The sequence below is a fragment of the Dermochelys coriacea genome, chromosome 5, assembly GCF_009764565.3.
Source record: "Dermochelys coriacea isolate rDerCor1 chromosome 5, rDerCor1.pri.v4, whole genome shotgun sequence".
Taxonomy (NCBI): Eukaryota; Metazoa; Chordata; order Testudines; family Dermochelyidae; genus Dermochelys; species Dermochelys coriacea.
In genome coordinates, this window is record NC_050072.1 from 71,341,784 (window position 1) to 71,918,499 (window position 576,716).

General features: G+C 41.5%; 3 protein-coding genes and 2 long non-coding RNA genes across 7 annotated transcripts; 3 read left to right on the plus strand and 2 right to left on the minus strand.

Moving 5' to 3' along the window:
• The first annotated feature begins 680 nt into the window (after positions 1–680).
• Positions 681–71,013, plus strand: WDR36 (WD repeat domain 36). The gene is made up of 23 exons (XM_038403307.2): positions 681–1,409; positions 15,151–15,178; positions 18,614–18,714; positions 19,210–19,327; positions 20,688–20,820; positions 23,435–23,492; positions 24,949–25,081; positions 26,218–26,393; positions 26,637–26,757; positions 32,051–32,116; positions 35,476–35,559; positions 39,074–39,228; positions 42,516–42,630; positions 44,022–44,187; positions 44,487–44,595; positions 45,549–45,628; positions 50,553–50,660; positions 52,208–52,305; positions 54,245–54,387; positions 55,050–55,169; positions 55,424–55,505; positions 58,688–58,875; positions 63,218–71,013. Exons 1-23 carry the CDS (start codon positions 1,233–1,235, stop codon positions 63,365–63,367), a joined length of 2,709 nt encoding a protein of 902 aa, XP_038259235.1. The 5' UTR covers positions 681–1,232; the 3' UTR covers positions 63,368–71,013.
• A 30,999-nt stretch (positions 71,014–102,012) lies between these two features.
• Positions 102,013–404,587, plus strand: CAMK4 (calcium/calmodulin dependent protein kinase IV). The gene is made up of 11 exons (XM_038403756.2): positions 102,013–103,042; positions 224,074–224,152; positions 256,816–256,878; positions 257,538–257,620; positions 295,380–295,452; positions 351,163–351,253; positions 356,511–356,585; positions 371,138–371,213; positions 387,648–387,774; positions 391,342–391,494; positions 394,323–404,587. The coding sequence occupies exons 1-11, from the start codon at positions 102,909–102,911 to the stop codon at positions 394,485–394,487; spliced, it is 1,119 nt and encodes a 372-aa protein (XP_038259684.1). The 5' UTR covers positions 102,013–102,908; the 3' UTR covers positions 394,488–404,587.
• Positions 118,305–125,875, plus strand: LOC122460335. Its single transcript, XR_006281588.1, has 3 exons — positions 118,305–118,341; positions 119,517–119,521; positions 125,596–125,875. It is a non-coding gene; the product is annotated as an uncharacterized LOC122460335 (long non-coding RNA).
• Positions 404,588–414,760: 10,173 nt separating the features above from the next.
• STARD4 (StAR related lipid transfer domain containing 4) lies at positions 414,761–429,359 on the minus strand. Of its 3 annotated transcripts, XM_043515035.1 has the most exons (7): positions 429,116–429,269; positions 428,920–428,972; positions 425,120–425,235; positions 420,151–420,200; positions 418,825–418,951; positions 417,566–417,680; positions 414,761–416,810 (listed from the first exon to the last, which is right to left on the minus strand). In XM_043515035.1, the coding sequence occupies exons 1-7, from the start codon at positions 429,211–429,213 to the stop codon at positions 416,575–416,577; spliced, it is 795 nt and encodes a 264-aa protein (XP_043370970.1). In that variant the 5' UTR covers positions 429,214–429,269; the 3' UTR covers positions 414,761–416,574. The 3 variants fall into 3 exon arrangements, with proteins under 3 accessions (XP_043370970.1, XP_043370969.1, XP_038259597.1); XM_043515034.1 differs by lacking the exons at positions 428,920–428,972; positions 429,116–429,269 and adding an exon at positions 429,288–429,359; XM_038403669.2 differs by lacking the exon at positions 428,920–428,972 and having other exon boundaries at positions 429,086–429,262.
• A 104,536-nt stretch (positions 429,360–533,895) lies between these two features.
• On the minus strand, positions 533,896–542,380 carry LOC122460337. Its single transcript, XR_006281590.1, has 2 exons — positions 538,848–542,380; positions 533,896–534,650 (listed from the first exon to the last, which is right to left on the minus strand). It is a non-coding gene; the product is annotated as an uncharacterized LOC122460337 (long non-coding RNA).
• Between the last annotated feature and the right edge of the window lie 34,336 nt (positions 542,381–576,716).

Consider the following 576,716-nt stretch of genomic DNA (forward strand, 5'->3'; position numbering starts at 1 on the left):
TTAGTCTGTATTCGCAAAAAGAAAAGGAGTACTTGTGGCACCTTAGAGACTAACAAATTTATTTGAGCATAAGCTTTTGTGAGCTACAGCTCACTTCATCAGATGAAGCTCACGAAAGCTTATGCTCAAATAAATTTGTTAGTCTCTAAGGTGCCACAAGTACTCCTTTTCTTTTTTATAAAACTGACAGATGCTTTTCCCCATGACAGCATTTGGGGCTCACTCTCCTGCTTTTTTTTTTTTTCCTCATCTGGTGATATTTGTTGTTTTTCTCAAAGCCTCAGCTCTTAGAGTCAGGGTGTCAGGTGACGAGACTCTCAGCTTGCACTTTTAAATAAACAAGTAAGATCCGAGCCCAGCTGTGGAGCAAAGTCTGAGCCCCCATTTCATCAGTCGGGATCACCGGCGGCCCAACCTGGGAGCAGGTGAGGCTGGCACAGGACTGCATGTAGGGACATGTAAGGGTTTTGGGGGGAGGGATAGCTTGGCCTGCTAAACCCAGGGTTGTGAGCTCAATCCTTGAGGGGGCCATTTAGGGACCTGAGGCAAAAACTGGGGATTGGTCCTGCTTTGAGCAGGGGGTTGGACTAGATGACCTCCGCAGGTCCCTTCCAACCCTGATATTCTGTGAAACGGTGTCAGGAGCCACAGGGATGGGCGCACTGGAGTTAGGGTGACCAGATGACACGAACAAAATACCAGGACACATGGAGGGCAGCCACAGGCTCACCACCCCCCAGCCAGCTCTACGTTTTTTGCCGCCCCAAGCAAAAAAAAAAAAAAAAAAAAAAAAGCCGGAGAGCTGCCGAAGCAGAATATCAGGACCAATGGCGTCCGGGACGCCCGGGCACCCGGTCGGGACGGGTTCATCGGTCGGGACGCCCGAGCACCCGAGCTGGTGTGCAACTGGGAGAACGCGGTGACGTCGACAGCGGCTACGGCACGGGGAGCTCGACAGCAAACCAGCCGCCGCGCAGGGGGCAGCGCCTGCGCAGACGCGATCGGCTGTGGCGGGAGTCTTTCTCTCCCCTCCTCCCCCCAATCGCGGAAGGCGGAACTCGGAGCGCGCGGACGCAGGCGTAGGGGGACCCCTTTCGTGGACGCTCCGGGGCCGCTGGGCTGTTGCTAAGAGCCGGGGGCGCCGGAAGGGGTGGGGCTGCTTCCGCTGCGCTCCGGGAGGAACGCGTGCTTCTGTGGGTGAGGGTGCCGGCGCCGCCGGCCCAGCCTGGGGGATGTCGCGTGCGGACAGCGCGGTGCGGGGGGCCCCCGGCGGGGGCAGCGCGCTCTTCTCGGGCTTCCGCGCTCTCGGCCTTTACTCCAACCACCTGCCCCACGTGCTGCGCTACCACCAGCGCCACCGCGAGTTCTACCTGCTCACCGCCGCGGGGAGGAGCTTCCACACCTACAACGTGAGTGACCCCTTCCCCCGGCTCCCATTGCCCCCCCCCCCCGAGCGTGAGTGACCCCCCGTAGCCCTTCACCCCCGCCGGATCGTGTGGCCCCTCCCTCTCCCCCGCAGCGTGAGTGACCCCCCCCGTGGGCTCCGATGCCCCCTCCTGTCCTGAGTATGCGTGATCGCCCCAGTCCCCGCCCCACCGGCGATACAAGCCGCGCCCCCTCTCCCGGCCCAGCTACCTCCACCTTCAATAGGGGTGGGCAAACTTCTTGGCTCGAGGACCACCTCTGGGTGGGGAAATTGCTTGTAGAGCCATCAGTGTTGGGCTGGGGCAGGAGTGCGGGAGGGAGTGCGGTGTGTGGGAGGCGGTGCCGTGTGCAGGAAAGGGCTCAGGGCAAGGGGTTAGGGCGGAGGAGGGGTGTGGTGTGTACGAGGGGGTTCAGGGAAGGGGGTTGGGGTGCAGGAGGAGGCACACAGTGCGGGAGAGGGCTCAGGGCAATGGTGCAGGGAGGGGTGTGGAGTGCGAGAGCGGGCTCGGCAGGGGTTGGGGTGAAGGAGTGGTTTGGGGTGTGGTGGGGGCAGGTGGCTGGGGTGCAGGAGGGTGTAGGCAGGGGGCTCAGGGCAGGGCGTTGGGGTGCAGGAGGGGTTCAGGGTGTGGGCTCTGGGGTGGCAGTGGCGCACACCGGGAAGCAGCCAATAGGAGCTTCGTGGTAGGTACCCACAGGCAAGTGCAGCACCCAGAGCTCTCTGCCCCCCTTCCCCCTGGGGCTGCAGGGACATGGTGCTGGCCACTTCCTGGAGCAGCACGGGGCTCGTGGCACCATAGGGGTGGCAATCCCGCGGGCTAGATCCAAAGCCCTGAGGGGCCGGATCCAGCCCGCGGGCTGTAGTTTGTCCACCGCTGACCTACAAGGTGCCTTGTTTTCATTTAGGATTTTACAAGACTTGCAATGACTTCCCCTCCCCCCAATCTCCTCACCCACCTTTTTAAGCAGGGGAAAGTGAAAACAAAGCATAAGTCTGTGACACCCACACTGTGTATCCTCCTGCCTGGAATCCCACCACTTCTCTCAGAGTAGCAGCCGTGTTAGTCTGTATTCGCAAAAAGAAAAGGAGTACTTGTGGCACCTTAGAGACTAACAAATTTATTAGAGCATAAGCTTTCGTGAGCTACAGCTCACTTCAATGCATCTGATGAAGTGAGCTGTAGCTCACGAAAGCTTATGCTCTAATAAATTTGTTAGTCTCTAAGGTGCCACAAGTACTCCTTTTCTTTTCACCACTTCTCTGTTTCCCATGATCAGTATGGGTGCCATAGCACCTTCCTCTAGATCTGTGCAGATTTTCCTCTGTGCTGTAATGCTGACTCTCCTCAAATGCCCCACTTGGGCCACATCATCCAGAGAGTTAGTCTAATCATACAAAAAGGGACTTAAAAGTAAATGAGAGTTCTTCGAATGCTTTGGAGGCTAAAAGCTACTAGGGGAGAGGGTGTTCTAGGTTTGATTTTTGATAAATTGGGAGGAACTGGTTGAGAATTTGAAAGTGGAAGGCAGCCTGGGTGAAATTGATCATGAAATAATAGAGTTCATGATTCTAAGGAATGGTAGGATGGAAAAGAGTAGAGTGAAGACAATGGAAACCCCCCCCTTCCCCCCCCTATAGCATAAGTCTCAGGTCAAAAGCCTGAGGTTAGGCAGGTTTTAATAACCATTATTTCTTCAGCTTTTCTTTTCTCTGTCAAAGATTTTTTCCATAGAAGCTATTCTGAAGTAAATAACAAAACAATAGCATGCTGAGAATTAGGGTTGCCTAGAAAGAAAATAGACTTTAGCAAACTCAGGAAGTTGATAGGCAAGATCCCATAGAAAGGAAGTCTAAGGAGAAAAACAGTTCAAGAGAGTTGGCAGTTTTTCAAAAAGACATTATTAAGCATTCACTGTGTAGGGAAGATAGGAAGAATTGCAAGAGACCATCCTGGCTGAACCAGAGATCTTCAGTGATCTGAAACTCGGAAAAAGAGTCCCACAAAAAGGGGGATTGAGGTCAGATTATTCAGTATTTAAAAAAAAAAAAAACAAAAAACAAGCAAAACATATGTAGGGGCAAAACTAGACGGGCTAAGTCACAGAATGAGTTTAAACTAGTTAGAGATTTAAAGGGTAACAAGAAAACATTTTACAACTATATTAGAACTAAGAGCTCCCCCTAGTTGGCTCCCCTAGCACTTGCACCAGGAAATTGTCCCCTACGCTTTCCAAAAACTTCCTGGATTGTCTATGCACCGCTGTATTGCTCTCCCAGCAGATATCAGGAAAATTAAAGTCACCCATGAGAATCAGGGCATGCGATCTAGTAGCTTCCGTGAGTTGCCGGAAGAAAGCCTCATCCACCTCATCCCCCTGGTCCGGTGGTCTATAGCAGACTCCCACCATGACATCACTCTTGTTGCACACACTTCTAAACTTAATCCAGAGACACTCAGGTTTTTCCACAGTTTCGTACCGGAGCTCTGAACAGTCATACTGCTCCCTTACATACAGTGCTACTCCCCCACCTTTTCTGCCCTGCCTGTCCTTCCTGAACAGTTTATAACCATCCATGACTGTACTCCAGTCATGTGAGTTATCCCACCAAGTCTCTGTTATTCCAATCACGTCATAATTCCTTGACATCACCAGGACCTCCAGTTCTCCCTGCTTGTTTCCAAGGCTTTGTGCATTTGTATATAAGCACTTGAGATAACCTGTTGATCACCCCTCATTCCCAGTATGAGGCAGGAGCCCTCCCCTCACAGACATTCCTGCCTGTGCTTCCTCCCGGTATCCCGCTTTCCCACTTACCTCAGGGCTTTGGTCTCCTTCCCCCGGTGAACCTAGTTTAAAGCCCTCCTCACTAGGTTAGCCAGCCTGCTGGCAAAGATGTTCTTCCCTCTCTTCGTAAGATGGAGCCCGTCTCTGCCCAGCACTCCTCCTTCATGGAACACCATCCCATGGTCAAAGAATCCAAAGCCTTCTCTCCGACACCACCTGCGTAGCCATTCGTTGACCTCCACGATTCGACGGTCCCTACCCAGGCCTTTTCCTTCCACGGGGAGGATGGACGAGAACACCACTTGCGCCTCCAACTCCTTTATCCTTCTTCCCAGAGCCACGTAGTCCGCAGTGATCCGCTCAAGGTCATTCTTGGCAGTATCATTGGTGCCCACGTGGAGAAGCAGGAAGGGGTAGCGATCCGAGGGCTTGATGAGTCTCGGCAGTCTCTCCGTCACATCACGAATCTTAGCCCCTGGCAAGCAGCAGACTTCTCGGTTTTCCCGGTCAGGGCGGCAGATAGATGACTCAGTCCCCCGGAGGAGAGAGTCCCCGACCACCACCACCCGCCTTCTCCTCTTGGGAGTGGTGGTCGTGGAACCCCCAACCTCAGGACATCGCATCTCATGCCTCCCAACCAGCGGGGTCTCCTTCTGCTTTCTCCCCCCAGACATATCATCTGGTCCACTCTCCGCAATGGTACCTGTGGAGAGAACATGAAAGCGGTTAGTTACCTGTGTCTGTGTTACTGGAACCCGGACATTCCGCTTACCTCTTCTGGAGGTCACATGTTGCCAAGCTTCTTCACTGGCCTCTTGGCTCCTCTGTGCAACCTGCTCTATATCTTTAGAGCTTTGTGCCCCTAGAAGGCTATCCTGAGTTTGGTCCAGAAAATCCTCAGTCTCTCGTATACAACGCAGGGTCGTTACCTGTTGCTCCAGACCTTCAATCTTCTCTTCCAATATGGAGACCAGCTTGCACTTCGTACAGACAAAGTCGCTTCTGTCCTGTGGAAGAAAGACAAACATGGCACATCCAGTGCAGGTCACAATAGCTGAACCCCCCCCTTCCATATCACCTACCTACTATGAGCTTCCTCAGAGACGTTGGCAAGATGTAAGCCTCACTGGGCTCACTCCAGGCGAACTCCCAGGCAAACTCCTGCTGTGAGCTGCTCTGCTGTCCCCGCTGCTCCGCTGCCGCTCAGCTGGTTCGCGAGGCTCTGGCTATTTTCAAACAGCCAGGCTTCCCTGACGCAAACACACAGACACCCTAATGCCCGCCCCCTGCAGGCTAGCAGCCAATCAGACACTCACTCAGGCTCTCTCCCTGCCCTCCCAGCAAACACATGCTCGGATACTTCCTCAGCAAGCAAACACACACACTCGGATACTTACCAATCCCAGGCAAACTCCTGCTGTGAGCTGCTCTGCTGTCCCCGCTGCTCCGCTGCTCCGCTGCCGCTCAGCTGGTTCGCGAGGCTCTGGCTATTTTCAAACAGCCAGGCTTCCCTGACGCAAACACACAGACACCCTAATGCCCGCCCCCTGCAGGCTAGCAGCCAATCAGACACTCACTCAGGCTCTCTCCCTGCCCTCCCAGCAAACACACGCTCGGATACTTCCTCAGCAAGCAAACACACACACTCGGATACTTACCAGTCCCAGGCAAACTCCTGCTGTGAGCTGCTCTGCTGTCCCCGCTGCTCCGCTGCCGCTCAGCTGGTTCGCGAGGCTCTGGCTATTTTCAAACAGCCAGGCTTCCCTGACGCAAACACACAGACACCCTAATGCCCGCCCCCTGCAGGCTAGCAGCCAATCAGACACTCACTCAGGCTCTCTCCCTGCCCTCCCAGCAAACACACGCTCGGATACTTCCTCAGCAAGCAAACACACACACTCGGATACTTACCAGTCCCAGGCAAACTCCTGCTGTGAGCTGCTCTGCTGTCCCCGCTGCTCCGCTGGTTCGCTGCCGCTCAGCGAAAGCGTAGGGGACAATTTCCTGGTGCAAGTGCTAGGGGAGCCAACTAGGGGGAGCGCTTTTCTTGACCTGCTGCTCACAAACCGGGTAGAATTAGTGGGGGAAGCAAAAGTGGATGGGAATCTGGGAGGCAGTGACCATGAGTTGGTTGAGTTCAGGATCCTGACGCAGGGAAGAAAGGTAAGCAGCAGGATACGGACCCTGGACTTCAGGAAAGCAGACTTTGACTCCCTCAGGGAACAGATGGCCAGGATCCCCTGGGGGACTAACATGAAAGGGAAGGGAGTCCAGGAGAGCTGGCTGTATTTCAAGGAATCCCTGTTGAGGTTACAGGGACAAACCATCCCGATGAGTCAAAAGAATAGTAAATATGGCAGGCGACCAGCTTGGCTTAATGGTGAAATCCTAGCGGATCTTAAACATAAAAAAGAAGCTTACAAGAAGTGGAAGGTTGGACATATGACCAGGGAAGAGTATAAAAATATTGCTCGGGCATGTAGGAAAGATATCAGGAGGGCCAAATCGCACCTGGAGCTGCAGCTAGCAAGAGATGTCAAGAGTAACAAGAAGGGTTTCTTCAGGTATGTTGGCAACAAGAAGAAAGCCAAGGAAAGTGTGGGCCCCTTACTGAATGAGGGAGGCAAGCTAGTGACAGAGGATGTGGAAAAAGCTAATGTACTCAATGCTTTTTTTGCCTCTGTTTTCACTAACAAGGTCAGCTCCCAGACTGCTGTGCTGGGCAACACAAAATGGGGAAGAGATGGCCAGCCCTCTGTAGAGATAGAGGTGGTTAGGGACTATTTAGAAAAGCTGGACGTGCACAAGTCCATGGGGCCGGACGAATTGCATCCGAGAGTGCTGAAGGAATTGGCGGCTGTGATTGCAGAGCCCTTGGCCATTATCTTTGAAAACTCGTGGCGAACGGGGGAAGTCCCGGATGACTGGAAAAAGGCTAATGTAGTGCCCATCTTTAAAAAAGGGAAGAAGGAGGATCCTGGGAACTACAGGCCAGTCAGCCTCACCTCAGTCCCTGGAAAAATCATGGAGCAGGTCCTCAAAGAATCAATCCTGAAGCACTTAGAGGAGAGGAAAGTGATCAGGAACAGTCAGCATGGATTCACCAAGGGAAGGTCATGCCTGACTAATCTAATCGCCTTTTATGATGAGATTACTGGTTCTGTGGATGAAGGGAAAGCAGTGGATGTATTGTTTCTTGACTTTAGCAAAGCTTTTGACACGGTCTCCCACAGCATTCTTGTCAGCAAGTTAAGGAAGTATGGGCTGGATGAATGCACTATAAGGTGGGTAGAAAGCTGGCTAGATTGTCGGGCTCAACGGGTAGTGATCAATGGCTCCATGTCTAGTTGGCAGCCGGTGTCAAGTGGAGTGCCCCAGGGGTCGGTCCTGGGGCCCGTTTTGTTCAATATCTTCATAAATGATCTGGAGGATGGTGTGGATTGCACTCTCAGCAAATTTGCGGATGATACTAAACTGGGAGGAGTGGTAGATACGCTGGAGGGGAGGGATAGGATACAGAAGGACCTAGACAAATTGGAGGATTGGGCCAAAAGAAATCTAATGAGGTTCAATAAGGATAAGTGCAGGGTCCTGCACTTAGGATGGAAGAATCCAATGCACCGCTACAGACTAGGGACCGAATGGCTCGGCAGCAGTTCTGCGGAAAAGGACCTAGGGGTGACAGTGGACGAGAAGCTGGATATGAGTCAGCAGTGTGCCCTTGTTGCCAAGAAGGCCAATGGCATTTTGGGATGTATAAGTAGGGGCATAGCGAGCAGATCGAGGGACGTGATCGTTCCCCTCTATTCGACACTGGTGAGGCCTCATCTGGAGTACTGTGTCCAGTTTTGGGCCCCACACTACAGGAAGGATGTGGATAAATTGGAAAGAGTACAACGAAGGGCAACGAAAATGATTAGGGGTCTAGAGCACATGACTTATGAGGAGAGGCTGAGGGAGCTGGGATTGTTTAGTCTGCAGAAGAGAAGAATGAGGGGGGATTTGATAGCTGCTTTCAACTACCTGAAAGGGGGTTTCAAAGAGGATGGCTCTAGACTGTTCTCAATGGTAGCAGATGACAGAACGAGGAGTAATGGTCTCAAGTTGCAATGGGGGAGGTTTAGATTGGATATTAGGAAAAACTTTTTCACTAAGAGGGTGGTGAAACACTGGAATGCGTTACCTAGGGAGGTGGTAGAATCTCCTTCCTTAGAGGTTTTTAAGGTCAGGCTTGACAAAGCCCTGGCTGGGATGATTTAACTGGGACTTGGTCCTGCTTTGAGCAGGGGGTTGGACTAGATGACCTTCTGGGGTCCCTTCCAACCCTGATATTCTATGATTCTATGATTCTAAGAGGAAGGACAAGATAGGCCCATTACTGAATGAGAGGGAGAAAGACAGTAACAGAAAATGTGGAAATGGCAGAAGTGCTAAATGACTTTTTTGTTTCGGTTTTCACCAAAATGATTAGTAGCAATTGGACATCTAACATAGTGAATGCCAGTGAAAATAAGGTAAGATCAGAGGCTAAAACAGAAAAAATAAATTAAAAGTGAACTGTAGCTCACGATAGCTTATGCTCTAATAAATTTGTTAGTCTCTAAGGTGCCACAAGTACTCCTTTTCTTTTTGCGACTACAGACTAACACGGCTGCTACTCTGAAACTTGAACAACTAGATGTCTTCAGGTTTCAGAGTAGCAGCCGTGTTAGTCTGTATTCGCAAAAAGAAAAAGAGTACTTGTGGCACCTTAGAGACTAACATTTATTAGAGCATAAGCTTTCGTGAGCTACAGCTCACTTCATCGGATGCATTCCGATGAAGTGAGCTGTAGCTCACGAAAGCTTATGCTCTAATAAATTTGTTAGTCTCTAAGGTGCCACAAGTACTCCTTTTCTAGATGTCTTCAAGTTGGCAGGGCCTGATGAAATACATCCTAGAGAACACAAGGAGCTGACTGAGTTGATATTTGAGCCATTAGCCATTATCTTTGAAAGCTCATGGAAGATGGGAGAGATTCCAGAGGACTGGAAGAGGACAAATATAGTGTCAATCTATAAAAAGGGGAATAAGGATTAATCAGGGAATTATAGACCAGTCAGTTTAACTTCAGTACCCAGAAAGATAATGGAGCAAATAAGCAATCAATTTGCAAACACCTAGAAGATACTAAGGTGGTGATAATGAGAAGTCCTTGTGGCACCTTAGAGACTAACAAATTGATTTGGGCATAAGCTTTCATGGGCTAGAACCCATCTCATCAGATGCATGGAGTGGAAAATACAGGAGCAGGTATAAATACATGAAAAGATGAGTTGCCTTCCCAAGTGTGAGGTCAGTTTAACAAGACAATTCAATTAACAACAGGATACCAAGGAAGGAAAAATAACTTTTGAAGTGGTAATGAGAGTGCCCCATTTCAGATAGTTGACAAGAAGGTGTGAGTAACAGTAGGGGGAAATTAGTATGGGGAAAATTAGGTTTAGGTTTTGTAATGACCCAACCACTCCCAGTCTTTATTCAGGCCTAATCTGATGGTGTCCAGTTTGCAAATTAATTCCAGTTCTGCAGTTTCACGTTGGAGTCTGCAAGTGCTTTGGAAAATAGAATTAAAATTCAAAATGATCTGGACAAACTGGAGAATTGGTCTAAAGTAAACAGGATGAAACTCAATAAGGACAAATGTGAAGTACTCTGGTCCTTCTTAAGTAATCAACTGCACACATACAAAACAGGAAATAACTGCCTAGGAAGGAGAAGGGGATATGAAAGTTACAGTGTATCACAATCACCAAAAAAAAAAAAGCGAACATCACTTTGGGATAAGTTAGCAGGAGCATTGTAAGCAAGGCACAAGAAGTAATTCTTCTGCTTTACTCTGAGCTGATAAGGCATCAGCTGGAGTATTGTGCCCAGTTCTGGACACCACATTTTGGGAAAGATGTGGACAAATTGGAGAAGGTGCAGAGGAGAGCAACAAAAATGATTAAAGGTTTAGAAAACATGACTTCTAAGGAAAGACTGAAAAAACTGTTTAGTTTGGAGAAGAGGACAGGGGGTAGAGGATGGGGGAGAACAATACAAGTTTCAAGTACATAAAAGGTTGTTACAAGGAGGAGTGTGAAAAAATATCCTCTTTAACCTCTGAGGCTAGGACAAGAAGCAATGGGCTTAAATTGCAGCAAGGAAGGTTTAGGTTGGACATTGGGAAAAACTTCCCAGCTTTTCACAGTAGTTAAACACTGGAATAAATTGCCTGGGGAGGTTGTGAATCTCCATTATTGGAGGTTTTTAAGAACAGGTTAGACAAACACCTATCAGGGATGGTCTACTTAGTCCTGCCTTGAGTGCAGGGGACTGGATTAGATAACCTCTTGAGGTCCCTTCCTGTCCTACACCTCTTTGATTCTATGAGTTGCGTTCACTGGTGTTCATGGAATCATGTTATTAGTTCATCACCTGTATTCAGTTGACTACTTATTTATTCATGAACCTGTTTGGAATCCATTGTCCTCATGTTTTAAAAGTTTGCCATGTAATTAAGGAGTGGGAACAATAACATATATGATCAGTCATGCATCAGAAGGAGCAAATAATCAAAGTGAAAAGTTTGTGAACAATTCTGCAGCTGAAATGCCTGAATGCAATCTGTTCCCACATGTTTTTCTCTATACCCTCACTTTGCGTTGAAACACTGACAGCACCAGGGATCTGTCCTTTCCACATAGGTAAGCGATGGTAGAAACTCATTGTGACTATCTACAACCCCAGAACCAGTCCCTCACATGGTGTGGTAATCCTTAGTGTTCATTTAAATCCTTGTTTCCTTGATATAAAATGTGTTGTTGGGAGAGGGATGCTTGATTTAATATCCTCACTGAACTTTCATCCCTAAAGATCTTGATACAAGTTTCCATTCATATGTTCCACCCACTGGTCCAAACCAGGATGGATAAAAATGGATGGTGGCTTTGTTTTTTGTTTTTGGGGGCTTTTTTGGGGGGGGGATTTTTTTAATCTGATTTTATTGATTGGATTTTTTTATTTTGCTATTTAAATTATAATTGTTTCTTTTTAAAAAATCTGTTTTTAAATGAAATATGAATTTAATACAAAATGTTAAGACACACTTATTGTAATTTTTGGAAACATTTAGATAAAAAAAATGCTGAATCCATGAGCTTCTGTCAAAAACTTTGAATTAAAAGCTGCTTTTCTATGTAAGGAAAGTATTAGGGAAAACCTCTTACTTTAAGGTCAAGCTTTATAAATATGACACAGTAGGTCATGCACTGTATTAAGGGCTTGATCCTGTGTGTGGAGCCAGGGGCTGTGCTCCTGGGTGCAAGAGACTGGTAAAGTAATTTAGGAGACTGCCTCATTTTCAAGAAATTTAGGCAAGTAGGAACTTAAGCTCTGGTCACTGTCACCTACGCATATCTGAAAATGTTCCCAGCCTGACCTGAAATCAGTTTAGTTCTCTGACAATCCTTAATCTCTCTGTTTAATAAATCATTTAGGTGTAAATGTGAAACACATTTTGGTTAGAGAAGTTTACGTCTACACAACATTTAGGGTGGTTTTGTTTAATAAAAATACATTTTATGCGCTGTTTTGTGTTTAATTAAATTCCAGTTACCATCCTAATGCAGCTTGACACAAATCATGAGCAAAAGTTAATTATCTAGTAAATAAGCAATATAGCCTTCACCATTTTCTAACATACTTAAAATATACAATTAATAAGAATCTGAAAATATTAAGTTATATAATTGCTTAAATAAATGTATATAATTATAGTGTACCCTACTAAGTAGCAAAAAGATGTACAAATATTCTATTTAGTTGTAAATCAACATGCTTTAATGGTTATATTAACCAATGAGAATGCAACTTTCTTTAGAAAATAACTGAAGTTCAAATGAAAAAGTTGATTAAAATCCATTTAAATTGAGGCTTTCCACTTGGTGATTTAAACAAGATTTAAATTGCTGATTTTAAGAGCCTTGATAAATCAACTCACCCTGCCCCAAACCACCACACAGAGTTGAGAAGCCCAGATTTAGGGGTTCGTAGATGTGCGTTTCAGGTCAGATCTCTGGTTTGTAGACACATTAGTGTGAAGAAAATTGCAAAGATCACCTGCTGTATGAATGACTCCAATTTACAGCCCGACTTCTGCAAAAACTTAAGCAAATCTGTAATTTTAATTTGATGATTAGTCCCATAAACTTTAATAGGGCTACTCATATGAGTAAAGGTATGCATGCGTTTGAAGGATGAGGACTGTTATCAATTCCTTATTTTTCTGAGCACTAAAGTCTCCAAATTTTTCTCAAATATATGGTAAAAGAATAATGAGTAAAGACTAAGTCAAAAGTGCCTATATTAACAACCCAAGTCAGTCTTCACAGATTCAATTATACTTCAATACTAGTTTTTTATGGAAAGTTAGCATTTAAAATAGAAGCTTGAATTACTTGGACAATATTATTACCCTAATAAGCTCCCCCATATCTATGGGGACAGACAACATGCTCTACAAGAACAGATTTAAGATTGAGTATGATTTAAATAACATCAAAATACAACTTTTTAATACTGCTTGAATTTACACAGTTAACTAAAACCTTTCAGAATATCATAAATCTTACTTTTCAAATTACTACTTAAATCTAAAAATGTAACACTTGGACTTGCATTATAATCAAATTTCACAGGTAGTAAAGTAATTTGCAGGGGGCAACTTAGAGTGAAGCAGGAACAGTGAATGATGAAAACAAGAGGCCTCAATCCAGCAAAACAGGTGTGTACTTAATTTTGAGCACATGAGTAGTCGTGGTTAAACTTCCAGGACTACTCAAATGCTAAATTTAAGCACATGGTTAAGGCTTTGCTCGGTAGAGGCCAATATATATCTGGCATGAACACAGAGTCAGTGGGAACATGGCTTCCTGATGAATTGTACTGTCATATGAGAAAAGGATAGAGGATACATAAAACAGTATTTGAGCTCAGGGCTAGATCCACAATAGGATTTAGATTTGCAACACTCAGGATTGCAGTACCACCCAGGGCAATCCACAGCCTCATAAGGCACCTAGGCTACCTGTACAATGCATGGGCAGAAACAGGTGCCCAAGAAAAGCAAGCAAGCTAGTTAATAGGAAATGCTAAGTATAGGGGTAGGTCTAAGTGCCACCCCTCAAAGGACTCAAGTGTGTAAGTCTGGGCTGGAAGGAGGTGCCTATCTCCATTTAGGATTGATAGTCTTGAGCACTCTCCAGGAGTTAGGCACCTAAGCCATTCCTTACATGCGCAAAAAAAAAAAAAAAAAGCTGGAGGAGGTGGTATATCTTATAACTTTTAGTCCAATAGTTGGCGCATTTATGTGGGATGTTGTAGACCTATGTTCAAATTCTTTCTCCACATGAAGGTTGTGGAGGGGAAAATCTAACCTGTGTTTTCCACGACCTAGGTGAGTGCTCTCACCACTGGCCTAATAGTTAGGAGTGATGTCCCCCTCTTTATACTTTCTCCCCCAGTTGTTTGTGTTGGCTTCGGTGTGCTCTCAGAGAACGCCTGCCTACTAGATTGAGCCCTGTGGGTGTGACAGGTGGAGGACCACTTTGAGGATCCCAGTGGGGCTTAGGCATGAGATAGGTGTTTGGGCACATAGACCAGGAATCTCAAACTCAAATCCCCATGAGGACTAGTACGTTGGCCCGAGGGCCTCATCACTGAAACCTTTTCATACAACAATAGAAAAAAAATGAAGAGTAATGTAGTATGCTATTAAAAGTCAATGTATTAACTTTTTAAAATCTGTAATATGAAGAGGCATTTTAATAAAATATAAACACCTGTAACTATTAGGTGGTCAGTAACACTTGTCTATCGACATAGCTGTAATGGCAGGAACTTTTTAAAGTAACTATTCGTACAAAATATGTTGCCACTTTTAACAAACGTTCTTCCCAACTACTCACGGCAAAGAATCATACATGCTGAACTTCATACCTCAGACTTCTCATCTAGTCCATGAGGCTCCGCCCCTGCGCTGCCTCTACCTACCCCTTTCCTGCCCCTATTCCAACCCCTTCCCCAAATTCCCGCTCCAGCCTCGCCGCTTCAACGCCGCCTCCTCTCAATGTGCTGCGTCCCCACTCCTCCCACCTCCATCCTGGAAAGTCCTAAGCGCTGCCAAACAGCTGTTCGGTGGTGAGAAGAACTGGGAGGTAGGCGGAGGAGCAGGGATGTGGCACACTCGGGGCGGGGGGGAGCAGGGAGTGAAGGGAACTTGGCTGCCGGTGGAGTCACCGCCTATGGCGGGCTGCAGGAATGGGCCGCATGTTTGAGACCGCTGACATAGACTGAGGCAGTTGTCCATGTGTTTGCTGGCAGAAACTTTGATTCCCAAGGAACTTTAATGGTGGAAATGTAGGCATATGGGGACTTAGGTGCCTACAGAATTAGATGGCAGCTGAGCATGTGTTTTGAGGATCTCAGTGGCACCTAAATGTTGGATTCTGGGCATGTCTAACGTGGTAGTTAGGTGCCCAAGACATTTGTGAATCTAGCCACCCAGCACCTTTGTACATATATACCAGCCCTTTGCAGATGTTTTGATATCCACAGAATTTTCTTGTGGATCTTGGCATGCCTTAAGGTTAAGGACCTGCTCCATGCTGGGGAAGGCAAATCTTGTCTCCCAGGTGAGATGATTGTGAAGACGTTCAGTGATTGGGAGTAGTATTTGGCCCTGTCTCTGCTGGGGTTTTACACATTGGTTTCTAGTCAGCTCCTGCACTTTAGAGCCATGACGACCCTTTTCCTGCATAGTTCTGAATTTGCAAATGCTAATGTTTCTAGAATGCTGGATTAGTATTTGTAGGAAATTCAGAGCAGAAAACTACTAAAGAGCTTTTTTTTTTTTTACAGGTAAAGAAACTTGGTATAGTTGCTGTTAGTAAGTATACAGTTTGTTCTAAATCCTGCAAATTTGCAAATTACATTCCCCCCCCCCCCCCAAAAAAAACCCAAACAGCTAACACATCAGTCTACAATGGCATGTGATGGGATGTTAGATGGGTTGGGATCTGAGTTACTACAGAAGATTCTTTCCTAGATATCTGGCTGGTGAATCTTGCCCATATGCTCAGGGTTTAGCTGATCGCCATATTTGGGGTTGGGAAGGAATTTTCCTCCAGGGCAGATTGGAAGAGGCCCTGGAGGTTTTTCGCCTTTCTCTGTAGCATGGGGCCACGGGTCACTTGCTGGAGGATTCTCTGCTCCTTGAATTCTTTAAACCACGATTTGAGGACTTCAATAGCTCAGACATAGGTGAGAGGTTTTTCGCTGGAGTGGGTGGGTGAGATTCTGTGGCCTGCGTTGTGCAGGAGGTCAGACTAGATGATCATAATGGTCCTTCTGACCTTAGTATCTATGAGTCATATAATAGGAAACAAATCTTATCTATGACTAGCTATGTCAAAGTATATTAAAATGATGTTAAGGTTGTAGAATCAAGCACTTAAATGTTAGGAAATGCCAGAATTGAGATTGCCCATGCAACCTTAATTCTGCGCCCTTGGTATGTGTTATGATAAAGTCTTTAATTAGATGATCACACATTTTTCCACAGAACCCCTGTTTTACGAATGGGTAGATATTCAAGATTTCTTAACCTACATGTTCACTGTAGTCCCAGGTCTTACATAACACCCTATTCAAACCCCGAACTGAAAACAGATTTACTCATTCCCTCATGGCCATTTCTGTGGAGCTCTCACCATAGTATCTCAGTGCTTCAACACATTAATGTGTTTATCTTCACAACACTCTTATAGGAGTTGGTGGTGGTGATATCTCCATTTTTACAGTTGGGGTACTGAGGCACAGAGGATTGAGGCCAAAAGGGCCTAATAATTTTGGGTGTCCAACTTGAGACACTTAAAGTGTGTGTATTGTGGTTTTGTTTTTTTTAAAGTGTACTCAGCATTTTTAAAGTACTTCATATTTCCAAAGCACATCTCCAGTTGACTTAATTTGCACTTGAGTGCTCAGCTGTTCCGCAAATCTCAGAGCAGGTGTCTTACTTTAGGCACTCAGAAAATGAAAAACATACAAATAGAGGTCAACCATGAATAGTTTGGTTTAAGTGACTTGCCCACTATCCCATATGAACTCTGTATCAACGGCACAGGTAGAATCTAGTTACCCAGGGTGGCATTCATCTGCCTTAACAGTGCACCATCCTTCCTCTTCCTACAGTCCCTTCCCCCATTTACTATACATCTTCCAACACCGGCAGCAAATGAAGGAGGGGTCTGGTAGACAACAAATTAACTACACAGTCTTGATTAATTTCTTGAATCCCATCCATCCTGTTTACTGAATGAGGCAGAGGTCCTGTGGGGGGAAAAAACTAGTATGTAATTATATACTTAGACTGTACTGTAAGGCATATATGCAGCTGAAATCCTAATTAAGGGTACACAGGCAACCTTAGCATTTCCTAACTCTTGAGTGCTTGACTTTGCAACCTTAACATTCTTTTAATGTAGTTTTTTTGGGATGTATATTTCTTAGAATTAAAAAGAAACCCCCCCAGAAATTCTGTCATGTGGAACCTATTTACCCCCAGATTGCATCATCAGCAGGTTTCAGGGTTCAGATTTCTATCACTTGAGCTACCATAATAACTGATATCAATAGAAGGCTGTTTTCTTCTTTCTGAGTTAGTCACTAGAATGGGGGATGATAAATACTTTGCCATTGGGTTTCAGAGCTATTTGTTGCCAGCAAAGGAATGTAAAAACTTAGGACTCCTGGATTCCACTCTCGATTGTGGAGGGGAGTGTTCTGTAGAAATTCCTTCTATTCTTATGCCCTGGACCATTACTGTCTCTCTCTGCTCCAGTCCTCTCCATATCTGTGCACATACTCTGCCTCCCCAGTCTCTCTCACTCCCGGGAGGATTCTGTGGAATTTTGTGCCTGCAGAAAACGTCCCTCCCTTCCCCTGCCCCCGCATTTCCCTGTAGAAAATGACAGGAAAGCAAAGGGAAGCCACACGGGAGGGTGGGGGTAACCATGGGTGCAGTTTTTTGGGGGGGATTTCCCTCCTCCAAACAGAAGTGAGGGATGGCGGGGTCACACCATCCCTCCAGCCCCCATTCTGCAAGCACAGAGCAGCCCAGCCAAAGGAGGCTGTGTTGGCTTCCCTGACTCTGCAGCTAAACACTGCCTTCTGGGTCCTAGTGCCAGTCATGCTCCCCTTTTGTGTGCTGAGAGCCTTTCTGTTTCCTATTCTGTGCAACAGTGAGTGCCTGCAGTGGGGCTGGGTAAGGGGAAGTGAGGGGGGGGGAAGATGCAATGGGGAAGGAAGGGGGAGGGGAATGTGGGAGTGAGGGGAGGCGGATGGAGAAGAAAAGGGGATAGGGAAATCATGGGGGAAGTGGGAGCCTGGTATGCAGCATCCCCTCAGCAGCAGCTGGAGCTTCCCCGTTAAGCAGGCCCATCAAACCCTCAACCTGACAAGTCCTGCCCCTATCCCACTGATTCCCCAACCAGCTGCACCTGAACCCCCACCCCATCAAGCCCCACTTCCCCAGCACCTGGGCCCGCCCACTGAGCCTCCCAGACCCAGACCCCACCCCACTGAATCTGCTAACCCCATCCACCTTCCAGATTTTGAGTCCCTGCTCCAAATCATGGGGCGGTAGAGCTTTCAAACGAAACCACTATAGGAGGAAAAGAATTAAGATAGTCAAAACAATGTGTGTTCTAGTAATCTCATTCTTGGAAACAACTGCTAAACCTAAAGCTAAAACTTTTAAGAAGTAGTCAACCTGAAGCAGACACTCAGCATGGAAAATTTCAGTCCAAATGATTTAAGGCTGACAAAGGTATTAGCCAGTGAAAGTGGGGTTTTATAATGGGATGTGTCAAGCAACCTTAACTGTAGGCAGTGCTAGTAGCTCTCAAGACTTGATGACAAATACAAAAATAGTTGACACTTTTTTGTCACTTGTTTTATATGCTCCAGTCTTAACATGCATTCAGTTTTCTTAAAAAGGCTGTTCTTGGGCTGTAGGAGTGTTGAAAATGTTATTTTTGGGTAGCTTCTGTCATGTATAATGCAGCCATATTTTAAAAGTTAATTCATGCCATAACTTACAGTGTATCCTACATAGTTTCTCATTGTGTTCATTCTTAAGAAAACATTTCTCATAATTTAGCCATTTGTTGCCCAAAGACAATATTGGATAATTTTCTCTTCCTGATGTATCTTAATTTGTTGTTGGTAATTTGCAACCATGAATGTGCTGATACGTTGTAAGACATTCTTTTTTTATTGTGAAAATGAAAATTGTCAAACTTATTTCCCTCTTTATTAATAGGTAATGCTTTATTACAAGACATTACTTGTTTGGCAGCAGACAGAATGTTGGTCTTCGCTTCATATGGCAATCTTCTCCATGCTTTTGCCCGGAACAAAGAGGTTTTTATAACTTATTTATTGTGTAATGACCAGACACTAAGCCAATATTGATATGTTTTCTTACTTAAGTCACTTATTCATATCAACTGTAATTTAATTTCACGAGTTTTGGGGACAATAGTCTCACAATGCTCAGCAAATAACTACAGTGGATAAGTTAAAATAAAAAAGGTTTAAGGGCAAATTCTACAGTGGTTGGGCTGTGACACTTATAAAATGACAGCACTCTGATAAAGAAATAATCTTCAGGACACAAAAGTTAAAATATAATTAAAACTATGATGAAAAGGATTTGCCAAGTACACTTTCTCAGTACCAAGGAAGCTATCATAAATGAGGCTTAATAAAGGTGTATATTTACTAGATAAAATATAGCATAAAGTTGTGTATTAACGGGTTTCTGTTATAGGTAGTTGCTATCGTTCAAATAATATACTAAAATATTACAATATGTGAAAAGGTTTTACTTAAATAATGTGTACTTTGAAATCATAGGTGGTTCATATATATGATGGTCACAAAGGAGAAATTCGCCTTTTGCAGCCGTTTGGTGATCATGTAATCTCTGTGGATATTGATAATGTTCTTATTGTTTGGGATGTACAATCAGAAGGTGAGTCACTATTGCCTCATTCTGTAACTGTCCAAATTCTATCTGTGGTATGTGATAAAAGTAGTAAGCATTTGATAATGTAAGACAATTTGTTTAATGCTTATGTCAGACTTCTCAATTTTCTTAAGGCAAAATAAAACTGTTGTTGCATTAATGTTTGAAGTCCTGATCCTGCAGTGAGCTTTGTTGGTGGTCCCCTCCACCCATTCAAAGCTCCATTGACTTTGGGAGGAGAAAGGGTTAGAGAGGAGCATGTGGGTGCAGAATTCTACTCTTGGATAACTGGTATCTCTTAACATTCCCTTTGTTCATGACAGTTGTGATGAAAGAAGTTTGGTGTCCTATGGAGTCCTAAAATTTCTTCAGTCCCTTTATCTTTGACAGTGGGTATGGCATGGAAATTGCTTGCTCTCTTGGCAGCAGAAAAAGATCAAGTGCTAAATTTTTTAGTTATCAGTAGCCTTTCGTGCTATTGAATGAATAGATTTGAAAGGATTTGATTTTTATCGATAAATGTTGATTTCATCATATGTGCACAAACCATTGAAAAAATATTTCCATCAATGATGATTGCAAACTTACAGAGATGCAGAGTAAGAAAAGTCCTGCTTGAGAACTTCTTAGAGTTTTGATTTAAGGCATTTACTTTGTGTATTTTGACATGTAGTGTTGACAATTTGTTTTAGCAGTTAAAAACTTAACTTTTTTTAAGCTGTCTCTGTTGTCATTAAATAATTGTCTACCCCGTTGCCTGACCTCACCCATAGTTTCTCACAACTCGGAAAATTTAAATAGATAATAGAAAAAAATTGCTTAAAAATATTATCCATCGGTATTATAAAGGCTATTTGTGCCACATTTAAATAAGGTTTGATGGCTCACTATTAGGTGGGATCGCACTTCGGTGGCTTAATTCTTTCTTTTCAAAAAATTGTCCAATTTTGGTATTGGGCAATGACTCATTAGCCTGACAGGTTCTCTTGTGGTGGTCTGCGGCGTTTAACAATTTTTAAAATAACTACTATGCTTCTAAGGTGGTGTTCAGTATTAACAAAACTTCATGTTATAATGTAAACAGAAGATATGCTAATCAAGTCAGATGTTCTGCTCAGAAAGCACAATAAGAATCCTTCATAATGAGATAAATCTGTTCTGCTGGGAAATATAAAGTAAGCTACATAACTTGCCATGAGATCGGTCAGGTTCATACAAGGTTTCTGGTGCTTTCAGGGAAGAAATCCCAGTAGTGAGGACTTCTTTCACTTGTGCATGTAAAATAGAGCCATTTTTAAGAAATAATCATTCTAACTTGGAATGTTTGTAATGGCAGCATAACTAACACAGTTTCTTATGTCTGCAGAAGAATACCTACAACTGACTTTTGATAAGGCTGTTTTTGCAGTTTCTGCCATTATGCATCCAAGTACCTACTTAAATAAAATTCTCCTTGGCAGTGAACAAGGAAGCCTGCAGTTATGGAATGTAAAATCCAAGTAAGATTATTTATTCTTTAAGTACATTTTACTTTCTAGGTGGAGCTATACTCAGAGTTTTAATATTTCCTAAATAAAATGTTCTCTTAATGCAGGTCTGTTTTTTCTTACTCCTTCAGCAGAAGAGCCCCTCAGTGTTGTTTTCAGAAATATGGGCAATTCGGTTATCTCTCTCATGTGACTGAAAATGCTATTTTTCTAGCCAGGATTTTTTTGCTGTGAAGTAACAGGGATTGTGCAGGTTTTTTTAGTAATGTTCCTTGCTTTAATTTGCCAACCCTGACCCCACTCAGCATTTTAGCTAGTTGTCTGCCTGATGAAGTACGGCAGAGAAAGTAGTTGTAGAACTCCTCCCCTTTAAAATTGTCGGTTTCAGAGTAGCAGCCGTGTTAGTCTGTATTCGCAAAAAGAAAAGGAGTACTTGTGGCACCTTAGAGACTAACAAATTTATTAGAGCATTAGCTTTCGTGAGCTACAGCTCACTTGATGAAGTGAGCTGTAGCTCACGAAAGCTTATGCTCTAATAAATTTGTTAGTCTCTAAGGTGCCACAAGTACTCCTTTTTTTTAAAATTGTCGTCCAGCCACTGAGTGGGCCCATAAAGAGGAGGGAGATGTGCCTAGCTTGGGTGACCAGACAGCAAATGTGAAAAAGAACCAAAAATCGGGACATCTGGTCACCCTATGCTTAGCTGAGTGTGGGGAGCAAGGTTTCACACCTGTGCAGCTGCTGCAGGATTTGGGACTGAGATCACTACTCAAATTGTGCCTCCTCATGCTCCACCACAGTAATTCAAGATGGGGAAGAGACTTGCTGATTTGGGGGCCCTGCCCTGTTGTTGATTCAACTTGTTTTACATTGCCCCAATTTGCCAGTACAGGCATCTGAAATTGAAAACATGATACTGCATTGTATAAGTTGTTGGGCTGGAAGGAGTTGTTGGCATTTCCAGTTCTCCAAAGTGCAATTTTCAAAAATGACTTTGGCACTGAGGAGGCCAAGTCCCATTTACTTTCAGTAATCACATTAATACAAAAGCCATAATTACAACTTATGGTTTTTGTAATAGCTGGTAGGCCTTCATCTCTCTTGTATGGTGAGCTGATTAGGTGTGTGAATTCATATGGTGGCAAATCTCCAGGTTGCTCATCTGCGCTCTTTCTGCCAAACCATAAAACTACATGGTGCGAGGTCCTCTTGTACAGACTACTGTTTTCTTCTCTCCTTCCGTGCATCCTTGCAGAGTGGAAACTCTTCTGTATTTTAGGGCCTTCTGTTCTTTTGTTAGACTGAAACAATAGCTGTGTTCGCTTGAAGACTTGCCACTGCATTGGGACATGTTTAGAATATCTTCACAACCAGAGCTAGGAACTTAATTTTTTTAAAATAACGTAAATTCTTTAAAGACTCTGCAGGCCAAATAAGTGTTAATCAGTGATTTATATACAGTTTTAATGAGTTTGTTCTTTTTAGTTTGTTTTTATATGTATTTTAATACCTTAAAAATCTGGATTTAGTTTTAAGTTTTATTGTAATATATTTTGCTTTCGATGCAATGGCCTATGGCTGAGTCACTATTAATAAGCTTGACTTAAGTGTTGGTACTCAATCTTTCCATGAGCTGGCTATTTCCAACTCTAGAGTGGGAGATTTCATTATGGGTGCGCACACACTCTGTAAATGTGAAAATATATATGGCTACAATTCATGAGAATTTACACTTTTATCATGTGGTTCAGGGTTTTAGTTTCATAGCAATTATACATTTTCAATAATATCATTGCTCTTCTATTTTATTTTTATTCAAGGTAGCTATATGGTGCTATAGATGCTGTACAAAATCTACTAAAAATAGGATTAAAATAGAATTTTTTTCTTAAATTCCTTTTTAAACAAAGATAAAGTAGGTGATTGCAGTTTGAAATTAATGCACTGCTTGTGCTTGTTTCAGCATTCTCACGCTTGTGTGTAAACATAATCGAGAATTATGTTTTAAAGGCCTGATCTTGAGCCAGGTGCCTAGTTCAATGCTTACTGATTTAGCTAATCCCATGGCATCAATGGGAGTATTTGTGGTAATCCGCACCAGTTAGTGGGTGCAAGATTGAGCCCTAAATTTGATTTTAAGTGAATCTGCCTTGTAACCCAAATACCAAAAAAAAAAGTTGAATAATTTTTTTTATAGCATGCAAAACTAAACATTTAGTTTCATTATTTGATAACTAATAAACACAGCCAAATTGTGTTTTACCAAAATACTTTTATTGCTTACAGTGAAAGTACATATCCTCAGTCGTGTAGTTTAGTTACTAATGTTATTCATGCACCTCTTCATGTTTCATAATCAGGGCCTTGTGTACAATTTTCTTTGCACTCAGTTCTACCACTGCTCTGCCTGAAAATGGTCTCATGCTGAAGACTGAATGCACCAATATATTTTTTAACTTTTCCATACAAATGATCCTATTAGCCAAATTTTTAAATTCCATATTTTTTAATATATGGTGCTAGCCTTCATTCTCTGTCATACTTCTTTCTAGATGTACTTGCTAGACATTCATTTTGACATAGATTTTTTTCTAAATATAACTTTTAAAACACTTTCTTTTCACAGCAAACTTTTATACTCATTTCCAGGATGGGCTTTAGGGGGTGTGACAACCCTTGAACAGGTTAGTAGTTTTGTTAGTTCATTTGTTTATAAAAGGTAAATATAGAACAGCAGTCAGTGGTGTTAAACATTCTTATACAGTGCTATAGGTGCATATTGTGTACAGAGAGTACAGATAATATCCCTGCTCTGAGAAGCATACAATCTAGGGGACCATCCCTGTAAAAACTCTTACTAACTCGCATAGCTTTCTTAACTTCATTCTGGTTACTCATCAAGTAAGGACTACTTCGGTAACTTCAGTTTGTAGGGTATTGGTGTACCGTAGGTCAGCTTAATTATGTTGCAAGTTTCTTGCTTCTGAAATTTTTTTTGCTTTAAAAGAAACTGGAGGGGGAAATCAAACTTTTGCCAAAATGAAGAAAACTCCAAAAAGAAGAAAATGGGGCTATTACAAACAAAATAAAAACAAACTAAAATGGTATCATATAATATCGGCTGCTCAAGCTTCTGTGAACAATTTTAATTTCATATAAATTTATTTTTAGTGCAACATGTTCAGTCTCTCTTTAATGCTTTAGAATGGTCTAATGCTCAATTATAGATTAAAATAAGTGAATTGATATTATGTGGTAGGAAACGAAGTGTAAGATTTATTAAATACCTGACTATAAGGTTAAACCATTTATTTTAGACCTAAATTTACTTTAATGTCATACATATCGGGTGTTAACTTGCTGTACCTGTAACCTATTGGTATAGGAAAAGCTTATGGACCATGAAGTAGGTTACATAGAACTTGACATAACATATTGCTTACAGAAACTAAGTTTGTGAAATGAAGCACTCAAGTCAGGAAATAAGATTCTTGTGCATATTTTATACTGTACAGATTTTAGTTGTGTATCATCCAAACACACATTGTGCAAGACTGCCTCCCTTACATAGTGCACAAGTTGGACAGTGAAGGAGGAACAGATGTGAAATTTACTAGACTTCTTCAAACATATTTAAAGGAAAACATTAATCCAGTACAATTATCTACCAAAAATATTTTTTATTTTTTCTAGGAAAGTTTTTAATTGCTTAAATGTATTTCTTAAATTATTTTTATGCTAAATTAATGCATTCCCTCCTGTTAGTTGAATATCCATGGTCTTCCTCCACCACACTACATATTGTTGCTCCTGTACACTGAAAGCTGAATTGCTCAGAGTTGTACTGAAATCAGGTCAAATCTAGTGACTCAGTAGTTTTATTCTGAATTTATATTGTGTAATTTCAAAAATAAGTTTTTGGCTAGAATAGAGCAGAATCCTTACCTAATTTGCTAAGAAGTACCTCATTTGCTTTGTAAATTCAACCTGTGCATTGAATGAAGCAGTGATGTTGTAATAATAAAATATGTAGTTAAAGAATATATTAATGCATGCAGAAGATTTTTTAAGAGGAAAAATAGAGAAGGATGGAGAGGAATCTGTTTAATTTCTCTCTCATCATTGAACTGTCTTTCACAGGCACCAGCAGTAGATGTAGTTGCAATAGGTCTCGTGTCTGGTCATATCATTGTGCACAACATTAAGTTTGATGAAACACTGATGAAATTTCAGCAAGACTGGGGTCCTATCACAGCAATATCTTTCCGTACAGGTAAATTCTAGTAGGTTGATCAGTCGTATATGCAGATCAAATTAAAACAGTAATATTAATTGAAAAGTAGAAAAATTAAACACATTTTTAAATTATTGTAGGCACAAAACTTGGAGTTGTGTCTGAGTTTTTTTTAAAGTTTACAACGGCTAATAGTAATAAACTTGTGATATTTTCTTTATATAGTTGGAAAAATTGCAAATCTTGCAGGGGAATGTTTAAAATCTGTATACTGCTACATTTTACTATTTAATAAATAGGAAGTAATATTGACTCAAAACAGATCAGCCTAGTTGTAGGAGTCAGAGTATTCTTCAATACAGCAGATTTGGCTCTTGCTGCAGAATTGTGCTCCTGAATCTAATCTTTTATTTAAATATATCTAGCTCTAATGCTTGTGAACTGAACCTTGAGAATGTAAGAGTGTCAGCTGGTGAAGTAAGCATACAACCAGAAATTATATCTGAGATGTGTGAGCAGCACCCATTCCTGTCATTCATCTAACTCTGAAATCTAAAGATAACCAGTTAAATATCCACTGTGGGGTTTCGTGAATCTTCCTCTGAAGCATCTCGTACTGGCCATTGTCGGACCAAGATACTAAACTAGATATACCTGGTCTGATCTGATATTGCAAATCCTCTGGTCCTGTTACTTATGGTGCTGATGGTCCATTCTCTCTCTCAAAAATTAGATCACTATGATAAATGATTGCTTTAATTTAATGTTCTATTTAGGAATTATTTTTTTCCTCTGATTTTAGTCCTTGAGAGGCAGATTTGCTTACATGAACTTTGAAAAGTTAAATGACAGGTTTCAGAGTAGCAGCCGTGTTAGTCTGTATTCGCAAAAAGAAAAGGAGTACTTGGCACCTTAGAGACTAACAAATTTATTTGAGCATAAGCTTTTGTGAGCTACAGCTCGCTTCATCGGATGCATTTGGTGCAAATTCATCCGATGAAGTGAGCTGTAGCTCACAAAAGCTTATGCTCAAATAAACTTGTTAGTCTTTAAGGTGCCACAAGTACTCCTTTTCTTCTTGAAAAGTTAAAATGATTGATTGAAAGCTATACGCAATGTATAATAATAATAAAAAAATTGGCTTTGGATTGCTTTTTTCTTCATTTTGTGATCAGATGGTCATCCAGTCATGGCAGCTGGAAGTCCTATTGGACACATTGCACTCTGGGATCTGGAAGAGAAGAAACTAATTAGTCAAATGCGAAATGCCCATTCCACAGCAATAGCTGGTATGTCATTTGTCCAGGGAGAGCCACTTCTTGTTACTAATGGTGCTGATAATGCTATAAAGGTAAGCTATTTTTTCTGCTACTACCATTGTGGTAAATTTATTTTTTTCCAGTGGTCCTCCAAAGTACAAATACTTGTGTAGACTTGAGGTAGTTCTTTTCAGTTGCATCAACATGTATAGTAAAACCAAAGTTACTGAATGTGACAAGTTTTTGTTTCTAACTACGTTATTCCAATCTGTTTTTTTCAATGGGAGCTACTGTTATGTTTATTGATGTTCCATTTCTTTGCATTTCTCGAGCAGATATGGATTTTCGATGGCCCTGGAGGTGGTGGTCGTTTGTTGAGGTGCCGTATGGGACATAGTGCTCCTCCAACAAAAATCAAATACCATGGGCAAAATGGACAACAAATTCTTAGTGCAGGTAGAAATTCTTAACTTCCCAAATTTACCCATTTTGTTCCACATTGTTGTTAAATAAACTCTTCAGCTTATTGGCTAGGGATAAGAGATATGACTAGCAATGTCTTTGATTTTGACAGTGCATTGCAAATTACTGTATTTAATCATTTAGGTACATTAACCGTACTGAGTAATTCTTCAAGTGATCGCACATGTGCATTCCATGCTTGGTGTCCACACCTAGCGCTCGGTTGTTGGGAAATTTTTCCTTCAACTGTACCTGTTGGGTGGCTTGTGCTCCCTCTGCTGCCATGTACCATTGTATAAAGGGCAGAGCTGCTCCTAGCCCCACTCAGTTCCTTCCTATCACCCATGACAGTCATCAGAACCCTTGTTCATTACCAGAACAGTTCTTTCTCAGCTTTGTGCATGATGATGAACATAATAGAGCTAGTCTGGTAGATAGTATAGTTGTAGGATTTTGATGTTTTTTAAAAAAAAAAAAAATTCCAGTTTTTTCGGTCTTGTTTTTTCCCCTCCCCTCCCCCCCGCGTTTCAGGGTTCTGCTGATGGCACCAAGGTATGCCCCAGTCATTGGGCTTCAAGCACTGTGCTTCTTGCTCGAGGCCTTTGCTAGTGAGCAACTTACTTTGTAGTTGCCTGTGGGGTCTGGCTAAAGCAGAGTAAAAAGACCAGTGCCTAGAATGAAGAAGCATAGGGAGGCTAGGGTGAAGCTTCTGCTGTTGGGAGTTGGCAACCAGGCCACCATTGAAGCCGGCCCAGTCTGACTTGGTGCTGAGTGCTGCAGCTTCAGTGAGAAGTGCACCTCCAGCATTATTGGAATCTGGGCACCGATCTCTCTTGTCTGTGCTAAGAAAGAAATATAAGACTTCCAAAGAGGCTCAGAGCAGGGGAAGGTCTCTACTCTTAAAGTCTGGTAAGAGGGATGAGAACATGTTGAACTGAGTGCATCTGAAACCTAAGCACTCCTCTCCCAAATCAGTGCTCTAGTCAGCATAGTTGCTTTCAGTGCTGCAAAGGGCACCATTGAGCCCAGTGCCAGAAGCGGCACAATCGACTTCATTGTCACTAGAACAAGATACCACCTCAGTGCCAACTACCCCAGAGGCGGTTGAGTCAGCAAGAAATTTGCTCTGCCTCTCGATGCTGGTGTCTCCATCTGTACAGGACTCGGGTCCTTTGTTACCATTGTCCTGTCTGTTGCCATCTCCAGCAGGCCAACCTGTGGTACTGAAGTTGCCTATTTCCCCGGTCAGCCCATTTGTACCCTCCAAGGGGAACCTTGCAGTGATGATGATGCTCCTCCTATCACCAGGTTCTCAGTACTGGTCCCTGGTATTGACTGGATGAGCCACTTAGAGATTGGATCTTGTATCTCACAAGCCTGAAGCAGGACCTGTCAGTCCCCTCGGGGATCCTCTCTCCCCGCCTATCATTGAGACCCCACAATGGGAGTTGCTAAGAAAATGTGGCTAGGTCACTGGGGTCTAGCCTTGTACCAGTAGCCATTTTGGAATGCTTTGGGGTTTCCCCAGTTTCTAGATCTCTCCCTCACCATGCATATTCAGTGCCCTCATCTGGGGACAGCCTGCGCACTGGTCTGCAGAGTCCGGTTCCAGGACCAAAACCAAGCATCAGGAAGAGATCCTAGAAGCAGAGGAACAGCCTGTAGGAGAGCTTCAATCTCCTCCACTCTTGGCTTTCTCTTCGTCCTATCCAGATGATGTGGTTTCTCTGGATGAATTTAAAGTATGAGGAGTTGTAAAAGAGAGTGACTGCAGACTTGGGCATGCAGGTCAGGGAGTCCTCATATCACTTGATTGACATAGCATCAACTGTAGGTCTCTCCAAGTGGCTCTGCCAATTAATGAGGCAATACTAGAACCTATAAAGGCTCCGTGGCACATCACATCCCGTTATCATTGCCTTCCGCTTCAAAGAGGGCAAAAAGAAAATACTATGTGCCCACCCAATGTTTTGAGTACCTTTGTACCCACCCATCTCTGGGCCTCATTACTCATGGCAGCTAATGAGAGTGAGTCACAAGGACATCAGACTGCTGCCCTCAAATCAAAAGACAGAGAGAGAGTGGACTTATTTGACAGGAAGATTTATTCCATGGAGGGTTTACAGCTGTGTATTGCTAACCAACAGGCTCTGCTGGGACAGTACAGTTTTAATTTATGGGGCTCCATGTAGAAATTCGGAGACCTGTGTCTGGAGATGGCGAGGCAGGAGTTGTCTTCTCTTTGGTCAATGAGGGCAAACTAGTTGCAAGAATATCACTAAGACTCAGCAGCTAGGACCACAGATTCTGCGGTTGCTAAGTAAAAATGATCTTGGTTAGTCTTCTGATCTCTCCTTTGAAGTCCAGAATACTACTTGGGACTTGCCATTTGAAGATGCTTCTCTGTTCTCAGACCAGATGGACAGAGTGTTCCATGGCTTAAAAACTCTAGAGCCACCTTAAAGTCCTTGGGTTTGTACATAGTGCTTTCTGACTGGGGAAGATCTCAACATCAAGAGAGACACTGATTTCCCTGCCCCACTCCATCTGCTCGACATTACCTGTCAAAAAAGAAGTCCAAAGGTTTTAGGTACAAGCCTCTCCCTCCTGCTGCTTCGGCTCCAGCTGTGGGCCCTTTAAGATATCTAGGAAGTACCAAGCAGTCATTTTGATGGCCCTGTTGAGGTTGCCATGCCATTCTCCATCACTCCAAATCCATATTCCCCTACCTTTGCAAACAGTCTGTCCTGCTTCTTCAGTGCTTGGTTCTGAACTACTTTGGACCTGTGGGTTTTGAACATTGTGGAGATGGGATATACTCTCCAGTTTGCTTCTGTCCCTCCTTCACAACTTCCCTCCCTGCCCCCTTCAGGGATAACTCCCACAAGGAGCACCTTTTTCAAGAGATACAATCTCCCCTTTGGTTGGAAGCTGCAGGGTAGGTTCCATGTGATCGCAGAGGGAAGGGGTTTTATTTCCTCATCCCAAAGGGATGGAGGGGAAGAGGGTCTCGGACCAATCTTAGACATGTGTCAATTCAACAAATTCTTGAAAAAGATAAAGTTCTTCAAGTAGTGTCCTTATGGGTGCTCCACTCTAAGTGCACTTGCGTCCCCAGCGCCTTTGATTGGAGATTTCTCATAGCGGTGTCCATTTGGCCCACACATGTTACCCAGCCTTGTGCTTTGTGCCATTGTTACATAGCACTATTTGGGCAAACTGCCCTCAGTTCCTTCTTAAGCACCTCAGCCTGAGATTGAGCCTTTGTCGTTGTTCATGTTGTGTTTTAGCTCAACCGTGTCCCCTTAGCTCTTTTTGTAGTTGATTATAGTTAAGGCTACATTTTAGTCATTGGTATTTTTAGTAAAAGTCATGGACTATTCACGGGCAGTAAACAAAACTTAACAGCCTGTGACCTGTCCATGACTTTTATTATATACCCTTGACCAAAACTTATGGGGCAGGGAGGCAGCACACAGCCTGGGCCTCCCACTGGTGCTGGGGGACCTGCCGGGCCAGCAGACTCCCTACCTGGCTCTTCTTCTGGGGCTTCCCGGAAGTGGCAACATCCCCCTCGCTCAGCTGCAGGCACCGCTCCTGCAGCTCCCATTGGCCGCAGTTCCTGGAGAATGGGAGCTGCGAAGCCAGTGCTCTGCACGGAGGCAGTGTGCAGAGCTGCCAGGCCATGCCTCCACCTAGCAGCTGAGTGAGGGGGATGTTGCCACTTCCAGGAAGCCCCCCAGGTAAGCATCATCCAGAGCCCGCCTCACCCTGTCTTGTGCCCCAGTGCCCTGCCCCCTCCCACACCCAAACTCTGCTGCTGCTGGGGGGCGTGGTGGCCCAAAATTGCCCCAGCAGCAGCCAGTGCAACTGGTGCAGGGGCTGCCTGAGCTCCCCCTGAGCCAGGCATACTGGCTGCTGCAGAAGTCACAGAGGTCGCAGAAAGTCACAGAATCTCTGACTTCTGTGCAAACCCACAACCTTAATTGTAGTTAGTAAGTAGTAGTAGTTTAGTTTAGAAAATTTTTTGCGAAATAGTTTCTCCCCTCCTGGGCATTTTACTTTATTGGGAGGGTATGCCTGGCTCTCAGAGTTTCAAACGTTGCCTTTCGTGCCAGGAGGCAGTTCCAGTGAGTGATGGACACTCCTGCTGCATCCGTTGCCTTGGGGAAATCCCACGTTTCCCAAAAGTGCAAACTTCAGCCTGGCATTAAAATCTAGGGTTAGGAAAAAAAAAACAGGGAGATCAAACTTGGACACCTCATGATGGAGACCTCGCAGCACCTCGCTTCTGACCCAGGCCAGGGGACCGCCCCCCGTACTCCAGTCTCCAAATAAGTCTGATGCCTCCGAGCCACGTTCCTTGAGGGTATCTAAGAGGAAAACCCAAGATTCTTCCAATAAGACTCCCAAAGACCATCCCTTGAGTTCTCCAGGTTGGGATTCTCCCTTTCAGAAGTCGTGGTTTCTGATGACTCCAGCCACTTTGGCACTCATTGCTCTCCAACCTGGTATGAGTCTGCTAGTTCCTCAGGTACCAAGGGCACTGTTAGACCTAAAGACTCTAAAGTCTGGGGCTCAGATAGATCATTGGTCTGCAAGGAACCTTTCAAGCACTTATGTCTTGGTGCAGAGGGACTGGGCTCCCTGCCCCAGACTCCTGTCATACAATCCTGGTTTTCTTAATACAAGCTATCCTGCACATAACCTTTCTAAGTCCCATGTACACCCCTGGTCTCCCCAACCCCAAAATTTGCCACTGAATCCCCACTTATTCGACTTGTTCCCCTGCTCCCAAAAGAGTCTTCTCCTGAAATAACCATCCCCTGCCAGGTACCGTCCCAACCCCATGCAGCCTTGCTTTCATTCATCTCTGCTCCTTCTTTTTATCTCTTCTCCCTTCCCCTCCCCCCCCGTGCGCACGCGGGCAGAGTTGGTTCAGTTGATTTGTGTACCTTAATTGTGTTTTGATGCCTTAGCCTGTTTTGGTTTCTTTAAAGGTTAACTTCTATTAATTTTGTGGGTTTGTAACACCTGTTTTGGGATAACTGTAAACTTGTGAGGGGGTTTGTACCTGTAAATTTGTGCTTTTAACCCTAACTCCAGATTGTTTTGTTTTTGTCTGGGTTTATTGTATATCAAGATTTGGACATAAACTGCTTGACTATTCCTGTAGCATTCTAGTTTATCATTGTTCAAATGTCTGTTTTTGATTTTTGTGACTTGGGCATAAGCTGATATTGTTATGGGTAGGTATTTACTTTTCTTTTTCTTAATATCCTATCAGGTCAGGATGGAACCTTGCAGTCTTTTTCCACAGTGCATGAAAGGTTCAATAAAAGTTTAGGACGTGGTAAGTAGTACAACGAATGTATAAATGAAAGGAATAAAACATGTTTTAATTATGTAAAAATATAGTTTGAAAAATGACATGACTTTGTTTTTCTTATTTGTACAAGTACCAAAGCATATCCTTCAGGGCACATTTTACATACCGTACATGTGACTGAAGTCTCTTTGTGTGGTATAGTTAAACACTTTAGTAAATAATTCTAATTAATTTAAAGACTGACTTTTTAGAACTATCTCATGGGAAATAATTTCCAGTTCTTGTGATATTGATTATTTTGTATTAGTGGAGTATAGAATAGTAGGCATTTTTATATTTTAATTTTTTACATATTTAATATTAAATTTTCTCTCTTCCCCCTCACCCTTTAGATTGCATCTCTTAAATCTGGCTGTCCACTTCCTCTTCTCGCTTTCCAACAGCATCTTGCAGCTGGTTGGGTGGCTTTCAAGCATATTCCCCCCCGCCCCCCTCCCGTGGGATTACATTTTGGGAGTATGTTGTGTTCCTTATTTAGCCTCTTAACAAAAATAATCTTGAAAGTAACCTCTGCTGCCTCTGAGGAACTTGCTTTTCCACTAATTGAAAGTACATAATGGGGATACAAATGTGCATAGATACAAATAATTGTAAAAGTGGTCATCTGGTGATGTCATAAATTTGTTTTCTGGGGAATTTGTTATACTTGTGATATCTAAGTACATTAATAAGTTAAGCCTTACACCATCCTGAGAAACATGAAGTATTATCCAAATTTTACCTAAGAGGAACTGAAATTCAATTAAGACTTTGCTAAACTCTCACAGGAAATTCAGATTTCTTGACTCCAACTGTTTTGTGTTAATCACTAGATTGTATTTCCTACTCCAATATAAAAATAGTATATAACATTTCTGAAAAGATCAAAGATACCTTTCACACAGAAATGGCATTTGAAAAGAGTTAGTTGCAGAGTCAAGCACTCAAAAATTAGGAAATGCGGGAATTAAGCTTGCCTGTGTAATGTTTGCTTGGTCCCCATTTGTAGTATCGCATGCTATATTTCTCCACAGTACCTCTGCCTCATTAAATGTACAGAATGGATGGTGCTTACTGAATGAGCTTCTATTCCATATTTTTTCTCATTGAATTTGTGGCCTTTGGCCTTATTTACTGCACACTATTCAAACTCTGCTCTGAAGACAGAAGTGTTAATTTCCTCGTAGGCTTTTCTGTGATGCTCATCCCTCTAGTATCTGATGTTTCATAAACATGAATTATTTGTTATAGTTCCCGTGGGAGGTGAGGGGGTGGCATTATTCCCTTACAGATGAGGAACTGAGGCACAGAGATAGTGAGATTAAAAGCATTCACTAATTTTGAAATTCCTAGGCGAGATATTTTAGCACACGTAGCATTTTATAGAAATATGTATTTAAAGCTCAGTTCCCATTGACTTCAGTAACAGCTGTGTGTGCTGAGCTCCAGGGTCTCAAGTCAGGCTCCCAGGAACACATGAGGAACACACAGTTAGTGACCACCTGTGAAAAGCTGGGTTTATGTGGCTTGTGCAGTATGATACAGACTCTGACAGAGGCAGGGATAGAATCAGTTTTTTTCCAGGGAAGCATTCAACTGCCTTAATTATGAGACTGTCCTTTCTTTTCCTGAAGTCTCCTGCCTCCTTTACTGCACACTTTCCAACGACAGCCACTGCAACAAAGAGTACAGGAATGCTACAGAACACATCTTCATTCACTACACATACCTGATTCATTGCCAGAGCACTATCTATCTGCTATACTGAATGACAATAGTATGTGATCATGTCATTAAAGACTGTATCCTAATGCATATGCACACAAATGTTGAATTATTTCCTAACTTTCCAGTGCTTGACTCTGCAATCTTTCATAGTGTTTTAATGTAGTTTTTTTTGCATGTAATCTCCTGGCTTTTTAAAAAGCAAACTAGAAAAAAATAGAAATGCTAACACATGAAATCATACTGATCCCTGCATGATTCATCAACGGGATTTGGACCTTTAGATCCACAGCACAGACCTGACACCTGAATGAATGGAGTAATTGATTATATTGGCTTGTGTACCATTACTAAGGGGTTTGATGCACACTTTGCCAGTGGGTTTCAGAGATTTGCTGACAGAAAGGAATAATGAGGCTTGTGAATCTTGCATACAGTTGCAGGTTCTGGAGTGGAGAGTGCAGTAGTAGAGAGCCTTTTGTCCCCGGTCCCCCAGGAAGCCTGACCACTCACCTCTCCCTGGCTCCCAGTTCCAGTCACTTTCCCTTTCTCCCTTCTCCCCCCAAAACAACTTCTTGTCCTAATCTACTTCATCTGTCCTCACCCCTAGTCCAGCTCTTGTTCCCTCTGCACTGGAGTCGGGCTGCTACTTCATGCTGTTTGTGGGCTCCAGCAGGGAAATCATCAAGAGCACAGGAGAGAGAAGCTTTCTGTTCTTGGTTCCAGTGCCTGCTGCCACAGGAGCAATTGAGGGAAAGTCCTGCTTCAGCCCAATACAGACTCTCTTCTGAGAGTTTAGCTGCCAAACTCGTAGAAATTGCTACTGACCATGTGTGAACTGTTTTTTTTTTTTTTTTGTTTTTGTTTTTTTTCCAAAGGCTTATAACTTGGCCAGATTTGGTGAGATTTTACCAGGAACAGCAAAAGGCGCATCCCAAACATAAGAATGGTCTGACCCAGTATGGCCAATGGTCCATCTAGCCCAATATCCTGCCTTCCAACAGTGGCTAGTGCCAGATACTTCAGTGAAAATTAACAGAACAGGGCAATCTGAGTGATCCATACCCTGTCATCCAGTCCCAGCTTCTAGCAACCAGATGGGATTGTGTCCTGGACACGAGTGCAACAGCCTCCCTGCATGCCAAAATTCAAGTCCTGGCTCCAAAGAATGGAGGAACTGGAGCGTCTCAGAAAAATGATTGGAGGAATTTTTTAACATGGGCAAAACAATTTTTTCCTGTAATCTCAGTTTCAGAAATGGTTGAACGGTTTGTGCTGAAACTTTCCCAAACAGTTCCACCGGAGGCAGGCATTCAGCATGAAAAATCTTACCCTGAGCAGTTAGTGTGGCAAAATTTAAGCAACTGAAAACAAGGTCTTTATAATGGGAAGTGTTGGGCAACTTTATAAGCAGTGCTATGAGTTTTATCTATTATGACTTTGATGTTAAAAGCTTCAATTTGTACATTTTAGAAATAAGTTTTTTAAACAAAAAGTTAATGTATTCTATATTTTTACTGTGAACTTTACATTTAGTAGATTGTTTATACCTTAAGGAAAGTTTGTGGCTGCATATATTTTTAACTGACTGAGTTGCTGACATTTTTCTGTTTTTAAAGGTTCCATAAACAAAAAGAAATCAAAAAGGAAAGGTCTTCAGTATGATACAATGGCCCTTCCACCTATTACTGCATTTGCAACAGGTAGGTAATATTTTATGTCATATGTATGAGAGAGTCGTCCCTCTGCTCACAGGAACCTGCTTCTTCAATTTTTACATTTTTGTAACTTACTCAATAATTTATCAGAAACCCAAATTAATCTTTTTGAGGAGATGTATTAGAATGGTACAGCTCTTCAAATACTGAACAGTGACTAGCTCGGTAACAAGGTGGCATTTTTATATAAATTGTGCCCTCTGAGTACTCTCATTTAGAGCTACAGACTTAATACAGGTGGTCTAAGAGTGAACTGGATTTTACTCTGGCTCACATCATCGGAGTTAACTAAATTTTAATTGCAGAATCTTTATTGTTGCTGATACACAAGTCAGAAACCCCTTAACTTTCTTTATATTTTCCCGACTGAATTTGTAGGACTAGCAGTCGGGGACCAGCTGGGAGAAATTCTAGTGTAAGGAAATAGCTATTTGTGATTAACATGTGTTCATGGCATAGTTAAATTATCTTACTGTTACTAATGTATGTATCCTGCATTGTCAGTAAAATTGTATGTAGATGAATGTATGCAGAGAAATATATTTCAGTATTTGATAGTGTCTACAATATGGTGATTTTCAGACTGGATTTTTTTTGTCATGTTAATACATTGAAAGGATTTTCTCCTTAAGAGTAAGGCCCCAATAACTCATCCTCTTGCACCAGAAGCAAAAGCAATGGTAGTTGCAATTTCATTTTAACAATGTCAACACATAAATCGCCTACATATTGTAAAAAGACAATGTTCAATTATAATTTGTGTAATTTTAAAGCTTGCATTTTGGTTGTTCATATATTGCATAACACACGCTCCTGGTTTGGCTCTTTCAGTAGTAATTGTTACCCATTGTTTTTGTAACTGCTATCATAGTGCTATATTCAATGTCCTTAAGTTCCTGAAACTTGTTGACCTAGTTGGCCACTGGTACAGGTCTTTCAAGAGTGTTAACATATTTAAAATTCATCTGATGTAGAGTGTGCTCTAATGGATCAAGTTACTAGAGTGGGAGCCAGGAGACTTAAGATCTATTCCTAGTGTGGCTATTGACCTACTGTGTGACCATGGGCAAATCACTCCACATCTCTATACTTCTGTTTCCCTTCCTGTGCATTTTTCTTGTCTATTTAGGTTATATTGTTTGACTATATTTGCGGTTCATTTTTTAAAATGTTCGAGACTAAATAACCGAACTTAGCCAAATTTATTGTTTTAGAGACAAAGTAGTACAATTCAAAAAGAAGACCCTCCTTCCAGGAAACAGATTTTTGCAGCATGTTCACCTTATGCAAAAGGTGTGCTTCAGAGATAGCATTTCAGCTAGTAGTATTTATAGTATGATTTGACAAGTTACAAAACTTATTATACATCACTTAAACTCTAAGTTTAACCTATTAGTTTGTGCTAGCGTTGTCCTTGGTTCCTCTTACACTTGCTTTTATTTCGTTTTGAATTCTACATTCCAAGTGTTAAATTTAGGCCTTAATATAGGTTGTTAATTTCAATTTAATTTTAAATAGGTCTATTTAAAAAAAAAATGAACTTGTGTGTATTTTAAATAAAATTGGAATTTTAATTTTTTAAATCTATTTTTATCCACACCGCTGTACCTACTTCCTAACTGAACTTGGTACAAAGTATTCATGCATTTTTGCTTAGACAGGTTTTCTATTTTTCTAATGCCAAAGCTGACTTCAGTTTTGCAAAGTGTTGTGGGGTGCTTGACATGGGTTAACAGAATTGTGGGAAGCGCATAATACACTCAGCTAACATAACTTCCCAACAACAATACATATCATGCATATTATACTAATACCATGCACATAATACCTATTAATGTGGTGTATGCTATGCCGAGTATGTGTGTATTGGATAACAATTATAAGCTCTTTGGGACAGTGGTGGCCTCATACTATATGTTTTGTGCAGCATCTTTTGCAGTGGGGCTTTGATCTCAGTTGGGGCCTCTAGGTGCTACTGCAATAGAGAAAATTAATAATATCAAATTGGTGAACTTTCACATCTTGTTTTTGAGAGAATATAGGGATGAGATGCCTACAGACAATGCACCCTTACCTTGTTGGTGGGCAAAACGAAAATCTTATCCTCCAGTGAGTTGTTAAATTTTTTTTTTTTAAATAATGTTGGTTAAATTAAAAAGTGCAAACCACTATCTTATTAAACATTTGTGGAGAGTATATTATAGAAATTTGTACCTCCAGTTTTGTACATTACGTAGCTGGAGCAGTGTAACTTAGGTTGACTTACCGCAGTAGTGTAGACCCAGTGTGAATAACGTAGCTGGAGTCGGCGTAGTGTCACTTACTGCGGTGTCTCGACCGAGCTGGTTCGACTTACCTTAGTCTTCTTGCTCCCAGTGGAGTACCGGCATCAATCGGAGAGTGCTCTGCAGTAGATTTCAATCTCCCGGGCTTTTAACTAGCAGTTTTTAGAAGCATGAATTTCACTTTGCTTTTCTTTTATTTCGGTGTCCAAAGTTGTGCAGACTTATTGTTCAGTTAAACCTAGTAAAAGGGTACAACAATGTGGATACAAATCTATTTAAAATTCAAATTTTTATTAAAATTTAAATACAGGGTTTTGTTTTGTTTTTAAAAATAGACCCGTTTAAAATTAAATTGAAATAGGCCTTAATATAGGTTGTAAAACTTCTTATCTATTTAATTATTTAGATTGAAATACAAAAAACAATATAAAGCAGTATATGTTTGCTACTGAGTTTTAAAGAAATTGAAATTACTGAACTGGTAGAAGTCATTTGCTAAGTATCTGGAACCAGAGTTAGTTCAAGTGCTAACCAGTTTTTGACAGCAGTAACCTTGTCTGGACGTGAAAGGAGAATATTTTCTTCATTTCAGTTTATTCAACTAGTTCAGTTCAATGGTTCATTCAAAGTTAAGAAACCAGTTGGGAGTTGAAAAAGCAGGAGAGCCTTGGGTTGTTTTTTGTTTTTGTTGTTGTTGTTGTTGTTTGTTGTTCTCTTCAAAGGTATGAATAAAAACTAGCTGAGAGGTGGAAATCTTCTAATTCTAAAATCTTGAAGGATGTAGTGATCAGAAACAATCAGTTCAATTAATTAAATACAATAGATACTTCCTTTGTGTAATAAATCCAGTTTTAAATGCAAAACATGTTTTGATAACTTTTTTTAAATGTATCCATCCTGGTGTACAGAATGCTCACAAATCTAGATTGTGGCAATTTATATCCTAGTGGTAAGAAAGTAGCTTCCTTATGTGGTTCAGGTTTATTAAAATCTCCACAAATACTTTTAAAATTTTTTTTTAGCAATAGTTTACTCTTGTGTCTTTTGTATTTGTTTTTTTTTACCGTAGCCTTTTGACTAGTCAATGAAAATATAAAATTGCAATGATTTTGTTACACAACAGCTTTTGGAACTAATGTTATAAATTGTGATGTAAGAATCTCTCTCATTTCAGAATGTCAGTTTCTGGAGTAACAATTTGGATTGTATTACAGAGATAGCACGTCAGAATGACTGGGATGGGATCATTGCTTGCCATCAAGGTTATATAACTTGTACAACCTGGAATTATCAGAAAACTTCCATGGGAGCCCATAAACTGAAACCAAAAGCATTCAGCAAAAACAAGCCTCTTGATGTATATGCAACAGTAAGTTTGATTTTGGGGTAATCTTATTTCTTCACTATTGTGGCATGGCTGCTAATTTGCTATCCAATTGCACAGAAACTGAATACTTAAAACCAAGAAGCATTTGGTAAAGATCTAAATAAGCTTTGTAAAATTCTACTCATCAGCTGCATTGGAGTTAATAATTTTTTATAAGTGAATAAAATAAAGTAAATGCTGAATATATTTCATTCTTATTTATCTTGAAACTCCAAGTTATCTAAAATACATGGGGGAGGAAAACAAAGTTTGGTTTTATGAGCTCCAATTATTTGAAGATTTGTAGTCACTTCAAAGATTTTTAAATAGTCATTGTGTAACTTTGTTCCTCTCACTTTCATCTTTGTTTATGGTGGGAGAGAAGATTTTGTGCCTGGGCTGGTAAACTGTCATGACACTTTTATAAGGGTATGTTAAGCAATAGTTTCTCAAGATTAACACCTTTGAAAATGATAGATATATCATGCATGCAAAAAAAGTACATTAAAAGAATTTTAAGGGTGCAAAGTCAAGCACTCAAAAGTTGGGAAATGCCAGATTTAGGATTGCACATGTAGCCTTAATTCTGCCTCCTTGGTATCCAACCTGTGCACTGAATAAGTACATGTACTAAATCTGGATGGAGGGAGCCCTTCTCAGTGCTCTCTAGTCTGAGCCTATAGGAGTTGGGGAAGCTTCTGCCCCATATGATGCCCACAGAGGAGGGAAAGTGAGGCTTGTGTTGTGTGCCTGGTCCAGAGAAAAGTGTGGTTGGGGAGTAGAAGTGGACCTCCTTCCTTACTTCTCTTGCCCCCATTACTTTAGCAGCTCCCAGATGTTCCAGTATGGGTGGGTGTCTGTGGGTGTGTAGCTACTACTTGGGTAGAAGCATAAACCAGGCTTAGAAGCTTCCTGTTAAATTTTGGCATCCTGCCAAAATAATAATTTCCTGAGGAACCCAAGTGAGAGAAGGAAAATGGTGGTTTTTTCTTAAAACAATTTATCATGGCTACATCTGAGTGGAATTTCATGGGACACAGAAAAGTCACTTCTCTAGTTAAGGGCATTCTCCCTGTTGAATTTCAAAGGCCTTCTGCAAACTATGGAAGTGTGAGGGCTTCTCAAAGAAAAGGTTTTAATCCTTTATAATGTAAAGAGTTAGGCAACCTAAATATAGGGATTGCTGCTATTCTTTCTATAATGACTTCCCTGAACTTAGTTCAGAATAAATTTTTTATTTTCTGGTTTTTGTTTTCTCTTGTGCAATATCACTAATCTATGCGCACAGTTAGTTCTTTTCCATTTGGTAACAGGAATTGATGGTAGTTTGAGGTAAGTGCATATAATAGTTCTATCAGCAAGAATAGCAACCAAAACACAGAGTGCTTAGTACAAACGAGTGTGAAATCTTTTCCAACCTAATAAGTAAATATATTGCTAAGCAGATAGATTAGGCTTCGTTAGATATAGATAATTTAGACGAGAATTCTTTGTACAATAAATCTTTGCTTAATGTTGTGGTTACGTTCCTGAAAAAGGCTACTTTAAGCGAAATGATGTTTAGCGAATCCAATTTCCCCATAAGAATTAGTGCAAATAGGGGGGGTTAGGTTCTAGGGAAATTTTTTTCACCAGACAAAAGGCTATTTTATATACATATACATATATACTCTCTCACATATATACAGAATAAGCTTTAAACAGTTTAATGCTGTACACAGCAATGATGATTGTGAAGCTTGGTTGAGGTGGTGAAGTCAGAGCATGGATGAGGTGGGATATTTCCCAGGGAATGCCTTACTGTTAAATGATGAACTAGTACTCAGCTGAGCCCTCAAGAGTTAACACATTATTGTTAATGGGCCCTTACACTCTACAAGGCAGCACGAATGGAGGGAGGGGAAACAGCATGGCAGAGAGAGACAGACACACACGTGTGTGAGAGAGAGTTGCGCATTGCTCCATTAAGTATACTGACCCCACTCAAAGTACATTGCCTTTTTAAGTAGATTAGCAAATTAAGACAGGAGCTGCTGCCAGCAAGCTCCCTCCGTCCTGAGCCCTGCCTGCCGTGTCCCCCTCCCGTGGAGATAAGTACAGAAGCAAAGGACAGTAAAGGGGGTAGGGAGACACCTGAGATTAGCACTCCTCTTCTCCCCCCCCACCTCTGCACAGCGGGAGCAGCTCCAAGGCAGAGGGCAGGAGCAACACATGGCAGAGGGGGGAGGGACAGCTGAACTGCCTGTCAATTGATAACCTGCTGGGTGGCTGCTGCACAGGGAACTTAGGGGAGCAGGGAGCAGATGGGCGGGCTGCCGGTCCACCCTGGTTCCAAGCCCCCCACCAGCTAGCTCGACCGTGCTGCTCTTTCTGCAAGCAGTGAACAAAGCAGACAGCGGCCAAACAACGTTAGAAGGGAGCATTGCACAACTTTAAATGAGCATGTTCCCTAATTGATCAGCAATGTAACAACGTTAACCAGGATGACTTTAAATGAGGAGTTACTGTATATATTGAAAGGGATAATCAGTGGTAATCGGTGGTGCATCAGGGAACTTACAAGTTTTCCCATTATAGGAAAATAGCTAGCTAACTCTATTGAATTTGGTGGTGGTAGGTGAGCTCACAGCTCCAAATACAATGGTATAACTATTAGATTGGATTGTGTGTGTATCCAGACCCCTCTTTGTGATGTCTCTTCCTTCTTAAGTTCTGGGTTGAAAGATCTAAAATGTAAACTCTTATCTCCTCTCTTTTCTGCATGCATCGTAGTTGATTGTTTTCAGATACTGTTTCTCCATTTCTAACACCAAAGTATGGTGGCAGCAGACTTTGAAGTTAACTTCCCTAGCATGTCCTTTTGTGCAATGGAGAGCTAATCATATAGATTTTGTTTTTTAGGTTACACTGATCATATATATCAGGCATTAAGATGTAAATGTTTACAATTAGTGAGGTGGCTATGAGAATGTTGTTAACTTGTTTATTTGTGTACTCTCATCTTCATTGCTTACTCTTTCTTCCACGTGCTCATTTTTATCATAACTTCTCTCAAGAAAGCAAATATAGCTTTCCTTTCTGTGTGGGAGAAGGTAAACCATCTTTTATGTTAATGTTAAAACCACAAGAAAATTATAATATAGAGATTTTGAAGATTTTCCTTTCTCAATATGAGATGCTTTGTAACTGCTGTATATAGACAAGCACATCTACAATTAAACATATTTTTTTCTTTGCTAATGGCTGTGTGTTCCTTTCTCCTTTTTTTTTTTTTTTTCCTCCCTTCAAAGGTAGTTGACATTACTTCATGTGGAAACTTTGCTGTAATTGGGCTTTCAACAGGACATGTAGATGTATACAACATGCAATCTGGCATTCATAGAGGACATTATGGAAAAGAAAAAGGTGAACTTTTTTTTTTAATTACACCCTAAGAGACTAGCTGCAAATCGAAATATTTGTATTGTTGTTTCTGGGTGGAATGCAGGAATCTTGCTATTGAAACAACAGGTGGCTGAGATTACTGTACAGTTGTCTTTTATTCTCTCTGGGTGAAGGACAACAACACTCCCACTATTGTGGATAGTTGTGGAGTTGGCATCTATTTAATTTTAAGTAACATAAACTTGTTGGGTATCAAATGTGTTGGGTATAAAATGATTAGATTAGACTTGTGGCCATGCACATCATATCCCTCATGACCTGCTCTGTTCTACTTCCCTAGCAGAACACCAAATTCTTGTACATGTCAGTACGCTCCCTGCTCCAAAGAGAATGTAGGGATAGCATGCGTGCATGCAGATTGTAACTCAGCCCAGTTCTTTGGGTTTGCTGTTGAATTGCTCTCTTGAAAAGTTGTGAATTTAGTTGTGTTGCACCCTTGTTTCAGACAACTGACTTCTGATCCAAATGCAGAACAGACATGTTAAATGAGATGTCATGGTTGGAGCAAGTTACTTTTAGGCTAGATTTGGGGCCTCTCAACTTTTGGCATCTAGTTTTAACTAAGATGTTAGTGGAGGCTGGGGAATGAGCTAACCAGTGGTTTCTCTGTACCCCAAGAGCGACGTAAGACAGTTGAAATGTTTTTTGGTAATACCTGAAGTTCTAGGTTGGGGATAGAAAAGCTGCCAGCCTTTTAAGGCTTTTCCTCTCTAAAAGTTAATGAAGTCTTAGAGCCTTCCTGCTTACATTATTTGTTTGCTGATTATTGCCATATATTCTATACTTGCATGTGGATTTACCAGTTTTCATAACAGGAAAACCTACATCAGGAATATATATAATTCAATGTCTCAAAATTTCAGTGTCCAGTGACACCTATTCAGTGGCAGAATAGGAAGGTAAAGTAATTAAAAGCAATTCAGAAAATCAAAATTGCAAATTGAGAATCAGGATTTTCAAGCAAATAATGAAGACTAATATTCTGCTTTGTGTCAACAACGTGAAAAATTGTTCAGTTAAAATGCTTTGAATTGCTATCTTAATCTTGTTCATGGCATTATTTTTGTATATCTCACTGTCACACTAATGCTTAGTTATAGGTACCCTAATCAAACAAACAGAATTGGCCTGTGTACAGATGGAAAGTCCTGATTAAGTATATAAACCTATAATATTCAAGTAATAGTTGTCAGGGGGCTTTATTATTGTTTGTCCGATACCTTCCTCTTATTTAAATATCGGTCCTCCGCTCTGAATGGACTTGGATGCACCAGTAATTGGCACTATGTAGGTACCTAAGATGGGTGTAAAGCCCTGAAATGTAATTTATTTTTTTTTCTTTTGGATTAAAGCACATGAAGGTGCCATTAGAGGGGTAGTAGTGGATGGATTAAACCAGTTGACAATCACAGCTGGAAGTGAAGGATTAATTAAATTCTGGAAGTTCAAGACCATGGACCTAGTTTACTCTGCTAATCTCTCTTCTTCTCCAAGTGCAATGCTGCTTCACAGAGACAGGTGAGAATCTAAAACTATTTCAACTACAGCTTTGGTTGTTGTAGTCTTAAAGTCCAAGCCTCTAATAAAAGTTCGTGACAAGAGTCTTTCATTTCCTAACATTTTAAGCTAGAAATGACTATTTGTCCTGCAAGGAGCTTTTTATATTGCAGAAGAAATGGAAACTTGTCTTGCTTAGACAAGTGTCTTGCTTAAGAAATTTCTGTAGAACGTAAAATTTTGTCAGGTAATATTAGGATATTCTTGTCTGTTTTATCTCTGAATATTAACTGCTAATATATACTACTAATTCTTTCCAGTGGCATTCTGGGAATTGCCTCAGATGACTTTGGCATTAGCGTTTTGGATATAGAAACAAGAAGGATCGTCAGGAAGTTCTCAGGACATCACAGCCAGATTAATGACATGGTGACTATATACTGTACATATTTGTGTGCACATGATCTGCAACAAAAGTTCATTCAATTTGAGGGTGATAGGTTTGTTGTCTGTATAACAAATAATAAAATATAAATGTGCATTTAAGTTGGATCCCTTCTTGCTGTGTTCAGCTGTAGAAGCCAAAAAATTCAGGGTTACCCCTTTGGAAACCTCAACCATACATGTGTATATGTCCTCTTAAGAATTAATGTAGTTTGCTGATTCAAATGCTCAATGTTCAAATAGTAAATATTGAAATTTTAACTCACCAGTACAGACTTGGAATTTTATTACCAAAGGACAGATAGTTTAAAAAATGAATGTGTCTGAAATCTTTTTTTTGTTCTTAATCAAATGAAAATTTAGAAGTAACGTTACAGATATTTGAGGCCACAGTGGTGGTGTTGAGGGCAGCAAATGGGAAGCTGTCCATCTCTTCAAAGTCTATATTGGCACAAGAGATTCCCTACAAAGCAGAAGTATAAACAGTAGGTTTAAGCATCGATCGTTACATAGCTCTATTTGTTTATTATACAGCACGTAAGAGTGACCTGCTGATGTGAATTAGATATGTTTTCAGAATGGTGTCAGGATTTGTATTCAGTTACTAATTTATTCCAAATACCAAGAGATGAGTACATCTCTGATATTGATGTCTTTTGTTTTAATATTTTTTTCTTTTACATTTTGTGGTGAATATCTATCTGTGTGCACAAAAGTGAGGGCCTACAAACATAATACGGGTCACTGCACTTATACAGTATCCTGCTACACCCTGGCTTTTCTAGCCTTAGGTCTCCTATAATCAGAGACTATCAATTTTGTTGTGTGAACAAATGTCTGCTTGGACTGGGATGAAACTATCAATGCAGTCTTCTCTTATGAACTAAAGCAGGATGTGTATGCTCTAAAATGCTCATTGAGATATTTTATTATTATAGACATTCAGTCCCGATGGCCGTTGGCTAATAACTGCATCAATGGATTGCACCATTAAGACTTGGGACCTCCCATCTGGATGGTAAGTCAATTTAAGTACTGTAGCAGAGAGTTCTTACTTGCATATGAATTTCATGCATTAAACCAGAAAAAAGACTTGGTGCATTGACTATTTCCCATAAACCTACACTAATTAAAAAGTTGATATTTGTTGAAAATTAGTATTTGAAACTGACTTTTGTCTGGTATTAATTTTTATAGCTATTTTATGAAGCTCTTGTAAATGGGAATTTATAGTAAATTATATTAGTATAGTATAGGCAGCGTTTTGAAGCCTGACAGTGAAATTGTGAACAATAGGACTTTTTGGTGTGTTTTTTTTTTTTACTTTCAAGCACATGTACAATTGAAAAAGTTAGAAGATCAATTTTACTTTGATAATAAAACCATATAACCTTATGTTCTGCTTTCCTGAATGGTGCTTCATGTCAATGCAGAACACTTTGTAAATTCAAAAGCATAAAATGACTGTCTGTTATCATGTCTGTAGTATCAAACACTACATTAAGATTGCAAATCAACTTTAATTTTCCATTTCTACTTGCTTATAAACTTCCTGAAAATTTCTCCTCTGCTCAAAAGTGAATATTCTGCCCTGGCTGTTCAGTTTTGGCTGAGAAGTACACAGTATAATTCAGAAGGTGGGAAAGATAGGCCCAAAGGTGACTTCAGACCCCCTTTGTGCTTTCCTGATCTGGGTTGATACCTTAGGGCATGTCTACACAGCGAAGAAAAACCCACGGCTGGCCTGACTCAGGCTCACAGGACTCAGACTGTGAGGCTGTTTCATTGCTGTGTAGACTTCTGGCTGTGGGCTGCAGCCCAAGCTCTGGAACCCTCCCACCCTGCAGGGTCCTAGAGCGCAGGCTGCAGCCCGAGTCTGAAGTGTACACGGCAATGAAACAACCCCATGTCCCAAGCCCCTTGAGCCCAAGTCGGACCAGCCACAGGTTTTTCTTTGCTGTGTAGACATACCCTTAGCTTAAGTTAGAGAAGCCTAAAGGCTAGGCTTCTCTGACTGCAGCTGGGTCTCAGTTGCTCAGAGGTTTGCGTTATTTTGTTGCTATGACAGTATTAACTGAAAATTATTTACCTTATGAAGTCTTTCATTTAAAGTACATGATGTGAGTTGTATGATAGAAAGATTGGTCAATAGATTGTTGAAAGTCATGCCTCAAGTTAGACCAAAAGATTAATAGATGAATTAAATTTAGAGCTTCTCTCCTCAAAACTATTATAGATTCTTACTGTTGATTTCATTTCTTCTTAAAGAAATGACTTGGAAAAGTATATGATAAAGTTTAAAGGCAATCTAAGACCAGCTTGTTTAACATTTGCATCTGTCACTGTGGTATATAGATGCTATTCTATTTTATTTTATTTATATATTGGAGATAAAACAACAAAATAACTCTAGCAAAATTCTTGTTTTGGAATTTCAGTAAGTACATGACATATTCTGTCTGAAAAAATTAGGGTAATTTCTCTTGCTTGGAATTTAGAGAGATGGTTTTGCTCTTGTATAGGCAGAGGAAAATACTGAAATAGAGCAATAATGCTCATTAAAAATTCAGCTGCCGATCTTACTTTCCCTTAGTATGGTTAGGCATTAATAAATAGAAGAGTTTAGATATGAGCTATTTTACACATACAAAAACAATTGCTAACTTTGAAGCTCTACTTAAGAAAAATCAGATTTAATTTGATTCAAAAACATCAATCTTTTACAAGTTATGATGCATCCGTGTTTAGTGTGCACTCTGCTATCCACTCATTAAGCACGTTGTGTATAAATTCTGTTGCAATCTGAATGATGTTTAAATGGTATCCTTAAATTTCACAGAAATAGATGATCCATCTGTGACTAATTGTATGTAATTCAATAGGTAGCTTTTGCATGCAAGTTAGGAAGTGGTTTGTGCAAAAGCTATTCCAGACAGGAAAATTTAGTTGATGTAACTGTATGCAAATTTCTCTTCTTACTCAGAGTAGTTTGGAGAGACAAATTAAGAGTACAGGACATGTAAATTAACATTTAATCTGGGTTATTTTTTTAACTCTCTCTAGCATTGAACTTTTTCCTGCTAATCTCATTATGCGCTAACACATCCTTCTGCCTCTCCCAGCCTAACCTACCATACTTGTGTTTCCTTTTCAAGTGCTTATAGATTCTTTCCTTGCAAGAGACAGTGTGTTTATATAGGCATCTGCAGGGCTTCTTTTGCTCCTCCCCCCCCCCCCCCCATTCACTGCTATACTTCTGCTCTTGTGCTGCTGGAAATCCCATGACCTTACTGACTTCCTCCATTACAGATTTGTTTTCTCCTCTTTCAGTTGTCCCATCTTCCTTGCTTAACAACTCTACTACCACAACTTAATTAAATCTCACTCTCAATCCCAGGTGCATTTTTGTTACCTTTGACTCACTGCTCAAACCCTCTGCTCCCCATATGCCCACTTCTCTCTCCACCCAGGAGCTCTCTGAATTCTTCTACAACTCCTCTCATCTTTCTCCTCTGTCATAAATGGAGAAGATTCCCTCCACTCCCCCCAGTGGCCCCATCACGTCTCCTGATCTCCCTTGTACCCACTCTTGTCCCTTCCCTTTCGGCTCTTTCCTCTCACAATACAAGCATGTTCTAGACTCTCAGAAGTGTAGGGCTGTAAGGTACTTCAATAAGTCACCTAGTTCAGTCTCCTCACTTAAGGCAGGACTAAGTAATAACCAGACCATTCCTGACAAGTGTTTGTCTAACCCAGTGGCTCTCAATCTTTCCAGACTACTGTACCCCTTTCAGAAGTGTGATTTTTTTTTTGTCTTGCGTACCCCAAATTTCACCTTACTTAAAAACTACTTGCTTACAAAATCGGACATGAAAATATAAAAGCGCCACAACATGCTTACTGAAAAATTGCTGACTTTCTCATTTTTACTATATAATAAAATAAATAGGAATATAAATATTGTGTGTACGTTTCAGTGTATAGTGTATATAGATTAGTATAAACAAGTCATTGTATGAAATTTTAGCTTGTACTGACTTAGCTAGTGCTTTGTATGTAGCCTGTTGTAAAACTAGGCAAATATCTAGATGAGTTGATGTATACCCTGGAAGACTTCTGTACTCCCAGGGGTATGCATAACTCTAGTTGAGAACCACTGGTTTAACCTGTTCTTAAAAACCTCCAACAATGGAGATTCCACAACCTCCCTAGGCAATTTTTTTTCGGTGCTTAACTGTCCTGACGGGAGGCTTTTTCTTAATGTCCAACTTTAAACCTCCCTTGCAATTTAAGCCCATTGCTTCTTGTCCTGTCCTCAGACATTAAGGAAAACAATGTTTCACCCTCCCTTTTTTAACAACCTTTTATACACTTGAAAACTATTATACTATTCTCCACAGTCTTCCCTTCTCCTCCCCCCCCCCCCCTTTTTTTCCCCTCCAATCTTTCCTCAGAGGTCTGGTTTCTAGACATTTAATCATTCTTTTTGCTCTCTCCTGGATTTTCTCCAATTTGTCCACATCTTTCCTGAAATCTGGCACCCAGAATCGGACACAATACTCTAATCGAGGCCTTATAAACACAGCATAGGATGGAAGAATGAGTTCTCATGTCTTGCTTACAACATTCCTGGTAATACAGGGATGGGCAAACTTTTTGGCCCGAGGACCACATCGGGGTTGCGAAACTGTATCGAGGGCCAGGTAGGGAAGGCTGTGTGAATTTGTTCACTACAACACTGATTCGTTTACTAAGCACTGTCTCTCCTACACCATATAGAATAAAGCAGTGATTCTCAAACTTTTGTACTGGTGACCCCTTTCACATAGCAAGCCTCTGAGTGTGACCCCCCCCATAAATTAAAAACACGTTTTCATATATTTAACACCATTATAAATGCTGGATGCAGAGCAGGGTCTGAGGTGGGAGCTGATCCCCAGTTTGAGAACCCCTGGTATAAAGAGTCTTTCTTATTTGAAAGTACATATGAAGAAGTGCTCATTAAAATAATTTCAAATTCCTTGCTTAGCAAGGAGTTTCTTGCCATACTGTGCAGATTTTGAATTTCAGGAGAGGTGGTGGAAAGTGGTGTATACACATGATCAGGCCCTAACAATGTAACTTATGTAGGATCAAAAATATTTGTCTTGGGAGACGTGCTAGTGTGACCAGTTAAAACTATATGAGGTGATGGGCTGTTAAATTAAACTGATATTGCCTATTTAGTTTATTTCTATTTTCCTCTTCATTGTTGTCAAAATAACAGTTGTACTCAAGGTTTTTAAAAGATACAAAATCCAATGTTTGTTTAAATCTATTACAAAAAAACAAAACATTGAATTTTCCTCTCCAAGTTATGATGGGAGAAAAATGAGAGAATCCAAGTACAATTGAGGATGCCATGCTGATTTTAATGTTAGCTGGGAGGTGCTAACAGTGTTTTTACGCCGTGTAAGGTAGCACAAGCTAGCAATCAATGGCAGTCCATTGGTGGGAGCAGGGGGAAGTGAAAACAAGATGAGAGCCCAAAAAACAGTGTGTCTATTTAGATCTAACTGAAAATGTACTTTCTTGCCCCTAAAAACCAGTTTAGTAGTAAAACTGTGGAATTGGCTGTGGAGAAATGGATTCTTGACTTCCACAAAAATATGTAAAATTGTGTCTAGGGGGCACTTAAAACTTTATTATACTGCCTCAAAAAAGAGGTGACCTCTTGAAGTAATAAAGATTAGTAAGTGGTTTTAGTGTCATCCACCTGCTAAAATACACATAGTTTATTGGATTATTTGAAAAAAATCTAGTTTGTATACATGCTTCCATAATCTGAGTGCAAATGTGAAAATCACATCTGTTTTCATAATATAATGTTAAGAAAATGAATTCATTGCCCTGTATATAATCCTGTTTGTGTGGGTTGTTTTTTCTTTTTTTCTCCCCCATAGCCTCATAGACTGTTTTTTGTTAGACTCGGCAGCTATCAGCATTTCTATGTCTCCTACTGGAGACTTTCTAGCTTCATCACATGTAGATGATCTTGGAATTTATCTATGGTGAGTACATAATACATTTTAATAAATATTCAGAAATATACCTATTTAGGCATAGAATTATGGAAATTGGAGATGGAAAAGGGCCTCTTAAATTACCTTATCCTTCTATTGCAAATTAACAATTGTTTCTTTCAGTATATTCTCCATTGTTTTGTCTTCTCCTGTTCAAAATTCTCAAAAGGCTTCTATTCTTAGAGGGACAATTGTACCATTAAATATCTCATGATCTAGGCACTTTTCCTAACAATCAGCTGATTATTTTCCTTTTTAAAACTTTCTCCTCAGTACTGCTAAGTCTCAGAAGGAGAAAGAGGAGCAGAAAGCCCATTAGCTCAGGATGGTTCCACTCCCTCCTTCCCTGTCCCCTCCAATGGAAGGCTCCTTTGCTTCTTCCTCCCTTCCTTGCAACACCCAAGGAAGGGAGAGAGGGGGGGCCCTGCTGCAACCCATCCCCCACCAAGCCTGGGAGGAGGAGGGTGTGGAAATGCAGGAGTTATAGGAGGACCAGATGAGAGATTGTGGGGAGCTGAAAAGGGCAGAACAGATGTGAGCAGAATTGATGGAGGGACTAGGGAGACAGGATTGATTGGGAGGGTTGGAGCAATATGAACTGCTGCACAGGTATAGGGGTGGTGATGGACTTCCTCCCGGTCTTAGATCACTTTAAAAACTGCCAATATAACAGTACTGGCAAACTCTCCTAGTGCAGAGACAGTATACACCAGCAAAAAGGTCCTGTTGTTGAGTATAACTTATACCATTTCCTAGCGTGAATTAACCTAAACAATTCAAATGGACTTAAATTTTGCAGGTATAGCTATGTCTACACTAGGGCTTTTGCCAGTATAGCTAGGTTAGCAAAAAAAATATATTTTAATCATCATGACTATGCCAATAAAACATTTTAAGTATAGATTAAGACTTATTTGTCACAAGATTCCCCCATACACATTTCTGCTGGTCATAGAAATTGAGGGAATAATTGCTATTTGATTATGATGATGATTAATCATAATTTGGGAAATCCTTATACAAGCAGTGTAAATGTAAAGCACTTTACAAACATTAAGCCTAAAAACTGATGGGTAAGTCTACCTTTTTAGAAAGAAACTGCAAAGATTAAGCGAAGTAACACAGTAACTCAGAGCCAGAAATCCCAGCTCTTGTCCTCCACTCAACATAATAAACACACATTCTAGGGAATGAGAAATTTAAGATGTGCTGCAATTTACACAGTAGTAGAAATAATGCCATTTGTAGTAATGGCTTGTTGGTCTTGAAATGTGCTTTTGCAGCATGATTTTTAAAAGCATGGAAGTTATTTTTCACTTGTACCAATATTTTACAGAAAACTTTTTCCAAGTTTTAAACTTTCTGTGTTAGTTTTTGTAGAGATGAGCGAATCTAACCTTGAGAAAGAAAGTCAGTGATTTGTCATATTGTACTAGTATCAAAAGTTTAAAAACACTGTTTAAAATAATTGTCCACATGTTTGTCTGAAAAAAAAGTCAAATGATGTTTTTAATATGTCTGTCTCGATTATTCAGGTCTAACCGTTCCTTGTATTCGCTTGTTTCTTTACGGCCACTTTCAGCAAATTATGAGCCTTCTGTAATAATGCTTCCTGGAACTTGCCCTGCACAAGGTAATCATGGGATGAAAGAGGCTTATTCCTAGTTTTATAGCAGACTTTTAATTTTCTCGGTGTACAATTCAGTATTTTTGACCATAAAGAAATTTAATGTAACAGGAAAAATTTGCTTATAATTAAAATATTGACTCTTTTCTACCATTTCTGGGGAAATTACTGTTTTAAAATGTAACACACTAACCGTAGTCCCTAAAATTAGTTCCTGCTTCTGGATCACATGACTTGCTCAGACACACAGGGAGACTCAGGCAGACCTAGGGACAGAACCCAGATTTCCTTACAGTGCATTAATCATAAGACCATCTTTTCTTTCATGGATGTAATTGTATGCATATTTGTGTGTGAGCAATTCTATAAATATTGTACACGCTTCAGTAGATGAATAGAGTCTAAAGATTATCAGCAGAGTCCCATAATTAGTAAACATTTCCCTTCCCCTTCTCTCGGTTGTCCCTGTCTGCTTCTCCACACACAGAGATCATAAATGAGTTTGCTGCCATAATATATATTTGGATCATCAACAGCTACTCTGAAAGGCACATGTAACTGTGCTAGCCAAGCGCTTTTGTTGTTTAATATATTACATAAAAAGAAAAGGAGTACTTGTGGCACCTTAGAGACGAACAAATTTATTAGAGCATAAGCTTTCGTGAGCTACAGCTCACTTCATCGGATGCATTTGGTGGAAAAAACAGAGGAGAGATTTATATACACACACACAGAGAACATGAAACAATGGGTTTATCATACACACTGTAAGGAGAGTGATCACTTAAGATAAGCCATCACCAACAGCAGGGGGGGGAAGGAGGAAAACCTTTCATGGTGACAAGCAGGTAGGCTAATTCCAGCAGTTAACAAGAATATCAGAGGAACAGTGGGGGGTGGGGTGGGAAGGAGAAATACCATGGGGAAATAGTTTTACTTTGTGTAATGACTCATCCATTCCCAGTCTCTATTCAAGCCTAAGTTAATTGTATCCAGTTTGCAAATTAATTCCAATTCAGCAGTCTCTCGTTGGAGTCTGTTTCTGAAGCTTTTTTGTTGAAGGATAGCCACTCTCAGATCTGTGATCGAGTGACCAGAGAGATTGAAGTGTTCTCCAACTGGTTTTTGAATGTTATAATTCTTGACGTCTGATTTGTGTCCATTCATTCTTTTACGTAGAGACTGTCCAGTTTGGCCAATGTACATGGCAGAGGGGCATTGCTGGCACATGATGGCATATATCACATTGGTAGATGCGCAGGTGAACGAGCCTCTGATAGTGTGGCTGATGTGATTAGGCCCTATGATGGTATCCCCTGAATAGATATGTGGACAGAGTTGGCAACGGGCTTTGTTGCAAGGATAGGTTCCTGGGTTAGTGGTTCTGTTGTGTGGTGTGTGGTTGCTGGTGATATAAATCTCTCCTCTGTTTTTTCCACCAAATGCATCCGATGAAGTGAGCTGTAGCTCACGAAAGCTTATGCTCTAATAAATTTGTTAGTCTCTAAGGTGCCACAAGTACTCCTTTTCTTTTTGCGAATACAGACTAACACGGCTGCTACTCTGAAACCTGTGAATATATTACATAGTTAGTAACATCAAATATTTGAGTCTAATATTTTTGTTCATCCTGTAAAAATGTTAATAGTAGTCAAGAAACTAGAAAAAACTGTCAAATTAACTTTATTTTGATCTAATGCAGCTGATCTCAAATTAAATTTGGTCAGACTGATACTTGAACAATTTTTTTAACCTTTTCAGGTTTCCCTGATTCTAGATTACCTATATTAGTTTATCATTGTATTAAATAAAATTTAATATTTCAACAAAGTATTTAAAATTATCTCTAGAACTCAAATATATTTTCATGTAAATGTCATACATCAGTGCTGATACAACTTGTTTTGGTTTACATGTGTTTATAAATGAAATTTGTCTCTGAAAGATGTGGACATCACAGGAGATGAAGAAACAAGCAATGAAATGATTGACTATAATTCACCAGCGCAGTTGGAAGAGCAGCTAGTGACCTTGTCATCACTGTCTGAATCAAGATGGAAAAACCTCCTCAATCTTGATGTTATCAAGGTAATATTACATGCACACCTCATAGTGAAAAGCTTTTATTATTGTGGCTTCTGGGCCAGAACTTGTGGTCCTTTCGTACCTACTTTAGATAGTTCTGGTAGCACAAGACAGACAGCTGACTTAACCAGTTGCCTTAGGACTCCTCTGGAGTGGAGGGACTCCCTGGGTGGTATAGGAATTGCATAAGGACTCTTGCATCACTACCTCAGCCACTATGGCCACTACACTGGCCTGTTTGAGGGCACTTTCCAGTCAGACCAGTTTAAACACCTCTATGAATCTGCTCTACGTTGTGCCACCAGACCAGTGCCTGGAAGGGAGGTGAATGAAAAGAGGTATAAAGGCAGCTTTACATGCCCCCCATGGTGTTGCATCCAGCATAGAAGAGCTGGTCCAAAAGACCATCCCTCTGTCTTCAATATTATTTTAGGATTTTTCATTCGGAAAATACGTAATGCGTTTCATAATGCCTGGGACAGTTTTGTAGGTGTACTCTTAAGAGTCTTCCTAACGTTAATCAATAAAACATTTCCCAAATATAGAAGTGTTTGTTTTTCTAACAGTCCTGATTATTTTCCCAATAAGGATTTCTTTTTTAAACCTGTAAAATCAAAAACTTTTTTATGATAAACCTCATGATTTTAATTCAAATGTCTAAACAGAAAAAGAATAAACCAAGAGAGCCACCAAAAGTTTCCAAATCAGCTCCATTCTTCATCCCAACAGTTCCTGGTCTCATACCACGATATGCTGCTGCTAAGCAAGAAAATGATGGACAGCAGGTAAAGATAAAACTGAATAGAGTTTGAATATTTTGTTTTTCCCTGCATATCCAAGGCATACTTTAAAAGTCTTGTGAATAAAATTTTGTCAAAACAGTTTTTCAGTGCCAAATGTTACATAAAACAAATTTATATCCCGATTCCTCAAAAGTTTTTTCCTATCCATGAAAAATATCTTTGTAGGATGTGAAATATACACATTGTATATTGGTATATGCTCCAAGTGATGTGTGACTTTTTTTTGTTTTGTTTAGTCAAAGGTAGTAAACCTCGGAGTATTGGCACAAAAATCTGATTTCTACGTTCAACTTGAAGAAGCTTTGAGCAGTAATGAGTGTAAGTCAAACTATTAATATTGGGATGAATGTTTGAGTTCTGATGAAGAATTAGTATGTCATAGAAAAGAGGTCTATCATATTTCCAAAGACGGTGGCACTAGGCAAACAGTTAAAAAATAAATAAAATATAACCACTACATAAGAGAATGAGACTGACTTCTTAAGATAATATGCTGCAGTACCTTCAAACTTATGATGACCTGACTCTGGTCTGCGAGACAGGCAGTAAATGCTTAATGTAATGTCTGCATGTCTGATGCTTTTAAGATGGTGATTCTCTAGAACTATCTTAGGGTATGTCTACACTACCCACCGGATCTTCAGGCAGCGATAGATCCAGTGATAAATCTAGTCTAGATGCGATAAATCAACCCCGAGCACTCTCCCGTCAACTCCTGTACTCCAGCGCCTCGAGAGGCACAGGCAGAGTTGATGGGGGAGCAGCAGCCATCGATTCACCGTAGTGAAGACACCGCGGTGAGTAGGTCTAAGTATGTCAACTTCAGCTGCGTTTATTCACGTAGCTGAAGTTGCGTAACTTGGATCAGTTCCCTCCCCCACCCCGTGTAGACCAGGGCTTAGCAATACCTTTTTATTAACTTTTATTGTGAATGGCCTGCTCACCATATTTCAGACAAATTAAGGCTTGTGATCTCTTCATGATAATTTAAACATAAGGCTTAAACAGAAATAATTGGTTATAAAAATAATCCTTTGGGTAACTTAACACTTGGTTGGTGCATTTTGAAATTGAAATGCTTTGAATTATCTGTAGAGATGCATATACTTGGTGGATTCATTTGCTTGTTTAAATGGTGCTTCTGCAGAGCCACTTTTTAAAATAGGATTTTAGAAGCAACTGTTAATTAAAAAGAGCAGAACTTGAACATCAGTAGGTTGTCACTGGAGACTTGTTCGTAAGCCAGCTTTACTAAGATTTCTTCTGCTGCTTCTTAGACCCTTCAAATAAGGTTTCTGAAGTGAGCCAGCTTATTCTGTCACTCAAATGAAGGAGGAATGTGTTTCACATTTAACATTGGGTATAAATGAAATTTTGCAGACAACATACACTGGCAATTAAAGTAAGGCAGTCCCTGATAGGGTTGCAGAGCGGCTTCCATTGTAAAATTTCTCCTGTTTTCACATGCGCTCAACTTTCACATTTTGGATTATTTTTCATGTTTTGTCTGTCCTAAGCTATCTTTTTAAGTTTGATTGAAAAATTTTCAGTAGTTTGAATTGTGGGAGAGTAAAACAAAAGAAATCCTTCTCTTTTTTTTTTTTTTTTTTTTTTTAAAAAAACAAACTATACATGTTTTAGGACCAAGTTCAGCAAAAAGAGCTCAACATCAAGTTCTAGAGTAAATCACAAGCATGAAGAAATTGTCACGTTTTTAGTCTGTGCCATTTTGCTGCATTCTGAAATAGTCTGCAAACTTAATTTTCACTTACCATATGTTTGTATTGTTCTGTTGCAATGATAAAGTTGTCAGTATAAAAACAGAGGTGCTGCTGTCCTGTCAGCAAGTTTCTACAGAAAACTGTTTCCAGCCAAGTACTGAGCTTGATCCTCCAGCCACTTTGCTTGTGGAATTTCCATAGATTTCAAAGGAAATTCTGTGTATGGAGTGACTAAGGAATCAGGCTCAGTGCAACTGGGTGGTGGGAATGGGAGTGGTTTGGAGAAGGCTATTTCCTCACACCCCTCTACCGAGGTCATTATTGCCCAGCCTGGTTATTTCTTACTGCTTTAAGAAAATTGAGGATTTTAGTTTAAAGGAACTATCAGAATTAGTAGACTCAAGATTTATCCATCTTTTCTCCCTTCCTCTGGTGTCAGTAGGTATGTTTTAAGTAGCATATTCTATCGTTTGGTGACTGACACTTTTTGGTTTAACGTTCCCTGCCATAGTGCTAGTTGGTGATAGATTTGATAAAACATGAGATAAAATTAGGTACTTTTTATATCCTATTTTGTATACAAGAACTGCTATAATCAGCTGTTACAAACTGGTATACATTTCATACAGTGCATTTAGTATCTCAATACACAGCACTATATTGGATCTTTTCAAAGCTACTGTATAGACAAGTGTAAAAACTTTTTGAACAATTACAAGTATTCTCTGAATATTAACTCTGTAAATATGGTGCATATTTGTATGCTTTTTTTGTTTAAGAATGTCTCTGGAAATTAGATGCTGCATTTTACCAGCACTATTTTAATGTGACTTTTTTTTTTTTTTTTTACAAATAAAAAGTAGTTTTGTGGTTCTTGCCTCATATGTAGCTACTATAACACTCTAGATGGTAAAGTTTTTTTTAGAAACAATATAATGAAGGTTATGGTCTCTTCTCAGTAACTTCAGAAACTCAAACTCTAACAGAATACAAACAGTATAAGATTACTAGTTTATGAACAGTTGCATTAGAAGTTTATCTTGTCATCAGCTTTTACTTCTGAGTTTCAAAAGAAGCATAACTAAAGGTATCAAAAATCAGGTTGGATTGTAGTATTTGGAAATTGGGCAAGAAGAGTAATGAAGAGAAAGAACACTTAAAATTACAAAGTGGCCATCTTTCTGCCACCATGCTGGGGGAAATTAATCACTAGCAAAAGTAATAACTTGAAAAAGCATTATGTAACTTTGATTAAATAAATAATTCCATGTTTTACTTACTTAAATAAAGGCTTGCCTCAACCAAAGTGCTATTCAACTCACATGTCTTGGTATATATTGTATTAACAGCTTGAAAGTCGCAGTCTTCACTTTTTCTTATGCCAAGAATTAATGGTTAATTAGTGGTTAATAAGATGGTGGCTAATGGTAAGACTAAGTTGTTAATGATGAGCTGTACAACACTTTGAAGGTACCAAAGTCAGAAGGCATAAAAAATGTTCATGAAGATGCTGTAGGTAGTCTTAGGGAGAGCCAAACTCCTACTACTGGTGATGAGATTCAGATACGTACTTCCTCTCAACATGTGATGGAATAGTAATTGCAGATAGAGATGACATTCTGAAGAAACCAAACAGAAAAAACCCCAAGTGAGAGACTCATCTAGAATGCCACCAAATAGCAGTTCAAAGATTTTGAAATATATTTTTTTCATATTGAGTGTTTCTGTGTCACTTCATCACAAATGTTTAACTGTTTCTTTTTTAATGCTTGAACACAGATAAGTCTCCACTTAGTATTCTAAAGGAAATGGGACCATCTAGTATTGAGACAGAGCTAAGAGACTTGGCTCCAGATGCTGGTGGCTCTGTAGAGGTGATGAAAAGCTTTTTGAGACTGATTGGGACAATGTTGAACACAAAGTGTGACTTTGAGTTGGCCCAGGCATATCTTGCACTGTTTTTAAAGGTAACTGTATATATTTTGATACAATTATTGTTACTGCTGCTGCGGCTTATTATACCATAATGGTACATTGCTCTGTAAAATAGATAAAATCTGTCCAACAAAAAACAGACCTGCTTTGAAGAATTTATCTTTTATGGTGGTAGATTCTGGTTTACCGAAATGATTTACTGTATCTATTGACTGATATGATAACCCTACATGACCGTAGTCTTAACAACTTGCATGAAAAAGTAGAGATGGTGGCAAAGACCATACTAGCAGTTTTTTAAAAATCATTTGAACACAATTCATTGCTTATGTTCATTTTGTGTTTTTTTCAATTTGCCATTCGAATATGACTTAGTGCTTTTTCTTAACCAACAGTTACTTAAAGTGTAGTTAAATAACTGTTACCTATAAACATTTCATTGCATTTGTTCTTTTCACCCTGAGAGTTGTAGTTTTCAGCTTGCATCTTAGCCTGCTGATTTTGAGAAACTATGACTTAAGCACCAATGGGTTAATGTTGAATGTACTCCAGGAGGTGTGAAGATTACCAAGTTGTCATAACAGCTACCCTTCTGATACCAAGTTGTCATACTTTATCATGGCAACGGGCACTCTTTTAAATGGAAGTGGCTTTTTAGTAAAATGGTTCTTAAAGCTATTTTCTAATGATGATAGACTGTGTAGATTGTGCTAGTTGAGAGAGACTGTTTTTATTGTACTATAGTGTAGGAAAGGAATTAGTTACAACTTTTTAAAATTTTGTCTCTTTAGATTCACACACTGAGAGTCTCCATTTAATTGAGGCAGTTTAATAATCTTGCAGAGATTAAAATTTAAGGGAGAGGGAGCGATTTAAAATTAGTTAGGCTAGAGAAATACAAACATACTCTTTATTTAGAGTCTACAGGGGGGAAAAATTGTCTTTCTGTGATACCTGAGCACTAATATATTGTAGAACAGGGGTAGGCAACCTATGGCACGCGAGCTGATTTTCAGTGGCATTCACACTGCCCAGGTTTTGGCCACCAGTTCCGGGGGCTCTGCATTTTAATTTAATTTTTAAATGAAGCTGCTTAAACATTTTAAAAACCTTATTTACTTTACATACAATAATAGTTTAGTTATATATTAGAGACTTATAGAAAGAGACCTTCTAAAAACGTTAAAATTTATTACTGACACGCGAAACCTTAAATTAGAGTGAATAAATGAAGACTCGGCACACCACTTCTGAAAGGTTGCCGAGCCCTGTTGTAGAATTTAGGCAGAACAGAAATTCCAAGCTCAGTGTGACCGATAAATTTAACGGTATAAAGAAAAGCGAACAGCTGGCCCAGTGGTACTGTTGTCTGATGTGTTGATTGTATATTGATTACATTACTGATTTAGTTTTCCCAGTTAGCACTCTGAAATTTGGCAGGTTCTTGTCCCAAGATCAGGCTCAGTATTAGCAGAATTACTGTTCAGTTGGGTGCCCCAATGTGTACGGTTGCAACACTCAGACTTAGGAAATCACACTGTATTTATAATAGTTTTATTAACACGGTTAGCAAAGTCACAAACACTGTAACCCACCTTGGCAAAGATAACACAGAATGAGCTAAGCATCCATATACTTATGCCATCTCTTGCAAAACAATCTGAAGTGTTAATTGTCATCTTCCTGCTCACCATGATCACTGTCACCAGTGGTCATCATCCTGGCATATCACCGCAGGCGCAAAGGCTGGGATACAGCTTTTCTAATGTTAGTAGGGATTTCAGCCCCTTTTCCTCATTTGTAATTCCTCACCCTACTAATGCTGTGGTGCCATTCTTCCATAGGTTATTAATTCTTTTACCTCAAGTTTATTATCATGGTAAACAAATTGACACACATGCTATTCTTGTGGTCAGATATCTGTTGATGTCCCTAAATAAAAATATCCCCAGCTGGTGTAAACTAGCATCTTCAGTAGTTTGCAACATTTGTGATTATTACAAAACAATAAACAAAGCCTTGTGCCATCTTGTGACTTAAGGTCACTGTTAGCATACATAAGTAAACTAACTTATTGAGGAACTCCTCCTCAGGCTATAAGGCCTTATACTTATGCTAACTGCTTAGCTACCCTTATAGGGCTAGGCCAGTCAGTATCTTGTGTTTCTGCTATCCATTCCTTACTCCTTTATTGTTTACTTACTATATAACTATGACTATTCCATAGCTACATATTGACTACATGGGCTACAGTATAGTAGTGGTGCAGTATGCTACCCTGCGTGGGATTAAAGTTTGTTTCTGAGCTCTGTCCCTTGCTCCAGGTCAACATGTGCTAACTATGTGAAGTCACTATGCTCAGTCCCAAGATAAGAGGGGAGTGCCTGACTTCATTCTTTTTGCATTAGTCGGTAAAGGGTCATTTGAATAAGCAATACTGATTGGCTTCAGAGTGCAGAATCCAGCCTGTCTGTGCCAGAGGGAGACTGGCTGTGATGCAGGATGTTTAGGAAGAGTTACTCCCTGGGAAAAAGATGGGAGTATGTAATGAGCATAAAGAAAAGGAGTACTTGTGGCACCTTAGAGACTAACAAATTTATTAGAGCATAAGCTTTCGTGAGCTATAGCTCACTTCATCGGATGCATTTGGTGGAAAATACAGAGGGGAGATTGATATATACCCACACACACACACACAGAGAACATGAAACAATGGGTTTTATCATACACACTGTAGGGAGAGTGATCACTTAAGATAAACCATCACCAGCGGGGGGGGGGGGGGGGCCTTTCATGGTGACAAGCAAGGTAGGCTATTTCCAGCAGTTAACAAGAATATCTGAGGAACAGTGGGGGGTGGGATGGGGGGGAGAAATAACATGGAGAAATAGTTTTACTTTGTGTAATGACTCATCCATTCCCAGTCTCTATTCAAGCCTAAGTTAATTGTATCCAGTTTGCAAATTAATTCCAATCCAAATGCGCATTCCTACAACTACAATACTCACTGCAATACTGCTGCAGTGAAGAAACAGATTGACAGAGCCAGAAGAGTACCCAGAAATCACCTACTACAGGACAGGCCCAACAAAGAAAATAACAGAATGCCATCACCTTCAGCCCCCAACTAAAACCTCTCCAACGCATCATCAAGGATCTACAACATATCCTGAAGGACGACCCATCACTCTCACAGATCTTGGGAGACAGGCCAGTCTTTGCTTACAGACAGCCCCCCAACCTGAAGCAAATACTCACCAGCAACCACACAACAGAACCACTAACCCAGGAACCTATCCTGGCAATAAAGCCCATTGCCAACTCTGTCCACATATCTATTCGGGGACACCATCATAGGGCCTAATCACATCAGCCCCACACTATCAGAGGCTCGTTCACCTGCGCATCTACCAATGTGATATATGCCATCATGTGCCAGCAATGCCCCTCTGCCATGTACATTGGTCAAACTGGACAGTGTCTACGTAAAAGAATGAATGGACACAAATCAGACGTCAAGAATTATAACATTCAAAAACCAGTTGGAGAACACTTCAATCTCTCTGGTCGCTCGATTACAGACCTAAGAGTGGCTATCCTTCAACAAAGCTTCAGAAACAGACTCCAGCGAGAGACTGCTGAATTGGAATTAATTTGCAAACTGGATACAATTAATTTAGGCTTGAATAGAGACTGGGAGTGGATGAGTCATTACACAAAGTAAAACTATCCCCATGTTATTTCTCACCCCCCACTGTTCCTCAGATATTCTTGTTAACTGCTGGAAATAGCCTACTTTGCTTTTCACCATGAAAGGTTTTCCTCCTCCCCCCCCCCCCCCCCGCTGCTGGAAATGGCTTAAGTGATCACTCTCCTTACAATGTGTATGATAAACCCATTGTTTCATGTTCTCTGTGTGTGTGTATATCAATCTCCCCTCTGTATTTTCCACCAAATGCATCCGATGAAGTGAGCTGTAGCTCACGAAAGCTTATGCTCAAATAAATTTGTTAGTCTCTAAGGTGCCACAAGTACTCCTTTTCTTTTTGCGAATACAGACTAACACGGCTGCTACTCTGAAACCTGTAATGAGCATATCTTTTCATTCATATATATGGTTTGGCATTGTGTTTTCAGAAAATTTGCTGCCTTCTCCTAGCTAATACATATATAGTAGTAGTAGTAGAATAACTGATGGTAAAAGGGGTCTGACAAAATAAAGACAGCATTAAATTGAATTTATTAAAAGAAAATAACTTTACTTGGGGCATCACCAAAAGGAAGATGTGGGGTAAATAGAAAAGTTGACCCCCTCCACCCCCCCCAAGTATGATCATTTGAATTTAAATAATTGACTACTTGTCTTCATTTCAGTTGCACCTTAAAATCCTTTCTTCAGAGCCAGTCTTGCTGGAAGAAATAACCCAAGTGTCAACCCAACTAGAGGAAACCTGGATCCATGTACAGACTCTCTTCAATCAAAGTCTTTGTGTGTTAAATTATATGAAAAGTGCTTTGTTATAATGTGCCTTTGTTCCTATTTAAGAATGCTAATGTTGGATAAAAATCCCCTCCGCTTGATGGTACTTTTTACATTGCAGATAAGTTTCTGATTCCAACAATACAGCTTTTATATGTCTTAGTTAAATAATACAGAATTCAATATTTAACTTTTATTTCTCATTTAAATTCAGTGTCAAAAATTGAACTTACAGATTTTAAAAATGTAACGTGCCCCATTAAATGACTACTGGAGGCAATGTAAATTATTTTTAGAGATGAATAAACATTAAGGACAAATATAGCGTAGCAAAGCTATAGTATCATGTCCAAAAACATATAATGGGGCAGCAAATTATGAGAGAGAAAGCAATAAACCTGCCAGTCTGTGTATAGAAAATACTTTGTGTTAGACTTTGCTGTAGCTTAAAAAAAGCCATTACTTTAACAAATGTTAACTGTGAACTAAAATAGTGATACAGAAACTGCACATCTCCTTGAAGCCAAATTGTCATTGTCATGACTAAGTGCTTGCTAGAGCCAATTTGAAGAAACTAGTTTGTTTTCACACTCTTGTAAATTGTGTTCTTTTTATTCAATCCTTTTTACTCAAGCAAAGATTGCCAGCTGTAACATCAAAGATAGAATGTAAAAAAAATTTCATTTGCATGTTTGAAATTTTATGAGACTCCATTAGTGATAATGGGGAATAAAATCGTTCAGATTGATGTTCATTGTTAGCAGCACTGAATGTTAACTATGCAAATGAATATTACCCTCAGTAAAAAAGGTATCTTGGTTTTTCTTTCAAAGAGAATCTTGAATTTTAAAAGGATCTCTTTCAAGTGCTGCTGGTTCAGAATATTTCTAGAAGCCCAAGAATGCTTTTCTTTTGGACAAGTTAGTTAGTTCATTCTGTTTCATGCACTACAGATAGAAGCATTGTCTCACTGAGTAGCTGGTGTGTATATGTAGTTTAGAAAAACTTCTGATTAGAAGGGGCTGGTACCCACCTAGGGCTATGATTTTGTCATGGAGGTCTCAAACTGTGAATTTGAATAAAGTCCATGAAACAGAGTGGTGTTGTGACCTGCGCACGAGGGTGCAGCGCCACTCAGGTTTGGCCCGTCCATCCCTCTATCTCCATCTGTGGAGGAACAGATGAGCCAAACCTGCGTGGCGTTGCGATCCCAGTCACCAGGTTGCAATGCCCAAAGGAGGGAGCTGGGACCAGCCCTGCAGAACAGGAGCCAGTGCTTTGGGGCGAGTGTGAGTTCACTCTCCAACACCCCTCCAGTCCCAGGCCTCACCTTTCAGCGCCCCCTGGCCTTGCCATAAATTTTTTTCCCACATCTCTGCTGTGAAATTTATGCAAAATTTCTGTGCCAAAATTCTAACCTTACATGTATACCATATGACACCGTAAGTATGAAACAGAAGTAAACTGATTAATTGCCATATATGCATAACTTTTTTCATTCCACTATAACCACAAACCTCAGTTTCATTGTTTTCTTTTTAAGTAATCTGTTCTAGAGCAGCTCGTGCTTATTTATCAAAGTGTGCTATGTTACCTGATGCAAGCTCTGCATTAAACTTTCGGGGGGGGGGGGGTTGCAAAAATGAGTCGAAAAAAACAAATGTAAATATTTTACAAAATTCAGCTGATATTTTTCTCCTCTGTGTTCTGAAATGCTGCCAAATGTCAAAGCATCCCTTCCTTCAGCCGGGAGAGGGTGTAGTGTTCATACTTCAGAAGGTATAACTTCTACAAAATAAATTGGCTGTCAGGAGATATTTGAAGAAATACGGCTGCTCTTATTTGGGATTTTTAAAAAAAGAATTGACCTCTGCACTGGTATCTGGGTGAATTTCACTTAAAAATGTACAAGTGTACCACAAATATTTCTATATGTAACAGTAATTTCCAACTTTTACTAAAAACCCATGGTGAACAGATGCTTTTTATGGGCCACAACCAGATTTTGGTATTTCCTGTGCAACAGGTAATGAACTCTGAATGTGAAAAGCAGCACAGAAGCTGAATTCTGTGCACTGCATTGTGTTCTGCCAAGCTGTTAAAGAAACATAAAATCTTGCCTGAGAGAGAAACTGATTTTTTTCAAGTATTCTTTCACATTTCCTATTTATAATTGAAATCTGGCCATATATTCTGATACAGACATGGGGTCTTGGTATAAGTAATCCTGCAAGATGTGGAGTACTTCCTGAAATGCGATGAATGTCCTCAGCTCACTTTTATTGTTATTGGCAAATAGGAGGTCAGCAAGTTGCAAGATCAACCCCAGTTTTTAGTTATGCTAGTTGTGTTTTATCTCAAAATATGTGTTTGGTTACTTAGAAATGTCTAGAAATAGTTGATAGGATTATACAGCAGGAATTTAAACTCTACTTCAAAAAAGATTAAGTAGAATTGCAATGGAACTCCATAGTTAGGCTTTTGCATACTTAACTGAATTGTGTTAAATCACTCAACTGATATCTCAGCCTAGTAATGTTGCAGCAGTGTAAGATGATATGTCCAATAACTAATAGTAGAGCAAAAATAGCTAACTCTGAAGTATTGAAAGAAATGTAAATTAGAAACCAAAGGCCTTTCTTATTACTCATCGTGGGGAGACTTAATTGTGGACACATTTGTGGGCTAGGTATAGAAACATTAGTATGTGCAATCCATCTCTACCTGAATTTGATTGAAACAATTAATCCTTAAATAGCAATGAAGAGAAGTATGCTTGGCCCAATTGCTCCTCATTCAGTCTCCGTCCCCTTCCTGATTAGTATTTCAACTCTATGAACTGCTGATCTTCCGTTTCTTTTTGGAAAGAGACCTGCCATCCTACAACAACCCTGGAAGTACCTTATTCCTCCTGCATAATCACTTCCATGATTCCTTTATGTGGGTAGGGTTTCAGACTGGTTGCTATTCCATCTCCCTGGAGAAAGACAACCTGGTCTGCCTTGGAAGCCATTAAAATGACTGTTGCCGGGGGCAATCCACTTGAAAGAGCTTTGTCTCTAAAGGTTAATGAGAAGAAATAAATCTTTTTAAAACGGAAAAAATGGCAGAAAAGGTTTAAAATATTTTCTTTCTTGCTGCCAAAAGTACCAGTACATCTAACTATAATATTACCACTTCCACCTTTTTAATTGAATTGGCTTGTTAGCACTGACCCCCCCCCCCCCCATACACACACACTTGGTAAGGCAACTGCCATCTTTTCATGTGCTACAATATATATTCTGTTTAGTGTATTTTTCCCTTAGTGCAACTGATGAAGTGGGTTTTAGCCCACAAAAGCTTATGCCCAAATAAATTGGTTAGTCTCTAAGATGCCACAAGGATTCCTCATTGTTTTTGCTTATGCAGACGAACATGGCTGCTACTCTGAAACCTTTAATATTACAGTGTGCAACTGAATGTGTCAGTGGAACATCATTAGAACAATGGCAATACAGCTGCTGAAATAGATGTACAACAGTGAACCTGTATTTTACTTAGACATACTTAAAAAACAAAAGTGAGGGAGCGGATGATGGCTCAAAACAGCAGCAGCAAAAGGAATGGGATATTTTCATGTCTTTGTTGGTAATCTAAATTACCTGGGCCTGCAGTTGCACCTGCCCAGTTGTCAGGCAGCCAACAAGTGCATCTGAGCCACAGCAGAACCAGCTGATTGGCTAAGGTGGTCATGTGGCTTACTCTTAAACCCAGCAGCTGCAGAGGATCAGTGACAGCTCAATGCACATGCCCATGGATTCTCTGCCTCCCTGTCTTTTGTTTTTGCTTCAAGCCATGTTCCTGTGCTGCTCCAGCCTGGACTCTGCCCTGTGCCCAGCCTTGTTCTAGCCTTGCTCCTGTCTTGGAACTAGCCCGACTTTTGCCTTCTCTGACTTCAGGTAGTCCAACTTCTGACCCTTGGCTGATTCCTGGCTCTAACTCTCGACCCTTGGCTCTTGCATTTGGGACTCTGACTTTCGGCTCCAATCCATGATTGACTGTGCTTTGCTTTGACCTTGGGCTTTAGCATTTGGATGCTAAATTCATTTAAACAAAGTATATTTCACCAAAAAGCCATAAAAGTCAGCCTTCTTCCAATCTGCCTTTTGGGTGTTTGGGGTTTTTAAGTGATGCTCACTAAAGCATTTGTTTGAGGCAGTGCTTGCTTGCTTCTACAGGTTGTGCCTACTTTGGTTGATTCATGTAGTTATTAACACAATTTTTCAGGCTGGATGGAAAGAGTGAATATTGTGTGAGGGTCTGGTCCTGGAAAAGAACTGATGTGATTGGTCAGGATCTAGTGTACTCTACGGTTCCATAACTGTGGAGTTTGCTTCAAAATACACCTGGATGGAAAATTACACTTCAGAATCTAAGTGCTTATTTGAAAAAAAAAAAAAAAAAAAAAGTCTCTAGCCTCCTGAGTATGAAGGCAACCTAAAAATGTGAAATAGATGTGATAGTGTCATCTTCGTGATTCTTCTTACAGCCTCAAATGAGTTCAGAGTTGTGCACTGCCCCATTCACACTCTGGAATTTTCACACTGAAATCTAAGGAAGTCAGTCTAAAAGTCAGTACTGTCTCTTTCATTGTTGATCAATTTAGCACAAACATCCAGCTAATATACTTGTCCCAAGCTTCCCCATATCATCATCAGTTGTGGCATCTTTCACAGTGTAACAGCTTCCATCCTGAGAATTTCTGTGCAGTCGATTTGAGTTGTCAATTCATTTACTTTTTTCAAAATTCATAAGGAGACATAAGACATTAATATTAAAACATCAGGCCACTGACCTGATTATAGTGCATATTTTAATATTTAATTCATTAGGAAAAAACTGCTTTTAAAGTTGTGCAACAGCTGCATTAAAATCTTAGTCTCCTGTGCCACAGTACTATAGAAGCCAGAGTCTTTGCTCCAGAATTTAGATCCAGCTTGCTGTGGAGTTCAGGAGTCATTGCAGCTACGTATGTACCTCGGGTCTGGTGTACGCTTTAAAATTAGATTGACTGACCTATCTACTGAGTAGTTAGGTTGAACTAGCTCTTGGTGTAGACAGAGGTAGGTCCACACAAGAGTTACCTCCAGAGAAGTAAATAAACTACATCAACATAAAAAACACCTTTTGTTGATGTAGGAATTGTTTCTGCTACAGCTCCACTGCCACAGCAGCTGTAGTATCGGCGTGGCATTTGTCACCTGTGTGAAGGGGTGTTTCCTGTGAAACATCTTGTGCATGCCCAAAATAATGCTTGATTATTTATTTTGATTTTTCAGGGTTGTGATTTGGCTAAAACCCTTTAGTTGTGTAAATTAAATAATCTGATTCTCATCACTCTTCTGCTTCCACCTTATTAATCACCTCTACCTTTCCTTTTCCCTGTTGTCAACACCTCAGTTTATGTCCTCTTGTTTAGTTTTTAAGATAGGGGTTGCAGTGGACCTGGGTCATTATAAATTGCTACTACTTTCGATGTTCCTTGACACATGCTTTTCAATATGGTGCTAAATGGGAGTGAACAGGTTTCTCTTGAGAGATTAAACAAGAGCCTCTGCTGACTTGAAATGAATTGATACTTATGAATGAGTCATAAAACACAACAGAGAATTTTGGAGAAAAATCAGCACGGCATTTGGCTCATCATTTTCTAAGTGGGATAGCAAATTATAATAATCAGATGTGATCACTGGTTGCTACATATTTTCCTAAGAGTGCCAGCAAACCACTCTTTGAATAGTATTGTCATGATTAGGCGTGATGGACCAAATTTACCACACTTGAGCCATTGTTTTTAAGTGAAAAATCTGAGAAACTGTCCCAGATTGAAGTCTCAATAGAGGAGATAAATTGATAAATCAAACAGTAATAAGTCACCAGGTCTCAAATATGAAATTGCAGAACTAATAACTCTGGTATGTAACCCATCACTTAAATTAGCTATCCTCCAGTCATCTGGTGTAGAAACTAATGTGACACCAATTTTTTTTAAAAGGTTGCAGAGGTAATCCTGGCACTTAAAGGTCAGTAAGCAATAACACGCAAATTGATTAAAAACTATAGTGAAGAACAAAATTATCAGACATACAGATTAACACAACTTGTTGAGGGAAGAGTCAATATGGCTTTTCTAAAGGGAAATCACTCCAATCTATTAGAGTTATTTGAAGGGGTCAACGAACGTGGACAAGAGTGATCCAGTGGATATAATGTACTTAGACTTTCAGAAAGCCTTTGACAAGGTCCATCACCAAAGTAAGCAGTCATGGGATAAGAGGGAAGGTCCTCTTGTGGATCAGTAACTGGTTAAGTCAGGAAAGGGGGTAGAAATAAATGGTCATTTTTCAGAATGGAGAGAGGTAAATAGTGGTAGGGATCTGTGCTGGGACCAGTGCTGTTCAACTTTTTCATAAATGATTTGGAAAGGGGGGGGGGGGATAAACAGTGAGGTAGCAAAATTTGCAGATGATACAAAACTATCTTGAGTAATTAAGTCCAAAGCAGACTTGTGCAGAGGTACCAAGGATCTCACAAAACTGCGTAACTGGGCAACAAAGTGGCACATGAAATGCAATGATAAATGCAAAGCACTACACATTGGAAAAATCCCAACTATACGTACAAAATGATGGGATCTAAATTAGCTGTTACCATTCAAGAAAGAGCTTGGGGAGTTCTCTGAAACCACCTGCTTAATGTGCAGGAGGAGTCAAAAAAGCTAACAATGTTAGAAAAGTATTAGGAAAGGGAGAGAGAAGTCAGAAATTATAATACCCCTACACAAATTCATGGCATGCCCAAACCCTGAATACTGCACGCAGTTCTGCTTGCCTCATTTAAAAAAAAGATACCCTTCTCTGTGCCTTTTCCAATTCTAATGTGTAAAAAATGATTAAGGGTATGTAACAGCTTCCACATGAGGAGAAATTAATAAATCTGGGGCTTTTCATCTTGGGGGAAAAAAGATCACTAAGAGGATTTGATAGAGGTCTATAAAATCATGAATGGTGTGGAGAAAGTGAATAATGAAGTTTTATTTATGCCTTCATATAACACAAGAACTAGGGGTCACCCAACAAATTTAATAGGGAGCAGGTTTAAAACAAACGTAAGGAAGTACTTCTTCACATAACATACAGTCAGCCTGTGGAACTCATTGCCATGGGATGTTGGAAAGGCCAAAACTATAGCGGGGTTCTAAAATGAATTAGATAAGTTCATGGAGGATAGGTCCATCAATGGCTATTAGCCAAGATGGTCAGGGATGCAATCCCATGCTCAGGGTGTCCCTAGCATTTGATTGCCAGATGCTGGCAGTGGATGACAGGGTATGGGTCTTTTGACGATGGCCTGTTCTGTTGATTCCCTCTGAAGCACCTGGCATTGGCCTCTAGCTGGAACATTGGTCTGATCCAGTATGGCTGCTCTTATGTTCTTAATTGGTACACTTGTTGGTAGTTACAAAAAATGGAAAGGATAGAACATGCATGGAGACTGAATTGCCCTCTCAACTTTAGGTAAGTGATGAGGTCACAGGAATAAGCTTGCATGACCAATGCCCATGCAGTGCCTGCTTTGTGGATAAATGACTTCACTCTGTTGTGCTTTCTATTCAAGCACCTTTTGCAGCACTAAATTTACCCAATTTGGGGGGGGGGAGTTTGTTTCCAAATCTGTACTGAAAAATATATTAACATTTGTTGAACTGGGACCCCAACAGTGGTAGTTCTTTAGAGACCAAGGTAACATGTTAAATCCTGTTCCATGTACCCCTCCCTCCAACAAGAGAAAATTATTCCATCAGAATTCTAACTTCCCACATTGTATTGTAAACTGTTGGATCCTAAATGAGATCACTTTTTCTGGTTATTTTTGCAGCATTCTGTCCAAATGTTTGTAACATAGTTGGTGGAACAGCTTCTAACTTCCTACCTATAAGAGAAAATGACTTCATAAGACAAATCATGCTAGTTTATGTTCCTAGAGTCCAGAGGCACAGGGCATGAAAATCATTGAATCCGTATGAGTGAGAGAGGTCAGTTGTCCAATTTACCGTTATGTAGTCTTGGACTCACAATATGTCATCAAGTGATATTTGCTTTTATCTTGATATAGTATAAGAATGAGTTGTTGCTTTAATCACGTATTACAAAAATATATTATAGAGGTGTTGCTGTGCTAATTATTTCATTGATCTACTACTTTAGAGTGATGTGCACCAATGGTGATGCATTATTCAAAAGATAATGGTACTCCCTGTCAACTCCATATAATTACAGAATACAAGTCATCCAAATTCCCACACGCTGAAAGATGTTTTTGGCAACAAATGGCAATAAGGATGCTAACAATCGGAAATAGCATATGTGATGGGGTGGCTGCCTCTCACTGACAGAAAAGGGGTTAAAAGCAGCCCTAGAGAGGCTGTGCTGGAGACAGCCTATCAGGGTCAAGTAGGCCCATATAAAAAAGGGAGCTGCAGGGCAGAGGACGGCAGTTCTCTGCTGGGAGCCCAGGGAGGATGGACCCTCTCTGGAGGGCTGAGACAACTGCCAGCACCCTGGACAGAGCAGTGCTGTAGCAGGAACTGGGGGAGTAAGAGAGCGCTCCTAGCTGGCTGCTGGAGTTTGCAGACTTAGGCCCTGAGGCAAGGGTGAAGAGGATGCTGGGGCCACGAGGAAGTGGCCAGACAATTTGCTGCAGTAGCTACTAAGGGAAGTGGCTGAACAGCGGACTGCAGGTCCGACGGGGGGGAGGGGGCACAGTGCATGGCACGGCCCCATGGCTGTGTTGCAGAAGTGGACGCAGTAGTCCTTGGAGAGATGTGGGTCCTAGAGCAGGAGTGATGGTGGTGAGGCACCACCTGAAGAGGGCACGCTACCGTACAGAGCTAATTCCCAAGACAACCAACAGGAGGCGCCAGAGTGGTGAGCAGCCCACCATTACAGCATGATGTGGCATTTGTGAGTGTATAAAATGGTCCTATGCTAGAAAACAAAGGTAATTATTGTCTGGCAACCTTTATTCATTCATTTTGTGGTTCATTTTGAACATAAATTGCTTGAGAAGATGGATGGAGGGGAAGGGGAATCTATTTTGAAAAAGCTGAAAGCTATCATAATTAAAACAAGATGGACAGACACGGGTAAATGCCAAACAAAGAAAAATGTAAGCACCAGTAATCATAAAATCAAAGTACATTGAAACAGGATAAGGCTTTTATCATTGGCAGAGATTTTTTTTTTTAAAGGGACTTTATTTTCAAAGATACTGAGCAGCTAGCATTCCCATGGACTTGTATGGAGCACTCTTAACTCCATATCTCTGAAATTCCCTTCTTTATACATTTTAAAGATCACATTAGCCCTTTTGACCACAGCATCACTTTAGGAGACCATGTTCAGCTGATTGCAAATGACAGAAATTGGTGGGTAAACTTAGTAATGATTTTATTTCCTTCCAGGTTATTGATTAAAAATGTTAAATATCACAGAAACACACTTGCTAAATGATGACTTCCCATTTACAAGTACTTTCTGAGGTCTGTCAGACAGCTTTCAATCTATTTAATGTGTGCCATATTAATTTTGTATTGAGAGAAAAGTCCATGTCAAAAATGATGCCAAGGTAATAGGCCTGAATAAGACCGGATGGTGGATAGAGAATGGCTTTCCCAAAAAGCTGTCTGCTTCCACCTAACAGCTCTGTTTTAGCCATGTTGACTTTGAGCTGATGGGTAGATATCTGCAAAGGGATGTCAGAGAGACAAACTGAAATTTTTGTGTGGACAGCAGAAGACAGGTTTGCAGTAGAAGTAGATCTGTGAGGAGTCAGTGTAATTTTTGTGTTTCTGAATGAGACTAAGGTGTAGAGGGAAAGAGAGGAACAAAGATGGAGCCTTATGGAACTCCCACAGAAAGTTGGAGAGGATGATGAGGCAGATCCTCCAAAGGACATGCTGAAGTAGTGAATAGGGAGGCTGTAAGAGAATCAGAAGAGCACAGATTCATGAAAGCCAAGAGAGAACAAGATTTCAAGAAAACAGCATAGTCCAAAATGGCTGATGGGTCAAGGAGGATGAGTATGGAGTATTGGTTCTGAGCTTTAGCTAGGAAGAGGTCATTAGAAACTTTGGCAAAAGTAGTTTCAGTGGAGTGTGAGAGGCAGAAGACATAGTGGAAAGGATCCAGGGTGGAATTGGAGAGGAACTGCAGACAATGATTGTAAACAGCATGTTCAATGAGCTCAAAGATGAAACGGAGACGGGGCGGTAGGTGGAGTGGCAATTGAGGTCAAAGGTTGTGTTAAGACAGAGACTAGACAATACTTGTATTGTGAGGGGAAAGAGTCAAAGGAGAGTGAGAGGTTACGGGAAGAGTAAGGGAGAGGATGAGGGTGAACAGGAGATGGGATGGAGTCATAGGGGTAAATGGAGGGGTTAAAGGAGGTGAGCAAGCGAGAAACCTTTACCTGTGATAGAAGGAGATGAGCGTTGTAGGAGGGGAATGGGAAGGCAAGCTAAGAGGAGTGGGAAGATCAGCGAGATTCTTGGCGCAGAGAAAAGTGGAGGCAGAAGGAGGGGAGTGTTTGAATAGTGAGTCAAAGATGGCAAAAAGGTGCTGGGACTGAGGACATGGGATTCAATTAAGTTAGAGAAGTGTTATTGTTTAGCTTGGAAGTTGGCAGAACTGAAGGAAAAGCAAACAAATTGTAGTGGAGGAAATCAGCTCGGTCACAGGATTTACATCAGAGATGCTCCACAGTGCAAGAGCAAGGTGGAGAAGTGGATGTTGGGTGTAAACCAGAACATGGGTTTGGCAGGCAGATCTTGTGATGGGGGAGAGGGGCAAAGGAGTCTAGGATGGAGGAGAATGAATCATGAAGAGAATCACAACATACTAATGGAAGAAGGGGAAGACAGGACTCAGTCATTGAAGTTGAGTTGAAAAGTCATTAGCATTGATGGACTGAATGTCACAGAAAGGCTGAATGACAGGGCATGTCGGGGCAGCAGGGTGGCTAGTGAACTATGTTGAAAGTCCCCAGGTGGTGGTGGTAGAGGGGGATCTCAGCAACCTAGGAATCAGAGGAAGAGCAATACTTGGCGAAGACCAAGTCGAGTGAATGGCACTTTTAGTGAGTGGGAGAATTGTATTAGGGCTGTAGATCAAACAAAGTGAGGGTGAGGAAAAGTGTATTTGAGGGGCCAGATGTCATCAACATGGAAACTTCTGTGGCATGGTCAGCAATTCAAGAAGGGTTGAGTTAATGTCTAATTGTATTGGAGAACATTTCACAATTACTACAGTTTTGAATAACTTTGCTTTTAATAACTGACAATCTGCATGATTGGTAAATTAAAATGATATCCTGCTGTTAAGAAGGATCTGCACAGGATCTCTAACCACTGAAGACAGAAGATCTCTTCTGTACTCCAAGACTCACTACTGACAGGGACTAGAAGAATGTTTCTTTCTTATAATAAATGTGTGGGTGAATTCTCTACTGCTTTCCGTAATATACTAATGTGCTACTTTAAAGAGATTTGGAAACTCCTATCATTTTAAACAAAAGCAACTGGGTAATCTGATGAAGATGACAGTTCTGTATAAAGCCCCTAGAATCTTAACTAATAATTCAGAAATAAATTCAGAAAGGACAGCACTTATGTGCAATGGGGAAAAAGTGAGTTAATCAACCAATTGGATTAAAGAGAAGGGGAGACTGACATATTCTCAGCAACATAACCATCTTTATTATTCTTCTAGATAATACTTAGTCCTGCCATGAGTGCAGGGGACTGGACTAGATGACCTCTTGACGTCCCTTCCAGTCCTTTGAATCTATTAAAATGACCCTATATGATGAAAGGTTTTATACAAATTGGAATGAATGAAGAGTGAAGGGAGTGGTAATCCTATTCTTTCTTAGGCCTTTTTCTAATCTATCAAAATAAAGAGAAGGTGATCACAGATGAAGAGTTCCATAAATCTGTAACTGAAAAGATATTCTCAATACGGTAAATTGTAAACCTTTTATGTGCTGATAGTTGCTTTCTAGAATTATCCAATTTCTCTCCTTTCTCATCACTGTGAGCCCCATTACTTAGATCGTAAGTAATTGTTTTTCCAAAAGGATTTTATCTTCAGATATTCCCTGAGTTATAATTATGATCTTTCCAACATCAAGAGCATAAGGTTTGTTAGTATTAATTAATGAGGTTCCAATTATTCCTTCCATTATTCTCAATAATCACATTTTTCACTGTATTCCTATCTCTGCTTCCACTTACACAGCCAGTAATCACAAAGGATGAATAAAACATTATAGTCACATCTGGTCATCTCAGCACTTTCTAATCTATGTTCCTCCTTTTAAGCAGAACTTTATTCTTGCATTGTTTAGGTATGTTTCTTCCTTTAAACAAAAGAGAAAGTGTCTGCTAAGAGTAATATTGGTGAGTAAAGAAAAATCTTATTTGTTCCATTAGCCCTTTAATTACCCTAGAAATAGTCTCTCTTACCATGGTTGAACTCAATAAAATTGGAGTAGTTTCTGTTTACAAACCACGAGGTGAACAGTTTCCATGGCCAGCCAACTTTCTCCGGCAAGAAATCCATGTCTTAGCATAGGCAACTTCAGTCATAACACCATTTGGGGATACCCCAACAATGACAACAAGGGGGAAGAAGCTGAGAAGTGGGCAGCAACAAACAACTTTACTTTGTTTTATGACTTCAAGTATGAATGTAACTTCCAAAACTCACAATGGAATAAGAGGTATAATCCCAACCTAGCCATTGTGACCCTGATAATGCAGGCAACTCCAAAAGGGAGGTCATGATAGTAATCACAGCATAGACCAGTGCAAGTGACAATAGAGGCTGCAGTACCACTCAGGAAAGCACTGTCTGCCAAGATTCGGTTTCAGAAAGGCCTTCCTAGGCTTACCTTTGCATTAGATGAATCCATGTGTAATATTACTCCCACACACAAGCACTGTGGAGAATTTATCTCCCTGGCTTGGAAGACTGCCCAAAAGCGCATCCCTAAGGCAGTGGTACTCAACCTTTTTCCTTCTGCAGCTCTCCTGCAACATGCTATAAAAATTCCACCTGTGTCACAACTGTTTTTTTCAGTAGATTAAAAGCCAGGGCCAGCATTAGGGGTATCAAGTGGAGCAGTTGCCCAGGGCCTCACACGACAGGGGCCCCGCAAAGCTAAGTTGCTCGAGCTTTAGCTTCAGCGCAGCTCAGGATTTAGCTTTCTGCCCTGGGCCCCAGTGAGTCTAATGCTGACCCTGCTCACTGGTTTGTTTTGGTGGACCCTCTGAAACCTGCTCATGTTCCTCCCATGGGCCCCAGGCCCCGGGCTGAGAACCACTATCTTAGAGGATATCGGACGCTATGGGTATGTCTACACTGCAATTAAAAACCTGCGGCTGGCCTGTGCCAGCTGACTCAGGCTTGCAGAGCTCAGGCTAAAGGGCTGTTTAATTTCAGACATTCAGGCTCAGGCTGGAGCCTGGGCTCTAGGACCTGTGAGGTGGGAGGATCCCAGAGCTCAGGCTGCAGCCTGAGCCTGGAAGTCTACACCTCAATTAAACAGCAATGTGAGCCCAAGTCAGCTGGCATGGGCTAGCCACAGATGTAAGTATAAACATATCTTCTATGTACTTGGGCTTTCAAAACAGACAAGCCAACAATATAAGAGATGATAATCAGAAATGTTTGACCTGGATCCCTTCAGTGAAGAAATCACTAGGCTTGAGGAAATGCTTGAGAGAGAGAGAGTGGATAGGAGTGGTGCTGCCGCCACTGGAGGGAGCTGATTGAAACAACAAACCTGTGCCAGAAGAGTAAAAAAGCATGGACCGCCATTTGCAAGCTGAACCCTGAAGAACAAGAACCAAACAAAGCACATCATTGTAGTTTCTCCCAACCTAGTTGCATGCCTACGCCTCCTAAATGGCAAAACCACCCACAAAGCACAGAATGAAACAAGTCAAGAAGGAACTTGTCTCACTCCTCAGAGACAGCAAAGTCTCTCAATGAGCAGCTCAACACTGAGGAGCTGGCAGTAGCCATGAAAACCCTATAATATGGAAAGGCAGCTGGACTCAATGGTATAGCTGATGAATTATTAGTACACTAGATGAGAGCACAGAAATGGCTGTTTGACTTCTTTGACTCTTCACAGAGACAATACAGATACCCAGTCTGTGGAGACTGGCCAAAGTGGTTGCACTACGCAGGCCACATAAAGACCTTAACTCTGCAAAGAGTTACTGCCCAATATCTTTACTCGGCTCAACTAACAAGCTATTTGAGCAAATAACTGGTGGAGTAGCACTAGTAGTGGAAGGACAGCTGACTGATGATGTCCCTGGACAGAAACCAGGTTGGTTGATGCTGTGACCAAACTGTAAACTCGACTCAATACATCAGATGTCTTTGAAACCTGAAAATTACAGGAGCTGTGTTTGTTGATGTCCGCTGCTTATGACACTGTGAACCATCATGTACTTCTACTGAAATTGGGATGAATTTTGAGAAATAGCAAGATGTTCCAGGTAATCTCCTCCCTGCTTGAAAAGTGATGTTTCTTTGTCACGATGGAGGGTCAGAAAAGTTGATGTACTCAACAGAATGGATTGTCCCACAGTTCAGTTCTGTCACTCGTGCTGTTTAATGTCTATACAAATGACCACCCAGCATTCCCCAACATGCAGAGATTAATTTGTGCAGATGAGCTTTGTGTTGCCACCCATTCGGAAAGATTTTAGGACATGGAGAGTATTTTAACTGGCTACCTGAGTGTACTTGGAAAATACTATTCCACTTGATTCCTGAATGCAAACCCTGGCAAGACACAAGTGCGTGCCTTCCACCTGAAACCTCATCAAGCCAAGCAAAAATTCCAGACATCATGGCATGATACACTGAGTGTTTATAGTGCTCAAGGACTGTATCTGAGGCTCACATTAGACCAAAGGCCGACATTCAAAGTGCACCTCAATAAGCTGAAAAGGTGAATGCCAGACCTTATATACTGGCCAACCGAAAATGGGGAGCTGACCCCAAAACACTCCAAGCAACTAGTCCCATCCCTCAGTATGGTTGCTCTTAACCCAGGCACGTATAATTGATTCTGAACTTAATCGATCCAGGAGGATCATCACAGGGACTTTGAAACCAACTCCCACACAGTCCCTATGCCTTCGAGGGACTGCATCACCATTGGGGAGGTGGGATGCTTTCAGTAAAAAGGAGAGACAAAAACAGGGGCATGATCAAAGATGACCAGTGTATGGACACATTCCACCATCTATGAGTCTGAAGTCTGCAAAGAGCTTTGCAGTTGAAAATCTCTTACCCCATAATACCGCTGTGAAGGCCACAGAGGGATGAAATGCTGCTGATCTTGGTTCCATCAGAACAACTTCCCAGATACTGACCTGAAATGAATACATTGGTGTACTTTAAATTGTCACCGGTCTTTGCTACCCCCACTCTTGCTCAATGTGACCAAGTGGAAGTTCAGGACTGATCTCGAATGTGGAGAGCCATCGATATCCTGTACTCCGAGGAAATATTTGAGACAAGTGACAACACCAGGTCTTGGCTGTGGTTTTTGGAGTGACAAACTATGATGGTGACTCCAGAATTCAAACTAACAATTATGCTGAGGGACTGTCTATCTGCTGAGAGACTGACCCAAGAAACAGATGCACACTCTTCCTATTGTTCAGTTAGTGACCAAGTTGTGATGAGCTAATTCTAAATCTTAGCAGTGCTCACTCAATGGTGGTAATAGCAGTAATTTCCACTTACTGTATATTTCGCCCAAAGATTTCAAGGCACTTTACAAACTAATGCCTAAATTTAGCCTCACAAAGGTAGGCTAAAGCATTATTAGATTTTACACATAGGAAAACAGAGAGGCTAAATGACTTACTGAAACTCACACAACAAAGCGGGGGGCGACAGGAATAGAACTATAAAATCCTAACTCCAAGTACCTTGCTGTAACTACTAGCTAACACTACCTTCATGACAGATTAAGATCGGATGGTGTGGATGTTTTCTGCATTGTTAAACTGGGTACATACTTACACCTTCTTTCTGCTTCCAAATTAGTCTGATTCCCGAATTGGAATGCTAGTACTTTTGTAATGAAAGCCATCCAGTCATTTTATCCATGAGTTTCCAGTAATTCCCTAGGTCTTCTCCTGCTGTCCATCTGACGTCCTAAGCTATCTTCAGAAAAGCCTTCTCCCTTCACCAGCACAAGCAGTATTATTGTGCGTGTTCAGGGAAAACATAAATAGTACCATATTGGCATTACTCACTGTCTTAGTTGCATGACCAGTCAAACATTTAGGGCCTGTTTTTACTCAAGTCAGATTGTGTTCTGTTGTTCCTACTACAGGAAAAAGGACCCATTCTGTGCTGCAATAGGAATAGAAGACAACCTCAGCACTTGTAAGAGGCTTTCAGCAGCTCCTAGAGTTAGGCATAAATAACAAGAAAAGGTTCCTGCCCTGGAGAATTTATAATCCAAGGACTTGATTCTGCCCCTATAGAAGTTAATGGCAAAACTCCCTTTGACTTCAGTTGGCTGTACGATTGACCTTTATATTAAACCTTACACAACAAGGAATAATGAATAGTTGTGGAGAGAGAAGAGTAAACATCACAAGATGTGTTTTTGTTAATGTCCTGGCTTTTTCAGAATGTTTTTTATACACAGGGCTGTTAATACAACCTATTATTAAGATTGTCTGACACTTTTTCCATTATGTTTTCAGTTGCTTATACCTTTGTCAAACTTTAATCATTTGGACTGAAATTTTCCATGCTGTGTGTCTACCTCTGGCAGAATTCTTAAAGTTTCAGCCAAAACATTTCAGCAGTTTCCAAGAACAAACTCCCCTCCAGAGCCTGGAATGGAACCCAAGATTCTTGACTAACGTATGATCATATCATTAAAAAGTGTATCATACACCAAGGGCCTAAATTCTGACATTTAACTTTTGAGTGCTTGACTTTGCAAACTTAATGTTCTCTTTGTGTGTGTGTGTGTGTGTGTGTGTGAGAGAGAGAGAGAGAGAGAGAGAGAGAGAGAGAGAAATAGTTTGAGGAAGCAAACTTCCTTTCCTTAAGGGCAGGACTGGACATTGTTGTTCATTTCTGGGGTGGCAAAATGGGTTTATGATCTGGTGTTTACACGTCAACTTCTGTGCAGGCATCCCAAGATACAGATGCATGACATCAGGAATCCCATATCAGACTATTGTGCATTTCCTTAGGACCTGATAAGCCACCATATGGTGTTGTAAACTTGGTGGACTTCAGGATGTATATATCAGCAATTAATAACTAAGCACCCCACTCTCTCACAATAAATCAAAAGTACCAGTCCTCACAAATGCCCGCACACATCAACAGAGCAATTTCTAAGTTTGGCAAGTTTTGTGCTACGATGAGCCAAATAAATAAATAAATTAGGAAAATGACCTAGAAGTGAAAGCAATCTCTGCTTCTGAGATAATATATCTCACAAATGGTTTCCTTTCCCTTATTTCCTCCAACACTGCTGTAAAATTTTACCTTGAGCTGAGAAAATGCACATGAAATTTCAGGCTGATTACTTTAGTTCTGGTGACATCATAGAAGGAAGCATAATGCTATTGGGGTTGTAATGGGAAGTTACTGCTTCAACCTAAATATAGTATAGCGACAAATGGCCACTCTTTAGGCAGTGACTAGTGATTTTGAGGTGACACTATATTTTGGGTGCTGACCTTGATACATTAACGGGGGGGGGCTCTGATTTTTTCAGAGTTGTGCTCAGTGTAGGGTAAACCACAAACATTTGTGTCCTGGAATAAATGTTTGTTCATGTTAGTTAACTGGCAGTCAATTAACTTGAATTAAAACAGGACCCCAAACTCTAATTTAGACAAACCCTTTGGAAACTAAGTGTGGGTTTGAGAATTACCCCCTCAGGGACAAGTATCAGGGGGTAGCTGTGTTGGTCTGTATCCACATCCCCACTTCTTCAGATGCATGGAGTGAAAATTACAGATGCAGACCTAAATATACTGACACATGAAGAGCAGGGAGTTACCTCACAAGTAGAGAATCAGTTTTGACGGGGCCAATTTGATCAGGGTAGGTGTAGTCCACTCCCAATAATAGATGAGGGGGTGTCAACTCCAGGAGAAGCGAAGCTGTTTTTGTAATGAGCCAGCCACTCCCAGTCCACTCAGGGAGTGGAAAATATGTCCAGTTACACGGCATAAGTTGCAAACTGTGAACAAACAACAATTTAGTTTGCAGACAATCCATTTATTAAACAGTTGCGAAAAGACAACTCATTCATAAAAGCTGCTTTGTAGATAATTTGCAAAGAGAAAAGGGGGCCATGTTTGCTTAATAAATCTCTCACTGAAAATTGTTCAGCACCTTACAGTATCAAGCCCCAAAGGCTCTGGTTTGCCATATTGAAGGGAATAGGTTAGTGTGTTTCAGCATTTGGCTGCCTTGAATGAGCAGCAATGCAAATATTTTGGACAAGAGTCTGGCCCAGGCAGTGGCCACTTGATGTTGCTCCAACAGTCTAGAAGAAGCAGAGTGTACCACTAGATATCTTTTGTGTAAGGGAATTCCCCCATCAGAATGGGGCTGAGAGCATGTTGAGAGAGTGGGTAGGCCAGGAGGGGTTGTGTCAGAGGCCTGGATGGGGATTGACCAAGTGCTCTGGCTCTGCTGGGCTGCAGAGTAGCCCACTGGCAGCTGCCCACAGCTGCGGTACATTGAAGAGCACCAGGAGGCTTGTTTGCCCTGGACCAGCCTGTAACTTCAGACATTCAAAGTTAACAGTCACCTTTGCCCTCCCTGACCTTATGTTGTGCTTCCTGCAAAGCACAGTATCGAGTCTGACCTTTTGGTTTGCTATTTTGTTAAATATTATAACTGCTGAGAGGTTTATTTTATTTATTATATCTTCTATTTTAAATACAGTATGAATGTTTTATTGTTTTAATAGGATATTTTACACCTTATGAGAATCAGTAATTTGTCTGGCTCTTAGTTTTAAAGCTATTGTATTACTAGAGACCTACATGGATACAAAATTTGTACCCTCATTCAATCCGCGATCCGTAGATATCCACATCCATGGATGCGGCTATCTGCAGATATAAAGCAGATATCCACAGATTTGCAGGGATCTAGACACAAAATTTGTATCCGCATTTGTTCCCAGATCTGCAAAACTGGTTCGCAGATATGTGCATCTGTGGATAAAAAGTGGCTATCTGCGGATTTGCAGGGCTCTGCATATAACCTTTGAATTTTGTTACCAATGAACTAGAAAATGTCTAATGAGTTGATATCTTTTAATAATGATGTTCTCGCCAACATAAAAGTGAAAACGGTGCATATCAGTTGTTAAAATCCAAGCACTATAGATCTAATGCAGCATATTTATAAATTAGATAGGATTCTTGTCATTGCAGAAACTACACAAACCCAAAGCTGCTGAAATTACATGTGCACTGTTTCAGAACACACAATTCTTTTATAATTTGTTCCTGTGAAGGGTGACTGGTTATTTAAATGACCATGCAAATATTCATATTTTACACTGACCAGATATGATTTGACTAGTCAGAATAAAAAAAAGCCAAATATTAATATTAATCAGGAACCTTAATTTGACTGACAGTTGAATTGATATTTCTTTACTATTGATTTCTTTTGAATCCTAAATAAGATATTTTACATAATTTTATTTATTTTGGATTGGTAAATAACATTTGGTCAAAATCAATAAATATTAATATTTAGTCAATAAAAGAACCCCATCCGCCTTCCCCAATTCTAGTCCCAGCTGTCACAGACTCAAGTCCCTGATCTAATTCTGATCTACAGCATGTAACGGACTTGCAGTTTCTTCATTCATGCTGCATTTCAGTTCTCTCTATGATTACTAAAGATGAGTCCTGTGAATCACTGCCCTTTGTACAACCACGCTGTGAAGTTTTAACTAGAGAAATGGTATTTGGAAGTTATTAGAAAAACTAGTGAAAAACACATTTAGATCAAGTTTTCTGCTCCACATGCATGTGAAAATGGTAGACCGCTATGCAAATTTTTAAATTTCTCAGCTTCTCAGAAAAAAATCATCATTTTAAGGGCCTTAAATTGGAATCTTCTAGCTATAGTCACTATTTGAGGTGTTTGTTTTTTCTAAATGGGACAGTATTTTTGTTTGATAGTGACACAAAGAGCTAGCTTGACTTTCTCCAACACCTGGAGCCAGATCTCTGGGTCCAGCTGAGTTGCTCTCATCTAATCCTCAGCGTGATTGGGGGCTGAATCAATTTTGAGAGTTACTTGGAGTAGCTGTGGCAGGTGGTGCTGCTCTGTAGTTCCCCTGTGGAACCAAGCATGGTACCTCAAGCATTCCCTACTTTAGTCTGCAAGCTTTAGGCCACCTGCTTGGAGCAGGGTGGCTTGTGCCGTAAGCTCAGTTTCAGTCTCTTAAACAGTTAAGTAACAAATTAAAAATGCAGAAACTTGGCTGTCTGACCCTTTAAATAGAGAAACAAAAACTCCAATACAAGCACTTAGTTTCTGCACGTGAAGATTGGCCCTGACCCAGCCTTGGGTTTCTGGGCTAGCACAGAGGTGCTCCTCCTCTGTTGCAGTCTTTCCCCACCTCCAAGAAGTAGCAGACTAGCCTGCTGGCTCCTGACTGGCCAATGTTTCCTCCTGGCCCTTCCAGGCCTCTGGAGGACTATCTTGTTGGTAGCCCAGTCTGAGTGGGGGTATCAGGGTGCTAATTCCTCCAGCAGGGGGCACAGAAGGCCTAATAGACCCCATCACAGTAGCCTAAGGACAGCACTCCAGTTAATCCATCGGGAGCAGTTTTGTTAGGGATCTCTGCACCAGCCACGGATTCACAGAATGTTTCAAAGGGGAAGAAGTCCAAGGCCAGGATTTGGGGTATAAATCATACATTAATACTAAGTTATGACTATGGAATTTTATTACATGCCATAGCAAACTTTATCTGGAAAGCAATATTTTTTAGTTATCTTTTTCTGCTGTTTTTAAGTATGGGGGGAGCGGGGAGAAATGTTAGATTCCACATCTAGATTGGCGATCCAATTTATTGCTTCAGGTGACATGGAGTGGATGGAAGAAAAACCACCAGGATACAATCATTTGGACATTGGTTGGCAAGGTGCTCCACAGTCTAAAGTCCATTTCTGCAGTCAAATAGGATAGTGTCTCTGTCACTGTTTATGCAGGATATAGGCCCATCTGCCCATGTTTGGATGCAGTCCAAAATGAACCATATTTTCCAAGGGAGTGAAAAGTCACTGGATTCTTTGGTTGGGTCCTTAATAAGGCGTTTATATGGACATTGGCATCCTTCCACCTTCCTCACCATTGATCTCAAAGGGAGAACCCCCAGTCTTTGAGGTCTTACGCTGCAAGCCAAAAAGGTTTTCTGGATTTGGATTTGGAATCTTGGAATATTATTTAGGCTTTCATATATTGGGAGATCCTTGTTCCCTAGAATACGATCGAACTCCCAAAGGATTCTTAATTCATGATGAATTTGATGTGTGCCAGTATGGGAAGTCATGGTTATGAAGACGATTTACTGTGCCTGCAATGATCTGCATGAATGTGTTAAATTGAAAATCGACAAATGATATATGGGAGCTATGTCCATAGTGGTGAGCAATATTCTGCAGTAGAGTAGAAGACATGGGCCAGTAATGAGGTCCACAGAGTGTTTTGATCAGCTCCCCAGATCATTCTTAGCAGTTTCTGGATGAGATTTACACACATTTATTTTACCATGTATATTTTTTGTGGGGAGAAGGAGGGTTGTGGTATGTGAGGCTTCAGTCTAATGTCACAACAAGATCATTCGGGGTAGGATCGTGTTGTCTGCTAGCCACAAAAATTCACAAGTAGTTCTGCCCTAGCCTTTCAATTGTTTAAATGAAATGCTGAAATGCTTACTGGGGTTTGGTTTTAGCTGTCAATATAAGAAATACTCTTCCATAGTTCTAAGGTCCTTGGCTAGGATTTGTTCTAGATCTTGGCTAGATCCTGTGCCTATGTAGTCAGAGCAATGTAACCAGCATAGACAAATTTCCTTGATGATGTTCAAGGAAGGTGACTGATATAGATATTAAACAGGATCAGGGCTAAGAGTGATCCCTGTGGTAAGCCATCTTTGAGAGTGTGTGGCCTGTTGACCTGGCCACCCTGGAAAACATTAAACCTACAATTAGTCAGGATTTCTCAGAAGAATTTTTCTGTTGCATTGCATGAAGTAATTTTACTGTCTTTCAGGAGAAGGCCATTCCTCCATATGATGTCATAGGCTGAAGATAAGCCTTAGAAACCTTCCCCGGTCTTGACTTTTTGCTGCAATCCTGCTTCAGTATGTGTTAAGGCTAATATGGTCAGTACAGCTGTGGCCTGGTCAGAAACCTGCTTGTTCATTCGGTAACATTGCTTCTATAAGCAGCATAATCCTTGCCAATAATATTCTCTCTATGAGCTTGTACAGAGTGGACAGAAGTCATGTGGGCCAGTATGATGAAGCATTACTGGTTGGCTTCCCACACTTGGCACTGGCAATGACCATAGCCTTGTGCCAGATCCTTGGGACAAGCCAGGAGGAATGGATAGTGGAGAACTGTGCAATCAGCTATTTTTATCCCTGGGCTCCAAGGTGTTTAGGAAACCTCTTTATTTAGGCCTAATCTGATGGTGTCCAGTTTGCAAATTAATTCCAGTTCTGCAGTTTCTCATTGGAGTCTATTTAAGTTTTTTGTTTTTGAAGAATTGCTACTTTTAAGCACTTTTAAGTCTGTTATTGAGTGTCCAGGGAGATTGAAGTGTTCTCCTACTTTTTGAATGTTATAATTCTTGATGTCAGATTTGTGTCCATTTATTCTTTTGCGTAAAGACTGTCCAGTTTGGCCAAAGTACATGGCAGAGAGGCATTGCTGGCTCCAGACTCCAACGAGACACTTCAGAACTGGAATTAATTTGCAAACTGGCACCATTAAATTAGGCCTGAATAAAGACTGGGAGTGGATAAGTCGCTACAAAAACTAATTTGCCCCTGCTGATACTCGCAACTTCTTGTTAACTGTTTGAAATGGGACACCTTGATCACATTAGCCTCATTAACACTACAAAAGTGATTTCCACCCCTTCTTGTCAACTGTTGAGAATAGCCCACTTCCACCTTAATTGAATTCACTCATTCGCATTGAACTCCACCCCCCCTTGGGAAGGCCCCCTACTTGGTAAGGCAACTTCCATCTTTTCATATGCTGTGTATTTATACCTCTCTACTGTATTTTCCACTCCATGCATCTGATGAAGTGGGTTTTAGCCCACAAAAGCTTATGCCCAAATAAATTTGTTAGTCTCTAAGGTGCCACAAGGACTCCTCATTGTTTTTACTGATCTGGATGTGATCGTGCTTCTTGGGAGCACTGGCAGAATTCTTTATGTGGAATGAAAGAGTACTAGTGGTCTTCCAAACTGCATCCTGTAATGTGCTGCTTTGCTTCTCAAAGGTGGCATTGACCTGAAGTTGATCTATAATGATACTGAATTTACTGAATAAATGACTGGGATTCACTAATTCAATCAATGCAGTAACAACATTAGAAACTTTAGGAAAAGTGCATCTAAATTTAACATGGATTTCTGAAGCTTATCTTAACCTTGCTTCCCATCATGCCCCTCAATTCTGTCCTGCAGACACAAGACTAGTTGTAAATGAAAGTACTGATTTATTTGCCTTCTCTGATAACTGATTCCATATGTCAGTTGTCTTTCAGGGCTGACTTTATTGGGATTGCTTTGTTCAGTATAGTTTAAAATATCATATACAGGATCACAAAACATCTCCTTTCAAAGGCATTGGTTTCGATGAGTTAGACATATAAAAATGGAGGCTTTAGCCCAGATTTGTAAAGATGACTCTAAAACAGAATTGTAGCTCCAGCACCGATACTCAGTCGGGCATGATCCTGCAAGATGCTAAGGGTTGTGGCCCCGTCAACACTTAAGTAGTTCCCTTGGCATCAATATGGCTACTCATGCTTAAAGTTAAGTACATGTTGGAGTATTTGCTGCACTGGGACCAAAGTGTTCTGCCACCCAGCAGTTCAAGTCTATAGTGCTTTTTCATTTAAAGATCTCAAAGTGATTTACAAAGGCTTATTAGTTATTGATATCCCTATTACACGGATGAGTAAATGAAGGCACAGAGGTTAAGTGATTTATTGAAGGCCACGCATTGAGTCAATGGGAGAGCCAAGAATGCTCCTGATTTTCAGGGCAGTCTCTGATGTGGCCTCAAAGTTATTTTCTGTCTTTAATTTTCTAGAATCCCTGTTCCTACCACTTGTATGTGACAAGTGGAACAGCAAGTCATACAGCTGAAGAAACCATATCTGATGAAAAATCACATGCAGGATAACTGATGTGAGGCTGTTTGGAAATGCTATAATTTAATCAAGCAGTTCTGGCAATATTATAAACCACACAAATAAAGCTGGAGTACTTTACAGTGTAATTTGAAACCTGCATAAAATTACAATGTAGTGATCTCTATCTGTTATCAGATTTAGCAAAGCTCTACATATTTTATAAGCGTATGATAATAAAATTAACAAATGGAGATGCAGCTTGTATTACAAATGTAAATTATTTAAGCGGGGGACAATTTCAGGAAGAGAAACTGAAGTTTTATTTTTACACAACTAAAGGGGGAAAACATTATCCATAATTATGCTAACAAAGATGTTTCTCCATTATGCTGCAAGAGCAAGACAATTATGAATAGGCCACTTCCTGCAGTTCTGACTCCATTTTTAATCAGGAGTGAACCCTTCATCTCTTCTGCAGTTGCAGGTTGCTCCAGATGCTGCAGAACCAGTACAGTTCTGAGTCAATGCAGTGTCTGGGGCCACTGTGTAATAAATATACAGCCAAGCTTCTCAGGACTCCTGCATATCCTTCTGAAGTGTAGGGTTTGAGGAACAGGAAGTGGGGTGAGACTGGTGGATCTGCTTAAGTTTAAGCCACCACGTGCTGGCCATGGTGGAGCAAGAGCTACTAAAGCCTCAGAGCTGCAAGTGCAGCCATAAAGTGTGTCTACTGCTACTTTGCCGCATGGAAGGTAGGGTTATTTCCCTTCCATATAACCCATGTACCAAACCTGGTACAGTGGCAAGGATTTAACCCCCTCTCTTTACTGAGGCAAAACTCCTGATGACTGAAAAAATGTGTCCCTCTTTAGTATGACACATTTAAAAGTTTTAAATTAGCCCCCCACTTAACAATAGTTGGTTGGGGGGGGGATATTTTTTGGGATGCAATATTTGTCTAAAGCCTCAGCACTCAGTAGGCTCTGTCTCTTTTGCTGTGCTAGACTGGCCTCAGGCTCTCCTCCCATATCCAGTGACCTTGCATTCTGTTTGTTCCAATTGCTCCTTTACCTTCTATATCTGAAATTATTTGAACATCCCAACAATTTGGTAGGGCTTGTTCTGGGCTCACATCTCATCACAAGTGCAACAACCTCATACAGATATTCTAGCAAGTAAGGGTATGTCTACGCTGCCAAAAAAAGACCCACGGCAGCAAGTTTCAAAGTCCAGATCAACTGACTTGGAATCACGTTACAGGACTAAAAATGTTTGGGCTCGAGCCTGGACTCAGAGACACCCCCTCCACATGGGGTTTCAGATCCTGGGCACCAGCTCATGTCCAAATGTCTACACTGCTATTTTTAGCCCCATGGTGCAAGCCTGAGTCAGTTGACCCCGGGTTCTGAGACTCACTGCTGTGGATATATATATATATTTGCAGCATAGACATAACCTAACAGCCCATCAGGTAACCTAAACAAAAACTCATTATATTGATTATATTTATTTTTATTAACATAAACATTAACATCTAAAACTATACGGCTATCAAACTGATGCTCTGTTTTCTGGTCAGTCTTCCTTTAAGCTTCTAAAACCTCTTCCCTCTTTGCAGAGTTCAGCATTTTGTTATCAGGGTTGCTTCTAGTTCAGGGGTGGGCAAACTATGGCCTGGGAGCCGCATCCAGCCCTCTGCACATTTTAATCCAGCCCTCGAGTTCCCACCAAGGAGTGGGGTCTTGGGCTTGCCCTGCTCAGTGCAGCTTCCAGAAGCAGCGGCATGTCCCTTCTCCAGCTCCTACACATAGGGGCAGCCAGAGGGCTCTGCACACTGCCCCTGCAGCTCCCATTGGCCTGGAACCATGGCCAATGGGAGCTGCAGGGGCGATGGCTGTGGACAGGGCAGTGTGCAGAGCCACCTGGCTACACCTCCATGTAGGAGCTGGAGGGGGGACATGCTGCTGCTTCTGGGAGATGCTTGAGGTAAATGCTGTCCAGAGCCTGCACCCTGACCCTCTCGCATGCCCCAACTCCCTTCCCCAGCCCAGAGCCCTCTCCCGCACCCTGAACTCCTCATTTCTGGCCCCACCCCAGAGCCCACACCCCTAGCCAGAACCTTCATGCCCCTCCTGCACCCCAACTCCCAATTTCATGAGCATTCATGGCCCGCCATACAATTTCCATACCCAGGTGTGGCCGTCAGGTCAAAAAGTTTGCCCACCCCTGTTCTAGTCTGTAAAAGAAGACATGTACAAATGCACCCACCCTCCATGCTCGCTAATGGAAACTTTACATTAGTTATTTCTTCTTGTTTTCTGTAACATCAAACTGAAAGCCCATGTTGTGGAATTCCTATCACTGGAAGCAGTGGTGGATAAACACATGGGCCCAAGGGGCCTGGGCCTAGAGGCCCCCAGCAGGAGTGCTGGAATCTCAGTAGACTGGAGGGGGGCTCTGAGACCCTGCACCTCTCTATGGCCCAGTCTCTTGTTCTTCCTTTTCTCCCCAAGGCCCCACACTGTAGCCAGGCAGTGGCAAGAGCTGCCCAGGAAGCCCAAGCTGCTGTGGGGAGCCAGATCCCTCCACCTGCCCTGGTTGGAGGCCGGGGTGCCTGAGAGCAGTCCCTGGCCCGTGTCCCTGCTCCTTCGGAGCATGCCACCCAGGGCAGGTGGAGAGTCCAGGCCCCCGGGTGGCTCTTACCATTGCCTGGCTCTGGCTTCTGGTCTGGCCAGGGGGCAAGGCTACTGAAAGGGAACAGGCCTTGTGGTGAAGGGGGGCTAAGACCCCCACCTCCCCCCACAGGGAAGAGGTTTGCACTGTCGGCAGGGTCTGCACTTCATGGCAGGGAAGCTTTGTATTAATGCATTTTGATATATTTGTTTTTAATGGGGTCTAGGGAGCCCAAGTGTTCTTTGTGTCCAGGGCCCCAGTGAATCTTAATCTGTCTCTGACTGGAGGTTTTTAAGAACAGGTTAGACAAACACCTGTCAGGAAGGGTCTAAGTAGACTTGGCCCTTTGTTAACACTGGAGAGTGGACTACATTAACTCTTGAAGTCCTTTCCAGTCCTACATTTCTACGATTCTGTTTTGGTCTCTGCGTATGGAAACATAACAGTACAGTTGATTTTTTTTCCACTGTGCTTTACAGGCAGAGAGAATGCACATTTCCTTCCCCACATGCATGGAGATGCTTATCTGCAGAGTTGGAAACATTTCATAACAGTCTCTCTTTTACATTCACAGAAAAGTATAATAGTGGTAAGTAAACTCGTGTAAGCTGACCGGTGCTATCACAATGCTTTCTCAATGGAAGGTTTGGCTAAAGAACGGAGGGTTGGCTTGTCAGTAGATACTCACAATAAGATCAAAGCACATCTCATCTGGTATTTATAAAAATGGTGTGTTTGTTTTTTAACTATTAACATTTGAAGAAAACTGATATCCCAATCACCTTACAGATAGGAAGGTTAAGTTCATTTTTCATTTCCACCTGTGCAATAACACTTATTTCAGTGGATTTTCACAAGTGTAAATCAGAGCAGAATTTGCCCCATTATTATTATTTTATTTGTGATGTGATAAAATGCTCAGCACTTTACAAGGCACAAAATAAACGAGTCTCAGTTATAAAACATTTACAATCTAAAAAACAGACTCGACAGAATGCATTGGTAAACCCTGAAAGGCAATAGCCTGGTGCTTGTTCTTCAGTTACTTTTAATTTTAATATTGGCTTGCTACCTTTGGGCTATGTGGAAGAAGAAAGGGTGTGATTTTTCCAGACTCTTGTTTTGCCACTTGCATAAATGCAGGAATTGTGCGTGCAATCACAGTAATTATATGCACTGAAGACATGCGTGCATTTTTGGATGCTCTAGTCTGGACCTCTACTTCCTAGAAACTTGGTCCTGAAAGTTAAGTGGTCATTTTCTGTCTGTTTATACTCTGCTTCATATTTTTCTCCATTATTCTCTAGTACAGTGCAGCTGTGTTTTTGAGTGTTGAGCACTAAAAATAATGTTTAAATCCAAGAATAAACTGTTTTCAGTTGAACAATGTACTGAATAGTGTTCAAAACATTTCAGCTCCCATTAGGATTTATAAAATGCTCTTTAATATTCTATTGATTGTTTGAATTTAGACAAGGAAGAACAATAAAAAAGTGTAACTGATTCTTGACAGTATAGTAAAGGGAATCCAGTGACTAGAATGGGTCAAATGTTACCTGTAGACTATTATATATACCAGCAGTCTAAATATATTTTCAAAACAGGGGTGCTGGAATAATTTTTATAGTGGGGTGCTGAGAGCCATTGAACCAAACTGTAAACCCTGTATATGATGGAAACCACTTCAAGCCAAGTGGTGCGGCTGCACCCCCACTTCCAGCATCTATGCCTTCAATGATAGCTAGCCTTTTGGGCAAGTAACAAATCATGAAAATTGTTTGTACAAATCCTGAATGATGAATGCTTGTTTTGACACACTGAGATCATACCAGAACATAACAATACAGAAGTCAAAGTCCAATGTTTATTTCAAGTCTCTTAGAAATGATATGATAAATGAAGGGGGGTGGAGGGTAGCTCCCTGTCGTGGATGCCCAACCAGCCAGTAGCTATAAAATCCCTCTTAGTAGCTGTTCTCTAAGTGCTCTTCCTGTAAAGGGTTAAAAAGTCTCACTGCTATGCACAGGTAAAAGGAAGTGAATGGGCACCTGGCCAAAAGAGCCAATGGCAAGGCTAGAACTTCTTAAAATTGAAACAAGACTCCCTTTTGTCTGTCTGTGGCTGTTCTCCCAGAGAGAGGGGACAGGGCAGAGTTATGCTGTGAGATGCTTGGGTCAGGTATGAAAAAATCATCAGTATCATACCTAGAAACTACTCATTTGAAACAGATTTGTAAGTAGATCAGGGAATGTCTAAGAAGATGTGATTAGGTTTATCTCTTTTATTTCCTTATGGCTTGTGGATTTCTCTGTGCTAATCCCAGATGCTTTTATTTTGCTTATAACCTTTAAACTGAACCTTGAGAGCTATTCTTGAGGGTTAAGCCTTATAGTGCTTTTTTTTTTAAATTTAGCAAAAGCCTAAGTTTCCAGATGTATTTTCTTCTTCTTTTTTATTAATAAAATTTACCTTTTTTAAAGAACAGAATTGGATTTTTGTGTTTTAAGAGGTTTGTGCACATGTTGTTTGTTTAGCTGGTGGCAATAGCTGATTTCCTTTCTTTTTTTTTTTTTCTTCTCAGCTCTTCTCAGGGCGGGCGGGGGTGTGTGTGAAAGGGCTTGAGAGTACCCCACAAGAAGGAATTCCCAAGTGCACCTTCCTGGGTTCTCAAAGGGATTTTTCACTTGGGTGGTGGAGCATCTACCCATCCGAGGTCAGAGAAAAGCTGTAACCTTAGGAGTTTAATATGAGCCTGGAGTGGCAAGTATTAATTTTTAGAGTCTTTGCAGCCCTCCACCTTCTGCACTCGAAGTGCCAGAGTATGGAATCGGCCTTGACAAATGACATAAAGGGTTCCTATACTAACCCTATTGGAAATTCCAGCAGACTCTATTGTAATCCTTCAGCCACTCTCTTGGTTTCTATTGGAAAACCACTAGACTGAGTAACTCATAGAGCAATAAGACCCACGGTTTGCTCTGTTCAAGAACCTAGTTACCAACTGGAATTTCCACCATGCTAATTAAATGAAAGGTCCAGATTTTCAAAAGTTAAGTGTGCAACTGTGCATACAGAAATGTGCATTCCTAATTTGTATTCTCAGTTGTGCACACAACCTACTACTTATCCTTGTAAATACATTTTTTAATGCAATCATGGCTATATATATTAAGGTTAGGCTTTGTTTTTCACTTAAAGGAGGGATTCAGACTCTCTGTTTTGTATGAAGACAATAGTATATTTTCCCCAAATTTTCATCATATGATGTTTCAGTAGAGATTGCATTTTCTTGGGATTTTCAACTAAATCTGTTCTTAGTGTGAAGAATGTGGGAGTTACCTGTATTAATTTTATGAATGTGCAATATATAATATAGGGGCTTAGTGGTATTTTGTTGCTGGCTAACTAAGATAAATCAGCATGAGGAACAGGAAAGAGAATCCATTTTACTGGAGAGAGATCACCTAAACTGCTAGTCATGGAGGATGGGATCTCCACCTGGGGTTCATTACAGAGCAGGATTAGTGAGGAGGAAACAGCAGACTGGGCTTTATTCAATGAGGGAGACCAGGAACCTTCTGTGGGTTTCAGCAGAGGACTACGTGGTTTATGAAGCCTCCTAGAAAAAGAGATGGCTTATTTTTATTTAATGGCCTAACCAAACCTGATTAACTTTTTCTTTGGACAAGAAAATGTGGTGTTTTAATGCCTAGAGGAAAAGGGAATGCTTCAGGAAGATTTCCACCCCTTGCCTTGGTTTTCTCACCTGAAGGGTTCAGAGTAGCAGCCGTGTTAGTCTGTATTCGCAAAAAGAAAAGGAGTACTTGTGGCACCTTAGAGACTAACAAATTTATTAGAGCATAAGCTTTCGTGAGCTACAGCTCACTTCATCGGATGTGAGCTGTAGCTCACGAAAGCTTATGCTCTAATAAATTTGTTAGTCTCTAAGGTGCCACAAGTACTCCTTTTCTTTTCACCTGAAGGGGAGAGTGTTGTCATGTCTGGCTGGTAAAGAAAGACTCTGGTCTGTGTAATATATTCAGATGGAAAGATGCTTGAGTCTGATTGTGAAACAACTCTGTCAACAACTGTGTAATGAATTGCTGGGTTTGAGACTCAGAGCTGGCTGAGTCACGTTGCTCCCTGACAACTTTTCCTCAGGTACCCACTTCTATTCCTGCATATGCAGCTTTTCCTCCAGGCCTGGGGAAAATGGTTTTTCATTTAAAAATGTGAGGGGTGTGTGTGGAATGTTACTGCTGCCTCTTTCTTCTCTCAGGTCATCCTACTTAGCTATGATGATTTTGTGAAATTGCAGTCTTCTGCCGGTCTCCCAGGTACATATACCCCAATCTCTCCCTACCCTTCCCCTGCACCATATGTTCATTCATTTCAAATAAAACTTTTTCCCATTAAGGTGGATTTGTCCATCAACTGCTTGTCAGGCAGCTTTAGAAGTAATTAAGCTGATACAGATTTACATTTTAAACAGCATGAAAGATGAAAAGTTCAGACTGTTATGTGAGTGCTTGGTATGTGTAGCAAGGCTTGCAGACTATAAGTAAAAATAGCAAGGGTGGTGGAAGGGATTTGAACTGTGGTTCCCAACCTCTCAGGAAAGCATCTTAACCACTGAGCTCACTGGGGGGGAGGCGGGGTGTCTCACAACTGATTTTGTTGAAGCTCTTTCACTTTAACTTAATAACTGAATATTATTAATTGGGCCAGAGAGTGTGGTCAGGCATTCCTCTGAGAGGTGGGAGATCCCTTTTCAAATCTCATCTCCTCATCAGGCACAGGGGGGACTGAATATCTGTCTCCCACATCCCAGGTGAGTTCTCTGACCATTGGACTAAAGGTTATGACTGAGGCAACTTGTTTCCTCTTCCCATCTGGCCATTTTATGTGGGGCTAGATAGGTTCTGAGGAAACCTACTGGATTGGGACCTACAGGCATTCCTCCATCTATCTTCCCTTGGTTTGTGGATTGCACTGGGGCTAGGTGTGAGACAAGCATCAGGCACCTAGAATGAGTCTTTCTGCCCATGCTTAGAAGCAGGAACTCTTACAGTTTATATTTAAGCATTGAGTGAGGTTAGGCCCCCGAAGGGTTTTGTGAATTGTGATGGCACCAATATTCCAGTTGAGGGCTAATTAGCATGGAGCAGAGAGGAAGAATTACTTACTTGTGTCTTGCTTACGATACGCCTGCTAATACATCCCAGAATGATGTTTGCTTTTTTTGCAACAGTGTTACACAGTTGACTCATATTTATCTTGTTATCCACTATAACCCCCAGACCCCTTCTGCAGTACTCCTACCTAAGTAGTCATTTCCTATTTTGTATGTGTGCAAATAATTGTTCTTTCCTAAGTGCAGTAATTTGCATTTGTCCTTATTGAATTTCATCCTATTTACTTCAGACCGTTTCTCCAGTTTGTCCAGATCATTTTGAATTTTAATCCTATCCTCCAAAGCACTTGCAACCGCTCCCAGCTTGGTATCATCCACAAACTTTATAAGTGTAATCTCTATGCCAGTGGTTCCCAAACTTGTTCCGCCACTTGTGTAGGGAAAGCCCCTGGCGGGCCGGGCCGGGCCAGTTTGTTTACCTGCTGCATCCGCAGGTTTGGCGGATCACGGCTCCCAGTGGCTGCGGTTCGCTGCTCCAGGCCAATGGGAGCTGCTGTAAGTGACGGCCAGTATGTCCCTCAGCCCACGCCGCTTCCAGCAGCTCCCATTGGCCTGGAGCAGTGAACCACAGCCACTGGGAGCCATGATCGGCCAAACCTGCGGATGCAGCAGGTAAACAAACTGGCCCGGCCCGGCCCGCCAGGGGCTTTCCCCACACAAGTGGCAGAACGAGTTTGGGAACTGGTGCTCTATGCCGTTATCTAAATCATTGATGAAGATATTGGACACAGAACTGATCCTTGTGTGACCTCACTCGTTTTGCCCTCCCAGCTTGACGGTGAACCATTGATAACTACTCTCTGGCAACGGTTTTCTAACCGGTTCTGCACCTATCTTCTGGTAGCTCCATCTAGATTGTATTTTCCTTGTTTGTTTATGAGAGGGTCATACAAGACGGTATCAAAAGCCTTACTAAAGTCAAGATAGACCACATCTACTACTTCCCCCTATTCACAAGGCTTGTTACCTTGTCAAAGAAAGCTCTTAGGCTGCTTTGACATGATTTGTTCTTGGCAAATCCATGCTGACTGTTACTTATCATCTTATTATCTCCTAGGTGTTTGCAAATGGATTGCTTAATTATTTGCTCCATTATCTTTCCTGGTACTGAAGTTAAGCTGACTGGTCTGTAATTCCCCAGGTTGTCCTTATTAAGGATACAGAAAGATGGGACTGGGGGAGAAGGAGTAACTAGGGCTAGCTGAGCTCTGTGAGTGTAGCGATCTATAGGAAGGAAGACCACCTGAGGGAAAGGGCTAAAAGTAGAGAAGCACACGATATACCATTCTGACTGTATTGGTCTTTGTGTGTTTATTTACATACCCAAGTTGCCACTTAGTGGAGAGTTTTAGAGGTTCCTGGGGTATCTGAGGACAGGAACAGTGTCCTTACAGAAAGGAAAGGGAAGCTTTTACAGGGTCTCCTGACCTGAACTGTTCTGAACCATAAGTGGCTTTAGAGAAAAGACCAGTATTTTGAGGCAACTCTTATCTGAGGACCTAGCTTGCTTTACTTGCATAGCATACGATAGACAATGCAGCAGGCATTTTCTACCTTAACAAGCAGTTACAGTGCAACATCTAGAGAAGTATAGCAGTGCCATAGGATGTACTGGAAGGATCTTTTTCAGGATCCCACAGGGGACAATGTATTGATAGTACAATCCTATCTGGCCAGAAAGAAGTTTCAGGCAGGGCTTGAATTGGAAAGAGTGGAAGGAATAGTGGTTGAAGGACATAAATTCACACTGTGTAGACGTCAAGCACAGGAGTTTATTACGTATGTCGCTGATGGAGTGTCCCCTTGCTTATTAGGCTCAGTGACACTGTCAATCAATTGATTACAAATGGAATATATGGATTTTTTTTATGAGCAGGGGAAAGTGACGGGATAGGCAGTCCCACACCCCCGGATAGGTTTAGCTGCAAGACATGATAGCACAGTAGCCGATGGTCAAAAGGTTACATAATGTCTCCGCCCATGGTTTTCGGTTCATAAATTAACATTTAGCATTTAATTAGTACTTTAATAAATGTATTAGTATAAAATATATGTTGAATTCTGATTTGGGGTCCATAGGCATGAAGTAGCTCCTTTGATTGTCCAACAGATACATATCTAGGGGTAAAAGCAAAGAAACAGTGAAAGTATATGGCAATAAAGATTCTTTCAAGTTGCTTATTTGTGTTTTAAGGCAGGTATTGGTCCCTGGGAAAGGAAGGTAGGAGGCGGCCATATTTTATACTGACATGCGTGAACCTTTCATAAAGGCTGGATGTGTGGGAAGAACATCTCCCTACAGAAGAAACTAACACAACAGAAACAGGGTTTCTTTGTTCTATTTGCAACTTTGAATAAGACACACTTATTGCCTCCAACATCTGGCGTTGTGCTGATCAGGCATATCTTAGCAAAAGCAAGGTTATCTTTGGTTATTCTGCATTCTCTTAGCTAATCCCTGTTTGCTAGGCCTCTGACCTCTTGACCAAACTCTGGACTTTGGGCCTGTACACAAATCCATATACCAGGTTATTACATCAACAATGGATTTTAACCCTTCAGTGGTTCCCTCCTAAACTCCACCCACAAACCAAGAACTATTGACTTGAGATGCCAAAATGAGATCCTACTCACAGTAGATTGTACTGATGTTCAAAATATGATCACACATGCTCTGCTGGGCTCCCTCTTAATGGGGTTGGATACACCCATGAGCAGAACTAAATTAAGACATAGGTAAATAAGCATGTGCCCAAGTTTGCTTCTGTTCTTTAAAAAGTTCTGTTTCTTACTCTGCCAGTGGTGAAGAAAAGCTTGAAAATCTGGACCAATTGTATCTGATGCAGTGATGCCTGCCTAAATTTGCAGAGGGCCTCTGGCAGAGGCAGCTGAAGCTCACCTCTAATGCAGGGCAGATGTGCTCTGTATGGGAAGGCCGGGGTGGGGTAGGGTGCGGGGGTGGGATGAAGAGAAGCAGGGTTGGTGCTCTGCATTTTGAGTGGGGGGAGCTACTGAGACTCAGCAGGTAGGGGATGTTCCTACTTGATCCCCAGCCTGATCTCAGGTACCATGGCAGCTTCTGCAGCCCTTCTGGGTCCTACTCTCGTCTCCTCCACAGGCATGCATGCAGTTTACAGAAAATGACACAGAAGGGTGGAAACATAGATCAGCTCTCACTTCTCCTCTGCTTCCCTAGTTCCGTCACTCCTGAGCAGAGGATGCAGTAACTATTTGTCCCAGAATAAAAATACCATTTGGACAACAGCTTTTTTTTTTTTTTTTTTTTTTTTTTTTTAAAATGAAAGCTGAGATTCTAGAGAACAAGATGGCAATCTCAAAGTACTAGGTTGTCCACCCAGTGTGACCCTGCCAAATGGCTTAAGGGTAAATCAAATGCTTTTGGATAAATGGGATTTTGGTCTTGTGGATTAATTCAAGTTAGTGTTCAGATATCCTGTTGTGATAAAGACCATATTAATGCATGTAAATAACTTTAATTCAAATAACACCTTTGGATGAAGGTGTTTCTCAGTTTATGGGTGCCTGAATAAAAAGAGTCTTATCAAAATAACTATAAAATAAGGACAACATGTAGGTTCTTTGGGTCATACAATGTTAATATTTTGTTTAGTCAAACCCCTAATTAAATTATACAAAAATAGAGAAGATATAAAGTACCACTGTTACATGTCTGTAGTGGTCATTGGCCATGCTTGGGCATTTGTGCTTGTGCTCACAAGAGGTGCTGTGGCAACAAGATGTCACAAAAAAAGGCAAAATGTCTCCTAGCAACAGGAAGCTTTAGGTAGAAAAGTTCCAAACTAGCCAGTAGGAAACAGCAAGCATAAACAACTGGGGACCCCCAAAGAGCAGAAGTCCCCAAATCTGGGGAAGATCGAACAATTGCTATGGTGAGTACCCTGGACACCAAGCTGTTGGAGAGGGAAGCCCATTGGCCTTCTGCCTGTGAATGACTTTTTGAAAACTAGCTTCACAGTGCAGGAGTCTTTGCTACTTTTTATGCAACTTTATTTTAACTTAAAAAAAAAAAAGTAAAATATCATGTGAATTCCAACACTGACTGTTAATCCAAAATAGTCAACTCAGAGGAGACAGTATTATTTCCCTGTTTTGATCCCACTATTTAGAAAAAGCCATATTAGTTGTATCCCTTTTCTGAGAACAGATTTAGTGAATAGGTTATTTTTAAGGGTAGGCAAGACCTTTTGCTTTTTTTTTTTTTTAAGCTTTGGAGGACTTAACCTTCAATCTCTGATTATTAATAATATCACTGGTCACTTGGGAGCTATGAAAGAGACTGGGGAAATAAGGAGCGAGAAAGAGGAGGGAGAAGAAGAGAGCTGCTTTAATAATATAGGGCTGGATTTGTGTCCTTAAGCAGTACTCTGTATAAGGGGCAATCTGTAGCTGCACTGCCCCAGAAATGGAACTTGGAATTGGAATGGGGATTTGTCTGTAGTGGGGGAAAAGAATTGGGTTAGAAAACACATTAACACAATGTTCAACATGCCTTTTTCCCTTACTGTGAACCAGGATAGTTGTGTTTGAAAACGTTATCAGGTCATGGATAAATATTGGAGGACATATTGCACATCACTTCTGGTGCACAAGCTAAACAGGTTTGCATGTAGGACGTTTTACAATGTACCTATCTGCCCACATGGCAGTAAAAGTGGATGAGAGTAGAATTGACATGGCATGGCATGTCCATGCTGGGTACACACAACTGCTGCTATTTTTATTTCATGATTACACCAGGAGAAACTGCCTTTAAGTAGATCCTTCTCCATGGGAGCTGAAGCCAGGAATGCAATGTACTTGTTATATTTACATGCATATCACTGCTGCAGACTTGGCAGGTTGTCCCAGTGGTGTTGCCTCCTTGGGCTTTTAAGTAATTTATATTGGTCTTGTGCAGGGAAAGGAGGCTCTCTCTCTGTTACTGTGTGTTCTGTTTTGGACATTTGTTAATCCTTCTCTTCCAAAATTTTTCTCTCTCAAGTTCAACAGAGGGGGGGGAAATCAAACCATACAAATCCTATGCATGTGTGTTACATTCTTTCTACCAGTTCCACTCTGGGGCTGGTGAAATGCTGCATATCTGGGTTTGTGCATCTCTCCTAGACTGCATAGCTGGAGCCCTAGCCTCTCCCCTGGGCAAATATCTACACTGGTTCATTTTTTTTTAAATGTGCATAAGTTTTGAGACTTTCTAAAAGTAGAAAGACTTTTTTCCCCACCTGGGTCTAGAATTGTCAATCTTGCATGAATGTAAGCCCCAAATTAATCTCAAATATAACAGAATCAGCCCTAAATTTCTGAGGCACAGACAGTCATAAACTTCATTGAAAAGCCTCTAAGAACCTATATATAAATTTTCATAGAAGTAAATATGGACACAATTCTAGCTCCAAGTTTGTGCTCCAAAAATGAAGGGAATCTAACTCAAAAAGACTAAATTTTCCCCATTAACTCACAAGCCAATTTACTCTAACAATATTTTTAGTTTCAGAGTAGCAGCTGTGTTAGTCTGTATCCACAAAAAGAACAAGAGCACTTGTGGCACCTTGGAGACTAACAAATTTATTAGAGCATAAGCTTTTGTGGGCTACAGCCCACTTCACTGGATGCATAGAATAGAACATATAGTTAGATAGATAATCTTCCAACTTATCTGTGTGTGTGTGTGTGTACACACACACACACACACACACACACAGATAAGTTGGAAGATTATCTATCTATCTATCTATCTTACTATATGTTCTATTCTATGCAGCCGATGAAGTGAGCTGTAGCCCACAAAAGCTTATGCTCTAATAAATTTGTTAGTCTCTAAGGTGCCATAAGTACACCAATATTTTTAGTATAACTATAATACACTCTTAGGCCGGATAAGGCAAACACCCATTTGCCTTTATTCATGTGAGTAAAATTAAATAGGTGTAAATATACTCAGAACTAGAGCCCAATTCAGTCTCCATGTGCTATAAATGCAGTGGTGTGGTGTTAATGTTTGTAATGTAGCAGTGCAGTAAATAAGGGGAGCTGCTCTTGGAGTGTAATCATTCACAGTTAAAGAGATACTGCCACGTCGTGAAGACAACTTTTAGTCTTGGTGCTTAAAGCAAAGACACGATGCTACGAATGGAAATGAAAAGGGGACGCACCTCTCCCCTAGTTTATAACCAGTCTCTTGCCGTATTTGCAACCCAGACTTTGTAGCGTTATGGCATTGCACAAGAATCTGAAAGTGAAACTCACTGGGGGGGGGGGGAGTGAAACTAGCCAGTTGATTTTCCTTTCCGAGATGCGCGAAGGGCAGCAAAACAGCCGATTTATAACCGAGAGATTTTAGTGACAATAGGAAAAGTGTGAAAAAGAGATGCGATCTTTAGTTGAACAGTCGCTCGGGGGAGTGCTAGCGGGGGGAGAAGGACCAGCCCGGGGCGTTAGGTTCTTACAGTGCTTCTTCCCTTCTGACAGAGCATCTTCCACGCTGCTGTGAGGGCCGGGGAGGAACCCGGAGCGCATTAGGGCCGCGGGGAGAGGCGGCGCGGCAGGCAGGTAGCCTGGTGCACTGGCTGGAGCTCGCACAGAGGCAGAGAGCGGCTGCCGGGGGCCCGATGCCAGAGGCAGGCTCTGCGCTCGCTCAGCCGATCCCGGGACCGACTCCCGCAGCACTTTGATGGGAAGCGGACGGCGCTGGCAGCAGCCCGGCAAGTCAAGACGCCGCAGGCGTGGCTCTAGACGCTGCTCCCGCCCCTGGGTGCCCCCGCTCACACCTTCCACGCGCCAGCGCCGAGCCGCCGCAGGGGGGCTGGGGCGGCTTTGCTGTGGGCTCCCCTGGGAGCTGCAGCCCCCGCTCCCCACCGCGGGGTGTGTTGCCGCCGCCGCCGCCGCCGCCGGAGCCCCGTCCGCTCCCTCCCCGCCTGCCTCTCCCGGGCTGCGGGCAGCGCAGCCGCTGCTGAGGCTGGAAGTTTTCCTGGCCGCGCGGGGCTCCTCCGCCAGCCGGTCCCCACCTCCCCGCCGCGCGCCGGAGAGCAGCCGCGGCCGCTGCTGAGGGCGAGGCGGGGGGAGGGGGGGTAGCGCCCAGCCCAGCCCAGCCCAGCCCAGCCGCCTCGCGCGCGGATTCCGCAGCCTGGCCGGCCCGGGTCCCGGCATGCTGAAAGTCACCGTGCCCTCCTCGTCCTCCGCCGCGGGCAGGGCGGGGGGCGCGGCGCCCGACTACTGGATCGACGGCTCCAACAAAGACACCCTGGCCCATTACTTCGAGCTGGAGTCGGAGCTGGGACGGTAAGGGACGGGGCTGCTGCTGCTGCGCTGGGCCAGGGGCATTTCCGGGGCGTCCTCCGCTGCGCGGGGCGGCGGAGCCGGCGGGCTTTGGCTTGTGGCCGCGGCTGGGGAGGGCAGGAGCCCGCGCGTGCAAGCGGTGTCAGAGGCTGCGGGGACTTTTCCCTTGCGCGGCGGGGCTGCCTCCCTCCCCCACCCTCTGCCTGCTGCGTTTCCTTTGAGCGTGGTTCGTATTTAGAGTCCTTCCCCCGACCCCTCGTGCTGTCTTCTTTCCACGGGGGTGCCTGAAACTGGAGGAGAGAGACGAGACCGCCTCTTCCCCAGGGCTGTGGGCTCGATGGCACTTCCCCTGCACGTAGGGTCCGCCGCCTTTCCTAGATCCCCGCCTTTCCAGGGCTAGAGGGAGATGAAGACTTACGGGCGGGGTTGGGGTTTTTTGGCTGGGGAGGGGGCAATCAAGATGACGATAATGATGGCAAACTCTTTGGTTTTGGTTTTGCTGTTTCAGACCGGTGACACGGGAAATTAAACTTAAATACCAGCTTGCTTTAGTGGCTTTTCAGTAGCGAAGGGGAGAATGAATCACTTAAAACAGTTGCAAGCAGGATTATAAACGGACATGTTGATACAAAGAGAAACCCTGTATGTGAACAACTTAGTACTAATTATCTGGGAAGAGCCTAAACTGTTAGGCTTCCCTGTATTGGTGTGTGTCTGTATGGGGGGGGGGGGAGAATATATATTCCAAATACCATCTGGAGATCACGTCCTCATGGTGACCAGCATGTACAGCTATTGCCCTTCTCCTGTGACCTGCCTACTTTGGTTTGATAGAGATGGCACCATAACTATTTTGAGAAGTAGACATTTCACCTTTTTGCTCACTCTAAGGTTTACAGTATTTGACACATTTCAGGGTTGGCTCGTTTGTACTAGGAAAGCTCGAGATGAGGCATTTCCTGCGGTTGTCTATCAATTACAGTGTCTTGATGATGATGAATGCACCCTGCTTTCAAGAGCTGAAAAAGTTAAACTGTAAATGATGGTCCAAAGAAGTGTCAGTATTTTTGTGCTGGATGCATATCTGTCCATTTTTCAGGTGTGGGCGTGCATGTTCAAACACAGAAAACAAATTCGGTTCAGAACAAAAGTCATGCAAGTCCTATGTTAAAAGGAAAATACCAGTTAATTTCTTAAGAAAAACACACTATTGGCCCAATCCTTTAAATGCTTAGCCATGTGAGTAACTTACATTAGTAGAGTTACCCACGTAAGTATTTGGAGAATCTGGGCTTAATACTGTACAGAAAGAAAAGGAGTACTTGTGGCACCTTAGAGACTAACAAATTTATTAAAGCATAAGCTTTCGCGACCTACAGCTCACTTCATCGGAGTGACTGTTAAGAATTTCTGTGAATCGGCCACACTTGTAAGTAAGTTGACAGTCTAATTCTGAGTTTTTATATTAGACATGTTTGCATGATTTTGAGCAAGCTGCTGCAGTCCTTACTCAGACAAAGCTGCCATTGAAGTAATGAGCCCATGAACAGGACCTTTACATGTGAACTGCATTCTTTCATTAGGAATTGCAATACAATTTAGGAAGTGATTGCCAGTATTTGAGTGAATTGATGTTTGGTACACGTTCATTCGTGCATGCCGTGCTACTGTCACAGCACACTTCTTCCAGTCATTTAACAGTTCTAAGCATTTTTAAACTAAAACTCAGCATAACATTTAATATTTGTCTTCTATATCTGTGTAGGTTTCAGAGTAGCAGCTGTGTTAGTCTGTATCCGCAAAAAGAAAAGGAGGACTTGTGGCATCTTGGAGACTAACAAATTTATTAGAGCATAAGCTTTCATGAGCTACAGCTCACTTCATCGGATGCATGCAGTGGAAAATACAGTGGGGAGATTTTATATACACAGAGAACATGAAACAACCTTACCTGATCACTCTCGTTACAGTGTGTATGGTAACACCCATTGTTTCATGTTCTCCGTGTATATAAAATCTCCCCACTGTATTTTCCACTGCATGCATCCAATGAAGTGAGCTCTAGCTTACGAAAGCTTATGCTCAAATAAATTTGTTAGTCTCTAAGGTGCCATAAGTATTCCTTTTTTATATCTGTGTAGAATTTTCTGCATCAGTATAGAATGATCAGCAGATGATATTGCATTTAGAAGTAGAAAGTAAAAGAATTGATGTGATACAGTAACATGTATAATGGGGGTGAATGAGTTGTCATAAACTTTACAGAGTAGGAAGTAAAATGAGATCAACGATCTTGTAGTGAAAAATTTCATAGATGACAGCGCAGTTGTGTCAGTTTATTCACAGAAGGACTTGTAATTACAATGTTTTTACCTGAAAGGAAAAGTAAAACCTTGAACTGACATGGTTGCGTGTTTTTAAAAAAAACAAAATCTTATTGACTATTGAGTATTTGGCTAACATTCCTCCCTTTTTTCACTTATGATGATGATCACACATACCTTATAGATAATAACTTGAACTGAGAAGCCTTCATGAATGATATTCTACGCATGTGACTTTAACAGTACAGCACTTGTTAATACTCTGTAGGTGGCAGAATTAGTGAGTTGTATATTTTCTGTATCTTGCCCAATGTGGCTTTCAGCTGAGAGTTTGCATTTCACAATATCCTGAGAAAAGGTTTTGCAACAATGTTAACCGTTAAATACTACACTTGTAGTATCCCAGAAACATAAAATCTTTCATGTTATGTAATGTCAGGTACAGAGTTTATGCAATTGAGATTAGTATAAAGAGATTATTTGAAGAGGAGAGAGAAAATTATGTAACAAATGACTCCTTTGATACTCAATGCATTTTTTATAAAAAGGCAATTTAAGTTGTGAACATATCTGCAGATATCACTTCTATTGGAATTGTATTGAACATAATTTATTTTGGTATGGCAAATTTTATGCACTCCTTATCTTGAATAAGAAAGTGACAGAAAAGTTTAATGTTCCTAATGTATTGATTGTTGACAGAGCCAACAGCTCATACATAGTTTGACTATTAGGGAATATTTCTGGCTGGGTCTCTAGAGTTATTCCCTCATTGTCAAAAAATGACATCCGACTCTTCTGTGCACATGAACCATCATCAGAAATCTTCTGGGCTAACTTCTCATTTAAAGTATAGCCTCGCTAGAGTAATCCTCATCAAGGCCCTTATCCTGAGAGCTATTAAGCACCCAGAGTTCCCATTATATTTCCACTGGGAGTTGGGAAAGCACTGAGCACTCGGGCCCCAATCCACAAATATACTTAGGTGCCTAAACCGCAGACTTAGACATCTAATTCCTGGTTTTTGCCTCCACTGTAATCCACAAAACTTGCACTGAATCCTGTAGGTGCCAAAATTCACTCAATGCCTATATATATATATATATATATATATATATATATATATATATATATATTTAGAGTACATGTTTCTTAGGAAATCCAGTAGGTATGCTGAGAGGCTGCCTACCAGGTCAAATCCTAATGAAAATCTGGCTAGGATGGCAGTGGTGGTAGCCAGATTAGAACTTTTAGTCCAGTGGTTAGAACATTTGTCTAGGATGTGGGAGGCCCAGGTTCAATGTCTTTCCTTCTCAGCTTAGTGGTTAGAGCCCTTACCTGTGGGATATGCTGATGTGGGGGCTCTCCTGTAGAAGCTGTTCCATTGGGGATGAATAATGAAAGTGTGTTTGGAGCAAGGGGATTGGACTGTCTGTCTCCAACTTCCAAGGTGGGTGGCCTAACCATGGATTACAGAGTCTCTTTCTTGCTCATGTGCCCAATGACTGTTCCACTGAGCCCAGTGGTTAGGGAACTCACCTGGGAGGTAGGAGGCCATAGGTTTTGTTCCCTGCTCCAATCACTTTCATTATTTATACCCAATGGATCCGCTTCAAGAGAAGAGACTGAGGGAGCACCACATCAGAATATCCCATAGTTTAGCAGTTAGAGCACTCTTCTGAGAGGTAGAAGACCCCTGCTCAAATCCTTTCTTCCCCACTCTGGCAGAGAAGAGAATTATGGGAGATCCAGGTTCATCACTGGCAAATCTTTTAGTCCAGTGGTTAAAGCAATCAGGTGAGTGGGCATGGCACTGGTGCTGCTGTTTTGCGTGGAGCGAGGCAGCTGTCCAACTTGCTACCACAAGAAGCTACGTAGGTGCTTAAGCTGCCTGACTCCAGGAGAGGGGTTCCAGTTTGGGGATCATCTGTGCAGAGAGAGACTTAGCACTGTTCCTGTGGATTTTTTTTTCTAGGTGCCTAAAAATTAGGCATTGCAACACACAGTGCGGCAACGCCTAAATCTTTGTGTATCCAGGCCTCAATCCCTAATGACACAATGCAGGGTGAGCTCAAGTACTAGTGTGCTGTGAACCCACCATCTTTTAGTGATGCTGAGTGAGCTGTGCTAACATCTTATGTTAATAATCCTGTTCATGAAAGCTGTTATATAGCAGTAATTGAAAGGGAATTCTAAAGTCAGGTAACAGCATTATTGTTATAGAAATGGGTTAATTTTGCATATGTTTAGAAGGCAATAATACATTTTATTTGAAACTCTAAGCCAGTGCTTCTGCTGTCGTATCACCTTGCAGAACTTCATGTGACGACAACCTACAAAACAGCTTTGTAGTTCCTCTTCATAAATAGATCACCTACAGAATTGCATTCGTACAGACTGTGCTTTCTGTGCCCAGTTGAGAAGCTCGATTTGTTTTGGGTGTTGTTAAACTATACGTATACCACTCAGGTTTTTTTGTTTTGTTTTTGACACAATCTTTGCTTGCTACAATGGTGTGTTGTTCTGCAGCACATCAAAAAACAAAACAAAACGCTTTTTGAGGTAGGCCAATCTTGATTGCCTTACTAATACAAGTAGTCCCATTAAGATTTCACAAATAAGGTGAGCAGGATTTTGGCCCTTATGGAGTTAATAACTGAGACTTTCATATTTTCAAGTTGGCTTCATAATCTAGACTTTTTAGTTCTGTAATTTGATCTTTGTATTAAAAGAACACTGTGGTCTCGATTCTAGTATTGAGTATATTAATTCATTGTTTTATACTGACTCATTGTTCAGTTATTTTTTTGCCAGACAAGTCTTCCCCCCCCCCCCCCCCGCAAATTCATATATTTTTGGAAAGTGCAAGTGTTACAGGGTCTGTAACAATGAGCTCTGACAATGTAGTAGCTTTGGAGTTAGGCTATTCTGTCCCATCTGTCTCTAATTAATAAATTTCTACCCTGAGTTATGTCATGTATAAATAATTGAATACTTATCAAAGCAGCCTGAGCAAGTACTTGAAAAGATTATTCTCTTCTGCCTCTCTAAGGCCTGGTCCTGAAAACATGAATTAATATGACGCTTGCTCTGAGTAGCTGAATTGAAGTTGTGGTGGAAAGCACTGTCCAGGTAGTATTTTCAGGATCTGGCTGTCTGCTCACAAATGTTATTTCTATAAAAATAGGATAATAATATGCCATTCATGTAGGAACTTTCCACTAATTGAATTAAAGGTTAATTCAGAGCAAACTTGTACTGTAATGCCATAAAAGAAGAGAAATTTAAAAATCATTTACTTTCTTAGTAGAACTGCCTGTGGTTAAGGGATGCCAGATCAAATTCTTATGCATGTAGAACTCCTATTGAAGCTGCAGTAAAATAGAGAACTAACCGATGTGTAAGGAATGAAGGACTGGACCTTAATATCAATTAACAGAAAAAATGTGGTCACCATAGCAAAAAGGCATCAGAGATTGGCAATTGGTACAGTAAGAATGTTTGGAAGTTCCCGAGCTGGTGACTCAAGAAACATCCTTTATTAACCCTTTCAGCCCTGTTTAAATCTCTTACTACCTGTATGTTCAGAAGAGTGTTGGTGGTGGTACAAAGACTTGCATCTTCCTAATTCACTTTCAAATAAGACAATATTTTAGTATTGAACATCCAAGTCCAAATGTCACAAGTCAAATGCCACGCTCAGTTATTTTGTGGAGCCCACTTAGCCTTCAACTTCAATGGGGTGGCAGGGATGTGTAGTTAAGGTCAGAAATGGCCTAATTCATTCATGCTTTTGAGCTTTAATCAAACATCAGTACAAAGATGTGTCTGGCCACTTCGAATTGCAAGAATATGAGTTTCCAAAGCAGCACAGAATTTGGTCTACTCTTTTTTTTTTTTTCTTAATTGTAAAATTTGCTTGCTAATGCTTAAAGACTATAGGAGAAATTCTGGTCTTCCTGAAGTCAGTGGCAACTGACTCCTGTTGACTTCAATGTGGCCAGGATTTAATCTAATATGTTATCTATACCTTATTCAGGCAAGACTCTCCCCAGCTTCACTGGGAGTCTTGCTGGAATGGGGATTGCAGAATTTAAACCTAAATCTCTGAGATGGCTCAAGAAATGGGTAACTGAAAATATAGCTTTTTCACTACTGCTTATTTGCGTCTGACCCTGGTAGTACTGTGACTGAAGTATTATTGCTATATCCTGGTTAGAGCATAGTCTGTGTGAAATGAGTTTGCTGATTCAGTCTACAGTAATTCCCAGTGGACAAAGGTGTCCACACAACAACTGTTAACTTTGTTGGCTTCCACAATGTTTGTTTTCTCCGCTAAGCCTGCCATGTTTCTCCAGGAATGGCCTAAAGCTCATCAGTGGGGCAGTGTGCAGAAGCTGCTCCTGCATGCTCTGTGGGAAAATAGAGGAATTCAGTTTTCAGTGCAGTCAGTGGTACCTTTCATGAGACCTAAATTAATCTTATAACATATAATTTCTTTATACTGTAATGTGAGCAAAGTTTTTCAAACCAAACAAAATAGACTACTGATTGCGACATGCAGATACTTATTTTCAATTACAGATGCATTGAAAGATGTGCTACCTGGGGAATAAAAACAAAATGGATTTGGTTTTTAGAGGTTATCAGGTCCAGTTCTATTACCATGCATATTTAGAAAAGTAATTCATACATCCTGAACAATATTTTTATTTTGTGTGCAAGATGTCTGTCATTTGCCCTATATATAGTTTATACTTGTAAACTAGATGGGATATATAAGGGTGACAGGGGGTTTAAATGCTTTTAAATCAAGAATTAGGATTTCTGAGTGGGCTGTGACAGAATATACCGTGTTTCCAGAGTATTACATTGTATTTACATACTGAACCCTTATTAATTAATATGCAGAATGTCTTGTGCTGTGAACCAAGTGAACCTTTCAGTTTCTTCTGTAGAATAAGTGCTGGAGGTGGTTTGAAATGGCTGCTATAGGTGGATCTTTCTGTATAATTTTCACAGCTTGTTTGTGTTTATGGAAGGACTGTTAAAATGAAGAATGTTACTCTCCAGAGAACAGTTTATATTTATTATTTCTATGGCATTATTTGTTCCAACAGCTATCCATCTTTGTGGTGGCTTTTTGGTTTTAAAAAAATATCTAGAAAATTTGTATTTCTCACATGAAAAATTAATACTTACCCTCGAGGTAAAAATTCTTAGAAATACTGCAGATGTGTCTGGGCTTCGGAAGCTGAAAATAATAGAGTTGTATCAGTTACTTTAGGATGTGAGAGAGATGTTTGAGAAGGTATGAGGAATTCTGCAAAAGCACTATAATCTGCAGTCCAGAACTAAGAAAGCTGTTTCTTTAACTCATTGCAGAAAACCTATATGAGAAATAGAATACATGTATTTCAAGTGTTGCCAGAAATTTTTCCGCAAATGGGACTTTATTATAACGACCTTAAATTATTGTTTAGATGGGCCAGTGCTTGCCCTAAGTTTGATGGAGCCCTGTATGGTACAAAAGAGATGTACAAGGCCCATCCAGTTATCTCTGTGGCTGTGACTAGGCCTGTGATGTGTGAATAACCCGGGCTGGAAGTGACTGCATGAGGTAGTATAGGTAGATGGCTACCAGTAATAGATGTCTTAATGCCTGCTGCTTGTTGGCATAGAAAATGATCATATTTTTTAAAAAAAACAACAACCCACCCCCAACTATAAGTGGTGGCCCTTGTGAAATAATAATACTCAGCACTTCAATAGCACTTGTCATCTGTAAATCTCAAAATCCTTGGTAGAGGAGGGTAATGGTCCCCAACAGATGAGTTGGGAGACAGTGTGGAGAAGTTAAGTGAGTTGGCCATGGTAATCTAAGGGCCAAATCTGGAAGACCAAAGTAGGCCGCCTCCTCTCCCAGCCTGGTGTACTATCCATTGGACTATTCTGCCTCCCTTATGGTGAACTATCTCTCATTGGTATCCAGCTGGATACCAATCACTAATGTAGCCCTGTAAAGAGAGAGTTTCTCACACTAACCTTTCCGTTGAAAAAAGATGCAAAGACATGCGTGTATTTTAAGCTGTGTGTGTACAGCACCTATCAGAATTAGGAGTTAAGTACGTACACTGAGAAGAAAATATGCTTCATTGTATCTACCTGTGTTGTGTCATCACAATGTAGCAGAATTTAAACCATGTAATTTTGCACAGCTGCTACAGATTTAAAGTTATATCTATTCACCGTATTAAGGGCCTACTTTTGGCACTTTTATTCACATTAACTAATCCCCTCACTTTCTGAGAAGCACCATAGATTTCAAGGAGGCTACTTGTGGAGTAAGGAATACTCAACTAGAGTAAGGTAGCCGATTTTGCCCATCCCCTCCCTTGAGTAGTGGTCCTGTCTCTCGTTCATGGTGTGTCAGATATTACATATTTAAAAAAATAAAAATGACAAGCTTGACAAATAGCATTTCCCTGGGAATTAATGACTGGCCAAAGGTTAATGATCCTCAGCTTTTTCTTGTGCTATCAACTTCCCCAACCAGGTATTAATTCCCAGGAAATGCTTGTTCATTTAATTGTTATTGCTTAGAAACTAAAAGCTCTGTTCCAGAATCTTTTTTTCTTTTTAAAATACTGTCTGGAATCAGACCCCAGGACTCTGTGAAATTCTCTGAAGCACATGGTATATAGAGTATGGAAACTTTGGGTGATGGGGGAGTGTTGTCTTTTGTGGTCTCTTCATTTCGCCCTCTTATTTCTCCATCATTGCCACCAAAGGCCTTTTCTGGGTGACTGTTCTTTTTGATGAAGGAGAGCTGGATGAAGCTCTTTCCAGAGCCCATCAGCGCCACTTTTCAGCCTTCAGAAGTTTGTTCAAGAATGGCGAGAAAAAGGTGCTTCTTCCTTCTCCAGCTCAAGGGGGAGAGTCACTACCCATAGAACGTTCCCGGGTCTTTCTGTGCCAGGAAGTGAGATTGGTTTTCAAATTAGGCTCCTGTAATGAGGCTGTAGGATGGATTGTTACATAGTACATTACAGTACAGAATTCTGTCCAAGCTGGCCCCCCCCAGCTGGAAGAATGTTCCAGGGCAAGGTAAACAAGGTAGAACGTACCTAGGTTACCTCATGGAGGGGTGGGATAACAGAGAATTATCCTGGTGTGTCCTGGACAGCGCAGAGAACTTGTGGTTTGTGGGTGTTTTTTTAATTATTGTAACTGAGTTTCTGAGGTCTACAAAGTCCAAACCTAATGTAATTTCCCTTTTAGTATTAAATTAAGATTTTTTGTAATCAGGAAAAGCAGGTTTTGACTTCATTATAAAAGATATTCGCCTATCTTAAGAACTGTCAGCACATTAAAAGAGTAAGAGCACTATTGGAAATAAGACATGGAAGCTTGTTGTCATTTTAAGTCCAAAACAACATTTATCAAATGCTCTAGGTTCCAATTAAATACATTTGATTATATATCCACACATTTGTGTTTTGGTATGTCATTATTTTTAAAATGGGAAGGCACATTCACCTAATGATTTTAGAATTAAATTTATGAAAACAACATGAATATGTATAAAAAGATATAGAGGATATCAGTAAGTGTGTTTATGTTTATTGCCATACATCTGTTCATTAGTGTAGAGATCTCTTAGCTTTTTATTCTACACTAAACTAAATAAATAAATAAATCTTTCTGAGACTAGCTTTCTGAAGTCAACAAAGTTTTTTTGGCTTTAGTTCACTTTCTGGTTTTCTGAAGAATGAAAGAATTGTAACCTCTGAGGGACCAAGCAGAGCATTGCAAACAATGTAAATGTCCCCTTTGAACTTCCTCTGCAAGGGATAATGGAGAGAAATGATAGCACAGATCACAGAGCTGTATCATGAAAGTTTTTTTATATAAATTCTAAATGCAAATAAGGAGTTGTCTGAGCAGCTCTTCCAGTATTTTGTTTGACAGTTTAGGTTATGTACTGTCCATAAACCACATGAGTAACCGCCATTGCCAATCAATAGGCGTTGTGCACTGGATGAAGACTAATGTTAATTCTTAAATGGATTATTTTAAAAGCTTGTAAAATATTCTGTCCTTCATAACTAGATAATTAGGTTATGTTGCTTTTTTCATGGGCAGAATACTTTATTATTTAATGTTTACATTGCAATGACATCTACATATCAGAAATGACAGTCCCTGCCCCAAATAGTTTACAGCTTGAAAGGTAAGGTCTAACAGGTGGATGAGACCTCAGGAGGTAGCAGGGGAGTGCAGGATAATAAAATAGGGTATTGTAGCACAGATGAGTTGTACATGCATGCGCTTGTACTCTTGTTTATATATTTTTTTATCTATGTATAGTCCCAACTCATGAATAGTGTTAGTTTTTGGAAAGTTTGGGTTAAATAGGATTTTTTTGGGGGGGGAATTTAACATTCTTGAACAAGAAATCGGATGTCTATTTGAAAGACTTATTGGTCATCAGAAGATAAGTATGGTGCTAAATTTGGTCATGGAACTGATTGCAGGACTTGAAATGCATAACATGCTTAATATAAGGCTATGCAGAACAGAGTGCCAAGCTCCCTGATAGAAAACTAATAAAACACGATTTCTTGGCACAAAGGCCTGAAGGGGGTCGGTGTTTGCCAAAACCACAGGGCTCTGATCCTGGGCTTGCATATGAAATCACAGCTAGAGAGGCCCTTCTGCAATCAAAGCACACTGGGTAAAGAGAGGGGAGAATTAGAAATGGTCAACGTTTTTTTTGTACTTCTGAAAATGATGTGAAACTCTAAGTTCGTCGGGGGTGACTTTTAAAGGCTAGTTAAAATGTTTTTAAAAACAGAGATTCTGGACATTGTTTCTGAAAAACTTTAAGCATTTTTCTGCCAGGACTGATTATATTGAAATGGGGTTTAAAAAAAACATAATTTGCTGTTACTCCTTACAAAAGTGGGAAATTACTGGAGTGCAGGTCCTAAATAAGCCTGTAGACAGTTCACCTGCACATAATTCAAATTGCAGATCTTTTAGTTGTTCAGACTTTTTTTCTCCAGTACTGATGGAAGGGCCAAGTTAGGCAGCTGTGCAATGTATGGAATTTTTATTAATTTCAAGGGAGGATTGGAGAACAACATTCTATGTGATTTCTGTGCACAACGGCTGGATTGAAGCCCCTGATTCCAAAGACCTAATCCTCATTTATCTGAAAAATCTTTGTCTCCTCTTTGCGTTTATATATCTCAATCTGCTTTTTATATGTTCTAATTAATTTGGTCTCCAAACACCGTTGTCCCTGATTTACAGATGAGCAAATTAAGCTATAGGAAGCTTAAGGGCTGGATCATACCTCTCTGATCTCTTCGTGCACAAATCTCCTCCTGCCAATGCAGAAGGTGAAGCATACCATGTCCATGACATTGTCTTTCTCTGCTCCTAGCACCTGTGGAGGTAGGCCCTTTTGAGGTCATGAATCCTCTGCTATAATGATGTGTTTTGTAGGTTAACATAATGTAAAGCAACCGTCGAGAAGGACTGAAGGACAGATTTTCATCCAGACCTCAACTCAATCTCTGTTTTTCAATTTGTGTGTGTGTGTGTGTGTGGTGGTTTTTTTTGTTTTTTTGTTTTTTTCAGGTGCAATTCTATATTTGCACTGAATGGTGGGCATTAATATTAATAGTTGGAATATCTAACTGCCTTTTTTGTGGGTGAAAGCAGGTATACTAATATATGTGAGTGCAATTTGCTGTGATTACAAAATTCAGCTTTCTATCCCCCAAAATCTAAGTGTTTTGTCTTCTGAAGGGACAAAAGAAAATCATCTTCAGAAATGTATAAGTTGATTAGGCTCTCTTGTGAAATGGTACTATTTTTTGCTTTGTTTACTGTAACAAAACAGTCTGACTTTCTCTTGGGTTCCTCTGACACCTTCATCTCTCACTGTTGTTAACCTCTTGTTGACATGTGGTGGAGTGTATACAAACCCGCACTGGCCAGGCAAGGGTTAACAAACTGCTATGGTCTCAAGCAGGCCTGCCCAACTACACCTGCAAGGCATGTCAGGCCTGGAAGAAGGGCCTGAAAAGGTGAAACTCAGCTCAGTTAGTAGTAGCCCTGGGAGGAGACCAGACCTTCAGTCCTCCTCTCCCAGAGGAGAGTGTAGCTGAGAACAGAGACTGCTTGCACAATTGCTGCCTATTTGAGCCCCCTCAGAGAAAGGTTTGCTGGCCTCCGAATGATTACGATTACTTTGTAACTCTTATTAGTGACTTATCGGGGGGTGCTGAACTAGAATATACCCTGCCAGAGGCCACTTGAAGGAAGGGAGGCGTGTGAGAGTGAGTCGTCAGCCCCCACCCCCACTTTTGGATCTCCAATAACCCTGAAAGGGATAGACTCAAGTGGGACTTGGCTGAAGGGCTGAATCTCCCATGCCTGGACCTGTGTTGATGACTGTTTGGACCCTGAGGACTGGAGGCTGGATTAGTGCATGGCCCTGTCACACCCCAAGGGCATGGGAAACAAAGTCTGTGACAAATAGTTTATTAAATTCAAGGCCAGTTAGCCTTTTTGTGAGTGTGTGTGAGTCAATATATGTTTTCATCCCATTTTGGTATATACTAATACACACACATCATTGTCTTTAACCTTTTCTAAGGGAAGTCTGTCCAAACTGAAATTTGAACTAACCAGCTGTGTGCACTCTCATTACAACTTTGCCATGGCTTATGTGAATCTTCCAAATGAGACTCTTCATGTTTATTAAGTTACTTGAGGAGACTTTAAACAAAACGTAGAAGAAAATAACTCTTACTGCCCAGTTAAAGAAAAACAGATACATACAGGCTATAATTTCCATACTTTTCACATTTTAAGTTGTTTCCATTAATGTGTACTGAGTACTTTAAGAAGAATGCATTTTATTAAAATTAGACTTTATCTTCATGGAAATGAGGATTTTCTTAACCAAGTGAAATGATTCTTGGTTTGCTGGATGTTTATAGCTTTCCTTGAACATGTTTTGAGTGCTATAGCCTCATTCCTATTTATTCTTGAGATTTTTAGGTCTTTCCTTTGAAAATAGTGATATACCTGGATTTGAACTTGGGATATGGATCAGACCTCATATCTTAGCCTGATCTCTGTTAAGGGTCTGCAAGAGGACTGAGCCAGGCCTGCAGCCTGCCTTGATGGGCAAACATGCCCTGTTACAGAGCCAAATCTGGAAACTCCAGGATGTTCAGATTCTCTGATTCATACCAACATCCACAGGCATGCAAAATTTTGCAAATTTAGTGATTAAAATGAAATGTCCTTCACCAACAAAAATATCAGAAGTTATAATAACAGCTTATAGAATGAAGCTGTAAGTTTCTCTGTTAATAGGGCAACTATTAAAACTATAATTGTATGCAATATTAGAATGAGCAAGTCTATGCAAAAAACAGACTTAACTCCACCCAAACCAAAGACCTAATGCTTAGTATTGTCAGGGCAAAGCTCAGGGTCTGTCTACACAGCAGTGTAAACCTGATCTCAAGGCAAGCCCCCCTCACTTCTCTTGCATCCACACTGCAGTTGCCCTAATCCAGGGCTTGAAACCAGGATCCCAGGACCCTGCAGGGCTGGATGGTCCGAGCTTGGGTCAAGCCGGAACACAGAGTCCGAGCTCTGTTGCTTTGCAGGGTAGACATGGCACCAGTGTACTCGAGTCCAAGGAATTAGCTGGAGGAATGCCAGAGTTCCTTGGGGCAACTTCCTTAGTCCTCTCTATGCTAACATTCTGCAATGCACTCTATTGCAAATGGAAGCCACCCCACTTTGCGAATGACAGCGATTCAGGTTGGTGTTAACCCATTGTCTTCTGATCACCAATCTGCAAGAACAGTATCAGAGAGCTTCCAGTGTCTGAAATGGACACCGATCTGATCAAGCTTTTTGCAAAGTGAGCTGCTCACTAGAGCACAGACAGATTTTGGTGAATCTGTGGTGTGAGGCCAGTAGAACTGTGGATTTCAGCAAAAGCACCAGAAATACCAGCAGATAGCTAAAAAGCTGGCAGCTCTGCAGAGTTTCTGGACAGGTAATCAGTGCAGTAAGTGAATTAAGAGGCTAAAGAGTGAATACAGGAAGACAAGGGATAAGAATTGCACATCGGGCAACTTGCCAACGACATGCCCCTTTTATGATAACTTTGACTGGGTCTGGCACTGCGCCCAGCACAGAGCCAACCGTGTTTCATGACGACCTGGTGAGGCAGGATGGTGCCCTGCCGTCCCCCAGAATGCAGCATGGGGACTGGTTGAGGCCAACAGCAGGCTCCCAACCAGGATCATGAAGTGACTTTTTTAATTAAACCAGTTCCAGAGCTGGGTGTGGATCAGGATCAACAGCAGATTCCTGGTCCCTACTTGGAAGACCTGTTTGCCCCTGAGGAACAGGCTGCAGCCAAACCTGATGAGAACTCCATGGGGACAGAAGCCTCCCTAGAGCCCGGTAAGTGTCCGATTTAAATTTACTGTTTATTATTACATTAACGGGAGGGATTTCTGCTTTAAGAAGCAATGCAAAAATGGTGATCACTGTTTGGTCACTAATGGCGGATTGCATCATGGCATCTAGGCAGCCCTCCTCTTCCGATTTGCTTCGGTCATTCTTGTTTTCCTGTCATTAATTAGAAATTTGCCACTATGCAGTCACTCTTCCTGGGTCTGTGCAGCTTCCTGTAAACAGTGAACGGTGTGTGTTTGGGAAACAGTATTCTGTATTCCCAAGCCAAGTCCATTTCTGTCAGAGGTAAGCCTGGTGGGGTGGATACTGGAGTGGAAGAATCATGTTGCAGATTTCAGAGAGTTTTGCATACAGCAAGTAACCGGGAAAGCCATGTGTTTAATTGATACTCTCATGTTAGGCTGCTCTCTGGCTACCCAGCTCTGAAGGCAGTGCAGAAGTAAGGGTGGTATGGTAATGGGACCCACGGGATCCCAGTCCCGCTTCAGGGCTCTACTCCCTACTTTTTTTTTTTGTCTGCCCCATTTTTCTGGCCTCCTCCCCTCGGATTTGCACCCCAGGTGGCTGCCCAGCTTGCCCTGCCCTGGTTACTGTCCTGATGGATACAATTATGTCGAGACTTTTTAAGAAAAACACACTTCAGAGCAAAAAATAGAGATTTTTTTTTCATAACTGGCGCAGCAAGCCCAGAGGTATGAAGTGCCAGGCCCTGGCACAGATTAAGTACCGAGTCCATTCCCCTCCTGGATATGCTGTTCGGTCACTGTTCATTTGAATACTTCTGCTGCACACACTGCAAGTTTCCCTCCAGCAGTTTGGAATAACATCTCTCTCTGCCACTAGAGCACCACAAGAACAGTTACGCTTTTAAAAATATGAAAGGCCCGATATGACAGAAAAAGCATTTGCAGCGAGGGCGGTATACACACCCACCTCTCCTCCATATGTCAATTTAGTTATGAACTTTTTATGAAGCAGAGTAAAGGTTTTAATTTTAAACTTATCATTGCCTTTGCACTTCTTTAACTATGATTAACAAAGCTGTATCAAGAGACAGTGTGAGGACTGATGCATCCCCTTCACAATGTGTATAGGTTCACTTTAGAACTGTCATATTTTTTGTCCTTGAATTCCACAGTTATTAATTCTGTGCTCCTCCACAGAGCTATTTTAAACAATAACACCCTGTTTCTTGTCCTGTTTCAGGACCCTCAGCCCATCCTGCCTGCTGTGCTTCAGGAACTCGATCTCTGGCCCAACGTACGCGTGGACCATTCCAAAAGGAAGCACTTCTGTGATGAAGTTATAATCGATGTTCTTGAGAAGGCAGATCACCAGGTCCAGTACCAGAAGAAGTAGGATAAAAGACTGAAACAACAGCATGCTGACAGGCAGGAGGAAAGGCTAAGGCATGCTGCCCAGGGGGAGGACAGGGTAAACAGTTACTGGAACAGGAGCGGCAGCTAAGTGGGGAGGACAGAGCCCAACAGAGAAAACTGTTCCAGAAAGTCCTTTCTATAATGGCTACAAGAATATTGGTCCCTACTGTCTTTCCCATGCCATGGCATGATGCCCCTGCAACATAACCTCAGCCCGGCAGTAGCTTGGACAATTCTCTGTCAGGGCAGCCCATGTATTCAGGACTCATGAGCTGCTGGGCAGGACAATTAAACACCGTGCAGCCTTTCTTTTTCCACCCCTCTCCAGTTGGGGACAGGAGAGTGGAGTGGAAGAGTAAATGTGTAAAGAAGAGAAAGGCGAGCTTGGGGCCAGGGGACATCCAGCAATAGGCAGATTGTGCTGGTTATGAACTATTTCCTGCTCTTTCTGTTTGGATGTATGGTTTTGTAATGGCAGCTGGTTTGCCCAAGACTGTGATGCACTGATAGCAATAAACTTTCTTGAAAACTGAACATGTCTGTTTATTTGTAATCTGTGCATCACACCATACAATTATGATTTGAGATAATAAAGCTAAAAACATGTTAAGGAATAACTAAGCATTACAAAGCAAACAGTATTCCTCTAGTTATCTAGGTACAGCTCTTCAGTAAATTCCATCTGTACAGCCATTGTGCTGCCCCCACCCCACAAACAAATTCATTTTTCATCATGTCATTCTGACTTGCATTGCATGGCAATCAAGACCACCCCTCCCAGGTACTGCCCCCTGTCCAAAATGATCCATTGCTCTGTGTTCTCTGTCTCTGTCTCTCTCTCTCTCTCTCTCTCTCTCTCTTCCCTCTCCTCCCCACAGCACATTCATGCACGGCCCAGTGAAAGAGGGAAAATAGTACCTGTGAGTCCCTAATGTGAGCACACAAAGCATCTCTTACTTCTTCTGCCCGGGTGCAACCAGCTCCTGCGGTGGTAGCTGCACTTTCTGGCTGGGAGTATTGATCCAGCATCCCCTTGCTATCATAGGTCCATTTGGGGGAATGGCTCACGTCTGGCTTCACACAGGGTGTGAAGAGCACAGCAAGCCACAGTAATGCAGATAGCATTGATTACACTGGCATCCAAACAGGTCCGTAGACACCTCCAACGAGATTTTAATGTGCCAAAAGCACATTCAGTAATCATTCTACACCTGCTGAGAGTATAATTAAACCTTCTTTTGCCAGGGCCTCTGAAATTAGGGTATGGTTTCATAAGCCAAGGCAAAAGAGAGAGTATGCACGGTCCTCCAGAATAACAGTGGGGACAGTAACATAATTTGTCAATGTCATTTGGTGAGAATAGTGTCCTAGCCTGTCCATGAATATAGGCAAAAAACCTCTGGCATAGTGAAATTTTCCTATACAGCCAATTTTGACATTCATAAATCTGCCTCTGAGGTCCACTAGTGTCTGCATAACAATGGAGTTGCACCCTTTGCGGTTTAGATACTGGTGTGCTCCTCAAGGAGGGCAAAGTAAAGTATGGACACGTGAGTCCAATCAATGGCCCCGCCAGTTAGGAAATCTCATTCTCTCAAAACCAGCAGTTACCTGTGGAATATTTTTAATGCCTGCCACCTTGGGGTAAACCACACGCCTGATTGCCTCAGTCACCTCTACCACCACTTTACCTACAGTCATCTTTCCAACCCCAAACTAGTTGGCAATGGACCTGTAGCAGTCTGAGGTAGCCAGCTTCTAGACGGATATAACAATCCGCTTTTGGACCAGCAAGGGTGACCTCTGATGTGTGTCTTTACTCTGGAGGGTCGGGGCAAGCTGCTCACAAAGCTCCAGAAATGTGGCTTTCTTCATGCGAAAGTTCTGGATCTACTGCTGGTCATCCCAGGTCTGCATGATCACGTGGTGCCATTAGTCCATGCTTGTTGCCCTGCACTAGAAACTGTCATGTACATAGGGGTCATCAGTGGCTATGCCAAGTATACTGCAGCATCTGCCAGTGTTAGTCTGTGATGCTAGAGTACTCTTCCTTCTCTTCCTGCAGCTCCATCAGGAAATCTGTCAGGTACCTTTGGTGGGACAGAAAACATTGCTGAAATGTCCACCAGTGCCTCGCGGATGCTCTGCCAGTTTCCTGACACAAGAGTGAAAGAGCAAGCAGAAGTTTGTCAAAAGGCACTTCCTCTGGGTTGCTAGCTCTGGCTGGGAGTGCACAGAACATAATGGCTGCTTGGCAAGCTGTGTTGGTGGGTAGTTCAAACTTCCTGTAATGTGCAGCATGGGCAGTAGAGTTCTCCCACAGTGCACCATGTTCTTAGTGCTAGAGTGGTGACATGAGGGGGTCACTAGACACTCTGGGATATGGTTACTTTGATTCAGGTCTGTGCGCTGCAGTGCTGATGCCAGAGTCCAAGGTTTGAATATGGGTCAGAAAATTCTTAACGGAGAGTTAAAATGCAATGTATATGCTCAAGCCCAGAGTTCTCTGACACACTGCTGTGCACATGTACCCTCAAGGTCTACAGCAGGTTTGGTACTGTACAGTGAGTGTTGCTTATCTCACAGTAGCTCCTAGGAACCTCAGTCATGGATCAAGACTCCCCATTATCCAAGGTGCTGTACAACCACTGAACAAAAAACATGGTCCCTGCCCCAAGGAGTTTACAGTCTAAATATAAGACAGGAAACAATAGGTGGACACTGACACAGCATGAGGAAACAATGAGACAGTATTGATCAGGATGATAGGCAGTGGTCTCAGCATGCCAGCTTCCTAACTGTTGACAACCATTTTGTAGGCATCAAATCAAATAAGTTTTAAGGAGGACAATAAGCTGCCTTTGTGGATACCTGTGTATAAGGAGCAGTATGATTGAAAATACAAAGGTTACAGTTTCAAACAAGCACAAGTAAGTGAAATATGACATCACTGGAAGCATGGAGGTCAGAGTTTATATATCTAGAGCAAATGAGAGATAATAAGGAGGATGGAGAAGGGCCATGAAGAGTCTTGGAAGTGGAGCCAAGTAGTTTTGTATTTGGTGCAGTGGAGAAAAGGGAGCTAGTAGAGGGACACAAAGAGCGGGGTGACATGATCAAAGTGACAAGCCAGAAAAATTATCTTTACAGCAGTGTTTTGAATTGATATGTGACTAAGTGGAACTTTTTTGTAATATTGTTATGAGGCCTGTGTCCTTAGTTTCCTCTGTGTGCAGCATTGTTACCTAGCAGGTAGGGAAGGGTAGTTTGCTCTCAGGGTCGGTGAAGAGACATAGATATGGGTGTTGCCTAGCTGTCTGGGTCTCCGCCCCCATATCGGTGGAGCATCTGAGGGCACCTGGATTTATTATTGTCTTCTGACATTGATACCTAGCAGCAAATGACCCAGAGAGAGAGAGAGAGAGACTTCCTCTCCTCTCAGTGGGCGGGGCAGAGCAAAATTTCTCCAGCGTGGGAACAAAGGACTGGAGAGGTGTGAGATGGGGTAAGTGTTGGCTGCTGGAGGCAGTCAGGTCTCTTGCCTGGAGTCTGATGGAGGAGATCAGATGGAGAGAGAGACCGCTCAAACAATGATGCTTGCTATAGCATGGCTAGGCTTTGCACTACCCAGAATGGTCACTATGCTTTGACCTTCATTCCTCTGTGCTAACCTAAGGGCTTCCTATGCTGTGTTCCAGATGGCTAATAAACCCTACTGTTCTGACAATGCTGTGACAAAGGATTGGCAAGGTACATTAGTCCCTGAAGAGTCTCCATCAGGGGTCTGTCTCTCTTGGACTTCACTGAGCAAAGCTCACAGTGTGAAGGTGTGCTGCAGACCCAGTTGTCCAGTCTAAGGAGGCGGTGAAGCCATGTGACTTATCCTGAAGGAAATGTGAGATCTCTTGGAGGTCTGGCACATTGAAGGGGTTCCTCCTAGACACTGCTCCAAAGCTGGGGCCATAGCACCGAGCCTGTGGATCAATGACAGGATATAAATGGGGCAAGATTGCATTTGTTGAGGCCAGAGATGAGGATGTTGCAGAAGACAGTAAGGGGAGTGCTGTCTTTCAGCAGGAACATAATGGCAAAGGACCTTTGCCTGGAACTGTTGCAGAAGGGATTAGAATTGACCCGCATCCACTTTAGAGCTGGAAACCATGCTTTATTCATCACCTGTTTCTAGATTTTGTGTGCATGTGTATTCATAAAAAAACTATTTTGGTGTTACCTTCACCACCTCCACCCAGAAACACGCACCTCACCATGAACATAACCACCAGATAGCACAGATAAGCTATTAGAACTGTATCTTTACCTCAGAAGGGATGCTGTCTTCCCATACTCTTTCCCCAACTCTCCCCACCACAAATAGATAACACATCTCCCTGTCACCTTTCTGCACAGTTTTGGAAAACCACACTTGCTCAGGTTTGGAGAATAAGCTAAAATATAGATACAGCATGTGTGTGGTTTATATTCATTTTTCCATATTTCCCCCAACAAGGATTAATACCTCCTTTGTACACTTTCACCTGAGACCATTTGCTATCTTTATCATCATAAATCAACAATGTCATGAATAGAGCCAAGTGAATGATGATACAAAGAGCGTGAATATTTTTCATGAAAATAAACATATATCAAGTGCACTCTGTCCATGTGATCATATTATTAATGGTTAGAATATTCAGATGATATCTGGTTTAAAATATCGATGAATCCTGAAAGTTTCATGAATTCTAGTAGGATTGACTGTTGTCCAAAAATTTGTACCACAAATGTGCGTGTGATTGATTTAGTCTGTGTTCTACTGGTTCAGTTATCCAGTCAGGAAGAAAAAACATCCATATGACTTAGTTGTGTAGCGCATGATTGATTCCCTAATGAATTGTCAGAGTAAATTGTTCATGAACAACCCATAAACTGAAATTTGTTCACATCAACTACTCTGTGGATACTAATGAATAACAAATGTGTGTGTGAAGAAACCAGGACTGATTTGCAAACAGAACCAAGGGTTAAAGTTCTCTGATAAATTACTTGCAACAAACTGAAGTAACGAATATAATGAAGAATTCATGCTTTGTTGTTGTTTTGTTTTAACAATTAACCCTCATGGGATAACCAATCTTGAATTATCTGACAGTACTTTGAAATAACTTATGAAGAACAAATCAATAAAAATGTTATCTTAAGAAAATCAACATTAAGAGCACAGGCATGCTACCAACACTAAAGAATTCTATGCTGCATTATTTTATTTTGTGGTAAAATGAAATGCTTGATTAAAATGAATGGACTTTTAGATCCCTTCTGCAGAAGAACTACTGTTGTATGCTTAATGTTCAAATAGTGTTGTAGTCTACTTTTCTGGAGACTAATTTTGGAGACAAATTATTATCTTTTTTTTTTTTTTTGAGCAACGGAACTAAATATCCTTTTCACATGGTCAGAAGTACTCAGATATGGAAGATGTCAGCAACTTTTAACTCTGTAGGTTCTTGCTTATATTAGTCTAAAAGGTCTGAACTCTTAGGCATTCTGCACCTATCTGACATTCTGAGCCAGGGAATATCTGAAAGTATTTTGAGAGTGATGCTTTGGGCATAGATTGTAACAGTAAGTTTCAGATTCCTATGGCATATAATGGTATTGTTTCACATGATGCTGTTAAAAGGCTAAATCCTTATTATGTATCCAAGAAAAGAGGGAAAAGGCTAATGATTGTTTTACGGCAATAACACTTCAAGATAAATTTTGTCACGGGCTGGTGTGGAATGTACCATACACTTTCACTGACACATTTTTGAAAATGTTAAATCAAAATTCTGTTCTATTACACGAGTGCAACTCCATTGAATCATTTACTTTCTTAGCTGGTAAATATTTACCTGTCAGCTTTTCCTGTTATAAAATTAGGTTTACACTAGCTGAAACACACAATATACAGCAGGAGTTCTGGTCCAACCAACTCTCTCCACCAATACCACTATCTGCATCGTAGTTTATAGTGAATTCTTAGTGTTTGTGTGTATGTGTCCTATTGATTCCCTGAGCATATCTGGCATCATCCAAATGATCTGGATAATTAAGATTCCTCGGTAATAATAACTAAGTGCACTTGGGGTGACCAGATTGCAAGTGTGAAAAATCAGGACTGGGGGTGGGGTAATAGGTGTCTATATAAGAAAAAGTCCTAAATATCGGGACATCTAGTCACCCTACATTGGAAAGGCAATTGTAATTTAAATTCCTTCAGTTTGGTCTCTGGAAGGATTACAAATATTGGGCCTGATTTCCTCTCAATTACGGCAGTTTAAATCAGGAGCAATGTTCCCTCTAATTTTTGACAGGCTGTGTGCACAAAAAATTTCTTCTGTACAAATTTTTGAAGCAGAGTTCAAATTTGTGTGCCATGAGGCAAATGCGCCCAAGCGAATAAAATGCATATACATTATCCCTTTCTCCCCCTTGCCAGCTAGTAGAATCTGGCTGTGTTGATAGATGGCTGGCGAACAATGTCAAAAGTCGCCCGTAAATGATATTTTGGCCTGGCTCCGATGTAGTATTTCATTTTTTGAGCGCGCGGTGTTTCGCCGTGTGTGTGGGGTTTAGGATCTGTGTGCGCATGCACATGTGCACAGCTTAAAGGGAACAGTGATCAAGAGTAGCTCCACTGTATGTCAGTTGATCAATAGTACTTATGCAAGTAAGAACAGAATTGAGGCCATTGTTTAGAACTTAATAACCTTATGTCACCTTCCAGTAACCATGCAGTAAAATTCCTAAGAATTACTAGATTGAGTCAATGTGAATTGGAAAAGCAGTGTTGCAAAACTCTTTACCAAACTAGCCTTTATTTCTCCTTCCCCTTCCTTTCATAAAAAGAAAACCAGTCTCCATCATAACAAGGAAAAATGTAAAGTCTGTCTTGTATTTACATTAAAATCCTCTGTTCCTTGCACAGATCATGTTCTAAAGCAGGTGTAATTTGAATGAAATCAGGTTAAAAAGGCACTTTATTCAGTACTGAAAGAAGCTTTGTATAGAGCTTGTTTGAGTAGCTGCTTTGTATAAAAAGAATCCTCTTACATCTCCAAAGAATTATTTATTCCAAATTGCAGATCAGCCACTTAGTCTCCTCTTTATCATCTGTGGAATTATATCTTTTGTGATCAATTTGAATCCTCCGCTTGGGTAGATATACAATGGAAACAATAGCCCTTGTTGCTATAATGCCACTCTTCAGCTGTGTAGAGCTGCAGCATCTAATCTTGGTAATGTTTACGACATCCGGAAAACTGTCCAAATTAGAAAATGTAGCCATCACATTCCTGTTTGACTTCAGACAAGATAAAATACCTTTAGTGGCAGAAATAATCAAATAGGCATATTTCCTAACAGAAGATGGAGGTATAATTAGAGCTGGCCAAATGGTTTATTGTAAACAAATTATCCAACAAATCCTAATCTCAAGACTGTAGGTGGGTACGTGGGGTGGCTAGCTGCTCATGCCACCAGAGCTATATTCTGTTTTTAGGTCCTAGCTCAATGAGAGCTGATGCAGGTATATCTCCTCAAGCTGGAATTTACCTCTCCAGCTCGAAGTATAGATATACCGCTGGATCTATATGACTGTATTCATTATTTGTAAATACTTGCCAGATAGCTTGGTCAAATAAGTTTTAGCCTTTGGGTGGCTCTTGAACTGTTGTTTGTAGTGAGTGATTGGTTGCCTACAATGCCTTATTATTATTTTTCTCTGTTATTGGATGATAAGGAAAATAACAAGTAGCAAATGATTAGCGCACAGGTGTTCATATGTAGTATGATGAACAGCTGTTCCCCCTCAGGCACTCCTGAAAACAAAAATCTGTTTATGCAAATGTTCACAATTAGTGAATGAGTAGAACTGAGTGAAAATCAGAATTTCCATGCCATTGTATAGTCCAGTATTTCAGCTTTTGTCTTCATCTGAAATCAAGATGTGAACCTTTTTCAACTGCTCTGACATTTTTAAAATTCAAATGAAATGTTTTAACGTTCCTGAATCAAAATATTTCATTTTGAGTCAGTTCAGCATTAAACTACATCTACCTATGTTCCATGGTGCCTTATGGGAGTTGTAGTTTGGGTGCCTCTTTACCCCATTCTCTTCTTTGGGCTCAGTTCTATTCAAACCATGGGAGTAAATGACTACGTGAGATGAAAGGCAGTGAAGAATTGGGGCCTACGTTTGACAGATGCTACACGTGTGGGATTTAAAAGTATAATTAAGGAATACATGGTTTTTCATCTCTGTTGTTACTTTTGGGATGGTGAGTGCTTCTACCTCTATGTACCATTAAACCTGTATTTCTAAATAGTTCCCAAAAGGGAAGGGGGAGTTGGTGGAATGCTATCTGCCATTCTTTGCTGAAATCTAGTCCATTCTTCCCATCAGTATTAAACACTGCATGTCAGGTTTCTACTGGCTTTCTGACCTGCATAGGCATAGCAATGATACTCTTGTTTGTCACTCAGCATACAAAGATGGGATACCTCATTTTCTGTGTCCGGAGCAAAGGAAAAAAGCTCCACAGTTCTATGGACTTAGAGCCACATGTCCCTAAAAGAGAGGACCAAACATAGTGCTGGTGTAAGCAGTTATTGGAATAGTTCTGCTCTATGCAAGATCTGAATATGAACAAGAGACTAGCAAAAAGGCACAACAATTCTCCAAAACATTCTCCCTGTGGTCCCCGAGGAGCTTCCTCTGTGTACTCAGACCATCAAAACATGGTCTGTCTTGCCAGAAATGCATCAGTCCTTCCTGTTGCAGTGTTTCTAGTTCGTTTTGATATTAGTGTTTGAAGTAAGTCTCTTTGATTTGTTTGCTTTCTCTTAACCACTTTTATTGATCTTCAGTATCTGTCTGTGGTGATGTTAGCAGATTCAGTACTAAGGATTCCTTTGATATCATCAATGCTTCAGTCTTTATTTTTCCAGTCACATCCTTATCTAGAATTCAAACTGAAATCATCTTTGACTCCCTGGTATTGTGCAGTGCTGTATCTTCAGGATCTGACTAGTACAAAGGTTGTCTAAAATTGTCACTGTTTCTTTAGGTAATGCATATGCAGTACTGGATTTAAAATTTTTTCAGAATAAGTCCATTTTTTGTGGTATAATAGAAACATTTAAGTTTGCACTTTCATTAAGCTGAAAATCTGTAGTGTCTGGGAGAATTCTGTTCTGAGGGGAGGCATCTTATGAGTTTTCCACCTGTGATTTCTGGCCAGTTCTGTCCAATCATTTTAAAATTTCCCAGAAGCATTTTTAGTTATGCTGTAAAATGTCGTGTGTGCGTATATGGGCTACGTGCTGGGAGTTGGGGTGGACCTAGCTATCCTGAACAACTTACCAGTTAAATCTTTCTAAAATACCACATCTTTATTTCTTCAGTAGAAGCCAAACTTTTCACAGAAGAATGATTTTAGAATTACTAGGGGCAGATTCTCTAGTAATGCTGTGGCCATTTTGTGCTGTGTATGCCAGAGAAAGCAGTAGATGTGCAGGAGATCTCTCAGCCTGAGGAAAGCAGACAGTGGTGGATTGGCTGCCTCTTGTACCAGCTGTTCCCCCATCCCTGGCACAAGGGAAGAGAAGGAGCATGTCAGGGGTGCTGTGGGCCTGAGGCATAAGGATATCATGGAGCAGAGGTCCACTACATCTACTTCTTCACTGGTCCCTACATCTTTAATTTATGCCAGCGTCAAGTGGCTGAGAAGCAGAGAGCTGCACCCAGATCTCTATGCCTCTCCCTCCCCCCCTGCTCATCCTTCTAGTGTACCCCTGCAGAGCATGGGTAGGGCAGAGAATCTGCTTATGCCACTGACAGACTAACCAACCTGGGTCTGACCCATAACAACTTAACAAGAGGCATTGAAATGTAATGAAGACTATCTACTAGTATGTGAATTTCAAAGAGATGTACTAGACCAGCAATAGAAATCAAGGGTAGACACTAAGGCTTGGTCTACACTGGGGAGATGGGGGGGAATCGATCTAAGATACACAACTTCAGCTACGAGAATAGCGTAGCTGAAGTCGACGCATCTTAGATCGACTTAGAATCACTTACTTCGCATCCTCGCGGTGCGGGATCGACGGCCGCCGCTCCCCCGTCTACTCCGCTTCTGCCTCTCGCTGTGGTGGAGTTCCGGAGTCGATGGCAGAGCGATCGGGGATCGATTTATCGCATCTATGCTAGATGCGATAAATCGATTGACGTGGTTAAGTGTTTACCTGCATTCTATTAGAAATATAACAAAGTAATCTAATTGGCTTGTAGATGCTAAATCCTGTTCCTGTCTTCTAATGATTCATTACTGTATTCTATTGACTCAGAGATCAAAAGGGGATATTATCATTTAGATGGGACTTGTGGCCTAATACTATCATTGTCCTAATCTCTCCTTGTAATTCCACATAGTAAATCACCTGTGAACTGTCTTGATAGTTTGAATGGCTAATTGCTTTTTGTGAATGAATGCAACTAGTTTACCTGTGTATGTATAGGAAGTAGAAGATTAGCTTCAAAGCAACTATCTGCACTGCCTATTCTTCCTCAGGGAAGCTCCTGCTGTGTCAAGAGGTTTATCAGCTTGCTAGAGGACTTTAAAGGAAAGTCCCAAGCCTGATCCTGCCATCTCTAATCTGTTTAAATTGGGAAAATATGTCATAAGATGGAGATCTTCCAAATAATTATTTGAAATAACCTGGAAAATGCATGGAAAGACTCTAACAGACTCTTGACGTGGACTGCCTATTGGACAATAACTTTTTAAGTTGATTCCAGAAAGATTCCAGAAAGACACAAATCAGCAGCCTCACCATCTCTGCTATGAAACTGACCTAAGGGTTTTACTCATATCTGTATGTATATTGATCTCTAACCACTGCAACTCTCTTCTTTCTTTTTCCCTTTGTTGTTAAATCTTTAATTTTTTAGCTAGTAAAGGATTGGCATCTGTGTAATTATTGGGTAAGATATGAAATTCATATTGACTTGGGGATCAGTGTCCGGTCCTTTTGAGACTGGTGAAATTCACATATGGTGAATCAGGTTTTCAGTAAACCCTCGCTATATTAGATGTGATTGTCTAGATGGGGACCAAGGACTGAATTGCTTAAAGGAGACTGTAGATAGCTTCTTCTAATCAATGTGGTATTACAGAAGCTGGTCTGTTTCTGGTTTGGTGAATCTAATTATAGAATAAACCACCAGTATTGGGGATTGTCTGCCCCATTCGCTGCAGTCTGCCCTGAGTATAGCATTCTCAGCGGGGTCCATCCAGGCACCTGGTCACACTGCCCTTTAAGGTTTTGAAATACTTTTGTTGGTAATTTATTATATCCCTTTGCACTGCATTAATTACTGTGAATTCAGCTGTACAGAAATCATCATGACTGAAGCAATGCAGAGTTTTAGTTATGTTATCCTACCTTTCCACATGAGTAATCAATTCCTCTATCTTGTTGATCAGCCGAGAAGAAAAATTGAAAGCTGGAAATTGAGTTAATAGCTAGTAGACAAGCAGATTGAAAAATAGCATTTACTGTTAAGTAAGGCTTGTTGGAATAGAAAATGGTCAGTACAATACAATATCTGGGACAAAGTAGCTTGCAGTTTGCTAGTGGCACTGGAAATGATTAAAGGAAAGATATTTCTTCTGTAGCTTAATAGAGAAATGTGTGTTGCTGCTTGACAATATTTCCACCCAGTCATTCATTACTGGAATATAAGATTGAAGTATACACACAGCACGGCTAAGTGGGTAATTGCTGTTTGCTGGGTTTTTTTTTCCAGTGCTCGCTAATCAATAGTTTATGAATAATCAGCCCTTTGGCACATTGAGTCTTTTCTGTTAGCTTTCATTCTGTCAATACTCATTCATGACCTCACATTACAACAGCCCTCATGCACTTAAATGTACAAAAAATCAACAATGCGTGGCTGTAAACAGACCTTGAAGGGGTCTGTTGAGGTTAATGGGGCAAGGTTACTTAATGTAATTATCTCATCATACATGTGTTTAAAATTGGAACCTATTACAATCCATGTTTATGTATAGGGTGGCACTGCTCATGGGGGTGATATCATGACTCCCCGGCCTGTTTTTTAAAAGTGCTAAGCACCTAGTTCCTTGCCACTTTCAAATTAGTGGGAGCTGTAGGATGCTCAGCTCTTCTGAAATTGAGGTGGGTACATAAATATGGATTTAGAAGCCTTGCTTTAGGCTTCTCTTTTTGAAACTCCCAGTTTACATTAGCGATGGGCAAACATAACATTCTCAAGTTCAGGTACAATGCTTCTTTGAAGCTTATCTGAAGCTGTTTGAACAAGCCACCAAGGCAAACATTTTGCAAAATTTAGGTCTCACTTGACATTTTTAGTACTTCCAGGTTTCAGATGAGCCAAAAATTGTAGAATAGCCTTTCTCATGGTATTTTGGTTATTGCATTTCCAGCCAAAACCAGATGTGGAAATTATACAGTTGTTTTTTTTCTCTCCCTCATGCACCTTGAAATCTCCCTCATAATTCCTTCGTGCCCCCCTCTGGATCCATTTAGTCTTCAGGCCCAAATCCCCTCTGTCCTACATACTGCTCCCATTGATTGGTGCATGGAGAGAAGCAGTCTCTTAAGTAGCAAGGTTCAAAGCTATTTAGGGATTGATAGATCAAAATCAGCACCTTAAATTCAGTCAGGAAACCAACAGGTAGCCAGTACGGATCATGAAGGACCCATGACCTATACTGCTACAGAGTAAGTGCAGAATACAGCTACCCACTATCTTAAATTTCTGGATTGGCCTAAAATGGAAACTTTTGTTCGAGTGTATTGTAGTAATCCCACTTTGAGATGACAAAGGCATGGTTACTTACATTAGTAAGGTTTGCATCTGTGTGTCTGAAAAAAAACACAACTAAAGTCACAATCTTCTGACCAAGTATAGATAGTAAAAAGCATTCCTAGACACTGCTGCTGTATGATCATCCAGTAGCAACTAGGGAGTCAGTAAAACCCCAAGATGCAAACTTAAGTAACAAAGGGCAGGAGCACACCATTAGTCGAAGGGGGAGACACCAGCCTCGTTATATCAGCCAGATGCTTCCCATATCCTATCAGTATTGCCTCAACCTTATCCATATTGAGCTTCAGCCACCTGGCTCTCAGTTGTGTCCTACCCTCCCTTAGGCCCTGGGCAAGATGTGCAACAACAATGACTGGGTCAGGAGCACTAGAATCTAGAGTGGAGAGCTGTCATACTGAAAACATTGCAGCCTGCGTCCTCTCACTGACCCTGCTGAGAGCTCTGTATACACCGTGAACAGGAGGGAAGACCAAATGGATGCCTGCAGAATTTTACATAATAGCTCTCAGAGAAGAGGCACAACCTCCTCGTATCACTTTCTGGGAGTGTTTAGCCAGGAAACATTGGAGCCCACCTAACATCAGCCACATCCACTGCTGGAGTCTGGCAGGTGAATTAACAATACCTCATGATCAACAGTGTCAAAAGCTACTGACATATCTTACAGTATCATTAAGGATACCAGATCTTCAGTTGTTTATGGGAGGATTGGCTTCAATACAACCAGTGTAGCTTAGGTTTGGTACACAGGTCTTAAACAAAATTGACAGGGATCATGAAGATTTGAGGCAATGAGGTACTCAGGGTTGTTTCACTGCAACCTTCTCTGTGATCTTAACCAAAAAATGGAAGATGTGATACTTGCTGATAGTTACCCAGCTTCTGGTGTTGGTTTCTCGAGCAGAGGATGCAATCAAGTTTCTGTTAGAGAAGCTGATTACTTGCTCCCTCCCTAATAGAGACATTAATGATCTGCACCAGCAATGAACCCTAGAGCTTGATTGTCAGATGACGTGAACACACAAAACTCCAGCTGAAGTCAGTGGGTGCTCACAGTTGAAATATGAGGCCTCAGGCATACCTGTCTATAGTGGGGAAATAACCTGAGACTTTCATCTTGGCTTCTCCCAGATCTTCTATCTGGAACATTTCTATTTGCTGTATAACACATTCCTTTTAAATCAGGGAAACAATAGATTCTCAGATTTAAAAGAAAAAAATGGCCACAAAATAAATATTTTTTTTCAAGTGGCTCTGGTTAAAAGTGGGTCTTGAGCATAATCCGGGTCCATCTCTCTATTCTGTTCACTGTCAGAAAATTTACAGCTGCCAATTTTTGAGCGGAAGTCTTTATTGTACATTTCATTGCACCACCATCACCATAAGAAGCCATTTGGTTTCTTGTAATTTTGTGAAGTTGAAAAGTGTGAGGAAAATCTATTGTGGCAAACATTACTGAATATCTTTCACCCATCTTTGAAAACTAAAGTTAGGGAATTCCATTATATAATCCATCTACCTTTCCTGAGACCCTTAATTTCTATTGCTTGGCTTTCTGTTGTTTGGAAAAAATGATTTTAATATGGTCCTTCAATAATACAGAAACTAAGGCTTTTCAGTCAGGGTTAGTGAAAGTGCTTGTTGATATAAGTGAATTATACTTGGTTCAAAAGTAAATCGTCTGAAGAGGAAGCAGGTGACAAAACAAGGATGATGTAATTCAGACACTGCTCCTCCATTCTGCAATGTTGGGCTTCTCAGTGGGCCCCATCCAGGCCCATGATTGTCATGCAATGTAATTAGAACAAAACAATGAGATGCCCTTGTAGCTGTTGAATTCACATTCCAAAGCAAAATGCATTTTTAAAAAAGTACTTTCTCCCTTTCTGTTCTCACTGTGTCAGACTCTCTTCTTACTAAACTGTTTAGATTGAACTGCAGCCTAAAATAAAATCTGGAGATTAGTAATAAGATATGAAGACTTCCGCCTCTAGTTGGCTGGCCTGAATTCAGCCCAAATCAGTAGTGACTGAATGCTGTTCTGATTGCTGTTCATTGACCGACTCTACTACAGGTAATGTGAACTAAGTCCATCTCACAAAATAACGATGGTGCCAGTTGTGGGCAGTCTCAGGAGAAAAGGTTTAAGACTGAAAATATCCTTTCATCCCTAGAGATGTTCTCTTCAGGCCAGGTTGGAGGCAGATGCTGCACGCTATGCTTGTCGCCTCCCTTGAACAAATTAGATTTATTTTAAAAGTGAGAATTTTTGATACCAAATTGTGTGTGTGTGTGAATTTCTACTAAAAAGGGCACTAGCAAAGAAGCCTGGGATATTATGGATGGAGAAGTAGGATTCCCTAAAACAAGCTAATTCAGCCTTCTAGAAAACGATCTTCAGCCAACTTGTTCCTTTCTTTTCTAGTCAACGAAATGAAGTGCTAACTTGAAAGCCTAGTTGGAATCATTTTAAATACCTGCATTGTTCAGCATGACAGTTTCAGTAAGAAGCAGATACTCAGCTGGAATCAAAGTACATATAGAAGAAAAGAAAACACATTGTTTCATAGTCTCCCAATATTTTTTAGTTGTCTCCGATTTTCCACAGTGTGCTCCTGACTCCCTGTTTATTCACCAGTAAAGGCTTTTTGTCAACTTTGTACATGCTAGAAAGTGAATGGGTTTCTTCTTGCTCCTTAATTCTTTTTTTTTTTTTATTTCCCAAGTCCTCCTGAAGTAGCACCTGCCTCTATCCCACATGAGGGGGATATGGTTCATTTTGTCTGTTTGGTTTATTTCTAATACATGATGCTGAGCAAATTACTCGGAAAGTGTTAATGAAGAATTATGAAGTCTTCATGCTATTCAGAGATTTAGCAGATCCCTTTCAGTGTCCAGCCTTGCAGAGGCCCAAATTTCAAAGTTCAAGGTTACATTACAACTTGTTTGCTGCATTGCTGCATGATTGAATCCACCATTTGAATATTTTTTTGTAAGTTTTTTGTGTAAGTTGCTAAAGTTGGTGTTTTTGATGGGAACAAATCTGCAGTGTTCAACATATTGACAAAAAGCCTGTACTGGTGAATAAGCAGAGAGTCAGGAGCACACTGTGGAAAGTCAGAGACAGGTAAAAAATATTGGGAGAATATGAAACAATGTGTTTTCTTTTCTTCTATATGTACTTTGATTCCAGCTGAGTATCTGCTTCTTACTGAAACTGTCATGCTGAACAATGCAGGTATTTAAAATGATTCCAACTAGGCTTTCAAGTTAGCACTTCATTTCGTTGACTAGAAAAGAAAAGAACAAGCTGGCTGAAGACCGTTGTTGACCCAAAAGAGGAGGATTCTAGGCCTTACCCTGGGTTCTTACAGTTTACAAATTTTGCTCACTCCATTTTCCATCACCTTTCTCCAAAGTTCGATGCGAGGCCTACTTTGGAGCTATTCAGCTTGGTCCAGTCAATTTTGAATGAGGCTCTCATTCCACTTTTGAGGAAGCTGGCATGGTCTCATCTGGTCATATGTCTTAAAAAGACATTTGTCACCAGTTTACAGAAAATTGAATATAAAACTGACTAATTGGAGAAATCTTGGCAACCAGTTGCTCAACATTAAATTGATCAGAAGTCTGAATTTATTTTTAATTTCTGATTGATTAATCATTTCCACTTTTTCCTTCACTAATCTGAAAAGAGAAATGTTCTTGCACACAAGGCAGTCACTAAAACCTTCCTATTTTAGAGCTGGGCTATAGTGAGATAGCTCATCTTCTGAAATCTACAGCTTGAAATCTACTTTTAAAGTTCATCAAGGCGAAACCCATTTAAAATACAGATTTTTAAATAAGGTCTGTATACTCATATAGCTATTCTTCTCACATCTCTCTCTCTGTCTAAAACTACTAGCTTTTACAGCAGCTTAAACTCCAGCAACTCTCAGTTCCAGAGGGACCTTCCTGATTTTTCTGCATACAAATTCATCTGTCAGGCTGTAGTACTTAAGGCTTTTTGTCAGTTCATGTTCTATTGCTATCATTGCAAATTCTCAGAGTGCCTCTTGACTCATGAAGGAACTCAAGTAGGTCTTGATCACTTTGTTTTATAAAGCTGTATTCTGGAGAAGCCACAGTAACAGACACAATCAAGAAATGCCCACAACAAGTTTGTGGTAACTCTATTGCAGTTCATTCTGCACAAATAATATTTTCTGTTGCTGGTGGAGATGTGGGGCTGGATGCTCTGGTCTGTTAATGCTGCTCTGCATTGCATAAGTAGGTGTACAATTTTGTCATGGAAGTCATGGAATCCGTGACTTCCAGAGACCTCCGTGATTTGAGCCCGCAGTGCCTGGGAGCTGCAGGGTCCCCCCATCGCCCGTGATGGCTGGGAACTATGGGACCTGGAGTGCCCAGTCACCGCAGACAACCGGGGTGCCCCAGGAGCTCGGAGCTGCCACGGGCATTAGGGCATCCTGGGAGCTTCCAGATAGCCCCCAGGGGTGCTGTGGGGACCCTGCAGCTCCCAATTTTGTCATGCATATTTTTAGTAAAAGTCATGGATAGGTCACAGGCTTCTGTGAATTTTTCTTTATTGCCCTTGACCTGCCTGTGATTTTTACTAAAAATATGCGTGACAAAATCTTAGCCTTATGCATAAGCAGCATGAAATGGTCTTCAGAGAAAATCAGTGAAGAATTCCCTCTGCACAAGGACGTTCTTTGCTGATGGAAAGTTGGTAGAGGTGGCCCGGCCCTCTTCTGCACCAGTTATGCTTCCCTTTTGCTTAATGGAAAAGAGGGGGCATTATGGGGAAGCAATGGGCTAACTGAGCTCTGCTCTGCATGTTTCTCCATTGGTACAAGGTTGGATACTTTATACCAGTGGCACATGTTAGGGCTGTGCAGTCTGGGACTGTCTGGCCTTGAATTGGGGAACCACAAGTGGCTCCCTGCAGCCTACCATCCTCTATCTGCCCATGTGGTGTTTGTGTGGGGTGGGGAATCAAGACTGTAATATAGCATTTTAACAAGACTTAGTAGCTGCTTTGTCAGTTACCAATGCTCGGAAACAGAAACGCTGTTTGTTTTGTCCACTAGTATTTCTTTAGGAGCTCCACAGCAGAGCCACCTGTAGCATTTTGGGGACCTGAAAAATCAATCATTGTCTCCCTCCTCTATGCATGGGGCCTGCCTGAGGTCCTGGGAAAGGGTGAGTGAGAATTTTTTTTTCTTTTTCCTTCTAAATCCTCTCCAATTTTTCAGCATCTTGGCATCTAGATGAAAATGGTCTGACTTTGAGAGCTGCTGAGCATCTGTAACTCACATTGATTGCCTAAAGTTAAGCTCCTAAAATATTCAAGTTTAGAACATATTGAGCCACAAAATGAGCCAGTGTGAGAAGTAGGATTAGTCCTTTGGTTTCAGCCTCTAACTTGCGGGTATGTCTAGCCTGGAGCTGGTTGGAGGCCTGGGTAAACATACCCGTACTAGGTTGGTGAAAGCTAATGCACTAAAAATACATCTGAGATGCTAGCGCAGGCATGTCTCCTTGATCAGCTAACTACACCTACAGCATAAAGACATACCCTTAGTTCCTTACCCCATGCTGCCTCACCTGGTGTCAGACTGCCCTTTCTTGTGGGCAGACCCTCTGATTGCACTACTGGCTGCTCAGCAAAAGAGCTGACTCTGCAGCTGATAGTGTTACAGTTTAACTCTTTTGGAAAGAAAATGAAAGAAGTGCTTTCTCGCTTTTTTCTGTTTCCATTCTCCCCCTTCCCCCAGCTCCTTGCCTAAAAGCCTTCGGAACCACTTTTAGCTCTAAGGTTGAAATTCTGCTCTTCTGAATTCAAAACCCCCCATTAATGCTGGAAGGGAACCACAGCACAGGTTCTTCCTCTCTTTTCTGCAGACCCGACTAGGGACAGGATTTCCTGACTCACGCTTCTGACAAATATCGTCAATATTGTATTTATGTCCACTGTGACATACCAGAGTGCTATCAGACTAATGAGCAGCTGCGTCACCCATGCTCTGCAACCTCGGATGCCTTACAATTCCTTGCTGAAGTAGCTCCCAACAGGACTGCTCAAAAACAACCTTCCAGCATGCCTGTCATACCCTGAGTGTCTGCGTAACTGCAGCCTGCCAGTCATACTTGGGTTGCACCCTGGCTTTCACCAGCTTCGGTTATACTGCAGGGTGACTAACACACACGCAGTCTGAGATTTCCCCCCAGAAATGTATGTCCTGTACTGCCCAGCCCTCTCCTGGACAGTCCAAATTATATTAAGTCCATTATTCCTTTAAGAGAATAATATGCACACAACTTGTTCACCTAAATGGAATTACCCGGACACTTCACTTTAACCACACTGGATTAGATAAAACAATAAAACAAGTGTATGAAATAGAGAGAGAGACATTTTAAGTGAATATAAATGATGGGGCATAAAAGTCAGAAATGGTTACAAGGAGCAAAAAAGTTTACTTATGCTTAACTTAACAAAATATGTTAGATTCAAGCAAAATTTCTCACCACATGTAGATTACTGACCACATTCTGTGGGTCAGGACACCTCCCTCAGAGTCTAACGGACACTTTCTTTGTCCTTTCAGGGGCAGTGAATGCGATGGGCAGGGAGAGAGTGAGAGAGGGATACCCTGGAGTGTTTGTCCCTTTTTTAAAAATAGTTTCAGTTCCTCCTCTTGAAAAACATTTCTAGCTGGGCACCAAGAGACAGAATCTATGTGGAGGGATGTTCCCTGCTGGCTTTCTCTCACCTGTTTGAGATTCATTTGTTTCTCTTACTGCTTGATGACTTTGTTTACTACGTAAATGCACATTTAGCAGAGCACATATTCCTTTGTGATCTTTTTGCCAACCTCTGCTTGGGCAGGTGTTAATAACATCAAATAAGGAAATCTTATAACTTTAAATACAATGTTGCTACTCATGTATGTTTATCAGAAAGATAGTGACCAAATCTTATGAGCTTTCAAATGATACCTTACAAGGCATACTTTGTCCAAAGATTATTACAATAGTGTGTAAGATGTGAATACAGGGGTGCACTCTGAGCATTGTTGTGTCTGTTTTGCTAGTCAACCAAAATTGGTTTATAGTCCTTTCTGTTTTGGTTATACAGTAAAAAGAACATTATCAACTGTGAATAGTTATTTGTGAAGAATAATAGCAAAGTGAAAAATTAGCCAACAAATATATGTACACTATATCTTGTACTAAAACATACACAGTATATACTTTCTGAAAAATGTGTACATACTGCATCTGTATATAATGTTAATTTTATACTGGTATGTGTAAAATATATATACAAACATACCCACCCAAAAAACTGTATGTTAAAAGAAACGGTTTTCAGAATCAAGCACTCAGGTTAGGAAATGCCAGAATTATGTTTATCTGTGCAATCTTGTGCATATCCATTATGATACAATCTTCAACTACATGATCACATATTATTTTTCTACAGGACCACTGCCTCATTCATATTATTTACCCTTTAGTCATATCCTATCAGACTGTTACAATAATAAAATATCCTAGTAACACAGTACACCGTTTACTTACTGAGTATATGATTAATCATTTTGAAGTAATTCCCATTAATATTTTAACTTTTTTCTGAATAACATTTGGTTTATTTATTAAATTAAGAATATTATCAATTTTATATGTCTCATGCAAATTGCATATAGTATATAGATGAGTGCACTCACATCACTGGTTCATAGTGGGAAAGTCCTCCAGGGAATGTTGTAAATCTACATCATCTCCCCAAGTGCTGGACTCTTCATTTCTGAGTTAGCTGAACCTGTGTGGAAAAACTGCAACTCCCAATTAATCATAAATTTGCCTACATTAAAAACACTAGTTTATTTCAGCAAAGCTATGGAATAAAATATGCTCAAGACACTTACTCCTGTGACACCTTTTTCAGATGGCAGATATGCAGAACTTTAGCATATGAATCCTCCTCCTTGCTGCTCTTTGGAGGTTTGCCTTTTTTTTTTTTTTTTTAAAGTCATGCAAATCAGGAAATATGTGCTTTTTGGAATATGGAAGAATACTGAGAGACCCATATGTTAGTTTAGAGGCTATTGACTTTCACTTTATATAGATACTTGTGTGGGAAAAGCAAGATCCAGACTTTCATAACTGATCAATCATGCATGCCAATTTACGTGCATCACTTGTCTGACTGCATCTGTAAATACCTATTTTGTGCACTTGAGTTGTACTCCCTTCCCAATCTTTTGCTCATATAGTGTGTGATAAGTGGACTTTGAAATCCCTCTCTTCCCCCAAAATCCCTAAAGTTATAAATGCTCCCAATGTATCTTCTTTAGAAGATGCAAAAACTCCAGCCACATGCCAAGTATTTGCCTTCAATATATGTGCACATATACTTATTTCATATCTTCATAGTGTTTAAGAATACGTATTTGCTTTACCATAATCTCCATCAACATTTGAAATCAATATTTTAAAAATGGAAGTATATGCTTGAGTACCACCACTGCTTACACATATTTGCATGCAAATTTATGTTGTGTCCTTAACTTTCATTTAGTTTACACAAAGTAAGTTTGTATTATCTAAGGCCTGGTCTATACTAGCAGCTGGCACTGGTGTAGTAATGTTGGCTTACCTATGTGGCTTTTTAAATTATCTTTCCATGTTAGCAGAAGCCCTAGAGTATACAGTTTACAGTGGCAAAAAAGTGCTTTTGGCAGGCAACTTATACCAGTTCCTCAAGTGAAATAAGGTGTATACTGACAAAAGCACTTCTTTTTTGCTGCCATAAATGTATCTACCCAGGAGGGTTTCCCACTATAGCTATACTGGCAAAACTTTTCTAGTGTAGATGTGGCCAGCAGGCAGCCAGCTCTGTGTACCAACCACTCCTCATGATTTGGCAGATATTGGTTTCTTTCAGCTGTTCATTGTAGGGTAATGCATATATGGTACAAGTGGAGGCTGGAGCAAGTCTTTGGCTTGTATTTGTGGCAGGAGGCTGAATAATGTCCATTGAATGAAACAGTGACATATGGGCACATCGTGTCATCAAGCATTAGAAGTGCAATAAATCAGAGAGGCTCCCTGCTACTGATTTCCTGGGATTGAAAGTAATGTTTCATTCTGTACTTGTGTTGGTGGATTTTCTTCAACTGCTTTAAAAAACATTTGATTCTGATTTCCTTTCCCAGGGTAGCTTGCATTCTGATGTATGAAACATGTGCTCACACAAGGTTTGCATGGAAATGTGGAAGATTTTTGCACTTATTCCTGAAACATATGTTGTCTAGTTCTTCTGTTTATGTTACATCCACTCTTATCTGCGTCTCTTCTTGGTGTCTTTGCTGCATTATTGCGGGGAGATTTCTCCAGACATTTCAGAATTGTACAGCTTTATACAATTGCCATCTTTGTAAGACTTTTAAGGTAATTGTTAAATATACAGAGAGCTTCATCTTTTTGTCCCTATTTCTTGAGCAGACAAAAATTGTGGTGTTGGTGTCTATGCAATGTCAATATTTATTATCAGTCACCCCCATCAATTATATCAGTATTGGTTTTAAAGCTATTTACAAATGAAAGGCTAACATATACAGCAAAATTGTCAAATAAACTAAAGACAGGCATACATGCATATATATAGGTCTGTTTATAGACAAGGTATGTCTTAAATAAAATTGCAGTTACAGCAAAGAAACAGTCAGATCTTGCCAGACTGATGTGACTGACTTCTGTATGCAGTATCTCTTGATATTGCCGCAGCTAGAACGATAGATCATACAGGTACCAGGGAGACTCGCTCTTTCTAGGACCTCGGCTGGTATATATTGGCAAAACACCATTGACTTTGGTGGAGTTACCCTGATTTGCGTCAGTTGAGAATGACTACCTTTACTGGTTAGCTAAACTGAGTGGGCTCAATTCTTCCATGGTGTAATTACAAATTACTGGTGGGAGGGGCACGAAGGGTCAAGTGCCCCTCCAGCAGCTGGCTGGCCTGGGCGGGGAGAGGAAGGGGCAGGGCCAGAGCCGCTACCAGCTACGCTGACTGGATACTGCCCGATGCAGCACAGTGGCTGATTGGGAGAGCCCTTGGCTGCGGCAGCAGCAGGCTGCCACCTGCCCAGGCTCAGCTTCTGGGGACAGTTGGCTGAGTGAGCTGGAGCCCCTCCCCCGGTCCCTTGAGCTTGCTCAGAGTCGGCTCCTGTCCCCAGAAGTCGAAGCTGGGCAGGGAGTGGGCTGCCGCTGTCCCCACCCCATCCAGGCTGTCTTGCAGCCAGCTACTGCTGCGCACAGAGCATGCCGGGGTGACGACCAATGGGATGACTCACTTTGTTTTTGTTTTTTCCCCCCCTCCTTTCTTCTCTGTCTCAAGGCAGAGTAGTTAAGCTACAGCAAGGGAATTCACAAGCTGGGTTTTTTTTTCTTTCTAGCTCTCGGGTTAAGCTAGGCTAAGCGCAGGGAGGCTAGGATGACTGAAAGTGATGTCCAAAAGAAACTAGATTTAGCCAGATTGGAAGATGAAGAAAGAAAGAAAGAACATGAAAGACAACTGGAATTAAAACAGATGGAGATTGATGCACAAGTGGCCAGAGAAAAAGCTGCTAGGGAGGAGAAGGAAAAAGAGAGGCAGCATACTCAGGAGGAGAGGGAAAGACAGGAAGCATGAACTGGAGGTAATAAAGTTAAAAGGACAAAATCCTTCAGCAGCTGGTTTCACTTCCCCAAAAATCCACAAAGGGGAGCAACTATGTCCACAGTATGATGAATCCAGTGATATTGCTGAATATTTGATACCTTTGAGAGACTGTGCACACTACATGCAATTCCTGACGATCACAGGATGACCACATTGGTAGCAAAATTGACTTGCAGAACTCTGGACATGTTCAACAAGATGCCTATTGAGGATGCTTCTGACTATGGTAAATTTAAGGATTTGGTTTTGAAACAATTTCAAATTACACCTGAAATTTACAGAGTGAAATTTAGAGCCCTTAAGAGAGGGCCTGGACTAAGTAATGTGGCTTATGTAAACCAGATGAAGGGTCTCTTAGATAAATGGGTCAAAGAAAGGGGTGTAACTAGCTTTGAAGGAATGTGTGATTTGGTTATATAGGAGCAGTTCCTGACTATGACCAATGATGATATAAAACAGTGTTTATGGGATAAGAAAATGTACTCAGCAGAAAGTCTCGCTTCTTATGCTGATCAATATGAGCAGTCCCAGACCATCACAGAGGTGGGGCAAATCGGAACAAAACGGGTGGAGGTAGCAGAAAGGAACAACCCTGGTCGCAGTTTGGGCGGATACCAGAAGGGACACCCTGAGACCACACCATACACCGGGGGCAGCCCAAAGCCCCAACTACACCCCAAGAAAAAACCCAGACACTTTATTGTCCCACCACACCATTCTCCAGCAACCCACCCCGCCCCAGTGACCAGTCAGTTGGGCGATGTTTTAAATGTAACGAGCTGGGGCATGTAAAAGCCAACTCCCCCAAGAACCCCAACGGATTACAGTTCATTGCACCGGGGTCACACCAAAGGTCCTCAGGCCCAGATGCCTCCCAGATACCCTCAGAGAGAAGGGAAACTGTGAGTGTGGGCAGGAAGAAGGTTATCGCGTGGAGGGACACTGGAGCACAGATGTCGGCTATACACCAATCCTTAGTGGACCCCAAATTCATCAACCCAGAGGCCCAAGTGATGATTCAACCCTTCAAGTCAAACTCTTTTGATTTGCCTACAGCCAAGTTGCCTGTCCAGTACAAGGGCTGGTCAGGAATGTGGACTTTTGCAGTCTTTGATGATTATCCTATTCCCATGTTGCTGAGGGAAGACTTGGCCCACCATGTGAAGCTGGCCAAGAGGGTTGGAATGGTCACCTGCAGCCAGGCTAAGCGAGCTTTCACACCTATCCCTGTTCCTGAGCCTTCCACCAGGGCCCTGTCTGTGTTACCAGAGATCCAGATGGAGGTGGTGGAACCGGACCCCATGCCAATGTCTGTGACAGCAGTAGTGGATCTAGTCGCAGAGACCCAGCCAGAGCCAGTCCCAGAATTGGAACTGGAAGAGCAACCAGCACCAGAACCATTGCCAGCACTGAGTCCAGCGCTTGCAACCCCGTCTACAACTCCAACACCAGAGGGCACCACTGAACCTGCCCTGGCAGCAGCAGCTAAACCTGCGCAAGAGTCTCAGCCGGAGCCTGAAACCCAACATACTGCGCCAGCAGAGAGCGATTCACAGTCAACAGAAACAGCCCCATCCCCTGCATCGCTTCCCAAGGGACCAAGCCCAAGTCCACAATCCAGTGAGGAACTGATGTCTCCAGCATCAAGGGAACAGTTCCAGGCTGAACAGGAAGCAGATGAACAGGACGGCTGCACGGAGCAACCCACCGCCTCTCAGCTCTTCTAATTGATCCAGGTTTGTTGTAGAAAGAGGACTTTTATACAAGGAAACTCTTTCTGGTGGACACCAGGAAGACTGGCATCCTCCGAGACAGCTGGCAGTTCCAACTAAGTATCGGGTAAAGCTCTTGAGCTTAGCCCACGATCATCCTAGTGGCCATGCTGGAGTGAACAGGACCAAAGACCATTTGGGGGAAGTCCTTTCACTGGGAGGGAATGGGAAAGGATGTTTCTACCTATGTCCGGTCTTGTGGGGTGTGCCAAAGAGTGGGAAAACCCCAAGACCAGGTCAAAGCCCCTCTCCAGCTATTCTCATAATTGAGGTTCCATTTCAGCGAGTAGCTGTGGATATTCTGGGTCCTTTTCCGAAAAACACACCCAGAGGAAAGCAGTACATACTGACTTCCATGGGCTTTGCCACCTGATGGCTGGAAGCAGTAGCTCTAAGCAACACCAGGGCTAAAAGTGTGTGCCAGGCATTAACAGGCATTTTTGCCAGGGTAGGTTGGCCCTCCGACATCCTTATGGATTTGGGAACTAATTTCCTGACAGGAACCATGAAAAGCCTTTGGGAAGCTCATGGGGTGAATCACTTGGTTGCCATCCCTTATCACCATCAAACAAATGGCCTGGTAGAGAAGTTTAATGGAACTTTGGGAGCCATGATACGTAAATTTGTAAATGAGCACGCCAATGATTGGACCTAGGGTTACAGCAGTTGCTCTTTGCCTACAGAGCTGTACCACATCCCAGTTTACGGTTTTCACCATTTGAACTTGTGTATGGCAGTGAGGTTAAGGAGCCATTACAGTTGGTGAAGCAGCAATGGGAGGGGTTTACGCCTTCTCCAGGAACTAACATTCTGGACTTTGTAAACAACCTACAAAACACCCTCCGATACTCTTTAGCCCTTGCTAGAGAAAACCTAACAGATGCTCAGGAAGAGCAAAAGGCCTGGTATGATAAACATGCCAGAGAGTGTTCCTTCAAAGTAGGGGACCAGGTCATGTTGAAGGAGCTCCAGGCCCATAAGATGGAAGCATCGTGGGAAGTGCCATTTACGGTCCAAGAGCGCCTGGGAGCAGTTAACTATCTCATAGAATCCCCCACCTCAACCCTAAAGCCTAAAGTGTACTATGTTAATTCTCTAAAGCCATTTTATTCCAGAGAATTAAAGGTTTGTCAGTTTACAGCTCAAGTAGGAGATGATGCTGAGTGGGCTGCAGGTGTCTACTATGAAGGAAAAAATAACAGTGGCATGGAAGAGGTGAACCTCTCAATGACCCTCGGATGTATGCAGGTGACAGCAGATCAAGGAGCTGTGCACTAGCTTCGCGCCAATGTTCTCAGCCATCTGAGGATGGATCGAACGGGCATACCTCTCCATTGACACAGGTAATGCTCACCCAATTAGAGTCCAACCTTACCGGGTGTCTCCTCAAGCCAAAATTGCTATAGAATGGGAGATCCAGGACACGGTACAGATTGGTGTAATCCGCCCCTCTAACAGTGCATGGGCATCTCCAGTGATTCTAGTTCCCAAACCAGATGGGGAGATGCGCTTTTGCGTGGACTACAGTAAGCTAAATGCTGTGACTTGCCCAGACAACTATCCAATGCCACACATAGATGAGCTACTGGAGAAACTGGGACCTGCCCAGTTCATCTCTACCTTAGACTTAACCAAGGGGTACTTGCAAATACCGCTAGATGAATCCACCAAGGAAAGGTCAGCCTTCATCACCCATGTAGGGCTGTATGAATTTAATGTGCTCCCTTTCGGGCTGCAAAATGCACCCGCCACCTTCCAGAAACTTGTAGATAGTCTCCTAGTGGGATTGGGAGAATCTGCAGTCACCTATCTTGATGATGTGGCAATCTTTTCTGATTCATGGGCAGAACACCTGCAGCATCTGCAAAAAGTCTTTGAGCGCATAAGGGAGGCAGGACTAACTGTTAAGGCTAAGAAGTGTCAAATAGGCCTAAACAGAGTGACTTACCTTGGGCACCAGGTGGGTCAAGGAACTATTAACCCCCTACAGGGCAAAATGAATGCTATCCAAAAGTGGCCTGTCCCAAAGTCAAAGAAACAGGTCCAATTCTTCTTAGGCTTGGCCGGATATTACAGGCGATCTGTACTGCACTACAGCCAAATCGCTGCCCCACTGACAGATCTGACCAAAAAGAAACAGCCAAATGCAGTGCAGTGGACTGAAGAGTGTCAGAAGGCCTTTAACCAGCTTAAAGTGACATTCATGTCTGACCCTGTGCTAAGAGCCCCAGACTTTGACAAACCTTTCCTAGTAACCACGGATGCATCCGAGCGTGGTGTGGGGGCAGTTTTAATGCAGGAAGGACCGGATCAAGAATTCCATCCTGTCGTGTTTCTCAGCAAAAAACTGTCTGAGAGGGAAAGCCACTGGTTAGTCACTGAAAAGGAATGTTACGCCACTGTGTACGCTCTGGAAAAGCTATGCCCATATGTTTGGGGGCAGCGTTTCCACCTGCAAACCAACCATGCTGTGCTGAAGTGGCTTCAAACAGTCAAGGACAATAACAAAAAAACTTCTTCGGTGGAGTTTAGCTCTCCAAGATTTTGATTTTGAAATACAACACATTTCAGGAGCTTCTAACAAAGTGGCTGATGCACTTTCCCATGGAAGTTTCCCAGAATCAACTGGTTAAAATTGTCCTTGAAATGTGGAAAATGTTAGTTTTTATATAGTCAGTAGTATATAGTAAAGGTGCATGTGTCTTATTAACTCTGTTTTCTCCTAGAGCTCCAGGAAGAAATCACAGCCATTGTGGAACAGGCTGTCCCACACCGTCTGTGATTTGGGTTGTGTGTCATAAATATAACAGAAGGGTAACAACCTTTATGTATGCAGTAATATAAACTCCCTCTTGGCCAGAGGTACAGAATCCCCTTACCTGTAAGAGGTTAATCAGTTCAATTAAGCTAGTTGGCACCTGACCAGAAGGACCAATGGGGAAAGAAGATACTTTCAAATCTGCGGGGGGGAGGGCTTTGTTTTTGGCTCTGTGTGAGTTCTCTTGGGAGACAAAGAGAGAGACCAAGCAAGTAATCCAGCTTCCACTGAATGATACATCTAAACTTACAGAAATAGTAAGTAATAGCAAGGAAATGCATTAGATTATCTTTTGTTTTAGCTTGTGAATTTTCCCTGTGCTAAGAGGGAGGTTCAGCTTCCCCAGGAAAGGGGGTGAAGGAGTTTGGGGGGATATTTTAGGGAAACAGGAACTCCAAGTGGTTCTTTTCCTGAATCTTTGTCTAACTCACTTGGTGGTGACAGCAGTACACATCAAGGACAAGGAAGGATTTGTGCCTTGCGGAAGTTTTTAACTAAGCTGGTAGTAATAAGCTTAGGGGGGTCTTACATGCGGGTCCCCACATCTGTACCCTAGAGTTCAGAGTAGGGAACCCTGACACATGTAAAAATCTCTTAATGTTAATTTGGAAAATTTAAAAGCCCAAAAGCTACAAGGTAATTGTATCTCCTCTCTCTTCCCCTTGCATATATGGAGTCACCTGCTGTAACCAACTGTACTTTTATTAACTAGACTGAACTATACAGAGTTTTATTTATTTTATGTTAGATTTAAAACATAGATTTAAAATACTATGTCTGGTATGTAGGAGTATTGAGATCAATATATATTACTAGTTTAATAAATGAACATCAGATAATGGCTACTTTTCATCTAAGTTAACAAAAGTGGAAAAATTTAGGTGGCATTTAAATTAGTTTTTGTTGTTGTGGACTTTACATGTATGCCAAGTCTACCTTCTGGAAATGTTATTTTCACAGCAACTTTGTTTTTTGCCAATACTTTGACTTCTTTGAACATTCTTCAGTAGGTTGATATTTTACAGAAAGTGCCCAAGGTCAGTTTGAGTTGTAAATCAGAATTAATTAATTTTCTTGCTTTAAGTTGATCACTGTGGGAATATCCTGTGTGGGAAGGAATGAAGGAAGGCATGTTTACAAATGTTGCCACGTTAACAGGAATCACCCAGGAGATGTTTGAAACATTCATGGTTACTTGAATCTAATTACGTCTTCAAGATAGGGCCACATAAAGGTAATCCAGGATCCTGAGTACTACCATGGCCCTGCCCATCTTCACATTTTGAAAATTGTCTTCATAATTCTGGGGGCTAGAAACAATTTTTTGATAAAAGCTGAAATTATGATGTCAATATGTGATTCCACGAGCTGGGTCCAGAAGCACATGCCTTATGGCTTAATCTGACCTTGCTTAAAGATATTTAATATTAGAAAACTTAGTCTGTCCTGTTTATTGCAGGTGTAGAGTCCGGGAGGTAAGTCATAAGTCAAGGAGCAGGAACTTGGGTAATGCTGCAAACTAATGTAACTGTACATTTAGTCAGAGTTATGTAAATAACCCTGCTGACACATTCTATTTCAGTATTAAGGTGGAGCTATTATTAAGGCTGCCCAATACTTGCCATTGTAAGACCCTGTTTTCTATTGTTTGTTGCTTTACTAAACTTTAACCATTCAGTTTCAGGTTGAAATTGTCCATGTCAGGTGTCTGCCTCAGGTTGAAGTTGTTTTGGAAAATTTAAGCCAAACCAGTTCAACCTTTTCCAAGAAGGAGGCTAGGGAAATGTATTGTTTTGCCCATGTTAAAAAAATTAAGATCTTTTCTTAGAAATTTTCTAGTATCCCCGTGCTTTGGAGCAGGGGATTAGAATTTGGCGGCCTTTGTGTCAAGGATAAGGTTTTTTTGCAGTACTTGTGAAAACCTTCCCAAATCTGGCCAAGTTATAAAGCTTTGAAAAACTGAAATTAGCACATGCTCAGTAGAGATTTGTTAGTTTGAGAACTAAAATCTCCAGATTCCATCCTCACTAAACATGCTTCAGCATCTCACGGCTCCTGTATGTAACTAGCCTGCGCATCTGCTATCTCCCCCCCAGATAGGTTTTTCCCAGAGTCATCCTTTTTTTTTTTTGAGGCAGCTGGCCTAGGAAATCTGTAAGGGTGCTCAATCCACATTGCCAGCTGTCCAGCTGTGTGGATTTAGCATCATCCTGGATGTGTGCACTCCCCCACCCCATTTTTTTGGGGGGACCTCTGAGGTAGCAAATTAAAAGAACACTATTAAGGTTGCAAAGTCAAGTACTCAAAAATTAGGAAATGCCACAGAGTTTCTATGTGATGCTGGCCAAATTTATTTAAACCAGACTTTGGTGGGACTTGAATAGAGCGAGCAGGAGACTTCTGTGGTTAAATGGAGTAGAAGAAAAATCTTAGGTCCTGTGCAGAAGGCAGCAAAAGATCATTCCTCAGTAAGAAATCTGCATTGATGCCTGGAGCTCTTGAAGGTTTAGAGGGTTTTTGCGGATGGTTGATATGCTAGAAAAACAGCTTTGGTCCATGTGTGCTCCCTCTGCTGAGAACATGACCCAAACCTGAAATGACATTAAATCTGCGAGTCACAAATATGGAGACTTGAGGAAAAACTACCTGGCTTCCATACAACATGGACAACTGGAGGAAAACACACCATATAGAGACCATAGTGTATGTGTTTCTGAATGTGTGAGAGTTGACAGAACAGCAGGGAGTACAGCAAGGTCACAGGAATAATAGACCTGTTCACAGGATTGGTAGCACCTTGATCTGGATCACAAATCTTTAATTCAATTAAACAGTTTCCATTTACAGCCTAACCATATTGATGGCTTTGGGAACAGTTTGTCCTCCAATTCAATCCTCATTTGTTGGTATTTCAAGTTCCCTAAGTCTGCACACTTATATAAATAAGGGATCAATGCTTAAAATAGTCTTTCTTTCTTTCTTTCTTTCTTTCTTTCTTTCTTTCTTAATCACAAGCCACTGTCTTAAATTTGAAATAATGTTGAATAATTTTGCAACATTGAAAAGTCAGAGCCCTGATATGAACAGCCGTATCACATAAGGTGTGGGCTGCTGTCACTACCATATAATATTTCCCCCAGAATAATATGTCTTAGATCTTATCTCTTCCATCCTGTGACTTTCAAAACATAAAACAGAGAGAGCCCAGTAGTACAATAATCTTGACTAATATATTGTAACATTTTGCAATAGTCTTTAACATTTTATGGCATATAGTATATGGACTAAGTGAAATGAAAGTCAATGCTACACATACAGGTTTTCTAAGTGTGTGCCATGGCACTGTCTAAGAGTCAATGTGTGATAATTCAGTTCATTTGGAGGAATGCCGTGTGCTATTAAATGTTGTAGCCTCCTAACATGTCCCATAAATTCTATCCTCTTGTCATTTCTCACGTGGTACTGTGAAACAGTTAAGTGAGTGATATCACCCATGTTTCTGTCACACATATAAAAACTATATTTCCCAGTGTATTCTATTCGCTGGATTATAGACCTAAAGTCCTTGATCTAAAGGATTCCTCTGAGTACTAGGTTTATGAACCTGGATCTCTGATTATCCAAACAGCACCAAGCACATCTGAGGATATGCCCTTCAGAAAAATCCTTATTATGAATGCCAATAGCATGAGGCTGTGAAGAGTGACACGTTTTAGAATGGGAAATTACTACCATAATGTCTCAGTGATGACTTACCGTGGGTATATCTAACAATTTAAGCGCAAGTTCTGCTCAAAGATCTGTTCCACAGATTTCTGAAAGGTGTGGCAAATTTGCATTTGAAGCTTAAGGGTATGTCTGCACAACAGCTGGGATAGACAGACACACACTAGCTCTGCTTGAACTAGTGCACTAAAAATAGCTGAGTGGCCACAGTGGCTCAGGATAGTTGCCAAAGAACAAACCTGCCAGACCCCCCGCAGAGGCACGCTCCGGTGGCTAGCCTAAGCTGTCGCCCATACTACCATGGCAATGCAGTTTTGCCACGCCTTTCAGAAAACTGTGGGCTGGATCTTTGAGCAAAGCTTTATCCCTGCAGACTGACAAAAAAGATTATAATAAAAACAAAATATAAATAACTCCCAAGCACATGAAAAACACAGCTATGGTTGGCAATATTTTATACCTTTTGTTTGTGTCCTCGGGCCAAAATAGGTGGGCATTGAGATTGACCTCTCCTCTCTCCCCAAGAGGTGGATCCTCCAGAAGATCATTGAGTGATATGAGGAGGCTTGCCCCAGTGCTGTGAGTGCTCTTTCTCTCCCACTCTGTGGATAGAAGATTTAATTTCTCTGCACTGTCAATACTGCATTTTCACAAGCATTTTGTTCTTTTGAATATAAAAAACAAGTTTCACAGCCTGTTATTCAGAGAAATTGTCCTTCCTTTCCAACTCTAAGTATAAACAATTTTATTAGAGAGAGGAAAAAAGCTAGATGCTATTAAAATATGCTTTAAGAAATATAACATGGAAAAGCTCCTTCTATAAAATAAAAATTAATAAGGAAATCATAAAAAAGGAGGACGGTTACCTTCTATTTTTAGAATAAAAGACACATTCTAAAACATGTTATAAAATATGTAAGCAGGTATTTCCCAAAATAGTTCCACAGCAGTGCGAGTGACATAATATCTACGCAATTCACAGATACACATGAAAGTTGCTAATGTGGTGGTTGCTAAAACTAGAATACTGTTGTAGTTAGCAATTTGATGGTAAGAACAAACACAATTTTAATTGGTTCTTCCCCCACAATATTTACTGTTTGTCACTGGAAAAATGATGTTGCACAAAGGTAGGCCAAAGAACTATGTTTGTTAATTGACTATGAACTTGTTCATTGGTGTTTTGTGGGGGTGCAAATTGCTCTTAAAACTAAATCATCCATAATGAAATTGCCTCGGTCTTGCTCACTTAAGAGCTGTGCATATGGTGTGTAACTCCTACATTGGGTACTGCAAAAGCAATATATTCATAGAGCTCTTCTGACTGAAAAATAACTGTCCTTCCTTTCTTTCTGCAGAGCACCACTAAACAATTCACTGGTTTCAGAGTAGCAGCCATGTTAGTCTGTATTCGCAAAAAGAAAAGGAGTACTTGTGGCACCTTAGAGACTAACAAATTTATTTGAACATAAGCTTTCGTGAGCTAGAGCTCACTTCATCGGATGCATTTGGTGGAAAATACAGAGGGGAGATTTATATACACACACAGAGAACATGAAACAATGGGTGTATGATAAAACCCATTGTTTCATGTTCTCTGAGTGTGTATATAAATCTCCCCTCTGTATTTTCCACCAAATGCATCCGATGAAGTGAGCTGTAGCTCACGAAAGCTTATGCTCAAATAAATTTGTTAGTCTCTAAGGTGGCCACAAGTACTCCTTTTCTTTAAACAATTCACTGTGTCATTTACTTCTAACTTCAGCACCATTTGACTTTGCTCTACTACATTAACAAAACATAAGAGATTGCCTATGTAGCAAAGCTCAGTCCTAGTTATACATTCAAACATGCACAGTGGGATATTCTTACCTATTTTGATTTAATCATTCACATGATTATGTTTAAATTCCTAACACTGTTGCTGAGACCTGCTGGACATGTCAGTCTAAAGCAGTGGTTCTCAACCAGGAGTCCGGGGCTGCCTGGAGAGCCATGAGCAGGTTTCACGGGGGCTGCCAAGCAGGGCTGGCATTAGATTTGCTGGGGCCCAGGGCAGAAAGCTGATGCCCCACTGCATGGGGCTCAAGCCCAGGGCTGAAGCTAAAGCCTGATCAACTGAACTTCACGGGCCCCTATGTGGCATGAGACCCCAGGTAATTGCCCTGCTGTGACAGATTTTTGTTACCAATCTGCCGCTGCATCAGGTGATCAGGCTGACCGCAGGATCGTTGGGGGGAGATGATGAAACACATCAAGTGTCTAAATTTTAAAGCTTTATTGATAAAATAATAAAATGACAGCAGAGTGTGCTGGGAACGCTCCCACGTCACTCAGGGGGAGCAAGAAAGTGTTAATGCCCCAAGCCCTAACCCACTTTCATACTCTCACCCTACGCCCCAGACTGGCCAAGTCTGGGAGTAACGTCAAAAGAAGGTGTGGGGGGGGGAGGAAGGCGAATGGGAGTACTGTCCTGGGTCCAGGTCGTCCAAGGATCTGCTGTGTTCTCCAAATTGCTCCAGCTCTTAGGAGAGTTTTAAGCTCTGGGCTCTTTTGGGGGTGTTCCATTCTGCGACCTCTGTTCCTGGTGCTTTTTGTGTGCTTTTTGCTTGCTGTGGCCTTCTCGGTTTTCCAAAACTTCCCAGCTCCAGAGACTTTGTTTTCCCTTCTATTGACCTTTGCTGTAATTGCTCCAGCTCTCACTGTTCCTGCTGTTATCTTTGCAACTTTGCTTCATTTAGTTTTTTTTCTTCTTATGGCTGGTCGGGGTGGGTTGGACTTTCCCCCTTCTGTCTTGGCAGGTGGCAGCCACTGGTCTTGGGCTGAAGTCAGCTTCTTATCTTTGGACTAGCTGCAGTGTTGAGTTAACCTGTTCTCTTCTTTCTCACTCCCCCTCTCCCCCCCGGCCGCTCATACCTGCAAAGGAAACTTCCACTCCCCACTCACACACCTCTGAACCTCCCCAAAGTGCTTTGTGATGCTTGCAATAGTGTTAGCAATATACAGTGCTGATCTGCCTTCCCAGGGGACTCCCTAAGGGGAGGGGGCCATTGATTGTGACATTTCCCACCCCCCCTTGACCCCAAATCAACATTTTGTTGTGAAATGTCACCATTTCAGCTTCCATCCTCCCTCTGACACAGTGGCTAGGGCTACTGTTGGCCTTCTACGTAAAAAGCAATATAACATACACAGAATTGTTAGGGCAACAACAATTGCATACACTAGCCAATAATGACTTCTGGCTTCATTAGTAACATAGCATAGCACATCTCCCTGTGGGCATAGATGCCCCACTTGAATTTCTGTGGCAAAGGCAGCTTTCTCCAAATTGTGCTGCCACACGGTAAAGGATGAGGCATCTGTCTGGAATACAGTCAGTTGTTCCCGGGTATGTGTCAAGGGCAGGAAAACATTGGGTGCAATCCATGAAAAATTAAATGCAACATAGTGAAAGATATTAACCATACTTTGCATAACCACAGGCCAATGTACTGAAATTTTTTTGCACCTGAAAGTGTAACAGTAAGTCAAGTAACACCCTGGAGTAGGTGGTCTTCCAAACACACGCAGAGGTATTGGTAAACACATGGGCTTAGGTGGGGGCATATCCTGATGCCTCCCCTTCCCAGCAGATGTGTTGACCTACTTCATAAAAGCGGACTGGCATTGCCTTTTCTCTACATATCATTGAGGGGGCTCCATAGGCCACAGCTGCCAAGTGTTGCCCTCTGCAATCCATATGTGCTGATAAAAGATGTAGTCAGCCCATACCGCTTAGCCATGTCATTGGTGGGAGCCACCTCCCACATGTCGCGATGGACCACTCAATCCCAGATAATACATGATGCCACATTCCCAGGATTCTAAGCTACAATTGCTCCCTCTGCCAATGGATAATTGACCTTTTCTTCCACTATGGTCAATTCTGAACAGTGGTAAAATTAACAAAGGAGGCCCAAAACATCTGGAACCTGAGGATTCCCAGAGAGAAATACCACCATACATATATTGTTTTGCCCTGACAAATTTTGCAGGCTTAAAGCAGCAAGAATGGTCCCATCACTCCTGTTTGGGGTGTCCCTGGGCTCTTGCTATTACTGCCTTGTCCTGTTAACAAAGGAAAAGGGGAAAAAAGCAACAACATAACTGCACCTATAGGGGAAACTGAGGCACATACAAAAACTCTCTAAATTATTACTTGTCCAGTTACAGCCCTCCCTGGCTTTCGTCATGGATGTTGTTTGCCTGGTTTAGGAGGTTACAACAACAATATTACATCCCGAGATCAGTAATTGCTATTTCTTGCCAAAAGGCTTCCCATTCCACTTCCACTCCAGACCACCACAGGAAGAACAGGGTTTGTCCCAATGGGATCCAGGGGAGGTTCGGGGCCACCCACCAGGTATTTTGCTGTGGCCCTTCTGTGTCTATCCGGACTATGCACTGTCTCCAAGGCACCTCCCCTCCTGCCTTCTGTGGCTTGGGCTCCTTTGGCTGCTCGAGCTAGGGAGAGCCTTTGGAGGTATTTTCCCTCCTCCTAATTATGATTGTCCAGATAATCCCATGGACCGCTGGTGACGCGGATGGTCCAGGCAGGTGGCTGGTCCACAACCAAGGCCCACGACACCCTGACCAGAAACCTAAGGAGAAGCATATGTTTTGAGCCGATTGGCATGTACTCATTTTAGTTTGCCTGGTAGCTGAAGCTGATACACTACTGGGGAGATGCGGTTCATGATGGAGTACGTTCACTTGGCGTCCAGAGTGTGGGCTGCCTTCCCCAGCTTTTGCAACATTACCTTGTTTCCAATTTGCCATCCCCAGATGTCTTTAATGACGATCCCCGTACACTTGGCCTTTTTCTTATCTAAAGCGGCCTCTACAGCTTCAGGGGTTTCACATAGCTCCTTCCTCAACTGGGCAAAGCAGAGACTTTTTTAGTTGTGGCAAACAGTAAATGTGATTATTGGTAAACACAGTACTTAGATTACATTTACATTTGTCTGTTAGCAGGTTGCTAACACTTCCATCCTCCCAAAACACTTCTTCCCAGGAATTAACACATATACATTGCCCATTATACAGTACTTTGGTCTCCTTATCCAATTCATTCCACATACAAAAAGAAAAGGAGTACTTGTGGCACCTTAGAGACTAACAAATTTATTTGAGCATAAGCTTTCGTGAGCTACAGCTCACTTCATCGGATGCATTCGGTGGAAAATACAGTGGGGAGATTTAGATACACACACAGAGAACATGAAACAATGCGTTTTATCATACACCCTGTAAGGAGAGTGATCGCTTAAGATGAGCCATCACCATCAGGAGGGGGGCGGGAAAGGAGGAAAACCTTTCATGGTGATAATCAAGGTGGGCCATTTCCAGCAGTTAACAAGAACATCTGAGGAACAGTGGGGGGTGGGGTGGGGGGGAGAAATTACATGGGGAAATAGTTTTACTTTGTGTAATGACTCATCCACTCCCAGTCTCTATTCAAGCCTAAGTTAATTGTATCCAGTTTGCAAAGTAATTCCAATTCAGCAGTCTCTCGCTGGAGTCTATTTCTGAAGTTTTTTTGTTGAAGGATAGCCACTCTCAGGTCTGTAATCGAGTGACCAGAGAGACTGAAGTGTTCTCCGACTGGTTTTTGAATGTTATAATTCTTGATGTCTGATTTGTGTCCATTTATTTTTTTACGTAAACTGTCCAGTTTGACCAATGTACATGGCAGAGGAGCATTGCTGGCACCTGCGTATCTACCAATGTCATATATGCCATCATGTGCCAGCAATGCCCCTCTGCCATGTACATTGGTCAAACTGGACAGTTTACGTAAAAAAATAAATGGACACAAATCAGACATCAAGAATTATAACATTCAAAAACCAGTCGGAGAACACTTCAGTCTCTCTGGTCACTCGATTACAGACCTGAGAGTGGCTATCCTTCAACAAAAAAACTTCAGAAATAGACTCCAGCGAGAGACTGCTGAATTGGAATTAATTTGCAAACTGGATACAATTAACTTAGGCTTGAATAGAGACTGGGAGTGGATGAGTCATTACACAAAGTAAAACTATTTCCCCATGTAATTTCTCCCCCCCACTGTTCCTCAGATGTTCTTGTTAACTGCTGGAAATGGCCAACCTTGCTTGTCACCATGAAAGGTTTTCCTCCTTCCCTCCCCCCCCCGCTGGTGATGGCTCATCTTAAGCGATCACTCTCCTTACAGGGTGTATGATAAAACGCATTGTTTCATGTTCTCTGTGTGTGTATATAAATCTCCCCACTGTATTTTCCACTGAATGCATCCGATGAAGTGAGCTGTAGCTCACGAAAGCTTATGCTCAAATAAATGTGTTAGTCTCTAAGGTGCCACAAGTACTCCTTTTCTTTTTGCGAATACAGACTAACACGGCTGCTACTCTGAAACATTCCACATACAGGATCCTAGTGAAATGTCTTTACTACAGGGCTCTGGAGAAAAGGACAAGCCCACCCACTTTTGAGGAGTCCACTTGGTACAATCTCTGGTGTCCAATCGCTTCCCTCCCTCCCCATCCCACTGGCTCGAGGTCCAGGGTAGCCAAAAGGATCTTATGTGCAATATGGGGAGTGAGTTATCTTTCCATATCTTTGCCTCCAGAGCCTGTTGGTGTGTGATTTTTATCAACAATTTCCCCCAATTAACAGGGCTGGCCTTATGCTAAAAACATACTGCATCCATTCGCACTGACAAGTATAAAACAGTGATCTTTTTTTTTTTTGCTTGAGCATGTGTGTCAAAACCTTAGTGTTTCTTGATATTACCCCAAAATATTTTTGTTCCAAGGTGAACAAAGCAAGTAGCTGCATTTCAGTACATCCCATAGCTATAGCAGTATGTTTTTTTTATTTCCATTTGTTTCTGTATTAGGCTGTCCTGTGACAGTAGAGTCATGGTATTCTGGGTTGCCTTTCAGCTGGTATCAGCTTTTACTGTTTTTCTGAAAGACAAAAGAACATGTTTCTACCCCTTTGGGGGTGGCAGATTATTGCTCAAAATATTCCATTTTTTTTTTTTTTACAAATACCCTTGCCGATTGCAGGCAAAACAGAGGAATTACCTCCATATTTTCCTGTGTTTGTTCTATAGGCAGGCTAGGTTTCAATGGCTTTTACCTTTATCAGTTAGGTAATTTGCATTAACACAGATGCTTTCTGGCTTGCTTTTGGATTCAAAGTCATCAGCAGCTCAGAGACTCTGTCTTAAAAGGAAAAATCAACTTTCACCAGAGTTTTCTGATTACTTTTCACTTTTAACTCTTGCTTCCAAACACACAGTGATTTGAAGATGAAAACACAACCTATTGTGGCTCCCTTTGGCAAAGTGACAGTTTGATTACACAGAGCCACCTTAAGGCTCAGTGTGGGGCATGGTCTTTCTCTCTTTTACTACTCTCTTTTATCTGCTATTTTGTTACAAAAAAAAGATTTAAAATTTTTTCCCATTCTCCTGGCTTTCGCTGCCCTGTTGCAGCTACGACTTTGGTCTTTAAGGTCCAGTAGAACCCCCTTATATTCTTTTAGTAAATTTGACTAAATTGTCCATAGTCAAATGATTTAAATCAGATCGTCTCTTTGCCTGGATTATTTACAGACATTCCTTTGGAAAAGGGCCCATTTTCCTTCAGAATAGCTGCAAAGAAACCAAGAATTTTCTTTTCTTTAACACTTCGACTTTTTAATACTTTTACAATGTTTAACTGCTTAATTCCCTCCAGCGTCTGCAGAGTTAACTTCTCACTCTCTTTCTTGTAGGGGAGGGATAGCTCAGTGGTTTGAACATTGGCCTGCTAAACCCAGGGTTGTGAGTTCAATCCTTGAGGGGGCCATTTAGGGATCTGGGGCAAAAATTTGGGGGGAGGGATAGCTTAGTGGTTTGAGCATTGGCCTGCTAAACCCAGGGTTGTGAGTTCAATCCTTGAGGGGGCCATTTAGAGAACTGGGGCAAAAAAAAAATTGAGGATTGTGCCTGCTTTGAGTAGGGAGTTGGACTAGATGATCTCCTGAGGTCCCTTCCAACTCTGATATTCTATGATTCCTTACTTCTGGCACTATGCCCTTAGGGCTTCCGACCTGTTTTATTTCAATTTCTTTAACTATTGCCTGCATGCTTGTCTGGGCCTGATCCTGTTTTTCTCATTGAATTGTCCCTTTCCATGGGCACAGGCTTCGTTCCATTACCAGATTAGCAAGGAGGGTGGGCTTCTCACCCAGCTCACACCCCTCCTGGTTCCTTTCCTTAAACAATATCACTTACAAGGGTCACCCGAGTCGTCCTTCGTGAGCCTTGCCACCTGGACCAAACGCATAGTCACCTTACGTTTTAACTGCTCAATTTCCTTTTCATGGCGAGCACACTGCTGTTGTGGTGTACGCTGAGCGCGGATGGTCAAGTCTTTGACGAGTCCCTGAAGGTCCGGTACTTGCTTAGTTAGTGCTTCCAGGCGGGTGCGTTCTACTTTTTCCGCCTGGAAGTCCTGTCTCAAGGCTTGCAAATTGTCCTGGGTATAGGTTTGTTTTGCAGCCTGGTTAGTAATCTGCACTTTCAGTTGCTCCATTTCCACCAGCTGTTGGTTACACACCTCTTCCCTTCTCCCCAACTCCTCTTTCTGTCCTGACAACATTTGATGCCACATGGCTGCTGCAGTCCAGATTAATCCCACAGCTGTCCCTAGGTTTTTACCATTCTGCTTTTCATAATCAGTATATAGGTCCAACAAATCCTGCCAAGAATGCACACTTCTCTGAAGCTCTTCCACGGAATCCCAGGGTTTGTACCCCACCTTGGTGAGAGCCTTCTCCAGCCAGGAGAGGTCTTCACCCCCTTTGAAAGAGGCAATAGGGTCCCATCCCTCTTTGCTGCCTCTTCCATGGCTCGGGCATCCGGTCCATCTGCCTTCTTTGATGCCAGCTTACTGGGCAGCCAGACTACCAAGTCTGCACTCCCTAATGCTCGTAGGTCCGGCATTGAACCCATCATTGATGCCATCACCCATGACTGGTGGACTCCCGAGTCTGCAGCTGTACCCTTTTGTTTCCTGAACATGTTATCACACTTCGTTAGTACAACTCTGAAAAACTTTAATCACTTTAGATTTCACATGGTGCACGCCGGCACCAAGGGCTTCCAATGTTACCCACCTTGGGCCAGAGGGAGAGATGCTAAGCCTCCCTCCGTATTACTTGGCCTTCTACCACTAAGGGCCCATACACCAAGTGCAAACCTGCAAAACCCCTCCCAGGGGCAGAGCGAGAAACCCTAAGTTCTCCTCTTCCACTCAGTCATACTACGGCTGAGAGTGTGTGCACCGAGAATCTTCTCTCGGAGTGAGGATCTCTAAGTCCTCCTCCTATCACCTGGCACTTCTACGACTGGGGGTTGACCCACCAGCACCCAACGTAGTGAACATGTAGTTCATTAAATGAACGGATCGTTAGTTTACAGAAAATTGATCTATGACCCTGAGGAATTTGATATAATATCTCTTACAATTGGCCATGACAAAGCTACTGTGAATATAATGTAACCTGTTTTCATAAAAGATCAAATGATCATGTTAATTAAAAAAAATCTAAAATGATTTGTAAATGGCTTTTTTAAAAATCAAACAAAACAACTTCTCTATCTCCTTGCGCTGCTTCAAATCCCTTACATTTTGGAATTGTGAGCAAAAATATTAGTGTTTTTTCTCTACAATTTTATTTTATTTTTTTGCACTGATATTGCTCACATAACCATTCAGATTATTTTTAAAGCAGTCAAAATATGGATTCAAACCTAGGCTTACCTTCCAAATTTCAGGTGGAAGTGAAGTTAGTGTTAGATTGTTTAGATTCTGACCACCTCCCTCATTGTGTAATAATACCAGCAAACCTTTATATAGCACTTTTCATTAGTAGATCTCAAAGGTATATCTCTAAACTGCTGCAATTGTGAACAGCAGCTCACCAATAGAGCTGACAGCCTATCTGGTTTAAATTGGAAGGAGTTTGATCACAAGGTATTCAGTGATAGGTTCCAGAGACAAGGGCCTTTATCCCTTGTTTCCATAGAGTAAGGGCTGGCTTTAGGAGGTAGCAAGCAGGGCAATTTTTGTTGCTTCTTTCCTAGAGATAAATCCTTTATATGCTTCTATAAAAATTTTACAGCACCTAGAGAACTAGATATTCACTTAAATAAAATACATGGAAACTGAGGTTGATGGCCACACTTGTGTTTAAATTTTGATTGAGCCTGGAGGGGAGTGTGTTTGAAATTATTTCATTTTTCTGATATGGAGAACATCCGGTTCCACAGTCAGAAATACCATCAACTCATGATCATGAAGCATGTCAATGAACACAGTATCTTCAAAAATAAATTTTGAATTTGCCTATATCTTCTTTGCATATGTGATGAGCTGCTATTGATCAAAGTAGAAAATACAAAAATATTTTGGACATAATGGACCAATAAGGGTCTGATATTTATTTGGGAATTTTGAAAAGAAGGATCTCTGAGCTGTGAGGAGGGAAACAGACCTCCTTTCCTTTACTCTTGGGAAAGAAACCCTGACCATATTTAAAACCGAGATATTAATGAGCCAGTTAATAGACATCAGGCATGGTGTACTCACAAAACAAATTCCTGTGTGACCTTTTAAATATTCTTACTAAAACCAGACCTTCTGTGTCCTCAATATGTAATGTCTTTTTAGGGTCCTTGAAATGCCGACAAAGGATTTCAAGAATGTTTGAAGCAGAGATCTAGAGAACCACATTGGTAGCAGAGGATGAAACAGGATAGATCAAAACATAAGCCAATAGACAATCTCAACATAAAATTTACCCTGCAGAGAATTATCTTTAGCCTTGATTTGGATACAAGTCAAAGTGTGGGTGGGTGGGTGGGTGGTGGGGAATGGATTAAGAGAGAAAAGCACAGGAGTTGTTGAGCCAATGGATGGTCTAATAGTAATTTTATAAAACTGTCGGAAAAATGTTTTCGTTTTTCCACAGAAAGTGTTTTCTTTTATCTAACCACTATAGAGTGGGTCAGAACAACTTTTCAACAGGTGGTGGAAGATCCATATAAGTTAAAGATCCAGGTTCTTATAACTTTATAAATTAAAGATCATGTTTGAAAACATTTCTCAAGAAATGTTTAAGGATTTCGGCCTTCCCTCCCATCTTTTGTTGATTATCTTAATTTGATGGAAATGTTCTAACCAACTCTACTAATTTGTTTGTGAACTGGGGATAAAACAATTTTGTGATAAGTGATAAATTGATGGATCAGTCATACTTCTGGAAATTGACACTCTGTGACCCAAAATTACTTAGTTTATGAAATTCTAGAGAGTTTGGAGATTTAATTTAACAGAAGCTTCTTTTTAAGAGCAACACCTGTGGCAGATAGGATGGCAGTACAAAAATAGATGTCTACAAAAAGAAAGGGAGAATGAAAAAACAGTTCTAATCTGAAAAGCGATACCATGAATGGCATTGTTGAGTGATATATTTTTTTATCTTGCTGATTTTGAGATGACTTGTAAAATTAGGAGATTTAAAGAGATGGCTTTTCTAATTGCCAGTCCTGCAAATGTAACTTAGAATCTAGAAGTCAAGCTCTGTTCTTTCTGGCTCATACTTCACCAAGAATAAAGATTCTTCAATCAGAATTCAAGTCCTGATTGAGCAATGCACTTGAATATTGATGTCAATGGAACTATTCATATCATCCAAGTCAAGCTTGTGCTGAAGTGCTTTGCTGGATCAGAGTGTTAGTTCACAATTCTGTTGATGTTGCTCAAGAGGGAACAGGTTGCAGTTCATTTTCCTGCAGTTCTCTTTGGATCTGCCGGGTTAATATGGGTAACTGTTTGAGTCAGGAGAATAAACACAAATGACAATGAGTACACATGGGTGTAATGAGTAAGGCATTTCTATCTAGACAGAATGGCCCCAAGTACTTATTAAATATATTGTTTTAAAAGCTGTAATCATTATTAAAGTATAATACATAGAGATTGCTTTTCTTAATGGTATAACATTTTACATATATATATATATATATATATATTCATTTAATTAAGGCCAGATTCTGCTGCCCATACTCACGTAGAGTAAGATATCATTCAAGCAGTCGCCCAAATAAGATCAGCTGGATGTAGGTGGAGGAAGGTACTATTTAACAAGGACAGCAGAATCTGGCCCTTAGAAACCTTTCAAATGTCTTTCTCTCTGTGTGTATATATGTATTTAATAGTCCATATAACACATCAGAAGCAAACTTTATTTTAGAAATGAGTTATTTTTGATATCTGTGCAGCTTTAAATATAAAAAATGTTAAATATGTGCCAGCTGCAGCTTTTCAATAGCATTTACTTGCGATTTTGCTGCCTTTCAGTTTAACAGTTTGTTTTTCTTATTTTTTAGGAAGAAAGAGAAATTGGTGGAATTGTAAACTCAAACCCGAAATTTTTAAATAGGCAGTTACATTAAAAAGCCAGACTAACTGCAGGTGCATTGTGCTGACGGTAGAGCAGTTATTTTAAAAAGTTTCATGTAGGAGGGATGGAGGCTGAGTAACAACAGAGGTCCAGAAAATGTGTGGTGTGAAGTGCAAAAGCATTTACTTGTCATTCAGAAAAAAACCATAACCTTCCTAAACTTGGAAAGATGTTAGGGTTGCCTACATTTATTCTTTTGAGAAAAAAAGAATGACTAAGATATATTAGTTAGTCTCTGCTGCCTATTGAGTGTTTGACCCTTAGGCCTACTGTACACTAGGAAGTTTCCCACCACTGCAAACTCAAGTTCAGCAAAATCAGTGTTGGCAATGTTAATTCTAGTGAAGATGGCCTGCTGGCTCCTGATACCATATCATCTATACTTATCTGGAGTATGTCTAATTTTCTCTAGTGGAAAAAGGCTTGATTTTGCATAAAAAGCACATTCAGCAGTTCACGGTTGAACCACAGGATAACATTTATTATGTAATCGTTTCTACAGCATTGTATATTTACACAGCACTTTATAAAAATATCAACCAAGACTGTTCAGAGCTCTGAACTGCACTTTGTATACAAAAAGAAAAGGAGTACTTGTGGCACCTTAGAGACTAACAAATTTATTAGAGCATAAGCTTTCGTGAGCTACAGCTCACTTCATCGGATGCATTCGATGAATGCATCCGATGAAGTGAGCTGTAGCTCACGAAAGCTTATGCTCTAATAAATTTGTTAGTCTCTAAGGTGCCACAAGTACTCCTTTTCTTTTTGCGAATACAGACTAACACGGCTGCTACTCTGATACTTTGTATACAGACTTCTGAAAGTAATCAAAGATATTGTACAGAAAATGAGTTGTAATTTAGATTGTGGTAGCACCCAAAATACATTTGATACTTTCCAAACTCAGATGGAGATATAGTCCCTGCCCTGAAGAGCATACAATCTTTCAGTTCAAAACAACATTTTTATTTAATACTACTTTTGGCAGTGTAGCTTGGAAATTAACCACAAAAGAAACATTTTGGGGGTTGGTTAGATTTCCGGTGTATAGATGACTGCTGTAATTTCTCAAGTGTATGCTGGTAAACACTGGAATCAGACAGACCCAAATAAAAGGAGAAAAGGAAATAAATTGTTGAGGAAGCTGCATTCAGGAATGACAAAACCATCTTCTCCATGTAAAGTTAATCTGCCTTCTTCTTCCTCTTGTTTGCTCGCTCCACAGAACTGAGTAAACCTGCCAAATCAATATTTCCACTGTAAAAAAGGAAATATTGAGATTGAGCAGATTGGCTTGCTGGAGTCAGGGCATTAGCAATAGCCTACAACTAGGTTGTGTGAAAAACAGTTTTCCATATATTTTGGGCTTTGGTGTTCAATAGTTACAACAGAATAATAAAATGTAAAAATAGCACAGTGTTGCTGGTCAATCGTAAGTCTTCTTTGTCTTAATATAGCATTTGTTTGTAAATTAATATATGATAAATTGCATAAAAAAATAACCTGGCCTAATTCTGCTCTTCTTTTCACCATGTAAATCAGGTTGAACTCCACTTTAAGTCCATGTGAAAGTGTAAAATCAGTGAGAGATCAGAATGAGGCCCAAGTGTCTATAAATTAATCTTTAACCTGTACATCCATTGTACAGTATTCTTTTAATGGCCCTAAAAAATTCTTCCATTTCCTGTTGAGTTTGTCTGTAAAGACCACCACGCTATAATGAACTGAGTTCAGATGTATGTTCTAGCCTTTTTGGTAGAATACACTTTCAAATCTCCAGGCCCATCTAGAAGCTAATAAATAGTGTTGGCTAATTTTATTTTTTGTTTCACTTGGGGCCTGGTCCTCAAAGTTGCTGAGTAACCTTGACTCCCTCTGAATTTAATGTGTCAAAGATGCTTAGTACACTGCAGGATTGGTCCTAGCTTTGAAGATGCTCAATACACTGCAGGGTTGGTCCTAGCTTCTCAGGATCTTTTAGGCATGTTTACACTGCAATAAAACACACTACCCCCTTGCAGGGTTCCAGGCTCCAGGCCAAGCCTGAATGTCTACACTGCAATTTTATGGCTCTGCAAACCTGAGTCAGCTGAACCAAGCCAGGGTGTTTTTTTGTAGTGTGGGTATTGGGACACAAACTGGGTTATGCTTGATATACCATGACCCAGTCTGTAATTGTTAAGTAGTCATCTGGCTTGATCTGCTGATCCACATGCTGAGTTAGCATCTTAGCATAGCAAAAAGAGCAGCAAAAGTGAGTGCATATTTCATTAAAGAGCCAAGCTAATCTGTAATTGCTAATATCATGCATTACAGCCTCTGACTTTCGGATTTACTATGACTGGAGTCTCCCCATTTTGTCTCCTCATTCCTGCTATAAGTATTTTCGCTAAGAAACTGGAATTTTACTTTCTCAAAATAGATTTTATTTAATTCGTATTGAATTTGAGTCAGACGATACCAATCCTCATTGACATTTTCAGCTCTGTTTCCAAATTGTGTCTTTATATTTGGTGGTAGAAAGTGAGAGGAAAGGGGAACCTGTGGATTTCTTCACCTCTTTGAATTATACTATAGTTTGAACCTGATGTATGTCAACCTGGAAACACCTCTCAGAAATGGCTACTGCTTTTTTGTATATTCAATGAATAAACAAATGCAACGATTCAGTAACCAACCAGAAGGTTACTGTTGTCTTTATTGTGATATGTATTATGACATGTGACCTCATTGTATCCCTGGTCTGTTGGAATGTCATAGCCAAAGAGATGTATTTCTATTAATTCTTTTCTGTGTGCTGGTTATCGCCAGTGGAGTTTATTAAATTTGCTACTTGTCATACCAGGACGTTGCCAGATAAGCATCTGTAGCAGTCAGGGTAAGAGGAGGAGGAATACGACCCGAAAATTTCAGATAGTTATTCAAAATAAATCTCAGAACCTTTTGAGAGACTCATATCACTGGGGTTCCTCTGGATCGAGGGCACTGTCATATTACTCATTTGCTTTCATGCACTTCACATAGGGCCTGATCCATTTCCCACTGAAATGGATGGAAAGATTCCCATCAACTTCTCTGAACCTGTTGCAGTGCCCATTGTAGTTGACATTAGCTTGTGGAGGAAATCTCTGGTGATGTCTAGTTAAGTAACACCCTGAATGAATAAGAGGTGCAACGCTTGAATGCAGAAGTATTAACTTTATATTCCGAAGCATACCCACATTAGACTGTTTTCAGATACAGGGATACCATGGTGATGAGCATGGTATAAATACCTGAACAGATACTAGAGATATTAGATTCTGCCATTTTAATTGGTAGTATTGGTTCCAGTTCTTCAGTAAACGTTTCACCTTTTATCTATACTGACCTGTTGTGTTTGCAAATCACAGGCAGCTATCTTTATCCTTTTAAGACATCAGTGACGGACAGATTTGCCTACACCAAGCTGTTCTGTTGTCTCTGTATCATGTTGCAGCAACGGAGAACAGAAATCCTTTTTTTAGTGTTTTTTTCCTTAGTGCTTGGGCTGAGATGAGTTTTAAGTCAAAAGTTTATATGATTATATGATTTGGTAGTCAGTTTTATTTCTTGATTTCCATCTCTGCAGCCAGCCATCTGAGGGTTTGAAATCCTTCTTCAAGATGCAGCAATTTGCTTCACTTTTTGCATCAGCAAGAATAGGTTAACAGGGCATCCTGCTCTTTGCATCTATTAAGGGTTTGTTTTCTGTGTCATGGTGTTATTACAGAACTTTTCTTTCGTGAAATCAGAAAAAAGTCAATTGGAATAGGACAAAGTGAGTTACTCACTCTTTGGCAAAGTTCCAATAAGAAAGAGAATCTTTCTTTACACGGAGAGGCAGAATAATTTTCCTGGAGGTTGTCAGGAGCAGAATCAATCACAAAGTTGAATATTTTGTGGGTCACTTACACTGCCTAGTGGTAATTTTTTTGTTGATCAATTTCATACAGTTTATGGCCAGGGGAGACCATTAGATGATCTAGTCTGCCTTCTACATATCCAGACCGTTATATTTCACCCCTTACTCTTGTATTGAGCTGTATATTGCAGGTAGGGCCTATTCTGATCTCATTTCTATGCATGCATAGCAAGAAAAAGTGGAATAATCAATATAACTTTAATGGGCTAGCAGCAGCCATAATAGAAAACAATGTGTTTTAAAGCATCCCTTGGTCTAGGTAGGCTGCAGGACTGTCTCTTTGGCCTGTCTGGCACACTTTGTGCACATAGACTCTGTCTGTTATCCTTATGTAAGGACCACGCGGTTTAGCTGTCCTGGGCCTCCAGGACCTGTGCTGACCCCCCAAAGACATTCCGGTAGCTTAAACACACCCTTTCCTGGAAATCCATCTTGTGGCCACTCTAGTTTACCATTTATCTATTCAGCAACACATACTAGGTGACGTACATAACACACAAAAGGAATTCTAAAACAATTACACTTTACTTGCAGACAAAAAAGTAAAACACCTTCACACTCTTCCCTGACTCAATTTCATCATCTCGCTGGAACATTCTTTGGGCTCAGGTCAGAGTCCCTTAGGATACTCCCCCTTCTCTTGCACAGCCCTTCTTTCTGCTTCTTCTGGTCTTTCTTCTTCCTCTCTCGCTCTATCTAAAATAGCTGGTTAGAGATTCCTCCTGTGACGGGTTAGGTCACAGAGACTCCATTGGGCCTGTCATCTGATGTGCTGAAATTACGTCTGAGCCCGTTTTCCCTGCCAGCTTGGGACACCAGAACCCTGCCTTGTTGAGCCAGACATGCTAGCCTGCTGCAACACAGACCCGGGGTCCGGTCTATGCCCCCCAAAGCTGCAGACTTAACTGAAAACAGCTTAGTAGGTTATTTGCCTCCAGCACCCAGACACCCAGCTCCAAATGAGATCCAACCCCAAATAAATCTGTTTTACTCTGTATAAAGCTTATACCGGGTAAACTCATAAACTGTCCACCCTCTATAACACTGATATGCACAGCTGCTTGCTCCCCCAGGTATTAATCACTTACTCTGGATATATTGATAAACAAAAGTGATTTTATCAAGTATAAAAAGTAGGATTTAAGTGGTTTCAAGTAATAACAGAGAACAAAGTAAGTTACCAAACAAAATAAAGCAAAAACGCACAAGTCTAAGCCTAATACCTGTAATCAGTTTCTTAATGTAATGTCACCCTCAGAGACATTCCGATAAGATTCTTTCACAGATTAGACTCCTTCCTAGTCTGGGCCCAATCCTTTCCCCTGGCTCAGTCCTTGTTAGTTCCAATAGACATCTCAGGTGTTAATCAGGGGCTTTCTCATGACTGGCCACCCTCCTGCTCCACCCCTTTTAATAACCTTGGCAATAAGGTGGGAATCTTTTGTCTGTCTGGGTCCCCACTCCTCCTTCTAAATGGAAAAGTCCCAGATTTAAGATGGATTTCATTATCGGGTGACATGGTCACATGTCACTGTGAGACCCCAGCCGCCATTCTTCCTGGGCTGGCTTATATGTAGACAGGAAGGTTTGCAAGTAAACAGTCATTTACAGTTCATTGATTCTGAAACACCTTTAATGGCTTCCACTTAATATGTTTACATCAGTAATACAAGTTTATATCTGGAGTCTCCTAACTCCAGACATAGAAATAATACATGCAAGCAAATGGGATGAACACACTCGGTAGATTATAAGATTTGTAATGATATCTTACAAGAGACCTTTTGCATAAAACATATTCCAGTTGCATTATATTCACATACATAAGCATATTTTCATAAATCATATGGAGTGCAACGTCACACCTTCTTTATAAAGTTGCAATTCCATTTGCCATGTGATGCTCTGGTCACCCTGGTCAGGTGGTCAAAATCTCCCATGCGGTGATCCATTGCTTAGTTACCAGCGTACCTGAATGGACTGGTGTTTTTTTAGTCTGACCATCTTCTTTTGTCCAAGGAAGCATTCATTTGGATAGAAGACCATCGGTATTTAATGACCTGTACCAACATTGTTAGATCTCTGCTAGGTGTAAGAATTTTTCCTGGTACCTCCTGGGTGTTCCCACGCAATATGGAGGCTACAGAACAGTTTTACCATCAAAATGATCACAGAAAACAAAAAGGAGGTTGTAGTGATATAGAAATGGACAGACATACACAAAGCTGGAACAGGCCTAAGCCAGGCTCCCAGGCTAATTCAGTCTTCCAAAGCTGAAGCAGGGCTCTACCTAAATTCAGCATCCACGGTGAAGAAATTTTTCAGTTGGAGCAGGATTTGTAGAACCTTAATCCCTGCCCTAATATGCTCTGGTCAGTCAGTTCCCTCCACCAGACTTAAGATTGTTTCCCACACAGCAGCAATACTGCAGCAAATATCTGCTCCAGGCAAACTCCTCAACCAGTGTAGTTATTCCAAGGTAAACTATTAGCTCTGAAGAAAGGAGAAGTCAACCCTGCAGAGCACATCCTGCAGTTGGTTTGTGTATTCCCATTTCCCTTGGAACTTAAAGGAAATTAATACTAGATACCCATTTAGCCTTGCACAAGCCAACCACTGATTGACTTGTCCGTCACACTCAGAATTCAAGCAAAAACTTTGGGAGAGACTAGGTGGGCGAGATGGTCCAGTAAGACATACTAACTTCTGTTGGTGGAAGAGACAAACTTTTGAGTTTACACAGAGCTTTTCAGATTTGGGAAAGGTAATCCCTAGTGTCACAGCTAAATACAAGATGGAACAGATTGTTAAGTGTTAGGAGTTTACACGTTGCAAGGGACCATTCAAAATTAAGTGTGCAACTAACACCCTTGCAGTTATAAGACAAACGAGAGTTAGTGAGTTACAGGTTGTTGTATTGAGGCATAAAACCAGTGTGTTTATTGAGTCCATGATTTTTGTGGGTGTCTAGCAGAGTTATGGATTTAAAATCTCAGGCTTGTCTTTTGAAGGTGTTGTGCAGGTTTCCTTTGCAGATGACGACTGAAAGGTCAGATATGGAGTGATTATTTTGGTGAAAAGTGTTCACCCACAGGTAATAGGGTGTCTTTGTTTTTTTATTATTTGGGTTCATTTTAGAGCCTAGTGATAGTCCAAGTTTCACATAGTTTTGGTGGAGCTCATGATGCACTGGATGAAGTACATCAGATGTTGATAGGAATGTATAGGATCCATGGACCTTGAAAGGTGTGTTGAGGGGAGATATTGAACATCGTAGCAATATGGCTACAGATTTTGCATCTGTTATGGCAATATCTGATGCTGCTTTGAATTTGTGTGGGGAGCTTGCTTCTGATGATGAATTTGGCAAGCTTGGGGTGTTATCTGAAGGCCAGCAAAGAGGGTTTGGGAAAAATTTATTTCTGGACGTGGTCACCATCAACTATGGGTTGTGTAAGTTTGAGGACAAGGATTGAGAAGTCAGATATAGAGTGGCTGTTTTATGAAAAAGAAATCATCACATGGTCCTATGCAGTGGAAGGAAAAAGAAATCAGGCAACCTACTTGGAGAATATGCAAGAAAACCAAAACAACTATTAAAAAACAAACAAACCTGAAGAAGAGCTCTGTGTAAGCTTGAAAGTTGGTCTCTCTTACAAAAAGAAGTTCATCCAATAAAAGATATTACCTCACCCACCTTGTCTCTCTAATATCCTGGGACCAACCCAGCTTCAACAACACTGCATAAAAAAACCTGATGACAGCCATCCAACACAAAAACAAAAAGTGGAGCCAATTACAATAACTCCACAACCCACTAAGTACCGCCTCTGGGAGATATCAAGACACAAGGACCCACAACATGATCTGTACTCTTTAAGTGCACGTCAACAGGGGAGGCAGGTTTGTATAATTTTTGGTGGCACCCAGAACGGGTCCAAGTTCTACGCCCCCCCACCCCACACCTGCCTAAGGCTCTGGGATGGAGTTTGGGTATGGGAGAGGGTTTGGGGTGCAGGCTCTGGGAGGGAGGGGTGCAGGCTCAGGGAGAGAGTATGGGTGCTGGGTGAGGGCTTTCAGCTGGTGCAGGAGGTGGGGGTGCAGGCTCTGGGAGGGAGTTTGGGTGCAGGAGGGGTGAGAGGTCGGGCTCTGCGCTGGGACAGAGTGAGGAGTGAGACTCTTACCTCAGGTGACTCCCGAAAGCAACTCATACACCTCTCTGGCAGCAGCTCCTAGGCAGGGGGGTGGGGCTGGGGAGTCTCTGCCCACCGCTACCCACAGGTGCCACACCCGCAGCTCCTATTGGCCACAGTTCCTAGCCAGTGGGAGCTGTGGAGTTGGCTCTCAGGACGGGGGCAGCATGAGGAGACACCCCCCGGGGTGCAGCATGCAGAGAGACACACAGCCCCAGGGCTGTAGGGCCATTCTGGCTGCTTCCGGGAAGAATGGCGTGGAGCGAGGGCGGGCAGGAAGCTGCCTTAGCCCCACTGCACTGCTGGTGGTGGCAGCTGGGGGCCCCTTGGTCCTCTTAAAGGGACTGCAGGTGGAGCTGGGGGGAGGCGCGTGGGGGCAGTAGGCGGGGCTGGGGGAGAGACGTGGCCCCAAATGTTGGGGGAGCCAGGCCCCTGGGCCCAGAATATTCCTGGACCATGGGCACCACGGGCCCATGTAACTCGCCGCTCCTGCATGTCAACACAGTAAAGAAAAACTCTTGGCTGGCTCATGCTAGCCAACTTTGGCTTGGACTGCAAGGCTGTTTCATTGCTGTGTAGAGTTCTGGGTTCAGGCTGGAGCACCTGTGGGGTTGGAGAGTAGGAGGGTCATAGAATCATAGAATATTAGGGTTGGAAGAGACCTCAGGAGGTCATCTAATCCAACCGCCTGCTCAAAGCAGGACCAACACCAACTAAATCATCCCAGCCAGGGCTTTGTCAAGCCGGACCTTAAAAACCTCTAAGGATGGAGATTCCACCACCTCCCGAGGTAACCCATTCCAGTGCTTCACCACCCTTTTAGTGAAATAGTGTTTCCTAATATCCAACCTAGACCTCCCCCACTGCAACTTGAGACCATTGCTCCTTGTTCTGTCATCTGTCACCACTGAGAACAGCCTAGTTCCATCCTCTTTGGAACGCCCCTTCAGGTAGTTGAAGGCTGTTATCAAATCCCCCCCCCCCCACACACTCTTTTCTGCAGACTAAATAACTCTGGGTCCCAGAGCCCAGAAGTCTACATAGCAATGAAACAGCCCCACAGCCTGAGCCCCATGAGCCTGAGTCGGCTGGCACGGGCCAGCCCTGGGTTTTTCTTTGCTGTGTAGACATACCCGAAGGGACTGCACTTCTGCCCCACCACTGAACCTGATACCAAAATAACATGTGGAGAACTAGAGAAATTCTTTCACCAGCTCTGCCTCAAAAGAATTCTTTCACAGCAAAAATGCCAAGAAGTCATTTAATTGTGCAACCTTGACTGCAAAATGTATTGCGCAATTAATACTAAAACAAACTATTGATAGCCTGTGTGTAATTTGCAACAATCACAAGTAGTATTTATGCATTTTTAACCTTATATACCTATCCAATGTGCACATTGCACCATTTGAATATGCAGTTGTTGTATCTGGCCATTTGTATGTGTAATGATCAGATTTGCATGCTCATATAGCCAGTTAAACTATAACACTGGCATACCCTTAATTAGTTGTTCATAGTATTTAGAAAACTGGGCCTATAATCTCTGATGGTTTTGATTCCTTGATTTAAAAACTTGTTTCCAATATATTGTTTAAGTTAAATTTTGGAGTTGAATGTGGAAAAATATAAGGAAGAATCAACTGCAGGAAGCGGGAACCTTGTTTGATGACGGTGATCCAAGAAAGCTTGGATGACATCTCAGGTTTTCTAAATACTATGAACAACTAATAAAGGTTATGCCAGTGTTATAGTTTAACTGGCTATGTGAGCATGCAAATCTGATCATTACACACACAAAATCAAGCCTTAATCTTCTCCTTGAATGAGCAGGCAGAGAGATGTTCACACAGCTGGGAGGCTGTTTACTTCTTTCTCCTCTTTGAGAAAAAGGTCAGATAATGACTGAAGGAGTTAGAGACTTGTACCAAAGCTGAGAGAGAAGCTGGCTGGAAAACAACTAGGAGTTTCCAGTGGTTTAAAGTGCTGAAACTACAGGGTTATAAGTGTGGGGATGGAAGTTATATGGAGTCATCACTAGGAAGAGGCATTTTGAGGAGCAGGGATGAAACTGCTATTATGGCTTTTTTTTCTTTTTTCCCCCCCAAAATTTGGTGGAACAGAGACGAGGTTTTCGGAAAAAGGGAGTAAGTGCAAAACAGTATGGGGAAGCAAAGCTGGCTTTTTTCGGTTGCTGGCAGTGCTGAGGGGAAAAATGGTTCAACCTGGATTGAATCCAAACAATGCAAAAGCATTTTGGTTAGGGGGGAAAAAATCCATTTTGGGTCGAATAAATTGAACCAAAATGGATCAGTGGCGGTGGCAGAGGAGGACTTCTTTATAATTTTTAGCCCGGGAGTTAGAGTACTCACCTAAGATGCGGGAGACCGGGTCCAATTTCCCCCTTGGCCAGATGTGGAGAAGGGAATTGAGCCGTGGTCTCCCACGTTGCAGGAAAGCACCGTAGCCACTGGGTTATAGGATATTCTGACACAGGAATCTTTCTCCTTTTGAAGCTGTTCCGCTTTGTATAAATAAATTAGTCATTGGTGCAGGGACATGAACTTCAGACCTCTGTATCCTGGGTGAGTGCCCTAAGCATCAGATGATAGTCATTTTCATTCTTTTTCCCTGTGACTATCCACTGTAATTCATAGCAGCAATTCACAGTCATTCTGATTGACTGTGAATAGTGATTGTTCCAGGGAAAGAGAGTGAGAAGATTGTCACAGTAAGTGGAGATTCCCAGGACATTTTGGGGGATTCTGAAAGAGGGGTGCCAGCTGTCTGAGAGTGTGCTTCAGGAAGGTTTGTAAATTTCTCTGCTGTGAAATATTCTTCATTCAGGCTTCACACAACATCTTGAGTCTTGAGCCCCAGCTTAGTCTGAGTGGGCTTAAGGTTTGACACAAATTTTTCACACCACTGTATTAGTCACCACACAAAATGAGGCAAAGATTTCCTGTCAAGAACTTATGGCAATATAGGATCAAGTTGAAACTTTTCTTCTCCTTCAGCTCTCTCTCCACAACAATGCGAGTTGTGGAATGGAGACTGCTTGGTCACTTTACACTGGCTGTCTTGCTGAACCGTCAGATGGAAACAGATTTTGGTCTCTCCCATCACAACCATTTCACCCCGTGATTTAAACCAGTGAATATAGAAGGAAAGACTATTTTTAGTTCCTGAAACCACCAGACCCTCCCATGGTACTTTATCTGAATTTCAAACTAAAATTTACAAGTAGGCTGCTCTCTGAGAGCTGGTTCTGCAGCTTGAGGGCCTTGTGATATTTTCCATTCCCACAACTGAATGCCTACATTGATCTTGATCAATTGAAATTCTAAACTGTTAGTATGCTACTCTGAATTATTAATATCCTCTTAATTTATTTAACTTTCCATCTAACATAGCAGTAACCTGTAGCTTTTCCAATTTGGCTCTACATTATTTCCCCTCCCTCCCCCCACGCTCGCTCACACACACACACTTGTCTGCTGGTAAGGTCATAATTGTTGTTGGTGCCAACTGACCTCCAGTTGCACCACTCTAAAATAGAATCTCTCCAATTTTAATGATCTGTGTTATGGTCCAAAATAAATCCCATTTTTTGTTCTTTAGCATTTTTACTTGTACCTCACTTCATTTCTGTCTGATATATATATATATATAATATACGTCAGTTTACCTTTCCTTTGAGACTATCAGATATAGACATATATATTAGGGCTGTCAAGCAATACAAAAAATTAATTGCGATTAATTGTACGATTAAAAAAATTAATCATGCGATTAACTGCAGTGTTAAACAATAATAGAATACCATTTACTTAAATATTTTTGGATGTTTCCTACATTTTCAAATATATTGATTTCAATTACAACACAGCATACAAAGTATACAGTGCTCGCTTTATATTTATTTTTGATTACAAGTATTTGCTCTGTAAAAAAAACAAAAGAAATAGTATTTTTTAATTCACCTAATACAAGTACTGAGATGCAATCTCTTTATCATGAAAGTTGAACTTACAAATATAGAATTATGTAAAAAAAACCTGCATTCAAAAATAAAACAATGTAAAATTTTAGAAATTGCAGGTCCACTCAGTCCTACTTCTTGTTCAAACAATCACTCAGACAAACAAGTTTGATTACATTTGCAGGAGATAATGCTGCTCACTTCTTATTTACAATGTCATCTGAAGGTGAGAACAGGCGTTCTCAGGGTGCTGGTGTCGCAAGATATTTATGTGCCAGCTGTGCTAACGATTCATATGTCCCTTCATGCTTCAACCACCATTCCAGAGGACATGCGTCCATGCTGATGATGGATTCTGCTCGATAATGATCCAAAGCAGTGCGGACCGACACATGTTCATTTTCATTATTTGAGTCGGAGGCCAGCAGCAAAAGGTTGATTTTTCTCTTTTTGTGGTTCGGATTCTGTAGTTTCTGCATCGGAGTGTTGCTCTTTTAAGACTTCTGACAGCATGCTCCACACTTTGTCCTTCTCTGATTTTTGGAAAGCACTTCAGATTCTTAAACCTTAGGTTGAGTGCTGTAGCTATCTTTAGAAATCTCACATTGGTACCGCCTTTGCATTTTGTCAAATCTCCAGTGAAAGTGTTCTTAAAATGAACAGCATGTGCTGGTTCATCATCCGAGACTGCTATAACATGAAATATATGACAGAATGCGGGTAAAAAGGAGCAGGAGACATACAGTTTTCCCCCCAAGGAGTTCAGTCACAAATTTAATTAACACATTATTTTTTTAACAAGCGTCATCAGCATGGAAGTACGTCCTCTGGAATGGTGGCCGAAACATGAAGGGGCATACAAATGTTTAGCATATCTGGCACATAAACAGTGTTCCCTCTAATTTTTTATGTCCATGTGCAGAATGAATTTTGTTATGTGCACCAATATGGAGGTGATGCATGACATATCACCTTCATATTGGTGCACATAACAAAATTCATGTGGTGGGGCTGAGGGGTTTGGAGTGTGAGATGGGGCTCAGGGCTGGGGCAGAGGGTTGGGGTGTGGCAGGGGTGAGGCTCTGGGGTGGGGCAAGGGATTAGGGGTTTAGGGTGCAGGAGGGTGGTCAGGGCTGGGGCAGAGGGTTGGGGGTGGACGATGGCTGGGGGTGTGGGCTCTGGGATGGAGCTGGGGATGAGGAGTTTGGGGTGCAGGAGGGGGCTCAGGCGTGGGGCAGAGAGTTGGGTGCAGGGGGTGAGGCCTCTGGCTAGGGGTGATGGCTCTGGAGTGAGGGGTGTGTGAGGGGGCTCAGGGCTGGGGCAAACAGTTGGGGTGCGGGCTCTGGGTTGGGGCTGGGGATGAGAGGCTTGGGGTGTGGGCTCTGGGGTGAGGCTGTTGTAGGGAGAGAGGACTCCCCCCAGCCCTCTCTGGCCTCAGCAGCTTGGGTCATGAGGAGAGGAGCCTCTACCCGGCTGTGGCAACTCTGGTGGGCCTGGGCCGAGCCAGGCTGAAGGAGAGGCTCCTCTGCCCCGGACGTGGCAAGTCTGGGGTAGGTCTCCGCTGCGGCTGGTGGGGTGGGCACTTCTCCCCCGTCACAGCAGGTCCATGCTGGGGAGAGCCATCTCTCCCCACCACAGCCCTGAGCCCCTGTGCAGAGCTTAATAAGCAGCTGCGCAGCCACGCAGCTTAGAGAGAACTTAGCACATAAATACCTTGCAATGCCAGCTACAAAAGTACCATGCAAATGCCTGTTCTCACTTTCTGGTGACATTATAAATAAGAAGAGGGCAACATTATCTCCTGTAAATGTAAACAAACTGTTTTGTCTTGGTGATTAGCTGAATAATAAGTTGGACTGAGTGGACACGTAGGCTCTGAAGTTTTACATTCTTTTGTTTTTGAGTGCAGTTATGTAACGAAAAAAATCTACATTTGTAAGTTGCACTTTCAATAAAGTGATTGCACTACAGTACTTGTATGAGTTGAACTGAAAAATACTATTTCTTTTGTTTACAAATATTTGCACTATAAAATGATAATCAAAAATAATATACACTTTGATTTCAGTTACAACACAGAATACAAGTGGCCTCACCATGTGACACCCCCATGTGACTTCTCCCAGCCCAGGGTCCTCATGATCTCGCCATCCTATCCCTTCCCCCATCCCACATTACCTCATGAGAGATTTTTTGGACAATTTTGCTTAGCCTTCTTCCTAGGTTTAGTGATTTTTGATCATGATTGCGCAGTGATCTGGACTTGACTTTACTGGGGAAAATATGGGGAAGTCTAAATATGAAAAAAGTGATTTCTTTAGACACTAATTCCTGGAGTCCACATGCAGCCGGCCTCATCGTAGCTGCAGTTCTCAAATGAGGGGCCAAATGCTTTTGAACATGATTTCCTGAAGCTGTTAAAGAAGTCTCTCTTGAAAAGTTGGATGACATGTTGTCTACCATTACCAATACGGACCTTTTCTGAGTAAGTCTGCAAGCAAGAAAGAGCTGTGTAGAACTGAAAATCTTAGAGAGAAATTGGAGGAGAAGTTGTATCATGGACACCAGTGTCTGAGAAATATCAAGATATTCTGAAGAAGCCTATGATGGGGTAAATCTGGCCCAGCCGAAGTCCCCTGCTGGAGACCCTGTGGTCCTATTTCACCCTATCTCCCAGGAAAGGAACAGCGAAGGTGGGTCCTCCAAGCCTTCCTTGAGAGACTTCATAGAAGCAGCCAATCAGAGTCTAGCAGGCTCAGATAAAAGGAGCCATAGGACCTGAACAGGTCGGTTCCTGGATAGGACCAGAGGAACAAGGAAGGTACTCCTTGCCAGTCACAGGAGAGAACCAGAAGATGGGTTCTGGTGGTATTTGCATTCAGTGAGGAGGAAGATCATCTGAGAACTTCAGCCTTGAGATAAGAGTGAAGAGAAAGGGATTATGTGGGAAAAGGCTCAGGGAAGCAGCAGCAAACTGGAGGAAGAAGTATGTGGCTGCTGTTTAATAAGCTCCCTGAGTTGGGACTTGGAGTAGTGGGCAGGCCCGGGTTCCCACCAGCCACTGGGAGAGTGGCCTACTCTCCGAGAAGGGGGCAAGGCTCACTTAAAAGCCTGAGTGAAGGGTGGGATTTAAAGCCCAGAGATGGGGCTGAAGACCCTGGTAGGGGCAGACAGACCATTTGGTGAACTCTTTGCAATCCCAGAAGAGAACTGAACTTGAGAGACGACCTGGCTGGAGAGCTGGGGCAGTGAGAGCCTGTGAAGATAGTCTCCAGGAAGACAGCCCTGGGGGCAGTGCTCAGTTTAAGAAGCAAAGAAGAACTCTGCAGGGGCGGGTGTAGGGGTGAAGAGCAGGGAACTTCTGTGATTGTTGGACTGCAAAAGGGGCTCCAGGGAAAGCAGCCTAGAAGTCAGAGCTCTGTAACAGGGTAGGGAAGGACTTAGTTACCCCAGAAGTTAGAACATCAGTCTGCATTCTGGGCTCAGTAAGCCAAAAGGAAGAGACAAATCCTTTGCTTGGATGTTTGGACTTTCAGCTGGACTATTACCTCAAAGGAGGTCATCTTTGTGCGACCTAGCCAGAGGGCTGACCCACCTAATACCTGCCTAACTAGGTTGACAACCTACAGGGGACAGGGGTGCTGGAACAACTTGCATAGTGGCGATGCTGCTGAGAGGCACTGAACAAAAATGTAAACCCTGTATATGATGGAAACCACTTCAAGCCAGGGGTTCAGCAGCACCCCTAGTTCCAGCACCTATGACAGGGTCGTCAGGAGAAAAAAGATTGCAGCACTACATCCAGCTGACAGGAATGAGTGCCGCCCATCACAGAGCCAATCAAAACTTTATGGTGCTGGAGAAACAAATCAAATGCTAAAAATGGGTGTTTCACAAAGTATAAATAAAGAACTGTAGATGGTTGTCTATACTGTACTTCCTAAACATTATATTTGTTTAGTTCATAGCTGCACCCAGGTCACTAGGTTTCTCACCTTCTATTGGGCTATTAAACGCTTGACTGAATCTTGATTCCCTTTCCTAGTTCTGAGTTATACTTTGCTGTTTCTTGAGAACCATAATTACTGTATGTGGGTGACAAATTGTCACAATTGAGCAATGTAGTTCAAAGAAAGGAAAATAATCAGATGTTCTTTAAAAGAAAAATAATTTTAGAAAAGTTGAGAGCTGAAGGTAAAAGTGTAGAAAAAGAAAATTGGAGCAGCAAATAAAAAAATCAAAGATCTTTCACCTGGAATATGAGAGGCCAGAGTGTCTCAATGCCAGTCATTATTGATTGATGGGCTAGATTATGGCAAGAGTATATGAGTTTGTTATTTTATTAAGGACAAATTCTGCCATCCTTGCACATATGCAACTACTATTAACTTCACGGTATAGTCCATAGGGGTGCTGGTACAATTTGTATAGTGAGGGTGCAGACACCCATTGAACTAAACTGTAAACCCTGTATATGATGGAAACAACTTCCAGTCAGGAGGTGCGGCAGCAACCCTAGTTCCAGCACCTATGATAGTCTATAGCATTTATATAACACTATAGATATGCCTGGTGCTTTTAGAGACAATAGCACTATTCTGAAACATATCAGGAATGCTATATATTATTGAAACTACAATGAATTAATAGGAGGGAGGAGTGGGAAGCCACTTTGCCAACCTCAAAAAGCAGAGCATGACAGACAGGACAAAACAAGTGGATAAATCAAACAAATGGTGTGGGGTTGACTTGAGAGATTGAAGTAACAACAAAAGAGCTGCGTATTGATTTCAGTAAGTCTGTGTTTTTACCCATAGAATTTAGCATAAAGAACATTCCATAAGTACACAGCAGAAAAGCAGAAGTCTTAAATTCCTCTTGTCTTACCAATGCCAGATGGTATTTTTGTTGCTCTGATTTGCTTATTGGTCAGTGACAACATTTCTAGCCTTGTTCTGAATGTTTGTTTGGAAGCATAAGGACCTGATTCTCCTCTCATTCACATCATTGCAAATCATGATGAACTGCAGTAATGTCAAAGTAATATTTTTGAAATTAATATGCAAGGAGTTAGAAGGCTATATAGCAAAAGTGGTTAGAGCAAAAGATTGGGAATTAGGACGAGTCTGGGTTTTAAAACCTGCTGATTCACTGACTCCTTTTGTGATGTTGGACAAATCATTTAACCTATCTCAGCTATGTATAACAAAATGTCATTTTTAAAAACGACAAGACAATTTGCACTTCAGATGTTCAAATGGATCTGCTTCTAACCTTCAGACTTACCAAGGATGTCGTTTTCTATGAGGACCAATGCCTCTGATGCATTATGCTAATCTGTTTTATGATCTGTGCTACGTTTGAAGACATTTGCTCTGCACAATCATTGTAAGCTCCTTAAAAAGTGTGTTTAGCTTTTGTTGTTCTTAGCTTGTAACTTGATCTGCAGAGAACAGTGAATTAGGCTCATTTATGTTTTGCTGCTCTTTTGAGAAGGGGTGCCATACACATGCAGCACAAACAAAGCCACTCATGCTGGGCAGTCACAGGTGTTGTGAGGCACATTGTGAAACAATGAAAGGAGAAAAGAAAAAAAATTAAGAGAATTTTCATGTGGGAAAAAAATCTAGTTTTATAGTCTCACTTTCTGAGCTGTACTTTGCCTTAATGTCCATATACTGTGTGTTAGCCATAATATTTGTGGACCAGATCCTCTAGTCTGAGCTACCCTTGGCTTATGATTGGGGGGTGAGAGGGAGGGGGCAAAGGTGTCTCGATTTAAGCCACTTTTATGGCTGGGACTGATTTGGTCTGGGCTGGCCAATGACATTAATTAGAACAGCCTGTGGGTTTTCTACCAAGGGGCCTTTCCAGCAGTTCGGTATTACTGGGGCATAGGGATACTTCAAACGTGTACCCTATACCAGGGACCATGGGGGTGTGGTGCAGAAGCAGTTATGCTCTTGAAGATTCCCTTACGGGGGCTGGAGTGGGGGATCCTTCTTTCCCAGCACGCCTATCCTGGTTTGCATTTATCTTTACTTCATTTTCCAGGTTTTTAATCCTCACAGTCCTCTTCTCCTGAAACAAATCTTGAGCTCATTAAAGCTCTTTTCTTCAGCCACTGCTCCTAGTAGTTGATTCTATATATTTGGTGTCTTGTCAATGGAATGGCTCTTGTTTGCCCAAATTCCTACTTACTGTTAATTTCCTTTCCTTAGATTATATCACCTTAATTTCTGGAAGCTTTCACCAACCTAAATGTATATCACCATCACCTTAATCAAACCTCTTTTATAATTTTTAAAGCTACTCTTTGATCTCTATAGTGGGCCTTAATTTGAACATAGCAGGATTGTGCAAAGTATTAAAAATAGGAATTGAACATTCATATTCTTCAGTGAAACGCTCTGAGTGACCTCTAATGTATTATTCAGCAGCTTCTGTGTTGTTACCTGCAAGCTTTTTAAAAAATCATTCACACATTCTATTTAATAAAGAATAAATGACATCAGACAGTGTGTTCTGAATTTATGCATGAGGGTCACCATAAACCTCCATGATAACTTGTGGCATTTTACTGAAATACTTGACTTTTTTTCCTAGAGGAAAGAAGGACCAGATATGGGAGAATTAAGCAAAGCACCGTCAGTAAAGTCAGTACAGGGCACCACAGTTCAATCTAACAACTTCACCAAGATTGTTTTTGTGGTTGGGCACAGGTGCTCATGGACCAAAGAAATAGTGGAAGACTGTAGGGTCACAATTAAGCATTAGAAATTCACATGAAACTATCCTTATATTTCATACCTCTGGGATTTTAGAAAAACAGAATAATGAACAAAAAAGGAAAGTGATGATACAATTGACCGTGAAACCAATACCATCTGGGAAAAAATCTAACACAAGGCTTTGTTGAAACCAGTGGGCATGGTTGTTTCATGCTTTACCATACTAGTTTTGGCTCAACTACGCACAAATGCCTTTTAGGAATTAATTTTTTGAGTAATTTAGATTTAGGAAGAGCTTTCCCTGCTCTTCTTGCTCCCACAACTGCTCTGAATGGGAAACAGGGATCACTGGTTCTTTCTGACTTTAAATGCAAGACAATATTCCAGACCCTGAAAATGGGGGGAAGCTTTCAAATTCTATTAAATATCCTCTCTTTACCACTGACATGATGGATTGATCTAATGTGATTGTGGCCCATTCTTCTCTGTGAAACACAGATGTTCTCCCAGAGGAAGAGAAAACATTTTCTCGTTCTGTGTTTGCATAGCACCTAGCACAATGGGCTTCTGGTCCATGAGTAAGGCTCCTAGACACTACTTGTGACAGGTTGGGTCACAGAAGCCCCCTTGGGACTGTCACCTGATGTGCTGAGACTACCTCTGAGCCCATTTTCCCTGCCAGCTTGGGACTTCAGTACCCTGTCTTGTTGAGCCAGACACACTAGCCTGCTGCAAATACAGACCCACGTCTGAACCACATCCGCCGCAAGCTGCAGACTTAACAGAAAACAGCTGAAGAAGTGCTCCTGTCTCGAGCACCCAGATACCCAGTTCCCAATGGGGTCCAAACCCCAAATAAATCCATTTTACTCTGTATCAAACGTATACAGGGTAAACTCATAAATTGTCCTCCCTCTATAACACTGATGGAGAGAGATGCACAGCTGTTTGCTCCCCCAGGTGTTAATTACTTACTCTGGGTCAATTAATAAGCAGAAGTTATTTTATTAAGTACAAAAAGTAGGGTTTAAGTGGTTTCAAGTAATAACAGACAGAATCAAGTAAGTTACCAAGCAAAATAAAACAAAAACACGCAAGTCTAAGCCTAATACAGTAAGAAACTGAATGCAGGTAAATCTCACTCTCAGAGATGTTTCAGTAAGCTTCTTTCACAGACTAGACTCCTTTCTAGTCTGGGCCCAATCCTTTCTCCTGTACAGTCCTTATTCCAGCTCAAGTGTAGCTAGGGGATTTCTCATGCTGCAGCCCCCTTTGTTCTGTTCCACCCCCTTTTATAGCTTTGGCACAAGGTGGGGATCTTGTGTCTCTCTGGGTCCCCACCCCTCCTCCTAAATGGAAAAGCACTAGGTTTAAGATGGATTTCAGTACCAGGTGACATGGTTACATGTCCTGTGAGACCCCAAGCCTTCGTTCTTTCTGGCCTGACTCACAGGATGGCTTGCAAGTAAACAGGGCCATCTATAGTCAATTGTCCTGGTTAATGGGAGCCATCAAGATTCCAAACCACCACCACGGCCCACACTTTGCATAATTACAGTAGGACCTCAGAGTTAATTTCATATTTCTAGTTTCAGATATAAGAATGATACATTCATACAAATAGTATAACACACTCAGATTATAAGCTTTGTAACGATACCTTACAAGAGACCTTTTGCATGAAGCATATTCCAATTACATTATATTCACGCTTATTAGCATATTTTTATAAAATCATATGGAGTGCAATGTCACACTACTGCAATACAAATAATAATAGAGTCCTAAATTGGGAGCCCTGTCTTGATCTTTTGCAGGGCCTTCTGGCAGCGTTCCCCAAAATGAGATCTCTTCAGAGGAGCAGTTGTAGAGCTACAGGCCTCCCTAATTTTTGAATTTTGGAGGCGAAGTGTTAGCTTTATGCCCACCCAACATTCCCTGAAGTAGGGGAAACATTGATTGCTCTGTTAGTGCAGCTTTCCAGCTGCTTTGCAATGCTTGGCTGGAATTGGGGCAGAGGATATAGACCTTTGTATTTTAAATGGGATAATACAGCACTAAGTCAATGCCCCTTCCATAGTTTTTACCCAAAATCCTTTTTGTCTGCCTCAGACATGCATGGTGTCTGAAAGCCCAATGGACATAAGTCTGCAGAATCTAATCAGCTGATTAATTAATGGTGAAGATCATAATGATAAAACCTGCTCTAATTTTGTAGTTCACTTCTGTTCTTAAATATGAGAGAATAGTTCTAAAAAAATCCTGCCAAATTATGGCTGGTATTACTTATGCCAAACATCTTCTTTCAATTTTTATAATGAGAAATACACAAGTGGGAAAAGTGGATCACTGATGAATGTGATAGATACTATTATCTTTTTAAAATAAACCAGAAACAGTGGGAAACCAGTTTGACAGCTACCCTCTTGAATCCTGACAATGTAATGAGGACAAAAATACCAATTTAAATGGCTAGGTGTCAAGTTTGAAAGGGAGAGGAAATCTTTTTGAGAAGAGACCTATTTCAAATGTAAAATGAAATACCAGGGCTCTTCTGCAATATGGAAAGCAAAAGTTATGTACAGGTCCACATGTTACTATTTTCCCAGTTCTTGAACAACTAATGCAGTTTGATTTCCTGTCAGCCTCCCACTTTATCTCTTTGTCAAGGTTGTCATTAGAAATGAGATCAGCAGGAAAAGTGTACACTTTTTTTTTTCCAGAATTAATATGCTTTTCTGTGACCTTATGCTTGTAATAGTGTAATAATGAAGATTTATTAATAGTAAGAGATTTAATTTCCCATAAGAAAATTGTTGGCAAAAAGAAAAGGTCATTAGAAATACAATGTACCTGCCTTTAGCTTGGTGTGTGGGAGAGGACTGATGAGTTGACACTATTTTGTGAACTAAGTGAATGATGTGAGTTACTTTAAATGATATATTCAGGTAAAATATTGGTATCTTGACATACCGGTAGTTAACAAAGACTTCAAAGCCAACACAGTGTAAAAAGTGTTTGTTGGAGGAAGGTTAGGTGTTAATTTCATAAATTATTCTATTATGAGTCTGGTGGAGTGAAATCAATACTCTGTGCTGAAAACAGAATTTAGAAGGAACTCTGGGATTTTTCTTCCCCTCTAGCAGGGGGGAAAAAACAGATAACTTGCTCATGTGTTGGGCTTCTCATTTTAACTGATAAGCACCGATAAATACCCCATATACCAAAACAAAACAACCTTGATGTTTATCCAATTAACCTTGGGAAAACATTGGAAATGTTTGCTTTTATATAAGGGCTTGTCTGCATGAAGTAATAATATGGTCTATGGGGGTGTATTAACACATTGTTCATTAATTGGTCTGTATAGATATGAAATGTCTCCTAGTGTGCTTTCACCTACTGCTGTTTGAAATAGTACTAACGGTGTGTCTGTACTGCAGCTAGGAGTGAGCCTCCTAGCTTGGGTCAACCAACGTGTGCTAGCAGGGCTTGAGCTAGTGTGCTAAAAATAGCAGTGTGGGTGTTCTGGCTCGGATGAAAGCTCATTTAGGCCTAGGGGTCGGGTGTGGGTGAGAGCCAAGATTCCGCCTGAGCCAGAACGTCCACTTCACTATATTTAGTATATAAGTTTGAGCCCCACCAATGCACGTCTGTCTGCCTCTCCTAGGTGACTTGCTTGTAGCTGTAGTGTAGACATTCTCTTCATTAAAACACACCAGGGAACATTACAAAGATTACTCATTACAGTATATGTACACACAAAGAGAGAGCCCTGAGAACCCTGAATTTTGGGTATCTACATAAAACTCAAACATTGCTGAGAATAAAACGTGAAAAATGAAATGAATAAAACCTGAAAAACAGAAGCCCCACTTGCGTGGAAGTGTTTATTTTCTAGCATTTACTGCAACAACTAGCTCTAGAGAATTGAGACTGCAGAATAGATGGCAGTCATGGACAATGGCCTGTCTCTCCTTCTCCCAGCCCTTGGTAAGACGAAGTCAATGCATATAAAAAGCAGAGAGAGCCATATTAGAGCATTTTAATTTCTTTTGCATTGTCGTCTTAGTATCTTTCTGAACTGCAGCACAGACTGGTGGGAAGGCTAGAGTAATATTGAAGGTTTCTATAAAGCAGATTGCCATCACTGCTTCCGTCAGTAGCAGATCAAGGATTTTTACATTTGTGGGCATTAGTATGGAAACTCGTTGCATTGTGTGAGATCTAATGGTTTACACAAGCAATATCTTTATATCCTGGTTGTTTTCCAAAGCAACTAGTTGTATTTCCTACCAGTTTGTTAGTGTGTGGGGTCGACTCTCAATGAACGAACATCAGAGGTAATCCATTCAAATGGTTCTGTCACTATGGTGTGCTAAAACTTTTTCAGGTATGTAAGAATGGAAATATAATGTTCTCTATCAGCTGTAGTCATAAGCAACATAGCCACATATTGCTAAAATATTTTCTATTGCAAAACAATATTGGAGACCAAGATTTGCAATCACTAAGCTTCAGGAGGGACTTTTACAATGTGCTCACTGAAAATGAATGAAAGTTAGGGTTGCCAACATTGTATTTCAAAAATAAGTGACTGTTTCCTTAGCATCCCTGCCCTCCTCCTCCTCCTCCTCCTGATATTATCAATATTATTACCATTATGATTAATAATAATAAATAATCAGTACTTACCAACATTTGTTAGGGGTCATGGGTAGCACGTGAACCGGCGGCTGGGGGAGGCTAGGCCCCAACGCTTCCCCTTCCGCCCAAGGCCCCGCCATAGCCCAGAGCTACCTCCCCCACCATGGCCCTCAGCCCAGTCCCACGGTTAGCTCCCCAGCCCCAAAGGAGCTGGGGAACTAGTTGGCCCCAGCCTCCCCAGCCCGGGGGAGGCAGGAAGCCAGCCGCAGCCTCCCCAGCCCCAGAGTGCAGGAGGGCGGGGAGTGCATGCCCCCAGCTCCAGAGCGCAGGAAGGTGGGCGGCCCCAGCCACAGCAGAGCACTGGGGGGCTGGAGCCAGAGGACTGGAGCCACACGCAGGGAGCATCACAGGAAGGGGTGAAGGTCACGCTTGGCTGTTTGGGGAGGCAAAGCCTCCCCCAGCTTGTGCGACCCACTGCACATGCTAGGGGTATTTCTTGCTGCTTTTTGCAGCACTTAACAACTCTCTGTCTTGTTGTACAGAGTTGAAAAAATAAGGGATGTCCCTTGTAATAAAGAACTATTGGGAGCCCTAGCGAAAGTGCTCCAAAAACCACCCATTTATTGCAGTAACTCATTGATTAACAGAGAAATGTCTATAGGCAACTTTTTAATAAAAAACTGTTGGAAATTTAATCCATTAGATTAAAACCACCCCATTCTTTAAAAATATATTCCATTAGAAATTAAATAGGCTGTCTTAAGTTATGCTTCTAGATTCTTTATTTCTTGTTGGACAAGGTTATTTAGAAAGATCTGATATTTTCCTCATGGCGGATGATTAATGACCAATAGTTTAAAACTGTGAGTTCATTATCTCAGCAAGCAAACTTTAATAATAGCTGCCATTTAATTTAAATGTTAAGTGATGTGCTGTAAGTGCATTTAGAACTAAATGTTAAAACTAACATAAAAAGTTTAACATTTACAAAATGGTAGTAGGCAAGTATATGTTATAAAAGGTCACAGTTAAATCATATAATGGATTCTGTTAGCAGTAGGTGGACAAGTTAAAATGGTTTCTTTAAGATGACCGTACACTTAGGCAGCACAATGTAGATGCACCATTATAAGGGGAGTATAGGAAATATATCAAAGATTATTTGATGTCACAGCTTCTGCCCCTCCTGAGCACCAAATGGGAGCTCCTGCACCCCCCCCCCCCCACATTCCCATCTGCACTCCTCCCACCAAATGGGAGCTGCCCAGGTAAGCGCTCCACATCCAAACCTCCTGCCCCAAGCCTGAGCCCCCTCCCTCATTTTAGCTCCTGGCCAGACCCTACACCCCAACCCCCAGCCTGCTCCTTCATCCCCAGCCCTGTGCTCAGTGCACTCCCAGCCTCAGCTCAGTGCAGAGAGAGAGGAAGAGAATGGCCAGAACCAGGGAGAAGGTAGGTACCCACTCTATGTGGGCAGGGCCAGGACCCCAGACAGGCAGCGAGCTGAGCAGGTCCAGCAGCTGGAATCCCGGCTGGCAGGAGCTGGCGGATGGAACCCCTGAGCAGCAGCAGGCTGAGCTGCTCAGCCCACTGCCGGTCTGAGGTTCTGGCTGCTGGCCCCTTGCCAGATCGGGTCCCGGCTGCAGGTCCCGCTCAGCCCGCTGCCGGCCTAGGTGAACGGAACCTCAGACCAGAAGCAGGCTGAGCGGGCCGGCGGCATAAGATCAACATTTTAATTTAATTTTAAATGAAGCTTCTTAAACATTTTGAAAACCTTGTTTATTTTACAATACAACAATAGTTTAGTTATATAATATATAGACTTATATTGAGAGAAACCTTCTAAAAATATTAAAATGTATTACTGGCACATGAAACCTTAAATTAAAGTGAATAAATGAAGACTCGGCACACCTCTTCTGAAAGGTTGCTGACCCCTGGTCAATAGAATAATTTTGTAGCAGATTCTTCATTTGACAGTCAAACTTGGCAAATACTTTCCAGTTTTGAGGGTGGTGATATTCAGACTTTTTCAGGCATATATGATTGAAAGTAGCTGCTCTGCTTAGTTTCAGGCCAGTAGAACCTGTCAGATCTTAGGCAGCTTGTTTGCATAACAAATGCAGAGTCCTGCCTTGATTGAATTATGGCTGTTTTGCTAAGAGTTGTACACCCAGACCTCAAGTGCTTTGGAATCTGATCTTAGTAAAGGTTCAGTAGGGGTCATTTTTTGAAACACTTGGTTGGATTTACTGCAATTAGGTTTTTGTTCTAATTGCTGAATGCCTGAAGGAGGGCAGAACACGACAGTGTATCAGTTCAACGGTATTAATTTAAGAACTTTCACTTTTAGCGCAGTGCCCTAGAATAAGGAATGGAGTGTGTCATGTTATACCGCAGTTTATCTGCATGACAACATTAATGATTGGGTTAAATGGAAATTCAATGTCACTGACCAAAAGTTACTTCTTGCCTTTTCCCTTCTCTGTCTTTCTGTCTTTTGACTCTGTCTTCATACCATTTTTCCCCCCATTCCTTTCAAGAAATTCTTTTTACTTTTTTTTTTTTTCCTATATCTCCCTCTTGTCTTTCTTTGAAAAGCAGCCTGGCCATTCCTCTCATTCTCTGTTCTTTCACAGTCTTCTCTGTTTCTTCACTTAGCTCTAGATTCTAGTGGCCCAATTCTCAACTTTGTGTTTCCCTGATAGTCGAATGTTTTTTGTTCTGCCCATGTCCTTACACATCAATTATTTCTTCATTTGAGATGTCTGTTTCCCTACCCCCAAAAACACACATACATACGTGCTCACCACATACTCCTTGGTGGCACTTATCTCCTCTGCTTCCCTACTCAAAAGTTCCTCCTCTCTCTTCCCTGTGGTCTGTCTGTCTTCCCACCCCCACCTCCAGGAGTCTCTCTGTGTTGCCCATCTAGGATAACTACCCTGTTTCCTCCAAAATGTCTTTCCCAACACCTGTTGGTCTCCTTTTCCCTGTGGTCTCTTCTCCCTTGAATTCCCCCTTTCTGCATGATGTTTTTGCAGCCCCATTTTCCCACATTAGTAAAGTGTTAAAGTTTGGGGGAGGTGGGTGTTAAAGCAGCCAGCAGCTGTCTCCCTGCCTTCCCTCTGCTGGTCCCATCACACTTGTTGGTCTGCACTGAGACATGAGAGAAGGGAGAGCAGAAGGTGAGATGAAAGAAGTATCTTCAAATTAGACAAGCAATGTGGCTGTGATGAAAAGGATCTAGCCACTTTTGTTTTATATCAGACTCTAGCATAAATAGTGACAACATTTATAGAAAGGTCAATGCAGTGTAAACTTATCATTTTCAGGGGAATATATAAGCAGCTCTTCTTTACTTCCTGTATTACAGATTTGTAAATTTTAAAAAAGTATTGTGACAAAAATACAAAACAGCATTATAAAGGTCAATCATATGAAGCATAGAAAATCTGAAGTCCCAATGTGTATCAGGCAGATTTTCTTATACATCTGTTTATCACAATTATGTGGCTTGAGATACAGTGCTGTTTCAATCCGTCTATAGTACAGAGAGGGAAGGTACACTTCTCCTTACTGCTGATTGCAACGGAGATACTGCTAGTGAAGAAGGGAAGGTCTTGAAGTCCAAGAATTTTAAACATGGATGATTAACATTAGTATTTCTGAACCTAGTGACTCCCTTGGGTTTATAATTGTTTCATTGCTTTATCCTTTTAGAGCCTCTTGTTTGCTACTCAGAGGGTTGATGAGATGAGCTTTCTCCAACAAAGTCCGTGCTTTTTATCATTGGGCTGAGTTGCTGTAAACTGGGCAGCTAGCAATCTTTGTTTATGGTTAACTGCTATAAACTATGTGCACTTTACATTTACTGCAGAGGAAGAACTAAAGGCATAGTCCTGTGTAACCCATGTTACACCTGCACCACTGAAGTCCGTGAGTTCAGAATCAAATGCTGAGTACCTGATCTCAGAACTTCTGTATGCTGGTTTAGGGGAAGTTAAAAGGCATCATAAGGGGAAGTGAATATTAATGTGCCTTCACAGCTTGCTAGTAGGGCCATAGGCTAGCCTTGCAGATGACGTTAGAAGATGTATTGCTTGCTGTGTTCCAGGTAAGAGGGAAAGTACTATCCCTACAAAGCTAGAGAGGCCACAGGATGGGGAAAGGGAACCTCTGGATGAAGGTGGCAATGGAACGATCTGATGCGGAATGTATAAAATCGGAAGATCTCTGTTCCTTTGTAAAAATCACTTTTTAAGCTTTATATTACAAAAGAGCTATGCCTAACCAATAAGGTGGTAATAACCTGTAAAATTGGGCACCTTTGCTGAGTGATCATCAGCTGGTAACAGCTATTTTTTAAAATATGGAGGCATGTGGTTTAGACTCACTATGCCTCTGTCCCCTTCCATAGTGAGTCTAAACCACATGCCTCTGTCCCCTTCCATAAATGCAAAACTGAAAAATTAGCACACCTGTAGCATATTTCACATGCAATTCCTGGTAACAATAACTGAAACAGGTCTCCTTAACTAGACGAGTGTAACTGTAATGCATCTATTTCTTGGTATGTTATGTACTTAATATCATATGCTATAAATATACCACATGTAGAGCATTGATGCATACAAATATCTGATCACTAGAAACTCTTTGATTCTCTTTTGTTATTTTTGAGGATTCCACAGCCTCCTTTGGAAGTCTATGATACTTACTGGTATCATGCATCTCACATCCAGCCTCTGGTGTAATTTTTTCTCCTCCATCTATTGTTTACAAAAATGAGGTGGCTTAGTGCCAAATGGCTGAATGTAGTCTGAATGTCTAGGGATTTCTTTTCAATGGATTCCTCCTTATTCATTTCTCCAGGTTCTTTTTCTTCACTTTTAAGGAATTTATTTGCCCTTCAAATACTGGTCAAAAAGCAAATGAAGGCTTGACTTAAAATGATAGGAATAGGCCATTAATTGAGTTTTACTTATGATAGGAAAAAATCATTATAGAATGCATCCTAAGTTTAAAAATGATTATAATCGGGGACCTTAACTTTCTATTACAATTTGATATTATGTGCTGAGGAATTACTGATTGCTGCAGAATTATCCATACATTGTAACTAGATGGAAAAAGAGACACTCATCCACAAACTGTCACTTCATAATTTGACCGTCTTAATCTAAGTCCCTTTGACCCTCTGAGTCTAAATCCCATTGGCCTTTGAATTTCACCTCAAGGAGGATCTTAGAAGCTGACCGAATTCTATGTTTAAATGGTGGTGACAGCGGGAAGATCTTGCTTTGTTTTAAAATAAAATTATGTAAATGCTCATTACAGAACACCCTTTTTTCAACAGTAAAGATAGTGCTTGGGAGAGGGAAGGGAATGAAGGAAAGGAGTGCCCTTTAAATGGTGGGAAATAATGTTACACTTTTTAGTAATTCATAGAAAATACATTTTCAATGTCCCATTCTCACCCCCACTTCTCCATTCTCCATTAGACATCTGTAGAATATGTGTGTGTGTGTGTGTGGTAGCCATTTGTAACATGGTGATGTGATGTAAATTGTAGTGAACACATCAGATGTGTGTTAAGAATCACAGAATCACAGAAATGTAGGGTTTGAAGTGACCTCAAGAGATCATCAATCCAGCCCCATGTGCTGAGGCAGGACCAAGTAAACCTAGACCAACCCTGACAGATGTTTGTCCAACCTGTTCTGAAAAACCTCCAATAATGGGGATTCCACAGCCTCCTTTGGAAGTCTATTTCAGAACTTAATTATCCTTATGGTTAGAAAGATTTTTCCTAATATCTACCTAAATCTCTCTTGCTGTAGATTAAGCCCACTACTTCTTGTCCTATCTTCAGTGGACATGGAGAACAATTGATCACTGTCCTCATTATAACAGCCCTTAACATATTGGAAGACTGTTATAAGGTTCCCATCTCAGTCTTCTTTTCTCAAAACTAAATATGCTCAGTTTTTTTAGCTTTCAGATTTTCTAAAGTTTTTACCTTTTTTGTTTCTCTTTTTTGGATCTCTCCACATTTTTCCTAAAGTGTGGCATCCAGAATTCAACACAGTATTCTACCTGAGGTCTTACCATTGCTATGTAGAGAAGGACAATTATCTCCCGTGTCTGACATATGACACTCCTGTTCATTCCCCCCAGAATATTAGCTTTTTTCATAATTACATCAAATTGCTGACTCATCTTCAATTTATGGTCCAGTATAACCCTGTTGCGAATTATACCTGATCGGTCACGCACGGTTCAAGTTTTAGGCTGAGGCACCAAAAACCAGGTCCAGATCTGCAGAGTTTCCAGTCTGTGTTTAATGTATTACGCTCGAGCGTGGTGCCCCCCCCCGCTAGTCAGGAGGGGACCCCATATACAGTTTATGCAAAGCTTATATACCATCTGACATCGCGTGCTGCCCTCGTGCATCGGCACCCTTAACCAATGAATTCCATCCTCACCCCATCCTCAGCCACTCTCTGGTGAGTACTTTCTCGTGTTCTGAGAATGTCAACAACTTTATCATTAAAACGGAACATGCAGTTACACAACGTGCCTCGCATACCACAAAGACAGGAAGGACAACAGTTTCAAGGCCCGAAACGATTCCCCAAATGTGCTGTGGTCTGTGCTGAACAGTTTCAAGGCCCGAAACGATTCCCCAAATGTGCTGCGGTCTGTGCTGTACAGACAGTGGCTGGCGCCAAAAGGTGCCAGCTCTGCACATATTAGCTTTTCCCTCAACAACCCCCAGATCCTTTTTAGCAGTACTACTGCCTAGCCAGTTATGCCCTATTTTGTAGTTGTGTATTTGATTTTTGTTCTTATTGAATTTCCTCTAGTTGATTTCAGACCAATTCTCTAAGTTGTCAAGCTTCTTTTGAATTCTAATATTGTCCTTCAGAGTACTTTCAGCCTTTCCCACATTGGTGTCATCTGCAGATTTTATAAACATGCTCTCCACTCAGTATCATTAATGACTTGGATAACAATTGAATAATACCGGACCCAGGACTAACTCCATTAGATACCCCATCCCATTTTGACAGTGAACCATTGATGACTACTCTCTGAGTGTGGTCTTTCAACTAATTATGCATACTCCTTACAGTAATTTCATCTAGATCACATTTCCCTAGTTTTCTATGAGAATTATATGTGGGACTGTGTTAGAAGCCTTACTATAATCCAAAGTATATCACATCTACTGCTTTTGCCTTATCCACTAGGCCAGTAACCTTGTCAAAGAGGGAAATGAGGTTGGTTTGGCATGATTTGTTCTTGACAAATCCATGCTGGCTATTGCATTGATAATAACCCTATTATCATCTAGGTGCTTACAAATTGATTAATAATTTGTTCTAATATCTTTTCAGATATTGAAGTTCAGGTGGCTGGTTTATAATTCCCTGGGTCCTCTTAGTTCCTGTTTTTAAAGATAGATACTAAGTTTGTCCTTCTCCAGTTCTCTGGGATGTCACCTGTCCTTCAGGAGTTTTTGAAGATAATTGCTAAGGGTTCTAAGATTGCTTCAACTAGTTCCTTAAGAACCCGAGGATGAATTGCATCAGGCTCTGCTGACGTATAACTTATCTAAATATTCTTTAACCTATTCTTTCTCTATTTTGGCCTGCATTCCTCCCCCCTTGTTGTTAGTATTAATTGTGTTGAGTGTCTGGTCCCATTAACCTTTTTAGTGAAAGCAGAAGAAAAATAGGCATTAAACACCTGTCTTCTTGATGTCATCAGTTATTAACTCTCCTAAGTAGAGGACATGCACTTTGCTTCATCTTTCTCTTTTTCCTAATGTATTTAAAGAACCTCTACTTATTGCCTTCTGTGTCCCTTGCTAGGTGTAACTCATTTTGTGCCTTGGCCTTTCTTGCGTGTGCTATTCTTTTGTACTCTTTAGCAATTAGTCCATGGTTCGACTTGGTGTTGGATTTCTCTTCTCAATTTCAGGCCATTAAAGAGCTCTTGATGCAGCCATATTGGCATCTTATATTCTTTCTATCTTTTCTTTGCGTCCACACAGTTTGCAGTTGTGCGTTTAATATTGTCTTCTTGTGAAACTGCTAGCACTCTTGAATTCCTTTTTCCCTTAGATTTTCTTCCCATTTGTCAATATTCTGCTGCTTTCACTCCTTCCTTCTCGTCGAATCCTGAAATCATCATTTCATCATTGCTTTTACCCAAGTTCCCTTTCACCTTCAGATTTGCTATTAATTCGTCCCTGTTAATCAGAATCCAGTTTAAAATGGTTGTCTCCCGGTTTATTTCCACTGCTCTCTGAAACAAAATTTGTCCTCAAATACTCCAAGAATTTATTGGAAATTTTGTGTTTTGCCATGTTACTTTTCTAACAGATCTTTGGATAGTTGAAGTGCCCCTTACAATCATGTCTTCTTGTTGGCTATTTCTGTTATTTGTTCTAGAAATGCCTCATCAACCTCCCCTTCCTGATTTGGTGGATGTCCACCATGACATCACCCCTATTTTTTCCCCTTTTATCTTAATCCAGAGACTTTCAACTGGTCTGCCTCCCACCTCTTTCTGGACCTCAGGACCAAGTGTACATATTCCTGATGTATAATGCAACACCTCCTTATTTCCCTGCCTGTCTTTCTTGAACAAGCTATATCACTGTATACCAATATTCCAGTCCTAAGATTTATCCCAACAAGTCTCTGTGATGCCAGTGAAGCCATAATCTATTTTATTTACTAATACTTCCACTTCTTCCTGTTTATTCCTCAGTACTTTTTGCATTTGTTTATAGACATCTCAGATGCTGGTCAAATTCCTGCACTGAATTCATTCATTCATCATTGCTCCGATGAGCCTATTGTAATTTCCATCTGCCCTCCCCCAATATCTAACCCACTGTTAAGATCACTTTTTTTTATAATTACCTGTTGGCTTTTATCACTTGCCCTCTTTGAACCTAGTTTAAAGCCCTCCTCATTAGGCAGGGGAGTCTGTCTGTGAAGATGCTGTTCCCCTTCTTGGTCAGGTGGACCCCATTTGCTCAGCCATGCATTCATCTCCAGGATGTGCGTGTCTCTCTGCCTGGGCCCTTACCCTGAGCCAGGAGGATGGATGAGAACATAACTCGTGCTCTTTGCTAGCGACAGCATCCTACATTTAGTTTTAAAATGTTGCTTCTAGCTTTTGTCATGCTGGTGTGATGTCTTAATATCAGTACTACAGTGGGAAAAATGTGGCTCATCATATCATTCACAACTACAGTGTGTATTTTTCATCCCAGTTCATGGTTTATATCTGTGAAACTAAAGGGTTAATTAAAATCATAGGCAGTGAACAATTTAATGGCAATGGAATCTCAAATTCATTAGCTTACAGATTCTGTAGGAAGAGACATATGGGCAGTTAACTATTTAATGATACAGTAGAGTCCAACTTCACAAAGAAAACATGATTTTCTTTTCTTCACACTGGTGCTGAAAGAGATCTCTGAGAAGATACTACAGTTTTCCTGCCAATAAATTATGCATTATAAGAAGTAGTTCAAGGAGCAGCCTAAACAGTCTGTCTATTTTCTTTTTGGTAGAGGATATGGGAATGCACGAAAACAGAATCTATCCCATCTTTTCTATAGAATTCAGAACCAGATTCATAGTCTGGTTGATGCTCCATTATATACTGGTATCTAAACTGTGTATAACTTTTTAGTTGTCCTTCACATCTGCCCACAGAGAGCAATCCAGCAACAGAAGCCAGCAGCTGTCTTATTTCCCCTAGGAATCATCTGGAGAAATGTGGTTCTTTTGAGTCAGGGTGACCTCCTTAGAATGTTGATTCCTGCTCTTCTCGCTCTGAAGAATATCACCATATGGCCAGGGCATCATATCTTCCTACAGGATCAGAATTTAAATTTCTCCATATGGCCAGGTCACCTCACTTACTAAAAGGTCTATGTCAGGAGCTGGTGGTTTTCACTTGAAATATAGAACATGCAGTTTTATGGATATTGAAGTCTTGTGGATTTTATCTTTAAAATGTACACTATAGTGATACGTCACTTTTTTTTTTAACTTGGTATAGCCTCATCTCCCACAGGAGATGAGTGAAAGAGTGAAATAACATTCTCAAGTCAATTTTCCACATGCTAATCATATCCCTTGTCTAAGACAAGCTGTGCAGTCACAAGAAATCATGTTTGTAACACGGAGGGGGTTTCTGGCTGCTGGCAGTCATCCAGCTAAATCACTTAATTGTGACAACTTGTGTTCTTTGAGTAATTATGGCTCAAAAATGCAAAACAATCTCAAGAGTAGGCTCAAACCTAGTAGGGCTAGCTGGTGTGTGTGAGGTCCACAATTAGGGGAGAGAATTTTTCTCTCCCCACTAGCTTTTCTAAAAAAAAATCAAAGTTTGTGCTTGAACTACAGGACTGCTTCCTTCTCTGTTTCCCACTCCTGACGTATCTTTTGATGTAAGAGCAGTTCTGAACTAAGTGAATTATGCGCTTTGGATATATATTTTTGAAGTGGAGATGGAGCAAATTTAATATACTATACTTTAATAAGCCATCTCCAATGATTAATACAACACAATGCTTCACTATAAGAGCTTAATCCTGCTCCCATTGCAGTTAATGGAAGTTTTGCCCATAGGGCAAATTTTGCCCTTACACTATTGCAGAAATATTTACTGAAGACATGGACTTCAGAGAGCACTGATCACTTTAATTGGCTAGAGGCTGCCACAGAGAAAAATCCTGGGATATTGGGAGCAAATGTAGGATGATAACATGCTGGTTAGGCAACAAACATTTTTTCCCTAAGGGAATAAACAATGATTTTTAGAGATTATATCCTGAAATGTACAGAAATTACACAATACTTTGAAATACACAATCTAAAACTTCTAAGCAACTCAGACATGTCAGACCTGCTGTGTATAAGAACAAGAAAATAACTATTTGCAATTTGTTTATAACTTTAAAGAATGAGTGAATGTATTGCTTATGAACATGAGAGACTAATAGCTTGAGCCAGGCAGGTATTATGTAAACATTTCTCATTATATGGTATCTCAGTTCTGGCTTTTTAATATCCTGCTGTTCTGGTGCTGGTTTTTCCTTTCACACAGGCAGTTGTGCGAATTGGTGTGGTCATTGTCTGATTTCACAACTGCAAAAGACTACCAAACTCCTCCTCACTTTTGACCTCTACTATATTTCAGGCCTCATTTAAATCTGCTTAGTGGAAAGGCTATTGCATTACTTGACCCCCTTTTTAGCTTTCCTACTCCATCTGTTTTTTCTGCTCTCTCCACTAGAGCTATTCAAACACTATACCTAGCCTTTGGGATATCAGTAGGACTTCATAGCCATAGAGTGTAAGGCCAGAAGGGACCACTGCATCTAGTCTGAACTGCTGTATGTCACAGGCCACCAACACCACCCAGCACAATAATTCAACAACTAAAATGGCATCAAGATATTGCAGCCCGCAGGAGACTAGATTATGTGCCACAGGCAGAGAATAGGAGGGACCGAGGTTTACCAGTGCTTGAGTTTGGGTTGCCAGCCAGCTCTATAATGATTTTCCAGAAAAAATTGTATCTGAAATAACTGTTCCTATTAGAAATCTCTGTTTTCTTGTATTCCTTGCCAAAGTAGCTTCACAGTGTATTTTCTAATGTTGATCCATGTAGACAAGCAAATAACAGTTATTTTGTATTCAACACCCCAAGTATGCACAGTGTTTTTCAGACAAGATCCCTGCCTCAAGAAACTAGAAGAACAATCTAGGTTTCACTGTAGATAGTACATGCCACTGGTTGACATAATAGGGAAGGGTATGGAAATGGGAGAACAGTTTATACATAGCCCAAGGCCATGATGTTAATTGTTTTCACACTGTAGGTGTTGAGCTTGTTCCATATATTTTAACTTTTATTTTATTAAATTGACCCTAACATTGGAATGAGGTAGCAAAAGATGGGGTTTGAGGCAGCATTAGAAGGATAGGAAAGTTAAACAGGACAAGGAGATCATTTCAGATATGGAGCAACGTGGGAGAAGGTGTGAAGGCATTTGGAGAAAAATAGAAATGGAGAGTGGAGGGAACTGGAGCTGGTAACGTGCAAAGCATGAGCAGGGAAATGGCAGGAAATGAGACAAAATGTTGACAGGGATGAGTCTTGGGTAGAGCCTTGACTATCTTGTGTTTATAAAGCATTGTGCTTAATGCTTAGCAGATCCTTGAATATACATAATGCATGTAATATAAATTGGTTATGCTAAAGGACCAGGGCTGGATTTAAACATGATCATTAATTTCTTGTCAGAAATATCCAGTTTCCTTTGTTATTGCGACTGGATACAATACTCTACAAAATACTGTGTCCTAGAAGTTTGCAGCAATTTTTCAAGTTTGGCAGTGTTCAGGGTTTTTTTTAAAGTAGAAATAGAACATGTACAACATCCAAAGTGGCTGCGGCATATCATTAGCAATCCCTTAAGAACTTGCATTAAAAAATCTGCAGCTTTCACACTGAATTTCCATATTTGCCATTTCTATCAGGTTTATTATGAATTAGGTAAAAAAAACTGGTAGATTGTAATCCTGTGTTCGCAGAGGCTAGGAACTATGTCTATATGGCTGCAGATTACATGGAAAGAGAGAGAATAAATTCTATGAGTGGAAAATAAGATTATTTTTTCCAGAATCATGATAAATGTTAAAAACTTCCTCTCTCTTCTCCAAGATATGCAAAGGCCTTTTACATACTGTAATTTGTCCTCTTTGAAGCCAGAAAATAGAGAGCTTGGAGGCCTTAACTTTACTTGACATTAGACAGGCAATTATCTAACTGAGATATGTAAACTTTTGAACGTAGTGACACTGATTATTTTTTTTCTACAAAATGATACCAGAAACTTTTCTGGACCTTATGCAGTATATTACAGTATCTCCAAATATATAGTGAAGCAATGGAGGTGGAGGGATAATCTTCTAGTCACAGTAAGAGACAAATACCTACTGTTTTACCCTCAAAAAAGAATTTCCATTCAACTGTAGTCCAATCTCTGGTAGATCAGGATGGTGAAATCCTAGTCAGGAAAAACCTGGCCTGGTCTTTAGAGCATGGATAGATACATTCGAATCATGCTGAGGTCTCAAAAACAGATCTTTGGCATGAAAAGGCTTAAATGATATTCATGTCTATGGAAAAAATGGACATCCTAATAGGAGCGTTCTCCTGGGATGTAGATCCAGGATGGGTTCCAGCAGATGGAGCAGGATTACCTTTACAAAATCCTTGAGATTTGATTTTGTTGCTGAGGTCATCTCCTGGATTACAATATTTTCACCTAGTACATGAGATTATAGAAGTATGCTCTCTCTCCTCTGTTTTCTTTTGCTTGTGAAATGACCAGTTGCCAGAGTTTGCAACCTAAAAGAAACAGTCACCAAAGAAGAGAGGCCATCCTGTTATCTAATTCACACAAATCAGCTTCATTCTTGGGGGAGGGGAAGGGCCGTGGTCCAAATTTTCAAAAACTCTTGCATGTGAAGTCAAGCTAATCGGCATACAGAAAATCCTGCCTAAATTCTATTCCTGTGGGTACCCATACAGGCTGAAAATTCGGCAAGAATTAGCTGAGCCAGTTTCTGTCCAGTGTGTGTGTTCTCCTTGTTTTGTCACTATCCCATGGAGAGGAAAACCCTAATTTCTCAACTAGACAGCATCTGAACACAGCTATAGTATACATTTGTTCATTAAATATGTCTTTTGATCATTTTAGTTGGTTTTGCAGCAAGTACTAGGGGTTCAACGCTCTTGTCTTTAGAAAGTCTCTCATTCTGGTCAAACTATGGAAAATGTACTCTGAGTGGTGACCCATTGCTGAATGTTTTGTCTTCAGAGTACAAATTACTCTACAACATGGCTGAACTATCCCTTTTCAGCTGCCTGCTGATGTTTGAGAGGGTGTAGCAGCTACGCCAGTGTTTATGGTAAGGGTTGTGATGGAACCTGTTTTCCCAATCAGTGGGTTTGCACAGGTGGAAACTTGAGTAAAACTTCTGTTGATGATGCACAAGAAGCAATGGAATCTGGCTCATTCCCTTAGCTGTGTTCACTCTACAGGGTTAACAGGAGAAAAGAGCAAATTTTTTAGTAAAGTAAACAGACACAAATGAATACACAAAAGGAACAGAGCTGCTGGATAGATGCTGCCATTTTTACACAGCCACTTTTCAAGGTAAAATTGAATTTATGTAAACATGGAGAATTGAATTAAACTAATTTAATAATTTATTAATTGTCTTATAAATAAAAATATTATGTCCTAGAATTTAATAAAGAGAAAGGGTTGATGTTTACATGCATTTGCAGTTCTACATTTGCAGAGTAAAACGTACTTTCTGTGACTGTGGTACTAATTGGATATTTGTAAGTGCAAGTGGTCATTTAGACATCTAACTAGCCATTTGCATCTGCATACACCTGGTGTGTGCTTTGTAACTGCATGCACCAATACATATGCACAATTGACCACATTTTTTCACTTCAAATCTTTCTGAAAATTTGACCCTAAAACATCCTAAATGTGATGAAACTACTATGTGTATGTGTATATAGTAGGGGGGAGACATAAATCCTAGACAGAATATGTACTGGATGCTGCTTAAATTTGATTATGCTGAGTTCTGAGAAAGGCTGGAAATACCCATCAAAAGGGACATTTAATGCATGCAGTAACTGAAGTTTCACCCTTTGGGGATAACATGAGAGAATTAATTTAACTTTAAACCTGTAATACAATTTTGTACTGAAGTCTTTATACTTGGAAATACCAATCCACATATATTAAATTATAATCATTATCCTGCATTACAGAGCACTGCCATTAGCCAAAAGACTGATTCTTTCAAAATGGAAATCACAAAAATTGGAAACTGCAATCTGTACTTAATACATCCTATAGAGCCACAGATTAGTCATTTACTGTTTTAGGCAATTTTAAAAATGATTCTCTACAGATGTTTAAAGAAAATGTATATTGACAAGATCTGGAATCTTTTTCTAGAATATTTATTATTAATTTACCTAAATTTATAACCACATAAAAGACCACCCACCTGGGGGCACCCTTAACAAACTCTTGGAAATACAGTTAATCATAGACATTAATTCCACAGGATTATACATGGTAGTGAGTAGGAGCTTGACTCTGCAAAATCCCAAGCACGCTCAATTTATGTTGAGGTTAGTGAGAGCTGAAGGTGTTCAATGAGCAATCGGTGACAGCAGGCAAAGTTGTAGGAAAGAGATCTTTACAGAGCTTGCATAGAGGCCAATGTTATGTGATGAGAGGCCTGTGCTTGTCTAGTAGCAACTTGGCCACCAGCCTGCATTCCTGACCACTAGATGTCACACCAAACTAGTTCCCTCATTAGACTTGACCCACTTTCTCCATTCCTACTCATTGTTCTACAGAGGGCATGAGGCACTACCCAGGAAGTGCTCACTGTCTAGGAGGGTCAGTCCCTAAATACAGCAAATTGGCTTTTTTTCCAGTCTCACTGGTGTAATCTAGTTTGTTGATATAATTTAAGACTAAATGTACCACCATACTGAAGCCTTTAGTTTTGTGCAAACTGTTTTTCTCCTATTTGTATACCAGTGGTGTGCTAGGTGCTTTAACTTGTACTTTGTATGTTTATATATACACACACACACACACACACACACACACACACACACACCATTTAGATGTAGAAAATAATAAATAAGTATTCACAATAAAATTGCAGCTGAAAGTAGCAGTGACTCTTTTCAAGTTATTGTTATCATTAAGGTTTAATGGCTCAGTCTAAGTGGAAACCTCTTTACCAAACTGCTGATGCACCCTCGGTAGCTCTCACTCCACCTCCTCAAGTTCCCCCCCTCCTTCCTGTTTCCTGTCCTTTCAGACTCCCAACTGCCCGTGCTCCCAGTTCTAATAATTAAAAGCAACATCTAAACACCACATTCCCTCCTCTCTTAAGAAACTCTCCCAATTAAAATAAACATTGTTGTTCTAAGCACAGGAACAAATATGAAACAAGACATTATACTGTTGGCAGAAATATTACACTGAAAACACTATAGATACTACATAACATAGTCTCTAGTCCAGACAGGTGGTAGTCTGGGTCTGACAGGCCGTCTCTCAAGCCTCGGTTCCAGTGCAATGTCTTGTTGTGTTGATACTACGGTGAAGTCATCCAATGCAGACTGGGTGTTGGCATAATCTCCTCTTGGTGCATAGGCATGTGCAAGATGAGAAGCATTCCAGACCCGTCCATCAGAAAGTCGATAGGTGTAAGGTCCCTTCTTCCCTATGATTTTAAGAGGAGTGTGAATTTATGGTCCCCTTTGTGTAAAATTCTAGGTTTTCGTATTCTAACAAAGTAACCACACTTAAACATTGGTTCCTTAGCACCCTGCCACTTGTCTGTGAAAGTCTTAAACTTTGCTTGGTTCTGTTCAACTGTTTTTCTCACATCATCCTCAGTTGGGGCATCAGGTCGTGCCTTTAACAATCCAGCAATGTTCAGTTTAGTATTCATCTGTTTCCCATGCAGTAACTCTGTGGGTGATCTTTGCGTTGTGGCATGTCATGTAGCCCGGTATGCTTGCAAGAAATCGGTAGTGAAGGTTATCCATAATCACCTTTCCAGTTTAGCTGTTTGCAAACTTCTGTTAAACCGTTCGATTTCCCCATTGGCTTGGGTAATATAGGGATGACCTTCTGTGTAAAATGTTCCTCTCTGTTAGAAAAGTTTCAAATTCCAGGGAAGTAAATTGACTACGATTATCTGAAACCAGTTCTTTGGGGTTACCTTCCCTGCTAAAAATTGAAGAGAGGAACTTAATTACTGTAGCAGAAGAGATTTGCGATATAAACGCTACCTCAGGCCATTTACTGAAATAGTTTATTAAAGTGATGGCATAAGAGCAGTCACTTGGAGCAGTATCAAAGGGTCCTACAATGTCAAGTGCCACTTTTTCCCATGCAGATTCAGGAAGAGGAACAGGCTCTAATGGAGGGGTACATGTCACTGCTGTCTTATCATGCATTTGGCAAGTGACACAGGATTTTATGAGTGCTTCAGTTTGAGAGTCCATCCCTAGCCACCAATACAGATCCCGTAGTTGTAGTTTGGCTCTGACAATTCCTTGATGAGTATCCTGTGCCAGGTGTATGAGTTTTGACTGTAATTCTTCTGGCACAAGTAATCGGTGTGTGCCTCGTAGCACACAACCATCAAGCAAAGAGTGTTCATCCCGAACTCTAAAATTAGGCAGCAAAACTGGGTCAAGGATTTTAGGGTTACTGTGCCATCTCTTTGTCAGAAATTCCCGTAGTTTTTGTTGAATTGGACATGCTGAACAAGCAGCTTGAAATTGTTCTTTTGTAACTGCAGTAAGAGTGCTTGTAATAAGTGTAACTACTACATCCTCATCCTCCACTGGACCATCTGGTGAAGGCAAAGGCCCGCGAGAAAGACAATCAGCGACCACATTTTGGTTTCCAGGCTTATATTCCAGTTCATAATTGAAAGAGAGTAGTCTTGCAGACCATCTAGCAATATGATATCCTGCTTTTTCGTGGTGAGCAACGTCGTCAAGGGGCTGTGCTCTGTGTGCAACTTGAACGTGCGGCCCCACAGGTAAGTTCTCCATTTTTCTGTGGCCCAGACACAAGCAAGTGCTTCTTTTTTGACTGTAGAATATTTCCTCTCAGCATTACTTAGTGTCCTTGAAGCAAATGCAACAGTCCTGTCTGTGTTGTCCTCGTGAAGTTGTGTGAGGACGGCCCCAAGTCCATAATCAGAAGCATCAGTAGTTACAATTGTGGGCAATGCAGGAGTGAATAGTGCAAGTACTGGATAATGTACAATCAAGTGTTTCACCGTTTCAAAACCAGCTTGTGCATCCATTGTCCACCCTAAGATTGAACTTCTTCGTAGTAATTCTTGTAACGGTTCAATGACAGAAACATAATTGGGAATGAATTTTGCATACCAGGAGGTAAGGTTTCCAAATCTGTTGGAGGAGGAGCATTTGAAATTGCCAGGATATGATCTGGATCAGGTTTTAGTCCAGCCTGTGAAATTGTATGCCCCAGAAAGGAGAGTTCAATTTGTCTAAATTTGAATTTGGATCTATTGAGCTTGAGGCCTGCTTTGCTGATGCAGTTTAGTACAGACTGCAGGTTATTGTCATGCTCCTCAGAAGTATTTCCAAACACGATAATATCATCCAGATAGCACTGAACTCCATGTTGATTCTTCAGAATCAATGGTTTCAGAGTAGCTGCCGTGTTAGTCTGTATTTGCAAAAAGAAAAGGAGTACTTGTGGCACCTTAGAGACTAACAAATTCATTTGAGCATAAGCTTTCGTGAGCTACAGCTTACTTCATCGGATGCATTCGGTGGAAAATACAGTGGGAGATGATATACACACACAGAGAACATGAAACAATGGGTTTTATCATACACACTGTAAGGAGAGTGATCACTTAAGATGAGCCATCACCAGCAGGAAGGTGGGGGAAGGAGGAAAACCTTTCATGGTGATAAGCAAGGTGGGCCATTTCCAGCAGTTAACAAGAACGTCTGAGAAACAGTGGGGGGTGGGGTGCGAGGGAGAAATAACATGGGGAAATAGTTTTACTTTGTGTAATGACTCATCCACTCCCAGTCTCTATTCAAGCCTAAGTTAATTGTATCCAGTTTGCAAATTCAGTAATCCAGTAATCCAGTAAGCTACAGCTTACTTCATCGGATGCATTCGGTGGAAAATACAGTGGGAGATGATATACACACACAGAGAACATGAAACAATGGGTTTTATCATACACACTGTAAGGAGAGTGATCACTTAAGATGAGCCATCACCAGCAGGAAGGTGGGGGAAGGAGGAAAACCTTTCATGGTGACAAGCAAGGTGGGCCATTTCCAGCAGTTAACAAGAACGTCTGAGAAACAGTGGGGGGTGGGGTGCGAGGGAGAAATAACATGGGGAAATAGTTTTACTTTGTGTAATGATTCATCCACTCCCAGTCTCTATTCAAGCCTAAGTTAATTGTATCCAGTTTGCAAATTAATTCTAATTCAGCAGTCTCTTGCTGGAGTCTGTTTCTGAAGTTTTTTTGTTGAAGGATAACCACTCTCAGGTCTGTAATCGAGTGACCGGAGAGATTGAAGTGTTCTCCGACTGGTTTTTGAATGTTATAATTCTTGATGTCCGATTTGTGTCCATTTATTCTTTTACGTAGAGACTGTCCAGTTTGACCAATGTACATGGCAGAGCGGCATTGCTGGTACATGATGGCATATATCACATTGGTCGATGCACAGGTGAACGAGCCTCTGATAGTGTGACTGATGTGATTAGGCCCTCTAATGGTGTCCCCTGAATAGATATGTGGACAGAGTTGGCAACGGGCTTTGTTGCAAGGATAGGTTCCTGGGTTAGAGGTTCTGTTATATGATGTGTGGTTGCTGATGAGTATTTGCTTCAGGTTGGTGGGCTGTCTGTAAAAAAGGACTGGCCTGTCTCCCAAGATCTGTGAGAGTGATGGGTCGTCATTCAGGATAGGTTGTAGATCCTTGATGATGCGTTGGAGAGGTTTTAGTTGGGGGCTGAAGGTGATGGCTAGTGGCGTTGTGTTATTTTCTTTGTTGGGCCTGTCCTGTAGTAGGTGACTTCTGGGTAATCTTCTGGCTCTGTCAATCTGTTTCTTCACTTCAGCAGGTGGGTATTGTAGTTGTAAGAATGCATGATAGAGATCTTGTAGGTGTTTGTCTCTGTCTGAGGGGTTGGAGCAAATGCGGTTATATCGTAGAGCTTGGCTGTAGACAATGGATTGTGTGGTGTGATCTGGATGAAAGCTAGAGGCGTGTAGGTAGGAATAGCGGTGAGTAGGTTCCGATATAGGGTGGTACTTATGTGACCATCGCTTATTATCACCGTAGTGTGCAGGAAGTGGATCTCTTGTGTGGACTGGTCCAGGCTGAGGTTGATGGTGGGATGGAAATTGTTGAAATCCTGGTGGAATTCCTCAAGGGCTTCTTTTCCATGGGTCCAGATGATGAAGATGTCATCAAGGTAGCGCAAGTAGAGTAGCGGCATTAGGGGACCAGAGCTGAGGAAGCGTTGTTCTAAGTCAGCCATAAAAATGTTGGCATACTGTGGGGCCATGCGGGTACCCATCGCAGTGCCGCTGATTTGAAAGTATACATTGTCCCCAAATGTGAAATAGTTATGGGTGAGGACAAAGTCACAAAGTTCAGCCACCATGTTAGCCGTGACATTATCGGGGATAGTGTTCCTGACGGCTTGTAGTCCATCTTTATGTAGAATGTTGGTGTAGAGGGCTTCTACATCCATAGTGTCTAGCATGGTGTTTTTAGGAAGATCACCGATGGATTGTAGTTTCGTCAGGAAGTCAGTGGTGTCTTGAAGATAGCTGGGAGTGCTGATAACGTAGGGCCTGAGGAGGGAGTCTACATAGCCAGACAATCCTGCTGTCAGGGTGCCAATGCCTGAGATGATGGGGCCTCCAGGATTTCCAGGTTTATGGATCTTGGTTATCAGATAAAATACCCCCGGTCGGGGTTCCAGGGGTGTGTCTGTGTGGATTTGTTCTTGTGCTTTTTCAGGGAGTTTCTTGAGCAAATACTGTAGTTTCTTTTGGTAACACTCAGTGGGATCAGAGGGTAATGGCTTGTAGAAAGTGGTGTTGGAGAGCTGCCTAGTAGCTTCTTGTTCATAATCCGACCTATTCATGATGACGACAGCACCTCCTTTGTCAGCCTTTTTGATTATGATGTCAGAATTGTTTCTGAGGCTGTGGATGGCATTGTGTTCTGCATGGCTGAGGTTATGGGGCAAGTGATGCTGCTTTTCCACAATTTCAGCCCATGGACGTCGGCGGAAGCACTCTATATAGAAGTCCAGTCTTCTGTTTCGACCTTCAGGAGGAGTCCACCCAGAATCCTTCTTTTTGTAATGTTGGTAGGAAGGTCTCTGTGGGTTAATATGTTGGTCAGAGGTGTGTTGGAAATATTCCTTGAGTAGGAGATGTCAAAAATAGGATTCTAGGTCACCACAGAAGTGTATCATGTTCGTGGGGGTTGAGCGGCAAAAGGAGAGGCCTCGAGATAGGACAGATTCTTCTGCTGGGTTAAGAGTATAGTTGGATAGATTAACAATATTGCTGGGTTGGTTACGGGAACCACTGTGGTGGCCCCTTGTGGCATGTAGTAATTTAGATAGTTTAGTGTCCTTTTTCTTTTGTAGAGAAGCAAAGTGTGTGTTGTAAATGGCTTGTCTAGTTTTTGTAAAGTCCAGCCACGAGGAAGTTTGTGTGGAAGGTTGGTTCTTTATGAGAGTATCCAGTTTTGAAAGCTCATTCTTAATCTTTCCCTGTTTGCTGTAGAGGATGTTGATCAGGTGGTTCCACCATTTCTTTGAGAGTGTGTGGCACAAGCTGTCAGCATAGTCTGTGTGGTATGTAGATTGTAATGGATTTTTTACCTTCAGTCCTTTTGGTATGATGTCCATCTGTTTGCATTTGGAGAGGAAGATGACGTCTGTCTGTATCGGTACATGTTTTTTCATGAAGTTGATAGATTTCCACTCTATACGGCTAAATTCAGTGCCTTGCATAATGACAGGTTTCAGGGTAGCAGCCGTATTAGTCTGTATTCGCAAAAAGAAAAGTAGTGCTTTTGGCACCTTGGAGGCTAACAAATTTATATGAGTACTTCTTTTCTTTTTGACACCGCTGACTTCCTGAGGAAACTACAATCCATCGGTGATCTTCCTAAAAACACCATCCTAGCCACTATGGATGTAGAAGCCCTCTACACCAACATTCCACACAAAGATGGACTACACGCTGTCAGGAACAGTATCCCCGATAATGTCACGGCTAACCTGGTGGCTGAACTTTGTGACTTTGTCCTCACCTATAACTATTTCACATTTGGGGACAATGTATACTTTCAAATCAGCGGCACTGCGTTGAGTACCCGCGTGGCCCCACAGTATGCCAACATTTTTATGACTGACTTAGAACAACGCTTCCTCGGCTCTCGTCCCCTAATGCCCCTACTCTACTTGCGCTACCTTGATGACATCTTCATCATCTGGACCCATGGAAAAGAAGCCCTTGAGGAATTCCACCAGGATTTCAACAATTTCCATCCCACCATCAACCTCAGCCTGGAAAAGTCCATACAAGAGATCCACTTCCTGGACACTACGGTGCTAATAAGCGACGGTCACATAAATACCACCCTATATCGGAAACCTACTGACCGCTATTCCTACCTACATGCCTCTAGCTTTCATCCAGATCACACCACACGATCCATTGTCTACAGCCAAGCTCTACGATATAACCGCATTTGCTCCAACCCCTCAGACAGAGACAAACACCTACAAGATCTCTATCATGCATTCTTACAACTACAATACCCACCTGCTGAAGTGAAGAAACAGATTGATAGAGCTAGAAGAGTACCCAGAAGTCACCTACTACAGGACAGGCCCAACAAAGAAAATAACAGAACGCCACTAGCCATCATCTTCAGCCCCCAACTAAAACCTCTCCAACGCATCATGAACGATCTACAACCTATCCTGAATGACGACCCATCACTCTCACAGATCTTGGGAGACAGGCCAGTCCTTGCTTACAGACAGCCCCCCAACTTGAAGCAAATACTCACCAGCAACCCACACCACACAACAGAACCAGTAACCGAGGAACCTATCCTTGCAACAAAGCCTGTTGCCAACTCTGTCCACATATCTATTCAGGGGACACCATCATAGGGCCTAATCACATCAGCCACACTATCAGAGGCTCGTTCACCTGCGCATCTACCAATGTGATATATGCCATCATGTGCCAGCAATGCCCCTCTGCCATGTACATTGGTCAAACTGGACAGCCTCTACGTAAAAGAATGAATGGACACAAATCAGACGTCAAGAATTATAACATTCAAAAACCAGTCGGAGAACACTTCAATCTCTCCGGTCACTCGATTACAGACCTGAGAGTGGCTATCCTTCAACAAAAAAACTTCAGAAACAGACTCCAGTGAGAGACTGCTGAATTGGAATTAATTTGCAAACTGGATACAGTTAACTTAGGCTTGGATAGAGACTGGGAGTGGATGAGTCATTACACAAAGTAAAACTATTTCCCCATGTTATTTCTTCCCCCCACCCCACCCCCCACTGTTCCTCAGATGTTCTTGTTAACTGCTGGAAATGGCCCACCTTGCTTGTCACTATGAAAGGTTTTCCTCCTTCCCCCACCCTCCTGCTGGTGATGGCTCATCTTAAGTGATCACTCTCCTTACAGGGTGTATGATAAAACCCATTGTTTCATGTTCTCTGTGTGTGTATATAAATCTCCCCACTGTATTTTCCACCGAATGCATCCGATGAAGTGAGCTACAGCTCACAAAAGCTTATGCTCAAATGAATTTGTTAATCTCTAAGGTGCCACAAGTACTCCTTTTCTTTTTTCAGAATCAATGACATCATTTTTTGGAAGGCACTTGGGGTAGATGCGATACTGTATGGAACACGTTTAAAACAAAATTCTCCCTCGTGTAATAAATGCTGTGAGGTCTCTGATATCTTCATGCAACATAACCTGGTATTATGCAAATCACGAGTAGAAAACATCTTTGCTCCACGGAGTTCTGCAAATACTTCTTCTATGTGAGGAAGAGGATGGCTGTCAATCATAGTAGCTTTATTTGGCTCCCTTAAGTCCGCACAGAGGCAAATGCTTCCACCCTTCTTCTATGTCACTACTATAGGTGAAACTCATTCCGAGTAGTCAATCTCTTCAATAATGTCCTTTTGAACAAGTTTTCTAAGTTCCTCTGAAACAGCTTCTCTGACTGAAAATGGTAAGCGCCGTAACTTCTATCGTACAGGCATCACGTTATTCCGCATTTTAACTTTATGCAGAAACCCATAAGCACAGCCGAGTTTCTCCTCAATCTGGTGTTGGGTCCCAGCTGAAACTGGTGTGTGTACCGCAAGAGTGCTTTGCTGAGGAAGATCAATTCATCCATTAACTACCCTAAGATTTAAAGCAGCCAATAAACATCTGCCAAAGATAGGAGTGTCTTTGTGGACAATGTAGAACTCTGCAGTTTCACAGCAGTTACCAAAAGTAACTATTACTGGCAGGCAGCCATGTACTGAAATATGTTTTTTTCAAATAGCACACCAAATGAAATTTGGGTTCAGTAAGAGGCACCTCTTTAAAGTAATGCAAATAGATGGAATCAGGTAGTATAGAGACTGCTGAGCTCGTGTCCAACATTAGCTGAATAGTGTGTGATTTGCCTGCGGTATGGCGGAAACATTTATAGTGCACTTTATTTGTTCTGGAATATGTGCAGTAGTGATTTTGTCAACGCTCAGCACAGTAACATCTGGTATTGTAACTGCATGCACCTGTTGATTGAACTGGCTACTGCGACATACTTTAGCAAAATGCCCAATCTTTTGCAATGATTGCACTAAGCTATTTTTGCCGGACATCCTGTGTAGTTTGCAAGATGTTGTGGGGATCCAAAGTGACAGCATGCTTTTATTGTATTTTGAATTTGCTGATTCGGTGGTTTTCCATTAGTTTTCCTCTTGTAATCGTTTGTCTGCAGCGATAGAAACTTTTCTGCAAAGGAGTCACATCCCGGACTGTGCCTTCTTTATCCATGCTCATTATTTTGGCTTCAGCTGTAGCTGACTCAATTTGAGTAGCAATGGTTATTGCTTGTTCTAGTGTAAGTTGTGGTTCTAGAAGTAAGTGTTCTCTTACATGAAGCATGGTTGTTTTCTCAATGAGCTGGTCTCTAATCATCTCATCTGCCATATTCCCAAAGTCACACGTTACAATCAGATTCCTCAGGGAAGCAATATACTGCATTATAATTTCCCCTGTTTTCTATCATGCTGGCAATTAGCAAGTAGCGATTAGCTACTACATTCACCTTTGGCACAAAAAAGTTCTTTAATGCAGTGAGTGCAGTCTCATATTTATCATCTGCAAGGGGGAAAGTGTAAAATATATGCTGGCCTTCTGCTCCAAGGCAGTGGATTAGCAGAGCATGCTTTCTTACTTCATAAATCTCTGTGCAGTAATTGCAAGCAGATAAGTCTCAAACGTATGGATCCAGGCAATAGAAGCAATTGGAGGCTCACCTGGGCTTTGCAGAAAGGGTGCAGGTGGGTTCAGAGGCAGAAGATCCATCCTCATCGCCAAAATGTTGTAGCAACCAGGCAAGGTACTAACAAACTTCAACAGGACTTTATTTTTAAAGTGGAAACCTCTTTACCAAGCTGCTGATGCACCCTCGGTAGCTCTCACTCCACCTCCTCAACTTCTCCCTCTTCCTGTTTCCTGTCCTTTCTGACTCCCAACAGCCCGTGCTCCCAGTTCTAATACTTACAAGCAGCATCTAAACACCACAGTTGACCCTCAACCAGGGTTTGCAAAGGGTCAGTAAGAATGTGTTAAAGGAGAAGAAAAGATCAACTCATCTTAAATGGGCTAGATGGGAAGAGCTTAACAAGCTTTTTAGAAGCTGTTTCAAACACCTACTGCTTAGTTCTCGTCTCTCTTGCACACCTCTCTCTTTCTCCCTCCCTCCCTCCCTCTCCCCAAGGTGAATAAATTCAGAGGCTCTTACCTTTGTTCCTCATTAATTTATTTTAAGGAAAAAAGGACTCAGTTGTTGTTTGTGAGATAAAAGTTAACTGATTGAACAAAGATTTTTAAAAACTAGGACTAACTGCATGATATGCTTTTTTACACATATTAAAAGATACTGTAAGTGGCTATGCTATAGCGCATGGAGAGTAATGATAGCTGCATGGGATGCAAATAGGCAAAAGATGCAGGTACAGAATCTCCAGTTGTAAGAACATGCACACACTCTTGAGTGATTTTTTTTCATTTTTTTTTTTTGCTCAAAACTATGTATCTGCTTGTGGAGTTTGCAAATGGTTTGAAAATTTGACTCAGTATTTTCAAAGAACTTCAGTACCTGGGGAGAAATCTTGACTTCCCTGAAGTCAATGGGAGTCTTAGTGCAAAATATTTAAAACCAATTTTCAACTTTGTTGAACTCTTAGAGCTGCTCAATATGACTTGTCACAAATGTCTGCCTAAAAGGACTACTGTGGAAAGAGATCTGTTATTTATAGTAGATCAAAAGATAAAGCAAACGTTATTTGAGTATGTTCAGCAGCAGTGTTGTAAGCAAGACACAAGAAGTAATTCTTCCACTCTGCTCTGTGCTGATAAGGCTTCAACGGGAGTATTGTGTTAAGTTCTGGGTGCCACATTTCAGGAAAGATGTGGACAAATTGGAGAAAGTCCAGAGGAGAGCAACAAAAATGATTAAAGGTCTAGAAAACATGACCTATGAGAGAAGATAGAAAAAAAAAATTGGCTTGTTTCGTCTGGAGAAGAGAAGATTGAGGCGGGGACATGGTAACCATTTTCAAATACATAAAAGGTTGTTACAAGGAGGTGGGTGAAGAATTGTTCTCCTTAACCTCTGAAAATAAGACAAGAAGCAATGGGCTTAATTAAATTGCAGCAAGGGAGGTTTAGGTTGGACATTAGGAAAAAGTTCCTAAATGTTAGGGTAGTTAAGCACTGGAACAAATTGCCTAAGGAGGTTGTGGAATTTCCATCACAGGAGATTTTTAAGAGCATTTTAAATAAATACCTGTCAGGAAAGGTCTAGTTATTACTGAGTCCTCCCTTGAATGCAGGGAGGAGACCAGATTAGATGACCTATTGAGTCCCTTCCAGTTCTATACTTCTATGAGTCTGTGAAAAAAATAGTTTGATGCTGAAACAGGCTGTTTGCCTTTCAGAGTAGCAGCCGTGTTAGTCTGTATTCGCAAAAAGAAAAGGAGTACCCGTGGCACCTTAGAGACTAACAAATTTATTTGAGCATAAGCTTTCGTGAGCTACAGCTCACTTCATCGGATGCATTTCCGATGAAGTGAGCTGTAGCTCACGAAAGCTTATGCTCTAATAAATTTGTTAGTCTCTAAGGTGCCACCGGTACTCTTTTTCTTTTTGCTGTTTGCCTTGTGTCTTTTCTGACTTGAAAAATAACTGTTAATCATGCGGGAGAAGCACACCCATTATTTTAGGAATAATAGTTATTTTTATGAACAATCTGGCCCAATACTTGAAAGGAAATAAAGAACAAAGGAGAGAAAAGTTATTGAATAGTTTTGTTCTGCAGGACTCACTTCAACGGTACTGTATAACCCCTGTGCTCTGCTCCCCAGCTCGTATCTGCATTACCACATTTTCCCTTTCAACATTGCTCAGAAGCTAACCTTCTGTATGTGGAATGGTATCAAAGTAGCATTATTTATTGTTGTCAAACAGCAAAATCAGAAATACCCTGCAGTCCAAATTCTACCTCATCTTTCTTAGAGGACCATGTGAGCACTGTTTACTAAAAGAAATAGAAGTGGATCAGGCTGTTTTCTGCTGTCCACTGAAATACACAAGTCTCTTGATACAGAATTTGCAATCTGAAACAACACCCCCCATCTTCAGTATAGGACAGAGAAGCCAGATTAGTCAACAGCCTAATTCAGATATTATAGTCCTGTATCGTGCATCTCATCCTGCACACCTGTGTAACTGGTGTTCTTAAGTACCATGTTAATAGACCCCTTAGAACAGGGGCGGGCAAACTTTTTGCCCTGAGGGCCGCATCGGGTTTCTGAAATTGTATGGAGGGCCGGTTAGGGGAGGCTGTGCCTCTCAAAACAGCCAGGCATGGCCCAGCCCCTGCCCCATCTGACCCCCCCTGCTTCTTGCCCCCGACAGCATCCGCGGGACTACTGCCCCATCCAACCACCCCTTCTCCCTGATTGCCCCCGGAATCCCTGCCCCTAACTGCCTCGCACTGCCTCATCCAACCCCTCCTCTCCTTCCTGACTGCCCCTCTGGGACCCCTGCCCCCATTCAACTCCCCTGTTCCCCGCCCTCTGACCACCCCGACCCCTTTCCACACCCCTACCCCCTGACCACTCCCCAACTCCCCTGCCTTCTATTCAACCCCTCCCCCCCACTGCTCCCTGCCCCCTTACCATGCTGCCTGGAGCACCAGTGGCTGGCAACGCGGCTACACCGGGAAAGGCAGCTGTGCCATGCAGCACAGAGCACCCAGTCAGGCCAGGCTCTGCAGCCATGCTGCCCAGAGCATTGTGCTGGCGGCACAGCCAAGTAAGGCTGCAGGAGATGGTCCGGGGACTGGCCTCCCAGGCCAGGAGTTCAGGGGCCGGGCAGGACGGTCCCGTGGGCCAGATGTGGCCCGCAGGTCGTAGTTTGCCCACCTCTGTCTTAGAAGTACTTAAGGAAGATAAATTATGTAACTGTAAATTCAGCTGTCAAAAAGGGGGCATTTTACCTCCCAAGGGGGTAAGTCCCTACTGGATAAGAAGACATTTAGTTGCTAATAATGAGAAATTATGTTTCTGGAGTCTTGCTCCAGCTGGGTTTATGTAAATACCAATGTGTATGTGCTTCCTGCAATTCTCAGCTCATAAGAAAAGTTTCCATACACCTCAGAGTCTAATCGGAAATACAATCATCTGGTCTCTTCAAGTTACCAGCAATGCCAACCCAGCCCTCATCTTGTTGGGTTTATAATAGTGCCTTCTGGAATTATCAGCTACCCACCTCCAGGAGGAGGGTGCCACTGCTGTGCAGGGCCTCTGTCTTCCACATCTAGATTTTAACATTCTACCAACCTTGCCCAGCTCTAAGAAACTATAATTTTGTAAATCAATATCTAGGAAGCAGTGGATTTAAGGATATTGACAAACACTAGAATGTTTGATTTAACATTTAATATTGGTGTATGTAACTGAGGCTGTTTTGAAGTGGATTGGGGAAAGCTGGCTGTTTGAAATGTAACAAAGATAGCGGGACTCTAACAAACTGCTTTGACTTCTGTCCTTCTGCTCCCAAATAAGGTGTTTTTCTGTATCTACGGTCCAATGAAAAGTCTGAACATTTAAAATTCCCTTTTGTGCTTTGGGATTGTCTTTGCAGGCCACGCCAGATGAGGATAGACTTTTAAATTGAACTGTCAAATCAGATGGTAGAAAATCAATGTGGAAGCTAAAAGTCATGGATTCAAAAGCTAAAAGGGTATTGATTTTTCTTTCTTGTCAAAATCAAGCCAGACAAAACTCTAAAATATAAGAGAATTGGGCTTCTTTTTTATGCACTATGAGCATTCTTCCAACACCCATGCCTTCTCGCTCCAAATACATCTAGAATATATAAAACATGGGTATTCAAGCTTGTCTCTCCGCAAAAGATAAAATCCCTGAGTCTCTTCCTGATTCTCCAGTCCCTTGCAGAATTGCAGACGTTTTTATGGTATTTCTATTTCTTGTATTATCCCTAGTATAATGAGGAAAAACCCTACACTAATACAAAATTATATACCTGATTCCTGTACCTATGTAAAAAAAAATAATTTCATTGTATGTTTTATACTGTATCATAGAAATTCATCTTCTCCGGTAGAAAGCTTTTGGAAAGTTATTAAGAATCAGAATTAAATTCAACATCTGAGGGTGATAGAAAAGAATTACTGTTTGATATAAAAGAGATGAGGTGCATTTCCCTGACTAGTTGTGCTGCAGAATCTTTCTTGTGCTTGCATTTCAGAGTAGAATATCATTTCTTTTAAAAATATGTTGAGTTGGGAGCTCTTCTTTTAATGTATAGCTCTTGTATTTTGCTTTCTCACAAGACATTAAGCCATGAAAGGTACTGACTTCACATAGCTTACAGAAATGCAGGAAGTAATATCTTGAAGTCCTGTAATCTTTCAGATGATGTTTTCATTGGTGTTTGTCAACAATTTTATATAACAGTTAATGTGGTTTTATTCTGCTTAACCCTGAACAATTTTCTAATGGGCCACTTTATTTGGAAGATTGAGAGTAAGTCATACAGTAGATGTAAGGCAATTAATTTTTATATTGCATTACTGTGTGTGGGTGAGAAAGAGAGATTTGATTTTTAACTGTTGTATACCTGTAGAGTGTAGAAACGTTCAGTATCTTGCTATGGAAATCCTAAAACTGAGAGTTAATTCTATTAACTTGCCCCTGTGACAGCACAGATTAATGTGACTGCATAATGCAGGCCATTTAAATGCACAGGATAAAGTATTCTTTTCAAAGGATTCATCCTTTCAGCTTCTTTGATTGGGACCTTCCTGTTTGTATAAGCATGATTTGATTAGATGAAGTCAAATGGAATTGACTTAAAAAAAATCAATTTAAATCACAGGGATCCATCTGCCTCTCTCAGTGTCTCAGCACCGACTGAGCTGGAGGCCCTGCCCTTTATGCTTCCTGTTACCCACTTCTGGTGGGAGGGGCGAGTCAGGCCTGGCTCCTCCCACTTGGGCACAGAGGTTAGTTCCTCCCCATCTAGGTCAGAGGGAGGCCACACCGCCTCACTACACTTACCCACCTTGTCTCTCTAATTTCCTTGAATACTCATTCCCTTCTCTGTAGCCTTCTCAAGTCTTGAATCTCCAACATAAGTAGAATGCTTCTGCCTTGCCTTCTTAAGTATATAAAGGTTTAGGACCACATCATCTTTTGGCCAAACAACCCTGTCTGACCTAATTGAGCCTATTTTATCATGGATATAGGTAGCTAATCTATTTTGCCAAGTGTTTATAGTACATACCAGTTATAGTGTCTGAGCACCTTAAAGTGATTAAAAATATTTTGCAAGTATCATTCATTTTATATTCCTTTTCTGTTGGCTACCTACTCATTTCAGGATCCAGTTCATTCTTTCCCTTCCCTCCACCCCATAATTTTTAAAACACTTCAATGCTCTTTAGCCCTTCCCTTTGCTTGTCTGGTGCTGTCCTCCACGCTGTCTTCCTTCTTAATCTCACCACTCTTGGTGTAAGAGCCTTTTCCTTTGCAGAGTCTGTTGTCTAGAACAGCCTTCCTTTATCTCTCTCTACTTCATAGACTGCTCATCTTGTTTTAACTTCCACTAGAAATCATCTCTCAATTCATATCTCTTTTAAGTTTGCTTGTTGGGTATTATTATTTAACCTGGTAAATATATTTGCCTTCATAAGGGCTATAGAGGAGAGTATACAAGTTAGTATTATTGTACTGAGTGGTGCTCCCTGGAGCTGCTGAGAAAGATGAAGTGTAACACTGATTAATATACACCCCTAGCATAGTAGCCTTGCCCTTTTTTGCCTGAGCAGTTAGATTCATGATGATGTGCGTTATCCCAGTGAAGATGGAGTCTTTAAGTGGAGACATGTACCCATGTTTGGGTTTGGAGACAGCTATTGTTTCAGTCACTTTTTTACGTTTAGTCTAAATGAAAGTCAGTAGTTATGCCCAGGACAACAAATTTTAACAAAACCACCAAGAATAACTACATGATGTATATTATTGCATACAAAAGGACATTGGGACTGCAAAGTTGAATGCTCAAAGGTTAGAAAATGCCCAAATTAAAGATGACTGTGATATTTCTGCACACTGGTCAGTGTGTGGTATGTGTCTCCCTCAATGCCTAATCCACAGAGGATGCATGTCTGCTACAGGCTTCAGCTATAAAACCTGGCTCAAGCTTTAGAAATTCATGCTTTTAACTCTGGAGCTCCCTGATTCAGTTCCTAGTATCTGCCAAGATGGTGGCTGGCTATCATAAAACCTTAATTCATCTCTCTTGTGTGTGTGCATATTATTATTTATTTGTAATATTGTAGCACCCAGGACTCCGAATCATGGACCAGGACTCCATTGTGCTAAGTGCTATAAAAACACAGTCATACAGTCTTTAATTACATAATCCTACTCTACATATGTTGAGTGTATATAAAAAATAAAAACAATGTACAAATGATCATTTCTGCTATTCTACTTGGTTTACATTTCAGCAATTTCAAAAGACTCAAATATGAAAAATCCATAACATTCACACACAACATCTGACTAAAAATATTCAACAACAAAACCCAAGATACATACATACAAATATATGAAGAAAAAGGGGGCTTCATTCCTGTGTTTGAATGTTTTAAGAGCTATTTCAAATTAATTAGCAAAATATTATAGCACATATGTGCAAAGTATGTCATCTCATTTTTCCCTCTGATTTCATTTCTGAAGTTTGTGTGAAAGTTCAAAGAATAAAAGCAGCAAAATCATTGAGGTTGACAACTGAATATTAAATTTCCCCGCTTGCCAAAATCATTACAATTGCAACAAAATAATAGCACCATTGTAGAATAAAAACCCCTTTTCCTAGCTGCTTGTCCACATTCACAATGAGTGAGTAATGGTGCCTCCCACAAGTTGTCCCTAATCTTAGTGCAATTAATTTATTGTATGGGAACAAGTGTTTTTATTTTTAAAGCACTTTTATGTTTAGATGTCATTGTTGTGTTCCGGGTGCAATCCAGATAGTGAGGGATTGTCGCCACCTTCCTTGTAACTCTGGTACTTTATATGCTCTGCTGCAGTGGCTCAAAGCCTGTACACTGAGAGCCAGCAGATAAGCATGCATGGGCGATGTGTTAAGCAGGTCTGGCTCAGCACTCTGATTTCAGCAGTCTGCTTGTTACACCCCAGACACACTCTGGTATCCATCAGCCTTGGTTACTAGACAGATGGGAGTGGTGCAGTGCCAATGCTGACTTTGTTAGACTTCTTTGGCACTGGGGGTGGGGAATATTCTGCTGTGACGGTAAATAAGACACTTGTGCTGCACCAGCCTGGAGTGGGTACTGGTGTGTGTTTCCTCTGTGACTACCAGCCAAGTGAATCCAAACCCCCCCAGTCCTGAATTTCACAAAACCGTGTGCTCTGCAAGGTCCAGCCCTTTACTGGACCATTCAGAGGAATGATAAGGTTCATTGGCTCCTCTGAAGAGACACAAGGCTCATCTTCTCACTTGAACTGGAGTTAATAATCACTTCGGTTCAAGCACAGCACTAGGCTGGTTTACCTTAAAAGTTAAACAAGCTGATTAACCAAAGGAGAAAGGATTTTAAGTGATGCCAAGTACAAGGAATACAGTTAGAAAGGGTTACAAACAAACAAAAGGAAAAATAAATTTCCTAATGCTAAAACTGAAATAAACTATTGTCTAAGTATCAGGTAAGATTCTTACCACCCACTTCTTCCAGCAAGATAGCTGACCTCCCTTCTGGTCAGAATCTCTTCCCAAGACAAATTCCTCAGTGTGTCTGTCATCTTAGGCAAAGGATTACTTGGGGTTCTCTGCCCCTCTCTTTTATAGTCCAGTGAACCTTTGACATGGAGTCTTCTGAAGGATGCCTCCCAAAATAAAGTTAATTCAAGCTGTATGGAAGGAGACATGAAGTGTGATGGCGAAGGAAGTTCCATGCTAGTTTCCTTCTTTCTAGGTGTTTGCTAAAATGCCAATTAATCTGTTCCTGCCCTCTTCTTTGCAAATGAATGGACACTTGTTATGTGATTGGTAAGCAACTCTGATGACAGCTGGCTGGAGGTATCATCTTGTTCTTTGTCGGGGAGAAACCTCTTTACCCAGTCCCCAGTCTTGTCTGGTAAATACATTTTAGTTCCATGTTTCCTTCATATTTCTGTTGTACCTTTGGCATTTACCATATGCACACCACACAAGAATATTAATGATCAATGTGGTGTTAGTCTTCCAATGATGCTGTACATGACATGCATCAGATACCATCTGACATTAATGAATTGGGGTACACTGAACTTCTCAGGCCAACTAAAACTCACTACCAGGTACCAGTGAGCCCCGTGCCCTCTTGCACTGGGATACTGTTAGCGTCACAGTCATTCATACTCAAGCAGCATTAGATGAGATTTATATAGTGTTTCTTAGGCTTTTTTGCAAGTTCAGACTTTGGATATTGCTGTAGGCATCCCTCTGTGTAGCAGAGCAAGATTTATTTATTTTTAAAAATCCCACTCATTTGTTTATGCATGATAGGGCTGCTGCAGAAATCCAAAATAAACAAAGCAAGTTTGTGAGCATGTTGCAGAGCTTGTGTAGAGCAGTAGAGAACTCATGTAAATGAATGTCCACCTCCGACATTATGCTACTCCCTCTTTTCTAAACCTCTGGCTCCATTCTGCATGATCCCAGGAGGAAGACTGGCTCCAGAGTAGGGGCTTTTAATTTAAAACAACAAATCAAAAAAAAAAAAGGAAAGATCTTTCCCATCATGATCATCAGCTTGGAAGGAAATGGGTTTCTGCTCTCACAGCAATTGTTTTATGAGCACCCCATCATTAGTCAAATAATTTTGGGGTCTTCCTGTTCATATAGTTTGCCACTTGTTTCTGAAGGGGTGTGTGTGGGTTAGGTATTAATTAGAAGGCTCCTTTCCTCCCTGACAGAAACAGTGCTTTCAGCCATGACTGTTTGTATGTATACTAGCAATGGCCTCTTCAACATTCTTCTCCAGCTGCCTGATGTTCCATTGTTTGGGAAAGAATGTGTCTCTTAAATTAGGACTCCAGGGGATGCAGTGACAATACTCTTTACAACAAAGTCCTCCCCATTTCTAAACTTGTCCTTCTATATTTATATTGAATCATTCCTTTTGAAATGTGGATAACAAACCCAGACACCTACCATACAACTCAAAATCCCACCCCAAATTCTTTTCTTTGACTACCCCAGTATTGTCACGAAATCCCTCTCCAGAAATCTGTCTCCTCTTTTCCAGTCTTAATCAGATGACATTTGATATTGTTTTACGTTATTGGTTCTAGAGGGTTTATTGTCTATTTCACAGGAGTATATGAAGATTAATTACTGTAATGTTTATATAGCACTTTAAATATGTAAAGCACTGTATAATGATGATTTGCATTGATACAGTGACCTTCCTATTGCAGTTTTTTAGTAAAATATTGAAAAGATATGTATTATTATAATGTGTCCTTAGGGATTAACTCTTTTTTTTATTTAGAGGGTTTGGGTTTTTTTAACTGGGTATTTTTTCTATCCTGTTGAATAGACCCATTTGAGAGTTCTTTATATTGGCTAATGAGAAATGTTCTGGTTAAATATATTTAATCATTCTGAAATTCTTTGGAGGTTAGAATACTCCTATACATTTATCAATTTGTTGTTACAAATTTTAAAAAAATTCACTTTAGCACACTAAAGAAATACAGTACCTCCACTGTACATAGTGTGAAGAAATGGACAAACTTCAAAAGAGTCAATGGTTTGATACATGTAAGCTCTCAAGCAATTATGTATTTAAACTTTTTCTGAACTGACCTGTCATGAAGATGCCTTTCTCAAATGTATGTTCTAATTCAACCATAAATTATAGGCTTGATCGTGCTCACTCTATGGAGTGAGGAAGAAAGTCCCTCCACTGCAGGAATTACTGGGTTTAATTCTAGAGGATGTGTTCTGCTGGAGGTTCGATGAGATGATCATAATGAACCCTTTTAGTTTTAAAACCTATGACTCTACGAACTTTAAGACTCAATAATTTTGATAATGGAAATCTCATGAGAACTGTCTTTCTTGTAAAGTTTCAAGTAATTCCTGATTCCAGTTGGTCTAGATATGTCACAAGAACCAGTGATGGTGATCAGTATTTTGGTACTTCTGCTTCTGACTTAAGTTGGCAATAAGAAATTCAAATGCTAAAATGAAAAATAATGGAATAACAGGTTAACTGAAATCCTCAGAACCTCAAAACTATCCCAAAGGTCTTTTCTGCTTCTAACCAAAGGATACAATACAATTCCTTTCTTGGCAATAGCAAATGGAACACATTGGTTTGAGCACATTATCAGTGCCCTGACCTGATTGTGTTTAATAAATCTACCTTGAAGAAATTGAAGATCTTGGGCCAAATTCAGCCTTGGGTAAGCAGGTACAACTCCAGTTGATTTAACTGAAAGCATCTTCTGCTTCTGTTAGGGCTGAATTTGTCTTCTAGTGGCACAGCCTGCAAGCAAGTGGGTGAGATTTGAGTTTGCTATGATTAACCAGGCAATTGAATGGATATTAGCACAGTAATCTTTTCCCCTTTGCAAATGTCTTAACAAAGGTGAGATACATCGGTCTAGAGCCTGGGCCATATTAGGTCCCTTTTGTGACACTCCAGCAGCAGAGGGAACTTATAGTTTTCCTAAAAGGGTTCCCCCTAAACCTCTGCTTCGCAATCTTTTCTGCTTCCCGGCATAGGGAGAGTTTCAGGGCATGTCAGGGGGCAGGAGAAGGTGTGACTGAACTTCACTGAGATCTGGCAATTTCCACTGGTAGAAGAGCCCAAAGGGATGGCTGGTGGAAGTTAGGGCAGACCTAAAGCTGCTCTTAGTTGCATTTGGGGCAGTATCATGTTCTGACTTCCCCCAGGATTTGAGGAGCAGAAAGGCAATGTAATTACATCTTTGTCCTCTAGCTGCACTGAACCTGAGCACTGAACCAGCTGAGAATGTAGCAGTTTATATTTTAACCCTTTGCTCTGCAATTTATTAAAATCTCCAGTTGGAAATAATAAGTCACACAGTGTTGTCTAATTAGACGAGATGTATTCAATATATTCAATAGACTTCAATAATAACACTGTTTTTCTTTTTCATTTAGTGGTGCTACATCCATTGTCTACAGATGCAGGCAGAAAGGAACCCAGAAGCCTTACGCCGTCAAAATGTTGAAGAAAACTGTAAGTTGTTTTTTTGGTTACTACAGCATTGTATTGATAGGATTGGTAATGAATTTGGACCCTCTTCACCTCTGAGATCCATCACCCCAGTAGCAGAGCATCTTCTGCTCCCCATACTTAAATGGATTTGGTGGAAAGCATGAGTAAGTAAGGCCTACACTCTGAAGACTGGTAAAGGGGTGGGGAGAACTCAAGCAGAAGAGGAAAGTAGTGGAGGCCAAGAGAAGGGGAAGAAAAATGATGGGTCCTGACTGGGTGGAAAAGAGTAACTGAGGGAAGGCTGGGTGGTTGGAGTTCAGGGATGTGATTTTTATTCATGTGCTAGAATGGCAACGTAAAGGCAGGTGAGTGAGTGAAACATGCCTAACTGTGACATTAATTGGTGGTCTCAGTGCAAGACATAATGGACAGGTTTAGCATCAATAAGATGTCGGCACTAATTTGTAGTCTTTGAAAACCGGCCAAAGATTAAACTGGCATAGAAATGAAACTAAAGGTGCTCCTTCAGCATCTATGTTTGGCATGCTGGCAGGAGGCAAAAGGTTGTTGTGTTAAAAGCTTGTATTGCTACTGCTTGTGCTGTTTGTTTTCTATGGAAAAATGGAGGTCTTTAGTTTCAAGTTTCAACATTTAGCTTTCTACACTCTCACATTCGCATAACATTTTAAAAATAAACAATTGCTCATTTAATTTTTTTTGTGATTCTTATTCTGAAATGCACTAAGAAAACAAATGGTATAATTTAAAAAATCCCATTAATTTTTTAGTATCTGTACAGATTAGTTCATTTATATGACATAGGGTTTAAAAACCCTTAAAAGTTGAGAAAAATAATTAATAATGTCATAGATTCCAATGCCAGAGGGACCATTATGATCATCTAGTCCAGTGATTCTTAAACTTCATTGCAGCACGACTCCCTTCTGACAACAAAATTACTACACAACCCTGGGTCGGGGGAGAGAGGGCTGGAGCCCGAGCCCCGCCACCCTGGGTCGGGGTGAGTTCAGGCTTCAGCTTCAGCTTCAGGTCCCAGCAAGTCTAGTCCTGGCCCTGGCAACCCAATTAAAATGGAGTCATAATCCACTTTGGAGTCCGAACCACAGTTTGAGAACTGTTGATCTAGTCTGATCTCCTGTATAACACAGGCCAGAGAACTTCCCAAAATAATTCCTAGAGCATGTATTTTAGAAAAACACCCACTTGTGATTTAAAAATTACCAGTGATGGAGAATCCACCATGATCCTTGGCAAACTGTTGTGTGGTTAATTACCTTCACTGTTAAAAATGTATGCCATATTTCCAGTCTGAATTTGTCAAGCTTCAACTTCCAGCCATTGTATTATGTAATTCCTCTCTCTGCTAGATTGAAGTGACCACTATCAAATATTTGTTTCCCCTTTAGGTACTTATAGACAGTAATCAACTCACGCCTTAACCATCTCTGATTAAGCTAAATAGAGTGAGCTCCTTGAATCTATCACTACAAGGGTTGTTTTCTAATCCTTTAATCATTCTCATGGCTCTTCTCTGAACCCTCTCCAATTTATCAACATTCTTCTTGAATTGTAGAACTGTACACAATATTCCAGTAGTGGTTGCACCAGTGCTAAATACAGCAGTAAAATAACCTCTTTACTTCTATCTGAGATTCCCCAGTTTATGCATCCCAGGACTGCATTAGTCCTTCTGACTACAGCGTTACACTCGGAGCTCATGTTCAGCTGATTTTCCACCACAGCCCCCAAATCTTTTTCAGAGTCACTGCTTCCCAGGATAGAGTCCCCCATCTTGTAAGTATGGCCTAAATTTTTTGTTCCTAGGTGTATACATTTACATTCAGCCGTATTAAAACACACATTGTTTGTGTGTGTCCAGCTTACTAAGTTATCTAGATCGCTACATCAGTGACCTGTCCTCATCATTATTTACCACAAATTTTTGTGTCACCTGCAAACTTTATCAGGGGTGATTTTATGTATTCTTCAAGATCATTGATTAAAATGTTAGCGTGTAGGGTCAGGAACTGACTCTTGAGGACCCCACTAGAAACACACCAACTCTATGATGATTCCATATTTACAATTAGATTTTGAGACCTAGCATTTAGTCAGTTTTTACTCCATTTAATGTGTGCCATATTCATTTTATTTCATTCTAGTTTTTTAATCAAAATATCACACAGTACCAGCTCAAATACCTGGTAGGAGTCTAAGTTTGTTACATCATATATTACATAATAAGAAGTGAAGTGTATGTCCCTGAATAACAATGGTGGCTAGATTCAGTACAGTCTTGCTTATCTGAATATCGTGCTTAACAGTGAGTAAGTTCAGGTAACTGAAGGAATTTTGTGTGTAATTAATAGAGCGTGGGAGACATACCCCTCTTACTGAGAACAGGTGGTATGTTATAATTGGGCTCATTTGGATAATTGACCAGATAATCAAGGTCATACTATAATAATGTACAGCTGTTTGTATCTGTGCTTGATGAGCTACTATAGATCTGTTCCAATTTGGGCAAATTATCATCGCTTATGGCAGAGTGAACAATGCGCTAAGCTCTTCCTAACAGAAAAGTAGGTCTGGTCTCTGACCATAGGAGCTCAGTCTAAAGAGTGATTAAGTATTATTTAGATAATATTTTCTGTAATTAAATATGCCATTAAAATGTTGATCAGTTTGGATTTTTTAAATAAAATCTTAAGGACAAGAATTATAACTAAGAGGACTGCTGCAGGCAAATGAAATAAAGAGGGGGAAGTGGAGGTATGATGAGTGAAGAAAAGAGAGGGATTGTGGCTGGTTTTACCTCTTTGACACAGGATCCCACTGGAAAAGATGTCAGTCCCATTGTCTGAAACTATTTGTTCATAAAGCAGCATCTGGGAGCACAGAGAAATAGGAAGAAAAAAGATGGAAGAAGTGAGATTAGCTCCAATTTCGCTTTCTAACCACCAATGGTTAATGTTTCATAGGGCAGCAGAGAGAAGAAAGGGAAGAGAAAACAGAGATGGTTGTAAAAACCAGGGCATAAGACAATGGTAGAAATCATGCTCTCTCTGGGATGGGCTGCAATGTGGTAGCTCCTGTTTATACTGTATTTTAGTTAAGTAACAAGACTAGAATCATAGGATATCAGGGTTGGAAGGGACCTCAGGAGGTCATCTAGTTCAACCCCCTGCTCAAAGCAGGACCAACCCCCCACTTTATTTATTTATTTATTTATTTAGCCCCAGATCCCTAAATGGCCCCCTCAAGGATTGAACGCACAACTCTGGGTTTAGCAGGCCAGTGCTCAAACTACTGAGCTATCCCTCCGCCATAACTTTTTATGATCTCGTAGCTAACTATTGAGCTGCCATCTAGGAGCTCTACAGTTCTGGGCAGGACCCAGGCACCAGTTCAGTGGAAATGTATATAATGGGAGATCTAGACTCCCTTTGATATCTCACTGCTGTCAATGTTGATAAGAATAATATTCCTGTGATATCTCTGGCTACTATAGAAAGTAAGACTGTCAGGCAAGGTAGGATCGTAGCTTCTACGGCAGCTAAAAGTGGACAAAGAGAAGAAAGCATTGGTCTGTTAAAAAGTAAGATTAAAGAAGCTGAAAGAAAAGTCGGCATGGATAATGGTGAAAATTGGAGAGAACTCTAGAGTAAGAAATTAGGTTTGGAATTTTTATTTCATGAATACATCAATAAAAAGATTAACTTTTTATAAAACTAAATTTTGTGGTACAGTGAAAAAGCCTGGTAAATTACTCTCTTTCATATTTACCGATAGACTTGATCCAAATACTGTCCCTGAGCTAGGCCTGGTTGGCAGAGAGCAAACTATGTATAACCCTGAACTATTTTCAGGAGAGTTCTTAAAATTCTGCCAACATCTATCCACACAGGAAGCAGATGAAGGATGAACCAGGCTATGTAAGTATTCTTAAATCATGTGGAACAAGCAGAGCTGTCAGCCCTACTTTGCCCTTCAGAAGAGTCTCTCAAATAATGGGGCCCCATGCCATGATGAACTGTCTTCAGACTATTGTAAGTTAAGGTTGCAAATGTGAGGTCACGTTTTGGACACTGCATAATCACTTATACACAATTAGTATTTAAGAGGATGTACTTTGTAAAGACCAATAACACAGCTCTAAGAAAGAACTTAAAAACCTGCCTGAAAATTTTAGCCAGTCATATTAATGATATCTTTTGCTTACAGAGACCTTTTCATCAGTATAGTAGAACTGTTACTGTTATAAACAAAGTAGGTCACATAGATCAACCCAGAAAGTTTTCTGGGAGAAGAGGAGATTCCTGGATGTTAGGAATCCAGGTAATTTTGTGAACAAGGCTGCAGGCTCTTTTCTCATTTATTGTAGAATTTGAAAGCTGTGTAATGAATGAGGCAAGAGACAGGAGGAAGAACAGGGATGATCTTGTAATTAAGGTACTTGAATACCATCCAGGAGAACTGGATTCTGTCTGTGCCACAGCCTTTCAATGTGATTCTGGGCAAGTCACATTAAACCAAGTTCACAAGTGCCACTGTATATTCTTCAGGTTCTGGGTGTCCAACTTGAGACCTGCGGGGCCTGATTTTCAGGTATGCAGTGAATGCCCTCTATAAATACATCACAGGGATAAACACCAGGGAGGGAGTGAAGTTATTTAAGTTAAGCACCAATATTGGCACAAGAATACATGGATATAAACTGGCCATCAACAAGTTTAGGCTTGAAATTAGGCAAAGGTTTCTAAGCATCAGAGGAGTGAAGCTGTGGAACAGACTCAGAAGGGGATCAGTGGGGGCAAAAAACCTACCTGGTTTCAAGACTGAGCTTGATAAGTTTATGGAGGGGATGGCCTGATGAGACTACCTATAATGACATGTGGCCCATCAGTGACTGCTAGCAGCAAATCTCTTCAGTGGCAAAAGACTGGACTTTAGATGGGGAGGCCTCTGAGTTACTACAGAGAATTCTTTCACAGGTATCTGCCTGGTGTGTCTTGCCCACACGCTCAGTGTTTCACTGATTGCCATATTTGGGGTTATGAAGGTTATTTTCCTCAAGGTCAGATTGGAAGAGATGCTAGGGGGGTTTTGCCATCTTTTGCAGCATGGGACATAGGTCACTTCTGGTTTAAACGAGAGTAAATAGTGAATTCTCTGTAACTTGAAGTCTTTAAATCATGATTTGAGCACTTCAGTAACTCAGCCAGAGGTTAGGGGTTATTACCAGAGTGGGGGGTGAGTTTCTGTGGCCTGCGATGTGCAGGAGGTCAGAGCAGATAATCATGATGGTCCCTTCTGGCCTTAAAGTCTATGAGTCATACATAGCCCTAGGAGAGGTCCCTCTGCTGGATGCTCACCAGACTGCTGTTTGGGCCCCACCTTGGTGAAGTTCGTGTGCTTTTAAGTTTCCCTTGATCAGAATAGGCTGTGTAGTAGGAAGAGACCAAGGGACAGATGGGGCATAAATGCATGGATGGTAAAGTAAGGTAGTCACATAATGGTGTTTAGACCACTGGGTCATCTTCAGTCTGTGCATTATGCTTTTCTGGGATGATGGATAAACATCCTCCCCATAAAAAGACAAAAAAAGAGCCTGAGATATAAGCCCTTATATCAGAGGCCTGGTATGAGGCCTGAGCTAAAGTAGCGGGCAAGCTTTGCTGATATAAAGCAAAGTTAGCAAAAGTCAGACTGTGAGCAAACGTCAGGCTCTGCCTGCTTGCAAGTTCACAGACTCTGGCAAGAACAGGGCTGATATTGCGGAAACACACATTCCTAAAAAGTGCTAGGCACAGAGTACTTACGCAAACACATTTCAGAAGAGTGGTACCAGAACATCCTGATATCAAAGATGATACAAAAACATTCCCCAAGAATAACAGAAACACACTGACCCCACCTAAAAGATAAGGTCAGGATGACAGTGTGATGAACAGAGATGTTTGATCGAACTAACGTGTACAAGCATCCGATGAAGTGAGCTGTAGCTCACGAAAGCTTATGCTCAAATAAATTTGTTAGTCTCTAAGGTGCCACAAGTACTCCTTTTCTTTTTGCAAATACAGACTAACACGGCTGCTACTCTGAAAGGAGATGGGTAGTAACTAGCCATGTCAGGGGGCAGTAACTAATTATGTCAGAGGGGCAGTATGTAACTTGTTTGTATCAGGATATAAAGAGGTATCTCTGAGAGAGTGTCTTGGTCTGGCTTAGGGAGGAAAGGAAAGTCCCACCGTTCACTGAGTTGGTCCATTGTTACGGGCATACATGTATTAGTGGTCCAGTAGAGTCTGCGGGATACTAGTACCGTGCTTCGTCGACAATAAACCTGACTGGGTGCCTTCGACATTTAATGGATCTTGTAGTCATTGGGTGGTTCACTTGAGGTCTGCCATGCCAGTTGTCTGCGCAGGGCTGCGGCGGCACACAGAGAGAACACACACAAACATGCAGCCAAACATCTATCAATATCCAACCACAGGCTGTAGCACTTTTTTTGTAGGCCTCTCTGCCACCTGGGCACAGGCCTTCTGTCCATTATTCCTTCAGGGAAATGGGACCTCTCAGCCCATCTGTCCAAGGCTCCAGGATCAGTGTTGACCCCACAGACTTCCAGTAGCTTAAATACACCCTCTCCCAGAGTTCCAGTATTCTGGGTCCTCTGGGTTTACAGCTCAGGGACATGTGATAGGTGTAGCACATAACACACACATAGGCATTTGCAAAGTTTTCTAGAGACAATTATTCTTTACTTCAGTTAGCACAAAAATACACAGATCTAAACAAAACAGTAACACTTCTGTATGCATTTGCCTGTGTCAGTTTCCTCACCACTCTTGAGTGTTCTCTGGGCTCAGATCTGAGTCCAGTAAGGAGTCTAGAAGCCCCTCTCCTGCATATGACTTCTCCTCTGAATCATGGAATCTCTATCTCCTGTTCAGCCAGTTTCCTTCTGCTCTCTCCCAGGATGGCTGAAGAGAGACCCACTCTTCTTAACAGGTTTCAGAGTGGTAGCCATGTTAGTCTATATCAGCAAAAATAAAGAAGAATCCTTGTGGCACTTTAGAGACTAACACATTTATCTGGGCATAAGCTTACGTGGGCTAAAACCCACTTCATCAGATGCATGGAGTGGAACATACAGTAGGGAGGTATAAATACACAGCATATGAAAAGATGGGAGTTGCCTTACCAAGCGGGGAGGTCAGTGCTAACGAGCCAATTCAATTTAATTTGGAAGTAGACAATTCTCAACAGTTGACAAAAAGGAGTGGAAATCACTTTTGTAGTGTTAATGAGGCCAATGTAAACAAGGTGGCCCATTTCAAATAGCTGACAAGAAGGTGTGAGTATTTAGCAAGGGGAAATTAGTTTTTGCAAAAACAACGAGGAGTATTTGTGGCACCTTAAAGACTAACAAATTGATTTAGTTTCTGTAGTGACCATCCACTCCCAGTCCATCCCCTTTTGTCATTCTCCTCAGGTGATCAAAGTCCCCCACCAGGAGATCTGTTGCTTAGTTATCTTTCCCCTGGAGTTCAGATTTGAAAAACCGGTTTACCTTGTGTGGTTGCCATCTCTTTGTACAAGGGTGACCCATTTTAATGGACCATGATCAAAGTTTAATTAACCTCTACTGTTAGCCCTGTGCCAGCTGCAAGAATTTCTCTTATTACCTTCTGTGGGTTTTAGCTCAACATGAAAGACACAAAAGAGACAGAGAAGCCAAATGAGCTCCACGTTCAAAATAATCTGCAATCCAACAAAGACAAACAGAGAGTCCCCAATATCCAGCCACAATTCATAAGCTATGCATAGATTCCCCAGATTATCATGTTGAGCATTAGCAACTGCAGCTGAAATCAGTGGATGCTGTGGATGGTGAGCATGTCTGACAGTAGGTAATATAGTCCGGAGTAATCTGTATAGGGTTGGGAGTCAGGAGGTCCTGAATTCTAATCCTGGCTGTGTCACTGACTCACTGTGTGGCAGTGAGCAAGTCACTTTGCCTTTTTGTTTCAGTTTCCCTATCTGTAAAATGGGAATGATAATATTTGTCCATCTACTTCACAGGGGTGTTGTGAGGGATAACCTGTTAATGTCTTTACAGTGCATTGAACATATATAAGTACTATAAGAATGCTAAGTGTTCTGAAAAATGAGACCCTACATGTCTCAAGTAGGTTGCCCATATACAGTCAATACTTTGGAAAATTGGAAAATCTGGAAAATTTTGGCCTTAATTTCTGTTCATCTATGGACATCCTCCCTACTTCACAGTGTGTTATGAAAATAATTAATGTTTGTGAGGCTCTGAAGGCAGCACAGTTGCAGAACTTCCTACAGCCAGCGGTGGTACCCGGAGGTGGGTCTGAGCTCCTCCCGAGAGCAGCCGTGCAGTGGAAAACAAAGTCCCGTCCCACCCCAGCCACACTGGGACTAGCCTCTGGAGCCCAGTGCCCAGTAGGAGCTCACACCTGGGGCACCCCCAGATCTGTCCCTCTCCTCCCCTACAATAGCTACATTGCATGTAAGAGATCTGATTTCACAGTCTGTGATGCATTTTTCATAGCTGTGAATTTGGTAGGGCCCTAATCATGAGAGAAGTAGTCCAGCTGGGAAATCTGGTCCATACAGGAGAATGGGGCATGAGGTACCTAAACTACAGCTTCCCTGAGAAACCCCAGCAATATTTTGAAATCAAAACTTTTTGATTTTTGGCTGCTTGGTTTCTTTTCTTTTCTTTTCTTTTCTTTTCTTTTCTTTTCTTTTCTTTTCTTTTCTTTTCTTTTCTTTTCTTTAATTCATTGAGTTGAAAAACAAAAGGGTTTTGATGGAAAAATTTTGAGCAGCCCAAATCATAATGCATTCTCACAAGAAGGCAGAAATAAAGTTGCATGGGCAATCTTATTTTAGCATTTCCTAATTTTTGATGGCTCAGACTTGCAAACTAAATATTATGTTAAACATAATGCGTTAAGATGTAGTGTCTTTAGATTAGATTAAGAAAAACCATAAATATGTGTAACTGTGTATGAATGTATAAGAATAAACTATAGTTTCTCTGGTCATCGTTTTGAAAAGCCATATTTTGTCAACAGACACCACAATGTGGCATCTGAGATGCATTTTCCCCTATAGTCATTTCTTGTTCTGAGAATAAAGAGAATTTTGCCACTAACTTCTGAGAGAACTAGGATCCTAAATACTGTACCATTCTTGGCAAATAATGACTGTTTAATTACCTCTTTGCCAGTAGCACTAGCTATTGTATGCCTGGATGGCTTTATTTTTCTTGATGTATTGCTTTTTAATCATCCTTGTCATCAAGTGTTATTAATTTGTGATTCATACTGTTATATACATTTCATTTGAAAACTGAGCAAAATATCTCATTCAAATTTTTGACAAATAAAGAAGTCATGTAGCATAATGGAAAAAAAACTTTGGCTTCCCATTGTTCACATCCAGTCTTGGCTCTAAAAGGAAAAGACTCTGACTTCAATAGTTCTACCCCCCTTTCTAAAGAATTCAGTTTTAAAATAAATTTTAATTACACCAAATAAAAGCAGTCTACAGAGAAGCACAATAAAGTTCTTTTTACATAAATACCTGGTAAAAGAATAAAGCAATTAAAAGAATACTTCTTCTGAAGTGAGATTGATACCCGGTTTTGATTTTATGACCTATAGTTTTTGGTACAATGAGTGTACATGGACATTTTTAATGACAAAGAACTTTGGAAAATAGCATTGTGTTCACTGGAAAGTGAAAAGTGCTTTTTGTCTGTATTGCCAGATCCTTCTCAACAGGAAAAATCTCTCTCACTCATTCAAAAATATTGTCCTGTTGTACATTGTCATTTTACAGATAATCTCCATTACAAAATATTGTATTCTAATACATTGTAATGCAGATGATGTGTAAAATCACTTAAAGCAGAAGAATATTTTTCAGCTGTCATCATTTAGATTGAATTGGTTTTCACTTCATGAGTAAATCATTCCTAGGGTTAAGATATTAAGTCAAGAACAGAGAGATGTTGTATTGTATCTTTTTTGCATTGCATTTAATTTACAGATAATTAGATAACTTTAGTTTCCGTTGTTAGCAGATTAATTTTCAGAAGTGTAAAAATTAGCCAAACTGATGAAAAGAGGAATCTATGAAATTCAGCTTTCTTACCATACTACTGTACAATTTGGGGAAGTTTGACTTATTGCATAATTTGTATTGTTATTGAACTAATAATGCTTAGTAGCTAAACATCTTTCAGGTGATTAAACTAGTGAGAAGGAACCAAATTGTGCACAAACTGATTAAGTAGCTACAATTGAGGGAACAACTTGATTTGAACTTTTATGAGGCAATTTGTGCCCCGGAATTTTTCTCATCACCCCCCATCCAGGCACAGAAGGCACCCTTAATATTGATTGTTTTTCTCTCCCCAACCACCTCCTCCTGCATGAAAGGGCAGTCAGCTGCTTCTACATGGTGCTCTTTGTGTCCAAAGTCTGCACAGGGGTAGGGACCTGAGACTGGGAATAGGAGAGAGATAGGTAGCTATTTAGTAGACCTCATGTGAAACCAAAAGCAAAGGGTCCAACTCCATGGAAGGGCTGGCGTAGAAAGCAGGGTTGCATAGTTCCCCTGGTATCCAGCAGCAAATCTTCAAATGCACTGAGCCAATGTGAGGCTATATGAACGTTTTGTTAGAGTCCCCCTCTTCTCTTCTAAACTCGGTGCGGTTATGCCACTACTAGCTGAGGAAGCCTTGGAAGCCTGACTCCAATGGAGCTGTCTTGCTGGGGAGAACAGCATAGGGCCAGGAGTTTGTGTGGAAGAACAGTGCTTCTGAGTGGATGGCTGTGTGCTTGCAGTGGATTGCCTGAGGTCTATGGGGTTCGGTTAGAGATCTGTGAAGATCTGTTTCTTCCCTGCGGGAATGAGATCAGATTTCCTAGGGTACTATGAGAATTGGGTAGGATTTTTAGGATGTTACCGTATTTGTTACTTTCCTTATTGCCATAGCATAGTAATTTGGGTTTGGTTGACAGGGGTTTGGTTTCTCTTGCATACTTCTAAAGACAAAACCAGACACATTTACATGAAAGGGAAGGAAAAGAGAAGAGCAAAAGATAAGAAACTCCTTATTTTTCTATCTGCTGTGGGCAGTTCAGTTGTTGGGAAATCACAAGCATGGCGTATGGTGCAAGATCCAGTTAACCATTCTCTGGCTTGGGAAGATAGCGAGTAATGTTGCTCTTATTTTCCTCTGGCCCCTGTGGGAGGTAAATCTCCCTCTTTTTAAAACATGAAATTATGTATTTTATTTTGTCTTTACCAAGCTCAGGCTGCTCAGTATTTACTAGCTTGCCAAACTCTGTATGACAGCGTGTTGCAAAGTTAAATCTGTCCTGAATGGCTAAATTTCACTATTATTAGTAAGACGGCAAAAGGGAAGGATAGGAAACAGGTTGGAGAAATAAGATGGTGATGGAAAATTAAAAACACTGAGAAGGGGGCATCAGGAATTGTAGGTTCACATCAGGAGAGTTGCTCAGGAGAAGGCCATGAAGCGAGTGATCTTGTCTGATTTCCTCTCTTTGTGTGGTCTGGGCAGAACATCTTTCAAGACAGGATAAAGAAGGCTCAGTGATGTGATGGTCAATCCTCAGGTGCCAGCCTGCAGTGGTGGTAATAACTGGGCTGGTGGTCATGATGACCATTCAGCCTCTTTGTCATGCTGAGTTCACTGCCACTCTGAGCAAGCTGCCATGTGCTTCCTAAAGAGAAGAGTAACTTTATCCCTTAAAATTAAATTAAAATATTTCTTCAGTATTCCGGCCCCTTCTGTTTAAGCACCCTATTGTTACTAACTATTGTTCTGTTCCAAAGATATAATTCCTTTATGCTTTGTATTTATTTCGCTAGCAGATGTTTGAAACCTGAAGTGGGCTTGGTTCCAAGAAACTGAAGAGTGCTAATATAGAAAATGTAAATACGGTGAAAACTAGGTGGATGTATTTCAATAAAATAACAAGAAATAATATAAATAAGACTTTGTTATACTTATGTTGTACAGAGTTCTAATTGCTTTGGTTCATAAGTTTTTCAAGAAAATGGGGATTCAGAGTTCACCACAGGGTTCATAAAAATTAAACAATCTTGTAGAGTCTTAGCAAGCCTAAGCAAGACTTTCAATGGTAGCTAATAACTAGCAGAATTCTAGGTTTTATCTTTACCCTCTTAGCATTTTTAGCCTTTTGTACATATTTTAATCAATTGTTTTGTTTTTCTTTTAAGTGCACTTCATCCCTACCCTGTGTTTTGGTCATGGTAAAATCACAGCAAGAAAACTACAATAAAAAGTAGAGCTTTTAAAAAAATGTGTTGCAAATATAGTAGGTGTGAGATTTTAGTGTAACTGTGCAAAAGGCTAAACAGTAGTCTTAGGTCAAGAGAACGCTACAATTTAGCTTTCAAGAATATTGAGGAAGGAGTTGTCCTAATTACTGAAGACTAGGACAAGGAAGAAGCCAAAAATCCTGTAAATTCATAGAATCATAGAATCATAGAATATCAGGGTTGGAAGGGACCCCAGAAGGTCATCTAGTCCAACCCCCTGCTCAAAGCAGGACCAAGTCCCAGTTAAATCATCCCAGCTAGGGCTTTGTCAAGCCTGACCTTAAAAACCTCTAAGGAAGGAGATTCTACCACCTCCCTAGGTAACGCATTCCAGTGTTTCACCACCCTCTTAGTGAAAAAGTTTTTCCTAATATCCAATCTAAACCTCCCCCATTGCAACTTGAGACCATTACTCCTCGTTCTGTCATCTGCTACCATTGAGAACAGTCTAGAGCCATCCTCTTTGAAACCCCCTTTCAGGTAGTTGAAAGCAGCTATCAAATCCCCCCTCATTCTTCTCTTCTGCAGACTAAACAATCCCAGCTCCCTCAGCCTCTCCTCATAAGTCATGTGCTCTAGACCCCTAATCATTTTCGTTGCCCTTCGCTGTACTCTTTCCAATTTATCCACATCCTTCCTGTAGTGTGGGGCCCAAAACTGGACACAGTACTCCAGATGAGTACTTTAGATTAGTACTGAGTAAATTAACACACTGAAAAAAAAGTAAGTTTATTAATGTCTTATTCTGAAGACTTGGTTATTCTATTTAGGCATATTAAGTGCTTGTATAGCTCCTATTGCTGTACTATCTGAGTGCCTCACACTCTTTAATGTTTTTACCCTTATAACATCTCTGTGAGTAGAGCAGTATTATTATCCCCATTTTACAGAATGGGAACTGAAGCCCAGAGAACCAGATTCTCAAAGGTAATTAGGATCTGGGCCAGAGAGACTAAGCGACTTGTGTACGATCACAGGAGGGAATTGAGCTCACATCTCCCAACTCCCAGGTAATTATCTTAGTGATCTTTCCTTTGAAGATTCAATTAACACAGCTCTCTGCCTTGTGATTTTTGCATCAGTGTTTGTTTATGATTCTTCCTCAGTCAGGCAGTATTCCTCATTTAGGTCTAGGATTTAAAACATTTTTAAAATTGTCCCCCCTCTTCCCCTCCCCCCCAAACTTTGGAAAAAGCCATGGTGCCAGGCCTCCAGCCTGGTGGACGCCCTCTAGCAGTAGCTGACTCTTGAAATCACAAGGTTGACTCTGCCTCAGGTTGTATTATTTCTTCTGTCATTTCTAGGAGGCTGGAGGGAAATCATTGTCCATCCCCTATGTCCTCAACCCTCCCAGTCTTCACCCCTTCCACAGACCATGCAAAGAGGCCTTTGTAGCATCCCAAGAAGATGTCACCATGAAGATGACTGAGACCCCTGCTGTATGAAAGAGGGGAGATTCATGTGGGCAGACCTAGGGTTTGTTTTTCTTACAACCTACAATGGCAGTTTAATGAGTACGTAGTTTCTCGTCATAAGATAGCATCTAATTGGTAGTATTAACTTCTAATTCCTTTTAAATTTTGGGTGTTCGTCTGTTCAGTTGAACAGACCTTGGAAATTGTGAATGAGAATTATTTTAATAGATGCTGACATTTAGAACCATAATACAATAAATTCTAAAGGTTCAATCTCTCAGTCCTTTGTAACAATATGTTAAATATGATGCTGCTGTAATTCTGTAGCTGTTATTTATTTAAACTCTTGATCCCTATTTCTAACATTTAGAGTGCCAGAGTCTAGGGTCTCCCTGTCCTAATAGGGCAACAGATGATTCCCCTGACTGTGGGAAATCTTTGGGTGGCGTAGCCTGTTCTCCATTGTCCACTTCCCCACCCTCACATTGGAAGCCTGCCCTGGTGAAGCAGAGTGCTGATCCTCAGCTGGCGCGGCTCTGCATGGCTAAGGGTGTGGCATTGTGTGTGCATGAGAGCAAGAGTGCTGGTTTTAATATTGCCAGAGAAAAAGTTCAAGTATTTGGCAAAAAGATTTTCCATATTTTCTATTGGCTTGGCAAAAAAGTAAGAAGCTCAAGTGTGTGTGCGTGCATGCGTGTGTGTAAAATATATACGTATACATTAGACAGTAATGATCTCATAAGTCTTTGATTACAAATGGCTCGCACGGCAACCATCTGTGTCAGTATTTATCTGTGGAGCATATGGTTCATATATTACTCAATAGGACCTGGGGTTAGTCTCAGCTCAGTTATGGTATAATTCTTTAAATCATAAAGTTCATTCATTTTAGTATAGTAGTTTATCCTTCTTAATGCCATAGCCATAACTCCTCTGTCATAAAGCTATAGGGCACAATGCTATACGAAGGTATACTCAGGCATGTATAGATGTGCTCAGGCACAATAGTGGGATTTTTTCAATTTGTCCAAAAATTGTGTTGAGCTCTAACACATTTAAACTCTAACACCCATTTATACTTAGAATGGGTGAGACAGACCTAAGAAGAGATTATCCATGCTGACCAAGCTTTAGGAGTAAACACAAACTTCCAGTTTTTCTATGCTTGCTTCTACCATGAGTATTAATATCTATAGATATAAAATCTTTTGGGTTGGAAAAGATCTTTAGCAGGTTATGTGGTTCATTCTCCCTGCACTGTAATATGACTGATTTCGTATACCTAGATCATGCATAATAGTTAGTCTCAAGTGTAGCCTTTAATATATACAATAAAGCTGACTTCACAGTTTACCTTGACATCTTGTCCTGAGGTCTAAACTATTACTTTCATTTATTTGTATTCCAGTAGTATGTCAGGGTCCCTCCCAGTTCTAGGCTCCATTCGTACTAGGTACTCTACAAACATATAATAAGTTAAATTTTTAAATGTTGTGCCCTCATATATCTAGCATAGGCCTATACAGATGACAAGACCAGAAATAGTTTAGGAGCCTTATGAAACTAGTGCCCCCCTAAAATAGCTCCTAATCTTTTCCGTTGAGTCTCTATCTACATCTCTGACCTAATCACCTCTATGTGTCACCCACGCATCCTGTGCTGCTCCCTCAACTGCTCCTTTGTGTCCCCCCCCTTCATTCCCAACTCCGTGTCTCCTTTCATTCTGTCACCTATGCTTTGAGCAGCCTCTAAGTAAGGGATCCTTCCTCTGCTTGCCCCCATTCTTCATAAAACTTCTGAAGACATCTCTGTTTTGAGTGGCATTGAAGTTATAAAGTACCTCACTCCACTCTGTGTGTCTTTCTACTGAAGCTTATTGGGCAAGGACTCTGTTGTTGTTTGACTTTTTACCCACTGTAGAATAGTATGTACAGTATACAGAGTGGGCTATAAATCTGAAGCCATCACCAATCCGCTGTGCTATTCTTTAAAAAATGGGAGGCATGCTATGTATTTGGCCTTTGTGTGGAACAATTATATTAGTGAAAGAGAGAACAATCTTCCCTATGGATGTTGGCATTGCTGTATTATACCTTAACAGGCTAATTTGAAAAGGTCACATTAAGCTATGTAATTTCAATGAGCTACTACATAGATACCAAATGTGTAAATTAGCTTCTTGTGAATATTTCTGTGCAGTTTCTTAAACTCCCACAAGAGTGGCACTAGGTTGGTAATGTGGGGAAGCATAATGTATCACAAACCCAGATAGATCTTTGATGCAACTGAGGCCTCTAGAAACATAGAGTGGAGTAGCTTGAAGATGACAATAGTACCAAGTGAAGTATCTTGTCACCTAGAACCTATTGATTTTCATGAGGACTGCTACTGCGTGAGGCACTCTGAAGAAATGGGAATTCTTTAGTTCAGTTTTCTTAGGTTGCATGTGTAAGAGAAAGAAGAATATCACATCTTTGGTACAGAATGCCAGCTATCTCAAATCGGTATATCATTAAGACTTATTAATCCTGTTTAGAAGTGTGTTAATTGTCAATAAAAACAATGAATTAATTAGAACAGACAGAATGAGAACTCTGTGTAATATGATTATGTCTCTCAGCTGTTCTGTTAAATTCTTGCATTTTGGGCCAAATGCATCTCATTCCCACAGTGCCCTGGCATTTTCCTACTACTGTGTATTAGAGAGGGATAATGAAATACTCTAACCCCACCCTTTGGTTCTGTAAGTACCAATAACACATCCACAGGTACTGGTGATGCGTAAACTTTGAGTGTTCTATACACAAATGACACACCCTCAGAAAATAACCACCGCATGATTACCTATTTAGCATTCGGCAAGATTGCCATTGTGTACTGTAGAGAGGAAAAAAAACCCAAGGGGAATAACAGGAGAGAAGATACAAATGTTAGTTTATCATATATTGTTTATCAAAAATGAAAGTATGCATATTTTTATTCCCTGAATGCCCCAAAGATCAATAAATGATGCATTCAGAGGCTAAATGGTTGTTTTTCAGCAATGATCATTCTCATTCCCATTTGCAAGCATTTGTACAAATGTGCATGCGGTTTTAAACATGAAAAATCAGGTGGATCAGGCCATTTTCCAAACATTCATGGAAGTAAGGATATTTGAATGTGAACATGTGTATTCACCGTTTGATTTATTCATTCTTTATCTCTCATTATTCATTATTTTCCATTTTAAAAAGTTTCAGTCATCAACTCAGGGAGGAGAAACAATGCCATGTGACTTTGCTAGTCATGGTGTCTGATTGATCAGCTAATAGGTGAATTGAACTGTTCATGAAAACCCCATCAACTGAAATTTGTTTGCATAAATTGTTCCTTGTGCAATAAACCCATTTGCAGAAATCAGTTCACAAATGATTCAGGAACAGAAGCAACAGCTAAATTAGTCAGATAACTAATTCACAATTCATAATTAGGCCTGCAATATTCAGCATATAATTAATTTTAAACTCAAATTGTAAAAATTACTTCACACCACCAGTGTTGCTCCTGCAATCTCTTAAATGCAATGATGACCCACAATTACTTGTTCTTTGGTGTCACCAATATAATGAATTCCAATTGGACAATGAAGCCAGCCCACAATTGATTGGGTGACTTTTTAGTATGTTATGTGCTTCTGGCTTTTTTTTTTAAATATTATCATTTATGTCACAGAGGGTATAAGCTTAATAAAATCAAAATAGCAAAACACAGATTGTTAAAATTTGTTCCTTGATCCAATGGGTCAGCTCATCCTGAGAATGTCTGTGACATGACTTCACAGACTTTGTTTTAGCTAATAAGGGAAGCAGTTAGCCCTTGGGTATAAAAATTGACCCTGATGCTGTTATCTTCAGGTATTGCATCCCCCATCTTTCTTTTCTTCAAAGTTGTGCATCTGCAAACACCTTATGTATACATATTTATGTGCAAGTAAAGTAGTTACATACACACACAGTAACTTAGGTACCGAACAGGCTAAGTTCAGACACATTTATACAATTTCCAGATGCAATTATTCAGTTGGTGTACATGTTTGACCCTATTGTACGTACATATGTATATATTTTAGTCTTCTTTACTTTGCATTAAGGATGCAAATTGACTTAGGGAATCACTGCAAAAAGTTGAGCAATGTATGAAGTGAAAACTCCCTGCTGGGTGCATAGAAAGTATTGCAGGGCTGTGCAATTACTGCTGTGCTTTATTGTATGTTTGATGTGTTCTACAGCACCACAATATTCCGCTCAAGTAGAGATTGCAGGCAAAATCATTGTTTTTAAATGATTTTTATTTTTCATTCTTTACCTTTCCTCTTTTGTTTATCCTTCAGGCCCTTGTTCCCTGCTCCTTCCATCAAGCAGCTTGCTGCAGCATTTAAGCGAGTGTGGGGAAACCACAATTTTTTCCCCAAGTCTCAAAAAAGTAATTTCAAATATTGTATTAGACAATACTCTTAAAATAAACTTTTCCAAAATTTTTTTAAAGACAGTTCTCTGCCACCCTGTACACAGGGGTCATTGCCTCACCTAAGAGATGGCTGTAGGTGTTGCTGAGAAAGTTTGTCCCAGTGTGAATGGCTTCTGAAAAACAAAACCTTTACTTCATAGAAACTCTTAACTTTGCTCAAAAAACTAAACCAGAGTATCCGGTCATCTTCAGTAGATGTCAAGTGCATGCCCCATCTGTAGCATACACTCAATAGAAGTACCCTTTTATTCATATGTATTGGTGCTGGTGGTGGTGGGGGTGTTATACTGGTTTGCCCCATCTATGGACTGTTATGTTATTTTACTAACTTGCCCCAGTACAATTGAAAAATATTATCCAAACTTGATTAAATATACGCAGCTAATGGTATTTGATTTGGAATTTTTTACCCTACTGTTTTTTTTTAAGTGTATCCCCCACTTTTCCTAATTTATTCTCATTTATAACTGGTATGAATCAGCACAGATCCACTGACTTCGGTGGCTGAGTATCTGATCCGAATGTCCGAAATCCGCGAGCCAACATAGAGACCCATATTCTCAGAAGACTTCTTGCACTGGTTTTATTGTGTGTTTCTCTGTCCTCTCACAAGTGGACGTTATACAGGCTGTCAGAGATTTTGTAAATTGTAGTATCTGAGAGTATAAGACTATTCTGCCATATCCTTGCTTTGAAATAAGGGGCATGTTTTTAAGAGTGAGGGAGTTAACCCTGGAACAACTTACCTAGGGACATGGAATATTCTATAACATTCAAATCTTAAAATCAAGAACAGATCTCTTTTTTTAAAACTATATGAGAGCTCAAACAGAAGTCATGGGCTAGGTAGAAACATTACTGGGCAGAGCTGGTCAAAAATTTTCTGATGGAACAGTTTGTCACCAGAAAATGGCAATTTGATGGAATCAAAACATTTCGGGGGAATGTGTCAGTTCTGTCAAAACTTTCAACAGAAGCCAGCAGGCTGGCCCAGTGGCCGCTTGGTTTCCTGACAGCCTGCCCACACACCAGCCAGCTGACAGGTGGGTGGGCGGGTTGTCAGGAAATCAGGCTGGCCAGCTTGTGTTGGAGTGGGCTTTTCAGCTTCCCAGGCTTGCCAGTTCCCCAATTGCCTGCCAGGTAGGCTGCCCAGCTCCCCAGCTGGCTTCTCCCTTGTCAAGCTGGTTTGTGAGGTGGGTGCCTGCTTGGCTTTCTGGCTGGCTGCCTGTGCGTGGGTGTCTGCCTGTGGGTGGGTGGGCTGCCTAGCTCCCCAGTATCCCTCAGTATCCTGAAATATGCTGGTTACTCTCAGTGCCTTGACTTTCTTTCCTTCAGCTCTTGACTCAGTGATCTCCAATCTGGCTTCTGCCCTCTCCACACGACTGAAACAGCTCTCATTAAGCCTCTAATGATCTCTTTCTAGCTAAATCGATGGGGTGCTTCTATTTTCTCTTTCTTCCTGATTTTCTTCTACTTTTGACATTGTTCATAGCTATCTCAATCTCTGCTGTCTCTCCCACTCTCTCCTGGGCTTACATGATTCTGTGCCCTTCCTGCTTTCTTCCTAACTTGCTGACCACATTTCTACCATGTTTTTAAATTTGTCCTAAACTCTCTCATACTCCTGTCTGTCTGTTGGTGTCCCTTAGGGTTTTATACTCATTCCTATCTTCTTTCTATGTGCATACACTCTTTGCTACGTTATCTCCTTCCATGTCTCCAACCCTGTGCCAATGGCTCCTGACTCTGTCTCACTAGCCCGACTTCTCCCCTCACACAGTCTTGTGTCTGCACCTGCCTTTCTGACATTTAGTCTTGGATATCCACTTTCTATCTCAATCAAACTCTCTAAAAAACAGAACTTCTCATCTGTATTCCTAATCCTTTCCCACTTCTATTCGCTGTGTGTTTGTAAAGCACTCTGTGCAAGTCTACTGTGCTTTACAACTGTTTTATAATAATAATGTAGGGTATAAACTGCCAGCATTATCGAATGAGTGATTGAGTACTCTAATTGTCAGCAACTTGAATTAAATATAGATGGTTTAAATCTTTACCCAGTACATTACTACTTATTCACCAAATGCATCTTTGGGAGCTGCCTCAGTTTCCTTATTAGTCTCTCTCTGCGCACCCCCTATTACCTTGGAGCAATTTGTAACCTTGCAATATGCACTTACCAGTTCCTTTGGAAGATTTGACAGCTGAGGCCAGGCCAGCAGAAGTCCTAATGAGCACCTGATGTTGATTCAGGTTTACTTATCCATGGGAGTGAGTAGGAGAGTCCAATATTTCAATCTAAGCTCTTTTCCCCTATTTGTAACAGGATCTCTTGTGGATTGAATTCTCAGTTTTGCTCTTATTAACAACCAAAGTATTATAGTAATGGTTACTTAAATTTGTTAAGACTGATTTTCATCTGTGCACTGCAGCTAGCTCCTGTGATCTTATGCTTCAGTTTCCAGCTTCATTATAGTAAATTAAAATGTGATTTTTTTTAAAAAAAATGTGAAAACTACCTTGTCAAAACAGCTGCCTCTGAAGTTACTTGTATTAGTCAGTTAGCATATTCTTTAGCAGCCTTTAATTTATCCACAAAGACAAAAAGTGACTTTGGTTTATGGAGACAGACAAGTATGTCATTGCTGCCAAGAGTTATGACTTTCAGAAGCTTAGTGGACCAGAAAATGATTCTGCATAGTTTATCTGAGAAATTAAGAACGGTCTTCAAAGTTAAGGAGATAAAGAAGTGACAAGAGTTATAAAGTAGTAGGCAGCAGCAACACTGATACCATGGACTATGAAGTGCAAAGAACTGTTGAGTTATATTATAGTTACTGCATTATCTCAAAACAATATATATTATTTCTTAGTTACCATAGAATCATACAATATCAAGGTTGGAAGGGACCTCAGGAGGTCATCTAGTTCAACCTCTGCTCAAAGCAGGATCAGTCCCCAATTAAATCATCCCAGCCAGGGTTTTGTGAAGCCTGACCTTGAAAACCTCTATGGAAGGAGATTCCACCACCCACCTAGGTAACCCATTCCAGTGCTTTACCACCCTCCTAATGAAAAAGTTTTTCCTAACATCCAAACTAAACCTCCTCCACTGCAACTTGAGACCATTACTCCTCGTTCTGTCATCTGCTACCACTGAGAACAGTCTAGAGCCATCCTCTTTGGAACCCCCCTTCGTGTAGTTGAAAGCAGCTATCAAATCTCACTTCATTCTTCTCTTCTGCAGACTAAACAATTCCAGTTCCCTCAGCCTCTCCTCATATGTCATGTGCTCCAGCCCCTGAATCATTTTTGTTACCCTCCACTGGACTCCCTCCAATTTTTCCACATCCTTCTTGTAGTGTGGGGCCCAAAACTAGAGACAGTACTCCAGATGAGGCCTCACCAATGTCGAATACAGGGGAATGATCATGTCCCTCGATCTGCTGGCAATGCCCCTACTTATACAGCCCAAAATGCCGTTAGCCTTCTTGGCAACAAGGGCACACTGTTGACTCATATCCAGCTTCTTGTCCACTGTAACCCGTAGGTCCTTTTCTGCAGAACTGCTGCCTAGCCATTCGGTCCCTAGTCTGTAGCGGTGCATGGGATTCTTCTGTCCTAAGTGCAGGACTCTGCACTTATCCTTGTTGAATCTCATCAGATTTCTTTTGGCCCAATCCTCTAATTTGTCTAGGTCCCTCTGTATCCTATTCCTACCCTCCAGCATATCTACCACTCCTCCCAGTTTAGTGTCATCTGCAAACTTGTTGAGGGTGCAGTCCACATCATCCTCTAGATCATTAATGAAAATATTGAACAAAACCAGCCCCAGGACCGACCCTTGGGGTACTCCGCTTGATATTGGCTGCTAACTAGACATGAAGCCATTGATCACGACCTGTTGAGCCCAACGATCTAGCCAGTTTTTTAGCCACCTTATAGTCCATCCAGCCAGCCCATACTTCTTTAACTGGCTGGCAAGAATACTGTGGGAGACCGTATCAAAAGCTTTGCTAAAGTCAAGGAATAACACATCCACTGCTTTTCCCTCATCCACAGAGCCAGTTATCTCATCATAGAAGGCAGTTAGGTTAGTCAGGCATGACTTGCCCTTGGTGAATCCATGCTGACTGTTCCTGATCACTTTCCTTTCCTCTAAGTGCTTCAGAATTGATTTCTTGAGGACCCAGTCCATGATTTTTCCAGGGACTGAGGTGAGGCTGACTGGCCTTTAGTTTCCCGGATTCTCCTCCTTCCCTTCTTAAAAGATGGGCACTACACTAGCCTTTTTCCAGTCATCCGGGACCTCCCCCGATTGCCATGAGTTTCCAAAAATAATGGCCAATGGCTCTGCAATCACATCCACCAACTCCTTTAGCACCCTCGGATGCAGTGCATCCAGTCCCATGGACTTGTGCTTGTCCAGCTTTTCTAAATAGTCCTGAACCACTTCTTTCTCCACAGAGGACTGGTCGTCACCTCCCCGTGCTGTGCTGCCCAGTGCAGCAGTCTGGGAGCTGACCTTGTTTGTGAAGACAGAGGCAAAAAAAGCATTGAGTACATTAGCTTTTTCCACATCTTCTGTCACTAGGTTGCCTCCCTCCTTCAGTAAGGGACCCACACTTTCCTTGGCTTTCTTCTTGTTGCTAACATACTTGAAGAAACCCTTCTTGTTACTCTGAACATCTCTACCATTCTAGTAAAGAGCAGCGGCAAGCCAATAACCAGTCCCAGTCCACAGATACAGGGAAATTTAAATATATAACTTCAATTGTTTGGTTTGATGTTACATTTTGTTAAGTTAGAGATATGTACGTGAGACAGTGGAAAGGATTTCAGACCAGGGATTGTTTAAAGATAGAGCATTATGCTGTGGAGCACCAGTTGGAGGAAAACCCAGGATTCATTTGTTATAACTTGTTATAACTAACATTTCAGATTTGATCTGATGCAGACAGAGCCATCATTTGTAGGCCTGCGCAGGTCACAGTGGCACCCTCTCAAACGGATGCAGACAATTCCAGCTTAGACAAAGACAAACTTTTCAAATGTACATGTGTAGAGTAAAGAGCAAAAGCCCAAGATGCTAAACAATGGGAGATGAGTGTTCAGAACCACTGGAAATCAGGCCACTTTTATTTTGGTGCCTCAATATGGAATTAGCCATTTAACTGTATACACCCACCTTTGTAAATGTCCTTAACACTTTGTGCTTCAGTTTCCATATCTGTGAAAAGGGGATAATAATACCTGGCTGCCTCACAGAGGGATTGTGACAATTAAGTTAAGGTGAAATCCTGGTATCACATTCCAGGGTGCAATCCAGACCAGTGAGAGGTTGTCACCCCTATCCCTTAACCTTGGGTGCCTCGCAATGCTTTGCTGCTGTAGCGCCCAACATGGACTGCTCACAAACAGCCTGCCAGCATGCAGGTCACACCCTGAGTGTCTGTGTATAGCTGCAGCCCTGCAGCAGCTCTGACCTCAGCAGCCTGTCAGCAAACAGCCACACTCTGGCATCCACCAGCCTTGCTTATTACTTGCAGGGTGATCCCCAACATACTCTCAGTCCCAAATTTTCCCCAAAAGTATGTTCTGCACTGTCCAGTACTCTCCTGGAAAGTTCAGATAGTAAAGGTCCCTTACCCCTGTATGGGATCGGTATTCAACAGTCTGCTACTGTAACTGGAGTTACCAAACAGTTCAGTTTAAACACAGCACTGGATTGGTTTAGATTAAAAGTGAAACAAGTTTTATTAACAAAATAAGGTAGGATTTTAAATGAATTCAAGTACCGAGCATTAAAGTCAGAAATGGTTACAAAAGAAATAAAGATAAAATGCTTTCTAGTAACCAAAACTCATTACGCTAGACTTGGTTCAATGTAAAATCCTTACCACATGATCCCAGTAACATGGCTGATCAAACTCTCAGGTCAGGATCTGCTCCCAAAGTCAAAGGGTTGGTTCCTTTGTCTTCTTAGGTAGAAAAGAGATGATCTGGGGTGTTTTTGCCCCTTATTTTTATAGTCCAGTCACTCCTTTGAAGTGGAACCTTCTGAAAATTACCCCTCAAAGCAAAGCTTATTCAAATGTAAAGAAGGCAATAGGGAGATGAAGGAGGCTCTATGCTCTTTCTTCTCACCTGTGTATGCTTAAATGAAGATTTGCTTCGCCTCCTGCCATTTTCCCCCTTTACTGTCTCAGGGATCCTGTTTACTACTTGTATGTAAATTGGGGTAGTCACACATTCCTTTGTTTAGGATAGGCCTATTTAATAACTTTTGCCATGGCTGTCTCATTTTGAACATGTGCTAATAACATCATGCAGGGGGAACTCATAACTTTACATATAATGTTGCTACATATATTTCATCATGATATTATTGACCAGTGAGTTATTATTTTTCAAATGATAACTCACAAGGCATATTTTATACAAAGATTCTTACAATACTGCATAGGGGTGCTTTTGGTCACACCTGGCCCTGTTGAAGTAAATAGGAGTTTTGCCATTAACTTTAGTTGAGGCAGGATTTCAGCGTTAATGTTTGTAAAGTGCTGTATAAGTCCTGAAACTAACCAGAACACACAGACATCTATCCAGTGGCTAGAGAGGGACCTAACTGCATCCAGAACCCCGGCTTATTTGGAAAACTGTTACTTGAAAAACTTTTGTAAATGTTGTCAACAATGCACAAGCAAGTGGGCTCCACTCCTGCAGCAGGAAGCTGGCTGGGAAGGGCTCTAAAGACCACTTGACACACATACTTCACTTAAATTATTATCATCGTAACTTATTTGTTATATGTAATAGAGCTCTTAGTGTGCAGGGTGCTGTCCAACCATACATGCAGATACAATCCTTGCTCCAGAGACTTCACAATCTGAGAGGACAAGCAATAACCAGAATGTTAGCTGAAGTGTTAAAATACACAATAAATGTTTTTTTTTCTATATGAATAAATCTTTCCTCAACTTGGCCCTCAACCTAGCCATTATGCATATAAGAATTGTACATATTTTGATTGTATCCCTGTCTTGTGTCCTCCATATACTGCCTATCTTGTAAGTTCTTTGGGGCCAGGAATATGTCTTCCTGTTTGTGTAGATTGTGCCTAGCATATTGTGGATCCACACCAGAATACAGATAGGAATGAGAATGTTAAAGAACAGTGCCATATCACTCTTTATAACAATTCTTGCTTCTTGATTGGCTTTTGGCAGTTTAACACTCTATATGGTGTCTGCACAGATAAACCATGACAGCATGAAAACAAAGGTATAAATAATTACATGCTGTCCCCCGTGCACTTTGTTTGAATGTACGTCTATGTTCCTGGAAACTTCTTGCCGAGGGTCAGCAGTGAAGAACTAATAGGTAAAGCAAACACACCAGTACAGAAAATATCTTTGTTTGCTTTTAACTGATTTGCAATATTGGACTTGGAGATGGGAAACAGAGTTCAGTTAAGTCTCAGCATTGTTAAGTCATCCAAACCTGGCATTCACAAGCTAGTAAAAAACACATGGTAGGTTTTCAAAGGAAGAAGGGATATTATGCCCAGAGATCAAATACTTTTGATGGATCCTTTTAGAACAGATTAAAATTAAAGAATAATCTCTTTGTCATCCAAGGATAGTCACTAAACTACTGTAACCAGTGAACTGCTGGCAGCTAGCATTGATTTTACTACTACTTCTCAAAGGGTCTGATTCTGCAACGCTTACACTCACTGCGTGGTATTTACTCCTGATAATAGCCCTGTTGGCTTACTCACGTAAGTAGCACACAACATGTGAAAGGACTGTAGACGCAGGCTCAGATAAATTGTCTTAGTAGATGTGTGCTTTGAATTTGTAAAGTGCATCCAGGCAAAATCAAAAGTGGTTCTAGTTTTGTGAAAATGTGTTGGTCGGATATTGGTTTGCACAACTCAAACTAATGGTTCATATCTGGGTGTCTTTTATCCAAACATTTGGGGTTGTGGGGTATTTTTGGATAAATGGTTCACGTTTGGGCCCATTTTTACCTCTGTTAGCTTAACAAAATTTATGCAAAAATATATTATTAGCAAGAATTTAAATGTGATTTTTAAAATACAATGTTTTAAAAATATTTATTTCAAATTGCATAATTGTTTTCCTAGCAAAATGATTGCCTTCAGGAATAGATAAACCTCAGTGACAGAATTGTAGATGCTTGTATGCAGGATAAACATCTAGCACCAAATTCAGACCTTATGTAAATAGATGCATCTTCCATGGAAGAGGCTGGACTAAATTAAGTGGTGACATATGTTGTGATACACGTGACACTTTGCATGTGAGTTGGTAAGGAAATGAATGTAAGAGGTAAAATAGCATGATTTCCCTAATGACTGTGTTATGTAGGCTGATGCTCTTACCATATAGAGATTTTATGTTTTATAGATATAGATACACAGACACACACACACACTCTCTCTCTTCTGTTGCTAAGATTTATCCCCATAGCCATTTTTTGGTTATCTCTTTCCAGGCTGTTTACAAATATCTAACTATGTTAGGTACTTACATGGCCCCCATTACTGTAGTATCCGAGCTCCTCATAATCTTTTAATGGAAGTTTCATTATCATTATTTGTCATATGTGGAACTGAGGCACAGAGAGCCTCCATGACTTGCTCGGTGTCACACAGGAAGTCTGTGGCAGGACTGGGAATTGAACGAGTCTCAAGCTAGTGTCCAAACTACTGGACCATCCTTCCTCTCTTAATATGTTGCCATCAGGTGGATAAAATCAGGATCCTGTTCCTTAAGCTCTTTATTATACCCTAGCAATACCCATTTGGTTCCAAAGGGAAAACTCAGGCATGTTTACACTACAAATTACTTCAGTATAACTTACCTCAGTCAGGGGTGTGAATAATCTGCACCCCTGAGTGACATGGACAATGCTTTGTCAGTGGGAGAGCTTCTCCCACCGACACACCTACCATCTCTCGCGCAGGCAGGAGATATTAAGCAAACGGGAGCTCTCTCTCCGTCGGCTTAGAGCGTCTTCACCACAGGTGCTACAGTGGTGCAGCTGTTGTGTAGACAGTCTTATTGCATACCTATTGCCAGATATTCATAATGCATGAACATGTCCAAAAATAGAGAAAATGAAGTGTGTACTGTTCAGTTTGACGCCTACAGCATGCTGGAGAAAGTAGATTGCCACATTTAAATAGCTTTCATGGGGGAATATCTACCTTGTGCAATATTTTGAATTCATTTGCTTGATATCTATTGGGTTAGACAGACATTTTACAGAGAGTATGAAAACAAGTCCAGAATTCATCAGTCTCCAATCTCCTTAAACCTTTCTAGCTGGAAGGAATTGACTTTGAGAATCTAGTAAATATTTAAAGCCTGATCCTCCAAATCTTCACTCTCACAGGTAATCTTTACGCACATGAGTAGCCTCATTGATGTCGAGGGATTGCTCCTTTGAGTAACGGTTTGCAGGATTATGCCCATACTTAGTATTTACAGTCACAGCCCCCTAGTTTTTATATCAGCTCACAAGAAAGTAGGCAATTGCCTTACCTGCAAGTCCTAAAAAATGTCCAGTGTACAGACTTAATACACTTACTGAATGCCAAGTTACTGACTTTATAATACTAGAAATACTTGTAATTTTTATAGGGCTGTGATGGCCCTTCAGAACACTTTGTACAAAAAAGGCTTTGCACCACTGGGATTTAGATTCACTAACGTTACATATCCACAGATTTTAAGATCAGAAGGGACCATTATGATAATCTAGTCTGACGTTCTTCATAACACAGGCCACAGCACCTTACCCAGTAATTTCTATATCAAGCCCATACCTTCAGTTTGAGATATAGGATAGCTTTTTAAAAGATATCAAGTCTTCCTTTAAGGATTTCAGTTATGAAGAATCCACCACAAACTTTGCTAAGTTGTTCTAGTGGTTAATTGCCCCCCTTTGTTAATTTTTTTTTGACTTATTTATAACATTGAATCTTGTTATGCTTTCTTCTGTTAGATGAAAGAGGCATCTGTTAGAAATCTCTTCCCCATGTCGGTACTTGTAGACCATGATCAAGTCACCTGGTAACCTTTCTTCCAAATAGATGGTGCTTATTAAGGGTATTTCTATACAGCAGCTGGAAGGTATGATTCCCAGCTTGGGTAGACATACACAAGCTAGTTCTGCTTGAGTTAGTGCACTGAAAATATCCATGTGGCCAGGGTAGCATAGGCAGTGCCTCAGGTGACCCCCGTCGGAGGTCCTAAATACGTATTTGGGTGGCTAGCCCATGCTGCCCCCCAGCCACACTGCTATTTTTAGTGGACTAGCTTGAGCAGAGCCAGAATTATACCTCCCAGCTGTTATGCAGACATACTCTTAGTTTCTTGCTATACAGTTTTGTTCTCCAGACCTCAGATCATTCTTGTAGCTTGTTTCTGAGCACATTCTTTTTGCAAAGTGGACACCAGAGCTGGACATGCTATTTCATCAATGGCAATGCAGAGGTAATACTACCTCCTTACTTCTACTTCATATTCCCTGGCTTATATAGCTAAGGATTGCATTCTCCTTCTTAACGACAAGATTGCTGATTGTTTCCCATGACCCCAAAGTCCTTTTCAGAGTCACTGCTTTTCAGAATATAGTTTCTGATTTTAGACGTGTTTCCCATGTACATGGTTCTTAGGTGTATGACCTTGCATTTGGCTGTGTTAACAGGCATGCTGTTCCAATGAGTCCATCTAATCAAGCAATCCCAATCGGTCTGTATAACTGACCTGTCCCCTTAATGATTTGCCACTCCACCAATTTTTTTTTTTGGTAATTTTGCAAATTTTACCAGTGCTGGTTTTATATATTTCTCTAAATCATTGATAAAAATATTGAATAATAATCAGCTGAGATCAGTTCCCTGCAGCACACCACTAAAAACACCTCCTTTCAATGGCAATTCATCACTTACAATTACTTTTTGAAATCTGTTGGTTAATGCTAACAAAACTATTTTATTGTTCAGGTAATGCTGCTTCTTGAGCAACAAGAAGCTCCCCTCATTGTGGAGATGAGTATACAGCCTGAGAGGGCATGCCACTTGTGAGAAAAAATGTAATCTGAAATTTCAAACTGAGCCAGTACCTTTGAAGTTTAGGAAAATTTGGTTATGGGCCCTCTGTAACACTCTATACTTCAGGAGAGCGCCCTATAATCCCTATAGTCCTCATCTATATATAATTGTGATATTGCATATAAAGCATGTCATCTGAGGTATATGGGGAAAGGTTATGAACTGCTGAAATCCATTGTTCCATCTAAAAGTATATCATTAATGCATATCAAATTATAAGAATTGTGTTGTATGGTTTTCACTAAAATATGCTGTGGGTTTGGGAAGCGCCCAGATAGATACTAGTTCTTCAGAGACGATGACAAGGGAGGTAACCAATGGCCGGGTGGGTGCTGAACAGACATCACTAGCCATTGTCCAGCAGAGTGGTAACAGCATCTGGAGGAGTTTGCTGCTGGTCACTAGCAAAGCATTGTGAGAGACAGCCCAGGTTGGAGAGTTAATGCGGCACAGTGGTCTCACAGTCTCAGGCTGCACCCCGGGGATCCCATCAAACCACCCATTTCACTTACACTACTATTGTGAAAATCATGGGAGGTTAAATGCACCTGGAGATGTCACAGTTCCATTTTCTTTTCTTCTCTGACTCTCCAAACTTTTGTGGAGACTGTCCCAACTAGAGTCAATCTATGTGTTCTGCTTGGCATCACATATCGTTATCATTAGATCACATTACTCATATTTCCAGCTTTGAAATGTAGTAATCCAACCTTTCAACTTCCATAGAAGTTAAATATGCCAACCGTTAGAATTTGAAAAAGCTATTCTAAAGGACAAACTAGAGAAGGCAAGATCTAAGACATGATGTTTACTGTCTTCAGGAGCTAGGGAATGATGCCAACTACACCTCACTCCATCCACACATGGCTGCTTACTAAAAAAGTAGCATTGGGTGAGAATATCATCACCACAATGTTAATGTTTTGATATACTTGTTAACATGTAGGAAGGAAGTGGGATTCAAAACCAGAAGATAGACACCCATAATGCAATAGTGATGAAAACTTCCAGATGTATAACTCAATATCCCTAGTCTCTGCTTTGGAACAAGCCTGCATGGCCTGTGCTGGGATAATAAACTCCCTGCGTTGTTTTGTTTATTTTAAGGGGGGCACACATAGAACATAAGTACAAAGATGTTGCTTCCAATGCAGTGTGGGACTTTGGGAGGACTTATTCTTTGAGGTCAGTTTGATTGACACATTCTGTGAGTAGTCTATTGATTACCTTTATTGAAGTTTATCTGGCTTGCTACTATGAAGCAACTTTACAGAGAAATCCACACAGGGTTTTCACTCAGCTATTTCAGTAGCTTTTCATTTTTGCCTCTTCATGCTGGTTGGACAAGGGAACCCCTTCACAGTGTCTCTTCAAGGTTGCTCTTCTTTTTTGGTCTCCGTCAGAGCATACTAAAATGAATAGCTTCAAGGAAGGACTACAGGTCTAATTCTGTACTTGCATACACCACTTTCACCCCAGTTTAACACCATAGACTTCAGCTGACTTACACTTATGTAAGTGAGAGGAGAATTGAGCTTTATATCTCCGTTGTAATTTTGAAAATGAAAAATATTTAAAGCTTGTTGTCACTATGTTGTATTTATTCCCTGTTGAAGCAAAATGTTTCCCTACAATCGAGGTAAAAATTTAGGAAGCTTTTGTTTAAACACAGTGCTGCTTCTTTCCAAATGGTATCCTGCTTCTATAACATGAAGGCTTTTAAACACATTTGTTTCTTACTGTCTAGCCACAACCATGATAAGTACTCAAGAATATGCCTCCACAGTACAGGCACAGACCTTGAGTATAAAGTTCCACTTGTTCATCAGGCAATTTTCTACCTTACACGGTGAATTACCTTGGATAACATTGAGTTTTTGTGTGAAACAAACAAAAACCCCCACACAGGATAGCTAATGCAACAGGACCATACATTTAAAAAAAATAGTTATGTCACAAATATTTCTACAAACTGTTCTAGGAAATGGAAAAGCTATCATTTCTGAAGCCTGTACAAGAAGAATGAAATGCATTTGAGGGTGGAATCCTTTATATTTATTATTCTCTGTTATTATAACAGAGTTACCTTTGTCCATGTTGATAATGATTAACCTACTAATTCTTACTGAATTAGGGACATTTGAAACGTTAATTATTAGCATTTTCAGTATGGCTCTTCGTTTCATGAAACGATCTGTTACTAGGACAGTTCTTCCATCAATTTACTGGTTACTTTAGCTAAATAAATAAAATAAACCTCATGACATGTTTTCAAACTTAACAGGTTTTTTTTTTCCTTGTGCACTTCAGTACCTGAGTATGATGGGGTACACCAACCCTCTTCAAACCTGGAAGGGGTTAACCCTCTTCCTCCCGCTAGTAGGAGCACCATTGTCATCCTGAGTGAATGATCCTGCGGTGCAGTAGGGTTGGACCAGCTGTGGGGAATTAGTCCTCAACTTTACTATAAGTGAGATGTGCTGCAGGGGAAATGGAAACTGAATCTGGAACAAGAGACAGGATCTTGGAAGAGTATGGTTATTAATCAGCAAATGGGAGGAGGGTCCTCCTTAGAATTTAATTGAAATGAGGTGCACTGTATACCTTTGCTTTAGAGGTGTCTCTGAAGCAAGTCAAACCTTACACCTTGATTTGGGCTCCAGCTGAGGGATGTTTGGCCCATACAGGGGCGTGACATCCTTTACGTTCACCTTTTAATTTTATAGCAAAATATATCACAAAGGTATAAACTCCACCTAAGCATGAAGAATCCTTTCTTTCCCAACTAACCTGACACACACTGTTACACACATCATGCTGGGCCACATCCATCCTCCGGTGTAATGGAGATGCACAGGGGCAGAATAGCAAATACAATCTGTAGCCTCTTTTTCAGGTTTGTCTTTCATGTGTTTGCTGTCTTGCAAGGGCTTGCAGCAATGTGAATGTTACAGAGAGAAAATTTACATTATTCCAGACCATGGGCAAACTCTCATTCTCTTCATACAGAAGGATAATTACCAGTTAGACTTCAGTGCAAGAGACACAAATCATTCTTCTAAGAAATCTAGCAATCTGCTGATAGACATTTTCCTGTAATGCCATTAGATGTTTCTCAGATGAGTATTGCAGTCACACTTCACATCTTTTTTTCTTTTAACCAGGTAGACAAGAAAATTGTCCGAACTGAAATAGGTGTTCTCCTTCGCCTCTCGCATCCAAATATTGTAAGTGGGTATTTTTAGAGTATTTCACTGTGTCTCCTCTCATTAACAATGTATTCAGTTTCTGAGACTGCAGTATTGATCTTCATAGCTCACATTGTATGCTAATGTATTGGAGGCTTTGATTAAAAATCCGGGTTTTTATCTAAGATCTTTGGGTCAGAGTTACATTTTAAAGTAAATTATTAAAGTTTCCGCTAAATAGCAAGACAGAATTTACAAAAACAAGCCTTTTGCTTAAAGGGGAACCTGGCAGAAAAGGGATAAATAGAGCCAGCTGGTGGTGTCATTGTTGTTACTCCCTGGAGAGAGGGAAAGCCTTGCCTTTGTCTTCAGGGACTTCCTCTGTAAGACTCCTGGAGAGGTCCTGATGGGCCAAAAAGCCGTCTGTAATCTTTCTGCATTTGAGAGAGGGTTGCTGAATTATGGGAAGTGAATATGTAGGGATGAAAGAAAGAGGGATCCCAGAGGAGATCAAAAGAAGCAAAAAAGAAATAATTAGGCACCATAAACGATACTTACAATAAATTTCTTAACTGATCTGAGTATGAACCATGTAATCGCTGTTAGTACCATCTTCCACTTCACTACAGTCCCTTTGTTGTAGTCTATTGTACTGTGCATGGACTCAAGTAATTACTCTGTTTGGTATCTTTTCCCAGATAAAACTGAAGGAGATATTTGAAACCCCCACAGAAATCAGTCTTGTTCTGGAGTTGGTCACAGGAGGGGAGCTATTTGACAGGTGGGTGATCTATGCAAACCGCAGCATGCACAAGGAATTTTGTGGTGTTCACCTTACAATGCATTGCTCAACAAGGGTATGATCCTTCAGAATTAGCCTCCTCTTCCCGAGTAATCCTTATATCGGTAATCATTGAAGTAGTTCCATTTGGGTGAAGACTACTTACATGAGTAAAAGTCTGCAGGATCTGGCTCGAAATGGGCATCTGGAAAAGGTGGAAATTTTTTAAAATGAAATTCCAATTAAGTGAAAAATGGAGGAAACAGTCAATAAATTCTAAATAGCATGTAGTGTTGCAGGAGGGGACTCATCAAGCAAACATCAAAGCGGGGTCATGCAAATAGTCAGGTGGTGAACAGGGAAGCGGTGTGTTGTGGAGAGAAGTGAGAGGAACACTGGGAAGACAGCAGACAAAATGCTAGGCAAAAATCAGCTGAATAGCAGATAGAAGAGGGAAATGCCAGATAAAAAGTTGATCAACTTAGCAGTGAGAGAAGCCCTTCCCCGCATTTAGCACTTGATTATATCTGTGAAAATTCTGTACATTTGTAAAAGATTCCAAAAGAAAATGGTTAAATTCTGCAGGTTATTTAATGATAATGCTTCATAAACCAAAACATTTTGGTGTCTGTGTATAAAATTATGAAAAATCCTGTAACCTATTCTTTTTGGTAACGTTTAATGCTGGGGTTTTTTAAGAGAGCTATTTATTCTTGTTTTAGAGCAAAACACACACAAAGCCTTCATTGCTCATTTGTTGAATAAATCAATTGTACTACTGAACTAATCTACTGATGAACAATGCTTTCCAAATCGTGCAGGATCAGGATATTTAATCTTCTCTTCACTAAGCTTAACTGTTTAAGATTTAAATGGAATATAATATAAGTATGCATTAAAGAAATGGAGCGTGAAAAGCACTTTGATTTGGGGAAACACAAACTTGTCCTTTTTCTATGGATAATAGTTCATGCATAATAATCAAAGCAATAAGCTCAACATGAGCAGTTTCTGAACGCAGCAGAAGCAAACCCTTCTCTCACTCCTTCAATTCAGAAAGAAGAAAAGTGTGCCTGTATGTGCATATGCCATATCCAGTCACAGCAATAAGGCAAATCATAGTGTCAGTTAAACCACTAGAATCCAGTAAGCTAGCATGCAAGGAGACAGTACACCACTGTATTTATCCATAAAGGAGACTTGTCTGGCAGGTGTTTGTAGAGTATCATGGAACAGGAAAATATGGACATGCCAAAGAAATGGTTTGTTGGTCTGTGAACAACAATAATTTGTGAGGTTGGGGGTGCTGAAGGTAGCATCTGCTACTATCTCAACTTACGGTAGCTGAATGCAGCCCAACTTTGAAGACTGTCTGGGACTTGCTTTCACTTTGGAAGCTGGGATTTCATGCTCTAACATAATGAAGTTTTCACATGACAGCAGCCTTTTCCTTAGGCTGTAATTTCTCTCTCAGGATTGGGCCCTCCATGAAATTTTACACTTGGAGTAACAAGTCAGCTGCTACAAACTGCCCAGCTGCATCTACAACATTGCTAATTGAAGCAAAGAGATTTTGCCAGTACCTAGAATTATGGTACACCCTTCTGATACTGGTGATGAGCATCTCTGGAAATATTTGCAGTAAATTTTCACTCTACGTGTGATTTGAAAAATCATCAAGTATTTTGCATCAATTATTTCTAACAAAAGGCAGTGGCTTCCTCTCCAGCAGAAACATGAACATTATTTAACACAGCTGCGCAGCCAACATCTTTTGCACTAGATTCATAGATTCCAAGGCCAGAACAGACTATTGTGATCAGCTAGTTTGACCTCCTATATAACACAGGCCAGAGAACTTCCTAAAATAATTCCTAGAGCATCTCTATGGCATCCATTTTTTGTTCTTAGATGTCTACATTTACATGTAGCCATATTAAAACACATTATTTGCACCCAGCTTTCCAAGAGATCCAGATCACTCTGTATCAGTGACCTGTCCTCTTCATTATTTATCACTGCCCCAATATTTGTGTCATCTGCAAAGTTTATCAGTGATTATTTTGTTTTTTTCCAGGTAACTTAACAAAAATGTTAAATAGCAAAGGGCCAAGAACTGCAGAACATCACTGGAAACATACCCATTTGATGACAATTCCCCATTTACAATTACATTTTGAGACCTATCAGTTAGCCAACTTTTTAAGGCATCTAATATGTGCCATGTTAATTTTATATCTTACAAGTTTTTTAATCAAAATATCATGCAGTAAGTATCAAGTCAATTGTCTTACAGAAGTCTAAGTGTATTATATCAACACTATTACCTTTATCAACCAACCTTGTAGTTTATCAAAAAAAGATAACAGGTCAGTTTGACAAGCTCTGTTTTCCATAAACCCATGTTCATATGCATTGTTTATTTTACCCTCTTTTAGTTCTTTATTGGGAGAGGCCCATATCAGTTGCACCATTAGCTTGCCCTGGATAGATGTCGGGCTGACATGCCTATAATTACCTGGGTCATCCCATTTACCTGTTTTAAATATTGGCACAACATTAACTTCCAGACTTCTGGAATTTACCAGAGAACCATGAGCATTAACATTCCAGTGAGCTCCTCAGTTAGCTTTTTTAAAACTCTCAGATGTGAGTGATTTGGATCTGCTGAATTTAGTAGCTGCTGTTTTCTGAGATTCTAGTGGCATAGACAGTGTTATCATATATGACATGATTACATCATCTGTTTTTTCCCAAATACAGAATATAAATATTTATTGAACACTTCTCCCTTTTCTGCATTATTATTGATAAGGCTAACATATCCATATAGTAATGGACCAATACCATTAGGATTCTTTTTGTTCCTAATATACTTCAAAAGCTACTCCCTATTGACTTTAATTCTCTTGGCCATAGATTTTTTCCTTGTGTCCCTTTGCTGCCCTTATCAATTTTGTACAACTACAGTTTTCTGGTTTATATTCATTAGTATCAAATTCCACTTTCTTCCATTTGTTATATGTTGGGGTTTTTTCCTCTTCCCCTGTAAACCAGGTGGTGTTGTTTTTTCTTAACCTTCCTCCTCGATTTGGGGATTGTGGCTTTTTGTGCCTTGAGTAAGCATTCTTAAACAATTCCCAATTATCATTCACATTTTTTTTGGTTTAAATTCTTCCTTTCAGGAATCTAATATAAACAGCTCTACATTAGCTGTTCCTTCTCCCTTTTAGCTGTGTGAAGAGATTAACAGCAGCACTGTGGTGCTGAAGTAAGGTAGCTGCCCTACAGGTTGTAGTGATGTGGGAAGTTAGACTCCAACTTTGAGACAATCTTCTCAGTCCCCATTTCTTCATCCACTTTCCCTTTTTCCTCACCCATATCTTAATCCACTTCTCTTGCCTCCTTATTCCCTTGCATTTTCACTCGCCAGCTCTTTTCTCCACCTGGTTTCTCTCCTCTCCCTACATGTCCTCATTTTCTTCTCTCCCCTGCTGTTTCTTTAGCCTCACATGTTTTCTCCTACATTCTATACTTTTCTTAAATGCAGGAAATGTGCTGACCTACCTTTAGGAGGCCTTCAGCATTCTGCCTTATGCACGTATATGGCTCCCATTACCACAGTATCTGAGCACCTCACCATCCTTAATGTATTTATTCTCACAACACTTTTTTGTGGTAGTGAGGTACTTTTATCTCCATTAACAGCTGGTGAGCAAGGGCACAGAAAGACTAAGTGACTTGTTCAAGGTCACACAGAACATCTGTGGTTGAACAAGGACTTGAACCAGATCTTCTGAGCCAAAGGCAAGTGTTCTAATCACTGGACCAGCCTACCTCCCTACAATGCACTGGTTGCGCATCTTTTAGGAGTGCGTCATCAGCTGAACTGTAATTATGGATTTAGCCAAGAGTTTCTACTAGAACAAACTTTGGTTTTATTTACTTCAAATTTAGAGTTTGGGCAGCAATAATTATAAAGCCACAATTAGGATTCCAGGGCTAAGGTTGCATTGAAAAGTGCAACTAAATAGGAGAATTGAAAACTAAAATATTTCCTTCCCAAACTCCTCCTGCTTACTGAATTGGTAGGACTGAAGTTTTTGTGATGTTTTAAGTGATACAGTGAGTATTTTAAAGTTACTTGTTTTTAACAGACTTGTTTTTGCTATTCTGGACGAGTTTGATAACATTTCTTCAAGTACCTTTATTAAATATTGATAGTGCTTAAAAACTTCAAACTTTCCACATTTATTCATCTTAATAATGTTTCCAGAATAAGCGATGGTGAGAAAATTAACTGCTATACAGTAAAGGAATTATTCCTATGCCTCTTCCAAATCATCTGCCACCTAATTGGGGCTATCCACACACAGCTATATCCATGTCAGGTGTCCCTTTACTATACTGCTGGGACTTATCTGCAATACCTGCTTTTCCGTTACCATAATATTTGAACTACACATGAGCAATTCATTTCTCAACTGCTTTTACCTCTGCCTAATGCCCAGAATACGCACACAAATCTGGTTGCACATTTGCTGTCTTGTAGTCATAATGCTGCATCTAAACACTCACAGCTGGTGTCAGATTAGTTCTTCAGTTTCATGCACTGTTGGTTTCATGCCACTCTCATATGACAAGATCTGTGTAGTAATAAAATATACATAGCCTTGAGAAATCTTTATTCGTCACACATAATATACCAATAAGTGCACTCACAGATAAGTATAAGAAATCAAAATGTGCTTTCAATATTATATTTCTTCAGTTATATTTTCAAAAACAAGAGAAATTCAAACACTGAAAGAGCAGTCTTAATTCTCTGACTCAGCTGAATTCTATTATAAAAAATCAGAGAACCTTCCTGAATTTTATTTCTCAGACTTTAAAAATCACCTTCTCCTTCATTCATAATACTCAAAGTCACATACAACTTATGTTGCCAAAACATAGCAACTTGAACTCAACCTATGTCTGATAAATAGGTATGGCTTATGTGTTGTGCGTTTGTCATTGAAACACACATTTGTGTTGACATTGCTGATAACTTTTGCCATTCTGATAACTGAACAGATAATGCTGTGCTTTTGGGGTGTGTCGAGTTTAACTTCACACTGCACAGAAGTCTCAGAAGTGTGAGACCAAATGCTGGATCAGATCCTTTCCTGCATTCTGACTGCATTGTGCTCCTCTGGCTCCAGTTCTGTGGAGCAGCCTAAAAGCCAGTTTAACTGGTCACTGGACGATTCCCTCAAGTATGGCAGCTTCTTTACCAAACCCTGCCCAGTCACCAGTGCAGGGGACATGACTAAGGCTTCCCTTCGTCGCACCCTTCCTGGGTACCAAAAGAGCCTCTTGAGGTCCTTGCCAGACAACGTAAATTTGAGCAGTACTAAGGTTGCTCTAATCAAGACCAGCGTCTGGCCTAATGGGCAGAGAGCCACAAGATTTGGGAAGGAGAGAACAAAGCATACTTTCATACCCCTTCTCACCCCACAGCTGCAGTGATTGATGCTTAGCCGCAGGTGTGGAGCTGGTCATTTATATTTCTCCTGAAGATTTTGACTGGGGAGAGGAGAGATTAAATCAGTTCTTGAAAGTAATTTCTCCTTTGGATGACTTCAAGCTGAGCAAAAATGTAGTGACAATTTGTGTAAATAGGCTCCATGTTATTTTAAAATGTAGATAATCAGAAGATAGAGCCTGGCAGCTTTTCTCATCCATTTATTGTAACAGGAGAAATCTGAGTTAATCCTGATGGCTCTACTCTTAAAGTGTCTTCAAAGTGCTTGGGCAATGTCTTGAATTTTAGTTCAAATATACAGAGTCAAACATTTTAATCTGAATTAAAAGCCACAGTAGGAAAAGAGTTTAGGCCCTATGACTTCAAAGGAATGCAAATTCCTTTTTGATTTTTCCGTGCATTGAAGAGCTCCTGATGGAACCATATTGCCTGCTTACTATTCTTCCTGTCTTTCCTTTGCATCAGAATAGTGGGCAGTTGTGTATTTAATGTTGTCTCTTTGAGAAACTGCCAGCTCTCTTGAACTTCTTTATCCCTTAGATTTTCTTCCCATAATTCTTTGAGTTTGTTAAAGTCTGCTTTTTTAAAAAAAAGTCCACTGTCCTTATTCTGCTGCTCTCACTCCTTCCTTTCCTTAGAATCATGAAATCTGTCATTTCATGATCACTTTCTCCCAAGATGTCTTTTACCTTCAGATTTGCAATTAATTTTTCCCTGTCAATCAAAATCCAATCTAAAATGGCGGTTCTACTCGTTATTTACTCCACTTTCTGAAACAAGAAGTTGGCCCCAAACATTCCAAGAACTTATTAGACAGTTTGTGTTTTGCATGTTACTTTCCAACAGATGTCTGGGTAGTTAAAGTCCCTAGTTACTACCTGTTCTTGTGTTTTGGATATTTCTATTATTTGTTCTAGAAATACCTCATCCACCTCTTCTTCCTGATCTGGTCTTCTTTCTTCATGGTCTATAGTAGAACCCCTACCACGATGTCACCCCAATTTTTCTGCTTATCTTTATCCAGAGACTTTCAAGCTTCTTCTGGGCCTCAAAACAAGTGTCTGTATCATTGATATATAATCCAGCACCAGCCTTTGTCTCCTCCTTTTGGTGGAGGTGTGCTTGAGCCTCCCTGCCTTGGAGATATGTGGCTATTCTTCCTCACTTTTTACTCTGCTTGTCCTCCCTGAACAAGCTATACCCCTCTGTACAAATATTCCAGACATGAGATTTATCCTGCTCAGTGTCTGTGATACCATTTAAATCATAATTTAGCTTATGTACTAGTACATCCATTTCTTCCTCTTTATTCCCCATATGCCATTCCCCCACTAATTTCCACTTTTGTTCCTATGATCCTGCTGTAATTTTCCATGTCCTTCCACAACGTCTAGCTCTGTGTTAAGGTCACCTGTTTTATGCTTACCTATGAAATTTTGTCACCTGCCCTCTTTGAACCTAGTTTAAAGCCCTCCTCACTAGGTTGGCAAGTCAGTGTCCCCAAGATGTACTTTTCCCTTCTTGGTCAGGTGGAACCATCTCTTCCCAGCAGACCTCCTTCATGGACACCATCCCATGGCTGAAGAAGGCAGCACACCTCCTGGGATGTAAGATCAGGCCTCCATCTCCGTCAGAAGGGAATCACTGACTACTGCCACGCTTTTTCTCCTTCTTCTCTTGGTGGTGGTGCACATGAGCCTCCCAGCCTTGTGGACCATTGCAGTCTGCTCCTCACCTCCTGTTGCCAGTACTGCATACCAGTTCTTGAGTGCAATGGATGGGGAACCTGGATAGGTGGGTGAAGCATAGACCTCTGCCTAAGATGGCCAGGAGCCAGTCTGTCTTCCCTGTAGTGCAGCTGGTTCATCTTCCTCCTCTGGTGCTGCTGTAGTCTTCTCTAGGCAGCTAGCATCCTCCATCCCGAACATCTCCATGTGCATCCTGTCAATGAACTCGTCGTGCGCCTGAGTGCTAGTCAGGCAAACTTCCTCCTGCTGCTGCAGTAGTCTTGCATGCTTCCTGATGGACTCCACCAACAAACACCTCTGATGCTGGATGGCTCCTTCTGCCTGGCTTTTGTTGATGGGCACATGCAGGCCACATTTGCTGCAAGTGAAGACCAGGATCTGGGTGGAAGCTTCCAGGGTCAGGATGTCTATCTGCCTGGGCCCTCCACAGGTGAGGCAGAGGTGAGGTGCTGTTTTCTTCCTATTGTGGGTTCTTTCTTGTGAAGTATCTGCAAGTTGAAGTAAAACTGCCTTCCTCTAATGGCAAACACACCTGGCTAACTACCTTAGTCTCCCAGCTACCTTTGTCTCACCAGCTGTGTTTCACATGACATCCTCAATAATTTTTCTATTCCGTTTCTGCTCTTTTCAGAATAATGGTATTGCCCCTTATGTCTAGTCAATGAGTTTTTCCTTTCCTCTTTCTTTTACCCCCTCTACCCTCTTTCTTGACCTAAAAATAGTATGGTGGTTGATACTGTTAACTACCATGAACTTCCATTGACATGCTTCTCAGTCACCTGGTACAGTTCATTAGAATCTTAGCACCCTATTGTTCTGGCTTTGCTCTTGCCTATTAAACTGTCTCTCCATTATGATAGACAATGGTAGATTTTACTTTGCTGCTATACCTGCCTGCTGTAGTATTTTTCTTGACCCCTCCACTATGTCTCTGCCTTTTCCCAGGCTCACTTTTTTTCTGAAATTGATCTCAGATTATCTTTTCTATTCAGATGTTGTTCATGTTTATTTCCTTCTAACTGTATCACTTCCATCTCACTATTCGCCATACCTTAATTTCAACAATTCCTGGCTGTACTAATAACTTCTTTTTACCCAAATACCAAAACCGTATCTTCTGCAAATTGGTACAAATAGTTTTTGTCACCCCATTTGCCGCCTCAACTCAGATCTACTTTGTCCTACTCAAAAAACCCTCACATTCCCTTTGTTCTGAGGAACTAAGACATCTTGACCACTAATTCTTTTCCGGCTGCTTTCACCCACAGCTGTAAATCTGCCCAATGTCATCTCCAAATTATTGTCTACACTTGACACAATCTAGATCACTCCCATGGTAAACAAATCTGGAGTAGTGTAGATTTGAGCTAATATCTCATACTTTTGTGGAGCTTCCAAAAAACCAAATATGGGTCATGTGGTTCTGGAGAGCTCCCCTTTTGCAGAGATGGCTAACAGAGTGGAAATGAGATGTGGAAAAGGCCAATTTTGGGGCCTTATGAAGCCTGCAGGCCCATCTCTTTGTCCCTGGTTCATGGGAATTAGCAATGGAAAGGCCCATTGGTTCCTCTTCACCTGTATTGCTTTCCATTAATCACTGATGTGTGGATCACTTAGCATATCACTGATTTAGTAACAGATTCCCCTGTGTCTGAGCTCTTCTTTGTACAGGAAGTGGAGGAGGAGTTAGGGAACTGGTTAGGGCTCCCTTATCCTGTGGGGCAGCTGTGCCTCACCCAGCATGAGTTAGAGCAGCCCTACAGCTGCCCTAATTTTCACCAGCAGGGTATGGCCCCTAAGGAACCATATACCAGCTGAGGATCAGCACAACAGAGCTCTGACCTGGCAGGCCCCAGACACTTCTGTATGTGAGGTGTTGGGGAAGGCAGCTGGTACGCAAGCTGGCTCTGTTGGCTTTACTCAGCTGAAAGCTCTCCTCTGCCTGCTTAGAATTGTGAGTCTGGCTCTTAATGTTTTGAACAGCTCATTGGGTATCTCTTAACATCAGTGACTATAGTGATGAGACCCTAGACTAATGACAAAGTAGGGAAGTGTGCATTTATAGATTTGCCAATGCAATTTGGTACTTATTTGCTCTCAAGCGTTTTGTAATGATGTTTTTTAACACTTTAATTGTATGGTCAATACCTTGTTATCTCTGTCATTGGGTTAAAGTAAATTTTATTGTTTGAACTATTTTTTTCAGAGTAACAGAGTCCAAATTTAAATAACTCCCTGTAAATGATTGTAGAAAGCAATTGTTTACAGTACAATTAGTACATTGTTTCTCCCTGATGCACTTAGAAATAGCTGCAACATTAGGTATCAAAACACACACAGCATTACAAATGAAGCACCCCATTTAAACAACGCTGCTGGCATCACTGTAATACCGCTTGGCATAAAAAGGAATGTACCTTTGCGCTCCACTGAGAGATGAGAGTCTGAGTGTTTCACTGGCTGCTTGCAACTTTCAAAACGTCAACTGATAAAATATTAAAGTCTCACTGTTTCTTAGCCCTGTTGAAGGAGGTTGTGCAGCACTTCATTCAAAAGGTCCTTCTGCCTTGCCCTGGCTGTCTGTCCCTGTGAGTTCACAGGAGTCATTAGCATGGGCAATTATAGTCAGGACCAAGGTGTCTATTGCTGGTAGCTCTCTGCGGAAAGCAACCTCATTCAAAATAGATGAAAGTCAATGTGTTACACACAAGGTCTATGAAGCACTTCAGTTTGTTAGATAATAATGTGAAGACTGTGACTCCTGGTGATCTCAACCTCACATACAAACACGATCTCTCCTATCTACCTAGGCACATGGCCACATGGTTGCAGTATAGGCTTGATCCAATTCCCATGGAAATCAATGAGGAGACGCACCCATTGACTTCAATGGGAATGGGATCAGGCCTTATCTGATTGCTTCACAATCAAGAATGAATTTATCTTCGCAATACCCCTGAAAGGCAGGAAGAAGTACTATCATTGTGCAGGTGGGGAGTTAAGGCATCTGCCCAGGACCACACACGAGGTGTGTGACAGAACTGGTAACTGAACACAGATCTCCTGAGTCCCAGTTCAGTGCCTTAACCACAAGACCATCCTCCAGCTCCTGTACTGAAAAAATATGGTTATAAAAATTGGGATCCATTTTGTTCGTCACTGTTTTTCTCTGGGAAATGTGGTAAAGCAGGCGTCTTTGTTATGATTAGATGACAAAAGGAAACTGAAAGTTTTTCATTTGTTTGTTCTTAAACAAAATAGTTACAACCCCAAATCAGGAAATTGGACATGATTATATTCAGAGAAAAGTAGGTATGTTTTACATCCAAATAGCTGAACATCAGTTCCTTCTTTAGATGCTGTATATTTATAAGTTCTAACCTCCGCTCGTGGCTCTGTGTTTCTCCTATAACAATGGGTGAGGTCCCTAACAGCTAGAACAGGAAAGGTAACACATATGACTGCATTGTGATAGGTATTAGGGATGTCAACAGTAATTGAAGGAGAAGCAGAGGTCGCTGAATCAGAGAACAGTGACATGGTTGATCTTAAATTTTGTATGGTTGTGCATCGAGCATGAAGTGTATAGGCACCATATGTTCTAGCTTCTCAGCAAGTTTATTTGTGTTGTTGAAGGAAGACTGATGTAGCAGACTCAGATCTGGGCTAATTTGTTTATTTACACTGTATACATGTTCTTATCTATACTATGCACATAAGTCCTCTTAAATCAGGATAGACCCAGATGTACACAGGCAACTCTGAAAACCCTTGTCAGTCACCCTGAGCCACTACTACGGAAATAGCTGCCTTTATTACGGCCACTGAACCATGCTGTCCTGGCTGCCTTATCACTCTCCAGTCAGGAACCAGAAAAACTGCAGCAAACTCACCCTCAGCCAATTTATAACACTGCCCTCCACTGATCTATTAATCTGTTACCTCTTCTGTAAAACTAAATAAGCCTATGTGCACCTCTGTCTATTTTAGATACTGTGTGTGTGTGTGTGTGTACGTACACGCCCACAAAAATACCCCAGCCTACATTAAACAAATGTTATTTAAGTTGCAAAGTCAAGCACTTAAAAATTGAGTACTTGTGACACCTTAGAGACTAATTTATTTGAGCATAAGCTTTCGTGAGCTACAGCTGTAGCCACAAGTACTCCTTTTCTTTTTGCGAATACAGACTAACACGACTGCTACTCTGAAACCTGTTAAAAATTAAGAAATACCAGATTTACTGTCCTCCACGCAACCTTAATTCTGCCCCCCTGTGTGTCCACCCTGTGCCCTAGATCCTGTTGAAAGGGTCCTGCTGGAGTAGTGTGTAGGGCCATAGCGTGGGGGAAATTAACCCCAGAGTCTATAAAACACACAAAAAATAGTATGTGGTGATTCAATTAAAGGCTTTATAATGCATACACAGCAGAGAGCTGAATTTACGTTGATGGAGACAGTTATAGTGATAGGAAAGTGTTAATTGGAATTAGAGCTGGTTCAAAATTTAAACAAGAATATTTAATTAAACAAATTTTCTATTCCTCCCCTCCCCCCCAGGTGGAAATTTACTGATTTGGGGGTTTAGGGTTGTTTTATTTTTCTCCCTCCACCCGCAGATCTATTTTTCCTTCTTCCTCCTATTTTCAGGAGCAAATGCAAATAGGGAAAAAAAGAGGGGACAGAGAAAGAAAGGGAGAGAAGGGGGAACAAAATTTATGAAACCAAATTTTTCTATAACTTTCATGACAAATTTCAAATTTAAAAATGGTCATTGAAAATTTTAAAATTGTTGGCACCTCTTTCAAAATGTTTTTCCACCTATTCTTTATAGAAGTTTTATTGAAACCACAAGAACAATGATAAAAAAAACCTGAAAGCACAAAAACCCTCCACTTGCCCATTAAATTGCACAAAAGTGACAAAATAACTAATATAATAATGCTTAGCAATTTTCCATAATAGTGCCATATGTTATTTCTGATAGAGATAAGTAAATAGATACAGAAATATTTGTTAGATAAATTGGTACTACTAATTCACATGTAATTTGGATGAATATCTCTTAGAATCTAGTTTCCGTACACAAAAATGGCTGCCTATAGTTAGGCTCCAGAATTGTTATTTAGGGTACTAAATTCACCTGACTTTTCCAAAGTCCTGAGCATAAGAACATAAGAATGGCCATACTGGGTGAGACCAAAGGTCCATCTAGCCTAGTATCCTGTCTACCAACAGTGACCAAAGCCAGGTGCCCCAGATGGAGTGAACCTAAAAGGCAATGATCAAGTGCTCTCTCTCTTGCCATCCATCTCCAGGCTAGGGACACCATTCCTTACCTATCCTTGCTAATAGCCATTAATGGATTTAACCTCCATGAATTTATCCAGTTCTCGTTTAAACCCTGTTATAGTCCTAGCCTTCACAACCGCCTCAGGCAAGGAGTTCTACAGGCTGACTGTGCGCTGTGTAAAGAAGAACTTCCTTTTATTTGTTTTAAACCTGCTGCCCATAAATTTCATTTGATGGCCCCTACTTCTTATATTATGGGAACAAGTAAATAACTTTTCCTTATTCACTTTCTCCCCACCACTCATGATTTTATATACCTCTATCATATCCCCCCTTAGTCTCCTCTTTTCCAAGATGAAAAGTCCTAGCCTCTTTAATCTCTCCTCATGTGGGACCCTTTCCAAACCCCTAATCATTTTAGTTGCCCTTTTCTGAACCTTTTCTAATGCCAGTATATCTTTTTTGAGATGAGGAGACCACATCTGTATGCAGTATTCAAGATGTGGGCGTACCATGGATTTATATAAAGGCAATAAGATATTGTCCATCTTATTCTCTATCCCTTTTTTAATGATTCCTAACATCCTGTTTGCTTTTTTGACTATCGCTGCACACTGCGTGGACGTCTTCAGAGAACTATCCACGATGACTCCAAGATCTTTTTCCTGATTAGTTGTAGCTAAATTAGCCCCCATCATATTGTATGTGTAGTTGGCGTTATTTTTTCCAATGTGAATTACTTTACATTTATCCACATTAAATTTCATTTGCCATTTTGTTGCCCCATCACTTAGTTTTGGGAGATCTTTTTGAAGTTCTTCACAGTCTGCTTTGGTCTTATCTTAGCAGTTTAGTATCATCTGCAAACTTTGCAACCTCACTGTTTACCCCTTTCTCCAGATCATTTATGAATAAATTGAATAGGATTGATCCTAGGACTGACCCTTGGGGAACACCCAAGTTGGGGAGCAATTAACTATACCCAGTTATTTCCAAGGGAGATGCTGGGTGCTCACTTTTGAAAATCAGGCCACTTATTTAGATACCTAAAAAAAGGATTTAGGAGCCTAACTTTGGGCAGCCATTTTTAATATACTGTTCATAAATTAGATGGACGTACAATGTAGTTGTAAAGTCTGAATCCATATAGAAGCTAAATGCTACGCTCCATTAACATACAGAGATGCTTTTAAAATCAGGGCAAACAGCACACTGAATGAGACTCAAGGTAATTATATTCATTACATTTTAACCCTGGTAATATAAAGAATCTGAGTTAACTTGTTTTACCTCACTTACAAAGGAGCTTGGCTTTGTAACTAACTAAACATATCAAGGCAGCAAGAAATTGGAACCGCATTTCAATATACACATGAGCCATTTGGAAAAGTGTACCCTATGGCAACCATTCTGCTATAGGTTATGGTGATCTGATTTTCTTTTAATGATTTCTGCAGACTTTTCAAACAGTTTTAATCTACAGAAATGTTTCAGATTAGTACATTTTAAAAGTACAACTACAGAAGGATTAAAATAACAGCCAAAATGTTTTTAGATACATGAAAACCTTTATAATGGAATGAGAAATCAAGAAAGGTGAAGACTGTGTCAACACTGGGCCAGATTCTGTCGTCCTTATCCATGCAATTTCCCTTTGAAGTTAATACAGGATTTACACCAGGACAACAGGATCCATTAGCAACACATGGAACAAAAGGGTTAGATAAAAGCACATTGAAAATAGAAAAAATAAAAATAAAAAATATTATTCTGAGATGTTCCTGCCAAGTGATCTGTAATGGGAAAAATATAGTTAGGGGGAGTGTGAGAGAGTGAGAGAGCAGGGAATATTAAACAAAGAGTAAAATCTGGGTTTAAAAATATTTTATATGAATTTGCAGTGCAAGAGTACTGAACATGTTAACAGTTATGGTTATATTCATGTGTATGTATAAAGCATTTTGCAAGATAAATGATATGCTTATCACTTCATCTACTACTGAAATGCAGCCAGCTGCAGAGTGGGAAGGGGCAAGCATTATATCAGAAATATTAAATACTAGTTTAGAGACAGGATGTGCAGATTACCTTAAAGAAAAGACAAGATCCAAATTGTGTGCTAAGTGCCTGGGCTAATTAACTTAAAATTTAATTTGCACTAATCTGCCTGAGATGAAGGAAGCATGAAGCAAATGTTATGCATAAATTTCATGTTTTAGGGTAGATCAGAGGATTGAAAGAGTGGATAGTTCTCTCCCTTGTGCTGGAGTAACTACAGCCCTTGGGTTGAAATAACCCCTACTGACCATGCAGGCCCAAAAAAGAGAAGGACTTGTTCCTAGTTGGTTGGTCTGGGTACTGCCATACATGTGAGGCCTCTGCTTCAAAATAGAGAAGTACTTTCTCCACAGTTGCCATTTTGGGAGGGGAGGGCATGGGGGTAAAAGAAATGTTTGGTGATCTGTCTGCCTCTCTCCTCAAGATGGCACATCCAGCTCTTCAAAGGAGCCGTCAGTCAGAGAAAGGTGCTTCTACACCATAGCCCCTTTAAAAAAAATCTTTCCTGGCTGAGTTATATCAGCATCTATAGTTAGTCATTTCTGCTGTTAAGAACATCACTGCCTACAGTTAGGTGAGATATTTTCTGCCCCTTAGTATTTGAAGGGGTAGTGCAGTAGGACTGGGTAAAGTATTTCCCGAGACTCACAGTTGCTAGGTAGGGGGTGGGAAGTGTGCCTGTTGATAGAAATCCTGCTTTTGGGATTGAGGAAAGGCAGAAAGCCTCATCTTTTCCCCCAAAGACAGAAATAGTAGGGTCAGCCTGCTGCTGCAGAAAGACTATGTGGGGAGCCACTGATTAGAAGATAGTAGTAGAAGTGCAGTTGGATCTGATGGGAAGAGGGTCAGAAGAAGCACCTGCATCTTCACCCTTCTCTTCCGAGTAAGAGAGAAAAGGGGGAAGTGGTCTTCATCTTTACCCACACATCCCAAACTCTCCAACAGCTTCATGAAGTTTTGGGTTTCATAAAGCTCAGATTAATTTTGTGAAGTTCCAAACTTTTGTAGAGTAGAATCCCAAAATTTTTGCAAAATAGCTCAGATTTCCAAAACCTCAGTCTCTGAGAAGTTTGTCTTGCTTTCCTTCAAGGTGTCCTGATTTCTCAGATTTGTTAGGAGGAGAGGAAAATGTCCTCAAGATAAAACTCCAAGACGAGAGGCTATATAAAAATAAGAAATGAGACTGTTTGGTGGGCATCAGTAACAGTCAGAAAGTAAAGCAATGGCTAGAAGGTCAAATGTGATGTCTTGGGAGCTCATTGTGCCATAAGAATTCATTTGTATCTCACTATTAAAATATTCCGTTGCATAATTACATTAAATTCTAATTCAATTCTTTAGCAGTAACCTTGATTACTGTTGCAAAAAAGTGGTAGCGGCGAGGAGAGAAGATCACTTGTCCTGCAGATCTTGAACACTGTCTTCTAATCAAAACCATCTGAGCCTGCTCCTACACGCCCCCCCCCCCGCTTAGTGAGGGATATGTGCATGACAGAGCTGACTTTATGCCAGCCAAGGATTGTGCCATAACGGGGAAATCATCTGCCTGTTTAAGGAAGCTTAAAGTCCATTTTCTACCACTAGAGCAATGCAAATAGGACTTTGGCAGAGCTGATGATTTGGTGCTTAGTTATGTTATACGTGTGGGATTTGCATTGGCTTTTCAACTGTAACTGAACCAAAAATCCTACTATTTAGTTCAGTTTTTTAAAAAATTATCACTTCCATGTTTTGACCTAATATGGTCATTATTCCCAAAGAAACAAACTCCAATTAACTGGAGTTATGGTGGAAACTATTTTCAGAGTAGCAGCCATGTTAGTCTGTATTCGCAAAAAGAAAATGAGTACTTGTGGCACCTTAGAGACTAATACATTTATTTGAGCATAAGCTTTTGTGAGCTACAGCTCACTTCATCGGATGCATTCAGTGGAAAATACAGTGGGGAGATTTATATACACAGATGCACAGAGAACATGAAACAATGGGTGTTACCATACACACTCTAAAGGAGAGTGATTACTTAAGATGAGCTATTACCAGCAGGAGAGCGGGGGGAGGGGGAGAAGAAAACCTTTTGTAGTGATAATCAAGATGGGCCATTTCCAGCAGTTAACAAGAACATCTGAGGAACAGTGGGAGGTGGGCGGGAGAAATAAACATGGGGAAATAGCTTTACTTTGTGTAATGACCCATCTATTCCCAGTCTCTATTCAAGCCTAGGTAAATTGTATCCAGTTTGCAAATTAATTCCAATTCAGCAGTCTCTCCTTGGAGTCTGTATCTGAAGTTTTTTTGTTGAAGAATAGCCACTCTTAGGTCTGTAATCGAGTGACCGGAGAGATTGAAATGTTCTCCGACTGGTTTTTGAATGTTATAATTCTTGACATCTGATTTGTGTCCATTTATTCTTTTACGTAGAGACTGTCCAGTTTGACCAATGTACATGGCAGAGGGTCATTGCTGGCACATGATGGCATATATCACATTGGTAGATGCGCAGGTGAACGAGCCTCTGATAGTGTGGCTGATGTGATTAGGCCCTATGATGGTGTCCCCTGAATAGATATGTGGACGGAGTTGGCAACAGGTAGGTTGCAAGGATAGGTTCCTGGGTTAGTGGTTCTGTTGTGTGGTGTGTGGTTGCTGGTGAGTATTTGCTACAGGTTGGTGGGCTGTCTGTAAGCAAGGACTGGCCTGTCTCCCAAGATCTGTGAGAGTGATGGGTCGTCCTTCAGGATAGGTTGTAGATCCTTGATGATGCGTTGGAGAGGTTTTAGTTGGGGACTGAAGGTGATGGCTAGTGGCGTTCTGTTATTGTCTTTGTTGGGCCTGTCCTGTAGTAGGTGACTTCTGGGTACTCTTCTGGCTCTGTCAATCTGTTTCTTCACTTCAGCAGGTGGGTATTGTAATTATAAGAATGCTTGATAGAGATTTTGTGTTTGTCTCTGTCTGAGGGGTTGGAGCAAATGTGGTTGTATCATAGAGCTTGGCTGTAGACAATGGATTGTGTGGTGTGATCTGGGTGAAAACTGGAGGCATGTAGGTAGGAATAGTGGTCAGTAGGTTTCCGGTATAGGGTGGTGTTTATGTGACCATCGCTTATTAGCACTGTAGTGTCCAGGAAGTGGATCTCTTGTGTGGACTGGTCCAGGCTGAGGTTGATGGTGGGATGGAAATTGTTGAAATCATGGTGGAATTCCTCAAGGGTTTCTTTTCCATGGGTCCAGATGATGAAGATGTCATCAATGTTGCGCAAGTAGAGTAGGGGCATTAGGGGACGAGAGCTGAGGAAGCGTTGTTGCCATAAAAACGTTGGCATACTGTGAGGCCATGCGGGTACCCATCGCAGTGCCACTGATTTGAAGGTATCATTGTCCCCGAATGTGAAATAGTTATGGGTGAGGACAAAGTCATAAAGTTCAGCCACCAGGTTTGCTGTGATGTTATCAGGGATACTGTTCCTGATGGCTTGTAGTCCATCTTTATGTAGAATGTTGGTGTAGAGGGCTTCTGCAGCCATAGTGGCCAGGATGATGTTTTCAGGAAGATCACCGATGGATTGTAGTTTCCTCAGGAAGTCAGTGGTGTCTCGATTGGCTGTCAGGGTGCCAATGGCTGAGATGATATATATCAAGAATTTAAACTTCAGTTCTACACTGAAAAGAAACTGTAAAAATGGCAGTGTGGGGTTCCATGTCTCTTGTGTCTCATTTATTTCCATATCCAATGTGCTTGGTTTACAAGTTTATCTTGTCAGCCCAAAGAGCTCAACCGGCACTCTGAAAGTCAAGATTGGTGGTTCTTTCCTCTGCTTCATCACCAGTAAACGTAGTCCCTTAGCTACATCTGTGTCATCCCATTGCCCTCAGTGAGTTTGCACAAGTGTAAGTGATCAGACACCATAACCAATTCTGAAAATTATGCTTCAGAATGAATAGAATGTAGCTCATACTCTGTCTTAGCTATATTTACTGCAGGGTTAATGGGAGTGTGACAATTTGGGGAAAGTGTATATGTACAACTTCTGAATATTGGTTGATTTTATGAAGTTGTTATATGAAATTGTTGTGTTATGAAATGTCTCTAGGTGGATGTGGAATCCCCAGTTTGCTGATGGGGCTGTAGCACATGCTTATGAGAGATGCTAGTTGGTCATTAAACCTTCATGGTTGCCTACTCAGGTGGAACACCTTGAGACAACGGTTTGGCTGAATTTGGGAGAAGCTTCTCTGGAGGGAGGGGGAGTGGAAAATCCCCAGCAGGAGAACAAGGAAACCAAATGTGGGTAGGGAGATACATAAACTTGAGGGAAGACTTCAGAATCATACAGGAAGCTTTGGGCAGGAGAGAGGAAAAGATGGGTGTGTGTCTGGTTTAACTATGGGACGAGCCAAGGTTGAAGGAAGCTAGCTGACCTAGGGAGGGAAAATCCATGATTCTGGAAAGATGCTGTTAGCTGTAGGGAGGATACCCTAGAGGACTCTGCCCCAACCCAAAGACCTCTCCAGAGTGGGAAAGAAACTGAAGCAGGGAAATGCGTATAGGTGGGTTTATTATTTTCTGTAGGTCTGTATATTTCTCATGAGGCTAAGTAAAGAATAATGGTGGTGTTAGAATGCTGTGCAAAGTCTGTCGATCTGTTGGCTTGCACTGTTGTGTGCCCCTGCAGAGGCAAACTGTGAACCCAGAGGGTTGCAGTTCTGGAAGAGAGTGTGTTTAAGATACAAGGGCATCTGAAGAGTCCTTGCCAGTCCCAGGGGATAGGCAGTTGGACCATGGTGTCTGAGCTCTCAGGGGTGGGTACTAGACAAAGGATCTGCACCTCAAGCATGTGCCTAGAGATCTCATGCCAGGGGCAATGTCTGGACTTTGTTAAGTCTTCGGAATCTAAACGCACACAGAGCCCAGTGAGGTGGGTTCCAAACATAATAGCCTGGGAGTGTCTAACTGGAGGGAACTTTAGTAGGGCTGCAGGGCTGGCCTTACCATGAGGCGAACTGAGGCAGCCACCACAGGTGCCAGACTGGGGGGTGGGGGGAACACCACTACGACCCAGAGTGTAGAAAATTGTATCTGCTGCTGGTGCATGTGTATTCTCTCTGCTCTCGATGCACAGAAATGGTGGAGTGCTGTGTTGGAGGAAGGAGGGCACAAGAAACGTAACAGGCAGGAAGGAGAAAAGGTGAGAGGGAATAACAGAAAGCAGCAGGAGCTGCAGGTAGAGAGAGGAGGAGGAGCCTCTTATGTACCTGTCTAGCACACCCAGGAACCTGGACTGATTAACACCAGTTTCTCAGGGAGCTCCCTGTTTCCTGCTGCTTCCCTGAACCCACTTGAGGAGAACAGGCAGTCAACTGAAGTAGTAAGAGCCAGTTAGGCCCTTACGACGCTGATATCTTCCCTTGCTCAGGCCCTGCTAACAGCCTGCTTATTTGTCCCCTTCAATTGAGTGTTGGGAGCCGCGATAGCTGGCACAGAACAGCAGTCATGAGTGAAAGAAGAAAATGTCCCTCTGGGGCAGCATTCAGAAAAAGAAAGCAAGCAAAGGAAGCTTTTCTATCTAAGCAGGAAGGAGCTCTCCTGAGATACATAGACACAAATGTTCACGATGAGCCTTCCGGCCCCAGTGAGGATATGAGTGGTGAGGAGATGCCTGATCTTCCAGTTAGTCAGAGTGCAGGTGACCTGGCCACTACTGCAGCATCCATATCTCAATCCCAAATGGATGTAACCATGCCCATTCCTGAAGAAAAGTGTAGATCAGAGAAGAGTGTGGTGGAGGCACAAGAAACAGCTGCTGCTGAGTTGAGTTCCTTAAGTCTAGATGATCAGGACTGTGGACCCACTTGAGCAGTAGCCTGAGGGACTTCCTTATACTGCATGGGCCACAGCAAGTGAAAAACTTCATGTTCCCCAAAGACAATGAAAATAGAAGTTTCCATCCAACACATTACTTGCGTGAAATCCCCAATGGTGACAAAGTGGACAGGCCATGGCTTATGTACGCAAAAACCCAGAATGATGCATACTGTTTTGGTTGCAAACTCTTCCAGTCTAATGTTCCAGCCACATTGGGATCTACAGGAACAAAGGACTGGAAAAATCTGGCTAGAAATCTGGCATGCCATGAGAAGGCAGAAAATCACCAGTGAGCATTCCATAGAATGAACTTGACATGAGACTAAGGTTAAAGGCCACCATAGATGATCAGCATCAAGAGAAGATTGCATCAGAGTTGCTTTATTGGCAAAATGTTCTGAAAAAGCTCATTGCCATTGTGAGAATGCTTGCTACCCAAAGCCTAGCACTGCGTGACACTTCAGATCAGCTGTATGTGCCAAACAATGGAAACTTCCTTAAAATTGTGGAGCTGATGGCCGAGTTTGATGCTGTACTCCGAGAGCATCTAAGAAGAGTCACCACCCAAGAAATGTACACACACCACTACCTTGGGAAAACCGTTAAAAATGAGATCATACAGTTACTGGCAACAAAAGTCAAACAGAAGACTGTGGCAGATCTGAAGTCAGCAAGATATTACTCTGTTATTCTGGATTGCACACCTGACATCAGCCATACGGAACAAATGACTTTAATGGTGCGTTTTGCAACAACAACAAAACCTAGTGAAAATGTCCCTGCAATGGTGACTGTCAGAGAGCGTTTTCTAGAATTTTTTGACATTGATGATACTACAGGAGCTGGTATGACAAATGTGCTTCTTAAAAAGCTGGAAGATACAGGAATTGCAATAGCTGATATGAGAAGTCAGAGCTATGATAATGGTGCCAACATGAGGGGAAAGACCAGAGGACTGCAGACACGGACCCGAGAGTTAAACCCTCAAGCTTTTTTTGTCCCATGCATTTCTCTTTCATTGAACTTGGTGGTCAGTGATGCAGCATCAGCTCCTAGTGAGGCTGCTGAATTTTTTAATGTAATTCAAAGCATCTAAGTATTTTTCTCTGCATCAACTCATCAATGGCAAATTTTGAAGCAACATCTGGGAACATCCTCTCTGACACTGAAACCATGGAGTGCCACACGATGGGAAAGTCGAGTGTAGGCGATAAAGCCTATCAAATACCAAATTGGGAAGATAGATGATGCCATAGTTGCCATTATGGAGGATAATGCTATGACAGGAACTGTTCGTGGGAGAACAGTGGCAGAGGAAAGTGGAATCACCAGAAACATACATAACTTCAAATTTCTGTGTGGCTTAGTGTTGTGATATAACATACTGTTTGAAATAAATGTAAGCAAGAGACTCCAAGGTATTGACCTTGATATATCTGGAGCAATGGAACAACTGGACAAAGCAAAGTCCATACCTACAGTCTTACCGGTCAGATGAGGGATTTCAAAATGTTCTGAAGAGTGCGTAGAAGTTGGCAGAGGAACTTCACACTGTAGCTATATTCCCACCCATTCAAGAATACAAGAATCACCGAAGAAGAAGACATTTTGATTATGAGGCACGGGATAATCCCATAAGAGACCCCAAACAACAATTCAAAGTTGAATTCTTTAACCAGGTGCTAGATTGTGCAATACAATCAGTTGAAGAACATTTCATGCAGCTCCAGGAACACAGCAGTATATTTGGGATGTTGTATGATATTCCAAAAATCCTCACTATACCTGAAGAAGACCTACATGAGCAATTCAGGGCACTAGAGACAATGTTGACACATGATGACATGCGCAATATTGATGCGAGTGATTTGGTGATGAACTGAAATCCCTTTCAAGATACATTCAGCAGGATCAACTCCAAAGGCTGTTTTGGAATATATGTGCACAAATAAGATGACCGCCCTCTTTCCAAATGCTTTTGTTGCTCTGTGCATACTTCTAATACTTCCTGTAACAGTTGCTAGTCGAGAACGCAGCTTCTCCAAGCTGAAGTTAATAAAAACACATCTACGCTTCACAATGACACAGGAGAGGCTGGTTGGCCTTGCAACCTTCTCAATAGAGCATGAGCTGGCCCAGAGTGTGGACCTTCAGGAAGCAGTTCAAATCTTTGCAACCAAGAAAGCACCGAAAGCACCACTTTGATTATTCAAACAGATAAAAATGCCAGTGTTTAACTATGCAGACAAGCAAAGGTACATTTGCTGTTCAGGCATTTGAAAGTTAAGTATTACTTAAAATTTTTGAACAAGGCATTTTAAGTTGTTTGTTTTCCTTTATTGGGGTAGATAGCAGAGCAGTACCATAAGAAGATTAGAAAAGGAAGAAGGCAGAATTGAGATCTTTCAAAGTTTTGGCCCAAGTGACGGGGCCTGGGGGTGTCATTTGAGCTCCCCACCTCAGGTGCCAAAATGTTGTGGGCTGGCCCTGTAGAGCTGTGTGTGTGTGTGTGTGTGTGTGTGTAAGTAACAGGGAGTAAAAAGCAGTAAGAACTTGTTCTAATCATCAGATACAGCAGATATATCTGAGTATGCACACAAAGAAAATCTTATGAATAACAAGAAATCATTTTTTTTCATAGTTGCTTTTTAGAGTAGAAGCGCATTTCCAGATATCCAGGGCTACAGTGAACCAGGTCATCTTGGAAAGTAAAGGCTTAAAATTGGAAAGTAAAGGCTTAACTTTTCAATACCTCGCATGAAGAAATTATTTTAGGAAGATGGGATGGGAGATGGCAAGTGTGCAAGCATGTTGCAGTAATAGAATTGTGCTTGAAGATCACTTGGACGCTACAGTTAGTGCAGATTGCAGCTATATGCTGCCTGTAAGCCAGTACTGACTTCTGGGAATAGATCCCACCAGCTCTATAGAAGTTGTACTGGTTTCCTGTTTGGGTACAATTCAAAATGTTTGATTTTGATCTATGATAAAAACTCTGCAAGGCAGATCCTGATTACATGAGACCCCCCCCTTGAATCTCGTCACTGGACATTTGAGCTAATAGTCTATATTAGAATGTCACGGAGCTGGTAGCCAGGTGTTCTCAGTGAAGGTCCCTTGACTCTGGAATTCACTTTCCCAAAGATCTTAAGCTGTATCTTGTGAGACTGTGTGGTGCTCAGTTCCCAAACAATTTGCTTGAAGGAGTGTTTAGATGAATGAGGGGTTTAAGGAACATCCTTTATTCTTTCCTCTCTGGGAAAGAGGCAAATGCAACTTGCAATAAGTGGTCTCTACAAATTTTTTACTTGCACTCTGCCCATCATAATAATCTTCTTTGTGCCTACTGCCGTCAAGTCATTTGGTTTTTAATCCTTGTCTAAAATGGGTCTCTGTTAATTTGTAACTGTAGAATGAATTCTTATTCTCCTGAGATTGAGTGAGAAGACAGTTTGGTGTACTTAACTGATACAGGCATCACATTCAGCATTCTTACACTGGAGGTATTCTTACACATATGGTCAGGTGGCAATTCTCCATTAAGGGCCATGTTTCTATATACTCTCCCTACATACATCCACATCTAATATACTCTCCCTACATACATCCACATTGTATATCATTTAAAATATTATTTTACGTACATTTAGATGAGTTATGATGGGGAGCTGTCAAGTGTTGCTGTAAGCTTGTAGGCAAAGTAAAACAATTATACCCAAAATGAGTGCCATATTTTGCATAGTTCCAGAAATGATTCAACATGACTGACTACAGTTTTTACTATTTAAGTTAATTTCAACGTGTTTATGTGGTGTTTATTGGTCAAAGCTACCAAATGACAGTGCATTAAAAGAATGTTATTGGTATTACATGGGCAGATTTTGGGAGTTTTTTTCAGAAATGATCATGCTGTTTAGTATGTGGCAAAAATGGTAAGTATCAACATTTTTTAATATACTAACATTAACTATTTTCACATTTCATATTCTTAATTGTCAAAGTATTTCACAAGCGACTATAACAGTTTTCTATATTTTTAATTGAAATTTGCTGACTAAATCAGTCTCACACTGAAGGCTGTGCACATGCAGCAGTAGATGGTGGGTCCCTAGTTTGTACTGCATAGTGAGTAGTGTGACAGGGTCGGGCTAGATGGCTATAGGAGAGTAATAGAAGGCAGATATATTAGCCCCAGGCTAAGTAGGTCCCTTTTCCCTAGGTAAGGTAACAGGGAAGGTTCCCGAACAATCAGGAACCTTCTGGAGACAATTAAGACAGGCTGATTAGAACACCTGCAGCCAATCAAGAAGCTGCTAGAATCAGTTAAGGTAGGCTAATCAGGGCACCTGGGTTTTAAAAAGGAGCTCACTTCAGTTTGTGGTGTGCGTGTGAGGAGCTGGAAGCAAGAGGCACTAGGAGCTGAGAGTGAGAACGCGGACTGTTGAAGGACTGAGGAGTACAAGCATTATCAGACACCAGGAGGAAGGTCCTATGGTGAGAATAAGGAAGGTATTGGGAGGAGGCCATGGGGAAGTAGCCCAGGGAGTTGTAGCTGTTGCACAGCTGTTCCAGGAGGCACTCTAGACAGCTGCATTCCACAGGGCCCTGGGCTGGAACCCGGAGTAGAGGGCGGGCCCGGGCCCGGGCTCCCCAAATCCTCCCAACTCCTGGTCAGACACAGGAGGAGTCGACCTGGACTGTAAATTCAGAAAAACGGCCAAGCAGAGGGCTGCTGTGAAGCTCCAAGGTGAGCAAATCCGCCAATAAGCGCAAGACCCACCAAAGTAGAGCAGGAACTTTGTCACAGTAGATATAAATGTATATGTATTTCTAATGTAATGCTTCTACATTGGTAAGCTTTTGTACATACAATGTAGCATCTAGTCTGCCTGATAGAAGGTTTAATTTGTAATTGCCTATGCATGCAGTACTAGGCTTTGAATTATTGTAAAAATTAGCTTTTAATTCAATAACATTTATGCACCAGTCAGTATTCTTGTTAGAGATGATAATACACAGCTTCATATTATGAATATACAAAAGCCATGTGAGAAAGAAGAGGACTAACAAGAAGTGGTGATGACAAAGTCCACAAGCAGTCCTTGCCTCTGCACTGAGAAGGGATGAAAATTATGTTACAGCTTTTACTAACCATGTCATCAGCAAGATGGCAAACCCATTTGACCCTGAATCACAACTAGAGCTGTTTATCTAATGGATAATATATCTACCATCAGATGTACAAAGACTCTCCACTGAAAATAGCAAATGTTGTTGAAAAACAAATGGGGAGATTTGTAAGAAATGCATTTGATTCTGATGGGACACACAGCTTCTTCAACCCAGTCAAGAAATCTGGCATCAAAACATTTGTTGACATGGCCAAGAAAACTAAATTTAAATCAGACAAGAGAGGGACAATCACTGCAGCTATTAGTCCAGAAATTGTTTTCCCTAGAGCCCTGTCCTTAGCAATATGCAGAGATTACTCTTGGGGGGGGGGGGATTATGAGCCAAAAATTAAAATGTCTGTGCACAATATTTTAAAATTATGAATATTTTCTTTGTCAAACTAACAATATAATCACGCCACTTTCAATAGTTTTGGTAATTTATTTCAAAATACCTGTCAGCAAGTATGTCTGTAACAATACAGATGACAAAAAAGACTCAGGAAATGTTTCTTTGACAAATTCCTTACTAGGCATATTAATACAGAACTTTGAGTAATAATTCATTTAAACTACAATACAGAAATGTATTTCTTGCACTTCTCAGAAGCAGTGGAAAGGATTGGGGCAGTCTGGGTAATGGAGGAGCTGAGGGAAGGAGCCTGGGAGTGAACCTGGAAGATTGTTGGTTGTGGGTGAGAGAAGTATTGAACAGGGTTTTTGTTGGGGGGGGATGAGGAGGGAGGAATGGTTAGGGAATTAGGGAGCTGCTTCCCCCATGCAGATCGTGGCTGACCCTTAGCCTTTCCCATGTAATCAGGCACACCTGCCCCTGTCCCTGTGTGTCCCTGCAGCCCCCTCCCATTCAGTCCCTGTCTCAATGCTGTCACCCCACTAGCTGCACCGCAGTCTGACTCTCTCACTAGCCCTTCTAAACCCCAGTCTTTGACCCTTCAGCAGCCTCATGTGCCCTGCTCTGACCCTCCCATGCCTCCTCACCTGGCTTTGCTGTGAGAAATGCAGTCTCTTTGCCCAGCTGGCTGCCCTCTCTTCTGGTGTTACAGCAGCCCCTAGTGGGTGAAAGGTGTAACTGCAGCACTTCTCCAGCCGAATCTATATTCTGCAGAGAGAAAAAAATCTGCAGGGACCATGAATTCTGCACATGCACAGTGGCACAGAATTCCCCCAGGAGTATGAGATGATGTTGCAATGGCAAACTGTTCTTAGTGGTCCAATAAGACTTATGCCTGTGTCCTTTTTTCCGTGCTGATAGAACAGTGAGAGGAACAGACAAAGCTGAATTAGGGCATTAACTGGAAGCTCAAGCTGAAAGAATCCATGAGCTAAAAGCATGGAACAAAGAAACCGCAGTGTGCATCAGAGCTGCTATGGATGTCATACAAAATGGTGGCTGGAGACAAATCCACACATTTGATTAATTTACTGCTGAGTACTTGAGGCAGGTCCAAAAAGGATTTGACAAAGCTAATTGTGTAATTGAAGTCTTTGACAGATATGACAGTAATAACTGCAATAACATCTCTTGCTAGCTGCAAGTTAAGAGTAACAAGAAGGGTCTCTTCAGGTATGTTAGCGACAAGAAGAAAGTCAAGGAAAGTGTGAGCCCCTTACTGAATGAGGGAGGCAACCTAGTGACAGAGGATGTGGAAAAAGCTAATGTACTCAATGCTTTTTTTGCCTCTGTCTTCACGAACAAGGTCAGCTCCCAGACTACTGCACTGGGCAGCACAGCATGGGGAGGAGGTGACCAGCTCTCTGTGGAGAAAGAAGTGGTTCGGGACTATTTAGAAAAGCTGGACGAGCACAAGTCCATGGGGCCGGATATGCTGCACCTGAGAGTGCTAAAGGAGTTGGCAGATGTGATTGCAGAGCCATTGGCCATTATCTTTGAAAACTGATGGCCATTGGGGGAGGTCCCGGATGACTGGAAAAAGGCTAATGTAGTGCCCATCTTTAAAAAAGGGAAGAAGGAGGATCCAGGGAACTACAGGCCAGTCAACCTCACCTCAGTCTCTGGAAAAATCATGGAGCAGGTCCTCAAAAAAAAATCAATTTTGAAGCATTTAGAGGAGAGGAAAGTGGTCAGGAACAGTCAGCATGGATTCACCAAGGGCAAGTCATGCCTGACTAATCTAATTGCCTTCTATGACGAGATAACTGGCTCTGTGGATGAGGGGAAAGCAGTGGATGTGTTATTCCTTGACTTTAGCAAAGCTTTTGACACGGTCTCCCAAGTATTCTTGCCATTAAGTTAAAGAAGTATGGGCTTGATGAATGGCCTATAAGGTGGCTAGAAAGCTGGCTAGATTGTCGGGCTCAACGGGTAGTGATCAATGGCTCCATGTCTAGTTGGCAGCCGGTATCAAGCAGAGTGCCCTAAGGGTCAGTCCTGAGGCTGGTTTTGTTCAATATCTTCATTAATGATCTGGAGGATGGTGTGGACTGCACCCTCAGCAAGTTTGCAGATGACACTAAATTGTGAGGCACGATAGATATGCTGGAAGGTAGGGATAGGATACAGAGGGACCTAGACAAATTAGAGGATTGGGCCAAAAGAAATCTGATGAGGTTCAACAAGGATAAGTGCAGAGTCCTGCACTTAGGATAGAAGAATCCCATGCACTGCTACAGACCAGGGACTGAATGGCTAGGCAGCAGTTCTGCAGAAAAGGACCTAGGGGTTACAGTGGACAAGAAGTTGGATATGAGTCAACAGTGTGCCCTTGTTGCCAAGAAGGCCAATGGCATTTTGGGCTGTATAAGTAGGGGCATTGCCAGCAGATCGAGGGACGTGATCTTTCCCCTCTATTTGACATTGGTGAGGCCTCATCTGGAGTACTGTGTCCAGTTTTGGGCCCCATACTACAAGAAGGATGTTGAAAAATTGGAAAGCATCCGTCGGAGGGCAACAAAAATGATTAGGGGACTGGAACACATGACTTATGAGGAGAGGCTGAGGGAACTGGAATTGTTTAGTCTGCGGAAGTGAGGGAGTTCCAAAGAGGATGGATCTAGACTGTTCTCAGTGGTAGAAAATGACAGAACAAGGAGTAATGGTCTCAAATTGCAGTGGGGGAGGTTTAGATTGGATACTAGGAAAAACTTTCACTAGGAGGGTGGTGAAGCACTGGAATGCGTTACCTAGGGAAATGATGGAATCTCCTTCCTTAGAGGTTTTTAAGGTCAGGCTTGAAAAAGCCCTGGCTGGGATGATTTAGTTGGGGATTGGTCCTGCTTTGAGCGGGGGGTTGGACTAGATGACCTCCTGAGGTCCTTTTCAACCTGATATTCTATGAACTCTGTGAAAACTGCAGAAAGACAGCGTTAGAGAGAATCTAAGGTTGGATTCAAGAAATACCAGGTGATTGTAGACACCTTTCAGAATAGCAGCCATGTTAGTCTGTATCCGCAAAAAGAAAAGGAGTACTTGTGGCACCTTAGAGACTAACAAATTTATTTGAGCAAAAGCTGTACTCACGAAAGCTTATGCTCAAATAAATTTGCTAGTCTCTAAGGTGCCACAAGTACTCCTTTTCTTTTTGTAGACACCTTGTGCCTCCCCTGGTAAAAGTTTCTAAACATGACATCCAACAAGTAGTAACTTGTACAAATCCTCTGTGAGTATATTGTTCAAAATGTACCTGAGAATGTAGGAATACAGCTGACACAAACACTCCTTGCTGCAGGCTTTTCCAGTGGTGAAGTAGCAAAGTCCATCACCAGTAGAGGTGTTGAAACCGAAGACTTGTACAGCACTCAAGAGGAAGCAGACATCTGGTGCTTCTGGATGCTGTATGTGCCAATATAGCGTTTGGGTCTCTTGGTGTCAAAGGAAATGTAGTAATTAGATCAGCTGACCACATGTTTTGTCCTTGCTGTTCACTACATTCCAAAAATGGAGCATATAGATAACATTACTAGCACAACTGACATGCTTTACTTCATATCTGTGCAGGCAATTTGTGATGCACTCACTCCTGACCTTTCAACATACTTGCTGCATTAACAGGATGTGACTGTGTGTCCTATTTGGTATTGGGTAAAATCTTTTTTTAATATTGTCATAACAAAGGGAGATTACCACTTCAGAGATCTTGCCAAAATGGGAGAGAGGGATGGGGAAGCCACAATTTCTGAAGCAAGAAAGTTGGTAGAAGTGCTGCATGACCAGAGCAAGAAAGAAAAGGAGACCTACAGAGACCTGAATTGCTTGCGCCTCAATCTACCCATCAAAAAGAACAAGTTACTGGCCAAACTCCCACCATGTGATGACAGTTTTGAAGAGCACGTCAGAAAAGCATCTTGGCAAACAAAGATTTGGATGTCTTTGCATATGGATAAATCAGATATTGGATGACCCGAGCAACATGGACAGAAAATGTGGATGATGAGTTACTTCCTGTATTTTTCAAGGGCCCAATGGCATCTGAGCTTCTACAAGATCTTATTTGTACCATTAGAGTTCGTTGCACAATCACCTGTGTCTGTAATTGGAACAAACTTAACTGCACAGATCTGTGTACGTGTCAGGCAATGAAGACTGTAGTAACCTATCCACTCTTGACAGAGATCATAATGAGGAACAAGATGATGATGACTAGAAATGTCATCAGCGCTATTACACTTTAATGATACCTGTACAAATTTATTTCCAGATTTTGTTTTATCCTTTACATTATTGCTGTGATGCTTTGAGGTCACAAAAAATCCAATTTTATGTCTTGAAACAATACATTGTCAGTAACAGAAATTAATGCAAAGATGGTGTCATTATTTATCCCTATTTTTATGGTAACAGCGCCACTTGACAGCTCCACATCATACCTCATCTTAAAGTAGACATAATAATCTTTCATATGATGTATAATGTGCATGTGTGTAGAGTGGGTACATTAAGTTGACCACAGGTGGTGCATGCTGCTTGCCTATTAATTTTAGTTTTGTATTGAGTATTTAGGTAATTAACAACTTCTTGTGTGATAGCAGTTGAAAAATATGATTGAAAAGCTTATGTGGAGTAAAGGATGCAAAGTAATGGTAAGTAGAGAAGTTCTCAAGAATGTGAAGAGGGAAAGAAGAGGCACTTTAACATATGCTTGTGCACACTCAATTTTATGCATATAAACCTCTCATGTGAATATCAATTAGGTATATTTGGTTGTACACATACCCAGTAAGGTGCTGAACTGATCAAATGCAAATACCTAGCTTTGAAAATATGGCCCAGCATGTGGAACTTGAATAGAACATTTCATTATAATAAAATGTCTGTTTCATTTAGATGGTTTTAGTCATTTTCAGTACTGAGTATCTTTCCTAATTGACTTGATTAATATGTGATTCCAGATTTACTTTTTCTCACATCTGTTCTTGGCTTATTCTTTCTTTCCTTTTTTAATGGTATGTCTCTTCCTTTCCTCCCTCCAAAAATAAATATATATATACTTTTTGGCATGTCTGGCTCTCTGTTTTCTGTATAGCTTTCACCCCTATATATTATATACCGAGGGGACGGTCTTCATTTTGTTTCTTTTAAAGTTCCTCATTCTTGCTGCTTTCTTTCAGCTGCCCTCTCAGTGAAGTGGGGGTCTTTTTTTGTCCACATTCTTCTTATAGAATGACCTTTCTTTAAGCTAGCTGTGAAGCATCAGCTCAGCTCTTATTAGAGAGAATAAGAAATTGCTATTAATCTCTCTCTCTTTATGGAGATGGTCAATAAGGGAATGTCCAGTCAGTGTATCACTAAGAGGGTAGTTTGCATTGAAACTTGCTGTAAAGAAGGCAATTTTCAGGCTCCAGAAGATCTGAGAGGTTATTACACCAAACTAATGTTGCCATTCAAACTGTACCTTCTTCATATTACTGTAGCTAAGATATGCAACAGGGTGATGTGCATTGTAGCAAACAAAGTTCAGATGTTCTCCCAGCATTATTGCTCAGTCTAAATTACAGCGGAGAGTCCTTTAAACAATAAAGGTTCAGTCTCTACCTAGGAGTATGCCTTATCTCACCTACGCAGGTCCCATTTGCTTTGCTGGATAGCCATTTTAACAGATGCAGTTTGGTTTTACCTTCAATTTGTAACATTATCAATTACAATTATTATATTACAAATAATCTTGACTTCTTACATTCTCAGTCAGAAATTTAAGATCTAGACTAATGAGGAACTAGAACATAACTTCAGGTTACAAAGGCTGCAGCTAGGACAGTCCATCGGGCTTGCACCTGTAGTTCCCATTATAAAAAACTAACAAGCTATATGCCAGAAATAATCACTTTATCACTAAAAAGAAAAGGAGTACTTGTGGCACCTTAGAGACTAACAAATTTATTTGAGCTCAAATAAATTTGTTAAGTCTCTAAGGTGCCACAAGTACTCCTTTTCTTTTTGCGAATACAGACTAACACGGCTGCTACTCTGAAACCTCATTTTATCACTGTTTTTCTGCTGCACCTTCTACACACGGCCCTCACCACAAAGCCTTCATCTGTGTTTTGTCTATTTACTATAGACTGTAAATGTTTTTGGACAAGGATTTAATCTTTGTAAATAGCTCTATAGCAACGAGCACAAAGGGAATATGTTAAAAACACATAATAAATACACCATGGTAAAAATAGCTAGAATTAAAAATATGGTTGTCTGGGACATTCAGTTATGAGATTTGTCTAAGACTGTTTCCCTAGTTCCCCAGATGAACCTCGCCAGGGCTCATTATGAAATAATTAACGTTCTCATAAAATGAGAGCATAGTTCTTAGCACATGCTCATGGCCTTGAAGTAGTTCATCTGATCAGACTAGTTTCAATGATAACAGAAATGGAGTTAAGATTGTGTCAGCATTGCATTTATAAATTTACAAGAGCTAATTGCTCACCATAAAAACAAAATTACTCCAAGCTTGCATCCAAAGTCAGAGCCCAGGAGGGGAATAGGTTTATCAAATATGAAAGTTGTGAGGGGTTGGGAGGAGGTGGGGTGGAGATTTATTGCCTCTTGAATTGTTATAAGCATGTTAAAAAGCAGCAGCACCAGCAAAAAAAAAACAAAACAAAAAAAAAACCCCACAATCAGTGGCTTCTAAACTATAAAATGATTTTGATTTTCAAACTAAAATTTTGATGACGGTTAGGCTAAAATATGGATTAGTGCTTCAGGCAATTTTGATCACATTTTGTGTCAGACAGTGGTCCCCAAACTGTGGGGCATGCCTCCCTGTGGGGGTGCAGAGGAACATTTGGGGGGCATGTGGCAAAGTGTGGGGGGTAGGATGGGAGCACCTCCCAGCCCTGCTCCATGCCCAGCTCTGGCCCCAGCCCCAGCTCTGGCCCCATGTCAACTCCACCCCCAGCCCAGCTCTGGCCCCAGCCACAGCTCCACTCTGCCCCCTGCTCAATGAGGTGGCAAAATTTGCAGACAGTACAGAATTACTCAAGGTAGTTAAGTCCAAAGCAGACTGCAAAGAGTTACAAAGGGATCTCACAAAACTGGGTGACTGGGCAACAAAACGGTGGATGAAATTTAGTGTTGATAAATGCAAAGTAATGCACATTGGAAAACATAATCCCAACTGTACATACAAAATGATGGATCTAAATTAGCTGTTAACACTTAAGAAAGATCTTGGAGTCATTGTGATAGTTCTCTGAAAATATCTGCTTATGTACAGTGGTAGTCAACAAAGTTAACAGAATGTTAGGAACCATTAGGAAAGGCATAGATAGTAAGAAAATATCCGATTTCCTCCATATATATTCATGGTATGCCCACACCTTGAATACTGTATGCAGTTCTGGTCACCCCATCTCAAAAAAGATATTTTGGAATTGGAATATGTATAGAGAAGGGCAACAAAAACTATTACGGAAATGGAACAGCTTCCATATGAGGAGAAATTAAAAAGACTGGGACTTTTCAGCCTGGAAGAGAGATGACTTAGAGTATGTCTTCACTACCTGCCGGATCAGCGGGCAGCGATCGATCCAGCGGGAATCGATTTATCGCGTCTAGTCTAGATGCGATAAATTGACCCCTGAGCGCTCTCCTGTCAACTCCTGTACTCCAGCGCCACGAGAGGCACAGGCAGAGTCAATGGGGGAGCTGCAGCAGTCGACTCACTGTGGTGAAGGCATCCCGGTAAGTCGATCTAAGTATGTCGACTTCAGCTACGTTATTCACATAGCTGAAGTTGCTTAACTTAGATAGCTCCCCTGCCCCAGTGTAGACCAGGGCACAAAGGGAATATAATAGAGATCTATAAAATCTTGACTGGTGTGAAGACAGTGAATAAGGAAGTATTATTTATTCCTTCACATAACACAAGAAGGAAGGGTCACCCAATAAAATTAATAAGCAGCAGGTTTAAAACAAACAAAAAGAAGTATTCACACAACACATAGTCAACCTGTGGAATTCATTGCCAGGGGATGTTGTGAAGGCCAAAACTATAAAAGGGTTCAAAAAGAATTAGATAAGTTTATGGAGGATCGGTCCATCAATGGCTATTAGCCAAGATGGTCAGAGACGCAATGCCATGCTCCGGGTGTCCCTAGCCTCTGAGTGCCAGAAGCTGGGAAAGGACAACAGGGATGGATCACTCAATGATTGCCTGTTCTGTTCATTCCCTCTGAAGCATCTGGCATGGCCACTGTCGGAAGACAGGGTACAGGGCTAGATGGGCCTTTGGTATGACCCAGTATGTCTCATCTTATGTTCACCAGGACTTTCTCAATGCTGACACTAAAAAATACTGTAAATGACTAGAGGTTGAAGGGGTTACACTGACAGAGATTGTATCCTTTGCATGAGGCAGGTCTCTTCTGCCCATTTCTCATGGCACTACGGATGAAAGCTCAACATTCTGTCAGTTCTTGAAAAGTGTAGGCGGTGTCTCTTATTTCTTCAACATGTGCTGTTTGTCCGTTAAACAATTCCTACTATCTAATTCCTCAGATAAATTTATTCCTGAGTGCATAATGTCAGTCACATTGGTGAATACGCTCCCAGTTTTCTAACTCAATGTTTTGCAGCGCTTTGGGATAATTTTGGTATGAAAGATGTAACTTTATATAAAACTATGCTATGTTCTGTTGGTGTAAAGTGGTTATTAATATATGTGTGAACTAGTGTTAATATTGATTTAAAAGTACCAGGGAGTCAGCAGGAGCTGTCCCATAAATAATGTATTTTACTGGTGATACAGAACTGGTCTTAAGAAGTGAACAGCTGCTGCTGTGGGATGTGTTTTTGGACTAGAACAGTGTGGTCTATTGAAGACAAATGCATGAAAATGGCAACACAGAGAATATTGGCCCTCATGTATCCAGACAGTCAAAACAATAGCATAGAAAGTAAATTATGTTTAAGATTACAGCTCTTAAAAATTGTTCTAAAATCTGCACCTAAAAATAATTCAGTGCTATGTTATATTAAACCACAAGAAAACTCCTCTTATGTTGAATTTTTTGCAGAAATTCCCGAGTGTAACAACTGAGTCTCTTTCTCTGATTCTCTATAAGTTGCTGTTTTTACTGTTGCATTGATGAGTGGATGTCACTTTAGACTATATTGTGTCTCCCTTTGAAGAACAATGAATAGAATGAGTGTTGATTATTAGGCAGACTATGAATCTATACATTGAAAAATATCCCTGCCTCATTGGATTTTTCCCTCCAGTCAAACTGAATCATCATTTTACTATATATTTCTCTACTGCTTGTCAGTTATATGATAAAACTGTAAATGGCATTATTCAAAACAAACCCATCTTTCACTCTATATAGGTACAATAAGGGGCTACCATATTTGTTGGATCTACCCTGATTGGTGGGTTATTACCTTTTTATAGCCATATATATTATACTGAAAGTACCAGTGACTACGTAATAATTTTTGTCACACAGCACCTTTTTCATCAGCCCTTGTGCTGTCATAATGAAACACATCAGAGAGTGGCTGTAACAGGATTCACTCACCACTCTGGCACCTTCTGCTGGCTGTCTTGAGGATCACCTCTGCATGTTAGTGTGCCCGCTTCAGGTGGTGCCTCGCCACCATTTCTCGTGCTCTAGGACCTATGTTTCTCCAAGGACCTCGATATCCTCTTCAACGAGACAGCCCTTCAGCCGTGTCACACACTGTGCTCCCCCCTTCGAAGGGACTTGCATTCTGCTGTTCAGCCACTTCCCTTAGTGGCTACTACAGCAAATTGTCTGGCCACTTCTTCATGGCCCCAGCATCCTCTTTGCCCTTCACTCAGGGCCTCAGCCTACAAATCCCAGCAGCCAGCCAGGACCTGTTTCTAACTCTGCTGGTCCCTGCTAGCAGCACTGCTCAGTCCAGGGTGCTGGCAGTTCTCTCAGCCCTCCAGAGACACAATCCTTCCTCCCAGGGCTCCCCACAGAGAATTGCCCTCCTCTGCCCTGCAGCTCCCTTTTTATATGGGCCTGCTTGGCTAGTCCTGGCAAGGATTGCCTTCTCTGATTGGCTGTCTCCTGTGCAGCCTCCCTGGGGTTCTATTAACCCCTTAGAGCCCAGTGCGGGGCAGGCGCCCCATCACAGGGGCTCTCATTCTGATTTCCACACTCATCACAACAGCACTGCTGAAATAAGTATTGCAGAAGACATATGCCAAGTGTTCCCCTCCTCAATAAATCAGATTCTCAACCTTGCTCCAGGTATGTGGAAGCTTGTTCTGTCTTATCACTAAAATCAGTCACACAGCTTGCAGTCATTGATCTTACCGAAAGTACACAGCCATGCACCTCTATGTACTGTATCTAAGACAAAAAACCTGTATATGTCAGGCTGAGCTTTTAAAAATCAATAAAATGATCAAACCTATCAGTCAAATGTGTCTTTGGTGTAACTCTGTTAGAGAGAAATGTTGTTGGTCATAAATGCTGTGTATAGTTAGAAAATACTGACAAGAGTACTACTGGGGGAGTTCTTAAACGAAGAATTTTTGTAAGTATTCAGTGATATAAATCTTTTAAATTTTTTGTTCATAGTTTACTAGTTTGTATTCAAGTAACAATATATGACCTGAGTGCAACGTATTTGTTGTGCTGGTCTTTGAAAGTTAATTCAATTTTTAAACCCCCAAAATGCTAAATGATTACAATTATTTATTTTTTTATTTTCTTATTTAACTGTGTTTTCATATTTTGTTTCATTCAGTAATATTAGTTTATGATCTTCCAGAATGTCCCAGAACATGAAACTCTGAATCAGGCACCAGAAATTCTGTCATTGCTGCTACCCATTTTTTTAAAAAAAGGCATTTATATATTAATGTACCATTGTTTAAAAGAGAACACTTCCAAAGAGAACACTCTTTAAACACATATATTTTTCTCTAATAAAGAGTTGAATCAATGTTAGAAAAGAAGATTTAGTCACCAGATTTTTCAGAGGTTCCTGGCACCAACAAAGCCCATTGAATTCACTATGAACTGCAGGTGCTCAGCATTTTTGAAAAATCAGGCTATTAATTGTCATGAGCAATATGCACATACTATATTGGGCTTTATGAATTAAAGAACAATAAAGTCTTGCATTGCGGAGGACAAATCAGCAGATTGCTACATGGATAATTTGCAGCTGGCAAATACCCTAGCTAGACTGTGCAGAACAGATCTTAGTGGGACGTTACAAATGGATGGAACATCATTTTTAGAAGAATGGCTTAAACTAAATATAAATGTGGGGAAGCATCCCCAAAAGATGTTATAGATCATTTGGCTAGCTGGGATCTTCTAAAATTCATCATCCTGTAGAGTTCTAATACCTTTCCTTTGCAGACTTTATTAGTAGTTATGATTTTACTTCTACAACAATAAACTGGTATTTAAAAATCCTCTTTTTTATGTTAACTAGGAACCACAGGTAAAGTACAGATGTATAGATCTATCTTTAACCATCAGAAATCTGTAATTTTGATGCTACAGAGAGCATTGCAGCCTACCTGACATGTCTGAATTTTATTATTTCTGATTAATTTTTTTATGAAGCATTTACCTACATTGCGTGCTCATCTATATTTGAGTCTGAGCAGCATCTCCTGGTTTCTTTCTAGGATTGTGGAAAAAGGATATTACAGTGAGCGAGATGCTGCCGATGCTGTTAAACAAATCCTGGAGGCAGTTGCTGTAAGTATTACTTAGGATCACAGGCTCAGCACATAATAATCTTTCATTTATTTGGAATAATTGCTTAATAAGTACACAGGTGCAAAAGAAGCAGCTGTTCCTTGTAACTAGTCTATACATTCATTTCTATAATTACTGTTCTATCAATCCCTCAAAAGTAGTGACAACCCAGAGGCAAAAGTGACCTTGAGTGACAGCAATATATCTCATGCTATAATTCATCTGCTATAGTTGAATTAATGTTCTTTATCACTACCCATTTTCAAAAACCTGCGAAGGTCAATATAGGTCATTTAGGACAGAAAATTATTTGAGGTTGCTGGCCCTTTTGTAGTCTTCTGTTCAAATTTTTGTGAAGTACCTCACTATCATTTATTTAGGATTCCTTTTTATACAGAAGAGACTGCATTACCTTTCCATCCAACACTGAGAGACTAACGGAATGAAAGAATTAGTAAGATTGCATGGCGTGATAGGGAAACTTGAGTGGGAGTTTCCTGCAGAGTGTAGCCAGGAATAAAGAGATTTTGCTTTATTTGCAGTTGCTGCCTGACAAATGTTCCTTCATCTATGCTAACATGTGTGCAGAGGTCTCTAAACAAATCACGTACAGCCTTAGGGGACTGCTCAATATAGAACATACAAGCAAGATGGATTATGGGGAGACAAGTAGTTTAGGTTGCAACAGAATGTATGGTTAAAGCTAAATTCTCAACCCTCTCAAAAATAAACTTACAAAGTGACCCCAGATGGACACTTTGGGGCCCAGGGTAAAGTTTGTGGTGAAAATTTAGACATTTGGACAACAAGTTCCCAAAGACACAGCCCTCTTCCCCATATTGTATACTCCTCATATTTCAATTTTCTTATAATGGTTTCTTGTGCAGAAATATGTGGGGGGGGGAGCTATAGGCAATAACCACATGAAACTTCCTCAGCAACCTGGACTGTCCCTGCTGAGATCTAGTGTCCAGTACCAGAACAAGGCTCTGAGTCAAATTAATAAGTTGTTAGACTTTATTTCTGATTCCATGGAGTAGCGTAGCAATAGTGAGACCACTGCAGTCCTGCATGGACCAAAACCACTGTGTGCAGGCTTCCAGCTAGTGTGGGGTGAGAAAGAGAGACTGAGTTCCCCACAAACGTTCTGTAGCTTAGGGAAAACTGTCCTGGACGAGGGGCCAAGAGACCAGGAGTTCAAGTTTTGTCTTCTAATCGCTGCTGTTAATTTCTGTGCCATTCATAACTCACATATCCCCCATCAGCAAGAACAGGGTGCTCAGCAGCTACAAGAAAGCCCAGGCCCCCGCAAAGCAGGCCCCCCCTGCTTTCTCGACCAAGCACCTTTCACTACACTCATTTTTTCTAATGGTGAAGTTACATGCAAAAACATGTTTTATGTGGAATAACTTTCCAGACACTCCACAATGCCCTGTGCACCTTGTGTTCTTCTAGAAATATGTCAATTCCAAAAGCTCAGATATTCTGTGACCAGAAAATATAACATTAAGGTTCCACTTACAAGATCATTAGTGTTATAAGAAAAAAACAAAACACCAATTTTAGAAAACCAGGCAATGCAGAGTTAGTTCGTATGCACCACAATCACACAACTTTAACCCTGTCTGCTTTGATTCCTGCCCTAAGGAGGAGCTCAGCAGCACCTTACTTCTTCTTAAGTGTTTTTTTGTGTAGTGTGATCTCTGCCAATCATTTGCAACTACTTCCCAGATCAGTGGTGCAGCATAGACAACTGTGATGGCTCATGGAAGTGCATTGAGAGGAATGATGATGTTGGGTTGTGATGGATATACAGAAATGGATGGGACAGATAAATTACTGTGCTGTTTCCTGTTGCCAGTCCCATGAGGGGCAGTTAAGTTGACACTTCTTACTTACCACAACTTTAACTGTATTGACTGGTTTTCTTACATTCATGTTTTGCTTGTAATAGTACACTTACGCTTTTAAGGGGGCCTAGAACTCAACATTTCCTAGTTTCCCAACATCTGAATTTTTGAAATTGTCCCCTCACATTTTAGAACAGTGGCTCCCAAACTTGTTCCACCGCTTGTGCAGGGAAAGCCCCTGGCGGGCCGGGCCGGTTTATTTACCTGCCGCGTCCGCAGTTCGGCCAATCGCGGCTCCCAGTGGCTGCGGTTCTCTGCTCCAGGCCAATGGGAGCTGCTGGAAGCGGCGGCCAGTACGTCCCTTGGCCTGCACCACTTCCAGCAGCCCACGTTGGCCCGGAGCAGCGAACTGCGGCCACTGGGAGCCGCGATTTGCCGAACCTGCTGATGTGGCAGGTAAACAAACCGGCCCGGCCCGCCAAGGGCTTTCCCTGCACAGACGGCGGAACAAGTTTGGGAACCACTGTTCTAGAAGGTTACAAGCTGTGTAAAGGGCACTATGAAGTGCCTGGAACCTTAATTCCACCTTAACAAAGATTTTATTTCCTCTGTGTTAATAGAGTTTAGCTGAGACAAGGCAATACATAGGTCTAGATTTCATAACAGTTTCATAGAAATTAGGGTGCTCTGAGGATTTCCTCATTTTTATTTCTTTAAAATTGTCATGGAGCTTTGTTGAAACACACTTTTACTGTATAATAACTTCAGATCTTCTGCTCCTATTAAAGATTCTTAACCACATTGGAAAGGTGATGTATTTATCCTGTAAGCAATGAGCTAAACACCCTTTTGCTTTGTAGATATCCAGAGCTTCAGGCTCCATATGAAAAATTTCACTTGTTCTCTTGGATTAAAACAAAGGTGTTTGGGTAGCAGAATCAGAAGGGGAAGCAGAGGGAAAAAAAGGACACAGTATAAAAAATGTGGTGGTCATCTAAGTTTCACAAGAATTGACAAGTTCTGCTAAAACTAAGAACTAGATTTTGCCCACCCATATTCAGTGAAACTATTCACTGAGGGTGAAATCCTGCGCCCTTTTTGAAGTCAGTGGGAGTTTTGCCATTGATGTCAGTGGGGCCAGGATTTTCCCACATGAGTAAAAGTCAGATAATCGGGCCCACAGTGATTGTCTTGTCTATACTTTCTTTTAAATAAGCCAAGTTAAACAATAGGTTTACATTGTTTTTCTGTTCTCTGTAGATATGTGTATCTCTCTGAAAACAGTTCCTTTTCAGCTTGATAAATCCAACTCAGTAAACTGATTATATTGATTTTTCTTTCTATACCTCTGGTGTGTGAAATGGAGGCCAAAGTACTGCAATTTTGACCTTGCTAAAAAAGAGAATTTTCTGAGTGCACATCATTTCCAATCAAAAGGTATCAGAGTAGCAGCCGTGTTAGTCTGTATTCGCAAAAAGAAAAGGAGTACTTGTGGCACCTTAGAGACTAACAAATTTATTAGAGCATAAGCTTTCGTGAGCTACAGCTCACTTCATCGGATGCATTTGGTGGAAAAAACAGAGGAGAGATTTATATACACACACACAGAGAACATGAAACAATGGGTTTATCATACACACTGTAAGGAGAGTGATCACTTAAGATAAGCCATCACCAACAGCAGGGGGGGGAAGGAGGAAAACCTTTCATGGTGACAAGCAAGGTAGGCTAATTCCAGCAGTTAACAAGAATATCAGAGGAACAGTGGGGGGTGGGGTGGGAGGGAGAAATACCATGGGGAAATAGTTTTACTTTGTGTAATGACTCATCCATTCCCAGTCTCTATTCAAGCCTAAGTTAATTGTATCCAGTTTGCAAATTAATTCCAATTCAGCAGTCTCTCGTTGGAGTCTGTTTTTGAAGCTTTTTTGTTGAAGTATAGCCACTCTTAGGTCTGTGATCGAGTGACCAGAGAGATTGAAGTGTTCTCCAACTGGTTTTTGAATGTTATAATTCTTGACGTCTGATTTGTGTCCATTCATTCTTTTACGTAGAGACTGTCCAGTTTGGCCAATGTACATGGCAGAGGGGCATTGCTGGCACATGATGGCATATATCACATTGGTAGATGCGCAGGTGAACGAGCCTCTGATAGTGTGGCTGATGTGATTAGGCCCTATGATGGTATCCCCTGAATAGATATGTGGACAGAGTTGGCAACGGGCTTTGTTGCAAGGATAGGTTCCTGGGTTAGTGGTTCTGTTGTGTGGTGTGTGGTTGCTGGTGAGTATTTGCTTCAGATTGGGGGGCTGTCTGTAAGCAAGGACTGGTCTGTCTCCCAAGATCTGAGAGAGCGATGGCTCGTCCTTCAGGATAGGTTGTAGATCCTTGATGATGCGTTGGAGAGGTTTTAGTTGGGGGCTGAAGGTGATGGCTAGTGGCGTTCTGTTGTTTTCTTTGTTGGGCCTGTCCTGTAGTAGGTGACTTCTGGGTACTCTTCTGGCTCTGTCAATCTGTTTCTTCACTTCAGCAGGTGGGTATTGTAGTTGTAGGAATGCATGATAGAGATCTTGTAGGTGTTTGTCTCTGTCTGAGGGGTTGGAGCAAATGCGGTTATATCGTAGCGCTTGGCTGTAGACAATGGATCGAGTGGTATGATCTGGATGAAAGCTAGAGGCATGTAGGTAGGAATAGCGGTCAGTAGGTTTCCGATACAGGGTGGTGTTTATGTGACCATCGCTTATTAGCACCGTAGTGTCCAGGAAGTGGATCTCTTGTGTGGACTGGTCCAGGCTGAGGTTGATGGTGGGATGGAAATTGTTGAAATCATGGTGGAATTCCTCAAGAGCTTCTTTTCCAATGGTCCAGATGATGAAGATGTCATCAATGTAGCGCAAGTAGAGTAGGGGCATTAGGGGACGAGAGCTGAGGAAGCGTTGTTCTAAGTCAGCCATAAAAATGTTGTCATACTGTGGGGCCATGCGGGTACCCATCGCAGTGCCGCTGATTTGAAGGTATACATTGTCACCAAATGTGAAATAGTTATGGGTCAGGACAAAGTCACAAAGTTCTGCCACCAGGTTAGCCGTGACAGTATCGGGGATACTGTTCCTGACGGCTTGTAGTCCATCTTTGTGTGGAATGTTGGTGTAGAGGGCTTCTACATCCATAGTGGCTAGGATGGTGTTTTTAGGAAGATCACCAATGGACTGTAGTTTCCTCAGGAAATCGGTGGTGTCTCGAAGATAGCTGGGAGTGCTGGTAACGAAGGGCCTGAGGAGGGAGTCTACATAGCCAGACAATCCTGCTGTCAGGGTGCCAATGCCTGAGATGATGGGGCGTCCAGGATTTCCAGGTTTACCCGCATGGCCCCACAGTATGCCAACATTTTTACCAATGTGATATATGCCATCATGTGCCAGCAATGCCCCTCTGCCATGTACATTGGCCAAACTGGACAGTCTCTACGTAAAAGAATGAATGGACACAAATCAGACGTCAAGAATTATAACATTCAAAAACCAGTTGGAGAACACTTCAATCTCTCTGGTCACTCGATCACAGACCTAAGAGTGGCTATACTTCAACAAAAAAGCTTCAAAAACAGACTCCAACGAGAGACTGCTGAATTGGAATTAATTTGCAAACTGGATACAATTAACTTAGGCTTGAATAGAGACTGGGAATGGATGAGTCATTACACAAAGTAAAACTATTTCCCCATGGTATTTCTCCCTCCCACCCCACCCCCCACTGTTCCTCTGATATTCTTGTTAACTGCTGGAATTAGCCTACCTTGCTTGTCACCATGAAAGGTTTTCCTCCTTCCCCCCCCTGCTGTTGGTGATGGCTTATCTTAAGTGATCACTCTCCTTACAGTGTGTATGATAAACCCATTGTTTCATGTTCTCTGTGTGTGTGTATATAAATCTCTCCTCTGTTTTTTCCACCAAATGCATCCGATGAAGTGAGCTGTAGCTCACGAAAGCTTATGCTCTAATAAATTTGTTAGTCTCTAAGGTGCCACAAGTACTCCTTTTCTTTTTAATCAAAAGGTAAAATTTCTATATACAGTCATGAAAGTAAATATAAGTTAATAAGTGTTATAAAATATAACTTTTGCAGAATAGTGTTTTGATTAGTGTTATCAGAAGATGGGTCCATAGATTAGATGTCCTTGTCAATGAATAAAAGCTAAATCCTCAGATATGTGTTTTATGGGAAACTAGTCTGTGGAATCTTTTGCTAATGTAGTTATTGGATAGAAAGCACTACAGCTGGCCAGATAGTGCGGAAATGTATTTGTGATCGTGTTTGTGAAATCTGATTCACTATCTGATTTTCCTGGTTTTTCATCCAATCAGAGAGCAGAAACAAAAATATGTGACTTTTATGAGACATAATAACAAATATTAAAAAATAGTAGGGCTCAATTTGAGGATAATATCTAGATTAGACTTTGGTTGGGAAAGCAGTTGAACAAAGTATCATCAGTAACTAATGCTAAAAAAGTGAGATCAGTTTGTGGATTGTTCATCAGCAGAAAAATGGGCTAAACTCATTGAATAAGTTTTTTTTTCATATATATAATTTATCCAACTGTAGAAAATACACAGAACAAAATGTTCTCTGGAAACAGAGCAGGATGGAAGGGAAGACCATGCATGTTTAGAATGAGAAAAGTACAATATATTTGTCTAATGTAAAACTGATTTAATGGAATACATCATGTATTACTATAAAATTATTCAATGTACTCTGAAAGGGAATTTTTATGTGTGTTATATATTGTCACAAATGTATGCAGTATTTAAATATATTATAATAATAATAATCAAAACACAATATATTGCCCATGACTTGGCTGCAGGCTGAGGAGGCCCATTAGTGGCTCAGGACGAGGGTGAAGACTTGAACTCTGAGGTGGTGGAAAGAAGAAAGTTGAGGCTGGAGAGGAAAATTGATAAGTGGAGTGTAGATGGGGTAATAAATGACTGAACTACTTGTTTCCATGGTTTGGGAGGATAAGCAGTTACAACAGGGCCTCTCCTGTCGCCAGGGTGGCCTAGGCTACATGTTTTGTGCTGTATCTCTGGCACAGCACAAAATCTTGGTAAGAGGAAGAGAAAATACACACTGGTATCCATTGTTCAGTGTTTTAGGGGGTCCGGGGCATCTGCTAGTTTCTGCTTCTGTTTGCTTTCTAGCCTTCCTCTAAATGTGATGAATTTGTATATATTTGTATATATTCCCTTCCGCATCAATATATTCCGCATCAATTAGAAGTAACAGAAGAGGAGAAGGACCTTGGAGTATTGGTTGATCATAGGATGACTATGAGCTGCCAATGTGATATGGCTGTGAAAAAAGCTAATGCGGTTTTGGGATGCATCAGGAGAGGCATTTCCAGTAGGGATAAGGAGGTTTTAGTACCGTTATACAAGGCACTGGTGAGACCTCACCTAGAATACTGTGTGCAGTTCTGGTCTCCCATGTTTAAAAAGGATGAATTCAAACTGGAGCAGGTACAGAGAAGGGCTACTAGGATGATCCGAGGAATGGAAAACTTGTCTTATGAAAGGAGACTTAAGGAGCTTGGCTTGTTTAGTCTAACTAAAAGAAGGTTGAGGGGAGATATGATTGCTCTCTATAAATATATCAGAGGGATAAATACAGGAGAAGGAGAGGAATTATTTCAGCTCAGCACCAATGTGGACACAAGAACAAATGGGTATAAACTGGCCACCAGGAAGTTTAGACTTGAAATTAGACGAAGGTTTCTAACCATCATCAGAGGAGTGAAGTTTTGGAATAGCCTTCCAAGGGAAGCAGTGGGGGCAAAAGATCTATCTGGCTTTAAGATTCTACTCGATAAGTTTATGGAGGAGATGGTATGATGGGATAATGGGATTTTGGTAAGTAATTGATCTTTAAATATTCAGGGTAAATAGGCCAAATCCCCTGAGATGGGATATTAGATGGATGGGATCTGAGTTACTATAGAAAATTCTTTCCTGGGTATCTGGCTGGTGAATCTTGCCCATATGCTCAGGGTTTAGCTGATCACCATATTTGGGGTCGGGAAGGAATTTTCCTCCAGGGCAGATTGGAGAGGCCCTGGAGGTTTTTCGCCTTCCTCTGTAGCATGGGGCATGGTTGACTTGAGGGAGGCTTCTCTGCTCCTTGAAGTCTTTGAACCATGATTTAAGGACCTCAATAGCTCAGACATGGGTGAGGTTTTTCATAGGAGTGGGTGGGTGAGATTCTGTGGCCTGCGCTGTGCAGGAGGTCGGACTAGATGATCAGAATGGTCCCTTCTGACCTTAGAATCTATGAATCTATGTAGTGTGAATTTATATCCTGCCGTCTGCAAAAATAGCAGCATTCCTGTATTGTACATAAATTATTCTGCTGCTCAGCACTATTTGCCATATGTTATGGTAGCAGGGTGGCTTTCCCTGTAAGGGATAGACAGTCTGGGGCTCTCTGACCCTGATTACTAAAAGAGGCACACCTGAGAGGGGTTGGTGATTCCCCTATAAAGGGGGATTTTGGAAGTTGCAGAGAGGGGAATGCTCAGGAAAGCGGAGACTGCTAAGAATGAGATTTGGGACTAAGATTCCAGCTAGCAAGGACTGGGAGTAGCCTCCTAAGGCAGGAGAGATCCTGAGCAAGTAGGGGAAAAGACTGCAAAAGCTCTCCAGGCAGGAAGGCCTGGGAGTCAGAAGAGAAATGTTTGTTTGTTGGACTTTAATTTGGGACAATTAATTAAATCCTGACCCCAAGGACAGGTATTTTGACCACAGAAAAAGTGTGTGGAATCTGTGTGAGGGGCCCTGAAAAGGAGGAAACAGAAGCAGGTTGCTGCAGAATGGCCTCTGGCCACAAGGGGATGTTCAGGAGGTGGCCGACCCTGTACAGTTCTATCAAATCTGTTTGTCATAAAGTAGAATGCTCATATTTATATCTGCAATGTATCTATTAATTTTCACCTAGGCCAGGGGTTCTCAAACTTGGGGTCAGGACCCCTCAGGGGATCATGAGATTATTACATGGGGGCCGCAAGTTGTCAGCTTCCACCTGAAACCCTACTTTGCCTCCAGCATTTATAATGGTGTTAAATATGTAAAGAAGTTTTTGTTTAATTTAAAATAGGGGTCGCACACAGAGGCTTGCTATGTGGAAGGGATCACCAGTACAAAAGTTTGAGAACCACTGACGTAGGCATTGTCTACCCTAGGGAATTTTAGGGAAAAAAATCCCATTGGTGTAGCATGATTGGGAGTCCTCATGTAGATTTCAGCAGTGGCTTTTTATCGCCATGATACTTAAACCTCAGATGCAATTGCAGGGCTCTCCTTGAATCTACTGAAGAGTGAGTTCAAGTAAATGGGTCCATATTTGTACCCTGAATACCTAATGGATATTGCAGTTAGTGATCTTTACATTAGAGAAAAGAAACATTAGTTTAAAATTATCTGAAATTAAGAAACTGATACATTAAGATAACTTGCATCCAAGAGTTGTAAAAGACATGGCTGAGAGCTCACTGGACTGTTAGTTAATTTTCAGTAAATCTTGGAACACTGGAAAAGTTCCAATAGGCTAATGTTGTGCCAATATTTGAAAAGGATAAATGGGATGCCCCTGGTAATTATAGGCCTGTCACTCTGCCATCAATCCTGAGCAAGATAATGGAGCGGCTGATTTGAGACTCTATCAATAAAGAGTTAAAGGAATATACTATAAATAATGCCAATCAACATGGCTTTTTGGAAAATAGATCCTGTCAAACTAACTCAACATTTTTTTTAAAAAATGAAATTACAAGTTTGGTTGATAAATGCAATACTGTTGAAATAATATATTTAGACTTCTGTAATGCATTTGACTTAGTACCGCATTACATTTTGATTAAAAAACTCGAAAGGTATAAAAGTAATGTGGCACACCTTAAATGGATTAAATGCCGGCTAACTGATAAGTCTTAAAATGTAATTATAAATGCCAAATCATCATTGCATACGTGTATTTCTAGTGGGGTTCCACAGCGATCTGTTCCTGTTCCTACACTATTTAACATTTTTATTAATGACCTGGAAGAAAACATAAAATCATCACTGATAAATTTACAGATGATGCAAAAATTGGGGACTGATCACTGACATAGAGCAATCAGGATCGCTTGGTAAATTAGGAGCAAGCAAACAATATGCATTTTAAGAACATAAGGACAGCCATACTGGGTCAGACCAATGGGCCATCTATCTCAGTAACCTGTCTTCTGACAGGTTTCAGAGTAGCAGCCGTGTTAGTCTGTATTCGCAAAAAAGAAAAGGAGTACTTGTGGCACCTTACAGACTAACAAATTTATTTGAGCATAAGCTTTCGTGAGCTACAACTCACTTCATCGGATGCATTCAGTGGAAAATACAGTGGGGAGATTTATATATACACACAGAGAACATGAAACAATGGGTTTTATCATACACACTGTAAGGAGAGTGATCACTTAAGATGAGCTATTACCAGCAGGAAGGAGGGGGGGGGAAAGGAGGAAAGCCTTTTGTGGTGATAATCAAGGTGGGCCATTTCCAGCAGTTAACAAGAATGTCTGAGGAGCAGTGTGGGGTTGCATGGGGGGAGAGAAATAACATGGGGAAATAGTTTACTTTATGTAATGACCCATCCACTCCCAGTCTCTATTCAAGCCTAAGTTAATTGTATCCAGTTTGCAAAGTAATTCCAATTAAGCAGTCTCTCATTGGAGTCTGTTTCTGAAGTTTTTTGTTGAAGGATAGCCACTCTCAGGTCTGTAATCGAGTGACCAGAGAGATTGAAATGTTCTCCGACTGGTTTTTGAATGTTATAATTCTTGACGTCTGATTTGTGTCCATTCATTCTTTTACGTAGAGACTGTCCAGTTTGACCAATGTACATGGCAGAGGCGCATTGCTGGCACATGATGGCATATATCACATTGGTAGATGCACAGGTGAACGAGCCTCTGATAGTGTGGCTGTTGTGATTAGGCCCTATGATGGTGTCCCCTGAATAGATATGTGGACAGAGTTGGTAGCGGGCTTTGTTGCAAGGATAAGTTCCTGGGTTATTGGTTCTGTTGCGTGGTGTGTGGTTGCTGGTGAGTATTTGCTTCAGGTTGGGGGGCTGTCTGTAAGCAAGGACTGGCCTGTCTCCCAAGATCTGTGAGAGTGATGGGTCGTCCTTCAGGATAGGTTGTAGATCCTTGATGATGCGTTGGAGAGGTTTTAGTTGGGAGCTGAAGGTGATGGCTAGTGACGCTCTGTTATTTTCTTTGTTGGGCCTGTTCTGTAGTAGGTGACTTCTGGGTACTCTTCTGGCTCTGTCAATCTGTTTCTTCACTTCAGCAGGTGGGTATTGTAGTTGTAAGAATGCATGATAGAGATCTTGTAGGTGTTTGTCTCTGTCTGAGGGGTTGGAGCAAATGCGGTTATATCGTAGAGCTTGGCTGTAGACAATGGATCGTGTGGTGTGATCTGGATGAAAGATAGAGGCATGTAGGTAGAAATAGCGGTCAGTAGGTTTCCGATATAGGGTGGTGTTTATGTGACCATTGCTTATTATCACCGTAGTGTCCAGGAAGTGGATCTCTTGTGTGGACTGGTCCAGGCTGAGGTTGATGGTGGGATGGAAATTGTTGAAATCCTGGTAGAATTCCTCAAGGGCTTCTTTTCCATGGGTCCAGATGATGAAGATGTCATCAATGTAGCGCAAGTAGACTAGGGGCATTAGAGGACGAGAGCTGAGGAAGTGTTGTTTTAAGTAAGCCATAAAAATGTTGGCATACTATGGGGCCATGCGGGTAACCATCACAGTGCTGCTGATTTGAAGGTATACATTGTCCCCAAATGTGAAATAGTTATGGTTGAGGAGAAAGTCACAAAGTTCAGCCACCAGGTTAGCTGTGACATTATCAGGGATACTGTTCCTGATGGCTTGTAGTCCATCTTTGTGTGGAATGTTGGTGTAGAGGGCTTCTACATCCATAGTGTCTAGGATGGTGTTTTTAGGAAGATCACTGATGGATTGTACTTTCCTCAGGAAGTCAGTGGTATCTCGAAGATAGCTGGGAGTGCTGGTAGCGTCTTCTGACAGTGGCCAATGCCAGGTGCTTCAGAGGGAATGAACAGAACAGGGCAATTATTGAGTAGTCCATCCTTTGTTGTCCATTCCCAGCTTCTGGCTGTCTGAGGCTAGGGACACCCAGAGCAAGGAGTTGTATCCCTGACCATCTTGGCTAATAGCCATTGATGGACCTATCCTCCATGAACTTATCTAATTGGTTTTTTTAACCCAGTTATAGTTTTGGCCTTCACAACATCTGGCAACGAGTTCCACAGGTTGATTATGTGTTATGTGAAGAAGTATTTCCTTTTGTTTGTTTTCAGCCTGCTAATGTTGTATGGCTAAATGTAAATGTACACATCTAAGAGCAAAGAATGTAGCCCATACTCACATGATGGGGAACTATATCCTGGGAAGCAACGACTCAGGGAAAAAATGTGGGGGACATGGTAGGTAATCAGCTGCAGATGAGCTCCCAGTTCCATGCTATGGCCAAAAGGGCTAATGGATGCGTAAACACGGGACTGTCAAGTAGGAGTAGAGATGTTATTTTACCTCTTTATTTGACACTGGTGTAATCGCTGCTGGAATACTGTGGTCAGTTCTCATGTCCCTAATTCAAGAAAGATGTGGATAAATTGGAGAGGGTTCAGAGAAGAGGCATGAGAATGATTTAAGTATTAGTAAACATTAGTAAACAATAGACTCACAAAGTTCTATCTATTTATCTTAACAAAGAGAAAGTTATGGGGTGATTTGATTATAGTCTGTAAGTACCTACATGGGGAACCGCTATTTAATAATGGATTCTTCAGAAAGGTATAACACAGGAGTGGAGAAAATTTGGGCAAACATAAACTAGGATGCAGCTACTTAGAAGTACACAGATGTACCTTTCCACCACAATCCCCATTTCATCCTCAGCAGCAGCCCTTCACTGACACTGTGGTACTGAGAGACTTTGCAAATGCTCTGGACTTAATACCAACACAGGTAATGCAGTGGAGTTAATATCTAGGCTGCCTCTGAATGAGCTTTAGTGCTAATGTCAATGTGAGAAAAAGCACCACGTTAAAATATATATGCCCGTGCCATCCATGTCCCTGCATTTGCGGGCTTTGCTCTGCTTGTACTTAATAATCCCTGCTTTGCACAGTAATTTGTGCCACAGCAAATCACTGTCTGCATGTTTAATTCTCCCCCTCTCTTCCACTTGGAATACATCTTGACTCATAGGGGTTAGTGTGTGGGGAGGAGAAGAAGACGGACAAAGGCAAAATGGAGCAGATTCTGCCCACAGCATGTAACATCATTAATGAGATTGGCCTTAAACAGGCAAAGCCCCACCTCTATCGTGCAATATCACTAATAACAATAGCAAACATCTCTACACACTCTGCTTCCTACCCAACTGCAGAAATGCCAGATCATCCTGGGTCCTTCCCATCACCTCTTCCTTGTAGAGTTCCTGGGGGTCTGGTGCAAGAAACTCCTGAGTGTGCCCCAAAGTGGCATATGGGCAGGCATCAGCTCTGTGTGGGCTACTCCCTTTGCCTCTAGTCTCTCCTGAGGCTGCCTTACTTCCTCTATGATCTCCTCCTCCTTCAAAAGCCCATCCAGCAGGAAAGTGTGTTTTGTGCTTGGGGTGGAGCCAAACATCCAGTCAAACATTTGTAGAATGGGCACAATTTTGGTGATATGCCAGGTGTGGTGTTGTGATCCCCTTGACTTTCCTGTACATGGTCTTCAGGAGTCTGATTTTCCTCCTGCAGTGAGATCCTATCTGCAGAATTATGCTGCTGCCAGCTGTTTGGAAATTTCCTCTTAGAACTGATGATTTTCCTTAAATTATGGGTCTAACTGACCTCACATCAGAGGTTCACCAGAAGCTTGGTGTCGGTTTCTCACCAGCTGGCAGCATGCTGGGAGAAGAATTTCTCAGATGGCATCTCTGTTCAAATGTTGTGGAAGCGCAGAAGATATGTAGTAACCAATATGGAGTTTAAACACCCCAGCCCAGTACTGGCGACTTTGGTGCAGAAGAAGGGGGGCGGTAGAGAGGGAGAGGACAAGAAAAATTGGCCCAGGTAGAATTGTGGGAAGACATTGGAGGAGTAACAGTTCCTGGGCTTTTTTACCCTCACTATAAAGTAGATGTGTTGCCAGCCCAGAGGGAGGCAAAACCTTGGCTCAAACCTATGCCTTCAGCCTTGTATGTTAATCTGGGTTTAAGACATCCGGGGTTAGATGCTCAATAAGCCCTACAGTCTTTCATTCCACTCCGAGGAATATGGACCACTACTAAAGTCTGTTGGTCTTTGAGTTCAAGGAACTTGGAATGCATTTAATAGCATATCACCTGATGATTCATAGGGAAAGACAGAATATAGTATATTTCCCTTACACTAAATAATGGGTTAAGGGAATGGCCAGTTTTGAAAAGACTAAATGACTGGGCTAGTATTGTTTGAAAGCCTATTCACAGTAGTTAAGAAGTGTGAATTGGTGTTTACTTGCATAACCTTCACACTGGTTTCAGAGTAGCAGCCGTGTTAGTCTGTATACGCAAAAAGAAAAGGAGTACTATAAATTTATTAGTCTCTAAGGTGCCACAAGTACTCCTTTTCTCTTCACACTGGTGACTCTTTGCTCACTTCATGCTGCTTTCCGATCTATTATGACTGCAGACTGAGGCACTCTTCTCTTAACGTAGTCTAAATTTAATTTATACTCTCAGTACTGTGAATATTTCCCAGCACAATATATTTGTATGAGCTACTCTTAACTGAGACAATTACTTTATGGATACATTTCTGTTCACATCAAAGTGTACCAGTTAAGTGGATTCTACAGTATTTAATTGTTAGGCCCTTGTGGCAAAGTATGATTGTGTCTTGTTGCAAAAAAGATGTTGCCAGAATTTGAAAGACCGGGGGTCAGGTCCTCTACTTGAGTAAATTGTTTGTAAGTTATATGATGTCAGTTGAGCTGTGACCATGTACAACAGCTGAGGATCTGGCCTCAGATGAGTATGAGTAGCCATTCCTCCACTGTGTACAAGAATGCCTGCTTTTATCAAGTCGTGATGTACAGGCAGTGGTTGAGCTTTGATATCTTTCATGAACATGTTTGTATCTAGATCCTTATGGTGACACTTGAGATACTCTTACAGCAAACACAGAAGGTCCAAATCAGAATTTTGAATCTACACTTCAAGAATCTGCAATACATAAACTGTGAAGGATAATCTTTTGTTGCTGCTGCTGTTATTGGTTCTGAGCCATCTACTCATTCAGGTCCAGGTTGTTCCCAACAAGGCAAGCTCCTCCTGACTCTCTACTTTGGTGTACCTGAAGATCTGGGTGACTCAGGCCTCTCCCTTCATTAGAGGGGGAGATCATGTCCACATTCTCCATCACATGTGACCATACACTCTTCAGGGTCTCAGACACACAACAGGGCAGGCTTGAGTTGGGTGCAAGAAGTCCACAGAGTTTGATGCCGTTCCCCACACCTGGGCAGGAGTTCCCTGCAACAGTGTCAGCAGGTCCCTCAGGCCTCTCCTAGCCTGGCCAATAGTCGTCCTATAAACAAGCAAAGAAAAATAGTCCCAAGACAAAACTCCGTAGTTTGGGCCAGGCTTTCCTTCCTCTGGAGAGGCTCCAGCGTTCTGAAATCTGCAGAGGTCCTGAGCTGGCCCTTTCCCTCAAGGACCCAAGGAGCAAAGGACAAGAGGTCTATTCTCCTCCTTGGTCAGCCAGCAACTGAGCTGCTCCTCCCTTTTTAACCACCACTTTCTTAACTGACAGTGAGTGCAGGTTTAGTGTTGCTGAGTGGGCCCATAACAGCTCATTAGCCCTTGCTGACTCAGGGTGTGGTTGGTATACCCCATCATGCAACAGTAAGAACTTTGGGGTCCTGGACAAATGCCAATATGGATAATCACATTCTACTGGCCTATTCTTCTCCCTATATTTTCTGTTGAATAAGTTATTGTTCACTTCTAGGGTTACCATATGTCCCATTTTGACCAGGACAGTCCCTTTTTTCAAGCCCTGTTCTGGCCATCCTGACTTTTTTGGCAAAACTGGGCATTTGTCCCATTAGTTCTTGCCAACTGGACAAATGCCCAGTTTTGCCAAAAAAGTGGGGTGTGACTCCTGGCAGGGAGGAACATGACGGGGTAAGGGGTTGAGTGGCTCAAGCCAGGCCAGCCCTGCCTCATGTGGGCAGGCAGCAGGAGCTGCCTCAGGCTGGTCCCACATGGGTGGGGGAGAGGAGGGCCTTGGGCAGGTGGTGGTGGGGGCTTTAGCCGGCCCCACACACCGGGGAGGAGAGGAGAGGGGGGTCCCCAGACCGGCCCTTTGTGGTGTCCTGTTTTCCCTTTGGGAAAATATAATCACTTCCTATTCTAAACTGTTTAGTGATGCTGGGTTTATCCTGAGAAAGGGCTGCATGGGCATGAAGTGATCTCTCTAGATTGCATGTCAGTTCAATATCCAAAGCACTTGTTGGTGAAGGAACTCAATATGAAATTTGAAGAATAGGACATATATCTCTTGTAAGCCAACCTGTAAGCCAACACTGCTCTCCTAACCAGAGAAGGAGGACTGAGAGAGAAAAATCCCTTGGAACTAGTATACTCTGTGGAGGAGGGAAAAGAACCCTTCCCATGTCCGCCTGCTGTAAAGGGAAAGCATGGAAAGGGAAACACTCTGTCCCCAGCTGCATAAAGAGGACTAGAAATGCTTGCCATTGGCTCATCCTTCTCACTCCCCTTTGGCCTCACGTGGCTTAACAAAAAGACCCTTCTGCCTTGGCATCTCTCCATCCTAAGCATAATGAGAAGGAGAAAAAAAAGGACACACACTCCTGTGTGTGACCGAGCATTCACTTCTCATTTGGCCCTATCTACACTAGACAATTGTACTGTTACAGCTTACAATGGGTGTAACTGGTAACCTTGCAGTGTATCCACGCTAGCTAGTATAAATATGTTAATAGTGATATACAGAGCATGCTCTCCCAGCTGCTGCAGTGCCAGTGCATTATTGATATCTATCCAACAGTGCCAAATAGAGATCCCGGAGCAGGGGGTTATATAAGTAGCAATCCACTGTCCACAGTTTGCCGCTCCAGGCCACTGGGGGCTGCGGGGAGGGCAACCAGCAGGTCCCTCTGCCCACACCACTTTCTTCATTCCCCATTGGCCTGGAGCAGCAAAATGCGGCCAGTGGGGAGCCGCGATCGGCTGAACCTTTGGACGCAGCAGGTAAACAAGCTGGCCCGGCCCACCAGGGGCTTTCCCTGAACAAGCGGTGGACCAGAGTTGACAACCACTGATTTAGGGCCTTGCCACATGTTTCTGTTAGAAGAAATGGATAATACAAGTTACATACATTCTTTGCTGCAATCCTGTTTATTTACAAAGTATATACAGTAAGTCCTGTTTCCCTGAACACAGTAGAAACAAACAGTCACACATAGCTTCCTTACTCACAATTTCCAAGTCTGACCCTCCAATCAGTGCTGTGCCCCAAAGAGCTTTGCTCTTTGTTCCTTCTCAGGGCCATGCTCACAACTGCTTCTATCACTGACTGCTCGCTTTCTTTTCTGTTGCACTCAGACAGCATGCCAAACGATCCCCAGTTTCTGTATTTGCAATCAGGAAACCCCTCTGCCCACACAGCTTAGCTTCTGATCAGGCCTTGCCATGCTGCCCATTGCTTCATGTGATGTCTACTGTTTCCAGCTATCGCAATTCATTTAACCTGAAGAAAGGGTGTCAAGCACACCCATCAGCTTTAAACAGGTCTGTGATTGTCTATAGATTAAATACCCATCAATAACACCTTCCAGCATAATGACGTGTAAACCTTCATTGCGTTTTATCTGCTTCTTTTAGGTTAACTTTGCTGATAATGACAAAATGATAGTTTCAAAATGCAGGTTCAAACTGGCAGTGGTCATGATGATTGGCATCTTGTGTGTCAAAACATTTGTGAATTGTGAATTTCAAAGAAATGTGTGACCTGAAGATGTGTGTACAGGTTATTATAACTTTCAGAAAGTTTAGAACACCATCTCTTCTGTATGCAGATTTATGCAGAAAATGTCAAGAGAGAGATACCAATTGTTCTTACTGAGTTAACAAGTTTTGATAATTGATAGATGCTCTGAATCCTGTTTGAAGTCATGTTATGAAATAAGATGGAACAATAACTGAGTGGGATCTTATTATAGTTACATTTTATTATACTTACAATGAATGATTTTACAGCACTCATGGAGCTCTGACAAGGGAAGGGAGTTTAATAAATACAGTGATTATTTTAGCACTTTATAATTTATAAACTTCGATACAAATCACAGTAAAGACCAGCTCAGTTAGTTCTGTTCATTAATGAGAAACATAACCTTTATTCAGGTTTCAGAGTAGCAGCCGTGTTAGTCTGTATTCGCAAAAAGAAAAGGAGTACTTGTAGCACCTTAGAGACTAACAAATTTATTAGAGCATAAGCTTTCGTGAGCTACAGCTCACTTCATCGGATGCATCCGATGAAGTGAGCTGTAGCTCACGAAAGCTTATGCTCTAATAAATTTGTTAGTCTCTAAGGTGCCACAAGTACTCCTTTTCTTTTAACCTTTATTCAATATCTGATGTGATCTTGTTCATATTCTCTTGCCTTAATATATACATCCATCTTTAAGTGATAACTGTATTAGATGTGCAAGACTATACATAAGAATGGCCATGTTGGGTCAGACGGTGGTCCATCTGGCCCAGTATCCTGTCTTTCAACAATGGCCAATGTCAGGTGCTTCAGAGGGAATGAACAGAACAGGCAATTATCAGGTGATCCATTCCCTCTTGTCTGGTCCCAGGTTCTGGCAGTCAGTGGTTTAGGGACATCCAGAGCATGGGGTTACATCCCCACCCATCTTTGCTGACAGCCATTGATGGACCTATCCTCCATGAACTTATCTAGTTCTTTTTTGAACCCAGTTATATTTTTGGTCTTCACAACATCCCCTGGCAAAGAGTTCCACAAGTTGACTGTGTGGTGTGTGAAGAAGTAGTTCCTTTTGTTTGTTTTAAACCTGCTGCCTAGTAATTTCATTGGGTGACCCCTCATTCTTGTGTTATGTACTGCTGGTATTTTAACATAATTGTTTCCTCCCTTGGCCCAGAATAAACCCTGCATGTCAAGGCAGTGAGTTGTGTAAGGAGGAGGGTTGAAGTCTGGGGGAGTCTTCACTTGTTTTCTCATTTAAACAAAAATTCTTTTTCCTGACTGAAATCAATGAAGGAGGCAGCATCACTTGTGCTTATATTAAGCTACATTTTGCAGGAAACATTTATAATTTGTTCTTTTCAATCTATCATGAATATATTTCTATATGCACAGTGTGCAAGATGTATCTTTTGTAGTGGGGGGCCAACCAGTATACATCCAACAGGATTTTTTTGAAAATATCTGCCATTTGGTGCATTCCACAGACAAGTGGTTTGCTCCTGTGCAGCATATTTATGAGCCTCAAAGAGAAGTTATTTCTGGAAGGGATGATTTAACTGAATCCAGAGTAGAGGTGACTCCATAAGAGGCAGAGAAATCATCCCAGCTTTGCCCTCAGTTTGGTAACAGAATTTTAACAAGGGGCTTGCAAGTGTCCCCAAGTGCCCCCTCCAGCACATTGCTGTCACGAACCAACAAACGGGCCCCTAAATTGTCAAGTTATATTAGAGACCTGTTCATGTGCTCCCATAACTTGAGTAAGGAGTGCAGACTGGGCCCTAAATATACTTCCTTGGAGAGAGCATTCCATAACTTTAAAAATAGCTTCTTAAATAGGAAAATACCTATGTTCAGGAAGTAAGGACATCTTGACTTTGTAACTTCATCAGTTTGATGCTTGTGCTTGCCTTTTCTGTTTTTTAAAATTAATGTTTCAATTTTTTCTCTTTGATGAGAATACATCCGAATATTTAAAGGTCAAAAAGTAAATAGGACATCCAGTAACTTATGTAACAAATGTATGCATAATTGCAATATCACTTTTATGGTTCAAAAATAATTTGTCAGAAACCTTTTTCCTGAGCTGGTGCAAAGTGCCTCCAAGCCCCCATTGGTGCCCAGCAAAAGTGAAAGTTAGGATAAAAAGTCTGGACATGTTGCCATCGTGTCAGGAGCAATACAGAAATGAGGATATTTTATCTGTTATTGTCTCTAATGAAGGAAATGAAACGAGCACTAATGAACCTGCTGCTAAACTGCAGATGTACTGAACTACATCTGGTGTCCAGTGAAGGACTCACTCAGGGTCATATTTGCTGGGCTGTTAATGTATTAAAATATGGATAAGCTATCCCTTTTAAAGTACTAAATCCAATATTTGCTGAGAAAAATATTTTCAATTTCTCTTAAAATTATTAATTAGTTCATGTTTATGCAACACACTGAAAATGTTAAGTGCCATGAAAGTTCCAAGTACTGCTGTTGTTGAGCCAGCTCTTGAAGTTAGTTTTTACTCATGTGAAAGTCCCCCTGACATCAGAAATGTTGCCTACGTGCTGAATAAGGACTTTAGGATTTGGCTTGTTGCTTTTCTGCCTCAGTTAACTGGATAATGCATCTGCATCTTTACTAAAAAGAAAAGGAGTACTTGTGGCACCTTAGAGACTAACAAATTTATTAGAGCATAAGCTTTCGTGAGCTACAGCTCACTTCATCGGATGCATCCAATGAAGTGAGCTGTAGCTCATGAAAGCTTATGCTCTAATAAATTTGTTAGTCTCTAAGGTGCCACAAGTACTCCTTTTCTTTTTGCAAATACAGACTAACACGGCTGCTACTCTGAAAAATGCATCTTTACTGGAAGTATTGTATGAGGGATGGGCTGGTTCAGCCCAATCCCCCATGCTAGTTACTTGGTGTAATAATCTTGGAGTACATTTGAAGACAATACTGCTATCCAACTGGAAGCCTGTTTAGCCACTCTCCCAGTTGGAGTTCAGGTGCTGCACCAGGAATGAAATGTTTGGTGAGGAAGTGTGTTGAATCAGCTGATAGGGAGCATCCGTTTGAACCTCAGTGTGAGAGGAGAGAGAGCAGAAGACACTCTTGTTGCCAGCTAGTTTCATGACATCCAGAGCTACTGCAGGCAATAAGTCTGAAGCCTATAATTGAAAGGTGCAGAGAGGGAAAAGCTCCTCCTTCCTCAGTGATTCTGAATGCATGCCATCTTCATGGTGTCTGTCTATCAGATTTTGAGTTCTTTGGAGCAGGGACTGCTTTACTTTGTCTCCTACAGCACTAAGCACATTGTCAGCACTTAATAAAGTGAAGCAGGCAAAGGAAAAAGCCCAGATTTAGATCAAATACTGTTACCTGTAAAGGGATATTGTAATGACTTTGGTTCTTTGAACAATATATACGTAATCTGAAGGAAACACGTAGGCACTCTGGGGCCCAAATAACTGTGTTTACCTAACATATGTCATGTAAAAGGCCTGGCTACGTATATACATAAATGCTTTGGCAGCGTTCTGGTGGCTTCTGAATCAGAGAAGAGAGTGAGGGACACTAAAAGGCTCACAAAATATTAGGCACTATAGCTTTATATAGAATATGCCACTACATATACAAAGCTACAGAAGAAGATGAGCACAATTCAAGGCAGCTTTTAGTAGAAGAGGGTGGAGGTCTGGACTATGCTGTTACTCTGTGTGCAATATCAAACTCGAAATCCCCTGAACTATGTATCAGTTGATAGAAGAGAAAAAACAAACTTGCACAGCAAATGTGTTAGCAATAATTACTGTTCTTCACCCAAAATGGATAGCCCTGGTAGAGTGATTGCTGTGTTCTTTAGTACAGCTGTTAAATTATTTATTTCTCTACAGCTACTCTGTGGTATCTGATTAAACTTTAAATTAAATTGTAGTTTACATTTATAAGGACTTAGAACAGTGGGTTTTAACCTTTTTTCATTTTTGGACCCCTAAATAATTTCAAATGGAGGTGTGGATTCCTTTGGAAATCGTAGACATAGTCTGCAGACCCCCAGGTATCCATGGACCGTAGGTTGAAACCACTGACTTAGAGCATATCCAAATATGTAATGATCACTACTCAATTCTATATATTGTTAGCATAAAGTCTAAGGGGCCAGACTGTCCCTGGCCTCAAGGATCCTTCCTTTCACCCTCACAAATGCCATCTAAGAGCTAGAGACAGTTGTTACCCTTGCACTCTGCAGACTGCTCCCAAGATAGCAAATGGTCCCCAAGGAGAACTAGTGTGAAGGAGGTACAAGCCTTTTGTGGTAAGTGAATCATATGCACAGAGACAGCAGGGCTTAACCAGAGCGAGGGCTTGCTAAGCTAAGAGATTTTCCCACCTTCAGCTCTCCATGATCTGACCCTTTACCCATGTACAGAACTGGTCCTGCCTTCTAGGTCCTATGTGTCTGCAGAAATGTAGGGAAGAATTTGTCCTTATATAGCTTCTTGTTCTTGGCAGAACAATCATGGTTGGGAAAAGATACCTGGCTTTGTTCAGGAAGAAAATTCAAGCACTAAAAATGTGTATTAAAATGCAATTTTAAAAAGCTGCTGTGCACTTCTTTTTGTGTGTTATAAATATAGATCTATAATAAAGGCTCTGACAAGGAACATTTGCCATGGTTCTGATGGTGGGAGACTATGGACTTTCCCAGCAACATTGGCTTTTCAGATGTATTACAAGATGTCAGGGGGCAGTGAGTGTCTGATGGGAGACAGGACTGCAGTCATCACTGAGAGATTTGACTGTTTATTAAGCAGTATGGGTTATGTTTTTCTGAGAGATCTCCTGAACCAACAATTCGGCAGTGGTAATGACAGAAGGGGGTTGAAATAAATATGCGCAAGGAGTATATTTCTGTACTGATATATTTTCACAGGTATTCTCTACTGCTTGGCCAAGTTGTTAAACAACACTGACAAAATACAGCATGTTGTGAGATTAGTGAGGTAAACATAGGAGCCTTTTATTGTTTGTTGTATTTATTTTGTTTTCCTATCCTATACTTATGGGTATTTTATTGTGGATTTCATGTGTATGTATGTTTTAATTACTGTAGACCTATATAGTCATATAATATCAGAGGTCACTGACTAGGTCATGTTTCAGAGTAGCAGCCGTGTTAGTCTGTATCCGCAAAAAGAAAAGGAGTACTTGTGGCACCTTAGAGACTAACAAATTTATTTGAGCATAAGCCTTCATGAGCTACAGCTCACTTCATCGGATGCATTCAGTGGAAAATACAGTGGGGAGATTTTATATACACAGAGAACATGAAACAGTGAGTGTTACCATACACACTGTAACGAGAGTGATTAGGTAAGGTGAGCTATTACCAGCAGGAGAGGAAAAAAACCTTTTGTAGTGATAATCAAGGTGGGCCATTTCCAGCAGTTGACAAGAATGTCTGAGGAACAGTGCGGGGTTGGGGGGGGAATAAACATGGGGAAATAGTTTTATTTTGTGTAATGACACATCCACTCCCAGTCTTTATTCAAGCCTAATTTAATGGTGTCCAGTTTGCAAATTAATTCCAATTCAGCAGTCTCTCGTTGGAGTCTGTTTTTGAAGGTTTTTTGTTGAAGAATTGCAACTTTTAGGTCTGTAATCGAGTGACCAGAGAGATTGAAGTGTTCTCCAACTGGTTTTGACGTCTGATTTGTGTTCATTTATTCTTTTATGTAGAGACTGTCCGGTTTGGCCAATGTACATGGCAGAGGGGCATTGCTGGCACATGACGGCATATATTACATTAATAGATGTGCAGGTGAATGAGCCTCTGATAGTGTGGCTGATGTGATCAGGCCCTATGATGGTGTCCCCTGAATAGAACTGTGTCCACAGTGTGTCCGCAGTTCTATTCAGGGGACACCATCATAGGGCCTGATCACATCAGCCACACTATCAGAGGCTCGTTCACCTGCACACAGAACTCAGCCAATGAAACACAGTGGCTGTGGCTTCAGAAAATATGCTATTGGTTCTCATTATCTATATATATATAAATTCTGCTCTCACTACCCTGAGGGACCAGATCTGTGGAAATGGGTCTCCTTCCCTCCCCCACTAATGTCTTGCTCCTTCTGGATCAGTTCTGAGACACTTATGTGACTTGATTTCACATGCAAAATGTTATTCAGCAGAGCACACAAACGTAAAGAAAATTTGCTTTATAAATCCAGAGGACAGAGAGGGGCAAATTGTCTGCCCATTACCCAGTCCAAGTAACTTGGCTGGGTATCAGGAAGATCCACATTAAGCAGGAATTTCCCAGGCAGCTGAGCAACCACAGAACTGTTCTGCAGCTGCTACTTCAGCCCCCAGGCTGCGGTGGCCTCTATACAGCTTGTGCACTTGCTCCACAAGGGCAATGGTTGGTGGAGGTGCAAGAGTGGTGAATCCATCAATGCTCCACAAAAGAGCCCCCCAAACTGAGGTATGCTCCACACCACAAAGGGATTTCCTTGCCATTTCCCCTCCCTCAGATTCCCCCCCCCACAAATTTTTTACTCCCCAACCCATGCAGCACAACTGCACAATTTTTGCTATATCTATGGTTCTCTAGACCTATGGAGGTGGGGGCAGGATTGGCCCCATAATTAGTAACAATTAGATGGTTGTTTTACTAACTACAATTAGCCCAGTCATGATGCAGTATCTTGTGCTTTGTATACCTCAACTGGGAACTAGAGGTTTGCTTGGGCCTAATTTTTAGGCCTGACCCAGACCTGAACCGGACCCAAGCCCAACCAACCTGACACAAGTCCGAGAGGGCCAAATAGTTTTCTGAGCTGACCCTGACCCTTCCCCCCGAACCGGAGTCAGCATCGCCTCTACCACTTCCTACCCAGGGGATTGGCTCTCCTCCTGCCCTTGGGGTTGGTATGGCAGCAGCTGTGTGACCTGCTCCTGCCATCCACCACACCATGCTGCACTGTATGTGCTGCAAAGTGAGGGGCACTGTGCCTATGGCATGCCCGCACTCTGCAATGCACAAAGTGCGGCATGATGGTGGCAGCCAGCAGGAATGGGGCATGCAGCCACCACCCCACTGACCCCATGCGCAGGTGGAAGAGAGCCGACTCAATCCGAGCCCCAAGAGGGTCCAGCTATTTTCCTTCCCTGTCCGGACTCAACTCTTGTAATCTGGTTCTGTTGGGCTGTAGGCTGTGCTGTGAATCACGTTCTGTGCATGTTCCTGCTTAGGAAGGCCCTACACTCAACTCAATGGCATTTTTCTGTTTCTCTGTCTGTAATGGGCTAACTTTTGAACACCAATCCAATCAATTCCAAAATGTTAGGGACCATTCTAGGCCTCAGGAAGCAGAACCCCATTGATTTTGGTGAAAGGCCACAGCTTGCTCATTTTTTGTGTAGGCAGAGGAATCTGTCTGGTGCCCCTTGCTGCTGCCTAAACACATCACAGACAGCAGTCTGATGTGCTGCTCTCTCATTGGGCTTACAGCTCCACATAGAGAAGGAATGAAGTGCCCAACCCTCTAGTTCTAACCAACCACAGCTTTTCAGAGGGGGTGGTTCTAAATGTGTTAAGTGATGTTCAGTACAAAATACTCTGAACTGCTAAGGCTATGGAATACCACTCCCTGAAACCATTTAGCAACATGAACTTTGCATCTGTACTCATCCTCCCTTGAGGACGAGGCCATGTATCAGTGGAAAAGAATCAATTTTCCATTACTTGTTCTCTATTTGGATCCTGTGACGAAATGGTTAAGGGAAAAATTATAAAAGAGATGAGGCATTCATCAATTTGAGACATGGATCACAGCGTGCTCTCTTCTCTAGATGGATTGAAATCCATATGGAAGAGTGGGCAATTATTCAGTGTCCATTCAGAAATTGAATTCTTGGCAATATTTACTGCATGAAGTATGAAGTCTGCTGTACATTTATTCATCTGTTGGAGTAATTTCTCTTACTGTCAGGGAATCATAAGCAGAGCTTTGCTTATTTAAGAAACAGAGTTTTAGAAAAGATAGGGTAACAATTAACACATGAACTTAATGCTTCAAAGGTTTCAGAGTAGCAGCCGTGTTAGTCTGTATTCGCAAAAAGAAAAGGAGTACTTGTGGCACCTTAGAGACTAACAAATTTCTTTGAGCATAAGCTTTTGTGAGCTACAGCTCACTTCATCAGATGCATTTGGTGGAAAATACAGTGGGGAGATTTATATACACACACAGAGAACATGAAACAAAGGATTTTATCATACACACTGTAAGGAGAGTGATCACTTAAGATGAGCCATCACCAGCAGCGGGGGGGGGAAAGGAGGAAAACCTTTCATGGTGACAAGCAAGGTAGGCCATTTCCAGCAGTTAACAACATCAGAGGAACAGTGGGGGGTGGGGTGGGGTGGGGGGGAGAAATAACATGAGGAAATAGTTTTACTTTGTGTAATGACTCATCCATTCCCAGTCTCTATTCAAGCCTAAGTTAATTGTATCCAGTTTGCAAATTAATTCCAATTCAGCAGTCTCTCATTGGAGTCTGTTTTTGAAGTTTTTTTGTTGAAGGATAGCCACCCTCAGGTCTGTAATCGAGTGACCGGAGAGATTGAAGTGTTCTCCGACTGGTTTTTGAATGTTATAATTCTTGACGTCTGATTTGTGTCCATTTATTCTTTTACGTAGAGACTGTCCAGTTTGACCAATGTACATGGCAGAGGGGCATTGCTGGCACATGATGGCATATATCACATTGGTAGATGCGCAGGTGAATGAGCCTCTGATAGTGTGGCTGATGTGATTAGGCCCTATGATGGTGTTCCCTGAATAGATATGTGGACAGAGTTGGCAACGGGCTTTGTTGCAAGGATAGGTTCCTGGGTTAGTGGTTCTGTTGTGTGGTGTGTGGTTGCTGGTGAGTATTTGTTTCAGGTTGGGGGGCTGTCTGTAAGCAAAGACTGGCCTGTCTCCCAAGATCTGTGAGAGTGATGGGTCGTCCTTCAGGATAGGTTGTAGATCCTTGATGATGCGTTGGAGAGGTTTTAGTTGGGGGCTGAAGGTGATGGCTAGTGGCGTTCTGTTATTTTCTTTGTTGGGCCTGTCCTGTAGTAGGTGACTTCTGGGTACTCTTCTGGCTCTGTCAGTCTGTTTCTTCACTTTAGCAGGTGGGTATTGTAGTTGTAAGAATGCATGATAGAGATCTTGTAGGTGTTTGTATCTCCTTTTCCCCCCCCTTCTGCTGGTGATGGCTCATCTTAAGTGATCACTCTCCTTACAGTGTGTATGATAAAACCCATTGTTTCATGTTCTCTGTGTGTGTATATAAATCTCCCGACTGTATTTTCCACCAAATGCATCCAATGAAGTGAGCTATAGCTCACGAAAGCTTATGCTCAAATAAATTTGTTAGTCTCTAAGGTGCCACAAGTACTCCTTTTCTTATTGCAGTTACTGTATCATGTAAATATGTGTGTAAAGTGACTTTAAAATGTGTTGTTATAGAGTCAGTAGATCATAATAACTCCAGAGGATCCTTTGTAGTCTTCTGTGTTCATGAATATTTACAGCCTTTTTAAGTAGCAACTTATTGACCTGTTAGACCACAATGGTTGCTTCAGAATCATTACTGTCTGTTGTATATCATGTCAAGGTCTACTGTGAGACTTCTTAGTTCACACATCACTGATAGGCTGTTAATGCTCTGTTCCTACCAGTGTGCTTTACTGAATGTTCAGACTAAAACACCAACAACATGAATATGAACAGCAGCAAAGAGGGAAAATTGGATAACAAACAGCTGAAGACATAAACTATCCTATATTCTCTCTCCTTACACAGTCATAGTCTGTCTCCAGTATGTTACTATTGCGTTCTAAGTGACCACTTCAAAGTATCATCAAGGTTTGTATGCAGTGATGTTTGTTTAGTAGAAGTCCACCTCTGCTAATCAACTGATTTTTGTCAGTTCCTTGTGTCATCACTTAAGACAGTTCTCTCTCTCGACATTGATTTTATGAAAATTGTATAACTCCTCTCTTGGATGACAGTAACTTATGCAGATACTTTTATGTACATGTGGTGATGGTATTTTTATTACATATACTGGATAGGCAAGTTGTATAGAAATCTTATCAGTTGCTCAGTAAAGTAGTCAAGGGTGGATTGTGCCTGGCCCAGGTACACAAGGGAGGAGGGGAGCAAGGAGCCATCTGTGCCACCAATCTGGGAGGGGTCATCTGTTTTGGAACTCATTCCCTCACCTTGGTTTGCCAGAGCCCAAATCTGTTAATCATGCTGCAAAACCCCATCTTTTTATCTCCTTTCTCTCAGGCTGTTGAGGAGAGGTGGGCTAAGGTGGATATATTTCTGAACAGTTAGCTTTTTGTTGATATTTAGTTTCTGGGATAGGAGCACAGGATGGGAAGCTGATAGTTCCATTTTAGAAATTTGAAGAAATAGTTAAATAAAATAAATATATAATGTAAAACCCATATACTATTTTCAAGACAACTACACGTGTCCACCATTATGGCCCAGGATGATACATGAGACATTACTTATGAAATATCACCTGAAAGATTAAGGGCTTGTCTACACGGAGCATCAATGTGCACTAAGGGGTGTGATTTTCTAAAATCACACCCCTGTAGTGTTCATTGCTGTTCCTTGTAGATCTAAATTACCGTTTAGATTGATTTAATCAATTGAGGATAACCAACCTGTCTAAATTAAGGACCTGATCCAGACCCCACCCCACCCCGGCCGCAAGTAGAACTCAATCAAGCTGTCCTTTTTTGTAAATGTGTTTTGTGATTCTTATTATGTTTTTGACTGGATCCAACTTCAAACTGTAGTAGCAGCAACATATTCCTTTCAAACAGTTTGTTTTTCTGACATTCCCAGCTGAGACTCAGGCCCTCAGCATGAACTCACCAGGCTCATCTTCAGGTTTCCTGAGTCCCTGCACTCATGCTCATGTGTTCTAGTGGCATTCTGTCAGTTTCATTGTGGTCTGCCAATTTCCTCACAACACAAGTGCCAGAACCAGATCAATTTAGATGAGCAGCTTCTGTAACTCTGAAAATACCCTCTCTTCCCCAGGAAGTCTTTCATCTGTGAAAGCGAAGATTCATACAGTTCTAAAATGCCTCAAGTTTGATATACTTAATATGACTTAGTAAAACTGATGCACAAAAAGAGGTGGAAGCTTTTAAAAAGTGAGTTATTCAGCTCTAATAATACTTTTTGCTTCCTATTTTTCATTGCTTTTTCTCTTTCTTGTGACCTTTTTATTGTATTGCTTCTTAACATAGTTTGAACATACTGTAAACAGAATAAAATACAGTCTAATATCCATCCAAGGAGTTAGAAGTTACAGAACAGTTTACAGCAACCCATGGGTTTTCTATTCCCTTTCAATGGAAGATGCTCAGATATTTTTCAGTGTTGGCTATAGTATATTTTAAGAACCCTCTGCTTCATGTGTTTGGTTTAGTCCATGAGAAAAAACAATCCTTGTTTTGAATATGGCAGGGCAAGTATGGAGCAATAAGAGACAAAGTCCACTGGAGGATCAGATTCAAACATAGATCCCCCTTCAGGAAAGTGTGGATGGTGGTGAAGGGGTGGGTGTGTTTCAGGGTTTCACCCAGAATGTTTTGTATTTGGCAAAATTCTCTGGCTGAATTCCTTCCATGCAACTTTACAAACATAAAAACAAAACCAAAATATAGGAACCAAACAGGGCAGCTCTTATGTTTTGCTACAGCTGAAATCCCTAGCAAAATGCATCCTCCTCAGCAGCTCATTTTCACCCATATCTATACATTGGATGAGAGAGGTGACAAAATAGAATCCTGCAGCGCTCCATACAGGCGAGCCCTAAATACCCAACTTGCATGCTCAAATCTGAATTTTTGTCGTCAAAAATTTGGCATGAAAAACATTGGAAACACAAAAGTGTGCCTGTAGCAGAATGAGTCCTGTTTGTCACTGGACCTTTATGTTTCAGTTTCTTGTTCTCCTCCATTAGCACAATGCTGTTGTGTTGTGGATTCTGATACTTCAAGAGAATGTTTAAATCCTCTTCCCAATAATTTTCAATTGGAAAAAAAAACACAACTTATATTTGATCAAATCTTGTCATCTGTGGAAAGTCTGAGTGCATGCAATTTGGGAAGGGAGTTAGAATCCTTCACCTATATGCCTACAGGTTCCAGAGTACCCATGGAACTGCTCTGTGGCTCTTTCTGTTTTTCTGAACCTGGAGAAGCATCTTTCATCACCCCAATAACCCTTTGTAGGGGTTTTGAACTGTGAATTTGTGTAGTTGCAGAGCTGCAGGCCGTATTGGCTATCCAGCTCCAACCAACCCCCTTCCGTGCACAGTGGCACACAGAAAATTACCATGGAGTACCACTGCATAACATGGCCTTTTTTTAGTTGCACCCCTTTCTGGCAAATCATGCTGGTTCCACTTTTTTGGCTCTTGGCTATGCTTGACAGTGCAGAATTTGGCGCATTAGGCTCTATAAATATACAGCTAATGATAATATCTAGCTCTTTGATAGCATTTTCCATCAAAGTGCTTTACAAAGGGCCTTATCATTAGCCCCATTTCACAGATGGGGAAATTGAGGCATGGGGAGGGGAGTGACTTGCTCCAGGTCACCCACCAGGTCAGGAATTTAACTTCTCCTGTACCCCAATCCAGTGCTCCATCCGTTACTCTACACTGCCTCAAAATTTAAAGTTAGGGTTTAAGTTTTTCTATTTGTAATTTTTCTGACAAATTTGTAAAGCTGATATGCTGCATTGTATGCAACAGCGTTCTTCAACTGCTGAATATTTACCTTTCCTCTTAATTTGTATCCCAAATGAACCCAAGTTGTTTTGAAATAACAATAGCTTATGAGATCAAAATATTTAGGAATCTGATTTGCACTCTGATGAGCTGTCAAGCTGCTGCTGTCTTTCGTGTCAGCAAGTGGTGCAGCAATGTCTAACATTTCCAGGGTAATTGGATTCAGGGACTGCTGTTTCTGAAATGACACAGGCTCATGGGAGGTTAGATTTAGAAAGACTGGCTGGTTTTCATTGTCTGACCTTACAAAATAAGGACTTACTAACTAATAAAGCCAAGAATGTAATACGCTTGATGACATAGCTTGCAGATCGTCTATGCTCTGCTATCCTCCTCTGCTCCTGGAAAATGCCACTCATGTGTTAGTTGCAGGAAGGTGAAATAGTTAACTTTTGAATGTACTGCAGCTTTCAATGCTGGTGATTTACTCCTTTGTTAGTTAGTTCCCTAAAGGATCAATAAGGGCTAAAACATCGGTTTGCAATTTAGCCCATAGAGGTGGCCAGTTCATTGTTGTGCGGTCTTCTTCAGTCATAATCTCCCGTTTGATATCCCCATTGCTCTGGGGAAGGAGTAAACTGTGAGGGGCCAAATGTGCTGGCATCCTACACAACCCACGGTTAAGGCTGTGCCTCCCCCTTCCCCACTCCCACCTGTGTGAGGGTGGGATGGAGAAGCTTTGCAAAGCCTACTTCCTCCTATGTGTGGGAAGTGGTGGCATGGGGCACTGGCACCAGGGAGAAAGGGTTTCCTTATGACCCCTCCACTCCTCTGTGCCAGCATGCAGGACAGGCTACAACTTAACCCTTAACAGTGTAGTGTTGAGTTGTCTGGCATAAGGGAGATTGGGGTTGTACTTCCTTGGTGGACTTCCTGCCAATGGGGCCTTTCACCAGGGTTTATACTTCCGGTGGTGGTTTTGTTGGTGGAGTTTATTACATTTTTGTTATATTCACATTGCTGCCAGGGCAATGTATTTGGATAATGGGTGGATTCTCTTTATGAATGAATGCATTTTAAAATGGCACCTAGAGTTTAGGACGAGCGCTCTTTCATGTAGTGTAGTTAGGCTTGGAAGGGGTAGATTTTTAGTGGAAAACATCAGTTTTCACACAAACTGTTGAAAATATATTTTCATCTATAGTAATCAAGATGTACAGGTAGGCAACATAAGAAAAATGTTGCTTGAGAACTAATTAGAGTTTGGTTTATGGTTATTTGTATATTTTGACATGGTGGTGATGCTTTATGTTTTAAAAGTGATAAAGCTTTAACTTTTTTTGAATCTCAACAGCTACTGTCATTAAATAATCATTGTTTGACCCTCCCTACTGTCTAAGCCCCCCATAATTTTGCACAACTAAAAATTTAAATTGATAAAAATCAAAAATAAGCTTAAAAATAAACATCAATGTTATCTGTTGAAACTATAAAAATTGAATTCTGCCAAGCCTAAGTGTAGTATAAAATTGAATGAACGGATAATTAAATAAAAGCCAAAATAAACTTTGATTGAATCCGGCCACAGTGTTAATAGGCGTTCTGAAAAATATTACCAAACTTTCAAACAACTTCATTCAAAAAGTATCCTGTTCAGTCCCAGACCCTCTGATAGAGATGGACTAGCAGAAGCGTAGTATACCAGGATATGTTGAACTTACTTTGCCAACTTCTTCTTTCATTTCTAACTCAGGATGCTTTTTGTTGGAGGATCAAGCAAAACAACCAGTAATTTACCATTAAGTAGGGAATACACTTTGTTTTCTCTTTGTAACTACTGCAGTCTTTGCTTGATTCAGTTTTTCTTATAATTTTCAGTCTGATTAGTTCTACTGTACTGAAAGAGAACAGTATGGATTTTAACTCATTGGCAAAATAATACTTCTTAATTGCCATGGATATTGGCCACTGACCAATTCAGTCATATTACAGTGTCATATTTATTTTTGTAAACTTCCTAATTCAGAGCTTTCATACGGGCCCATAAACTCTAAAGGAAAGAAACCCAGACAACTGTCATAGTGTCATGATTTGCCCAGGCATATGTATACCAGAACTGTTTCTATAATTATCTCTTTATATTAGTAACATTAACCATCCTCTTGTTAATTTGACTCTGTATCCATGAACTGGTTTTTTTATCAGACCTACTCTTACAGTAGTTTCACTTGGTTCATATCTATAGGCAAATACTCATATTTTGCTTCCTCATAGAATTACTTGTGATTACAGTGCCACCAAATGTAAGAGCAGTATTTCTGAAACTTTTAGCTTGACTGTATGAACATTACTCATATTTTACAAGCCCTTAACACACAATTCCCTTTTAAAGTTCACTATCGGAAAGAAGGTGATCTGTTACAAAATGGGACTCCTAAAATTATCTTCCCGGCATGTCATTGTCACTGTGCACCTTCTTTGATACCCTCCCACTGTCTCCACTTGACCAATGTATCAAGCTCAAGTTTCTCCTCCTAAAAAAACAAACCTTTAAGACCATCAGAAGTCTGCCCCTACATACCTCTTCTCTTATTGTCATCACCCCAAGTGCTACCAATAATGCCAGCTTTGACTGCACGACAGCTTGTCTGCTCTGCCAACAGACATCTCTGCACTTCCACGTCTTATGTGGGGTATTCACTCCTCAAGCTAACAGCCTCTCATTCAAATCTCTTTTCAAGAACCACTTACTGCCATGATCCCTCCAAAAAAAAAAAAGTTATCCAACGCATAATCATTAAGCTGCTGGGTAATTGGGACAGGCAGATGAGGGATAGGTGTGGAAGATCGAAACTTTATGTAATTATAATCTTTATTTGAAAAACAAAAAACCAGCAAATGTAGACACCCAAATAAAAGTGTGTTTATGTATCTCTCTGCATACACAACATACTGTGTATATTTGACTGTTGTTTTTTTCCACTACCTTTCATACGTTGCTCATCTTGCATTGTAAACTCTTCTGGACAGGAACCATATCTGCACAATAACCAGTACAACAGGTCCTCGGTCCTAACTGGGGTTATTAGAATTGCCATAATACAAATACTAACTAATAATAAATAGTCTGTTCAAAGCACTTTCTTAACAGTGCTCACCATTTTCAATTGTTGTATTTCCCATATTTGCTCCATTTATGGTAATATTTCTGTGGAGAGGAAATGCTCCAACATTCAGTAATGACCATGGCCAGATGTTTATTTAAAGTAAATAGTTTAAATTAGAAAAATATGAATGTAATCGAAGTTGTATTGAATTATCCAATGCATTGTTCTGTTCTCTGGACAGCTAAACTCTCTGCTTATTAACAGATATACAAGCTGCATTTTAATTCATTAGCAAAAATGTTTAACATGATTTGGTAATGTAGCTCCACTTTTTATTTAAAATAAATCATCTACCTTGGGGAAAAATGTTCTGCATGTTTTAAATGAATACAACTAATTGAAATCCCATATTGAAATTAAATCTCTCAAAAACACTATTTGTCATTCCATCTGATTAGTTTATTTACTGCAACACTGGAAAAAATGTCTGCCTCTCAAATAAGTGACATGACATATGACCTGTGACAAATTATTTGTAAGAAACCCTCTGCCTATGTCTTCTCCTGTTGCTTGATGGGGTGAAATCTTCAATCTTTAACCTTTCCAGGATTTTTTTTTTTAAGTAAAACTCTGGCAAGTTGGAGAGATCCTGTGGGTAGTGTTAGCAGTGTATTCCTCTTTGTCATAACGTTGACAGGTTGAATTTCAACCGTTTGTCAGTCAAGGATTATGTGAACCCAGCTCCTCTACCATTATTGTGAAGGTCAGGAGAAAGGATGTTTTAAAAGGCCAATGAAATAGAAAGCAGCAAAAATGAAAGGATTTTACTTTTTGATCTTCTTCAAGTATTTTTTTGCCTGCATCCACCATCACAATAGGAAAATATTATAGAGGCTTAAAAGGCCTGTGCTCTTGTGAACTAAACCAAAGAAAATGGTGCCTTCCAGAAATGAATGGAAAAATAAAAAGCCTTCAGGCCATTTATAAAAATAGTTCTCCTGGGTCAAGAAAATGAAAGGATCTATCCAATGGCTTAAGAAAATTTTGTAAAAAGAAAAAGTGATTTGCCTCATGCTATTTTAGTTACTTTTCAAGAAAGAAATTAATTTGCCTAAAGAAAAAGACTGAAATTTCGAAGCTTCGCACACCCCCTAATGTGCAGCATGTAGTAGAATACTTTTACACTTAAAAGTTTGTGGATCTGATTCTCCATGTTACATCAGTTCTCCATTAGTGGCACTTAATTCCATTGAAGTTGTGGAGAATCAGATCTCCTAGACCGTAGTCCTTATGATCTGGTGATGTTTTTAACAAGATCGGTTTCCTATCTGCTTCACTTTTTCAAAGAGATTTTATCATTGACTTATTGTGGCTGGGTTAGTTCATGGAAGATATCCAAACCTCCAGAATCCCTATCTCTCTTGATTTCATGAAGAGTTATGCAATGAGGAAGGGGGAAATTGTGCTCTGAGTGTTACATGGTATATGCCAGTAGACAGACTCACCAGCCAGGGAAGAAAAAATAAAGACCCAACTAAAATCTCTTCATATCCCTTTCTTCAAAGCTCATTTTATTTCCAAAAACACTAAGTCCAAACCAGAGAAAATCAGTTCAAGCTACTTGATAATAACTATTGGAGGCCTTAGTAGCCAACTTTCCCTTTCCTTTCAGAAAATCACCCAGAGATCAGCCCTGTGATAGGCAGGAACCCTGAAACCTGTCACTTAACAGAGCATGTTAACACTTGTCACATATGGATTGTAAGCTTGTGGCAGAAGGGATTCTTGAGAAAAATCTCTTGATTTTATTATTAAGGACCAGCATTTACCCTCAGATACGCCTGTGTAATTCCAATTGAAGTTGAAGTTGGTGTGCAAACACATCTGAGGGAAGAATTTGGCCCTATCAGAATAAGTAAATGTATTGATAGTTTCCTTTATGGGTACATCTATACTGCATGCTGATTTTGGCGGTATATAGAGTACACACCCGCATAGCCCCCTAACATGAGTATATATAGCAGAGTACGTGGTGAGGAATGACTTAGGTGTGTGTGTATGTATGCAAATACATACCCTACGTACTCTCCACTTGCCCAAACTCTGCCTCCCGGTCTACACAGCTATTTTTAGCAGTGTAGTGTCCTGCTGCCTCCCTGCTGCTGGAGACTTTCCCCTCCAGAGGGAAAAAAAACACAGCGGGGAAAGTTTGGCAGTGGGGAGGCATCAGGGAAAGGCTCTGCCATCTCCCTGCTACCAGAGCTTTCTCCCACCACTGGAAAAACTTTGGCGGTAGGGAAATGCTCCAGCAGCTCAGCCTTTCCCAACTGCCTCTCTGCTGCCAGAGCCTTTCCTCATCACAGTGAAAGGCTCCGGTAGCAGAGAGCTGGCAAAGCTTTTCCCGCCTGTCTCCCTCCACCCGTAGCTGCACAAGACAGTGTGGACGCACAGGCTTTTCACTGCAGCTTGTAGCTACATGTACACTACATGCCACTGCCAGTGCTATCTAGTATAGAGAAAGCCTAAGAAAAGTGAATGTGTTTTTGAATTTGAACATACAGTGCACACATACGCAACTATCATATGCGAAGAGGCGTAAATTGTAAATTATCCTGCTTTTAGTAGGAACTGCTGTTATCTTTGTACATTAAAAAATCAGCTTTTGTCAACATTTACTATACAGTGCGGCATCATAGTGTGCTCCTGAGCTCCATAGCTTAGACAGAGTGGCACCTGAGATTACCAGAGCTCCCCTTGTATTCAGATTAGGAAATGACAGTGTTGTGGTTACTGACTTCATATTGGTGATTGATGTAGGTGTTTTGATCACTGGTGAATTTCTGGGGTATTGCTAAACTTTACCTTTGGTGCTGTGCTGATCACGACTTCTTCCTAATTTGTTTGGCATCTGTATTCAGTTGTCTGGCACTGTGCTGTCTTTGTTTAGATTGTATTTGTCTAAACACACTCATGCCTGCCTTTACAATCTCACAGGAGCTGAATGGTTATGCTTTCTTTTTAACTAATATGAGCCCTGCTCTTTCTCGTTTATGACTTTACTAGGAAAATATAAATATATACTAAAATAGATGAAAGAAAGGAATGATGCAATTAAGAGATAAAGATCTAGTGTGTGTGTGAAAGTAGAGCAGTAGAAATTAATAACAGATTGGCCCGTATGTGACTATACCACTCCATTCCCTGCTCTGTCGCTCAGGACAGCGCTATTGCACCAAATTAGGACTCTTCCTTGTTTTTCGGTTAATGGGGGGCCCAATCCTGTGAAGTACAAAGTATTCTGAACTCCCAAGGCCAAATCCTATACTTGTGTAACTCATCATACCTCTATTAAAGTCAATGGTGCCTTGACAACTTACACCAGGTGAGGATCTAGCCACCACTGACTCCATCCCTTGGAGGAGGTGCTCAGGCTTCTCACAGGATTGGGCCCTTTTTGAGCAGTGCTTCCTGGTGATATTTTTTCTATCTCAAGCTCACCTTTTTGTTCTGGACTTCTCCAGAGCTGTAGATGAGGTGATGTTTTTGTTTTTGCACTTCTGTGCTTCCTGTGGTTAAAATAATTGTCGCACAGGCTTTGCAGCATTATGCAGACTGTTCACAAATAACAGGTAGGTGTATTATTCAGTCCCTGAAGACCACCCCGAGAAAGATTTCGACATTTTACAAACTCATTAGAAACCAAACTTCACCATTACTGAGCTATATTTCATTGTTACACCCATATGAGACAGTCTCCACTAGTGATAGCTCCTTGCCATGGGCATTGGTCATGGAGAGCTGTGCAGTATAGGGGGCTTTGAAAAACTGAAGCCGCCAGAAAGGAGACACACACACGGTTGGAGAGGGACTGATATGTAGGCCTCGGAGTATGGGAATAGTGCATTTGTAGCTAGGATATGGGAACAGTGCAAAGGCTGGCAGAACAGAACAGGCTTTAGCTAGGTAGGGTCTGATGACACACAGGAGGGAACGAACAGAAAGACTTATGAAAATGAATGAATACTTATCCTTGCTCTTTGTCTTGGAGGACTCAGAGGAGAAAACTTCAAGATAAATTAATGCAAGTTAAAAAAAAAAAAAAAGAAAATGGCCAAGATAAATTAGAAACAAGCTGACAAAAGAACAACAGAGCTAAGAGGACAATGTAGCTAAAAATAATATATCTAAAAACATAAACTGAAGAATAACAGAGCATTATAAATACCATGTTGTAAGAAGCAAGGCTGCCCAGAACTTCAGCTTTACATTGTATAGTGCTGTCTTGGGTGTTTGTCAAAAGTGTTCTGGAAACGTCTGTTTGCCAGTACTCTCTCAGGATCCCAGATATAAAGAACTAGTTTTCAGCAAAGACTTCCTTTTTATCACCCCCCACAGAGCTCTGAGATCTCACTATCCCACGTTACACCTGGAGATTTTGACTTGACCTAGCAACCACTTAAATTATTCCTTTTTGACGTGCTTGTTAATAGTCTTGCTGCCCGAGCTATTCTTGCCTGACAAAAGACATTGCTCATCTGAGAATCTTCCATTCCAGCACTGAGTAGGCAGAAAAGTCATTCCCACTGCTCACCAACCCATCACGTATAGTGCTGCATTGGCTATATGCACATAATTCTTTCGCAGTATGTTCTAGTAAATGTTAAATGGAGACTGATTGATATACAAAGATAAGGTTACCCCTTCCAGAGATGTCAGTTCCAGTGATATCACTGCCCATCTCAGTCCACTCCTTCTGGCCTTTTGTCTCTCCCCTAGCACTTTCACTTCCAGCCAGGGCCGGCTTCAGGCACCAGCGTTCCAAGCTGGTGATTGGGGCGGCACTGTGAAAGGGGCGGAAATCCGTGTGCCGTCAGGGCGGCACTCGTCTTTCCGAGGCAGTGGCAATTCAGCGGCAGCTTCTGTCTTCAGACGTCCTGCTTGGGGCGGCAAAAACGGTAGAGCTGGCCCTGCTTCCAGCCCCTAGTTCCTTCCCTGATCTCCCCTTCTGAAACCTTGGCCCTCCCTTTCTCCTTCTGGTCCCTGGCCCTACCCCATTACTGATGGGAAAGTCTGTCCCTGAGCAGAGGAAATGCGAGCAGGATCTGATGTCTGGTCTGGCATCCCCAAACTATTGGCTGATAAGTAGCACAACCCCTAGAAATGATTAAAAGCTGCAGCTAAATGTTTTGCGATGTAAAATGTAAAGAGAGAAAGATGCCTAACATATTTACAAAGATGTCTGGTAAGGGAAAAAAAAGGTGGTGGTTTAAAATAAAATCTGCTTAAAATCTAAACTTTACCTAAACACTACAAATTGTTTTCCTGCATAGATTACTGGACAATAAAATGTAAATAAAGAAAAATCCACAAGGCATTTGATAATTTGGTATGTGTAATAAATATATATGTAGTTTATTTTTTGTTAGAAATTTAAAATAATTTTAAATTTTGATTTTATTCACCTCTCAGAAAAAGGGGCTAGGTCAGCTTAACCACATTGCTCATGGGTGTGGATTTTTCACACCCCTGAGCAACATAGTTAGGTTGACCTAACTTTTTCGCATAAACGAGGCCTAAGTTCCCAGTGTAGACCACCCCTAACTAATGCAGGGACATCTATGTGAGTATGCAGAGATCTTGAAACAAGCCCAGAGAAGTGTGAACAGCCCCATTCAGTTTAGTGAGGAGTTAATTAAGATGCCCAGTGATAATAATTTTAAAGTAAATAATGTTAATGATTTAATTTCTCATGTAAGAAAGAAGAGGGAGGGTTGCAGATCTGCCCAATTTATTGTGCGCAACATCAGATTTTGGTGCCACTAGTGGGTGATGTTTGTGAGATACCCCAATCAAGAAGTCAAGCCCAGAGACCCTAGCAGAGCCCCGCAGATGGCGAGGCAATCTCAAGGAGCCCAGTGGAGTCCAGAAAGCACACATGCTCTTCTTGTCAATGTCTGCACCATCTACAATGAGCAGTGTTTTTAATTGTGACACTCAGATGAGCAGAGTTTATTTTGTGGGCGGGGCTTGGAAGAATGCTATCAAGTTTTTTTTTCTTTCCAATCTCATCTTTTAACAATGGCCTAACTGACACACTAGTATATTAGTTCAAATTTTTTTTAATATATTTGCAACATGGATAAACATAATTATTTTGACTGTACTTCTTATTCTAATTATTTCAAAGACTGGTTACAGTTAAATTGGAAAGCTAACCAAATCCCTGTCCTGGTAGGATATGAACTAGTTTTCTAAACTGGTATCTCTTTACTCCATTCACATGCATTAGGTATGTTTGAACAATCAGTGCATAGGTAAAGTTTGCATAAATGGTTTGTAAATAAAACCACTGCTGTTTAAATATTTATCAACATTAAAGCAGATAAAGAGCATGTCAGTGCTTGGAAAACCAATTACTTTCAATATAGGCCAAGAAAATTCCAGGAGGTAGCAAGATGAAATTCTGCCAAGTAGCTCCAAGAATTAATTCATTCAACTGTCGCCTCACTGTTTTTCTTTGTTTAACAAATACGTCAAATGATCTTCAGTATCAGCCAATTAAATAAATTCACTACAAACTAAAAGCAGTAAACCTAAAACCTTGTGGATCTCAGTTGCATATTCTGGCTCCGAGAGCTGCGCATTGTGCAGGATAATTTTGCCCTAATTCACTAATTTAATAAGCCTACATGGTTGCCTCATAGGATTGCATGATTGCAACTTCTGAAGTTGCCAAACTTTTTGTTCTCTGGCTAAACTGTTCATGGGTATTTCTTTTTTTCAACATCCGTTTTCATATTTATAGAGTTAATGGTTTTATGTTTTATGCAGTTGTAGAATCATATCATAGAATAAAAAGGAGGAGGTGGCAGAGTGTTTTCTCAATGATACTAAGGAAAAATACTCCAGTTCCTTAAAACTTTTCAAGCTAGTATTGATTTTTGTCCCATTAGTACTCTTTAGACTGATAATAGTTTCTCTGTACTGTTTTAATATGATCTGCAAAGGAACAAATTGGCTTTTTTGCTTGTGTGTGGTATATAAAGAAGGTCTTGAGAAGGATTTGAGTTTTTTGTTTATTTGTTTTTTCCAGTTCATATTTTACACTCTTAATTCAGGCTCTGCCCAGGTCAGAAAACTCTCTGACTGGAGAGGTAGTGTAAATGACATCACAATAAGCAAGACGGTAAAAGCTGAGCTACGAGGAGCAGAAGGGACCTGTAATCAAACTGTTTAAAACTCTTTCGTGAAATCCTGGAGTTTAGCCATTGATTTCAGTGGGGCCAGGATTTCACCCTTTGTGTTTAGTTTAATATTTTGAGTAAAAAGCTTTTGTTAAAGATATAATACCACCACTCCTTTCATTAGAGTGTTAAACTCTTCAGTAAGGGATTAAGCTCATATATTTCCCACTAACCCTCAAACAATCAGGGACGACCACACTCTACATACTTTCAAGCCTTTTGCCTAAAAACCCAGAAAGGGCACAATCCTAATTTCTGTCCCCCAAAATGGAGAGATTTAGAGTACATGACAGGGTTATCTGTGATAGCAGGGAACTGGGTTCGATGACTCAGCAGGTCCCTTCCAGTCCTATCTCCTATGTTCCTTCAATAGATTTTCAGCCCTCATGGTGCATTGGCAACATGTGACTGATGGACTGTCTGGCATTACTTATCACATCTAAAGTGACCTTATAAAGATAACCTAATATCTTGCCATTACAGAGTTGTCTGTGTATTATTCATGGCTGGTGAGATATTTTAATCATGGCAGTACTTAAATAAAGTGACTCAAACTAGCAGTTATGTCCTGTTCCCGCTGAAATCAGTGGGAATGCTGGCACTTCCAGTGCATTCAGTATTGAACCCTTGCCTCTCACCGCTTATCATTATACACAGTTATGTTCCATAAGTCTCACCACTTACACCTGAGCTTGTTTCAAGTGTCAGATTCCCTGGCTGTAGTCCCTTGACTACAGAATCTTGAAAAGACACATGAGATAACAGCATGTTCTGAAGCTACCTGTTATCACTGCCAGAAGAACAGTTGCAGAGTGTATTAATTTGTCACAAAATTATCATTTCCCTCCTACAAAAAATAGCCCTGAGAGGTAACAGATTTGGAAAAGGCTGAAATACTATCTTACTTATCTTGTACAGAAGTCAAATATTAAGGATTTTGCTTTTGACTCTGCAGAATAAGTAAATGTTAATATTAAAGGCATATTAACTAGCAAAGTACTGTAGTTCCCTGCAAAATAGTTAGTATAAGATTGTTCTTAAGATTATAAACAGGGATTCTTTAAAAGGAGCCTATGGAGATAGGCACCCAAATCCCATCGAATGTCAATGAAAATCAGCACCTAACTCTTAGGCTCCTTTTAAAAATTTGAGCCATAATAATTAATGTCCTGCAATTAAATGAAGAGAAACATGTGGAAATCAGGAAAGTGTAAAAGCATGACTCTGGAAACTCTTCACTGAAAGGCTAAAGTTCTGGGTTAAATGGATTATGGTACAAGTAATACAGTGCCTTAAATCAGATTCCAGCAAAGGGACAATGTATCTTTAGGCCTTCTGAACACTAGAAATTAATAGTGTAGCAATTTTTAAAAAATTAGTAGTGCTGCTTAAAGCTCAGTGCTACAGCACTTAGCATAGAAGGAGGACTTCATTAAAAAAATTAGATATGCTGTGTTTATATGTTGCTAATCCTACAGAGAAAAAAGAATGTCTTCATTGTATAAAATTTGACATAGTGACAGCTTTAGGGAAAATCAAAGTTTAAAATTCAGTATTTCACTTGGCTATATTTCATATTCCATTCATCACTTACTCTTTTAGAATTCTAACCTTGCAGCATTTAGACATCCAGGGTTTGGAGGGGAACTGGAGACGTTAATAAGGCTCACATTTCTACCACTTGGTGTGATTTGAATTGTTTTTCTGCATTCAGGAGCCTGCACAAATCACCTAGTATTCACTCCCAGAAAACACATAATTTTATCCATACATCATTTGAGATCTTTTTCACAGCAGCAGACCACATTTATAATACGATACCTGCAGCTTCTGCTTTCTGCCCTCCCCTTCGTTCCAGGGGACTGGTATTTCTTAACTCATTCTAATTCATTTTTTTGGGCCACATACTATTTTTTATGTTCTGATTATTTTCCTTTGCAATAGTTCATATTATAGACTGTAATGGTAAAATGTGGTGTTTTTTCATGTAATGATTTGGAGTCAGATCCTGGCTTTGAGGGTTTCCCCAGAATGGGAGTCTATTCTGTGTCTCATTTTAGCTGGCATTAAGGTCCTAAACAACTGTCCAAACAGATTATTTCTTCCAGGAGAAGAGGGTGCATAGTAGCCGTGGGTAGACCAAGAGCTAGATACTTTTTTACTCCTGAAGCCCCTTTATACGACTCCAAAGGTACAAAGGGTCCATATGGCCTGTGGAACCAGCCCCCACAAAATACCCCTTCGTATGGCATTCCTCAAGTACCATAGAGCTGTCAGAACAGCTACATTGTCTGTCTGCTTTGCAGCCTCCAGCATATGGATGTGCTAGGGAAAGGGGGAATGAAGCCAGAATTTGCTGCATTCCAGCTAATCGAGGTCTGTTGTCCCTGAAGCCTGTTAAAATCTGGTGCAATTTAGAGCAGCTATGGGGATTTGTGTGGCAAGGAATAAGTTTACACCCACAGAGGAAAAAAAGAAATTGCAGCACTTCTGTCAGTCTTGACTTTTCAGGCTATGTCATTTATAGCTGTATTTGAGGTATTTAACTATAGAATAAGTCTTTAACAAGACTTTAAAAGAAATGTTAAAAAAATTAAAGTATTTAAAAATATATAATATGATCCAGGCCTTTCTTCCTTAAGTTATTTCTGCAAGATCAATACTGGTCTTAGAAGGTGATACAATTATATGCAGGCCAGACTTCGGAATTCAAGACAAGCAGCACAAAACATCTGCACATTGTTTATGCATAAATGAGAATTTAAATCCTGAATATAAATATTCATTAAGTACAACCATGTGTTAAAATAATAGACTTTGTTATATGTATAGTACAGGAAGATTTCACATATGGACAAAAAAAAAATGTAATCATAGTGCATAGGCTCATTACACGAAGTTTCACCCTGAAAATAGTTTAAAATCATTTGACATCCTAAAACATGTACTTGATCATTATATTTGGACATGTTCTTTGTACAGCTGTGATCATGGAACTACTCTAGTTGTAGAATTAGCAGCACATTGCAACTATACTGAGGACAAACAGTTTTTCTCTTCTTATTTTCAGGTGTCTGTATGTACAGAACAACACTTAATCATACAAGTATAGACCATGACATATATACTCAAGCATGTGTAGGCTTATCAGAACATACACTGAAAAGATATACTTATACTATAAAAACCTCTTTTAGAAAAGTGAAAGAAAAATATAAAAATCTTTAAGATGCTGAGTATGGCTTAGATTAAGAAAAATAAAAAAATTAAAAGTATTTTACGACAAGAAAGTTAAAATTTACTGTTTTAGATCAACCAGCTCTGCCTCCATTGGCTGCTTGGTGTATCACTTGATGATTTGGCAAACACTGAGGGTCAGATCCCCATGTATTCCAGAACTGTCTATGCAGTAGGGGTTAGGAGGCCGTAGATGGCTTTCCATCAGTTTTCTGTTATCCTAATATTGGAGGTTGCTGGGCCCTGAACTAGCCCCAGGCACTAGTTACAGGAGCACTAGGCCTGCTCTAAATTGTACTAGCAAATAATGACTCCCAAGAAGCTGCTCCTGTCACCTGGATGGCCAGGAGCTACTGGTCTAGAATTTGTCAGCCCTTAAGGCAACTCTAAGTCTCAGAGGGACTGAGAAGGATTGAGGTTCTAGCCCTTATTCTTCAACCCTACTTTACCATCAAATGAAGAACACACTACATCTTTCAATACGAAATAAAAGGCACTGTAGGAATGAAAGATCCTGTTATTCTTACCACTCTGTAATTATATTTCTACATGGAGTGTAGAAAACATCCAAATGTCTATACTTGAGGCTAAATTTCTTGGAGGCACTGTTACTGCCTCTGTTTTCTTGGGACAGGGAGAGTGTTGGTCTCTGACATTAGAATCTGAAGATAGTTCTAGCATTTGCAACATAATTTAGAAGTTTGTGCCATATGTGTTAATTGAAGGTAATTTCCTCTAGGTTTACAACAAGATTTCTCTTTTGGCCCAGATCTAGACCTCAATGCCATAAGTTATTAATGACTCCCATATAGGTTATATGGCTTGATCCAAACCCATTGTAGTCAGCAGAAAGACTATCAATCAATGACTTCAGTTGGCTTTGGATCAGGACCATAATATGCAGGCAAACAAATACAGGGTAGTCAGCACTTCCAAATTTACATCATTGACTTAAATGGAAATAGTCTTGGATTTGGCAGAATATGGCCTAAATTTTTTGTAGATTTAGTGTAATTGTATAAATTCACAAGGATAAACTCAGTTAACAGAACTCATTCATTTCTGAAGTTTAGCTTACTGACACTGAATAAAATCATTCCTCAAACAGATAACTCCTCTACTCTGTTCTTACGATAATTATATTTCTAATGCATTTTAAATATTTTGGGTGTCTGTATGTTAATTAATAACTTTTGCTCCATTATATTATTTGACTTGTTTGGCTAGGAGCCCTAATTTTATATGGGTTGAAATGATGCTAAAGCTTAGCAGATAGATAGTGTTTCTTGCCGTGCAAACATAAATTAAGCCTCACAACACCACGTTGAGGATGCAAGTATCATTATATATGAGGAAACAAAATCAGAGAAGTGATACGATTTACCCAAAGCCACAGAGTTACTCAGTGTCAGAAGCACAGTTAGAACTCAGGAGTTACTGTCTCTTAGACCTTTGAGAATTCCTCTTTGTGTATAGGAAAACCTACCGCAGCCCTACAACATTCATTTTTAACTGCTGTTTGAGTCCAGCTCCAAGCTGTTTATCAACCCACTATAATTATGCAGCATTACCTACTGCAGCTAATGTCAGGATTTTCACTGTTGATTTCTCCCAAACTGACATGCTTTCCAGCACTAATATATAGCCTTCATTTTTTGATTATGTAAAACCACAAAACTGCAGTGCATTGCAGTAGTGCAACGTGGATGAAAAGTGATATGAGTGGAATTGTTCCCAGTGTAGAGGGCCTGAGCCATTGCCTCTGCAACAATTAAGCCCAGATGCAGGCCTGCAGGAGGAGAAAGTTCAGACAGTGTCTGTATGGGGTGTGGAACGTTAAGAGGGACTCTTTGTCAACTCTAACTAGGCCGGTGCTGAGTGGCTCTTGTGGATGGGTCTTGGGAGAGGCTGCTAGATCAGCACTTTGCAGGCCAGTGACTGGTAACCCCACCTAGCAAGTTCTTTACTAGCCAGTAATCAGCTGCAGCTCTGTGGCTTTAGTCATTGTTTGAGAGGTAAATTCCATGTCCCACAACTATTTAGTTCCCTGCACAAAGCCCACTTGGGCATTACGTGGCAAGAAGTGCACTCTATCATGCACACACACACACACACACCCTAGAGAATTTGCTATGTGCACTGTAGTCATATTGGCATGGTCGCACTTTGTATAGTGTTATAAATGGAGTGCTAAGGACAACTATAGGCAATGCTGCCTGAATGTTTCTATTTTAAGTCCCTGTTTAGTTTTGATTATTTTAGGCATTCATAATTTTCAGAAAATGTCACCTACCAAATTAAATTTTCCAAAATTGGAGACAGAATACCTCTTCTGGTGTGTTGCCCCTTTATATTACTCCAGCAGTGTAAAGGGTATAGAATGGCCTCACGGGGGAATTCACCCAGAAAAGGGATGGTGCAGGACCAATGTAAGCAGTCCCTATGCCACCCTACTCCACAGCCTCTCATGTAGAGGCATGCTGGAGGAAGAAGATAGAGTGGCCCATAGGCAGCCTTGCAATCTCTGGGGCTGCTCTAACTTGCCCCAGAGCAGACTAGGGTTAGATTTAAGTATTATTCCTTATATTCTAATCCTGAATTCAGTTGGCGTTTTGCCTGAGTAAGGTACTCAGGACCATTTTAAGAGAATGAAGTCTGTGAATTCTTTGCTATTTTCCCTAATATTAAAATGGTTTACACAAGTAACACAACACAAAGAATATAGGAATTACCAGACTTTATCAGAACCATGGTCTATTTAGTCCAGTATTGTGATTTCAACAGTGACCAGCTCTAGATGCTTCAGAGGAAGATGCAAGAAACCCATAGTAGGTAGAAGAAACTCAGTAGGTAGAAGATTTAAGAAGCCCACAGTGGGATAATCTGCCTCCCAGGAAGTCTTGTCCTTATCTTCAATAGTTAGAGATTGATTTAAACCCTGAAACACAAGAATTTTATGCAGAGGGGGTTTAGGGGTAGGTGAGGAGGGCAGTAGTGCTGGGCACCAAGTTACAGGGGGCACTACATCGCTGTGCCACTCTGCCAATCTGATTAGCTGGTTGGTTGTTTGCTCAGCCACTCCAGGGGCAGCTGGATCGCTGAAAACATTTACCACTCTGGCAAAACACCTTGGGCTAGCCATGATTTTATGCCTTCAAAAACTCTTAGTTTGCATTAACTGTTATAACTCTGGCTATTCTTGTTATCCATATAAGCATCCTACCCCTCTTTGAATCTTATAAAATTCTTGCCCTCAATGACATCCTTGACAATGAGTTCCACTCTAATTATACAGTGTGTGGAAAAAGTATTTCATTTATTTATGCTGAATGTGCCACCTTTCAATTTCATTGAATGTCCCCTTGCTCTTGTGCTGTGACATGGGGAGGACAGAAGTTCCAGCTCATTATTTTATATCATTTTTTATCATTTTTTCTCTTACTCATCTTCTTTCCTAATGATCGCTGGCTTTTCACACACTCTTCTTATGAAAGTGCATCCATTCAAACTAGAATGGATTGTGGAATGGCATGAAAGGAACGATCTGTTATGAGATGGGAAAGAATGCTAGCAGACCGTATTCCCCCCTTCCCCCACCCAAAGTTGGTAATATTGAAGTGAGTTGGTCAAGGATATGTTGCCCGGTAGGAGGTATAATAGTAGCCACTGGGTCAATCCTCTTACTCCTGTTCTGTGCCACAAGGGGTATTAATCTTTTGTAATCCTGACCCATGACAGGTGGCTGGGATTAGGGAAGTCTCTTACCAGCACTTGTGTGTTCACACCATGATGATTAAATACTGTAGTAGAACGTTTCATCCTTTAGGATAATGTCATGTCTGATTCAAGAGCAGGATAACACTTCTGTTTTAAGAATAGGAGTACTTGTGGCACCTAAGGTGCCACAGGTACTCCTTTTCTTTTTGCAGATACAGACTAACATGGCTGCTACTCTGACTTCTGTTTTACATTCCAGTAATGCCAAAAAATTCCAGTTAGTTTTGGATATTAGCTGGTCTATTTTTCACAGCCATTGTTAAAGAAAAACATAATTCTAGAACAGAGCTTTAAATATGATTGATGAAAGTGTTGTTTGTGGTTATCATTTAAGGGTAAAATGAGTGTATTGATTCTTCATTTAAAAGAAAATAATTGTGGAGCTTACAGTCTAAATTTCTAGTGGATAAATTTCTAAATTTGTAGTGGATAATTCAACTTTTTTGATTTAGAATTTCCAGTGAGAGTTATTTAAAGGTGTGAAATGTGGTGGACAAACAGAAAATAAGCATAGCTTTTGATTTGTGAGCCATATTGTTGCGTTTCTTCACACTTTTTTATAGTACTCAGATTCACCATTTTAATAAATTAAACTGGCTGGACATAATGCATAGTTCTAAAAACATGAAGGAAAGTATGCTTTGCTCACCTGATTAAAATTCAGTTAAATTGGTTTCACTAAACTAACAAATTTTCTGGAAATTTTTGGGTCTGTTGAATAACAAACAGACTAAGGTTCTGATCCTAAATTCTTATGAACCCCAGATTCCCATGGAAGTGAATGAGAGTGATTGTGCAAAGAATGTACTAGAAGGTTTAATTAACATGCTAGCTTCCTAAATAACCATGTGAATTTTAACCACATGCAAAATTCCAAAATGTGCTAAATTAAGCCCATAACAGTTCAGTGTTGCTTTTATTTCTTGCAGTGATAAAAAGAGCCTTCTGGTTGCCAGGTCCTAGAGACAACATGCACTGTTATAGGGGAATAATAAAATAGTGAAAGTTATGGTGTGCCTGTGCAATTTGACAATGCGTTATTTGTCCGTTATACTTCTGCAATCTCATTGACTCTGGTGGAGTTGAATCAGTAACTTATAGGAGAATGTAGGCCTGCCTTTGTAACTATCACACGGTTAGTTACCTCTCCACACTGAAGAAAGAAAATAAGTGAGAATTCTCAAAAACTGTGCCAACATCTTGTACAACAGCTTCTCTATTTCTGAGATAATTCACTCATATATGGCATTTAATTTTTTTTCCTAATTCAGAAAGAATAAAACTACTAAGATGTTTCATCAAGTAGATGTTATACACCTAAATAAATCACTCTTAATATGATCAGTAAAACAATCCAATATAAGCTTTTTTCTACAATCAATATATGTTAGATTATCTTGTTTTCCAAAGATTAGACATTACGCAATTTTGGGCCCAATCCTGCCTTCCAAGTTATCTGCAGTCTGATTCACACAAGGATCCCAGGACCAAATCTTTCATATTTAACATATTACTTTTATTCTTAAAAGTGACACAAAGCCCCTGATTCCATTGAAACATTGGGAGTTTTGCATTGACTTCAATGGGGGAAGTAAAGATGTAATGATAAATTATATAGCATTGTACACTTATTGCAGTTCATCCATAGAAATAAAAACATTTTACAAAAGTAAGCATCACTCCTATTTTATGTATGGGGAAAGTGAGGTGCAGAGAGATTAAGTAATTTGCCCAAGGATAAAACATTGTAAGATTTTCATGTCAAAAATCTTTCCCTCATATCAGACAGCAAAGTGTTTATTATTACTGTGTTACTATACAAATAATAAGTCATCTCATATGCAGTTTGATTTTAGAGAGCCACTCTCTAGCCATGAAATTTTCTGTTCCTCCTCATTCCCTGAAATCTTAATTATTGAGCACACAGTATTCTTAGGTTCACTACTTGAAAAGGTTTTTGAAGTCTAGGTCAGTATGGGAGTATGCAATCCAGGGAGTGCATTTTGAAAGATAAGGGCTTGTCTTTCTCTATATTGTGTGATTTGTGCAGCATGGTGTTTTAGGCAGAATTAACTGGAATCTTGTTCTGCCATTTTAGAGACATGGCCTGTTTACATAAAAACCAATCAGAATAATATTACCAACAAAAAAGGGAATAGAAAAGAAGAATCTTTTTCACTTAATGAATGGGCCTCCTTGGTCCTGTAAGGTTCTTTAAAAGGTTCTTTAAACTTTCTCCTAGCTGCTCCAGGGGCATTATCAATTACCCATATGCCCATCAAATATCATGTAGCTGTAATTAAACTAAATTACGATGCTGTGGCTTTTATTACACCATGACACACTTTTGTTAGAGCCATAGAAAAAGCTTAATTACAAGTCTAGACATCCCAGAAAACAGAGAAAAAGAACATTTTTCATTTTTAAAGAGAATTCAGAGCTTTAGTAGCATTTTTAGCTATGGAGAGCCAATGCTGAACTGGAACCCATGGTTTTTGTTCCACTCTCCTGTATCCTGCAGCCTTGATTTAGTAATAGCTTCCATGTGAAAGTCCTAGAAATATTCTGTAGCAAAATAGCAGAAATAGAGGCTATACAAACTTCTCCCTTTTAAACTCTGAGTGAATTAAATACTCACAAAAGTGGCAGGCAGATATTACAAGACTATATATATATATTCTATGCAAAAATACTCTGAAGCATTGCCACATAGCATCATATAAAAGCATACACTGAAGGCCAATGTCACCCACTTCTTCCCACAGCTAAATCAATGCCTACTGGGAATTGTCACCTCAATTGAAGGTGCAGGAGTATTGAGTGTTCAACCAAAACATTCTTTCTCCACAATGTTTGTTAGACATTAAAGTGAATTAGGTGCCAATACAAATAAGCAAAACCAGAGTTTCCTTGCTCTTACCAGTTCCTCATCTTTCAGACTCACAATTCTTGTGATGTCATAATTTCATTAGTCATCTAGTCATCAGATCTTTCAGGCTAGATGAGACTTGAATTTTTGAGGTATAAAAGAAGCTGTCAGGTCTCATAAAGAAGCAAAAAAAAATGGGGAGTGGGGCAGCAAATCAATGGTATTTTCTTTTCAGGTCACCTTTAAGGAGCCATGGGCATGTGCCAATCATAAGTTGGTACTGTGTGTTGCATGAATTAAAAACTAGGAGAAAGCCTGTCTGTGTTATATAGAGTAGACAGGGTAAGGGTCTGACTTTATTTGTGTCTTGTACAGTGCTGAGCATATCAGAGTTTAACAACCAACAATAATCCATTTGACACTCTGAATCCTAAAATATATTTACCCCAGATCTTCTGAGATTATATCAAACTGATACTGCAGTACCCTACTGGATGTCTGAAGTTTACTCAACACCCCGTGGGGTAAATCCAACCGCACATGGGCTAGCGAACAAGGCTCACACTGCAGTTCTGTTTTGTGGGGGGTAGATAGACTTTGGAGAGGCAATGCAAAGGACTGCCCTGTGCGCCACAGACAAGTTCTCTGAGGCAGTACATTCTGTAGCAGTGCACATAAGGGCTGGGAGCAGGACAGGGCTGGGAGAGTAGACAGAGCAAAGCTAATGGTCTGTAGCTATGTAGGCTCATCGCTAAAATTCCTTTATTTGGGAGGGAAAGGTGGTCACAACTGATGTTTCCTCAGCTGACAGGCAATTAAGGTGACCACTGAGTAGTTGCACTGGTGCTTCTTCACCTGCTAAAGGAGAGGATTCTGCTCCCCCAGGGTTGATCCAATGGGCAAAGACTATTTATCATTATCAATATGATTTTTTTTTCTTCAGTAGTGCTTAGGTGTGCTGGGCATTGTACAGACATAGGAAGACAGTCCCTACCCAATGGCTTTACAAAAATAAACACCTCTGTGTGGTCGTTATTCTGTGTGGAGACTGAGCCAGGTCTCCTCTCTTCAGGTTCAACAGTGACTACAGGGGTAGTAGGGTTTGGCTGATTGTGCCCACAGATTCTCATTAACCCTTTCAGTGTGGGGTTGGTAGTGTACCCCATCACACAAATATATTATTTTCACCATTTATGCATTTATGTGCATTTCAATCAGCTTAGACAATTAAAATAGTCCCTTTTATTTCTAGTTAATTTCTCTGTGTTTTTGTGTTTGCTTTTCTTTCTGGTTCTTGTGCACTATTTGGGTGACTGTGTTCCTAATAAGCAGAAATGTCCCCATTTATAGGCTCTGTCGTAAATGTTTGGTTTTTAAAATGGTGCATTTTTCAAGTGTTGTAACCCCCTGCAAACCCTGGCCCAATTGAAAGTGTTACTGGCCACTTGAACTGGTGAAATTGACTGAGCACGTGCATGAAGAACCTCTAGGTCTGACTCATGTTCACATCTTACTTTACCTCTTCCCTGAGGCCTTCCAGTGACCTCTTTTTCATACAAATTTCATCAAGCCAAGCCATCACCTCCTCTTCAGTCAAGTCCATCGGGTAGCAGGGAAAGAGGAAGATTGCTTGACTGAGAAAAGAGCTGGGGAGGCAGGGAGGGCTCACTCTTCTCTCTCACCATACTATGCAGTGAATCCTCGATACACCACAAAGTCATCCTTTGCACACCCACCTCCCTACTCATGTCATGTGTCCCAGCTTCCCTCCCCGCCACTCCCGACCCCGAAAGTCTATTCAGTCTGGTCACTGTAACAATGATGCAATGTGGAGTTGCAAGCACTGCAACAGGGAGTTGTTTGGATATTATTAGACAAAACAAAAATACTCAGTAAATAATTTGTATTTAGATTGTTATACCAAGTCAAATAAAACTTGCATTAGACAGTGCTCTGTAGCATTCCCCCAAACAGGGCTGATTCCAGATTGCCCAGTTCTAAAAGTTTCTGAATGAAACATTCAAGGTATGTCTATGCTACAATTAGACACCCATGGCTGGCCAACACCAGCTGACTCAGGCTCATGGAGCTCAGACTGCAGGGCTATTTAATTGTGGCATAGACCTCTGGGCTCCGGAGGTCTGGGACCCTCCCATCTTGCAGGGTCCTAGAGTTGTGGCTGCAACCCAAGCCCGAATGTCTGCATGGCAATTAAACAGCCCCTTAGCCAAGTCAGCTGGCACAGTTCACCCCGGGTTTTTAATTGCAGTGTAGACATATCCTAAAGATCAAACTTTTTATGAACCTACAAAAGTCTGCCAGGCCCACTGGTTTCCACACACAGCCCACATTTGCTCATGAAAGTGGTTAGCTGGGTGCAAAATACCTGATCTGCACTCTCACATTTGTGGATTGGGAGTTTTTTAAACCACAAACATGAACTCATTTCAAATTCCCTTCTACCCACTCACCTTAAATGCTAGTAGATTAAGTTTTGTCTGACTTCAGTTTGTAAAAATGATTATCAGCATAACTTCAATACAGTGTAAATCCATATGTGTGCTCAAAAAGACCTTTTCACTGAAATTATGCCCTTTTCATGATCTTGCATTGTTCTTTTTGTGTTTCTCCTGTTCAATTGTTACATTAGTAACTCATCCTGTTCTTGTTTATTGTAACGCACCTCTGAAGAGACTAATTACTGTTATTTGACAAGTAAATCATGTACTTTAGTACACAGATGCTACAGGACTTTACTGAATCTGAATATATTAAAGTAATGTTGCTATGGAAATACAATGCTGTGAGGTAAATACAAATTTTCTACTTAACAGTTTATGGTGGTAACACAGATTAATGAAGCTGCAAACAACCGTCTTTTACATTCTAGAACCATTTACTGAAAATTAGAAGAAAGTGCAAGCAAGACTATTTACTAGCTGAATATCTCTTTGTATTTCAGAGCGCAAGTGTAATTATAAACTATCATATAGTAGCATATACTCTCAGCAGTTTTCAGCCACAGACCTAAAACCCTATTACACAAATATCATCCCTGTTTTAGAAATGGGGAAACTGAGGTGAATCATAGAGTCCGAGTGAGTTATCAAAGTGAGTTCCTGGGAGAGTCCTTGTGACTTATCCACTGGACCATGATCCTCCCCCGATCTCTTTATTTTCATGGTAACTGTTGACTATTAAATGACATAGTTAGTATGTAGAAGGTATAGGTAGGGTATTTGCTGTGCATGGTAATTACAATGTGTATTTAATTGTTTCTGTATTTTAATTCAAAGCACAGCTTTCATGATAATTAACTTTGAACCTACAGTACCAAGGCATTGTTTCTACAAAAAAATTGTACCGATTAAACTAAATCAGTGAGGAATCAACTGAAGCCAAATCACTATTGCCTTAAACTGAAATGAGTGCCCACATAAGGGGACTGCACCGATTTAACGAAATCAGTTTCAAAACCAAGTTAGTTAAATTGGTACAATTTTCACATGTAGACAAGGCCTGAGTGTAACTATCAAGTAGCCTACAAGTACAAATAACCATTGTACTACATATTGAAAATACTGGGGCTTAGATGCTCCTTTCACTTACCCTGGTTGAAGTTACTGGAGTTTCACTAGTTAAAAAAAAAAACCCAACCCCTCCCCCCTCAAATGGTGTAAACAAGAGGACAGCCAGGCCCAGGGTATTTACCAAGTAAGGGACTGATTTTGCAATCAGGGCATAAGCTCAGAAGGCCCCGTATATACTGGTTGTATGCCAGGAACTCAGTCTGTATGTGACAGTTGGCCCAGATCATAAGGAGGGAAAGAAGGCAACTACATGTGCTGCAGAATCTTAAAGAGCAGAGCTGCTTGGAGCAAGTAGCTCCAGAAGAGAGGAAGCTAGTGGCCTCCTTCCTGAAGGTGTGAGTCTGGCTGCCCAGTGTCTTTGTACTGAAGAAGACAGAGGCTTTTTTTTTTTCAATAGAAATAAAATTTATTACTAACTTGTGACAAGAGATCTGTGATTCCACACTCAGACAACTAAAAAAGAGCTGAACTGATTTTGCCCAAATTTTCCACCCAGAAAAATGGGATAAGATGAAGCCTTGACATTTTCAACCCAAAACCATGACAGCTTTTGGGAAAGCCATGAGCATGTGAAACCAAGGCTTCAGGACTGTAGAGTATTATAATCCTTCAGTCTGCTGTAGAAAGTAAAGATTTTATTTTTAAAGCACTGCACATGCTAAGTTCTCTACTATGCTTGTTCTCATCAAAGTTTATGTGTGGTTCAGTAGTTGGGTGACCATGTTCTGACTCTTAGAATGATCTAACATACAAAGCTGCCTAATGCTTTTCTGTTGCTTCAGATTTCAATATCTCAGCATCTATTATCTTAACATTAACCCCTAGAGATGTTACCATTTTATTTTAAATGATCAATAAGCCCCTCAGGGATGGTTTTTCTTCTCAACCATGAGAGCTGATGCTCTCTCTGTTTCAATTTTCAGTTTCTTGTTCAGATGACAAACTATATTCAAGTTTGAGAACAATTTTTTCAAATCTGGTTAATTGGGTTATCTCTTGTCATGAAATATTAGTCAGTAGACTGTAACTATAGAGGATTAGGAAAAAGCTTCTTTCGTACTATGAGTTAGACACTTTGATTTTTCCCTTCTAGTACCTGCATGCAAATGGGATTGTTCACCGTGATCTGAAGCCAGAGAATCTACTGTATGCAACACCAGCGCCAGATGCACCATTAAAAATAGGTGAGCAGCACTACCTATACACTTCCCATCCTTCCCTTGTATTGGCATTATTTTGTGTGGTTCACATGTATCTCCTATCTTCTCCCCATTATTGTATTCTGTTTTAGCAATGATATCCAGATGAATAGGTCCATTCTTTATACAGCAGCACAGCTGTGCACTGTCCTTCAAAAATAAATAAAAGACAGATCCCTGCCCTGAGGAATTTACAGTCTAAATTAGGTGAAATACCTCAAGAGATGACAAACACAGGAAGAATGGGATTTGGGAGGGTGAAGATCACAGTAGAGAAAGATTATGAGATCAGACTCTAGCTACATACACCACTTGTTAGTTCCTTTTTTGTTAGACAATATATTGCAATTTTGGGACAAATATGAATGAGAGCGCAAAGGTGGAGATAAGCAATGAAAGCAAGCCAAAAGGAGTGAGTTTTGAGGAACTTGAAGGAGGAGAGTTAGGTTGTATGGCACAGATTGAAGAAATTATTCCAGGCAAAGGTGACAGTATGAAAAAGGGTGGGAGGAAACCCAATAAGCTACAAGCTGACCTGAATTGGCAGAGTTTGTCACAAACCAGGGCATAGAGGGCATTCACTGAGGGCCTGATTTTCAGCAGTGCCAAGCACTTGCAACTGCAGCTGGAGTCAGTAGGAGCTCTGGGTGCTCAGCACCTTTGAAAGTCAGACCCTAACCCTCTGAGATCTGAATATTCACCACTTCTGTGTTGGGAATCTACAGTTTGTGTGCCAGTTTATGGCAGGCCAGTGGCATACTATGATAAAGGAGAAAGTAGCAGAATGCTAATTGATGAGCCATGTAGGCTGTGGCATTGCTGATGTGATAACTGAAAGAGATCTGACTTGTACATATTGTAAAGAAAAGAAAAAGAATCTCTGAGCCTTATGATCTCTCTTTTATAAGGAAACATCTCTTCCCAAGACGCAGTGACATAGGCTTCCACATGGGCTAGAAAACTAAGTATGTTCTCAGAGTTCCAGGCAGGCAGAGGCAGATTAGGGTTCTGTGGGGTCCTGGGTCAGATCAAGTGGGGGCTCATCCTCACCCTTTTACTCCTGCCGGGGAGCGGGGTTGGGGTGCAGTCGTCTTCCCCGCCCTGCCTGCCCAGCACTCCTGCCAGGGAGAGGGATTGGGGTGCAGGGGCTTCCCCCACTCCCCGGCAGAAGCGCCAGGCTGACAAAAGGAGTGGGGCAAGCCCCTGTGCCCCTACCCCGCTCCCTAGCAAGTGCACTGGGGAATGGGGATACCCATTTTTCTGGGGGGCCCCAATTGGCCGGGGCCCCTGAGCATGGGCCCCATTGGCCAAGTGGCTAATCTGCCACTGGCCTTGTACAGCCCATGATATCTACTAGACCACCAGACCAGGGGGATGAGGTGGATGAGGCTTTCTTCCGGCAACTACCAGAAGTTACTAGATCTCAGGCTCTGGTTCTCATGGGAGACTTAAATCACCCCGATGTCTGCTGGGAGAGCAATACAGCGGTGCACAGACAATCCAGGAAGTTTTTGGAAAGTGTAGGGGACAATTTCCTGGTGCAACTGCTGGAGAAACCAACTAGGGCAGAGCTCTTCTTGACATGCTGCTCACAAACCAGGAAGACTTAGTAGGGGAAGCAAAAGTGGATGGGAACCTGGGAAGCAGTGACCATGAGATGGTCGAGTTCAGGATCCTGACACAAGGAAGAAAGGAGAGCAGCAGAATACGGACTCTCGACTTCAGAAAAGCAGACTTTGACAACCTCAGGGAACTGATGGGCAGGAACCCCTGGGAGAATAACATGAGGGGGAAAGGAGTCCAGGAGAGCTGGCTGTATTTTAAAGAATCCTTACTGAGGACAGGGACAAACCATCCCGATGTGTAGAAAGAATAGTAAATATGGCAGGCGACCAGTTTGGCTTAACTGTGAAATCCTTGCTGATCTTAAACACAAAAAAAGAAGCTTACAAAAAGTGGAAGATTGGACAAATGACCAGGGAAGAGTATAAAGATATTGCTCGGGCATATAGGAGTGAAATCAGGAAGGCCAAATCACACCTGGAGTTGCAGCTAGCAAGAGATGTTAAGAGTAACAAGAAGGATTTCTTCAGGTATGTTAGCAACAAGAAGAAAGTCAAGGAAAGTGAGGGCCCCTTACTGAAGGAGGGAGGCAACTAAGTGACAGAGGATGTGGAAAAAGCTAATGTACTCAATGCTTTTTTTGCCTCTGTCTTCACGAACAAGGTCAGCTCTCAGACTACTGCACTGGGCAGCACAGCATGGGGAGGAGGTGACCAGCCCTCTGTGGAGAAAGAAGTGGTTCGGGTCTATTTAGAAAACGCTGGAGGAGCACAAGTCCATGGGGCCGGATGTGCTGCCTCCAAGAGTGCTAAAGGAGTTGGCGGATGTGATTGCAGAGCCATTGGGCAATATCTTTGAAAACTGATGGCGATCGGGGGAGGTCCCGGATGACTGGAAAAAGGCTAATGTAGTGCCCATCTTTTAAAAAGGGAAGAAGGAGGATCCAGAGAACTACAGGCCATTCAGCCTCTCCTCAGTCCCTGGAAAAATCATGGAGCAGGTCCTCAAGGAATCAATTCTGAAGTACTTAGAGGAGAGGAAAGTGATCAGGAACAGTCAGCATGGATTCACCAAGGGCAAGTCATGCCTGACTAACCTAACTGCCTTCTATGATGAGATAACTGGCTCTGTAGATGAGGGGAAAGCAGTGGACGTGTTGTTCCTTGACTTTAGCAAAGCTTTTGACACTGTCTCCCACAGTATTCTTGCTAGCAAGTTAAAGAAGTATGGGCTGGATGAATGGACTATAAGGTGGATAAAAAGCTGGCTAGATTGTCGGGCTCAACGGGTAGTGATCAATGGCTCCATATCTAGTTGGCAGCCGGTATCAAGCGGAGTGCCCCAAGGGCCAGTCCTCGGGCCGGTTTTGTTCAATATCTTCATTAATGATCTGAAGGATTGTGTGGATTGCACCCTCAGCAAGTTTGCAGATGACTAAACTGGGAGGAGAGGTAGATACGCTGGAGGGTAGGGATAGGATACAGAGGGACCTAGACAAATTAGAGGATTGGGCCAAAAGAAATCTAATGAGGTTCAACAAGGACAAGTGCAGAGTCCTGCACTTTGGACAAAAGAATCCCATGCGCTGCTACAGACTAGGGACCGAATGGCTAGGCAGCAGTTTTGCAGAAAAGGACCTAGGGGTTACAGTGGACGAGAAGCTGGATATGAGTCAACAGAGTTCCCCTGATGGCAAGAAAGCCAGTGGTATTTGGGGGCTGTATAAGTAGGGGCATTGCCAGCAGATCGCGGGATGTGATCGTTCCCCTCTATTCGACATTAAGGCCTCATCTGGAGTACTGTGTCCAGTTTTGGGCCCCACACTACAAGAAGGATGTGGAAAAATTGGAGAGAGTCCAGTGAAGGGCAACAAAAATGATTAGGGGACTGGAAGACATGGCTTATGAGGAGAGGCTGAGGGAACTGGGACTGTTTAGTCTGCCGAAGAGAAGAATGAGCGGGGATTTGATAGCTCCTTTCAGTTACCTGAAAGGGGGTTCCAAAGAGGATGGATCTAGACTGTTCTCAGTGGTAGCAGATGACAGAACCAGGAGTAATGGTCTCAAGTTGCAGAGGGAGGTTTAGGTTGGATATTAGGAAAAACTTTTTCACTAGGAGGGTGGTGAAACCCTGGAATGCGTTACCTAGGGAGGTGGTGGAATCTCCTTCCTTAGAAGTTTTTACGGTCAGGCTTGACAAAGCCCTGGCTGGGATGATTTAGTTGGGGATTGGTCCTGCTTTGAGCAGGAGGTTGGACTAGATGACCTCCTGAGGTCAACCCTGATATTCTATGATTCTATACTAAATCTGCATTTTCAAAACACAATATCAACTGTTATCTTCTTGTTCTCAGCTCAGAGTACTCACACTTAAATTCATGTTAAACAAAAGCAAACCAATGAACTATATTCTGCAGTTTTTAAGGCAGATTGTCATCATCCAAACTGAAATTTGAACAAGATACTAAGATTATTCATAGGAAAAGAAATACAATTGGTTAGGTCTTCAGTTCTAATCTCATTTGAAAGATGGGACATGCAAGTGCCACCTATGACAACGTGCTGCTCCTGACGGCTCAGTATTTATTCAGAGGGAAGGGTGCCACATGCAGAGTTGCTGACACCCCCTTCTGGCAAAGCCTAGGTTTTCCTTGGAAATCTGCTATTGAAATACTACCCAAAGGCTTGATCCAAGGTGCTCAGGGCTCTGGCTCTGATCTAGCCAGTCACTTAAGCAGAGGTGTAACTTTGGACACACCAGTAGTTCTGTTTAAAACAATGGGATAACTCACATGCTTAAAATTAAGCACTTGCTTCAATGCTTTTCTGGATTGTAGCTCAAAGGTTCAGTTCCTTGTAGGATCAAACCTCACACCAGTCCCCACTTAGTTGATAAGATCTGAAAAAGTCAAAGTCCAAAGTGGTAGCGCTTCAGCCCAATGTATCCAGGGTCACTCCTAGAAAGAGCACTACCAGGGACAGTGTTTTGGGAGTGATATCAGAAAAAAGTTACTGTCCTTCTGTTTTACAGGAGAATCGGGTAATTAGAATTTCTGACCTGCCAGTAGCTGGGTGATGTGTTTCAGAACTGAAAGACACACATTTCTCTAACAATACAAAACCATCCATTTGGAATATAATTTATCTTCCAAAGGAACACTGGACTAAGTACATCATCAGAACGAAGGCCCTATTTTCTTGAAAATACTCTACAAAATGGATAGCGCTCTGTTTTATAAATGTACCTTCTTCAGTTTTAAATGTCTTCCCTTTTGTATTTATTTATTTTGTATTCATAGGATTTTGTATTCCATGCTCTGTTCAGAAGTTCTGAGTACATGATTGACTCTGCGTCTGACTCTTCCTTGCTGACTACTGTATGTTCCACTGTCTTTAGGGAAGCTAGCACAAGTTGTACTTTAAAAATATTTTGGTGATCTTAGAGCAAGAGGATTTAATCCATCAACACAAATTTTGCTTCTGTATAATTTTGTTTCCATGCAATTCTTTTGAAGTAATTTTTCTTTTAATTTGTTTCTTAAAATGACAGTGATTTTTCTTAAATGTAGTGTTTTCAAAAAGAAAAGTGAAGTACTTCCCCCTGTTGAATCTATGCTCACTTTACACAGTTACAAGCAGACAATAAAACTTTTATTTTATGTTTCTACAAATCCTGACAGCTGATTTTGGGCTTTCCAAGATTGTGGAAAATCAAATGACCATGAAGACAGTTTGTGGAACTCCAGGGTACTGTGGTATGTTCCTTTATTACTTATAATATATTGGACTTAGACTTTGATTCAGAGACTATTTACATCTTCCAGTTTCTGTGTTTGGCAAATGAAAGTTTCATAATATTGACAAAGCCCCTGAACAGCTTAAATCAAAAACTAGAATTCAGAAGCTGGCATCAGTGTTAATTTTTCAAAAACATACATACTCTATAGTTCCAAGCGACATGAACCAACATTCCAGTGCATTTTCTAATATAATTTCATAATTTACATGAAAGTACTCTGATGTTGAATACAAATTAATACATTATACAATAATATTCCACTTATACATAGGGCCCTACCTCTATTCACAGCAATAAAAAATTGCATCACAGACCGTGAAATCTGTTCTCCCTTTGTGAAATCTGGTCTTTCGTGTGCTTTTATCCAGATTTCACAGAGGAGACCAGCATTTCTCAAATTGGGGGTTCTGATCCAAAAGGGAGTTGCAGGGGAGTCACAAGGTTATTTTAGGGGGGTTGCGGTATTGCCACCCTTACTTCTGTGCTGCCTTCAGAGCTAGGCGGCCGGAGAGCGGTAGCTGTTGGCCAGGCGCCCAGCTCTGAAGGCAGCACCTGGCCAGCAGCAGTGCAAAAGCAAGGGTCGCAATACCATACCATGCCATCCTTACTTCTGCGCTGCTGTCTTCAGAGCTGAGTGGCCAGAGAGTGGTCACTGCTGACTGAGGGCCCAGCTCTGCAGGCAGCAGAGCAGAAGTAAGGGTGGCAATACCATACCATGCTATCCTTACTTCTAGGCTGCTGCTGGTGGTGGCTCTGCCTTCAGTGCTGGGCTCCTGGCCAGCAGCCACTGCTCTGCAGTTGCCCAGCTCTAAAGGCTGGGAGGCATGCAACATACAATTTTTTTCAGGCAGTTGTGTCCATGATTTGCATTCATAGATACTGCATTTATGCATGCAAACCGGAGGCTTGCCTGCACAATAACATCTAGCTGGCCATTTATTTTCATAAATACCTAATATGCACGTGCAGTCATCATAACCGCATGAACAAATTAGGTGCACGATTGTACATGTAACTTTGGATGCAACATTTGGCTTCTGACTGTAACCCATGAAGTATAATACATAGCAGCTACAACTTTTATTGCTTAAGTAGTTATTCAGTTTAGGTTATTCAATATTTATGTTGTTTTTATGTTATGATATTGGACAGGCCTTGACCAAAGTTCTCTTAAGAGCTTTAATGACACTGTTTTACCTTGTATTAATCATGGGCGCTAAGTATGCAGTTTATAAAATGAATCATGTGTTAGTTATATTGTTCTGGTATGTTTCCTTTTTCTTCACTAAAGTCTACATTTTCCAAAAGTGAAAGTTGACTTGGCTATGCAAAAATGTTTACCCTATATTTTTGCATACAAATCAAGTAATTGCATATGCAAGCAGTTATTTGCATGTATAATTACTCATTTGCATGTACAAATACAGATGCACCCATATTTTTACCTTTGCTGAAGTCAGCCTCTATTGTCTGAAAATATATCTCTAATTTCTGAATTCAGAGGAAAGATGGATTCTGGCATGGAAGAAGCCCTTTCTTCAGATGGTTGATCTTGAATCCATGGAAGTCAATGGCAAAGCTACTATTGACTTCAGTTTTGCAGCAATAGGCCCAAACTGAATACACCATTCGCAAGTAGAGTTTAATTAAACTTTTTAAATAGTCAATCATAATTATGAAATGACATTGCCATAATACAAACGATAATGTGAAAATAATATATTACTGCTGGCACCACCTGCTTTTAATGTAACTTTACATATTTAAATTGTATGTAGTGGGTTTTCATATTAGATTTCACAGCATTTCAGTAAAAGGAAATAAATCATAACACATCATACACCACAAGCATGAGGCTTTTAATAACAGAAGGCACGACTAACTCAAATATAAAGAAAAAGCGTGGATGCTGAAAATTAAACAAAAAGTCACAGAGAATCATACTCAGACAAAAATAGGCTGTCAAGCTGCCGAGTAGGAGAGGAGGTCCTGATCTGAATCAGGAAACTGTAATGCTAATAGTCCATGAATAATTAAGTGCTGAACATAGTATGTCCAGTGCTTTGGAGAGAAAATAAGTCAGCCACAAAATGAACACAGCTGACTGTAATTTCTATATGCTTAATATGTAATAGAAAAGTGTAACCATACATTTTTATCTGGCTTGCATCCCAAACACAGATAACACACAGTGTACAGGCAGAAAGGACAAAATACAAAGCCATCCTTGCACCAATATATGGGAGCAAAACTCTTCAATTAAAGAAAAAGCAAATGTGTTACCAATCTTGGAAAAAATTTAAAAAGGCAATCATAGCAGTTAGCATCCAGGCCCTAGCTAACTCCTGGGACAAATGTTAAGAGAAAAGACCTACTGAGCACTTGGAAGACAAGGGAGCATCTGCACTGGGAGCATCAAATAACAGCTGGTAAACTGTGATGCCGGCACTTGCCCGCTAGGAACACAACTGAGACCATTGGCTTATTTCATAAAGGGCACCACAGAGATGGCCATTGCTGCATAAAGAACTGAAATGTTCCAGACCCTGTTATTAGAATATTCAATTTATTGTTGGAGTCAGAGTTTTAGGATCTTTTTCTTGAGCCCGGTGACTTCTTGTATTTAGGGGACAGAGGAGAGGAATTGATGGGTGTCAAAGAAATGCTGCTTCCTGTTCTTCCTTGTGGAGGACAGGGAAGAAAGAAAATAGAAATGTCCCTGCTGACCCCCACTATCCCTCCTGGAGGGTTGGGGATTAGAAATGCCACAGTAGATGCATTCCCCCGCCCTGCAGGAGCACAGAGTTACCAATTTGTGTCTGCTCTCCCCTGCAGTAGGTAAAGATACTGCCAATAACACAGCAGATCACGCCTGTCCCCAGCTTCCAGGACGGGGAGATGCCACTACGCCTGCTGCCGACATCTAGATACCATGATGGATCCTCACTGAGGTCCCAGTCCTGTAAGGTGCTGAGAATCTTTAACTCCCACTGAAGTCAGTAGAGGTTGAGGGTGCTAAGGACATTGCAGGATGAGGCCCTAAAGTCTCAAGCGAGCAGGGCCTGCTGGTTATGAGGGGTTTTCGTGGTCTAGTGCTAGGCTATATTCAGCCCTGCAGATAGCTGGTACATAGGCTGTAGTCAACAGCATATGCAAGTTGAGGGTACAAATGGCTCCTTAGGGCAGCAAGGTGTTCCTCAATACATTACTTAGATTTAAGCTCTTTGGAGCAGGGAGTGTCTTTTCATTCTGTGTTTGTACAGCACTTACCACCAGGGGGGATTGGTCCAGACTGGGGGTCCCAGACACTATTGCAATACAAATAATAAATAACAGTAATCATAGACTCATAGAAATGTAGGGCTGGAAAGGACCTCAAGAAGTCATCAAGTCCAGCTCCCTACACTGAGGCAGGACTAAGTAAACCTAGATCATCCTTGACTGGTGTTTGTCCAACCTGTTCTTAAAAACATCCAATGATGGGGATTCCATAATCTCCCTTGCAAGTCTGCTCCAAAGCTAAACTGTCCTTAGAGTTAGAAAGCTTTTCCCACCTTCTAACCTAAATCTCTCTTTCTTCGGATTAAGCCGATTACTTCTTATCCTACTTTTCAGTTGACCTGGAAAACAATCAATCACCATCCTTTTTATAACAGCCCTTAACATATTGGAAGACTGTTATCAGGTCTCCCCCTCAGCCTTCTTTTCTCAAGACAACATATTCCCACTTTTTTTTTTATCCTTTCCTCAGAGGTTAGGTTTTCCAAGCCTTTTATCATTTTTGTTGCACTTCTCTGGACTTTCTCCCATTTGTCCACATCTTTCCTAAAGTGTGGCGCCCAGAATTGGACACAGTACTCCAGCTGAGGCCTCACCAGTGCTGAGCAGAGCAGGATATCTTACATACAACATGTTTGTTACCACAACCTAGAATGTTTTCCTTTGTCATAATTGCATCACATTATTGACTCATATTCAATCTCTGATCCACCATTACGCCCAAATCCTTTTCAACCATACTATCGCGTAGCCAGTTATGCCCCATTTTGTAGTTGTGCATTTGATTTTTCCTTCCTAAGTGAAGAATTTTGCATTCGTTTTTATTGGATTTCATCTTGCTGATTTCAGACCAATTCTCCAATTTGTCAGAGTTGTTTTGAATTCTGATCATGACCTCCAAAGTGCTTGCAGACCCTTCCAGCTTGGTGTCGTGTGCAAATGTTATAAGCATACCCTCCACTCCCTTATCAGGGTCATTAATGAAAATATTGAATAATGCAGCTTCCAAGGTGGTGACGATTCAGCTATTTATATATATGTGCAGAGGGAAGGAGACAGCAGGAGGTTTTTGTGGCAGTGATTGGGAAGAGGAGACTGGGTGGCAGTTATGTGTGTCATTAAGGGTCCAATCCTTGGTGTGCGTATTGACTCTCTGAGGTATTGAGGGCCCTTAGCATCACACAGATTCAAACCAGGAAAGACCTCTGTGGGAGTCCAGTAGATAACATCCTCCCAGTTTGACAGTAAACCATTGATAACTACTCTTTGAGTATGGTCTTTCAACTAGTTGTACATCCACCTTATATTTTCATCTAGACCACATTTCCCTAGTTTGCTTATGAGAATGTCATGTGGGACTGTGTCAAAAGCCTTAATAAAACCAAGATATATATCACGTCTATTTCTTTCCCTCACCCACTAGGCCAGTAACCCTGTCAAAAAATGAAGTTAGGTTGATTTGCCATGATTGTCCTTGACAAGTCCATGCTCACTACTACTTATAATCCTATTATTCTCTAGTTGCTTACAAATTGATTGTTTAATAATTTGTTCCAGTATCTTTTCAGGAATTGAAGTTAGATAGATTCATAAATACTAAGGTCAGAAGGGACCATTCTGATCATCTAGTCTGACCTCCTGCACAATGCAGGCCACAGAATCTCACCCACCCACTCCTATGAAAAACCTCACCTATGTCTGAGCTATTGAAGTCCTCAAAACATGGTTTAAAGACTTCAAGGAGCAGAGAATCCTCCCTCAAGTGACCCATGCCCCATGCTACAGAGGAAGGCGAAAAACCTCCAGGGCCTCTCCAATCTGCCCTGGAGGAAAATTCCTTCCCGACCCCAAATATGGCGATCAGCTAAACCTTGAGCATATGGGCAAGATTCACCAGCCAGATACTACAGGTCTGACCTTAGTATCTATGAATCTACAGAAAATTCTTTCCTGGATAACTCAGATCCCATCTAATCCCATCTAATATCCCATCTCAGGGGATTAGTCCTATTTACCCTGAATATTTAAAGATCAATTACTTACCAAAATCACATTATCCCATCATACCATCTCCTCCATAAACTTATTGAGTAGAATCTTAAAACCAGATAGATCTTTTGCCCCCACTGCTTCCCTTGGAAGGCTATTCCAAAACTTCACTCCTCTGATGATGGTTAGAAACCTTCATCTAATTTCAAGTCTAAACTTCCTGGTGGCCAGTTTATATCCATTTGTTCTTGTGTCCACATTGGTGCTGAGCTTAAATAATTCCTCTCCCTCTCCTGTATTTATCCCTCTGATATATTTATAAAGAGCAATCAGATCTCCCCTCAACCTTCTTTTAGTTAGGCAAAACAAGCCAAGCTCCTTAAGTCTCCTTTCATAAGACAAGTTTTCCATTCCTCGGATCATCCTAGTAGCCCTTCTCTGTACCTGCTCCAGTTTGAATTCATCCTTTTTAAACATGGGAGACCAGAACTGCACACAGTATTCTAGGTGAGGTCTCACCAGTGCCTTGTATAATGGTACTAAAACCTCCTTATCCCTACTGGAAATGCCTCTCCTGATGCATCCCAAAACCGCATTAGCTATTTTCACAGCCAGATCACATTGGCAGCTCATAGTCATCCTATGATCAACTAATATTCCAAGTCCTTCTCCTCTTCCGTTACTTCTAATTGATGCATCCCCAACTTATAACTAAAATTCTTGTTATTAATCCCTAAATGCATAACCTTACACTTCTCACTATTAAATTTCATCCTATTACTATTACTCCAGTTTACAAGGTCATCCAGATCCTCCTGTATAATATCCCGATCCTTCTCTGAATTGGCAGTACCTCCCAGCTTTGTATCATCTGCAAACTTTATTAGCACACTCCCCCTTTTTGTGCCAAGGTCAGTAATAAAAAGATTAAATAAGATTGGTCCCAAAACCGATCCTTGAGGAATTGACAGATCTATAATAGATTGACAGGTCTATAATTCCTGGGTTCTCTTTGTTTCCCTTTTTTAAGATAGGTGCTCTGTTTTCCCTTCCCCAGTCTTCTGGGACCCCTGTGAGCTCTCAAAGATATCACTGATGGTTCAGAGGTTGCTTCAGCTAGTTGCGTAAGTCTCCTAGGTTGAATGTCATCAGGCCCTCCTGACTTGAATATATCTAACTTATCTAAATATTTTTAACCTGTTCTTTCCCTATTTTGGCTTGCATTCCTTCCCCATTGTTGATATTAATTGTGTTGAGTACCTTGTCACCATTAAGCATTTTAGTGAAGACTGTAGCAAAATAATCATTAAACACCTCAGCCTTCTTGATTCCTTCAGTTATTAGCTCATCTTCCCCACTATGAAGAGGACCTACAGTTTCCTTCATCTTTCTCTTGCTCCTAAAAAACCTCTTCTTATTGCCTTTTATCTCCCTGGCCACGTGTAACTCCTTTGTGCCTATTGATGATTTCCAGACCATCACCAGGAAAGGTTTTTAGTGTGTGGATGCTGGGTGGTGGTGGTGGTCTGTGATATACAGGTCAGACTTGATGATCTGATGGGCTCTTCTGGCTTTAAACTCTATGACTCCAGAGCAGGATTTGGTCTATAGGCTGTGTTCAGTTGAACTTAACTGCAGTTTTGAGTGTGTCTACACAGCATTTTGGAACTAGCAGGAGTGAGCCTCTCAGCCTGGGTCGACAGACTCAGCTGCTGGTCCTCACGCTAGCACTCTAAAAATAACTGTTTAGACAGCTCTTCGAAGTTGCAGCTCGGGGTGGGGGGGACTTCAAAGTCCAAACTCCAGCCTAGGCTGCAACTTCAAAGCTCTGTCTACACAGCTGTTTATAGAGCGCTAGCCGTGAAAGTCAGTTGACTCAGGGTGGGAGGCTTGCTCCCCACTCACTCCAAAATGCTGTATAGACATAGTCTTTGGTGCCCTGATCAGACAAGAAGCACTGAGTAAACCTGTCTGTTAACTTCTGTATGTATCCAAACTCTTTGAAGTGGTTGTTTTTAGTGTTAAATCTGTATACCTGTGAAGTAGTGTCACTAGCTAATGAAAATGTAAATGTGGATTGGAGAGAATAAACATAAAGAAGAAAAGGGAGAGAAAGAGCAAATAGTTACAGTATTGCTGACCATGCTTTCTGATGTTTGTTGCTATAGAAACGAAAGGAAATGGGAAGACATTGATGAAGGCAGCAAGATTACTCTATTAGCTTGTAACGTAAATGATGATAGGATGCAAGTAATACATACACTTGTTTGTGCAGTATCTTTATCATGCAAACAAAGGAACTAAACATCCCTTAGAATTAAACCTATTCCTAGTGTCTTTAGTCTCATCAAATTGTATTTTGAGTATTAATTATTAATCTCCATGCTAATTTCTGTCATTGCTAGTAAACTGCAAATGTCATAAAGCTGTAGTTGTTGCTCAGTGTCAGAAGCCATTTTTATGCCGACATTTTTGTAACTATAAAAGATTGTGTGAGGAAGCAAACACATAATGCAGCCTCCAAAGTGGTGACGATTCAGCTATTTATACTGCATATATGTGCAGAGGGAAGGAGACAACAGGAGATTTGTGTGGCAGTGATTGGGAAGAGGAGACTGGGTGGCAGTTATGTGTGTCATTAAGGGTCCAATCCTTGGTGTGCGTATTAACTCTCTGAGGTATTGAGGGCCCTTAGCATCACACAGATTCAAACCTAATTCTTTGTATTTTTCATTTTGGAAGGAACATTAAACATATATAAAACTCTGAGTCAACAGGAGCTGGAAGGGGTTTCTCAACCCATTTCAGAGTGGTAGCCATCTTAGTCTGTATCAGCAAAAACAATGAGGAGTCCTTGTGGCACCTTAGAGACTAACAAGAAGTGGGTTTCAGTCCACGAAAGCTTATGCCCAAATAAATTTGTTAGTCTCTAAGGTGCCACAAGGACTCCCCATTGTTTCAACCCATTTAGAATCCCCAGCTAATTGTTTCTGCAAAGTGAATTTCTGACAACAGCAATTCATTAGAATTTGGCATTTACGTGCCACTTTATATCTTCAGAATGCTGTACAAACCCCTAACTCCCTTCACAACACTCCTGTAGGAAAAAGGAAATGTTATCCCCATTTTACTGTCCCTGGTATGTAGTGATGGCCAACTTTTTGGTGCACTATGTGAAATGAGCCAGTGGTCTCAGTTCTGTTCCTAGAGGACAAACACCAAGGAAGAGAGAAAGGTTAGGCAATGTACACAAGGCTACAGAGGGAATTGGTTGCAGACCCAGAATTAGACCCCGAGCACTGTATTGCTGGTCCCATGCTCTGTACTGTATACCGCAATTGCTCCAACAGACTAGCAAAGCTTCAGACCAGTAACCTTTCTTTTTTCCCTTATCCCATCAATTAGGGTTGGGTTGTCGTGCAAGAATCCTCCATCTTTGTCTGTCCAAAGCAGCACTAAGGTCCACCTGCTTACCATATTCTTTGATGCAATTTGTCCATCACTTTGATAGCTTTCTTTGGAGTCTTTCTTACCATCACCTCCTGCCATGCTATGATCATCAAGTCCCCTTCATTCATCCTCTGCATGTGTCTGAACCAGTGACATTGTGCTTTCTGGATTTTGTCAGCCACAGCATGGACTTTGACTTCCACCCTAATGCTTTCATTTTGAAATCTTTTTCTCTGTGTAAACAGCAGCGGACTTAGAACTGACTTCTGCTGCAGTCCAACATTCACTTCAAAGGTACTTGTTCCAAAATATTTTTGGATCACTGTTTTAGGTAATCTATATATAGGGCATTTGCCATAGTTATTAAATCCTCAGCCGCTCCATATTTCTTCATCACTGGTGTGAGTTTCCTTCTGTCCACTTTATCATATGCCTTTTCTAGGTCTGTAAAGGCCCAGAAGCTTTCCTGTTGGTACTGTAGCCACTTCTTTATCCCTGGTTGAATTATAAACATGGTATCTGTAGTTCTTCATCCTTTCTTAAAGTCACACTTGTCTTGTTCGAGGAAGGGTTCCACCACTCTCCTAATCCTAGCATCCAGGATACGTTCCAATATCTTCATCCTATGAAACAAAAGCTTTATTCCTCAATAGTTTCCACGTTCACGGATGCTTGTCGTCTTATGTATTGGGATCAGGATAGACTTGCACCAGTCCTTGGGAATTCTCTTGTCTTGCCATATGGCTGTAACCACTCTGCTCACCCATGTAATGCCTCTGTCACGTGGGACTTTCACTAAGTCTGCTGTCACTTCATCAGATCCTGCTGCCTTACTGTTCTTCATTTCCTGGACTGCATTTCTCACCTCCTCCTCAGGCACCACATTTGGATCACGTATTGGCAACTCCATCCTAAAGGGATTTGCCTCATTTAAGAGACTCCCAAAGTATTGTTTCCGTCTCTCCTTTCCTTATTCAGGTGTTACTAGCAGTCTCCCCAATCATCATTTACAAATGATGTGCAATACCATCCTCCCCACCTTTGCATCTCATTTTAGCAGTGCAGTATGTCTTTTTGCCAGCCACCTGTGAGTCATTTACAAGCTCAGCATATAGATCATCTAGGGTACTTTATTTGACCTTTTTCACTTCCCACTTGGCAGCTTCTTTGTATTTGTTTTTATTTCCAGAAATGGATTCATTTCTTTTTCTTGATGCTCTGTTTTTTTGTTTTTTGTTTTGGATCACTGCTTGCACTTTGTCAGTCCACTGCTACTTCTCTCTTGCTATTGGTTTTCCCCATCTACATTGTCCGCAAACCTCTTTCACTTCCACAATGAACGTTCTTTTGAGGTGGTTCTACTCTTTGTCAGCTGATGGCAAATCAGTTTCTGGACACACATCCTGTACTTTTTGCACAAACTTCTCTGCTGCACTTCTCTTAACTTTCTGTATTTAAATCTTCTTTCTTTTGAGTTTAGTTCCTCCTTGTCCAATACTCTACCACAATCATTGCCACGGGAGGCTTGTGTTGCAGTGCTAACATCTCAGTAGGTATTGATTTGCAGCCCATAACTCGACTCCATTGAGATTTCCTCACCAACATCATAAGGCTTTTGTTTCCACCACTGATGTACATAACCAACTGACACACCCTCTTTTGGAATCAAGTTGTTTGGCAATACAGTAATGTTTTCCCTTCATCATTCATAGTGCCTAGGCTGCATTTTCCTAAACACATTTCATACCCTCTTTTGTCTCTGCCTGTGTGTGCATTCAGATCACCCAGCATAACCAGCAGCTCCTTCGGGGCTGTTGTGTCTGCTAGCACCTGCAAATCTTGATAGGAAATCTCAGCCCGAATGTGATGAAGAGGAGAAGGAGATGCCTTCACTGATATCAGAAACATGACACACTTAATTTTTAACAGCCAACCGTCTGTCACTTACTCTAATAACTGCACACACCATCTTCCTCAGCTCTTCTCTCCTTGCCACCCACATTTTGTTATGTCCCCTTTCGTCACCTACATAGGCATGTTTACAACCTAAGGCCAACCTCTTCGCTGCACTCCCTATCCATCACATTGAAACCTCTCCTTACCATCACATCAGTGACTTCCATACCTTTACACGTCAGACTGGATATACACAGTGTTGCCACTTTTGAAATATGGGGTGTCTTTGGCTGTGCAAGTCACTGCTTTTAGTCTGATTCTTCGCTCCGACCACTGATCCTCTGACCCTCTAGAGGGCAGTTCAGACACTGGCTGCCAGAAATCCTATTGGCCCAGGGCTGCCAGGCTTGAAGTGGGTGAACCTCTGGCAGAGGGCAGAAAGATCAGTAGCAGTAGTCCCTGGCAGGAGGCAAACAGGCCAGCCTCACCCTTCCTTATAACCAGCCTCAAGTGTATCAGTTGCTATCCTTGACACACACCACAGTGAGAAGAACTTTCCCTAATTAGTCTAAGTACATGCCCCCTCTCTTCCCACCTTGTTGCTATAAACCTGGTGGACCATCAACCGGCAGTGCTGGTGTCACCACTGCCCAATGCTGGGCTTCATTTAACCCATGGATGGGGGCTTGAGATCAGAGATTTCATTCTCCTAGGTAGGCTGCCTTGAACTGTCTGGTTATTTTAAAGACACCAGGTGCCTGTCTTTCATACACCACACTTTTAATGAAAACATCTGCGCCACATGAAGACAAGTGATGGGGAGTTTGGCTGTCAGAGGCCATCCTAGACATCGGCCTTTTATAAACATTTTATGGGTGTTGGGAGCTCATCCCAACCCCACTCCAGCCATAATAGCTCTTTGGAGAGAAAGTAAGAATAGTCCCTGATAGTCACAATGAAGTTAGAATAAAAGTTGGGTAAATGTTATTGAAACTCCTAGTACTGAATTTCCTGAAGTTCTATAGCGCCCAAGAGAGAGGAGGAAAAATAGTGCATCTTTCTGCGGCTGGGACAAGACGAGTTAGGTCAGGTCTGCACCAGGGTGCTAAAGTGGTAATGCTAAAGTGGTATACGGAAACAGCAAAACATTCCTTGTGACGCAGCTAATACCAGCAAAACTAGGCTTTTGCCATTATACCTGATTCCAGCTCCACCAAACAAACAAAACAAGTTACCCTGGCAAAAGTACAGTTTTTGGAGGATTCAGAGAAGGATTAATTACAGAGAACCAAAGCCACATTATTCCTGAATAAGAGCAGCCACACAGGGGTTTAACATGCTTTAATTTGTGTGTGTTGACCTCATACCTTTAGCTGAGTCTCCTTAACTTTCCTAAGTAATCCCGCTTAGAGGTGGGCTTAGTGTGGATCTGGCATTTGGTTCTGATATACGTTATATAAGATATGTGTTTGTATGTTTGTTCTTCTCTTCCTCCTCCTCTCTTAGCCCAAAGTAAGTACCATGAGCGTTTTACTATTCAGGATGTCTCAGTGATTCAGCCTCCATATTTGCAAAGCTATATCAATTAAAATGTAAGAAAAAGATAAGAACATAAGAATGGCCATAGTGGGTCAGACCAAAAGTCCATTCAGCCCAGTATCCTGTCTACCGATAGTGGCTAATGCCAGCTGCCCCAGAGGGAGTGAACCTAACAGTTAATGATCAAGTGCTCTCTCTCCTCTCATCCATCTCCATCCTCTGACAAACAGAGGCTAGGGACACCATTCCTTACCCATCCTGGCTAATAACCATTAATGGACTTAACCTCCATGAATGTATCCAGTTCTCTTTTAAACCTGTGTTATAGGCCTAGCCTTCACAACCTCCTCAGGCAAGGAGTTTCACAGGTTGACTGTGCACTGAGTGAAGAAGAACTTCTTCCTTTTATTTGTTTTAAACCTGCTACCCATTAATTTCATTTGGTGACCCCTAGTTCTTATATTATGGGAAAAGTAAATAACTTTTCCCTATGCACTTTCTCCACTCCACTTATGATAGAGGTATATAAAATCATGAGTGGTGTGGCTATTAGCCAGGATGGGTAAGGAATGGTGTCCCTAGCTTCTATTTGTCAGAGGATGGAGATGGATGGCAGGAGAGAGATCACTTGATCATTACTTGTTAGGTTCACTCCCTCTGGGGCACCTGGCATTGGCCACTGTCGGTAGAAAGGATACTGGGCTGGATGGACTTTTGGTCTGACCCAGTATGGTCGTTCGTATGTTATGTTCTATATTTTAATTGATATGGCTTTGCAGAAAGTCTTACTGCACGCATGCATATTGTCTGCAGGAGGATATTGGTTTGCCTCCATGGGAGAATCAAAATGACAGTTTACATAAAAATTATACAAACTACAAAGAATGACTTTCAGCTTTTCATAAATATAACATATAAAGTCTGTGTGTTAGCTGTTCTCTAACGTTTGTCTGGCAGGCAAATGGTATTTTTTAAAAATATGCTATAATAGCACTATCGAAATTCATCCAAGTTCAGAGGGTCTTCACAAAGCCTTCTGTGCCATGTAAACCCGGTTGTGCAGGAGGCTGTGAGTGTAGCAGTAGTCCTGGGGGGAATATATCCCCTTTATCCCCTGGAGTGGGAGGAGGAGGGATTAATAAGGGACAGTTGGAATGGATCCAGAGAGACTTCACTATCTTCTTGCTCTTGCAAATCCATTGACTGGGAGTTCCCTTGTAGGAGAATCAGTAGTGACTATTCCAGCCCATAGGCCTCACGAAGGACAATATTGTAGTGCATATTCAGAAGAGGGCAAATTGAAATTTGGTGTGGCCAAGGGATGAGGGAAAGGGATGGGTGCATCATGTCAAGTATTGTGTTCCTCTACTTCACTGTGAGATTGGGCTCCCCCTGCTGATATTAGGCTACTTTGCCTCAGGAAGATATGGCTGGTTGGCAGCTGGCAGAGTCAGAAGCTTCTGATAATGGTGTTCAGGGGAATACAACAGCTGACAGGGCTGGTCAGAAACTTGTCAGGGAGTGGGAAAAATACATAACCTTTGAAAGTTGTGGGGAACAGAGGGTTTTTTCAAGGAGGCACGTCATGGCATATATAGTGTGTATACAGATGTTTGCATAACAGCTGGAGTATGTATCTCATATCAAGCATAGGCAGCAAGTGCATATCTTACATGAAGCACACATCATGCTCTTGGCTGTTCTTCAGCATCACCATGGGTTGAGCTCCTCTGGTGAATAATGGCTCCTCTTTGCCATTTCAGAATTGTGAGTCTCCTCAGACACTGCCTCTCCCTTGTGCCCTACTGTGGCAATTGCAATTGACTGGAATGCTCTTGCTATCTGTTCCCAGGGTTGAACTCCTTGAGTTGGGCAATAGGGCTTTTTCAAGGAAAAGTTCTTGACTCTGGAGTGATCCTTTTGCAGCTTTCCACGCCCAAGAGTGTCAGTCTTCAGCGAACAGCACCCTATTCCTCCCATGAGAGGCTGAACATGAGAAAATCTAAAACAAATAGATTTGGGCAGGGAGAGACATAGATGGAGTCAGAAAAAGGACTTGTAATGGAGAGTGGGTTTCAGCCTTAATTATAGCGACAACTTGACTTCAGAATTACTGGAACTATTAAAAAAAATACAAATATTATGTAGTCAGTAAAACTCAAGCTACTGAGAGTTTTACCTAAGTAAAGACTTTCAAAGTCAGGCCCTATTTGTTCTACAGTACTTGAAGAGGACACATTGAAATTACATTCTGAGTTAAGAAGTCAGACATGTTTGAAATTCTTGACCTTTATTAGTAGTATTTATTTCTGCATTAAACTTTTGTTTTAGTGACAATGTGTTTATCATCTGCAGCACCAGAGATTCTACGCGGATGTGCCTACGGCCCAGAGGTGGACATGTGGTCTTTGGGAATAATCACCTACATCCTGTAAGTTTAGACAGTAATACTGAGTGCAATATAAAATAAGGTGTTTTGATATTTCATTTTCTAGGCCACAGATTTTTCTGACTTTCTGAACTGTGCTAACAGAAAGTGAAAAAATTCTTAATTTGTTTTATATGAGTTATATTTTTAATGGTATTTAAATGATTTGAAGGTTGAAGGAGCACTGATAAGATTCAAGTAATACATTTACATATATATCATAATATCGCTTGTCTAAATTACTGCAAACACTCATTAAAAATGAAAGAATTATAAAAATAATTTATTTTTGACATTTTATTATGTTTATTTTTTGCATTTCACTCACCATGGACAATGAAACTAGATGGGCTTATTTATAATCATTTATGTGTCATATTTCTAGCACAGTGTTGTGTTTGGGTTGAAAAATCTCAAGGGCAATGTTTCCATTTCCATGTTTCAGTGTTTTAATAACTAGATTCATTATTGATATCCCCCCTCAATAAAAACTTAACTTTGTACTTAGACTGCTTAAGTATCCCTTTTAAGATATTTTATACAGGATAAACATATTACTCCAAATGATATCTGGACACACTGAATAATGGGTGGTTCTTTTTAAATCTTGATTAAATACTGTAAATAAAGTTTTTCCTTGCCTTTCATATGTGTTTTGCCTCTTTAGATTATAAGTGCCTAAGGACAGAGACCATGTAAAATAATGTTCTTCATATCTAAATAAATAACAGTAAAGCACTTACAAGCTGTAGAAAAGATCTACAATGGCAATGCCAGATTGTATTTGCCACTAATAAATACTTAAGGATATACAATCATCCCACAAAGATTTTGGATATAAACTTAGCTGTTATGAACTTTGTACATTCTTGGGCTGCATTAGGAGAGCTTTGCCCTGAATAGCTGCCCTAAAGCTGGTTTAGCTGGCTTGCAGAAATTGTCCTTATGCCCTGGCAAGTGCCATTGCCATAATGTCTTGGCAAGTGGTTTAACTTAGCACTTCCCAGGGAACAGGCCTGGCTCAGAGCACACAGGAATAAGGAAGCACAAAGCTGAGAACTCCTCAGATTCAGCAGAGGATCTGGCACACTGTATGTATTTCCTTTTAGGGAATAGTGCACTTACTAAACTATATTGTAAATAAAATTACTAGTGTGCTTAGATATTGTACAGTGAGGAGTGTGCCACAAAAACCTGGACAGAAAAGAATGACACAGAATTGTGCTCTGATGCAAATTGAGAATAGAAGCAATTATCTTTTCAAAAGAGCGGACACAGTGGGCCAAAAAGAAATCAAAGCACATGTCTTGTAATAGCAAGGAGCACAGCTGCACCAAGGTTTCATAGAATCATAGAATATCAGGGTTGGAAGGGACCCCAGAAGGTCATCTAGTCCAACCCCCTGCTCAAAGCAGGACCAAGTCCCAGTTAAATCATCCTAGCCAGGGCTTTGTCAAGCCTGACCTTAAAAACCTCCAAGGAAGGAGATTCTACCACCTCCCTAGGCAACGCATTCCAGTGTTTCACCACCCTCTTAGTGAAAAAGTTTTTCCTAATATCCAATCTAAACCTCCCCCATTGCAACTTGAGACCATTACTCCTCGTTCTGTCATCTGCTACCATTGAGAACAGTCTAGAGCCATCCTCTTTGAAACCCCCTTTCAGGTAGTTGAAAGCAGCTATCAAATCCCCCCTCATTCTTCTCTTCTGCAGACTAAACAATCCCAGCTCCCTCAGCCTCTCCTCGTAAGTCATGTGCTCTAGACCCCTAATCATTTTTGTTGCCCTTCGCTGTACTCTTTCCAATTTATCCACATCCTTCTTGTAGTGTGGGGCCCAAAACTGGACACAGTACTCCAGATGAGGCCTCACCAGTGTCGAATAGAGGGGAACGATCACGTCCCTCGATCTGCTCGCTATGCCCCTACTTATACATCCCAAAATGCCATTGGCCTTCTTGGCAACAAGGGCACACTGCTGACTCATATCCAGCTTCTCGTCAACTGTCACCCCTAGGTCCTTTTCCGCAGAACTGCTGCCGAGCCATTCGGTCCCTAGTCTGTAGCGGTGCATTGGATTCTTCCATCCTAAGTGCAGGACCCTGCACTTATCCTTATTGAACCTCATTAGATTTCTTTTGGCCCAATCTTCCAATTTGTCTAGGTCCTTCTGTATCCTATCCCTCCCCTCCAGCGTATCTACCACTCCTCCCAGTTTAGTATCATCCGCAAATTTGCTGAGAGTGCAATCCACACCATCCTCCAGATCATTTATGAAGATATTGAACAAAACGGGCCCCAGAACCGACCCCTGGGGCACTCCACTTGACACCGGCTGCCAACTAGACATGGAGCCATTGATCACTACCCGTTGAGCCCGACAATCTAGCCAGCTTTCTACCCACCTTATAGTGCATTCATCCAGCCCATACTTCCTTAACTTGCTGACAAGAATGCTGTGGGAGACCATGTCAAAAGCTTTGCTAAAGTCAAGAAACAATACATCCGCTGCTTTCCCTTCATCCACAGAACCAGTAATCTCATCATAAAAGGCGATTAGATTAGTCAGGCATGACCTTCCCTTGGTGAATCCATGCTGACTGTTCCTGATCACTTTCCTCTCCTCTAAGTGCTTCAGGATTGATTCTTTGAGGACCTGCTCCATGATTTTTCCAGGGACTGAGGTGAGGCTGACCGGCCTGTAGTTCCCAGGATCCTCCTTCTTCCCTTTTTTAAAGATGGGCACTACATTAGCCTTTTTCCAGTCATCCTGGACTTCCCCCGTTCGCCACGAGTTTTCAAAGATAATGGCCAAGGGCTCTGCAATCACAGCCGCCAATTCCCTCAGCACTCTCGGATGCAATTCGTCCGGCCCCATGGACTTGTGCACGTCCAGCTTTTCTAAATAGTCCCTAACCACCTCTATCTCTACAGAGGGCTGGCCATCTCTTCCCCATTTTGTGATGCCCAGCACAGCAGTCTGGGAGCTGACCTTGTTAGTGAAAACAGAGGCAAAAAAAGCATTGAGTACATTAGCTTTTTCCACATCCTCTGTCACTAGCTTGCCTCCCTCATTCAGTAAGGGGCCCACACTTTCCTTGGCTTTCTTCTTGTTGCCAACATACCTGAAGAAACCCTTCTTGTTACTCTTGACATCTCTTGCTAGCTGCAGCTCCAGGTGCGATTTGGCCCTCCTGATATCTTTCCTACATGCCCGAGCAATATTTTTATACTCTTCCCTGGTCATATGTCCAACCTTCCACTTCTTGTAAGCTTCTTTTTTATGTTTAAGATCCGCTAAGATTTCACCATTAAGCCAAGCTGGTTGCCTGCCATATTTACTATTCTTTCGACTCATCGGGATGGTTTGTCCCTGTAACCTCAACAGGGATTCCTTGAAATACAGCCAGCTCTCCTGGACTCCCTTCCCTTTCATGTTAGTCCCCCAGGGGATCCTGGCCATCTGTTCCCTGAGGGAGTCAAAGTCTGCTTTCCTGAAGTCCAGGGTCCGTATCCTGCTGCTTACCTTTCTTCCCTGCGTCAGGATCCTGAACTCAACCAACTCATGGTCACTGCCTCCCAGATTCCCATCCACTTTTGCTTCCCCCACTAATTCTACCCGGTTTGTGAGCAGCAGGTCAAGAAAAGCGCTCCCCCTAGTTGGCTCCCCTAGCACTTGCACCAGGAAATTGTCCCCTACGCTTTCCAAAAACTTCCTGGATTGTCTATGCACCGCTGTATTGCTCTCCCAGCAGATATCAGGAAAATTAAAGTCACCCATGAGAATCAGGGCATGCGATCTAGTAGCTTCCGTGAGTTGCCGGAAGAAAGCCTCATCCACCTCATCCCCCTGGTCCGGTGGTCTATAGCAGACTCCCACCATGACATCACTCTTGTTGCACACACTTCTAAACTTAATCCAGAGACACTCAGGTTTTTCCACAGTTTCGTACCGGAGCTCTGAGCAGTCATACTGCTCCCTTACATATAGTGCTACTCCCCCACCTTTTCTGCCCTGCCTGTCCTTCCTGAACAGTTTATAACCATCCATGACTGTACTCCAGTCATGTGAGTTATCCCACCAAGTCTCTGTTATTCCAATCACGTCATAATTCCTTGACATCACCAGGACCTCCAGTTCTCCCTGCTTGTTTCCAAGGCTTTGTGCATTTGTATATAAGCACTTGAGATAACCTGTTGATCGCCCCTCATTCCCAGTATGAGGCAGGAGCCCTCCCCTCACAGACATTCCTGCCTGTGCTTCCTCCCGGTATCCCGCTTTCCCACTTACCTCAGGGCTTTGGTCTCCTTCCCCCGGTGAACCTAGTTTAAAGCCCTCCTCACTAGGTTAGCCAGCCTGCTGGCAAAGATGTTCTTCCCTCTCTTCGTAAGATGGAGCCCGTCTCTGCCCAGCACTCCTCCTTCATGGAACACCATCCCATGGTCAAAGAATCCAAAGCCTTCTCTCCGACACCACCTGCGTAGCCATTCGTTGACCTCCACGATTCGACGGTCCCTACCCAGGCCTTTTCCTTCCACGGGGAGGATGGACGAGAACACCACTTGCACCTCCAACTCCTTTATCCTTCTTCCCAGAGCCACGTAGTCCGCAGTGATCCGCTCAAGGTCATTCTTGGCAGTATCATTGGTGCCCACGTGGAGAAGCAGGAAGGGGTAGCGATCCGAGGGCTTGATGAGTCTCGGCAGTCTCTCCGTCACATCACGAATCTTAGCCCCTGGCAAGCAGCAGACTTCTCGGTTTTCCCGGTCAGGGCGGCAGATAGATGACTCAGTCCCCCGGAGGAGAGAGTCCCCGACCACCACCACCCGCCTTCTCCTCTTGGGAGTGGTGGTCGTGGAACCCCCAACCTCAGGACATCGCATCTCATGCCTCCCAACCAGCGGAATCTCCTTCTGCTTTCTCCCCCCAGACATATCATCTGGTCCACTCTCCGCATTGGTACCTGTGGAGAGAACATGAAAGCGGTTAGTTACCTGTGTCTGTGTTACTGGAACCCGGACATTCCGCTTACCTCTTCTGGAGGTCACATGTTGCCAAGCTTCTTCACTGGCCTCTTGGCTCCTCTGTGCAACCTGCTCTACATCTTTAGAGCTTTGTGCCCCTAGAAGGCTATCCTGAGTTTGGTCCAGAAAATCCTCAGTCTCTCGTATACAACGCAGGGTCGTTAACTGTTGCTCCAGACCTTCAATCTTTTCTTCCAATATGGAGACCAGCTTGCACTTTGTACAGACAAAGTCGCTTCTGTCCTGTGGAAGAAAGACAAACATGGCACATCCAGTGCAGGTCACAGCAGCTGAACCCCCCCCTTCCATATCACCTACCTACTATGAGCTTCCTCAGAGACGTTGGCAAGATGTAAGCCTCACTGGGCTCACTCCAGGCGAACTCCCAGGCAAACTCCTGCTGTGAGCTGCTCTGCTGTCCCCGCTGCTCCGCTGCTCCGCTGCCGCTCAGCTGGTTCGCGAGGCTCTGGCTATTTTCAAACAGCCAGGCTTCCCTGACGCAAACACACAGACACCCTAATGCCCGCCCCCTGCAGGCTAGCAGCCAATCAGACACTCACTCAGGCTCTCTCCCTGCCCTCCCAGCAAACACACGCTCGGATACTTCCTCAGCAAGCAAACACACACACTCGGATACTTACCAGTCCCTGGGGACTTCAGCCTCCAACATTTTTGGTGCCATGATTCCAAATGCCATTGCTGCTGATTCACATCCAGCTTCTCATTTGGAAGTCTGCCATGCAGTTAAGCAGAAAAGAAATGGCGAGCTGTTGGGCACAGAGAGTGGGGAGAGGCATGGCCTGCCCACCTTAAAAAAAAAAAAAAAAAGAAGTTTGTTTGCTCTATTTCTGGATTGAAATGATCCATAATTATAAAAATATTTAATGTTTCACTTTACAGTTTAAACTCAATACTGTTCTGTAGCCAGAGATATAACTGACAAAGGATTGTAAGATCCAAAGTGTCCCAAAGTTTTTTAGGCAAACAAGTTTTCTACAGTGTTGTGCGCTGTTTACACAACTATCTTTGCCAGTTTAGGCCCAAATATTCAAACAGGGAAATCTAAAGTTAGGCACCTAAATCTGTAGTTTGGTATCTAAATAAAAATGGCCTGTTTTTCAGTGGTGAGTATTGCAGTTATTTTATTTTTCATAAATGAAATGCTTCTGAAGAAGGTTTTTGACAGTTAAAGGTCATTGTGCATTGTGCATGCTGTAAATCTGTTGTTCTGACCCTTCTCCTTATGGGAGAATGAGCGACTTCCGTTAGTCCTGTGGCAACATTGATGCTAGACTGATTTGCTTTCTCTTGTGCAGCATGTTTGTAGGATGATTTCAGTCAGTACATTCTGGGAAGGGGGAAGAAAACAGGATTTTTTTATTTAAATGTGTGTGTGTCTGTGTGTGTGTACATTTTCTCTCTCTCACACACACACACAAAATATATATAAAATATAGCTGACAAATTGTTTTAATACAAAATCTTGGGAAATGCAATTTTTTTATATAAAGCATAAATAAGATCAGCGATCTTCTTTCATTTTCCTTTAAAATAATAAGTTACAATATCTCCTTAATGTAAGAAATTAGAGTATGATTGACAGGAAAGAATAAAAGATTCTTAAAGGAGATTTTATATACGCAGGTCATAAGTTATTAGACTAAACCTCAGATCTGTGGTTTGTGTATTGAAGAGGAACACAGGCAGTTTTGCATTTTGGAACCCACTTTTCTGGATTCCTGTGATCATTTTGTTGTCCGTTATTCTCTTATAACAAAATTTGTTTTCCCATCTCAAGACCTGCCAGAAATCTGCCCTGGAGTACACCTCAGACCTTGTCTCTTATATCCAGCTTTACCCCTTCCTCTCTAATGCAAGTTATATTGGGGCGGATCCTTAGCTATTGTAAATTATTATCATTGTTCCATCGAAGTTAATGGACAATTTACACCAGCAGAATATCTGCCTTGTATTCTTCTATAAAGACGTATCCAGAAATCCCATCCCACATTAGAGAGGCATATAGTAATTAACAAATATGAGACCTTGTCTAAAGTCAGTGTTACGCTGGTTTAATGAAAATTGTGATTTATTTTTTTTACCCACTTAATTTACTTGGTACAAAACACAATGTGGACATTCTTAATCCAATTTAGACCTAGTTTATATTGATTTATCTTAATTTGGTAAGGAATCAATTTAAGGTAAATCACTATAAATCTGGTTTAAGTCAAGTTGAGTGTCCACACTGTGTTTTGCACCAGTTTATTGAAATCATTTTCAAATTACAGCTTTATTTAAACTGGCCTAACTTTAAATATAGAATAGAAGACCATGGGCATAGATGGAACACTTAACTATTTGGAGTTGAAGCATAGACATGAGCAGTAGTAATAATGGGTAGGAGAGCCACCTATTCTGTGAAATTCTCTTTCAGTTCACATGATAAGCATTACAAACATACGGTGTTAATGAGTCACTGTGACAATATTTGTAGCAGTAGGTAGAGAATAGTTTATCAGAGCCTATAACTGGAGCAGACAGAATAAGTGCAAGAACCATGCATAGGCACCCACAACAAAGCAGGATAACACTGAAATGTTAAAATTGGTGAGGCATACAATGTGCAATTGGTGAGGCATACAATGTGCAATTATGTTTTTTCCAGATTATCTCTAGGACAACTGTATTCTACTTTATTGCAAAATCTAACCCTTGATGCAATGACACCCAGTTATAGCTGTGTCATTCCTAATGTATTAACTCTGCACAATTCTAGATGGAGTTAAATTTTAAAAGGATTTAGGTTTGATTTGAAGAAATCTTGTTTTTCTTGTCAAATTGGATGCTGTTAGCATATTTCCTCTTTAATTATGCTGGTTACAAGAGCTTCAGTTGGTCTTGCTGAAATGAATTCCTTAGCCCCCTGAGAACTACAGGATTTTTCCCCCCCACTGTTTACATTTGAGATTTCATTTGATATTCAGAAAAGGAAGTACTCTCCTGCATTATGCGTGACTTAGCTCATATGGGGACTCAGTAAACTAGCTGTCACATGCAACTACACTACAGCAATTAAGGGTCATTTTCACCCACTATTTAATCATTGTGTCCACAGTTATAAGCAGCAAGATGTCAGATCTCTAACAAATAGGAAACTACACAATGTTACTACTTGTGCATTTTGTGGAAGGGCAGGAAAGATGGGAAGCTGAGGTGGTTTTACACTGCTGAGCCAATGTAAACTGAGCTGGTGCTTCCTGCTGGATCACTGTCAGGGATTGTTTCGTGAATTATGTTCAAAAGGTAATGGGGGAAAGGAGAATATAAGAAAGGAGAATATAAGAAGGCTCTTAGAGGCCAGATTCTGAAAAGTTCTGAGAGTGCAACCTCCCTCTGAAGTCAATGGGGATCAAGGTTGTTCTGCACCTTGCAGGGTTGGGCCCTCTCAGATGATAGTAAAATGGACCAATTTTATGCTTTGGTATTTCAATTACAGTTAACATCACTAATGATTTACTATAAGTGTTCCAGGTTTCAGAGTAGCAGCCGTGTTAGTCTGTATTCGCAAAAAGAAAAGGAGTACTTGTGGCACATTAGAGACTAACAAATTTATTAGAGCATAAGCTTTCGTGAGCTACAGCTCACTTCATCGGATGCATCCGATGAAGTGAGCTGTAGCTCATGAAAGCTTATGCTCTAATAAATTTGTTAGTCTCTAAGGTGCCACAAGTACTCCTTTTCTTTTTATAAGTGTTCCAGTAAGTTTAGATGAGGGAGAAGCAGCAGGGCAGAAAATAAGAGAAAGACAGAGGAGGTGGCAGAACAGAGATGAGCCACCATATCAACAGGAATTGGAATTTGACCTCGTTGATATTACTGAAACCTCCTGGGAAGATTTCCATGATTGGAATGTTAAAATCACTGGTTATAACCTATATGGGAAACATCAACTGGTAAAAGGAGAGGAGGAGTGATACTCTGTCAAAAACAACATTATCTGTTTCCAAGTCACTGACAACTCAGAGGAAAATGATCTTGAATGCTTATGGATCAGTGTCCTAATAGATACAGCACAAGATGAGGCACCTGCTGCTGTCTGGTACAGAACACCAAATCACACCAGAGAACATGATGACCTGCTCCTTAAGTATCCATCTATAATGTATAGGAAAAAGAGCTGTGGGACTTCAATCCGAGAGATGTGCTGCAGATCTCATCCTGCTAGTATTAAAATGTCCTTGGAATTTCTGAATATTATAGATGGCAGTTTATTAACTGAGGGGGGGAGGGATAGTTCAGTGGTTTGAGCATTGGCCTGCTAAACCCAGGGTTGTGAGTTCAATCCTTGAGGGGGCCATTTAGGGATCTGGGGCAAAAATTGGGGGGGGGATTGGTCCTGCTTGGAGCAGGGGGTTGGACTAGATGACCTCCGGAGGTCCCTTCCAAACCTGATAGTCTATGATTCTATGAACTCAAAAAGTGTGGCATCCAACATGGAATTTTTCTGTATGAGACTTCCTCTTAACAGATAAAGAAACCACAGAACTAAAAATTAGTGGTAGCTTAGGTACAGGTGATCATGGCTTGAACACATTTGTGTTCAAACAGAATAAAGTGCATGCTAGTAATATATATGCTTTGTGCTTTAAAAGGGCCAATTTCACAAAGCTGAAAACAAATATGAGCCAAGTTATTAAAGAATTTTAAAAGAAAAGTGAGAATGATAATATGTAACTGTTTAAGAACATTCTATTCGAAGCCCAGAGTGCCACAATTGTGAAAGAAGCCTATAATGGTTAAAAAAGCAACAAACAAACCTGGTTTAGAAGGGAAGTGAAATAAATATTGTGATGGTGCCCCCCATAAGGCTTTATGGAAATATGCTTATGAATGCATATATGACATATCTGGAATATGTTTTATGCTACATATGTCATGTAACATATCTCTGTAAAGGTTATGATCTACTGAATACATTTCTCCTATTTGTCTGCATGTATCATTTTTGTACTTGAAGTTAAGAATATTGGCAGTATACTTGCTTGATTTCTAAGTAAGCTTTATAAGGCATTTGGTCAGCTTCTTTAGAAAAAAATTTGCAAAGTTAAGTGTCCAATCAAGAAGCACTTCAGGAACAATGGATCTTGGAATGCTTCAATCCACATAAGAAGTCTACTTGAGGACGTTCAAGATAGCATGTGAACCATGGCTGCTACCTGTAGTTCTGAGTCATGCATGGAAATGTGACTTGCCCATGTGACTCCAAAACTCCATCTTGGAGCTGGACTTTGCAAAGGAGAGAGGAGGGGGGTGTGAGTTAGGCTATTTAAGCCCATGGGAGACCTCTCCATTTTGTCTTCAGATGGCTAACGAGAGAGCCTCTCCACCCCTAAGGATACCTGAAAGAAACTGGAACAAAGGACAGTAACTACAGGGGGTGTGAGTGATTGCTGGACCCAGACTAGAAGGAGACTAGTCTGTAAAAGAAAGCTTAATGGAACTGGTGAGGTTTTATCTATATTCAGTTTGATTAGCCATAGACTTGTGTGTTCTAGTTTATTTTGCTTGGTAATTCACTTTATTCTGTCTGTTACCACTTGGAACCACTTAAATCCTACTTTCTATATTTAATAAAATCACTTTTTACTTATTAATTAACCCAGAGTATGTATTAATACCTGCCCTGGGGAGGGGGGGAAGAACAGCTGTGCATATCTCTCTGTCAGTGTTATAGAGGGCAAACAATGTATGAGTTTTATAAGCTTTATACAGGGTAAAACTGATTTATTTAGGGTTTGGACCCCATTGGGAGTTGGGCATCTGAGTGTCAAGGACAGGAACACTTCCTAAATTGCTTTGAATTAAGCCTACAGCTGTTAGGGGCGTGGTTCAGACCTGAGTCTGGGTTTGCAGCAGGCTAGCAGGTCTGGCTCAAACCAGGCAGGGCACTGAAGTCCTAAGCTGACAGGGCAGGAAAGTAGGAGCAGAAGTAGTCTTGGCACATCAGTTGGCAACCCCCAGGGGGTTTCTGTGATCTAATTCGTCATAAATATATCAATGATATCATATTTATTATATTATATTATATATAAACACGTAGACACATGAAATGGAAGAAAGGAAAAGTTGATAGTAATGAATATAAATCAGAAGCTAGTAATTGTAGTAAATTGATAGGTAAAAGGACACAAGAGAACTTGTGGCCAGCAGAGTTTGGTACAATAGGGAAGAGATTTAGCAACAAATAGAACCTAGCAATGATATTGGTTTATTACTGGATGGAAATTGTAGAATTGTTAATAATAATGCAGAAAAGACAAAAGTGTTCAATATTTATTTCTGCTCTGTGTTTGGGGGGAAAAAACAGATGATGAAAGCATATCATATGATGATGAAATACTTTCAATTTCACCAGTAACTCAGGGAGATGTTAAACAGCAGCTGCTAAAGTTAGACATTTTTAAATCAGCAGGTCCAGATGACTTGCACCCAAGAGTTTTAAAAAAGCAGGCTGAACAACTCTCTAGATGATTTTTAATAAGTCTTGGATCACTGAGGAAGTTCCAGAAGAAAGCTAATATTGTGCCACTATTTTAGAAGGGTAAAAAGGACAATGTGGGTAATTACAGGCCTACCAGTCTGACATTGATCCTGGGCAAAACAATGGAACGGCTGATATGGGTCTCAATTAATTAAAAAAATTAAACAGTTATATAATTAATACTAGTCAACATGGCTTTATGGGAAACAGATCCTGTCAAACATTTTGATATCTCTTTATTATGAGATTACAGGTTTGCTTGAATAAAGGTAATAGTGTTGATATAATATACTTCTGTAAGGCCTTTGATGTACCACCACACAAAAGTTTGATTAAGAAACTAGAATGATACAAAATCAACATGGCACACATTAAATGGATTAAAAATTGGCTAACTCGTAGGTCTCAAAGTGTAAATGTAAACTGGGAGTCATCATTAACTGGGGTCCTACATGGACTTCTAGTTTGCTCTGCATTAGTTAACATGTTTATAAATGACCTGGAAGAAAACACAAAATCACTCCTGATAAAGTTTGCGGATGACACTTAAACTCCCTCAAAGCTGGCATGAAATTAGACCTATGATCACAGAATCATTACTAGCTCCCTGACATTCACTTGCCCTGTCCACCCCCAATACTGTATCAGTAGAGACTAGCACAGCAGAGTATCTGAGCCATAAAGCTTCTGTGTGTCAATGAGTGCATGATTGCTATTATTTTTTATTTATATTCCAGTAGTGCCCATGATATGCTAAGAAGACAAGCTATATACAAAAGTTGGGAACAAAGATACAGTGAAAACATGTACATTTATGTGCATTAAATATATTGTTTGTTTTATAAATAAATATCAGTTGCCTCTGTTCCTTAGACTTGCTGTTATTAGTTATCTAATTTCTACTACATATCTTGGTAGCTCTTGATACGTCACTGACCTTACAGACCAATTGAGTGAGGGCATTCCATGGGAAAAGGGCATCACTGAAGCCAGCACAAAGATGATGGTGGGAGAAGCAGACAAATGGGGTGAAGAGGTCAAGAGGACAGCAGTCCGCTACCTCCCACCCACTTAAATACAGCACTCAAAGATTTTACTGCTGTAGTCTAACTCACCTCTGCCAACCTTGTGCATGAATACCGTTCTAAGAATATTCTTAGGCTGGTGTCTCTGTGCTAGCTGTATAACACGATGCAACCACTCCACCCACAGGCAAGCAGCTACTTTTTCAGAACATTAGTTCCTTGAGCTTTAATGCATCTCACTCATTTTAAAAAACAGGATAGCATGCAAAATATTTGTTTTTCAAAACTAAGATACTGGAGTTTACTGTTGTATTTAACTGATAGCACTACTCTTCACTTTCTTCACAGTTCATTGTTTTCTTACCTTAATTTTGTGTTACCTGTCATATTTACCTACAACATCACAGCAGATACACTAATCCTCTGTAGCATCAGGACACATATTGATTAGATGGGAGATTACTGTAAAATGATAAGCCTGATTACAGTGTAATGCAAACAAGAGGCAGTGTATTATATAACTGTTACTCCTTTCTGTGTCTTTGCTTTCCATCTGAAATATTGTTGAATGAATCTCATCTGCAAATAGGATCATTATTCAGATAAATTACTGGAATGCATTGTACATACCAGATTTAAGTCTAACCGTTGTATACAATAATTGGGTGTTCTACAACTGGATTCAGTAGGAGCAGGATTGTAATCAGTGGACCCAATTCAGAATTCAGAGATATATAAATTATGTAATGTTAAATAGGTGCAAGTGTATGAATAAGGGAGTCTAGCAAGTGGGTGTGATACATCATGAAGCGGCAGGAAAGTGTACATTTCTCTAAAGCTAAACTCACTTATTGGATTTATTGAATTTATTGAACTCATTGATTGGATTTATTGAATTTGGCCCAAGCAATCTAGTGAAAGAACTAGCTTTCAATCTCCTGGGTATGTGTGGTTGGTTTTTGTGGGTTCTTTTATTTTTTTGGTTCGTTTGGGGTTTTTTGGTCAATTTGTATTTTAATTTAACCTTAATTCAGCCCCCCTGTACATATGGATTGTAATACAGTCTGAAATTACATGATTACATACTATCTTTCCGCAAAAAGAAAAGGAGTACTTGTGGCACCTTAGAGACTAACAAATTTATTAGAGCATAAGCTTTCATGAGCTACAGCTCACTTCATCGGATGCATCCGATGAAGTGAGCTGTAGCTCACGAAAGCTTATGCTCTAATAAATTTGTTAGTCTCTAAGGTGCCACAAGTACTCCTTTTCTTTTTGCGAATACAGACTAACACAGCTGCTACTCTGAAACCTATCTTTCCACAGGATCCCTGCCTCATTCAGTGCAGAGAATGGATGATGCTCATTTAAAGAGCAGCTATTCAGTGTTTTGCTTTATCCCCATTGTTCAGTGTTTGGCCTAGGCTTATTTACCACACAATGTTCAAACCGTGATCTGAGGAGAGAATTATTAATTTCCTCCTGGGCTTTGCTATGTTGTTCATCACTGTGGTACCTGAGTGCATCAAACATTAATGAATTTATCTTCATAACACCCATAGGAGGTATGGGAATGATGTTTTCACCATTTTACATGTGGGGAACTGAGCACAGAGAGATTAAGGTCAAATGTATCCTCTAATATCGGATGCCCAATTTGAAATGCCTAGGACCTGACTTTTTGGAGTATGTGTAGCATTTTTCTATAGCACTATATATGTTCAAAGCACAGCTCCATTGATTTCAGTTGCAGCTATGAGTACTCAGTTCTTCTGCAGATCAGACCCTAGGATATCTCATCAGTCCCCAAAAACTGATGTGCACATAATTAGTGACCAGTAAAAATTTTGGGTTAAATGACTTGCCCAGAATCACACAGGAACTCTCTGGCAGAGGCAGGGACAGAATCCATTTCTCCAGGGCAGCATTCAACTGCCTTAACTTAGAGAACCATCCTTTATCTTTCTGTAGTCCCCACTGTCATTCTCTATGCACCTTCCATCATCTGCAACAAATGAGGCACTGGTCCCACAGGCAACAGCCTCCATCACAACACAACCCTGATTCATCCCCAGAGTAGGTACAATCTGTGCAATGAATGAGACAAATTCCGTAGAAAAAAATGGTATATAGTCATGTAATTAGACTGTATCATAATACATACTCCAAGAAGCCTGAATTAAAGTTACACAGTCAACCTTAACTGTGGTACTTCCTAACTTTTGAGTGCGTCACTGAAACTTAATGTTCCTAGTATTTTTAATGTGATTTCTTAAGTTTTTAAAAAAACAAACTGAAAATACAGGAATTCCATCATAGCATCCTATTGACACCCACATGAATCATCATCAGAGTTGATACCTTTAGCCCCACTGCACAGGCTTTTGCCACTTGAGCTAATGGAGTAACTGGAATCGTGAGACTTGTGAATCTTGAGTTCTATTCCAGGCTTTGTAGGATATTGTGCTCTAGTAGGCATAGACTCTTCTGCCCATCCTCTCACCCCAAGTGTGATTCCGTCTGCCTCATCCCCTCCAACCTGACCTTGTGTCATCCTGTCTCTTTTCCATACCTGGTTTCTCGTCCCCATTCCATTCTCCTCACCTAGCCAGTCCCAATCTCCCAGTCTCCTCCAGCAAGTGATAGTCTCACCCTTCTGGACTCCCAGTTTCATTCTCCTGGCTCACGGCTCACAGTCTCCTCACCCACCTCAGTTCCTTGTCCCCAGTCTCCTTGCCTATCCAGTCCCAGTTCTCCTCTTCCTGGCTCCTCCTCCAATCTATCTTTCTCCCCGACCCCAGCCTCCTGGCAGTCACCCCTTGCCCACATTCCTCATCCTCACTGGCTCCCAGTCCTAATCTCCCTCTCTAGGCTCCTCATCGAATCTCAGTATTGCTGTCCAAAGCTCCTTGTCCCAGTCTTTTTGCCCAGCTACTCCCAGTTCTCCCCCTCTACCCCAGCTTCTCATCCAATCTAGCTCCCCTCCCCCCTCAGTCCCATTTTCCTTGCCAGACTGTCCTTGTCTCCACTCTGGCTCATACAGTTTCAGTCTCCCCACTAACTATTGGCTCCCAGTCCCCCCCACTTCCATCCCCTGTTTCTTTCCCTGGCTCCCATTACCAATTGCCTTGCCCAGCCAGTCCCAATCTTCCCACACCCCAACTCCCAATCCCAGGTTCTGTCCTTCCTCTCCACGAGGCTCCTTGTCCCAGCCAATTCTTATGCCTCTGAAGTTCTCCTTCATGCCATCTGGGCCCAGCAGGGTGTTATTGAGATCACAGGAGAGATAGTCTCCCTCCTCTCAGTTCAGATGCCTGGACCTAGACTTGGCACCTCCCCCTGCCAAATGTCAAGTCTCTGCTCCAAAGCACTGGGTGCAAGAACATCTCAAAGACAAGATCACCAGAATTTTTTAACATGGGCCAAACACCATTCTTCCTAGCAACAGAAAAAACTGAACTATTTTGCCTGAACATTTCCAAAAAATCCACCCTGAGGCAGACACCCAGCATGGACAATTTCAGCTCAAACAGTTGAAGTCTGACAAAGTTATAATCAACTGAAAACACGTCTTATAATGGAAAGTGTCAGGCAACCTTAATAATAGGTGATGCGATCAGCCCTGCCTATAATGTATATATACATATAGGGACCACTTAAAGTGATATGTATAAAGACCCAAGCAAAGGTTTGTTGTTGTTTTATTTTTTTTAATTAAAAGTAGTTCTGTTTTCACATGCAGGGTGGGAAAAGAGCTGTGTAGTGGGTAAAAATCACATAGGGGGATGTTCCTTGGAGCCTGAAATCTAGATATTTGATAAATTTTGTTCTCTTTTCCCCTTAGACTTTGTGGATTTGAACCATTCTATGATGAAAGGGGAGACCAGTACATGTTTAAAAGAATTTTGAATTGTGAATATGACTTTGTGTCCCCCTGGTGGGATGACGTGTCTCTAAATGCCAAGGATTTGGTAAGTACAACAAGAACACAAACTGTAGCATTTTCTCTGATGCCTATGTGAAATCGCTCCCCAAAAGCAAACAGTATTTGTGTGGAGTTTTTTCACATATATCTTCATCTCACTTTGATTCCTGCCTATCTTGTTTGCCTGCAAATCAAGACTAATTTATTCAAATAAAATAATCACCATAGATTCCAGTGGCCTGAACTTCAGAGATGCTGAGCAACTCTTGCCCCTGCTGACATCAGTTAAAGCTGTGGCTTTTAGGTACTCTTGTAAATTAGGCTGTAGAAATTCAGAGATTATTGCAGCACATGTATTTTTTTAAAAAAGTCTATTAAATTACAGTAAAAAGTCCTCACACTACATCAGACAACACTTATTCAAGATCAGGTTAATATTCAAAGAACCTGGCTAAAGATTCTAATGTCTGCCTTTTTTTGTAGGTATCATTTCTTTGAGTCGGGTTTTTTTTTTCTTTCAATTACTTTCTTCTTCATGGAGTTTCAACCTCAAAAGGGCCATAAAAACTAGCCCCCCCCCCATAGTTTATATGGTTTCACATTTGAACATTTTTCCTTATAAAGATTAAATAACAAAGGCCCCAGCTGTTGTTGACTATAATATTCTGTCCATCTCTGAGCTTTTTGTGATCAGTTTTTAGTAGATGAGTGTGAGTCAGAGTCATTGCCCTTAAGTATGATCCATTACTAGTGCTCCAGCCTTAGCATTTTATCTGCACTATAGCCTTTGATTACTGGGTAAAGTAAATTGGATCCAAAAGATACTGATCTACAAAGATGAACATGTCCAACTTCTATTTTTACCCAATGATACGTACACAATTTAGTTATTTCATTAAAATTACAACAACAAATGTTCAGTTCCATATCACTTGTACAAACTGTGCCATAAAACTCTACATTAATTAATGTTTGTAAAGTGATTCAGGATGCTTCAGCTGAAAGGCATGGTAGAGGTTCGAAGTATTTATTGTTATTAGATTTAGATTTAGTATTAGATTTAGAATATTTCTGAGATGGAGAAAATTCCATTTACATCTCTGTCAGCTAAACAATATCCTGCCGCAGAGCTAAGTGGATGGTCTTTGTGTGCATACAGCATATATTCAAGTTGATCCAGCGTAGTTGCTCTAATGGAGCTCATATTTTCAGTTCTGGATGGTTGGAAGTAAAACCTGAACCAGAGATTGATGCAGTTTCTGGCTTTGAAGCCATGACCCATGCTGTAGGGAGGGATGAGCAGCTGCGTTTCAGTTGGAGCCACAAGGAGTCATTCTGACTGATTGATCCAGAGTTGCTACTTGGACTCAAAGGGTGCACACACGACAGTGACACTCTGACTTGCTCTCAGGAGGGGCAGTGTGTTTCCCTCAGAGTACTTGTGGGGGAATTCTGCCAGGGTGGAGATAAACAGAATCCCCCTTCCCCCATTTAGATCATGGAGCAGTAGCAGAGCTACTCCACAGCCACAGTGCACACTGCTCATGAAGGGTGTTCAGCCAGGAGATCTGTGTATTTTTAGATCCCCTGGCTACCGTCCTCCTCCTCTGTCCATGCTTTTTTTTAAAAAAAAAATCTATTTTATTTTATTTTTACAATGCCCTCTGCCCTGCTGTGGATGGATACCTGTGGAACACAGCTTCACCGCATACACCTATTTGCTCAGCTCCCCACACCTTTCACATGCCAAGGCTGCATCTGTAGTGGCATTTTTCAGAAAATTTCCCACCATTGCACTAACATAGGTGCAGCTCCACCAGTTGGAGCAATGGTGGAAACACTAGTTTAGCTAAATCTATGTCATCTAACTCTGCTCACAGCAGGTCTAGAAAACGCACTGGTGAAAATACCTGAGCCTTGCCTACAGCAGTTGCTATTACCTATTTCCTGCTAATGTGGATAAAGCTCTAATAAGCAGAATTGTACAAATTCTGCTGCTTACCTATGCCTCCATAGGATGACTGGAATTGCCATCTCTGATAGAATCTGACCCTGTATTAATTTCTGTTCAGTTCCTTTAAACATTTTAAAATCTGTTTACTTTTTTGACCGACCACTGTGCATTGAGCAGATGCTTTTATTGAGCTGTGAACAATGATGCATAGCCCATATTCCTAGTACAACTTGCACATTTGTAAAGTACATTCTATAGGGTATAAAGAAAGAGTACACAGAGCTTCAAAAAAAAAAAACCCATGCCCTATTTTGTACACTTCCAGTGGGCATTTGCATGCACAAATGTACTTGAAGTCATGTGCCTAACTTTGAAAAGATGGCTTTTTATGTGGGATATTAGTTTGGTTTATATTTTTAAAAACTTATCAGTCACCTTTAAAACTTAAATCTCAAAAGTTTTAAAAACCCACATTTGATAGCAAGTGAAGTGTTACTGAAATAAGGCTCTGATCCTGCTGCGGTAGAGGTCTAAATACTGTAGGTAAGAGAGTGATTCAGGAAATACACAATATTTTGAAGTGTGTGTGATTTAAGCCTATTAAATGCAATTTTAAAATTAAAAAGTGTTATGTTGAAAGATATTAATGGCTGCCAACAGGTGAGTCTTGGATCCAAAGACAATCACAGAGCTAGTGAAAGTCAATGGGTGTGCCAAGCACTTTTTCCAGATTCAGTAGAAAGAGCAGTGGATTTGGTGCTCCTGAAAGTCAAGGACTCATCATGGTGAAAGACTATATGACACTATTCACAAAACAAACCTCAGTTATCACTTAACGTTCACCACTAGCCATGGTATTCCATTCACAGTTTTGAACCCAAATTTGCAAAATGCCTCTTTCAACCACTGTAGTCTAATCCCCACATCTGTTCACTATAAATAACATTAAAACTTGTTAGGTGTATTATATTCTTTCTAATGTAGCCTTGCAGTCAGTTGTAGTCATGACCTAAGTTATCAAATAAGCATATTTACCCAGTCAAATGCAATGTTTCTTATGGCCATACTTTACAATCAATTTGCATATTGTACTTACAGTACATGCAGGATTATTTTTTTCATTGGTAAACTGCTTTCAGTTGAGCTACAATAAAAGCAAATCAAGAAAAGTGGACATGGAGGTTCAAAAATCAAAGTGAATGTGTTTTATTCCACTTTTGTCTCTTTCTCTCTTTTATACTTAAGCCCTTTTACCATTAACCATTTAACATATTGCAACTTGGGCATTATATTCTCCTTGGCAGCTTAGACAAATGCATTCACCTACTGTAGCTGTAATGAAAATGCACTAGTTCACACAGCATAGTGTTCAACACCAATACATTTTTTTAAATTGTTTTTTCAGTAGCACATTTGTGTCTTTGAGCTATACACTTAGTATTATCTCCATGTTTAAGGTAAGTAGTAACAACCTATGTTCCAGGGTTGAGTCTGCTAGTTCTAGAATCCATTTGTTGTACAGCAACAAAAATGATAGTCTATTTCCTAGAGAGTCTTTCATTGAGCAGCTTCACAAAACCAAGAACAAACCCCATAATGTAGGTCTTACTACATATCATTGGGGAAGAAAGTTGACGTTTTCTTTTCTTGATGACATAGGTTAAAAAGTTGATTGTGTTTGATGCTAAGAAGCGCCTCACGACCTTTCAAGCTTTGCAGCACCCCTGGGTCACAGGAAAGGCAGCCAATTTTGCACATATGGACAATGCACAAAAGAAACTTCAAGAATTCAATGCTCGGCGTAAACTAAAGGTATGTCTCTGCACTTAACTTTAAAAGCACACGGCAGCATTGACTATTTAAGAAGCCTGACAAAACTTTCAGGAAAATTTTTTACTTCAGTAAAAAAAAAAAGTCTATTCCTCTGTCCTTTTCTATAATAACTGATGAAGATGAAAAAGCTAAAGATAATCCCTTCACTCTGTGCATCTGGACAAGTGGAAATGTGCAGAGCTGACTGTAAGCACTATAGAAACAAAACTGCTTAGAACAGGAATGTTTGCAATGTTGTTGTAGCTGTGTTGGTTCCAGGATATTAGAGAGAGGTGTGGGAGGTAATATCTTTCATTTTGTTTTTGTTGGTGAGAGAGATCATCTTTTGAGCTTACACAGAGCTCTGTGTAAGCTCAAAAGCTCACCCATCTGGTCTCTAGAATAGGAATGGCTTTAAAAATCTTTTTTAAAGACTTTTTATGTTTAGTACTGCATACTCCATTCCTAGAGTACTGATTGGGAGGGGCCCAAATCAGAGCAGGTGACTCACTGGTTTCCTCAGGGAGTCCTACATCTACAAACCTGGAAGATGCTTAATCTGTTTGGTTAAAATTTTACTTTATTAATGTTGTATATTTTTGGCTTTATGATACCCTTGAAACGCACATGCCATTCCCACAGGTATCCACGGGAATGTGAGACATGCATTGAGAACATTTCACTTTATGACCCAGAGGGGCAATTTTTCAAAATTAAATGCCTGTGTTGTGCATACCAAATATGCACATTATGCCCAAATATGCAGTTCCCTGTTATTACAGGTAACTTCACAAGTACTGGGGTAATTATATACCCTCCACACCTAAACCATTATACCAGCTGTGCAGATGCGACTTCGATGGAAATTGGATCAGGCCAATAAACACCCATTTGCCCCTTTATTGGGATACTTGCATACAAGACTTAGGCACTAGTGGGAAGAATTTCAAAAGCACAGATGGGAAGAATTTCAAAAACTGACTTGAGTTTGCAATTCCCCCCCTCGTTCTAATAACGTTGGTCTTTAGTGTCTATATTATTCGTTTTGGAAGAGATTTCACAAAGTATTTATGCACAATATTTATGAATAACAGCTATTGTGGAGCCATAATTTAGAGATGCCTTCATCATCATGGGCAGATGGAAATAATAAACTAGCCTCTGGGCTGGGAACTATCCAGTCCATGCACAGACAGATTCACAAGTAAGAAATTACCCTTACATTTCACTTGTTTTCATTTTTCAGTGCTATTAGGAAATGTGACGGAGAAAGTCTAGTTGGCAAAAAAAGGACAGAACTGTTGTGAAGTGTTTACAGAGATCTTGGGAAGACATAATTCACAGTGACACTTAGCCTGTAGAGAGCAGGCTTACATATGTCCATTAAAGTTGTTCTTTTATAGTGTGCTTCTGAAGACTACAAAATTAACTCCTCCTGAGTCAACTTCTACATTTATTGTTCTAAGAAAAGTTTGTGTCTGTTTTGCATATTTCGTTGTGGACTCTCTTTTTATTCTCACACCACAGATCTATTTTCAGACCTTGAACTAGACACATTTAAAAATCCCCAAGACTTGAGATTAATTAGAACTATGGCTTTTTATAAGTTTATTTCTTTAATGTTTTTACATCAAGAACAGAATTACCAAATAGCTAATAGCATGAAAACTAAATCACTCTCCAAAAAAACTAAGGATGAAATATAAATCTAGGTACTGAATCAATAAGGGTATATGCAATAATACACATATGGCTACAATTATACAAGTAATGACACATATCAAATTACCTCCTCCTCCTGTATAAGACCAATGTAAGGACTTTAGTTTTTCTTTGTCTGTGAAAGCCATATTTTTATAAAATTATAATGCTGTAAACTCCAGAATTAACCCTAATGTTAGGTCTAGCAGAGTAGATCAGAACTGCTTCTTGTATAATATATAGTAGAACCAAAAGCAAAGATCATTACACTTATCTTTAATTTGCATCATTTTACCAGGTCATATGTTCAGTTTCTAGACCATCAATCTGAGCAAGTCATCCAACATTTTGAATCCCTCCATGGCTGCCACCTCCTTTACTGGGTCAAGTATCCACTTGCCCCCTTACATATATTTTTGTTTTTTAAGAATATCTACTTTACCAGGCAGGGATCGATCCTAACTGGTGTAAATTGGAGCAGTGACAATTTCATAGAATATCAGAGCTGAAAGGGACCTCAGGAGGTCATCTAGTCCAACCCCCTGCTGAAAGCAGGACCAATCCCCAATTTTTGCCCTGACCCCTAAATGGCCCCCTCAAGGATTGAACTCACAACCCTGGGTTTAGCAAGCTAATGCTCAAACCACTGAGCTATCCCTCCCCTTAAATTTACACCAGCAAGGATCTGTGCCAGAGTCTTTCTATATATCTATATAGCACTTAGCATGTTTTGGACACTATTATAACAAACATAAATAATAATAATAGCCACTTCATCTTGGGCATATTTTGTGAAATAATCAGTGTGAATACTGATGGGAATTGGGAATTACATGTTGGAAAAACACAAGTTTGTTTTTTGTCTTCCCATGTGGATAGGTGTATTTTATTTTTAAATTCGGTGCAGAAATATCTGAAAAAATGTTTCTATTAATACTAGTCAAGGTTTAGTCTTCAGAAATAGTGTCTGTCTCAAATGTCATTAAATTATTTCAAATGTTATAATTTATTTTATTAGCTAATTGGATATTAACATGAAGCATAAATGTACTAAAATTCCCTGCTCATATGAGACTAAGTTGGTGTTATATGCCATGGATTTTATTTAAATTGTCTATCTTTGTCAGGCTGCAGTGAAAGCTGTTGTTGCATCAACTCGTCTTGGGAGTGCAAGTGGTCACAGCAGCCACGACAGCAATAAACCCAGCCGTAATCCATCTCCAGTTCAAGACAGCGAACCTGAAGAGAAACCTACTGAGGAAGGAGAAGACACGTCAGAAGAGAAGCCTTAGGTCACTTGCTTTCTTATTTCAGCTGAGATTTGTCATTTCATGCACCAGCTATCTTGTCCTTCAGCAAGAAAGATTTGTAAGCCTGGCCTGTCTGGTGGCTCTGCTTTGGACTGCAAAATGCACCAGCTGGTGGTCCTAACTTCAATGCATGTGACTGCTTATGAAAATAGTAAATTGTCCTATCAGGTATGTCATGGATACAATGTTATTTGCCGTAATACCAACAAGTGAACATGAGAGTGAGTAAATACTACTTACATTAATGCATACACTTCATATACCTTTAGAGAGTGTTTTAGAGGTGATGTTTGAAATGAATACTATTTTGTTTTGTTTTACAAAAGTAGGCATCTTCTAGAGAGCATTTATTTGAAACTGTTTCCTTTCCGAATCGTAATCCCACAGTAAATGAATGGGAACTGATGTCAAGCCAGTGCTTTTAAAATGACATCTGAAATGTTGAGCTTTTTATCAGTAATATTTATAAAGTGTTTACAAGGAGAATATAGTATAAAGATTTATATGCAAAAACATTCCACTAATCCTGGTAAGAAATTGAAATATTAGTTCTAGTGGCCATGAAACTGTATGTTCCTCAAGCTCGTGTTGAGAATGCCTTACTCTACCTTTAACAGTTTATATACAGTATTTTAATGATAACCAAAATTAGTCTGATTTCTGCCATTTCATTCTCTAGTAAAATGTTAGCAAAACAAAATGATAGACTAGTATAAAATATGATTAAGGTAGTCACAACTTTTTAAGATGCCATTGTATTTATTCATTACTTTATAAAGCCGTGCAGCTAGAAAATGTTTTTATGGGGGAAATCTGCAATTCCATAAGTTCTAAATACTTGAAGAAAGCTATTCTACTGCAGAGTGATTTTACTCTGGGAAGGCATTCAGATATTTATCAGTGCTCTTCACTGTAAAGAGCCTAGATAGATGAATAGATACATACAACTCAGAAGCTTTGACCTCATGAGTAACTAGTTTTCCATCATTCAGTACAGACTTAATGAGTCCAGATTTTGCTAATAAAGGAGCCAGTCCTATAAAATGATCTACATGGGCAGATCCCTGCACCTGTGTGCATAGGTGCTGCAACTAGAGTTGCTGAAGGTTCTGACGCACCCCTGGGCTTGAAGTGGTTTCCATCATATACAGGGTTTACAGTTTGGTTCAGTGACTCTCAGTACCCCCACTACACAAATTGTTCCAGCATCCCTATCTTTGGAGAGCTCCCATGATTTTGGTTAAGATACATGGGTATGGATCAGCTTGTAGGATCAAAGCCAAGCTCTTTATTTACTTTGATCATATGTGAGACATAATTGATATGAACTGAAAACTTATCAGCATCAATATGTATTTAATAATGTTGATAGTACCTGAATGTCATAATGCATTGGTATATTACAGAAATTACAAAGAAACTGAAGTATGTCAGTGCCATTTGCGTTTGTTATACTTTGTAATACTGATAGTTACCCAAGACCCGTATAATCCATTCAGTCGTCCTCTTTTGCTCTGTTTTGAAGTTGCTTTGCCTGGCAAAACTTGCCTTGAAAAACATCAACAACAAAAAACAACACTATTTCAGCTACTGAGAGAAGCCAGAGTAATTTGTTTTTTGTTGAAATTAAAATAAAAAGGTAATGAAATATTATTCATATGGTAGGTTTGCTAAATAAAAATATCTGTGCTAAAACAGAAAAATAACTTGTCTGAAAAGAAAACATCTTTGCAAAGTGGTAATCTTGAGTTTTCTAATGCACAGTACTTGCTATTTACATTTGTACAACAAAGATTGTGTTCAAGTGCAGTTGAATTTTAAAGCACAAGTGCCCATCCTTTTCCCAGACATGGCTCTTTGGAAGAAAATAAGTGTATATGCTGAAAACACTGGCAGATTTCTTCCTGTTATAATGGCTGCAGGACTCCTATCTGATTTTGCAGATCTGATTGAATAGGCTAAAGGGAGGAGTTTGCAGATCTTCACTTGAAAAAAAATACTCCCTCCAGGTACAAACACTGGGAGTAGGATGAGGGGTACATCCCACTGCCTAACATTTTACTGGCCTAACCCTTCCCCCTTCAGGTGACTGTAGGACAAATGCATTCTCACTCCTGGTCTCTCCTTTGGTTACAGTAGCAACACTGTTAGCGTTCAGTCAGTAATTAGTTCAGTAGGAGCAGCTGAATTGATATAGGATTTTTCCTTTATTTTGGTTAACTTGTTCCAGCTTCCATAGATAGAGCAGGCTGCATAGGTATTCCATACTTCAAGAGTCTATTGATCATCTTCCTTGAATGGAGATACATTTTCATTTGTGCAGGATAAAACCATGGTCCTAATAGGTATGTCAGATGATTCTGGGATTAGTTACACCAGAGACTGTCTCTAACGTATGACAAGTATGAACCAAATGTGTGTAAACAGAAGTCTATCTCTGACAGCAGAATACAGGCAGCATGGTATTGTGTCTGAGGGGCTGTATGAGGTTTGTACACACTTTGCCTAATTTGCCCTTTAGTATCTTCAACATCAAATAATTAAGATGCTTGTGATGTATGAATTACCTGTATATGACCAGCGTGCCTGACTTATGCAGTGGAACATTACACAGTAGGAGTGGCAGCACGCTGAGGCATGCATGCGCAAGGAATCTTTCACACACTGCTTTTTCTCTCATAAGTCACCCACCAGCAGGTTTTGTCATGGCATTGACTTGGGACTTTGGCACCACTTAGAGCAGGGGCAAAGTACAGACCGAGGGCCACATCCGGCACTTCAGATGTTTTAATCTGGCCCTTGAGCTCCCACCGGGGAGCAGAATCCAGGGCTTGCCCTGCTCCAGCCGGCGAGTGGGGTCGGGGTCTTGTCCCGCTCTGCATGTGCCGTGGCTCCGTGCAGCTCCCAGAAGCAGAGGCATTTCCCCCCCCCGAACCATGGCCAATGGGAGCTGCAGGGGTGGCACCTACAGATGGGGCAGCGTGCAGAGCCACCTGGCTGACCCTCTGCATAGGAGCCAGAGAGAGGACATGTCGCTGCTTCTGGGAGCTGCTTGAGGTAAGCACCACCCGGAGCCTGCACCCCTCATCCCCCCACTCACCCTCCAAACCTCTCATCCCCAGCCCGGAGCATCCTTCTGCACTCCCATCCCCAGCCCCACTCCAGAGCCCACACCCCAGCTGGAGCCCTCACCCCCCCTGAACCCCAGCCCAGAGCCCCCTCCCGCACCCTGAACTCCTGGCCCTACCCCAGAGCCCACACCCCCACCCCAACCTCCAATTTAATGAGCATTCATGGCCCGCCATACAATTTCTATACCCAGATGTGGCCCTTGGGCCATAAAGTTTGCCCACCTCTGACTTAGGGTATGTCTACACCGCCCTTGGCGGTGAGTCTCCCAGCTTGAGAGGACAGACTTGAGTTAGCAGGGCTCATGCCAGCACTCTAAAAATAGCTGTGTAAGACAGTACCTTCAAGTTGTGGCTCAGGATGATGCTCGGACTCTGAAGCCACCAGACTTACTTTAACTCTTACGCTCTTGAGATTCCACCTGTTACTAAGGATATCATGTGGTTTAGTTTTGATTTTGTGCCAATTTCCTCCTCTGCTGGAAAGTAACCTCTCAGTAGGGCTCTTCAGTCACAAACGGGAGATGCACTGATCTGGAAAACCTTAATTTTTAGAGTATCTGAACAGAGCAGAACTTCTTAGAGGATATCATCAGTCCATGAAATGCATGCACAAAACTAAATTTCAAAGATCCAGAGTGAGAATCTGATGCTAAAATATGCAAAAAAACCAACCCTCCTCTGTTTCAATGCCCATCCCTTTAAAATTAAATGTGGAAGACTGGGTCCAAAGCTATTAAAGCTGATCCTTTTGGAACGCTTCACCTGTCATGGATTGTTACAAAGCACAGGAAAACAATGAATTATTCAGATGTTGGCTTGTTACATTGTGATTTTTATTCCTACTTTATGTAAGTGCACAGTAATGGGTTTGTGTATATTAGGCCCATGATCTTCTCCCTGAGTGCAAAAGAGCACATGGAGCAAAAAACGCTAACCCAAAATGCTCTCAAAAGAAAGGGCATTCCTTGCTCTGAGAATGTGCAGCCAGGCTGGTATGCAGAAAGGAATGACCAGAGCCAACCAGCATGTATGTTGCATGTATAAGGGAAAAAGGTTGGTAAGCAATCTACCATAAAAGGCCCTATGCATACTGTAGTAGAATGAGTGGAATTGGAGAAAGAGGGGTGAGATTTCAGGAGGGACTGAGTCAGAAATACAAGTTGGGCCCAGTCTGCTTGCCACATCAAAGTCTGAGCCTCAGCCTGTAACACTGGCTACTACATACTTAATAAAGATCTCTTTTGTTCACCTCTACCTGCCTGCTGCATCACTTAGGGCAGGTCTACACTTAAAACACTGCAGCAGTGCAACTGCATTGCTGTAACACTTCAGTGAAGACACGACTATGCCAACAGGAGAGCATCTCCCATTGCCATAGTATGCACACGCTAAATAAATAAATTGGCGTAGTTAATCCACCACCACAAGAGGCAGTAGCTATGTCGACAGGAGAAGCCCTGACGTTGACAGAGCGCTGTCTAACCAAGGGTACATTTTTCACACCCCTGCGTGACATAGTTATATTACTGTAAGTTTATAGTGGCCTTACTGTTAATAAAACAGGTACAGCTCAATCCAGCAATCAAAGAAAACAGGAGGGGAAATGGATAACCACACAGGAAGGGCTTTATACCACAGTACCCACTACTGGACAGCAGCACATATAAGAAAGGAAAACAGAATGATGGGAACTCCATATGACCAGCATGGCAGTGGGTAATTGGCACTAATGAGCAAGTACAGCCAGAGTTTCAGGAAATACCAAATAAGAATGTTGAATTGTCAATATACATTCCCTCATCTTCCATACACACCATAGTTCATGATTAAGGCTACGATTTAGTCACGGGTATTTTTAGTAAAAGTCATGGACAGGTCACGGGCAATAAACAAAAATTCACAGCCTGTGACCTGTCCATGACTTATATTAAAAATGCCTGTGATTAAATCTTGGGCGGGGGGGGCGCCTAGGGCCAGCGGCACCAGTTGCCGGGAGCCATGGACTGCTGCCAGGGCCAGCGAACTGCATCAGCTCCAGCCTGCCAGGGACTGCTGCCCAGGGCCGCGGATCACAGCTGTTCTGGCCAGCCACCCAGGACCCACTACCTGGGCTGCCAGATCAGCAGCTGGTGTGGCTGTTCCCAAGGCTGCTCCAGGAGTGGCTGGTATCACTGGCCCCAGAGCCGCCTGAGCAGCTGGCCACAGAGCCAGCTGCTTGGGTGGCCCCGGGGTCAGCCACATTTAGAATCATAGAAGATTAGAGTTGGAAGAGACCTCAGGAGGTCATGTAATCCAACCCCTTGCTCAAAGCAGGACCAACCCCAACTAAATTATCCCAGCGAGGGCTTTGTCAAGCTAGACCATAAAAACCTAAGGATGGAGATTCCACCACCTCCCTACGTGACTCATTCCAGTGCTTCATTACCCTCCTAGTGAAATAGTGTTTCCTAATATCCAACCTAGACTCTTCCCCCTCCCCCGCCCCCTGCAACTTGAGACCATTGCTCCTTGTTCTGTCATCTGCCACCACTGAGAACAGCCTAGCTCCATCCTCTTTGGAACCCCCCGTCAGGTAATTGAAGGCTCCTATCAAATACCCCATCATTCTTCTTTTCTGCAGATTAAGTAAGCCCAGTTCCCTCAGCGTCTCCTCATATGTCATGTACCCCAGCACCCTAATCATTTTTGTTGCCCTCTGCGGGACTCTCTCCAATTTGTCCACATCCTTTCTGTTATGGGGGGAGGGCCAAAACTGGACGCAATACTCCCAATATGACCTCACCAATGCTGAATAGAGGGGAATAATCACGTCCCTCGATCTGCTGGCAACGCTTCTACTAATGAAGCCCAATATGCCGTTAGCCTTCTTGGCAACAAGGGCACACTTATCACTTGTTCCTGTAGAAGTCACGGAATCTGTGATTTGCACAACCTCCGTGACACATACGGGGCCCTATTCATGATGTCAGAATGGAATCCCGACATATCCTGCACTGAAATGTGTAGATCAAAGCTGCTTAGAGCTCCTTTTTCCACAATTCTCTTTTTTGGGAGCGGGCATACAGAACATGGGGGCTTTCCTTAGACCATGCCACTATACACACTTCCACTGCTCTTACTTTTTGCCTACTATACGAGTAATCTGCTCTACTGACTGTAATGCAATGTACACAAACTCGTTTGTGATAAGGCTGTAGCTTTTCTGATTAATTATTGCAAATTCTACTTTTTTTTTTAAACTGTGTCCACCACTCAGCCAATGGGACTGTCAACACACAGGTGATATATCATTTGTACACTGAAGTGAGGAAAAAATATTAAAAGGTTTAAAATCTGAAAGATACCTAATTCAAGAGGCTGCCTAAGAGACGTACACAACTGGACTTTCATTAAAATAGCTGCGTTACATTCTAACTGAGCAAGTCCTTCAGATTCCTCGTACTCAGTTTTTGTGTGCTCTATAATTTGAGATATTTCAGGATATGTTTTTGAAGCTACTTTTTAAAATATGATCCACACAAATAATGTCTTTGTCCTCGTTTGCAGAAGAATTTAAATAACAAACACAGTTGTTAGAACTGTGGCACTTAACACTGCAGGAAGTAAACCTTACAGCCATTATAGTTTCATGAAGATTAATGCAGGGTCTGCACTGACATCAAGTGCAAGACGCATTTATTTGACCTTGCCTTCATAACATAAACATATAGCAATATACGTGTGTGCGCACACACACACACACACACACACATATATATATATATTTTTTTAAAAAATACCATAACAAAACACACCACTGCACATACTTCTCCTGGTACGTGACTGTAAGTCATGTCACTTAATCCACTACTGGAACGTGCTCAGATACTGTGGTGCTAAGCATAGTATAAGAACCTATGTAGAATAGAATATCTGAAGCAGCCACATTTTGTCTGCAGGCGCAAGCAGGCCACTTTAATTGACTTCAGTGCATACAAACATATCACTACATATAGTCTTGAAAAATATCATAGTGGTCATGTCTGCATTCAGCATGGCAGCAATTTTTTAAAGACATTCCATGTCATTTTCCAATATTACTCAATTGGAAGATAAGCTATAGTGTTTCCAATTACAATATATGTGGCTCACTTCAGGACAAAATTCCTTCTAAGGGGTTTATTCTCTCAATAAATGTATGTAGCTTTGACTTAGGTTAATAAATACTGGGAGCTAGATTTTCTATTATCCTATGGCCCCTTTGTACCAGTCTTCCAGCACAAAGCTGGCCAGGAAGGAGTGCCCCAGCTCTCTTGGTTATCTAATGTAGGAAGGGCGTGGCCAAAGAATATAGGCATGGCTGGAGAAATGTTGGGCTTTGGTGATCCCCATCTGGTGTCATGGCCCTTTGCAGTTACAAACTTCTAGTGAACTTAACTCAGCTCTAAGGCTGCTTCTAAATAACATCAAGGGGGTCCAGCTGAGCATGGGCCCAGCCGACATTGGGTGCAGCTTAGAATCTAACCTTCTGTTTGCACATCAGGAAGAAAACAGACCCCCTCAGTTCTGAGCATAATTGTTTCTTCCTCTTTAACACTGTAAATGATGGATGCAGAGTGCCTGCCATGCTGGTGAATGTCAACTGCCCCAGCTTATTCCCACACAACCTTGCAACTCACAGGCCCAAAATGTTAATCTGCCAACACTTAAATATCAAACACAGAGGGATTCATCTCTTCCATAGTTTGGCATTTTAAATTCTGATTTCATTTAACAAATGTTAAGAAAAGCCAAATTGCTGCTTGTTTTTCTTCCCTCTCCGCCACCATCTAGAGTTGCCAGGTGTCTGGTTTTCAACCGGAATGCCTGGTAGAAAAGGGACCTTGGCAGTTCCGGTCAGCACCACCAATCAGGCCATTACAAGTCCGATCAGCGGTGCTGCAGGGCTAAGGCCGGCTAGTCCCTACCTGTCCTGGCACCATGCTGCTCCCACCCTGAGCATCAGCTCTGCACTCCCATTGGCCGGGATCTGCGGCCAATGGAAGCTAGGGGGGGTGGTTCCTGTGGGTGAGAGCAGCATGCAGAGCTCCTGGCTCCCTCGCCTAGGAGCCGGACATGCTGGCCGCTTCCAGGATGCAATGCAGAGCCAGGACAGGCAGGGAGCCTGCCTTAGACCTGCTGCAGCACCCTTAGACCAGGAGCTGCCTGAGGTAAGCCTGCACCCCAACCACTTGCCCTAGCCCTGAGCCCTCCACAAACCAGATCTCCCTCCTGCACTCCAAACCCCTCATCCCTGGCCCCACCCCAGAGTCTGCATCCCGAGCACTCACCCCCTCCAACACCCTAACCCCCTGCTTCAACCCACAGCCCCTCCCACATGCTGAATTCCTCTGCCCCACCCCCCAGTCTGGAGTCCCCTCCTGCACCCCAACTCCCTGCAACAGCCTGGAGCCTCCTCCCACACCCTGAGCTCCTCATTTCTGGCCCCACCCAGAGCCTGCACCCCCAGTTAGAGCCTGCAGCCCAACCCCTGTCCCAGACCAGTGAAAGTGAGTGAGGGTTGGGGAGAGTGAACCACCATGGGAGGGGGAATATAGTGAGTGGAGGCAGGGCCTCAGGGCAAGGGTGGGGTGAGGGTGGTCAGTTTTGTGTGATTAGAAAGTGACCATGCCACCTGCCTGGCACTCCGGGGATGGGGGCACATGGGGGGACCAGTGGCTCCAGAGGAGGTGCTCTGGGTTCCAGCAGGGAAGGGGGACAGAAGGGGAGGGTCTCAGGCAGAGAGGGATGGGTCAGAGGCTAGCCTCCCCCAATGGCTCATTCAGCTACCACCCATGGTCAGAACCCCTCTTTAATGGGGTCATCAGGGCTTGCTGGGGCCCAGGGCAAAAGCCAAAACTCAAGCCCCACTGCCTGGGGTGGGAACTGAAGACTGAGGCTTCCCACACAACCCCTCCCTCCCCTGCCTGGGGTGGCGGGATTTGCATTTTGGCTTTGCCCCCCGTGGATGACCAGATGTCCTGATTTTATAGGGACAGTCCTATATTCGAGGTTCTGTCATATATAGGCACCTATTACCCCCCCCCACCCCATCCCAATTCTTCACATTTGCTATCTGGTCACCCTATTCCCTTCCCCCCCCACTCCTGCAATCCAGGGTGGCCAGGCTCAGGCTTTGGCCCCACCCCCGCCTGGACACACCTGAACAATGTCAGGCACTTAGGCTGGAACAGTATTAAGTTTCTGCCTTCCCCAGGGAGGAACCTCTTTCACCATTAAGAAGCCCAGGAAGCTTAAGATCTGCAGATGTTCTATGATCATAGCACCAGTTTGAGTCCTTAGGTCTCTGAACTGGTGACATGGAGAGCAGAGTGCAGCAACTCACATATTTGAGCTATCAGCATTGAAGCCTGAACTTGAAAAGATTTATACACACTTCACTTTGTCCAACGTTGGAGGCCCACTGAAGTCAATGGAACTACTCACGGTGTGGCAGGAGATGCATGTGTGTATGTCTTTGCAGGATCAGGAACTAATTGTGCTGTAGTCAGTCTCTGAAAATAAAACATTCTAAATGTAAATATAACTAATTATATAGGTTAATATAAACTTTAGAGTCAGGTGCCAGTGATGCTGCAAGTTCCTATATAATATATTTCTGTGCTTTCCAGATGAGACAGTCAGAGCACAATAATATAGTAAGTAGCAAAGGAATTAATGCTATTCCACTCCCTCTAATTTGGCTTTATTTTCTATTGCACACAATCTACAAGTAAAGTTCCCAATGCTAAGAAGGTGACCATCTCTTTTTAAAAAAAAAAAAAAAAATTAAAAAGAGCTTTCTAGTTAGTCTGCATTCTGTATTGTCTTATGCAGTCACTGCATTTCATTGTTCTGTACAAGACCATGTGGTACAGTACCTGAGGAGAACCAGGGTACCTATGGAAAAGTCCCCAAAATGTAATTTTGGTGGGGAAAAAGTGCTCATAAATTTAAATATATATAAATTAGCCCACCAAAATAAAAAATCCAAGGACCCACCAACCAGTAAACTCCCATAACAAAAACACTAGATTATCCCATGCTATTGGTGGGCTTGCATGAAAGTCTCTATTTTTATTACCTGGGCAATGAGAGAGGGAAAAAAGCCTTAAGTCCCTCTTCTTCACTGGTCACTCCCGAGGAGACAAAATCTGTCAATAACCATGGCTTAGCCACACTCACACATGCTTATTAGAGAGTGAAGCAAGCTCCTGATGCACTAGTCCCTTATATGGGGAGGAGTCCTGCTCCCAACTTCTGTTTTAAACAAAAAAAATTTCTCATCACACCCACCCCCACACCTGGTGTATATATAGCTCCATTAATACCGCTGAGTCTCCTCTCCAATCTGCCATACCAAACCAGAGGAGTGTTCTGACTGATTCAGGTATGTAGCTTTGAATAACCCTCTTGCATTACTCAGCAAAGCTGGCCTGGTAAGTGTTGAGTGGGAGTTTGTTGGGGAACAGTTGGTAGGCTTTGTAAAATATGAGATGGGTCAAAATGTTACATATGTGTCTGTACATATATGAAAATCTTTATTCAATGATCTGCTATATCCTACTGCAGTAATATCCTTCCCAGAAAGCAGTGGATAATAAAATCCTATCAGCTCATGCAGTCCCTTTCCCTGCTAGTGCAGAGCCCTAAGTGGGAGATTAAAATGCTGGTAGACTAATACTAATTTTATTGCCTCATTCTCAGAAGTACCACAATACAGTATTGCATATTATCATACATTCTACACATGCCTCCATTTCCTGGGGTGATGGTGAACTGTCATTGAATAGTAACAAAATATAACTAAAATATATACACGTTGCCTCAAGCAAACTGCAGGGCTGGCTTGGTATTACATACAACATGCCCTCACTTTCTTACTCAACCATCCCTGTCTTGCAGTGTGGTACATAATGTGCTGCTTAAATAGCAGAAATAGTGCCCAGAGGGAGCACATTTTGTGGACTTGTATTTTATAAAGTGATAGGCTTAAGGGGCATGTGTCAGAACTAAACCATGAGGTGACTGGGAATCTGAGGAGCCTATGCAGGAGGGTCATATTCCCTACACCACTATGCAGCCTCGTGGCTGATGGCTCCATTCCTCTGCTAGATCTGCTAGACTTCCCTCACCTGTGGGGCCATGACCAGTAGCCAGCTAATGAGCCGTTACTGCTGTGTGTTAGGATAGTTCCTTCCTTGACCCTGTAAGGAGATTACCTGTATACAGGCTAGCACTGGGGAGCTGATTTCAGGCAAGCTGCTCATTAGTTGGAGGGCTTGTTATTTTTCCTGACCTTGCTTTCTGTCTTGGAGAGGTGACCAAATATTTGCCTGGATACTGGTTCTTTAAGTTTCATCAGTAAATTACTACCAGAGTGTAGACATCTTGACTTGTGAAGGTAAAAAGCCTGTTAAGTTATAGGCAATAGGCTTAAGCACTCTGCTTCCTTTAATTAAAGTTACCTATAAGCAGTGTAGTATGGCAGTACTTCCAAAAAAAAAAATCAGACAAATGGTGCTATTGACTTGTTACAAGATGTATTTTATAAACCTATTATAAAAGCTTATAAAGCTAGGAATAGTTGGGGTTGGTCTGTATGCTTACTGGACTCCATAACCCATATCTTCTCAATTCTGCTATGTTCTCTCTACATTTGACATACTGTTTTACAACTTGTTATGTAAGAAAAAAAATCTGTACCATCAACAATTGTTTACCTTTAATAACAAAAACATAGTAAGTAAAAATCTTAGGGCTGCCTGTTAAGTGTACACACTTTTATTTCAGCTAATCCTAATTGTATTATAACTTTTCTCATATTGTATAAACAAATCATAAGAGAGAATTCAGATCTAGAAAGGAGTATGGAATAGCAGAACTGGAAATGTATTATATTTGGGATTAATGTAATCTTTTATATGCTCATATGGACATGTTGATATTTGTTAAATGAAAAAAATATGCTTTGATGCTGGGAAGTTTATAAAAAATGTGCATGTACAATATGATGATAAATTAGCCTAGAAATGTCTGTTTGTCATTCAATTAGATGAAAAATGTTACAGCCAACTGTATAATGGAGAATATAACATTGTTGCTATTATAAAAGGCTATCCTGGCACATACAGTATTTGTTTATAGTTTATTAATCTTGAATGAATTTGTGTGGCATCTCCCCTCCTCCCCAAAAAAAGTTTGTAGTTTTGTACAACAGGAGAGCAGTCTTAACAGGTGAAACATTGATGTGTATTAAGGTCAGCGTGAAAGAGGCTGAAAAGTGTTCATAGGAATAGCTGTTGGGGGCCTCCTTTTATTTCCCAAGCTAGGTAAGATTGGAAGTTGAAACTCGGTCAATAAGGTTTTTGTACTTTTTATATTTAAACCGCACTTGCAAATCTGCAGGGTGAAAAAGTATGATGGAACCCTGTAGTACAATATGAAAGCTTACATAGGTCATATTCTAAAAATATAGAGCCAAAAATACAAATGGCGCATGAGACAATAAGCTGACAAGCATTTAGCCCTGATAGAACCACTAGTGAAGATAGTCCAGAAACATAAGCATCCTGGACAGTAAATTGAGACCTGCAGAACATCCTGCCATCTTATAGCTTACGAAAGCACAAAAGGCTAGGTTCACAAAGGTACTTAGGAGTGGTAGCAATGAGTGTCACTATGCCTAACTTTTAGGTACCTAGAAAAATCACTGAGATTCACAAAGCCTGAGTTTGGAATGTAGGCTCCCAGTACAATGAATGAGCAGAGATAGGTGCCTCCATAGAGGATTCACAGATGCTAGCCAGCACTGTCCTAAGCTACCCAGTGGGAGATATCAAGGCGTTTGTGCTAAATCCTGCCCTCTCTCAGAGATGAGCATTCATGTCCAGGCTGCAGGGAGATGCCTCTTTCTAAAAGAATTGCTCAGCTATAACCCTCTCTTGGAGTTAGTTGTATAGGCAGTTTTGGCAGGAAGAGGAGGAGGCACTCGCCCTTCATCGCTTTTAGCCCAGTGATGAGGGTACTCACCTGAGATGTGGGAGACCCCAGTTCAAGTCTCTCCTCTGCCCAATGAGAAGGGATTTGAACAGGGCTCTGCCACCACTTAGGTGAGTGCCCTTAACACTGAGCTATGGGATCGTCTGATGAAAACGTACAGGATAGGGCAACAGAAATGAGTAGGGGTATGAAACAGCTTCCACCTGAGGAGAAATTAAAAAGACTGGGACTGTTCATCTTAGAAAAGTGATGAATAAGGGATGATACGACAGAGGCCTATAAAATCATGACTGGTGAGGAGCAAGTGAATAGGGCTGTGTTATTTTACTCTGTCACAAAACACAAGAACCAGGGGTCCCTGAATGAAATTAAGAGGCAGCAGGTTTAAAACAAGCATAAGGAAGTTCTTCTTCACACAACACAGTCAACTAGTTGCCAGGGGATGTTGTGAAGAGTATAACTGGGTTAAAAAAAGAAAACCAGGGACTAAACCCCATGTTCTGGATGTCCCTGAACCTTTGATTGCCAGAACCTTGGACTGGCTGACAAGGGATGAATTAATTGCTTAATTACCCTGTACAGGTCCTTCCTTCTTAAGCATCTGGCACCAGCCACTGTTGGAAGACAGGATAGTGGGCTAGATGGGTCATTAGTCTGACCCCCATATGGCCATTTTTATGTTCCTATGATAAGGGTTTTTCTGTCTCTCCTGTTGAAGCTGTTCCACTATTAGTAAGAGACGAGAGAGCAACTCTGTACCCTAGAGCACTCACCTGGGAGGTGGGGACCAGGATTCAGTCCACCTGCTCCAAAGATTTTTTTCTTTAATTATTTATCCACAGAGGAAAAGTTTCAACAGACGAGACTTAAGAAGCCCCATATCAGAATAGCCCATATGAGAGGTGTCAGAGCCCTGTTCTAATCTCTCGTCCTCATCAGGTGGAGGGAGAATTTGAATTAGTAGGGTGACCAGACAGCAAGTGTGAAAAATTGGGACGGGGGTGGGGGGGTAATAGGAGCCTATATAAGAAAAAGACCCCAAAATTGGGATTGTCCCTATAAAATCGGAACATCTGGTCACCCTATGAACTGGTGACCTACCCCATCCTAGGTGAGTACCTAGCCACCAGTAAGGAAAAGAGCGTTGTCCTCCCGCTTTCTCCCCTCACCAGGCTGTGCTGTGTAAGCTTATCTATAGGGGTAGGTAGGCAAGCTCTAAGACACTTACCTGATTGGGCCATTCAAGTGAGTTAAGCGGAGGAATGCCTGTCCTCTGCTTTGTGAATCACTTTGGGGCTTAGCTGGATGCTTGGTGTGGGGCTGCAGCGTGCATGTTGAAGCAGACACATACGCATCTAGGGAACCTTTACTGCAAAAATGAGTACACCTTGCAAGTTTAGGCCCCTCCAGGGTTTGACAGCTGAGCAGGGATTGTGTGAATCTTGGTAGGGCCCATACAGGGCTTTAGACACCTAACATAGCAGCTAAGCACCAAAATCCTTTTGTGAATCTAGTCCAAAGTTACTATGCTGTCAGAAGTGAAGCCAGCTATAATCCCATGTTAGTCTTTCCCTCCCTTTTCTTATTACTTAAAACACTGCTTCCTCTTCAGTATGTGCCACATGTGCAAATGCCATTTTGTCTGCAATGTACAACTAGGCAGCTGGCTTGGAACATGTCAATATTTTTATCTGTACTGTCATGTCTCTGCACGCAAACTATTGTATGACTCCTTTTCTTTTCTTTTTTTAAGAATAGTGTATAACAGGCTTCTTCCCTCCCCCTCATTATAAGCTTTTATTTCTCCTTCAGGGCAGAGGATCAACTAGTGAGTAAAGCGTGACTAGGAATTGTCTTCAGCCCAGCTCCTGCAAATTTCTCCATGAAGACAGAGCCCTCTAGCCGTTCCCCCCCCCCCCTCACTCCCCCATGGAGCCTCACTAAAGTCAATAGGGCTGCATGCAGCTATAGGGATCTACCCACATGCAGTAAACTGCAGGATCACAGGCTTGATGGCTAATCTTGGCTGTAGAAATGATTTTTTTGTTTAGCCTTGGGCAAGTCACATTGGGAATATCTTCACTGCAGTCAACCAAGGTACTTACACTTTCATTACCTCCCGTGAATTAGCCTAGCACAAATGACAGCAGCCACATCGCAAAGTGACACGTGAGCTGCTGACTTCACACTCCTGCTGCTCTCACTCAAGTGTGGCATGGAGATCTGGGCACAGAGCCCATGACTCTGCACTGCAGTAAGCTGTGCCTCTCTATGAATTCTTTTCTAGTGAATTGTTGGAGAACACATCTATCCTCTCTGGCTATGGGCAGGGCAGGGCAACGCAAGGAAGAGACAAACTGCAGGAAGGCACTGAAGGACTAGCAGCATTTGAGTGGAGCTAGCCTTTGTTTATACTAGAGTGTACATGGTAGCAGCTGATGAGTTGTACTCATTTGAGCTTTAGCCTCAGCCCTCCAATGGGCCAACCAGTTAGCTCTACTTAAGGGTTTTTTGTGATGACAGGATTTAAGTTGGGGATAATACTGAATTTATAGCACAAGTTAACATTGCAGTGAAGACAGACCCCTGTGTCTCTGTATTGCACTTTGAGAACCGTATGTGGCTCCTGGAAAAGGGGAACACTATGAAAATTAACTTAAGACCATCCAATGAAAGGCCTTACTGAAATGCTAAGCATCTCAGGCCACTCTGAAGTTTTCCTGTGAAACTCTGGGAGACATGGTTATTAAGAAAAAACATCAAGTTGAAAGTCAATAAGTGTCTCAATTTTCTTGGGTCAGGGAGCAGATAAAAGACATTTTCAATCCCAAGTGGTGTCAGAGCCAAAGTGCCCAAGCAGTCTGTGTCTGCTTCTACACCCTATTGTGGGGTGTAATTTACTGCCTCTGCCTTCAAAGCTGGGCAGCTGGAGAGCAGCAGCAGCTGCTGGCTGGGAGCCCAGTTCTGAAGGCAGAGCTGCCGCCAGCAGCTGTGCAGAAATAAGGATGGCATGGTATAGTATTGCAACCTTTACATCTGCAGAGATGGGCCCTCAGTCACTGCTCTCTGATCGCCCACCTCTGAAGGTAGTGCAGAAGTAACTATGGTAATACCTCAACCTCCCCCCAATAACCTTGTTACCCTCCTCCCCCCCACAACTCCCTTTTGGACTAGGACCCCCAACTTGAGAAATGCTGATCTCCCCCCAGATCTGTATAGTATATAGTAAAAGTGTACAAAAGACCAGATTTCACTGTCTATGATTTTTTCATGTCCGTGAATGTGGTAAGGCCCTATGCATAAGGAGATTCATAGCCCCCCAGGAGTAGAAATTAATCCGCCCTTCCCAGTCCTCCGGACAGGAGCTATAAAACAGCTTAGCCCTTACATGGACTGCACTGAGAGAAATTTGGTGTGGCTCCTTATATAAGCGATGTCTTTCCTTTTGCTTCATTGAGTTTTGGCTCAATCTTTTAAAGAATTTTGTCTAGATACACTTAAATTACATCCTACATTATCTAAGGGTGCAATTTTCAGAATTCTACTTGCCCATTTGCCTAAGATGAGTAACTTATTTTGTTAAGTTCTCCACTCTTTTCAGTAACAAGCTCAAGTACCAAAACATATGGGCGGGGGGGTTTGTTTACCTGGACTAGCCAATTTCCATAGTCTTCTTGCGAGGGTGTGGTAAGAGAAAGTTATTATGGATTATTTTTAGAAAAGACTTTCAAGTTTTTGGTAAGAGCATTTAGATATATTTTTCCAGGGACTTCCAAACACTCAAAGCTATGAAAAACCTGTGTGTATTGTGCTGTGGTAGAGTCAAAAACATACATCTAGTTTTTCCAAGAGAAAACATGAAGAGCATCATCTAATTGCCTTCACCCATTTAGCAGCCTTTAATTAGACAATTCCATGAAATTAATGGAAATGTTGCCTCTTAAGGGAGTAAGCATAGGGCTCTGTAAAAGTACTGAAAAGCAGTAAAGAGTCTGTGTTCATTTTAATTCACATTACAACCATATTCAAAATATAAATACAATCTCATGATACATTATAAGCTTTTGTCCATTAAAGATAACTCCAACACTCTCATGGACTATATTCAACCCTAATGAAAATAGAAGCAACTTAACTGGCTTCAATAAAATTGTGCCCACTTGTGCCAGCAATGTATTTACAACTACTAGTTCACAGCAGTAAAAGATTTTTATAACTTTTTGTAAGAACGATACTTTTCTTTGCAAGTGTGCACTGCCAAATGAACTCTAACTTTGCAAGTAATGGAACACAGGCCCTGAGAAAGTGCTATTCTGGAGCAGGCTCTAAATGTCCTTTGTCAAACTGTGCAGGATGACCAGTGGAGAGCCCAGTAGTGGGTGGTGCTGAGCAACCTGAACTCTTGCTAACTCAAATTAGTCTAAATTGTATTTACAAAATTGCAACACTAATGATTACAGGCACAGATTTGATGATATAGTTGCAAAGTGGGGGCCTGAGGCAATTTTCAAATTTAGCCTATCTTCAGTCATTCTTCATCCAATATATGGACTAAATACCTAAAACCAGGGTAAACAACATCATAACTAGCCATACTAAGTTTTTCTTTTTCCCCCCCGATCAACATAATGAAATGTATAAAGAAAAGTCTGAGCTACTCACAAAACAGCAAGCTTGGTCCCTCCTCCATCAGCAGTTGAATTTAGGCATGCATTGCCAATGCTGTCTATAGTGTGTGGGGTTTTTTGTTTCTTGTTTTTTCTGAAACTATTCCTGAGGTTAAAGTTCTAAGACCAGAAAGTTCCTCTCCCACATAATGGAAAAACATTAGGGGATAAAGCTACTTGAAGCATAGTATTTCCACAAAACTTACCAATGCCTTTGCTGCCTTGTTCAGTAGGTGAGAGTGGCAACATTTGGGACTAAATGATTTCCCCCATCCAGAGCTGTAAAATAAGTGATTCTCTATGGACTCTGCTGACACCTTTTTTCTTCCAATATCACTGCCGGTCATTTGCAGTACTGCCATTGGTTCCCTCAGTAGGGCTGCACACTAACTTATGAGGAGCTAGCAATGCCCTTGTGGGAACAGTGGTTTTGATCTGATCAGTGTTTACTTCCATGTCTTTTGGAAACACTAATGTGCTCCTGGAACCCTCATGGAGAGGCTTGCAAATGTTGCTGTTCCCCTAACTCTCCTTGCCACTTCTACCTACATAATGGGAGAGGTCTGAAAACAAAACTTAGTACTTGTGAGCAAATACATCCATTTTTACACAATTCTACATCATTTTGTAACAGGATTGTTTTGTGTAATTTAGGAGCTCGGCAACAATACATAGCTATCAATAGAAGTGTCAATCCTAGAATTTAGTATTAGTTTTAGATGCAGAAAGATCACCAATATAAAAGGATAAACTCACTTAAATCTGTTATCGCTGTAACCTGTCACTAGACATTTCTAGTCATAGTACAATTCTTTAGTTCTTGTCAAATGTTTTCCTTGTGTCAAAATAAATAGCTGGTCCTGATCTCTCCTACAGAGTCTTTGCTTTGCTGTTACCTTAAACATGGCCTGGCTTGTTAGATATTAGCAATAGCATGCAGGTGCTGAAAAGTGCAGAACTAGTTTGTGTGCCTTAAACATAGATAAATAAAATGCACCCTTGTAGGCCCTCTCAGCCTCTGAACGATTCTAACCACATTAGCTTGCCACCTTACTCCGCAACGTAATCAGTTTTTACAAGAAGCCTGCTGCACCTACAGCCAAATCACTACAGAAGTGGGTGCTGTTAATTGCTGGTCTTTGTCCTTATTACATTCTTGGCACAGACTATGTATTCATACTGACTTTGGAGCGTGGGCAGATTCTTTATTTAGAAAGAGAGAGTGGAGAGAGCTGCAGTTCAGAATCTTAATCTATAATCGCTCCATGAAATCATGGTCTGTGCACTGCACAACAAAACCAGGGCTAACAGATGTTATATAAATTCCAGAATGACTATGAAAACCTCTAGCAATAAAGTGCACATGCTTTGTAGTCTAGTTTCCTTGGTAAGCACATAATTTCTATGGACCTCAACAGGAGATATGAACTGAGCTTTTTAGAGCCCCAATAGTGTCACTGGGAAGAGTTACCTCACTAGGGTAAGGCAACTTCTACAGAGAAATGGAGGCAGAATGGAAAGTAAAGAGAATATGGTAATTAAAACATTACACCTAAAATACTATCAATTTTTTCCCCTTCCATTTGAAAAAAATTACATTAACAAAATAGGCTGGTGATCAAGAGTAAGCATATCTTCCTTGAGTGCCCAGAACAATTCCCCTGAAGTTTCTACAAAGACATCCCGTGACTACAAGGGGAGTTAGATCAGGAACCTTGTAGTCTTGTCTGTAAAGTGCCTACTGTCATAAATAACACACCTTCCTACAAAAGGGTTTCTGGTGCTCCTTTTGAATTGTTCTGCACCACTGAAGTGCCTTCATAAATGAGATGTTTAGAGTGCACTCTTCATGGAGAGGTAAGGAATGGCAGACAGAAAACTGACAATTTTTATATTAAAAAATATTTTGAATGACCTAGATGCATCAGCTCTGAAAAGGACATGGAGGTTAAACATAATTACCCAGATTTTCCTATATTTGGTAAGAATCTGTGAGCTCTCACAGAACTTCCTCTAAATCCTTAACCATGCTGTTCCAATGGAGCTGTGCTGCTAGGGTCTTCCACACTGGCCTCTGCCCTTGGATCACCTCCCTCAAGGAATGGGAGGGTCCAGGGCCCAGAAAGGAAGAATACCTGAGTTAATGCTGATGCATGGTATTAATGAAGGCTAGGAATCCCTGCTGGTTTGGGAAGGGGAAGTCTCCTGCCAGCTCCACTTTCTCTTGGTCAAGCTTGGTCCCATCACAAATGATAGTTCCCCAGCCAAAAGAAGGGCCTAACTCTGGGATCTAGAGGAGAAGAGTATACAAGTGGGGAATCAGAGGCTGAACACACGCACACAAACAATGAGGATCTGACACTGTCACCTCCTCTGGCTCGATAGGCACAGAAGATAACTTTTAAAAAAACAAAACCGCACATAATTGGAACCAAGATATCTCCACTAAACACCTCAAAGTGAGGATTTTTTAAGATCTGTTTCCACTATTTATTCCTTTTTTCCCCCAAATAACTTACTTGTTTGTTTAGATAAAGCTCAGTGCTCTGAATGGGCTGCAAATGCTGCAGAGGAAAACTGAGTTTCTATTAACACTTGTTTTTGATTAACTTTGTTGATCAGAGGTTTCTGAATTTTGGTTTCAATCAAATCTAAATATTAGGCCTACTTTTATCTGCACATCCCTTTAAGCTTGCTGTATGTATGATAATTAAGCTGCCTGTAGTTCTCCATCACTTATGGTATGCTACTTGCTATATTTCCGTCACTGAAAATTATAAAAAATTAAAATGTATTCACTGCATCTACCACACAACTAAAGTAAACTCTAATCAAACAAACTACATACCCATTAAGCATTTGTAGTGTTGCATGGGTAACTACGTAGTTTTCCCTAAAGTGAAAGATGCATAGAAAATACTATTAAATGCTCAGGGCCAAACTTTAAGATATTTAGGCACCTAAAGATGTAGCGAGGTATCCAATGGAATTGTCAGAGCCTAAGGCAGCTACCACCTCTGTCTAAAAACTTATTCAAAGCCATCTGAGGACTAGGCTGAGACTAGAGTTCGGGTTTCTGCTTGTTGGTTACCCAAGTTCAAGACCTTTTTTAAACCGCAAAATATTCATGTTTGCAGAGCATTTTAGTGTGGTTAGTTACTCCAATTTTCAATTCAGAGAATGTCCAGTCATTTAACATGGGGAAAAGCTGTAAACTACTACATTGGATACAGAAGGAGCTGATAAAGACAGATGTAGAATTTAACCTCAACAAATTTGAGGATATAATCCACAAGAAAAATATAGGGGGTGGAGGAGAGAATTAAAAATGTTACTGATTTTATTTTTTTTTTTTTTAAATTGAACTGTGGGGAAAATGGGTTTGGGTTTTTTGGTTATTATTGGAAACCCTATCTACAGTAGATGCAGATTTAGATACATACATACATTTCTGCTTTTAAAAGCTAGATTGCACAAAGGGATAATGGATGGATGTCTTGGCGTTTTGTGCTTTGATTAATGTGGGCCTGATCCGTCACTAATGAAAACCATGGAAAGACTCCTGTTGACATCAATAGGCTCTGAGCAGTTATAAAAATGCATTCCTACTAAATATTTAGCATCTTGACATAACTACTGTATTTAAAAAGTCTCAGTCATAGATAAGACTAATATTTAGGAAATGCCAACATAGGTATTTGCTAATGTGACTCTTTAGATCTCAAATAAGAGCTCAGTTTTTAAATAATACCTAATTTAATATCCCTTTGGGGAATTCCACTCTGAGCCTTAATACAGATTGTTTAAAATGTCATTTTGGATTTAACTAAAATGTATAAAAAGTAGAAAATGCACATACAGATTATCTTTCTTAATCTTTTAAAGGAGTGCCTTTAAAATAAAAAGCATATACTATAAAATTCAATTTTCAATGAAATGTTGGCAGCACAGGTGGTTTGAACTTGCAAAATGATGAGTACCCATCCACTCCCCGTTTCACTGAGAGTTTAGGTCAATCAGTATTTACCAGAGTTAAGCCCCAATTCTGAGCTATCTTCCTTGGAAGCAGATGATTTTGTATGTTCAGTCTGTACACTGTACATTTTCAGAACTCAGCAAGGAACACAAACCCACATGTTGAGCCAGGGATGTATGCATACCCCCTCGGCAGCACCTGCTAACCTAATCAAAGCTTTGATACAATAGAGGAAGGAGGAACAGATGATTGCAAGACATGTATGGAAATCAAGGTCAATAGCTGATTGTTTTCAGTGTCTTTCTGAGGTCAGAGTAAAAGTTTGCCAGGGTATTAGCCATGGCAGTATCTACTGCGGACTGAGGAAGCATCCCTCGCAGTTCAGTCTGGATGAAGCCCGTCAAAAGACTTTGTTCAGGATGATCCTTAAGAGGGACACAGAACCAGCCACAGGGATGATTAAATCCACGGACAAAATTAGGTCTCACCTCTCCATAGTCTAGACTTATACCTAATTAAAAAAAAAAATTATAAAAGTCAAAAGATTGGAACAGGAAGTCATTTCTTGTCATATGTACACAGTTGTAGGTCTAGTTTTGTTCTTGGATCCATGGGCACATCTCTCATTGACATCCTATGGCAGAAAATACAGCCCTTTCCCTAAATGTTCTCCATTATATAGTTAGCCAACGGACCCAAAATAAAGATTGTTTGCAGGGAGGAGGGGAAGTGGAAGAGAGGTGTGAAATAAAGGGTCTGAAAGAGCAAATACAAGGTAAGAGTCCCTACTTATGGATATTACAAGTAGTGACAGGCACATTTCAGAGAAGCTTGGTCAGTAGCAAAGATTTGGATTCTAGTTTTAATGCACAGAGGCTGCCCATTCTTCATTCAAACCATCTCTCACTGGACAAGCAATAACTTTACACCAGAGCTGACTCCCATTTATAAGCAAGTTCTATTTCCACTCCATCTGATTCACTGTGTAGCTTTGGGCATCTCACAGTTTCTCTGTCAATTTTCATGTGCATAATAGGGTGATACTTAACATGCAGGAATGTTGTGTGGCTTGGCTAATGTTTGGTATGTGACTTTGAATATGTGAAGTGCTATACAGGAGCACTCTAGTATATTTGGAATACTTTTAGTAGACTATCTTGTAAAGCCTTTAAAAGTTCCAGTTTTAAAGGGGCTCAGAACAGCATAGGCACTTAACTATATGGTAATCTGTTTCAAAATAAGAAGTAGTGGCCAATGATATCTTACCACAGGTTAGAAGCCCTTCTTCGTACTGAGTAGTGTAAGAGAAGTCAACAAACTCTCTTGGGGAAATGATGTTCCACAGCTGGCCAGCAGTGGTGTAGCGCATTACACAGCAATTCTTCAGGAGGATAGCAAAACAATGAACCATGTATCACCAAAGACAGCTTTTAATTTCATAAGAAGCTAGCATTTTCAACAAAAAATAAGCTTTTACTTATATCCCACCTTCCCTTCTAAACTACCCATTTTACAGATGGCTACCGTAAAGTGCAGATTAAAGGGTAATCTTCAAAAGGGTCCAACATTAGGCCTTAAGTGCCTAAAATTTAGGTGTTGAGCAACTGCAAGTACAGACAACAGAAGCTGAGTGTCCTTGGCTTAAGTTAAGCTCTAGATGTCTAAAATTGGACATGCAAAAGTTGCGTGAATAAAACCCAGGAGTCTTTCACTAACTACTAGGCTGCTTTGCAAAGTGCTTTTGATTCACCATGCTAGTAATAAAGTAGAATACAGTAATCTTCAACAAAAACAATTCTAAAGAGGATACTAATGTTCTATGTATTAAACACAAATAAAATAGTTCACTGTAAGGATCTAATTTAAAGCCAGGAAAATTGGTCACTTTTTACATCCAATGTAATAAACCAAAGGCTTTGAAGTGCTGTACTGCATGTCCCCAGTGATCAGGACAAGACTAACAGTCAGGCGTGAAATTCATTACGTGCTATCTTTTTGGTAAGTCCTGACTCAGTCACTATTCAGGTTCCAAGCACAAAATCCTGATGGCATACTGGAGCCAGCCCACAGGGAACGGGTGAATTGGTAGTTTTGCCAAAACTATGCATCATTTTGTAATGTTAAAAAATAAAATAAATAAATAAGCTACATCCCACAGAATGAATGCAGTCTTTAGAGCTTTATATCTTTTAAAGCAAAAATAAGACATTTTAATTCCTTCAGAACATGGATTTTTATTGGAAGATATCAGAGCATCACCTACTAAATCTTATCCTTTGATCCTTAATTTTGGCAATGGTGGAATTCTGTCCCAATTCAACAAGCTACTAAAAAGACTACTACATACAGAAGCCTATATGCGAGATGACGCCATAAGATAAAAATGTATAGACATGTGCATGGATTAACTTCTCTCAGGCTCTCTCACCATAAGATGATGCAATTGCTATGATGCATGTTAGAATACATATTTACATCCACACAAATACATGTTCTATTTATAAGTCTAGAAGACAAATTTTTACCTCTTCAAACTTTTCAACAATGTCCATTGTAGTCATTAAGTTGTCCCAATCTAGTCTAGAAGGTCCAGGACGAATGTGATCTACTACTCTGTTAGTAATGTCTTCTACAACTCCTTGAGCTTTGTAGCTGTTTAAAATATGAAATCCTTTATGCTTTCCACTTACTATACACACTTTATCTGAAGATAAAAACTAAACAATTCTATCAGAAAAGTTCAGGTACAGGAAAAGACTTATTCAATCATCCAGTCCTTTCCCTTGCCGTAACTGGTATTTTAAGAGAGAGGTTCTTAAGCTACATTCTGTATTTCTCAAATTGCAAACCCTCTTCTCAGTCCATGTGATATGATAGCTTTTTAAAATTTATTTTAAGGCCAATAAGATGTAGTCCCATTCCTGCTGTCTCTTTTTGACACCTACAGTAAGAGGCCATTTTCTGCAATACATCACTACTGTATTTCTCACTGTATGAGTAAATGAAGAGGTAGAGCAAAACAGACATCCTCTATCTCTGAAACAGCTTGTCAATTTGCTGTTCCTCTCCCATGAGGAGCAGGAGTCAGCTAGGGAAAAGAGGAGAGACAAGGAAAATTAAAGGGGATGGTAGTGAAGGAGAAGGCAAAGAAGAAACACAGAAAGGAAGAACGAAAGGGGTAAGGAGGACTCAAATCTCCATAAAGCACAAATAAATGGTAATTCCAATACCAATAAGTCAGTTTTTTCCACTGAGAATGAGCAATCACAATATGCTTTGGTAGCCAATACCAAATAGATCTTCGTTTACACCGTGACACATTCAAAAAGTCATCTGAAACTGTTTTAATAGGCTCTTGGAAGCTTTCACCAAGTTACCTGATCCATACCTGCCAAGAAACCCACATACACACAACTCTTCCCAACCATTGGATGGCTTCTTAACCCATTGGGGGTTCCATAGTAAATGAGATTACCAGGATTATGCAAGGTGAGCTGTCAAATGCAAGTGCCAGCAAATCTGGACTTAGAGTTCTTAGAAAGTCATCTGCAAGTCAGAGCACTAAGGATTAAATCTTGCCCCATTTGATATCTATGGAAGTTTTACCATTTATATCCAAGGAGCAAGAATTTCACTGAATTTTCATTGACAGTTGCATGTCTTGTTATAGACAATATATAAGATGCAGGCATTAAAATGTCAAACTCTAAGGTAAGTATTATAGGGACTAATTCTATACTGACAAGGTGATGGACTGGATGCTCTAATGGGTTTTTCCACATCCCCCATTTCCAACTTCTATTAAGTCTTAAAGTCTCAAACTTACTTATCTAGTATGAAGGTAAACTTACAGGTATCCACTGAATTCTTCTGATGGCTTCCGCCACACAGTTGCATCTTTCTGGAAAAAGTGGAAGAATACCATATTTATTATGTCCACTTCTAAAGTGTACAAAGTACATCAATTTTAGATCTGGGTAATTCTAAAGGTTTTTAGGCATGAAAACATATCAATTTTTTTTTAAACCAACAACATGCAAATGCACTCTTTCAAATGAGCTGTTTCTAAGTATCAACTGTTGGAAGTCTGTCAAACAGCGCTATCCTAAAGTTCATTGCTTTGCTGGATCAGGCCCTTAAGCATATGCTTAACTTTTAAGCCTGTGAATCAATGTGACTAACATGCTTCAGTGCTTTGCTGGATCAGGGACTAAAAATAGGTTCAGCACAAGTCTGTATCCCCCTACATTATTATTAAAACACAATCCGGTTGAGCCATGAAATTATTGCATTGAATACTTTGTGTGAAACTTGTTAGCAATGACACCAGGAAAAAGTAACAATGTACTACCATAAAAAGAAAAGGAGTACTTGTGGCACCTTAGACTAAAATTTATTTGAGCAAAAGCTTTCGTGAGCTGCAGCTCACTTCATCGGATGCATTCGGTGGAAAATACAGTGGGGAGATTTATATACACAGAGAACATGAAACAATGGGGGTTACCATACACACTGAGTGATGGGGTAAGGTGAGCTATTACCAGCAGGAGAGCGGGGGGAGGGAGGGGGAATCTTTTGTAGTGATCAAGATGGGCCATTTCCAGCAGTTGACAAGAACATGTGAGGAACAACGTGTATGTGTGTGTAGAAAAAACATGGGGAAATAGTTTTGCTTTGTGTAATGACACATCCACTCCTAGTCTTTATTCATGCCTAAGTTAAACTGAATCCAGTTTGCAAATTAATTCCAATTCAGCAGTCTCTGAGTCTGTTTTTGAAGGTTTTTGTTGTTGAAGAATTGCCACTTTTAGGTCTGTAATCGAGTGACCAATGAGACTGAAGTGTTCTCTGACTGGCTTTTGAATATTATAATTCTTGACGTCTGATTTCTGTCCATTTATTCTTTTAAGTAGAGACTGTCCAGTTTGGCCAATGTACATGGCAGAGGGGCATTGCTGGCACACGATAGACTGCTGAATTGGAATTAATTTGCAGACTGGATACAATTAACTTAGGCTTGAATAAAGACTAGGAGTGGATGTGTCATTACACAAAGTAAAACTATTTCCCCGTGTTTTTCTCCCCCTCCCCTTTCCTCAGACGTTCTTGTCAAAGGCTGGAAATGGCCCACCTTGATTAGCACTACAAAAGGTTCCCCCCACCCCGCCCCACTCTCCTGTTGCTAATAGCTCACCTTACCTGATAACTCTTGTTACAGTGTGTATGGTAACACCCATTGTTTCATGTTCTCTGTGTATATAAATCTCCCCACTGTATTTTCCACTGAATGCGTCCGATGAAGTGAGCTGTAGCTCACGAAAGCTTATGCTCAAATAAATTTGTTAATCTCTAAGGTGCCTCCTTTTCTTTTTGCGGATACAGACTAACACAGCTGCTACTCTGAAACCTGTCAATGTACTACCATGTAGCAGAAAAACTGGAAAGCAGGTGGCTTTCAAATTTTTAAACATATGCTAAGTTCTATTTATACCACTACATATACTTTGCTAAAAATAGTTTTGCTAAAATTGGACATACTCAGAAGAATCTTACTTTTTGCCATAAACAAGCTTTTTCAGCCTAGGGCCCTGGCTCATTATCAAGGGCACCTGGTTAGTAGATCCTTTTATAGGGCACTATTAGTCAAAGTAAACATTAGCTTTTTTTCTTTATTAAAACAAAAGTATGAGGCGTTATTTTTATTTAACACATTTAAGGAATGACAAAATTTAATACAGGCTCTTCACATTTTTAAAGAGGCTAGGTTTATTACTTACCACCTTGACAACATTTAGCAAGAAACCATATGCAAGACTAGTCAATGCAGCAATATCACACAAATTATTTACACAGTTACATAAATGCAACGTTTGTTTCCTGATCCAGGAAAAAGATTGGAGTGTGTCAGCAAAAGAAACTTAAGTTGAGTCCCCACTGCATTACCAGCTCGAGCTTCAGTAGCACTCCAGCTCCAACCCTCTCCCCCACAATGGCCAACTAGCTCAAGTTTAAAGCCCCACATGACTTAAGTTACAGATTTCTATGTGTGGAAGGCAGTTGAGTTGGGGTAATAGTTCAGTTATACCTCGAGCTAACTATGCTTTGATGATATACACTTAAAACTACAGGACATTACTTTCTAAGGGCGGGCCTACACCATCAAAGATTCAAGTTGGTTGAACTTAAAATCAGTTATGCCTAACAGTTTTTAAAAATTTTTCCTGATCTATGTGGACTAGGTAAAAGCATGTTATGCATGTCTGTGATCTAGATCTCAGTCTTCAGAGGTTTCAGAGTAGCAGCCGTGTTAGTCTGCATTCGCAAAAAGAAAAGGAGTACCTGTGGCACCTTAGAGACTAACAAATTTATTAGAGCATAAGCTTTCGTGAGCTACAGCTCACTTCATCGGATGCATCCGATGAAGTGAGCTGTATCTCACGAAAGCTTATGCTCTAATAAATTTGTTAGTCTCTAAGGTGCCACAGGTACTCCTTTTCTTTCAGTCTTCAGAGGCACCCAAGTCAACTGCTGGGCAGAACTGAGGTTGGAAGTAACCACAACAAAAAGCCTCAGGTGGATGGACACACTGTAAAGAACATATTTCAAATCAATATTGGGTATTGGAGACATACATCTCTTTAGATGTTTTTTAAAAAGTGAATCATTTATTCTGTAATAGTGGGTTTTCCCTGAATAATCGCCACTCCTATATTACACTGCATCTTCTGCTTCCAAGGAAACTCGAAATGACCTACATATTTTGGAAAGACTTTAGTGATCTCCATTCTGTGCTAATCTCCTTCTAAAATCATAGAAATCTAGGGCTGGAAGGGACCCTGAGAAGTCATCAAGTCCAGCCTCCCATGCTGCTGCAGGACAAAGTAAACCTAGACCATCCCTGACTGGTGTCCAACCTGTTCTTAAAAACCTCCAGTGATGGGGATTCCATAGTCTCCATTGGAACCCTATTCCAGAGCGTAAGTACCCTTCTAGTTAGAAAGTTTTTCCCAATATGTAACCTAAATCTCCCTTGTTGCAGATTAGTCCATTACTACTTGTCCTACCTTCAGCAGACACTGAGAACAATTGAACACAGTCCTCTTTGTAACATATTTGAAGGCTTATCAGGTCTCCCTTCCTCCTCCAGTCTTTTCTCAAGACTAAACATTCCCAGCCTTTTTATCCTTTTCTCAGAGGAGAGGCTTTCTAAACATATCACTTCCGTTGCTCTTCTCTGAACTCCCTCCAATTTGTCCACATCTTTCCAAAAGTGAGACACCCAGAACTGGACACAGTACTCCTGCTGAGGACTCCTCAGTACCAAGTGCAGCAATACAATTACCTTTCAGGTCTTACATAGGATGTGCCTGTTAATACACCCCAGAATATTAGCCTTTTTTTTTTTTTTTTGCAACTACATCAGTTAATTCATATTTGTGATCCATGACAGCCCCCAGATCCTTTCAGCAGTACCATTACCTACTGAGTTGTATCCAATTTTATAGTTGTGCATTTGATTTTTTTCTTTTTCTTCCTTTATTGAATTTCATCTCATTAAATTAGGACAAATTCTCCAATTTGTCAGGGGTTGTTTTGAATTCTAATCCTGATCTCCAAAATGCTTACAAACACTCCTGCCTTGGAGTCATCTTCAGATTTTATAAACACACTCTCCACTCCATTATCCAAGTCATTAATAAAAATATTGAATAGTATTAGACCCAGGACAGACCCCTGCAGGACCCCACTAGAGTTTGACACAGTAACACCACATTCTCTAAAAGACATAGTTTTATACTTTTCATTCTTACTATGTTTAGGTGTCTTGGAGCTATCCTGAGGGACTTGTTTTCAGACTGGGGATCACTGGTGTATAAACACTCAGGGTGAACCTCCCAGAGAGTAAAAATGCCACACAGTAACCACACCCAGAGTCATCAAGAGTCATGTGGCTTTGTTGGGCTGTTGAACTCTGAGCTTCTTTTGGGTAGTGGAATAACTTCACAAAAGGAAAGTAGATGCCCAGACCCACCTGTCCAGGCCTTGGTGAACAGCCCTGGACTAAAAGTTTCCCCGTGTGTAAAATAGAGTGGTCAGAGGAAACTGAAGCTATGAGACTTGAGGCCCAAGAAAGAGACAGAGGTGCAAGACATCTGCTTCTGGAGTCAGCACAGACATCAGCACAGAGGTCCCTTCCCTGAGGTTTCTCCAAAAAGGGAGTTGTCTATGCGATGTTTGTTACTACTCCTGTTTTAAGAAATAGGATTTATTTACATTTTGTAAATTAGCAGATTACACTAGGAAAATGTGATTGTGTCACCAATATCTGCTTGAAAACAGACCACAAAGGCCCAAAAAGCTGCTACTGCACAGCAAGTGGCAAAAATACTAACTTACTGTACCTGTTCCTACCAATTTGATAAACTTGCACTAAACAAATCAGAACACATTCCTAATCTTAAAACAAAGTAGTAGAAATGTTTGAAACAGATCATTTCAAGGGAAGTCCACACTTTTATACAGGAAAACTTGAACTGTTTCTAGTGTGAAATACCTTCCCAACTGTGGATACAAGTAAAGACATAAAACATTTCTGCTCAAGCCTCGGACCCCAAAAGGTCAATATTGGGACTCAAAGCAGACAAACAGTCGAGCTGACCTGGGTCCTCTGCCGTACAGCGAATTCCATCTGAAAGCAATGCGTAACAAACTACCATTATTTAGGTGTGTGAGAAGAAGGGGAAAAAATGACTTATTAATCATCTGATAAAGAAAACATTAGTACAATTACATAAAAGTTGAAGTAACTGGATCATTTACCATTTTCTTAGCAATTCGCCATTCACTATCTTCAATGCTGTGGTACTGGATTAGAGTATTTTTCAGCTTTGTTGCCAGAGAAGCTGCGTCTGGAAGGTTTTCCATTCTTTTTTCACCTGTATAGAAATGTACAATTTAAGTTCAAGATCAGCCATTAAGAAGGCTTAGTTTCTCTCTAAGCTAACCACTGTCTGACATCTGGAACCACCAGTTTAAGGGCAGGAACACTCAGGAAAACTAAACTGAATTAAAGGATTAAGCTAAAGTGAACTATGGCCAGCTCCGCATGAGCATCCATATAGGTGTACACTGCATTTTAAAGTCACACTTTGAGGAAAGTTAAGCCAATTTAGCTAGTGTCCAAACACATGCCCTAGGACAGTTTTCCAAAGAGTAAAAACAACTGAATCCTTTTTCCCCTGAAGTCAATGGGAGTTTTGCCATTGACTTCAGTGTGAACAGATTTTAAATTGGAAGAACATTTGCAAATTAAATGCATCTTGAACATATCAAATCACTGAAGGCCAAAGTATTTTAGCCACTCTCATACATACATGTATATTCTACACCTGCACCACACACATGCTTAAGTATGGCTCAGGAGCTGCTGTAAATGCAAGTTAATGGTGATCACCCACAGTATACATGGTCTAGTGGGGGAAAAAAAGCCCTACACAATAATATCTAATGGAAAAAGCAGATCCTGTGGAATTTCAAGTCTGACAATTAAGATAACTACTATTTTATAGATACTAAACAGACCTGGGAAGCCAGGCCTATAACCTAGGAGTCTTTTAGTAAATTGGTGAAGGCTATATTTAAAAGCAAATGGACAAATCCACAAAGGGGACTTGAGCTTAGCATTGCAGCACCTAACTTTAGGCACCTTGCCAACCAGTGGAATCCACAGCCCAAGTTAGGTGCCCAGGCTCCCTATACAACATATGAGGGAGAACTACGCCCTAAAAATGGGAATTCACAGAAGCCAGTATGCTGAGCAGAGAGCTGCCTAAACTAACGGGTAGGAAGTGCTCAGGCAAGGGATTTAAATGCCTAACTCAGAGGCATCAGGAATCAGTTGTGAACCCTCTCCTGGAGATGGGCACCAGTGGCAACAGCCCTCACCTAGGAGGTAGGAGACCTGAGTTCAAGTCCCTGCTCTGATTCAGGCAGAGTGGAGATTTGAACCTGGATCTCCTACCTCCTGGGTGAGTGCTCTAACTATTGGGTATAAAGGGAACATGACTGCCAGTGTTTTATTGCAATTAGGTGTTCTCCAAGAATGCCTACCAGATTGGGTCCCACAGGCAAGACAAGCAGGGGAACATGTAGTTCAAGGATCCCACTAAGGCTTAGAGATAAGCTAGATGCTGAAGCAGCTTTGCGCATACCTACCAGCAGAAACTTAAGCATATAAGGGCCTTCAGGGTTAGAAGGCAGCTGAGTAAGAGGTTTGAGGATGGACATTTTGGACCTGAGCACCTAAAGTGATAAGACACCTAAATCCTTCTGTGGATGTAGCCCATAACTAATTTTATTAGCTATCTCTTGCATTTGAAGGTAAACATTTGACAATTAATCTATTTAAAAAAATCCCATTCCTAAGTAAAATACAACTACATTATACAAAACTAAAGCCATTCAGAGAAGATCCACTCTGTTCTTCTTACATAAAGGATTGTTGCAAAATGGAAAAAAAAAGCCTTAAATCCTCAAGTTATTAGTAGCATTTTAGATTAACTTTAAAGTTTTTAAAATTAAGTGTGGTTAGCCATCTACTATCTTACACATGGAGCCCTAATGCTTTGTTTCAGAGTAGCAGCCGTGTTAGTCTGTATTCGCAAAAAAAGCAGTACTTGTGGCACCTTGTCTCTAAGGTGCCACAAGTTCTGCTTTTCTTTTTGCTAATGCTTTGTGTAATCCCATTGAAATCAATGGGAAAGCCAATGGTAGGACCTGACCCTGCCATTGCAAATTAACCATTAGCTTGGGCTATGAAACCAGAGAGATCAGTTTAATTTCTCTTTGCTATCTGGCTAGTTTCTCTTTCTACTTTTCATGCACTAGCACAATTCTTTGTTTGGGTTCAATATCCTGCAGTCGAATATTTTTCTAATTGATTTGTTTTTTAGTTTTTGATTTGTGGAAAAATGGATTCATATTAGGCTGTTATTAAAATACAACTCCTAGGGTTAAACTGGTTTGTCTCGACTAGGAGGTGCGTGGAAGGTGAAAATAACAAGGGAGTAAGGAGAGAATGTTCTCTTCATTTGTCAGACTCTTGAGCAGGGAGTCAGTTATAAACAAGATGGAAACCAGAGGTACAGCTCCCTAATTAGTGCCAGTAGTAGCACTAATTTCTTCAGGAGACCCAAACACTCCAACTAACCTTACAAATGGTGGCAGACCTGCCCATTCAGTAAACTTACTCAGCTAAAATTCCTCTAGGGTAAGCCAGAAATCTCACAGGGCTCCTACTGCTCCACACTTCACAATCTTAATACCTACACTCCCTCCCTAAATTAACTATCTAATTTATAAAAAGAAAAGGAGCACTTGTGGCACCTTAGAGACTAACAAATTTATTAGAGCATAAGCTTTCGTGAGCTACATAAATTTGTTAGTCTCTAAGGTGCCACAAGTACTCCTTTTCTTTTTGCGAATACAGACTAACACGGCTGCTACTCTGAAACCTATATCTAATTTATGTAGCTCTGGATGCAGCCAGAGCAGTGGCCTGTTGTCAAGAGAACTTTTATCACTGCAATTTTGTAAGCTTTTTTAAAATAAGACTAACTAAAATTAACCAAAGGGGAAATAAATACTGCATCATACCTGCATCCTCCACCACCACCCTTGGGGGAAAAAAAAACAAAACTCGTCTTACTTCCCATTTCTAAAAGACCACAAAAATAAATGGATTTTGCAACACATTTTATAGACCAATAGATGTAGACTACTTAAATCAAAGATAGGGAGTTTAGTTCCAAAGATGGCATATTAAGACATCCTGTTATTACTTATAAGCGATTACTATTGACAAATACCATGCCACTGCCATGTGTAACGTCTCCTCTCACGAACAGAAGTTGATCCACTAAGATAACTCACCCACCTTGGTTCATTAATATGCAGTGCATGACATCCAGAGACCATATAAAAAGATCCATGTTTTAATACCCCAAGTTTCAAAGTAGCAGCCGTGGTAGTCTGTAGTCACAAACATGAACAGGAGGACTTGGGGCACCTTAGAGACTAACACATTTATTGGAGCATAAGCTTTCGTGAGTGCATCCCCTGAAGTGAGCTGTAGCTCACGGGAGCTTGTGCTCCAATAAATGTGTTGGGCTCGAAGGTGCCCCAGGTCCTCCTGTTCTTTTTGCGAATACCCCAAAGGATCGATTAAATAGCGCTCACTGTACGTGCCACAGCATCATTAAGAGGAACTCAGAAACGTTTCCAGTTAATGAACGGAAATGAAGCATCGCTGGGGGGCGGGGGAGGGGGCACAGCAGGGAAGTATCGTGTAAGCCAGCGAGCGGGGCTGGGCCCAGGCTGTGGCGGCTGCCGCCGAGGGAGATGTGACGGCTACACGCGGCGCTCAGCCCCGGGGCAGACGCCTGTGAAGCGCGGGCGCCTTGGCAGCGGCAGCGGCGGAGGGCGGACGTGCGCTAACCGCTGCGGGGCGGGGCGGGGCGGGGTTATCCGGGTCCCAGCTGGGAAACCTTTGCCCAGGAGCCGGGCTCCCGCGGCTGCCTGACGCGGGGCGCCGAGCCCGGCTCCCCGTCCAGCGCCTCAGCCCGGGCCCGCCCCGAGAGCTCTGCCGCTTCTGCTCCCCCGGCCCCCGCCCAGGCTCCCGAGCTGCAGCTCCGGACTTGGCGCTGGAGCCGGTGCCCGCCGGCAGGGCCCTGGCCGGAGCCTCTGGGGGCCCCGCGCAGGCTGCGGGAGGGGCCGCCCCTTACTCACCTGGGCCCCGCGGGCCAGGGGCTGCCGCGCTGGGCCAGGTGCGGCTGAGCCGCCGACACCGGCGGCCAATGAGCGCCCAGCCGGCTTCCGCGGCGCAGCCAATCACAGGGCGGGCCGGCCCGTCTCATTTCGCCGGCCTGAACTGATGCCTCCTCGGAATGAGGACCTGGGGCGGGAAGAAAAGAGACGGATTCCCGCCTACCCGCACTTCCTCCCTTTCGGCGAGGGGGGATGGGCAGAGTCTCGGCTGCACGCAGCCTACCGTCCACTGGCATATGGACGATCTCATTGGCTGAGATGGTGGCAGGTGGGGCCTTCTAATTGGCGGCTGCTGGGACGGGGGTTAGGCATTGTGCAGCGATTGGCCAGCGGGAGTGGAATGATGCGGTGGGGTGGGGCTAAAGTGAATGAATGGGTGGCGGGGCGCGCGGAGTGGATTCTGTACCCTCTTGAACCTGGGTCCCCCCCCCTGCTGCTAGGGGACGTGATATGCATCAACATGCCACCTACACGAGTGGACTTCTTTCACCGCAAGCAACGAAATGCGCGAAATAGAGCCTCATCACAGACACATGGTCCCTTTTGCAAACTTCCAGATCAGCGTGAGCTGGTCCGGGGCTTTGATAGCAATATGGCCAGTGTGGATCTCACCTGTGGGACCTTTAAAGACCTTGCTATCTCAAGAAAATTAAGAAAGGTATTCCATAACTTTAGAGAAAAATCTGCACAAATGGGATCTGACTAGGTCTCAGAGTAGCAGCCGTGTTAGTCTGTATTCGCAAAAGGAAAAGGAGTACTTGTGGCACCTTAGAGACTAACAAATTGATTTGAGCATAAGCTTTCGAAAGCTTATGCTCTAATACATTTGTTAGTCTCTAAGGTGCCACAAGTACTCCTTTTCTTTTTGACTAGGTCTGTATTAGCCAGTCAACCTACCAACATCTGTCAGTTTCCTGGTGACAGGCACCCAGAACTTCTAAGCAAATTAATCAACAGGCAGATTGCAATGCCAGTGTATTTTTGGCCAAAAAAAGTGTTACACGTTTTTTAAAAAAAAATGAGTACCGTAGTATTCTGTTATATTAATTTAGCATGCTCCGTTAAAACTTCTGAGGTAATTTTACCCACACCAAACTTGAAGTGTTAATATTCCTTGGTTGAAACTTGATATGGTGTGGTATAATGGAGGATTATCAATTGTCCTGATAAAAGAATATGTCTTCTGCTTACTATTCAGTTTTGGGGTTAAGGAATCTTGTTGGATTCCCTTCTACTCTTGGAGGCTCAGCTGTGGCCTAACCTGCTATTTTAGATCAAATGGGTAAAGAACGTACGACTTGTTTTCTTTCTGATGCAGAACTGGCTAGTATCTCTGCCTTTTTCAACGCACGATTAGACTAATGGAATTCTCTGTACGGCCTTAAAGCACTTGGAAACTTAGTGCAGAGTTCAGCCCCCTGCTTATTAAATGGTGACTCACAAAGAGAGCGAGTCATACTGCTGCAGTTGCGGTTGGCAACGTAACTCAAGCTTAAAGAGGGGACTGGTAGCAGGTGCTTTTCTTAAAGCAAATCCAGAATTTGTCACTGCTCTTCTTCCCACTTCTTCAGTCCAACTGAAGCTGATTTTGATAACCTTCAAGGCAAAACCCTTTTTGAGGAGTGATTTGAGTGTGTTGTGTGATATTCTGTAGTATATTTTGAGAGCTAGCAGTGCCTTGGATGAACAAGTCATTATCTGTTTACATTTTTAGCCTTGGTCTCATATATGGTACCTGACCCCCACTGCAGAGTTGTGGTATGCCGTTTCCCTTCAGGGGGTCTGAGAGTATACTTTGTGTACTGTGAGCTTGGAGGCAAACACTGCAGGTACTCCAAGCGTAGGTTCTACAGGCTGTAGACTTCAGTGGACACTGAGTAACAGAGGATTGCTTTACTACAGCAGATAAAATAGAGGATGCAAATACCCTAGATACAATTGCTTTTACCAGTTACATGAACTGAGGAAAACAGTTCCTAATCTAACTCCTAAGAGGTATAATAAGTATAGGGGTATAATAAGAGATTCTTGGTGTAACTCTTATACACCTCTTCCTGTACCCTGCTATCTTGTATCCTGCTGCAGTAGCAATTGCTAGCCCTCTGCTAGCAACAAGGGCCCAAATCCACAAGGGTCTTAGGTGTTGCACTGCTGCATGTTGCAGTACCTAACATTTAGGCACCTTACCCCACAGTGATATCCATAAAGCCTGAGTTAGGTACCGAGGCTCCCTATACAAAGCATGGGGAATAATAAGCACCTATGACCTGGACCCACAAAAGCCAGCACCCTAGTCAGGGAGCTGCCTAAACTAGCCCATAGCAGATGAAGAGGAGGGTGGTGGTGGTGTCCTAAACTCCACCCCTCTCAGGAAGTTAGAAGCCTAAGTGCAGGCTGGAGAGAGGCATCTATTTTCACTTAGGATTCAGAGCTGTGGATCCCGTCCTGGAGTCAAGCACTTCACCCATTTATTGGAAGAATAGCGCTGGTGAGTGCCTAAATGCACACAAGAAAAGCCAATGGGAGGAGCAGTAGGAAGCGGGATCCCCTTATAACTTTTACATCCTTTGACATCACTGGGCTAAGAGACCCAGGTTCAGTTCCCCTCTCTGCCAGATGAGAAGAAGGAATTTGAATATGAGTTTCCCACCTCTCAGGTGAGTGACCTAATCACTGGCCTATGGGACATTGGGGGTGAAGGAGTCTCGGTGTCTCCTGTTTAAGCTGTCCCCGCGTATCAATAATTAAATATGCAATGGTCCTTTTGTGTGGAGTTAGGTATGTTCAGAGCACACCTGCCGGATCAGGTCCTGCAGGTGAGATAGGAAGAGCAATGTTCAGTTTCAGCTGCTTTGAGGCTCCAACATGAGATAGGAGCCCAGGCATCTAGACTGAGGTAGCAGTTTACATACCCTCAGGCAGAGACTTAGTGTACTTTAACAGTGGGAATTTAGGTGTCTCAAGGGTTAGGTAGTAGCTTAGCAGGGGTTTTGAGGATATCATCAAAGCAAATCCCAAAAGGTTATAGGCTTCCTAGAAGATCAAGTGCCACCTGGATCAATCTCTTGCTAGGTCCTTAAGACGGTCTGGATGTTCAGTCTATGTTGATAATTGGCACTCACTGCACCACTGAAGCTTTTGGCAACCACGTGGCTGACAACTGTGTAGTGGCATTTCTTGGTAAACGTGCTTTGTAATTCATTGATCTTCTATCCTAACAATATGTCCATACCAACAAAAGCTGTTAAAACTGAACCAGTGCTGCTGGTGGTGGTTGCTTGGTTTGGCTACAAATATTTTGAGTCTTCTTAAGCGTATGCACAAAGTATCCAGCCATTTGATAGCATCATCATCAGCCCGATGAACAGCCAATAGCTGCTGTCAATGTAAGACAATGGGTACTTGTCAAGGATATGCAACATAGTTTGAAGTTGACCTCAGCTACATCATGGGTCATTAGAGAAACCCCATTTGAAGAGATTGGCCACACAGCTGCCATGTCCTGTTCAAAACTGGTTCAGGGATGACTACAGGTTCCCTGGCAGGTCAAAACCTGGTAGGCAGGTGGTTGGGTCGGTGATGAGAGAGTGATTAATGACTGTCATCGCTGACTACTTGTTATGCCAAACAGATTCTACAGTCATGTTCTGTGGTGGCATAAGAGACCATAAAGGGCAGATGGTTGAAGAGGTCTGTGTACAAAGGCAGGTCTTCTAGCAGATCTTGGCCAGCATCATAATGGAGCCCCCTCACGGCAAATATGGGGTGATGCTATGTTACTAAGTATTGGCAGCCACAGCAACGGAGTGGCACATAAAGTAACAATGTGCATAGCTTTGTTAAGCTGTACATCAATCAGCCTTGTTTGAGACAAGTGACACCAGACAAGAGCACAGTATTCCGCTGTTGAATAGCAGAGAGCAAGGGCTGATGTTCTAAGGGTCCGGGCGCTTGCACCCCAGATTAAGCCAGCCAGTTTTCTGATAGGTTGTTCTGAGTGCTAACTTTGGCTGCTGCTTCTTCAAGTGGTTCTGGTACATAAGTGACCTATCCAATATCATGCTGAGGTAAACCGGGTTTGGGTCATGCTGCAGACTTTGGCCATTTAAGAAAATACTTAACTTGTGGCTTGTGCTTGCATTGTACGGATGAAATATGCTAGAAACCATCTTGCAAAAGCTCGTCTGTAAACACCATCAACTACAATAGTCTGCCATAAGCTTCATATCATCATTCAGGACCTTTTCAATTTCTGAGAAGGACTGAGCTTGATAGCTGCAGCAGATGTCGTTGACATAAATAAACTTGCATGAGAGTGTAACTGGCAAGTCATTGATGTACACATTGAACAGTATTGGTGAAAGAACTGAACCTTGAGGAAGACTGTTGATCTGACACTTCCAAGAACAGCAATGATCACCCATGTGTACTCTGAACTGCCTGTTTTAGAGGAAAAGCTCTACTATTTGACCACCTAATGCAGGGCAACTCAAGAGAATTACACAAAAAACCTCTGTGCCAAACTGTGTCGTAAGCGATGGACACATCCAGGAAGATGGTTCCTATCTTCAGATTTTGTTGAAAACCATTTCAATACAGATGGTCAAGGCTAAGATTTGATCACAGATGCTGCATCCTTTTCTTAACCCTGCCTGCTTAACCTGCAAAACATCATCCAACTCCGGACAAGTTGTAAGATATGTATGTATCTCAGGAAGGAATTGAGCCTGTGATTCTATTGTTAGATATTATATAATGAAATATGGTATAACTGGCCCTGTTATGATGGCTTGGAACTTTTTGACATAATGAACATGTTCATTCATTCCTTTATAAAATCTTCCAGATCCTGACTGATTCAACAACCACTTCTTAATTTTCACAAAACTTTAGATGAATGTTTTAAGTTTTTTTAAAAATCCCTAAAATTGGTAAATGACTTTGATATGAAGAAAAGACTCAGATTCACTAAAAAGGAGACAGTTTAATCTAACAGTTTGGTTTGTGGCTAGTTCAGTATTAAATATGTAGTGTTTCTATAGAAATATCCCATGTAAATGTATTAAAATACTTTAATTCAGTAAGGTGCTTCCCATAAATTAAAAATGGAGAGGGTGCATAACAGAATCCAAAAAAATTCAAGGGCTTAAGAAATCCCTTACAGTGAGTGTGTTAAAGCAGTGGTTCTCAACCAGGGGACCAGGGACCCCTGGGGGGGCTGCAAGCAAGTTTCAGGGGGTTCACCAAAATAAACCTGAGAGCAGGGCTGGCATTAGTCTCGCTGGTGCCCGGGCCAGAAAGCTGAAGCCCAAGCCCCATCGCAGGGGACTGAAGCTGAAGCCTGAGCAACTTAGCTTCACATGGCTCCCTGTGTCGTGGGGCCCCAGGCACTTGCCCTGCTTGCTACCCCCTAACCCTGGCCCTGGCTTTTAATCTACTGAATATGCAGAAAAACAGTTTCATAGATTCATAGATACTAAGGTCAGAAGGGACCACTCTGATCATCTAGTCCGACCTCCTGCACAGCGCAGGCCACAGAATGTCACCCACCACTCCTATGAAAAACCTCACCCATGTCTGAGCTATTGAAGTCCTCAAATCATGGTTCAAAACTTCAAGGAGCAGAGAAGCCTCCCTCCAGTCAACCATGCCCCATGCTACAGAGGAAGGCAAAAAAACCTCCAGGGTCTCTCCAATCTGCCCTGGAGGAAAACTCCCTCCCGACCCCAAACATGGCAATCAGCCAAACCCTGAGCACATGGGCAAGATTCACCAGCCAGATACCCAGGAAAGAATTTTCTATAGTAAATCAGATCCCATCCATCTAATATCCCATCTCAGGGGATTTGGCCTATTTACCCTGAATATTTAAAGATCAATTACTTACCAAAATCCCATTATCCCATCATACCATCTCCTCCATAAACTTATTGAGTAGAATCTTAAAACCAGATAGATCTTTTGCCCCCACTGCTTCCCTTGGAAGGCTATTCCAAAACTTCACTCCTCTGATGGTTAAAAACCTTCGTCTGATTTCAAGTCTAAACTTCCTGGTGGCCAGTTTATACCCATTTGTTCTTGTGTCCACATTGGTGCTGAGCTTAAATAATTTCTCTCCCTCTCCTATATTTATCCCTCTGATATATTTATAGAGAGCAATCATATCTCCCCTCAACCTTCTTTTAGTTAGGCTAAACAAGCCAAGCTCCTTAAGTCTCCTTTCATAAGACAAGTTTTCCATTCCTCGGATCATCCTAGTAGCCCTTCTCTGTACCTGCTCCAGTTTGAATTCATCCTTTTTAAACATGGGAGACCAGAACTGCACACAGTATTCTAGGTGAGGTCTCACCAGTGCCTTGTATAACGGTACTAAAACCTCCTTATCCCTACTGGAAATGCCTCTCCTGATGCATCCCAAAACCGCATTAGCTTTTTTCACAGCCATATCACATTGGCAGCTCACAGTCATCCTATGATCAACCAATACTCCAAGGTCCTTCTCCTCTTCCGTTACTTCTAATTGATGCATCCCCAACTTATAACTAAAATTCTTGTTATTAATCCCTAAATGCATAACCTTACACTTCTCACTATTAAATTTCATCCTATTATTACTCCAGTTTACAAGGTCATCCAGATCCTCCTGTATAATATCCCGATCCTTCTCCGAATTGGCAATACCTCCCAGCTTTGTATCATCTGCAAACTTTATTAGCACACTCCCACTTTTTGTGCCAAGGTCAGTAACAAAAAGATTAAATAAGATTGGTCCCAAAACCGATCCCTGAGGAACTCCACTGGTAACCTCCCTCCAACCTGACAGTTCGCCTTTCAGTAGGACCCATTGCAGTCTCCCCTTTAACCAATTCCTTATCCATCTTCTGATGTTCATATTGATCCCCATCTTCTCCAATTTAACTAATAATTCCCCATGTGGCACGGTATCAAATGCCTTACTGAAATCTAGGTAAATTAGATCCACTGCATTTCCTTTATCTAAAAAATCTGTTACTTTTTCAAAAAAGGAGATTAGGTTGGTTTGGCACGATCTACCTTTTGTAAAACCATGTTGTATTTTGTCCCATTTACCATTGACTTCAATGTCCTTAACTAATTTCTCCTTCAAAATTTTTTCCAGGACCTTGCATACTACAGAGGTCAAACTAACTGGCCTGTAGTTACCCGGATCACTTTTTTTTCCTTTCTTAAAAATAGGAACTATATTAGCAATTCTCCAATCATTCGGTACTATTCCTGAGTTTACAGATTCATTAAAAATTTTTGCTAATGGGCTTGCAATTTCAGGTGCCAATTCCTTTAATATTCTTGGATGAAGATTATCTGGGCCCCCCGATTTAGTCCCATTAAGCTGTTTCAGTTTCGCTTCTACCTCTGATATGGTAATATCTACCTCTATATCCTCCTTCCCATTTGTCATGCTACCATTATCCCCAAGATCCTCTTTAGCCTTATTAAAGACTGAGGCAAAGTATTTGTTTAGATATTGGGCCATGCCTAGATTATCTTTAACCTCTGCTCCATCCTCAGTGTTAAGCGGCCCCACTTCTTCCTTCTTAGTTTTCTTCTTATTTATATGGCTATAGAACCTTTTACTATTGGTTTTAATTCCCTTTGCAAGGTCCAACTCTACTCGACTTTTAGCCTCTCTGACTTTATCCCTACATCTTCTGACCTCAATTAGGTAGCTTTCCTTGCTGATCCCTCCCATCTTCCACTCCCTGTATGCTTTCTGCTTCTTCATAATCACCTCTCTAAGATGCTTGCTCATCCAGCTTGGTCTACAACTCCTTCCTATGAATTTTTTCCCTTTTTCTTCGGATACAGGCTTCCGATAGCTTCTGCAGTTTTGATTTAAAGTAATCCCAGGCCTCAACTGCCTTTAGATCCATAAGTTCTTCAGTCCAATCCACTTCTCTAACTAATTGCCTTAATTTTTGAAAGTCAGCCCTTTTGAAATCAAAAACCCTAGTTGCAGATTTATTTTTGTTAATCCTTCCATTTAGTTTGAACTGAATTAGCTCATGATCACTTGAGCCAAGATTGTCCCCTACAACCATTTCTTCTATGAGGTCCTCGCTACTCACCAAAATTAAATCTAAAATGGCATCCCCTCTAGTCGGTTCAGCAACTACTTGTTGAAGGAATCCATCAGCTATCGCATCTAGGAAAATCTGAGCCCTATTATTATTACTAGCACTGGTCCTCCAGTCTATATCTGGGAAGTTAAAGTCTCCCATGATCACGCAGTTTCCATTAGTATTTACTTTATTAAAGACATTAAAAAGGGCTCTATCCATAACCAAATTAGATCCCGGAGGTCTGTAGCACACCCCAAGCACTATCGTAGGAGAGGCTTTACTAGTTTTCTTCCCCAATGTAATTTTTGCCGAGACAGACTCTGTCTTATCCATTGCATCGCTTCTTATTTCTTTACATTCTAACTCATCGTTGATATACAATGCTACTCCACCCCCTTTACCTTTGTTTCTGTCTTTCCTAAACAGCACATACCCTTCAATACCTGTAGTCCAGTCATGACTACTATTCCACCATGTTTCTGTTATCCCTATAATATCTGGTTTCACTTCCTGCACCAGTAGCTCTAGTTCCTCCATTTTGTTACCTAGACTCCTCGCATTGGTGTAGAAACATCTTAATTTTTGCTGTTTGGCCTCGCTCACATTTTGTACCCTATTAGGCACAGTCATTCTACAGCCAGTATAACCTATTAGACTAGTATCCACACTGCCCTCTCTCCTTATATACATTCTCCTACCCATGGCTGTATCCTTTCTTACTTCATCTTCTTCCCTCTCAATGCTAAAATCTGGCGTGGAGATTTTCTGGACATCTCCCATCCATCTCCCCCCAATTCCTAGTTTAAAGCTCTCTTTATCAGTTGTGCCAGCCTCGATCCTAGAAGTCTATTTCCTTCCCTACTCAGATGAAGTCCATCCCGAGAGATCTGACCTCTGTCCGTGAATGCCTCCCAGTGGCCATACATCCCAAAGCCCTCCTTATAGCACCACTGCCTAAGCCATCTGTTGACAGTCATAATCTTGTCACACCTTTGTTGCCCTTCTCTAGGAACAGGAAGGATCCCGCTAAAGATCACCTGAGCCTCAATTTCCTTAAGCGTCTTCCCCAGCCTAGCATAGTCTCCCTTGATACTTTCCAGCGAGAATCTGGCTGTATCATTTGTTCCCACATGAAGGATAATTAGGGGATTCTTTCCCGCTCCCTTGAGGATCCTTTTCAACCTCAGGTCTACATCCCGTATCTTAGCACCCGGAAGACAGCACACCCTTCTATTCTCAGGATCAGCTCTAGTTACAGGCCTGTCTATTCTTCTCAATAAAGAGTCCCCGATCACATAGACCTGCCTTTTCCTGGTGACAGTGCTATTCTCCAGTGTCTCCCCTGTTCTCTCTGGCTGCAAGTTCTTTCCATTCCTATTTTCCCTTACAATTCTCTTCAACCCATCCTGTATCCTCCTGGGGCTCATATTTGGTGTAGTCTCCCTTGACTCTTCCCCTTTTTCTATAGGGCTAGCCTCTCTTCTCTTCTTCCTTACCCTTCCACCTTCAGCGACTACCTGCTGAGCCCCTTCTTCATTTTCCAACTCTGCAAACCTGTTCCTAAGCTCTATTTCTCCTTCACTAGCCCGTCTTTTTCTCTGCCTGGTTCTTTGAGTCACATGTTTCCACTGACCACTTTCCTCATCCAGTCTCTCCTCAAAATTCCCCAGCCCTGCTTCCATCCGTGAGTCTGAGCTTTTCCCTTCAGATACCTCATATCTTTGCTCCATCATCTGCTCAAACCCCTTCCTAAACTCAACCAGACTTTCCACCTGCATCTCCAAACCTCGGATCTTTTCCTCCATCAGCTCTATCAGACGGCATTTCATGCAGACAAAACTCTTACCGGTTCCCCCCTCCAGGATCATGTACATACCACAGCTTCCACATCCAGTCATCCTCAATGTGTCTTTCACTGCAGGAGTCACTCCCACAGCTTCCTCTGTATCTGTCATCTCCTTCCCACCTAAATCCTGTTAATCTGGGAAACACAAGCCACACCAAAAAGACCACCCCCCCCCAGCAAAAGCAAAGCCCAAACAAGCACAATCCAAACTCCCACTCAAACTCCCCTGTTTAGAGCTCTGTTTGCTAGCTTCTGTGCCACTGCAGCTGCCTGACTGGCTGGCTACCTTTATAGGGCCCCTAGTCAGAAGCCCCACCCCCTAGGCAGGGCTCAGCTGCTCTCTCAGCACAAAGCCCCACCCCCTAATCAGGCTCAGCTGCTCTCCCAGCACAAAACCCCTACACACACACAAATACAAATACAAATACTAAAAATACAATACCAAGTACAACTACCTTCTTCTCCAGTTGTTGTGGCACGGGTGGGCCTTGGAGCTTCTATAGCAATGTTGAAGGGGGAGCCTCAGAAAGAAAAAAGTTGAAAAACCCTGTTTTAAAGAGCTCAATCCATTTAATATATCTAAAAAGATTGAGAGATGAGTTGATTACAGTGTCTAGGTACCATCATGGGAAGAAAATACCGGTGTCTTTAATCTAGTGGAGAAAGGTGCAGCAAGAATCAATGGCTGGAGCTGGAACCAGACAATTTCAAATTGGAAATGGGACACACATTTTTAATAGGGTGATAAATCACTGGAACAACCCACCAAGGGGGGTGGTGGATTCTCCATCTGTTGGTGTCTTCAAATCAGGACTAGATAACTTCCAGAAAGATATGTTTTGGTCAAACACAAGTTATTGGGTTTAATACAAAGGTAACTGGGTGACATTTACTATTTTGTGATATACAAGAAGTCAGATTAGATTATCCATTGGTCCTTTCTGGCCTTAAACTCTATGAATATATAAACCCTGTATTTAATTCACATTTGAAAGCTTTCATTGTGTGTTACCAACGTTATACATCAGAACAATACATTGATCTTATTAAGGTCAAATATTTATTTTTGTGTTTGTACAGCACCTAGACCATCGATTCTCAACCAGTGGTACGTGTACCTCTAGGGGTACACAGAGATCTTCCAGGGGGTACATCAACTCATCTAGCTTTTTGCCTAGTTTTACAACAGTGGCTTTTACAACAGTGGTTTTAAAAATCATTAGGGAAGTCCATAAAAACTAAAATTTCATACAGCCAATAATTTGTTTATACTTCTCTATGTACTATATATTGAAATGTAAGTACAATATTTGTATTCCAATTTGTTTATTTTATAATTATACAGTACAAATGAGAAAGTAAGCAATTTTTCAGTAATAGTATGCTGTGATACTTTTGTATTTTTATGTCTGATTTTTGTAAGCAAATAGATTTTAAGTGAGGTGAAACAGATTCCTGAAAGGGGTACAGTAGGCTGGAAAGTCTGAGAGATACTGACCTAGACAATGGGGCCCTGATCCATGATTGGGGCACTTAGATGCTACTTCAATACTAATAATAATACTTCAATCTCAAACCTTGAGAAAATAACTTGGTAGGTCAGATTTTTCTTTAAAGGCACAATGATAATTTTCTCAAAGTTTGACCACTAGTTTATGTAGCGTGTCTCAAGTTTTATTTACCTAAAGACCATATTGCATGCAGAGACATGAACCCAACTGTTGGAACTTTCTTTACCTAACTTAAATTTGTAAATTTTTTATTTGAATGATTGTTGAAATTGCTTCTGAACTGCTTGTATTATAAAATTTATGAAAAGTAATTTTCAGATGTTTTAAACTCAAAGAACTGTACTGATAAATTTAAGTTTAATTATTGAAGTAACAAAGTTATTGTCGTTTACAAGACATAATGGACTTAATTCAGCTTTGGTGAAGGCAAGTACATTCTCATTTGCATTCATAGATTCATAGATACTAAGGTCAGAAGGGACCATTCTGATCATCTAGTCCGACCTCCTGCACAACGCAGGCCACAGAATCTCACCCACCCACTCCTACGAAAAACCTCACCTATGTCTGAGCTATTGAAGTCCTCAAATTGTGGTTTAAAGACTTCAAGGAGCAGAGAATCCTCCCTCAAGTAACCCGTGCCCCATGCTACAGAGGAAGGCGAAAAACCTCCAGGGCCTCTCCAATCTGCCCTGGAGGAAAATTCCTTCCCGACCCCAAATATGGTGATCAGCTAAACCCTGAGCATATGGGCAAGATTCACCAGCCAGATACTACAGTAAATTGTTTCCCGGGTAACTCAGATCCCATCCATCTAATATCCCATCTCAGGGGATTAGGCCTATTTACCCTGAATATTTAAAGATCAATTAATTACCAAAATCACATTATCCCATCATACCATCTCCTCCATAAACTTATCGAGTAGAATCTTAAAGCCAAATAGATCTTTTGCCCCCACTGCTTCCCTTGGAAGGCTATTCCAAAACTTCACTCCTCTGATGATGGTTAGAAACCTTCGTCTAATTTCAAGTCTAAACTTCCTGGTAGCCAGTTTATATCCATTTGTTCTTGTGTCCACATTGGTGCTGAGGTGAAATAATTCCTCTCCCTCTCCTGTATTTATCCCTCTGATATATTTATAAAGAACAATCATATCTCCCCTCAACCTTCTTTTAGTTAGGCTAAACAAGCCAAGCTCCTTAAGTCTCCTTTCATAAGACAAGTTTTCCATTCCTCGGATCATCCTAGTAGCCCTTCTCTGTACCTGCTCCAGTTTGAATTCATCCTTTTTAAACATGGGAGACCAGAACTGCACACAGTATTCTAGGTGAGGTCTCACCAGTGCCTTGTATAACGGTACTAAAACCTCCTTATCCCTACTGGAAATGCCTCTCCTGATGCATCCCAAAACCGCATTAGCTTTTTTCACAGCCATATCACATTGGCAGCTCATAGTCATCCTATGATCAACCAATACTCCAAGGTCCTTCTCCTCTTCCGTTACTTCTAATTGATGCATCCCCAACTTATAACTAAAATTCTTGTTATTAATCCCTAAATGCATAACCTTACACTTCTCACTATTAAATTTCATCCTATTACTATTACTCCAGTTTACAAGGTCATCCAGATCCTCCTGTATAATATCCCGATCCTTCTCCGAATTGGCAATACCTCCCAGCTTTGTATCATCTGCAAACTTTATTAGCACACTCCCCCTTTTTGTGCCAAGGTCAGTAATAAAAAGATTAAATAAGATTGGTCCCAAAACCGATCCCTGAGGAACTCCACTGGTAACCTCCCTCCAGCCTGACAGTTCGCCTTTCAGTAGGACCCGTTGCAGTCTCCCCTTTAACCAATTCCTTATCCACCTTTTCATGTTCATATTGATCCCCATCTTCTCCAATTTAACTAATAATTCCCCATGTGGCACGGTATCAAACGCCTTACTGAAATCTAGGTAAATTAGATCCACTGCATTTCTTTTATCTAAAAAATCTGTTACTTTCTCAAAAAAGGAGATCAGGTTGATTTGGCACTCTCTACCTTTTGTAAAACCATGTTGTATTTTGTCCCATTTACCATTGACTTCAATGTCCTTAACTAATTTCTCCTTCAAAATTTTTTCCAGGACCTTGCATACTACAGATGTCAAACTAACAGGCCTGTAGTTACCTGGATCACTTTTTTTTCCTTTCTTAAAAATAGGAACTTTATTAGCAATTCTGTAATCACTTGGTACAACTCCTGAGTTTACAGATTCATTAAAAATTCTTGCTAATGGGCTTGCAATTTCAGGTGCCAATTCCTTTAATATTCTTGGATGAAGATTATCTGGGCCCCCCGATTTAGTCCCATTAAGCTGTTTGAGTTTCACTTCTACCTCAGATATGGTAATATCTACCTCTATATCCTCAATCCCATTTGTTATGCTACCGTTATCCCTAAAATCCTCTTTAGCCTTATTAAAGACTGAGACAAAGTATTTGTTTAGATATTGGGCCATGCCTAGATTATCTTTAACCTCCACTCCATCCTCAGTGTTTAGCAGCCCCACTTCTTCTTTCTTAGTTTTCTTCTTATTTATATGGCTATAGAACCTTTTGCTATTGGTTTTAATTCCCTTTGCAAGGTCCAGCTTGACTCGACTTTTAGCCTGTCTCACTTTATCCCTACATGTTCTGACCTCAGTAAGGTAGCATTCAGTAGGCTCAGTCCTGCAAGGAACTGAGCACTCTGGTCATAGTCCAGAAAAGTACTTAAGGGCCATAGTGCTCAACTCGTGAGAGGACTGAGACCAGTGGGAATTGTTCCTGTCCCACTAAGGCTGAATCTGGCCCACTATATGATATATCTTAAATTAGCTTTCCACTGGAAAGAACAGAAATCAATTTGGAGTCATTAAGTTTAACAGCCCTTACTTTTATTTAATATTAATTGTAATAAAATTTTGGCCTGATATCACATTTTAAAAGGAAGTCCTCATTTCCTGGATTAACTGAACTGTGTAGAAAGTTAGGGATGAGCCTGAGTCAAAATGAAAATGGTAATATTTTTAATTTTGAAAAAATAGGTTTATAAAAACATTTCTGGAATTCCACTGAGTATTTATGTAATTTTATTCTGTTAAGTAAATTCTGTGCTTCTACTTATCCAGCTAATCTACTCCCCACCAACATTTGTAGTGTGCATGCTGAGTAAAACGTTCTTAACAGAACAATCTTTTTGGATACAAATAAGCATGGTAAAATACATCACATTTGCTCAACACTGTCCTTATCTTCAGCAAGATTGGTTGTTTGTATTAGTTTGGTTGTGTAAAGAAGGAAAGCAAGTGTCTCTCTCTTCAGCATTAAAATTAAGAGTAGATCTTTAGAATTGAGACTAAGGCTTGAAAACAGAAATGTCTATTGAAGGTTAGGGCTCTGAGGCTTACTGTAGTCTAACTGCTTTACCAACTAATCAATAGCCACAGCTAATATGAAAGGCTGCTCTCCCCCACCCCCCATGTCCAGTTTTGTTAACAGAAGTATCAACCTCATAGAAGCAATAGGTAAAACTTTTACAAAATCACAGGCATCAGATAACTTTTTTTCAAAAGTTCAAGATTTAGTGGCTATTGGCAAGCCATACTCTTCTGGGCCTTTGCATGTTCCCATTAATTGATGGAATGACAAAAGTAACATCACTTACCATGTCCTTACTCTGCTTTTTGAGAAGGAAAATTAAATACATTACCACCATATGCACTCAGCCAAAATAAGCAGCACTTTTTTGCTAATGATAAAAATGTTTATTTCCAGGAGAACAAACTAGCAGAGTATGGTAGCTCTAGGTGATACCCCAAGCACTCCAATTCAGGAATATTTTATAGTTGTTTTAATACCTTTTTTTAATCTTTTTTCAGTGATTAGTACCATTTATTATGCTGCCCTTGAGACATTTTAAATAATATTTTACAATAGAACACAAGAAAAATAAATGTTCTGTGGAAGCAAAATTTTTCCGAGGTGTTAGCTTTCAGACAATTATGATTTTTATCCTAAGAGCAACATTAAAATCTGCTAGTACCTAAACTTTGCCGATGTTTTTTTAATCTTTTCTGATTGCTCACCTTTTATAAATGTATTATTGTGCCCTGTGTCATTTTGTAGAACTGCATATTCATGCCACTTATTAACAGTTGATGGGAAACCTAATAAAATGTTTTTGTTTCATAATCTTTTGAAAATGAGTTAATTTTCAGTTATGAGAAAAAGGTAGAGAACACTCCTTACAAAACACATAGAGGCACATCCTGAAAGGTGTGGAGTATCTGCAGCTCCCACTGACACCAACCCTCATCCAAAAAACCCCTCTAATTCTCTAGCCCAAGAACCTTCTATCAAAGGAGTAAATTTTCAAAAGGGCTGAGGCCTGGCCTCCCTTTTTACACAAGTATTTTGCAACTGGAAAATGAATTGCAGATGAAACTCTGAATACTCATACCTCTAACTACCTGATCTGCATGATACACAGATTTTCTCCTTTAATTCAGCTGTAGGAAAAAGAGCAGGTGCAAATTGCACCTGCAAAAGGGAGACTGCTGTTTTGGTCCAGCGTGATTCTAGACCTATGCACACAACAGATCACACCATGTAGCTCAGTGGTCTCCAACTGTTTTACTCACAAGATCACTTTTTGAATTTAAGTGCAACCCAGGATCTACCCATCCCCTTCCCCAAAACCCCTCCCCACTTACTCCATTCCCCCTCCCTCCATTGCTCACTTTCACCAGACTGGGGCAGGTGGTTGGGGTTCGGGAGGTAGTACAGGCTCTGGGCTGGGGCTGGAATGTGAGAGGGGGCTCCAGGCTGAGCCTGGGGCAGGGGGTGCAGGAGGGGTGTGGGGTGCAGGCTCTGGGAGGGAGTTTGGGTGCAAGAGGAGGCTCCGGACTGGGGCATAGTGTTGGAGTACAGGGGTGCTGGCTCTAGGAGGGGGCTCAGGGCTGAGGGAGTGGCTTGGGATGCAGGACGGGGTAGGGGGTGCTGGCTCCAGGAGGGGACTCAGGACTGGGGGTTGGGGTGCTGACTCCCGCTGGGTGGCACTTACCTCAGTTGGCTCCCGGTCAGCCCTGGCCCCATGCCACTCCCCAAAGTGGCCAACACGCCCCTGCGGAAAGTGTGGGGGGGGGCTCACGTGGCTCTGTGCACTGCTCCTGCCTGCAAGTACTCCCCCCGCAGCTCCCATTGGCTGCAGTTCCCCATTCCCGGCCAATGGGAGCTGCAGAGGTGGTGCTTGCAGGCAGGAGCAACACGCAGAGACCCCTGCCCCAGGGGCCACAGACGATAGTTGACTGCTTCTGGGAGCGGCATGGGGCCGGGGCAGGCAGGGAGCCTGCCTTAGCCCTTCTGGGTCACTGGACTTTTAGCAGCTGGAGATCAGGATCGACTGGCAGAGGCTCCAGGATTGACCAGTCGATTGCAATCTACGGGTTGGTGACCAATGGCATAGCTGATATAAATTTGAATAAAAAACTGGTCTTGCTCGTAAACCTGACCATCACCTTCTCCCCATTGATATACGGTTGACAACACTTACCACTGAATGATAGTCCAACTGAAATGGTTCACTATCAGAAACTGACATTTCTAGAATGTAGTAGCATAGATAATCATCCTGCAGCTGGACCATTGGAGAACTATTACAACCTTGTAGTCTCAGCCAGTGAGACCTTGGCTCCTAAATATCTACTTCTGTCCCACCCACCTACTAACCACACAGCTTACCATATCTTGTCAATTAGCTGTCAAAAGAAACATGAAGCTGATGACTAGAACATGAGTGGTACGAGGCCCTGTCTGATTCCTTATGACAGCAACAAAAAGTTTTCCTATAGAAATATGCCATAGTCACGAAGAAAACCAAGAAAACTTTATTTTTCTCTGCCATAAACACACGTAGTACTGCTATGCCAACTAGTCAATAGCTAATAATCAAGGACTCCTCAATTAATTCTCTGACCCAAATCCTTGTCCTCTGTGAGGAGGTCTCACCGTACGTTGCTGAGAAGTACAAGATTATGAACCACAGCAAAAATCAAAGGCCATGCTGCCATGTCTGGCAGAATTTTGACATCTCTTACATTGGTCCCCTGGCTATCATGGGTGATGAAATCCAGCAATCAACCACTACCTAAAGTCATTAATGACAGGTTTCAGAGTAGCAGCCGTGTTAGTCTGTATTCGCAAAAAGAAAAGGAGTACTTGTGCCACCTTAGAGACTAACAAATTTATTTGAGCATAAGCTTTCATGAGCTATCTGATGAAGTGAGCTGTAGCTCATGAAAGCTTATGCTCAAATCAATTTGTTAGTCTCCAAGGTGCCACAAGTACTCCTTTTCTTAAAGTCATTAATGTATCCTTTTCAAAGACCGCCTACTGTCATTTCTGAAACATCTGTTAGTCCAGCCAGTTCTCAAAAAAGCAAAACAAAACATATTACCTGATCTCCAATCACCTGTTCCTGGCCAATAACACTGGTGGTGGTGATGGTGAGAGGGGAAGCATTAACGATTTTACTCCAGCAGTCTCTAACCTCTAACACTCAGGATTAATACTGGGTTATGACAGAAATGGCTTTGTTAGTGTAACCCACTCATATTATATGTCCCCTGTCAAATAGTTTACTATTTTTCTAAATGTTTCACAATTTTCTTTGCAACATTTTAAATTGATTTTTTAAATCAAAAACCTTATAGAAATGATTATTGCACACTTTCATTACCAAAAGCTGGGGTTTGGGTAAAAACAAGTTTAGGTTTTTTTTAATTAAAATGTTTTAAAAAAAATTTAAATGGGTCAATTTCAAACCCTGCAAAATGGAAAACTTCAAAAGTGAAAGTTTTTGTGACATTTGTTCTTGAACCTGCTTTATTAGCAACTGATGATTTCAGGGGTCATTGTAGGGTGGAATATGTCAGGCCAATGTACCAACACTACTTTCTCCAGGCTCCAACTTGCATCTGCTGTGTTGGTCTGCAGCTGCTACTAGAAAAGGGAGCAGGAAAGTGCAATTTATATACTAACACTAGCATTTCAGAGAGCATCTTAGCTTAATTTTTTAGTCACCCACTCTGATCTGGAATCTAACTTAACGTTACATCAACAAATGGTTCATTTGAGGATTAATAGTCAACCAGTTCATACATTTCTTAAATAGCTGGATTCATGTACACACATAATTTTGTGATGTCCCTAGTAGATACCTCCTCCCCAGCAGATGGTAGTGGAAAAGTGTAGAGCTGTGACTATGGAAATGGCACGTGTGTTTCCATGTTTGTGTTCTCACTGCTTTTCAAATCAGATGTGCTCAATTTATAGGTTAAAACTTTTTTTTCCTGTAACTTCCAGCCCTACAAATACAACCTGAAATCTGAAAGTCAAGCTTGGTTTTTCAGGGCTCATGCATCCTCACTAATAATAAAGATTCTAAAAGGCCAAATTCTGCCATCATTTTTCCCTGGGTAGCAGTGAAGTAATTGGATTTCACAGATGTAGCTAAAGGGCAAAATTTTACCCAGCATTTAGCTAACAATTCTATGGACTTATTAGTGAATCAGACTAGGATCCAGTTCAGTTTTTACATATTCACTTTTCAGAGTAGAGCTATACTTCACATGTTATTTCCTGTTGTTTAGATTATCACTGTATTAATCAGATCTGGATCAGATGCAACTAAGTTTCCACAATGAGGAAACAATGGCTTGTTTACTTTCAGTCCAGTGACCTAAGTGGAGCAAAGGAAGTAGCATTTCTTTTTGTTGGACTGAATCCTATGAGAGAATGTCTTCTGAGGCCAAACTGTGCTCTGCTACAGGTTGTAAATGAGAGCAGAATTTGAGCCCTTATGCATATGTAACTCCACATAAGAATACTGAAATAAATAAACCCCTTAACAAGTGATTGTGCCTTTTTTAAAAAAAAAATGGTACAATGTTTGGAGAAGCCACAAGGTGGCAGAAAAGCAATATATATATTTTATATATCAAAATAGTTGCTGTTTAAAATAAATGTCTAGATCCAAATAAGATATCGAGGAAAGCAGTTTAACAAGGAGTGTTATGCTTAACATTGGCCATGAACCCAAATTTTCACATGGGAAGTAGAAAACATGGACTTTGAAATGCATGTACAAAATATGCTTGAACGAGCTTGGCTCCTGCACCTCCAGATTGTTTTTAGCCACCTTTCAGAATCAGAAGATTGATACACAGTAATAATGTATAACATCTGATCTTCCTGCATTTCCACAGTGCATTGTCAAGCATAACTTCAGCATATAATAATAATGACCATTTTTTATGTACTAAACTTTATTCAGAAGTAGCATCATTCTGCATACTGAGAGCATGCGGTCAGTGTAATGAAGCTTTATTTTGCATTGTATCTTTCATACAACCTGTATTCCAAAATGCTTTACATAATAAATAGTAAAAAAGTTAGGACTAGATTGTTTACTGTCAGTGTATAGCAAGGGTCAAGCTTGTAGCGGCACTGCCCCAGGTGCAGACCAGTGAGGGAAATGTGACTCCAAGATTTGATACAAGTGCCAGTCAGGTTATTTTAGTAACTAAGGGAATTTCTGATGTCCTCCAGAAACAACACCAGGACATCAGAGGTTAATTCAACCCTGACCACATATAGCTCTGGCCCAGGCTTTTTGAGGTCTGAACTGTAGCTATGGTTATTTCCATTTCTCCAATTTAATTACGTAGGCTCTGGGAATAGCAATTTCTTGCAGATATGGTTTACAGAATCCAAAAATCAATTTATATAAAAATGATTACTCCTTTTAGTCTAAAAATATAAGAATCAATTGCAATCAAGCTCACATAAAAATATGTAAACTTTTGACTCTGAAGTTGAGACTTTTCACCAAGAATGATTTAATTTAATTCCCGTTCCCTTCAAATAAATAAATATATCAACTGTTCTTTATTATTAAGACTTCAACAAGAATCTTGTTAGAAATTAGATTTAAACTCTGGGAAAAAAATCGTACAGTATATTTCACAATAACAATTCATAAATGAAGTATTATTCCTTCCAATTAATTCTAAATGTTTCTGGATTGCAAAAGAGAAACACCATATATACTTGTTTCCAACAGTTGGCAATCAGATTTAGATCCTGATCCTGCAATGATTTACACATGTAATTAGTTTTATGCACTGTGAGGAGTCCTAGTAACTTCAGTGGTACAATTCACAGTATGTAAAGTTTAGCATGTGCAAAGTCTTTGCAGGATTGGGGCGTTAAGAAGTACAAAAGGCTATAGATAGTCAATAATATTAGACTCCAAATAATCCAAAATGATATCAAATCCACAACTTGCATATCAGGTATCCCAATGCATTACTCCATTGAATCCCGTCCCATCCAGGTAAACCTTCCATATTTTTCTCATTTGTTTCAAAAATTGTTCCACTTAAAGGGCATAAATAAAGAAAGGAAAAAGGGGCTAGCTATAGAAAAAACTCCCCTTAAAAATAGAGAGAGAATGTAGTATTCTCATTTTAACAATGGTCCTGAACCTCTTTCTAGTCTAAGAATGTGCTGATATTGCCTCTCTCTTTCACAAATAACATGCCAAATTCCTAGTGCCTTTTCTTCATAACAACGTTCTCAAACAGAAAATCATTCTTTCAATTAAGAGAAAAAGGAAAACTCCCTAATATTTACACATAATTCAATTACCACCAAAATATACAATTGATTTTTCCAATCTGTTGCTGTTATCATCCTAGAGATTCATAAAGGTACTCATAGCTCCAATTCAGAACAGTTCCTGAAAAGTTCAGAATAAATTTCTAGTGAATGGTTAGAACACGTATTTCTTTGTTCCTCAACAAAGGAAGTTGAAATCCTCCAAAAAATATACAAAAAACACATAATAGTCTACAAAGATTACTATAAATGCATAGTTCAAATACTATATTATACTTTTAAATAGGAATTTGGTGATCCTCCCCTAAGCTCTGTCTTCTTTGACACTTTCCAGTAGCCCAAAGAAGGTAGAAATTGCACCTTCCCAGCCAGCTCAGGATTAGCCTTCTATAAAGGGAATCCCCGGATAATGCAGAGACACTAAAGTTGGCTCTTCAGTATATGGAGTGTGCGTAGGGATGGTTGGAGGGGTAAAGAGGGAGAGCAGCATGGTCAAAGTGCTCTTAAATATGGGACCATGGGCATCTAGGTGTAATTCAGGACTTGTCTACACAGGGACTTCCAGGAAAGCTAATCTGTCCACCAAATGCATCCGATGAAGTGAGGTGTAGCTCACGAAAGCTTATGTTCTAATAAATTTGTTAGTCTCTAAGGTGCCACAAGTACTCCTTTTCTTTTTGCGAATACAGACTAACACGGCTGCTACTCTGAAACCTGAATTGACTTTGAAATTAATTAGTTAAACCACATTAAACTCCTGTGTGAACACCCTCATTCACTTCCAAAGTGAATTAATCTAAACTGAATTAAAGCCACATTAATTCTGAAATACTGCATCCACATAGGTATTTAATATGGTTTAACTAACCCAATTCAAAGTCACATTTTTAGCTATTTGGATTAGGTTTCTTGGATGCTCCCATGTAGATGAGCCCTTCGAACAGCCCTGAAGCTGTTCCAAGTGACACAGACATGTTAAAGTTGGGAAGTATCGGGATTTAAGGGCAAGCATCAGCATTCAGGTGTCTTAAAAACCACCTTCCTGAGCTACATCAACTGCAGCTCAGGCATGTCTCAAGATCTGGCCTACAAGTACAATATTACAGAACTTCATCTAAATAAATTCCACTAACTTCCTGTCCAGTTCTTCAGTTGCAGCCCTAAATGGTCTGATTTAAAAGCATTTTAATCCAGCTCCAGAGTGGGGAATGTTTTTACTTAATTGCTGTTAAGCCTCTTAATAGTAGCTCTCCAAAACTAAAACAAAGGCATAACATTTTCCCCTGAGAAGGTAAACAGTCAAACCTGCATTCTAAAACTCATGATGTTATAAACTGAGTCACACTACAGTTATTAATTCTTTGGTTATATCCCAAAGAGCAAACACATATTTTAAATTTGCTGACAACTTGCATATCGGGTATCCCACAGTGAGATACCTCAGTAAATCTGGAATGGTAGACAATAACTAACAGATATAAATTTCTTTGTAATTCTCACAGGTAGATGGCACTAGGTTCAAAGCTCTTTCTGGCAATGGGTTAGTTTGTAAAGCCCTTTATTCTGGGTGAGTTTATGACTTTTGAACAGCTCACATAAAAGTACTTTATCTTGTTACCGGGACTCCTTATAGCAGTGGTGGGCAACCTGTGGCCCGTGGGTCACACGCGGCCCATCAGGGTAATCTGCTGGCAGGCTGCGAGACAGTGTTTACATTGACCATCCGCAGACAAGGCCGCCCGCAGCTCCCAGTGGCCGCGGTTCGCCATTCCTTGTTTATTTTGAGGGATGTCACCCATTGTAGTCCCCAAATCTACCTACGTTCTGCATTAAGTTGATTTTCCATAATTTATATTGTAGAAAATTATTTATAACAGAAATAAAGAAATATGAAACTGAAGTTATAGAAAAAGTTATTTATATTAAAGGAATGAATTCCACATCATTTTAATTTTTTTCCATGAATAGCCTGTCCTTTAGTTTGGTTCTTTGTCACACATTGGGGCATTTGCAGGTTTAGAAGTATAATTGCGGTTAGAATCCAACCCTGCGTATTGTCAAATTCTTAAGACATGCTTCCCAGCAATTAATGAAGTAATATACAAATAATGACTTTGCAAATCAGGATTTTTGACTAATACCCTCCTCTGCAAAATTAGCTCTTTGAGGAGTAACAGAGGATACAGTGCTATGGACTTTAGCCCAGTTACACTAGCAATTTCCAAAGGCCTTTATAAGCCTTCTGATTGAGTAGATCATCCACAGCTTCTGGTGAAATTTAAGATATTTGGTGTTGGGTCTTCTTTGTATTGAGTTACTTGGAAGATAATTAATCTCAGTACAAAGATAAAACTCAAATTTTCCGCCATCAAGGATGTTCCGAAAGATTCTAGTTACAGTTGAATGCATATTATTTTTATAAACAACCTCCAGCCTTCACTATCCATCTGTATTCAGCTGAGACAACTATTGCATGCACTTCAGTGCTTCTATTTATTCTAATTACACATTTTTTTACATTTTTGAGACATTCTAAGCAGTAAGAAAAGAGTTTAAATGTTCTTGAGCTGTAGCCCAAGACCGACAGTACATTATAACCTTAGAGAAGATATTTCTGTTTGGTTAAATTCTACCTTAAATGTATGGTAAATGGAAATGAATGGGTATAAGGCTGGACCCCTCTTCTCAAGCTCAATTTTAGCAATCATATATCTGTGCTGTGCCTGTTCTGTGCATAAATAGAGAGCTTCAGTCTGCACATATTTCTGTCTGGCAGCTTTTTTATGAGCACAAAATTCACACACGCACATTCACATGCACATTCTTTTAGTTAAACTGGATATTTTTCCCCATGAATTTTTATCTAATTCATGCAATGGAAACTATTTACTTTCAGGCCAAGTGTTCATAATTGTTTTAAGATCCTTCAGCATATGTTTGGCACTTTTTCAATTAGTGTGATGCATTATCTTTAGTTGCTTAGCCATTTCCTGTAAGAAAATGGTATTTGTAATCCAAGATGTAACACATTTTTGGCTAATGAATTAAAAGTTATGTAATGGTTTGAACATACATGTATGTCTTAATTTCTTGAAGTGCTACAACTGTAGTGTATATCACTGCCTTTCTCTTTTGGCCATCCATCAGCCTTAAAATCATAGAGCTAAATTAATCCCTGGTGTAACTCCAGTGACATCAAATTCATCCCTGATGTTACATAATTGGAGCAAGCTATTTTATCTTGGTGCATCCTTGCGAAGTATTTGAAATAGGGGGTTGTGCAATAATTCTTTGATTAAATAGAAAGGCATCAATTATTCTTGCAGCTGATTATTAATTGGATGTAGGAATATGGTCTAATAGCAAAAAGGGACAAAGAATCAACTGGATTAGAAACAAAAGATGATTGCAGTAATGTTTTATGCTAGCCATTGATTTTAAACAAATATATTTCCTGCACCTTGTAGTGACCCCTAGTGGTCTTGGAGACTGGCATGATGTGTAGGGCTGGTCAAGAATTTGACTACATTTTTGCGTGTGTGTCTCAGAAAATGCAGATTTGGTGAAACCAAAACTTTTCAAAGAAACATTTTGGTTTTGACTAAACTTTCTTTAGTTTTGAACAGGATCTCCCTCCTGCACCTGAGTGAGAGGGCGACACCCCAACAGCCAATATCCCAGGGATTAGAATGTTCACCTGGGATGTGGGTGTCCCAAGATGAAGTCCCTGCTATGCCTCATTTGGAGCAGGGACTTCAACCTGGGACTCCCACATCCCAGGAGAGTGCCCTCGTCACTGGGCTGATGACTATTCTTGGGGAGAGGGATTTTAATTTTTTTTTTTTTTACCAAAGGCCTCTTTTGTTCCTCATTGGAGCAAAAACAAATTCTGAAACCTCTTATGCAAAATGGTAAAGTCTTCTGGCCAGCCTTTATAACTAGGCATAGAGGAGGAATCCCAGACATGGTGCCCTGGATGGCTGAAGTTTTCCAGTTGCTCCCCTGGAAAAGACTTTCAATAGCAGCATGAGTAGTTCTAGGGATGAAATAAAACATGGTTGCTCAAGTCCTCTATGAAATAATCTATTTAGGGGTTAAGGGTCTGTAAAGTAATGCACCCACCACCTGTGCGCACCCCCTTATGCCAGAGCACTGCCTTGCAAAGGGTCCTCCTGGCATCCCCTGGTGGCCACTTATTGGTGCATCAGTTGGGGACTAGCTGCTAGATCACAGGCAAGGCTGAGCCTGGCTTGTCTTAAAGGGCCAGCTAGCCTGTGACACTGTCTTTTAATGAATCTGAAGGATCACACAGCATACTGCTTTTCTGCAGTACTCCTTAAGCAGGAGACTGCAGCTATGTTAAAGGAGCGTTCAGTACTCTCTCATAGCAACAATATTTTGAAGTCTATTATGTTATAAAGCCAGAGCACTCTATTCTGTCTGAGCCATGGGGAATTAACCACACCATCTCTCCCCTTAGCATTAATAGGAGACCACTGAAAAAAAGTCCTCCTACCTCTGTGGAGAAAAAAGCTTGTAAATATGTAGGATAATCTGGGGTAAAGCAGTTTGCATTATTTATTCATCTCATTAAGCTAGCCGATCATCTTGTAGCAGGAAGGTGCAGTTAGGTCCTCTTGTGAGCATTACTTTAAAAAGGGGTGTGTAATTTTTTTTCTTTTTTTTACTTTTTACTTTTACTTTTACTTTTAACCATGGTAATGTCTCAATAACTGAGACAATTTGTGTATTTTACAGACATATTTGTTAAAAACCTAAAACTCAACCATCTTGGGAACACGTTTTCTGAGTCTGTGTGTAATCTTATTATTCCTGTAAATGCTCTTCCCTCCCTTTACCTGTTTGTTGCGTCACATATGACATAAGATTGTAAGTGACTCAGGGAAGTGACTTTAGGCATCTTGTGTATTCGTAGCTCAGTGTTGTGGTGCAGTAAAATAATTAATAAAGAGCTTTAATTTCTATGGTTACAATGGAAAAAGTTCACTTAGGTAGAAGGGAATGGTAGCCAGAGTGAATGTATTCCTGATCCATGCTCATAGCAGCAGAGTTCATAGGTCTGAAATGAGATTCTTTGTGTAACTTCCTTAACAATCTCCTGTAGCAAGGAACCAGCTGCAAATATGTTTATTGTGTTTGGGTGTCAAACAAGTGTAAAATATCTCACAAAGCCTGGGGAAGCCATTACAATGTAAATGTGACATTCTACAACAATTTAAATACATCAGTCAGTTTTGCAGAATATCAACAAAACAAGTACCAAATTTTGCTACCAGAGTCTGACTGAACTCTTGCTGTTTCTTGAAGATATGAGTTTGAATTCTCAGGAGTCTACTAGCTGACTCCCATCAAATATTCAGCCTCCAATGCCTGTTTTTTTCTTGCTCTCTGTACCAAAATCACACCAATATATACACTATTTTGTCTACAATTTTTGTACCTGATGTGGTGGGGGACTTATTTCCCATCTGTGCTGGGAATTGGGTGCATGGACAGAGTGTATGGTTGTACTATTTTGTCTGTGCACAGTTACACTATCTTGACTACATTTCCTGCCCTATTTTTGGTTGCCATGGCCCCAAATAATGTGTTGTGTTTTACTGAGAACACAAATGCCATCCTCTAAGGCAGGGATGAACAAACTGCAGCCTGCAGGCCAGAGTTTTACCATGCTCTACTGCCACCCTTGTCTTTGTGGTGTTATAGCCCCTAAAGGCTCTGCCTTGATCCATATGGGAAGCCTGCTTTGTATGCTGGGTCCTAAAGACTCTACTGGCTGTAACTGCATACTGCAGATGAGGATGCCTATGCTCCTTTTTATTATGAAATGTAGCACATCCTTGGGTTTGTGGTATGTTACCAATACAACCCTGGATTGTCCAAAGTTTGGATGTTGTGATCTAAGGATGTAGCCCAAGATTTTCCTTCATTTAAGGAAGATACATATTGGGGCCTAATCACATTCATAATGTCCCTTTTATGGAATTTAACAATTTTGGAATATGTTATGACTTGATATGAAAACTGTGCCTTAACTGCTTTCAATATCCCCATACCCCATGAATGAATGACAGTGGGAAAGCACACGGGGAATCTCTGGGTGGGCTTGATCTCCCACTTTATTTTGCCTGGTAATTCTGTGCTGGGATTGGAAGTATTTCAAGGAGATCAAAAACATGTGGGGTGACTTCCCCCCTGAAGGCATTGACTCACACTTAGTGATCTCTAAGTCATAGAAGAGCTGGCGAGGATTGGGGAGGCAGAAGATCCCAAAGAATGGGCCTCCTGACAGGTGCGGAATTCCCCCATAACCAGGAAAATGGGAACCTGGCAAACCCTGGACTTAGACTTGTTAGCAGCAGATGTGGACTTTGTAGATGACAGATGAATGACCAACCCTAAGCAGGGAGTATGAACAAATTGCCAGTGATGAAGTGATTGACCCACAATGGATAAAACAGTGGCCCCAGTTTGAACTTAGAGAAGACAAACTGTAGTGTGTGGTGAAGGACCTCCAAACCCAAGATTTGAGGGTGTAGCTCCTGGACCAAGCAAATTCTGCAGGGCAGTATTATTGCTGTCTCACACAGTACCTTGCAGAGGACCTTAGGGCAAGAAAAGATCCTTGAAAGAGTGGCGCTCCAGTTTTACTGGTCAGGTGTAAATAAGCAAATGCCCTGGGTGCTGGTCAGTGGGGCCCAAGCCAACCCCAAAGGCCTCACCAGTGCTTCTCCTGGCAGTGGGAGTACCCTTTGAAAGGATCAGTATGGACTGGTAAGGCTGCTGGGGAAAAAAGCACAGCAGGATACCAGCACATCTTGGTGACACTACGTGCATAATCCAGTACCCAAAGCCATCCCCCTCCACTTAACAATTGCAGCGACCATTGCAGCTGAACTGATGAAAGTCTCTGCTCAAGTAGGAATCCCAAAGGAGATACTAACCAACCAAAGGACCTGTCTGACATCACAAAAAGAAAAGGAGTACTTGTGGCACCTTAGAGACTAACAAATTTATTTGAGCATAAGCTTTCGTGAGCTACAGCTCACTTCATCGGATGCATCCGATGAAGTGAGCTGTAGCTCCCGAAAGCTTATGCTCAAATAAATTTGTTAGTCTCTAAGGTGCCACAAGTACTCCTTTTCTTTTTGCGAATACAGACTAACACGGCTGCTACTCAGAAATTTGACATCACAGTAACTGAAGATGTCTCTTTACCACCCCCAAAGAGATAGGCTAGTGGAATGTTTCAATAAGATACTAAGAAGATTCTAACAAAGCTTGAGGCATTGGAGCCCCGTCATTAGGCATGGTTGTTTCCGCCCCTCCTATTCACACTCCTCTGTGAAGTGCCAGAGGCCTCTAAGGGACCTCCGCATGTGGGCTACTGTATGGAAGGCAGCCCACACAATCCTAAATCTCCTCCATGAGACACAGGAGGAATGAGGCCAAAAAATGACACATGTTTAATATGTACTCCCTCTGAGGAAAGATTTAAAGACTCTGGGGATTTTTGTAAAGGAGCACTTACAGAAGTCACAACAGAGCCAGGAACAAGCCCACAATAAAGGGGCCAGATTGCAAGATTTCCAGCCCAGGGATAAGGTGTTTGTTCTTCCTGCCAAACTTGGAATTAAAATTGTTGGCCAGATGGCAAGGGCCTTTCAAGATAGTGACTCAAGTAGGGATGGTCAATTAGGAAATCTGCTACTTAGCGAGGTGAAAAGAAATGCTGATATGTCACAAAAACCTGCTGAAGGCCAAGAAGTATCAAGAGAGCCTCTTTATAATGCACTTACCATCTGAGCCTGATCCTATCCTGCAGGCACCCATAGTCTGGCCAAAACAGGCGGATCAAATACAATGACTAGATAAAAACTTTTCCTCCAAATTCTCAGCCTTGTTGAGGTGGATCTACTTAACCCTATCATCATTGTCATGACCAACAGGTCTTGAATTTGGGTATGCAGGGTTTATAGGAGCATCCGTGCTTCAACCCTCCATCTGGCAGCCTTCTGATGCTGGGACTCATGAAGCCCATCTCTAATTTGAGAGTCTGCTGCTTCAGTCCTTTTGGCGGAATTCTGAAGCAGCTGATTGACCTGCTGGCCCCACTTAAGCCAGGAGCAGGAAGCTGTCTGAACAACTGGGCTCCACCCTATTCTGGGCTGTGTGCCTCCCACTCCTGCAGCTTGAATTACTGACATCTTGACCTGATGTGACTCCTGGTTCTGACCTCCAGTCTGTCTCCTGCCTCTGTCCTCCTGTATTCTGACCCAGCTTACTCCTGATTAGGCGACTGTGGGCTCTAACTCTGACTACTAACTTGGCTGCCGGTGGATGCGGAGCCCCTACTAATTTTGCCCCATGGGTGCTCCAGCCCCGCAGCACCCATGGAGTCGGTGCCTATGCCCTATGCCTAGAATGGAAGAGTTGCTGGAGAGACTAGGGGCCACCATATACATCTCTGTCCTTGACCTGACAGAGAGTTAGGGGCGGATCCTTTAGACGACTGAGTCATGAGGCAAAATCCATGTTCTCCTCCCCTTCTCTGTTCCCTTGGCATTTTCTACCCTCCAGCAACTTCCAATTTGCTTATGCCCCAGACCTGTGGGCTTCATTCCCACCTCTTTCCCCATTCTATTTGTTAAAATTATCAGCAATTGAATAGTTAATGTTCACATGCAGGTTAAATGTCATAGGGATGTAGAATTGATGCCTCAATTAGATTAATAGGGATAGGACAGTGCAAACCTCCATGTCATTGTTTCAGACTGTCCCTTGACTCAACACTATTGCATTAGTTTTATTCAGTTCACAACTTTGCAGCTGTGGTGGCTAGAAACTTAATTTTCTTGTAATGAAAGCTTAGGTTTTGTACCTAAGGTATGAATGTAATCCAGGTCTCATAAGTGAATCAGTTCTGCTGGAGGTGGCTTGTGGGCTGATGTTTGCCACCCTGGAATAAAACTGAGCAAATAATTCAACGACTATTTCATAAAATGTTCTCAAGACACAAAACAGTGCTGAAGCCTACATACTTGTCCAAAAGGTCTGTTCCAATCTGTGAGTTAGAACTGATGTCCTGTTCTAGCTGTTCTTGTGCTTGTTTCTGTGGTTGATTTGTGATCACTTCACTGGCAAGGGTAATGGCAAACAGCAACTTACAATAATGGTGGAATACTGCAATAAGAATGAGATACAAGTAAATTACAAGTTTTGTGAACTTGGAACAGTGAACACTGCCACCAGGTCTGGCCAAGTAACTTTAAAGCAATAGCTGGTGTGTCCCAAGAAGCCATCTGCAATAATCTCTTGGGACTAGAAGTGAATGGAAAAAGCAGGATGACTTTTAAACATTCAGTTATTTGGCCTTTAACAAAAACAGCTACACTTGTTTGCGTGATATAAACTATTTTTCCTCATATACATGCAGAAAGCATAGAAGCAGTGTGCATTTCTGCTGGATTGCAAAATAAATGCACAGTCTCAAGCCATAGCAAGAATTTACCAGTCCTGACTTTCCCAGGCTCCTTAAATCCATGACTACAAAGTACCTGTAGGATGAGTCATGTTTCTATGGCTAAGAGAACCATGAACTCTGCAACAGTGGGGTGTCCCAAGCCTACTTTAGAGCCTGTTTGCCTGATTCTGATCTCACACTAGTTTTAACCTTGGCTGACGTGGAGTTACCGCTGAGTCTGACTGGTATGGGATCAGAATCATGCCCTATGGACAAGTGGCTGAAAAAAGATGTGGAAAATGCTGGTCTGGTTTGAGAGTACATTAACTGTTTTGCACCTTAAATTTCTCATAACGGATATTGCTACCTTAAACAGAGCAAATAAACTTACATTGCCTTTTGCTAAATATGGATCATCTTAGATTCAGTATTATCTCTGTACTTTCACCCACAGTTAAACCATAAAAACACTACTGATATGTCATTTACATATTCACACAGTGGAGTAGTATCTTCATAAGGAATAGCTTGCCTCTGGACAACATAAAAGAAGGAAGGGTGTTTTTTTAAGTGCCTGAGAGGTTCATATGACAATACTTCACAGTCATCCTAATCTCAAAAACTCTCATGAGAAGAATTTGCAGTCACTGATTAAAAAGTGTTGAAACTGACAAAATGTAATGTTGCAGATTGCTACTGGATTTACTAAGTGACTTATATGTATAATGCCAGGGTAAGAATGCAAATAGTTTCAGGAAGATATGTGAAGAGATACTAAGTAACAGAAAGGGAAGGTGTCTCTACAGCTATATAGCAAGGGGAAGAACTGTACAAACTTGTGATCATTTTAGTCCAATATGACTTTTTTCCTGAAATATGGAATAGAAGCAGTTATTCAATATTGCAAACTTTCATGACTTCATAGAAGCTCTCATGGTGTATGGTGTGTTTCTTAAAGTCCAGCTCTTGGAATCATGTGATTATATGAACATCTCAACTTTTGTTGTGGTTTTTTTAGGATGTTTTTAGCCCTCAAGCTTTTGGAGAAAAGTCTGAAAGCACAAACACCTAAAGGTTCAGACACCAGAAAGCCAAGAGAAGAAGGAACCCCCAAGTGATTTTTTAAAAAATGTCATGATTTTGGGAGGGCCTAGCTCAAGATTTTGAATGCTTGGAATTCACAATACTGGTTATTACAGCTAAGTGTGCAAATGACCAGTTTAATGACCATTTTATCGACAACTACTCTTTCTTTTAGTATCTCTCTAGTGCCTGTTGGATTTACTCTAAAGTTCAATAATATTTTATAACCTTTTTCTTTATTAAAAACATTTGCTTGGTTACTAATATCTAACAGAGGGCCAGGAGAAGTGGTGGCCAGATGTCTACAATATACAGAAAAAAAATTCATTACACTGTACACATTTGAATCTTTCACTGTGCACTAAAGGGGAATTTATTGCTTTGAACTTTCAGCAATGAATTGTGGCAGATTCCTCTTGGTCCTCTCCATTAATTTGAAAATAATAATTTCACCAAACATAAGAATGCTGTGGCCACATGCCATGCCACCATGTCTTAGGAACTGTACACAGTACACCATGGGGCAGATGGATTCTGGGTTCATCCTGGTCAGTTGAATGAATTTGCTAGTACCAAAGGCACAGATTATGCAGAGCTTCAAAAAGAAATTAAATGTCTAATCCTGCATGGTACTGAGCTCCTCCTAAGAGATGATCAGCATCTTCAACAGCCATTAAAGTCAAAAGGAGTCAAGGGTGTTCAGAATCCTGCACAAGATGATCAGCAACTTGCATGTTCAGGAGCTAAGTGACTTCTATGAAAAATGGGATGGAACTCAAAATTGTAAGGACATCCAAAGTGGAACTCTACTCCAACTCAAATATCCAGTCTGTGGGACAAATACATTCCTGGTGTAAGGAAGTGCCATTCCATTGAAGCCAATAGATTGGGTTGGATAGAAGTTAGTCCTGTAGCATAGCTCTCTTCTCTTCTACTTTTCTGTATCTCCATTACTCCTGTCTCTCTTTTTACCTCTGCCTTCACCCACTCTCTGCTTTTTGGGTGTTCCCTGCTGGATAACACAAAGCTCACATGATGGATTGGTAGTCTCCCCAGAATATTTCATGATTTTTTTTAGGGGAAGAGAAGTTGGTGAGGAGCAAGATCTAAAACATCTGAAGAAGAAGCTGGTTGGTCTCAAATCCACTGGTTAATTTCTATTCCAGAAATGGAGGGGTAGCCCCTCCCCTGAGGTGAGGCTCAAGTTTCCTCCCTCAAAAATCCTAGTTGGAGTGGCTTCTCTTCTCCCCATGGGTTCGGTCCTGGTTTTGTGTGTGTGTATGTGTGTGTGTGTTTTGTGATGTCTGGTGCCTTCACTCAAGGTGACTCCTCACTGTGTCTGGGACACAAGGGGAGCAGTTCACTGGGAAAACTGAATAATGCTACCACTGCTGGTAAGGAGTATAAAATCCAGCACACATGAAACAATGAAGTACATCAACGTAAACCACAGCAAAGAAATGACATACCCAAAATCAACAATATAACAAAGGAGATTTTATTGGGAGTAGGAAAATAGGATCTGGGGAAGAAAAGATTTACATAATAAATGAATAATAAATACTAAACGTTAACAAATCAACCAATTTTCCAACTCCTCCCAACACCCCAGATCCCTCTCTGGCACCTTTCTAGGCAGGTGGTACAGTGAGGATGAGGCCAGAGACCAATGCTGTGAATGTTGGCCAGTTTAAACAAACACAGGGCCCTCTTAAAGTGTCTTCATCCAGGGTGGACCATGATCCTCTCCTGGCTTCCTGGTTCAGAGTTCTGCAGAGGTCTTGGCTGCCTCTCAATGGCTGGCACCAGGTCTGAACTCTGCCACTCTGGATGCTGGTCTCTGCAGGGCTGGAATACCTCATCCATACACTAGATCCCACAGCAGAACAAACTCCCTCTCTGGGGAGGGGAGTTAATCAGAGAGTCCCTAACTTGTTTTGCTTCTCTCTCAACTCAAACTAAACCTAGTCTCTTTGTCTCTGAGTCAGGCTCTCCCCTCCCACTGTGGGGTTTGAGCAATACTGCCTCTTCATTGGTCCAGAAAATTGCTTGTCCAAATAACCCTATGTGGAAGCCTCCCAACTGGTCTCAGCAGGAGTTTCTAGTTCATTCTGTCCCCATCCATGACTCTAAGCATGCTGGGAAATGGTGTCAGAGAGCTATGGTAGCCATTATTGTTTTAGTCCATAAGATAGGATGCTCTCAAGTCTCAAGGATGCTCTCAAGTCTCTCAAGGATGTTCAGTCCAGAGTTCCCTTCCAGGAGCTGGCAAATTTCAAGAGGAGGGTAGAGGGTAGTAGGCAAGGTTCTGAATTTTCCACAGATGATTTGCCCACTGTTAGCTCAAAGAATAGGGAGAGATATTTTAGTACTATCCTTGCAGAAGTTTGAATTCCAAGGCACAGAAATGTGCAATATAATAGATATGCTTCTCACAAGCCTAATGGGTGAGCAGCTAAGAATTTGCATCTTTTTCAAATTACCCCAGAGGAAAGAAGGTCTCTATGGGAGTTATTCTACCTCCTGCTCAAAATCCTACCATTTGAAAAGAAACAGCAAAAAAATTAATAATTTGGAGTGTAGTACAATTAATTTTGTTGTGAAAACTCGGAAAATTTAATACCAACACAGCTAATGGGAATATCTTGATTCTATTTTAGCCACCTATAAAGGAACAAGAAGACAAATGACATTGGGTTGTTCTTCCCTAATCCATGATATAAGAGAAAGACAGAGCTATTAATAAACTTTTGAGCAGATGACAGTTCTGTTGCATCTTGTCCCAGAAGTACCATTCTTAAGTGACATGTTGCAGTATAGGTGAATCAGAAGCAGGGCCTATCACGTAAGTGCTATGTAAATATGTCCTTCAAATATCAGAATGATAGAAACTAAATTGCCAAAGAGTCTTATTTCTGTCAATCCTGGGGTTTTGTACTGTGTTCAGCACCATGGTACCAGTGTGCCTTACAAGTAAAATAATAGGTTTTTTAGTTGCCATGGATTCTCTCTCCCCTCTTGTCCCAGGTTGGAGAGGAGAAAGTGTGATGTAAGATAAGGAAAGACTAGATTGTAAAGATGTGTCTGGCATTTTAAAGCAGTGAGGTTAGTGGCTATCCTGATCTCTCCAGAAGGGAGTGCCACAGTTGTGGGCTGTCAGCTCTTGTCTGCCAAGAGACTTAGATGATTATTAAGGCTTGGAAATGCCATTATGGTCTGCTAGACCAACCACGTGCATAATGCAGGCTGTAGAATTTTCCCCACTAATTTTTGCATCAAGTCCATAACTTCATGTTGAGATACAGCATATATCTTTTAGCAAGACATTCAGACCAGAATTATAGACTACATATAGTGGAAAATCCATCACATCCCTGGGACTTTGTTACAAATGGTTAACTACCCTCACTTAAGAATGTGCACTTTACTTATAATCTGAATCTGTCTAGCTTCAGCTTCCAGTCACTGGATCTTGTTATGCCTGTATCTGCTAGGTTAAAGAGCCCTCTACTATCAGAACTTTTCTCTCCATATAGTTACTTGCAGACTATGATGAAATCACCTCTTTACCTTTTCTTGTGGTTCAAGGGTTCATTTTAGTCAGCAACTCTTCACCCTTTACTTAGCACTTACTTTACTTAGACACTAGGATGGATGGCAGATGATATTTTCTGTATTGAATGTGAAGGAAATGTATAGTATTGTGTTGTGCTGGCATTTGAATCAATGATATTTAATTACCTCTCACAGTGGTGTTATGTGGATGTTGCATAAAATAGGGGAGAGAATGGATCACTTGGATTCCATAGGTGAAAGCACAGTGGGAGGTTGATTGCAACCCTCTGGGTTCAGTCATTGAGAGAGGACTGCAGGCATCTCAGTGCATTCCTGTGTATTCTCACAAGGTCTTGAACACAGACTCAGCAGTAACATCATGGTCAAGCATGTCAAATGTCACGGGTAGGTTCAGGAGTAACAGAACACAATGAAACCATTTATCCCAGATTTCTATAATTGTAGAATCACTTCATCTGGAAGGGAGTCCGAGTGCATATCTAGTCGTCACCCTGCATTGCGGCAGGTTTGATTTAGTTGTTACTAAACTAATCTGTTCATTATATATAGATATTTGATCTAGGCCTTGAATATCTTTAGTGATGGTAATTCCTCAAGTTCCCTAATTAGAGGTGTCAGGATTTCCTAATTACTAGGAAATACTAACATACTAACCTTGCTGGAGGTTCAGTCCATTGCTGCTTCTTTTTCCTCATTGCCTGACAAATATAATCCCTGTCCCCTTTATATCATCCATTTGTACATAATTCTGCTTTACTTCAGTCCTCTGTCCTCTAGACTGAATATGCCCAGTTCACTTAATCATTCTTCATTCATTTACTGCCTTTTCCCAACCTTTTGTTATTTTTGTCTCTTTTCTCTGAAATAATTCATCAGACTTGGGTGCACATCAAGAGCAAACCCATGGATCTGCTGATCCAAGCCCAACCAACATGGCTCTAAATCATAGCATTTATGCCACAAATTTGTGCAGAAGATGGTGCAGAGTCCCATCAGAAGATTTGGGGGAGACTGTGACTAGCTGAGACAAATATCTCCTGGGGCTTCCAGGGTGCATGTATGCTTTCTGCTTCCATCATTAGCATGGAATAGATTGCTACCCGAGCACTTTGCCCTTATTCCATAGGTTGGGGAGATGACAAGACCATTCCCCTGCCTCTCCTCACACCCTTCTCAGCATTCTGCTACTCAGGGTGAGGAGGAGCTAGCAATCTCTGCACCCCTCAGAGCTCAAGTAGATTGTTACTGTGAGAGGCCCTCACACCGTTGCACATGTGTGGGGGAGGCTCTGCCTTTCATGGTCTAGCAAGAGCCTCTTAAAATCTGGCCTATGGACTTCAGATGCTGACTATTGATTTGTTACAAATCTTGAGGACTTGTATGTTAAGAAATTTGAGGGCTGCCACTCATTAAGGAACAGAAAGTTCAGGGGCTGGAGTTTCCATACAGCTGATTCTCTGGCTCCCTTGTTTTGTTAGCCTGTGGTACATGAGCAATTTAAAGGGGTACTGGCTAGTGCATGTAGAGAGCCCAGCATTCACAAGTGGGCCTGCCTGGTGCTTAAGGTGCAGAGGCAATAGCACCAGCACTGAAGAAACAGAAAGCCTTTAAGGAAGAGTTGTTTGATGAGGAGGAAACTACAGCTTTGTCAGGGGCTGGGAATATTGTGTCATGCTTAGCCCCATAGGTGAGTTAGGGCTTGTCTACACTGGGGGTTTTAGCCACTTGTGTAATTATACCATCATAATCCATTAGTGCACCATGCCCACACTAAAGATTTGGACTGGTGCAGCTTGATCACTGTAATTCTACACTGGTGGCTAAAAAATCTAAGTGCAGACAAGGCCTCAAGTGTCTTGGGTTACTTTCTAGTACCTCCTCAGCTTCATAAGGACAGAAGGTTGCCACAACACAAGTCTTTTGAGGAAGGAAAGGGTTCAGATCTGAATTTTTCCATAGTTCAGGAGTATTCAGATAAAGAGCTTTGGTTTAGACTGATCTCTAACTGTTAAAATGATGAACATTATTGCCCACATTTGACATTATTGTATACAATAAATGCTGAGGCACTTGCAAAGGTTTTTTTTTTTTTTTGCCTGTATTGGGAGGAAGGAATGGTCACTCAGAATGCACTTTTATTTAACCTCCCAAAGGCAGTCAATGAATTTCCAGGAGTAACAATCTGAAAACTCAAAACACAACTTTGTGGTGTCCTCTTGCCAAAGGATAAGATGAGAGCAATAGTTTTGATGAATGGAGTACCAAAAATATACTTGCATAATCCATTGAAACTAGAGTTAGAAAAGACAGTTAGGTGATGTAGTCTATCCTTCTGCTACTGTAGGATTATTCCCAAGGTCCTATGTATAATGTAGCACATTCGAGCTTGTGAAACACAGATTTTAAAAAGCAATTTAGTAGCTTGGTGCAACAAACTGACACTGGCCCTTTAAAAGGGAGCAGGGCCAGTGCAGTGCACTCTATGTCTTGTCAGCTGACTCCAATTAGGTTTAAAAAGATGGCACCTGGACCTATGGGGGAGAGACTAGAGATCTGTTGAGTTAGGGTCATAGAGCTGCAAGCGAGAGGGAGAGGGAAAGTGGGGGTGGGGAGCTATATCCTGGGGTGGGTTGAGGAACCCTTTTTTGTTAGTCTTGCCTATGATGGGAAATAAACTGCATGGAAAGAGACCCTGGGAAGGTCCTTTCAGAGCTGTGGAGATGGACAGCTTGTTACTCAGCCTTTTTATACTCCTTGATCTTATCTCACTCCTGATTTATCATTCTACCTTCTTGCGGATATTCCTTCTGCCATCCCTGCACATATCTGTAAATGCTTTTTATGGTGTAGGAGGTTTCAAGTTGGGTGCTGTGGGACTTGTAAAGTGAATCTCTTCCAATTTTAGAGGCAGATCAGATATACCTTTCTCTCAACCACTGACTTGTCTCTTTTCTAATATGCAATGGTGTTGGTCCCAGGTTAGAGAGGCAAAATGTGTGAGGTAGTATCTTTTACTGGATCAGCTTCTGTTGGTGAGAGATGTTCAGAAGCTATCCATCTTGTCTCTCTTTTTCTAATACTTAGTTTGTAAACTTTCTTGGGAAAGGACTGTCTGTCTGTTATACATCTATACAATGGGGCTGGGGTTTCTAGGTGCTACTGCTATACTAATAATAAAAACAAGCTATTAATATTTTCTTTGGGCACTAATTGACCCCCATGTCACTTGTGGGATGCATCCTGAACTAAACAGGAGTGTCTGGAGTAAGGTGTGTTCTGGTGCATTTAGTGAGTGAAGGAACTTCTTTGTGGGGAAAAAGAGGCTGGCCTGAATAGCTCCCAAATACACCTTCATCCACATAGTCAGCAAACCTACATGCATGTGCAATTACCATTGTCTGAATGTGCTAAGATTGTGGGATATGTTTTCTATCTTCCTGCCCTAAAAATTATGAGTACAATGAGGAATTTTACTCATTTATTGTTCTTCTTTGCGTGGCTGTCTTCTGTATTAAATCATTTTGAGAAGTTTTCTACTTATGGCAAATCAAATTAGCAGGTACATTAATTAAAAAAATATATGCTATATCCCTTTCTCCTCTCCCCTCTGACAATGTGTCTATCTCTGCTTCATATCTGAGCTCCTCAGGGCTGGGATTGTCCTTTGTCTATTTGGAAAGTGCATCCTGGGTATTACCATAAGCAATTTAAAAACAAAACTTGAATATGAAAAAACCTGGGTTTTAGTATCTCTTTGACTTGTACTGCAGATTTGATTGTTGAATAGTTTGGCTGAAGGCATATGGCTAGTGACCATGTAACAGAATTTTTTTTTCAATCAATGGTTAACTTGATTGGTTGAAGAGTACTTTATATTCCATAACTTTGCTATCTGAGGTAGCTATATAAAAGTTGTGGTCTTCCTGCATGTTTGAGAGGCTTCTTGGCCATGTTCCTCTTTTGTTTTCATAGTAATGGCAGTTGTTGTGATTTGAGAAATTTATTAATCAGCCACCATTTTGGCTCAATATTAACCAAAAATTTACCATTTGGGGAAACAATCCTTGGCCACTCGGGGCGGGGGGGGGGGGAAGAGCCAAGGACTAGAATAACCATGAAGATATGTTGAGGCGTGACCAAAGGCTGGCTGACCTACTAGCAACCTTTGAGAATACTAGACTTATCACATTAACCCACAGCCTGAATTATAGAATAACTATATTCTGCAGTCAAAGCCTGCTAATCTTGTAATTTTCTGACTCATTTGGAGCTTTGAGGCTTTGTGGCCAGATTATTGCTGAGTTTGCATACCTGTTTCAAGTAGAAATCAAATTTGGCTATGCTGGTTTCAGTGGTGTATAATAATGCTGGTGAAGTTTGATTTATTGGAATAAATCAGATTTCAATGGTTATTAAAATATTGCCCCAGGAAGATGAAATTAAAAAGTGAAACTCTCTAGTTTTAATTCTCTAAGCAGATCTGTAAATTGTGGGTGCAAAGGTTTGATAATGGGATTTATCAAGAATAGTTGTTTAGCATGGTGTGTGTGTGTGTGTGTGCGTGTGTGTTCAGTCCATTTGGGAGTACTCTTATAATTTTGCCTATTGATTTGGGGCTGGCAGGGTGGGGGGAAGAGAGGGACTTCACTTATTTTCCTGCAGTTTGAACATTACTTTGTGCTTGTATTAGTCTTGATTAGAACTGGGAAGAGGATTTCTGTATGCTGCGTTTATTTTTGTGTTTGCAAACACAGTCTGGCTTGGGCCCAGTATGATCCCTGGTAGTGATAAGTTCCCTAGCTTTGGATTCTTCCGATGGACCTTTGAAACTCTAAAGTCCACTAGAGACTTTCAAAAAGGTGTGTGAGAAGACTCTTGGAAACACCTGAGGCACAAAGACTGAAATGGGGGAAGTGCTGGACCCAGGCTAAAGAGATTTCTAGCCTGTGTATGAAAGACCTGGAGATTCCAAGCTGTAAAACAAGTGCAGCTTGTCCCTTAAGAATCTGCAGCCTGCTTGTATCATCAGCCAGGGTGAGAATTTGCTAATTCATATCCTATCTTTCTAGTATTTTAGACTTGGTTTGCATTTTTGTTTGCATTTACTAGGTAATATGCTTTGATCGGTTTGCTATCATTTATAATCACTTAAAACCTATCTTTTGTAGTTAATAAACTTGGTTTTGCTTTATCTACTCCAGTAAGTTGGAGTGAAGTGTGTGGGTAATTGTAGTTCAAGGGGCAAAGGCTGTTGCATATTCCTCTCTACGTTGGCATATATCACATTGGTAGATATGCAGGTGAACGAGCCCTTGATGGTGTGGCTGATGTGGTTGGGTCCTATGATGATGTCCGCATATCTATTCAAGGGACAGAGTTGGCAACGGGGTTTGTTGCAGGGGTTGGTTCATGGGTTAGTGTTTCTGTTATGTGGTGTGTAGTTGCTTGTGAGTATTTGCTTAACACCCCTTCTTGTCAACTGTTGGGAATGGGCCACATACACCCTAACTGAATTGGCCTCCTTAGCACTGACTCCCCACCCCCTCACTTGGTAAGGCAACTCCGACTTTTTCATGTGCTGTATATTTATACCTGCTTATTGTATTTTCTACTCCATGCATCTGATGAAGTGGGTTTTAGCCCACGAAAGCTTATTCCCAAATAAATGTGTTAGCCTTTAAGGTGCCACAAGGACTCCTTGTTTTTACTGATACAGACTAACATGGCTACCCCCTGAAACCTATCCTATATAGTGTAACAGCAGATTACAGCTTCATTTATGTAAATGGTAGTGTCTTCGAATCCAACTATGCTCTTTGCTTCAGTGATACCTTGTTGTGCTGAGCTCCACAGGTTAATTATGCTTTGGGTTAAATGTATTTCCATCTCCATTTTAAATTGGCTGCTCTCTTACCTTTAGTGAACGCCCTCTTACCTCTGCATTCAGAGAGAGGGTAAATAGGACTGATCTTCTCTATACCATTCATTGTTTTGTATACCTTGTTGTTGTTCTATTTTCTTGTCCATGTGGGGAAATTGATTAGAATAGCATTCTATTTCATAACACTTTCATTGTTTTTCCCTGAATCATTTCTATTTCTGCTATCGTCCCTTTGAGATGGGGTGACAAACTGAACATAGTAATTAAGAGGAGAGGAAATCATCCATTTTTAGAATGGAATTATTATTCTGTTCCATTCTCAATACATTTAAACACCTTATTTTCTCTTTTTGATCCCTGTTGTGCACTGAACTAAAATTAACTTTGGGGAGCATAGTGTAACCTATGACATTTCCTGTCTGGTTATAGTTAGTTTTAGAAGCCATCCATGTGTATGAGTAATTCAAATTTTTCTTTCCAATGAGCATTATCTTGCACTGGTCTACATGATATTTATTTTACATTTTATTTGCTTGGTGTTCAGCATGATTAACTTTGGTTTAAATTAAATAGTCCAATACACCCCTCTAATGACTCTGGTTTAGAGGATATGGGGGCACACTCAGTGTGAGCTGTTTGTAAATGATAAAATTATAAAAACAATATTGAAGTTCAGGTTTAATTACGGGTGTTTAGAGCAGCAATGTCTATTTCTGACAGATTATGCAGGAATAAATGTCAAAAAATCAAGCTGCAACTCTAATTTCAGACATGTTTCTGAAAACCATGTACAGCATGTCTGAGATTTCCTGTAAATGCCAGTAAAAGTGAACTATCGGAGTACTAAATTTCTTCTAATGCTTAGTATTAGAAGGTAAAGGTCCTGCCCTTGCACAGAAATTGAGTTAGAAGCTAGATTTAGACTGGACAAGAGTTAATGAGGTCATTCTTGCAGGTCCCTTCTGACCTTAGTATCTATGAATCTATGAATCTATGAAAGGAAATTTTACTCTATGTTCATACCAGTTTGAATTCCTGTAACTAAAACCTCAAACAAATGTCAGTCATTGCACAACTCCAGAATTTGTGTAGTATTGTATGCATTGAACAGTGTTGTGAATCAAGAACCCTAAGAGCTAGAAAATTAAAGGGAGCTTTTACGAGAGGGAGATTGGGGAAGGTGTGGCAGGGCTAAATGCTTAAGACAGAGCACTCAGACTGAAGAGATGTGGGTGCGATTCCCAGCTCTACACACAGACTGTGTGATGTTGGACGAGTTCCGTACTCTCTGCCTCAGTTCCCCACTGTTGGGTTAAGCCTCTCTGAAGCGGGTGGGTGTAACTGCTGCCTCTCATTTTACAGTTGTAAGAAGCCATTAAGTTCCATTAAATAACAAGGCAGTTGGAACAATAGCAGCCTGCCCCCCAATACAAGCACATCCTCACCCAAAACAAAGGCATATGCAAGGCACATGCAGGGAGAGGCCTTTTGCTGGTTATTTTGTGAAGGCTTGAGTACATCTCAAGGCACAGCTACACTAGAGTTTACAGCGGCACAGCTGCACCGATGCAGGTACACCACAGTAAGCTCTCTAATGTAGGTGCTCTAAGCTGACAGGAGAGAGCTCTCCAGTCAGCTTACCTACTCCAGCCACCACAAGCAGCAGTAGCTATGTTGGCAAGAGATGCTCTCCTGTTGACATAGCACTGTTCACACTGGCGCTTATGTCAGTGTGACTGTCGCTCAGGGGTGACTTATTTTCTCTCTCTCTCTCGCACGCACACAGCAACATAAGCTATAGCGCTTTAGTAAAGACGCTACCATGCCAATGGGAGAGCTTCTCTGATCAGCGTACTTAATCCACCTCCCTGAGAAGCAGTAGCTATGTTGACAGGAGAAGCTTTCCCATTGACATAGCACTGTCTACATGGAGTTAGTTATACCAACCTATGTCACTTGGGGGTGTACATTTTTCATACCCTGAGTGATGCAGTTATACCAATATAGATCCGTAGTGTTGATCTGGCCTGACAGAGAAGGTAACAAAGATGCACCAGACTTGGGCTGAGCATTATCTAAGAAGTTATCTAGGCTTTTCTCAGTACTGAGTGCCAGCTAAAAGGATCTTGGAATTGTGAGCAAAGAAACTATCTCCTTTTTGATTCCTGCTGTGTTCAGAGAAAACTTTTTTATAAACAAATGGGATGTAATAAAAGAACTACTTGATTTGTCTTCTCCTAAAGGAAATAACCCACAAAGCCCCAAACTGTGGCTAACTGTTTTGATCAAAGGGGGTAACAATATTACAAGGATGTTGAGGATAAATCCTTGAATACTTGAGAACCATTTCTTCACTACAGGGGAGGCAAGAGAGGGACATATATGAAACTAGACTACTTAAAACAATGGTGGGTTATTAATTTGTGTGAAGTGAAGTGATGACACTTCTTTTGCTTAGGTTTCAGAGTAGCAGCCGTGTTAGTCTGTATTCGCAAAAAGAAAAGGAGTACTTGTGGCACCTTAGAGACTAACAAATTTATTAGAGCATAAGCTTTCGTGAGCTACAGCTCACTTCATCCGATGAAGTGAGCTGTAGCTCACGAAAGCTTATGCTCTAATAAATTTGTTAGTCTCTAAGGTGCCACAAGTACTCCTTTTCTTCTTTTGCTTAGACATAGATAATACTCCTTGCCTAAAACTCAGGATATTCAGTGTTAGTAGGGGGTACACAATACATTAAACTATACTTGACCCAAGCTTATCCTGGCTAATTAACTTAAACAACACCTTGTCAGTAATGTATTAAGCATCTAGTGTAACCATTTACCCTTGGTAAGGTAGCTCCCATCTCTTCATGTGCTGTAATATATATATATATATATATATATATATACACACACACACACCTGCCTACTGTATTTTTCTCTCCATGCATCTGATGAAGTGGGTTTTAGCACCCAAAAACTTATTCCCAGATAAATTTGTTAGTCTTTAAGGTGCCACAAGGATTCCACTATGTTTTTACATTTACCCTCTGTAGCAGATTTTCAGCACACTGAAGAAATTAATCCATTAAAGACCTCCAGCAGAAATCACCATAGCTCCAGTGACCTTAAATGAAACTATGCTGATTTACACCAGCTGAGGATCTGGTCCAAAAAGGGCCAGATTATCTGACTCCTCTTCACGTTGAACAGTATCTTTCACACGATGAGTAGTCCTATTGTTTCAGTGGGACTACTCGTTCAGTATTCATTATGCATTGTGATTATCACCTGACAGCATGTGCCCCTAAATTACAAGGCTATCATTGATATTTGTGGTGTTAGGAAATGTATCTGTGAGGGGTATGACTTCTGAGACAGGAAGTCTTGGGAGGTGGGGGCTGCAGAGGCCCATGGTCACAGAATAAATCACCTTGGGCCTATAGTGATTACTAGACACCACATGGCACCAGAAGGAAACAGAAATTAACCTGAGTGAAGAATGGAGCAGCTAAACACTCCACCAGAGCAATAATGCAATGCTGATTATTGGTGAGCAATGGGGGCCAGTCAGAAGACAGCTTTATTTCTGACAAACCGGTTCTGATACACTAGATGTGTTTGTTTTCAGTTAATTCACCTGCAGGTGGCTAACAAAGTATATTACAGAAATCTGAGCAGTACTGCACTCCAGGTAAAATGAAATAGGGATGTTTTCAATCTGCGGGAACATAAAGTCTCATTCTAGAGTCTGTGGGTATGTCTACACTACGAAATTAGGTCGATATTATAGAAGTTGATTTTTAGAAATCTATTTTATACAGTCGATTGTGTATGTCCCCACTAAGCACATTAAGTCAGCGGAGTGTGTCCTCAATACCGTGGTTAGCATTGACTTATGGAGCAGTGCACTGTGGGTAGCTCTCCCACAGTTCCCACAGTCTCCACTGCCCATTGGAATTCTGGGTTAAGCTCCCAGTGCCTGATGGGGCAAAAATATTGTCGAGGATGGTTTTGGGTACATGTCATCAGTTGCCCCTCCCTCCCTCTGTGAAAGCAAGAGCAGACAATCATTTTGTGCCTTTTTTCCTGGATTACCTGTGCAGATGCCATACCCCAGCAAGCATGGAGCCCGCTCAACTGCTGCTGTTGTGAGCATTGTAAACACCTCTCGCATTATCCTGGAGTATGTGCAGAACTGGGCTAAGAGACGCCAGCACAAGGACAATTGTGATGAGGACATGGACACAGACATTCCTGAAAGCATGTGCCAATTGGGACAGCATGGCGGCAGTGTGGCTGGTTGATACAGTGGAACGCCAATTCCGGGCCCAGAAAACAAGCACAGACTGGTGGGACTGCATAGTGTTGCAGGTATGGGATGATTCACAGTGGCTGCAAAACTTTTGCATGTATAAGGCCACTTTCTTTGAACTTTGTGAGTTGCTTTCCCCTGCCCTGAAGCACAGGAATACCAAGATGAAAGCTGCCCTGACAGTTGAGAAGTGAGTGGCGATGGCTCTGTGGAAGCTTGCAATGCCTGACTGCTACCGGTAAGTCAGGAATCAATTTGGAGTGGGCAAGTCTACTATGGGGACTGCTGTGATCAAAGTAGCCAGTAATCACTGACATTCTGCTATCAAGGGTGACGCTGGGAAATGTGCAGGTCATATTGGATAGCTTTGCTGCAATGGGTTTCCCTAACTGTGGTGGGGCGATAGACGGAACACATATCCCTATCTTGGCACAGGACCACCTTGCCAACCAGTATGTAAACCGTAAGGGGTACTTCTCAATGGTGTTGCAAGCACTGGTGGATCACAAGGGCTGTTTCACCGACATCAGCGTGGGATGGCTGGAAAAGGTGCATGACACTCGCATCTTTAGGAATTCAGGGCTGTTCGAGCAGTTGCAAGAAGGGACTTACTTTCCAGACCAGAAAAATACCACTGGGGATGTTGAAATGCCAATAGTTATCCTTGGGGACCCAGCCTACCCCTTGCTCCCATGGCTCATGAAGCTGTACACAGGCAGCCTGGACGGTAGTTAGGAGCAGTTCAACTATAGGCTGAGCAAGTGCAGAATGGTGGTAGAATGTGCCTTTGGACGTTTAAAAGCTCGCTGGTGCTGTTTGCTGACTAGATTAGACATCAGCGCAACCAACATTCCCATTGTTATTGCTGCTTGCTGTGTGCTCCCTAATATCTGACAGTAAGGGGGAGACGTTTATGGTGGGATGGGAGGTTGAGACAAATTTCCTGGCGGCCGATTTTGAGCAGCCAGACACTAGTGCTATTAGAAGAGCACAGGCACACTGCACATCAGAGACGCTTTGAAAACCAGTTTCATGACTGGCCAGGCTATGTGTGACAGCTGTGTGTGTTTCTCCTTGCTGCAAATCCACACCCTTTGTTGATTTTAATTCCCTGTAAACCAACCACCCTCCCCCCTTCAATCACAGCTGGCAAAGAAAATAAAGTAACTATTGTTTTGAAACCATGTATTCTTTCTTTATTTTTTTAAAAATAAGTGAGAACTGACAAGGTAGCCTGAGTGGGGTGCAGGAGGAGGGAAGAACAAGGCCACATTGCTTATTGTAGCCACACTATAAATCAAAACTGTTTGAATCACAGCCTTCTGTTGCTCGGGCCATCCTCTGGAGTTAAATGGCTGGGTGCCCAGACCCACCTCCTTCCACTCCTCCGCATTCTTGGGCATCTGGGTGAGGAGGATATGGAACTTGGGGAGGAGGGCAGGTGGTTATACAATGGATGCAGCAGGGTTCTGTGCTCTAGTTGGCTTTCCCACAGTCCCAACCGATGCTTCATCATGTCCGTGTGCTCCCCCATTAGCCTCAGCATTGCCTCCTGCCTCTGCTCTTCATGCTCACTTAATGCTTTCCTGGCCTCTGCCACTGAATGCTTCCATGCATTAAGCTCTGCCCTCTTAGTACAGGAGGACTGCATGAGCTCAGAAAACATGTCATCACGAGTGTGGTTTTTTTCGCCTTCTAATCTGCGATAACCTCGGGGATCGAGATGATGGGGGAGCATAGAAACATTTGCACCTGGGGGAAGATAAAAAGGGAGAGTAAAATTTCAGATGATACATTTCTGAGAACAAAAGGGAGACTCTTTCTCAGTGAATCAAGCAATTCACAGCGGACAGCACATGTGCTTTAGGTACAAGGTCACATTTTGCCTTTTATATTGAGTGCCTACCGGTATGGTGACACATCACACATGGCTGGGCAACAGAGTTCAGTTTCCAGGCAGCCATGGTAAGCATTTTGGTACACAGGGTTGGCTTCTTCCGCCTTCATAACATGTGGGAATGGTTTCAAAGTGCAGTGTCATCCTTTCCTATAGCAAGCAATGCCGGTTGGGTTTCACATTTAAAAGGAGGGGCTGCGGTTTTTGGGTGGATGTGCAGCACACACCTCCCCTCCACCCCACCACGTGGCTATTCTCTGGGATGATCCCTTCACCCCTCCCCCTGCTGCATGGCTATTCTCCAGGATGATCCCTTTTAGTCAAGTGCAAACAACCCAGCATGAACAGGGTCCTTTTACTGTTCCCTTACAAAAATTCCCCTATTTCAACCAGGTGACTATGAATGATATCACTCTCCTGAGGCTGACACAGAAAGATAAAGACCGAATGTTGCTTGAATGTGACCAAAACCCAGGACCATTAACTGCCATGCTTTGTGCTGCAATGATTCCAGACTACTTGGCTTGGTGTGGTAAAGTGTCCTACCGTGGAGGAAGAAATAAGACAGCCCTCCCCAGAACCTTCTGCAAAGACTTTCAGAGTACCTCCAGGAGAGCTTCATAGAGATGCCCCTGGAGGATTTCTGCTCCATCCCCAGACACGTTAACAGACTTTTCCAGTAGCTGTACTGGCCACGAATGCATCCCAATTCTTTAGGGCAAATCAAACATTAAACACTATTGTTTTTAAACCCTGAACTGTAGTTACAAATGTGCACTTACCAGAGGTGCCTTTTCTGGCTTCAGGGTCGGGGATGCCGCCTTGGGAGGGTATTGGCTCCAGGGTGATGAAAAGGTCCTGGCTGCCGGGGAGAAAGGATTCACCACTTGCCTGCTGCACATTCTCCTCCTCTTCCTCATTCACAAAATCCTCCTCCCTGTTACGTGAGACTCCCCCCTTGCAGGTGTCCACGGACAGTGGTGGGGTAGTGGTAGGGTCTCCCCTGCCCCCTCCCCCAGAATGCCAGGCAGTTGAGCATAGAAGCGGCATTTATGGGGCTCTGACCAGGAGTGACCATTTGCCTCCTTTGTCTTTTGGTAGGCTTGACTTTCATGCGGCACTACTGTGTTTCCCCATTGTAGCCTCTCTCCACCATGCCCTGTGTGATATTTTTTTTGGGGGGGGGGCACAGATTCTTCTCCCCAAACAGCAATCAGCTCCAATGTCTCCCATTCGCTCCATGCTAGAGCTCGTTTGTGATTCCGGGGAGACTGCATGGTCATCTGTGCTGCTGAGCTCACCATGCTGACCAGACAGGAAGTGAAATTCAAAATTTCCCAGGGCTTTTACTGTGTACATGGTTAGTGCATCGGAGTTCAAAGTGCTGTCCAGAGCAGTCATATTGGAGCACTCTGGGATAGCTCCTGGAGGACAATACCATCGAATTGTGTCTGCTCTACCCCAAATTCAACCCAGCAAGGTTGATTTTAGCGCTACTCCCCTCACTGGGGAGGAATACAGAAGTCAATTTTAAGAGCCCTTTAGGTCGACGGAACAGGATTGGTTTTGTAGATGCATTCATTTTAAAATTGATCTAATGCGGCTAAATTCAACCTAACCCGGTAGTGAAGCCTAAGGCTGTGACTGACCAAAAGCTGAAGAGCCAATATTGCAATTCTGAGGGGACCCAAGTCCCTGATTAGAGCCAATTGTTGGAATTTGGAACAAAAAACTCGGGCTACTGGGAGACCCAATTAACCCTTGACATGGCAATTAGAATTTCCAGAAGTCACTCAATCCACACTGAAGTTTAGGGACTTTCCAGAATGAACTGAGTGTGGGTGGGAAGTCACTGTAGACCAATGAAGAATGCAAAATAATATAAGAAGAGTCCTGAGGGAGAAAATCATGGCACAGCACATGCCGTAACATCCAGGACAATCCTTGACACATGGGGAAAGATGCAAGAAATGCAATGGACTACATCACTTTGCTGGGGCTTGCAAGCCCTTAGTGTGTGCACAGCACAGACAAAGGATGACAACAAGCACCACTAGCTGATATTTTCATAGGTGAAAGGAGACTACTGTGCAGAAAATGAATGGACTGTCAACCTGAAAGTTCCCACTGTGTTTAATCTTGTCTCAGTTTGGGGGAACCAACTTGAGATATTTGGGCATGATGAAAGTTAAATGAGAGTTTTAGATTCTCAACCTCATTTAAAAAGAAAGTCAGACCTCAAGTGTCATATTGGCCATCCCAAGTGAGGGCACACAAGACTAGTGGGCAGTATTGACCCTAAGCCCAACTGGCATTCAAGTTGTTGGAGGGTGGGGATGTAAACTTGGAGCACTTTGGAGGAGGCTACTCTAAACACTTGGCTGTGTTACCCAATCTTCTATAGTCCAGAGGAGATTTTCTCTTTTGCCAGTACTCTATAAAGTGTAGATTGCTGTACTATAACTGACATTACAGCTTTCTAAAAAGCTCCTGAGTCAAATGTAAAAATAGGTCCATATGCTCAAACCTCAGTGAGTCTCAAAGACTAGGTTTTTTAAATACCTTTTTTGGAGTACAGTGATATATAGACATCTTACCTATTGGGTAGGAGAGAGAGAGAGTGTGGTGAACTCCCCCGTCTCTCCCTTCTATCAGGTTCTTTCAGTGGTCATGTATACTGTATACTTATTACAAGGTAAATAGTACTGTATGTTAGCACAACATGCTACTGGCTAACATTTTAATGGTGAAGTTTCCATTTACAGAAATGGCATTTGAATTTTGAATAGCTGTAAACACATTTGCTTATTACTGGTTTCAGAGTAGCAGCCGTGTTAGTCTGTATTCGCAGAAAGAAAAGGAGTACTTGTGGCACCTTAGAGACTAACAAATTTATTTGAGCATAAGCTTTCGTGAGCTATGCATTGGATGCAACCGATGAAGTGAGCTGTAGCTCATGAAAGCTTATGCTCTAATAAATTTGTTAGTCTCTAAGGTGCCACAAGTACTCCTTTTCTTTTTGCTTATTACTGTAGCTAATAAGAAATGTAAGATCTCATACTGACCATAGAAACACAGTTTAAAGCAAAAATTTGCTGAAGGGTGTTTATTGCTGCAAGTTGTTTCACTTGGCTCCCTTCTAAGGACATTCTATTAAAGAAAAATCTGTAATCAAATTAGTGTGCAAGGGATTTATATCAGTAAGTGCATCACTGGGAATGATAATCCCTACATCTAAATTTTATGGCAAGAGGAATCAGAAGAGAAGATATCTGTCCCAAAATACAGTATTTAAGTATACTATACAAAACACACCCCATGGACTCTAAATTAATGTACATTACAGCTTTCAAGTGCAAACCATATGGGAAACATGCCACAAAATAAGAACTGACTTGAACCTCTCCTATCTCTCCAACTATGCTTTTACTGTTTATTTATTTATTTATTTATTTGCAGTTCTAAGGGATACTGTAAGACATATTCATGCTGTTCTGGATACTGTAGTTTCAGCAGGACCAGAATTGGAAGTGACAAAATACCACAAGCATCAGTTGTACTTAGCTAGCCTCAAAAGGCAGATAATTTTATCAAACCACAGTCCAGCACTGTTTCTTGCAAACAATTGTCTTGTGCACCAGTGGATAGAGTTGTTCTGGTCATGCATTAGATCCTTGAGCTAACATGAAAACTCACTTGGGAATGTCAAAAGCTTGTGAAGCAATCATGCCAGCACAGTTAGCTGAAACCTGTGGCTACTGTTCACCTCTAGTTTCCTGTCACTTGAACTCTTACTGCCTTTGAATCATAGAAGTGTAGGACTGCAAGGGACTTCAAGCAGTCATCTAGTCCAGTCCCCTGTACTCTAGGCAGAACTAACTAATAAAACTGAACTGCAATTGAGAAAACATTCAGCATAAATAAGATGTTCACTTATGGCTTAAAAAGCAACCAAATGCTGCTTTGCCAGGGAGCTTACAGTGTACTTGGCTGGAAAGCATTTAGCTTGCCTGCTGCATTGTTTCTCATAAGAGAAAATGACTAATACTAATCTCTGGTTTACAGAATGGCATCTTGCACATGGCCACTTATGCTCTAGAGTCTTGACACTGGCAAATAGGATTGGACTTCTGGCATGTCTATCTTGTTAACATGCCAAGCTGGACAACTTGCTACATTACTGTTGCCTTTTGGAAAATACTTAAACACTTTCCAAGAAATCGTTTGGAAGTCAGCCAGTTTATTCTGGGTTTTACAGTATTTATTTGTTTCACAAGGAATAAGTTCAGGTCATGTCCTATTAACCGTCAAAGTCCTGCCAAAGACTACTGATGTAATAGATGCATTCTTCTGAGGCACAGGGAAGAAATCTTACTGTAGATAATAAATCCAGGTCTCTACACACACTGCACTGCACTTGTTTACATATGTGAACATTTTCTGTCTTAAATAGATTTTTGGGCAGTTAAATACATGCAAAGATTTGAATGCTAAGAATGTTCTAGCTTTTGGTAGCAAGGGTTCTAATTTCATCATTATGTTGATGTCGGTTAGCACTGAGTTATAGTCCAGTGGCCAGAGCAGATGGGTGAGAATCAAGAAGGAACTGGGTTCTGTTGCTACTCTTGAACTAGGCCCGAGCCTTTCCAAGGCATAAACAGTAACTTTGTGCATGTGAGTAGCCCAATTGACACTAACGAAGCTAAGAGGTGGCATGGGCTAGTGGATAGACCACTCTAGTCAGGAGTCTTGAATCCTTCTCTTGACTCTATCGTTAACCTGATATTAGACAAATAATGTCCCTTCTCTGTGCCTCTGTTTCCTTCTTCACCTTCTTTTGTCTTGTCCCATTAGATTTGCTCTTTGGGGCAGGAACTATATTGGCAGAGCACCTAGCACAATGGGATTCCAACCTCAGTTGGGAGGTCTCTACATGCTGCACTAATACAATTAGTATTTACATTAAAGACACAGAGAGCTAATGCAGAGAAGATCCCATGTGGCCCAGAGGGGAAAATCCTGCTGGGATGTAGATGAGAATTCAATGGACGAGTGAAGTCACAGCAGGAGGAGAGAATATCACAGTGCCACTTCCTTAGCAGTTTTCATTCAGTCATTGCCTTGCCATTGTCCATCCTAGGCACAGGAATTGGGTTGTCCCCCAAAACCCCTTACAGATCCCCATGGAGATCTGTTGGAAGCCCTTTGTGTCTTAGTACCTGTAGGCTTTTCTTTTTTCCTTGTCAGCACAGCTTCATTATACAGATGGCTCTCTCTCCTTCTGTGAAAGGTTATCTAGATGAGTTATGACCCCAAAAGTCTACTGTCTATCACTACAGAATAATATTAACAATTTAAAGAAGGGGGGTGGGAATTCCTCAACTTCTGGAGAGTAATAAGCATGAGCAATAGGCATGGATTTATAAAGATTACATTTTACCAGGCAAATATGGTATGCTTGTTTTTGATAGAATTACACAATTAGTGGACTAAGGAGAAACAGTCTAAACACCAGCTGTAAAGCCAGATGTGATATCCTGGATTTTGGTAAAGTGTCTCTCAAAAATAATACTTTGAATTAGTTTTCAGTGTGTCTTTGATATAAACATTGTAATTTGGACTGAAAATTTACTGAAGGACAAAGGATGATAAATGGCAACATATTGAATGTGCCTTTTGGTGGTCTGGTAAAAAGCCAGTTTGTGGCTGAGTTATAAGGGTTTCAAAAATTTCCTTTTCTGCTTGCATGCTAACTTGTCTCATCAGCTTAGCTTAGTTCTACTTTTAAAGTATTGCCGTAAAAACTGCACTGTGCGGTTTTGTGTTTGTCTCACTAATTCCAGATCAAACTTGCATAGTTTATAAGTAAAGAGACGAGTTTACTTTTATAGCAAAGCCAGCCTGGGTTTTCAAAGTCACCCATTATCACCTATAATAACTTCCAGCAGGCCACAAATGTTTTCAACCACACTATCTTCTAGTTCACACCTCTACAACACAACTAAGAGATAATGAGGCTGAACAGGTGTGACAGAAGGTAGGACTTGGAGGCAGTTGGGTTGTAGAGTCATTATTGAAGGCATAGACTTATAAAGAGAGGCGTTCATCTTTATTTTTCAGTGTGTGGGGAAAATAGATTGACTTAAATACTCTTTTAAATGGAGATTTGAAGTATATAGGAAGTGAGCGACACTTCAAAACATTGAGGGAAGGACTTCTGAGGAAAAACTTTTTATGACGGGTGCAATCCAGAGCAGCCAAGAATCTTCATGGTGCCATGGGCTACAGGCCCGTTCCAACATGCTTCCTGTGCTAGGGTTTGTGCAGAGACCAGTGTAGCGCTTCTTACAGAGTCGTTATGCTGTGTGTGCACTGAGGGAATTCACCCTCTGCTCCGTGGGCTATTTATGGTCCTCCTACACAGTGGTGTATTGGGATTGACGCAGGGGCCCTTAGTATTCTGTATTTTCCTTGCAAGTAACAAATAACAGAATACACAATAATGTTCCCTTAAGTCACCTCTATCCTATTTTGCATTCAAATGGCACATATAATTCCCAATACCATTAAGTCACTCTCATGCACAGGGAGAATAATATGCACCGGAATGAGACTTCCACATGAGTGTAACATAGGAATAATCTCAAATACCCATAAGCATCTGTTCTATTTTGCCTTTCTCCACTGTTTCATCTCTTGCTTATATTTCAGTTGTCGCAGATGTAGTCCTGAAATCAGTGTTTCTCTGGAAATCCTTTACAAAACCACAATGAACTCCTTTTACTCTCTCAGATTTAATTATGGAGCAAGAAACAACACAGTCACTCAGTGATTCTTTGTAATAGAACTTTGATTTATTTGGTTAGATGAATGTACATATAGTTTGAGAAACCTGTAACCTGAAATCTGTAACCTAGTTGCATTTAAATGAACACTTAAGTAAAGGATCCTACAGCCAAAGAGTGCTATTTTAGCAACTCTTCAAAACATAAGGCAAATCTGATGATACTTTTCTACCTTTTTCATTATTTTGCCTTCACACGATGATGAGTAGCAAGCTCTCGCCTATCTTTAGGCTCCTCTCTAGCCCTACCATGAGCAACAGATGAAGGGAGCTCATGGTAATCTGTGTGCAGATGAAACACTCTTTTTCTTTCTTGTGCCATTACAAATACCAGGAAGACATGGAGCTCACAGTTACCACTCAAATTGTTAAAAGTCCAACCTGGCTTACAGCATTTGTAATTGGCTAAATCATTATATTAAAAGCATTCAAATAAGTGTGCTAAATTTCTCAATTGTTCAGCTTGGCCCAAGTCAATGTATAATGTTAGGTCATGGTTGAGCTTATATATTTGAGCTAACAAACATTAAGCTCAGGCTTTTTTTCCCTGTAGCATAGATGGGCCCTGTGCATATGATTATCTTATTTTTTTTAACAGAAGTCCTCCAACATGGAAGTCGATATTAGTCATCTTTCTTAAAAGGTAAAAAGTATCTGTGCTAAAACTGTGTATGCCCTCCTGAGCCCTGTTCTACACAACAAAGCCTACTGAAGCAAGCCAAATATACAGATGTTACTATACCCAGCAACATTTTTTTAAAGAGATACTCAAATAGAAGCCCCCACATTATGGGATGTGGCTCATTCTGGAAAGTTCCTGATTGTTGTAGTGTACTCCCTTATAACAATTTAACCTTTTTGTGATAGACTGTCTCTACTACAGAAACCTTTATAAAGAATAATTCAGACAGGAATTTGGGAAACCCTCTGGGTTATAACTAGGAGCTGCTTCTTAGCTAGATTGTCTACCTTCTAATTACCAACTTAATTTGCACAGTCAGCTCTAATCTGAAACTTTTCCCTTTGAGTTGACCTGAAATGGCAACTTGTTTCTTCCTGGCAAAACAAAAAACTGGAAAACTTTGAATTTGGGTCAAACATTTTGTTTGACCAAAATCTAAACATTTTGCTTCATTTTCAGGTCTTTTACCTGTGTGTTTTTGTTAAATATAGCTATATTTCTAGACAAACCCACCATTTTGAAATGAAAGTCAAAAAACATTTAAAATTTTGTTTTAAAAATGTCAGTGGAATGTTTCATCCTTTGGAATTTTTTTTCCATTTTTATTTGTTTTAAAAAAAATTGACAACTCTATTTCTAACAAATATAATGGAATTGCTTTACTGTAGCATACTGACCAGATATTGGACTAGTCTCTGATAGTGACCAGTACCAAACGCTTCAGTGGAAGGTGGAAGAACTCTGAAGTAGTTAGATGTGGGATAATCTAGCTTCCACAATGGGACTTTCCTTAGTCTTCAATTGCTAGAGATTGTCTTAAACCCTGGCATGAGGGTTACTATCTCTTCCAGAATTATAATACTTCTGGATATTCACATTCATAAAAATGTTCAGTCCCTTTTTTGAATCTTGCTAAGTCTTGACTTCAACTTGTAGGGCAGCACCTATACAAATTTCTTTGGAGTTATAACTTTTGAAAGTAATATAAATCATTTTGCATATTTTAAGATACACAGGACAAGAAAAGAGCTAAAGTAATGACAGGTTTTAGAGTTGCAGCCGTGTTAGTCTGTATTCGCAAAAAGAAAAGGAGTACTTGTGGCACCTTAGAGACTAACAAATTTATTTGAGCATAAGCTTTCATGAGCTACAGCTCACTTCATCGGATGCATTCAGTGGAAAATACAGTGGGGAGATTTATATACATAGAGAATATGAAAAAATGAGTGTTACCATACACACTGTAATGAGAGTGATCACTTAAGGTGAGCTATTACCAGCAGGAGAGTGGGGCGGGAGGGAAAAAACTTTTGTAGTGCTAATCAAGGTGGGCCATTTCCAGCCTTTGACAAGAACGTCTGAGGAACAGCGGGGGGGGGGGGGGGGGTGGAGGGGGGGAATAAACATGGGGAAATAGTTTTACTTTGTGTAATGACCCATCCACTCCCAGTCTTTATTCAAGCCTAAGTTAATTATATCCAGTTTGCAAATTAATTCCAATTTAGCAGCCTCTCATTGGAGTCTGCTTTTGAAGTTTTTTTGTTGAAGAATTACCACTTTTAGGTCTGTAATCGAGTGACCAAAGAGATTGAAGTGTTCGCCGACTGGTTTTCGAATGTTATAATGCTTGACGTCTGATTTGTGTCCATTTATTCTTTTACGTAGAGACTGTCCAGTTTGACCAATGTACATGGCAAAGGGGCATTGCTGGCACATGATGGCATATATCACATTGGTAGATGTGCCGGTGAACGAGCCTCTGATAGTGTTACTGATGTGATTAGGCCCTATGATGGTGTCCCCTGAATAGTTATGTGGACAGAGTTGGCAACGGGCTTTGTTGCAAGGATAGGTTCCTGGGTTAGTGGTTCTGTTGTGTGGTGTGTGGTTGCTGGTGAGTATTTGCTTCAGGTGGGAGGCTGTCCGTAAGCAAGGACTGGCCTGTCTCCCAAGATCTGTGAGAGTGATGGGTCATTCTTCAGGATAGGTTGTAGATCCCTGATGATGCGTTGGAGAGGTTTTAGTTGGGGGCTGATGGTGATGGCTAGTGGCGTTCTGTTACTTTCTTTGTTGGGCCTGTCCTGTAGAAGGTAACTTCTGGGTACTCTTCTGGCTCTGTCAATCTGTTTCTTCATCTCAGCTGGTGGGTATTGTAGTTGTAAGAATGCTTGATAGAGATCTTGTAGGTGTTTGTCTCTGTCTGAGGGGTTGGAGCAAATGGGATTGTTTCATAGAGCTTGGCTCTAGACAATGGATTGTGTGGTGTGGTCTGTATGAAAGCTGGAGGCATGTAGGTTTGTGGGTTTGCGGTCAGTAGGTTTCCGGTATAGGGTGGTGTTATGTGGCCATCACTTATATGAAGTGAGCTGTAGCTCACGAAAGCTTATGCTCAAATAAATTTTTTAGTCTCTAAGGTGCCACAAGTCCTCCTTTTCTTTTTGCGAATACAGACTAACACGGCTGCTACTCTAAAACCTGTCATTATGCAAGGCACTAAATTTAGCCGTATGGAGTGGAAATCATCAACTTCAGGAAAAAACTCATACAGATACAAACATCATCTTCCTTTCCAAATGCAAACCCATGAACATCATGCCAAAAGGACTGAAGGTAAAAAAAATCCATTACAATCTACATACCACACAGACTATGCTGACAGCTTGTGCCACACGCTCTCAAAGAAACTGCAGAACCACCTGATCAACATCCTCTACAGCAAACAGGGAAAGATTAAGAATGAGCTCTCAAAACTGGATACTCTCATAAAAAGCCAACCTTCCGCACAAACTTCCTCGTGACTGGACTTTACAAAAACTAGACAAGCCATTTACACCACACACCATTTGTTCAAGAAACTCCCTGAAAAAGAACAAGAACAAATCCGCACAGACATACCCCTGGAACCCCGAACTGCTACCCAAGATCCATAAACCTGGAAATCCTGGACACCCCATCATCTCAGGCATTGGCACCCTGACAGCAGGATTGTCTGACATATCTATTCAGGGGACACCATCATAGGACCTAATCACATCAGCCACGCTATCAGAGGCTCGTTCAACTGCATATTTACCAATGTGATATATGCCATCATGTACCAGCAATGCCCCTCTGCCATGTACATTGGTCAAACTGGACAGTCTCTACGTAAAAGAATAAATGGACACAAATCAGACATCAAGAATTATAACATTCAAAAACCAGTCGGAGAACATTTCAATCTCTTTGGTCACTCGATTACAGACCTAAAAGTGGTAATTCTTCAACAAAAAAACTTCAAAAACAGACTTCAACGAGAGACTGCTGAATTGGAATTAATTTGCAAACAGGATATAATTAACTTAGGCTTGAATAAAGACTGGGAGTGGATGGATCATTACACAAATTAAAACTATTTCCCCATGTTTATTCCCCCACCTCCCCCCCCCCCGCTGTTCCTCAGACGTTCTTGTCAAAGGCTGGAAATGGCCCACCTTGATTAGCACTACAAAAGGTCCCCCGCACCCCGCCCCGCTCTCCTGCTGGTAATAGCTCACCTTAAGTGATCACTCTCATTACAGTGTGTATGGTAACACCCATTGTTTCATGTTCTCTATGTATATAAATCTCCCCACTGTATTTTCCATTGAATGCATCCGATGAAGTGAGCTGTAGCTCATGAAAGCTTATGCTCAAATAAGTTAGCTAAAGTAATGTATGAATTCTGAATGATTGCTTATCTGTCACTGAATGCAAGTCCATAACAAATTAAATTTCACCTCTTTACCAGAATAAGCCTAAGAGACTTTTATTCAGATCATAACAGGAATGAATGTGTAATGCTGTACGCAGCAGTGATTTTGATACTGCCCAATCAACATACCAGAATCCAAAATATACACAAAGTAGAAGTATAGCTACAAAGCTGCTGAGTCAGAAGGCTTTTAAAATGTGTATGAATTAGTACGATGATCCTAGATGACTGGATGTCAGACTTTTCTTTCTGCCTTAGTTTAGTATTAACGTACATTGTGTTTATTAAGTAGCTTGACTGTGCAGACTGCACTACCCCGTAGCATTTGAAGATGCTAAGCATTTACGTATCAGTAATACTAAATCAGCGTCAACTCTTTACGGATAACAGCAATAGTTTTTGCACATAATTTACATTTCATCTAAGGGTGTACTTGTGATGTGACTGCAGTCTTGTATAAAATCATAGCTTCAGCAGCTACCGTCCTCACCCAGAGTATAATATAGGCTGGGCTCAGAGGGGGTTGACTGAGCTCCCTGTGTAATCAGAGTTTGGGGGTGAGGCCATATGGCTCTAGTGTACATAATCTTTCCAGCACACCTAGGGATACAGTGACTTTACAGTCTCAAACTCAATTATGTCCGCTGATCCAGGCTTGGCTCTCTTGAGGCCTTGACAGATGGATGGATATGGGTAACTGACCAGGGAGTTTGATAATGGAGCCCATAATTGACCACAGTCATAACCACAGTGATATCCAAGCACGTGTTCCATAACTGATCAGTGGGCTTTCTACTCGCTTGTACATGCTGGGACCACCCCGTCTCTGGATAGTAGCTGGGAGAATGGGAGAACCATAGCCACATGTGAGGCAGGCACCCTGAAGGTGGCAGGGGGGAGCTTATATCTAAGTAGGTTTTAGAGTAGCAGCCGTGTTAGTCTGTATTCGCAAAAAGAAAAGGAGTACTTGTGGCACCTTAGAGACTAACAAATTGATTTGAGCATAAGGGTGGGCTGCTGGTGGGTGCTGAGAACCCACTGCTTTTTCCTCATGGGTACTCCAGCCCTGGAGCACCCATGCACTCAGTTCCTACTATGGACACTGCATTAGGCATATCGACTTATTTAGACTAACCAGGGGGAGAGAGGATACTCCAACAAACAGAATGCTTCTCCATCTTTCAACATATGCTTTCTCAGCTAGTCCTGGCCATCAAATATTTACGTCTTGTCTATACACGAATTAAATAGATTTTAGTTGCAGTAGTACAAAAATCACTATTATTAGAGTAAGGAGAATCCCTGTGTGGACACTTCTTATAATGTACCAGTTTAAATAAATGGACTTTAAAATGCATCCTGAATTGGCATTAACACTAATGAAATATGTACAGTAATTAAATTGATTTAAGTTTAGTGATCAATGGGATGGGGGGAGGGGGGCAGGGAAGGTGAACACATACACATACCAGCTCCTACCAAAATAAAAGGGGAGTTAAACTCTTGTGCACAGTCTAGGCCTTAGCTTTATTCATATTTGTTCCTATTCCTTCAGGTGCTATATAGGTGGGGACAAAATAGCTCTGCAGCACAAAGCTTCGATAGGGAATTCACCCTTCACACCTGTCCTTCCTCCAATTTAGGCTTGAATATCAGCTACTGCTACCCTGAAATTCTCTCAGTGTATCCATGTACTCCTTGATCACCTGGATTCCCCTTCTGGTTTTCCTGCCCCATATGCCAGTTTGAGGGCTAAGCCCTCCATGCTATGCAGAGGTGCAATGCCTCATTTAGCCTCCCCGCCCCCATGTGAATATGGCTCTCTCAATAGCCCTTCCATGGTGCTTCAGTGATGCAAAGGGTCTCATGTGGACATATCCTTGTCTTGCACTCAGGATCTAATTTTTGCAACTAGCAAGATGAAGTCCTGAGTGTGTTGAAAGACTAGCTGCTCTCTGGCCTACCGCTTCTTGGCTTTGCTTTCTTTCCAGTTTCACAGATCATTCTTTCCATAGTGAAGAAATTGTTTGCTGCTTGTGCCCAAAACTGGTATGCTCTGATGTACTTGAAAAATCAGTGTACTAGTGTAGGCCTCTCAAATCCAAAATGAATAGGGTGATAGCAATTAACAGCAAATATCCACATAATGTCCTTTGTGGCAAGGGGTCACTCTCTACTCAGAGCCATTGTAGTACCAATTGGTCTCTCATAGAACCAAGCAAAAGGAAAAACTTATAGCAACTTCATATTATTGAGTGACTTGAATCCACACGCTTCCGTGCTGCTGGCTTGCTAACTGGTATTGCCTGAGATTCGTAGCTATAACTTCTGTAATGTCGGCGAGAACAGAGAACCCACTTGGGATAGGCACATTGAACAGGCTTTTAACACTGCAGCCTTGCTGCTAGGAATGTATATCCTCAGGTTGGCTAGGGCTTGAGAGGCATGGGCACATACAATAAGAAGCCACATCGTCAAAACAGACTTGAACTCTAGTGCTTAAGTGTTGCAATTCTGCATGGCTGTAATGGACAGGAATAGGTTACTACTAGCCCTTTAAATAGTTTGAGTAGCCCTCAGTCTTCTGTGTTTCAGATGCCAACAGGACCCTGCCAGAGCAGCTGTGCGTAGCCAGGCCTCTCATGTCATATATTGTTAAGGAATTAGACATAGTTATTTGGACCCTACTGTGACACAGGATGCCCTCATATTACCTGTCTCTTGTACAGAGCAAAAGAAACAACACTGATCCATATGTGAGGGCCCCACAAGGTGAGGAAGACAGCTCTGTATGCTCTTCCCATGCCATCAGGGCCAGATTAAGGCAGGGGCTTTAGGGGCTACAGCCCAGGGCCCTGGCTCAAGGGGAGCCCCGCAAAAATAAATCACAGGCAGCAATCTCCAGGGTGCTCAGGCGACCTGGCCTGGCCTCACACTACTCCCGGAGAGGGCTGGCAGGTCTCTGCGGTCCCTGGCGGCAGGAGGAGGGGAGGGGACTCCACGCATTGCTTCTCCGCCCCCCCGGCACTGTCTCTATGCACTGCGGGGGTGGCGCTTGCGGGCACGGGCAGTGCATGGAGACACACTGTCCTTCTCCCCCCAGGGCGTGCAGAGACATGCCAGCAGCCAACCGCTTCCTGGAGCGGCGTGGGGCTGTGGCAGTTAGGCAGCCTGCCTGAGCCCTGCTGTGCCGCCGGCTGGGAGTCACCTTTGGTAAGTGCCTCCCAGCCGGAGCCTGCACCTCACACCCCTTCCCAGACCCTGCACCCCCTGCCCCACCCCAACCCCCTGCCCCAGGTCAGAATCGCCCTCCTGCACCCAGACCCCGCACCCCTTCCTGTATCCCAATCCCTGCCCCAGCCCGGAGCGCCCTCCTACACCCAAACTCCCTCCCAGACCCTGTACTCCCTCTTGCACCCCAATCCTCTGCCCCAGCCTGGAGCCTCCTCCTGCACCAAACTCCTTCCCAGGCCCTGCATCCCCTCTTCCACCTCAACCCCCTGCCCCAGGTCAGAATCCCCTCTTGCACCCAAACGCCTTCCCTGACCCTGCACCCCCTCTTGCACCCCAACCCCTGCCCCAGATGAGAATCCCCCTCCTGCACTCCAATCCCCTGCCCCAGCCCCCTCCTGCACCAAACTCCCTCCCAGGAAAAAGACATATACAGGGGCCCCACAAAATCTAATAGACCTGGTCCCACAGAAGACTTAATCTGGTCCTGCATGCCATGCTAAATTTCCATGCCCCACACAAGGGTCAGGCAGAATCTGGCCATACATACTCAAGTAATATGTGGCAGTGAAATTCTTGACTAGCATACATGTCAGACAAACCCCCAGAAAGGTTTCCCTGAGTGTGAGTGGATTATTCAACAGCACTATTTTTTAATTAACCGGTTCAATCACTGAGGGTTATGTACTTATGAAATGATTGTGTCAGTTCTTCTGAAGCAATCTATATTATGCAGCTACAACATTGTGTTAAACAAACCTGCAGCCATCATAGGTATTATTAAATTTGTACTACTGCAGAAGGAAGGAGCTTTCACCATTTTGTTAATTCACTTGCAACATGGAGAAGAATGTTCTGAAGAGTCCTGTGAACACCTCAAATAGTCTTTGGCTAGATCTCTGATTTGCTGCATTTCTCAGTATGTTCTGGGGCTTAAGGTTTGCTGGCACAGACTGGAAGAAGCATATTATTCTATTAGGTAAGAAGAATACAAATCTAAAAGCGATGTATTCCTGAAAGCAATTTCACAGTGAATCCCACATTCAGTTCTCTTTCTTTAAAAATTGTTTTCTTCATGTTCCAGTCCTGGAGCACGAGGGGTTTTAAATGAATTTGCCAATGCATATTCTGAAATGTATAGGCCAAGACTTTTAAAAAATGGGTCCATATTTAGCACCTAAAAAATAAATTACCTGATTTTCAGACGTGCAGACAACCATCTCATTGTGCATAATCTATTGTCCAGTCAACATGCAAAACTGTGTGTTTTCCTTGGGGGGTTGCACTTCTGTATCACATTCACATTAATGGGGGTTATGAATGTGCATTGAAGGGTAGGGTGGGGTGTACAAACTTCACAATGGGCCTGGGCAGGAAGAGGTTTAACTGAAGTTACATCAGTGAGAGGCAACTCAGGCCCCTCATTTGTACCTCGGCTGTGGAGCCAGGGGAAGGGATGTCCTTTGTTTTTGCCTGACCCTGGGACATCTTGGTTCCTGAGGGCCCATTGTAGCAGCCGGGTATCCAAGTTTTCAGCTTGCCTCAGCAACACCTCCTTTCCCTGACCATGATAGCTGTGGTATTAGAGCCATCATTGCAGCTCGGTGATCCCTAAGAATTCCCCTACATGGGGACAATCCTCCAGTTGCTGATTTAAAGCCAGGTTTAGATGTTTTGCATCTCAGGATCCCCAGCAGCTCAACACTAGGGCCTTACCATCCCCCTACACCTCCTCCATCTCTACAGTGTGCCTCTGAAGAGAGATCATTTGACCCACCTTATGGGAAATAGGATACAAACACAGAATCACAGGAAATGGAGATCAAATAGACCAGAGTTCCTCAAACTTCATTGCACCGCAACCCACTTCTGATAAAAGACAGTTAACTTTCCCGTAACTGGTGTTCTTCGAGATGTGTTGCTCATGTCCATTCCAAAATAGATGTGTGTGCCACGTGCACCGGTGCTGGAAGTTTTCCCCCTAGCAGTACCCATAGGGGGAGCACCCCCCCGACCCCTGGAGTGTCACCTTCCTGGCACAGTATAAGGGAGCTGCGCGCTCCGCCCACCCTCAGTTCCTTCTTGCCAGACAACTCCGACAGAGGGGATATGGAATAGACATGAGCAACACATCTCGAAGAACACCAGTTATGGGAAAGATCCCCTTTTCTTCTTCGAGTGATTTCGCATGTGTATTCCACAATAGGTGATTCCAAGCTATATCTGTTGGAGGTGGATAGGAGTTCACAAGTTCCCAGGACAGAGGACAGCCCTGCCGAACCCGGTGTCATCTCTGGTTTCGGGGACAATCGCATAGTGCAAGGTGAATGTGTGAATCAAAGACCACATGGCAGCCCTACAAATGTCCTGGATGGGGACGTGGGCCACGAAGGCAGCCAACAAGGTCTGTGCCCGAGTCGAGCGTGCCCTCACAATGGGTGGCGGGGGGACACCCGCCAGCTCATAACAGGAACGGATGCACAAAGTGATCCAATTGGAAAGCCACTGCGTGGAAATCGGCTTGCCCCTCGTGCACTCAGCTGAGGGGATGAACAGTTGCAAGGACTTTCTGAATGGCTTGGTCTGCTTGAGGTAGAAAGCCAGAGCCCGCCACACATTGAGCATGGAGACGGTGCTCCTCACTGGACCCGTGAGGTTTGGGGTAGAGGACCAGTAGAAAAATGTCCTGACCCATGTGGTAGGCAGAGACCACCTTCGGGAGGAACATGGGGCGTGGGCGGAGCTGGACCGTGTCTTTATGAAAGACCTTGTACGGTGGTTCCGAGGTCAGGGCCCTGAGCTCTGAGACTCACCTGGCCGACGTGATTGCAACCAGGAAGGCCACCTTCCATGAGAGGTGAGACCAGGAGCACGTGGCCAGTGGTTCAAATGGAGGCCCCCTGAGACAAGCCTATACCAGGTTTAGATCCCATTGCGGGACTGGGGGTCTAGAATACAGAAAAAGACGGTCCAAACCCTTAAGGAACCGGACAGTCATAACATGGGAAAATACCGTGTGTCCTTGCACCGGCAGATGGAAGGCTGACATGGCTGCCAGGTGCACCTTGATGGCGAGGGTGCCAGGCTCTGGGCCCTCAGGTGTAGGAGGTAATCAAGAATAAGCTGGATCGGGGCGGTCACCAGGGAGACACCCTGGTCTGCCACCCACCTAGAAAACCGGAACCACTTCGCCAAATAAATGCGGCGAGTGGAGGGCCATCAACTTTCAAGGAGGATGTGCTGAACCTGCCCTGAGCACATCCTTTCCTCTCCACCTAACCACTGAGCAGCCATGCCACGAGGTGAAGAGCCACCAGGTTGGGGTGGAAGAGGTGGCCCTGGTCTTGAGAGAGCAGGTCCGGGCAGAGCGGCAACAGCCTCGGCAGAGCTACCGCCAGGCCCATGAGGGTCCCGTACCAATGCTGCCTGGGCCACGCTGGGGCAATCAGGAGTACCCGGGCCTTGTCCGTCTATCTTCTCCAGGATCCTGCTGATTAGAGGGAATGGGGGAAAGATGTAGAGAAGCCAGCCTGACCAGGACAGGAAAAAGGCATCAGAGATATCACCCCTCCCCAGGCCCCCCTAGAGCAGAACTGGGGCATTGCCGGTTCTGCCGAGTCACGAACAGGTCCACCTGGGGAGTTTCCCACCTTCGGAAGAGCCGGTGGGCCACTTCTGGATGGAGGGACCACTTGTGTTGTGAGGAAAAGTCCCTGCTCAAGCGATCCACCCTTTCATTCCGGGTGGTTTCATGCCTGGTAGGTGGAAGGCCTTCAGGTGGATGTCGTGGGCTATACAGAAGTCCCTGAGCCTGAGGGCAGAGGATCGGGCCCCACCTTGCCTGTTGATATAGAACATTGAGGCTGTGTTGTCCATGAGGACCCTTGCCCTCCAGGTGCGAGCAGAAGGCCACGCACGCCAGCCGCACCGCTCTGAGCTCCTTGACATTTATATGCAAGGTCAGGTCTTGTGCTGACCACAGGCCTTGGGTCTGAAAGTTCCCCAAATAGGCCCCCCAACCCAGATCTGACACATCGGACACCAGCTCCAATGATGGGGTCCTGTCTCTGAACGGGACCCCTTGGAGCATGTTATTTGGGGCGGACCACCACCGTAGGGAGATGATCACAGAGTCTGGCACAGTGAGGACCTTGTCCATCCTGTCCGTGGTCTGGGAGAACTTTGAGGCCAACCAGAGCTGGAGGGGCCTCATCCTGAGTCTGGCATAATGGACCACGTACGTGCACGCCAACATGTGACCCAAGAGTTGTAGGTAAACCCTGGCTATTGTCACCAGGAATCTTGTGACTGAGTCAATGAAACCTTTCAGGGTCTCGAATGTGTATGGCGGGAGAGTGGCCCTGGCCAACACTGCGTCCAGGAGCTCCCCGATAAACTCTATGCGTTGGACCAGGACTAACCTGGACTTGGTGTTGTTGACCAACAGGCCCAAGGCGGTGCACGTGGACAGGAGGAGCACCACGTGATCCCTCACCTGTGACTGGGAGGTGCCCTTGACAAGCCAATTGTCCAGATAGGGAAACATCTGGACCCCCTGCCATCTGAGGTAGGCCACTACCACCGATACGTATTTTGTAAACACCCTGCAGGCAGTGGACAGACCAAACGGGATGACCGTGGATTGGTAATGGTTCTGTTCCACCACAAAATGGAGGAAGCGTCTGTGCCCCTCGAATGTGTGGAGGTGGAAGTATGCGTCCTGTAGATCGAGGACAGCGTACCAGTACCCGGGATCCAGGGAGCGGATGATGGAGGCCAGGGAGAGCATGCAGAACTTTAGCTTCACCATGTAGTGGTTCAGACCTCAGAGGTCCAGGATGGGCCTGAGCCCCGCTTTGGCCTTCAGGATAAGGAAATAATGGGAGTAATACCCCTTGCCCATGAACTCCTTGGGCACTGCCTCTATAGCTCTTAACCTAGGAGCCACCCCACCTCCTGCTCAAGCAGAACTTCGTGAGAGGGGTCCCCCAAGGGGGACAGGGGCAGGAGGTGGTTGGTAAACTGAAGGGTGTAACCCCGGGAGTTGGTGTTGAGGACCCATCGTTCTGAGGTTAGCTGCAGCCATTCTGGGAGGAAAGCACACAACTGGTTGGAGAAGGGAAGCTTTATTGGGGATGGATCCCTGATGAGGACTGGTGGGGTGCCCCCGAGTGTCCTGTCAAAAATGCCTTTGCCCCGCCTGCTTGCCCTTGGAGGACCCAGGCTGGGGGGCAGGCTGAGACAGCTTCTGAGGATGTCTCTTATAATCCCCCTGCTTCTTATGGGCAGCCTCGTAGTTCGGGAGGGCGGCCTGGGCAGGAGTCTGCTGCGGCTTGAATTTGGGTTTTGCTGGAGCTGGGACACAGAGGCCTAGAGTCTGGAGGGTCATGCAGGAGTCTTTCATGCCATGCAGCCTTGTATTTGTTTCCGCTGCAAACAGAGCTTTCCCGTCAAACGGGAGATCCTGCATGGAAGACTGAACCTCGCTGGGCAGCCCAGAGAGCAGGAGCCATGACGCCTGTCTCATGGACACCGCAGAGGCCACTGATTGTGCGGCCGTGTCCGCAGCATCCAAGGCTGCCTGCAGGGATGCCCTAGTGGCTGCTGCCCCTTCCTCCACTAGTGCCTTGAACTCCTTCCTATCGCGCTCCTGGAGGGAGCCCTCAGACTTGTGCAGGTAGCCCCACAGATTGAATTCGTATCAGCCCAGAAGAGCCTGATGGTTTGCCACTCATAACTGGAAGCTCGAAGATGAATAAACTTTCCTTCTGAAAGAGTCCAGTATCTGAGACTCTTTGTTCTTTGGGGTCGGGGCTGGCTGACCCTGCCGTTCCCTGTGGTTGACCGACTCGACCATCAGGCAGTTGGGTGCCGGGTGGGTATACAAGTACTCATGCCCCTTAGCGGGTACAAAGTACTTGCGTTCCACCTTTTTAGAGATGGGGGCCAACGAGGCTGGTGTTTGACACAGGGCATTTGAAAGCTTAGCCACCCCTTCATGAAGAGGCAAGGCCACCCTACCCAGTGCCGAAGGGGACAACACATTAAACAGGGAGTCTGAGGGCTCCTCCATCTCCTCTTGCCACCCTCTTTAAGAGTTCTTGGTGGGCTGTGAGGTCCTCCTGTGGGATGGAAGGAGGCAGGGCTGCAATTGCCTCCTCCTGGCGGGGCAAAGAGGCCAGTGCAGTGCTCCAGAGGGTCCACCACCTGGTCGGACTCTGAGCATGGTGCCGAGGACATACGTCCCACCGACTCCTTTCTCGGGGGTTTGGAGAGGGAGGCTGATGGTGCCTTCAAATCTCTGCCCACCGAGCAAGCTCCCACTGGGGCTGTGCCGGAGGCCATGGTGCCCACTGGTACCATTGGGTCGGCCACGACGCTCAGTGCCACTGCACCTGCTGTGGCACCGTCGGGGCCGGCTGTTCGGTTTGGCTGGCCTGGCCCATTGAAGGACGGCTACGAATGGAGACTGGGCTGGCATAATATCTGCTGCTGTCTCTGGACTGGGAGGAGCAGTGGTGCTGGGATCTACAATGGCCACGGGACCGTGATCTTGACATGGAGGACTCGTACCGGCAGTATCAGCTGCTCTGCAAACGGGCTCGATGGGAGGACCCGCAATGGTGAAATGCCGGCGATCGATGCCCGGGGCTGCGATGTCTTGGCGGAGACTTGGAGCGGGAGTTCGAGTGTCGACAACCGTGCCATGATCAACTAGGGTACCCTCTCCGAGACGAGGACTGATGGCGATGCCCGTTGCGGTCCCGCCGATATTCGTTCCTTGAGGATGAGCGGTGCTGCAAGTCCCGGCCGGACAGAACCCAGACAGACAGTGTGGTCAGTGTCAAGGGCAATCCACCTGGACTCTGTCCCGATCGCTGGGTGGTGATCGGCATCAGGAACATTCCCTCGACCGAGACCAGTACTGGGCCAGAGGCAACTGTGGAGATCTCAGTGGCGGCTTGCCTCTGGAACACGGGGCCGACATCGGCAGTGTTCCAGGCACTGGCATGGACATAACATCCCGGTCTGCCTGGAGGGCTTCAGGTGTGGATGGCATCTGGACATTTGGAGAGGCCTGTTCTGAAGGGGCCAGGCTACTCCACTCAACGTGAGTCTGAGGCCTGGGGCCCGGTGGGGATCGAGGACTGCCTGACATGGGCCTAGCCTCTGTCCCAGACTTCCCTTGGTGCCACTGTGAAGAGGGAGTCTTCCTGGCCCTCTTGGCGTGCCCCATGGATGGGGAGCGGTGCCGACTGGTCGATGGCATCGGAGGGTCACCGCGGTGCTGGGTTCCAGTTCAGAGCGGCATTCCGGGGTCGGGGTCAGTGCTGACCCCAATCAGGATGGCCTGGAGCCTAATGTCCCTTTCTCTTTTGGTCCGAGGCTTAAACGACTTGCAAATCTTGCACCTTTCGCTGATATGGATTTCTCCCAAGCAGCGCAAACAGTCTGCGTGTGGTTCACTTCTTGGCATAGAAAGCCTACAAGAGCCGCACGACTTAAACCCTGGAGCGTAGGGCATGCCCTGGCCTGGGGTCACTGGCTAACTAAACTAACTAAACAGCTAACTAACTACAGGTACTAACGCTGAACGAACAAACAGTTCTGGGGATAAGCTACAGCAAAGCTGGAGCAGAGCAGTTCCGATGCACCTTCACTGGCGGCAAGAAGGAACTGAGGGTGGGGGGCGCACGCAGCTCCCCCTATACTGTGCCAGGCAGGCGCCACTCCACGGGTCATGGGGGGGCGTGCCCCCTATGGGTACTGCTTGGGGAAAAACTTCCGGCACCGGTGCACATGGCAAGCACGCACACCTATTGTGGAATACACATGAGCAATCATTCGAAGAAGAACAAAAATTACTACACGACCCCCGGCAGGGGGACCGAAGATTGAGCCCCTCTGCCTTGGGCAGGGGGATTGAAGCCTGAGTCCTGCCCCCACAACACTTGAGGGCTTCAGCTCTGGGAGATGGGCTTGGACTTTTGGCTTCAGCTCCAGGCCGCAACAAGTCTAGCACCAGCCCTGGTGAACCAATTAAAATAGGGTTGTGACCCACTCTCCCGACCCACAGTTTGAGAACCGCTGGAATAGACCCATCAAATCATCTAGTCCATCTGTTCTGCCAGTGTGAGATCACATACTATTTCCGAATGCTTTGTCCAGTCTAGTTTTTAAATGAGTGATCCAATAACATCCTTATCACTACCCTTTGGAAGACTTTTCCACAGCCTTTGCAAATAGGATATGTTTTACATGTGTATGTGAACAAATAAACCTTCTTGATTTTTGTGTACATTTTCTGTAATTGGACTTTTAGGGCCATCTAGGTGCTGTAAATCTTGAAAATACTCTGTACCTGCATCTGAGAGTCTTCCCTGTGCAGTGTCTTGTAAATGAGGACTAACACTATTATTTAACATTTATATTGTTGTGGCACCTTAGGCCACAACCAAGGGTACTTTGTTGTGCTAGCAACTTTACAAAAATATTTCAAAAGATGGTCTGTGCCCCAGATAGCTTAGGATATTAAATTCAATCAAGGAAAAGGATGGGCAGCTAATGGAGCTCACCGTATTGGTGTATTATATAAGCCGCCTCTGTGTTCATTGGCAGAGTGAGTTGTAGCCACTGTTCCCTCTAAGCTGTGCACGTGTGCATGCGCACACAGATCCTAAACCCCGCGCACATCGTGAAACACCGCACGCACAAAAATTTGCACAGAAGCACAACAATTTGCACAGAAGAAAGTTTTTGCGCACACGGCCTGTCAAAAATTGGTTGTAGCAAAAGTAATTGGTAGGACTCGTTGTCCCTTCTGGGTCCTAATAAAGAGAATTCTACTGGATTGCTATGATTACTGCATTTCAGTATGCGGATCACTATGTGTCTAGAGCTGGGGGAAAACAGTTTTCCCATCCTGCAAGTATTCTAAATTCATCCCATTTAGCACTGGGATGAAAAGTAGAAACCTCAAATTGTTGGGAACCAACATTTTTTGGATTGGGTCAATCCAATGTTTTGTTTTCCATAATTTTCAAACCTTGTCTTCATTTCAATCTTGTTGATATATAAAATGTATAGTTGTTTTGAAATTTAAGTTGTTTGTTTTTTTAAAGTCAAACTTAAATAGAACCTGTTAGAAATTGGAAAATGTCAGATCTTGGTTTGACAATTTCAAAAGTGTTTTGAAATGGGAATTTTGTTGAAACCAACCCTTTTCTGCAAATAGTTTTTCAACAAATTAGCATTTTCCAGAGAAAAGTTTTGCTGAAAAATTCCCAACCAGGTCTGCATGTATGCATCTACAACTTTTCTTTTCCACTCTGCTGATCGAAGTGTAGTTTTAAATAGTAACAATTGTGAATTAAGCACTTCCTGCTGTGTCTAGGCAAGCATTCCAAAAACTGACAAACATTTCCTGCTGCCATAGTAATTTCAACTGTAGTGGTCACTCTGTTTGACCACCTTCAGAAAAAAATGCCCTATTCTCACTGAAACCTTACTGTGCAATGTTTCAGACATGCACATGCAACTGGAGGACTAAAGAGTTTGTATCAGATTTGAAAAGAAAACAAATGAGATATAAAATGCTGAAAGGATACAGGTGGCTTGAGGAGGGTAGATTTAGGTTTGCACAGGAAATGTAGATGGCTACTGAGATTCTCAATAGAATAGACTATACAATGGAGCTAGTGAGTCATAGGTAGAAACTTACCTTCAAGCAAACAGTCGTGAAGGGACAGTGAACAAGCCAAAGTGACTCAAAGGGAAACAAACCCTCCTGGGTAAAGTCTGCCATGCTGGCCTGCTAACAGACTTAGCTCTAGCAACAGTTGCACAGGAGTCAGCACAGTCATTGATGTCGCTAATTACATAATTGGTGGAAAGTAAATCCAGAATATAGCCAGTATAAACGCAGTGGCAATGCTGGAATCCTAGTCCTAAAACTTAACAAACTACAGGTCTGGTCAGGCAATAGTCTTGTAGAAATGTGAATGAGTCATAGCAACAGCAAGACCTGGAGTCTAAACTGCTGAACTTCTAGAGAATTCAAAATTCGTAATGGAATTGCATTTAAGTAGAGGGAATTTCACAACTGTACTGGGAGGAGGATTTGTGTACCTTGTATTTGGGCTCCTCTCTTAAAGGGATACTCTCTCTTTAGATAAAACATCTGCTGACATCTCTTCCTCTCCAATCAAGAAGTAGAAGTAGGAGAAGAGAAGATGAGTCACAAGTTGAGAGAAGTTTGCATAGCAACATGTACTGTGAGACCATTTCCCTCAGGCTGCTGGGACTTTGAGGAGAGAAGACTAAATTAGTCTATAGAAAAGAAATAGGGTCAAGGTGCCATGAAAAGTGATTTGAGTTACAAGCTGATAAGGCAGTTTAAGTTGTCACTTATATGCTGACGGGCCAAAAGAAGGTGTAAGTTTTAAGTTAATGTACTGGTGTGGAGAGTAGAGACACTCCTGTTTTTCACGCTACACCCCACTCAACTCCTTAGCATGTAATTGGCATCTGTTACACATAATTTACTGACATGTTACTGATCCCAACCTACACAACACTCCTATATTTGATCTACTGACTCTGTAGATAATAGGTTGAAACTATGAACATAACTACAAAATTGTTCAATTAACCAGTGCAGCCAATGTAGCTACTCTGTATGCTCTTAATGCCTTAAAACAGATGTCTGGGTAGCTAAGTGCCATTGGAATATCCAAATGCAGAGTTGAACACTCTGACTTAAAGCAGGTGATAGAGTTTGAGACCTGTGTTTGCTGCAATATGTGTGCTCTGCTTTATCATGTCCATTGGCTAAACTCTGAGAATAAAAACAGTCATTATGTGAATGCTGGCATAGCATATTCATGACCACAGGGACTGTTCCCTGTTAGCAGCCCCTGGGGCACAAACTACTGGGGCAGAGATGAGGCAGGGTCTTCCTCTCCTCCTCTGCCTCAGCCAGTGGAGCCAGCCCACTAGAAAAGGAAGTGCATTGCTGCACCTTTCTAATGGCCATGCAATGATACAGTCCCATTGCTCCTGCTGGCCCGTGCTGCGCATATCTTTATCATAGGGCACTATCTAACTATTGCTTTCTGGCTCCGAGTTTCAACATTCCTTTTCTTGTGGTGAGTAGCTGAGAGTTTAGGGGAATAGCCCTCTGAAAAGGAAACTGTTCCACACAAAGTGGGGTGTAACTTGTGTGACTCCAAACTTTGCCTCTCTTAAGCCCTGAGTCAGGAAGCCCCTTAAGCACATATCTAGTTTTAAGAGAACAAATAATTCTGTTGAATTCCATGGATTATTACTCTCACAATTTACTCTACAAGTAGCTCTTTTCTCTGCCCCCTACTAATCTCTGTATTGTTTCCCCACACTGTCGTCCTTTCATTTCTATCACCTCACTCTCCCCTACCCCCAAAACTCTCTCACTGTTTTTTTCTATATCTCCTTTAGTCCCCCTCCAGGCTACCTAATTCCTCACTCCCTCTGTACCCCCAGAGTTTTCCACCTGTGCCCCAAACCTTCTTACTCTCTCCCACTCTCTTCTCCCTGTCCTAAGCACCACTGTCTATTTTCCACAAACCCCTCATGCTGTGCTCCCTCTCCCAATAAAGTCCCTTCACTCCTCCCAATCTCCCTTCCTTTTCCCAAAACCTCCTACATTCTCTTCCTTTTTGCAGTCTCTCCCTTCTGTCCATTTAGTTCCTAGAGCCTACCAATAACTGTTTCACTCTCTTCTTCCTACTCCATCTTGCCTCTCTTCAAACACACACTGTTTTCCTCACTACCTCTCTTACTCTTTCTCAGCCTCCTTTTCCTCTGCAAGTTTCCTGACTCTCTCTTTTCTCTCCCTTCCTCATTCCAAATTTCCATTCTCTCCTCCCTCTTTCTATAGTCCCCTCATTCTGCCTCCATTTCCCGAACTTGAAATGGTACAGTGGCCATCCTTTCAAAGATCATTCCAGTTCTAGAGATACTTGCTGATTGTAGTAGTGTCCTCGTTTTAACTCTGAATATTTCTGAAATCTTTAGTACATCTAAAACAATAATTAATTTGTTTTGGATCCCAATCTATATAGCTGTTACTTTACCGGGTAATTAGTTTTGTATTTTTAACATTATTGCCCATAAACTATGAGGAGTTTGAGCTGCAGAGTTAGTTGACATTTTTCAGCTAAAAAATTTACAGTACGAAAATGTGATTTTTGATAAAATCAAAATATTCCATGGGAAAATTTCAATGTTCTTTTATGCAACTTTTCCAACTGGAAAACTGAAAAGTTTTATTTCAAATTTTCATTTTATATTGACTTTTGGAAACCAAAACATTTTGGTTTTCCATTTCAGTTTTGTTCTTTTTTTCCCCCTTTCGTCTCTTTTTTCCATTTGGGAAATATTTTCTAAAGCTATTTCCCAAGATCACATACTTTATCACTTTCCCCAAAATGGAGCAAAAGATGAAATAACCCTGAAAATCTAATAACCAAAATGGAAAGCCAAAAAACTTTCAGTTTAAAAAAACAAACCCAACAAACGAAAAATTTTCAGTAGAAACAAAATTAAAATGTTTCTAAATGTTTTGAAATGAAACTAAAAGAAATGTTAGTTTTTGAAGTGTCCTGCACAATCCCTGACATTTTTCATTTTGAAAAATTTCAATAATGGATTTTTCTCTCAACTTTTTTTGTTTTTAAGCGGGGGGAGAAAAAAGGGTTTTCCAACAAGCTTTGTTTCCTAGAGATTTTTTCTGTGAATATGAAAAAAATTCCACTGTTTCATCAATAGCACAATGAGGGAAATGCAGAAGAGGCTTAGTTACTTAATTTGATTTCACTAGAATTTGAATTAACCATTTTTACTTAAATTTGCTCTTCTGTTTGAAATGGATCTAGAAAGTTACATTTACATTTACTTTTTATAGTAGTAAGGGTTTAATATTTCAGGCTTTTTTGCTTAATAAACTCAGCTAACTTAATTGAAGCCTGATATAAAAAGCAGTTTTTATTTAAATTTTCTAATGTTATGTATTAAGATCGTATAATACATTTATGTTAATTTTCTAACAATAAGGACTTAGCTGATTTTTCTACTGAATAATCTAATGAAAATAAAAAGCTATTTTAACCTAGCTCCTATTTCTTCTGTAGTAAAACTCTATAATCTGAAGCGTAATGGTTGTGTTCATTTACCATCTTATTAATTGGGTCAAACTATGGTCATTTTTTTTTTGTGGTGAATAACTTAACTTTCATACCAAATGCAGTTTAGATTTAGTTCTGTGTTTTAAGTATTTAATGCAAAACTAGTAACAAGTAGCACTTGTGTAGTACTTCTCCCCTCCTATATATATCAAATGCTTTAACAAAAATGGTAAGAATGAAAGCTCTAAGGGAATATTTTGTCAACTTTTTTGTGTCAGAACTGATTTTAATTAATTAAGTAATTAAATTTTGTGGATATGTATCCGATTCGATGAAATGTTTGGGAAGATTTCAGCTCAAAACGAAAGAGAATCCAGACAGTAGCCAATAGCCCAGGGGAAAGAGCACCTAAACGTGAATCTCCCACCACAGTGTTTCTGTAATTATTTGTGCTAAGTGGAACAGCTCCAACAAGAGAGATTGAGAGAGACTGACCCTATATCTTAGTGGTTAGGGCACTCACCTGGGAGGTGGAAGACCCTAATGGGGCAGAGCAGGAATGAGAATCTTGGTCTCCCATATCCCAATGAGTGCCCGAATACCTGGATTATTGACTATTCTAATTTGAAAGATTTAGGTTTCATTCCAATATGGAACAAAAGAAATGTTGAAATCTCAAAACTCTTCACAAAATGGAAACCTTGTTTTCCAACTAGCCCTAGTGAGCATTATTTCCATTTTACAAATGACAACACAGAGGCAGAAAGGTTAAGCAACTTGCCAGAGGCTGGATGGTGCATCATTATCAGGTCTCAGAATAGAAACCAAATTTCCTGATCTATCCACTTGACCATAATGCCATCTTGAAATTTTTATTAGCCTGTCTATTGAACAGACATATATTACTCAAGTAGTTCTTGTGGCACCTTAGAGACTAACAAATTTATTAGAGCATAAGCTTTCCTGAGCTACAGCTCACTTCATCGGATGAGCTGTAGCTCATGAAAGCTTATGCTCTAATAAATTTGTTAGTCTCTAAGGTGCCACAAGTACTCCTTTTCTTTTTGCAAATACAGACTAACACGGCTGCTACTCTGAAACCTGTCAAGTAGTTCTGAGAACCTAGTGATGAGCTTGTTTGTTTTATTGTATATTATGGTGTCAACAAATGATGGATTACACTTTTCATGGTATTTCAATCATTTCCTCATCTAAAGTCTTGAAATCATACTTTCCTTAAAATGTCAGTGCTAATTAAAAATATTTCAGCAATGACCAATAGGTCAATTAAATTTGTCTGAAAGTGTGTGTGTGTGTGTGTGTGTGAGTGAGAACCTTTTACATACATGTATTGACATAAATAACAACTGCTCTTTTGGGGAGTCTGTTCTATTGTCTTGCAGCCTGGTTGAAAAATATTATCCACAGATTCTTCATTCTTTTATTATAAAGATTCTTGACATGATAGCCTTCAGTGCTGCTCTTACAGCTGTTTGATTCCTGCAGGTGCTGCCCCCCCCCACTAAATCAATCATCATCTTTTTAACGTTGATGAAGAATCACCAAACACTCAATATAGTCACTTTCTAAAGCAGAGTATGCCAACTCCATCCCAAACCCATCACAGTCCATTGACTTTAATCGAGCTAGCTCTTGGGTGAATGTGGGTCAGTAACGGTGTAGGCGTGTTGTGTGTGGGGGGGAGGGACAGGGTTGTTTGTTTTATAAAATAGTCAAAGACACTGGGCCAAATTAATCTCTGGCATCATTCCACTAAGAGGGAATAACAAATTATACTGAATGGAATGATACCAGGGATGAACTTGGCTCAGTGACTAGAAATTATCAAGGGACAGCTCCTTAGCTTGTAGCTCCATTTGGTTTTTTTAAACTCATCTGTTCCTAGGTTCAGTGATAAAAGCATCTGAAACTAATACACTTTATTTAAAAAGGAGTACTTTTGGCACCTTAGAGACGAACAAATTTATTAGAGCATAAGCTTTTGTGAGCTACAGTTCACTTCATCGGATGCATACAGTGGAAAATACAGTGGGGAGATTTTTATATACACAGAGAACATGAAACAATGGGTGTTACTATACAGACTGTATCAAGTGTGATCAGGAAAGGTGAGCTACTACCAGCAGGAGAGTGGGGGGGAGGAGGGGACACCGTTTGTAGTGATAATCAAGGTGGGCCATTTCCAGCAGTTGACAAGAACAGTAGAGGGGAAATAAACAAGGGGAAATAGTTTTACTTTGTGTAATGACACATCCACTCCCAGTCTTTATTCAAGCCTAAGTTAATTGTATCTAGTTTGCAAATTAATTCCAATTCAGCAGTCTCTCATTGGAGTCTGTTTTTGAAGTTTTTTTGTTGAAGAATTTGGGGACAATGTATACCTTCAAATCAGCGGCACTGCTATGGGTACTCGCATGGCCCCACCGTATGCCAACATTTTTACGGCTGACTTAGAACAACGCTTCCTCAGCTCTCGTCCCCTAATGCCCCTACTCTACTTGCACTGCATTGATGACATCTTCATCGTCTGGACCCATGGAAAAGAAGCCCTTGAGGAATTTCACCATGATGTCAACAATTTCCACCCCACCATCAACCTCAGCCTGGACCAGTCCACACAAGAGATCCACTTCCTGGATACTATGGTGCTAATAAGTGATGGTCACATAAACACCACCCTATACCGAAAACCTACTGACCGCTATACTTACCTACATGCCTCCAGCTTTCATCCAGACCACACCACATGATCCATTGTCTACAGCCAAGCTCTACGATACAGCCGCATTTGCTCTAACCCCTCAGACAGAGACAAACACCTACAAGATCTCTATCAAGTGTTGCCAACTAGGTGTCCACATATCTATTCAGGGGACACCATTATAGGGCCTAATCAAATCAGCCACACTATCAGAGGCTCGTTCACCTGCACATCTACTAATGTGATATGTGCCAGCAATGCCCCTTTGCCATGTACATTGGCCAAACTGGACAGTCTCTACGTAAAAGAATAAATGGACACAAATCAGACATCAAGAATAACATTCAAAAGCCAGTTGGAGAACACTTCAATCTCTTTGGTCACTCGATTACAGACCTAAAAGTGGCAATTCTTCAACAAAAAAACTTCAAAAACAGACTCCAATGAGAGACTGCTGAATTGGAAATAATTTGCAAACTGGATACAATTAACTTAGGCTTGAATAGAGAGTGGGAGTGGATGTGTCATTACACAAAGTAAAACTATTTCCCCTTGTTTATTTCCCCTCCTACTGTTCTTGTAAAGTGCTGGAAATGGCCCACCTTGATTATCTCTAAAAAAGGATTCCCCTCCCCCCCAGCTCTCCTGCTGTTAATAGCTCACCTTTCCTGATCACTCTTTTTACAGTCTGTATGGTAACACCCATTGTTTCATGTTCTCTGTGTATATAAAATCTCCCCACTATATTTTCCACTGTATGCATCCGATGAAGTGAGCTGTAGCTCACAAAAGCTTATGCTCTAATAAATTTGTTCGTCTCTAAGGTGCCACAAGTACTCCTTTTCTTTTTACGGATACAGACTAACACAACTGCTACTCTGAAACCTGACACTTTATTTTGTGTGTATAATGTAATTTCTCTCTCCCCACCCCCTAAACTGCTGCTGTGGAAGAAACTTTTTATCAAGAATTGGATCTAGTGACTTTCTAAAGGCTGTTTTTTATTAACCCAAGGAAAAAAACAGCATTTGTATTAGGAACCCCAGTCATGGGCCAGGACCCGCTGTGCTGTACAGTCAAAGACGGTCCCTGTCCCAAAAAGCTTGCAGTCTAAATAGACAAGACAAACACGGAGTAGGGAAGGGGGTCTAACACACAATCAGCATGAGCAGTGTGATTGCAGCAAATAGCATGTTAGAGCCATGCTTTTGGGGAGGGAGGGTCATGTTTAGTTAGGTGGACATTAGCTGAAGGGAAAGGATGGAGAAGAGGTGAAGAGAGACTTGAGGGATGGGGAGGGTTGGAGCAAATTGCCAATTAGCACAGGGCAGAGAATGTCCAGTTAAAACTTAGAATGTTTTCTAGTTTCATTCAGCAATATCTCTGTTCAGTAACTGTAATGACTTCTATTGATGTGAAATAAATAAACATATTGTGCTTGCTGTACACGAGCCCATGCTTATAGTTTCCATTTTTATTAAAAATGACAATCAGAATCCCATCTCACCCATCTGTCATGAATAAAGGAGAAGTACAGTGCCACAATTATCCAAAGCATTGGAGATACATCCTTTCTATAACATGCTATAGTAGAATATAAATGAGGTTGAATGTTTCATTTCCAATAATAGTGAATATTTGACCTATAAGAGAATAGTATATTCTACTTCAGGTTAACCTAATGGTTTGTTCAGGACTGTGAATGATAAACACATTAATGGTTTTTAAATCAATATGAATTTTGTGTTGCTCTGTCTACGCATTTTCCCGTGCAATGTACTAAGCTAAATAAGTGGCATAGCTGAGAAGCTTTTATTGGGCATGCCCAACACTTGTTATGCTATGTAATAACGGTCACTGTTTAGCAGACAACGGTTCTAATGGAATTGTCACACCTCTAGAAATTTCTGAAATAAGCAGCCTTATTGCCACAAAAGTCACTTCAAAGACTGGTACAAAAAACAATAACGTAGTTCTCCCCTTATGGTAAAGAAACACAGAGACAATATGGTTACCCTTACAGTTGCATATTTATTGAGCAAATCCTACTAAAATAGCTAAAATACATTGGGTACTTGCAGTGCATTATTATAGATCACACTGTTACAAAAGCCTGCATTTTCAACAGTATACAATTGCAACTATACATAAATGCCACAACTGCTGAGTACTGTTTTTTGCTCTATATACAGCACAGTTGATGCATCTAATCTATTAGAAAAGAAAACTTACAAGAAAGGGAATAAGGCAGGGTGGGGAGGAGAACCTAAGCAGTGTAGTGCATGCATTGGTATTTAACAGTCAAAAGGTAAAACAGTTCAGAACAAGGTCTGCCCTGTAAAAGGAAGAGCTAAAAGACAGAGTTATATAAAAAAATTAAGGTGGGCTTTCAGACTGTGTCTAACACAACAACATTCCATGAGTAGATGGTACTGGGGGTTTTTTCTTTTCTTAATTCCCTGGGAGCAAGAACAAAAATGTAAAATCTACACTTTGATGATATTGAAATATAGTCTTTGCCTTTTATAAGAGTGTTTCCTTTTGAAGTTTTAAGGAAAAAACAACAACACTGTTTCATCCCTACCACATCACCTATTTTATGAGGATTTTAAAAACATGCCCTTTTTTCCCCCTTCAAAAAAGCCTTCCCTCCCCCACCCCCAAAAATATAAGGACTTCCAAAGATTATTGAAACTTATTGCTCATCTTTTTCTAAGTTATGTGGACAGGATACAGAAAGGAGACTTACTTAAATTACAGTTTTGTGATTGCTCCCACTACAGTTGCATGTCTGTGAGCATACCCTGATCCGGAATCAGTCCCTCACTTTTACTCTGAGTAGTTACTCACCCTACAACACTGAATAAGAAAGCCACACTGAAGACACAAGAAACAAGTCAGTCCCATCTAAAGAACAACATTCAGGAAAACAAAGTACCAACACCTTCTCAGAACATGGAAATAAAAAATAACTCCATCAGAGCTACCTTGCCAAGGAGCATGTTTAAAGTCCAAAATAGCACCATTCATCAGTGTCTCAAATCCCGTGGCAGCATCTCAATCACTTACCACAAGGAAACCATGAGTTTCATACTACTTCTATACATCAAAAGAGTACATGGATAAAATATAGAGATATACAGACAATTGATGAAAATAAACTACTAGGCTTGTTACATCTAAATGGGGGGAAAAAAGAGGGACTCTCAGCCTCTGCAAGAAGCGGGTAGGAATGGTGGAAATGGAGAGGCAGCAGTTTACCGGTTGCATGTCAGCGGTGGAGTTTGAGTAGTGGAAGACGTTGTGGCAGAACCAGGCCTGAAGGCCCACCTGTAATGTTGGTAAACATGGATTCACAGTGTGAAATTCTGAGAGCTTTTACTTGAGTCAGAATGTTAAAAACTGTTTGTATGATACACATTTATCCACTGTAATTCTCTAAAGCAAGGCTCAGAGTCCCATAGTTTCTTCTTATACTTGATGATTTACACAGAAACAAATCCCGATATATGACACCATGACCTCATCAACACCCATATACCATATGTAATACAAATGGAGGAATTATGATTAAAAAGAGTAGAGGTAATTTATTTCAGAGAAATGATATCCATAGCCATTTGCTGGAGTCAGGAATGCAGCTTCAGTCTCATTGTTCTTCTTGCGATTAACTTCCTTTGGGATAGTAAGATTTCCCTGCACGGGAGGAAAGAAAAATAGTTAGCTATACTTCTACGAAAGTTGTTAAATTTATTTCTCTCTCTCTCCCCATCGCCCCCTTATACCCTTGAACTTTTATAGCCTTGTAAACGTGGTTTACATATTAAACACAGTCTACTCAAATATAAATATCAGATCCATAGAAGGAAAAGGATTGTTTAAACAACTCCAGAAGCCTTGAAGCTTCTAGTTGGAATTTTTATGTCTTTGTTTTATTATTAGCTGGGCCAGTGTGTCCTGCAGATTCATAAGACTAAGTTAACAAAAACACCTCTAAAGGCCAGGTGGTGGAATTCAGTCCTTGGCCCACACAGGTTGGAGCCAGTGCAGAATTAACCCATCCCAGGAAGAGCTTGGGGAGGGGTTGTGCTTTAGGAGCCATAATCCTTCCTTCAACTCCTCACAATGCTCAGGAAGTGCACACACTATACTGTTTTCCTTCAAAATGGTGCAATCTGTTCCCCGACCCCAACACACCCAGCTAATTCTGTGGGCTGGTTGCACAAAGGGTCTCTCTCCTCCCTGTCCATCTCTGGGGGAGTGTTTGGCCCTGGAGGCCTAGTAAGGAAAAGTCCGTTTGCTTTCCCGACTGCAAACCAGCCTTGTGCAGGTGGGTATAAAGAGATGGGAAGATGAGTCTGCAAATGCACCTACGCAAAAGCCAAGGGCAATCTAGGCCTAAAGCTGCATGTGCACATCTGTTAGCACACAAAGAGACATTTGCATAATTAAATATGGTTGCCAGATGGCTAAATACCTGATTTTTCTCTCTCAGACACATACCCAAATGCAGGCTGTGTGTGTGTGTGCAAACAATGATGCATTTGAAATTTGTGGGCATAAATTTACAGATTGGATTGAGGCAACTGTGAAAAATCTAACTCATAATGTTTAGACCAAATACATCTCAGGTGGATTGCTTCCTGATAGCACTGTGCACATACTTGTTGAAACTCATAAACTGAGAGCACAGAAAATTAACATTAATGAGTTTGTCTACCAGTTGTTTTTTTAACCCCAGGCTCCATTTTTATGCTACATGTAGTTTGGTGCACAGAAAACCTGTCTGAATTATAAAAGATCACAAAGTTAGTGTAACGTATGTTTTAGTGCTTAGGGCTTTAAAATAGGTTATTTTTTTTAAACAGCTGGTACTTACTAATGAATGCTTTTCCTGTAATACTTTACTGAAAAAAACATTTACTCTTCTCCAACAAGCCCAGGGAATGGCAATATACCATACTGACACTGAGTCTGTGCTAATAACTTGGTGCAGTATTAGTGAATTATCTAGGCTGATTTTCATTAATCACATCCCAAATATTTAAACATCCCAGTAATTAGCCCCAAATCACTAAAGCATTTAAGCATGTGCTTAAAGTTAAGCATGTAATTAAGCATTTTGCTTAATAGTGATGGACTGCAAAATGGGGCCTTAAAATGGAAATCCTGTAAAATTAGTAACATGACACTTGTGGGCAGAATGTTAATGGTTATTAGAAATGACATTAAAAAAAAAATCTGTGTTTTGCTTTGTTGTTTTTTTTTTTTTAAAAAGAACTAAAATGAAAATATGATTGAGCCATATCAATTAGGAGAATCACACTGATCAGTTTAAAAGAAAAATATATTATTTTCTTAAAAGTTTACTTAAGAAATTTGAGTCCCTTTCTAATATATTGACTTCGAGTTCAGTCTTTTTGACAGTAAAATTGAAAACTCCTGAATTAAGACACAACTCCAGAAACTGAATATACACATGAGTCTGATTATCAAAAAATGACAAGAGGATTTTTTTTCTGGCTTCAAAGCCAATAAAGCCATAACTTATATCTGGTTTTTCATATTACATATATCTAGCTGTGTTGAAGTTATCTATTCTGTGATTTTCCTACTATCTCTGTCCAGACTGACCTAGCTACAGGTTAAGTTCTGCTTTCAGGTACATGCAGCTCCCATTGGCCTCTGTGCATAAACATCTAGGAGCAATATTTAGTCCTATAATCACAGTCCTTACTCAGGCAAATACTGTCTTCTGTTCTATAGGGAGAACAAGGGGCCCAGGCTGTAGGAAATGCCATTATTGAGAAATCCTTGCTCAGCAACAGCACCATCTGTGTGTCATGGTGCTTATCTCCTTGGAGGTATGAGGGGAGTGGCATTGGGAGGATGGTAAGGTTGCCAGATGTCCGGTTTTCGACCAGACCCTGGCAGCTCCAGTCAGCACTGCTGACCGGGCTGCTAAAAGTCGGGTTGGCAGCTCAGCAGGGCTAAGCCAGACTCCCTCCCTGCCCTGGCTCCGTGCGGCTCCTGGAAGTGGCCGGCTGTCCTGCTTGTAGGCGCGGGGGGGTGGCCACGGGGGCTCTGCATACTGCCCCTGCTCCAAGCACCAGCTCTGCAGCTCCCATTGGCCAGGAGCCGCAGCCAATAGGAGCTGCAGGGATGGCACCTGCAGACAGAGCAGCACGTGGAGCCCCCTCGCCCCTCTGCCTAGGAGCCAGACATGCCAACCACTTCCAGGAGCTGCCTGAGATAAGTGCTGTCCAGCCAGAGTCTGCAACCTCTCTTGCGCCCCAATCCCGTCCCAGGTCGGAACCCCCTCCCGCACCCCAACACCCTCTAGGAACACTCACCCCCTCCCATACCCAAACTCCCTCCTTCAGCCCACACCCCAGCCCTGGGCCCCCTCCCAGAGCCCGCACCACAACTCCTTGCCCCAGCCCTGAGGCCCCCAACCTCCCTCCCGGAGCCCGCACCCGACACCTCCTCCCCAGCCCACTGAAAGTGAGTGAGGGTAGGGAACAGCGAGCAACGGAGGGAGGGGGCATGGAGGAAGGGGGGGCAGGACAAGGGTATTCAGTTTGGTGCGATTAGAAAGTTAGCAACCCTAGAGGGTGGTGAAGTGGATATAACTAGGTGTGGGGTGGGGGGGGAGGATAGGCATTGATCAGAGGCTTCTGTTAGGGCATGTGCTGGGAGCAGCAATGCAGCCAATCTGCAGCCTGCGGGACAGGAGCTCTTCCTGTCTCCCCTTCCCCAAGACCTCATGGAACAATCTCTGACCCAAGACTGGCTACCTGGGCTTGGTGCAGAAAGGATAATTTTACCCTGTCCTTCCTGGAGCAGAAATGGGAGTTTTGCCTAGGAGAGAACTTCAGAATTAAGCATGGCTTGTTGAGCTCCAATGACTAAACACACACTCTCTTCCACTTAACAGAAACCCCAACTGCACTAATATTTTTGCTTTTTTGTTGACTAATTTGTTACTTATGTATCATCACAAGATATGGGAAGAAAACTAGAAACTTACACATGCAAAAACACACACAGACCAAAGATCTGGGCATGTTTCCAGAAGCTTTGTGTTGGGCAGTTCCTTTTCAGCTGTGAAAACAATCTCAGTTCTGAAATTCTGCCATATAATCATAAAATAGAAAATCCCATGTGACCCTTCTGGGTCTGGAAATACATCCTCTCTATTTAATATAGCCTGTATACTTGCTTGTTCCATGAGAAAGAAAAGGTCTTTTTATCTGCAATTATGAGTTCAAAAATCTTTTCACTTTATTATTATTATTCTTTCATTATTTCAGGCTGTTTGGGATTAGTAAAGAGTTCATTAAACTGTTAAATTGAAGATGACTGTGACTAACTTTATAAACCTGATGCAAGAATTAGATTCCAAATACACTTTGTTTCTGTTGAATCTCATACTGTGCAGGAAGACAGGCTATACATATAAATATTCATTTTAGTTTTGAGACTTTGTTATCAAAACAAACTTGGAGATAGTTCTAAATATTGATCCTCCCAAGTATTCAAAAATATCTTTTTAAGCTGTAGATAAAGATAGTGCAAATGCACCCCAGTGGAAAAGCAGGGACACAATAGAGTTAAGATGGAAAATAAATAAAATTTAATAGTTCTGGCTATCTCAAAAACCTTAAGCAATTTTGGTAACTTTTTTAAGGCTATGTTTCCATACTGCAGGCATTGAATAAGAACTCCAGTTATTCACAAGTCCAGGGGCAATGAAAGGATTGTTCTTTCATTGACCTAGTCACACTTCAACTTTGTGCTGCAGGACCAACTTGTATAAATGTGAATAGAAGTTCAGTACAACAATGTTCACAACGAAGACTGCCAACTAAGACAGGATGACTACAACAGTTGTGTGATCTGCAACGGCTTTCTATTAGAGAGAGATTATGAAATTACTAAATTCATTTCATTGAGAGATAAGGTAGGTGTGGTAATATCTTTTTAACTGGACAAACTTCTCTTAGTGAGAGAGACAAGCCTTCAAGCTTACACAGATATTATTTCACCCACCTTGTCTCTCTAATATCCTGGCACTGACCTGGCTACAATAACACTGCATAAATTTATTTCATGTAAATGTGGCCAAGCTATGAAAAAGTAGATCTTCACGTACCAACTCCACCTTAACCTAGCATTGCTACTGGCCTACTTGATGAACTTTTGACAGTATTTTGAGTGCCAATAATGGTAATGTTTGTCCCTGTACTAGCTTACTGCCACATATATCTTAATTTTAAAAGATGCAAGCTCACACATAAAGACAGTCTGCAAATCTCATAAGTGGAAGGGAAGTCTAATGAATTTTATACTTTCCTCAAAAAAGCATGGAAATTGTGCTATTATCCAGATGGGACAGCAGAGTTTTGTTCACAGGAATTCTCAGTCTAGATAGTAACAAACATAATCTAAACAGTTTTCCATTTTGCTTACTTGCCAACTTTACTGCCAGATTTTGAGTCATTAGCAAACAAGGATATGGGAATGAAACAAATGTGTTTTCTGGTTTTTGAATAACTGTTTCATTTTGCTCCTCAAATTTCTTATCCAATTATGGGTTTACCATGCTAGTAACAGAGTAAAATCACTTAAATCCTGCAAGATGTACCACACTTTCTTTATTTGTGTTAACATACTTACTGATTCTCAAACACAACTTTAGTCAAACTGTGCAACTTTCATTTAAGGCAGGTAAGACATGAGTTCAAAACCCTGACAGATGCAAAAAGAAATTTTCTCCTCTTTTATTATCGTTTATAACCACTTTTGATAGTTGAATCTTTCTTTTAATAAGTTGCTATTCCAACATTACCAACACCAAGCATTAAAAAACCTCATGAGACTAGCTTAAAAAACATGAGACTTTAATACATTTTGGGTTCTTTTTATTTACCTTCTGGTTTTCAAGCTATTCTCTGCAACCATGAGGGTTAAAACTTTTTTATTTTTCAATGAAAGCTGAGATTCTCATGTAATTACCTGACTCAGAGTTGGGGCTTTAAGAAAAACACTGAATATCGTGACTCACGATAAAACTGTAGCTTAAACCACGGTTTCTCAACCTTTTTTGAATCATACCCCACCTAACGTTATTTTTTTCTATGGAGCCCCAACCCTTCCAATAGTGAGAAAGCCAAATTTGAGTGGTGGTGTGATCCCATGCGCCATATTGCAACACCACTCACTCCAATTTGGCCTGGCTGCCCTTCTGTCATGATGGAAGGGCAATTGGGCCAAATCTGAGTGAATGACATTGCAACCTGGCATTTGGATCCTCCTCCCCTGCAATTTTATTATAACTACTGAATTATTAGAATGCTTTTTGCATGCTATCACTATCCTCCATCCCACCCTGGTTGTGAACCTCTGGTTTAAATAATCTTAAATTAAACCTAATGAATAAGGCTAAGATTTTGTCATGGTTATTTTTAGTAAAAGTCATGGGCAGGTCACGGGCAATAAACAAGCCATGACCTGTCAGTGGCTTTTGCTGCTATGGCTCCATGGTTTCCCCTGCCACAAGGTGGCTGGGAGCTGCAGGGTTCTCTTCCTGTCCTCATCCTCACCCCCCACTCAAAACCTTCATGGGGTCCATGAGATGGCTGTTGCCTGTCACTGGAAGCCTGCCAGGGCCCCACTGGCTGCCAGCTCCAGTCCCGCAGGCTGAAACAGAAAATGTCACAGAGGTCTCTGGAAGTCATGGCTTCCGTGACATAAATATAGCCTTACTAATGAACTTGCACAATCCCGTATTATATAGATCTTACAAGCTTAGTAAATTGTCCATCTTTATACGGGAGAAAATGAGTAAAGGACAATTATGTCCTTTGAAATAGCCTTACCTTAGGAAATCCTCCATCCCCTTGGCTAGTTGGGAACAGTTCCTGGCTGACCCAAATTGTTAACCTTGGCTGATACACCTGGTGGAACATAAATGTATATATTTATGTTGTATTAAGGAGAGAAGTTTACCATGCCATCGCATGGCATTCATGTGACACATTTCATTAGTACAACACTGAAATTGAACTTCTGGAAGTCTTGCCTCAGAGACATAAGAGCCAGATTCTGTTCTCCGTTACACCACGGTAAATCCAAGGTACTCCACTGGAGTTAGTGTACATTTGGATTAAGCAGAATCTGCCCCTAGAGTACCTTAAATATATTGTATGCATCACTTTGTGTAGAAGATGATGTTCCATTTGTCACTTCAACTGTGTTCTTTTGTGTGGGGGAGCAGCAAGAGAATGGACACACCAAAAGATACGATAGCCATAACAGTAATATGGCTTTAGTGGCATCTGGCTAAAGCAACTGTGTACATGAATTTCCTGCAAATGAAAGCCTATGGCATCATTCATCACATGCTATGTGTTGCATCTCTCTTTCCCCCTAGCCATGTGGGCTTGGGGAAGAAAGAAATTCCGCGGAGCAGGCAGCCCTGGGATTTAGAGAAAGTCTCAAGCTAGCAGGCACAAAGAACAAGATGCAATCTCTGCAGCTATTGCTCATAACATCAGACTGCTTTTCAGTTTTTACTCTGGCCCCCTATCCTGTACTGATCGGCCATTTGATATACCCCTTTATAGCCCCTTCTCAATTGGTCCACAGACACTACTGTGACACAAGAAAAAACAATTAGGGTCACATCCTGATTGAAGGCACCTCTCAGGATTTACAGAGACTTCTCCAGCCACGCTCTCACCTTATGGAAAGTTCTTTAGAATTTAACAAGCATTGAAACTGTTAGGGTTCTATAGTAAGTTATTAAATAAGATACAGGTTTTTAAAGAACTGAGATCTCTTTGGCAATGCTTTTAGGACCATTCCTAAAAAAAATTCTGGGTGAAATTCTGTAAGCTGGTGGGTAAAAACTACAGAAGGTTATCAGTTTCTCTTCAATTGTATCAGATTCTCTATGTGACCCCAAAGGTACCAATGTGTATGTGTGCCATATATATGCACCAACCCTATTTTCCTCTGCCTCACATCATGTTATGTCCTCTTACAATGTCACTGGCAGATGTGACAGAGTGGTGGCTCTAGGATGTAATTAAAGAGAAGGAATTGGAATGACTAATAACCATGCTGTGCTCCTACTCTTTTCCAAACATGTGCATCAACATCTAGACTATGGCCTGCAACAGCCATACATTACTCCAGAAAGGCTATGTAAAGAAGATTATTACATTTCTTGGTGACTGAGGACACATAGTGGAAATGAACCTTCAGTAATTCTTTGAAAATGCACTGCTGATTTGTGATTTATTGCTTCTGGGGCTAACTGACCAAGGACTTGGTATAATTCAGCATCAGCAAGGGAAATTTTAGAGACTAAAAGAAGTCTGACTTAACAAGAGAGCATACCATAATATAGGGGATGGAGAACAAGGCTGCTTTATCCCCAGTACTGTTATAGTGCAAAAGGAGAGGAAGAGCCCTAAGATTTGTTGTTGCTGTTATCATTCTGAAAGCAGTTATTCAACTGGAAGAAATCTGGGGATCTCCTCTTTGATTTTTTTTTTGTACGACTTGACAGTTGTGTATAATATAACCCCCTGAAACATACCTTAGTTACAGAAACATCAGTAAAAGCTTCATCACAATCAGGCTAGAATAACAGTACTGTCATAATACTCTTGGTAAAAAATGCTGTATACATCTCATAGCCTCATTCTGTCTATTGCATGATAACCATTGTCAGGTCATGTCCTACATCTCTGTTCTGACTCCATCCTTCTTTGTAGTTGGCAGCCCTTGCTCTACTTACTTTCATGGGTCTCCATTCCATTATAAGTGATCTCAATTTTCCATGTTTAAATTTTCCATGTTTTAAAAGGGCCAAATTTCATAGAGCCGAAAACAACTGAACCAGATCAGATAGGAGAAAAATTTTAAACAGAAAAACATGAATGATAATTGGGAATTGTTTAAAAACACTTTACTAGAAGACTCCCTGCCCCTCCCCCCCCCCCCCAAAAGGTCATATTCGTTAAAAAGTGAGCCTAGTTAGTTAGAGGGGAAGTGAGGGCAGCTATAAAATAAAAAAAACAACAAATGGAAGAAAGGGGAGGTTGATAGTAATGAATATGAATCAGAAGCTAGTAACTGTAGTACACTGATAAGGGAAACAAAGGGACGAAAGGATAAATCTATGGTCAGCGAAGTTAAGGACAATAAGAAGGAGTTTAAAATACATTAGGAACAAAAAGAATCCTAACAATGGTAATGGTCCATTACTAGATGGAAATGGGAAGAAATTATCAATAATAATCCAGAAAAGGCAGAAGTATTCAATAAATATCTGTTCTATATTTGAGGAAAAAAGAATGTCATCACATGATAAAACTCTTTCCATTTCACTAGTATCTAGGGAGGATGTTAAACAGCAGCTATTAAAGTTAGACCTTTCCAATGGTCCAATTTCAATTCAAGAGTTTTAAAAGACCTGGCAGAGGAACTTGCTGGAAAAGGGTAAATGGTATGACCATTATAGGCCTGTCAGTCTGACACTGATCCTGGGCAAGATAATAGACCAGCTGATATGGGACTCACAGTAAAAATTTAAAGGAGGTAATATAATTAATGCAAATCAAAATGGGTTTATGAAAAATAGTTTGATAGAATCTAACTTCATATATTTTTGATGAGATTACAAATTTGGTTGATAAAGGTAATAGAAATGACATAATATTCTTATACTAAGACATCTGACTTGGTACCACATGACATTTTCATTTAAAAAAACAAAACCTAAAATGATACAAAATCTACATGGAAATATTAAATGGATAAACAAGCTAACTGATAGGTCTCAAAATTTAATTATAAACGGAATCATCACCATTAAGTGTGTGTGTTTCTAGTAGGTCTCTCAGGGATTGGTTCTTGGCTCTTATGCTATTTAACACATTTATAAATGACCTGGAAGAAATCATAAAATCATCGATTGTTTTCACATAAATTGGGGAATGGTCTATAATGATTAGGACAGGTAACGGATAACAGAGTTATCTGGACTCCTTGGTAAGCTGGGCACAAGCAAATAATGTTTAATATGGCTAAATGTATACATCTAGTAACTAAGAATGCTGTCTATACTTGCAGTATAGGGGACTCTATCCTGGACTCTGAAAACGGTTTTGGGGTCATGGTGGATAATTAGCTAGTCATGATCTCCCAGTATACGCTATAGGCACCAGGGCTAACACAATACTGGGATGCATAAATGGAGGACTCTTGAGTAGGAGCAAAGAGATGATTTGACCACTGCATTTGGCACTGCTATGACCGCTGCTAGAATACTGTGTCCAGTTCTGGTCTCTACAATTCAAAAAGAATATTGATAGAAGGTTCAGAGAAGAGCCAAAAGAATGAGTAAAAGATTCGAAAATATGCCTTATAGGGTAGACTCAAGGAATTCAAATTATTTAACTTAACACAGAGAAGGTTAAGGATTGACTTGAATACATTCAATAAGTACCTACAAGGAAACAAATACTTGATCTAGCAGAGAAAGGTACAATACGATCCAATGACTAGAAGTTGAAGCTAGACAAATTCAGACTGGAAATATTTTTTTTTTTTTAAAACAGAGAGGGTAATTAAGATCCCCTATTACATGGGTGCCTGAAGTTGGACTTTTGACCAGTCAAGCCCTTGCGGCCACACAGGAATGGACCAAATGGCGAACAATTGCTACGGCAGACTGTTCGGCAAAGCGTTGAAGAAGGCAGATAATCAATCACTTGAAACAATTTACCAAGGGTCATGGTGGATTTTCCATTGTTGCCAATTTTTAAAATAAAGATATAATGTTTTTCAGAAGATATGCTCTAGAAATTATTTTGGGGGAAGTTCTACAGTGTATGTGTTGTACAGGAGCTCATATTAGATGGTCACAGTGGTTCATTCTTGCCTGGAATCTATGAATCTGTGTTCTTCTCTTCCAGTTTTATTAGCCAGTTGCCACTTTAGCTTCTTCAGTTTCCAAAAATGCCTTTCCACTTGATTTATTTTCCTACTTTTGTTTCTTGTATTGTGTGGTTCAAAACATCAATCATTCCAGTTTTTAGTGTCCAACTCCTAGTTTTTAATCCTATCTTCTAGATGAGTTCCCATATTTGTTCCATATGCCACAGCTGGCAATGCTCAGACTGATCGCTCTTCAATCTATTTGTCTCCCACAGCAGTTTTTTGACTCTTCACTTTATTTTTCTGGTTGGCTGAGGCACACATATTAGTTGCTGATTTCTTCCATTTCAGTGTTCTGTGCATATGCACTGAAATTTTTCTCCTTCAGTGCAACAAACGAGGAAAAAATCACATAAAATCGTTCATTTATAATAATCAGTATACTGCAGGTTCCTTCTGTCTTCATTCAAAAATCTCAAACACGCTATGGATTGCCTCAACTATGTATCTGAAGATGCAAAGCCAAGGGGAGATCAGCCCAATTCAGAGAGTTTGCCCCAGTATATTCAGCAATGAACAACAGTGTCTACCAATTCACAAAGAAAAACACAACTTTTCTTTAAAAGTAAAATTTTGTAATTTGCTCATGCTGAAAGAATGATGTAATAAAGCAGCTTCCCCTAAAACAGTGCTTCTCATCTTTATTTCGAGATTTAGCCTTAAAAGTCATGGCCACCAAACATATGTCAAAGAAACTCATGGCAATAGTCTTGATCTGACAGACAGGGCAGTTTGGACTTTAAAACAACATTATGATGAAACAGAATAAAATACTGGGAAAAAACTCATCCTAAGAGAGATTCTCCTGCTATGGTCTGCAGAGTACTTGTTGATTGTCTTCTGAGAGCCACCAGTAACCAGTCACTGGATGTTGGTTCATCCTCATCTCCACCTGCTCCTGCAAATATCCAAGCTCTTCACCACAGAGGAGTTAGCATAGGTGTCCCTATTAGTGACTGCCTCTAGAGATTGAGGAGGAAAACATGGGAACTGCTAGAATCAGTGCCACAAACAGGACTAGAGCTGCCAATCAACAGCAGAGACAACTGTCCAACTATGGAGCTAGGCAGTAAACCCAGGAGAGCTGAGGAAGATGATGATCAGGTGGCTGGGCAGCATGTTCAGGAAAAAAAGCAGCCAAGCAAAAAGAGAAACAAGTGCAGGAGAAGAAGGGGACCAACCAGCAAAACAAGTGCAGGAGGAGAAGGGGACCAAGCAGCAAAGTAGTACATGTTGGGAAGTAGGGGGAGAGGAACAGAACAAATAGGAGGAGATGAAATGAAGAACAAGGACAGTGGCATTAACTTTTCTCCAAAAAGGCACAAAATGCACCACATTAGACAGAAAAATACACTGAACACTTTCTTATTATCTTTGCCATGTAAGCAATTGCTGCTGTTCTCTTAGGTTTATGATTGATTGGAAATGGTAGAGGAGATCATTCATGCAATCCAGAATGGGCAGAGAAGTGGAACAGGAGACTCCTATTCTATGAAGATGTAGCCCACGCTATGTAAATCTTTGAAAATGCCTATCCTAGATTTAGGAGTGTTCTAATATATCTTATTGTGATATGTATTTCTCTCTACATTAAGCCCCAATTCGCCTCCCCAGTGCCACTAAGTTATGCACTAGGGATCTTTTTGGAGGGAAGAATACTTATCAGCCCCCAATCTGTAATTGCTATTTCATCATAAGGGCTGGAATAGCTTCTGTGTTCCTCCGTCTGCAGTGGAGACTGCCTGCTGGATCCACGTAGTAGCAGAGCCACCAACTCTGCGCTAGCCCCTACACTCATACCTGTGATAGTACACCCAGTGTCCCCTACACAACAGGGCTCCACGGTTCATCAGAAATGCACACACCTTTCATGGGCTCCCCAGATTTCACCACTGTAGATGTTTGCTAAATGGCATTATGTAAGATAGCTGTCCAGCACATTCTGAAGTCAAAGTGTTTCTTTTATCCTCAAATAAATAAGATCCTCTTCTGCAGAAAGCCAGTGCTCTGTAATGCACGACTGCACAAGTGCATCCTTGCAAGCAACTTACTCTTCCATGGTCTCTCTTTCATGGGGAGACTTTCACAAACGGACACCCAAATGAGAAGCCTAACTCCTATATTTGGACACATTTTGGCACTCACTTTACACACACTAAGTGCCAATGCAATTTTCCAAATGTGCTATTTGGTGTTCTACTATGATGCGTACTGTAGAAAATTAAGCCCATTGTCAAAAACAAAATACAATGTGCTAGGGAAAAAAATTCTTCAGAAAGAAATTTTAATCATTCTATAATAAATCTGATAATGACTGACTATCTTGCATGTTTTTAATTTGTCATTAAAATGCATGGCACAACATGTGGTCTGCCTCTATACAGATAAAATTCAGAGTTATCCATAGGTATAGTGATGTGTAGAAAATGTACTTTCATAAAGCTCATGTGACTTTCATGGCATCCTTTGCTAATGTCTGTGGAGCAGAGTGCCTAAGGGCTCTGTTACACGAGTTGCTAATAGATATCTATATAAGCTGACTTTACATAATCTGACGCTTTGTTGGTCAATAAGATTCTATGCAACAAATTTAATACATATGTGGCCCTTTTATGACTGCAAAAAGAGTTGATACCCCCGCCTATATATGTTCCTTGCATAAAACTGGGCGACTTCATTACAGTAGCGAGTGTCTAGCTTGCATAACGCTTCACACCCTCTCCACCAACTGGGTAATAACAAAAGGAGTGTGTGCTTTTTGAATATACCCTTTGTCATGCTACAAAAAGGGCTACTGGAACATACTGCAGTCCATGTGTTACTGGTCACACAAGGAATTGCAAATGTCACTCTGCTGTCACTGATGTGACAGTGGAAAAGATTATCTAGTGTCTACTAGACACTGGGGCATCTACAAGGACTAACTAACAAAGGCTCAATCCTGATGAGACTGGGATAATGTTGGTAAATTGGGGGAGGAGCCAGAAGAACTGGCAAATATTCTATAACATCCCTGAATGAACTAGTGCATTTGCTAGAATGTCACTATGGTTTGTAATGCAAAGGTGTAGTTGGCACCAAACCTCCTGTAGTATGTGAAGGTGGTAGCTACAGAACAGAAGGCATTTTTCTATCTGCATTTGGATGCTAACCTTATTATACTTATTCTTTTTGTCATCATCTGACTAATATAAAGTACTCCCATATTTTGAGAGCACTCAAACTGAAGGTAATGCAGTACTACAGCACTGGCTACTGGGTGGAATTCAAAGCATTGATTTTACCTGTAAAGATCTATATCGTTCAGGACTTGAAGCAGAGTGCCTCTCTCCTCGTGCCACAGTTGAGATCAGCTGAGGTACTCAGACTAGAGTTTCTCTGATGTAATCAGGAGAGAGCTGCTGGTAAGGAGTTTCCTCTGAAGTCCCCTGAACTTGTGAACTCCTCTCGCACTTGGTTTGACGTATCCAACCCCCTAGTCATATTGCCAGGTCATCTATTCACCCATTCATCTGGGGAGGAGGTAGGTTGAGGATAGTTTTTACACACTATTAGGATTATTGGATGGTGAGGGAGCAAGGGGAGTTTTCCTTTGATAGAACGTAGAACAAACATTATTTGTTGAAGTGGATACTATAAGACTGATATGGTACCCAGTGCTGAAAGAACAGAACCAATGGCACAGTAAATGAGCCTTTCAGGGATTATTGCCATAGAGTCACCGAGTTTAAGGCCAGAAGGGACCACCAGATCACCTAATCTAATGTCCTGTTTTATCACAGGCTACCAACACCCCCCCAGCCATTCACACACTAAATCCGACAACCAAACAATTTAGTTTCCGGCAGGTTGTAACAATTATGTGCCACAGGCAGAGAATAGGAGGGACTGAGGTGCAACAATGCCCAAGGCCCCTGCAGTGGCAGAGAATTAATTGAGAGAAAACCAGATAGTTCTGGCATGTGACCCACACTCCATGATGCAGAGAGAGGCAAAAAAACCCTAAGGTCACTGCCACTCTGATCAGGGAAAAATTCCTTCCCTGCACCTGATATGGCAATTCCTATCTTATTCTCAATACTGGGGTCATGAACAGGTGTTGTGGAGGTCATGACCACCCTTTCTTTCCCATATTATTAAATGGGAAAGTAGTCATGACTGCAGCCCAATTAAATGGGAAAGGAGATCCTTATATGGAAAAGATTGAGATCCATGACTCAAGATCAATCAAAATTACAATGTCATCTAAAACCTACACATCTAGTTGCAGCATCTGTATAAGGCAGAAACTAAATAGGCTTTCTGAGATGCTGATTAATAGGATACTATAAAAACACAGAGAACTTGCAGTCAGCATACAGCCTCAGATTAGTATTTCTGGAACAGATATACAAAGATATATATAAAAAAAAAAGAAATGTTCCAGCACAGAGTAAGAAAAAAGACTTACAACAGTCCAGGTGTTAACATGAAGCAAATACTGTAGATAAAGGCTTCCCACAGCAACTCTGATTCACATTATAATATTTTCATTTCTTGGCACATATTTTTGTGGTTATTGCATGTGTGAAGGCTTGACTTAAGCAGCAAGAAAATCAGAGTTGAGCCCTAAGCCAAATCACTCCTAAACATTTTCTTAGGCATCTTAGTTCCTCATAATCCTAGATTTTATTGTTTTCAGCAAAATCATGTGAGAGACAAAGCATCATACCTAAAGTCTTAGTAAATCAGTAAAAAAGGAAGACATCAACCCAAGAACTTTTGAGTAAAATCAATGTGCCAAGTTGATATTGCATCTTGCCTGGAGTTGACCTCAATTTGTAATGAGGAGCTTATTATTAACTTAAGACACAGAAACTAAGTTTAAATGTAAAACTTCAACTTTTGTGTGTGTCCTGGGGGGGCTGTGGCTGGGCTCTAAGGGGAAGGGGTTGTGGGTGTCTGTTGACAGGTATTTTGAAATAAATTACCAAACTAATTAAAACTAGCATGGATTATGTAGTGTTATTTTGACAAATAAAATTGGCAGAATTTTAATTTTTTTGGCACAGAATGCCTCCAGGAGTAATAGGTTTAACCAGTGTGTCAGAGCCCTAAAACTGTCACCTATCCCTTCACTCTAACATATCTTTTCCCTTATATAACACCCTCATACTTATACGCAACAGCTATTGAGGACACTATGTTCTGTCTTCGTTCTATAACGTTTGCAAGACATTTATAACAGAGCAAGAATAGAGCTACATAATCAGCCACAAAGTGGTAAAAGGATACAGTTGTTCCCCACGCCCGGTTGCTATGTACATAAATGACCTGGAGGATGGTGTGGATTGCACTCTCAGCAAATTTGCGGATGATACTAAACTGGGAGGAGTGGTAGATACGCTGGAGGGGAGGGATAGGATACAGAAGGACCTAGACAAATTGGAGGATTGGGCCAAAAGAAATCTAATGAGGTTCAATAAGGATAAATGCAGGGTCCTGCACTTAGGATGGAAGAATCCAATGCACCGCTACAGACTAGGGACCGAATGGCTCGGCAGCAGTTCTGCGGAAAAGGACCTAGGGGTGACAGTGGACGAGAAGCTGGATATGAGTCAGCAGTGTGCCCTTGTTGCCAAGAAGGCCAATGGCATTTTGGGATGTATAAGTAGGGGCATAGCGAGCAGATCGAGGGACGTGATCGTTCCCCTCTATTCGACACTGGTGAGGCCTCATCTGGAGTACTGTGTCCAGTTTTGGGCCCCACACTACAGGAAGGATGTGGATAAATTGGAAAGAGTACAGCGAAGGGCAACAAAAATGATTAGGGGTCTAGAGCACATGACTTATGAGGAGAGGCTGAGGGAGCTGGGATTGTTTAGTCTGCAGAAGAGAAGAATGAGGGGGGATTTGATAGCTGCTTTCAACTACCTGAAAGGGGGTTTCAAAGAGGATGGCTCTAGACTGTTCTCAATGGTAGCAGATGACAGAACGAGGAGTAATGGTCTCAAGTTGCAATGGGGGAGGTTTAGATTGGATATTAGGAAAAACTTTTTCACTAAGAGGGTGGTGAAACACTGGAATGCGTTACCTAGGGAGGTGGTAGAATCTCCTTCCTTAGAGGTTTTTAAGGTCAGGCTTGACAAATGCTTTCAAATGCTGCCCAGATCTAACCTTCAGAGAAGCATCAGTCTAGATGTCTCTCACACACATATTATACCATTTATAGTACAACTTTGGTACACATTATTGTTAACTTGCTTATCTGGCTTCTTCCAGGACTCAACAAAAAAGAAAGCATAAAAAGTTATTACTTTCTTTCTATTTTTCCCTAAACCATGGCTGAAAAAAATCCTAATCTCTAGCAGGCACACAAGAGTTCACATACTACTGAGCAGTCTGGAATTCTTGGGTCAAAGCTGCTGTGCCAGATTTTTTTTCCTCCTGTGATAAAGATCACGACCTGCTCTGAATTCAAAAGACTCCAGCTTTTGATGAGTTGCAGGTCATTTCAGAGTATTCCACCCAAGATGTGGGATAAAGGAGTGTTGAAAGAATCTATCACTGCTCCAGAAATCTTGATTGCATAGAGAAGCTCAACGACCCTAACAACTAACTCTTCCTTGAAGCACTGAAATCCTACCCCTTACCTTGAAAAATGTGCTACGCAGGATTAACTTTTTTAATTAGCCAGATAAGTAACACAACAGAAGGCATACAGGGCCATATGCTTCCTTCCACTGTGAGGAACAAAGGAAAGAAGAGCAGAACAGGCTTTCCACTCTTTAAAAGGAGATGAAAAGAGCAGCATTCTACACAGAGGATAAGCCTTATCCACAGTCTACCTCTGTGGCATAATTTCCACTCTACAGGAACCTGTGAAAATCCCACCATTGCAACTTTGTAAATTTAGGGCTCGAAGGACAATGTGGCACAGGTTTATTCCAAGACGGACTGGTAGCAACAGTTCTTTATGACTTGGTCCTCTGGGGATCTAGCATATAATCAACCAGTGAAGGGCACAGAAGATAATACTGCACCTTGCATCGCTAACTTCCACACCTGCATCCTCTTGCAGATTCTTTGTGCAGTTTGGGGGTTTTTGTTCAATGTGTGCTGTAATGAGAGAAGAGTCAATGGCATCGTGGCTCCTAAAGGAAAGTTGTGAATTATTGTTTCCTGGTTCCATCTCAGCACCACTGAAATTGTTTGGCAGCTTCTCTTCCACAGTTTGGTTGTTTTCTAATGCACATTCTTTCAGGATAACAATATTACAGGCATAGTTGCCTGCTTGGCAGGAACAGTGAGCAGCAAAGATTTCCTAAGGAGATTCTTCCTACTATGCAGTGTCTGAGGTTTCTCAGTTTTCATTCAGTTATGACAACTTTTCCCAATTCTAATTACATTGAGATATACTTGCCATCCATTTTTAAGCTGAAATCTCCACTGACTTCAATGGAAGGTTCTGCTTAAAATCAGTGGCCCATTATCAACATCTAGCTATATCTTCTAAAACAGACTCTTTACTATTTTGTAGCACTGCTATCTGAACATTAGATTAATTGGTCTTATTTAACTCATTCAAGAAAAAATCAGAAGGCATGGTGATTTCCCCTGAAGCCTGAAAGCAATATGGAGTTTTGTCACTAACTTCAATGGAAGAAGAGCTGAGACAACGCTCAGCACTTTTAAAAATCCCACCTGTAGTATTCTGTACTTACTACAGTGATGGGCCTCTTATAATTAATGCCCGCTAAATTACTAATGTAGTGAAAGAAAGGTTTATCCTACAAAGCAACTGTTGTTTAGGTGGTTATGGCTTCCTAGTGTTTAGCTGCATGTGAATCTGTTGTCAGTTCTTCTTCTAAATCTCCTGGAAAGGGAAACTCCAGTGTAACCTAAGATATTCTAATCACTATATCTTATTTCACAGAAAAGTAAATCACTGAAGGTTGTGATTAAAATGTCTTAAACACGTTAAGAAAGAATAACCGACAAGCAAGTGGGAATCCACCATTTTGATAGGCTGATGCAGAAATGGACTCAGGGAAGCAGCCCCCATAGAGAACTACAAGAAATCAGAAGTTTTTGAAATTCTCCCCAGTTGAGGTCCTACCAGCAGAAGCTATGCACTGACCATACTCAGTTCAGCCTGCCCATATGCCCTCCTTCAACCGTACTGCTCTGGCCACATACAGGGCCCTGGGCAGAAGAGATGTTGGGGGCACTTTGGCCTAGATCCCCAAAGGCATTTAGGCACCTAATTCCCATTGATTTCAATCCCGACTGAACCTGGAAGCTTTAAGATGGAAGGACACACTGTCAAACAAGACTGATTTATAAGGGAGGATTTATATTTGAAACCTAATGAAATCAAGTCCAATGGGTCCGGGCGGGGGGAGACGAGGAGCAGATGACATCCTGTCCTCTGAAACAGATAAACTGAAAAAGTGGTACGCAAAAGAAATTAATGAATTAACTTTCTATTCATTTTTTTTGAGTACAGAGAGGAATGTGAGGAAGATGGGAAATGAAAGGAAAAGCCTGTTTGTCTCATTTAGGCTTTTTCATCTTGTTACAGTTGGGAGTTTGAGTCTTCAGATGGGGAAGACTAAAGAACGGCTGTACTATGATGCCAGATGAAATGCAGAGCCAGAGATGCATAATGATGTGTAATGGAAACCAAAGAGAAATTCATAAAATGCAAAGAGGCTTTATCAATGCACTCATCCTCCCTGGCCCTCCTTTACTCCAGAAATCACTAGCCCTACACTGTGCTTTGATCACTACTATACAGTAGATAAAGAACAGCCAAAAAGCACATTGTTTAGCATGATTTCAGTGAGGAAAACTACAACAGTATAGTAGCTTGTCCATCACACCTATCAATCACACTTGTGTATGCTTGCTGTACGAAAGTAATTAAGCTGTAAATGATTACACTAATACTTTAGAAAAGGTTAACTGGGATGAATGGAAGCGAAGTTTGTGTCTCCCCTGCCTCCTTTTCCATAGCAGGACAACATGAAGTTTAAAAGTAAGATACTTCTTTGTGCAATTAACATTCATGTCATTTACTGAGCAGCAGTCGTTAGAAAGACCTGTCACATTATCAATACCACATCACTGTGAATGGGTGTAGTGTTTTAAGATTTTTTGTTGATACGCCACAGCAGGAGGCTTGTACTGATGATGCAGAGTACTGCAAAGGAGATCAGGGTCACAATCTGTATATTTAGAAAATTAGAAACTTAAAAGTAAATTCTACTTTTTATTTATTTTGGTTACTTTCATATCTGCTAAAACTGTTCCACTATATTTTTAAATGCTTAATTAAATTTGCCTTACAACCAGTATGTTAAGTTGTCTTCTACTGGCATAACACTGAAGGAGAGTGATTGTGCAAGCACATGTTCTCCTACAGGGATAAATCCTCCATATGCCATTGGACTGTAGTGGAATTTTCTGGCACAGTGAGGTCAATCTGCAATAATCTGGCACAGTGTGGTCTATAATACTTAGTCCTGCCTTGAGTGAAGGACTAAGACTAGACTACACGAGACCTCTCAAGGTCCTATGATTCTATGAAGTAAATATAACAGGTCTGACTACTAAAAGTAGTGTCTAATTTTGCAGATACAACCACTTGTGGGTTCAAATACAGAGGATTAACTACCAGTTTTGCAAGTACAATCAGGTAGTTAGACGGCTAAATGCTAGTATTTGTACTTACAATAAATGGCAACTGTAAAATTGGATGCAGAGCTGAGGCCCCTTACAAAAGTGGCCCAAAATGTCCTCAGCATAGCGAGTCTCTGTGTAGCTTAGTTGGCAATATTCTTGCTTTGGGGCCACTTTAACTATCCTGATACCCACTACTGACAACTTAGTGCAATGATAATGTGTGTTGGGTATTCAGAAGGAGAAATCCTCCAAGATACAGTCTGAAATTTATATCCCGTTCCTCATATAAAATACATGGGAAGGTTACCACAATATGGTATTTGTCAACTAGGGGCAAGGTACACTGCCTCTGCATAATGCGATTTAACATATGTCTACACAGCAAAGAAAAACCCGCAGCTGGCCCATGCTAGCCGACACTGGCTCTCGGGTTGGGGCCTGGGCTCTGGGACCCTCCCACCTTGCAGAGTCCTAGAGCTGGGGCTCCAGCCCGAGCCCAGAAGTCTACACAGCAACAAAACACCCCCACAGCCTGAGCCCCACAAGACTGAGTCAGCTGGCATGGGCCAGCTGTGGGTTTTTCTTACCCTCAGAACTCAGGATTGAGAAGTTGGATCCCACATGGGGCACTCTCCTTCTGTCACCTCTATCTCTGGCAGATATTAAAGATCCAAAGGCACTTTTATAAAAGGGTAAGAAATAACTCCAACTGTCCTGACCAGCATTCCCTATCTCAGTGAAACAGGTTGTAATATCTATGGCTTTGTCCAACATTGTGATAAGTACTCAAAAGTTTGTCTTGCCACATTTGCCTGCAACATCACTGCGCTACCAATACCATTATTATAGTGTATATCACTTTCAGTTACCCTACATAAAAAAGTATGGTAAACTAAACCGTGTTCTGTCATGTATGCTGTAAATAACGTAATATATCATTTAAGCTCTAGTCAACTGTGAAGCAAAATATACCAATGACAATAGTTTGCCTAGCAAGCACTGTTTTTTGTGAAGATGGTGTTGTAGCTTTATTTAATTCCTTAGCTGACAACTTAACTGTAAAAGAACCTGCCAATGTTATTGCACTTCAAAATCTTTGTAGGATTTCCTTCTGGTAACCAAGCATTACACCCACCCACTACTTCTATATTGGAGAATTTAATCACCAGATACATTCATGTCAACATAAAGAAAAGTTTAACAATCTTTGAGCAGCTGTTTGATGGCATAAAATGGGCAACACATGCTTTTGAACATTACAATATTAAGAATTCAATAATTCTTTTTAGAGAAATAATGTATATATTAAGTAAAGGTTTATAATCATTTTAATATAAAATACCTAAACATCATTATGCTATTTGTTTTCAAAAATGTCCATAATGCGTGCTATGTGAATATATAAGAAAGTTTAGTTTTAACAAAATTACTCCAAATGCATCTATTTTCCTGTAAGTTAAAAAATGAATATGTGGTTCTATATTGTGACATTTTTAAAAGTGTAGTGTTTAGAAATGGAAACAACGGTAGCCATCAAAGGAACTTCTATACAGGGACTCTTTCAGTATTACTAGAGTGAATTTGCCAATAAAGCAGCCTAATCCGTACTTTGTGCCAAACTCAAATTATTTAATATCATTCCATTTTAAACATTTGAGGAGAACATTTTGCACCTTTCCAACTTTTCTCCCCACCTGGTAAGGCTTAATGAGGTATTAGAGTAATGAATAAATCTTTGTTCAATACAACCTACATTGTTCAATCCAATCAAAATTGTCCTTTTATTTCAATATTTTATCCCAATCAATATTGTCTATCTTATGCAGTCTTTCTGGGGATGATAATTATAGTTCTCTACCTCACACAAAAAATAATTCAATCTTTGTCAGAACTCAGTGTAGGACAGTGGAACTGCAACGGAAACAATTTTCCACTGACTGAGTCTTTTCCTGAACCCTACTTTCTGATGGTGAAGTATCACAATTGTGCGCATGAATTTATTATTTCTAGTTTTTCATATTTTAGCTTTTTTGAACACAGTCCACAAAGAGCAGTCTGGGACAAAGAGGAAAAATTATTTAAACTTCAACTTCAGAGCGTCCGCACTGTATAGCTTGAACACCACTCCATCCCTTTGTTTTGTTTTCCTGTAATTGTGAGAAGCTCACTTGAAAAAGTTCTAAGCAGAGTAAATTTTTGTTTATTTTATCTTATTTGATTGAGATTGGAAAAAAATCTCAAGTCTTCAGTAATAAAGTACACTAAATTAAACCATAAAAAAAAGTATCCTATGTATAATATATAAGAACATTTAAAAAAAAATCCCACCCACCCACACTAATGCTCATGATGATAAAAATCTCACAATTGATCTTTCTTTCTATCACTGTGGGCCAAATTCTACAGTTGGTTAAACCTGTTCAACACTATTGACTTCAGAATGTGATCCTACTTAGGGACTAGTGCTCTGATCTATCGTGCAGGAGACCTCAGTTCTAGCCCCAGGCTCAGTATTCAACAAGTTATGAGCACTATTAGGGCTTTTCTGATGTTTAGGGCCCTGCTTTATCATGCATGAAACCCAGGTTATATTTGGCCTGTGTGTGTCTACTAATAACCTGGGTTTCGTGCTCAATCGTAGTCCCTCATCCTCTTGATATTCAACAGGATAAGTCTGAAATATGTACAGATGCCTCTTTGCCAGACCAAATATGGTCAACGATCTTCACAGAATACACTAAGGCTGTCAGTAGTTGTCCCAACTAAAAACTTAGGTAAGTACCATGTAATATTTGCAATCATAAACTGTACCAAATATATTCAGAGTAACATGTTTTCAATAGGTTAAACCACGATGAGGTTTTTAATATAAAAATGTAAGGTATTGCATATATTTCTTTGCCCAACATGAATAGCGATATCATCAATTTCCTTCTGAGCTTCTAGACAGAATGGGATGCTTCCCCCCTACCACTCCCTGGAATTCAAATGCAGGTTTTGCTGCTTCCCTTTCTTAGTGATGAGAACTGCCTTCCACCCATGGATGGCATGGAATTTATCAGAGGTGGTTTTTACAGGTCCGGAAAACTAGGTAGTCCCAGTTTCAGGCATTTTCCATTTTAAAAACAGTATAATTAATATGCACCACATTACACTTAGTTTTAGTTACAAATTCAAATTGTGGTTACATAAGGCAGTACATTCAGAGATTAATTTAGGGTTTTACAAATAAAAAGTAAAACTGCAATGGGCATAATACTAATATATGTAATTATAATACTGAACATCAGAATGTCTGTATACTTTCTGGTTAGGTATTTTTTCAAGGAAGTTATACATGTCATGACTCATTTCAGTTTTCAGTATTATATAAAACAAAATTCAAACATTCAATTATATGAAAACAATGATAATGCAGAGTTGCAGTTTTGAGGCATTGAGCAATCAGAAGCATGCATACAGAGTTACAAACTACCAGTCCAGGTCCATTTGGCCATGCAGCATCCTGGAGCGGAATACCAACTTTGATAGTATTTTATTCTGAGCCTATTCCTCAGTTTTGAATGGATACGTCCAAACTTTGAAAAAAATTTTTCTATGCTTGCTGGACACTGATGCAATTGCATTACCAGTTCTATGAAATATCAGTATTCTTCAGGTTCTTCCACCGTGTTATCTTCCTTGATAGTGGATGAAAACATTGATTTTGGATACTAAACTTCTTTTAACTTTAAGTGCAAGTAAAAATGCTAGTCGGGATTTTTGATGAGCAACCATTGGATTGTAATTTCTTCTTATTCAACTGACAATTTCTTTCCTGCATATTTCGGACGAAGGAAGTTGGCCAATATGCGTAGTAATCCCTTCATGAAATCTCTTTTGTACTTTTGCTTTGTGTGGTGCAAGATTTTCATTCATCAGTAGATCCAAATGTATTTTTCATGCAACAGCAATTGTTTGTGTCCCTTTGGAGTGTGTCAAGTGCTTCAATTTACTGATCATGTTCTTTGCTTCCATTAAATCCCTTGATGATTAATTAGACTGATCATTCTATCTTCAAGTTCTGCCTTATGATCACTTGCAACCCTGAGATAATGAGGCCAGTTTTTAATGCATGTTTCCAGGCATATTATATGACTATTCCATCATGTGTCACCAGGGATTTGGGGTTTTATAGATTTTGACTCTTTTTAACCAGGCTGATGGGGATTACAACATCTACAACATGTTTCATCAGTATCCTTTGGAATAAGGTCCTGTTCAAGTAGAGTTAGCCAATGTGATACATATCCATACGTAACCAAAGTGCCATCATATTCTTCCAAATCACTTCCTATACTTTGCATCCTTTTTTCCATTGTCTGCCAGGTAGATCTTAAACACAACTTTACAGTTCATTTGCTAATGCCTTAGCCTCTCTTTCTTGCCAGTGTACTCTCCAATCATCTTACTGCTTACAGTACATACTGATACATAAACTTCAGTTTTCACTATTTGCACACAGTTAGCTATTGCTGGGTCATTGTGCACATTACACTAGCCATCTTGAATTAATGTAATTGCTTTTCCATGTAATTTGTTGCATGCTTTCACCCACAAGCCATCTGTAACTGAATCTAACATGTCACCTGCTACCTGCTTTTGATTGGGTGCTTTGTAGCCTGGCCTTAGGTTGCTGATCATTGCTTGAAAAGTTGGATGCTTAGTAACCAAAAAGGGAATATTACAGTATGTGGCAAATTGCCAGTACGATTATGATGGGTCCCATGTTTCCTCTTCTGGGGGAGGGGGGTTTCCAGGGCACAGTTTCCTGTCCCTGAACTGGGGTATTTACTGTCCCACTAGTAACCCAGAGAAGGAAGTGGAGAGAGAGGGACCCGGGCCCGCCCTCTACTCTGGGTCACAGCCCAGGGGCCCTAGAGATAGCGGTAAACCACTTGAACTAGTGCTTCCTTCCCCTCTCCTGCTCTTCAGTTTGTGGGGCTTCCTGCCCTCTCTCTGCACAAGCCAGGTGTCTCTTTACCTAGGGTCTTGGTCTTCTAGTCAGCCACAGCACTTCTCCAAACTCTCCTCTACTTCAACTGCTCCAAACTGCTCTCTGCTCCAACTCCTTTTCCTGGCTGATTGAAGCAGGAGGTTTTTATCAGGTGACTAGCTTCAGGTGCTCTAACTGGCTTCAGGTGCTTTTAATTAATCTATAGAAACCTTTCTTCCCTCTACAGGGAATAAGGCTTCTCCTCATCCTGGGATGTATACATCTCTCCTATATCACTCTCCTGCTGCCTTCTGGCCATGCTGTATCACAAGCCGTAAAAAAAATTCTATCTTTTGTTTCAATTCTAGAATTGTTTTTGCTATAAACATATCCATTTGTGGTGGGAAAATGTTATACATCTTTCTCATCTCATCATCTCCCCTCTGTATTTTCCACCAAATGTATCCGATGAAGTGAGCTGTAGCTCACGAAAGCTTATGCTCAAATAAATTTGTTAAGTCTCTAAGGTGCCACAAGTACTCCTTATCTTTCTCATTGTCTTTGGACAACCCTGATCTGGAGTTCTTTTGATGTACTTGGCAATATGGTAATATCAGTACCTTCACCCTCCCCGTCTGATTCTGGATACTTTCCTCCGTTTAGCGAAAGTCAGTGGTTCTGGTGTCACTTTGTTCTTTCTACTGCACTTTGCAAAAAATGTATCCTCATACGGTCTGCCTTCCCACTCACTTTTTCTTTGAAGTTTCTGTATCTAAGACTCTTTGCCATCATCATGATCCTTCTCAAAATACCCAGGAATTGGGCCAAGTGGCCTTCCACCTTTGGTCATATTGGAATATTCTGACCTGAGTCACTGTACTCATTGAGTTCAGTTGCATACCAGCCTGCCAGATCAAGAGACTGAGTACTGGACAGGACAGGTAGTTTGGCAGTTTATCTCAAACAGAAACTGAAACTTCCAAATCTGGGAATTCCCCTTCTTTGTTTACTAAACAAACATAATTTTCATTGTTAAAGGGGGAATTCCCTGATTCAGAATCTTCAATTTTGGTTTGAGATTGCCAAGGCATGCCAAGTATACAGCAGGGGTCGGAAACCTTTTAGAAGTGGTGTGCTGAGTATTTATTCACTTTAATTTAAGGTTTTGCGTACCAATAATACATTTTAACGTTTTTTAGAAGGTCTCTCTCTATTGTCATATGTAAACAAGGTTTTCAAAACGTTTAAGAAGCTTAATTTAAAATTAAATTAAAATGCTGATCTTACACTGCTGGCCTGCTCAGCCTGCTGCTGGCCTGGGGTTCCATTCACCTAGGCCAGCAGCGGGCTGAGCGGGGCCTGCGGCCGGGACTCCAGACCAGCAGTTGGCTGAGTGGCTCAGCCCCGCTGCCGGTCTGGGGTCCCGGCCCTGTCCACATAGAGTAGGTGCCTACCTTCTCCCTGGTTCTTGCCTTTCTCTTCCTCTCTCTGCACTGAGATGAGGGTGGGAGTGCGCTGAGAATAGGGCTGGGGGTGAAGGAGCAGGCTGGGGGTTGGGGTGCAAGGTCTGCCAGGAGCTAGAATGAGGGAGGGGGCTCAGGGTTGGGGCAGGAGGTTTGGATGTGGAGCGCTTACCTGGGCAGCTCCCATTTGGTGCGAGGGGTACAGGTGGGAATGTGGGTGGGTGTGTGTGTGTGCAGGAGCTCCCGTCTGGTGCTCAGGGTGGGGGTGGGGATGTGGAGGGTGCAAGAGTCAGGGCATGGGGTATGGGGGGGCTGGGTACGTGTGGGGGGTGCTGGAGTCAGGGCAAGGGGCTAGGGTGTGGGGGGAGTGCAGGGGTCAGGGCAGAAGGCTGGGTGTGTGTGAGGGGGGTGCAGGGGTCAGGGCAGAGGGCTGGGGGTATATGGGAGGGTGCAGGGGTCAGGGCAGAGGGCGGGGGGTGTGGGCTGGTGTCGTGGGGGTGCTCCCAGCCCTGAGCGGCTCACGGCAGGGGGCTGGAGGGGATATGCTCATTCCACCCCCTTCCCCAAGATCCCCGGAGCAGAGAGCGTGAGCGCGCTGCGGCTCTGCTTTTCCCTCTCCCCCTCCATAGCAAGGGCCGCCAGCTGATCGGCCGCAGGGAGGGAGAGGAGGGGCAGGAACCCAGCGCACCGGGGGAAGAGGCAGGGCGAGGGGGAAGCTTGCCTGCCCTGCAAGAGGAGAGCGGTGGGTGGAGAAGAGTGGGCCGGGCCGGGCAGGATTTTTAGTGGCACGCTGCTGTCTGCCGGGGTTCCCGGCAGACAGCAACGTGCCATTAAAAATTGGCTCGCGTGCCATCTTTGGCACGCGTGCCATAGGTTACCGACCCCTGGTATACAGCTTTAGGGTGATGCTTTTTTGGTTTAATTTAATTAAAATCAAACAGATCATATTATTGCAAAAGTATTATCAAGTTGCTAAATGTTCCTGTAATTTTTATTAATTTATGTTTCCCAACATCCCAGTTTAAACTAGTATTTACCAGCACTTTGTCCGAAAGTAGTTTTTTCCCCCACGAAATTGCCAATCCTGCTTCCTCCATTGTTTTTCTCTCCAATATGTCACCATCACATTGTCCTTCTTCCAAGTGAAGAGTATAAGATACTGAGCCTGTGAGACCATGGATCAGCTAGGAGCAGATGCTTCATCGGCAGTGAATCTAATACCTTTGCACTGGGGTGCATCCCTGCCACCTAAATTATTTTTTAATACCAGGACAATTTTTTCTCCATACATGGCAGCAAAGCCTGAAGTCAACGAAGAAGTTGGTAAAAAGGTCTCTGAAGATACAAATGTTGCTGTAAGAGGTGTCAACTGATCTAATCCTACCAAGCACACATTCTTGGATATGCTCAGATTCAACTAATCCCACATTCTCGGTCAATGTACTCATACTGCACGGTTCTGAATCCCTGTGCTTTCGCAGAAGTATTGATTTAAAAGAATGCTGGAATACAGTGATATGTCATGGTGAAAATAATGGCCTGGCCTGAAATTTAACATTTTAATATTAATTTTTCCCTCATATAGATCAGATTTGAATTCAAAAGAATCTATTTGGTCATTGACACACAAAACATAACTCCCATTGAGGTCACTGGGAATTACTTCTATAAACCCATCCCTTAGCACAATATTTTGCAAGTTCTCTTTACACTGAACTCCTGTTCAAAGATGATCTGCAAAGGGGAGGGGGGGAAGGAGGGCAGGGAGAAGGGCAGGCTTTGCACCATTTCTTGCTTCTTTGCAGACTCTCACCACCACCACCACCACCACCTATTCACTTTTACCTTCAAAACAACAAGTCTTGTCTTTTCTGGTTTTGCTGCAGGTCTTCTTGGAGGACCCAGACATGTGGACTGGGAGCCTTCCTAACCCTTAACAGAGAATGTTGAATCTTTGACAAAGATATTTTCTTCCAACTGTTAGACATATGAGTTAAACAGATTTTAACAAAAGCAAATGACAAAACAAAAAGGGTTTTTAAAAAAAATTTTGAATAAAAATCCCTTCCCTTTTCAGTTAGCAATGAAACCTCATTATCTATGTTGTACAGAAAAAAAGTAAGCCATGACCTGCAATTCTAATGTTACAGGGAGGAGAGGGGGAGAGGAAGGAGAAGAAGAAAACCGCAAAGTTTCTGCCCTTTATACCTCATAAAGAAGTAAAAAGGGGTCCTTTTTTATTTCACTATGAATGGAATTAATAAATGAATTAAAGTAACACATGCTAAGGACTGATCCTTTAAACTTAAAAGTTATTTTCATACTATGCCATGTGCATGAAATGTCTCCAAAAATCCAGGGAACAAAACTATGTACATTCTTCTGTCTTTTCAACCCAGTTTTAATGTATTATTAGTGTTAATATTACAGAGCGCAGGGAAAGATTCCTTAACCTGGTACTAGCACATCATAAGTGTAAATCCAGAAAAAGCCACCTGCATTAAGCAGAGTAAATACTCAAAATTGAACCTCTGAAGTGTTTGAAATCATACATTCTGTAAAACACATGTAATAGGAAAAAGTACATACAGAAGTTCTAGAAAAGTGAACACACTTCAAGGGAGTTATGCAAAGGATGAATCTGTGCTACTTAACAAGCCTTCAGTAGCCACTATTTTAATTTACTGTAGGTTTAACCAAATAAATAATACATCTTCACTTTGATCAAAGAGCAAAAGGTTAAAAGAAATGGGCCTAAAAGTGTTCCCACTGAAGTCTAACAACAAAACTTTCACTGACTTCAGTAAAAGCAGGACTGAGCCCTTGATTCTGCAGCAATACCAAAGGTAGTTAAAAGTACTTAATAATTGCATGGAAGCAGTACTCAGTCCAATGCAGATAAATTATTATTATTTTTAACATTTTAAATGAAGGAATAGTCCTGCATATGTGAACTACAAAACATATATATATTTGGAATAAATGACTATACTATTACTATGTCAATAGCAACTGTGTTCGTGTTAGTAATGAAAGAAGTATGTCAGTGGTCTGATTTCATTACATTCAGTGGTACTGCGCCAAAAAGGGAGGGTGGGGGGATTAGGAAGGCAAATTCTGCCAAGATTTACACCTCATGCGACCTTGCACAGGGTGCAAGCCAGTGTGGAATCTGGTCTCTCTCATGCTGAAATATTGATGAAAAAAAATCACAAAAAAGCTGTGGAACTTGGCTTATCCCAAAAAACTTTCTAAGACCAAACAACTGAAATTTCAATTAGGTTGCACTACAGAGTTAACAATGGAAAAACTTAACAGATGGGTAATTATGTTTGATTATTTTTCTGCATTTGGATAGCTCTAACTTACATGTTAGGTTTGGCATGCATACTGGTCTGATTTATAGAACTATTTGCTGGCAAAATCAATTGGCCACTTTTGGCCTAAATGGGTGAGGGGGGGATTGTTACACATATGTCAAATTCATAGCACATATAACAGTCTGCCTGCTATCTCAAGATTTGTATTAATCTTTACAAAACATGGGCAGTTTGTCCCCCTTGGTGTTGGCGGATTGGGAAACATGATGGTCTACATCCTATCAGAAACTCCAAAATTGGTGCAAATTGAAAGACTGTTAACATGATTTCTATTCATAGTTTATTTCCCCTTTCAATTCCCTACACCAATATATTCATTTGTATGAAAATGAGTTAAATCTTTCCATAGAAGTAGACTCCAGGAAGAATAGAAATTTGCATGACTCGTTTGAAGATACAACTGATAAAAGTTTCAGTAGACAAATATGAAAAGTGGGCCTTCGTAATAGATTTCATATCAAGACAGTTTCCAACAAAAGAATCAGACAAATATAATTTATCCTAATTAATTTAACTTTATCTTTATGCAAATATTGTACTTGGATGCCTCATATATCAGGCCAAATTCTGGGCTACCATACATCCTATGTAATTCCACTTCAGACAATGGGATGGCACCTGTATAAATCAGCACAGAATTTTCTCCTGTAACTATTAATGAGCTCTTCTGAGAAGCCTGATAGGGCTTATGTAAACATTTTATCCATAAATGTCGGTAACCATTGATTTTACTATACACACAAACTGACAAAAAATATTTCCATCGATAACTGAAATTCACAGACAGGCAAAGTAAGAAAAATGCTGCTTGAGAACTTCTTAGAGTTTGACTTATGGCTATTTACTTTGTATGTTTTGACATGGGATAACTTACGTTTTAACTATTACAAAGCATTAGGTTTTTGAATCTCAATGTCTACTGTCATTAAACAATTGTTTGACCCCCATCCTCCCCAATTTTGCACAACTGTGAACATTTAAATTGATGATAAAAATATCAATATTATCCATCAATTATAAAAAAATAAATAAAAAATTTAATTCTGCCAAGCCTGTTTATGTAGCAGCCAAGGTGTATCAATTTTATCAGTGCATGGATTCCCAACTTTTTCAAGTAATGGGCACATTTTCAATACAAAGTATTATTGGGACAACAAATATCAAATTTTACTTAGTTTGCCTTATCAGAGCCAAAAATAGTAATAAAAAACTAAGACATCTTTCCTCAGTATTTGTCCTACTGTCTGAGGGTCATCACCTCCTAAATTGGAAGGCCCCATGACAGAAGACGCTATATTTAATTTTAGAGGTTACCATGTTTGATCGCTAAGATTATTTATGTATCTGTGATAAATATTTTATAGTATAAGAAATAAATAAAAATAAAAATGCAATGAAAAATACTAAAAGAGGGAAATTTAAATGATTTAATTGTGTAGTGTTGCTCAACAATTATATTCAACATACAGTAAACCTCAATTCAGCTGAGCTGAGACCTACCTTTCCTTTTTTGGGGAGCAATTAGCTCCCCAAAAGAGGTTCTCCTGTTGAAAATTTACCTCATAAAAAGCAAATTTGTTTTGCATTTTAGGTATTTGCTATACAGACTAACAGTGTTTTATTTGCTATGTGCAATGATCAATTTTTGTTTGTTGGTTTTTGTGATGGACTTGGTGGCATGTTGCTTTGTCTGCGTATTCCCATCTATGCAACTTATGATGTTTCTTTTCAATACAGTAAACATTTTCTCTTGTTCTGATTAAACAAACCTCACTGCATGGAGACTGATTTCAGCTTTCTGTTGAAAATGTCTAAAAATGAAAAATCCAACTCACAAAGGCTTTCAGAGTGCATTAATCATTGTATGGCAAAATCCCCAGAATCCCAAAGGATGTCTTTAAAGGTCATATTTCTGAATGTGGTGAGGGTGGGGGAAGGAGGTTAATTCTGATATTTGATAGCATGGGAAACTACTGATTCTTTGCTAAAACAACTAATTCTTACCATTTTTAGACTCTTAAGTCTTGGGACTGCAGTTTCTCTCCGGTACCACAAAGAGAATAATCTACAAACGATTTAAAAAAATATATCACCATAATTGTCACAAAATTCAAAAGGTTTTGGCTCATTTGCTATATAATACTGGCTAAATATATGCTTCAGTGGCCAATATCAAAAAAGCATGCAAATTAGTCTAACGACAAGTGTATTTATATAGCATGCTTCTGTGTGCTTCAGTGGTCTATAGACTTAAATATAGGACAAAGGAATCCCTGTTACCTGGATTTGCAAAGCCCTGTGCTATTCTTAGCACGCTGCACATCTTTGAAGTGCACCATACTTAATGGTTAACCCACTAGACAAGAGGACAAAAATAGATCATTCTGTACTGAATGTAAAGGTTGTTCATTGTTCCCAAACTTACTACCACCTATAATGGTTTGCAATCAAGACAGCAAAAATAAGTCACATTTTCATAAAATGTTATGGTTCAGTATGGATATTTTTGGAAATAGCATTGCATTACGTAACCCCCTTTTCTCTCTCTCGCAAATACACACACATGCACCCCTACGCACTCCCCCAATTCCTAAATAGGAAAATAGTATCTAACATTATACCATTTCATCTCAATTCTACATTTAATTACTGTACTATAATGCAATCCCCACTTTATTTACTATGTACACCGCACAGTTCCTCTATCTCATCGCTGGTGGTAACATTAGTATGTATGGAAAAAAATTTCTTATACTAAGTATATTAAGTTTATACAGAGCATATGCATATATACAATTTAATTAGTTACAACTCATTTACATGCATACATATACATACACACAAACACTATATATAAGATTGCAACTACGCATGTAAATACGTGTATATAAACGTTTGCTGAAAAGTAGATCACTAAATCTGCATAAAAACACTTAAAGTGTGGCTGATTTTTTGTAATTGCTGCACATGCAAAAATGCCTAAGGTTGCTGCAAGAAGAATGACTGCTTTCTAAAAATATAACCCGTCAGCTAGAGAGGAATCCAGTCAGGGCGGCGAAAGGGGACATTCATTTTATAAGCGGGAGAAAATGCCACCCGAGAGTCGTGCATGCATGCTAGCAAAGCAAAGTGCTGTCGATTTAAAAATGCATTTTTGTGGTTGATTGCAAAAATGGGAGGGAATAACAGCTTCAGAAAACCCCTGCATATTTTCCCCATTAGTGCATAAAAATCCCAAACTCAAAAATCCAGCCGTAAAGCAGAAAGAGTTAAGCAAATATGTATACTGCACGTTTCTTCTTTAAGAAAGCCTATTTAGAAATGTACAGTTGGGGGTGAAGAGGGCGGGAGGCAAGTGAATTTGCTGCAGCAGAGTCCAGCCAAGGGCAAAAAGAAATGAAAAGAAACAAAGAAAAGAGAGGGCGGGGATGCAGATCTCTCCGAGCTGTGGACTGGAATTGCATATACTTACAGACAAAAGCCCCTGCTCCCTTTCTGTCCTTTCTACATGATCTGAAACACAAATGTGGATTAAAAAGAGGGCAGCATGCTCCAGAAGGGAATTTATAGTTGGGGCGGGGGGAGTGGGTAGGGTTTGGGGAAAGAATGACTGCACCTCTTCCAAAGTGCAGCAGCCTTGGAGGAAAAAAGAAAAGGGGTGGGGGCGGCTGGGAGAAAAGTCTCTCTCTCCCTCTCTCCCAGGCTGGGGTTTGGTTGCCTGTGCTGGTTCTATTGAACAATGAGCTAATTCTGATGGTGGCTGGCTGGCTGCCAGCTCTCCCCCTCCTTCCCCCCCTTACACACACACACACACTCTCTCTCTCCCTCCCTCTTCTCCCCCCGCCCCCCTCCGCTTTGCTGCTGCAGAGCCAGACTGCTTAGTCTGCAATAATGCTCAACTCAAAGTCCCCCCGCTGTCTAGCAGCCAGAGAGCCAGCCGACCAATCACGGCGCGGAGCACAGGCAACCCGGCGGCAGCCGCCTCGCTGGAGGGCGGGGGGAGGGGCTCGGCTCGGCTCGCCCCGCCCCTCTTCCCTTCGGCGGCGCTGCCGGCCCCGCTGCCCGCGCCTGAGCGCCGAGCCGGGGAGGAGCGAGCAGCCATTGGCGCGCGCGGCCGTCGGTCAAACCTCCCCCCCCTTGCCCCCGCAGAGCGGCGGCGGCGGCGGCGGCTTTCCAGACAAATAACCCGGGCCGGGCTGGTGGGGTGCCAGGCGGGGAGGCTGGCCAAGGAGCTGCACAGCCGCGGCGCCCTGCCAGCCCCAGCGCGCGGGGGGCGGGAGGGAGCGAGCGGCCCGGCGCTGTAATAATAAACCTGCAGCGGTAGCAAAGGGCATCTGAGGGGAAGGGGAGGGAGCCGCCGCCGCCGCCGCCGCTTCGCTTCTCCTGAGTCTGGCTGAGAGGGGAGAGAAAATGGTGCGCGGGGAGGAGCGGAGGAGACACAGGCCAGGGGCACGCTGCGCCCGCGCCCACCCAGCGACCAAAGCGGCGGCCCAGGGCGCCCCAGGCAACGCTCACAGCCCGGGGGACACCGAGCCGGCGCGCAGCCCCGCCCGGGAGATCCAGCGTCACCCCGGCACGGATGCACACCGCAGTGCCGCCCAGGGACAAAGAGCCAGACAGGGCAGCGGGGGAGCAGGAGTGGGGCGAGCACAGCCTCTCCTGTCTCCGAGCAGCGATCTGGCACCGCGGCTCCTGCTCAGAGGGGCAAGACAGGCGCGCCCCTTCCCATTTCAGCCTGTTTTAACCAAACTCCGGGACACAAAGGCACTCAGGCGTATCAGAAACACACACACACACACACACACACACAGGTAGCACAACAGCATAAAACACAGTGCCGTGACACACACGGCTGCAACACGGAGGAAGGACAATCAATGGCATGGAAATACGGACAAACAGTGACACACAAATACAGAGAGCTGGCACAGACGCACCATTGAGACAGCATTGTGACAAAGAGACATAGCACAGCGATATATCACGCAGTTCTGTGTTTGTGCAGCACCCAACAAGGGGGTCCTGGGCCATGTCTAGGGCTCCAAGCCACTACTGCAATATAAATAGTGATATTTTTACAAAGTGACAGAAATACACAGCCCTGTGACGTACAGTGACACAAAGACAGCAGCGTGCCATACAACACTGGGACACAAAAGACAACACAAAGATACACTTGCACCAGAAGGGCACAGGGAGAACAGGAAACTACAGACGCAGCACATTGATATAAAGAGACATAGATAGCTCAGCACCACACAGTGACAGAGAGATACATAGAACAGACACACTACAAAAGTATAAAGAAACAAACACAGACTGTCTGATTCTCTATTGCGCTACAGCAGGTGTAGTCATTTACACTCTTGTGCAAAGTAGATGTAAAGATTAGTAAGTCAGAAAGTAGCATTTGCCACTCACTTTGGTGTGACTGCACATGGTATAGGACAGCAGCTATTGGATACTCTGGCTAGAACTTAGGCCTTGCCTATTCACAAAAGTTGTACCTGTTTAAAATAACTTTAAAAATCCAACTTACTCTAAATCAAATTTTAAAATTGTATTAAGGGTAATGTTAAAATTATATAATATTAAGGTTATATAATATACGGCTAAAGAAAGAGTGTCCATACTGAGGTTTGCATTGATTAACTAGGATAATCTGCAAAGCAATGTTTTACACTCAGCTTTGTGGCATTTCTCTGGTTGTCTGTTTCCGATCAATTCCAAAAATTCAGGGAATGTTCTGGGCATCAGCGGGTCAAACCCTATTGATTTTGGTGAAAACTGGAAGGGAAAAAATGGGAGCCCTTTAGAGCTGGTTAGCAGAGCTAGCAGGTTCAGTCACCTTTGTAATTCTGTATAGATCAAAGAACCAGTTGATAACAGCCATTAACACCTTCCCCTAGAACACCTGCCCTGCCCATCTTGGCTCTGCTCTTCCTCCCAAAATATACTTTAAAAATGTTGGCACCCAGAATGGCTTATCTCCTAAACAGAAAGAAAAGAAGCAAGATTTTTGTGGGAGTGGGTTTGAGGGAGGGGGAATGAGGCCTCACATGGAGCCCCTGGCATGGGAGGGAGAATGGGGACTCTTGTCATGGGAGGAAGGGGAGCACCCAGAGCCCCTGGTATGGGGGAAATAGGGAATGGGGAGGGACTGAACCACTGGGAGGAAATAATGGGGGGCCATGGTATGTGGAGAAGGGCAAAATGGAGGGCACATTGAGCCTCTGGCAAGTGAAGGGAGAAGGGAGAACAACGTTAAGAGTGGAGGCGAACATGGGGACGCACAAAGCCTCTGCTATGAGGTGGAGGGAAATGGGGGGCACACAGAGCTCCTTCCGGGGGTTATCATTTGAATGGGGGACATGTAAAGCCCCTGGCATGGCGGAGGGTGGGTGGTTGCATGGAGTCCCTGAAATAGAGGGGGATGGGAAGGTAGCACACAGGGATCTTGTGGGAAGAGGGGAAATGTATGACGCAAAGTACCTAGAGCAGGGATGGGCAAACTGCAGCCCGCGGGCTGCATCGTGCCCACCAGCCATTTTAATCCAGGGCTTCCCCCGCTCCAGCGCTCCAGCTAGGGAGGAGGGTTGGGGGCTGCTCTGTGCGGCTCCAAGAAGCAGCCACATGTCCCCACTCTGGCTCCTATGCATAGGGGCAGCTAGAGGGCTCTGCTCTGCATGCCGCCTCTGCCCCAAGCGCCCCCACAGCTCCCATTGGCCAGGAACTGTGGCCAATGGGAGCTGCAGGGGCGGCGCCTTGCGTAGGAGCTGGAGCTGGGACATGCTGCTGCTTCTGGGAGCTGTTTGAGGTAAATGCTGCCCGGAGCCTGCACCTCCGAGCCATCCCCTGTGCCCCAACCCTCTGCCCCAGATCTGATCCCTCTCCCACCCTCCGAACCCCTTGGACCCAGAACAGAGCACCCTCCTAGACCCCAAACCCCTCATCCCCAGCCCCATCCCAGAGCCTGCACGCCCTGCCGGAGCCCTCATCCCCACCCCACACTGCACCCCCTCTGCCCCAGCCTGGAGCCCCCTCCCACACGCTGAACTCCTCATTTTTGGCCCTACCCCGGAGCCCGCACCACCAGCTAGAGCCCTCGCCCCTCCCTCACCCCAACTCCAAGTTCGTGAGCATTCATGGCCTGCCGTACAATTTCTATACCCAGATGTGGCCCTTGGGCCAAAAAGTTTGCCCATCCCTGCCCTAGAATTTACAATATACTCGGCCTACTGAAGCAACAAAGTGTGAGACTCTCTTGTTACATCAATTTAAAAACCACCTTTAATTAAACCTTTGCAACTTTTGTATATAGATAAGGAATTATATGGCCCTTGTTACTATAGTATTTGCACGGACACATACCATAGAGCCATAGCACAGCAACAAAAATACACCAAAATTATGCAAAGACACAGCACAGTGACAGATTCACTCTCCCCTTTCCAGAGTTTTCTGCCTCTTATATAATGAGCAAAATTTAAGAGTGGAAATAATGTAAGAAATTATTTTTAAAAGGAAGGTGGAGACAAGCGCTGATCCTGAAAACACACACATACTTAACTTTAACCTTAACCTTTAACTTCAATGGAACTGGTTACATTCCAGAGTTAAGTACAAGGTTAAGGGTGAAATTCTGGCTCCATTGAAGTCAATGGGACTTTTGCCATCGACTTCAGTGGAGCCAGGATTTGATAGTGTTTCTAGTATCAAGGCCTTATTATGTATCTGAGACAAGCTCTGTAATAGAAGCATGAGGCATTCCAAATCAAGAACTGATTTTAACACTTTACTAAGGTGTCACCTATAGTAAAGGGAAATGCATTTGCTGCAACCTGCCAGTCATTTGTCAGTGTGAGAGTGTCAGCAAGGATGCTTTTGAACCAAACAAGGGATTAGTGCCTCTGCCTCCCCCTCTTCCACTCATATGTTAAAAGTCTCAGTACATCATAGCTAAAATGTTGCTTCTATAGACCCAGGTTGTGGAAAAGCAAGGTCAAAGACATTCTAATGAAATTCAGGAAGCATGGAAGTGGCGCTGACTCAATTACCAACCCTGTTGCAGTGGATGATGATCATTATTAGCGCTAACGGACAGTGAAAATGTGCCTGCCCCGTCGAAGTAACAGCTGAAATCTGAGGAGTATCTGTTCAAAATTTGCCTAATTTGGACATGTAACAGAGTGTATAAGTATTAAATATTAATTGTAGTATAAATACAGAAGAAACAATAGTGCACCCATGCAACAGTTGTGTATGTACATATCTATAATTGGGGGTGAAATCCAGAGACTGTCAGCTGATTCCTGCCACCCTTCCCAAATATGATTTCTCTCTGCCACTGGAAATGAAATTGCATCAAACACATTTTTTCTTTAAAATGTTAGAAAAATAATATATCCCCACATTCAAGTGAATTTGGAAAAAGTTATAGCTCAAGAATTCCACAATTGTCTTCCATGCTGGTTCCCAAACTAGATAGGAAACATAAGAATTGACATAATGGCTCAGACCAGTGGCTCATTTGGCTCAGTATCTTGTCACTGACAGTGGCCAGTACCAGCTGCTTCAGAGTAATATGCACAAGAACCTTGTCCCAAGGAAAGTTTTATTCCTAATTTCCCCAGTAGTTGGAAGTTGGCTTAAGCTTTGAAGCATTTATAAGTTCGCTAAACGCTTGCTTGTGTGTTTTTTAAATATTTATTATTATAACTCTGGACTTTCTGGTTATCCATATAGATTTAAAATCCCTTTTTGAATCCTGATAATTTCTTGGCTGCAATTATATTTGTGGCAATGAGTTCCATAGGTTAATCATACATTGTGTGAAAAAAGTATTTCTTTTTATCCATTTTGAATTTGCCACTTTTCAGTTTCATTGAGTATCCCCGTGTGCTTGTATTATGAGACATGGTGAATAGACGTTCCTGATTGACCTTCTCTCTATCATTCACTATTTTGTATATTTTTGTCATGCCCCCTTTTATTTGTCTCCTATGTACAGTAAATCTTAATCTTTTCAATCTCTCTTCATAATTTTATTGTCACCCATCTGTGAACCTTTTCTAATTCTGAAATCTTTTTTGATATTTGGGACCAGAACGGAATGCAGTAGACTAGAAAGGTCAATTTCTACCCTTATTATTTTATTATTGTAACAATCTCTCTCTCTCAATATATAAATAACACATGAATGAGATAAATATATCAGAAATCCCTACCAGCTATCTGCCTAGTTGTTATACATTGGTACTTTACCATAGGCATTGCACCCAAAAAAGCCTTGAAGAGGGATTTAAAGGCTATGTCTACACTATGAAATTAGGTCGAATTTATAGAAGTCAGTTTTGTAAAAAGCATTTTTATACAGTCAATTGTGTGTGTCCCCACACAAATGCCCTAAGTGCATTTAGTCGGCAGAGTGTGTCCACAGTACTGAGGCGACCGTCGACTTCTGGAGCGTTGCACTGTGGGTAGCTATCCCACAGTTCCCCCTGTCTCCACCCTCCAGTTGAATTCTGATTAGAAATCCCAATGCCTGATGGGACAAAAACATTGTCGCGGGTGGTTCTGGGTACATATCGTCAGGCCCCATCTTCCCTTCCTCCCTCCATGAAAGCAATGGCAGACAATTGTTTCGCGCCTTTTTTCCTGCGTTACCCATGCAGACGCCATACCACGGCAAGCATGGAGCCCGCTCAGCTCACCGTCACAGTATATCTGCTGGGTGCTGGCAGTTGTGGTACTGCATTGCTACACAGCAGCAGCTCATTGCCTTTTGGCAGCAGAGGTGCAGTATGACTGGTAGCCAAAGTTGCCATACTCCAGGGTGTTCTTTTAGCCGACCTCAATGAGGTCGGTCAGGGGCGCCTGGGCAAACATGGGAGTGACTCAGCCAGGTCATTTCCCTTTTAAGTTTCATCTCATGGTGATTCAGTCCTACCAGCAGTCTTACTGCACCGTCTTCTAATGAGCAGCGAGGAGACGACGATGGCCAGCAGTCATACCGCACCGTCTTCTGCCGAGCACCCAGGAGATGATGATGGCTAGCAATCGTACTGCACTGTCTGCAGCCAGCCTTATGTAGATAGATGAAGTGGATCAAGACAAGAAATAGACCAGATTTGTTTGTATTCATTTTCTCCCCCCTTCCTCCCTCCCTCCATGAAATCAACGGCCTGCTAAACCCAGGGTTTTGAGTTCTATCCTCGAGGGGGCCATTCTGTTTCTCCTTGATGCAAAGCCACCCCCTCTGTTGATTTTAATTCCCTGTAAGCCGCCCCTCCCTCCGTCAGAGCAACGGCAGACAATCGTTTCATGCCTTTTTTCAGCGCAGACGCCATAGCACTGAGAACGTGGAGCCCGCTCAGATCACCATGGCAATTATGAGCATTATAAACACCGTGCACATTATCCAGCAAGATATGCAGAACCATAACTTGCAAGAAAAGCGAAACCAGGCGAGGAGGAGGTGACTGCAGCGCGGTGACGAGAGTGATGAGGACATGGACATAGACTTCTCACAAAGTATGGGCCCCTGCATTGTGCACATCGTGGTGTCAATTAGGCAGGTCCATGGCGTGGAACGCCGATTCTGGGCCCGGGAAACAAGCACAGAGTGGTGGGACTGCATAGTGTTGCAGGTCTGGGATGATTCCCAGTGGCTGCGAAACTTTTGCATGTGTAAGGGCACTTTCATGGAACTTTGTACTTGCTTTCCTCTGCTCTGAAGCGCAAGAATACCAAGATGAGAGCAGCCCTCACAGTTGAGAAGCGAGTGGCAATAGCCCTGTGGAAGTTTGCAAAGCCAGACAGCTACCGATCAGTCAGGAATCAATTTGGAGTGGGTAAATCTACTGTGGGGACTGCTATGATCGAAGTAGCCAACGCTATCACTGAGCAGCTGATATCAAGGCTAGTGACTCTGGGAAATGAGCAGGTCATAGTGGATGGCTTTGCTGCAATGGGATTCCCTAACTGTGGTGGAACCCATATCCCTATGTTGGCAACAGAGCACCAAGGCAGTGACTACATAAACCAAAAGGGGTACTTTTCAATGGTACTGCGAGCACTGGTGGATCACAAGGGACATTTCACCAACATCAACGTGGGATGGCCGGGAAAGGTACATGACGCTCGGATCTTCAGGAACTCTGGTCTGTTTCAACAGCTGCAGCAAGTGACTTACTTTCCAGACCAGAAAATAACCATTGGGGATGTTGAAATGCCTATAGTTATCCTTGGGGACACAGCCTATTCCTTAATGCCATGGCTCATGAAACTATACAGAGGCACCCTGGACAGTAGTCAGGAGCTGTTCAACTTTAGGCTGAGCAAGTGCAGAATGGTGGTAGAATGTGCATTTGGGCTTTTAAAAGTGTGCTGGCGCAGTTTACTGACTCGGTGAGACCTCAGCGAAACCAGTATGCCCATTGTTATTACTGCTTGCTGTACGCTCCACAATATCTGTGAGAGTAAGGGGGAGATGTTTATGGCAGGGTGGGAGGTTGAGGCAAATCGCCTGGCTGCTGATTACACACAGCCAGACACCAGGGCGGTAGAAGAGTACAGGAGGGCCCAGTGCGCATCAGAGAAGCTTTGAAAACCTGTTTCAGGAATGGCCAGGCTATGGTATGAAAGTTCTGTTTGTTTCTCCTTGATGGAAACCGCCCCCCCCCCCAACCGGTTCACTCTACTTTTCTGTAAGCTAAGCACCCTCCCTCTCCCCACTTTTCGATCGCCGCTTGCAGAGGCAATAAAGTCATTGTTGCTTCACATTAATGCATTCTTAATTTATTCATCACACAAATAGGGGGATAACTGCCAAGGTAGCCTGGGATGGGTGGTGGAGGAGGGAAGCACTGGATGAGGTGGTGGAGGAGAGAAGGACAAGGCCACACAGCACTTTAAAACTTTAAAACATATTGAATGCCAGCCTTCTGTTGCTTGGGCAATCCTCTGCGGTGGAGTGGCTGGGTGGCCGGAGGCCGCCCCACCGCATTCTTGGGTGTCTGGGTGAGGAGGCTATGATACTTAGGGTGGAGAGGGTTGGTTACACAGGGGCTGTAGCAGTGGTCTGTGCTCCTGATGCCTTTCCTGCAGCTCAACCATACTCTGGAGCATATGAGTTTGATCCTCCAGCAGCCTGAGCATTGACTCCTGCCTTCTTTCAGCAAGCTGACGCAACCTACCGTCTTCAGCCCACCACCTCTCCTCGAGGTCATATTGTGTTTTCCTGCACTCTGAGATTGTCTGCCTTCACGTATTTTGCTGTGCTCTGTCAGTGTGGGAGGATAGCATGAGGTCAGAGAACATTTCATCATGAGTGCGTTTTTTTTGCCTTCTGATCTTCGCTAGCCTCTGGGAAGGAGAAACATATGCAGCTGGTGGAGGGAAAAAAAAGGGAGAGTGGTAGTTAAAAAGACACATTTTATAGAACAATGGGTACACTCCTTCACGGTAAACCTTGCTGTTAACATTACATAGCACATGTGCTTTCATTACAAGGTCACATTTTGCCTCTTATTGAGGGTATGCCGGTTTGGTGTGAGAGATCACTCACACAGGGCCGGGCAACAGAATTCGGCTTGCAGCATGCTAAGCCACAGTCCTTTGGCTTCTTTAACCTTCATAACATGTGGGAATGGTTGGCCATTAAAAATGGGTTGGCAATTTAAAAGGAGAGGCTGCGGTTTCCGGGTTCACGTGCAGCAGAAACCCAACTAACCCCGCCCCCCGCACACCCCCCCCCAATTATCTGGGATGATGCCTTTACTCCTCCCCGCAACGCGTGGCTAACAGCGGGGAAGATTTCTGTTCAGCCACAGGCAAACAGCCCAGCAGGAGCGGGCACCTCTGAATGTCTGCTTACTAAAACCACCCTATTTCAACCAGGTGACCATGAATGATATCACTCTTCTGAGGGTAACATAGAGAGATAAAGAACAGATGTTGTTTCAATGCCAGCAACACCGGGACCATACGCTGCAATGCTTTGTTCTGCAATGATTCCTGACTACGTGCTGCTGGCTTGGCATGGTAAAGTGTCCTACCATGGAGGACGGAATAAGGCTGCCCTCCCCAGAAACCTTTTGCAAAGGCTTTGGGAGTACATCCAGGAGAGCTTTATGGAGATGTCCCTGGAGGATTTCTGCTCCATCCCCAGACACATTAACAGACATTTCCAGTAGCTGTACTGGCCGTGAATGCCAGGGCAAGTTAATCATTAAACACGCTTGCTTTTAAACCATGGATAATATTTACAAAGGTACACTCACCAGAGGTCCCTTCTCTGCTTCAGGATCCGGGAGCCCACCTTGGGTGGGTTTGGGGGTTACTGGGTCCAGGTCCAGGGTGATAAACAGATCCTGGCTGTTGGGGAAACCGGTTTCTCTGCTTCCTTGCTGTGAGCTATCTACAACCTCCTCCACATCATCATCTTCCTTGCTCCCAAAACCCACTTCCATGTTGCCTCCCACTCCTTGGATGGCGTCAAAGCACAGGGTTGGGGTAGTGGTGGCTGCACCCCCTAGAATGGCATTCAGCTCATCATAGAAGCGGCATGTCTGGGGCTCTGAACCAGAGCGGTCGTTTGCCTCTCTGGTTTTTTGGTAGGCTTGCCTGAGCTCCTTAATTTTCACGGAGCACTGCTGCAGGTCCCTGTTATAGCCTCTGTCCTACATGCCCTTGGAGATTTTTTCAAATATTTTGGCATTTCGTCTTTTCGAACCGAGTTCTGCCAGCACGGATTCGTCTCCCCGAACAGCGATCAGATCCCATACTTCCTGTTCGGTCCATGCTGGAGCTCCTCGGTGATTCTGGGACTGCATAGTCTCCTGTGATGATGGTGACCTGTGCAGGTGAGCTCGCCACGCTGGTCAAACAGGAAATGAGATTCAAAAGTTCGCGGGCCTTTTCCCGTATACCTGGCGAGTGCATCTGAGTTGAGAGTGCTATCCAGAGCAGTCACAACTGAGCACTCTGGGATATCTCCTGGAGGCCAATACCATCGAATTGCATCCACAGTACCCCAAATTTGACCCGGCAAGACCGATTTCAGTGCTAATCCCCTCGTTGAGGGTGGAATAAAGAAAATGATTTTAAGAGCCCTTTAAGTCAAAAAAAATGGCTTCGTTGTGTGGATGGGTGCAGGGTTAAATTGAGATAATGCTGCTAAATTCAACCTAAACTCATAGTGTAGACAAGGCCAAAGATAGGATAAGGGAGTGGTTTTATGAACTAGTTCAGGGAAGGTGTTCTGTGCGACACGGCTGCTACTCTGAAACCTGTGCATAAGGGATGACACTGAAGAAACCATGAAGGTGGGAGAAGCAAGCAAATCGGTGAGGAAATCTCACACCATTGGTGGAGCAGGGGAGGCAGGTGACAATGTAGTAAGATTAGATAGTAGTAATCCAGATAGATAGTGCGAGACAAAGTTATGTAGGGCCTGCCTTAAAGATAAGGACAGAAGCTTGTTCTTGATGCACTGGATGAGGGGCACTCAGACAGTAGCTGTGCCATGGTCAGAGTGACAGACCAGGAAGGTTTCAGAGTGGTAGCCGTGTTAGTCTGTATCAGCAAAAAAGAACGAGGATTACTTGTGGCCCCCTAGAGACTAACAAATTTATTTGAGCATAAGCTTTTGTGGGCTAAAACCCACTTCATCGGATGCATGCAGTGGAAAATACAGTAGGAAGATATATATATATACACAGAGAAAATGAAAAAACAGGTATTGCCATACAAACTGTAATGAAAGTAATCAATTAAGGTGAGCTATTATCAGCAGGAGAAAAAAACTTTTTGTAGTGATAATCAGGATGGCCCATTTCCAACAGTTGACAAGAAGGTGAGAATGGTGGGGGAGGGGCCGGGAAGGGGAATAAGCATGGAGAAATAGTTTTACTTTGTGTAATGACCCATCCACTCCCAGTCTTTATTCAAGCCTAAGTTAATGGTGTCCAGTTTGCAAATTAATTCCAATTCATCAGTCTCTCGTTGGGGTCTGTTTTTGAAGTTTTTTTGTTGTAATATTGTGACTTTTAGGTCTGTGATTGAGTGACCAAAGAGATTGAAGTATTCTCCGACTGGTTTTTGAATGTTATAATTCTTGACGTCTGATTTGTGTCCATTTATTCTTTTATGTAGAGACTGTCCAGTTTGGCCAATGTACATGGCAGAGGGGCATTGCTGGCACATGATGGCATATATCACATTGGTATATGCGCAGGTGAACGAGCCTCTGATAGTGTGGCTGATGTGATTAGGCCCTATGATGGTGTCCCCTGAATAGATATGTGGACACAGTTGGCAACGGGCTTTATTGCAACGATAGGTTCCTGAGTTAGTGTTTTTGTTGTGTGTTGCTGGTGAGTATTGGCTTCAGGTTGGGGGGTTGTCTGTAAGCAAGGACTGGCCTATCTCCTAAGATCTGTGAGAGTGAGGGATCGTCCTTCAGGATAGGTTGTAGATCCTTGATGATGCGTTGGAGAGGTTTTAGTTGGGGGCTGAAGGTGATGGCTAGTGGTGTTCTGTTACTTTCTTTGTTGGGCCTGTCCTGTAGTTGGTGACTTTTGGGTACTCTTCTGGTTCTGTCAATCTGTTTCTTCACTTCATCAGGTGGGTATTGTAGTTGTAAGAACGCTTGATAGAGATCTTGTAGGTGTTTGTCTCTGTCTGAGGGGTTGGAGCAAATGCGGTTGTATCGTAGAGCTTGGCTGTAGACAATGGATCGTGTGGTGTGGTGTGGTCTGGATGAAAGCTGGAGGCATGTAGGTAAGTATAGCGGTCAGTAGGTTTCTGGTATAGGGTGTTTATGTGACCATTGCTTATTAGCACTGTAATGTCCAGGAAGTTGATCTCTTGTGTGGACTGGTCCAGGCTGAGGTTGATGGTGGGATGGACCAGGAAAATGATTTTTTAGCTGCAGCAGTTTGAATAGCTCCGAGAGGGTCAGGGTGAGAGTGAAGAAAGTCAAAGGTTGCAGTAATTCAAAAGGAAGGTGATAAGGGCCAGGATAAAGATTTTAGCTGTGTAGACCAACCAAAAAGGTCAGCTCTTGAGAATGGTATGGAAGAAGTGGTGGCAGAATCTGGACCTGGCCTGCAGAGAGGGAAAAATTGAAAACAATATCTGGGTTTCAGGCTTGAGTGACGGGGGCTAGTGGAGCTGAAAAATGTGAAGAGAGGAAGGTTTGGAAGGCACGATGAGGAGCCTGGTTTTGGCCATGATAAGTTTATTCAATGGCATGCCTATGTTTGCAGTAATTGCAGCCAGGCACCTGTGACACCCATGGCTGTAGTGCCAACAACATTCTGAGATTTTGGAAACAGTCTTGACAACCACCTTGGTGGGTCAAAGCAGCAGGAAAGCCAGCTTAAATGTCTGCCTGGGGTTTCCCTTTGTGTAAAAGGAATGTTCAAGTGCTGAAGAGTCAGAAAAGCAGCTCTATGCCACTCCTTTCTCCTGGCCCCCAGTACAGGGGGCATTCCCAAGAAAAGGAGGCAGAACAATTCATGAATATAAGAAAGCTCAGAACCTATCCTGCTATGGACTTCAGTCAGAGTCTGAGCAGGCCCTTAAACTGCATAACTCATCTGTTTTAAAAGATACATTTGATAGCATACACATTTTATTTCTGGCATTCCTTTGTCATTTGTTGTTAGTTCCACACACAACAAATATTTGTTTCAGGGATTTAAACACAGACAGATCAAAAGATATGCTTCTTACCAATGAACTCTGTTTTGAAGAAGCCTGTTTTTTACATAGTTATCAAGAGTTGCATAGCTAAATACTGAGAACTTGGTTTAGCTTTGAACTCGTGCAGCCCTATAAAATTGATAAGTGCTTTAGTTGTACAATTAGTTTGCCAGAACATTCCAGGAATTATCTGCATGCTGAGGAAATGGAATCAGTTCAGTCCAACAGAACAAGCTTGTGTGTGCTCACTCAGAATCACCTGGATTGATCTGTCACTGAAGGAAAGAAGCAATGCTTTTTAGCACATGGTATGTTACAGAGGCACCTTTAACTGAGGATATATAGAGTACATCACCAAAAAAAAAAAAAATTCATAGGCAGGAGTTGTAGACCAAGCTGGATGAGCAAGCATCTTAGAGAGGTGATTAAGAAGAAGCAGAAAGCATACAGGGAGTGGAAGATGGGAGGGATCAGCAAGGAAAGCTACCTAATTGAGGTCAGAACATGTAGGGATAAAGTGAGACAGGCTAAAAGTCGAGTAGAGTTGGACCTTGCAAAGGGAATTAAAACCAATAGTAAAAGGTTCTATAGCCATATAAATAAGAAGAAAACTAAGAAAGAAGAAGTGGGGCCTCTTAACACTGAGGATGGAGTGGAGGTTAAAGATAATCTAGGCATGGCCCAATATCTAAACAAATACTTTGCCTCAGTCTTTAATAAGGCTAAAGAGGATCTTGGGGATAATGGTAGCATGACAAATGGGAATGAGGATATGGAGGTAGATATTACCATATCTGAGGTAGAAGCGAAACTCAAACAGCTTAATGGGACTAAATCGGGGGGCCCAGATAATCTTCATCCAAGAATATTAAAGGAATTGGCACCTGAAATTGCAAGCCCATTAGCAAGAATTTTTAATGAATCTGTAAACTCAGGAGTAGTACCGAATGATTGGAGAATTGCTAATATAGTTCCTATTTTTAAGAAAGGAAAAAAAAGTGATCCGGGTAACTACAGGCCAGTTAGTTTGACATCTGTAGTATGTAAGGTCCTGGAAAAGATTCTGAAGGAGAAATTAGTTAAGGACATTGAAGTCAATGGTAAATGGGACAAAATACAACATGGTTTTACAAAAGGTAGATCATGCCAAACCAACCTAATCTCCTTTTTTGAAAAGGTAACAGATTTTTTAGATAAAGGAAATGCAGTGGATCTAATTTACCTAGATTTCAGTAAGGCATTTGATACCGTGCCACATGGGGAATTATTAGTTAAATTGGAGAAGATGGGGATCAATATGAACATGAAAAGGTGGATAAGGAATTGGTTAAAGGGGAGACTGCAACGGGTCCTACTGAAAGGCGAACTGTCAGGTTGGAGGGAGGTTACAAGTGGAGTTCCTCAGGGATCGGTTATGGAAACAATCTTGTTTAATCTTTTTATTACTGACCTTGGCACAAAAAGTGGGAGTGTGCTAATAAAGTTTGCAGATGATACAAAGCTGGGAGGTATTGCCAATTCAGAGAAGGATCGGGATATTATACAGGAGGATCTGGATGACCTTGTAAACTGGAGTAATAGTAATAGGATGAAATTTAATAGTGAGAAGTGTAAGGTTATGCATTTAGGGATTAATAACAAGAATTTTAGTTATAAGTTGGGGACACATCAATTAGAAGTAACGGAAGAGGAGAAGGACCTTGGAGTATTGGTTGATCATAGGATGACTATGAGCTGCCAATGTGATATGGCTGTGAAAAAAGCTCATGCGGTTTTTGGGATGCATCAGGAGAGGCATTTCCAGTAGGGATAAGGAGGTTTTAGTACCATTATACAAGGCACTGGTGAGACCTCACCTGGAATACTGTGTGCAGTTCTGGTCTCCCATGTTTAAAAAGGATGAATTCAAACTGGAGCAGGTACAGAGAAGGGCTACTAGGATGATCCGAGGAATGGAAAACTTGTCTTATGAAAGGAGACTCAAGGAGCTTGGCTTGTTTAGCCTAACTAAAAGAAGCTTGAGGGGAGATATGATTGCTCTTTATAAATATATCAGAGGGATAAATACAGGAGAGGGAGAGGAATTATTTGAGCTCAGCACCAATGTGGACACAAGAACAAATGGATATAAACTGGCCACCAGGAAGTTTAGACTTGAAATCAGACAAAGGTTTTTAACCATCAGAGGAGTGAAGTTTTGGAATAGCCTTCCAAGGGAAGCAGTGGGGACAAAAGATTTATCTGGTTTTAAGATTCTACTTGATAAGTTTATGGAGGAGATGGTATGATGGGATAATGTGATTTTGGTAATTAATTGATCTTTAAATATTCAGGGTAAATAGGCCAAATCCCCTGAGATGGGATATTAGATGGATGGGATCTGAGTTACCCAGGAAAGAATTTTCTGTAGTGTCTGGCTGGTGAATCTTGCCCATATGCTCAGGGTTTAGCTGATTGCCATATTTGGGGTCGGGAAGGAATTTTCCTCCAGGGCAGATTGGAGAGGCCCTGGAGGTTTTTCGCCTTCCTCTGTAGCATGGGGCATGGTTGACTTGAGGGAGGCTTCTCTGCTCCTTGAAGTCTTTAAACCATGATTTAAGGACTTCAATAGCTCAGACATGGGTGAGGTTTTTCATAGGAGTGGGTGGGTGAGATTCTGTGGCCTGCGCTGTGCAGGAGGTTGGACTAGATGATCAGAATGGTCCCTTCTGACCTTAGTATCTATGAATCTATGAAATAGACTTCAAGGTATTTCATTTAATTCAATAGCTACATTTCTCCCAGTATCAAATATTTCCAAATATTTCTTTCAAGGACATTTAGATAAATAACTAATAGGGTGGTAGGTTCAAGGAACTTGCATAGGAATGCAGGACTTCTTTTTTGACTCATCCTAGACTTGTGTTAGAATCTTGCACAAAGATGCTAAGTACTTAGTACTGATTCAGACTGCCAGGTGGATCTTGATAGCACCAACCAGGATAAGGAGGACTGGGAGTATCCCTTTGGGGCAGAGGGAACTAGGGGTTCAGAGAAAGCAGAGCTCACAGGGAAAATCCTAAAAATAGCCAAACATGGGGGTAGAAAATGTAAGATGAAGTTTATGGAGTTTTTGTTATTAAGTTACCAATGAAGTGAAACTCCATGGCAATATATGATGTGTGTTTATTTAGAGTGCGGGGGGATGTTAACCTACTTACAGTGACATTTTGTGAACATGGTACTAGCATATGTATTGGTAATTGTAGATATATCCTTTATCAAGGCAAATGGGTTAGGGTCCAATTCTACAAATTTATTCATGCTGAGTAGCATTTATTCACACTATCACTCCTAAAGGGCTGCTCAAAGTCATGGTTCTAGATGTGGACCTTTCTATTCAAGTCAATTCTATGCACTTAATGTGCTTCTTTTAAATACATGAGATTTCATTTCATTTCATTACAATTGCAAACTATAGTTTTCCTCCGCAGCTGTGTGTTCTTAACAACTTTGTCAGTTAAAACCTGCTGAATTAGTTTTTTTAGCACTTAACCAAGGCAGACCCAAGTCAATTTTAGCTATAAAGCTGAACTTAAGCTGATTTCAGCTTGAATGGACTTTGGCTATGCAAGAACAGAGGATGAATCGTTGCCAGTTCACCACTTCTGGGCAAGCAAGATTAGGAGACACTAGTTTGATCTGAATCAGTTCTGTCCGTTTGTTTTCAAATACTTGCATTTTGAATTTTTCTTGCTACAGTGGAAGCAAATACATTCAGTTTAGGAAATTTCATTCCAGATTAAGTACAAAAGCATTCAAGATCACCATTGCCCATCATGTTGACAGTTTCTATGATCTGCACATACTATATTGTGACAACAGCATTGCATTATATTAGAAAACAGTTAAAATGTCCCCTACATTTCTGCACCAATTGTGGAAAGCAGAGTCTGAAAACATGTAGTGAATGGATGTGCGGTTTATGTTACAAATGTGCATTGATATTTTGGGAAAATACACATGGAAAATATCAGCTAAAACACAGGAGCCTACTAAATCAATAAAGTGAGGTTTCCACAGCCTGGAGTCAGAACTTCAGCTATCATTATGGGCAGTGATCCCTCCCACCTCCAGGACCCCTCCCCCACAAATGTTTTTAGCCATAATGTAAAATAAATCTGTTATGAAAGCAATGTATAGATATGAAGTTATTTCTTATGTGACTAAATATAGTTGGCCTAAAACTAAAAATGAAATTTTTCCCTTTAGCTAGTGTGAAAGTTGTGATTTCCTCATTGAGAAAATAGATGATCACACTTCAGGTGCCCGATGACTCTGCTCCTCTTCTGTCTTTTATGTTGCACCAATCTGGTTTTCCATCAAAAGTTTGATAGTTGTGCAGTTTTTAGTGTTTCAAGTGTCATGAGAGTAGTTCTGAGCCTAAATGAGCTGTAGTTTTATGCACAACTACAAAAAGGGGAATAACTGGCTAGGTGACAGTACTGCTGAAAAGAGGTTGGGGTTTGTTGGTGAGAGAGACAAGCGTTCAAGCCATGAAGTTAGTCCAATACAAGTTATTACCTCACTCACCCTGTTTCTCTAATATCCTGGGACCAAAACAGCGACAACTACACTCAAGTTTTTTATGTCACTTTAGTAAAGCCTGGAATTTGGCAGTCACAACTCTTTATAAAAAAAGAGAAAATATATTTTTAAGCAAAATAAATTCCTCACTAAAACACTTCATAGATTACTCGGATATGGTTCAGAATCTGGCCCTTCAGTTACTCCAGATTTACACTGGTGTAATGGAGATCAGATTCTAGCCCTTGATCTATAATGACCCTATCTGGCATAAGTCAAATATTTTTCAGGAATGTTATTTTTATTTGACTATGTCATTTAAATTTAATATAATGGATTGCAAATGCCATTGCATATACTCCTTAGATTGTAAGATCTTGGTAACGGTGTCTGTGATTTTGAATGTGTGTTTAGATAGCTCAGCACAATGAGGCCCCTAATCCTCCTTGAGTACTCTGGGTGCTACTACATTATATGTATTAAAAATAGTAGTATTAGTAACATAATAATAATAATAATAAAAATATATATGATTCTTGCAATTTTATGACTTTGGTTGAGTTGTTTGTAAACTCATTTCTCATGGATATTGCTGCTTAGATTCTGCTGAATTGAATCATGAAGTATTCACTCCTTTTGAAGTTGAACGCTGTAATTTAAGGATTTAACCTATATGTAGGACATTGGTCTGTGTAAATACATATGTCACTGTCTAAAGTGCTGCCCCTGCAGATTGTACAGTTTCTTGCTATTTTTAATAAGTTAAGTGCTGGAAATTTCAAAAATGCTTGAAATTGAATTCTAAGGGTCTACAGTATAGTTTTGCTGGTCTGTACTTGGCATTTCTTGAAAGAAGCCTTGTTCATCATCATGCCTCTTGGCATTCTCTCTCGACTCAGCAAGTGAATTGAAGAATTTTAAAGGGATGTTCTAGACACAGTTTTAACCTTCGATGAAAACTTCAGCTCTCGTTATTTGTCCCTGCAGGAATGTTTTAAAGCTGAATGAAGTACGGCTGCTACTCTGAAACCTATCTCAAAACAAAATACTTTATGAGAGCCACAGATGGAAATACAAAGGAACCTCATTAGAATGTTGGGAAAAAATGTTTTTAAGTCAGGAAATTCAGATGTAATGGTTCCACAAACTGTCTTTAAATTGCCTCCCTTTTTTTCCTTTTATCATTCACACATATCAGAGACAATAACCATTCTGTGGACTTGGTAAATCCATAAGATCAACCACAACGTTTACTGAAAAGGAGTACTTGTGGCACCTTAGAGACTAACAAATTTGAAGTGAAGTGAGCTGTAGCTCACGAAAGCTTATGCTCAAATAAATGTGTTAGTCTCTAAGGTGCCACAAGTACTCCTTTTCTTTTTGCGAATACAGACTAACACGGCTGCTACTCTGAAACCTGTCATAATGTTTACAATATCTGCTAAAATTTCCTGGTGCTTCCAAAAGTTCAAACAGAATCCCAACAAAAGGTCAACAGCAAACCCCTCCGTAATTAATTTTATTTAAAAGTAGTTCTGTGCGTTATTTTTCATTAAGAACTAATGGTAGCCAAATCCAGTTGGGTTGCTGAGTAATCATGATTGGTACACGGGGTACTGTATTCTGGGCTCTCAGTCTGGAGTGGGAGAACTGTAGGATTCCACCCTGAGAGAGGTGAAGGTTCAGGGCCTATCACCTGAGAGTGGTGAAAGTTACAGCTAGCTCTGGACTGTGATATAAATTACCAGGGGTCCTGGTAGATTCTCCATCACTGGAAATTTTTAAATCAAGATTGAATGTGTTTCTGAAAGATATACTCTAGTTCAACCACAGCTCTTGGATTTGAAACAGGAATAAATTCAGTTAAATTCTATAGTCTGCGTCATGCAGGAGGTCAGACTAGATAATCATAATGGTCCCGTCTGGACTTAAAATCTACAAATCTGTTAATCTATTTTAAATCAATCTGTCACGTTATTCCTGTCCTTAAATTTCCCCACTGACACAATGTTCAATTCTGTATTGATTTTCAGGTTCTTTTTCTGATCTGTATAATTTTGCATGGTCCATTTTATATGTTAATACTGAGTTAGCTGCTTGTTATGACCCTGATCAATCTTTTTAAAAATATTTGTTGATTTTCATTTCCTTCCTGTTTTAAATTTTGACATCAGGCCATCAAAAAAAAGGTCTTTAATCTGCTGTGTTCTTCACTACCACTGAAAAGCAGATAAGATTGGAAATATTGGGCATCCTGGAATTTGCCAGTCAAATTGAAAAGCTATTTGTCCATCTTAGAGAGATTAGGTGGGTGAGGTAATATTTTTTATTGGACCAACTTCTGTTGGTGAGAGAGACAAGTTTTTAAGCTACACAGCACTCTTCTTTAGGTCTGGTGATTTCAGGAACTGCATAGTTGTCCTTTCTATGGTGAAGAGATTGTGGTAGATGTGATGTTTGTTAAGGATTTCACAGTTGATTTTTTTCTGAAGCAATCTATGTAATGATCAAGAGTGTGGTTTTGTCCACTGTGTGGTGTCCAGTCCAATGATTCTTTTTTCTTCAGATTGTCGGTAAGGGTATGGTAATTGTGGGCGGTGTTATCATTATTGTCAAAGAATTCTTTGAGACTGAGTTGGCAGAAGAATTGTTCTAGTTCTCCAGAGATTAGTATGGTATCAGGTTCTGTGGTGGGGAAGAAGTTTAGTTGCTTGGGAAGTACAGATAATTGAGCTCTGGTTAAATTCAGTCTTAATAAATTGACGATGTTGGGTGTCGTGTAGTGTCCATGTGATGGGTCCTCATGCCATGGTTTCTCCCCAAGGTAGTATTCTGTGGGCTGTGGAGTTGTTGTAATTGGTTCCATTTTTTGTTTTTGTGTTGGCTGTCATCAGGTTTTTTTATAGTTGTTTTGGGTTTCTTGGATGATTTCCAGGTAAGTGTCCTGATATTTTTCTTCCAGTGTGTGGGAGCATGTGGTTATTTTTTGTTTAGATGGTCTCTTCTAGAGTATGTGAGGTGCAGTAAGTGGTTCCTCAGTTTTTCTGAAGACCTTCTGCTGAACTGTTCAGCATATTTGCAGTTGTATGTTGTGGTCAGAGGGTTATAGTTGAGTCCTTTGGGGATGATGTTTTGTTTCTTGCATTTGCTCAGGAAGTAGATGTCACTGTTAGGTTCTGCTTCCTTTTTCTTCATGTCATGGAGTTTCCATTTCAGATGGCAAAATTCGATATCTTCCATTGTTGTGTGCAGTGTAGTAGCTGTCTTGGTCCCCGGATGCAAGAGAGACAAGGTAGGTGAGGTAATATCTTTTATTGGACCAACTTCTCTTGATGAGAGAGACAAGCTTTTGAGCTATACAGAGCTCTTCTTGAGGTCTGGCTTTGTTCATTTGTTCACTTTGGCATGTAGGTAATGATATGGTTGCCTTTAGGTCTTACTGTAATTAGTTATGTGACCAGTGCTAATTAAGGGCCCAGTTTTGCCACTCTTACACATGTTCAATAGATAACCCCTAACCCCAAACTGCTCAGTGGGCACCCATCACACCTAACTCCTAAGTGTAGTACCTTACTCCATAAGAAGTCCCACTGAAATGACTGGGACTACTTGAGATGGAAGAGTGACAGAATCAGTCTCTTAGGGTATGATGTGTTGCACTGTCTAACTCTTTAAGTAGACTGTTTTGTATTTTCTTCTAACGAACAATGTGGTAACTGAACTTGCTATTAAAGTACAGTGAAAAGACAGTTGCCAAAATGTGTCTTGGGAATAAACCATTGACATCAATGGAATTTCATCAGGGATGAATTTGGCCCAGTATTTTTAATATGGTAAAGTAATGCAGTTGAGGATAGTGACTGCTGAATTGAATAGGCCAGGCCGATATTTGAAGGGGCATGTTCAGAACTCACTTACAGGACTGTGTAAATATCATATTGCATCAGTGTAGGATGCAAAGGCTATTCTGAGGAGTTGCCATAGTGGTAGGGTGAATCATTTCCATGCCTTTTATGCAGTAAAAAGGATTTGATGTGAATTTAAGTGGGCATCCTCTAATTCCTCTGAAAACTGCAGATACTGACTGCATGATTTAGAACAGTAGCTGGCACCTCTGATTGAGCACAGCTACATTACAACTGCAAATCAATCAGTAAGAATGTGCAAGACTGCTATATATTTGAACAATAAGAAATTGATATTGTTTGCCTAATCTGTAATGTTTGTGTTCTCGTCCAAAGTGCTAAAGTTTAAAAAGGAGCTTTAACAGTAGGGAAAAGAAGAGAAATTGGATGGAGGGGGTAGAAGGTAAAGAGAGATAATTGGGCCAGGGTTTAGTCATGGGGATACAGAAGACTTCACTACTAAGTCACTCGTTTAATCTAGCCAAGGTAGCTTCTGTTTAGTACCCTGTGTGTGAAAGTTTGGGTGGCCCCAAGCCAGTTCATAGTGGATAGTTGTTCACATCACAAAAGCACTACAAGAATAATTGGCAATAACTGGCATTCTCATTAGCTGTGTTAGCAGAAAAGTGATGAACTAAGTGGAGATGAAGACATCTCACCTCTTGGCTTCTTCGGAACAGGGCTGAGACACACTGGTAGAGTTGTGTGAAGAAACTTGCAGCTATGCTCCTCAAACTCTACCTGTCCTTTCTGCTGAATAAATAGAGTATGTCATTTTCCTCTTTTGTCAAGCTATTATTTTCCATGAACACTATATCCTCATAACAAAGACATGTCACCCAGAGTCCTGGCTAGCAAACAGAAAATGTATACAAGTCATTGTTTGGTTTTTGTGTGATATTATTCTAGCCATTTGTATTTGAATGAGAGTATTGTCCATCACCACCCAACTTTCTTTGCTTGACCTTGAAGTCATAATCCTAAATTTACAGCGTCACAGTCTGTTGTCCTGGAAATGACTAATGTCAAACTTCACACTTTACAGTTCCACACACAAATGATTAAAAATGCTGGAAAAGATAGAAGATTGTGTGTTGGGCAAAATTAACATCTCATTTTGTGTGTTTAATGCCCGTGTTTTTTCTTTAATTTTTTTTTGGGAAGAACTAGAACAATATTGCATTTTAAATTACAGATTTAAAAAGCACATTTAGTCTCCAAATCCATTGCAATATAAAAGTGATATATATATCATATATATATATATATATATATATAAAAGGTTATTTTAGCAACTCATTTTAAGAATATACAATGAGTTATAGCCTATGGATTTTATGAGATTAATTAGAAAGTAGTAATAGTGTAATCAAGCTTTTGAGATTCAAATTCTCTTCCCCATTGCCTAGGGATTATGACAAAAGGTTAAAAAGGTCAATTGGAGAAACTGACAACTTGTTTGAAAAACTCATCCATTTTGACATGTTATGTAGTGAAAAAATATAATACCCCTAAGAAAGTCATTACAGACATTAAATGTGAAGCTGTGGACTCCTTTTTATAAGGGTAACCTTGTCCCTTGGTAGCTATTATGTAAAATTATAATGATATTTTTTCATGGTCACTTTCAACCCCATTCAGTATTAATCTTTGTCTTTTTTGGTTGTTGTCTCATTTTAATAACCGTTTCTGAGTACCTTGAAACAGCCAATATTACTAATTTGGTTCCAGGATGAAGTTTAATTGATATTTCTTCTGAAATAAGTTTTCTAATGTTCTGCCCCTTTGAAGGACTTTTCAGTCAGGAAAGACGAATACCAGCAGTATTTAAGAATTTGTATTTAAGAATAGATTTTTTTAATAAACAGAACCATGTTGCATTTTCCATCTGTTTTACCTCTTTGCAGTTTGTAAATTTCAGCTGCCTTTTCTCAGTCACAGAATTGAGTGGTACATCTAATGTATGTCACTGATCAGACTGATTACATCCAAAATGATGTGGTTAGTTCAGTGCAGTGTTAGAGCGGGAGGTAGTAAATGCACCTTTATCTCTGCTTGAGTTTCATTTGGCCTGATCCATACCCAATGAAGTCAATGGAAGTCTTTCTAACTTGTATGGGGAAGCATCTGGAGGAATGGCAAAAGTTGTGTCTGCTTTCAATAACGAAAGAATTGTCACCCTTATGTCAAAATGGTTCATAATCCCAGAATTTTACTGGAATTGTCGCTATTCCTTCAATTCCCAGGTAGCTATGGTGTCTTAAAGTGCCTTACTGCATTTATAATTGGTTGAGAGGCTGAGGCCTTTACTCCAGCATGGAGATGTTGCTACAGCTATCTTGGCTTTTGTTACATTCTGGCTGGAGGACTGCACCACACTCTACCTAGATGACCTTTAGATATCTTTAGAATTGCCCTTTAAAAATATTTGAAAGTTTCAGCTAAGTACATAATGCAGCTGCTCACCTTCTGCATGGCGTGGATCCCTGGGATCATACAACCCCAGTACTCAGTGCTCTGCACTACCTAATTTGCCCAATTCAAGGTGTTGATTATTATTCTCAGAGACCTCTGTAACCCTTCTGCCAGGGTGGAGCCATCAGCAACAAGGGTATCTAGGGGTTCCTTTTCAACAATACAACACAAAACTGGCTCAAGCCCCCACCCAGTGACCTGGAACAATTACACACCACCCCCTGGGTGCCTCTAAGAGGCAATACTTCCCCTCTCGCAAGCAGAGTCTGAGTGTAGCAAAAAAATTTAATAAAAGGACGGAAGTAACTCAGCATTCATTTGGGAAACTGCAACTAGGGTTCATAAACATAAACCATGAGCAAAAGACCCACCCCCAAGTAAGTTGGGCAGTGTCCTTTTCCCCTCAGGTTCTTAAGTCCAGCAACCCAAAAGTCCCTTTAACATGCCCGTCCCTTCTCTGCACCCCACTCACAGTTGCTGTCTTTGACTAGTGCATTCCCAGAGTTCAGAGGTTCATCCACAGAGTTCACCTCCCACCTGGCACCTTACATGCTCCACTGCTCGGGCACTCGCTCATCACCCCAACAGTCGATTGCCATGCCTTTCTGTGGGGCTCTGCTCTGGCCCTCTCCATCAGCCGCCTGGCTGGCCACTCGCCAAGGTGTCTTCAGGGCCCCCTACTTAACACAGCCCTCAGTGATTTCAGCTGTTAGTGGGGGAGCCTCACTGCTGTTGCATACTGGGAAGTCTCTTGCAATAGAGACATTGTCCCAAAGTAGATTGAATACTTACATCTAGGTATTAGTGATTTCAGCTCTGCAGCATGTAACAAGGCTCTCAATTGAGTTTAAAATAGCTCCTTTATTATACCATGCAGAGGATTAGTCAAATGGTGTCTAGGACCCTTAAACAGAGGCCACACCACCATCTGTCCCCACCCTCTCTCAACTCACTGGGCTTTGGAACCCATGTTCCCCGCCTACCGAATTCCATTCAGTTGAGGGTGAATCCCTCCATCAGGGTATCCCAAGTACAGTTCTGCTGCCCTTGGTTCACACAACAAGGATAATGACCCTTTATTACTCCTGCCTCAATAAGAAGGAGACTGGGGATCCAACACCAGCCACAAGTGATCATTTGGGCAAGCAATCCTATCATGCTGAGCACCTAGGCAGGGTGGGTGTGTCCACATCTGGGATCTGACTACCTGAGAAACTACTTCTCACCCTTGTGCTATGATGATAGCTGATGTCAGGTGAGATGTGTTTGCCATCAGTCCCCAGGACAGAACTATCCAGAAACAGTGGAAATTTGTTCACAGTAGAAGGTCCACACCATTGGAACTCACATCCTCTGACAGCTGGCCAGCACCCTGGCTTGGTGTCCTTCAGAATATGGTGTGAGGCACATCGACTTAATTAAGCATTTTGTTGACCTGGCCAGGCTAAGATGTCTGCTTGCTGGTAGCTGTACAATGAACTTAATTCAAAGCACTGAAATTGGCTCATTTTAGCTACCCACCTGGGTAGTTTATTTATTGGCTTGATTTTATTAAGCCGTAAAGCATCAGGGATTGGAAAAAATTTAGTATGGATAAATGATATAAATAATATCAAAGCCATAACACCATTGTAGTGGTGGGAGGGATTCTCTCACTAATGTCACCTGGTAAATAAAAAGGATATTTTGACAAGCAATATTACAGCATTTCATTCATTTTACAATTCAGAGCTTCATCATATTGTGACAAGTGAAGAATGTGTGACTTTTACGCTTCTGAAGTATTTAAAGGTTTATTATTTTATTTATATTTTATTTAAGTATGTTCAAATATCTATACTGTTGCAACAGCTCAGAGTTTAACAAAAATTTCAGAGTAAACGTTTTATGGGCTAAATAGAGGTTAGATTCTGGGCATCAGAGGAAGCAAATACTTTTTGGAGTCCTCTCCCTTCCTCTTACGTAGGCTTATAATCACACTCCATGCACTCCTCAGATTGCAAGGACTGCTTCTGACTAGAGCAGCTAGCACTAGCCATCCCCAAATGGACAGGGAGAAGGAAGAGGAGAAGGCAGAACATATCCAGAGCTGGGAGTAGTGGGAGATAGATATATTAGTTCCAGGCTAAACAAATCCCTGATTCCAGGATAAGTGAAATGGCAGCTGCTCCAGGCCAATTTAGACACCTGGGGCCAATTAAGAACTTTCCAGAAGGCAGGGAGAAGGCTAGGTTGATTGGGACACCTGAAGCCAATCAGGGGCTGGCTGAAACTAGTTAAAAGCCTCCCAGTCAGTCAGGTGGGGGTGCATGTCAGGAGCTGTGGGAAGAAGTTGTGCAGTTGGAGAGGCTGAGTAGTACACACCATATCAGGCACAAGGAAGGAGGCCCTGCAGTAAGGGTGAAGTGGAGCTTGAGGAAGTGAGGGCTGCTGTGGGGGAAGTAGCCCAGGGAATTGTACATGTCATGTTTCTAAAAGGTCAGCTACCATAGCTGATACTATTAGGGTCCCTGGGCTGGAGCCCAGAGTAGAGGGTGGGCCTGGGCTCCCCCCACCCCACCTTTGCCCCTGATTAATCACTGAGACTGGGAGACAACAGAGACTGTGCAAGGAAGGATAACTTCTCCTCACCTCCCTCGCTGGCTTATGATGAAAATGGCTCAGTAGACTATGACCCTTGTCCCTAGAGAAAGAAGGGTTACGTGGAGGGTCACAGTGAGCCTCTGAGGCTAGCGAAATCCACCAGGAAACGCGGGACCCACGGAGGCAAGGACAGAGTTTTGTCACAGTATGCTGGGTTGATTTCAAAACCAAAAAGGTAGCTTTTGCGGTGGATCTTTCTTTTTCTCTCTGCCTCTCTCTTTGGGTCATGCAATATAGCAATAAGCAAAAATATGGGGAAAAGCCTGTGCAGAATGGGCTTGTGGAAACAAGAGGCAGGCAGTGGTGAACTAAAGGTGGAGAGGCAATCCAAAATCTTCTCTGGAGTAGAGTGGGAGACAATATACTGAATATCATCACAAGCATTTCTTTTGCACAATATCAGTGTGAAAGCAGAGAGACAAGGTGAGTGAGGTAATATCTTTCATTGGACCAACGTCTGTTGAGGAGAGAGACCAGCTTTCAAGCTCCACAGAGACCTTTTTTTCAGATAATAACAAAATATATTACCTCATCCACCTTGTCTCTCTTGTGGCCTTTGACCAACATGGCTACAACACTGCAAACAAAAATGTAAAAGCCCGTAAGGGACTTTGTTGTAAATGAGTTATTCTGAATTGTTAGGAGGCATGCAAAGTAGACACCGCCAAAATTATTAGATGACAAAGCTACAACACATTTTCATGAGTGTCCATCACTTCTGACTTTGTGCTTTCCTAAGGTAATTTGCTGTTTCTTTTCCCTTTCTGTGGAAACCAAACAGTGCTACCTGAAGCAGCCTACTAGAGCTACCCGTAAAAGGAGGCTTTGCGCACACGCACACATCCCTTTCTTTCCCCTTTTCATTGCTTGTGGCCTTTCATCCTGGAGCTTGACTCTAACCTATTGACTACCTGGGAAGGTGAAACCCTAGATCAAATACCAGCATTGATTGCTTTTCTATAAATAAAGTTTACTGACATTTAGTTTAATGAGCACAGAATTTAAAAAATGACTGCTAACACTGCACAAGAGTGGCACATCAGAACTAAAGGATCAAAACAGGAGAAAATCAGCAGTTGCAAATTGTGGGCTGCCTGCTCAAGATGTGAGCCTGCTAATGCAGGAACTTATAAAGTACTCAGTCCTTTGGCCAACCTGTATAAGTACAAAGTGTTATGGAATCATACAATCCTACCCATAGGAGACATTAGGCAGTTGACCACAGGATGCCTGACTATGAAGATCCTGTGATTTTTAACTGCCTTTGGAGCTGCAGTGGTCATTATATCAAACTAATTCCATCACCCTTACCCTGCTTAGTATCACACCCAAAGCCTGATTATTAGGGTTTGTGTGGGATGGATGAATTAATTTCACTCTTAAATATGCCTCTTTCCAGATCTCACAGAAATCAGTCTGTATTGCACGTCATCAGAGTTCTTCACATTGCTGCTTCTGTTATTTGTATTGGGATACAGTGTTAGGCATTACTGTACAAACACACAGGAACACATGGGCCCTGCCCTCCCAAATTTATATTTGAATCTGTATGTGTGTGTAGGGTGACCAGATGTCTCCATTTTATGGGGGCAATCCCGATATTTGGGTTTTTTTCTTATATAGGCTCCTTTACCTCCCACCCTCTGTCCTGATTTTTCATACTTGCTGTCTGGTCACCCTAGGTGTGTGAATGTTTCTTTTCAGAGTAAATACAGGCTCTCTGCAGACATGTGAGGCTGTTCAGTTAGTTAGTGAATCATCTGATCTCTCAGCAAGGGCATAATCCAAACCCTTTGAAGGCAATGGAAAGACTCCCATTGACTTCAGTGGGCTTTGAACAAGCCTGTAAGTAATCATTTTGATTTGTAATATTCAAGAGAGTGATTATTTTCTATTTATGACTGAAAGATAAATAACTTTTCTCTGTCAGTGGAACCTTCAAAATATAGTGTCACAAAATGTGAAGTTCCTATTAGTGCAAATGAATATGGCTTAGACCAGTGATATATTCACTTACCAGTGATTTTTGAAAGAAAGATGATTTTTTTCTTCACCATGAGCAAATTACTGCTTTTTTTCCATAGTAACCACAAAAGAAAGCAGCTCTACCAAGACTTGACTATGCAGAAACCTCTACAGTCTTGTTAAGCAAAACAAAATGTAAGCTGTAATATTCATTATGTCTCTGTCAACAGGACACTCAATGCAATATTGAAAGATCAAACAGTAATGATGCAACATATGAATATTCTGAAGTCAAAGCAGGGTGACTTAAATGAGTTTACAAATGGTACAAAAGACAAGCCAAATATATTTTTAACAACCCAGATGTACTTCAAACACTACTTTATCAAAATGCTTTTGAATTTACTAACAGGCAGGAAAGAGGGGAAATGTGTAAGGTACTATACTAGCAAGTTATGAAAGTCTGGAGAATTCTTAAAATAGGTTATAGATTGAGTCCGTACAATTGATTTTGCTTTGCAAGGAAAATATTTTGGACTATATAGAATTACAAATATCTCCAGAAATCATTCAGAGACATATGGGGCCTTGAAAGTGAGGTAAGTAGTGAAAATATATTGCTAAGGTACCCTATCCTGTTTATTCTTGGTGATAATTTAGGTACCCATGCTATTGGGATACTTACTTGAAATACTGGCAATAGTGCTTTGCAAATTTTCCAGTATTAAGAGAGTTAATTTGCTGGCTGAGAAGATACATGCTTCAGCTTACTCAGTATGAACAAATATAAAATAATGTCCTGGTGTATATAACAACTACATATATTGTGGATTTATTCTATACATCAGGATATTTAGAATCCAGTAGGACTTATTCCAACCATTTATTTAATAAATTAAAGAGTAATATACCAAAGGGATTATACCTTGATTTAATTTGAGTGCAAAGAGTTAAAATATGATGCTAATATATCTGGGTGATACTATTTATGTTCAGACCTATCTGTAAATATCTGCCACTAAGGCCTGATTCACACTAGAAAGTTTTACTGGCATAGCTATGTTGATTAGTTATCAAAAATCATACCCCTGACCAATCTAGCTATGCCAGCAAAATCCCTAGTGTAGCTGCAGTTATACTTGAAAAAAAGCCTTTTTGCCAATAAGGCTTAAATCCGCACAGACACACCCCTGGAGCCCCGACCTGGGGTATTCTATCTGCTACCCAAGATCCATAAACCTGGAAATCCTGGACGCCCCATCATCTCAGGCATTGGCACCCTGACAGCAGGATTGTCTGGCTATGTAGACTCCCTCCTCAGGCCCTTCGTTACCAGCACTCCCAGCTATCTTCGAGACACCACCGATTTCCTGAGGAAACTACAGTCCATTGGTGATCTTCCTAAAAACACCATCCTAGCCACTATGGATATAGAAGCCCTCTACACCAACATTCCACACAAAGATGGACTACAAGCCGTCAGGAACAGTATCCCCGATACTGTCACGGCTAACCTGGTGGCAGAACTTTGTGACTTTGTCCTGACCCATAACTATTTCACATTTGGTGACAATGTATACCTTCAAATCAGCGGCACTGCGATGGGTACCCGCATGGCCCCACAGTATGACAACATTTTTATGGCTGACTTAGAACAACGCTTCCTCAGCTCTCGTCCCCTAATGCCCCTACTCTACTTGCGCTACATTGATGACATCTTCATCATCTGGACCCATGGAAAAGAAGCTCTTGAGGAATTCCACCATGATTTCAACAATTTCCATCCCACCATCAACCTCAGCCTGGACCAGTCCACACAAGAGATCCACTTCCTGGACACTACGGTGCTAATAAGCGATGGTCACATAAGTACCACCCTATATCGGAAACCTACTGACCGCTATTCCTACCTACATGCCTCTAGCTTTCATCCAGATCATACCACTCGATCCATTGTCTACAGCCAAGCGCTACGATATAACCGCATTTGCTCCAACCCCTCAGACAGAGACAAACACCTACAAGATCTCTATCATGCATTCCTACAACTACAATACCCACCTGCTGAAGTGAAGAAACAGATTGACAGAGCCAGAAGAGTACCCAGAAGTCACCTACTACAGGACAGGCCCAACAAAGAAAACAACAGAACGCCACTAGCCATCACCTTCAGCCCCCAACTAAAACCTCTCCAACGCATCATCAAGGATCTACAACCTATCCTGAAGGACGAGCCATCGCTCTCTCAGATCTTGGGAGACAGACCAGTCCTTGCTTACAGACAGCCCCCCAATCTGAAGCAAATACTCACCAGCAACCACACACCACACAACAGAACCACTAACCCAGGAACCTATCCTTGCAACAAAGCCCGTTGCCAACTCTGTCCACATATCTATTCAGGGGATACCATCATAGGGCCTAATCACATCAGCCACACTATCAGAGGCTCGTTCACCTGCGCATCTACCAATGTGATATATGCCATCATGTGCCAGCAATGCCCCTCTGCCATGTACATTGGCCAAACTGGACAGTCTCTACGTAAAAGAATGAATGGACACAAATCAGACGTCAAGAATTATAACATTCAAAAACCAGTTGGAGAACACTTCAATCTCTCTGGTCACTCGATCACAGACCTAAGAGTGGCTATACTTCAACAAAAAAGCTTCAAAAACAGACTCGAACGAGAGATTGCTGAATTGGAATTAATTTGCAAACTGGATACAATTAACTTAGGCTTGAATAGAGACTGGGAATGGATGAGTCATTACACAAAGTAAAACTATTTCCCCATGGTATTTCTCCCTCCCACCCCACCCCCCACTGTTCCTCTGATATTCTTGTTAACTGCTGGAATTAGCCTACCTTGCTTGTCACCATGAAAGGTTTTCCTCCTTCCCCCCCCTGCTGTTGGTGATGGCTTATCTTAAGTGATCACTCTCCTTACAGTGTGTATGATAAACCCATTGTTTCATGTTCTCTGTGTGTGTGTGTATATAAATCTCTCCTCTGTTTTTTCCACCAAATGCATCGGATGAAGTGAGCTGTAGCTCACGAAAGCTTATGCTCTAATAAATTTGTTAGTCTCTAAGGTGCCACAAGTACTCCTTTTCTTTTTGCGAATACAGACTAACACGGCTGCTACTCTGAAATCTGTTCAGGGAACTGGTTTAAGCTATGCTGGCAAAAGAACAAGTTTTTTGCCAGTATAAGCTGCATCTCCACTAAGGGGGTTGCTGGAATAGCTCTACCAGCAAATCCTTTTAAGTGTAGGCAAGGGCTAACTTACTTTTGCTCTGGCACAAAAGTTAACATGCATAGCCAGAGGGGAAGGAGTGGTCTATAATGGGGTGTATACCTCAACAATAGCCAACCATTAAATCTATTCCCACATTTTTTTTGAAACCTCAAAGTTTCGCATGATGGGAAAATTGCTTCCTGGCTAGCTCTAATAAAATGTGAAATTAAAGCCCTACAATTTTCAAAGGTAGAAGTCAAAGCAGTATAGAATAATATAAAGTTAGTCATTCTTTTACACTGCAAAGATAAAAACAGCACTCTTTCAAATCTGTTGATCCCTTTTTACACTAAATGGCAATTTTTAGAATAGATTTTTGGGGCTGTAATCTTACAATGCAGAAAATGCAGACAGTTTCACTATGAAATATTAAAGTCTATTCTTTTACTGTCTATACTGTTTTGTATTAATGGTTCTATTAGTAATGGTCAACACTGGGCTGGGGGAAAGTTGCCATTTCTCTTATTGTAAATTCATTCTGACATCTCAGGTGATACCAGGTAACACTACAAAACTGAATTACAAAGAAAGTATGAATATCACAATATTTGGCTTTCAGCTGCAAGAACTTATTTGTTCATCACCATGGCAACTGCTGCCCCAGCCCTGCTTAATACAGTGCTTGTCTAGACAGAAACAAATGTATCTGCACTTACTTTTATGTATTACTGGTTTTAACAGACAGGTGTGTGTAAACTGGGTTGGAGGGAGGAAAACACTCCCAGGACAGGACAATAGTGTATATGAAAGAGCATTTATGAGCCTT

Bases quoted from the DNA above. Each gene is read 5' to 3' on its own strand.
- WDR36 (XM_038403307.2), top strand. From the start codon at position 1,233: ATGTCGCGTGCGGACAGCGCGGTGCGGGGGGCCCCCGGCGGGGGCAGC. The intron at 25,082-26,217 runs GTAAATTCTAGT...TTTTGTGATCAG, and splicing joins AGCAATATCTTTCCGTACAG to ATGGTCATCCAGTCATGGCA. The intron at 44,188-44,486 runs GTGAGAATCTAA...AATTCTTTCCAG, and splicing joins ATGCTGCTTCACAGAGACAG to TGGCATTCTGGGAATTGCCT.
- CAMK4 (XM_038403756.2), top strand. From the start codon at position 102,909: ATGCTGAAAGTCACCGTGCCCTCCTCGTCCTCCGCCGCGGGCAGGGCG. The intron at 224,153-256,815 runs GTAAGTTGTTTT...TCTTTTAACCAG, and splicing joins TCAAAATGTTGAAGAAAACT to GTAGACAAGAAAATTGTCCG. The intron at 356,586-371,137 runs GTATGTTCCTTT...TATCATCTGCAG, and splicing joins TGGAACTCCAGGGTACTGTG to CACCAGAGATTCTACGCGGA.
- STARD4 (XM_043515035.1), bottom strand. From the start codon at position 429,213: ATGAGACGGGCCGGCCCGCCCTGTGATTGGCTGCGCCGCGGAAGCCGG. The intron at 428,973-429,115 runs GCGCGGCAGCCC...GCAGCTCGGGAG, and splicing joins GCTCAGCCGCACCTGGCCCA to CCTGGGCGGGGGCCGGGGGA. The intron at 418,952-420,150 runs GTAAGTTTACCT...TATTTTAAACAG, and splicing joins GAAGAATTCAGTGGATACCT to CTACAAAGCTCAAGGAGTTG.